Source organism: Ictidomys tridecemlineatus, chromosome 10, assembly GCF_052094955.1.
Source record: "Ictidomys tridecemlineatus isolate mIctTri1 chromosome 10, mIctTri1.hap1, whole genome shotgun sequence".
In the NCBI taxonomy this organism is placed as follows: domain Eukaryota; kingdom Metazoa; phylum Chordata; class Mammalia; order Rodentia; family Sciuridae; genus Ictidomys; species Ictidomys tridecemlineatus.
In genome coordinates this window covers 13,491,711-14,068,426 of record NC_135486.1, presented here as the reverse complement: position 1 = coordinate 14,068,426, position 576,716 = coordinate 13,491,711, and the positions used below count along the sequence as shown (strand labels likewise).

Below are 576,716 nucleotides of genomic sequence, written 5' to 3'. Positions count from 1 at the left end.
ATTTTATTTTTAATGTCTTCTTCATGAAATATTTTATTGAGTATGTTTTATAGTAGAGGCCTTCCAGTTTTGAATTCTTCTAATTGTTGTTTATTATTTAGGGAAATTTTATATTTCATCATCAATTCTAATGTTTAATTTTGCTGGATACAGTATTCTTAGTTGGCATTCATTTTCTTTCAGGGCTTGTATATATTATTCCAAAACCTCCTAGCTTTTAGGGTTTCTAAAGAAATCAGATGAGAACCAGATTTGTTGCCCTTTAAATGTGACCTGTCGTTCTTCTCTGGCATATATATATATATGATAAAAGAATATAAAACAAAACTGAAATATACTAATCAAACTTCCAAGCCCTCAAAGACTGAGCCATGAAAAATAACTGCCTCCAAAAAATGCTAAAAATTTGGGCTGGGAAGGCTCAGAGCTGTAGCACTTGCCTAGTATGCATGAGGCACTGGATTCAATCCTCAGCACTACATAAAAATAAAATAAAGATATTGTGTTCACCTATAACTAAAAAATAATATAAAAATGCTAAAAATGAAAAAACAGTGACAAATATGTATATATGTGTGTCCATGAACAATTCAGCTCACAATTAAAGAGAGAAAAATATATTCTCAATAAAAAGTCAAAGAATTGTTTCTCTTGGCTTTCCTTCTTAGCAGTGTTAGGTGGGGTGGGATGGAGTGTGATGTCTGCTCCACCTTCAGGGTGGGGTTGCTGGAGTATGAGAGGAAACCCTATAGGCAGAGCTCCTGGTGGTGGGTTTTAGGGTCAGGTAGGCCCCAGGTTCTTTGTTGAATGGTGACGGGCTGAAGATTTTATTTTTAATTAATTAATTAATTAATTAATTAATTTTTAAAGAGAGAGAGAGAATTTTAATATTTATTTTTTAGTTTTTGGCGGACACAACATCTTTGTTTGTATGTGGTGCTGAGTATCAAACCAGGGCTGCATGCATGCCAGGTGAGCGCGATACCGCTTGAGCCACATCCCCAGCCCATGAAGATTTTAAATCAGTGTGCCTCTAGGGCACAGTAGTTGCCAGTCCATACTGGGAGAATGGTCTCTAGGAATCTCTCCTGGGTTCCACTTACACAGTGGGGGAGCCATTCTTTTGTCCCTTCTGTTGCCCACAGACCCCCCACATTCCTAGTGTCTCAGGTTCAGTCTCCAAACTCTGTCACTCCCACCCTGACCCTTTTGAATTCCCAGCTGGGGGCATCCCTCCCAGATGATCCTGCAAGCCACAGGCCTCCTGGGGGAGGTGGGTTTCCACCACCCACAGTCCTCTGTGTAAGCCCCTCTCTGTGTCTTATTTTCTCTTGGTCACTCAGGTACACTCTGTGTCATGTGGTATGGGTTTCCCAGGCCTGTATTTCAGGCCTAGCTCAGGTTTGCCAGGAATTGGCTCCCAGGGCTGCTGGCCCCTGTGGCATGCTGCGAAATGGCTCCTTACTCTGTCCTCCACCGGCCGCCAGGAAACAGGTTGCTTCTTTCCTGCACAAGGATGTTGGGCAGTTTATCTTTCAGGTTAGTCTGGCAGAGTCTTTGATCTCTAATCTCTGTACCCAGACATGCCACAGGCCTTCTAAAATGCAGAGTCTTTTAATTCCCTTATCCTTCCACTTTGGTTGTAGGGGAAGGGACTTCTGTGGCTGGTGCTGGTCATGGTGGCAGCACCAGCAGTGGCATGAGGGATTTCCTTCCTGTTTTGTTATATTCAACCTCCTGAGTCCCTGATCTGCCTTGACTGTCCAGTGTCAATTCCCTGTAAAGTGCCCCATATTTTCACCCTCCTCACTGGGAAGCTGCCTCTCTGCTTTCTTGGTTTCATACCATGGAACGGCCAGGAAAGTGACCTCGTCTATTCCACCATCTTGACTTCAAGTTTCTGTGGGTGGGAAGTGACTATGTGTATGAGTTAGCAAGTGGCAAACTGAAGAGGTAAAGGAAGTTTCAGAAGAGTATAGTGATGTCCCTGATAATGGCCAAGGGCTTCAAAGGAAAGTGGTATGTTCTAGAACTGTGTTCAGTGATTTTTTTTTTTTTCCTGTAAGGGACCAGATGCTGATTATTTGTGGACTGTATGTTATTGTTCATAGTTATTAATATCTGCCATGTTAATGTAAAATTAGCCATAGACAAAATGTAAAGCAATAGATATCACTGTCTTTCAATAAACTTTAGTTATAAACACACATTTACAAATCACAGTGGCCCAAATTTGGCCCATGGGCCATAGTTTGCCGATCCCTTTTCTAGATCATAATTTTTAGATTCAACTAGATTCAAAGTAACACACTGAGATTCAAGTTCTCCCTGGAATAAAGGATTGGTCTTGAATTATAAATTACCTCACAAAAGCACAGAGGTGGACTCAAATCCCGCTGCCCCATCCATACCTCTGTACCTAGAATAATGCAAACATCTAGTGAGTGCTAAGTTAGTGTCAGTTACTGGGTCAGCCATGAATGCAATACTGAACAGTCGCTGAATCTGCTAAGATCTCTCCACTGAGTTCATAGCAAATCAAATAATTCACAGGGAATCAAATAGTTAAAATAAGAATATCTTTTGATGGTCTTTTATTCCTTTTCATGTTCTAATTTTTTAGTATTTTTTTTTTGTGCATCAGAAACTGTTAGATGTGTTTGTATAGGTTTTCAGGGTTCTCTAATAACTCTGCACGAAAGGTACTTTTATTCTTACCTCAGGGATGAAGTTACTGAATTCTATGGGTTAAGAGTATCCCTCCAAAAATGATATTTTAAGCTCATAAAACTTTATACCTCAGAATGTGATCTTATTAGGAAATAGGTTCATTAAAGATGTAATTATTTAAGGTCAGATGAGGTCCTTCTGTAGTAGGGTGTACTCCATTCCAATAAGCCTGGTGTTCTTATAAGAAGAGTGGCATTTGAAAACACCTAGACTTAGGAAGAATGGCATGTCTAGTGAGGACTGGAGTGATATATCTATAAGCCAAGGATCACCTGGGGCTACCAGAAGTTAGGAGAAAGGCAGGGAAAGAGGTCCTTCCTAGAGCCTAGAGCCTTTGAGTGAGTTTTCCTGACTTCCAGACTCCAGAGTTGTGAAACCATAAATTTTTGTTATTTTAGCCACTAGGTTTTTTGATACTTTGTTACAGCAGGCCCTAGGAAACTAACATATTGAGACTCAAGGAATTAGTCACTTGTCTAAGATCACCCAGATAATTTGAGATAGAGCCAGTATTCAAATCCAGGACTGCCTGGGTCCTGGCTTTGAGCTTTTCTTGATAGTGCTTGGGTGAGTCAATCTTTGATTCTACTTCAGTGTGATGAAATGATGTAAAACCAAACATTGACTCATCGAAGAAAAGTGATTCCACCTCTTCTGTTCTCACTTTGTAATATTTGGAACAACATTGCTTTCTTTCATTTGCAGAACTCTTTACCTATACTGTCTTTAAAAACGTTTCTCATCCTTTCTAATACTGTCTTCAACAGTCACAAGCTATAAGTTCTGCTTTTCAGCCCTTCATGAAGAGGCTTCAACCTAGTCTTTTTTCCCTTTTTTTTTTTAAAAAAGAAAACAACATTTATCTATATATAGCACACTCCTCTTTTAAAAATCCTCCAATGCACACTTTAATGAAAATCAAATACAACCAATAAATGTTTCTAGGTGATGTTTCCTAGAATCTGGGGGAAAGAACATGAGAAAAAAGTAGTGTTTTGCCCCTTTTAAAATTTATTATTTCCATTTCCCATTCGAATTCAGTGGGGCAAGCAATATTAACCTCATTTGTGGAAGAAAAAAATCAGGCAGAGAAGATTGAGTAATTTGATTGAGGTCCAAGTTTGTATATGGACCGCAAACATTCCCCACCTCAGTTCTGTCTGTCTCCAAAGTCTATAATTTTTTTTGTTTACCTCATTTATATGAATTATCCTCCCATTGCCTTCTTTAAGGCATTATTTTCTAATTAACATTAACTTTTCCTATTTCCTTCTCAAGTAGACACTTGAAATTATTCTTTTCCATATTCATACACATCACTAAATCTTCATGTATTTTGCCCAAAATGTAAGAAGTAAAATTGTGAAGTATAAAGAAATATTCTCAGACATCCTTTTATCTTTGATCATTTGACAAACCTTAACAAGGCCTGTGTGATACCTTGGAGCCTGACAATCAAACCCATCCTGTCTATGTACAGATATCCTTAGAGACAGAGATGCCTTTTCTCCTGTAGGAGGCCTATCATTTCTTTTCATGTGGACCCTTGATTGCACCCCTGTCAGTCTCTTTGGGTACCTTTCTCTGTCTCAGATCTGTATCTTTCATCACTCCTGCCTTCTCTGCTGCATACTAATATTCCTTCTTTTCAAACCCTCCTTTATCCACTACCCATCAACTCACTACCTTCAACCTTATTTCCATCTTTTTCCTCTTGGCCCTACAGAGAACAGTGTAATTGTCACCACCACTTCTTCAACACATCTGCTGTAGTCAAATTTTGCTCCTACCTTCCCAATGATCACCCAAAAGGGGTTTAATTACCAAAACCAATATGTGCTTTGAAGTTAACCATCCTGCTTCATTTCTATGGTGCTTTTGACAGTTTTCATCATCTTCTTCTGCCTAAAACTGACCCCTTGGCTTTTGGAAGATTGTATCCATTTCTGCTTCTTTTCACTTCCATTTTCTTTCTTCCTCTTCTTTCTAATGTGGCTCTGCTCATCTTTCACCCCAAGCTACGCAGAGAAGACTTCCATTCTGTGTGCTTCAACCAGTACCTCCACGTGTGGCCTGTGCACCAGAGCTTTGTGGCTGGTCCTACCCTCTCATGACTGCCTCTTCAGTATTCTCGAAGGACTTACTCTCTCTTAAGTTGGATAATTTTTGAAACTTTTTGAAAATTGACATTCTGTTTGTGGATATTTCTGGGACAGTTTGATAATTCAATACTTCCATGCAATGTATAATGATCAACATTTCTGTATCCTCAAATGTGTGTCATTTCTATGTGCTTGAAAAACTCTAGACTCTTCTAGCTAACCTTGAATATATATCATAAATTGATATAGATAATAACAGTTCTAGGCTATAAATCCCCTTCTGTGCTGTACAACACCAGAACTATTTCCTCCCATCTCACTGTATTTTGGTACCTATGGTCTAACTCCCTCTATCTCCCTTCTCCCCTACCTTTTCTAGTCTCTTGTGACACTGTTTTGCTCTTTTCTTCTATGACACTGACTTTTTCAGCTTCCACAAAAGAGTGAGAACATGCTGTATTTGCCTTTCTATTCCTGAGTTCTCTCTTTTAACCTAATGTCTGGCATGTTCTTCCATGTCCTAACAGGATTTCATTATTTTTATGGCTGGATAATATTTCATTCTATATGTACACCACATTTTCTTAGTCCATTCATTCATTGGTAGTTGAATTAATATCTTAGCTATTTGTAAATAGTGCTACAATAAACATGAGAATTCAGGTATCTCTTTGACAAAATGCTTTCATTTTCTTTGCATATATACCTAGTAGTAGCCTTTCTGGATCATCTGGTATCTCTATTTTTAGGGTGTTTTTTGAGAAATCTCCATATGTTTTCCAAAGTGGTTGCACCAATTTACATTCCCACCAACAGAGCATGAGAGTTCCCCTTTCTTCACTCCATCACTAACATTTGTTATTGATTGATTGATTGATTGATTGATTGTCTTTTTGATAGCTAGTATAACTGGGGTGAGATAATATCTCAGTGTGGTTTTAATTCTTAAGATGAATATTGAAGTGAAAAAAAAATAAAACTTTGCTGTCAGTCTCACAAAGCAGACAGGGTATTTTCCAAGCAGGGAGTTTCAACATCATATACAGAGATATAGAAGTATGAAAGACCAACAGAGGTTGATAGGGCTGTCATCAGTTCAGAGTTGCCACAGGGTGAAGTATCATTGTTGGTGGGGGGAGAATGCAAAGAGAGATAGGAGGGGAGGCTGGACAGAAAGACAGGGGTCAAATGAAATAAAGGGTCTCTCATGTCATTCAGATGGTTTCAGAATTTCCCTTGCTTATGTTGACCAATTTTGGGATTCAGAGCAGAAGAGAGAGCCATAACCAGCTCTGAATTCTAGAGAACTTATTAATTTAAGATGGTGAAAGAAGGATGAGACCATAGAGAAGGGGCCATTGAAGAAGGTGTGGCAATATTGCAGGTCAGAGATAATGGTGGAGGGCAATGGAAATGATTGGGAGAGTAGGGATAATGGACTTTCCTAAAGTGGAATCAAGTGAATTGGTGACTAAACAAATAAATGGCTGAGCAGGTGACACTAGGATGACGAGGTTCCTGGTTTGTGTGACTGGATAAGTGAAAAACTATTCATCATGATGGATTATAGAAATGCAGATTTGTTACAAAACACTCATACACTTACTCATTCATTATTCTTCAGATATTTTAACATTTACTTTTATTAACACATATTAATTGTACATGTTGATGGGATCCACTGTGATATTACTAAATATGCGTCATCATGCATGATCATATCCTACCACCCTTCTTCTACCCTCCTCTCCCTTTCCCCCAGAAGTTTTCCCAGGTCCTAGTAATCACTATTAGACTTTCAGATTTACTTTTTAAAAAATTTCTACATATGAGAGAGAATGCATGATTCTTTTCTTTTATGTCTGACTTATTTCACTTAACATGATGCTTTCTAGTTTTACCCATTTTGCTATAAATGACAGCATTTCATTCTTCTTTATGGCTGAATATTACATATAGTGTGTGTGTGTGTGTATATAAAATTATGTACTTTGAATATAACTTTGAATATGTATAAATCATATAATTATATATAATATTTTATATGTCATATATATATATATATGTGATTTTTCCTTTATCCAACTCTTGATGGGGAGCTACATAGATTCCACATCTTAGCTATTGTGAATAGCACCACAAGAAAAGTGGGCATGCAGTTTTCATTTCTGTATGATGATTTCATATTCTTTTTTGATATATACCCAGAAGTGGTATAACTGAAACATATGGTAGCTCTATTTTTAGGTTTTTGAGGAACCTCTATACTGTTTTCCATAATGACTATAACAATTTACACTCTACCAAAAGTGTTTAAGAACTGCTTTCTCCACATCCTCACAAGCATTTGATTTTTGTTTTGTTTTGTTTTGGATAATGGTCATTCTGATGTGGGTGAGATAGTATCTCATTGTAGTTCTGACTTGCATTTCCCTGATGTGAAGGATATTGAGTATCTTTGCATATATTTATTGGCCGTTTGTATTTCTTCTTTTGAAAAGTGTCTATTCAGATCATTAATTAATTTTTAATTGGTTTACTCAGGGTTTTTTTGTTAAGTTTTTTTTTTGAATTCTTTATATATTCTGGATATTAACCCTCTGGTTAAATGAAGAGTTGGCAAATTTTTATTTTCCATTCTGTATGTCATCTTTTCACTTTATTGGTTGTCTTGTTCATTTGCTCTGCAGATGCTTTTGAGTTTGATGTAATCTCATTTGCCAAGTTTTGCTTTTGTTTTCTGTTTTGGGGGTCCTACCCAGAAAATCATTGCCTGTATCTATGTCTTAAAGTGTTTCCCCTACGTTTTCCTCTAATAGTTTCAGAGTTTCAGGTCTTACATTAAGGTCTTTGTCTCATTTTGAGTCAATTTTGCATAGGATGAGAGAAAGGGGTCAAGTTTCAGTCTTTTGCATGTGGATGTCCAGTTTTCCCAGCAGCATTTGCTGCAGAGGCAGACCTTTCCCATATGTATGTTTTGGGCCCTGAGTTAAGAATCAGTTGACTATAGATGACGAGGTTTGTTTTTGAGATCTCTGTTCCGTTCCATTGGTTTATGTGTCTGCTTTTATACCAATATATTAATTTTAACTTCAGGGTTCCAGAAATTTCAGAACTCTTGAATCAGTTCTATAATATTGCCTTCATAAAGTTTCTGAAGTGTTTAAACAAAGGGAACAAAGTAATATAAAAGGGCCTTATTATTAATTGGACTAGGTTTGATGTTTTGTCTTTCTGGAAACATCCCTTCTGCTAACTCCCACTACTTCTTCTTGGGAACTGTTTGCCTCCCTGACTCTGCTGTAGGTAGGCAAATTGTATAAATTAGGTCATTCAGGGCCCCTTTGGGAATTTTCAAATAGAAGTTAAGAAAAGGGACTGGCTCCTTTTCTTGATTCAAATCTGAAAGATGCTGATGCCCTTGACTCCAAACCTTGTGGATTGTGCTTGTCCAAGAGAAATAGGGTGAGGAAGGCAGAGGCAAAAGAGTCTGGAAAGAAAGTTAATCCGGTTCTAGTCAGCCCCAAGAGTAGCTACCTTCCTGCCCTTTTCATAGTTTTTATTATATAAGTCAGTAAGTTCCCCTCCTTCCCCATATCACTAAGGTATTTTTCCCCTCAGTTGTCTCACTAGTGCCTGATAATTATGATTAAATCTATCTCTAATGCAGTGCCTTGGTTAGCATCTAACCTAAAGGTCACTGCCTACATGTTCTTCCCTGAACTTCTAGATTTGGGGTGCTTGGTGTAGGCACTGGAGAACAAGCCATGGAGTCTTCATTGTTTGAGGAAGACAGCACAGTGCAAGATGGCAGGGCATGTTCTGAAGAGGGAAGTTCTAAATCAACTTACACCTTAGGTGAGAAGACGGAGTGAGAGAGAGAGAGAGAGAACAAAATGACCAGCTAGCTGTGAGGAGGCAGATCCTTAGCTGTTAAGAAACAGTAGCTAGGAGAAAAAAGAATGTGAGAAGTAGAAGAAACAGCCATCAGGCAATATGGTCCATTCAATCGCCTGGAACCCAAAGGAAGCAGCCATTCCTTTTCCCTTGGGAAAGGGAGAAAGGTGAACATAATGGAAAATAGAGAATGGAACAAAAATTCCCTTCCTTCTATTCACATGTAGTTAGTAAGCTCTACTGAGAGAATGAACTTATAATTTTATCTCACTAATTTTAAATTTAGAATAACATTAGTGTTAAATATTTCTCCATTAATCACAGCTCCATTGTCTTGGTAGGATTGTATTTCACTTTAACCATTGCATGGTCTCAGCTATTATTGTACAATAGTGTATGTGTCAGGCATTTGCATCATTTCTAGCATTACACATCAACATATCACTGAGTGAGTTGGTGTCAACTTGTTAATTCAGTTAAACGGCTGCTTTTTAAAAACACTGTAATACATTTATTTGAATATATTATGCAGAAAGCATTAGTTTATGTGGTATCCATGTAAACTGTAATTGGTAGTTAAATTGAAATACATATTATTATAATGTAACTAAATTATTTTTAGGCCAACACAAAAGCAACACAGATAAATTTTTAAATTTAAAATAAAGACATGACATTGACATAGAATCAAATGAAAATGTAGAATGGTAAAGGAAAAAGAGACCAGAAGAAGACGTGTTGCAAATTTTACAATGAATTGCAATTTAATGAACAACAATAACAAAATATTATCTGTTATGTAAAAACAATTTAAGAAAATGGATATTTTTCAGCAAATCCACTGTAAATTTGGCCAATAATAAAAAAGAAGAAGCACTTAAATTAACTGTCTGAAATCAGAATTAAATGACCCCCCCTAATTTTTATAATGATTTTTAACAGGATCTGAGATTGTAACGTTAGCCAGTTATGAAATAATGTGGGTTCTTCACATGTATACACACTCTCTCTTTGGAGAGATGGAATAATAAATTATTCATTATGCAAATGTTTTTAGAAAAATCTGAGGAAAAGACAAAAAAATTTTTTTACAAAAAGCAAAACATCTCAACTTAAACCACCAAACACTTTTCCCATAGAATATTGAACCCAACAGCATCAAAGATCAATTGTTTCAAAATTTGAAAAATCGCTAAATAAAAGCAATTACTTGCTTTTTTTTTCTTGCTATGCTACGTATTTTAAAATATTTGTGCTTCGTTTTCAGAAGCAGACTGTCAGAAAAGTGTTTAGAAAACAGTTAAATTTTTTTCAGTATGTATGCGCAAATGCACATGAATCATTGCTGGTTTATAACACTGTTGAAAAAAATAGGAAACAATAAATTTGGTGATCTTATATTCCTTGCCAGTACATGTTGGTTGAGTAATAAAAGAGTTCTACAAAGATTTATGATACTATTAATGCCAATACTTTTAAACAAAAGGAATGCTTGCCAAATACTCATCAGGGAAAAAATGACAGGGCATCATTTACAATTTCTGCTTGATATCATACTTCTCATATGAATAACTAAATTTGAAGCTCTAAAGAAAGGAAAAACTTGCATAAGACCCAGCTACTCAGGTATTTCTGTAGAAATTGAACCTTTTCATAATAAAAATCAATAATAAATTTCACACTTTCCCAAATTCAAATCAAATGTGTAAGATTTTATGTGATTGGCAGTGTTATATAAATCAGTTGCAGTGTTATATAAATTAGTTGCAAATGCTACAAGAAAAATTTGAAAACAGTTTGTTAATATTTATAAATTTTGACATGCTACTTATATAATTCCCTTTGAATTGGATGCTAATATGAGTTTAGTTAGTGAGTTTACTAAAGTTGACAAAGAGTTTTGAACATGAAATTCATCTACTTCAAAGTCAAAGAAATTCTTCTAAAAGCATTAAACAGTTTTGGTTTACGTGCATGAAAATTTGAAAGGGATGTGATATTTTGATAGTTGTTTCAGTTATTTTTAAGTATCCCTGGGACAATTTCAGTATAGAAATCTATTTTTTCAACTGAAAATTTTATGAAATCTAAGTAATAATCAAGTATTTCTCATGAAAACTGATTATCTGCATTGTGATCTGTTATAAATATATAATACATCCAGGCTTCAAAGATAGTATGACAAAAAGAATGGAAAAGGTTGCAATAATTTTTGTATTGATCACATAGTAATTGTAATATGCTGGCTAAATAAAATATTGTTAAAAATCAATTTATATCTGTTTATTTTTACTTTTAAAATGTGACTACTAGAAAATTTAAAATTATTTTTGTGGATTGATGAAATTTCAGTTCTACCACACTGGTCTGGAATGTAAGGCACAGGAAGAGTCTCACTCCTGGACACCCTGCTGTTTAAGGATGGAGACTACATCTTGCTTTCCCCTCAGTAATTACTTAGCACGGTAGTTTTTATCTAGTAGGTAATCAAAATGTTTGCTAAATTAATTTTATTTGGAATGAAGCATTAGTTTCTGTCATAAGAAATGACTCTCATCTTTCAGGTTGTAGAATATTACCACCAATTCAAAATTTGTTCAACCACGGGGATATAATATACTTCACATTTCTCTATCATCCCTTAGGTGCCAATTTTTTGAGCATCTCTATTTCCTTCTGAGTTTGCCATGGTGCTGAACACTTGAGGGCACTGAATAATTGAGTTCTTTCTATACTGATTACTTCTGTCAGCACCAAGATAGAAATGCAAAGCTAAAATATCAAGAAGAATCCTGCAGGGAAAGCAAGGAGGAACCGCAGGCAGAGAGGAGATGGCTTTAAAGCAGAAGTGGGTGAAAATCTAGTCCATGAAGCAGGAAATGGAATTGAGAGCCCAGCCATAAACATGAGATCCTCAAAGGAGAGTGACTTCCAAGATAGCAAGGCCAATACAAATGCAATGGTTTAAATCATGAGCAAGAGGTCAGGATTTGGAAGCTAAGATGTACCATGTTGGAGATCAAATTAATGTACTTGTGATCTACATATTTTTGAAGATCTAGGCCGGTGTATAAATCAGGCTTCAGCAGGTGTGAGACCCAGGAAGAGCTGATTTTTTTTTTTCAGCCTAGGCCCAGTTGTAGGAGTTCTTACAATCTTTTTATTCTATCAGGCATTCAATTGATCAGATGAGACCCATTTCTGATGCAATCTGTTTTACTCAGTCTACCATTCAAATGTGAATCTCAACTAGAAATAACCTCAGAGATATAGGATAATGTTTGGACAAAGTGTCCGGGTACCCCATGGTCCAGCCGAATTGACACATAAAATTAACCCTTACAACCTTGCTCCAGAAGCGGACACCCATGCTATTAGCTCAATTACCGGAGATGGATTAATGCTGTAAGCTTTATGAATCTTTACTTGGCCTACCATTCTCTCTCTCTAGTATACCATATGCCACTCCTCCAGGAAACATTTTTGGTCTGTGCAAATGGAAGAACTGCTTCACAGACCAAAAATCTGACAGAGTTACAGATTTACTGCCTAGAGCCTTTTCTCCATTAAAACCTCATCTACCTTCTAAACCTGCGGCAGCTGCCCCTTCACAACAGAATCCCATGAACTTCCAGGAGGTTTGCTGGGCCCTTAACTTTCCCCCAGGGATATAAAAGTATCTTCATGATAGTGAGTGTGACCACAGATAAGGGACTTAGTATCCCTAAGTTGTCCCTTAGTTTTTCATCAGTCAAATGAGAATAGTAACATGACTTGCTTGCCAGGATTGTGAGAATTTGTCTAGAGCTTGGATAAGCCTGGCACGTGATAAGCACTCAGGCCGAGTTCGCTGTTCTCCTCCTGTAGGGATAAGGAGTACTGGCCCTTGGCCTGTTGACTTTCTCAAGGGAAGGAAGGTGGACAGTCAATGCACTATGGAAATGCCTCATGGGAACCAACGCCAAATAGAATGAAACTGGGCCGTGGTAGCTTTACTTCAAGTACAGCATCAGAATGCAGCTTCTTCCAATGAGTCGTGTGAATGTTCTCCTGGTGGCTTTCTTTATTGTCTTTATAAAGAAAGACACTGACGTTTGGCGAACTCATATGTGAGTGAGCCCAAAGTGGATTCCTCTCCAAAGAAGGAAACTAGGTATCTGTCTCCGGATCAGTAGAGGATGCTGCATGCTTCTAAGGAGGTGAGGTTGGTATGTTATGGTTGTAAAATCTGCTGAGTGGCCGGGGACAGCATTTTGGTGTTGAGAGGGATCTCCTAAACAGGTTTTAGACATAACTCTGCCCCAAAGTTGCCTTAGAAAAAACACTCTAGTGTTTCTATGCCTCTATTTTATAATTTGAAAATTAGACATTAAATAGCTGAATTCCAAAGCCCCTTCAAGGTCCAGTATCAATCTGAGAATTGGGTAATTTGTGAATCATCAAGATTTAGAAAAAAACATAAAGAGATAGGTTTCTCCCTCATGTGGTACCCACGCTCATAATTCCTGAACAATATTATTAAATAGAAAATAATGTAACAGACAGATAGACCATAGGGCTATTTTAAGGGCCTGTTAGCATAACTCCATGAGACTTTTTGGTAAGTGACCTTATTGTAGTTCAGAAAATTCCCACTTCAAGCTGTGTTAGTCTCAGAGAGAGGGGGTGGCTGGAGGAGAAAAATGAATAGTGTGTCCAGGTCTCAGAACACTGTACCCATCTCTGAAATCACATTGTGCGTTGTCTGGCTGGAGATTGATGAGATGCACTTGACTGGGTTGAGGACATTCTCAGCACCCACCCTGATTAGCTCAGGGGATAACTGCTGGAGGGGGTTTGTCAAACTTCTCACGTGACCCTCCCTCACCAAGACTTGGCAGAATCTGTACTTCCCCCCATGAGATCTTCTTTTCCTATTTGTATCCCTTTAATTTCTTTCTGTTGCCTAATTGCTGTGGCTAGAGTTTCCAGGACTATGTTGAATAAAATGGTAAAACAGGCCAATCTCTGTTCTGTTCCAGTTTTTAAAGGGAATGCTTTCATTTTTTATCTATTTAGAGTGATGTTGGCCATGGGTTGAACATATATGACTTGTACAATGTTGAGATATATTCCCAGTATCCCTAGTTTTCCCAGTACTATGAACATACATGGATGCTATAAAACAGCTTTTTCTGCATTTATTGAGATAATAATCTGATTCTTGTCTTTAAGTCTTCTGATGTGGTCAATTACATTTATTGATTTCCATATGTTGAGCTAACCTTGCATCTCTGGAATGAAACCCACTTGGTTATGGGACACTATCTTTTTAATTTGTGTGTTCTCCTGGTGTGTGTTGTATATAATTGGTAAGTATTTTATTAAGAATTTTTTCATGTAAGTTCATCAGGGATAGTTGTCTGGAGTTTTCTTTCCTTGATGTGTCTTTGTCTGATTTTGGTATCAGGGTGATACTAACTTCACAGAATGAGTTTGGAAGAGCTCCCTCCTTTTCTAATTCATGAAATAGTTTGAGGATTGTTGGTGCTAGTTCTTCTTTGAAGGTCTAGTAGAAATGGGTTAGAATCCTCATGGGCTTTTGTTGTTGTTGGTAGGTTTTTGAAAGTATCTTCAATTTCATTGCTTGAAATTGATCTGTTTAAATTTTCTATGTCCTCCTGGTTCAATTTGGGTAAATCATATGTCTCTAGAAATTTGTTGATGTTGTCAAGATTTTCTACTTTATTGGAGTTTAAATTTTCAATATAGTTTCTGATTATTATCTGCACTTCAGTAGTGTACATAGTAATATTTACTTTTTCATCACAAATTTTAGAAATTTGAGTTTATTCCTTTTTTCTTTTGGTTAGCTTGGCTAAGGGTTTATTAATTTTATTTATTTTTTCAAAGAACCAAATTTTGTTTCATTGATTTTTTTGAATTTGTTTCAATTTCATTGATTTTGGCTCTGATTTTAATTATTTCCTGTCTTCTACTTTTTTTTCTTCTTTGTCTAGGGCTGTGAGATGTAATGTTAGGTCATTTATTTGGTGATTTTCTGTTCTTTTAATGAATAAACTCAGTGCTATGAGCTTTCCTCTTAGAACCGCCCTCATAGTGTCCTAGAGATTTTGATATGTTATCTCACTATTTTCACTTACCTCTAAATATTTTTTCACCCCTGATTTCTTCTGCTATCTATTGATCATTCAGTAGCATATTATTTAGTCTAGGTGTTATAGGGGCTTTTATTTTTTATTTTATCATTGATTTCTAATTTTATTCCATTATGATCTGACAGAATGCAAGATATTATCTGTATTTTTTTGTATTTTCTAAGGGTTGCTTTGTGGCCTAAAATACAGTCTATTTTGTAAAATGACCTGTGTGCTGCTAAGAAGAAAGTGTATTCAGTCATGGATGTAGCATGTAATAATTGAGAAGGAGGATGAGATCGAGTAGTAATAAAGAGTTAAAGGAAGAGTGAAAGAACAATAGAATTTGACTGTTAGAAAAGAGAGGAAGAGAATCAAGGGAAATAAGAGAAAAACTGTATATATATATTAAAGTATATTAATCAAAAACCCCAGTCCTCAAAAGACAGAGCCAAGAAAATAACCACCTTGGGAAATCCAGAAATGAGCAAAGTGAGATGAATATGTATATATGTTCAAATGTCTATGGATCATTCAGCACACAAAAATTAAATTAAAAAAAAAGGAAAAAGGTACTTGATGGGAGATTAAGGAACTGTTTCCATTCTAATGGTCAAAAATCTGTCAATAGTATTATATGTTGGTTGTCAGTTCCCAACTGTATTTCTGTTTTTTTCTTGAGGTTTGTATTGTCTGCAAGAGTAGTAGTTGGGTTGGGCATGGTGGTACATGCTTATAATCCCAGGGGCTCTGGAGGTGAAAGCAAGAGGATCAAGAGTTCAAAGCTAGCCTCAGCAACTAAGGGGGGCCCTAAGCAACTCAGTGAGACTCTGTCTCTAAATAAAGTACAAAAATTGCTGAGGGTGTGGTTCAGTGTTTAAGCACCCCAGTACAAAGGAGAGAGAGAGAGAGAGAGAGAGAGAGAGAGAGAGAGAGAGAGAGAGAGAGAGAGAGAGAGAAAGACTAGAATTTGTGAAGTCAGAATTAGATAGGAAGTCAGTATAGATAGGTAAATCGAGTCAGGTCCCATCAAAGAGGCCAGTTTTGGATGAGTTCAGCAAGTTGGAGACTGTCCCTTGAGATATTGAAATGTTAATTCCTTCATAACCTTTCCTCCACCCTTATCAAGAACCTGCCCCTGTTCCAACCTGCTACTAAGGTGACCAGTCCCAGGAATTGCCCCTCCCTACAGAGAACTATAAAGTTGTTAATTGCTGTGTCCTGGGCAGCACCATCCTGCCCTTCCCCCTTCAGCCCATTGGTTTCTCACCTTTTGGCCATCCCACCAGAGCATTCCTGGGCCTAGTCACTCAAGAAGGAGAAAGATGAGGGGAAGAGAGCTGGAGAACAAAGGAAGCCTAGGACATATAAAAAGGGCAGAATTCCTTGCTTCTTAGGATACCAGGACACCAGCTATGGCCCCCTTCTCCCTCCTGGAAGAAGTCTGTTACCCCTTTTTGAATAAACTGTGCTTGCCTTGGTGTGCTTCTCTAATGTTATACTTCAACATGTGGGGAAGCAGGATAACCTGCGGTATCACTTGGAGGCTGACAATCTGTCAATTCCTTCTTTTTGTGGAGCTAGTCAGGCTGCTATTCTCAGTTTTCCTTCTTGGCAGTACAAAGTGTGGCAGGTTAAAGGGTATTGTCTATTCCATTCACAATGAGGGTTTGCTACAAAGTTGTGTGAAAGGGGTTCCTACAGGTGAAACTCCTAGAGGCAGGATTTGGGTCTAGCTAGTACCCTGGTGCTTTGTTGATGACATTTGGTCTGACGCTTTTCAATTAGCACAGCTCCAGAGCTCAGGTGCTTCTGATCCGTGCTGGGAAGAACCTGTGCCGCTATAATCTCCCCTGGGTTCCACTGGAGCAGTGGCGGAATCAGCCCTCCTGCCTCCTCTGGTTCCCATATTGCAGGCCCCTGGGCTCAGTCCCAAAGTGCGTGCGCGCACCCCAGTTGGTCCCAGGAACTGCAGGACTCACCCTTTGAAAGGCATCTTCTTAGATCTCAGGTCTGAGTGTCCCAAATTCCCCTGGCTACAACACTCTCCAAGCCTGAATTCCACCTGGTTTTCTACTCACACTCTGAGTTCCGGGGCGGGCCTCTGCCAAGTCAGACATGCAGACCCAGCTGGACTTGCGCAGGTCTGGGGGCCTGGGTTGAGACCGTCACCCGCCGGCCACCGTAGCGCAGCGGGAAAAGATGGCAGCTGCCTCGGCTCTCTGCGGGCTTCGGGAGAAAGCGGCGTCTTTCCCTCAAGAAAATAAAATGTAGCTCACCCACTGGGTCAGTTTACGAACCTTGATCACTGATATCTCCATTTCAAGACATACTAAGGTGCTACCTGAAATGCGGGTTTTCTTGTCCCCCTCTCCAATCGGCCTGGGGTGGACTGGCATCCATGGCTGCCGGTGGATTTTTTTTCTTTCTTCTTTAATTTTTTTTTCTATCCAACTTTCTGAGTCCCTAGGCTATTCTGACATTCTAATATTCAACTCCAGAGCCGAGCCTCTGCTCCACCATCCTTTTTTTTTTAAAGAGAGAGTGAGAGAATTTTTTAAAATATTTATTTATTTATTTTTTAGTTCTTGGCGGACACCACATCCTTGTTTGTATGTGGTGCTGAGGATTGAACCTGGGCCGCACGCATGCCAGGCGAGCGCGCTACCGTTTGAGCCACATCCCCAGGCCTGCTCCACCATCTTTGACCCTCCATATGGAGGTGGTTAAAACTCTTGAATCTTGGGTGGATTTGTTTTTCATGACTTAAAAAGACTTTTACTATTATTTATTCAAGTATGTTTTTCTGCCCTAGGCTATCTCTTTTCTCTTTCCTCTTTTTTTTTTCTTCCACTTCTTCAACTATATGTATAGATTGCTTTATATTGTCCCATGTGTCTCTGAGGTTCTGTTTATTTTCTTGTTTTTTTTCTTCTCTGTAATTCAGCTTGGGTAGTTTCTTGTTTCAAAAGCTGATTCTTGCATTCACAGCAATTCCAATCTATTATTAAGCCTTTCAAGTACATTTTTTTCATTCAGATGTTATACTTTCAACTCTAATTTCCACTTGATTGTTTTCAATTTATATTTCCTAGTTCTTGTTAGACCAGGACGCAAGAAAAGACCACTGACTCCAATTAAAATCAAATTAAAGCAAGCTTATTATTTTGACAGGCCGGGCTGCCTCTCCCTCCCCAAACCGCGGAACAAGACAGCAACCCCAGCTTTCCTGCAGCCCAGATTTATAGCCCAGAAAGTTACACAAAGGGGGGGTTACAGATAACAGAATTCTGACAAGCATCACACTAATAGTAGTTTACATTTTTTGCTGGCTCCAACATCAGAATTTATGAGGACCATTAGAGCCTCAGAGAGGGTCATTGTCTGGCCAGGGAAGGCCAATATTTATGAGGTGTCACTAAAGTTTCAGAGAGGGCTGCTATCTGGTCAGAGAGCCAGGCATGGGTGAGTTCAAGGCACCGGCAGGTATTCCAAGCAGGTTCAGAATTTGCAGTAATTTACAGTAAAGCCAAAATTATCTTTTCATGGCTTTGTGGTGAGATGGCTCCCAATTTTAAGAAAAGATCAGGTTGGGTCTATCAGTTCTCTGCTGAGATTTCCCCACCTGTGCACTCACTGTGTATATAGTTTTCTTGAAATCTTTGACTGTATTTATAATATTTTCTTTAAAAATCCTTTTCTGCTAACTGGAACATCTGTGTAAGCTTGGATTTATTTTTGGTGTGTGTGTGTTTGTGTGTGAGAGAGAGATTAATACTTTCATGTTTGCTTTTCTTTTTTTTTAAAATGTGAATGGTGTTTATATCTAGTGATACATTTAAGTTGTACACTAGATGTACAAAATTTTATTTTGAAGAAAGACTGATTATGCTATCTCTTTCTAGAGGAGTTAAATTCTGTACCAGTAAGAAGAATTACTAGTGTGGCTATGTAAGAGCACATCTAGAGCAGTTCCCACTGTAGGCAACAGTCTTCAGTCCTAAAGTGTGGCCTCTATTGTGTTCAGTTGAATATTTTAGGTGTTCAACAAAATATTTTCTCTTTATCTAGTGTTAATTCCAACATCTCCTGCTGTCATGCAAGCTCTTGCATTCCCATTCAGCTTGGAGTCCCCTAGGAGGCAGCTATTCTGTGCCATGCCCTGATGCAGCCTTGTCCCATGTATGTGCAACTCAGTTTTCATGCCCTGAAACAAGGAGACCTCTGCAAGTATGTTGATGTCTCCTGTCTGCACAGCTTCTCCTGTATCAGTACCACAAATTCCAACCAACCCATCATCCTCAGCCTTTGATCTTTGTTTTCTGCATCCTTCTTGACCACTCTCTTTTGTGCGTGTGACCCCCTTTTCTGTGCTGCCCCAGGAAGAGTTTAGGATGAATACTGAGCTCACTTCATGTGTTTTCTGCTTCTCAGGAATTACTACTTTGCTACCTCCTAACTAATATCTTTAAATGGTTGTTTCATGTATATATATTTTTAGAGTCACTCAAGGGAGCTTAACTCCAAAGCTCATCATATGTGATGAATAGATTCATGATATTATGAGGTACTCCAGATTTAACTAATTTCTGACTTTTTTGTCTATTAAAAGAGTTTGGATTTGATATTAGGCCCTGATCAGATACAACACCAGATAGAAACTCAGAAAAATATTACTTTTTTTCCCTCTCTGATTATTACTATTAACCTTTTGTTTACATAGAAATACCTAAAGTGGTGTGGTTTGTTATCTAATTGTGATGTTCCTTGTAGTGATTCTCAATGATGTCACCAAAGATTTTTCTTTATTATTGTTTTGCTTTGCCTTATTCCTGGAAATTATATGGGATGTTATTGAAATAAGTGAACCACAGCATAAGACTTAAAAAACTTGAATAGTGTTTGAGAAAAAAATTGTCTTGCAGTATCATTTTAAAAAATTTTGTCTCTAAACTTTTCACCTACTAGCACCTGGATTCCTTTATATCAATTTCCAATGCTCACTATATATAATTTTCAAAAAAGAAAGCTTTCTTTTCTGGAGTCAAATTAAATGTCCCAGGAGCCCTCATAGGTTGAACATTCTGAGAGCCAGCTGCTCAAGTCACATTTCAAGGGACTATTAAAACAATGGCAAGTGAAATTTTACACCTACCTAATATAAAAGGATCTGTAAGAAAGATGAGATTTAAATTGCTGAGAGGCAACACAGGAGTCATGGGTTGAAACCATTAAAACTATACAGTTTTAACCCAATAGCAAAGTGGGTAAGAAACTTGAAAGGCATTCCACAGAAAAGGATACTAAATATCCACTGAACTCATAAAAAGGGGCTCAAAGTCATTTGTCATTCAAAATGAAAATAAAAGCCACAACAAAATACCACTATCCATCTACTAAAAAAACAATAATGAAAAAGACACACACTAGTGAGTGTTAGTGAGGACATGGAGCACTTGAAATTCTTTACAGGTTTAGCCACTTTGGAAAACCAACAGTATTCACTAAAATTAAACTAGGCATTCTCTAGGCCTAGCAGTCCTGCTCCTATGTGTAGTTAACAGAAATGTGTACACACATATATAGAAAGAACATGAAAATGTTTCTATGACATTGTTCAATATAGCCCCCAAATGAAAACAAATATACATCAAATTAGATGAATAAACAAACAAATGGAATATTCAAATATTCCAACTGAATGTTATACAGCAATGACAAAGAACAAACTATTGCCACATGCAACAGTATGAATAAATGTCACAAATATGGTATTAATCCCAAAGAAGCCATACCACAAGAGAACATATACTGTATGAGTCCACTTATGTACATTTTAATGCAAAAGCTAGTGTATGAATATTATATATCAATATAGCAGTGACCTTTGGAGAAGGAGATAAAGATTAGGAAAAGGTTTCAGGGAGACTTCTTGCCTAAGAATAGTAAAGAGTTTATAATACTCTATTTTTATCTAGAAGGTAGTTAGATGGGTGTCTGCACTTTGTGAGACTCCAAAGCTATACATTTAAAATGGATAGTTTATTAAACTATTAAGGAACATTTTAAATTGGAGTTTCATTTACAACAAATGATAAAGTACATAAAATGAATAGAATGCTTACAATTACAATTATTGTGCAAAATTTAGAGAAACCAATGCAAGTAGGAGAGTATTAGAAAAATGTAAAAGTGAGGTAGTGCAGGTCACAGTGGGTGACTAGTGAGAGATGGAATGCCACGGGGAAGAGTGGCTGTGAAGGGAACTGGGGACCATAGGTGGAAGGTGTTGAATACTAGGCAGGGTTCATTTTAATCTTAAAAGTCCTTGAGGGCAAATAAGAGTTTTGCATGGGGTAGTAACATTCCCTTCCGCAATTCTTTCTGTTTCTAATTGGTTGAGCTATATATGATATTTTATCCTCCACAATAATCCAAAGGGGGTTGGGTTGTCATTATTTCACAAACGAGGAAATTGATAACTAGAAAAGCAAAGTCACTTATCCAAGGATAAACAGCAGTGGGCTTCTAGCAACAGTGGGACAGTTTTTCTTCCTTCTGAAAGTGACCTCAAAAACAAAGCATTGAAGAATTTAGCAGATGACTTATTCATTGGGGATTGGAGGCAATAGGTAGAGAATGCAGAGAGAAGCTCTGTAGCATTCTGGGGCAGCCAGCATCCAGGGCAAGTGACTGGCATGGTTTCCATGGCAATAGATCCCGACCCCCACCACAAGACATCCTTCTCTTCTGGGCCAGAGAAACTAATTTGATGATCTTGCCCAAGTTGTGGAGTCAGAGCCACTCAATCCCGTGTCAGCTCAGGGCACTGCCTCTAGAAAAATACCTTTTTTAAAAATTTTAGCCAGTCATAATTAATGACTCTTTCTTCTTGTCTCAGAAATATTCTCCTGCTCAGTGATGCACTGAGTGAATAAGTATTTTTTGAAATTTTCCATCTCCATCTTAGCCCTCGGATTTGGCTGTGTGAAAGAGTTGAGAAAGTGGAAAATTTCTTTTACCCATTCTGAGATCTGTGCTGACTGAGATCTGCATTACCAATTATCTCTATATATATGAATCTAAAATGTGCCATTTCCTCATTAATGTCCATTTGTCCTTTTGATGTTGGATGGAAGTTCTGGTTCAGCTCTCAGATGCATCCCTTCCTAGTTCTTTGATGTGAAATGGTTTAAGCCTCTTGCGGGCTCAGTTTTCTTATCTGCATTATGGGGACTGAGGTGAGTATTGCACTATAGGGAGAAATAGGTATGAAGTGCTTAAAACACACACACACAATATAAATAAATTCAAATGAACCTTATATTCAGACTGGTTTTCTGGTCTTTCTACTACTTGACAGAGAATTTCTTAGTAACTGTAAATACTGATTATCCAACAGAGTCAGGAAACATGGTGCTTCAATTAATTGAATATTACCAGTAATGGAGACACACACATACACAAACACACAACCAATAGAGGAGATAAAAAAATATTTAGGGAAGCTTGGTATAGTGTTGCACACCTGTAATCCCAGCAGTTTGGGAGACTGAGACAGGAGGATTGTGAGTTCAAGGCCAGTCTCAGCAACTTAGCAAGGCCCTAAGCAATTTAGCCTGACACTGACTCAAAAAATAAAATAAAATAAAAATAAAAAGGGCTGGAGTTGTGGCTCAGTGGTTAAGTGCCCCTGGGTTAAATATCTGGTACCAAATAAATAAATTAGGAAATAAAATTCACAAGTATATTTGCAAAGCACTGAAAACCCAGGGTTTGAATCTAGTTAGCTACCTCTAGAGTCCCCATTTTAATTCTCCAAAGATTGATCATATTATAAAAAAGTTCTGCGTGCACTCATCTTACACAGCTGAGTTATTCTTTTTCATCTACAAGCTTATTACACCTGAAAACATGGATGCTTGTGTAACCATGAGAAAATAACTTGGTTAATTTTTTTTTAATCTGTAAGATGGAAGTAATCATTATAACTCCGTTATGGAGTTATATGAGTTTAAATGAGACAGTCACTATCCAAGAGCTTAGCATGGAATATGTGCATTTGATGTGCATGTAGTGTCCCACCTGAATCCTCTTTGCAGGCCAGGCTGTGTTCATCCCCTGGCTGCTGTTTGTGAGGGCTGATAACAATTCACAGCTGCCCCTCCACCAGAAACTAGCCCATATGTAGCCAAACAAAGGCATCTTTACTGGGGAGGTAACATCCCCAATCCTAAGGGCGGATCTCAGCCAACGGCAGTAGACTTAGTGGTACAAAAGACTGGCCTCCTGCCTCAAGGCGGGGTTGATTTGCAGCATAGCTAGGTTCCTTGCAGAGTCAAGCTGAAGCTATTGTTCAGCAGCCACTGTACTCTTCTTTAAGGTTTTTAATCCTATGCTGCTTCCTTTACTGCTCTTGTCCCAGGAGCACTTTCCTAGTTACTTACAAGAATCTTCATCTCAATCCTGGCAGCTTGGGAACCCAACTTAAGACAACTGGCTTCGAAGGTGTCCCAGGAACTAGTCCTAAGGACAGGATTCTAGTCTGTTCAATGGCTGGCTTGGTGGCAAGAAGGACCCCTCCAGTGGAGGTAAGTGGAGAACTGATGATACCTGGCATGCTACACACTATTTGTTAAGATTTCTCTCAGTAATGAGCTGGAGTGGAATTAGGGTAACAGGGGAGGCATTTGCTTGTGCCAAACCTCAGGCATTTGGGAAATGAAGGAAACTAATGTAAGTTCCCTGGAATCAGATGAGTTGTTGCATGAGTGAAAATTATAGGCTTAGTTCAATTAGTCAGAAATTTAAAGCAAAATATGAGAATCAGAAGGCTTCAACTCTGGCATTTGGGATGGAGCGGTAGGTTGGAGGACAGAAACAGCTGAAGATCAATTGCAATCAAGCAAACCTCTGAGAGGGCACAGCTGTCTGCCTAAGCAAGTCTCGTGAGCCAAAGTCAGGCTTAATTGAGAAAGTGTGACCCGAACAGTCAAGAGATCTCACTAGAGGGATATACTGTGATTTTTTGTGATTTTTTTCGCCAAATTTCTGGTCTATTTCCCCTTGTTAGAGTTCTTCATCCCTCACCTTGCCTGAAAGTTTTTAAAGAGACATCAAGTAAGCCCTTCAAAGACACTGAAGAGTCCTTTTCAGGATACGTTCCCACTTCTCCTCCTGACTGCCTAACTCCTAAGGAACATCAGATCTCAGATTAGCACAACCAGGAAGTGCTGAGCATGCCAAGGGAGAAATGGTTGCTATATGCTGAAGCCCCAGGACCTAGAGAAAATTTACTAGCAGAAGCTGGGAGTGTTTCTGAGACACTTGAGTGTTTGAGCAAGGGGAACAGAACATAAGCTTGTTAAGGAAAAGCTTGTGGATGTGGGGCACAGCACCACCACCACAAATTAATGCCTGGTAAGAGCCTCATAAATTCAAGCTGTTGTGGGAAAGTGTTTAGAAGACAGGAAAAAGCAATGATCTTCCCAAAGTAAAGTAAAAATGTGGGAACTATTGTAGCAAATGATGGAGGAAGGTACCAGAATGCTCAGGGAAGTGGGTATGCTGAATGGGATCTCTTGAGGGCCCAGAGGTCAGTCCATTTAGCAAGGTGATAAGAAGTAAGCTGGTGAAGGCAGCTTCAGCAAGATCAAGAATCTCAGTGGTAACTGTCGTTGTAAGCTAAGACATGATAGGATGTGTGGTTACAGAATTGGGCTCTGCACTAGCAGTGGGCATGATGGAAGCATGTCAGTAGCAAGGTGGATATCATTACCAGAGTGGACAACAAGATCTATCAAAGGAGATGGCTAAAATGTGCATTCCTGGTTAGAGTAGAGGCACATGGATCCAGATAGGCGACAAATGGAGTCTTGGCCCAGATCCACCTCACAGTAGGTCTAGTGGATCCACAGTCCACATGCTGTCATTTCACTGCTTCCCAACTTTGTAATTGGGAGAGACATACTTATGCTTGGCAGTGAGCTGGAGGACAGAAACAGCTGAAGATCAATTGCAATCAAGCAAACCTCTGAGAGGGCACAGCTGTCTGCCTAAGCAAGTCTCGTGAGCCAAAGTCAGGCTTAATTGAGAAAGTGTGTGACCTGAACAGTCTAGAGATATCACTGCCAGTTTTATCTTGAGACTCAGAGATAAAACCAACCATCTGAGAAGAAGGGGCATAGTTCATTCTTGTAGGTTCCTGAGGCCTGTCCACATATTATTGATGAATAACGGAGCATCCCATAACTAATGGCTTAAGATGACAACCATTTACTGTTGCTCACACAGTGGGCCAACTAGGGTTCAGAAGACCTATGCTGTGCTGCTTCTCACTGCAGGTCTGTGTGTCTGCAAGTAGTGGGGGAAGCTTTGTATTAGGAGAGACTGATCCTCCCTACCCCAGGTATCTTTCTCAGGGCAAATGATAGAAGTGCAAGGAAATTCAAAATCAGTCATGTCCAAAGTCAAGCCTCATTCAAGATGAGACCATGTCAAGGATGTGAAAATAGCAGTAAATTGGGGGCAATGATGCCACAGACTCATGTAAGAAAGAAGCTGGGGAGGAAAGATCTATAAGTAGGGAAGTTTGAGACAAACCATAGGAAAAAAGCAAGGGAGACCATCAGGGGTGTCTGTTGTCCTCTATGGAAGAGCATCGGGAGCCTTGGAAAAGAAGTGAAGATAAGAACTTTATACAGCTTCTAGCTTCTTCCAAGTCTGTGAGCCTGTAGTAAAGACCGTGCAAACACTGTGTGTTTGCCGTTGGGGATTGCAAGGAGCCCAGTAGCTGGGAGGGAGGGTAAGCCCTCTACATTCAGTCTTGGGGAAGGACTCATGGTTCCTTTTTTTGGTTCTGGTGATTGAAACCCAGCGGCACTTAACCACTGAGCCATATCCCCAGCCCCCTTGCTTTTTTTTTTTTTTTTTGCCAGTGGGAACTTAAAATGTTGCAACCACTATAGAAAATATATTGGCAGGTTTTTTGAGAGGTCAAGCCAAGAGGAAAGGGCAAGAACTCTACACAGCAGTGGAGCTGCCAGCCAGCTCCATTTCTTCTTCTGGTAGTAAATCCCTGGGAGGGTTTGGAGGAATTTAAGTATCAGCATGAGGGCAATGGACAGAGGTATATTCTCAAAGATTTAATATAATTCACAATAGATTCCCCCCCACCTTTGTGCAGAGATTTTGATCCTTCTCATTATTCCTCTAAACCTGGACCCAGGAACAGCTAGTCAGAGAGCAAGCCTTTGGAGGGGGCAAAATATCACACTTCTCAGCCAGGTAGGTGGATCTTCTGATTTCCTCAACATCCCTCTATGAAGTATAAATCTGATTTTATCCCCAACTGTGAGTAATACCTATTGTTTTTAGATCTCTATTTAAAACAATCTAAAAACAAGATCTGGCATAAGTTATCTAATGTGTGAATTTGTTAATTGTCCTAATTATTAGAAAGCCCCACTTAATATAGAAATTCAGCCATTCACTAGCTATTTATATTTTCATCCTATTCCATAGCCACAAGTGTGAGCACCAAACACGTTTTAAGGGATTGACTCTGTATATAATTTGTTTATTTAGAAATCCCCATGTTTATGAATTCATGAGACATACATCTTATTTGCAAGTATTGTAGTGGCAATGAGGATTGCTATTTGGTTTCATATTTAATGATCCAATGTCACTGGTCATAATTCATTTGCTTTTCAGGAATCAGATTAGTGAATTAAATTCCCATTAAATTAATGGGAATGTAATGTAGTTCACTATACCTACATCCTTGAGATTTCAGGGTGCTAATCTCTGTGTTCTGGGATTAAAAAAAACTTTTTAAATATTGATATGGGCAGAAATGGGGAAGGTGGTATGCAGTTTCAAGGAATTCCACTTACTCTTCCACTGCAGGACTTCTTACATGAGGTCAAGGAAGAAATGTGAGGGTCTTGCCACCACCACGTCCTATAAAACACAAATAAAAGTAAACCATCATCAAAAATCAAACATACTTTAGCAAGTCAGTCTAAAACTATTAAAAAGAATGAAAGCTTGTCTAAAACAGCAGATTGGTTTGTTGAAAATTGCAAAGAAAGACATTGTGTTCACCTCTATCTTTATTTTCCTCTGCCATTAAGTTGCCTTTATTATCTTTTATTCTTTTATCATTGAAATTCTTATATACATTACCATCAAGACAGTGCTAAAGATTATTAAACAGCCAATAATTTGCTAAGTGCTCTACAAGTATTAAAGTACAAATATTATCAATGCAAATGGAGAAAACTATCATATGCCAAAAGGCAATATCCAAATGTAAGGACTTCAACTATTTTCTACCTACTTCATATTAATTCAGTTCCAATAAAATTTTCCATATTTGGGGTTACTTAGAACAATTATTTAAAATTTTATTTGTAAGGAGACATAACTCATGAAAAATGGAAAAACTTGAATTCAGATATGAAAACAGTTATGATAATTAGAAGAGTATAATTTTGATATGAGAACAGTGTAAATAGCTCAAAAAACAGAATATATTTACATATGAGAATTTGTTACATATGAGATCACTGGGAAAAGAAGAATTCTGCTCTGTGATGCTGCTAGGATGGATTGACAACATGTATGCAGCTGCTGTAACAAATTGTTCTTTACCACTGGAGAGCAGAACCTCTTGTTTGGCACCTCCAGTGCCTAAATCAGAGGAGGTATTCATTAAATGATTATTGGACTTATTTTACTGAGGACTTACGTATAAGAAATTTAATAATAGTAAAAATAAATTTAAAAAATTAAATAAATTAAAAAAATAGTAAAAATAAATTAAATAAAAAAATTAACTTCCTAGAGAACTATGTGCTTAAACAATAAGTCACTCAAATAATCAACAAGTTTGGTTGTGAAAGGATTTTGAAGACTTAGCTATATTAATAACTAAAAGGCAAATAAATAATTGAAAAAGCATTAGAGAAATCATACAAAGCAATAAGAAAATCACAATAAGCAAAGTTGATTATATGAATGATACAAAGCAGGAAAGATAATTCATCAAAGTAAAATTATTATAAAGAAATATATACAGAAACAAAGCCATTTTCTCCCATGTTAGCAAAAATTTTACTCAATAAAAAATGTACAGTTCTGATGCTTGGCTAAACACGTGTGCAAATCCCTAGCTACATTAGGAATTGGTAGATGTAGTTATTGTGGAAGTTGATTTTTGTAAAATCTACCAAAAATTGCAGAAACATAAAGTTGTTCTTTTTATATTTTTAGGATGGATATCTTTAAAATGTAATCTATTTAAAATTTAGACATGAAAGTGTTCACAACAGTTATTTAGAACAATAAACAATTGGAAACACGTCTAACAATAGAGAGGGTTAAATAAAACATTGCATATCTGTTCTATGAAATACTGTAACCAGTAAGTTTAAGAGTTATGAAGAAAATCAAGTCCACAGAAATACAATTGTTTTATAATTTCAGTTGATGACATAAGACCCAGCACTGTGTCCTAAACTGAACAAGCTCTGCAGAGGACTAGCCAGCCACATGCAAAAATAACTGCATCTCTGAGTAGCAAATAACAAATAGCAACTTTTGATTGCTTTGTATTTGGTGTAAATGAGAAATAAACTTTAGTTGTCCCGAGTCATTGAGTGTGCATTGCTATAGCAGAGCCTATTATATTTTAATCAATACTACCACTCCTTTTTGCATAGTATTCTGTCATGTTTCAAGAATATGGTATTTCTTCTGTTTCAAAATGTTATGACAATTTTTTGTTATTCTTTTTTTCCAATATGTTTATTATGTTAGTCTCTCCTTCAATGTCTTATGATTTTGACCACTCAATTTTAAAATAAGGAACTAAAAATTTGAAATAAGCATGGATGGAGCATATAAACTGTTAGATTTTGTCAGAATATGTGCAGAAGCTAGCTGTTTATTTGGAGACATATGTCAGTGTATGAAAATTCCTTCTTTGGGACTATTCAATAGCAAAATAGAATTATCCTCCTATAGAACATTGTCTGGGAGGGGAGTTGGCACAAATATCTGTTCTGGGAGCAAGGTACAGAAATGATCTCATGGTCTAAACTGCAAACTTCCATCGAATTCTGTTCTTACTGCCTGGTGTTCCCACATCTGGAATCTTATTCAGTTTCACTAGGGAATCAACTTCTGATCTTTGCAGAGATTGATCATCTGGCTGTATCGTTTTGGGAAGGGTTCTAGGAGGATCTAACTTCCTAATCTGTACCAGTGATTGAACTTGGGGGCACTTGACCACTGAACCACAACCCCACCCCTATTTTGTTTTTTATTTAGAGTCAGAGTCTCTCATTTTTTTGCTGAGGCTGGCTTTGAACATGCAATCCTCCTGCCTAAGCCTCCCAAACTGTTGGGGTTACAGGAATGTGCCACCACACCCAGCAGGATCTAACTTCTTACATAGATTTCAGCCAAGTCCCTTATTTTCAATCTATGACTTTTATCTTTGGCAGTACCTGGGTCTCTAAATGCTAAGCCTTTCCAGGAATACCTTAGGCAAGTTACCTTTTCCTTTGCAGTCACATGGGCTGGTGTTTACTGTATTGAGCTACCTCAGTCTCTATTCTTCCATATGGTATTTGGACTTGGTATAAATAAGATTTTTCAAAACTGTCAAATTTTATTATCTAGGGCTTTCTTCTGTGTTCTTTTAGATTTGTTTTCATTTCTTCATTGGGATATTATTGCATTTAGGGATGGAAAAGAGATTTTTAAAAAGTAAATGGTAAATCACCTTATTTAACTGGAAATATATTGCTTGTGTATTAGAAAAATTCCAAAGCACCACAGGGAAATGTCAGTGCTTCCTCATAAGGTATGACAGAAATCTATGCAAGCCCCCCACAAAGGGCCAATGTCCATGATGAATTTGACCCTCTACCTACTCCTTTCCTTCCAAGGTCGGCCATGTAGGTGCTTGTGCAGTTCTTAGAATATTAAAAGGACTCACTAATTCAATTTCACAAATCCTTACTGATGGAAGACTTTTAATTATGTGATTTTTCCCAAGAATTGTTTTCTGTGAATTGGCACACATGGTATAAGCCGAAATTAGTATTTTAGCTTTCTACTGTTTTATTCTTGGGTTTTTTTTTCTGAAAACATGAAAAATGGACTTTTTCGAGAAAGGGGTGTGTTTAAAACTATCATTTGTGTTGACCCACTGTAACATACATTCAGACGTATCTCCTGAATGCTACTACTGCTTCTAAGTCCGGAAGCTGCAGTGGGGCCTCCCCATCCCACTGCCAACGATATCACCATGAAAATAAGGTCTGCTCTCAGCACTGTATTCTTGGGAAACAAGCCTAAAGAAATAATCCAAACTTCAAAATGTTTAAGTGTTAAGATATTCATGACAACTCTCATAACAGCAAAAAATGGAGATCTCATTCACGTGCTCACTCTCTCCCCAGACCTTCTTCCACATACCCCAGCTGGGTATTCTTAATTACACACGGGCTTTAGACAAGAGCAGAAAGTTCATCTTTAGTAACCAGAGGAAGGCAGAGTATACAGATACAGATGGCTGGAGGTGGATAAATGAGGTAGTGGGAGTTTGTGGAAATTCTCTTCTGATTGTTCCAATTTTGCCAGGAAAGTAAGAAGCAAGGTCGTCTGCTGAGACCGAGAATGGGGGCAGAAAGTGTTGGACGTGTGAGAAGAAAGAGGAAGGTGTGAAATAATCATTTAGTGGTGTGGGAGGGTACATATATGGGGAATACTTGCGGTTGCTGGGTGGCATTGCGGGCTCCCTGGAGGTGAGGGAAATGATTTCAAGTACATCAAATCATCGTGGTCTTATGCAAGTTCTCAGTCAAGGCCAGCTGCACTGAGTTCATAGGCCAGAGCAGCAAAGAGAAAATCAGATTTGGAGGTTAGCCAAGCAAACATAATGAAATAAGGGGGACGTGGGCGATGAGGGCATAGGCACAGAAGGTATTAATGATCAACTGTGGAGTATGAGCTGGGAAAGGAAGGAAGAAGAGAGGGCATGAAGGGGGTGGGGACTGAGAAAAGGGAGCCTGGGTCCTGGTAGGGTCAGGAGATTTTTTAAATCTGGGAGCTTCTGGAAGAAGAAAGCTAATTTTACAAGAGAGGGATGTGAGAGATACCAAGGATAGGGTACCTTGAGGGAGTTGTGCTAATTTGTTATGACGAGGTCCAGGGTGGTCACTATGGGAACGAGAGCTTGAGGGAGGGCAGAGGACAAGATCATCAATGTGGGGGCTTTCATGAAATGAAGTTTCATCTGCTAGTATATTAAAATCGCCAAAAATCAAGACAGAAGTAATGGAGAATGTGACAGTGAGCCAAATGTCAGTAAGTTATAGCTACCATGGGGGTGGGTGGGTGACATCGTCTGATGACATATGATTCAAAGCAGGGGTATTTTGGAAGGAGGAAGAGTGATGAGCCTCAAGGAGGACCTCATCCGTCTTCAAGCCCAGAAGCCTGAGGGCTGTAGGAGGAAAAGCAGCCCTTACTTTGCTGGTGGCAGCTTGGGGAAGAGCCGAGTTTTCATTAGAGAGTGAGAGGAATGTTCAGCAAAGAGCCTGGGGACATAAAGGAATTTACTGCTGAGGGACCATGAATTCAAGAGAGCACAAGAAAAGTTTTAGGGTCTGGGGTAGGCTAGGATATGGGGAGATTGGACAGAGCCATATAAGAATGAGAAATGAGGGGTGGCCTGGCAGACTGGTGACTGACAGCAGCAGGGATATAGGTCATAGCAGGGATATAGGATATAGGTCATAAGGTTGGCTTGGGTGGAGTCAAGGCAGATACTGATGGGAGGGGATGTCAAGACCAGGGCTTCCTTTGGACCTCTTCTTCAAAGACTTGAAGCTTAGACTTCTGTGGTGCTTATGCTTGGTGCCTCTGTGTAACTGGAGTTGCTTCCATATGCATCGTGTCATTTACCTAGCAACCCTGCTAGGGTTTGATTTATTCCCCATTTTACAGATAAAAAAATGGGCCGTGCCTCAGAAGTTGAATAGCTCATTTGGGGCTACACAGCTAGTCAGGCTAGAGTCACAATTCCAAAGCTATGTCTGTGTGACACCCAATTACTTCTCTTCTATGAAATCATGCTTCCTCTCCTTGGAGATAAATATGATTGAGGTAAGATTGCAAATATGTTTGTAGGATGGGGGCAAAGTTGAGGAAATTACATTTCAAGCCCCATTTTTTATTTTTTGTTGATCCCAATGTCCATTTTCTGAGGTCCTCTCATCCCCCCTACTTTGAGATAAGATTGCCTCAATGTCATATCAAACCTGACAGTCATAAGGCCTTCCCCAGATTCCTGCAGATCCCCTGGGCTTGCATTTTCATGGCTTCTCTGGGTCTCAATTGGGGCTGTCACTGAATTGGTTAATTTGAGATCCTCTCCCATCTTATGGGTGCCCTAATGTCTGTACCTTGTTGCCCCATAAGAAAATTGCTTATTCCTTAAATTCTATAAAACAAGATGCTCATGAAGCCCTTGTATTTGTGATAGGCTTTGCAGAGGCTTTGGATGGGAGCTAAAGAGGGGTGTTTATTCTAGCAACACAAGCAGCATCCCATTGAACATAACCCACTCCTTCCCCAAAAGCCTTTTAGTTTTTCTCACTGTAGGTTTTCACTGGCTGCTTCTCCTAGCAGTGTCAGCCTACTGTGGCCAATTTGCTGACTCCTCCCTTTTTCTCGCCTGTCTCACCTCTTCACTCCTTTCCTTTTTCATACTTGGGAATGCTAAATGTTTTCATCCTAATATATCAAACAACTACCACTAGCCCTTAGTTTCCTATAGTTGGCTAAGCCTTCCTTTGCCAATCCAAATTAATTAAGGGTCTTGATTAAAAGGGCCTGTCATGTAATAAGATCCTGCTTCCTGGATTCAATTTTGTATTGCCCTGTATATAGTCAGAAGCAAGGCTTCCTGTTGAGATAGGTGCTGTTAGGGGAAGGGCAGGAGTGAGAAGCAACCTAGATGCCCTTCAATAGATGAATGGATAAAGAAAATGTGGTATATATACACCATGGAATATTACTCAGTATTAAAAGAATAAAATTATGGAATTTGCAGGTAAGTGGGTGGAGTTGGAGAATATGCTAAGCAAAGCAAGCCAAGTTCTCTCTGATAAGTGGATGCTGATCCATATGGGGGAGAGCCTGGGAAAAATGAAGGAACTTTGATTGGGCAAATGGGAGGAAGAGAAGAGGAGGGGGCATGGGGGGCAGGAAAGATGGTGGAATGTGATGAACACAATTATTATAGGTACATGTATGATGGCATATATGATGTGATGCTACATGGTGTACAGAGAAATAAAAGTTGTGCTGCAGTTGTGTACAATGAATAAAAATACATTCTACTATCCTATGAACCTAATTAAATTATTTATTTATTTGTTTTTTAAAAAAGAAGAGTCTTGGGAAGGTGGGGGAAATGCCAAGTAGCCTCTTCAGAGAAAGCAGACAGCAGTACCATGGAAGAGGAGTGCCAGGAAACCCAGAGGAGGCAAGAAGCAGAGATGGTTAGATTTTTCTCTATCAATCAGTAAGCAAGCAGGAAAAAGTGGGAAAAAAATGCCTGACATTTCATGGTCAGAAGTCTACAGAGAGGTTGCAGGTTGCAGGTTGCAGGATGAAGATGAAGACACAAAGTGGTAAAATGTGGAAAGGATTGTTGCTGGTGAGATGGATTGTGTGGGTCTCAGTGTGGCAGTAGCCAGGAGGAAGGCAGAAGGGAAAACTCTGGCATCTCAAGATTGAAAGGGCTGAGAAAGGATGGGCAAGGCAGGGAGGAGATGGTGGTCGGGGGTTCAGAAAGGAATCGGCAGTGCTTGCCTCTCTTAGCTCTTTGGGACTTGATAGTTAAAGGGCACCCAACACCATACTGGCACTGCGTCCTGACTCTCCCTATTTTCTCCTTAAAGATACTGAACTGTTAAAGGTGCAGTGGCTCCAGCAGCCCAGCCAGCCCACCTGCTTCACAGAAGTCTAAGATGAGGAAGGCTAATTAGGAAGTCGGCCTCCCATACTCCCCACCCAAGCAGGTTTAGCATGGCTCCCTGCAGCACATGCCTTCAAGTGGTCATCTAGCTTAGGAAAATGCACAGTCACATAATAGCTGCTATTTCTCTCTCCTCCACTTCTCTCCCTAACATCCCACTCTCTTTTTAGGGAACAATGTTCTCTCTTGCCTGCTGCTACACATATGGGGGGTGGGGGAGTGGGCATGTGATTCCCTAGACTTGAAGTCAAATCCATCTCTTCTCCTGAAATTCTCTCATTTGCATTTGCTCGGTTTCATCATCTTGTAGTCTTATTGCTTACCGGTTGCCTTCCTTGCTTTCCTCCCATCCTACAGTCTTCTCACATCTTTGTTTCATTTTTTGCATTTCCATTTACTGCTCTTCCAATCAAATGTCATCTCTGTTAACACTGCATGGGAAGAAAAGCAGAGAGGGCCTATCTTCTGGGTGCTCAATAAAAGTGGGCTCTGTGTAAGATATGTTCCACATGCCATAGGTGATCCTCTGTCATCAGTGCATCCTAAAACAGCATCTTTTCTGCCAGCTTTTTCTCTGTATCTCCTGTCCGTATCTGGTAGTTTGATATCATGTACTATTGTGCCTATGGCACAGTTAAGGCCACTTTAAAGTTGTAACAAATGTCTTTAGTCTAGGGCCATATGGAGACTCAGTGGGTGGTACCATTAGCTGCAATGCTCCAGGCAGCTCTGCAATTGCCTTCCCCAGAGGAGAGAATCCCAAATAGAGGAATGTTTTGATAAAATATTCTGGAACAGATTTTAAGCTGCTCTTGCATCAAGTAAGAGTCTTCCTGTTCTCAATGCAATTTTATTTCCCCCCCGAAATGATTTCAGACATGTTAAGTCATGGACAGAAGCAACTCCTGATGCTTACCTGCATGATCCCTGACAACCCCACTTTTATCCCACAATGACAACTTGATTATAGTCCTCCCCAGAACCTAGGACAGATTATTCTCAGTCCAGTGTGTAGGGGATTTGTTGGGAAAACAATGAGTTTCCCCTTAATATTTTTAACAGTCACATATTTCTAATTAATTTATCAGTAAACAACTAAGGACATAGGACACTCCTAATTAGGCAATAAGCAGAAGCAATTCTCCACTTTGGGAGCATATTACTTAGTCTTCAAAGTGATGCCATCAGCTCACTAGACAACCTGCCCTCTATCAGAGACCAGCATAGACCGATGACTGAGTGGCTTGGAGGCAGGGGTCTTATCCTATCCTACTGTACCAGCACACGTTTGGCAAGGTGTTGACTCTCATGGCAGAACTGAGCTGAATCTAAAACAGGAAGGAGCCCACCAGGTCTTCTAAAAATTAGTTTTGAAGAACATTATGATATTCTGAGATGGAGGTTAAAAGCTTCTCAAGGCAAGAGAGAAGGTGCATTATTTTCCAAAGTTCTGTTGCTGTTTTTAATTGCAAAACATACTGACTCCTTAAAGAGCTACTGTGAATAACCAAAGGATTCATCACGAGCACTGTTTTCTTATAAGCTCTGTGGATCGGTGTGGGAAAGACTGATCCAGTCCAGACCTCTCAGTTTACACACGGGGAAACTGAGGCTGAAAGAAGACATGACATGTTTAGGGACATTGGCCTTATTAGCAACTAGTCTGGGATTTGAGCCTGCCCATCTTGCTGTGCTTTTCCACAGGATGTTGCCACACAGGCCTCTGCAGCCAGGCAGGAGGGAAAGAACCAAGTGAACAAGCCAATAGCATGAATCTGATGTCAAGTGCTTATTTCCAGCTTGACATTTCAAAATTGATGTCCTGTGACTGCCAAGAAGAGTAACCCCAAACTGCCCAGGTCCTCAGAGAACATATTTTCCCTCATGAACCATGTAGTCTGCAAATTTCTGATCCATGTGAGGAGTTGTATACCCTGCTTTATATTTTATTCATGTGTCCAAGCCATCACTTCACCTTTTTTTAAAAAAAAAAAAGGCAAATGATCCCTACAGTAAGAACCTTTACAGACAGATGCAAAACCCTCTGCTGAAACTGGAAAAAAAAAAATAAAAATGCCAAGAAAAACAGTTAAACGTGCATGGAACACTAGCTAGAGAGGTGTGCATGTGATGGAGTGGGGGTGTCTTCTGAATCATTTCCCTAAATTTAGCAATGCAGTTTTAAAAAATAAGCCTTTAAGAGCAGCTTCCCAGAAATCCTGTTATTTCTCTGCATATGTCTTACGTAAGTCTTTACCACAGGTCTATGGAATAGTCAAATAGGAAGGGCACAGCCCTATCCCCAGAAGAACTATCAAGAGAAATTCAGAGGTTTGTGAGAATAAGAAATTGAGAAAACCTTACTTTCACCTTTGACATCTAGGCAGCTGTGAGGTCCTGTCTACTGGAGGCTGTCAAGTGCTTCACATGGAGATGTTGTGGGATGTTCCTCATATTTATTCATCTCTCCCTGTGGAATAGAGCTGTCACTGTTAATCATTTTTAAAAACCTTATAGTTATTCTTGCTGAACTCCTAAAGGAGTTCTCTCTGCCACCCACCCTCATTTCTTTGGCATCTCTGTCTCTACTCCCATTTATTTTTCTCTAGCTTCACCCCATGAGTGGTTCCAGAAAGAATCAGGCCTCCAGAGTGTTTAGAAATCCATTTCTTCACATTCCTCTTCCAGTTTAAATCTAGCAATTGCTTATGTGGCTTCTCTGAACTTCTACTTGGAATCCTAATGGCCAATGGCAAGCATTTGTCTACTGCACAGGTATTGAGATTGAAAGAGGGTCACATTTAAGTTGGGATACATGCCCTGATGTCTCTAACTCCATAGCTGCTTCTATGAGTGCCCATGTGTAGGGTCAGCTTTGAGCACTCCAGTGAAGGAAAATGACAGTTGTCACAATGGCGAACTTCTTTAGTAAGCCCCTGCCAATGTCTTCCACCTGCCTACATCCTCATTCTGGAGTTTTCTCCCATAGGAAACTCTTTTTCCTACTTCCCCATAACAAAGCCTCGTTCCTATTCTTCCATCCTGTTTAGTCTCCTTTTGTTTCCCACTGAGCTTCTGCAGATTGTAATGAATCCTTGCAAGCTTGAGCCCTGAGAAGTTGATGACCAATTTCAGAATCTATTAGTAACTGATTATGAATTTATTTATTACTCACCCAGTATATTTAACATTTTGATAGGAGAAATCTCATTAATTCACAATTACTGAAATACCTACCATGTTCCAGGCCTCCTCCTACACACCAGCCCATAGGCGATCCTTGCTTATGTTAATGGCAGAGACTCACAATAAGCAAGGAAGCAAGACCATTTGTGAGAGTACTGTGAAGAAAAGGTGATTTGATAGAGTAATTTGGTGAGTTAGAGAAGGCTTTATTGAGGAAATGACATTTGAGTTGTCATCTGAACAAAGAGAAGGAGTGAAATGCGGGAGAAGGGGGTTCCAGGCGGAGAAGAGCAAGTATAGAGTTTCTGAGGCGAGAACAACTCGGGGTCAGAAAGGAGGAAGGTAGGGCTGTGGTGGAGGGAATGGTGGAGGGGGCGAGCCAGAAGAGGTGAGATACAGCCCAAATAATGCTGTGTAACCCACACTAAAAGCTTAGATTTTGTGAAATTGCATTGGGAAGACATTGGAGGGTTTTAGACAGGGATCAAATCAAATTGAAGCCTTAAAAGACCAGGTTCTCACTTAATAGAATGACCCTGAACTGTAGAGAACCTTCAAGCCAACAGAAGATGCCGAGATGTACCAAGGAGGGGCTTTTGGAACATCTTGGACCACAGTTCTGACTACCAAAAACACTGGCCAAGGCATTTCACCTCATTGCCTTTAGATTTTTTATGTGACAAATGCTTAAATTAGACCCCTTGTGCTCCCAAGCCTTTCCCCATAACACACACAGAAAATGGTATTCATGTAGCCCACGTAGAATCCTGAGGCTTCTCAAGGCTGTCTCAGGGTTGAGGCACACTCACAACACTCAGGGGGCAAATTAGTTGACATGTAAGACTCCTCTTGATTACATAATTTGGAGGTTGAGGAGCAGTACGAGGAATTGTCATTCAATCTGTACCCGATGGGAAGTTAAATAGATATATTCTAACTGAAGCAAGAGCAACACGAGCCTGGGTGGTGATGAACAGTGTAGAGTGTGGCTTACTTCACATTTCCCAGCATCAAACATCCTCAGTAACCAACCATGTCATCCTGTGTCCTCTGCTATGAGCCAACCATACAGATTTCCCTGACACACCAGATCTCAGGTCCTTTTCCCCTGCCACTCAGGTGATCAATTCCTTCCTGAATGGTGGAGGGGGCAAGCCAGAAGACTCACAACAAGCAAGGAAGCAAGTGGTCTACCCAGCTCAGAGCTGCCTGTGCTCCAGAATCTTCTGCTTTTGTGATTGGTAAATTTAGATTTCAAGCCAAGCGGCAAGGCAGTCCACCACAATGACTTAATGAGATTCTTACCATTCCCTTTCCCATTTCCCATGGCCCAAAAGGAATTTCTTACAAAAAGCTAGAGCTGTAATCTGTAACAAATAAAACACAGCCAGGAAGCATCTGTGCCAGAGGATAAAAAGTCGCTCTACTACAATAAAAAGTAAGTACATGAGGATAGCAAGACTTGCCCTCTTCCCCAGGATGTGTCCTTGGACTATGTAATGCAGAACATCTCTACTTGCATTTCTGTGTCCTTTGAGACTTGGCCTAGTATGTACAGACCCCCTAAACTCTCCCTTACTCATGTTTGTTCTACTTCCAGACTTAAAACACCCCTCTGAACCTGATTTAATTCTTCCATGCTCACCTTTGTTCTGTGCCCCATCACAAACTCTGTCCTTTGACCTCCCTAATTCCATCAGCCAATCCCTTCTTCTAAACCCTCATTTCCAAGCTTATTGTATACAGAATGTTCATTATAGTCCTCTGTGACCTTGACCTTCTGCTGTATCATTCCTCAAGTACAGGGACACTAGAACTCTCCAGCATTACCAAAGAGTTACACAACTCAGACAACTGGGACCTGGTTATGAAAGGGTTAACCCTGTGGTCTTCTCTGGTTAACACCCTACTTAACTGATTTCTGGCTTCTCCACAACTAACTATGCTTTTGGTTATGTTGGGGGTCTTTGTAATGTTGGATGGCAATGATTTATGTTAGGGATGGACATCATTCTTCACCTCAAGAACTTGATGCAGCTCCTCCTGAATGTAGAACTCATGGAAGTGTAGAGAGCTACCTTAAAAAAGACCCCTGAGATTGTAATTGTAGCCCTCAGGTTTGTCCACACTCAGTCTCCCACAATTAGTCAATTACCTTTAAACCCTCCTCCCTGGCTCTAGCAACAGTGCCTGAGTCAGGTAAGTTGTGATTCTCTGTATTCATCTTGCTCTCCAGTTTTGGGGGTGGCAGTTTTCCCTGTGAGTTCAATTCTCTAGTGCATATAAAAAGAGCTGGGTTTTCAGGGTTCCCTCCACCCCAACACAATTTGTTTCCTGTTGTAAGGACAAGATTTATAACCACCAAGCTCCTGATATGACAAACTTGCAACTACAGGCTGCTTATTCATCTTTGAAGATCTTTATAATGACTTGTTGTCTAGATAGCAAGTGCTCAATAAATGTTGCTGAGTCAAAGTCTGAAAGAATAAAAGAAGGAAGCACTAAATTAAGGGTCATTCCCTTAAAGATACAGAGCTTGTTTCTAGCTGTCATGTGAGTAAAGGAGACTTACTCTTTGCTCTTCAGCTGAGATTGTGGTAATCTTTTTTGGAAGAATTAAGAGCGTTGTTTCCCAAACTTCTGATCCAATATCAGACTATAGCATCCCAGCTTATTTGTCCTGTCACCACTAGATACCAGACATTGAATTCTTATAAACTCTCCTACCCTACAAAATTCCCAAGAGATTTTTGAAGTCCCAACTTAGGGAGGACTCAGTCTTAATATGTATCCCTGTCTTCGTTTAGCTGATGTTTATTGAGAAAGTTACTAAAATATGCTGTGTGCTGAAGAAATCCTTCCACTGCTTCCCCTTAACAGGCTGAGGTGGGACTGACTTACATAATTGGAAGATATGTAATTGTAGCTTAAAGAGGCTAAGGAAGTGCCTGCTTCACATAGCAGGTAGCAGAGCTGAGGATTTTTGTTGTACTCTCTGTGTATCTAGTCATCCTCTAGGAAAACACTGAGCACCTCATGTGACAGGCACAGAATTAGGAGCCTTGATAGATACAAAGATAACTCCATATTCTTGCCCTCAAAAGAATTATAATGCCCTCATTGGGGGAATATGTATAAGAGGATTTTTAAAAAAATGACAGATGTCTATGTTGCACTTCTAAAGCAAATAGCTTGTTATTTCCCTTCAGTGTTGGACAAATCTAAGACTTGGCTCTTGGGTTCTTTAGAGTTTCAAAACAACTAAATACTAAGAAGGCCTTCAAAGGATACTAAGAAAAATAAGTCCCCTACAATAAATGTACTCCTCAACCTTCTAGTTAAAAACAGAAAGGCCAAACCTAGGAGGGGATATCTTAGAGCTATGACACAAGTGTCACCTCCCTCTACCAGTCATGTCACAAGGACTTGCCAGCCTGTGACTAACTTTGGAAAAGTAGCCCCTGAAGCTGCTATTTCTGCTTCTTTCCTGGACTTCTTGCAGACTCAGGATGGAGTAGATCAAGTAACTTAGTAGATCAAGAGACTTAAACACCTGTTTGTTTCTCAAACAAGGTCTCAGTATCATATGATGTATTAGTTTCTGAACTATGTACATTAGTATTATATACTCCAGTCTTTTACCTGATTTTAGCTTTCAAAGTTTTCATGATGGTCCAATTCTGAGTCGCAATGATTTAGGTTTGGTAATGGTTTACAATGATGAAAATAAAAGAATAGGCAGGTGAATGAGGGGAAAAAATTTTAAAGCAAAGAGCAAGTGAGAGTAAAGGAAACTTAAAGGTCATTTAGAGTCACCTGTTCCCTGGTGAAGGGGCCGGAGACACACTCATGAACTATCAGGGTCCTAAAATCTCACTTTGCGCTGAAGTAGCTCCTGAATTTTAGAGCAATTAATCGCTCCTACCAGATGAGTACCTGACACCCCAGGAACAATTTTTACCTTTTATTATGTAACCCATCCTGGTACTGCTTCAAAAAACTGTGGACAAATATAACACATGTCAACTATTTCAGAAAGAATATTTCTATCCAAAACCAGAACCTCATTAGTTTCCTGATATGACTTCATTTATAAGTTCCAATATTTTTATCTATCTACTCCTTCCATCCAAACAGAATTCCCTATATTCCTATCTGTAAAGTTCTCTCTGCTTTTTCCCAATCTTTACCATTTCTTCTTCCTCTCCTTTCTGAAGATAGACCTTCTGTGATACAACCGTGCTTTTTAAAAATTTTTATTATTTGTTTTAATTATACATGACAGTAGACTGCATTTATGCACTTTGATATATCATACAAAGGTAGGATATAATTTCTCATTTTTTCTGAGTACACATGTTGTAGAATCACATTAGTCATGCACTCACATATATACATAAAGTAATAATGTCTGTTTTGTTCTACTATCCTTATCCCCACATCCCCTCCCCTCCTTTCCCCTCCCTTCACTTCCTTCTACCTAATCTAATGTAACTGTATTCTTTAGTGCCCTGCCCCCCTTGTTGTGAATTAGTATCCATACATTAGAGAAAACATTTACCCTTTGTTATTTTGGGATTGGCTTATTTCTCTTATCATGATATTCTCCAACTACAACCATTTACTGGCAAATGCCATAATTTCATTCTTCTTTAAAGCTGAGTAATGTCCCATTGAATATATATACCACAGTTTCTTTATCCATTCATCTATTGAAGGACATCTACATTGATTCCATAGTGAGGCTATTGTGAATTGAGCTGCTATAAACATTGATGTGGCTGCATTACTGTAGTATGCTGATTTTAAGTCCTTTGGGTATGAACTGAGTAGGATCTGACTTCCTTAACAAGACCCCTAAAGTGCAAGAAGCAAAATCAAGGATCAATAAATGGGATGGATTCAAATTAAAAAGCTTCTCTCAGCAAAGGAAACAATCAATGTGAAGAGAGAGCCTGCACATTGGGAGAAAAATCTTTACCACATGCACCACCAAAAAAAGCATTAATCTTTAGGATATATAAAGAACTCAAACAACTCAATAAATGGGCTAAGGAACTGAATAGGCACTTCACAGAAGAAATGCAAATCAAAACTACACTAAGGTTTCATCTCACTCCAGTCAGAATAGCAATCATCAAGAATATAGGCAACAGTAACTGTTGGAGAGGGTGTGGTGAAAAAGGTACACTCATACATTGCTGGTGGGACTGCAAATTGGTAAAACCACTACGGAAAGCAGTATGCAGATTCCTCAGAAAACTTGGAATGGAAGCACCATTTGACCCAGCAACCATGCTTTTTATAACTGGACTTGTTACTTAACCCATTTAGAATTGCATTTTTTTTTCTGAAAATTGGAAATAATTAGTAGTAGTTGCTTCAGTGAGTTTCTGCAAGGTTATCTGAGGTGAGACAGGTAAAAAACCTGAAACTCGGTATCCAGCATAAATGAACATGGTTGCTACTTATTGTATCTACCCATTTTTTTTTAATTCACTCAAATTTCCTCTTCTCCCTGTTGCCTTTCATTTTACCCACATCAGAAAGCCATTTCTGGATTTTTCTATTAAAGTATTCCCCTATATAAAGTTCAGAGGTTTGCTCATGTATCAAAATATTTTAATCCCTAATTGGAAATGTCTATGATGAAGATGTAGATGCCGTAATGTTTACTCTGGTGAGGAGGACTTCTTTCAACTTTGTCTAGTATAATATCTATCTATACACAGAAACTTTTGATAAAAACTGTTACCTCAGGACCAAACAGGTATCTCATTACCTTCTATTCCAAGCTCCATGGAGATTTGACACCAGCAATAATGATGTTATTACTTGACAAAGGCATCCTCAGAAAGGGCTGGAAAGACAGGGTCTGTTTCTCTCAAGCCCCTTATGTCACACCCTGCATCCTGGGACCCAGTTTCCACCTGGCTTCTGAGGCAGCACCTTTCTGGGAGCAAGGAAGACTTGGAGACATTCCTGCCAGGCTAGATTCTCCAAGGGCCCCCAAGGGTGCCTTTTAAAATATGTATAATCCTGGTCACTTAGAAATACATCTCATTAAATGAGATATTTTTCAAGAATGGGAAATAATTTATAACGATAAAAATAACCCAGGCTTAACATAAAAGCACAAAAAATAAACTCTGCACCTTCTCTTCCTGACTTGGGTGAGGGAGGGAAGGGAGAAGGAGAGAGAGAATATGTTCCAGCTAGAGCTGTATATAAGAACAGAAACTTGACCAACATCAGTGCCCTGAGATGCAGGAATCTTGACAATGGGAGGAATTGGATTTTAAAAAACTCTAGTCCTGAGCACCTCAAGTCATCCCCAGCATGGTGCTTTGCTCCTAGGTGATGATACACCATGGGGTACAACTATCCAGCCCTGGTTCCTCCTCCTCCCTAATATCTTTTAATCAGAGCTCTGAAAACAATTTAGGAGATCTCAAAAGGCCCTTTTTTCAGGTGTTTTTAAAATATGCTCCAATATGACTTCACGGTCCATAACTCTTCTCCTTGCCCACCAGCCCCCCCCCCCTTGCTGCTCCAAAAGGGCATCAGCCTTGCTCCTGCCTGGGCCCTCACAATGGCTGTTCCCTCCAGGAGTTTCTTGTTCCAGGTGTGCTCATTTCCTCTTCAAACCTTTGCTGCCCAACTTTTCAGAGTTGGCCAATGTCTTGCTTTTTCTCCTCATAGCATGGATCACCTTCAAAAGTACCATATAGCTTGTTTGTTCTTTGTCTTCTCCAAGGAGGGCAATAATTTTTATTTATTTTATTTGTGGATATATTCCCAGCTCCCATAGCAATGGTCATCACTGAAGATTGAAGAGTTTACCAAATTCTCAATCACATCTGACAACAGTGAAGAACAGTGTTCCCTAAAAGTATTTGACAAACGACAGATCTTCCCCTCTTTCCAGCCATGACTTAGGATGCCACTATACAGCAAGGAATGATTTGGGACTGACAGAGGGTGGCCTCAGGTGAATTACGGATAGCTACCCAAACTGTGCCTATCCTAACTTTGTTCAGCTCAAATTATAGCAATCACAGCAGCCACATCAGCCACGTTGGTACTTTTAGAAACTGGCAGTGGAAGAGAAATCACAATAAGACTTCAGCTTGGACTGACTTTTCCCCTCTGCTTTTCTCTGCCTCTGCCTGGAGCACAGCCATATATTGGGCTGGGAATAAAAGAAGTGAGGGCATCTTTTGCACACACTGTGTAAAACCCCTTTATTTCTCAATCTGTGTTCTGAGCTCATAATATACCAAGTTAGTAATTGTGGGTAATTACAGTAATACACAGTTCTAAGCAGTTGCTACATAGTTGTAAATACATCTTTAATTTGTAACCAATTACTATGAGACATTCTGTCCAAAGCTCAGATGTGCTTGCTCTGATTGCCTGGCTGCTTCCCCCAATTGGCTAAACACTTCCGAAGACTCTCAGCACCATGCAGGAAAAGTAGAAAGCATGCTCTGATGGTTGAGAAGCAGACAGGAAGCTCAAGTCACCTTTGCAAGAGCACCAACAGGGCTCTGGAAGCAGCACAGTGTCAAAAGACTGGTGCTTCTACCCCAGCACCTCCACTTGTCAGTAGTGTGAACTTATAAAAGAACTTTCATAGAGCCAGCCTTCACTTACATATGTACACACACAGTACATAAGTACATTTAAATGGATGTTAATGCATACATATGACAACCAAGTGCAGTGTCAGATATTTGTTTTGCAAATATCTCTTCCTGCATCATGATTGTTTACTCTGTTAATAGTTCTTAATTTTAAAGGCATCCAGTTAGCATATCTTTTTTATGATTATTAACTTTTATGTCCTAATAACTTTTGCCTATCCTAAAGCTTCTAAAGATGTCTTCCTATGTTTTCTTCTAGAAATTTTGTTTTATATTTCAGTCTGGGGTCTATCTTAAATTAATTTTATGTGTAATGCAATGTGGAAGGGATTATTTTCAATTTGTTCCATATCACTGTCCAACTGATGCCTTTTATTTTAAAGGCCTTCCCCCACAGACTTGTAATGGCATTTTTTCCCAAAATTGTATGATGAGGTTTTTGTGGATTAATTTCTATTGTGTTATAATTTGTTGCTCTATTTAGCTATTCTTTCACCAACACCACATAGTACATATATTACTAGAGCTCTAAATTGGATCTTTGAGCTTTGTTCTTCATGATTTTTGTCACTATTCTAGGTCCTGTAATTTGTATGAAAATTATAAAATTAGCTTACCAATTTCTTCAAGATAATTCAATTGGATAGATCACCTGGGGGCAAATTTTACTTCTTACCCAGTACTGACTTCTTCTAAACCATGAATATGGTACATCCCTGATTTGGTGGTATTTAATATCTTTCAGCAATGTTTTATAGTTTTCAGTATTTTAAGTGCTATATTTATTTAGCCTCCGGAACAAGCCTAAGAGATGAGCACTATTATCCCCATTCTTATAAGAATGGGGATAATAGTGCTTATATAAGGGTTACAGAGGATAAATGATTGGCCCAGGGTCATGTAGCTAAAAGCAGGAGGGTCACTGTACAAATACAATATAACTATACAAAAACATGTGCTCTGTAGACATAAAGTAGTGTCCAAATATCAGCTAAGATGACTACATTTTCCTGGGCAGATGGACACCCACCCCGCCCAGTGCTGCCATGTAAATATTCAGAGCCTTGAACCTCTGGTGAATTTTAACTTCACAGTCTGGGTTTGGCTGATTAGTCTTCTAGACTTTGTATTCCTTCTTAATATAATTTGAAATCCTGAGAAAAATGCTTTTTGTTGAAGGGTCATATTTTTCTCATTTCTTTAGTCCCCCACAGCCTGGTCTGATGTATGATCTGCAGTGTTAGCAGTAGATAGTTGCTGAAATGATAATGATGATCCAACCATGATAGCGAAATTCACCGGCATCCGTCATGGCTTTTTAAAACAGCGTGTGTGTGTGTGTGTGTGTGTGTGTGTGTGTGTGTGTGTGTGTGTGTGTGAGAGAGAGAGAGAGAGAGAGAGAGAGAGAGAGAGAGAGAGAGAGAGAGAAACTTAGGGAATTTAAATTCAAACTAAATTGTCTACTCAATTTTTAGAGAGGAATAAGAACAAAGGAAAAGGTCAAATGAGTAAGACCCCTGTCCTTGAAAATGCCTCCTCTTTGACATATTTTTGAGTTACTGCTACCCTGTTTCTGTTTTGTCATCCTATTTAATCAGAAAGTATGCAATTTACTGGACACTAGGTCATAGATAAGTACAGAAATTGTTCCAGGTCTTTGAACTAAACTATATTTTCTATGTTAAAATATCCAAAACATGCAATTACGGAAGACAGTTTGCTTCAGAAAATGAACCACAAAACTCAATGCTAGTGGCTCATGGGAAGGGTTCTTTGTGTAGTTTTTCAAGAGAGTAGAGAGGTCAGGGTTTGAAATTAAAATGAAAAATTTTCACCTAATCTCCATTACTACAGGACTGAAAGGGCAAAGTGCAAGTCATGAGATCTCCTACTATCTGCATCAAATCTTTGTCATCTGTCAATGAAAAAAAATACATAACAGCTGTCACAATGCTTTTTATAAGGGAAACTTCCTTAGTACCAAATCATCTCTACAATGTTTGAGCATGTGTGTATTCCTGACTCTGCATATTACCAATATAATTCCCAATATCATGAGCTGTAATTACGGCATACTTTCTCAGCAGCAAGCTTGGATACTGATATTTGCCAAATCAAAGAAAATAACATCTACTGATGGGGATGGCAGAGAAATCAAAGCAAAGTAGAAAAAACTTTGTATAATTAAAAAGACAGCAAGTTCAAAAATGTAAATGTAGAAAGTCCCTTTAATTTAGTAACTTTGTTCATGAGAAAATTGTTTTGAGTATCAAATACCAGCTTTTAATATATCTACTTGTGTACAAGCCATAGTCTGAAGATGAATCAATCCTAATAGAGTCCCCTTTGTGAATTTTTCTCACCAGCACTCTAAAGTTAATAGACTATTGACCTAGAGAAGCACAGAAGAGGATGATTGCAGTAAAAATAATAGTATTAATAATCCACCTTGAATTTCTACAAGGGCTTTCTTATATTAAATGCAGAGTGTTCTTCATATTTTCACAGTAATGCTCACATAAAATTTAGGCAACTTACAAGCTGAGACAATTAGTGTTTTTACAGATGATATTAAGTTTAAATAAATCAACTGACTTAACACTGTATGTAGTCCTATGGATGAAATAGAACAGACAATCCCAGTTCCCTCTTCAGGCTTCCACTAGTGTACTAACATAATTTTCTCCACTAATCTACATTTTTCCTCTTTTTTCCCTTGATATGAATAAAAAGTTAGGTACCTGTCCTTTCATTGTCTTTTTGGTGAACAAGCAATAGAAATCAAGTGTGCTTCTGGCTTTTAAGATAGTTTAAAGTACTTTATGTATTTAAACAAAAAAATGCAGTTTGGGGGTCCATCTAATTATTAAAATTTCAAGAATGTAATATGATCATTCAATTATACTCTTGTTTTATTGGCTCTTTATTTTTTGATGTGACTGAGATATTTAGAAATTCCAGGTTTAAACATATTCCCTAGGTATATACATTTTTAAAATGGTTGCCCCAAGTGGAAGATACCAGTAGGCAAATTATGAGTCAAAGGAGAAAATGTCTTAACATCACACAAGAGACTCAGGATGAGTGTCTACCTAAGGATGATCTGCTGTAGAGTTTAGAGGATTCAGGAAGAAAGTCAACAGCCTTAAGAATTAAGAAGACATGAAGAAAGCCTATGAATTAAGAGAAAAAGTCAAAGGGAGTCTAAGATGAGAATAACATCTTAATATTCAAAACAGGGTAAGCACAAATTTGTAAGGAAATTGAAACACAAACATTACAAATTAAAATATACCTGCATATATAGATATAAAGAGCAGAACTGAGAGAGCTGGAAAATCGGCCAAATATCAAAGGTCTCTTCTTCCTATTTTCTTCCTGGAGTTATAATTTCTCATTTGTTAGAATTTTTCATCATAACCTATGTGGCTCTTCATTGTTCTGACTTCTTCATTTTTTATTTCCTTGACTCTTACCTTGATTTCTTTTTACCTGTTGTCTTACCAAGTTTTCAGTTCAGCTGTACCTAAACCCATTTGGAGTTTTAATTACAGCTGTATTTTCTGATGGCAACCCTAAGAGCTATTTATAACAGAACTTGAGAGAGAATTAATCAGCAAACAACACTGGAAAGATTTTCAGAATTCAGATTAAAACAAAAATGCTGACTGAGAAGATATTGTATATGGATTGTGTATATTATATAGCAGGGATGAGGGGTAATGGGTATTCTGGATGAAAGGCCAGAGTAAATGGTTCCAAAGAGATTGTTCAAGAAATGAGAGAAAAGCATTTCTACCTTTTAGGTGGGGCAGGGAGCCTGGGTTTGCATGCAAACTTTAGGCAAAATGAATAATTTCCAGAGGAAATACATACCTGGATATAGTTTTAATTTAAAAAAATCTTGTATACATCAAAAGACAGTTCAAGAGCAAAAGAAAAAAATCAGGCTGGGGTTCCATTCTTAACAGTGGTAGTCTAGGATCTTTTCTGTCTTGGTGAGATCAGAACAAGAAAGTCTAGAACACATATTTGAAAGTACTGTAGAACATCCAAGTCAGTAAGAATTTGTGGGAGAAAAGTAAAAGGGGACAAGCACAGCATTTAATGTATTTTTACTCTTCAGGGGGGCTGTCAATAGCAAAAGCACCCCTCTGCCCTATCTAGAATTTGCCTATTCCTCCCAAGCTCCCCCTCCCTACCTCACTATGAATCAGCCTCCTTAGGAGGGGAAGGGAGTGGGGTATGGTGGGGTTAAAAATGACGGTGGAATGTGATGGACATCATTACCCAAAGTACCTGTATGAAGACACGAATTGGTGTGAATATATATTGTATACAACCAGAGATATGAAAAATCATGCTCTATACGTGTAATAAGAATTGTAATGCATTCTGCTGTCATATATAAATTAAAAAATTAATGAAAAAGAAAGAAAAATAGCAAAAGCAGTGGCTGAAAGAATGAAAGGTGGTGGTCAAACCTAGGAATTAAGAGCTCAACCAGGAGGAAGTGGCTAGGCTCATAGAGTTCTGAAGGAGCATGCCCCAGGAGTAAGCACAGATTAGGATTAGGGGATTCAGAAACCAGCATTATTTCCCAAGAAAGCTGATGGCTAAGTGATCAGGGATTGTTAGTGCTCCTACCCTAGAAGCCCATGAGAAGTAAATAAACCACTTCTGAAGGAGATAATATCCAGAGCCTCAATTGCCTATGCAATTTTTCATTAACAATGTCCAGAATTTAGTCAAATATAATCAGACATGTGAAAACCAAGAGAAAATCAGAAAGGAGAACGAATCCATGAGAAACTCAAGGTCTGGAAAAAAATACTAATATATATATATATATATATATATATAATGAGAGAGAGAGATAAATACACACATGTATGTATGTGTGGAAATCTTTCTCCTACTCTTGGTTTTTTGATTCCTTCAACAGAGTAATCACAGCTATTATTACTTTCATGTAATCATTTTATACATGTTATGTAATATTTCTGAATATATTAAACATCACCAAATCATACTTTAAGAAAGTGAATCTTGGTATGTGAATTATATCCATAAAGCTGTGCTAAAATATGCAAGGGTACTAGAAATTACTAATGACTTTTTTAAAAAAAAGAATCACAAGAAAAACTTAATAGCTTTTTCTCAAAACAATTTTTGGATGATAGAAAAAATTCTAAAACTCTGATAATAGTAAGTTTTCTTAAAGTTAGAACATTACATATAAAATTTTAAAAAATACAGCCAAAACAGTAATATCAGGGAAAATTCATAGTAGTAGATCATTTATTATGAAACAGTGATGAATTTTTAAGAATCATCCAATAAAATCAATAATTAAGAAAATAAGAGGGTTGGGGATGTGGCTCAAGCGGTAATGCGCTCACCTGGCAGGCGTGCAGCCTGGGTTCGATCCTCAGCACCACATATAAACAAAGATGTTGTGTCTGCCGAAAACTAAAAAATAAATATTAAAAAATTCTCTCTCTCTCTCTCTCTCTCTCTCTCTCTCTCTCTCTCTCTCTCTCTCTCTTTCTTTCTTTCTTTAAACAAAAGAAAATATGAAATAGAAAAATAGAAAGCAGTACACCCAGCTCTGGAGGCTGAGGCAGGAGGCTCAAGAGTTCAAAGCGCTGGGGATGTGGCTCAATGGTTAAATGCCCCTGAGTTTCATTCCCAGTGTCAAAATTTTTAAAAAAATTTAAAGTCAGTAGACCTGATAAATATATCTGATTGTCTGATCTTTGAGGGATCAATAAAAGAAATATTTTAGAAAGCAGTGACTTTTAATTTCAGGTTAGTCTCTTTTGCTTATCCCAGGATTTACATCCCATTTTTCATGGTGAAGAACTGAAATACTGTAAGTCCTTTTATGAATGAGGCATGATGTAAATCACACTTTAAATGACTGTTTCATTAATTATAAAATAATGAAAATGAATATTTATCTGATTTTTCTATAATTATGACAGAAGAGAAATATTGGAAAGATCTTTCACTCTACCTGTTTCTTCTTGCAAAGCACAGACAGGTTAGGCAACATTCAGGTCACAGGGTAGTTGGTGTCAGATGCAGGGTGATCCTGAGGTAGCCCCAAGGCTGCGGTGTCCAGTTTTAAGTGGTTCCTAACCCTTGCAGGGCTGGACAGAAGCATAGATATCTTTGAAAACCTAAAAGTGAAGTGCCTTTTCGTGGGGGCGGGGGTGGGGGGGGAAGCTACCCACATTGTTTGTGTACAACCTCAGTGAGTTCAGGGACCTCCCTAAATGCACAGCCATGATGGTAGTAACACAGTTTGATGTTATAACTAAGCCTCTGAAGCAATGATTCCTATATATTTTAGTTGGAGAACCCTTCTATATTCTTAAAATTTACAGAGGACCCCAAAGAGCTTTTGTTTATGTAGGTGTGTAATCTTTCAATATTTATCATATTCAAAATTCAAATAGAAATTTAAAAGTCTTAGTTCATTAAAAATGGCAATAAGCTGTTACGTGTTAATATAAATAGCATGCTTTTCATAAAAATAACTACTTTTCCAAGACAAAAAATTAAAAAGTGACATTGATTTTTTTCTTAAATTGGAGATATCTTTAATATCTTGTTTAATAGAAGGCAGCTTGATTCTCATCTTCTTCAGTCTTTTTGCATTATCACAGATTTTGTAACCTCTAGAAAACTCCAGTGTATACTCATGAGGGAATAAGAATAGAAGGGCAAATTTAAAATAATCCTGACTTCGTAGAACCCCTGGAAGGGTTTTAGGAAGAAGCCCTCTAGGTGGTCCCTGGACCACGCTTTGAGAACTGCTGAACTTCCATAGAACACTGACTTCAAATGGTTAATAGATGTTAAACAAAAACAGAAAAGAGAGAAGGAAAAGCAGCATGTCCAAAGACATTGGGAAAACCGGCTTGTCTACCACAAGACCCCTAAGACTTCCTTTTCAGAACTGACCAACAGGGAGAGAGGAGCAGGAAGATGGAGGAGCTGCTGCAGTTACACGAGATGGCCATTGGAGGGCAATGCTACTCCACTCAGGCAGCCTGAGCATCTGTGTCAGGCATAACTGTAGCTGTGGAAGCCCACACTCCCTGGAAAGTTGGAGGACTCTCACAGTGCTTTCTTTTGTTTTAATTTTTTAAAGTAGTGAAAACAGGTTATCACAGAGGAAAATAGAAATGTTTCTTGGTCTAACAAGAATTTTCTGCTTCACCCCAAGTTGGGGACTTTCAAGTTTTCAACAGTGAGGATTTGAGAGTACCTTCCAAGTTCTTGACTCCTGCTGGGAATATGAGGGGTTTATAATGTGGAGATAAGAGTCCCTGACCTCAAAGCACTCCCTTAGGATGCAAGTAAGGGTGAAAGAAACAAAGATGTTCTCAGTCAGTACCCCATCCAGGTCTGGCTAATGAGCATTCAATTTTACTGGACTCCAAAGTTAACTGGACTAGCTGGGTGTTATCTACATTGAGGAGGAATGGGGACACGTTGCAGAAGCCATCCCCAGGGGCCAACAGTTTCAAGAAGTGATGGGTCTCTTTCCATGCCAACATGCTCCTCAAGAAGCCATTGGAATGGAGGAAGAGTCTGATGGCAGTGTAGGGGTGACCGACATCCTGGTCCACAGTGAAGTACTTCCTGTGGGGTCTGACACAATCCCTTAGTTCTGCCACTCTCCTTCAAGGTGCACCTCCTTGCAAGTGGCTCTGAATGGAATAGTGACATTTAGAGGGAACAGACTGGCCTCTTCAAAGGTCTAGAGGAGATCAGTGTGAAGATATTTTGGCTACCAAAAGTTTATTTTGCAGGGCTGGTGTCTAGGATCTGGGGAGTGCTGAGGGGAGAGTACAGGTGGGTAAAAATGGCCAGAGACAGATCATAAGGAGCTCTAGGCATGTCAGGGACTTGGAGCTTTTTCCTAGAGATGGTAGGGAGCCTTTGAAGTATTTTAAGCTGGTATTCTTGTTTGCTTTGTACAGTGCTGTGATACTGAGATGTATTTGACAGAGTGATCAATGACTACTAAAAGATATAAAAATAACAATTCATGCTTGCCACATGCTAGTTATTAATATGAACTCATTTATTCTTTTTATCCTTCCTATGAGGTAGAAAAGATCATCATCCCTTCTCTATAGATGAAGAGACTGAGGCCTGGAGCGGTTAAAGAACTTACCCACCTATCACATAGCCCATAAGTGACAGGGCCAGGATTCTAGCAGCTAGTCTGGTTCTAGCAGCTATTTTGTCAACTCCTTATACTCTTTCACCAATAAAGGGGGGGGGGAGTCTCTAATTCACTATAGCTACTTGAATATACATCAGCTAGTCCGGGAACCCAGAGGGGAGAATGTTAAGTTCTCCTGGTATTGGGAGGGGCAGAGGTGATATGATAGGAAAATTCATTGGACTAGAACTTAAGCTGACAGTTGAGTTTGTGTTGAATAAGAAAATGGGGATGGAGGGAGAGAAAGAGTGGGAGGATGTTTCAAATAGAGGGAAGGTCTGTCCAGAGGAGGCCAGTTCAGAGTCTGAAGAAATGGAGGCTGCAAATAAAGCTAGACAGGTAGCTAGTAGCCAGGTAATGAGAGGACCATGTACTCTATGCAGAGGGATTTATGCTTGTTCTGTAGAACTTAGACTGTTAATCAGCTCACCATTTCATACATGCCCAGATCATTTAGGAGATTGTCCTTTACATCTCAAATATTAGCCAAACTTCCCAGATTTTGACATGTGTGACCTTGATTAAAAGTCAGCATCCAATTCAAAGTTTAAAATACTGAGTTAAGACAAATCAGGGCAGAACCTTTGAGCAAATAATATATACCTTGTTTGTAGCTAATCAGTTACATGGTCACCCATCTATACTGTCACTTAGCTCACATATGTTTTCACTGGGACAGCAAGAAGACAAATACTTGACTGAAATTAGAGACCTCACATGCACAGGTTTCTCTTGATCTCCTATCTGATACCATACTAGAGAAGGAAGAGGAGCTTTTCTGACATGACTTCCTCATGAACTATGAATCCATGTTGATTTCTCTTGGTCATCTCTTTCTAGACTAATACATTTTACAGTGAATTCTAGAATTTAACCTAACAGGCCATTTATTCTGTGACGCCAAACACTTTTCTCCTTTCTGGAAACCAGACCAACATTTGAAGGGCTAGCCAATCATCAGCCATCTGGGGTTCTCTTAGAGATTGCTCACCATTCCCTGGGAGGTGATCCACCTGGCTCAGGGCAGGCAGAACTCTTGGATCTGGATTCTGCCCACCTCTCTGTGTCTCCTCATTCCTGCTGTCCTCCAGGGATGGTCTCTGCTATAATTCACACTGAGTGACTGTTCATGCTGTTTCTTCTGCCCTGAAGATGGTTTCTTCCTTCCATCCAGGGAAATCTTATTTTTCAGTTTAATTTGTTACAAATGCTCCAGAAAGTCAAATCACCATAAAGCTTTTTATGAAAAATAGCAGATCCTTGACCTTCCCCATTTCCCACCTTCGATGCTCTTTGGGCATTGACCTCCACTTTGCTAAATAACACATTTCTACTAACAGCCTCTTGGTTTCCTAGTCTTAGGAATTATCTATTAAATTCTCACCATAAAAGATGAAGATCTAGTGCTTTAGCACCTCCCTCACCCACCTCCACAACTTCCCGCTCCCTAACCTCCCAGTAGACTTATCTCATCGTTTTTAGTTAGATCTGCAGTCAGTGTTTACATAATTATGACTATATTCACAGCATGCCCATGTAGTAAAATATGATTACATTTTCTTTCTTGTACAACTTTAAATTTTCCCTGGAGTTAATAATTGTTCTTCATTTGTGTAGTTTTCTGTTCACCTACCATTAATTTCTACCTATATGTATTTTTCCTATATATGAATTTCCTCTTGATATAGTTATGTACATCAGACATGGCATCAAGCTCATCTTCTTGGAAACTTTCTGGATGCCCTGTTTCCTCTGATCTGGGTTACTTGCACAGCTGGCCTGCTGAGCAGCTGTCTTCTTGAGTTCTCTTTCTCATCATTCTAGAATTCTCATTTCTTCTCACCTGCGTTGAATTCTTTGTTTTCTGAATCCCATGTCTTCTTTAATTGCTCCCTTTCTTTGCTGGACTATCTCTTGCAGATGCATATATGGGAGACATTTTTTTTTTGAAAATTTGCAAGCCTGAAAATGTACTTGCTTATTCTACTTGGCTTGTGATTGACAGTTTGGTCATGAGTCAAAAACTAGATTGGAAATTTTCCCTCAGTTTTGAAAGGATTATCCTATGTCATCTAACTCTAGTGTTTTTGCCAGTTGATTAGTGGTAAGTGAAGAAAAAACAACAAAGCAAGTCTGAAGCCATTTTGGCTCTTGATCCTTTTGTATGTGACTTCCTGAAAACATTTAGGGGCTTCTCTCTGTCCCTGCTGTTATGACATTGTAGAGTGATGTGCCTTGATAGAAGTCTGTGCTCTTTCATGGTGCTAGCCACTTCTTATATCTTTAAAATCTAGGATTTAGTGTCCTTCAGTCCTAGGAAAGTTTTCTGTTTTAACCATTCTTGTTTTGGGGAATTCTTTAGCATTCCTGGGCTGTTTCTCTGATAGCATACTGTTCTTCTATTTTCCATCTTTCTATTTTTTAGTTATTTCCTCTAATTATCTTCCATATATATATATATATATATATATATATATATATATATATTTATATTTAAGAGAGATCTTTAATGCCTCCCTCCTTTGTAGATCACTCTGCTTTTGATTCACCAATAAAATTCTTATGAGGATATCAACGCATTATATACACATGCATGTTTTTTGGTGGTGGGACTTGGATATGTACATCTTTTCTCAAACATCTGGAGGTCTGGGTTGTCCTCCCCACTTGAAGAATAGAGTGCTGAAAAGCCCCATGCTAGATGGGGTCTGTTGACCATAAGTAGCTTCTTTGTTAGGTGACCCAGCTGTGTTGTTGCACTGTGACACCCATTAAGACTTCTCTCATTTCCATTCTTGTCCAAGAGGGGATAAGCCAGGCACTAATGTTCCGGTTAAAGTAGGAGACTCTTAAAATTAGGTATCTGCACGTCTTCACTGAGTCCCTATTACCAGGACTGCACCTCTGCCCTCACTGACTTGGTGTCCCAATCCAACCTCTCTCCAGTCCTCCCTCTCCAGTCCTCTGCCACCTGCATGGTTGGGCAGAGAGGTCATGGGAAGAAAGTATCTGGGGGTCTTCTTTCTTCTTAAATCGACTCTTAGCCATTCCCTCTGCTTTCAGTTAGTCTTGCCTTCCTCGTTAGAGGTATTTTCCAACTTCCTAAGTTCTGCTATGCAGTTACTTCTTCCAGCAAAGATGTCGGCCTCCTCAGCTCTGTTGAGACTGTAATCAAATGCCCATCTGCTTTTCTACTTCAAAATAATATGTTTGGTATTGTTTCACTTCTGGTCTCATTGTCCTTAAAGATTTATTTCTTTTTAAAAAGATCCCTGTGTTGTTGCTTTTAGAAAGGTTTGAGGAGGTAGTGGAAATAATGTTAAGTCCCCAAGTTTTAACAGGAAGCAGACAACTACTTTTCAAACTCTAGTGTGGTAGGATCTCCTCTGAGGACCTTCCCTGACTGCCCCCACCCACAGGATCAGCAGCTTCCTCCTTTATAGCACTTCTGTATCCAAACCTTGTGCAAACTTCTTGCATACATAACATGATTACATAAGAAGTTTGGATCATCTTACTGGATTATAAACTGCTTGAGTTGAAGGAGTCCTGTTATCTATTTTTACATCCTCAAGATCTAGCTCACAGTCAGGCACCTAAATGCCCCATGCATGAACTGAGCAGGAACTGGGTGCTATTTTCTATGAGTAAACTCGGTTCCAAAGAGTTCAGTGGCCCAATTGTCCTGCCAACAGGAAGGACAATACCCCTAACTAAGGGCATTTTTCTAGGTCCTGTGTCATCATTGTTAGGGTTATGAGCAGAGGAATTGCCAATTTTGACTTTTCCTAAGGAATGCTCTTCAAGCCTGGACCATGCAGGGGAACTGGTTACTTCCTTCCAGAATGGGGTGGCAGGATCCAGAATTATGTGTGCCTTAGGACAGATGATAAATTGGATTACTTTGGTCTGAGTCACCAGGATAAGTATGGCATCATGGCTCTGGAGGGAAGGGTGATTATATTCACCAACTTCCATTATGGGAATGGGGTGAGATCAAGAATGAGTGCTTCATCCTCTTCATCCTCCAATCAATATTCCTTGGTCCTAAACACACTTACTTAGCTCATTCTAATGAAAACCATATTTCCACTGGGAAAAACCACCTAAAGCTGGGCTGGGCTGAAGAGCATTCAGCAGTTTGATAGGCCTGTAGGGACACAGACAGGAGTGAGTCTTGGTTTCAGGTCTGCTTGCTGGGAATCTAGCTGACAGGGACAGTGCGATACCCAAGAAGTCAGTCAATATCACTGCCCCTTCCCCCCAAAAAACAGGTAATCGAGAAACGACTTGCATGGTGATCATGAAGCCATCCAGTTGCTGCTTTAACAACTGGATCTAGGTCTTTCAGTTGGAGAATAGAGCTTGTGGAAAGTCAACCTAGGTTAGCAGCCTGAACTCTGAAAAGAAGGTCCACAAAGTTAGGATAGTCTTTGGAAGCCAGGAAAGCTGGGGAGCATGATTCCAGGCAGCATTAGCAGAAAGTGGCAGCTGTGAGGCAGAGTCGGAGATAAGAGATACCCAAAGCACACCTGCAGACCGACTGTGTGCATCTGAGCTGGTGAGTGAGGGAAGGTGGAAAGACTACAATCGGGCTTAAAGAAGTATCTCTCAATAAAATCCTGTCCTAGCACTGCTTTTCCTTGCTTAGCTATTCAGTCTTCAGAAGGGTTCTTGAGATCTCAGTCTCCTGTTGCAGCTGATGACCCCTGCAGTGTAACACTTTACTTCAGAAGACTGGCTCATGATGACAATGTTTAGTCAGGACCTGCCCAGTGCGGAAGAAAGGAGATCAATAAGTGAGGGGAAAAGGATTCCATTCTCTTATGGCAGATGGAGTCTGTCAAGAATCTGTTGGCCCATTTAGATCATTGACAAGACATTGAATGCAGACACAGAATCCGGGTGGCCTTGTGAGCCTGGGTGGCTGACCATTCTGACACATGCTGATATTGATATGTACATGGTGAAAGGAACTAGACTCTCGCAGCCACTGCAGCTCTGGGATGGACAGGCCAAATATGCCTCCCCTTCTCTTCCTTTGCTTATTTTTCTTCTCCTTTTAATAGGTTTAAACAATAAATGAAATTTAAACATGGATCTGGATACTGTTGAATTGCAAATGCATGTGAATCTTGGAGAAAAGGTCAAACAAGGCCAGAAATTTTCCAAGTGGCCTCTGAGACAAACTGAGCTTTTGGCTTCCTTCAGGTGGCTCTTCTGTGAGATAGTGAGAACAGAGGTGCAGAAGACAGCAAGGCCTCACTCTGCCCCTTAGTAGCTGAAGTCCTGGGAAGGTGAATTCACTTGTAAAATAGGAAGAATAGTAACCTGGTAGGCTGTCCTCAGGAACTTGTGAATAGCAACTTCCCCCAGAGCTTGGCACCCAGGTGCCCAGCACATGCCATGAAGATAACATTGATTTTTTTTATGACCAGCTCTCCTATGGTGGAATTCTACCTTGTGGTCAGGCAGTGTGGCCACTCTGAGGAGATTTTTTTGACCATGTACAAAGAAATAAGTATCCCAAAGAGAGCTATGAAAGCATTTCATGAACGATAACATTATCCATCATTTTTTTTTTTTTTATCTGAGAAGCAGTTCTGTAGCATACCCAGAGCCCAGACTGAGACGAACATGGGTTCTAATGCCAGGTCGGCTTCTAAACCACTTCACTTTGGACAAAGTTCATGTCTTTGACATGCTGGGAAGTCTCTGTTACAATGTTATCATCAATGTTTTTCTTGAAGGTTGTTCCTAGGATTAAAGGAGGCAAAATATATGAAAATATCTTTCTTCCTGTCATGTGCGTGGAAGGCATTTGTGATGAATGTTAGCTTCTTTCTTCCCATGACTCTTCTTTTATGGCCCACTCATGAATCTCTAATGCATAATTCAGAATCCAGATGCCAGGGCAGACAAAAAACATTGAGAGATGACAGAATCAAGATTAAATAGCATCTTAATAGCTTGGAACACTAAGGCTAAAAAAAAAAATATGAGATAAGATCTAATAAGAATATTTGTGGAAAGTGGCATTTTGTTGCAGTATCCACTTAGTGTAGAAGTGTGTGATTTTGTGAGTGTGGGTATGCATAAATGAGCATAGCTCTCACCTCAACTTCAAGCTCCAACACCAGTTACCAGAATTAGTGGGTCCATTGTGGTCAGCACAAGTCAGACCATCCCTAGAGCATTATATCACATCTAGGAGCCACAGTTTTTCAAAAGGAATGCTGATACTCCTGAGCCCCTTCAGGGTTGTGGCCAGTGTGGTGACAATCCTGAGGAATGACTAAAGGGATTTCAATCCCTCTTAATATGATAACTGTTGTGTTTTCCATTCGTTTTCTAGTTCTTTTTTGTGGATTATTTTATGAAAGAAGGAAAAGGTGGGCATTGAGCCATGTGAGGAAGCAGCATGAAGTTGGAAGTTTCAAGAAGAGCTTGATCCCCAAAATACTTTTATTCACTGAAAGGTTTATTCATACAACCAAGATACATCGCTTAAATTGAATACGAATTTGTGTTAGACATGGTGCTTTGCAGTCAGTGGTGTGTTGATAAATGTTAACAGCCAGCTTTCTGAGCTGGGGGTAGAAGAGTCATTCATCACTTGTATCACCTTCCAATCTCTGTGGTATAAATATTCTCACCATGGCTGATTACAAGATACCAATATAAATGTGAAATGTGGTCATTGGGCTTTCCCAAGCTAGAGCAAGCTGGGTTCAGCACAGCCATGCCTATAGGCACCAGGGAAGCAGAGCTCAAAGACACAAGCCTTGAGTTTAAGAAACCTATGGTTTAAAGTAGAAGCCACTGAGGTCCAGCTGTGAACTTGGAGTGTATTTGGCTTTCAGCAAACCCAAACCTGAATGGGATGACTCTTAGCTAATAGGTATTGGTTAAGAATAAAAACAGGAGGAAAGGCATTCCAGACAAAGGGGTAGCAGCTGAAAGCATAACCAAGGGGAGACAATAAACTCGGAGTCTTATAAGTTGTCTGCTTTGATTGGAGCAGAGAGGATGAGGCTGATTCAGGAGGGATGATGCTGGAGATAGGTGTGAGCCTAACACAGTAACAAATCTGAGCCTTATTTCAAAGACAATGAGGGATGGATGAAAGCTTTTTAATGGGGGAGTGATGTTGTAATATTTGCATTTTACAAAGTTCAATCTGAGGAAAGCATAGTAAAATGGATTGCTTTAGGTCAAGACTGGAAATAGAGCCACCAATGATGTCAGAAACCTTAGAGTAGATGAGGCAAGATGACAGAGAAATTAGGTAATGGTGAATAACCGGATCCACAAAGTAAAGGGGAATGCCGAGTTAGGGAGGATGCACAGGTTGATGTCATCAATATTCATCTTTTTAGGAAATAGTTCTTATGAAAACTAAGAGCTTATTTCTAAAATGAATCCCTAGAGATTGATGTTAGTAGTGGGGAGCGGGGCCTCTGAATCTGTATTTTTAAAGAAGCCCTGTGGAGCCAGGCAAGTGGAGGTGCACACCTGTCATCCCAGCAACTCTAGGGGATTGCAAGCTTACAATCAACCTGGACAACTTAGCAAGACCCTGTCTCAAATAAATAAATAAATAAATAAATAAATAACTGGGGATGTAGCTCAGTGGAAGAGCATCCCCAGGATCAATCCCTGGTACCACAAAAGTATAAATAAATGAACCCTGTGCTGTCTCTGGCACATCTCCTGGACCGTGCTTTCATTCATCCCCTGGGCCAACATTTACTATGGGTCAGGCATCATTCTAGTGCTGGAGAGGCTGTGACAGATGAGAAAAATCTCTGACCCCCTTTGAAGAGGCTTGGCTGGAACAGACAGAAAATATACCAAATATATGCAATGATGTTTAGGCTGTGTGATATGGCCTATGAATAAAGCACAGGCAAAAGGGATGGAGATTGACGGAAGATGGGTTAGGCTTGAAACTTTAGGTGAGGTGTTGGAGAATCTCTGAAAAGGTGATAATTAAGCTGTAACATAAAATAAGTGAAACTTTGAGAAATATTAAGTTACAAAATATAGACTTTAAAAATGGCAGGGATGAAAGGGGAATGAGTTGGTTGGGCATGGAGATGTTCAATGAAGCATCTGATGGGCAGAGCCCAGGGGTTTGCATTTTCACAAACTTCCTAGAAGATTCTAATGTATACCAAAGATTAAAAATTGGCACTTTCTAAGGCCTAAAATCCCTAAGTGGCACCCCAATTAAAAGACCAGAGGACAAAATGAGCTCTGCATACAGACAGTGGTTGAAGCCATGAGAATGGAACCCAGGGGAAGAATGCTTTTCTGAGACTAGAAAAGGAAAGGACCCAGGGCAGGGAAGGAAAGGCAGGGAAATAACCATTGGGCAGTATTGCCAGCACAGAAGACGGTTTCCAGGAGGGAGATTCAAATGGGTTTAAGAGCTGCCCAGAAGTCCAAAGAGATTAATGTGATAAATTTTACAATTGAAGATAATTTTATTTTTATGAGAATGTTTTTTTGGGGAATGGGGGGCTGAGGTTGGTACATAACAGGCATCACTAGAAGGAGAAAAATAGAAACAGTTGAGGTAAAACCATTCATTCAAAAAGGTGAAGGGAAGAAGAGTCCTGGAGTGGTGAGAATATTTATAATGGAGAGACTTGGACGTGTATGTGACAAAGAAAAATAATCATCTCCTTCCTCCCCTTCCTCTTTTCTGTATTGACTAAGACACTGACAAAAGAGAGGGTCTGAGGTCTTTTCTCTGAGGCCAGAAGGAATGGTGGACGCTCATACAGAGGAGGATTGAAGTAGATAGGTACACAATGGATTTCCAACCCAAGGTTCTTTATTTCACTGAGAAGTAGAATTTAAAGTTGCTTATAGAGAGTAGGGTGAACAGATGGTTTACAGCTGGGGAAAGTGGCACAAATGTAAGAAACTTGTCCTTGGAAATAGGTTAGTGAGATGACCAAAAAACAGCCAGATGTTGAGGACTTGACTCGTTGGGACCTTGCCTTTGAGAGCTACCAGCCTACCAAAGCTGTGTGAATATCCAGCAGAACTCGGCATTTGGGAACAGGGGCCAAGCAGGTGGGGAACTGAACAGATCTGATGTTGGGGCTTTGCCCCATGAATTTGGAGAGAGCTGCAATATCAAGAGAGACTCCCAGTGGTCCTGGAAAGGAAGCCAATTGTCAAAGGCTGGCCATTGGTCTAAGTCTCCTTCTGAGAGTGAGCTGGTCTAGAGGTCTGCTTACTTCAGAATTACCCATGGTTACACAAGCTTGTAACCAGTGCTTGTAACTCCAGCAGCACATCCCTGATGGGCAAAGCCCAGGGGTTTGCATTTTCATAAACTTCCTAGAAGATTCTAATGTATACCAAAGATTAAAAGTTGGCACTTTCTAAGGCCTAAAATCCCTAAATGGCACCCCAATACATCTCTTGCCTCATCAAAACTTTCCCAAATGGAGCTGTAATTGGCCACAATGATGCTCCTGTCTGGAAGCTCCAGAGGAAAGTCTTCTCAAGTGGAATATAATTGTCAATCTTTAGCCCAATCTCCCCCAGCAGTGTCTATGAGGCTACCCACAGCATGTTGCCCTCAATATTTGGTCAGTTCCAAGGGGGAAGTTCCCTCCCCTGGCACCTCCCTGCAGGATCCTCTGGTCCCCTGCCTTGCCCCTAGCATTCCCAGCACAGCTGCAGGAATGTAAGTCTCTCTGGTAAGTGGCAAGCTTCCTGGAAGGAAGGACCCTCTCCCTGGGTCCTTCCTAGCCACACACCTCCATAGGCTCTGCCAGTATTCACCTGGACTTCTGGTGGATCTCAATCCCCCACAGTTCCAGGAGCCTCTTCATGGACCGAAAGTGGGGATTTAAAAGCCAGAATTAATTAGGTAAATGTCAGGCAGGCATGAGTCACCTGCAGTCCGGGGTATTTTAGTCTATTACAAATGGGAGCCCTCACAGCCAGGAGGAGCCTTCGGCTCTGTCACCACCCCCATGGGCAGCACTGGCTTCTGAGAAGCCCTAGGGGACATCTTTCCATCCACATCCACCAGGCAGGATTCAGCCAGGACTCTAAAGGTGTGGGTAGGGGCTATGAAACCCATGTCCTCCCGGGGAATCCTTGCCACCGGCTATTCAGGTAATTAGGCATGAAATAAGCAGGCCAAACTAAAGATTGGTATAGACAGAAACTGGATGCATTCTCATTGACTAGAAGGAGCAGAGCTGAGGAGAACCTTAGAAGCTTGAGGGTACCAGCAACTTGCCCATCCAGAATGTCTTTTACAAATATTTTCCTCACACTTGAAGGACCAGATCCTCATCCTGTTATTCTTTAAGCTGGGGAGCATGAGGCGAGTGGCTGCTATGTTGTTATGGGATGCCCTGGCTTACAAGAAGGGCGGGGTACTTTTTCCCACCAGAAATCTGCCCTTTTCCTCCTCATCCATCCTCCTTCACACATCTACCCCAAGCTTATCCTACAGGCATAAAAAAAAGTGGAATCTTCCAGAATGATTTTTCCACCTATTAATGCTTCACCATTTATTCATTCAGGAAAATTATTGAATGTAATATAATTATAGTATTCTCATGCTATTGGTAATAGTAATGTACTCCATACTATTGGTAAATGAATCTGCCATGAATCCTGCTATTAATAGTTTCAACTTATGAAGGGAATCGGCACATGCTCATCCTAAACTATATGCCAGGTAGAGAGAAATGAAAGCATGAGGTACAGGGGGAAAATGTTATGACTGAATAGATAATTGATCAGAAGAAGGAGTGACTATATTCTGTTAGATTGTTCAAAGGATAGAAACCTTCAGTTGTAGGAGGAATAACTTTTGCATGGTAACTATAGTTAAATAATATTTTGTACACTTGACATTTACTAAGAAAGTAGATCTCAAGTATTCTTATCACAAGAACAGGCAACTGTGAGACATGGACATGTTAATTAACTTGACTGGTAGTCACTTCACAAATATCAAAACATGTTGCACACCCTAAATATGCACAGTTTTTACTTGCCAATATCTCAATAAAGCTGGAAAAATCACCAAGGAAGAGGTGATGGTGGAAGCATTTGGGCTTGCAAGCATAGCAATCTAGTCAGCAAGGCTGGACTACTTTTCCCAGCTCAGAATTAGTAGAAGAGTAGGACCAGGGATGGAGCTCGGTTCCCCTGAGTCCCACTCCAGGGATGTAAGCCACTAAACAGAATGTTTTCTTGCAAATACAATTCAACCTAAGAAAATTTATGAACTATTTGTGGCACTCAGTACCAAGCAGGGTCTGATAAGGCATTTTTCCTCAAAGAACTAACAAGAGCAAACCAGAGCAGGCAAGCCTTCTTGGTGTTTGCTCAGGAATAATTGTGCCACCTTCTCCCCAGCCACATGAGTCAGGATTGTGAAGCCATTTGAGATTCTTTGTTCCTTTTCACTCCCTACATTTAATTGACTACCAATTCCTATTGGTTCTGCCTCATTAAAAATTCAATTGGTATGAATTTTTTGGATATCTCTATTAGGTTCTAGGAAATGAGATCAAGAACAGAGACCAAGCAGTTTGAAGGAGCCCATGATTAATGGTGTCAGCTGACGTCAACCAAAACTATGGTGTGCTGAAACACATGAATAGTAGGTTATGGTAGGGGTACAGGGGAACAAAGGGGGACACAAACTCAGCCTGGAAGGGATTCAGGGTGGGACCTACAAAAGGTTTCCCAGTTCATCCTTCCTTACCATCCCGAATATCATGTGCCCCATCAGGCTTTCCACATTTGACAACTGGCCTATTGTGAAAGCCCCTTAAAGTTCTCTTGGTCTCTAAACCCAGCCCTCTGCCCCCCTCTCTCTCTCTCTCTCTTATATATATATAAATTTCTCCATGCTGCTGCTGAATCTTTTAAAAATGCAAATCTATCTATACACCCACTCCACCCTACTTAAAGCTCATCAGTAATTTATGATAACATCTGAACATAGACCTAGTACACAAATCTAGCCACAATATAAGCCTTGCTTCCTTTTCAATGCTTTAATTGATACTAACTCTTCCTTCAACACACACAAATTCCTACTTTTGTATGTTTTTACTGATTAATTTTTTAATCAGTACATTATTCCTATTGTATTTCTAAGTACATGCCATTTTCTTCATCTATCTTCTCCCTATTTCCCTGGAATCGCTACTTTTCTGTCAAGGCTTCTTACAAGTTTACCTCCTAGATATTGCCTCATGGTTTCCAGGCATAATTGCTGTCTTCATCCTTGATCTTTTCTTTGTGGTTTCAAACATCTCTATACCCTCATCTCTCTCTCTTTGAACTACAATGGCCCATGAGACACATGTTCAAGATACAGAAGAGCTATGTCTTACATTTTTTTTATATCTGTGCTTCCAGAGCAGTATCTGATGCAAAATAGGGATATGATAAGTGTTTGTCACATAAATGTAAGTAAGTAACCTAAGAATTGTGTCCTTAGAAGCTGTAGCTCTAAAAAATCGTCTACAATTTGAGAAGTCTGTTGAAAGCAAATAGGCCACTAAAATATATTAAGTTGATTTTATGTTGACATTACCCCTTAATTTTTAGGCAAAGGTATGTCTTTTATTCGTAATAAGTAACACATAACTTGGAATACCCATTTGTTAAAACAGGGCACTGAGAATCCTATTATTCCAAGGGCATCCTCAGAGATGAGGTATGCCATGTCTTCTCTATTCCAATTCTGGAAATTTATTTTTTCCATATTTTTATTGGTACATTATACTCATACATAATATTCATATATGCATACACTAAAAGTTGATCAATATCCTTCCCCAGTATTTCCTCTCCAATTGATACTTTTGTTTATAACTTTATGATTTGTATAATTTAACTTCTTGAAGCTTTGGTCTCCCTATTGATATAATAGGAATAATGTTAGTCTTTAGTGAGTTGAATAGTGATTCCCAAGGTATCGTCTATGTGGAAACTCAGAGCATGACTTTATAAGGGTTTTTTTCAGGAATATTAAAGATCTCAGATTATAATGGATTAGTGCAGCTCCCAAATCCAATGATTATAGTAGTCCTATGAAAGAGAAAATGAGACAGAAATAGAAAGGTGGGAATTATAGGGGTGCTTGCTTAGGTCCAGGCCACCAGAAGCTAAGAATAAGGCCTGGAATAGGATTTTCCCTCAGTCTCCAGGAGAACTAACTCTGACAATACCTCAATTTCAGATTTCTGGCCACCAAGGCTATAAGAACAAATTGCTGTAGTAAGTTGACTAATTCATGGTAGTTTGTTATATAGGTCAAAGGAAATGAATATACAGCATTATCTGGCCCACTGGGGTCTTAGGAAGGACAAGTGAGCCAGGGTGTGTAGACAGTCTGGGCCACAGAGCCAGAGGATGGAAGGCCTGAGCTCCAGGCCCAGCATAGTCTGGCTTCTTTCTCCCTGGATCTGCAGGGAGCCTGTCCTAGGTACTAGGTGACCCTTCTGCAGACTCCTCTGGGCTCACATGAGAAGGGGGCTCCGCTCAGCCTTGGGTTCTGCCTTGTGAAATACCATCCCTCTTTTCAAAGTGTTTTAAGAGCCTGGAGCTGTGGGTGCCATGAAGTCAGAGGTCTGTAGGCTCTAATACATCTGGCTACTTCTTGAGTGTATTCTTACATAGTCAATTTCTGGCTTTGGGGGTCAAGGTTAAATTTATTCAGTCTATATACCACTTTTCCCCTGGCTGCTCAGTTGTGCCTTTCTGGGCACTTTGGCCTGAGTTCACAGGGGATCTGGCTTCCTCCACCTGCTAGTGGGTAGCATCTTCATTATTATATGTAGTGTCCTATTTCCAGGGAGCAGACAGGCCCTCTATAAATCACTGTGGTTATTACATTGCCTTCCAGCCCCGGCAGAAGTCTGCCTCAGTGCCAGTCAGTCCTCCTGTGTGCTGATAGTGTCTTTATAACTGATGTTTTCCCATAGAATGAATTGGCTGGGGACAAAGGAGAGCCTGCAGGACCAGATAATAGAAGTGGGAGGAGGAAAGTGCATCAGTCTAGGAGAGAAATGACGGCAGCTTGAACTATGATAACGGTGAAGGCAGAATAGACAGTCAGGTCTGGAATATTCTTTGAGGGTAGTGTGGATGAGGTTTATTAGAGGATTGGTTATGGGCTATGAAGGCAGAGGGGCAACAATGGTGACTTCAAGGATGTTTTTGCATAAGCACATGAGTGAATGGTGGGCCCATTTATTGAGAATGGAAACAATGGATAGAGAAGATTGACCTCCAGTGGAAGAGTGCAAAGGTTAGGTCTTGACCATGTTAAATGTGACGTGCCTATTGCTTTTCCAAGTGTAAAGGAATAATGGGCATTAGATGTATGGGTCTGGATGTGTGGGAGAAGCTGGATTTATAGGAGAGAAACGTTTGGAAGCCCTTAATACACAGGGGACTGGATGACATCACCCAAGGAATAAGGGTGGGTAGAGAAGAGATTCAAAGATAAAAGCTTATCTGTATTTAGATATAGAAGAACAGGAGGATCCAGCAAGAGAGTGTTATTGTATACCTGACTTACTGTTTTTCTATGACCTTCCCGGTCCCTGTAAGCATTTGATTGGTTAACAGAACTAGCTCTGGAATAGATACCCCAACTTAGAGACCCAACTCCATCATTTATCAATGGGCAATTATTAACCTATCTTCAGTCTCCCCCTTTTTTTCTTTTGGATAAAGTAGGGCTAATAACACTTCTATAGGATTTTGTGAAAATTAAAGGTGAATATGCATATAACTCAACACCTGGTACATAGGAAGCACTCATTAAACTTTCGCTATCACTAACAATGCTGTGCAAAGTGCTTTATACGTTTTGTACTAAGGGATTACAGTTATCACTACCATTTATTATTTTACAGATTCTTGGCACCAATATTTTTTGGTTCTATGATAATTAAAATAATTTACTGATTCCTAGGACATCTCATATAAGAAAATCTGAAAATGGCCATTCATATAACTAACAAAGATTATTAAATTCATTCCTAGATACTTCTGCTTCCCCAATAAAAATATTTTAGATGTTTAAAGAAGGTAGGAGAAAGCTGGGGTAGGCAGTTGGGGTTTGCCATAACCAGTCTCCAAAGTCAAGTTTGATACTAAGTCATGAGACTTCTGAGACAGAAGATTATAGAAGAAGGCTTACCAGGGTAACTTAGCAGCCAGATGTGGAAACATCTGGAGACTATCCTCTTTTCCCCAAGATTTCATGGAAACCTGAGGATTCTTGAGGCATATTGCTTCACTTCCTAGTACTCAAATCATCTTCTGCTGACTTGAGTGAATGATCTGCTGATGATTATCTCAATAATTGGACTGCCTACAGCTGGGCCAGGGGTCTGGAAAGCTCACAAGGAACAGGCATCCTGGCTACAGGTCAGATACGTCACCCTCCTGGCATGGCACTCGAACTCCATTAGAAGCTGGGACCTGTCTCATATGTCTTCTGGCTGGAGGATCAACTCCAACTTCCCACCAGAATGACAACTGGACGTGAAAACATGCCTTTTGGAATCTCAGATCCTCCAACACTCTTTTGTTTTAATAGAGTACAGAATTCTCTAGACTTATTCAAGTTCAATCTAGTGAGTCTATTAAGACAGCATAAGGAGGGAAGGCAGGCAGTTCTGAAGGAAGCAAGAGCCTCTTTAAGGGCAAGAACTCAATGTCCCCAAATTGGGATCATCCCAAATTAACTCAAATTTTAATTTTACATTATCCATTTGGGTATGAAACAACTATTCTAATGCTCCATTGTCAAGTTCTTTAATAATTCAGCGGTGTTCTCAACTCTGGCTGAAGACTAGAATCACATGGAAAATTTTTGAAAAGTATTGTTACACAGACCACACCTTCAAAGATTCTGATTTAATTGCTTTGCTGCAGAGCTCAGACATTGGTATGCTTTTACAGCTCCTCTGGTGCTTCTAATTTGCATCTGGGGTTGCAAACTACTAAGTTTGGAGAATACCTGGTCTTTGCCTCATTGTTGTAACTACTAAGATGACTGGCTTGATCTGGCAAATCTTGGGTTTGATTGATTTCTCAGCAGTTGACCCACAAGTGGTGGAACCAATTGGCCATTCATATATGACCTAGGGATCTCTCACCCCATTTTCAGCAGACAAGGAAAAAAAAAAAACCCTTCTTCGAAAGAGGAAGTTTTGTTTGATCCAGGGAAACCAGCTTCACATACAAAGATGTGTGAATTCCAAATCCACTGCTGAATTTGGATATTTCAGTTTTTAGATGCAAGTCAGAGAAAATAAAGTGTTCCCAGGATGAGTCAGAGTACTTGGGTCTGCTAAAAGATGCTTAAGACAGGACCTTGGAGAGAGGCACACTTCCTCATCAGGGAAAGTTGAAGCAGCTCCCTTTGGCAATAGCCACGTCTTCTAGTGTTTATATTTGGCACTTTGACATCTTGGCCCCTGGTGATCCTAGAGGGACTGCCCCTCCCAGGGTTAGCCAACTCTTAGAAAAGGATTTGCCCATCAGAATACTTTGCATATACAAATCAACCAATCCAAAGCCTATATCCTATCATGTCCTCTATGGAGTTCTCACTCCTATGGCCACTATCCTCCTGCCCTAATCACCCAGGGCCAGATACCAGACACAATGGGCATCTCTGGGGTAAACTGCAGTCATTCAAACTAGCACATCCTAAGCCTGCTTGCCCTGCCCCACCTCTTCCTGTAATAATTACAAAAAGGCTTTCATGCACATTCCCCTTTCTTCTGCCTCTAGACTGACCCTGGTCCTCCCTATTTGGCCCCTCATTATCTCTTGGGATCTGCTACTGTAACAGGTTCTATTTTCAGTGATAATTATCTCTTGATCTGCCATCCATGCCATATCTGAATAATAATATACCTTATATCTTAAAATACCTGAGTCTGGAGAAAGACGAAACCAGGAGTTTAAGCCAAAGGCGAGCTGGAAGGAACTGAAATCCTTGTCTCCAAACTGGGGGAAGGTGTTGAGATTGTCTTGGAGTGACATGAGTTTCAAACCCTTGAGAAGGTTCCAGTGCTCATGAGTTTGATCTGTGGATGTTTATGTAGCAGAACACACTCTGTATTTTAGAAGCTCTGGTTGCTTCCCTCTAGGGGGTGATGGGTGAGTCAGTGGTGAAAGGAATCAACAATAAATGTACTCCAACATACTGAAGGAGTGAGCCCAGGGCAGGACTGCAATGAAGGCACACACCAAACACAAGGAAAACACACCTTGGGACAAAATTGTGGCAATGGAGGCAAATAGCTCTTGATGGAATTTGGTTCCCTGTCAGGTGAAACCTTGCAGGTGTAAAAGTGGTGGGGATATGTGTCCCCAAATGGCTCATAACAAGCTGGCAGAGTGTATGTGGAAGGAGAGAGAGGTTACACTATCAGGAGTCTTCTCCAATTCTCTTGAGGGTTAAGGGCAGTTATGGGCTTATCAAGTACACATCAGACATAACACCTTTGCATCTGATTCATGTAGCAATGCTGCCTTCTCCTCTGCTCTCTGTTTGGACTGCTAGCTCTGTCTAGTAGTGCCTGCAGTTGTGGGAGTCTCCACACACAATTTGAAAAATAAAGGCCTTTGCCTGATTTTGGTGCATAGCTTTGATTTAAATGAAGTGCTACCTTGAGAGAGTATTTCTGTTGTGCCTCCTAACTTAACAAATCTGGTGCTAAGTATAAAACTGTGGGCCACCATTACCTGAGGACCTGAGTCCATACCAGGTCAATATGCCTTCTAATTACCTCATTTTCTTCATCTATTGAGTGGGGGAATATATTGAATTATTACAGATATTGGTTATTAAATGAGTTTATATATTATATAAAGATTGAGAGCAAGGCTCAGTACTTAGTGCTCAATAAATACTAGTTGTCTTTAATGACTAAGAAACACAAGGTGCCAAGGTGCTATGAAGACTCATTTGATTCTTGATCTCCAGTGAAGGGTAGAAGTGATCAGGATTCCTTGTCTTGGTTCCAAGGATACTTAGGATCTACCTACAGAACAGGTCTCAGAAGCTGTAGATTAAGTTGAGGTCTACCAGTTCAGAAGCATGGTTACCCCATTTGAATCAAATGTATGATATATAATATGTCAAGATCATTGTAATGTTTTGAGAACCAATAAAAAAAAGAAGCAACTATGTTAGGAGCTCTTTCTATGTGTACAGGAACAAAACTAATAAAATACAATTGAGAATGTTTGCAAAAAAAAAAAAAAATGATCAGAGCTTCTCCCTCCTGCTGGTTCCTAACTAGAGCCACTATGCTCCAGAGCTGGCTAGGTTCTGGGAGCTCAGAAATCTCCTAGGCTGGGGCCCTAGGAGCTGATGGAGAAAGATAAAGACTTCACAATCAGGCAAAGCTGGACTCAAAATTCATTTTGAGATATGGAAACCTGGGACTCTGTCTGGAAAGCTCCTTTCCTCCCTTCATTGCTTGGCTATTTTCTTTGTGCTTCAAAACAGAATTTGAGATCCCTCCCTAGGAAAATCCTTCCTTAACTGGTCCCCGTCAAATATGAGGTCTTTTCTCTAGTCTTACCTCTGCCAAAATTTTTACTGCCTCTCAGATCAAATGATGCAGTTGAAATAAAACAGTATATTACAAAGTACTGTACAGTAATTTTTCAGTTGACATATCTGTCCCAATGACTTAATCTGACTTGATCATGAGCTCCTCAAAGTCAGGGACTTCGTCTCATTCATCTTCGGATACCCAGTGACTGTCAGAGTGCTGAAACACAAAAGCTTCCCAGTAAATGTTAGGGTAAGTGAATGAGTGGAGGAAACTCCTCTGAGCATCAATTTGAAAGTAGGATAAAGAATGCCTGCTTCACAGTGTCATCCTTTGGAAGCCGTAGGTGAGATACCACAGGTAACTGTGCAGGTTCTTTGTAGCTCAGATGCCATCCTGCCACAGTCTGGGCACAATTCATGAGCCACTTAACAAGCAGAAATGAACTTTATTTTTAGAACACACGCTGCACCACATGAGCTCTTCAGGAATTCCCTCAGAGCCCAAATGCCACCACCTGCTTCCCACGAGCCTCTCAACCCCCTACTCCTCCACCTCTTGAGGCCGATTGGCTGGGTCATGTGGGCAGAGCCAAAAGAGTCCCCCAGTGAGCAGCTCCGTGGTCTGAAAGGGCGGGGAAATAGCCCAATGAGCATCACCACAGAGGAGCCAATCAGCTGGCAGCTGGAAGTTTGCTGGGGCTGCTGTGAGCCAATCAGCTGGAAGTGTGCTGGGGCCCCTTCGGCTGTGGCTCTCAACACCATCTAGTGAGTAAGCTTACTTCAGCCCTCCTTCCCTAAGGTCCCTTCCTGCAGGTGACTTCTCCATCAGCTCTCTGCTGTGTCTTCCATGGTATTATGGTTTTGATGTAAGGTGTCCCTCAAAAGCTCATGTGTGAGATAATGAAAGACGGTTTAGAGAAGAACTGATTGGATTACGAGAGTCTTAACCCAATCAGGGACTCAATCTCCTGATGGGATTAACTGAGTGGTGGCTGAAGGTGGGTAGGGTATGGCTGGAGGAGGCGGGTCCCTGGAGAGTGTTCTTTTGTATCTGGTGAGTGGAGTCTCTCTCTGCTTTCTGACCATCATGTGAACAGCTTCCCTCTGCCACACTTCCCCACCCCATCTTCTACCTCACCTCTAGCCCCAGGGAATGCAGCCAACTGTCTATGGACTGAGACCCCTAAAACTATCAGTCCCCAAATTCCTCTACAATTGTTCTGTTCAGGTCTTTTGGTCGAAGTGCCAAGAAAGCTGAGTAAAACACAGGGCATCTTGGGAAATCTGCAGGTTAGTGACCAGAAGACTGGCTGGGCACCGTTTCCATAATTTCCCAAGTCTACAAAGTCTTGTATACCTTTGCTTCAGGGCAACTTCCTTATACCAAGTAGCCACCCTTTCCCCAAATTATTATCTATCACTTCACCTCTTGTGGATCTTGGCAAGGATTCTCTCTAATAATTTTTCCAAAATGATGAGTGTCCCCTCATCAAATTTAGCAAAATATTTTGGCAAAAGCCACAGAGATTAGGAAAAAAAACTTATCATGTATAGTAATATAGGAAGACCATGCATAGCACTTTTTTTTTTGACTCCAAAGACACTTTCTGGACAGAACAAAAAGTTCTTTGCTTTCACAACAGAGTATTCTGTTCCTCTGTAGCTATTTTAATTTGTCAGAAATATGGATTTTATTTCTTCTTTCCCTCACCCTCCTTCCAAATGATTTCTATCATGTATTCGACCAAGTCATTTGTAATCCAGCAAGACAGAGGTGGCTGTAGCCCCTGGCTGTGGGTGGTGTCACTCGGTCAGAAATCAGCTCCCCACTCCAGGAATGACAGTAGGTCTATGTGGTGGATGTTGGTCTGGGATGAAGTGGACATAGCTGTACCCCTGGGGATTTCCAGACAGTTGTGCACATTGCAGATCATTTTGGAATGGAATATACCCTCCATCATGGACTGCTGCACAGAACTGTTCTTGCCACACCATGCCTTTGAGGGATCCCAGGCCTTAGCCCTGCAGGCTAAGAGCATTTGCTTTTATATGTTCCACCTGCAATTTCCAGCATGCACTGTGCTGGCATGCAACAGGTGCTGTTAGAGATTTAAGCTACACCACAAACAGGAAGCTGTGTTGTTCCGCAAAGTGGTGTGAGATGCTGAGTGTACACTGAGCTTTTGGGTTTGCCACTGGGCTCTAGGGGCAGCCTGGAATAATCAATTGTAATGGTGAGGCAGTCTGTGCACCTGCCAAGCACCTTGAGTTGGGGCTGCTGCCTGGTGATGGTGTTGTCAGGAGTCAGATCGAAACACCTCCCAAGATCCTGTGATGTAGTGCAGAGCACAACCCTGGAGTCTTGGTGGCACTGCCCAGTGCCTGCAGAGCGATGCACATGCTAATCCCTTCTAACCTCCTTGATTGTATGAGGACACCTAGCAACAAAGATGTTCTGCCACTATTGGAGGTCAAATGGCACCTCCCTGCATTGGCCACGTGGTTGAGACATGCTTATCAGCAATCCTGTACAGTCACCAACATCAAATGCATTTAGGGATGCCAAAAGGACTACATTTTGGACACGTGTTCTGATTCTAACTTAGCCACTTGATTTTTTGTGTCAAGAGGAAAGCAAAGGAGCCAATTAAAAAAAAAACAATAAAACACATTACATAAGACAACACTAGTCAGAAATATTTGAAAACAAGTTCATTTCTTCTGGAAAGCATATATACACCACAGAGCAAAAGCATTGAAATAATCCCTATAGGACAGTGTTGGCTAGATATAGTCAAATTACCAGCTCATGGGAGTAAAGGTCTTTACCTCACTTATGTGCCCTTCCTCCCCAGTTTGCTGCATAGGTTACAATTAGAATTCTTTCTTTTAAAAAATCTTTTTGCTTAACATATATTAAGTGTACATATTAATTGGATTCATTGTGATATTTCCATTCATGCATAGTGTGCACTGATCAAATCTGACCTTACTTTTTTACTACCACGCCCACACCCTTCCAACCTTTTATTAGTATCCCACTTTCAAGTCAACTTTTTTTTTAAGCTTCCACATAGGAGAGAGAACATTCAACACCTCTTTCTGTACCTGGCTTATTTCCTTAAGATAATGTCCTCCATTTCCACCCATTTTACTGCAGACTACAGGATTTCATTCTTTTTTAGGGCTGAATAATACTCCATGGTATATATATATTCCCTATTTTCTTACCATTCATCTGTTAATGGGAAGCTGGATGATTCCATATTGTGAGTAGTGCCACAATAAACATGGCTATGCAGTTACCACTTTTGTATACTGACTTCATTTCCTTTAGATATATGTCCAGAATGGGATATCTGGATTATATGGTAGTTCTAGTTTTAGTTTACTAATTTTCATAACAGCTGTACAGATTTACATTTCCATCAACAGTATTAGTTCCTTTTTCTCCGTATGTTCAACAGTAGTTGTTACTGTTTTATAATAGCCACTATAACTGTGGTGAGATAATATTTTATTGTAGTTTTGACTTGCATATCCCCAATGGCTAGTAATATTAAGCATTTTTTCATTAATTTATTGGCCACTTAAATTTCTTTTGAGAATTGTCTATTCAGACAATTTCCCCAGTTTTTGATTGGTTTATTGTTTTTTAAGTTTTTTGGAGTTCATTATATATTCTGGAAATGAACCCTCTGACAGATGAATAGTTGACAAATATTTTCTGTAGGTTGTCTTTTCACTCTGATTTTCTTTACTAGCAGAAGCTTTTTAGTTTGATGCAAACTCAATTATAAATAGTTGCTTTGTTTCCTGTACCTCTGAGATCTTATACCATGGGTACAGAAAACTGTTGCCTGTACCAAAGTTTTGAATGTTTCCCCTGTGTTTTCTGCTGATAGCATCAGAGTTTCAGGTCTTACACTTGGTCTTTGATCTAGATGCAGTTCATTATTATGCAGCAGGAGAGATGGGGACATCAACTTCAATCTTTTGTGTTTGGATTTTCAATTTTCCTAGCACCATTTGCTGAGACTGTCTTTTCTATAATATGGCGCTTTCATTGAGAAGTAGATGTCTGTAAATGTGTGGATTTACTTCTCAGATCTCTGTCCTGTTCCATTGGTCTATGTGTCTGGTTTTATGCCAATACCATGTTGTTTTTAATTACTATGGCTCTGCAATATGCTCTTTTTGTTCAAGTTTGCTTTAACTATTTAGAGTCTTTTATGCTTCCAAATGATTTTTAGAATTTTAAATAGTTCTGTGAAGAATGTCATTGGTATTTCGGTGGGAATTACATTGAATCTGTAGATCACATTCAGCGGTATGGATATTTCAATAATATTTATGAATATGCAAGATTGTTCCATCTTTTTCTGTTTCTTCACTTTCTTTTCCCAGTGTTTCAGTATTTTCATTGTAGAGTCTTTCACTTCTTTATTTTATTCCTAAGAACATTTTGATTGTGCATGTGGCTATTGTGAATGGGATTATTTCATGATTCATTTCTTAGTAGTCATTATTGGTGAATATAAAAACTCTGACTCTTGTACATTGATTTGTATCCTACTAGTTTACTGAGTTTGTTCAAAAGTTCTAATAATCTTAAGATTTTACTTGATATAGGATCATATCTGCAAAGAGGACTAGTTTGACTTTCTTCCTATTTGCTTGCTTTTTCTTTCTTTTGCCTAATTGCTCTTGCTAAAACTTCTCGTACTACATTGAAGAAGAGCAGTGAAAACATACTCTCTTTTTCCTTGATCTTGGAAGAAATGCTTTCATTTTTTTCCTCAACCTCTATTCTGTTGGCTGTGAGTTTGTCATATACAGCCTTTATTATGTAAAGATTCGATCCTTCTACACCTAAGCCATTCAGTGCTTTTATCATGAAGGGTATTCAATTTTATCAAATGCTTTTTTCTTTGTATATTGATATGATTTTTATCCTTCATTCTGTCAATGTGATGTATTATCTTCATTGATTTCTGTATGTTGAATCATTCTTGCATCCCTGGAATGAAACCAACTTGATCTTGGCATGTGCTCTTGTTGATATATTAATGAATTTGATTTGCTTGTATTTTGTTGAGGATTTATTCATATATTGATCAGGGGTATTAGTCTATAGTTTTAATTTTTGTGATTGTTGTCCTTTTCAAATTTTAGTAACAGGGTAATGCTGGCCTCATAGAGTGAGTTTGGAAGGTCTCCCTCCCTTTCAATTCTATGGAACAGATCAAGAAGAATTGGTGATCATTCTTTAATAATTGGAAATTTCAACCATGAAGTCATCCGGTCATGGGCTTTTATTTGTTGAGAGACATTTTATTGCTGATGCAACCTCATTTTTGCTTTTGGTCTGTTCAGTTTGTCTAAATAGTTAAATTTTTGTAGGGCAAATGATTTCATAAATTTGAGTATTTCTACTAGGTTTTCCAATATGTTAGCATATACTTTTTTCATTAGAATGCTTAATGATTCCTTGTATTTCTGTAGTTATCAGTTGTAATGTTTCCTTTTTTCATCTCTGATTTTATACATTGTAGTTGGGCTCATCCTTATAAACTCATACGTGCATGGAATTTGATTTTAGTTCCTGATACCCTCCTTTCCTCATCCTCCCTCATCTCCCCATCCCCCTTCCTCTACTAGACTTCCTTTTGCTCATCTATTTATTATGTTTGATTGGTTCTTTCTACTTATGCATAAAGATGAAATTCCCTGTGTTATATCCATATATGCACATGACATGATTTTTTAAGTATTCATTCTGCATTGCCTCCCCTTACCTATCTCGCCACTCTGCCTCTCAGTCTCCTTCTACATTACTGGCCTTCCATTTATGTTACCTATCCTATCCTCTTCCTTCCCTGTATTTATTATAGCTTCTGCATATGAGAGGAAACATTCAACCGTTGAGTTGCTGCATTTGGATAATTTCACTTAACATGATTTTCTCCATTTCTATTCATGTACTGGCAAATGCCATAATTTTGTTCTTTTGTATGATTAAGTGGAACTCCTGTGTGTGTGTGTGTGTGTGTGTGTGTGTGTGTGTGTGTGTGTGTGTGTGTGTGTGTGAGAGAGAGAGAGAGAGAGAGAGAGAGAGAGAGAGAGAGAGAGAGAGAGAGAATTAATCCATTCATCTATTGATGGGCACCAGAGTTGATTCCATAATTTAGCTATTGTAAATTATACCACCATAAACATTGAGGTGGCTATGTCTCTGTAGTATGCTGATTTTAGATATTTTAGGAAAATACTCAGGAGTAGGATAGCTGGATCATGGGTAGTTCCATCCCTAGTTTTTGAGGAATCTCCATACTGCTTTCCATATTGGTTGCATTACTCTGCAGCCCCACCAACAATGTACAAGTTTACATTTTCCCCACAACCTTGTCAGCATTTATTATTAAAAAGAGATAAAGCATGTAAACTCTAATGTCAGATTGCCTGGTCTGTTACTTCTGTGTGGGCTTGGGTGAATAATTAACTCTGAGTCTGTTTCCTCAACTCATAGGAATGGCTACTGCCTTGGGATCATTTGCAAGCCTTACCCAAAGTATAATTTTCAAAAAGTTAAATACATAATCCTCCTGCAAGTTTCTGGTAAGGATTGCATCAAAGATTTGACTGCAAATAACTAAAGTTGTATAAGGGAGGATACAAAACACCGGGGAGGCAGAAAGAAATGATGGAATGAAATCACAACATTAGGCATAAAACTGATTGATGTCCTACAGGTATAAGAGCTGTGACCTTTAGTTTCAACTTTTCTTTTAGATTAAAAAAATTAGCAAAAAATCATATGTAACATTTTGATTTTCTAAAACTTTGACACTATCTTTACAGAGCCTGGGACCTAATCATTGGTAAATGTTAAAACAAAGTTATCTCCTCTAGAGAGAATCATATGACCCTTATGCAGATTTAACTGATTTTGTTCTTTAAGTCTTTGGAAGGTTGTGATCTACTATTTTTTGCCTGATTTTTAGATAATTTTACTTAAAGATTCAATGTAAGAATTCTCATGTAGCCCTTAGGATAGTGCCTATTTTGAATATTAGATGTCTTTCATCATTACTTGAAAAATAGAGAACATTAAGTAATGGTATTAAAATCCTACATGGTTGTTACAAAAAATTAAACGATCTATATCAGCTCTTAGCACTGTGCCTACCTAGCACATAGTAAGTACTCAGTAAATGTCAGCCATTGTTTTTGGTTGCTGGGATGTCAGAAACTATGCAACTGTATAACCATATTGGGAATCCATGACAGAAACTTTTCACATGATAATAAATTCTATGAAGTTTGCCATTATTGACATTTAAAGAATGTGCTACATTATCAAGTGTGGTCTTAATTTTGTTGTAAGTTATGTGAGAAACACTTAAATCCTTCAGGAGAAAGTCTGTTTCCAGAATAATCAGTCTGTCAATCAATCAGGGATCCCTTAAGTTACACCAATCTGGCTTCTGTGTTCTTATTTCTGGGAACAAATTTTCACAAGGAACAAATGTATTATCTACTTTTTCATAAATAGCATTGAGCAAGGGTGTCTGTTTCCAAGTTTACCATTCACTGATGGGCTGGATTGCTTGCCTCAAAATACCTCACAAATGAGATTGTGAGCTTTACTCTCACCATCACTCTAGCTGATCTTTTCAGTCCTTCTGCAGTGAATACCCAGGACTTAGGAAGTGTGCTGGGGAGAGAGGGAGTGCCTAGATTGAAGAATAAGAACAGGTACCTTTTCCCCTAACTATCTCTATTGGTTTCATTTGAAGTGCCCTTACTTATTGAAAAGTAGCCAATATTTAGAGCTAGTCCCCAATAATGAAGTCTAGAGACAAGTTCATTCTTTTTCATTCACATTCAGCTATAATTGAGCACCTACTCAATGGACCTCATTTACTATCTTGTTGAATTTACCCTCAGAGCAGAGAACATACTTTATATCGACTATAGTCAGCACAGCTATAGGATAGAACTACCCATTGTGTCTGCAAATGTTGCATTTTAGAGACATCTGGAAAACTTCAGAAAGAAAAGAAAGAAGAAATAGACCATAGAAGCTACTTTTGAACAGTTTTACATAAGCTGGTTACAGCCATCAGGGACTATAAAGCTTGGAATCTCATACCTACTTAGAGAGCCCAGAAGGTAATTAAGTACCATTGCATCTAATTTATTTTCCCAAGGAAAAGTGGAGAAACCAATTTACTCAACTTGGATAATCTTCCTCACTCTTCCACCATAGGATTCTAAGGAGTTGAAGAAAAATAAGAAATCTATACTTAATTATATCCAAATTATTTGACATTAACAGGAATAAAAGTCAGTCTTTGAAGTAAGTTGCTTCAATTCATTGCTATTATCTACAAATATATTTGAATCCTGTTGATTTCTATCATTCTCTTAGATATCCTGCATTTTAGATAATAAAAGTAATTTAACTGTAAAATTCAGGATTGGAAGTAATTGTCTTATTTTGAAGGCAAAGTTCATATCTATGTTAACCTCACATATATAAGGAAGAAAGACGTTTCCTCTGTCCACTTAGGTTCTGGGCCCAGAGCCAATGAATTGAACTGAAAAAAGGACAGATTAATGGGAGGAAAAGCATTCAAATTTTATTCAATGTTAATATTCTATGTGATGGTAGGGGTGCATCAGAATGGAAAACCCCAAATAAACTATTATAGGAAGGGATATGTATACCATTTTAGCAAAAAATGATAAATATGGAAATAAGCAAAGACAAAGGAAAAAGAAGTTTGAGCTAAATATGTAAAATGTTGGAAAAAGACTAGGAAATATAGGGAGGGCACTACTGGCACATATGGATGATTTTAGTGAGATTTATTTGTACAGCTTTGTCTCGGCCTTGGCTTATCTCCTATGATGAGAAAGTTTTCCCATTCTTGGCATATTCAGAGCACCTTTCTTACAGGAAATGTATGCCCTGCTTGTAAGTAAAGATGGGGGAAGACTAAGCATACTTCTTGCATCTGCTATTTCTCAATTGCCTTCAGATAAAAGTAATCAATATGGCAAATGGTTTATTTTGGGGTGGAGTTTTCTGATTTTTATAAATGGTTTCAAGTTCCAATATCTTTCTAGTTATCCTCTTCTGTCTGCAACTTGTCTTTAATACATCCAAATCACTGTATCCAGAAATGACCACAAATCTCCATGTGTATTTTAACCAATACAGAGCATCTTTCTTTAAATACCATACCTCCTGTCAATCCTACCAGAGGTGAGTCAGTTTTTTTTACTGCTCCAGCTCAGAGAACTGACTCATTTGGGTATTTGTGTACAATTCCCAAAGTCTCTGTCACATGTGCTGATGCTGAACTTCTCCTCCTCCATTCTTGCTTTATGTAGGTGCTTTTTTTCTCTCTCTCTCTTTCTTTCTTCTTTCTTTCTTTCTTTCTTTTTCTCTTTCTCTTTCTTTCTTTCTTTCTCTCTCTTTCTCTCTTCCTCTCTTCCTCTTTCTCTCTTTCTTTCTTTCTTTCTTTCTTTCTCTCTCTCTTTCTCTCTTCCTCTCTTCCTCTCTTCCTCTCTTCCTCTCTCTTTCTCTCTCTTTCTCTCTCTTTCTCTCTCTCTCTCTCTCTTTCTCTCTCTCTTTCTCTCTCTTTCTCTCTCTCTTTCTCTCTCTCTTTCTCTTTCTCCCTTTCTCTCTTTCTTTCTTTCTTTCTTTCTTTCTTTCTTTCTTTCTTTCTTTCTTTCTTTCTTTCTCTTTCTTTCTTTCTCTCTCTCTTTCTCCCTTTCTCCCTTTCTCTTTCTCTCTCTCTTTCTCTTTCTCTTTCTCCCTCCCTCTCTTTCTTTCTTTCTTTCTTTCTTTCTTTCTTTCTTTCTTTCTCTCTCTCTCTCTCTTTCTTTCTTTCTTTCTTTCTCTGTTTTTGAACAAATAGCCCATGAATATTTTATCAACTTGTTTTATTCAAACAAGAGAGAAAACAACAAAGCAGTAAAGATAAGCCAAGTTAGTTTAAACTTCATCTGAAAAGAAGTAGGGGACTATTAATTGTTATAAGGAGAGAAGTGACATCAGACATCACCTTACAAAGTGAAGAATGTCCTGGAAAGAGAATATTCAAGGCAGGAAGACCAGTAAGCCTGTTGTGGTGTTCTGGACCAGGGTAGTAGCAGGTGGGTATGGAGAGAAAAAAATGGATAAAAGAGATAGAAGTGATAAGACCTGTCAAATGGTTAGTACTGGGGGCAATAAGAGAGATGGTAAGAATGATACCTGAGATTTTGACTTAAACACCCAGGTGGACACTGGCACATTTATTGAGAAAGAGAATATAGGTACAGGAACAGATGTTCTCTTAGTTTTGGTTTGTGTTTACGTGGGCACAGGATGGGTAATATCTCTTTTGCACATGACTTTGGGTTAACAATGGAGATGTCAAGGATGCAGTTAAATATGTAAGTGTCAATTTGAAGGGAAGATGCAAGTGAGGATTAAAGATTTGGAAGTTATTAGTATATTGATGAATGAGCAAAAGGGACAGGATGAGAGGTTCCAGTGTAGAAAGAGAAGACATAAAAAACTTAAATCTTGTAAGAGAAAGAGGACTCCACAAAGAAAAAAGCAATATCCAGAGTCCCAAATGGAAAAATGGCAAGGAAGTTTCAAGGAGGAAATTGGCAACTGTATCAACACTGCAGTGAGGTCATCTAATGTATTACAATTCTTTTATCCAAACTTCAGCAAGAATGTCACTGTATAAAGTAGACCTGACTGGTAAATGGATGGAGTTGTATAAGTGAAATAAGCCAATCCCAGAAAACCAAATGCTGAATATCTTCTCTGATATAAGGAGGCTGATTTATAATGGGGATGAGTTGGGGAGCATGGGAGAAATAAATGAACTGCAGATAGGACAAAGGAGAGGGGAGGGTAAGGGAGTGGGTATGGGGGTAGGAAAGATGGTGGAATGAGATGGACATCATTACCGTAAGTGTAATTCATGTCACATGTAATGAAGACATGAATGGTGTGACTCTACGTACAACCAGAGACATGAAAAATTGTGCTCTATATGTGTATTATGAATTGAATCAGATTCTTCTTTCATATATAACAAATTAGAATAAATCAAATAAATTAAAAAGTAGACATGAGTTAGTGGGTTGTGATATAGGAGAGATGGCCAAATTTAGGCTGCAAACCATGTTTCTAACTTGGGCATCTGAAGAAAGAGTGCAGTCACTCACTGGGCCAATGAACCCAGAAAAGGAGTCATTTTTTGGAGGGAAAATGAATTCCATTTTGGACAAGTTGAGTTTTTGCAGCCATGGGGCATACAGATGGAGCATAGAATCATAGGGAGTAGAGGCAGATTAGAGTCATCAGGTTATAAGAAAGAACTGAGGGATAGCTCACCCAAGGAGAGTGAAAAGATCTAAGAATGAACTCTGGGAATCAGCAACATTAAAGGATGGCAGAGAAAGAACAGCTGCTGAGATGAGCAGGGATTGGATATGTAGGCGGAAAACTGGGGGAATTCAAAGTGACATAAAGGAGTGTCTCTGAGATGAGGAAGGGAACGGTCAATAACAGTAATAGTTAACATAGAGAGTGCTCTCCATGTGCCAGGCTCAGCATGTGCCAAGAGCTGTACACACACAGCTAATTTCACCCTCCCAACAATCCCTTAGAAGATAACTTGCTCAACACTACTGTAAGGAAGAGTTGGGAGATAGATCCAGGCGCTCTTCTACTGAGTTCATGACCACTGCTGATAAACTGCATTGCCACACACTATAAGGGGTTGAGTAGATAAGACTCCAGAAGTGCTCATTAGTAACAAGACAGTTACCGGTGACCTTGGTAAGAGTGGCATATGTGGAAAGAGACATTTGAGTAGAGGAGTGAATGGGAGACAGGTGCATGTATGTGTGTGTGCATGGGTTTTAAAAAGTTTAATTGTATAGGGAGTGGAGAGGATAATAGATGGATGGGAGAAGGTATAAAGGGAGAGTATGCTGTTTGCATATGTGGTTTTTATGTTAAGATGGAAGAAAATTGACTTTGTTCCAATTTGAATGGCAAGAAACCAGTAGAGGGAGGTGGTTTGAGACACAGGGAAAGAAAAATATAACCAGTAGGTGGAAATTTCTGTATCATAGGATCCAGATATCCTTGCTCCTCCATTGTAATAGGAGGAAAGAAGGAAGCAATGACAAAGGTGCAGGTTTACTTGTGGATCTGGGAACCAGAATTCGAGGAAGTCCCCATCTGAAGGAGAAGAGAAGTTTATATATTGTGAGGGGGAAGTTGAGGGTCAGAGGTTGAGAAGAGGTAGAACAGGGCAGCAGATGCTGGGATACTTTGTTCCTCTTAGTATTCTGTTGTCCCAAGTCTCTGGATCTTATAAGATTTCCATTTTTCTCTGGATTTCCAGGGTTCTCATGATCATGCATGGTAATATGCAGCCACACCCTTTTCTTTGAATCTTCTTTGTTGGGGAACAGATGAATACAGGGAGCATCTCTTCAGCATCTCAACCTCCAGCCCTCTTTTTGTTAATATTGATGAATTGAGTCTTCTCTTTCTCTTGTCTGATCAGTTTTGCTAACGGCTTATCAATTTTATTTATCTTCTCAGATTTTTATTTTTTCATTAGTATTTTCTTTTTTATTGAAATCCACTTGACCCTCATTTTCTGTCATATCTTGGGTTTAGTTTGCTTTTCTTTTTGGCTTCTTGAGCTAGAATCTTGGCATCTCTATCTTGTTCCCAGTTTTTAGAGGGAATGCTTTCAATTTTTCTCCACTTAGAATGATATTGGCCTGGGGCTTAGCATAGATAGCTTTTACAATGTTGAGATATGTTCCTATTATCCCTAGTTTTTCTAGTGTTTTGAACATGAAATGGTGCTGTATTTTGTCAAATGCTTTTTCGGCATCTATTGAGGTGTTCATATGATTCTTATCTTTTAAGTCTAGTGATGTGATGAATTACATTTATTGATTTCCGTATGTTGAACCAAACTTACATCCCTGGGATAAACTCCACTTCATCATGGTGCACTATCTTTTTAATATGTTTTTGTATTTGATTGCCAGAATTTGAGAATTTTTGCATCTATGTTCATTAGAGATATTGGTTTGAAGTTTTCTTTCTTTGATGTGTCTTTGTCTGGTTTTGGAATCAGAGTGATATTGGCCTCATCGAATGAGTTTGGAAGTGTTCTCTCTTTTTCTAGTTAATGGAATAATTTGAGGAGTATTGGTATTAGTTCTTCTTTGAAGGTCTTGTAGAACTCAGCTGTGTATCCATCTGGTTCTGGGTTTTTCTTGGTTGGTAGGCTTCTAATGGTGTCTTCTATTTCATCGCTTTAAATTGATCTGTTTAACTTGTGTATATCATCCTGATTAAGTTTGGGCAAATTATATGAGACCTTTATTTATAATACAGGCATTTGCTTTCCCCCATGTATTGCTGTAGCAGCATCTTACATGTTCCGGTAAGTTGTGTTGTTCTTTTCATTCACTTTGAAGTACTTCCTAACTTCTCTTTTGATGTATTCTTTATTTCATATGTTACTTAGAAATGTTAATTAAATAACAATTAATCTTTGGTACCAGAGATTAAACTCGGGGACCCTCAAAATTATGCCACATCCCTGGAGTAATTTTTGTATTTTATTTAGAGACAGGGTCTTACTGAGTTGCTTAGCATCCTCCCATTGGCTGAGACTGGTTTTGAACTTGTGATCCTCCTGTCTCAACCTCTGAGCCACTAGGATTACAGGTATGAATCACAATTTCTGTTCTGTATACTTAATTTCAATTCAGTCAAGCAACATTCTTTGTGTAATTTGATTGCTTTTAAATGCATGATACTTGTTTTGTGTCCCATAATGTGGTCTATCTTGACAAATACTCCTTGTGCACTTATAAAGAATGTTTATTCTGATGTTGCAAGGAGGGTTTTATAAATGCTAATTAGTTCAAGTTGGTTGATAGTCCTTCTTGACCTTCACATATTTAAGACTACTAAAAGCTTTCTTGTAAGTATGGGCTTGCTTTACTCTTTATAGTTTGTTATGTTTTTGCTTGATGTGCTTGAAGTTCTCTTATGAGATTCATACACACTCAATTCTTGTGCTGAATTGAGTCCTTTATTATTTTAAACTGACCTACTTTTTCCACTATAATGTTCTTTGTTGTGATATTAATGCAGTTCTCCCAACTTCTTTTGATTAAAATGAGCATGGTGTATCTTTTTCTACCCTGTAACTCTTAAGCTGTTTGTCTCTTTATATTTGATATGAGATACTCCTTGTGGTTAGCATGTAGTTGGCCCATATTTTAATCCATTCTCATTATCTCTGCCTTTTAGCTGGGTATTTTGACCCCTTATGTTTAATATGATTGTTGATATGGTTAGGTTTAAGTGTGTTGTCATATTGATTGTTTTTATTTGCTCCCTGTGATCTTTCCCCCCATTTGCCTCTTTTTTCTGCCTTCTTCTGGAAAACTTGAATAGGTTTTATGATTCTATTTTATCTTTGTTGAATTTAGCTAGAACTCTTTACCTGATTGATTTAATGTTTGCTTTGAGGTACATAGCATACTTTTTAGTTTCTTAGAGTACACCTTCAGATGATATTTCACCAATTCCTATATAATTGAAGAAATAGAAGAAATTTACAGCAGTGTATCTCTTCCTTCCTAGAACTTTGTTGTTTTGTCATATATTTTAATTTTATATATATATATATATAAAACTATAATAAACTGAACACCATATTGCTATCACTTATATTTAAACAATTATCTTTTAAAGCGGTTTACATAATAAGAGAAAAATGATATAATAACCTATATAGTTACCATTTTCATTTTTTTTAAAAAAGAGAGAGAGAGAGGGAGAATTTTTTTAATATTAATTTTTTAGTTATTGACAGACACAGCATCTTTGTATGTGGTGCTGAGGATTGAACCTGGGCCGCACACATGCCAGGTGAGCACGATACCACTTGAGCCACATCCCCAGCCCACCATTTTCATTTTTTAATAGATCATACTTTTATCTGGTGTCACTTCTGCCTGAGGGCTTCCTTTAATATTATAGTGTAACCTACTGTAAAAAAAATTTAAAAAGTCTATCCTTTTAGTGTAAAATATTTTTCCATCATTTTTTAAAAGATATTTTCACTGGGTATAAAATTCCAGGTTGATAGTTTTTATTTTGAATACTTTGAAGAGTGAATCTACTGTCTTCTCATTTGCATTGTTTCCAATGGGATCTATGCTTTCTTTCTTCATTATTCTGAAAATAATATGTATTTTATTCCTCTGCCTTTAAGATTTGCTCTTTATCACTGGTTTTGAACAGCTTTATTTTTATATGCTTTGGTATTGTTTTCTGAATGTTTCTTGTGATTGCAGTTTATTTTAATTGTTATTTTAAAAATTGGGGAGCATCTCATTTACTAGTTCTTCAAATATTTTTTCTAATACTCCTCTCCATCAACCAAAATGGGGGTATTTTTTCTAATCCCCCCACCTCCACACTTTGGGTAGTTGCACTTTGGGTACTCAAGTTAAATATACATTAGGTAGCTTGAAGTTATCCCACAATTCATTGCCACTTTTTTTCATTTATTTTTAAATTATGTTTTCTATGTGTTTCCTTTTTTCTTTTCTTTCTTTCTTTTTCTTTTTTTTCCTTTTTTTTTTTTTTTTTTTTTTTTGGTACCAGGTATTGAACTCAGAGGCATAGACCACTGAGCAACCTTCCCAGACCTATTTTGTATTTTATTTAGGGACAGGGTCTCACTGATTTGCTTAGCACCTCACCATTGCTGAGGCTGGCTTTGAACTCACGATCCTCCTGCCTCAGCCTCCCGAGCCGCCAGGATTACAGGTGTGTACCACCACACTGGCTCTGTGTTTCATTTTGAATAGTTCATATTGTTAAGTCTTCATAATTTGCTGATTTTTTTCTTTTGCTGTGCCCAGTCTTTTATTATTTCTAACCAATAATAATAATTTTTATTATTACATAAGAATTGTTATTATTTTTAACATTGTGGTTTTCACCTCTAGAAGTTTGCCTTTGGTCTTTTTCATACCTTCCATCTCATGTTACCTTCTAAATTATGTAGGAGAGTTGACTGTCTTTGTTTGCTAATTCTAGCATCTGTGTCACTTCCGGTTGTTTTCAACTCTGACTTACCTCCTCATTATGCCTTGTATTTTCTTTCTTTTTTTATGCCAAGTAATTTCTCTTCCTTCCTTTTTTTCTTCCTTCCTTTCTTGATGCCAAACATTGTAAATTTTACCTTGCTGAGTGTTGGATATTTTTGTACTCCTATAAATACTCTTGGGCTTAGTTCTGGAGTGTAGGCAAGTTACTTTGAAACAGTTTAATATTTCCTGTTTACTTTTTTAAGATTTGTTAAGCAGGACTGAAGCAGTTATCAGTGTGGGGCTAATCATTTCCCTCCACTGAAGCAAAACCCTGTTCAATTTACCCATTGACCCTTGAATCTGGAGGTTAGAATAGGCGCTATTCTTAGCCCTGTGTGAGTGATGGACCCTGTTACTTCTAATACTTTCAAAAGGGTTTTTCTCTCTCCCACATCTTGGTCTTATACATATGCATTGATCAATGGCCAAATACTTGGGCACTTCTGCAGATAACCAAAGTTTGTTCGTGTTCTCTCTCTCTCGTGTTTGCATATACTTGGTCAGTCTGTCCGTCTCACTTGCACACTAACCTTCACATTCTTTTCTTTTGGGCACTCTTTCTTGAGAATTCTACCAATTGAATCCCCCTGGACCGTCAGCTTTCTGGGTCCAGCTCAGGTAGTCCACTGGGTTTCACTTCTTGCCAGAGCCTGGAAAATTTCTGTCAGTCAGATGAAATAATTACCCTGCTCACCTCATCTGTGTCTCATTTCTCAGAGATCATGGTCCTTTGTTCTTTTATATTTAGTTCTTATACATCACTGTTTCATATATTTTGTCCATTTTGTGCTATTCTAAGTGGGAGCATAAACAGGGTCCCTGTTACTCCATCTTAGCCAGGAGTGGAGGTCCCAGAGGCCTCCCTCAGTAAGTATGGAACTCAGCTGAAAGGAGAGTTCTCAGGAGCAGCCAAGCTTGACAGCCACTGCTCTAAGCTAAGGGACAACCTCAGGAAAATTGCACCTTTACTTTTCATAGGCAAACAGGCAGTACATCTTTTTGTTTCTGGATGATTCAGGTAAAGGCTAGTTCCTTTCTACTGCTGTGGTCCTTTGTCTAACCTACAGCCTGGTCAATCATATCTTAAGGTCAATGTTAGGATTCCAGGAAGTGCCTCCTACAATTGTCTGTTTGCCCCCTCCCTCCCTCCCTCACATACAGTTACTGGCAAAGCTCACAATAACTCTTGAGGAAGATGGGTATTGGTTACATTGAAGGCTGCTCTATTTCTCAGACTGAATGATTGAGGCCACAGGGTTGGTGAATAGTACAGGCCTAACCCCAACTAGAGGAGTTCCCTGGGGAGTCCCTAGATTCTTAACAGAAGAAGGAACTCAGCTCTGGAGGGAAGACCCGACCTAGCCAAACTGCAGCTTGAGACCTGGAGACTGATGTCCCTTATGATTTTGCCTGGGCGGATGCCACTGCAGAAGCTATTCTTATCCTCAGGGCTCTAATTTGAGATGAAAGCTCAGCAGTCTGTCTCCCTGGCTCACTACTCCAACTGTCAATTCCCCATCTGGAATTCTGGTTAGAGAAGATTATTTTTTCACCTTCACTGAATTTGTGAGTAAAGGGGGTCCCCAAAATACTTTTATCTCATGGCTCCAGACTTGGGGGAATCCACTGCAGAAGGTTTGACCCCCCCCAACATTCCTAAGGCAAGTATAAAGGGAATATTAGACTCATTTTTATAATGAGGAAACTGAGACCATGGTGAATTACATGCCCAAGAGTCTCTTCAGGGAGCAGAGCTAAGTAGGTGTTTGGGACCTTGAAAGATGAAAACTTTAATCCCTGGCTTCACATCAGACTACCAGTACAATTAAAAGACCCTTCACTAGGCATTAAAATTTTATATTTCATGTGAAACTGCTGAAGTGATTGCCAAAGTCTGCCTCCCTCTATAAGGGACTCATTGGCTGGTGCTCAGCTCTTTTAGTGCGCAGTGATGTTTAGAACACAGAGCTCAACAACACTTAGAATAATTGCCAGCCAGAGTGGTTGGTTTGTGGTTGTTTTCAAACTACCAGAACTTTGATAATTAAAGTGAACCTAGTTATTTTATATGTAGAAAGAAGTATAGGTAATCAGGAAAAACTGAGGTATTTATAAAGTAAAATGATAAAAAGCATATGTCTATCACAAATATGTCTACAAGTAGAAAAGAATATGTAGAGTCTGAAAAATTTAAATCAAGGCACACAAAAATACAGAGGAGAAAGGAGAATATTTTTGCCTTCTGCATGTCTTCTTCCTGGGGCTTGACTACCTAAATTATCTCTTAATTTTGAGTCTAGAAAGTATAGTGCCACATGGGCACAATGACCTATACCTGTAATCTCAGCAGCTCAGGAGGCTGAGGCAGGAGGATTGCAAATTCAAGGCCAGCCCCAGCAACTCTGTGAGACCCTAAGCAACTCATTGAGAACCTGTCTTAAAATAAAATATACAAAAGGCTCAGTGATTAAGCATCTCTAAATTCAATCCCCAGTACCATAAAAAGAAAGTGTAGGGCCAGAATTATCCAGGTCATTGATACTTGGTGGAGGCTACCAAAGCACATCAAATGGGAAAAGAAAGGACTGAGTTTCTCCCTCGGGACCCACCATGCCCTTGACTCTTTACCTGTGCTCCTCATCATCTGCCATCCTTCAGCTTCTGTCCTCCTCGTTCTGACAATCATATCCTGCTCATTCTTCCCTTAAGTCTTTACACAGTTGTTCCTTTGGCTAAATGACCCTTTCCCAGGTCACAACACAATGGGCACTTTCTTGTGGCACTTGCTTGGCTTGCCAGTGTAAAATGGCTCATAAATCACCACATCACACCATCCTCCTTCTTTTTATCTCACTGTTATCCCTACCTGGTATTTATGTGTTTTCTGTCCACCTCCTTCACGAGGTGCAAGCTCCATATCAACGACATTTATATAGACCCTGTGTCCCTGCCCCCTTCTAAGCACGTTTCATTCAGTGTGCTTAATTATACTGACCACAATGCTATGAAATTAGCTTACTATTAATACCATAGACGATGAAGGGAAAGAAAGGTGATCATAAAAAAAGCATCATTCAAAACAAGTTTCAGGAAAGCAAGAAGTCTACTAGCCAAAGACACTCATTGGAAGAATCCCACATCTTCCAGGGTCTGATCTGCCTCACGCCTTGCCATGTTCTGTCAGTGGGTGGGGCAGCCCATGGGCAATGGGGCCTGGGCAGGAGTGTTGTGATAGGTTTCAGAGCATTCCAGCTGGGACTGTCACTTAATCTCATTCCCTGCAGTAGGAGATGGAGAAGGGGCATTTTCATGTTGCCACAGGGACATTGTCTTGTTTGCTACTGCACTGTCTTGCAAATAGAAAACAAATATTTGCCAGCAAAACAAATGATTTCTTGGAACTTGTAAGGTACTCAGTAGTTTCTAGGTATGAACAAATAAATGAAGTAAAATCAAACAAAAAACAAAAACTAGCCTCGTAACTCCTTCACAGTATGCCTGTGATCCTTGCTGCTCTGGTGAAAAGAAGGAGTGAGGAAACTGGGATTAGGATCTCGGGACACAAGTCTATCTGCTGCACCCTTTCCTCCTGGTAATCTTCCACTTAGGCAGTGATTTATGAAGATGGGTATGTTTCCCCAGGGAAAAGAATGAGACTCTGCTGTTGTTCGGGCAGGTGCATTTACAGACACTTCAGACCTGCACATTCCAAGCACTTAATCCACATGAAATAATGATAGTTCAGTCTCCTGAATCTATTCCAAGCTTGCAAGATATATAGCTTTGTGTAATATATTGCCAAAGCTTCAGGCAGGGGCTCTAAGGCTCATGATTTTCTTCCTTTTATTCCTTCTCTTACTTTTTTTTTTTTTTTTGCTTAAAACAACAAAAATTTATTCTCTCACAGTTCTGGAGGATAGAAGGCTAAGATCAAGGCATCAGGAGAGCCATGTTCCCCCAAAGGCTCCAGAAAGATTCCTCCTTTGCCCCTAGCTTCCGGTGGTTGCTACAATTTTGGGCCCAGCTTGATTTGTAGCTACATCACTTTGGTCATTGCTTCTGCTGTCACAAGGCATTTGCACTATGTGTCCCTTGTCTTTAAATCCAAATTTTCCTCTTTAAAGATCTTTGGGCTTTGATAGTGGTAAGATATGCACTTTGATGTATACACTGCAGTGAGATTGAGTAATTTGCACCCTTACGCAAGTAACCCTCATTCTCTAGCTTTTTACATCTTGAAAAGTCAAAACTTTTACCTATTGAAAGTAACTCTCTATTTTCCCCTCCCCCAGCCCCAGGAAGCCACCGTTATACTATTTGTCACTCTGAATTTGACTACTGTAGGTATTGAATTTGAGTAATAATATAGTATTTGTCTTAAGGTTGGCTTATTTCACTGAGCCTAATGTCCTAAAGGTTTATCTATGTTATAGCACATTGTCAGAATTTTCTTCCGTTTAACGGCTGAATAATATTCCATTGTATGTTATACTAGTTTGCCTGGGATGCCATCACAAAAGACTACAAACAAGATGGCTTCAACAAGGGAAATCTATTTTTTTTTCACAGTTCTGGAGGCTGAGAGCCTAAGATCCAAGTGTGGGCAGGTTTGAACTCTGCTGAGGCCTCTCTCCTGGCTTGGAAATGCTCATTTTTTCACTGTGTCTTGGCATGGTTGTCCCTGTCTGCTATCTGTGTTCTAGTCTCCTCTTCTTGGAAAGACACCAGTCATGTTGAATGAAGGCCCACCCATACCACCTCATTTTACTTTAATTATCTCTTAAAGCTCCTACCTCCAAATAATCACATTCTGAGGTACTGGGTCTTAAGACTTTAATATATGAAGCTTTAGAGGTCACAGTTCAGCTTATCACCTGTTACCTAAGTCAGGAAATCAACATCAGTGCAATTCTCTTCTGTGTTTTATATACCTTGTTCAAATTTTGCCAATGTCCTATGTCATTTTCCTGATATGGGATCCAATCCAAGATCTCACATTGCATTTACTAGCCTTGCCTCTTCAGTCTCCTTTACTCTGGAAGAGTTTCTTGATTTTTTTTTAAACAATCTAAACATTTTGAAGAGTACTATTATTTTATATAGCATTCATCAGTTTGCTTGATGATTCCTCATGATTGAGTTCAGGCTTTCATGTATCTTTCTCGGTGCATCCTGTCAGGACATACATAATCTTAATCTGTCCCATCACTGGTGCTGTTGTTTGACCGTTTGGTAAAGGTTACCACCTGCCAGAGTCCTCCGTTATGTCTTTTATTCCTTTGTAACAAGTTTGAGTTTTTTATGCTCAGACTCTTCTTGTTTTTGTTGTTGTTGTTTGTTTTTCTCCTCATTCTGAGTTTTTCTATTAATTTTAGCTTCCATTGATTACTCTCACCACAATTACTGTGGTATTTGCTAAGCAGTGAACCCCTATGCCCAAAATTCTTTCTACATTTATTAATGGGACACTTATACAGGGAAGAGCTGTCTTCCTCATCATTTCTTTGTTATTCAATTATTTATTTCTGGTATGAACAAATAAATGAAGTAAAATCAAATAAAAAACAAAAGCTAGCCTCCTAACTCCTTTGCAATATACCCATGACCCTTGCTGCTCTGGTGAAAAGCAGGAGTGAGGAAACTGGGATTAGGATCTCGGGTTGTGGATTTTATTCTGAGTGATAAACCAACACTATGATTTGTTTTGTTGCTTAAAGTTGTCTCGTTTAGACCATCAAAACTCATCCAACTGGCTTCAGTGTCTTTCGGATATGCTCCTATCATATTTTCAACACTTCAAACTCTTTGGCCCAACAAAATGCTTCCACATCTTCCTGTACCTTCCTTTCCTGAGCCTGGAATGAATGTACTCTTTGTTTTTCAGGAAGTCCTGGTTCCTTTTATTGACAAATGGTGTTTTGTTGAACTGGTTCATTTTTCTAGAGTATGGGCACCAAGTATGTTCTCTGTTGTATGGGCATTATTGCTTCTGGCCTTCTTAGAAGGCAAAGCAATGAAATATATCTATGAATATATACTCACACATACCCTACAACTACACACACACACTCTCACTCTTACACTCACACACACTTTTTTTTCCCCTTCTTAATCTTGAATGATACTGATGCCTCCAATTCCAACTCAACCTCCACAAGGGCTCTTCTAGATTTCCCTCTTATTTATAATTTCTTTCTCTGACAAAAAGCAATCTAGCTCCTATTATCCAAATATATTTGCCAGTTCATAGAGTACACCCAGCATATTTTCAGAATAGCTAACCACTCCTCTCGTCCCCATAGAAAACAAACCTATTAACCACACTATAAGATTCATGTACTGTTTTTTCTCCTTTGTCTTTGGCCTTAGAATATGTAGTCATACTTTGTTTTCTAAAGTTACATTCATTAATTATCCACCACTACCATGGCCACTGCCATGACCCCAACACTGTCTAGAACTCGAGAAATAGTAGAACATAAAAAGATGTTTTCCCAGTTTCATAAGGCGTTCAGTCTTGGCAATGGACCCTTACCAGCTGTGATTCTGTCTGTTATAAATTTGTCTCATGCCAAACGATATCATCCAGTATATAAGAATATCAAGAAAGGTTCTCTCATTTAAATTCAGATGACTTACTAGGTTAGCTGAGCTGAACTGAACCAATTACCATACCTTTCATTCCAGACATGTAGAATATTTGCTATGGCGTAATCATCATGATTATCCTAAGAGAGTTGTTTTACCTTCCCTACCCCATGAGAGTTTTGAATGGAAAAAGGGAAATAATAAGGTAGAGAGTGATAATTGGCCCAGACTGGGCATGAATCAGTCAAGGACCCACAGCAGGACCAAAGATTTCATATTTTCAGAATCTCTGCTACATGGTTAGACCACACAGGTCCTGAAAATTAAATGACTAATCTGTGGGCACCTAGATGGTGATAAAACCACATTGTCTCCCTTTACCCTCAACCCATACCAGTGCAATGTTTGTGTATATAGGAACACCTGAAAACCTAGATACATAGGAACCAAAATAAGATTTTGGGAATAGATGTCACATTTAGACAGATATGCACACACATGCACACATAAAAAACAATCCAATAAACCACCACTGTTATTCAATACTAACAAGGCCATTTTCTTTTGTCATAATACTGGAGAGGAAGCTAATATTGGGACTGATGCTTGTTACTATGAGATTCTTTTGGAGAAATGTTAAAGAAAACCAAAAAAAGTAATATGTAGAAAAAGGTAGAAAATTATGGCAGATTCTGTTTTCTTTAGGAAAAAAATGCTTATTTTCTTTTGAATATTTCACAAAATCCTCCCATTAACTTAATTCTGTTGGGCTGGGGACAATTTTTAATGACTCCCACACAGAATCTTTCAACCACATGGCCATCCATTGGTCTGAATCATAATTTAGATAATATTCAACATTTCTAAAAATGCTTTTGCAAGCAACCCCAAACTTTAGTGATCAGGAAGTTGTTTCAATAGTCCTGAGGTTTACCTTTGATTTTATACACTCTTCCTTTGTAGCATAAGTCAAGTGTGCTAACACCATTTTTGAGGGCATAATCAGTCTAGAAGTAAAATTAGTCTGTTGGCTTATTTTCATAATATTTGACACAAACTGTAAGTGGAAACATTTTTTGGTGTAGAGGAAGAAAATAATATTAGTATTAAAGTAGCAAATATTACTTCCTTTGTCCCCAACTCTCTGCTATAGGCATAAATGTTTGTTTCATCCATAAGTCTCTTATTTAGACGCATCTGTCATTTCCAGTGGACATTCAGGATATAAAATGTGTCTTAAATATTAGAGTCCCCATGCTTCCCACCATCTGGGCCTTCTAAGCCTTCATCTTTTTTAGAGAGTGACTTCCAAGTTCACTACCTTAGTGGTAGACAAGCACCATTGAATAGAACCTTTGTAATGACTAAAAATATTTTATATCTGCACAATCCAATATGGTAGCCAGTAGACATATGACTGTGGAGCTCTTGGATTATAGTTAGTATGACTGAGAAACTGCTTATTTAAATAGTCACCTGAGGCTAGTGAACACCTGTTCAATAGCACAGGGACCATGATAATCACTTCTATCCTACTGGACCTAACCTATTCTTACTATTCCAACCTAACTGCAAAATATATTAGGCAATGTAATCTTCTAGATGCTCAAGAAGAGGGAAATGGTGAGCATTTAGCAAGCCTAGGCCATGCACTGCTCTCTTGATCACTTACACACATAGGACACACTCATTCATTAAGGAAGTTGCCCCAAAGCACTCGCACAAGTTCCCTTCATTCATTTTAAATTTCAGAAATGCTTATATGATGCAGACCTTTCCATCATGTCCAAATGTTGCTTTTTTCATGGAAATTTATTAAATAATACAGTTATATGCTACCAAATGGTATGCAATGATGTAACTGCTGGAACCACCACAATATACACCCCCTAAGAAACCTGTCTGTAGCAATTCTGGAATCCTGTTGGAAATGTCATAAAGGTCCCTTGATTACCTTGATCCTGGAAACACTTATTGTTTGTTCTCTACAGGCCCCGGTTCCTCTAGGAGGCCCCTTTTAGCTATAATTTTCTTCAGCACATATGAAAATGCAGTCTTATAGCCGAGCCTGAATGTGTATCTCTTCCACCCACATCCCATTGGCCAGAATCTGAGGAGATCAATCTAATTCCAGGGGAGGCTGGGAAATGTAACATTTCTTTGTGTATAAGAAGAAGAAATTGGATTGATAGCATCTAACCTGTCTCTGTCACACTAAGGATGTTTCACACACTTTATCATTGTTATCTCATTCAATTGTCACAACAACCCTAAGCAGAGGCTGGTGTTATCTCCATTTTACAGGTAGAGATGGGAAGAACTTTTTTGCTCCTAGTCCATAGCATCAAGGAAGCCTAGCTGACTAACTGCCGTTTAACCCAGAGATTTCACTTCAGTTTGGCCCTTATTTTTCACTCATGCATTTTAAAGTAGTTTGGTAGTGATGTACATAGAACATAACATCTTTACCAATAAAGAAAACATTTGCTTATCCATTCATCAGTTTCTGGATATTTGGTTTGCTCCCAGTTTTTGACTGTTGTAAATAAAGTCGATATAGAACATTAAAAAAGTTCCCTCCAAACTATCCCTCGCCTTCAAAATAGTCATGAAGCTGAGGATAACAATCATGATGGCAATGGTGACTAGAGGCACAAAATCATGAAACTTTACTGAGAGTTTCTTAGAACCAGATTCTGAACTATGTGTTACAAAGCTTTTTCTATTTCATTTGCATAATCACATACCCCCTCAGATGTAGGTGTGTGCCTTATTATGGTTTTATAGTGAGGAAAGGATCATAGCATTTTAATTTTGGATCCAGGTAGCATAGCCCCATTCCCAGCCCTCTGCCCAGCTAACCCAGCCTCCCTTTTCTCTTTCCTGGTCACTCTAGGCAGACTTCCCAGAATGAAATGACCAACACAATTTGCTTCTGATTCCTCAGAGCCCACACAGTAATTGCCAGAGCCTAGGCAACCCAAACAAAATCTGCTGGATGTCAAACACCCTTTGTTGGTTCACAGAAACAGAGTATAGGCAGTATGACCTCTGCATATGGGTGCTTTCTTGCCTGTGATTTTGTTTCTTTCTGAGATACCCATAAGGTCAGAGAAATGAATAGTCTATCACTTCCCTCCACTCCATTTTCTTTGTCTGCTCCCATTCTCTTTGTCATATCCTTTTCTTAAGGTCTGTTTATACAACCACTTGGTGACAGTCAAACCTAGCTATATTTTTAAGATAATTTTTTCATATATTTGATGTCACCTATAATGTGTGGGCATAATTCTGTGATAAACTTTATACACTTTCCAAATTCTGGATGATGCCTTATTTTGCTATATGTGTGTCTTAGGAGTTGTAGAAGGTAAAACATTGCATGAAGGAAGTAAACCTCTTCCCTCTGTTTTGGATTTTTCTGCATTTCTCTCTCTCAATGCTGTGATGATCAATTTTTAGACTTTGGGGAGCCTGAGAGGTGCAGAATCTTTTAAGTCAAAGATGAGAGAGTTGTTGTTAGCACAGTCTTGTGCCTCTCCTATGTCCAAGATAGAGTTTCCTAGGATGTTACTTGATTAGAGAATAGAGAAACTAGATTAAAGAATGTTCCAGGAGACACTCAGATTCTTCTGGGAGGAGACTGCTGTCTTGGGTAGGAGGAGAGTCTGGTGATTCTGAGTCTTCTTCTAACCTTGAGATTTGAGCTACTTTGAGGCTTTCATTGAGCTTCTCAGCTACTCTTCCCTGGGGTAAAGTATGAGTGATAGCTGCTCCAGGTTTTCCCTTTGTCACTGGACTTTCCCCATCTTCTGCTAGGATTCCCTTCCCACTGAGGTGACTCTCACCTGGAATCTATTTATATATCTTAATTAATGTCTCAGTTGGAGTCACCCCTGGATTTTAAGAAACTTTCCCTATATAACTACCTTCATGTTTCTGTAGGAGATGTTATGTTTCAGAGTTGCCTCTGCAAAAGTAATAGGGAACAAGGAAATACTCATTCAAGGCAGCCTCCTTAGGCACTCAGCCCATGGTAGAATAGCCAGTGGGAAGGCCTCAAATGAGCCTGAATAAACTTGCTAGAGAACTCCCTCTCACTATGCTCAATTCAGTCAATCCAAGCCCACACTGATGTACTGGAAATGGTTGACACTGGCTCACATAATACAGAAGTTCATAACACTTCTCAAACCTCACATAGGTAACTTCATGCTGGTGCTGGATGTTGAACATGGTAGGAGTATTTACATCACAGATATTGGCCAATGCTATTGTTTCAGTTGGCTTCTTCATTGCTGTGACTAAAAGACCTGTAAAGGAGGAAAAGTGTATTTGAGGGATCACAGTTTCAAAGGTCTCAGTGCATACATGGGCTCCATTCCTCTGGGCTCAAGGTAAGGCAGGATATCATGGCAGAAGAGTGTGGCAGAGGGAAGCAGCTCACATGATCAGAAAGCAGAGAAAAAGTCCACTCACCAGATACAAATATATACTATGCCCCCAATGCCCCACCTCTTCCAGTTACCAGTCAATTAATCCGACCAGGGGATTAATTCACTGATTGGGTGAAGACTCTCACAACCCAATCATTTCTTCTATGAACTTTCTTGCATTGTGCAACATGGGAACTTTTCAGGGACACCTCATATCCAAACCATAGCTGCTGTAAATCAGTGTTTTTCTTCCTCAAAGAGCCAGTTGTTAGATATGAAGCAGCACACATTTGTCCAAGGGTATAGTCATGACACTGTTTCATTTCAGTGATATTAGAGGAGACTAAGGATGAAGATACAGCCACCCGTATCTTACAGGAAACTGAAAAGTACTCCTTAATTTAGACTTGTTGCATTATAAGTATATAATAATTACAGAATGAATATAGGTAAGGCATAATTACAAAATTCATCTTACTCTTCATATTTCTATGACATTTTAAAAGATCTTTAAAAAATCAGAGATTTTATTTACTTTAATACTGGTTAAAATAATTTATAAAACACTTCTCATTTTTCAGAAATATTGAAATAAAATTTCATTAGGAATACTGGATATTCATGTACCCCAAATTTATGAAATGATTCTATCAATTTAAAAAAATCTAAGCCTAGCAGTTAGCAGCAATTGGAACCTCATTTTTCACTAAAGAATGGAAACTCTGTTTTCAGAAACTAAAATATAATGGAAATTTTGTAAAAGTTTTTGATATATCAGATAAATGTGGAAGCAATAAGGAGTAAATACAGCAAATTTCTGGAGAATGTTGGCTCATTCTGGTGTGAGTTGATACTGCCCATTCATTCCTGGATGTGCTTAATAAGACAGGAAAAAGGTTGAGTATCAGGCATGGCCTAGTCGGCAGCTGGCTACTGAGGGAAATGGAATCAGCAGAAATTTTGTCATAAGGTATTCACAAGCTGAACTAGAAGGCAAGAAGCCTCAGACACCGGCCAATTTTCCCCACCAGACATTTGTTTTGATCTAGAATTATGTGCAAAAGACTAAAAGTAAAAATGGGGAAATCTTTCATAGTTTTATGGTACATAGGAGAAAAAGTCCTGGTAGAGAAAATGGGACTACCACAAACACAGACAATCATCTCACTTGTCAGATTCTGGAATGGAACAGTGCCCAAGTCTAAAGAACTATGTTTATAACCTCTAATGGGAATGCAAGAAGCACCTGTAGCCTCTCAAGCAGGAGAAAGAGATACCCTAGACCATCAAGAATCTGAGAGGACTGATTCTGGGTTGTAGGAACAAGCCAGAAGTAAAGTGATTCATACCAAAGCTTCAAATCAGACATTATCCAGCTCCAAATCTGACAAGATTGAAGCTATTAACCCTTTGGTTTATCTGAATAGAAAAAAAGAAGTATACTGGAAATTCATCATCTGCCTCAACCATAAAAATGTAAACTGAGAAGAAGCTGTCACCTCTAGTATAAAAGATGGAGAAGAGGAGAAAGGAAAAAATCCACAATTCATCCATATGTTGATGTTAAACAGAAAATAACTTTAACAATGATTTATACTGAACAAAACAGATAAAAAGGACTAACTGAATGAAACATGAAGCATTTTATTAGAGAATTGGAAACCATTCAAAATATCAGGTAGTTTATAACTAAAAAGCACAAATGAAAAACCCACTGAAATTAAAAAGTCATTGGATAGTTTCAAGAGCAGTCTGTGTGCAGAAGACAAAATTAGTGAACTGCAAACCAAAAGAAAATATTCAAATTGAAACTGAAGCAGAAAAAATAAAAACACATGAAACAGAAAAGAGGAACAGATGTGTGCAACACAGTAAAAAAGAGAAAAAATTCTAGCCTTATATGTAGGTCCCAGGAAGAGATGAGCGAGTGATTGAGACAGAACTGATAACTGAAGAATGAGTAGATGAGAGATTTTCAAAAATATTGAAGACTTCAAGTCAGATATCAAAGTGTTTAGCATATACCAAACGAGATAAATACAAAGAAAACTATTCAAAGCATATATAATCAACCTGCTAAAAACCCAAATCTAAGATAACAACCTTAAAAAAAGCCAAGGGAGGGAGTGAAGTGGGAATGGAGATATTATTTGCAATGTAACAAGACAAATGACTGATTATTCAACTGAAACCATTAGAGTCAGAGACAATAAAATGACATCATTTTATGGCTACCAATGTGTAATTCCAACCTGAAGAAAATATCCTTTAAAACAAAGGTCAAATGAAAAAATTTTAAAATACATTGATATTAATTAATAATAAATCAGTAAAAATGCAGAGATATTTCCTATGCTATAAAACCAATAAATTTAGAAGAAACAATGTAATTAGAAGATTATCATTTGACAACCATCATAATTCACTTAGATAAGAGTCATCGATGGATGGTAAAAGTAGATAAAAGCTTAAGAAAATGGCATATTCATATAATCTTAAAGTGTTTGCTCACAGATATTTCTGTCACAAAAGGAAAAGTAGTAACTTAAACAGTGGAGAAACTTGGCAGAAACCACAAAGTAATCCAAATTAACAACACTAACAGGATGGGTTTAAATCATGTACACCTCAGTTTATCCAAGAGAAAACATTACACAAATCCAAACTGAGAAATGGCCATAATAGGTCTATACACTTCAAAAATGTCAATGTAATGAAACTCAAAGTCTGATAAACTATTCTAGATGGAAGTAAATTAAAAATACATGACTGCTGAATGCATTACATGATCCAAGATTTTCTCTTGCTATAAAGCATGTATTTCTCAATGTGGACATTATCATCCCCAACGGGCCAAGAAATGGTACTCGGGGGAACAGCAAAACTGTCATAAACCATAATGGCCCTCTAAGGGTTCACAGTAAATAGATATATTTGTGCACATGTGTATATTTGTGGTATCTGTAGAATTAAAAATTTCTCAGAGAGATTAGGAAAAATTATTTAGAAAGCTAGTTGGGTATAATATTCCTTTGTATATCTAGAAACTGTCCCTGAAAAAGAGCTGATGGTGACTTTACTAGAAAAAGACTTTTAAACAGGTATCTTAAAGATGCTGAAAAAAATAAAGGAAAAGGTAGAGAAAAATCAAGAAGTTGCACATGAACAAACTGGAAATATCAAAAAAACAAAACCTTAAAAGAGAAAAAAAAACTGACACTGAAGAGTTGACAAATTCACTAGAAACAAAATAGAACAAGCAGTAGAAAGGATCAGCAGTGAAGAGAGGAGGACAGAAATTACAAGTCTGAGGAGAGAAAGAAAAAAGACTGGAAAAAATGAACACAACCTGAAGGACTTTTATGGGGTATCATGAAGCCAACAAACATACTGATTATCTCGCAAGGAAAAGAAAGGAGAAAAGGAGTTGAAGAAATGACCTCAAAGAAGTTCAAAAACCACCAAGTAGGATGAACTTTAAAAGAAATCTTCACTGAGTCGTGATAAACTGTCGAAAGCCAATGGCAGAGAAATCTTGAAATGACTCGTCATGTTTAAAGGATCCTCAATAAGATTATGAACAGATTTCTCATCAGAAATTTTGGAAGTCAGAAAGCACTACTGATATATTCTGAGAGCTTTAAAAAATGAAGTTATAATTTAGTGCTAGAGTGGTTGCCTAGCACTCTCAAAGTCCTGGGTTTGATATGTCAATGTTCTTTAACCCTCAGTGTTTCAATGTGTATTTCCTGGAAAAAAAGAAAAAAAAAGTCTCATTTTCTTACATATCTATGGCACAGTAATCATAAAATTAATACTGATACAATGAGTGCCTAGCTCACTTACTAATATCTTATGCACTTTCAGACATTTGACAGTGTCTATTGACTTATTTTCCCCCCTTCAAATGAGCTATACCTCCCGGTTCCTGTCTGTTTTCTGTTTCTTGTTAAAAAAAAGAATTGGTGTCAAAAATTGGACATTTAAATTTAATAATATATTAACTCTGGAAATCTGAATCATTCCTTCTCCAGTGTTGGGTATTTGTTTGTTTGTTTCTTAATTACTATATAATGTCTCTGTGCCAAGCATGTGCAAACTTAAGCTCTTTTCTGAGCCCCTGTCACCCCTAAAATGCAAGGTGAGTTTCTCATTTTAGAATGCTTGAGTCTTCAATATCTGGCTCCTGATAAGCAAAAAATAAAATGAAGTAGGATGAGAAATGCATTGGCCCATTGCATTTTCTAGTCATCATTTCAGCTAAAGGGGATGGTCTTTTAACACTGATGGGAGATGGAACAACATTGGTTGCCATTCTTTGTACCTTTAAGATCAGAAGCAGCAATCAGAACACATCCACTTTCCCACCTTTGCTCCCACAAATTTTGTGTATGATGCTTCAATAACATTTTCATAGCTGCCTTCCATATGGGTATGGTTGGGGGATAGGTAGCTACTATTATGCTAAATAACAAAATTGACAGAAATTGTAGTATATAATCCACATGTTCCTTTGGAAGTTAAAAGTCTTCAATAGACTCCAGAGCTATGATCATTTTGATATGTCATTGAGTGTGACTTTAGTATTGTTTGGAACTTTTGCATCTGTGTTTATAAAGAATATTATACTTCACTGCTATTTTTGGTCTGGTTTTTGCTGATATTATAGGATGACTTAGAAAGTGGTTCTTTTTAAATTTTCTGGAAGAATGTGTATAGAATTGCTGTTAATTTTTCTAAATATTTAGTATAATTAACTAGGGAAGCCATCTGGACATACATGGTTTCTTCTTTTTTTAATGGAAAGGTTTCTAAAGACAAATTTCATCTAAGTTGTCAAATTTATTGGCATAAATTTGTTCATAATCTTTCCTTATTAGCCTTTTAATATCTTTAGATTATGTGGTAATGTCTTTTTCTAATTCCCAGTAATAGTTACCTGTGTCATTCTCTTTTCCTGTTCAGTCAGGTCAGCCATTTATCACTTGATATTAAAGAGCCATCTTTTGGTTTTATTGATTTTTCTTGATATTCTTTTTTTCTATTTCATTGATTCCTCTCCGACATTATTTCCTATCTTCTACTTCCTTTGAATTTGATTTGTACTTCTTTCTCTTGGTGCCTGAGGTGGATGTGGATGTCATCAATCTGAGGTCTTTCTTCTCTTCTAAGGTGGCCTTTAATGCTAATAAATTATGACATCCCACACATTGTGATATATAGAGTTTTCATTTTCATTAACTTTGAAATTCACTTCAATTTAATTTATTCTGATTTTTTGACTCATTTGTTGTTTAAAGCATGGTGTTTAGTTTCTAGATATTTGGATGATTTTCCAGAGATCTTTCTATGACTTGTTTTTCATTCTGTTGAAGGAAAGAATGTTCTTTGTATTACTTGAGTACTTAAAATTTCTTGAGATTCTTTTTATGGTCCATAAACTAGTGCTTGTTCACTTGAAAATAACATATTTTCTATTGTATGGAGTCTTTTGCCTACTTTTATCACAGTTAAGATGAGAGGGGTATTGATATTTCCAAGAATAATTGTGAATATCCTTATTTTCTCTTGCAGTTCTATCAGTTTTTGCTTTATATGTTTTGGAATCCTGCTGTATGGTGCATAAACTTCTATGATAGTTATTTCTACTTCATTAAATGACCCCTTTATCATTACAAAATAACATTATTTGCTCTGTAATCTGCTTTGTTTAATATTAGTACAGCCACTTTAGCTTCATTTTAAAACTGTGGGTTTTAAATGTGGGTTGATTTTTTTTAAATCTTTTGTTATTTGTGTTTTTATATTTTTGAAGTGTGTTCCTGCTAAGCAGCATAAAGTTGAATCTTGCTTTTCTCTTCAGTCTGACAATCTGTTATATTATTAATTGTTGTATTAAGATAATTTTCTTTAATGTAATCACTGATATATTTAGTTTTAAATTCATCATGCTGTTATACTTTTCTATTTGTCCCATTTGTTCTCATTTCCTTTATTTTTTAACAGAAAAATTATAATTCTATTTAATTGTGTTTTGTTGTCTTATTTACTATAATTCTTTGTCATTTTAGGGATTGCTTTAGGATTTACAGCAGATATCCTTAGCATCATGTGTCTATTTTAAGTTTATACTACTTCTCATAAAATATTAAGAGAGTTACAGAGGTATACTTTCGTTTTTCCTCTCCTGATCTTTGTCCTATTATCATAAATTTGGTTTTAAAGACATTAAAACTATAAAATGCATTTTTGCTTTTATTTAAACCTTCATTTTATAAATATTTAAATAATTTAAAAATACTATATATTTATCCATGTAGTTTCTCCTCCCAAATAGCACATATTTATTATCTTTCAGTTCTGGGGGTCATAAATCTGAAATGGATCTCCCTGGGCTAGGTTCAGAGTATTGTTAGGGCAGTATTACTTTGTGGAGGCACAGAGAGAACACATTCCCTTGCCTTTTACAACTTCTGTAAACCACCTGCATTCTTTGGCTCATGGTCCTCCATCCCATCTTCAAAGTCAATCGGTCTGAGGTTTTCTCGTTCTGCCATCTCTCTGGTTCCTTCTTTGCTTCTTCCACTTTTAAGGACCCTTGGGATGATGTTAGGCCCACTCAGATAATCCACAATAATCTCCCTATTTCTAGGTCAAAAGATTAGCAAACTGAATGCCATCATCTTCCTTAATTACATTTAAAAATTTTTTTTAGTGCATTATAGTTACATATAACAGTGGGGTTCATTTTGACATAATCATACATGCATGGAATGTAATATCAGTCCCTGGTGCTTCTCCTTTCTCTCTCCTTTTTCCTCTCCCTGTTCTCCTTCCCCTGTTTTCCTTCTGTTAATTTATCATTTTTTTAACTGTTACTTTGTTTGTATACATAAAGGTGAAATTCACTGTGGTCCTCTATTTAATCATTCCTTTCTTGGTGAGCACATGTCCTGATTCTGTATCTTTAGCTATTGAGTACTACAAAATTAAAATAGAACCTATTATTTAATCTTGGATGAAAGCAGAATCCTTATAACCTCATTTTTGAGAGTAGAAATATTTTACATTTGGGTGAAAGGGAGAAGAATAGGGTTCTAGAATTTATATGATCTTCCCTAGAGGAGTTTACCTTACTCAGTATCTAACACTTTTTTTGGCTTCTCTTCTTGATCTGCCTTTGTATAATATTATGCCATCTGGGAACAAAGCTTCCAGATGGGTATTATAAGTACAGAACTAAAATGAGCCCAATATTGATAACTAATGGCATAGCAATATAGCATTTCATTACAAAATAACTTCCAGAAAGAGTTCTAGGAAATTCATTAAGAATCATTTCTTTCTGATAAAACTAGACCACACAGATGAAAGGCTAGATAATTTTATGAATGTTACTGTACTCCCCTGTCTTCATCCTCTGGTCAAAACAGCTCCTTCAACAATAACATTATTTTAAGAGTATAACCAGAGAAATGTATTTATCATCCATCCATTCACTGAATAATATTTATTGAGACCTATTATGTGCTAAGCACTAGCTAGTATTCTTGCTCTCTCAGACTATATAAATGTGTCTCTCTTTAGCACTTTGTACTTTATTATTCTTTACTGGATCCTAGAATTGCATTGTGAATATCAGTCTTCTCATCCAATTTTATTCAGTTTTTTCCTTATTTGATGTGTATATCCCTGTAGCACTTAGTATAGTTCCTAGAAATGTAGAAAGATCAGCTCTTAATGGTTGCCATTGAGAATGAAATTTAAAATACACACATGCATTTGTGTTTCTTGATATGTAGATATATACTTTACTCATATGCATTCTTTACTAACTGCCTTTAGCTTTCATACAGAAAACAATTTTAAGGAGCCAGGACATTTTATTCTAAATGTATTCCCTCTCAGAAGTAACCATTGCCACTCGGACAGTTTGATCAAAGCAAGATGAGAGTCCCCCAAGAAGTCTCTGTTGAATTTAGAAGATAGTTTTATTTCTTATATCCATGCAGGCTTGTAAGAATAATATGCCTGGAAATAGTAGTGCTAATCATTTATTTAACCATTACTGTGAATGCAGAGGAGAATGCAGACTTATACAAGTATAACTTGATTCTCCCAGAAGCTTTCAGCTCAAGCTAAATGATAACAAATGAGGGCTTTTAAAGGAAAGTTTTCAGCAGAGGTTACTTTCAGCTTTATTTGGGCCCTATTGACTTTTCTATTTATTTATTTTATAAATTTTACCAGGATTCAGACTTGGCTTTTGGTCACTGTCTTTATCTTCCCAATGTGTTCCTCTACACACGTTCTGGGCTACAGCAATGGATCTTTGTTGTCCTGATCTCTCAAGCTCACAAGGAAGGCCAATCAGTCCTAGGATAGAAGGACTTTGGGGAACACCAGGATGGGTTTATGGCTCTTAACAAATTTTAAATCTATGGAGTTATAGGCACATAGCAAAACCTCCCATAAGATGTGAGCCCTTCTGCTTACTGGTTCTGTCTGAGTCTGCAATATTTATATAGAGATCAGTGAGAGGTAACTCTTGTTAAAATATCTAAATATTTTTATACTTTTAAAATGATAGCAAAGATAAAGTCAGATTTATGTTAAAAGGTGTGAAACTCATATTTTGTGGACTCCTTTTTACCTTCCTGTGTCTCTTTGCCTTTTCTTTTTTGTCTGTTTACATTGCATATGAACTTTCTATTTGAGTTAGTCTAGATGATATTTATTTTACATCTAGAAATAGACTAAATGATCTCTGGCTGGATTTCTGCTTAAAGTCACAATGAAGTTAACAAGGACTAGAGAAAATCTGGCATCATAAACAAAAAATTGGACAAAATATTATAAAAAATATTTTCAGATATTGTATAATAGGTAGCAGAACACTGTGATCCCAAAATAACCAAACAGAGAGAAGCAAGTAAAGCAAGCCCTATAACCACCCTGGGTTTCTACCAGGATCCAACTTCTGGCTGCCAGGCAAAGCCAATGGCTCAATGTATCCCAAAGATAGTAGTTAGAAAACTAGAGCTCAAGCCTACCAAGGTGGTGGTTGAGCATTGTCGTGTAGAATTTCAGAAGAAAAATGTAATCTGAATGGAAAAAAGACTCCAAAACCTGAAAAAAATTATATTGAATAGTCTTTATTGAATACGACAAAGCCAGGCCCAGAATACCTAGAGAACTGTAATCAGGATAATCCTTAGTGCTCACTCAGGTTGTAAAAATGTCAAACACTGAGGAGGCAAACTGTGATCAGCTGGATTAGAGAACCATTAGTGATCTCCCTGGGCATTCAGTGGAGCCATCATTACCTAGCAAGAGGGCAATACTGTTTTAGGGCAAGGGCAGCTCTGGACCTGACTTACTGAAGACAGGTCTCGGAGGGATCAAACTGATCTACAAATTACTTAACTGCCTGTCCAGCACACTTGAAAGACAGACAACACAATCCAGATACTCAACAACATAATACCTACAAATCCTTTCAACCAATAAAAATTACTAGACATTCCTAGAAACGGGAAAATGTAATTCAATTAGAGCAAAACTCCAATATGAACAGATGCAGAAAGGACAAAGGTAATAGAATTAGGAAACAATAATATTAAGATAGGGAATATAACTGTTCAAATATTTAAATGAAAATGTTAACATAGTGAAGGAATTAATGAGAAAAAAATAATGAGCTTCCAGAAATGAAAAAAAAAATGTCTGACATGTAAGTCTTACTGGATGGGATTATTAGAAGAGTAAAGACATATAGAAGAGAACGTCTGAGATCCGGAAGACATAGCAAAAGAATGTATTCATAAAATGAAGTGCAGAGGGGAAAAAGACTGAAAATTATAAGAACAGAGCCTCAGTGACCTGTGGATTATATGAAGCAGTTTGACAGATGTAAAATTTGAAAAAGGGTAGAGGAGGAGAAAGGGTAGAAAAATATTTGAAGAAACGGTAGATGAATATTTTCTAAATTTGAAAAGAATAAACCCACAGGTTTAAAAAAAATCAGTGAATTCCAAGTGGGATAAATACACATACTCACCCATGCACACATATATGTGTAAATATCACACCAAAGAACATATAAACAAAAATACTGAAAACCAATGATAAAAATAAAAGCTTCCAATAGCCAAAAGAAAAAAAGACAATACATCCAGAGGGAGACAGATAAGGCTCACACTCTTCTTGGAATAAAAACAATCCAAATGGCAATAAAACAACAATTTAAAAGTTAGAAAAAGACTGTAAAACCTAAAATTTGTACCCAGTGCAAATGTTTTTCAAAATGATGAAGACACTTAAACCTTTTCAGATTAACCAAAGCTGAGAGAATTTGGTAACAGACAATGTAATACAGGAATCACTACAGGTAGAAAGAAAATAAAAAGTAAAAACACAACTGTAACCAGAAGAAGAATCATTGTGAGGATAAATATCAAATACTTTGTTTACTCAATCTCAATATCCTTTAAAATATTATTGACTTGTTAAAAATAATCCTAACATTTTGTGGGATTTATAACATATAGAAGTAAACTATGTGCTGAAACTAGCACAAGAATGGGAGCAAAAATTAGGTTTTACTGTCATATGGCTCTTTTATGTGAAATAGTTCAGTGTGATTAGAAGATGGACAGTGGATGGTTCAAGCTGCCATTTGTAAACCTTAGAGCATCCATTAAAAATTAAAACAAAAAGGTATAGTTTATAAGCCAAGAATCAATTGGAAGTGTGAGACCTTCTTACTTAATTGAAAAAAAGACAGAATAGGAGGTAAAAGGTGGCAAAGAATTGATGAAACAAATAAGAATATGGTAGATTTATATCCATTAATGCCAGTAATTATATTGAGTATATATGGTACAAATACCCAATTAAAATCCAGTCTTTCACAATTGATGGAGGAAAAAAGAAAACCCATCTATAGGATTTTTACTAGAAACACATTTTAAATATAAAGATGTGGATATGTTAAGGAGGTGATAATATGTAAGTCTTACTGCATGGGATTAATAGAAGAGTAAAGGTTACTTAATAGAAGAATAAAGAGTAAAGAGAACGTCTGAGATTCTGAAGACATAGCAAAGACATTTCATATTCATAAAATGAAGTGCTGAGGGGAAAAAGACTGAAAATTCTAAGAACAGAGCCACACGATCTCTTTCAAAAAATAGTGGAGGAGGGGTACTTTTCAATTTTATGAAGACAGACTTACTCATCTCAAATATAGTATAAGACAAGAACTCCAGACTGGTGTTTCTCATGAACATAAAAGTAGACATTCTTGAAAAAATGTTAACAATTCAGCAATTTGTAAAATTAATCCAGCAATACATAAAAGGATTCAGTGCAATCCTAATCATAATCATAGCAGGCTTCCATTGGGGGCACTGGCAAGCTGATTCTAAAATTTTTATAGAAATACAAAAGACTTAGAAAAATCAAAACAATATTGAAAGAAAATATTGGAGGACTAACACTACTTGATTTCAAGATTTATCACAAAGCTATCAAGACAGTATGATGTTGGAGTAAATATAAACCTATGGAACAAAGGAACATTTTAAAGATTCCAGAATAAACCCTCATGTAATCAATTGATTTTTAACAGAAATCCAGTATAATTAAAGAATGGCTAGTCTTTTGTTTTTGCTTTAATGGTGTTGCATCAACTGGATATCTATATGGGGGGAAATGAACCACAACACTTAGCTCAATGCTGTTAAGAAAAATTAGCATGAGATGTTTATCCTATAAGAAAACATAGAAGAAAATTTTCACTAGAGGCCAGCAAGTTTTTATCCAGTCTTCTTGGGTAGGCAGAGTGATGGCCATCTCAAGATGTTTGCAAGCATCCTTTAAAAATGGAAGAGGGGAACAAAAAAAGAGAACCCGAGAGATAGCATGAGACAGACTAGACATGATGCTGTGGCTTTGAAGAAAGAATCAATGAGCAAAGCCAAGGAGTATCTGGGAGAGATCTCTAGGAGCTGGAAAAAACAAGGATATACATTCTCCCCTAAAGCCTCCCAAGGGAAATACTCCTGCTCGAATGGTGACCCTCATCCAGCGAGGTCAGTGTGTAATTTCTGATCTACAGAAGTATAAGATAATAAAATTGTATTGCTTTGAGCTACTGAATTTTTGGTGATTTGCTACAGCAGCCACCGAAAACTAAAACACTCCTACTGAGGGCAAAATATCAGGTAAATTCTTAAACTACATGCCTGTATTCTGCACTGCAGGACTCCTAACCCCAGGTTAGCATGGTTAATTGATACATGGTAGACATCTCACATAGAAGCGATCCAAATATGATCTGGCCAGTTGTTGATTAACCTGACAGGGATGATGATTAAATCGGGTTAATCAGACTTTTTTTTTTTTTTTTTGACTCTCATCTTAGAGGTTCAGAGTTTCAGAGAAAGAAAAGTGGGAAAAAACAGTGGGAATTAGCTGTGGGAGAGTAGCTGAGCCATGCTAATGCTAATGATGGCGTAGGCAGAGGGTACAGAGGTTGCCATGAAGGAATGCACACATCTGAGCAGTTACTAGTCTATCTAGTCAAGTTACCAGAATTCTGTGGTATCATGATCCTCTTCTAGTCTCAGAGATACCTGGGAAATGATCACAATTGTTGTTATGCTTACATTCAGTGTAGTCTTATAGAATTGCTTCTGGCACTTAAGTCTAATCCAAATGAATATAGCTTTTCTTTGCAAGCAATAGAGCTTAAGTAATGCTAGAACCCAGACTGTCAATGGCTCTGAATTGTCAGTGCCTCCCAGGGATTCTTTAGCCTCTTCCTGCTTTATTTTTTATTTCAATTAAATGAATGAACGAAGCAGCTCTAAACAGAGACCACAAAACAGAAGAATTCTAACAAGATATAGGTTCATATATTCCTCATTTCAGAGTCCAAAGGTAGATAGGTCCAACAGTTGGACTCTTTCAGATCATCCAGGAACCTAGGTCCCTCCTATCTTTCGGCTTCCCACCTTTTGGGGTGTTTACTGTCTACACAGATTCCAGTCTCCTCACCAGCACTCTGCCTCCTTCCTCACTACAGAAAGAGGGAAACAGAACCGGTAGATTGTAAACATTTCCTCTAGGAAGTTGTATGTGTGCTTACATTCCATTTTTGACAATTTAGTGGTCACACCTGGCTGTAGGTTGTCTTAGAAATGCTGTTTTGGTAGTCATGTGACCTTCTAAACAGTCATGAGGTCAAAATCTGTTCTTAAGAGGAAACAAATACTAGAAAATAATGATCAGTTTCTTCCCTAGTTTCTAAGTTTCATCTGATGACACTCCTGCAGTATTCTAGGTTCCTGTTGTGATAGCAATAAAAACGTGAAAATATTAACACAGTTTCTGCCCTCATGTAACCTACATTCCACTGGACAAAGTATAATTTGGTGTTATTATATGATATTACCATAATTGGGAAAGTACATGGTGCCATGGGAGTATATAGAAGAGGTGTTCCACCCATACATACACCAAGGGGAAAGATTTACCTCTTCACTTCCTCCTGAAGGTTGAGTAGGGTTTTTGACAAAAGACAATCAGGAATGATTCTTGAGATAAAGAAAAGTGCATGTGTAAATCCTCAGGTAAAAGTATAATTCAATAAAGAAAATGAAGGCCCATGACTCTTCTATCACTCTAACATATTCTAAGTGAACAACTCATTTTTTAAAAAACATTTTTAATGCCTATTACATAGCAGGTCCTATCTTGGGTAATGGCAAACTGAAATGAGTCAGAAGAACTTGTTTTAAGTCAATAACTGCCATTCTGTGGCTGTCTAGAATTGGGTGAATAAGTTGTTTCTCTGGCTTTTGGTTTTCTTTTCATTCATTTAAAAAGACTATACTATCTCTCATTTTTTTCTCCCATATAAAATATCAATAATGAATAATTTCATGGGTATTTGATTCTAACCACAGACTTTCAATGTATACTGAACTGCTAGCAGATTATATGCACAAATGCAAAATCTCACAACCCCCATACACATGAATATTATCCTGGAAGATGGTTAGAATACATAGTTTTATATGTAGTGATAAGCTTATCAAACACTAATAGAGAACTGAGTTCTGTTCTAAACATTTGCATCTTAATCTGTTTAGTCTTCATAAGAATAATATAGAGTAGGAACAATTATTGTCTCAATTTTACAAATGGTCAACAAGTAATGGAGGCAGATTTTGAATCCAACCAATTTGGCCCCAGAGTTCTTCCCCTCAGCTTTTATTCAAACCCGTGAGATATATAGCATGCTGATATTGTACAAAAGGGTTGTTTAGTCTCCACCAAGTAAATTGTGCTCTATTTTCTTCATTCTTTCTTGAGTTATCACAATGTCTAGAATCCCTCTGAATATTCTTGTATCACTGCACATTTAAATGTCTTATAAATGAGCAACAATAATTAGGAAATATGTTAAATAATGTTTACAACTTGATTATATTTTTAGGGTAATGAAAATATTCTAAAATTGTGATAGTTGTACAACTCTGCAAATATAACAAAAACTGCTAAATTATTAGTGGATGCACTGTGTGATATATTAACTGCATTCCATTGTCATTTAATCAGATAAAACATGAAATTTAATTAATGCATAAACAATGTTTTATTGAAAAATATTATGTCTTCAAATTACATGTAATCCAGTCTGTAAGAAATATGGTTCAGGAAGTTGGTTATCATAGTTAATTCAAGCTGCCATAACAAATTGCCATAGACTGGGTAGCTGAAATAATAAATATTTATTTCTCCTAGTTCTAGAGACGAGAAGCTCCAAATCAAGGCAATGGCAGATCCAGTTTCTGTCGAGGGCTTGCTTCCTAGTTTGTAGTGGCTATCTGCTCATTGTGTTCTCAGGTGGTGGGAAGAGAGATGGCTCTCCATAGCCTCCCCATGTAAAGATATTGCTCTGGTTTGAAGGTGTGCCCTCCAAAATATTTGTTGAAATGTAATCCCCAATGCAATGGCATTGGGAGGTATGGCCTTTGGGAGGTAATTGTCATGAGGGCTACACCCTAATAGATGAGATTAGTTCTTTTATAAAAGGCCTTGAGGTTGAAGGAAACACATTCTTGCCCTTCTGCCTTCTTCCATCTGAAAACACAGAAACAAGGCACCATCCTGGAAGCAGAAGACTGGACTCACCAGACACCAGTGCCAGTGCTTTGCTATTGGACTATCCAGTCTCCACAACTGTAAGAATTAAATTTCCATTCTTTATAAACCACCTGGCTAAAGTATTTTGTTATAGTAGCACATATTAACACAGGTACTAATCCCATTCATGAGGGCTCTACCTTCAAGATCTAATTACATCCCATGACTTCACCTCCAAATGTTATCACACTGAAGTTAGGAATTAAAAATGTAAATTTGGGGTGAGGTGAGGACCCAAATATTCAGTCCATCACATCAGTCATATCAACATTTTGAATGGATTAGTTCTGTTTCTTCATTCAGCTTCGATTTGTTGTCACCACTAAAATCAATCCCTAGTTCTCATCAGAAAGATGGAGGACACAGACTCTTTCCCCTCTGTTCCGTGGTTGGGGCCTTTTTCTCAGACTCTTCTTAGTTTTGGAAATCCTTACGCAATCAAATGAGATGTGAGTCTCTTTCCTTCACCTTCCTCACCCAGTTCTAATATGAGATGCTGAATCAGAGGGAAGAGGATGGGGATGAGACAGCAGTGTTCTAGATCACAACAGAAGTGTGAAGAGTTTGGGAAGGGGGCTCTTTTCCTGAATAGATTAGGAATGTATTACCAAGATAAGTCTTGATAACTATCTTCAAATATTTGTAGAACTGTCTTCTGAAAGAGGAATTAGATTTACATAGTTCCATAGGAAAAATGTTAGATGAAAATTATGTGAAATGATATTTCTGATGACTAGCAATATGCCTTTAGGTATAAAAGCAAAATATAACATAGGAGATACAGAGATTGACTGAGACACAGAGAAAATAAAGCAGACTGAAATGGGCTCATCCCAGGTTTCCACCATTTTAGCCAAAGCTAGTTTAGAATATTACTTTCAAAAACTGCTTCTTTGCCCTAAAATTTAAACACTGGTTTAACATGGAATGGACAAACCAGAGTTGAGGTGTGCTGACATGAAATGCTGAGTCTAATTCTTCAAAGTACGAATTTTTGAATTTTTGTATGCCTAATCTCAAATATCTTTAAAATTAGCATTCTTTGCCCTAGTGGCATCAGCATGAGGTATCAGAACCCTGCATGCAAGAGCAAAGTGGCTGAGCATAGCTTGATATATCTAGGAACTGCTCAAAAAGGCGGACAAGATATTGTGGCTTTCTGTTTCTTTGAAGCTGATATCAGCTACTCACAGGAAAGAAATGCCAAACCCTATAAATATGGCTACTTCTACTGAGTCCATTTTCCTTTTTGTAAAATGTTTCCTAGAATAGATGATATTTCCTAAAAGAATAACATGAACATATTTTTTGCAAAAAGAAGGGACCATCTAAACTCCAAATGCTATAAATAGAAGTGTACTTGGACTAGGAGGGGAGTGTATACTTGAGGTTTTATTTTACAGCGGACTGCAACTGGCATGTGGTGTGGCCTCTGGAAACATATACTTTTTATTTTGGTATTGGGGATTGAACACAGGGGTGTTTAACCACTGACTCACATCCCCAGCCCTCTTTTTATATTTTAGTTAGAGACAGGGTCTCACTGGTTGCTTAGACGCCTTGCTAAGTTGCTGAGGCTGGCTTTGAACTCACTGCCTCAGGCTCCCACTGGGATTAAAGTGTGCACCACTGTGCCTGGCTGGCAACATGTATTTCTTATCAATGAAAGAAAGGTCTGTGATTAAAATCCCTGTTTCTTAATCATAGGTCCTTAGACTTCTTAGAATCACCCAGAAAACTTAGGAAACTGCCTATAGTGCTTATAAAATTTGCAGTTCCACCCAAAATCTGTTGAATCAAATTTTTGGAAGGAAAGCTTAGGAATCTACATTTTCAATAAGCAGCACAGGTTAAGTTTGAGAACAACTGGGTTAGGTAGCTCCTAATATCCCTTTATCCTGAACATTTTGTCCTTTGCTGGTTTCTCACCCACTGTGCAAAATGTGGAACATTTTTCAGGTAAAGGTTTGACCCTGAATCTTACCTTTATGAAGAAGTTTAAGAGACCACTGCTTGCTTAGCACTGGGCTAAGGGGATTCCTAGAATACATGACTTCCAGTTTTAAAGCCAGGACAGTCTAGGTAGACTGAAGGGAGTTGGTCACTCCCCTAGGACCCAGCTCTAGTTGATTATTCTGTTGCAGAGACCTATCTACCTTTCAATGATGCCAGAGACACCTCTGTGCCAATTGTACTCTGTTCACAGAAGGCCAAACAGTCTTTGTGTTTCAGCATAAGGGTGAGCTGAGACCACTGCTGCTTGCTTTGCCATTTGCAGGTGTCAGTGTGCCTTGGAGTCTTCAGTCTCCAGGGAGGTGTCAGGCTTTCCATCAGCCGTTCCTACCATCTGTGCCGTGTGCAAACCAGCACCCACAGGTGAGCTCTGCTGCATCTATGCAAACCGCCACCTGGGGGTACAAACCCCACCTACTTCTAGTGAGGCATTTAACAAAGGCTGACCTAATTCAAGCAAAAATACGTCTTGATTGGTGTGGGACTAACCTGCTTATTTTTCTAATCCAAAAAGAGCCTTTCTTCCAGGGTCAGCAAGTAGACTGTGATGCTTGGTAATGGTGAAGTCCCATTTACTATTCTTCTTGTTCTCTGCTGAGAGCCATTGCCAAGTAGGAATGACACATCGAAATCTCCTTGCCAGTGTACCCCATGCTGCTTAGAGGACATTCGATGGGACATTGCATGTATGCTTTAGTAAGGTGACCTTGCTCAAAGACCAGGGCGGATCCGGGTTTAGAGCTGATCAAGTTTGAGGAAGTTTCCCACTCCTTGAGTTTAAGGCGTTCCCGGTTTAAGACAAATTTAGGGCGTTCCCAGTTTAAGACAATAGGGGTTTTAGGGAAGTTGGAGGTTGAAGATTATTGCTGCTGGGATTAGGGTGTTCCTGCTGCTTGTTCCCGTTGAGTTCTGTGAGATTCAAATGGGATTTGGGAAAAAGCCTCGTGGAGTAGGTAAAGTGTGCAGGCAGATTTTGGATTTCCCCTGAACGTGTTTGTAGAGGCCGGTGTGAGTTCGGGAATAAAAGATTGCTGTTTGAATCTACAAGGTATGTGGTGGCTGGTGATTCTGTGCCAAGCCGAGACTTTGGCAGTTCTCCTCCCTCCTCCTCCTCTCACATCTCCTTTTACTCTCCATTTCTCAAAATCCTATGTTGGTGACCAATTTATGGTACCTGAAAACCTCTATTAGCCCCTCCATTTGGCTGAGCAGCTGCCATTTAGAACTCTGGTTCTTGTCCAAAGTTAGACACCACCTTTCAGAAAAATGAATCTCTGGTCTAATTTCTTTAGGTCATTGGCTCATTCATGAGAAATATTACAAAGAAGCCAAATACGCAAGTGACAGAGTTGTCTATGCCATAAAGGGGATGAGAAGATCTGAGCAGTCCCAACCTTAGACTCACTGAACGCAGCTCAGTCTGCAAAGGCCACGCCATGAGCTGCCTCTTTGGGAACCAAGTGGTCATTCAGGGCCTGGGACCCCTTGTTAGCTCACCTGATTTACCATTTGTATCTTCCAAGGGAGCATTACCAATGCCCCCACAAAACACTCATGCCCATATGAGATGGCTTATTTTGAATTCGTTCTAAGTAGCAGAAAAATATTTAAAATTTCACTGAAACTGTTCACATTTACTATAATCTGTCTGTGAAAACTCTTCTATTTTTACTACTTATCCCATAATTAATAAGTATAAAAATGATTGAGAAAGGATAGCTCCCAAAATACCTCAAAAATAATAAAAGTGGTCCAATAGGTCAAGGGCAGAAATAAGGCAGGGAAATTAAGAGTCCCAGACAAAAGTACTGCAAAGTGGGACTTAGGAAGTAGTGGTTAACTACATTTATCTCTGCAGCTAGTGCACTTCTCCTGACATAGATGTTTGAGATATATTTCATATTATGCTTAAAATGTGTTCCTGGAATTGTTTGGGAATCAATTTATTTTAAACACAATCCTATTTTTAAATGCATGAAGGGACCACTATTGTGCTTTAATTAAGCAAATGACTCTTTAATGATGTAATTCAAGTTTCTGTAATTTATCTATCAGAGGGTTTTCTTATTAGAATATGAGATTCTGGCCTGATTTCTTTAGCTTACTCTATGAGAAATATTCCAAAACTGAATATGTGAGTGACAGGGTTCTATATGTCATGAAAGGAAATGTGAAGTTGCCATACAATGGGTCCCTTGATTCTCTCAGCAGCAGAGAATGGGCAGGAAGGATAAAAGCTTGTATGCTTAACAACTTCATAGGTTCTGGTCAAGACTCCCAGTGGCCACAAACAAATGGAGCTTCCATTGCTCAAATAATTCTAATCCCAGAACTTATAAATATCATTTTACATGTCAAAAGAGACTGTGAATGTGGTTAAAGATTTAGAAGTGAAGAAATTATCCTAAATGATGAGTGGATTATAGATGCAGTCACAACATCCTATATATAGGGATGAATCTGATGCTGGATGATGCACTTTGAAGATAGAGGAAGTGGCCACAAGTCAAGGGATGCAGGCAGCTACTAAAAGCTGGAAAAGGCAAGAAAACAAATTCTCCCTCAGAGACTCCACAACTATGAACTGCTAATACCTTGACTTTGGCCTAGCAAAGTTGATTTTTGACCTCTAACCTCCAGATCTATAAGGCAATAAGTTGGTGGTATTTTAAGCCACTATGTATTTTGTTACAGCAGCAATAGGAAACTAATACAATGTCTCAGGGAACTCCCTTGTTGGAAATCACTGATTCATTTGTTGGTGTGTCACTCCAAGCAATCATCAAATCCTATCCATTTCTTCCCTAAATGGCTTTCTTGATTCTGTCCACTTCTTTGTATCCCCATTGTCTCATCACCAGTCACCTCTTTCCTGCTCTCCAGGTTTCTCCCTTTTCAAATTTATTTCTTTTATTTCAGCCAAATGCTTTTGTTTTATTTGAAAATAAGACTCTGTCATCCCTTTGCTTCAAACCATCTCCATGGCTGCTGCTTGCCCCCAGGATAACACCTGATGGTTAACAGAGCAAGGTCAAAGGGCTCCTTCTCTTGGCTCTCAGAGGCCCATGGGAACAGCCTATGGGGTTCTGCAACACTGAACTCAGAGGCTGACTTGGCTGAGGAGGAGGTGAGGCTGAGGATGATAATGAGCACTGTGCTCCAGGCTGAGGCTGAGTCTGTGCCCTACACAAGACCTGGCACCACAGAGGGCCTGGTGTGACTTCAAGACTGATGCAGTATACCAGCTGAGATGTTCCATGGCACTTCTCCAAGTGAACCTACACCAAGAACTGCTTCAGTGTATGTCCGTGAGCTGACCCTGGAAGAGACAGGTCCCCAGAGGGTTACTCACACTATTATGGTGGCTGTGTGCCATCTTTTGCAGAATTGAGTGGCAGGAAGCTTGCATCTATGTCTTGAAGAAGAGTGTCATTTCCCTTGCTATTACAGCTTTCTTCTTTACCCTCTGGGTAAGCAAAGCAGATTTAGTTTACACATAAGATGTGTGTATCTGGTCTTCTCACGATTTAATCCTTGTCATTGCCATTTGCCAATACAGTGATGGTGTGGAGGCTGAATTCTGAACGTGGTTATAAACCTTCCCTTAACTCTCCAGTCTCATCCTTCAGCATGCATTCTCAAAGCTCTACCTTTGAACTAGAGCAAGCATCTTCCTCCAACACCCTTCTTGGTGCCCTCTTTCCCATTCTGGGTTATCCCAGCAAGCTTCCCCTGTACCCTGAAAGTTCTTCATCTTTAATAAGGATTACACTATGGTACTGTTTTTTTTTTCTTTAGCTTCTATTAAGACATGGACAACAAGAGGATACTGCTTTATCTGGCTTATTCATTATTGAGACTCTAGTGCTTGGCATCATAGTAAGTGATTAATAAATGCTATTTAATGAATGAGTGGAAGTGGGCGGATGTACTCATCATAATAGCAGACTTGTTTCTGAATGCCTACTACATGGGCATCATGCTAGGTATTCTGTGTGTGTGACCTTTAATCCTGAATACCACAATGCAAAGTTGGTCTTGCTATCCTAATTAAACAGTTAAGAAAATAAGGAATTAGAGGCTAAGAAACATGGCTGGGGTCACTATGAAATGGATAGCTATTGTTTGTACCCACGTCTACTTAATGCGGCATATTGACCAGCTGCATTTTTATGAGGTGCCTAAACCTAGCCATCTGCACTGTACTCCCATCCATGACAAGACACCTGATCTATGGGCAGAGGAGAGTGGTGTTTCCAATATGCTCCAAAGTCAGCCAGGATTCTGTCCTCTATTTTCAAGTCTGAATAGTTCCATCTGACAGTCATAGCTCTGAGTTTTCTTTGATGCGAGTAACTATTTTCTGCTTGGTGTTTCCCACATATCTCCCTGCATTGTTACAGGGGTTATAAACAGGATCTCCGGTGGGGCCGGGAGATAGACATACTCTGAGGTTTTAGTTTCACCATTTTCAAGGGAGAAAGGTCCCTAGCTTCTATGAGATTCAAAGTCTTCTACATATTAGCAAAAGGTCCTTCTCAGGTTTGTTTATTTTTGGTGTCATGCTAGGGTTGCTGAGGTCGCCTCAAGAAGAGACCTCCTTGATCTCTGGAAAATTTAATTTTTCTAAACTCAATTCCTTCACATGGGAAATAAATTGGGCCAGAATTGATCACTAGGCTTCTTCCTGTTTGAATGTCTGGGTTCTGTGGTTCCTATGTGTCATAGAATCATTTAGTTATTACTTCTTGTTATGCATACGAGTGGTTTTGCATGCAGAAGCAGAGGAATCAGTGTCCTGAGGCAAGGTCATGGGAACCCTCTTCCTGGATGGGCTCAGAGTGGTTGGCTTCAGCCTCACATCATTTTGTTTTGTGCTATCCTGAATATTCCTCTGGCAGTCTCCTGTCCAGGGTTGCCCAATTTATTTATGTCCAGAGCTGATGCCTTATGAACTAATCATTCTTTACAGACCACCTAAGAATGGTCTTTAAAGAGGGTTCTTTATTCTTTTTTTAAAATGGAGTAAAAATCAGGCCATTGACCCTGAGTTTATGGTTCATTCACATGTGCCATAAATGTGCGAGTTACTTGATATTTCAAATTGCCTTGAATATTGCTGTTTATATGTGTACAGTATTTTTAATGTTGCCATTAACTTTATTGCTACTTTTATAGTTATTATCTCCCACTAATGTTTCTCCCATTTAGTTATTAAATGAATATGGAAATTAGAAGTAAAGAATAAGCAAATTAGGGCTTGTTTCTGAGACAAGAATGGAGGCATTAGTGTAATAGAGTTATATTGTTAGGATTTGCTTGCTTTTTAAAGCTATTTTCTTCCATTTTTCTTAAAAACCCATCTGAGGATCAAACCGTCTTGTGTTTCATCAATAGAAGGGGACTTTCTTCTGGTTAGGATGTGGCTGAAAGGTTTCAGCACCTCAGATATGGTGGGTTTGGGGAGGCACTTTGACAATCATTATGACAGTGGTGACACCTGACATGTATTGAATGCCTAATGTGGGACAATAACTGTTTTTCCTCTTCAAATGCAACAGCTTGTTCATTGCACACAACACTTTGGGGTGGTTTCTATTGTTCTCATTTTAAAAATTCAGGAAGTGGATTAAGTGGTGCCTGGGTTTGTACTTGGTGGGTCTGACCCAGGGCCTGCACTCAGTCTGTCCTCTTATGTTTTAGGTATTCTTCAGTCTTGGGCATCTTTGCCTAGTTCCAATATTTTTTTTGTTTAAAATGTTTAAGAAATTGACATATTGGTCTTCAGTTGGGGAAAATTTCCCAGCTCATTAGCAAAATAATGTGGCATACAAGTAAAGGCAAGTTTATACTATCCCAGAGGCAATATATAAGGTTTAGGGACATACTGTATAAAGGCAAATATTCAGATTATATTACAGAATCTTGATAGAAAGTCACAATAATGTATATGCGTTTCCTAGTGTCATTAGCCTATGGAAGGATGTGGGGCCTGAGTTTTAGTTTAGAAGGAAATCAGAAAAAAAGAAAAATCACCAATTCAGACCTCTTTGCCCAAGAAACCAACTTGTTTTATAAAAGTATGAAGCTCTAGGCTGTCAAATTCTATCTTCTAATACAGGGGGTGATAAAAAGCCATGGGAAAGAAATAAATGACTGGAGAATGACACAAAATCTAAAACTTAAGAGATCCAATCTGGCATCCAAGGACCTTGATCTTCCTGAAAGATGGCTATACATTTTTAATGGTTTTGGCCATGAGAAAAATCTTACCTAAAAAATTGTATATATTAGAACTTGAAAAGCTATCTTTGACCAAATTACAGGAACTTCTCCTAGAATGCCGGTTTCTATGTAACAAAAAAGAATTACTCAGGTTAAAACAATAAACTCCACAGTAGAAGAAAATGTTTCCTCCAGAAAAATGAAGCAAACAGGTATTCTCAGCATGGAGAATCCAGTAGGGCCCATGTCCCAGGGCTTGTGCCTTTCCCATCATTCAGAAATCTAGTGCAGTCAGGAGTGATATAAGCCAAGGAAAGAATGACAGTGTCTTCTGAGAGTCATATTCTTCCTGAACTTGGCAGCTAAGCTGGTGTCTTGTAATCCCCTCCCGCCCTCCCAGAGGAAGCTGGCTATAGTGTTTCTTTCTAGTCACAAAGCCCCGTGGTTCCATAAAATCCTCTACTTTGTTAAATTCCTCACCTGGGGAGAATATTGTCCTGATCAGAAAATGTTCAACATTTTGGGCAAACCAGTTTATGTGGAGTACTGCTCCCCCTCCCCAAACTTTTCAGGACCAGGACATCCTTGGAATGCTGAGAACATCTGTAATTCCTCATAACTACCCGAGCCCAGCAGACCTCATCCTATAGGAACTGAGAGCCTGTGTCCCACTTACCCCGAGTCCTGGCCAGGCTTCATTCCCATGATCTCTTCTTTCAGTAGAAGCAAAGACACAAGTGAAGTAAATCAGGCTGATTGATTCTTTACAACAAGATTTTATTTATTTGACCCCCCCAAAACATTAAAGTTGTTCATCTTTCTTTTATTTTTTTAATGGTTTTCCTTTTGGATCCAAACGAGCATTTATATTTCAGGATCTCCACCTGATCAACATGCAGTGCTGAACTCTGGCTTTAGGCGAGATGCACCGATACTCGGGGTGGGCCAGCATTAGCTGCCATTCAGTCACTGTTACTGCAGGAGTGTCAGGCTGGCACACCTCAGTGGATGCTGCCCGCAAGGAGTGTCTTAGGGGGCTTAACTTGCGTGTGTCTTATAATGAAGGTGGCAGCGTTTTTACAGCCTGAATAAGAGCACCCAATTTCCCTCTTGATCCCATCTTACATGTTCATCCTTTAAGAGCAAATCAAGGAGGGAATGGCCTGGCCTTGGGTCCCAAAGGACAGAGGGTGGGGACTGGACACCCTGTAGTCCACCCACTTGCAGTGTTATCCTTTGAGGTTAGTACCGGTGCACCTTGCAATTTGAAATTTCTTCCTAATCAGACTCATCCCCTGTCCTATTGACCAACTCTTCTCCTCTCCTGTGGTGCTTGTATCTGAAGTTTAATGTAATCTCTCCATTATTGGTGCTACTATACTGAAGAGTTGCTGAAATCCTAGATTGTCTTTGGGCTGCTTTAAAGCAAGAGACTCTTTTCTCTCCATCTTTCAGGTCAGGAAAAGATTTTCAGGAATCTACTAATCCTCTGAAGTTTCAAGTTTGCTACCGTACATGAATTTAACAGAAAGGACTCTCTGAATCCAGTATTGTGCTGATGAGTTTACCCACAATCTAAGTGAAAGGGAGGATCCCTTTCAAGGCCATACATCTCTAAGCCTATTCTCTTCTGGAACTTACTAGTATCTTCTGCCTCATCTTGTCTTTGTTCTATAGATTGTCTTCCTACTCTCTACCCAGTTGTCCCAGCAATGAAATGCCAACCAGTCTTGGTGCATTAAATGTTTCTCCTTCGTTTGTTATTCTGAGTGTGTTCCAAATCTTGGACTCACTTTGAGTGGACTTGGACTGCTCTCCAATGTCACTAAGGGGGAAGTTCCTCTGTAATTGCAGCACTTAGGGTGGCTTTGTATAAATTTTGGCTTGTTCACAAAACACCAGGATAGAAAAACACTGACTAAAGTTCAGCCTGCAGGCTAAGTATATATCCCCAATGGTAGCCATTAAAATTCAATACCTGTGTTTTTACTAAATCCACTGGATCTGCTTAATGTTATACAACTCTGTATCAAATGTAACTAAGACCAGAACTACTTCAATTGGCAGTTAGATTACATTGTTTAGCCCTCATTTCATGTTACCTTTATTTTTAAAAATTGATTAATGGCACTTTAAAATTTTGGAGTATGTTTTGTTTTGCTCACCCCTTACAATAGGGGTGAGCAAAGTCTATTTCTAATAGACTTGCTTTAAGTGGCGGTTCTTGTGCAGTATAGGCCATTGCCATGAGAGAACAAAATAATGGAAAGAAAAGAATTGAGTCATCAAATAAGGTCGAATTCAGACATGACCAATTTAGTCTCCTTTTCAATTTTGGAGCCATCCTCTGAGCAAACCAAAGAGGAAACATGGAACTAACTGGCACAAGTTCAAGGATCTGTTTCCAGAATATACAGGAAGCCATTCTTATTTCTGAAACTTGCAGAACAAAAAAAAGGAAAGATTCATTCCGATTTCCAGTGCCAGGTTGGAGATGTCTGGATGAGGTCACTCAATGTTGGTTTTGCCTCAGTGTCCACAAAGAGAAGACCATACAGGGAAGCTTGCAGAGGGAAAATTCAATTTCCTTCCTGGATTAAAGGAAAAATCTGAACTTTTTTCTTAGAAGCGTGTGGGGGGCCAGGTAAGAAGAATAGATTCAGGTTAAAAACAAGATTCTTATAGTGACACCAAGAGTTTCTGAGGTCCTTGGGGAAATAATGAGTAAAGGGTTTTTTGACTTGTGGAGACTAAGTGCTTTACATTGTATATTATTAACTTATAAACACTTGACACACCCACGAAATAGCCAAGTGTTACTATTTCAATTTTCCTAACAAGGGAAAGAGAACACACATAATACTCTAGCTGAAGGCACAAATTAGTATAGAAGGCTGTAGTATAATTTATTATTTTGACTATAATTTTCATTTATCAGATTACTACAGTTTAAAAAATAATCAAGACATAAACTTTGTTTTGTTGGAGTTTTTTTTCAGACATCTTTAACCACTGTATTTCCTTGGCTTTTACTGATTTTTGGAGAGGGGAAGATTTTCACTTATATTTTAAGTCTCTAGAAAGGGAAATCAGAGGTCAACTTACTGAGACAAAAGGACAAGGAGACCAGAGGAAAAGACAGAGCTGGTACTATAACCTCAGATTAGGCTCAACTGTGATAGCATTAATTTGGCAGAGATTCATAACACTGCAGAGTACAAATTTCTTTCTTTGCTATTCTAGGGCAGGTCTGTTATAAAAAAACTCAGGCAACCAAAAAACCCCAAACAGATAAAAATGAACATAAATCTCTACACCTCTCTACCTCATCTGCTTAACTCTTTCATACTTCCAGAAATAAGAATTCAAACCTCAAGAATGTATTTACATAGTAGCATGGCTTATTGTAAAGTCTTTTTGCATTTAGCAGGTCAAGATACTAACCTTCCTACTTATAGCATGGTAGGAAGGGATGAATAGAAGGAAGAATACAAAAATAGGACATTGGGGTACCTCAGCAGCCATCCCATTACACTTTGCTGGGAGCCCCATTAGTACTTCTCAACCAACTGGCTTGAATTTTATCCAGACTATATTTTTCAAGGCCCTTTGGAAAGGTCAGGACAATCTGTAAGTCTCTCTTCTTTTTGGCTTGGTATGACTTTTTAGGGATGCATAAACCCTAGAAAGTCAAAGTACAAAAGAGGATTCAAGTAAAGGAAAAGATGGCCACCATAAACTAAAGGTAGTTCTTTCTGTTCCTAGTCCTTTGTCCTCCCCTGAAGTACATCCATGTACTCTGGGTGAGTTGCAGCATATGATGACTGACCACCCTAGTAGTCTGTGGCCAGCAGAGAAGTCATTAATGGCTGCTCTACTTGGGGTAGTACTGGGTAAGATGTATGGGGTGATTCAGGGAAAACAACAATAAAAGCTCCTGGTACAGGCAGTGATTATTAATATAGCATCTCCTTTGATCACCTCATGGCAAAAGTAAGGTCATAACCCCTCAGTTAATTTTGTTTACATTTTGTTCATTTATCCATCTCATCATGGATATATGTAAAGATATCCAAACCTGGTTCCTCAAGGGCTGTCGTCTGGAGTTAACCTGTCATGCTCTGGCCACTAGTGAAGGGCCCAATCTTTTTCCTTTCCCACATTGTAAAGTCCTGTCCTTTCCCTGGACCATGCTCAGTCCTCTAGAATCCAGCCTGTCCTATAGCTAGATGAGGCATCTGCTGGGAATAATCCTCACCAGGATTCTTGGTATGTGCCAGCCTTGGGCCTTTGAAGGATCAAAACAAGACTGGTAAGATACCAATCAACAACAAAGCAGTGAAAGTTCTTTAACTTTCAAGTCTCCCATTAGGCAGAGATTTTTGTGAGACTATCTGCTTCCCTTCTGTTATGTTTACCCTTTACACACAGCCTCACAGTATTTCAATATTATAACAGCTCAGAAATGAATCTCTCAAATCACCCCTAGCTCTATGCACTAAAGGACTACTCTGTCCAAAACCAAAATATCCACAGCAGGCTTTAGAAATAGGATGTAATGAAATGTTAAGAACTTCCTACTTAATTTTTTTTTTTTTTGTAAATGCGGTCCTGCTATGCCAAGAGCCTTCTCTGCAGTAATTATTCATCAAGTATGAAAACATTTCATGCACACCTTACAGCCTACCTCTGATGGCCCCATGAAGATCACCTTGTAAGTCCCAGGACTTACTTCATTAGAAGACAACATTCTCTAATGGTAGAGGCAGTCAGGCCAGCAAACCCTTGGCTTGGCTGGATTCAGCACAGACCCAATCCTAAGATGGCTAAGAGGCAGCAAAACCAAGGTGGGGATGGGAAGTTACAGGAGATGTGGGCTCAGTGGGGGGGTCAGGGATGTGTGTAGGGAAGGGGAAAAGTCTTCTCTTTCTGGCCACAGAGTCAAAGGAGGGCAAAATTTAGAAGGCTTGGGGGTCAGCTTCAGGAAAATGTTTTTCAGTGCCCTCAGTACAGTATGGGGATGGTGAGAAGAGATGCCAGGAATAGAAATAGCTTCTTCAGCTGGAAGAGTAGAACAGCACCCCCAACACCCGCTGCTGTGGGTAGTTGTCATCATGCACCTTTGGAGCCTGGAGGATGCTCAGGGCACCATCCCTCCACAGGCCAGGTGATTCTTTGCCAACCCTGGCTCACAGGGCGCCTGGTTACAAGCTTTTGAGGGTTGCTGGTGGTGTGCATTCCCCACCTGACTGTTCAGAGCCTTGAGTGAAGAGAGGGATAAATACACACCTGGTGATAGCATCTCCCTACCTTGATTTATTCTCCTCTTCCTCTCCTTGTTTTGAGGAGATGGTGAAGACTAACATTAGCAAGAGTAGTTGGACATCTGGCTAAAGAATCTTCGGAAGGAACCTCCAGTGCCCAGATTTATCATGCGGCATATCACAAGATGCAACTGTGGTGCTTAATACAAGAGAAGCATGGGCTTTCGAGTCTAAGGGAGATTCCTCTCAAGGGAAAGAAAATCTGAGATGTAGGAAGGGAAGTCCTCAATGGCTTCAAGGGGGAAGGGTGGCATTCCTGTTTATATTGAGGCAGGAGGAAACCAAAGATGATGATTATGAGATCATGACTTACCAGAAAATCCTCTTTCATTTTCTGGTCTTAATAGAAGGGTAAGTGCAGGCTAAGGGGGGAAAAAGCTGGTTTCTTGTTTAGGGGACGTTCAATGAAAGAAGCAAGTTCATAATTTCATTAGTATTAAAAAACAAAAACAAGTGGTCAGGTGACCACACCTATAGCACTTCATAACTTAACAGTGCTTTATTCAGGAACTCGGTGTGCAGAATTATTGTTTGCAAATTCCATTACTGACAATTACTCTGTCAGCCCACATTTCTAGGACTGTTGAAATGGTATAAACTATCGACACTTGCTAGCTAGAATGGCCACCCTGTTGTAGGCTTTCCTTAAGGAAAGCTGCCGTCTGGGGTGAGGAAAGCAGTTTTGTGCACACAAGGCAGCCCACAGCAGCACATTGGCATGGAGTGAGGCTGAGCAGAGAGAACCTTTGAAACTATACAGGGCCCAGCATGAGAGTCTCATGTCACGAGCACACCCATTAGGATCACATTCCCAGCTGTCCCCAAGCACACATGTGCTGAGTGGGAGAAGAAAACTGGCAAAGCTGGAAGAGGGTCTATAAGTGGGAAGCCTTGGTATCTGTCTCATTGGCCCCCTGTCCTGGGACTACTTTGGTTTGGGTCTGACCATGAGTCAGGAAGCTCCATCATCACCTAGAAGAGCAGGCAGGCCTAGCCCAAGTGATTCTCCAGCCACTGGTTGAATTTGGCTTGTTAGTTCAACTGTGGCTATGCTTTATTTCTATTCAACCCAGCAGTGGGAAGAAAAGAAACAACTTCACAAGAAAGGAGAAGCTCCTTCTAAGAAAAAGGACTTTTCATACCTAAGAGTCCTAGGGACTCTGTCTGGAGGGGGATGAAGTAAGTGTTTATCCACTGAGCTCCCACTACAGGGGTCCTCAAGTCTCCCTAAGGAGGGCCCTGCCTGACACCCCCTCCAGAATAGTCATTCACCTGCTGTGATGGCACTTTGGAGAGGCTTAAGGGCCTGGTGCATCTCCACCAGATGGACAGGACCTGTTCCGTGGACTGCAGCAATCAAGCGTATGCTGAAGGAACACTGACAGGCCAAGCTTCTCTCTCGATGCATCTGTGTATGGAAGGTTGGGAATGACATCGTGGCTAAAGGCTGTCTTCTGCCCAGCTTTTACTCTGGGGAAGGGTAAAGCCCAGCCCTGGTCCAGGGAACATTCAGGGCTTGGGGGGACCCCATCATCAGAGCCTACTTTGCTAGAAGGAGCAGCCAAGGTTGAAGCTGAGGTATATTTACTAATCACCATAAACATCCTGATCAACTGACACTTCTCATTTTAGTCTATCAGCCTTTCCATCCTTATAGAAGTCCCTAGTGGGTGAGGGTGGTTCTTGGGGAAGTGGGAGGAAAGACTGTCTGGCACATAGGTTCAATACTGGCCTCCAACCAGGCTGTGCTGGTATGGCTGTAGCACTGTTCCCAATATGAAGTTACGCCTATGCTGGTTGGAAAATAAACTGAGTCCCTAGGTCCCTACCTCCACCCTAGGGTTTTCCCCAACCAGCATCTAAAGAGCCACTGCGGGGGACAGCATGGGCTCCCACACTGTGGCTGAACTTGACCTAGGTTGGTGCCTGGCCATAGGTGTTGTTTAACATCACCCTTACCGGAGCTGCAGACACGGTTGTGGTCCCTGAGGGACCTCTTCACCTTTTCTCACTACCACAGCACCTACACATGGATAACAGGCCTCAGGATCTAGGACTGTACCTACCAGCACCTCCAGTCCTTTCTCTGGCCCTCACCTCCATGATACGGGCTGCTGGGCTATGGCTTTTCTCACCCAGACCAGCCCATTCGGCTGCCACAGCACCCTGAACTATTCCGCCCTCCCTTCCTGCCTCCTTCCTTGGGCAGCCAATGCTCCTGACTCGGCTTGTGCTTCTCAGGGGGAAGCCAGCCACAGGCTAGTGTGTGTGAGGTGCTGCTGCAGTTTCCCTGCTGGCAGTCGTGGGGAGGAGATTGGTCTCCTTCGGTCTCCACTGATCCCCATTTACAGTCTGCACAAGGCAATGAGTGTAGACACAGGCCAGCCAGATCCCTGCTGGGCTTATAGAAAGGTGGGAAGGGGCCAGGGAAGGCAAGCCACCCTCATGTCCCTTCTTCCATGGGCCTAACCCTCCATATTCCTGTACTTTCTTTCCCCAGCAAAGAGGCAGAACTATGGCAGTGCCCATCTTGCAAAGGGAAATAAAGCGGTTTGGTGGGTTTGACTGCTTTTCCATTTGTCCTTTACTTCCTCTTCTGCTAATGTACGCATCTTCCTTCTCCCTTTTCCTCCCCCCCGGGGCCGCACGGGCTTCCCAATTCAGTCTTGGTTTTCTCCCTGTGAGAGAAGAGCATGCATCGGAGGGGGAAACAGCCTCTAGCATTTGTCATCTTCTTCTGTGTCACTCAGGAGGTCGCTGACGGCTCCACACATCATGCCGGGCCCAGGCCCCCCACGCCTCCGTCGCCGATAGTGCCCATTGGGCATCTGCCAGCTGTGCCGTAGGGGAGGGGCTGAGCCGATGGTGTTGGAACGGCCCAGGCTAGTAGCCACAGCTGCTTCAAAGGTGAGTGTCTCCTCCTCGCCGCAGTCTGAGGCATGGGAGTCTTCGTGCAGGGCCAGGTAGGGCTCGGAGATGTAGCGCTGTGGGGAAGAATGCTGGCCCTGCTGGGGGTGTGGGGAGTTGGAAGACTCGGCCAGGCAAACATTGCTGCTCTCCAGGGCTTGGGAGGTCAGAGGAGATCCGCCCTCACTTCCATCGGCAGGGGGAGAGATGCTTCCAGCGTGTCGCAGCAGGGAACTGTAGGAAAGCAAGGGCCGAGGCTTTGGTGGGACGGGTGGAAGCTGCCGCCGACTTCGTCTTGGGGTGCTGGTGTCAGAGATGGAGGGGATGGAGCTCTCACTCAGGGACCCGGTGCCCTACACAGCAAGAGAAACATGGCATATTAGACTGATCACCACTTGGGGCCCTGCTAAGGTCCCTAACCCCTTCTCCAGAGAGCCCTTGGAGTCTAATGTTTGAGGAGGGAGTCCCCTGTACCATGCACATCCCTCAGGGACATACCACCTAGACATCTCAACTTTCAACGTGCAACAATTCTCTGGGGATAAGTTCCAGGGGCAGCCCTGAGAAAAAGATACAACTCAGTGAAAGATGAAGGAACACTGGAAGTTGCTCTGCCTGGTAAACTTTTTGGAAAGTGGGTTCTAAGGGAATCAACTTCCTTCCCTTGCTGTCCTCAAATCCTGTAGCCACACATCATTGGTTCAGTCCTTCATGACATCCTTGCGTATTCCCAAGAGTACTAGAGCCGGCATATTGAGTGGATGCCAGCACAGTACTGCTCAATGTGTACGTGACCTAAGAACCATCTGATAGTTTCAAATACTGATTTGGGTCTCACTAGAATCTTCTGGGTCCTGGGAATGTGTGACGATAGCAAACTCCACAGGTGATTCTGTTCTACAGTGAAATTTGAAAAACATTCTAAAAGGCAAACTACCCATAACTCTCAAAATCTGCCTTAGTTCCTTCTCGCTGACTGCATCTGGGCTCAAAGAGCATTGAGGAGAACTATGGCTGGGAGTGAGGGTTGATACTGGGTCAGAAAGTTTTCATACAGCTGCTATTTATTAGATGTAGATCAGGTTTCAGTGAAAAGCCAGAGGAGATGTGGTTCCCCGCTTAGGATGGCTGGACAGTAGGTAAATAATTCTTAATTGCTCTGACTTAAGGACTACCCTTTGTTCCCAAACACCTGGATTCTGAGGACAGGACCTCTGGCCACTACCATCTTTCTTAGGGGAGAAATCTGGCTTTCTGTGAATTCACATCATCTCTGAGCATAGAAGCAGAAAGCAGCTAGCCTCTATGCTGCTGTTTTCTGGGAAACTCGGGTCGCTGAGGGCGTGCGATGACCGTGTTCTGCTCCTTCTGTCAGAACCCTTCTCTCTGTCCTGCCAAAGGCTCAACTTGCCTTCTGAGCTCACCTGTCTGTTGGGGGTCTGTGATCTGCCCTCACTGGGGGATCTGGACTGACGGCGCTCTGGGGACTCCCAGTCGGCTTGGGTCCCTCGCTCCTCAGAATTGCAGCGGGAGACATCAGGAGAGAGAAGATGCTTTCGTTCTTTCGATCGTCCCCGCTCCCTGCCCCCTGAGCGGTGGGTGTCAGACTTGTGACCTGTAAAAGGTGACAAAATTAGTTATATCTCAGTTTACTCTGGCCCCTAAAGTTGGATTTTCATTTGGTGTTACAACTCAGCCATGAACTGCATGTTTATGTCCCCAAGGGACAGTGTTAGAGTGGAGCCCTCATGATGGGATAAGGGCCCACTCTCCATCCTGTGAGAAGGCCCTAACTAGACACCAGATCTTCATCTTCAAAAGATGATCTCAAAGGAAGTAGGAGAGAAATGCTAGAAAATGACCCTTTTGTGAGGAGGTAAGTCCGCACATTGCCACTAGAAGGACATGTATGTCAAGAATGCAATCTGTTCTCTTCCTTCAATTTATGCTAAAGATAGAATCTTTGCCAAAAATATGGCTCAAGAATTCTCTTTGTCCTATACATGAGTGTGTAGCTTTTGTGGGGAAAGATAGCACTGAACAGAAGGGAATGGAGAAGATTCTATGAATGAAATGATGACACCAGGGCGAGAACCCTGGGGTTGAAGTTAAAGGATCTCAGGTCTAGTCTCCACGAGATTGGGCAAGTCACTATTTTTCAACTGGTTCTTTCCTCTACTAAAATAGATTGAATTAGACTAATACTTTTTTTTTTCCTGTTCATGTTTTTCCCATTTTGAGAGGGGAAAAAAAACTTTAAACCCAAATCCATGAAACAATTCCAGGTGGTGCTATTTGGGTGAAGTGGAGTTGGCAGTTTTAACAAATGTGGGTCCCAATATATCCTAAGGAAGCTCTATGGTTTTGCAAAAGGTTGCTTGAAAAACCTCAATTCTACTGATTTGTACAGCCCTACTCCAGAAGGAACTACATGGGCATTTATGATGAATACAGAAGGCTTTGGCCTGCTTCAAGATGTTAAGTCAGTCATGGGAGCACCCTTCCCTCTGAATTCTGTTCCAGTCATCTGTGGTCCTTGCCAGACTAAGCCCATCGGGATAGGAGCCCACAGCCCAGCCAGCTGTGTGACGAGAGGGGCCATGCTGAAGACCCCCTCACCTGAGTCGGAGTTCAGGCGGTGGGCTGACAGCCGCAGGGAGGAGTGGTAACTCCTGCGACGAGACTTGTAGGTGTTCTCACTGCTTCGTTCCATGGAAAATTCCTCTAACCATGAGGAATTTGAACGCTTATCCCGAATAGTAGAAAATGAACGTCTCATGGAGCTGGGGTCTGTCACCACCTGGAAATTTGAATCCCCAGAGGAATACAGAATGGGATTAGTTATTGAAGGGGGCTAAATGTCCAGCAGTGGAATGTAGACTGTCGAGAACAGCAAGTTATGCACTCTGGAAATCTAGCCTCCTTTCACTCCCAATCCCACATACTCAGACTTTAGCTAGAGAGGCTGCTCAAGAAAGTGCCCTGATTATGTTAACATAGTCACTGAAACTGGCCCAGGATCTTCTCTTCGTGCTCAAGAATGTGAGCACCTGGGTACACCAGGCAAAACTGGGCAGGCCCTGAGCCCTTGGAAATACATGAGGGCCTTTGTCAAAAAGGCCAAGTCTGGAAGGAATACAGTTTTGCCCGTGTACAGAAGGCCCTGCCCTGTAGCACAGGAGCCCAGAAAAGCTTGAAATTTAACAACCAAGAAAGCTCCACTCTCCCTCTTAACCAGCCCACCTTCAACCACAGATGTCAAAACAGATCCACCAAAACTTCTTGTCTCTGTCAAAACCTGATGTACGACAGACAGACAGAAAAAAGAAGCCAGGAAAACAGACAAAGAAATGAGGCGTGGCCTGCACTGGCTAAGACAGTTCTGACATACAGCTGTGTGTAAGTAATGCATGTGTGCTTGGGGGGAAATATACAGAAAATCCTGGAAGATCTTGCTTGGCTGCTTAAGTCTTGAGAATGCTTAGTCCCCTGGGGGAAGTTATGCCATTTTGTTGGCTAGGCTATTGTGTTTAGGGGCTCACTGAAAACAGTGGAGGAGCAGGCTCTCATAGAAGGGATGGGAGCAAGTTCAGGCTCACCTGAAAACATCAGGTGTGTCATCACCACCTAATACAGCCTGGGATGCCACTGCATAAGATACCTGGTGGTTGCTTTTTACCTGGGGATCCACGGTCAGACGTGGCATAGAGGATGCCCTCCCCGATCCCGCACGCTCCTGGGTGTCCGAAGGAAGGCAGATGCCATGGTTAGAGGACTGCACGCTTTTTATTTCACTAACCTCTGGCTCCTAGAAATAAACACACAGCCAAGCTTGTGGGACTTGGTTCCATCTCATTGCTTCTCACCTCCAGGAGATGATTCTGCCTCCAGAAGGGAGACTGGCATCTTGAAGGTCTCAGTTGTGTATGTGTGTACATATACCAGATGTCCCAAAATTCTAACTGGGATTGAAAGGTAAAGACCAATTGCTAAGCAGATATTATGGCATTATGAAATGTGAAGTTTACTTTGAGAGGTGTTACTGTTCGATTTGTTTAAATCTGAAGAGAATTTTTGTTAAATTGTAAGGGAAATTACTCTGATATCAAATGTATATTTCATTATACAAGAGTTTTCTTGTGATTAAAACCATCCCAAATGTGACAGGTGCCCCCCCCCCCGTCAGGGATGCTCTTAACTAGCGTCATTTAATAGAAATATAATGCAAGCTACTTATGTAGTTGTTGGAATTTTACATTTTATTTGGACTCTGCAAGGGCTAAGTACCACATGTATTGGATTGTGCCCCTCTGGAGTGTTAGATGGTTAGCTTTATGTCCCTGTCAAACTCCTTTGTTAATTTTCTGATCAAAGGTCATCAGTGTGGCAGTTGTGCTTGCTCTAGAAAGACAGCTATGCAGCGACACTTGAGAACAGAGCTGCCTTAGAGATGCATACATGGGCCACCCAGAAGAGATCTAAGAACATCTAGGGCATATGGAGATTATTTTTTTAAAAAAAGCTTTTTTATATTTAGAAAACAACATCCTAAGAGTATCAGGGTATTGTCCAAAGGAAGAGGCACCTGGGAACTCTCCTCAGTGATTTCTGGCGTGCCTTACCAGGAACGTGATATGTGCACTTGAGAAAACTAGTGTTTGTGATACATGCTCTATATGGCACATGGTTCCGACTCCAAACAGACGTGGTAACAACACTGCAGGGTACAGGTGTCAGAGGTGGTGTGAGACACACTCCATATGCACACGCACAAATTATGGCCACGCCTCAGGATGTGCAGAAGTACACAGTGGTGAGTGTGTAGCACAGCTGACACCTGAATTAAATTACAAACACCATCACTGACAACGAGATGAACGCACATCCAGAAAGTCCTGGCACTACAGCTCAGCCCTGGAGAAACCCACAGAAATGAGGTAATAAAGTCTCATGGAAATTTTTCTTACCAGACATATCACCAGGCAAGCAAGCTGTAAAATGCTGTGAGACCATTTTAAGAATCAAATTACCTGGACCCATTAGTCCCTAGGCTTTGATGTTAAGTTTCTCAGAGGGGAAGACAGAATTATTCCAAGAAATTCTACCCACCTCACAGACACCCTTGGGTAAATTACTCATGCGCCAGAGACTTCTGGCCTAGAGGTGTTCCCCACCCAAGCCTCAGCAATCCCAAAGGACAGAATCACACATTTGTTTGAGCTACTGAAGGGTTTGCTCCCTCTGAGGGATATCTGTTCAGGATGGCTCTGAGATATACAGTAGAGCAGAGAGGAGTCAGGAGAAAAAAAGAACCACAGATGAATCAAAGTGATATGGAACTCACTCAGTACTAGCTGTCTATACAGACTTTTGCAAAGGCTGGGTTTTTTCATTTCCTCTCCAGTCCAATTAAGCTTGGGAGGGAACTTGAGCTCACTGCTCCTGAACTAGGAATAATGGTAAAGTTGATTAGCTTTAGGAATCACCTTGTAGCTTTGTGTTAGCAAAGCCAAAACATTAGTCTGCCTTTCTTCAAACTTTAACTTGGCCCAGTAGACCTCTCAGAAATTTCACCATCAACGCTAATGAAAAACTCATTTTGGGTTCAGGAAAATGACTTTAAGAGCCTGTATTTGACCTTGTAGAATTGTGGATCCACTTGCTTGAACCCACGCAGAGGTGGTAAAGTCTTCTGTGCCTCCTCCTGGCCGAAAGCTAGCCACTGAGAGCTGGCAGGGGCATTTCTGTGTTCTTACAAGCAGTTCTTGGTACACTATGCCACATGGCAGGTGCCACTCTATCAGAGGCAAGATTTTACATGACTTTTGCCACCTATATTTGATGATCAAGGACATAAACTAAGAGGGCAACATGAGTTCCTGTAGTAGTGAAGGGACCTCTGAGACTGTAAAACCTGAAGACAGAATATTCTTAGAAAACATGAAAATCTAGGCTGTTGAAATAGGAAACTCCCAGGGAAACTGGTTAGACTACCAAAAGGGGTTTTCATGATGGATCATGGCTACGAAATAAAATTTGAAAATAAGAGTTGGAGGGATCAGGAAACCAAGAAAGTATTTTTGAGATCATGTAACTCGTTCATTCACCAGAGATTGCTGTTCCTGGAATTGTCCATCCTCTGTTGGGTCCATACAAGCCAACTGGAATATTTCCTGGGGGGAGAGTGGACTCATTGAAGGGTATCCACTCCGGCCACTCCTGAAAAGCAATGCCAAATTTGGAGGTAATGAGAAACAGTTGTTCCATAGCTGCCAGTAAAAATTCCCATCAAGGTCTACACCCTTTTCCCTTAGCAGGCCTATAAGTCTGGTAACTTTAAAAACAAAAAACAACAAAAAAACCCTGTACGTATTGAAAAGCAGAGAAACTGGTGTTTTCAACCTGCATTTGGAACCATTCATCATTCTGTTGGTGACTAGCATATCTGTGACAAATTACATCATTTGTCACACTCAGCCATATGGAAGTCCAATGCTAGATTGTAAACCTGTTTCTGTTGAGTTTCTGCATTGGGCAGAAAAATGCTCTAGTTTAAACAGTGAAAAGCTTGTTTAAATATTAGGCAGCCATAGTCTTAACTTTTTTTTTCCCCACTCTCAGTAATATGGTCTTCTTACCCCAACATCCCCGGCCAAACTAAGCTCAAAACCCTGAACACTTACTGAAGGGCTACTCTGCCATGCACTGTGTCTATTGGTTCATGAACTTAGTGGAGGTGAGTTGAACCTCGGGACTGATAGCTAACTAGGAGAAGGTTTAAATAGTGGTGGGGTAAGAGGACAAGGACAAATGTGTTTAGAGGCCTCCAAATGAAGGATAGAAGAGTTTTCACAGTGTGTTGTCATTAAACTACTGGTACTTCCAGATTCTTAGACAATCAGGTCCACTGGGCTAGCTTGAAGGAAAAAAAGCAGCTACCCTTTAGGAATTCAACTCGTATTACCATCCACTGCCACCTGGGTGGTAACAGCTGCCATTGATCAAGAAGGCATGGTGGTGCATGCTTATAATCCCAGAGGTTCGGGAGGCTGAGGCAGGAGGATTGCTAGTTCAAAGCCAGCTTCAGCAAAAGCAAGGTGCTAGGCAACTGAGTAAGACCCTGTCTCTAAAATATAAAATAGAGTTGAGGATGTGGCTCAGTGATTGAGTACACCTGAGTTCAATTCCAGTACACTCCGCCCCCCCAAAAAAAACAAAGCTTCTGGATTACAGGGGGGAGAAGCAGAGGCCAGTGGCTAAGCAGTAGCTCTATCAGAGGTAGTAGACCTGGGGAGTGTCAGCCTTCTGCTCCAAAGAGAGCAGTTAAGTCTACTGCTGACGACTGTATCCAATGGAAAATTGGAGTAACTGTAGGTGCAGGCTTACCAGATTAACATCCTAGGGAAGATGTGAATTGCAGAGAGACTCCCAGTCCGTACCCTTGCTGCCAGTGAGGGCTTTAGTTGAGTTTCTATCACTGGGAACAAAATGAGTGCTGCTAGTGTATAAGAAACAGGTCCCCCTTTGTCCTATAGAGAATGAGTAGAATATCCAATACGTGCCCCAAAAAAGTTCATGCATTGGAAATTTCATCTTTAAAATTCTATGTTAATGATATCACTATGAGTGCCCCATCTCCTGATATCAGTGGCTTTATAAGAAGGGAGACACAAGCTAACAAGCTTGGTCTGTCTCACTGTATGATGTCCTTTACCCTGATGTAACACAGCTAGAAGGCCTTCACTAGATGCAAATTCCATAGCTTCTGTGAGTCACAGGTATATATTCTTTGTAAACTATCTAATCTCAGGTATTTTGTTATGGCAACAGAATGATAGGACCTTTGGAATCACAGAACAACTTCACAGTGTTGAATGATTTAACCCCGAGTGATCTCCTACTTTAAAACCCTCTCGGGCTGCCTCTTGTTGTCAGGATAAAGTCCAGATTCCATGACATGATCCCTTCCTCATGAACCTCTCCATGTATCACTTTCCTCTTTGCTCCCAGAATTCCACACACTAGCCATTTTTATTTGGTTAACACAGGCTACAAGATGCTTCTCTCGAGAGCTCCTGACCTTGTAAGCTCTTTCCATGTAATTTTGAATTTTCTTACGAAATCATCTTCCCCATAACTGGTCAGTTGTCCTTTTTTTGGGGCGGGGGGGGGTACCAGGAATTGAAATCAAGGGCACTTGACCATTGAGCCACATCCCCATATTGTATTTTATTTAGAGACAGTCTCACCAAGTTGCTTAGTGCCTCAATTTTGCTGAGGCTGGCTTTGAACTTGTGATCCTCAGGCTCCCAAGACACTGGGATTACATACGCCTGGCCAGATGTCCTTCTTATATGCATTGTATTATTGTTCATTTTTATCACAGCTGTAATCATATTGACAACTTTTCTCCAATAGTAGTTTACATTTGGTTTAAAAAAAGTCATTAAAATCCTAAGTCATTTGAGGGAAGGGCTCTGAACAATGCATGGTTCAAGAAACAGATGCTCCTGAGGAACCAGCCTGCTATTCCACCAGTGTCCTCATTTCAGGAAATGCATCAATATCTACCAAAGACTCAGTCAAGAAACACACAGATCTTTACTCCATGTGCAAATGAGTCACCAAATCCTTCCCATTCTAAATATTTTGTCTGCCTATCTCTTATTTATATTCTCTTGGTCCAAGCTACCATCATTGACAATTTATACAATTTCAGTGACTTGTGTTCTTGTCTCTAGAATTGTTCCCCCCAATCCATCAAGTCTACACTGAATTCCTAACTGAATTTTAAAAGCACAAATCTGATCATGTCACTATGAAGCCCACAACCTCATTATCCTAAGACCAAATATGATTTCTTTATCTTGCTTATAATGCCCTCTTATATCCTGATCCCAGGAAGTTCTCCCATCCCAGGAAGTTCTCCGATCCCACAAGCTGCCACCTCTCCTGGGTTCTTGCTCCAACCATCCTACAGTTTTTAGAATCCTAAATTTACTACCCTCTCACCTCTCAAAGAGCTTGCCTTGAAGTTACACTTGAAGGTTGCTTCCTTGTGGAAACATCCTCAAACTAGGTAAGTGGTTTCTTTTACAAGGTATCACAATAACCTACCCTTCCCCGTTTTAATCTGTATCATTCTTGTAATTTCTTTTACCAGATGTTTCTCCGTGGGGACTAAGATTGTGCTTACTGCTATACCTCCAAGTGTCCCGGCCAAGTTCACACCCAACAAAAAATGGTAAATAAACAACATGGAGGAGAAGCTGGAGTTATCCCATTTAAACATCAAATCACAGATAAAACAGATCTGGGGGGGGCAAGGAGTGTCTTCCATTTCTAGGCCAAAGACCCATGGAAAACAGTGTAAACCCTACATTGGGGAGGCCCAATTGCTCCAGTCATATGTCCTTCTCTCCCTCCTGTACACAGCAAAAATAAACATCTATTTGTTTTCTGAGGACAAGAGAATATGCATCTTGCCATCATATCAAATAATTTATAAAAATAACCAAAGTCCCTGATCACGACTCTGGGCTTTTTCTTCTAAGTGTTCTATATTGTGACTTTTTAATATATTTTTCAAAAACAGACCTACACCACCAAAGGATGAAAGAAACTAATGGTGTAAGCAATACCAAAGGGTGTTCCAACAGAGGTCTCATTCCCAAGCCCTGGATATCATCTCATGTTGTACAATTTAGTGAATCCCAACCTCAAACTGGTTTACATTGCCCAGAGGGACTCATGCCCTTGGGTGCCTACCCCATGCTTACCGTTGATAATGGCATGAGATGTGTATACACTAGTAATCATTTATGATCAACAACCAGGAGCTAAGGCCTGTCAGAAGAACTGGCATATTCCTTAGTTTTGTCTCAACTTTTTTCTGAACACCTTTGTTTATTAAAGATAATATGTTACAGTGAAAAGACTCTACTCAGAAATAGCAAATTTTGGAGCAGCAGACTACTACAGGTAGGCGAGCTGGGTTGCCCAGATCAACCCATACCCGCCAGAGCCCAGCCTGCAGCACAGTACCGCCTCTTCCAACCAGCAGACTACTGCAGGAGGCCAGGCCCAGCCCAAATCCACCCACACCGACTTGCATGGACCCAAGTCCAGAGTAGGTCTGAGTTCGCTCTGCCCCCCAAAACCTGGGGGCTTAACCCATGTTGGGACACTGCAGTCACTACCATAGTCTTCCCCACACAGTAACCCCTAACTTTTTAACAACAGACAGGATCTAGAAGCAGCTTCATCTCAAAGTTGGCATCCCAAAGAGTGAGGCCCACCTTTTCAGCCACATCTCTATAAGACATAGCTTAGATAAGGTGCCCCAACATGGAAGCAATTGCCACCACCACCTTTAGATGCAGTAGCACACACCGAGGGACACCAGCAGGGTCTGGAAGCCCACCATCAAGGTGAGATGGGCTTCCAGACAATCTTCACAGACACTACAAGAATATAGGGTAGAAACTGAAATATCTTAGACAACATGAAAAAACAAGGGAGGAAAGTGCCCCAAACAAACTAGGATACTGTAATAACAGAACCCATGGAAAGAAAAGTTGATGAAATGTCAGAGTTCAGAAGGTTCATAATTAAAGAATGACCTAAATGAGCAAATATAGGCAAAAAGTGATCACTCCAACAATGAGATAAGAGCAAATACAGGTAGCAAAAGATTACTTCAAGAGATTCTGGGGGAAAAAAAACAAACCCTTGAAATGAAGGATACAATAAATCAAATAAACTCAATAGAAAGCATAACCAACAGACTGACGTTCTTTCTTCCAAGTGATCTAATGAAGACAAAGTATACAATCTGGAAAATAAAGTTGATCACACAGTGAAAAAACCATGAACAGAACATCCAAAAACTATGGGACAGCATCAAAAGACCAAATCTAAGAGTTATTGGAAGACAAGAGTTTTAATCCAAAGGAATGTACAATTTCTTCAGTAAGATAATATCAGAAAATTTCCCAAGCATTAAGAACTAATTGGAAAAACCAGATACAAGAGGCTTACAGGACATCAAATGTACAAAGTTACAACAAATCTACACCAAGGCACATTATAATGAAAAGGCGGCCTAGCATACAGAATAAGGATAGAATCTTAAGCTGAAAGAGAGGACGCAGATCACATATAGGGGGAGATTAATCTGCATCTCAGATTTTTCAACCCAGACCCTCAAAGCCAGGAGATCATGGAACAACATACACCAAGCTCTGAAAGAAAATAGATGCCAACCAAGAATCATATCCAACAAAACTAAGCTTTAGATTTGATGATGAAATAAAAACCTTCCATGATAAACAAAAGTTAAAAGAATTTATAACTAGAAAGTCTGCACTACAGAACATCCTCAGCAAAATATTCCACAAAGGAGATGAAAATCAGCAGCGGGAGGGATTACACTAAAGTAAAATCTAATCAGGAGAAACCAAGTCATGTTAAATCCTCAAAATAAACAAAAATGGCTGGGAATACAAATCATATCTCAATAATAACCCTAAATGTTAATGGCCTAAATTCAGACTAGCAGATTGGATTTTTTAAAAAAAAAGACCTAACAATATGCTGCCTCCAAGAGACTTATTTCATAGGAAAAGACATCCACAGACTGAAGGTGAAGGGTTGGGAAAAATCATACCACTCACGTAGACTGCAGAAGCAAGCAAGGTTTTCCATCCTCATATCAAATAGACTTCAAACTAAAGTCAATCAAAAAGGATAAAGGACATACTGCTCAAGGGAACCATACACCAACAAGACTTAATTATAAATATATATGCCCCAAACAATGGAGCACCTACATTAAAAACAAACTCTTAAGTTCAAGAGTCAAACAGACCACAACAAAATAATTTTGGGTGACTTTAACACACCTCTTTCATCACTAGACAGATCTTCCAAACAAAAGGTGAACAAAAACTATAGAACTCAATAACACAATCAATAACTTAGACTTAACTGACATATATAGAGTATTTCATCCTTCAATGAGAGAGTATAATTTCTTATCGGCACATGGATCCTTCTCTAAAATAGACCATATATTATGCCACAAAGCAACTCTTAGAATTCCAGGTAGTATCTCTATTTTTTTATATTTTCTATCAGATCATAATGGAATGAAATTATAAATCAATTATAAAAAAGAAATAAAAGCTACTTCAACACCTGAAGATTAAATAATATACTTACTGAATGGGTGGCAGAAGACATCAAGGAGGAGATTTAAAAAAAAATTTTAGAGGTGAATGAGGACACAGATACAACATATTGAAATCTCTGGGACACTATGAAGGCAGTTCTAAGAGGAAATTTCATTGCATGGAGTTCATTCCTTAAAAAAAAAGTCAACAAATGTCTTAACATTACATCTCAAAGCCCTAGAAAAAGAGGAATAAATCAACACTAAAAGCAGAGCCGAAATCAATGAAATTGAAACAAAAGAAACAATTGAAAAAGCTGACAGCACAAAAAGTTGGTTCTTTGAAAAAGTAAATAAAATTGACAGACTTTTAGCCATGCTAACGAAGAGAAGAGAATACTCAAATTACTAATATATGTGATGAAAAAAGGAAATATCATCACACTACAGAAATACAATCGATAATTAGAAATTATTTTGAAAACTTGTACTCCAATAAAATAGAAAATATCGAAGGCATTGACAAATTTCTAGAGTCATATAATTTGCCCAAATTGAATTAGGATGATATACACAATTTAAACAGACCAATTTTAAGTGACAAATAGAAGATGCCATCAGAAGTCTACCAAGAAAAATCCAGGCGGAGAAGAACGAAGTCAGATAATGAAGACAAAGTATACAATTTGGAAAATAAAGTTGATCACACAATGAAGAAACCATGGACAGAACAAGCAAAAATTATGGGACAGCATCAAAAGACCAAATCTAAGAGTTATTGGGATAGAGGAAGGCACAGAGTTTTAATCCAAAGGAATGCACAATTTCTTCAGTGAGATAATATCAGAAAGTTCTATAAGACCTTTAAATACCAATACTCTTCAATTTTTTTTAAAGAGAATTTGTTTAATATTTTTTAGTTTTCGGTGGACACAACATCTTTATTTTTATGTGGTGCTGAGGATCAAACCCAGTGCCCCCACACATGCCAGGCGAGCGCGCTGCCGCTTGAGCCACATCCCCAGCCCCCCAATACTCTTCAATTTATTTCAGGAAATAGAAAAAGAGGGAGCACTTCTAAACTCATCCTATGAGGCCAATATCACCCCAATTCCAAAACCAGGCAAAGATAGATCAAAAAAAGGAAAATTTCAGACCAATATCTCTATTGAACATAGATGCAAAAATTCTCAATAAAATTCTGGTAAATCAAATACAAAAACATCAAAAAAGATCATGCACCATGATCAAGTGGGATTCATCCCCATAAATCAATAAATGTAATTCATCACATCAATAGACTTAAAGAATTATATGATCATCTCAATAGATGCAGAAAAAGCATTTGACAATACAGCATCCCTTCCTGTTCAAAACACTAGAAAAATTAGGGATAATAGGAATATATCTCAACATCATAAAGGCTATCTATGCTAAGCCCAAGGCCAATATCATTCTAAATAGTGAAAAATTGAAGGCATTTCCTCTAAAAACTGGAACAAGAAAGGGATGCCCTCTTTCACCACTTCTATTTAACATAGTTTTGAAACACTGGGCAGAGCAATCAGACAAAAGAAATTAAAGGGATACACATAGGAAAAGAAGAATTCAAATTGGGACTATTTGCTGATGAAATGATTCTATACCTAGAATACCCTAAAAGTTCCACCAGAAAGCTTCTAGAAATGAATTCAGCAAAGTAGCTCGATATAAATTCAACACCCATAAATCAAATGCATTTCTGTATATCAGTGACAAATCTTCAGAAATGGAAATGAGGAAAACTTCCCCATTTACAATAGCCTCAAGAAAAAAAAAACAATACTTGGGAATCAATGAAAGAGATAAAAGATCTATATAATGAAAATTATGGAACCCTAAAGAAAGAAATCAAAGAAGACCTTAGAAGATGGAAAGATTTACCTTGCTCTTGGATAAGTAGGATTATCAAAATGACCATACTACCAAAAGCACTATACAGATTTAATGCAATTCTGATCAAAATCGCAATAACATTCTTCATAGAAATAGAAAAAGCAGTCATGAAATTCATCTGGAAAAATAAGAGACCCAGAATAGCTAAAGCAATCCTTAGCAGGAAGAGTGAAGCAGGTGGCAGCATTATACCAGACCTTAAAATATACTACAGAGCAATAGTAACAAAAGCGACATGGTATTGACACCAAAGCAGACTGGTAGACCAGTGGTACAAAACAGAGGACAAAGAGACTAACCCACAAAATTACAATTATCTTATTAGACAAAGGTGCCAAAAACATGCATTGGAGAAAAGATATCCTCTTCAAGAAATGGTGCTGGGAAAACTGGAAATCCATATGCAACAAAATGAATTAAACCCCTATCTCTTACCATGTACAAAACTTAACTCAAAATGGATCAAGGACCTAGGAATAAAACCAGAGACCCTGTGTCTAATAGAAGAAAAACTAGGCCTTAATCTCCATTGTGTGGGATTAGGCCCCAACTTCCTTAATAAGACTCCTTTGGCACAAGAATTAAAATCAAGAATCAATAAAATAAGTGGGATGGACTCAAACTAAAAAGTTTCTTCTCAGCAAAAGAAACAATCTGTAAGGTGAATAGAGAGCCTACATCTTGGGAGCAAATCTTTACCCCTCACACATCAGAGCACTAATCTCTAGGGTATATAAAGAATTCAAAAAGCTAAGCACCAAAAAACAAACAAAAATTAACCCAATCAATAAATGGACCAAGGACCTGAACAGACACTTCTCAGAAGATGATATACAATCAATCAACAAATATATAAAAAAATGTTCATCATCACTAGCAATTAGAGAAATGCAAATCAAACCTCCTCTAGGATTTCGTCTCACTTCAGTCAGAACGGCAGATGTTATGAAGACAAATAATAAGTGTTGGTGAGGATGTGGGGAAAAAGGTACACTCATACACTGCTGGTGGGACTGCAAATTGGTGCAGCCAATATGGAAAACAGTATAGAGATTTCTTGGAAAACTGGGAACGGAACCACCATTTGACCCAGCTATGCCTCTCCTTGGTGTATACGCAAAGGGTTTAAAAACTACATACTACAGGGACACAACCACATAATATTTATAGCAGCACAGTTCACAATAGATAAACTATGAAACCAACCTAGATGCCCTTCAATAGATGAATGGATACAAAAATTTGATATATATGAGAATGATCAAATATTACTCAGCAATAAAAGAGAATAAAATCATGGCATTTGCAGGTAAATGGATGGAATTAGAGAAGATATGGTAAGTGAAGTTAGCCAATCCCCAAAAAACAAATGCCGAATGTTTTCTCCAATATAAGGAAGCTGATTCATAGTGGTGTGGGGAGGGGGATCGTGGGAGGAATAGATGAACTTTAGATAGGGCAGAGGGATGGGAAGGTAAGGGAGGTGACATGTGGTTAGAAATGATGGTGGAATGTGATGGACATCATTATCCAAAGTACATGTAGGAAAACACAAATTGGTATGAATGTACTTTGTAAAAAACAACCAGATATGAAAAAAAATTGTGCTCTATATGTGTAATAAGAATTGCAATACATTCTGCTGTCATATATAAATTTTTAAAAAGAGCTTGGAAATAAACATTTTCTCCAGAGCCTCCAAATAAGATTCAATCTGGCTGGCCTCATTTCTGCCTGTGACACCCTCAGCAGAGAACCCAGTCATGGCAGGCTTGACTTCTGATTTACAGAACAGTGGGTTAATAAATGGGTGTTATAAGAAAAGAAATAACAAATTTCAGTTTGCTTCCTACTAATGATCCCATTTGGGCAACTTATTTAATCTCCTTTAGTTTCCATTTCTTTATTTGTAAAAAATGATAATCTTATTATCTATTTCCAGGGTATAGTAGACTGCTTTAGTGAGAATCAAAGTGAGGTTGGGCAGAACCACCCTCAGGGGAAGAATTCAGTAGCTATTCTTTCTTTCCCCCTTCTATATTCTGCAATCCTGGCCCCTCTGAAGGGATCTATATCTTCTAGCAGAATGCTAAATCCAGTGGGAAGCAATAATCAAGAATAGAAGACGATTATTCTTCACAAGGGAACTAAGATGCCAGTATATTAGAACACAAGTGAAAATTTCCTTCCATTGTCCCTTCACAGTGACCATTGTCTCTGAAGCTGGTAGTGTCACTATATAGGCTTAGTTTATGTTTTTCTTACCCCTGTACTATAACAATCTTGAGAGACTCAGCCTCAGGAAATGAACTATTCAGCTCAGTATGATTACTTGGGTACTTTGAGGCAATAGGTTCTCAGGCCTACATAGTGGCATGGGTGGCCTATTTCAAGCAGGTGTGGACCCTTTGGTTCTACTCACAGGCCTGAAACGGGGTCCTGCTGGAGATAAGGCAGGGCTTTGGCATTAGCAATGATCTCCTGAGGCAGAGATGATGGCTCCATGCGTTGGAACATGGGTGCATTTTTCTGTGTAAAAAAAAAAAAAGAAAAGAAAAAAGTTCCCATGACACTGTGGGATCTGCTGTGGGGGGCAGGAATATAAATGACACAAGAAATGTCAGAGCATGATTTACACCTTGCTTGACTATTTTCATGGTGGACTCACTGGATTTCTAATTGCATGGCACTAGAAAGTTCTCATACCCTTCATCCCTTACTATACTCACAGAGCACTGTGCCCCAGGGATACACATCTCCTTGGGAGCCCAAGTGGCTCAAGGCCCACCCACCCAATCATTGACTTTCACCTGTTCCTCCAGCTGCTGCCTCTGCTTCTTCACCTTACTCTGTTTATAGTAGTCCATGATCATCATTGCTGCATAGATTTTTCCCACAGTCAGGTCAGAAGCTAAAAACACAAACCATGGCATGACGATGAACAAGGAGGAAAGAGTAGGGATGCCTCACAAGCTTTATTACCCACTCTTTGAAGTAGGTTTATACCCTCACTCACTCATCCAATGCTTATTGAATCTCTGAGGATACAAAGTGAATAGGTCCCCACATCTGTCCTCCAGGAGTTTACAAATCCACCCAATGAGGGTGACAGTGACGATACTGATGGCAAGCAATATATTTGTAAGCATCAACTCCTAGCATTCTAGATGTCCAGATCTAAGTACCACCACCCTTTTCCCAACTGATGGGGGTTTGCTGAACAGCATGACATGGAAAGAATGACACCCAGGAAGTTTCATGCACAACCACAATGGCCTATCTTAAACTGCTTGTGATTAATAATGATTAAAGGGACTTTAGTGGGTAATTTAATTTCCTAAAGATAAAAGAGCAACCTTCCCTTATCTCCTTGATCATTCCAGGTTTCCCAAAAGATGTGGCCTTGGCATGCTGGGCCACAATGGCAAGAATACTCAAGAGGAGACCCCACACCTTTGGGCATGGGCACAAGCAGATCCAGCATCTTCTGGGACAGGTGAGGCCAGATGGCCAGGGTCTCCTTTTGCAGCTCTGAGTCTAGCTGTTGCCTGTCTGCACCTCCTAAAATAAGATAAATCATTAATAAATCAGAACAGACACAAATACCAAGGACGAAGGGAATGGGTGGGGGCAGGGGCTAAATCAGAATGGCACTTCATATTCCAAGAGGAAATCTTGGCACTTAGTAACAGACAAGTCATTCTGCTGAGGAAGCAGAACACAGTTTGACTCCTATTTCCAGTGACTCAGGCCTATCCTGTCACAGACCTCTGAGAAACAGAGACCAAAACCGACTTCCTCATTGATTCTAAAAGGATCTCAGGTACTCAATACATCATAGGGAAAAATGGAATGAGCCTCAAGTAAGCCTGCCTTGCCTTACTGTGCACATATCAGTCCTCCAGCAACCCTAGTTCTATGATCCAAGTAACCCGATTTTACAGAGGATTTGGATCAGGCAAGACAAGGCAGCTAAAGGTCTAGAAGTACTAAACCTTTTCTTTCCTAGACCACTGAATTATCAATCAAGATGAGCAAAGTGCTTTCATGTCCTCTATGATGACTTCTACGACAGAAGACTTTTAAGAATTTAGAGAAAAGATGCCATATAGAGGGAAAATGACAAAATTCATATGCTTAACCTGCAAATATTTCTAGAATGCCCAGCTAGACACTAAAGCACATACACTGTTTTAACACTCAAAAGGAGCCTTAAAGGTGACCAAATCGTTTATTTTACCAAAGGAAATGACAAGTGTTAAGGTTGTTGAGTCTCACAGGTGAAACCAGGACCCTGCTACTTAAATTCCAGGTCACTGTATTGTTGTGTCCTTGGCTGGCAATTCATATAGCTCCATCCTACACAACCCCTCCCTCCCTCCCTCCCTAGGCTGACCTTTGGCAATTTTAATGTCCAGAGCTGTCCGGATCAGAGCCATAAGTGTGGAAGTGAAATGGACTGTCATGTCCTCAGCCACTGGCATATTCATCAGGACCAACCTCTGTGTGAAAGAAGAAAAAAAAACAGCAGGCCAAAAAAAAAAAAAATATCAAGAGATACCTTGTGAGAAGGAAAGAAAAGTGCAGAAGTCAAATGCACAGACAAAAAGGAAGGGCAAGGATTCCCCATACCCCTGTCCCAGTCCTACTCTCCTTGCTTCTCACCCAAGGCTCATTTGCTGCTTTTTCCAGGGAATGATGCCAAATTCCAAGGGATGGGGCTTCCCCGATCATTCCATGGAACTCCTTCATGGGGAGTCCTAAGAATGTCTTCCAATGGGAAGGGAAGTGATTTCTAGAAGAGGCTCTGGGGAAGGAGTCAGCTCTGGGAGGTGGCTCCATTCCCTGTCTCCAGGCTGCTCTGTATTTCCACTTGTCCCATAAATGCCCCCAAACTTGATGGAAAGATAGCGACAGGTTTTGGTTTGCTTATCTGACTTGGAAAATGCATCCTGGTGCCCCCTTTTTGAGTCTTTAAAGGATGAAATTTGCCAGCCCATGATTGAACATGCATAAGTCCAACTTATCCAAAGGATGAGGTGGAGCAGGATGGACAGGGGTAAGTGCAATCAGGCTCTAGGGGAGGAAGATGGGGAGAGCAGGGGAAAAAAAGAATAAGAGATGGGGGCACAGGCAGGAGCAGAGTGGGCAGGCCCTGTTCCCCTCGCCCAGAGGAAGGAATCAAACTGAAATGGCCAAATCCACTTTCCAGAGAGTATCGTGCTTTTAGAATTATGCAACTTTCCTTCCAATTCTCTCTCCTCTCACCAAGCTTTGTCCCCAAAATTCAAAGAATTGGCCACATCCCACCACCTGGTACTTTGGGATGTGGTCATCATGAACAAAATTAAGATAATCAGTCCTTAAGCTATAGTGGAACTATATGCTGGGTGGATGGAGGTCCCTAATGGCCACATTCCCATGAGATGCTCTCTGGAGCGACGCAATTTGGAGATAGCAGGAGGGCCTCTGGCAGAACCACCAGCCTGGCAGTGGGGAAGTATCTCTTGGAAAGGCAGGCTCTAGGGGAAGGCTCTCTAATACACTGTAGAACACCTTGCCTAGAGCAATTCCACAGACCTGTCTTAGTGCATAAGGACAGTTTCTAGTTTGGATTCAAGTTCTACCTCCCCGACTTCTGTTGACTTTCAGAGAAGCAGCAGTATTACTATGACATGTTCCTAATGATTGAAAGAGCTCCAGAGTTCTGGATTCATCTAAACACCAAAGGGGAATTATCAGTAACGATGACTAATAGGTGAAGAAAAATTCAGGCCCCAAAGCTAAGGGCGACTTAAGGCAGGCCAGGGCCCCACCCACAAGGCTATCCTGCTAATGAGGCAGAGCTAACAAGAAGGCAACTTATGCCCTTCATTGCCCCTTCCCTTGAGCATTTCCACGGGCATGGGGTAGTCAGGTGAAGGCGAAGAAAGCTGCGGCCTTCCGTGGACCCTGGGTTGAAGACACATTCCTTTGCAGGCCTCACACCTAGGAGGAGCCTTCCATCGGTTCCTTCTTACGTCATTGGGGAAGAAACTCGTTGCCAGTTCTCCTAAAGATTTCTTCTGGAACCATGTTTAGAGGAATTTCTGCATTGTTTCTCTAATTGATCTGAATGAAGCAGCTTTGTTTCTTAATAAGCTCCGATGGCTGCACATTGTAGTTTTCTTTCCCAAATACACTGTTTCCCTGGACACCACTTTGCCTCCTCTAAAAGGAAATACACCACCTACAGTACCTCTTTAGTAACCCACTCATGAGAAGCCAAACACTTTTAGAAAACAGAGTGACACAAAGAGCCCTGTGGGGAACAGCACTGCAAACCCCTGTCATATCCTTTCCTGACTTTGTCCTCCTGACAACCTTCCTGACTCTCTGGTCTCCTTTTTTCCTTACTTCCCTCCTCCACCTCCCCAGCCCAGCTTCCTCCCATGTTCTAGCCTCCCCACAACTGGACCCCATCTCCTGTTGGTCTCTAGCCCAGAACAAAGGAAGGGGTGGTCTACCTTATATGCCACTTTGGAGGGACATCTCTTGCCGAGGCCTAGCGGTGGTGACATGAGAGTCAGCATTTCATACATCTCAGTGTAATGGATGCGGCCACTGCTCATGGGGGGGCGGGGGTGTAAGGACAGGACAGGAGGGGTAGGGCAGGAGGGGTGGCAGGGAGAGGTGAGGAAGTGGGGTTGGGGGGCAGGGATGCAGACAGGTAGGAGAGGAGAACAGGCATTCCCAGAGAGCCAGAACAAAACGATACAGAAAACAGGAGAAGAAAAACAAAATGGACAAAACAGGAAAAGAATAGGAAACCTGTTAATCAAGGCAAATCATACATGTGACTCCATCCTGGTGCGGATTTATATCACGCCCCACACAGACCCGGGAACACCAGTGGCAACCTCTTGTCCTGCTGACACTGTCAGAAGGCACTGACGGGGACTTGTTCATTCCTCTTCCAGTAGCCTTACCCTGACTTCCCTGCTGGTCCTGTTTGCCCCCAGTAGTACAAACTTTTCAATTCCCAGGGCTGTGTGAGCGCGGTATAAACCGGATAGACGGTGCTCCAGCCATGGGTGGGAATTCTGGTCCCAGGCTGTGACAGGGACATTGGCCTGGAAGTCAGGCCTCTCTCCTCCCCTGAACCCACAGGCGGAACGTCGTGTATCCCCCCTCTGTGGTGTGTGTGCAGCAGGAGGCGGTGGCTCGCGCTGAGTGGTGGGCTGAGGCTGCTTGTCAGAGTCGGCCTGTTGCTTCCACCTGGCTCTGTGGACAAGAGGGCTCTTTATTCCCCAGCATGCACCAGGTTGACGGCATGCTGGGGATAGAAGAAACAAAACCAGGAGGAGGAAGAGCATCTGCATGCCATGCTGCCCCTCCCAGCTCTCCCACATGCGGCTGCAGGTTTCACCAGGGCGGAGTTTAAAGAGTCTCAGGCAGAGGCAGCTGTCCAGCCTTCCGAGCACTGAACCACTGTGTCACCAGCCCAAGCTAGCTCCGTCCATCGCCCAGGTAGGCTTCCTTCCCAAGCCTGGGGCCTCTTCCACCTGCCTGGGCAGGGCTCTGCCTGAGGGAGTCCACCAGGAGAGGGCTCCTTGTCTAGCAGTCTTGGCTTTGGATGGCTCTACACTGTAGAGCCACTGGGATGTAGAAAGTTCCCAGGGTATGGCAGTTTGAAAGGGAGGTCCTATATGCCCCTGGACAATATCTTTGGTCTAAGCAACAGAAGTGACATGGCAATGGTGACAGTGCCCTCACAACTATATATGGCAGGGCCCTCAGTGGCCCTTCATCTTCTACAGAGGCCATCAAGAATTCTCAGAGCTATTAAACTCTCCAATATACCCCCAAATCTACGCCTCCTTCACCTCTGCTTACTTGCTGCCCTAATTATTATTTCTCACCTCATTTTTGTCCTTTAGCTTCTCCCTACCTCAGTACTGGGGATTGAACCCAAAGGCACTCAACCACTGAGCTATATCTCCACCCCTTTTTTGAGACAGGGTCTTGCTTAGATGTGTGGGCTGGCCTTGAACTTTTGACTTTCCTGTCTCATCCTTCCGAGTTGCACACTCTGGAGGATTCCAGGCATGCACCACCTTCAGCTTTTATGGTCACTTCTGGCCAAAGCACCCAGGACCTGGGAGGGTAGGCAGAGATAGGGACGGCCAAAGTCATATTGTGATTCATTACACATGAGACAATGACATGATTTAGCTAAAAATGAGGCCTCTCTGTCTCCAGGGACATAACTCAATAGATTAAAAAGATTTCTGCATTTGCTGGGGGAGAGGAAGGGAGAAGTCCCTGTGGTTAAATGCAAAATAAGGTAGAACAGATTGTACGTGTTATGATGCATATGTGTGTGCATGTGAATAAAAGTGAGATATCAAATTGGCCTTCATACTAAGTCTTGAACTCATTTATGCCTTCCCTACCAACTGTGCCCTTCTTAGAAACAGCTGCTGATTCTGGGAGGGTTTGGACCTCTTTAAACTCAAAGAAAAGCAACATGAAGGTTCTCTCATATGGTGCAGTGGTGGTGGAGCAGAGGACGGAGAGGAGGGGTTAGATGTTGCATCCCACCACAGGTCATGGCTGGGGACTGGGAGCAAACCTTGCAAGCCACCCTGTAGGGGCAGTTCTCTCCCAGGCCCAGAGGTGGCGAGATCACCCGCACTAATTTGTACATATCCTTATACGGGATCCTGCCGCTGTAAAGGAAGCACAGGTGGGTTAATAGGATACTCAAAGAAGGGTGGAAAAGAAATGACAGCCTTGCCCTAAAGGGGAGACTGGAAGAAATGAGCGCAGCCTCTTTTCTTGGGCCAGGCAAAGCCAGACCAGAGAACAGTAGCACCAGAGAACCATCACCTTGCCAAATGGTAGAGCCCCAATTGTCTCAGGAAATCAGAGTTCATCCATTGCCAGAAGAGCCCCAGAGCGCCCTGATACACCTAAATGGCCCATACTTGGCCAGGTGCAGTCACAGCCCTGCCTCTAGCTAGGCTTCTAAGAACAAAGACAGCCTGTGAGCCTCTGCCTCAATTCCAGAGCCGATGCTGGGCTGCTGCAAACCAGACTGCAGAATGGTTTGCTTTTCAGAAAACAGACACCGATTATAGTCAGTTACTCAGACCCGCCTATCAGGGGCAATGGGAAGTCAGTGTCTTTCTGCAGACTGTAAGAGACAAATTTCCCATTAGGCTAATTAGCAAAAAGCACAGTTGGCACGAGAGAATTTGCAAAGGGCCTGGATTCTCTTTGAAACATTTTTCCTGAGTTCAGCCCGGGCAAACTCTCCTCTACTTGTGAGAGCCTTCTGGGATCCATGTTCTGAAAGCTCCTTGGGAGGAGCCCTGGGTACTTTTCCCCCAGCTCCATTCCTGCCACCCAGAATCCAGATTGGGTCCAACCAGAATTCCAGGAACAAGGTGACTTGTCATACCAAAGCCTTCTTTTGTGAACTTTGGGCTTCCTGTGGAAGGGACAGTATTAACAACCGACTAATTTTCAATGGTGAAAGCATCTTTCCTATCATGGGCAAGAACAAGGCATGGCCAGGGATCTGCAACTGACAAGGGTCTGACAGGAGATTATAAATATGGTATCTCCACCTCTGAACATCCAGTCCATACTGGCAGGCGTGTTGAGATGGGTGCCATGTCCTGGCTTCATTATGTCTGGGTTCTTCTTGATTTGGGCATCCAACCTTCCTATTCTTCCAGAGAACAGTTCGTCAGTACCTCCACATCGCTCACTTCTTGAGGGGATGTAATTTGACCATGTAGTCTTTTATTTGACTCCTTAATGAAATTGGGAAGTAGGTGGGTTACCAGTAGCAACAGGCCAATGTCTTTTGCCACCTGTAAGCATCTTCCTTTTGAAGACGTTGGTTCATTGTACTTTTGTTACTCCCCTCCATGTCATACAGAAAGCTAAGGAAACTAACCCAAATGAGGTACACTGTAACTTTGTAAAACAGAAGAGGTTCTATGTATATTTGCTTAGCTCATGAATCTGAGTCTTATGACAAGTCCTCATGGCACTGTCTCTTCCTGGCAGCTGGAATGAGCAAGGAGGAGCATGTTTAATGCACGTGGCATTTGGATCCTGTGAAAGCAAAGGAAGATGGGGTTTCTGGGAGCCTGGAACACCAAAGTGAGGCTAGATGAGCAATGAACTCCTTTATGAGCCAATGGTTTCTCTTTACTCTGGTAAGTGACCAAGTCCAGACCTGGACCCAAGTTCAGCCCTGGCAAACTCTCCACACTCTATAGAAGCCGACTTTCCTTACTTCCAACTTGCATTTCCATATCATCAGGTACAATAACAGTGTGCACGATGTAATATCATCCTTGTGACTATCCTTCAAGGTAGGTAGGTAACATCACTGCTCGGCAGCAGAGGCAGTTCAGAGTAGTTTGGTGATGGGTCTAAAGCTGCAGAAGTGAAAGACGCAGACCTGGCTGCCCTTTACCCCCCACCCCTGCCACTGCCCTGTTTTCTAAGAGTTGCATCCTGGAATGTGAGCCCTGAAAGGAAAAGCTGTCGCTCAGTCATTGTAACAGTAGTGAATTCAGATAATTCTGAGCCCTAAGTCATTAATAATTAAAGGAGAGGAGAAATTCCAATTCACCCATTCAACCTCCAAAACAGTAACCCAAGTTCAATAGCCTCCCAGGGGGATGAATCTTAGATTATGAAGGGAGTTCCAGGTGGAAGCAACGTGGTCCATTCCTGTGAAGGACAATGTCTCCTGTAGTATTTTCAGAGGGGGACCAGAATGGATAGAATGGTAAGTTATGACCCAGAAGCTAATATGACCTGGGTCAGAAAAGTTCATAGAAATGTCACCCTCAACCATGAGTGCCAAAAGGCTAACTTTGTACTCTGAAGCAGGGGTTGGCAAACTCATTTGACAATAAAATTTTGATAATGAAATATTTTGATAATAAATGTCTTTGAATTTGAGTATCATATCATCTTTGTCAAACACTGTACTCTCCCTTTTAGTGTGAAAGCTGCCATAGGTAATACATATGTGTATGGTGCAGCCGTGCTCTAATAAAACTTTATTGGCAAAAACAAACAATGGACCAAACTTAGCCCAGGAGCAGTAGTTTGCTAACCCCTGTTCTAAAGCCCAAAAGAAGTAACATCACTTCAGAACTTCCAAACAGTAAGAAAGATTTTTAAAAAATAGATTATCCCTGCCAATTCCTGCCATTTAATTCAGTTCCGCATAATTAAAATCCCATAAGTGCTCAAGAGAACAGTTGAAAGAACTTGTTTGGTTTTCAATGTACAATTTCAGAGTTTATCCAACTGTATCTCTTGAGCAGGGTGAGGGAGGTAAACATTACTGACCATGGTGACCAAACAAATGTCTCTCTGAGCTAGAAAATCCTTATCAAACCCTTTGGTCACTCAAAAGAGTCCACTAGCATTGGCAAGAAGAGAAGGAAGATTACTGGACGCTCCTCTGGGAGTGGACCCAAACAATCCACATGAGAACTTTGAGGAGATTGGCAAAGTCAAGCCTGTTACAAAAGGAAAGAGGGTCAAGAAGCACAGGGTAAGCCTCTGAGGACTAGTCCAATGCCAAGGCCTCTTCATGGGCCACCACAAAGAGGAGTCTCCTCTCCTTCTATAATAGGTAAACATTTGGGTGGCTCCAATGCCAACCTCTTCCCTGAGAACTCCATAGTCCCTGGATCTCTGGGTGGCCCAGAGGCCTACGCACCATGCTGCTCTGTCATATTCTGCCCAGACGCGAACAAACTCATCCAAGTGGTGAGGCCCCAGGATGGAGGAGTCCCGAGTCAGGTACTCAAAGTTGTCCATGATGACAGCCACAAACAGGTTGAGCATCTGAAGGGCACAGGGGAGAATAGAAGTTAGGAGCAACCTAAAGCAGAGCTCAGGAAGCAAAAAAAGAAGCTTCAAGGCACATAAAAGATTTCAAAAGTGTGTAAGACTGAAACTCCTAGCAAAGTGCATCAATCTTGCTGAATGCAACATATTTTCATTATTCATACTGCACATTCATCATGTGAACATTATGTTTTAATTTTTCTATGCCATTTCATATTTTCAAAATACTCCATAGCCAATTTATTTAATTGTTCTTGTGGCAGCAGAACAGAGGTAGCAACCTCAGCATTCTCAAAGCTTAGAGAAAGTCAAGGCCTGATACCAATCTTCCCTCTCCAACCTCCCTCCCCACCTCTTGCTCTACAGAAAGGACCCAGAGAGAGAACTGGTGAGAGGTTTCAGAGCTGAGAGGGTGGCTGACTGCATGAGGACAAGAAGCTCTTTGTGGATCTGAAGCAGCTTCCAGGACCCTGTTCTCCCCCATGTCTGCTCAGCCCACCCTTCAGAGACACATTTCCAGGCCAAGAACACTGCTTGAAGCACCCAAGGCCTTCACTAGATAGTATCACTTGAATATTCTTGCAGAATCACATAGTATTTAGAAAAGACAGTGATGTATTGGAAACATAAAAATGTTACAAATTGCAAGAGCCATGAAAGCAGTACATGCAGATGATAGTGGAGACAGAAAGGAGTACGAAGGCAACTTTTCCTAGCTGAGAAGATTCTTGAACTGAGTCCTGCGAGATCAAGCCCTACTTATCAGACAGACACAGGTCTATAAGGTAATATTTTAGGTAGAGGCAGCATAATGGAAGAGAACACAGACGTAGGCAGGGACAGGGACCCTCCAGGAATCGGTAAGGAGGGCAGAGTAGTGGGACCAAGGGATGAGTCACCAGCCCTTGGTATCTCATCAACCTCATTAGAAAGTCTAGACCAAGAGTGGTAACCTGGACAATAGCGCATATTGCAGGCCTTGCTCTTCAGCTCCACTGTCCTAGTACCTAGCAGCTGACAGTATGGATACAAATGAGCATGGCCGTTTCCCAAGAAGGCTTTGTTTATGGACACTGAAATTTGAATTTCATATAATTTCAACATGTTATGAAACAGTATTCATCTTTTTTTTTCCCTCCCCCAATTCTAAAGAATATAAAAACATTGTTAGCTTACAGGCCTTATAAAAGCAGGTGGCAAATCAGATTTGGCCCATGGGCTATCATTTGCAGAACTGTGGTCTAGAATATTATGCAGGCAACAGGAGCCATGAAAGGGGTATAAACAGAGGCAAGACCAAGGGGACATGCACATTCAGAAAGAACCCTCGGTAACTGTGCAGGGGTGGGCAGGAGATCAGCAGGAGGGTCTTGTGGTGCTTCTGAATCAAGCCAGAGGCCAGGAGAATAGCAAAATCAGGATTAGAGAGTTAATGAAGTTGGACTCCTTAGTACTTGATGACCAGCACAGTTAATTTTGTTTCTTGGATGCCCAGCCCCTATTGACAATATTTCTGGCATAGGTTCTTGCCTATTCCTAGTTAGTATGCTTCAATGGGCACCATTCTATGACCCAGTCACTGAATCCTATTCCTTGGGCGGCAGTGATTGGTAACCCAATCAAAGCCAATAAAAGAGTAAAAGACTAGCATGTAAGGATATGAGGTCTACACCTGCTGATGCAGCCATCAAGGGACCAAAAGATGGAGTGTTTGAGAAACAAGTAGAGGAAGAAACCTATAAACAGAGAAAGCTCATCCTGGCAATGTCATATGAGCCCCATATCGGGCCTTGCTTCAGCCTGCCCAGGACACCTCACTGACATGAGCCTGTAAAATCCCTTCTTGCTTCAGCTGGGTCAGTTGTGCTTTCTGTTATTCGCAGTTCTCTGATAGAGACTAACCAGCCAGTGGGATGAAAAACTGGATGCTCTCAGGAGGATTCCCAGGTTAAATGGCTGCCGTATACACAGAGGTGCCATATACATAGACAGGGTAAGGAAAGTCTAGGAAGAGTCCCCTCTGCAACATGAAGAGAGTGCATTCCAAACTAATAGACAGTCTCTTCTATCACTCCTTCCTGCTACCTCAAACAGAAGTGGATGGCTGGTGGTCTGCTTGTCTTCTCTTGCCATAAGGGTGAAGACACTCCCTAGGGGTGTCGCAGGCATGAGTAGGTCCTAACAGCTCTGTAGAGCCACCATAACAAGCCAGTCCACCTTCCTTCAGACTTTACTCACATGAGAGGGAAATCAATGTCCCTCCTGGTTAAGCTGCTGCTATTTGGGGATTTCTGTCTCATGGAGGTAAACTTTATCCAAACATGGGACTTTGTTTCTGTCCGAGATTGGAGCCATTGTGAATTTATTCAACCACTCCTTGGATTATAAAGAGTTCTCTATATATGCACAGATTTCTTTTGTGCTCCTTACAGAGTACCTATTGTTACTGTTGACCAAAATATTTGCATCATTGTTACCTCACCTTTGTACAGTCTTCAAGAGAGTGCCTGGTGCATTCACACCTATTGTTTGTTTTAATGCTCACTCTCATCCTGGTGAGGCAGGTTTACCACCGGCCCTTCAAGGAAACAAGTGCTTTAATCCACATTTGTGTTCTGAGCCCCCAGTACAATGGCTGGCTGTGCATCAGGCAATCTCTGAAGAATGGTCTCAGCTTAGAAGTTGTGTGACTTGCCCAAGGTCACAAACTCAGTCTCACATAGAGCTGAGATTTGAGAGCAGGTCATCTTGTACTGAATATAGCTTCATTAAAAATAACATTCATGTGAATTATGTAGCACCCTCTATCTTGAAACTCTAAAAGTACCTTTATAGCCTCTAATTAATTTTCCAGTTATATCTTTGGTTTCTTTTAAATATTTATTATTAAACACTTAAACCATGTAGGATAAAACTAGGATGTCCGCATGCCCTTCTTTCTGCTCCATTTCACCCCTACCGATGCACTCATACCCTGAAACCTGACTTTCCTCTTTTGACTATTGGTAACTGAGGAAATGAACTTTGATGACAATTCTATCCCAGTGCCTAGCACAATGCCAGCCTTTTAACAGTTACTTGATAAAAATGTGCCAAGGGTGTGAAAAAATAAACTTAAAACTCCAATTAATATCAACATTCTGTTTTCTTTCAGTTATTTTCCTCATACATTATGCTTCTAGATTTATAAACAGGATGCTGTCTTGTTATTTTTCCATGGCAAGATGTTTCACTCCCAAGAAGGAAGTGTATTAAAACACATGTATCAGTTCACTGTGCATAAAATTTGCATTACCCAGCCATTTTTTTTCTCCCATTTTAAAGATACTATGAAAAGGAAGGCATCTTGGCCAAGACTAATATATAAATGAAGCCAAGGCCACAGAGGGGCTCCCCCAGGCTGCAGCTGCCTCACTCCCTGTACCATGAACCTGTGACCCCCCTCCCCACTTCCGCCTGCCTACAAGCCCCTCTCACTCACTGGAGAGAGCTGGACCTCGGGAAGGCACTGCCCCTTGTGATCACTACAAAGAGTGGAAATGCCTGGACATGAGACGGTTAACTTGCCTTTTGATGCAAGGCCATGGACCCGACCACTTTTCAGCAGTAACACTGTTTCAGTTTGGGATTTTTTTGTACTGCCAGTGGCCTTAGCAGTGAGGCTGAGCTGAGGCAGGTCAGAGTGGCCAGAAACAGCACGATGACCCTTTTATTGATCTGGTAGCACCTTATACATTTACTCTGTTTACCACTGCTTGTCTGATGTACAAGGCAGAAATTTCTGGATGCTAGGGACTCATGTTTTCTTCAAAAGAAAGAAGAGAGACAGCGGCATTAGGACTCTCACCACTTTCTAAGTGGGTATGCTCCACATATCGCACTTAGTATTTACTATCACACAAAGAACCCCATCCTTTCACACTTCCAAGCTGGCCAGTTGTCATTAAATCTCACGACATGTCAGGAGAGAACCACATCTGTCATCTTGAACATTATCACTCTACTCTCATTAATCCTGTCACCTTCTTTGTCCAAAGTGCTTTTTCTCAAATAGTTCAAAACTCCAAGAGAGGGGCAAGGTGCTCCTGACTGTAGTCATAAGACACCTGAGGTACAAAAGAGAATAGATTTGCCCTGGGTCACTGCGGAGTCCACAGCGTACAGTCACTGAATGCCTGAAGCCTCCTCCCTGCTCACAACAGTTCTTCCCTACAAGGTGGCAAAGACTCATCAACCAACAAGAGTCACCCACCCAGAGCCCGAGGAGTATCCTGACCTCCAAGAGTCCTATGGAGGAGGACCCATCCTTTCACATGGGCTGGAGTCTGAGGGCGAGGGAAGGACGACAGTGGGGAGAGAAGAGGAAGGCGTGCAGCAGACAGACTGGGGCAGGTGGCACAGGCTACGCCTCAAGCAAGAACAGGACCACGAGTTGCTCACCAAGAAGGAGCAGAAGAAGATGAAGGAGACAAAGTACACGTAGGCCAGGTCGGTGCCGCAGCGCTCATTCTCATTCTGCCCTGACGGGGCGGTGGTGTCGGGCTCGCAGCCTTTCTCCCCAAGGCACGACAGCATAATCTCCTGCCAAGCCTCGCCTGTGGCGCTCCTGAGCCAGAGACAGTGTGGTTAGGAGGAGCACATCAGCTTGTCCTGGCCCTCCTCAGGCCTCTTTCCCATTTGTCCCATCCTTTCTCCTGCAATAGGCCCTGTGGGCTCCTTTCTTACACACGTGGCCCTTCTAGTGCTTTCCACGCAGACATGAAAATGCCAGTGCCCTCTCCTGGGTTGTGCATCCCACCCACTGCTTCTCTGTCTGCTGAGGAGTCTCTACTGACAGTGGGGACAGCAGTGGGGCTCTAAACTAACCTAGCCACCTAAGGTATCAGCTCTAAAATGGAATCGGCCTGCCACAAACTGTCCTTGTCTCCCCCTCCCCAACCCCTGGAGGATATGTTAAGTTGAAATGCACAAACAAGCTACTAAGTCAGAGTCACTGATGAAACCTCCTTTTGTCATGGGATAGTTTGGCAAAGGCATTGTCCCCTGCCCCCTTCCACATTGGGAAATGGGAGCAGAAGGAGCAGGACAAAGGGAAATGGACCATGGGTTGACAGCTCCCAACTTTCCCTCTGTCAAGAGGCTTCAGATAGAACAGTTACGTATCCAGGTACCTGAAGAGTAGCATGAGGGACCCAAAGAAACTCCGGAAGTTGTTGTGCCGATTGATGTGACTCTCCTCGTCTAATTTTATATTTCCAAATACCTTGGGGAGAAAAACAACAGAAAGCAATGAGCATCGCTGAACTCCCTGTCCAGCATGGGCCATCAGATGCACCTAGGGGAGCGTGAAGCTACCTGTATGACTTCCTGATGGCATATCCCGGAAGCAGATGGCTCAGACCCAAAGAGCTGGGGACACTATACTTTTAGCCTGGTAGGACGACTCTTGGTCTTCCCCACCATAGCAGTGCACTGAAGGCGGCTAACATTGGAAGTGCCAGGCCGAGCAGAGAGCACAAAGTCTTGTAATTGAAAGATCACTGTGCCTGCATGGAGTTCCTCCCACACCTGATTTAGTCTTTTTATTCCCTTGTTACCTGTCACCACAGTACTCGAGCCGTCTGTCAAAGACTTTATCCCACAACAGGAGAACAGGGAAGGTCACCCTTTCTTTCTCTCTCTGGTTCATGATGGGAATATCTATATTTGCCAAAAATAACATTTATGGTTTGGGCAGATGCTGCTCTGGAATTTGCAAGCAATTTATATCAGAGAGGGTCATATCTGTCTGCCATACATATAAACTAGACCCTCTGGATAGAAATATATTTCAGTAATCTAAATCCGTAAGAATGGACATGCACATATTCACATGCATAAACACAGCATCCTACAGAGACCCACATTCTATCCCAAAGTGACCATTTATGCCAAAGCTGAAACAAAGTTGAGACAATGGCATGGAGAAAGTCAGGACAACTGGACACTTAAGAAAACAAAAATGGAAACGATAGCCAGTTTTAGTAGTAGAGGGAAGTTTGCTAATCTGCTGCTGGACTGTGGTCACTGTGAAAATTCATGAGAAAAGAGGTACCCACCTCCCAAAGATATTTATCCATAGGCACCCCAGAGCAAGGTCGAACCCAAGCCTTCTCTGAGAAGGCTGGCGTGCGTGAACACACACACACACACACACACACACACACACACACACACAGTCTTCCTCCACTACGTTTCAGATTATAGGATTTATCCTCACGAGTCAGTGTTGGTACAACTGAGGGCTTCCTGGGTCACTTTTCCAGCCATCTGAGACAATTTTTAGCCCACATTTAGCATGCTTTAGTATATCCAATGTCTGCTAAATGGAACACATTTTTCTCCTAACAGTTTTTAGAATGTGCAATTGAGGAACAATCTCTGCCCCCAGCTATTTTGCTCAAGTAACTCCCACTGACACCTGCTTTGGGAATTTGTTCTCAAAGCTGTTTTTCAAAACCCAAATACTACTTGTCTCAGGGAGAGTTGAGGTGACAAATGAGGCAGCAGAGGGGAGAATGGAAAGAGGGAAGGAAGGTGGAGGGCCTTCAGAGAGAAATAATTGCATTTAAAAAAAAAATCCCACCCATGTGATCAAATCTAATTAGTTCTGGACACTCCAGGAGGAAACTGTCTTATGTTCTTGTCCCCTTCAAATCTCCTTTTCTTTTCATTCTCCTGGCTCAGAATCAATGGGTTATCCTTGATCCATCAAATATACACAACTTACAGGGCTTTGTGTCCTCCTATGATGGTTCCCACAGAATCATCATTAATTGCTTTATCAAATATCCATCCCATCAAGAATTGTAGAAAGGCACACTGCAATTTTGCACATGCTTTATGTGCAACAGTCAAAGAAACCACAGCTCTTTTGAATTTTTTCTAAGATATTTTTCAAATCAAAAATGTATGATTACAAAGGTAGTCTTTAAAATTTCTTTTCACTTAGTCTTTGCTTAGTCTAAACCAAATCTCCTACGTCAAAAGGACCTGGAAGAGAAAGAAGGGTTGCTTCAGCAAATTTCATGAGTATAGCCTTAAGTCCATTGACACTTAGAGTCAGAGAACTTGACAGAAAAAGACATGGGGGAGGATCTAAGCAACTTCTCCCCTGTATTGGTGAAGGAGTCCAAGCCCAGAGACATTCAGTGGCTTGATCAAGTTTGCCCACTGGTCAGTGGCAGAGCTAAGGCTGAAAACCTCACCTCACTTCTAACAGCCTGTCACCATGGGATCCTTCTCACATGCAGCTCATCACTCCTTCCTAACATCTTCAGATTCTTCAACAAAGGTCTCTTCTCCCAAGAAGCCTTGGAAACTTTGGAATAACAGTTCTTCTCATGGATACATCTAGTTGCCATTTATGTCAATCTAAAAGTTTCTCTCCCACCCTTTTGTCTATTTGTGTAGACCTCTGTTTTGTGGTAACTATGTCTGATACAGTCTCTCTAGTACCAAATGCAGAGGTGCCTGGTGCTGAGTCTCTGTCATGGACCAGCAATGGTAACAGCCTATCAAAGGTAAGTCTATGGTACAAATGATACTCAAGTCTCTGGAGAACAAAAAGAGTTCTTACTTTTTGGAGAGGTCTAAGGAGGTTGACATTGAAGTTTAATGTAAAGACCACAATTTCATAATAGCTCCTACCTCCCACTAAAAGATTAAATATTTGTGTTTACCTGTCTGGTGGGATGTGATATGGTACAGAGCTAAGAATATGGGATGTGGAGCAGACAGAGCTGAGTTCAAGTCTCAGTTCTTCTACTTACTATCTGAGAACTTGAACAATCTATAAGCTACTTAACCACCATAACTGTCAATGGAGGTGACACTCACCTATGTTTTCACATCACTCAGAACACATTAGTTAGCTCTTGTACTCTCATTGCCCTCTCTCTAGATAATCACGTATACATGTACCCATACATTTGCCACTGTGTATGGCACACTGAGGAACTCAAGGAAAGGGAAATAGCATGGTCATCAGGATCAGGATCATCCATAACATGTCAGAATTGGAGATAGTGTTAGTTTGCTCACTGTGGCTTAAAGATAAAAAGGGGTAAGAGCTATTTTGAACATGGACAAACAGAACTTGATTGAATCACATTTCATTTGGCTGTTCAAGAATATTTAAATCCTAGGATCCAATTTTGAGGAGTTAGGAGGAACCTAATAGATATTATCAAGTCAGTCTTAAACTTGAGCAGGAATTTATTTCTACACTGCTGACATCTTCACTACATCTTTACTGAAATATCCTCAGCAAAGAGAACTCACTAGGTTCTCAACCAAGTCTCATTCTGATGCTTGACATTTCTGGAAAACAAAATTCTCCAGTAAAAGTGTTAAAAGAAGAAAGAAGTAAAGTCAGAGGAGCATAAAGAAGAGATGCTCTGGAAAGGGTTACTGATGCAGCCAACTTGGGAGACAGGACAGCAGCTCCAGGTGGCAAACACTCTGAAAAGGCAGCTGGCAGTCCAAAGGCAGCCAGATGCCTGGCTGTAGGAGACTGCCAGCTGAAGTCCTCTGCTGGGGTTTGATCGGGATCTCTACAAGCCAGAGAGCTAGCCCTTCTGAGACAAGCAAAAAGGCCGGGTATCCTGTCAGGTCCAGAGGATGTACTGCTGGCTATTTACATTGTAGTTTACATACCACAGATGACTATTGCCTTCGAAAGAGCTTTGGCCTCTTCCAGCTCAGCAGCCTCTAGTTACTTGCATAAATACCTAGAATGGGAATGTGATCTGCTTCTCAAGTTCTGAAACTGGGGAGGAAGTGGTGAACCATGGGAACTGTCCAGCAGGTTGTATGGCCCTCTGACAGGAATCAGTCAGAATGTGGCCCTTGAGTCTCCCCAAGATGGATAGCTGCCAGGAACTCTCAAGTTATTCACAATGATGAGTCTTAAGGCATAAATTTCAGCCAGTTAAGACTTAGCTCAGATGCACCACATATAAGAGGAACCAACATCCAACTTTCTTTTGGGTCAAGTCTAAATACCAGAAATCCTGAGAAATGGATGATAAGATGTACCCCTTCCTCTTTAGTCTCTTTGGGGAATCCCTCTGGCTGAGAACAATGGCACTATCTTTGCTTTACTTCTGTTGCACCCAGATATCTAACTGCTTATCAGCCAGCACCATGATTTGATAACCTCAGATGTTCCTGAACAGACCATCCAGATAACAAGATGTGGTTCAAAGCATCTTCAATCCTGAACACTCAGGTTGCTGTGTCAGAGACAATCTAGGCAACAGTGGTCCCCCACCAGGCCCTGATGCACCAGCTCACCTGCATCCCGATGATGGCATAAATGAAGAAAAGCATGGCAATCAAAAGGCAGACATAGGGCAGGGCCTGGAAGGAAAGATGATCATTAATCAAAGGCAGCTTCCATACTCAACAGTCTGCAGTTACTTGCCCTGAGGCTAATTTAAACAGAGGACTGGGACTCTATTCCTTGAAACTGTTAGTTTGGTGCAACACTTTTTTAGATGTCCCTGTCCTCCAACTGAAATGTAAACAGCTGACTATAGGGAGGCTTGACCTTCTTTAAAGAATATTCACTCATCCAGAAACTTCGAATTCAGATTCAGTTGTTAGTGAGGATCTTAAGAAATGTGTGTCCAAGGAGAGTTCAGAAGACTTCCTGGGCTCAGAATTCATCTCAATTGGCATGCAGATTAATAATCTGAGCAACTGTGATGCAGATGACATAGCAAGCATCTAGCTTCAGTTTCCAAATCTCTGTATTTCTCCTTCCCAAGCTTGGTGTGGAGCCTAATGAATAATCTGGAAGCACATTAAAATGACTAGGGTCTCATTTGTTGGTCTGTTCCTAAAAGGTTCTTTCATCTTCTGAGGAAACATCATTATCAGTGCTTAAACCTCCTGATGTTTCATTTTGCTTCAAGCAAAATTCCCAAAAGCCTTAGCCATGACAATACCCTGCCATAAATCCACACAGCGCAAGAAGATTCCATATTGTGTGTGCTTATTGACACTTTGGGATGACAGCATTTCCATAGGGGGGTGGAGGGCAGATGAAGGGGATATAAGGCAAAGAGCCATTCTTTGTAGGTGGGGGAGGGTCCACTCACAGGCAGTTTGAATTTGGGACCAGGAGTGGCCACTACTTCTAGGGTGATCTCCACACTGACATGAAGTCCTTCTTCTTTACCATCTATTACCCTTCCTGGCAGATACAGCTACTGTGAGTCTCCACCCTGTCTTGAGTGTTACACCAGGAGTCCCCGGAGAGCTGCTGAAGGCTTTCAGGCTGCTAGAGCAGAGCAGAGCTTATCAACAGAGCTAATGAAATGAGGAGCGCCATGAGACTATTTACAACTTGAATAGAGGAGAAAATTAAAATGCAGCTAAAAGCTGGTGGGAGAATCCCCTTCTCCAGTGAAGTCTGGACTCCCAAGACTAAGGTAACCCAGGGGTGTGGTGCCCAGGGACACTGGGAAAACTACGTCGCTGGGGCTGAGAGTAAGGAGGCTGGGTTTCTGGCCACCTGGAGCACTGCTGCCTTCTATCTTTACTTCCTGTCCTTGTTCTACCTTCTCCACTCAAAGTCTCTAGTCCTAGTTCATCTCTCCCTATTCCCAGCTTTAGGGAGAAGACCAATGATTCCATCTGTTCTCCTTTTTTGTCAAGCCAAAAATTCCAACACAGAATAAGGGAAAAGTAGGAAGAACTTCTGAGGAGGGGAGAGCTGGAGAACTGGACGATGCTTTGGGCTGGGTGGGGAGGTCCAGGTGACTGCTCGTTTTATGCTGCTCTCGACTTTGTATCTGCAAAAGCAGGCTTTGTTAATCTGACTTTTAAGAAATTGGCTTCTGTGTCCTAGAGCTGTTCAGAAAAGGAAAATGCCTATCTATAACACTGTCACCTGGAGGCAGGTTCACCTGATCTCTGTAGTATTCACTGGAATAGGCCACCATTTGGCCATCAATTTTTGACATCCCTTTCTTTAACCTTAATAGTGCAGCTTCCCACAGACATGGCAATTGTGATAAAAATGACAGGATGACACATACTTCTTAAGATCCTCACTAACAACTGAAGCTTGTTGGACAATCCTCTGAAAATAAAAAAACCAGCTTTAAAAGCATCACCCAAGACTCAGATGGTGGATTCTTGCAAAGGTTTTAGGTTTCTCCTCCATCATTTCACATTGGAAAAATAGTTTTCACTGAGATGAGGACTCTGTGGGAGTTATCATTCCTAACAATTACTCTGGACATGATAAAAACATTAAGGTTGTCCCTAGGAGCCTCAACATCCTTACAATTGTTCTCACATCTCAGACTTCAAGGTCTGTGATGAAAAAGTAAATCAGTAATTATGATGTGGGGTGAACTCCCTTTCTAAATGATGACAAACCACAAATTTACTGGCCTGTCCTCTTTAGTCTTTTAATTAAGCTATATAATTAAAATAAGACAATTTGGCAAATTCATGATTTCTCATTTTTGAATCAATTTCATCAAATTTAATTTTAAACACATCAATTAAAAACTTTGTTTTTTTCAGCACAAGGAAAAGCCATTTGAATGATACATAAGCCTCCAAAACCTTAAAAGCCACTCATTTACGGTATTTGCTAGAGCTCAAAGATAAATATGTTTGAAAAACTTCTTTTAGTGGAAGTTCCCACCACTTAAGTGGGTCTCGGGTGTTGATTTTTAATTTGCATTCATTACAGATACACTGCTGTATGGCCCCACAGGATTGTATAAAAGAAACTCCCTGTATTAACTTGCTCAGACATTCATATTTGTAGGTCACAGAGGTAACTATTAGCACACTACACATTCAGTGGCTCAGGAAATAGACACCAATGAAGATGTAGGGGAACTGAGCATGAATCATCTTGCTAGGAGACACACTCAATGAGTCCTCTGAAAAACTATTATGTGAAATAAAATCACTGACAAGTCCCTGGAAATACAGAAGACATCTGACTACAGGTGCCTGGCTCTGTGCTTGAGTGGGATTGCTCAGGGCAATTTGGAATACCAAATACCAAAATACTTAAATACCTCTTTAAGAGGAGAACCTACTTCATAAAGTATGTACACAGCTTCTGCAGGGAGAGAGGAGGCCTAGGTTACAAAGGCAAAGTGACTTTTTAAAATACAAGTCTACCCAGTAAACATGAGCTGATCACTACCTGTCCAGACAACCTGGGCTCTGAATGAAGAACTACAGTATTTATTAATGCTTCCAATCACACACATTTTACTAACTTCACCTTCCCAGAGGTAAAGGGACAAAGGGAATGATGTTGGTTCCCAGTGCCATCTGGATCAATTGTCAGAAGGCACCTGGGTACCTCTTACCTTAAAGGACTGCACAAAGGTCCAAAGTAAAATGCGTATTGTGTAGCCCTGTCGCAGAAGCTTTATGAGGCGGGCAGCACGGAAAAGCTTCAGAAAGCTCATATTGAAGCCACTGGTGTTCACCAGCTGGTGGACCAAAAGGAAACATGCAATTAGGGACATTATGGTCATTTAGAAAAATCTAAGCACTAGTATTTGTGTATTTATTCCTCATTTAGACCACAAAATAGAACACAGTCTTTGTTAACCCCAGCTGCAGCTGATAGGCCAATCAGTGAGTCCATCTCTCTAAGCCTTCCCAGGCCTGCCCTCTGCTCCCACGTAGAAGGACAAGGGAATCATCCCTGCCTACTTGAGTCAAAACTGGCCTCCCTAGCCTCTACCAAGTGGTCTGAAGTCTGCACTTAGGTGCTAAAAGTGCAGATCTAGTAATTCCTACAGTATTCAGAGAGTTACAAGGAGCTTTCCAAGTCTTCTTTAGAATGAGAAAATTTGGGGAATCTATTCAAGTCTAAGGCTTTAGAGGGCACAGACAGTGTGCTTTTTTTGAGACTCTAGCAGAACTCTTCATACCAGCTTTCTTCTGGCATCCCTTGTTCCACTTACTCCACTAGGTTTCTGCTGTTTGATTCAAGCAAGGAAAGATTTCCATGAGATCCAGCACCACTCCAAAGTTTTCATTTCCTAGCTAGTGCTCAGGAGGGAAGGAGTGAACTCCCAACAATTAGAGGGGGACACAGTTTATTTGGTGGGTTACAAATGGACTGAATGTGAAGAGATTTTTTTTTTAATGCTATTCCAGGGCCAATCTTAAAGACAAGGGTCTCCTGAGCCATTCACCTTGCTGTCAGTCAGGATAATTTCTGTGATGCTGCCAATCACGGTGATGAAGTCAAAGATATTCCAAGTGTCTCGGAAATAGTTCTGCCAAATGAAATCAGTTGTAGGAACATTAGAAAAAGGAAAAGAGATAAAAAAGCGAGGGAGGGAAAAAGGCATCTTTCATTATATAACTATGTCACTTAGAATTAAAACTTGTCAATTCATGCACAAGTTCATTCTAACTTTGGCTTCAGTTTCCTATTTCTAACCAGAAATTCTATTTCTTTTTTTTTTTAAACTAATTTGAGAATTTCTCCTTTGGAAAGCAGTTCCATCACTATTTGAAGACCTTATTTGAAATTGTCACTAAAAGCAAGAATTTTTTAGCAAATATTTATTTTTAAATAACCGAGGTATGATTCACAAATTAAAAGCAGCATATTTAATGTGCACAATTTGGTGAGTTTGGAAATAAATATACAACTGTGAGACCATTTAAAACCATTACACAACCATCACTTTCAAATTGTCAATATTATATCAAGTGACCCTATAAGAAATATAGTTCTGACTTTCATCAATTAAAAAAAAAAGCCACCTCCTACATTATAAGTGACTACAGGTCACAGACATGCCAAAAAACAATCTTCTAATTCCATTTAGCCCTTTTGAATTAACAACTCATTGACAGTAAGATGAATAGACTTCATCTCCCCCTCTTCTTCTGTTACACTTTTTGAGGATATCCAAGTTTTTTTTTTTTTTTTTTTTTTTTTTTTAAAAAAAAGCAGCAATAAAATAAGTGGTCTGAAGGAGGCAGAAAGGATCCGGAAGATCCACCAAGCAGACAACCCTCCCCTTAATCAGACAGGACTGTACATTGATCCTCTTAGCTCAAGTGAACAGGCCTTGGATTATGTTCCTTACAATAGGAAACTTAGGTCTCTGAAAAGGTCATGCTTGACCCTGGGCAGCACCTCCCTTAAGAGATTCTCAGGGAACTGCAGAAATGTCCCCCATCCCAGTCTCATGACTGCCATCAATGAGTCCCTACTATATGTTCCAGGCCCTTGGAATTCTTTCGACTCATTTATTATTTTCATGGATCTTGTAAGTAGGTGGTGATAAATGCCCCATATCCAAAAAGTACTGAGTAGAAGGATTGGTAAGGGAAATGAAGAAAGAGGCAATAGAGAGAAAAGGAGTGTGCAGAGAGAGCAGTTACATTTAACGAGCACCCATGTATCTAAGGCAATAAGGTAGCTTCTGCTATCCTTGCTTGTGTGTGTGAGAAACCAGGCTGATTCAGTTTGAAAGGCATATGCACCTCCAGGGCATATGGAGAAACTGATGCACACAGCTTCATTGGGAAGCTTGTTTTCCATTAGGCTACTAAGTTCATTATGGTGGAGCCAAGTCGGGTCTCTGAATTTCTCAATTTTTAGGGTTCTCCTATTCCCCAACCTGGTTAAACCTCCTAATTCTTGGTTCACAGAGGACCAGAAGACTTGGGTTCCAGTTGAGGATGTTTTACAATACAGAAGAGCATACTGTAGCATAAAATAGGAGAGTGTAGTACAGTACTCCCCCCCACATCTGTGGTTTTATTTTCCACTATTTCAGTTACTTGTAGTCCAAAAATATTCAGTGGGAAATTCAAGAAATAAACAATTCATAAGTTTCACATTGCACCGCATTCCAAGTTGCATGATGAAATATTATACCATTCCACTCCACCCCACCAAGATCATGAATCATTTCCTTTGTCCAGTGTACCCATACTATATATGGTATCCATTAGTCACATAGTTGCTGTCTAGTTATCAGATCACCTACAGTGCTTGTATTCAATAACCCTTATTTCATTTAGTAATGGCCCCAGAACACAAAAGTAGTGATATTGGCAATCCAGACATACCAAAGAGAAATTGTAAAATGTTTCCTTTAAGTGAAAAGGTGAAAGTTCTCAATAGGAGGGGGGAAAAAATAGTACAGTTATGTGCTATGCTCATAATGACATTTCTATTTATGATAGATATAATAATAATGCCTATCTAACATAGCTGTTTTGAAGATAAAATGAACATGTATTAATTTTATTCAGTTATAAGGTATGTCACTTCTTTCCCTCTTTTTCTTGTTCCCTTCCTTTTTTTATTTCCACTTTGCTTTCCAATTCTACAACATTTTATCATGTAATCTTTAAAAAAATGTAGGCAACTTTTTGAATTTTGATTTCCTAATTAAAACAATAATAATATGGCCGTAATGATGAGATCTGCCATGTCCATTTCAGACTCACTGAGAAGATCTGATAACATAATGTATATTGGGGTATTCTGAAAACCCAGGGTACTCTATCAATATAAAAGGTTAATCAGGACTAGTGGTGCCTTCGCAGCATGAATGAATGCCTCTACACCATGAATGAGAACACAGGGGTGAGGGTGGGAAGGAGGCGGGTCTCAGGGCCAAATCCTCAAATTAAGCCTGTGAGTATGTATTCAGCATTAACCATAATTAGACACATAATTGGGGACTAAATCACAGACACTGTCAATACTACATCCAAGTCATGAAGATGCATAGAGAAACTCTCCCTGTTGCGGTGCTGGCTTCTCTCAGTTCACCCTACTTGGGGTCACACTGTTCCATAAGGGCATCTTCGCTGGTAATAGTCCCTTTTTAACTTTTCATTTCCCCGATTCTCAAAACACTCAATAAGGGAGTCAAGTACACCACAGTGCAGCCCCCCAAGGGGCTTCCTTCAACTTTCCTCCCTGAACAACCCAATTAATAGTTTTTCAATGAACCAGAAAGAGACCAAAAGCAGCCCCCACATTCAGCACCGACAACAAGCAAACCCAGCCCAGAGTCCCTATTAAAGCTGCTACCACACACACACTTATTCAGATCCCCAGTGAAGTTTTCTTTCTTGCAGGGAAAACCATATACACAGTGAACTTGAACTTGAATTGGTAGCCCACACCCTAAATAAGCTGAGGCAGCTGTCAAGTGGGTTATCTGCATCCCACTGAACTAGTGCATGCTGAAGGGCGGGGTGGAGCATGGGGAGGTGGGGGGGTATTTTATTTAAAGGACAAGGAAGCAAAGACCAGGTTTTCTTAACACTTAAGAGCAGATGCAAGAATTTGACAAACAATTATAATTAGTAGTTGAGAAGTAAAAGGACAGCTCATGACAGAAAAATTCACTGCCATCTCCCCCAAACTCAATTCTAGAACCCTCCCCCCATCCACCCTTCAAAGGACCTTGGCCTTTGTAAGCCTAAGTAATAAGCATTTATCTTCTTTGGCAGAAATTACTCTTTATGCTACTGAGAGGAGGACTAATAGGTAAATCTGTTATTTGCTATGTAAGGGGTTATGAGGGGCAGGTATTTTTCCATTTGAGTCATAAAATTCTTACACCTTCTGCCAGTAAATAAGCACTCAAGGTTTATTAGTCTAATCTTCGCCATGCATCATTATACATAAGTTGCAGTTCTAGTAAAACCCAAATGCCCCCCCCCTTTGTCTGCTGACAGAATTTGACAGGGCCAGGGCAGATGGTTAGGTAGATATGGACCTGGGGAGATGCCTGCCTGGCCCTGTCCCCCACACTGCCCCCCCCATCATCTCTTAGGCAGTTTAACTGAGGAGTCAAAATGAGCCCACAATTCGGTGGGCAGGTGTATGAACAATTTCTGGAATGGCAGTAACAACCCCTCTTCCAACAAACTCTGGGAATGTCCCCAAATGGAAGAGAAGACAAGCCTAATGCTGGGATTGATTGAATGACATACCAAGAAGCCAAAAGCGATGATCTTTAGGACACATTCCAGGGAAAACACCATGGTGAAGGCGATATTCAAGTACTTGAGGGCCAGTTCATAGGTACAGGGAGCAGAGTAGTACTGCCGAGGAGAGAAGACAGACAGAGTCAAAGCCTTAACGTGGGGGTTCACGCATGTCACTGAGGCCAGCCCTCTCTCAACCTGCCTTTGGGGAAAACTGTGCATGGTTCAGGGAATGAGACAGACATCAGACATCGAGTGCTGGAGAGAATTACATATCCCGTGCAGCAAACGGAGCAAAACAATACTGTGTCCTCCCGGACTCTTCATGGCAAAACCAGAGGTCTGCCTAGAGATGAAGGTGGCAGGCAGAATCACTCCCCATAGTTGGGTGCTTTACCAGTTAGGGTTAAGTAGGAGCAATCTCTCGCCTTTAAACCCCTCAGGGTCTGAAGGGCATTTTCCACCCTGGTTGGCGGCCGAGTCCTACCACAAGGTCTTAGAAGCCCTGGGACCACTAGGGTATGTGGCACTGCATTTGCCAATGGAGCCCTGGAGTCCAAGAGGCTGGGATGTCAAATGAGGTGAGATTAAAACGAGACCCCACCGTGGAAGCATGGGTCAAGGGGCACGGGCTGCTATGCTAGGTGCTTTCCTGGGGCCTCTGTGCATGCACGGATCTTTGGGGAGGAGAAGTCTCTGGCTTCACCTTCCTCTCACCTTCATCATCAGCACCACAGTGTTCAAGGCGATCATAGCCATGATGGTGTACTCAAAGGAAGGAGACACCACGAAGTGCCACACGCGATACTGGAAGGTGTGCCTGTTCTGTGGCATGTAGCGGGTGAGAGGCTTGGCGCTGATGGCGAAGTCGATGCATGCCCGCTGCAGAAAGATCAGTTATTAGTCTACGCTCAGAGCCCCTAAGTCTTGTCCAGTGGTGGCCTCTCTGTCAGCCAGTTAGCAGAGGACAACCCAGGGATAAAAAGGGCAGGATGACAGGAAAGCAAAAACAGCAACAGGGATCGTCTGGACAAAACTACAGGCAAGAGGTCATCTGAAATGTGTTTGTAAAACTGGAGGCATTCTGTCACATGGGGCGGGACTTAGTGGTTGTCACTAAAGTCCTTTTATACAGTGTGTAGGTGAGATATGTAGGCAGAAAGCATTCTCTGATGCCCTTAGAAGTGAAGTTCTACAGGTTGAGAATCTCCTCTCTAAAATTCAGGCCAGGCACGGGGCTGCACACCCGTAATCCCAGTGACTTGGGAGGCTGAGACAGGAGGATTGCATGTTAAAGGCCAGCCTCAGCCACTGTCACAAAATAAAAAAAAAGGATTGGAGATGTGGTTAAGCACCCCTAGATTCAATTCCTGCTACCCAAAATCAAATAAAATTCATGAGACCAGAAGTGTCTGGGATTTCAGATTTTTTCTGATTTTGGAATATTTGCATATACCTATGACCAAACCTTTAGATGCCACAGACACATAGTCTGAAGTTAATTTTATATAATATTGGTCATAATTTTCAACATTTTGTGGTGCGAAATTTCCCACCTATACAATCACTTTGCTGCAAGAAGTTTTGAGTTCTGCAGTTTTGGGGACATTTGGATTAGAAATACTCAACCTATATCTGCCTACGCATCACATTTTATAGTCCCTGACAGATTCTAGTTCAGTTCTATTGTGAAGCAACATCACCACCAACTATGAAACCCCACAATGTGCCCAAATTATGCTTACTTCTGGAAAAGTAGTCATGAGACATGTTCCTACCCTTAGAGCAAATACATACCAGTCAGATAAGCAAATATCTTAATATCGTAATTATGGCAAACATCTTTTCCTTCTAGACTGTTTATTTAATGATCTTCTCTATAACCCCATAATAAAGTTAGAAAAGTTCGATCTCTCCTTCCAATCCTGATGGTCCAGAGAATTCTGTCTGAAGACCCTGCCGTGCTGGGCTGCAGACAACCTGTGGTTACCTCGTTCTTCTCCAGGCTGCACTCCTCCATCATCTTGTCTCCCTGTTCCTGGAAGGTGATGATGATGAGAGCCACAAAGATATTGACAAAGAAGAAAGGGAAGACCACAAAGTAGACCACGTAAAAGATGGACATCTCCATGCGGTTGCTGCGGCTTGGGCCTCGGTCTTCTTCCGTCACGTCTACGGAATGCTGCAGAACCCTGTGGGGACAGAAAAAGGGCACACTAATGTTTGGATGACAGTCTGGGCTTCATCAGGAGATGCTCTGCCTTTTGTATTTTTTACTGGAACTATTTGGCTTTGTAGTTTCTCCATTAATTTTTTTTGGGGGGGTCATTAAGCAAGTTGAAGACTCATGGGCACCCTACCGCATTACTTTTTCTAATACTTTTCCATTTACTTCCAATGTCTGGAAATGTTGATGAACAGAATGACATCATTTTAAGGTTTAGGTTGTCATATTCAATATCAGAAGGCTCCTGGATTGCCATTTGACTTTTTCCTGACAACCAGAGTATTCTGTCACCACGAAGTAGCACAAGTCTCTGAGAAACTAGCCTTGAGCTAAGGGCAGCATAAGAACCAGCCCTGTTGTCGTCGTCTTCAGAAGATCACAAGAAGAGTCTGTGGATTCTGCTAATTCATCCTATTCCTCCATCCTCAGGCTCCCAAGTTCAAAGCCAGCTTGGTAGATAAACTGTCTAAAATAGGCCCCAGGAAGTCTCCTGACAGTGGAGAGCTGATGAAAACTCATCGATTCTACAGAAGTCAAATGTCTCCACTCAATTCCTTAATAATTGGCTAAAACAAGAGTTTCAACTATTTCCCTGGCTTTGCCGTCCCAACCTCTCTGCCTGAAGGATTTTCCTTCTTCCTCTCTTATCTCACCCACTCATAACCACTTCCTTTCCCTGGTATAATAACAAAGGATTAGACTTGTTCATCTTGAGTCAGCTTCTCAACTGAACCAACTGCAGCTCCTCACTCACTGAGGCCATCCTTCCCCTGTGGAGACCGTGAATAGGGTCAGCAGGGCCCAGATGATGTTGTCGTAGTGGAATTCATGGCGCTTCCATTCCCGGCCCTTCACCTCCATCTTGTTTTTTTCATGGTCTACGTAATTGCCTCTAAAACCAGAGTAGAAATAAAATAGGTCGTGTTCACTGTAACTCATGAAAGAATTGGAAGATTCTACAGACTTCAAGAATGTGAGGGAACAATCTTCACAACAGAAATGCAAAGAAGGAATTTTATTAAAGGCGGGTGTTACCATGGGATAAAAACAGGATGCCAACAGATTTGGGATTAAATTCTAACCCTTTACTAGTAACGCTGAGCAACTTAAATTTTGAATCTGTTTCTACATCCATAATATGCAAATAAAACCCATATCAACAGGTCATTAAAAGGATTTAAAATGAAAAATAATGCAAAATGTCTTTTTCCATGTTTCACACAAGAGGTACTCAGAATAGTTAACCAACTTCCTATTTCCTATTTTGTCTTTCAACTGAGAGAAAGGAGACAGAGTCCACTGTGGAGGATGGTGAAGGTCTCATCAGGACATGCTATAGCAAAAAGTAAGTGGTATGTGCTGTTGGAACTCACATGCACTCCTTCTCTGTGTCCTTGGAACTGTCTGTGCAATAAAAGAATTTTCCCTTGAAGAGCTGAACTGCGATGACAGCAAAGATGAACATGAAGAGCTTGTAGACGATGAGAATGTTGAAGACATTCTTCAACGAGGTCACCACACAGTCGAACACTGCCTGTGGACAGCAAAGGGCCCTGGTATGTGAGTAGCTCGATAGCCCATGTATCTGCCCAGAGCTGAGGTGGCCACATCACCACCACCCAGCAGCACTGAGAGAACACCCCAAGAGATGTGAATTAAGAGGTGACACTCATGGATTAAGAGCTGGCATCCATGTTGGTCATGGTAGCATGGAACTGCCACCTGGGACAGGAACACATGCTCTGAGTCTGAAAACAAACCCAAAGCAGCAAACCCAAACCTGATGACAGAAAGCATCAGGAGGTGGTTGGTTTGGGGATTCCAGTCGGATTCTCAGTGTAAAGAAGTTTAATGTTGGATTTTTGAAATAATTCAGCCCATTTTAACCATTAAATTGCTGTCCCTGACCGTATGCACATGAGGTAACATCTACAGATTTATTTATATACTGACTACATCGTATTTTCACCCTTTCTAAATGGAGAATGCTGTAATACCACATTCTCATCTTTGATCTCTTCAATGGTACTTTGCCATAAGTTCAGATATTTGCTCCGAGCATGTTCAACACTTCATGTAAACATCTTCTGCCTTGAAGCTGGTTGTATTGGGGATGAAGATCAACAGACATGATGCAGCACGGACCAAAACTGGGGAGGCTGGGTGGATAGAACCAGGGACATGCACTTCAGTTAAAACATAACAGGTCTTCCCTTCTGAGTCCTAAGATGTGAGGAATTTCCTGGGAGTTCAACACATTTAGGCTGTTTTCTAGGTCTTCAGGTTTAGCTCACTGGAGAGAGTCTAGCCCCAGTTGCCCATTTGTGTGGTTTCTTCTTCGCAGCACTGGGTAAAGCACTGCTGGTTTAATTAGCTCAGCACTGCGGGGAATGTGAGTGACACGCAACCTTGTGGAAGCATCAGAGCCACCCACGTCTCCCTTAGGTTATCACTGCAAAGCCAGGAAACAGCACTCTCTCGTTTCATGGAATTAACCAAGACTGGGTCACCTTCTCCAGCCTGTTAACTAATCTCTTCTAACCATGTGCATGCTCCTCAGGACTCACAGGAGCCTGGGTGCCGCTAACATGGTTGGGGCCCCAGGCAGCCTGGGCAAGGAGCACAGAGGAATGGGTACTTATGGGCACAAGCCCAGGCCAATTGCTGTGCTGGTGGGAAAGGAAAACTAACAGAGTGTGTGGAAGGTCCTGCTCCAGAAGGGAAGGCAGAGGAGGCAGGGAGCAGGCAGGAAAGCAGCCACAAAGCCACTTCCTTTGGAGAAATAAGTGTTTCTGGCTGGGAGTCCACACACTGTTCAAGACTCTGGGCCCAGGCAGTTCTGGGCCTTTCCAAAGGAACTTTCCTCCTTCCTTCCATCTGTCTGTCTGTCTAACCATCCTTTGCTTTTGATATACCTAGCTTGTTTTGCCTCTACTTTGTAGAGCAGAGGGAATAAAGCAGCAGAGCTCCGAGATCAACAGGGTTTTGGGGGAAATATAGGGAGCTTCAGAGGTTATAAGAACCCGGAAGGAATCAGGAATTGGGACAGGGAGAAAGTGAAGCTTTGTCCTCTGAGAGAACAGGCCCAGGCAGGCCAGAAGAATTGTTGGGTTTTCTTGCAGGACCACTCATGTCAGCTCATTCATCTACACCACTAAACGTGTGTTACAAAGCGTTTCCATTTTCTGACTGGAAAACGGTTCAGGACTAAGTTGTTTGCTGTGGACCACAGAGCTCCTAAGTCTCTGAGCTGAGCCTGGCACTCAGGTAGATTCTTTTTTCACATTGAGAGTCCTCGGACTGTGCTATTGAAAAGTCACCTGGGGAGTGGGGTTTAGGAGGCCTAGTTCCAAGCTCCTCTTCTAGACAGCCTGGCTTTACTATCCTAGGGTGGCCCAAGAATCTGTATTTTCATCCAGGTGATCTGACACAGGGAAGCATTCTGGTGTAGCACATGAAGATGGGGCTTGCCCTGGTATTGAGGCTGGTTCCACTGGCTGTGTGGCCTGGGTGGCAGCAGCAGGACTGCAAGGCTACCAGTTGGGAGCCAAGAATTCACAGGGATTCAGGACAGGAGAACTTCTCTTCCGTGGTGCCTTAGCTTCCATCAACAACAATGCACATGGCGGCACCAGGGAGTGCTACAGGTTCAACAGGCCAGCAAACCTGAATGGTCAAGCACACCCTGAGAGGCAGGAAGGCTTATGAAGGTAGGTACAGGGCAAGGCAAGGAAGAATCTGGTATGATGCCTATTAAAGTCTAGGTCTGGGTAGAAGGGGCAACTCATTTACCCCATTTCTTTCTACATCTGCCAAAAATACAGAATGTGTCATTGGACACATTATGGACTTATCTGTGCCTCAAAAATGTGAAAGGTTAGGGATAGAAGATCCTTTTCTCCTCTAAAATTATGAATAAAGGAAATATCCCAGGTGAGGGAGCCTCTCCCAGCATGACTCGCACAACAGGAGCAAAGGACTCCCACAGCTTGCGTTATGGTGTTCTAGGTCCACTTTAATGACACAGGAAGCTCCAGGACAAAGCCACACCGGCTTCTTCTTGGATGACATGCCACACCAGAGAGTATAAGATGCTATCCAGGTCTGGGCTCTAGAGGTGAAGCCCCCCTTATCGATTTCTTTGGAGGTTATTTTCCTTTGCAACTAAAACTTTAGCTCAGGCAAATGAACCCACAAGAAAGTAATATACCTGGAATGAATTCTCCAAAAGCTGTCTGGCCATGGCCAGAGAGAGAAGATAGGAGATGGAAACTGTACAGAAATGAACTGAAAACATTACCTTGAGCTTGGGCAGACGCTTGATAGTTTTCAGTGGCCTCAGAACTCGGAGCACCCGCAGAGACTTGATGGTCTTGATGTCCCGCCCCTTGTTGGTTCTGTAGGAGAGAGGCCCGCAGGGAATCATACAGCCAGAGGAGAAATAAAAAGGACAGTCACACCACTGAATTAATAAAATCAGGGCAACGGGGAGAGATGGAGTCAAGAAGCCAGCAGTTGGGTCAATTGTTGACTTCTTCAGAGAAACTCCACACACAAAAAAATGTTTCATGAATATTCTCAAATCACTCCTCTTTGTGCACATCCACTCACACATGCACATCCATGTACAGATGGTCCCCCACCTACAATGGGTCAACTTAATGATTTTTCGACTTTATCATGTTGTAAAAGTGATATGCATTCAGTAGAAACTGTACTTCAAATTTTGACATTTTTCCTTGGCTAATGTTATACAGTACAGTACTTTCTTGCACTGCTGGGCAGACACAGTTCCCCATCAAGCCACAAAGATCAGGAGGGTAAAGGCCTGATACTCTATAGATGAACAAACTATGTTGCTGAACTACGATGTTCAGTAGATTAGATATATTAAATATACTTCCAACTTTCAATATTTTAAGTTTTGATGGGTTTACCAGGACACAACTCCATCATAAGTCAAGGAGCTTCCGGGGAGATATACAGGAACACACACCCACATTTCTACACATCTGAAGCACATCCTCCCCTTAAAGCCAGCCTAATGCTGCTCATTATCATGGTGGCCATTGAAGATAGAAGGTGCATCAACTAGGAGGCATGACCAGTGGCCCACGTGGCCTCCCTGCTTGACTAGTCCAGTGCCTCTCCATAGCAGGTTCAAGAGGGGACTTGACTCAGTCTAGGTTTATCACCTCTGCAGGGAACTGACACCCTTGCTGGGAAGGCTTCCTGCTCCAGAGAAGGTATATCATGCAGGCTTCTTGCCCAGACCTTGTCTCACACTTCAATTATCTCTGCGTGGCTGGCTTTTCCCACAGTCCCTTCCATTTCAGACACTCTGTATCTAGCACAGGCTGCAGAGCCACCCTGCTGGAGCAGGCCCTGCCCACTTCTATTGATGCCCTACAGCTAATGACCCTCCCTGTTCAGCCTCTTAGAAACGTTTGCTAATAGAGAAAACACTTTTCTTTTTATTTCTAGGAATGAAATGAATAAGTCAACTTGCATTCCTCTTTCCTTCCTGCTCATCCCCTGAGATCTTTGTATTCAATTAAAATAACTGCAATTTGTAAAACCTGCAGATGGTGGAAAACAAGACTCTAAACAGTGAGGTTGGGCTCTGATGCTCTCCTCATGTTGGTTCAGATTATAACAATTATTGGAGGAAAGGGAACCCAGAATATCAGGTGAAAACTACAAAAGTTCCTACCTGCATTTCCCTCTGCCATACCCACCCTCAGATAATAGCCTCTCCATACTTCATAGAAGGCAAGATAAGAAGACATTTAATCTAAACCAAGCATGCCAATTTTGACCAGAATATTAACTTTAACATTCTCTTAATGGTCTTAAAAGACCACAACCTACAAGTCATTTTTATTCAAACTTAAATATAAGCAATCCAAAAGTATCATATTGATATCACTTAGCATCCAGGGTCACTGGTTTATTTTATAAATTCTTTTGCTCTATTAGGACCACCTCTCTACATATTTAAAAGAGATGATATAAGAGTCAAATACTACCCAAACCAATAAGAATAGCCCTTTCCCAATAAGGTGTGGCAACTTTTTTGTTTGTTTGTTTTGGTCTTTGGATATCAACAGAAACTCCCCACTCGGGTAAACTCCCCACTCCTTTTTCAGTGGGTCAGCTCCTCCCTTCCCACCCATAGTTTCTTCCTCCTCCAACCACTCCCCATTTTTAATTCAAAGAAAATCAAACATATTTACCCCAAAGCGTTCCTATGGAGGATCCAATCAGAAAGCAGTTTTAAAGGGGGAGGGGGAGAAAGAAGACAGTTAAAAAAAAAACTCCGTGGAGAAGAGAAACCCTTACCGTGACAGACACTGGAGAAGCAGGCACACAAGACCCACCCACAGCCTTGGCACTTGCTGAGTCCATAGGGTTAGCAAAGGGAAGAGACCACAGGGACAAAGGCCTTCACAGGCACTAGTGAAAATGCCTCCAACTCCCCAGATCCCAGGTTTGTGCTTTACCCCATGGAATCTAGTTTAATTGAACTTTCCTAAATGTGGACTCTGGTTTTCATTTCCTTAGTAGTCTTCAAGCTTCCCATTTCAAGTGAATTTATAAGCAAGCAGGCTAGAGAAGAGCAAGCACTCTGGGCTAGAAACCCTCTCTCCATTTCAAGTCAGAGTATGTAGCTACACCTAGAAAGGCCTTCATCTGAAGAGGGACCTGCAACCACTGTTTTAGTGCTCCTCTGGCCCCTCTCCAAAGCTCAGATGACTGACATCACTTCCCCCTAAATAAGAGGGGGACAACATGTTTATCAAGGTTACACAAAAAATTTACCTTTTGACAAGTGCTATATTGTCCCTTGTGAGTTATTTAATGTGCAACTTTTAGAAAAAAAAAATCCTCTGCAAGCTAGTGGTAAAGCAATAATAACCAAAAATCAAAACTGGTATCTTTGAAATAAGAGCTTGGTCTTAGCTTTTTGGTACTAGGCACTTTTAGTGAAAATCTTTTTAAACTTACTAACAATGTCAGGACATAGGTTTTACTCTTATTCTACAGGTGAGATTCAGAGGGTTAGTTGCAGAGCAGAGACTTGAACCCAAGTGTGTGTCATGCTTGTAGCTCCTGCTCCCACCAATGAGCTCTGTACCAGCAGGTTTTGGATCTAGGCTCTGTCAAATGATTCACTGAATTTGAGATTCAACAAAGATCCCTGAATCCCACTTACTTGCAAGGGAAGCTGAAGCCCCTGGAAGAAGAACCCTGAATAAGATCACTTGGTAAGTTCAGAGTCACAGGTGAGCATGCATCTCTGGACTTCCCATCTTGCTTGGCTACCATGAATGGGTGCCCAGAATCCAGGCTTTAGTCTTAGCCGTTTGTCGCTATTCATGTTGCTTTTTCTTCCTTAATTTTCTCATGTCCCACACAAAATGTCATGCTAGGCCTGCTCTGGACCAGAAACATTTGAAGGCATTTCAAGTCAGAGTCTGTAGCTGTGCCTAGAAGGACTTCATCTTTCACTTGTGGCCTGTGTCTGACTGATGCTCCTGCTCAAATCTGTGGGAGTCTGAAGGAGACAGAGAGCCCCCCAACAGTTTGGTAGACACACTCAGCTCTAGACGTTAAAGGGCACCAAGAATCCCAGTTTCCCAAACAAGAGGCATACAGGGTGGTTAGAAACTTCTTTTGTTCCAAACCATGATATTTTATTAGGATTTGCGGCGGGGGGGGGGCAATATATGTCACAAACAGACTTCTAATGTCCATTTTATCTCATCAGTGATTCCATATTCAACAATACATTAATTTTCACTATAAATGCCAAATGAAGAGAGATCTGGAAATTAAACTTAAGGCCTTATAAACTTAAGTATTTATGTAATAACCTCCAAATGTTCAGAAGACAGAAATATCCTTTCTTGAGTTGTAATGGCATCTCCTCAAGCGAGGTTGGGCATCAGTAGGTCAGTGAAACACACCTTTATTCTTTCATATAACAAGCATCTATGGAGTCCTTCACCTATGTCAGGCACTGTTCCAGGTGCTGGAACAAATGAGGTGGTTAATCTTAGAATTTACCTAATCTATAAGACAAGAGACCACAAGTGAATACACATACAACTAAGTGTACTTGTAAGCTGCCATGGGTGAAACAAACTGTTTGATTGAAAATTAACCAAATGACAACATAAGTCACTCTTCTTTCCTCTGGCTACATGTCTTGAGTCTCTCACATTCTCAGGATATAGGAGCAGGGTGGGGCACCCATACCCAGGCAGCTAGTCTAGATCCCATACACCTCCTGCTCAGCCCAGGCCCATACCTCAGAGACCTTTATATTCAGCAGCATTTGAATTGCTCCACACTAGAACCATCTAAGGTAGGAAGGCCCAATATTTCTTACACCTGGATAAAGGACAAAATTTGCTCTTTATACTTACCCTCCCCCAACCCTGCCAAATCCTAGTAAAATATGATGATATGAAACAAAAAGGGTTTCTAACCACTATATTGCCTCCCGTTTTGGAAAAGGGGATTCCTTGGTACATTGAGAGCTGAGTGTGTCTACCAAACTACTGGTGGTGGTGGCGGGGGGTTGTCCCATTCAGACTCCCAGAGACTTAATCAGGAGCAGCAAACATGGGCAAGAGAGAAATAAAGATTATCATTGCTCTGCACAGCTTTCAAATGTCTCTTACTACAGAACAGCCACTGAAAAGCAATGATTTTGTAGTGTGTGAAGCCCTAGGTTCAATCCCCAGCAAAAAACAAATTAAAAAAAAAACAGCTATGATTTTGAATGCTATAGAAAACATACTTGCATCCTGTCTTTTGTTAAGATAGGGTTAGCACCAACTTGAGAATTGCCATTGGAATAGTACCATATTGGCTAGATAACAAAGCCAGAGTCATGAAAAGCCTCAACATTTTTTCATTAATTAAAATATAATTTACACATGGACTAAACTAAAGCACCTCTTCGAAATCCATTATGGAAGCCAACAAGTTGCAATGGAGGTGTTTCACCCAGCTAAGAGAACAAACTCTTTGAGCACTTTAATTGAAGCATACTCTTTAAGAAATAATTCATGTGTTATGAGTCACCTAAATAATAATTTGATAATACTATAATTTTTCATATTGCCTAGTAATTAATGGAATTTTGACAGGTTTAATAATTGACTCTAATGATAAGATTTGAGGATAATGCCACATACTAGGATGTACTGATACCACCTAAATTGGGACTCAGTGGGGACACACATTTTAACACTTATTTCCTACTTATCTAGTAAGTTCCTGGCTGCTCTCCAGAAGAGGGGGGGGAAACAAACAACAACATTTCTCTTATGTCTCATCAGAAAAGACAAGAAATTTCCAGCTCAGTTGTCAAGTTGCCCTCCAGATCTGTCATGTGTAATCATTTGTCATTCACTGTCATCTTGTTCTCTGGTTCCCAGCTCCTTTTCTCCAAGGACACACACACTTAAATTGATTTCTGCTAAGAACTCACTCTTCTTCCATGGGGCAGAGTGGGACATCAGGATCTGAAGAGCCCTTCACTCTAAGTGTCAAGGCTTCCTCCATGAGTCCAGGAAGCACGAACACAGGGATCTGCAGGAATCTCTAATCCTGGGAAGGGCTGAGCTTGCAGGAGTGTGAGACAGGAGGAAGGGTCATGCTGGGAGGGGCCTCAAGTGTCTTGCTAAAGAATTGGGACTACAATTTGGTAGGCAATAATAACTATCATTTATTATACAACTTAAGTGTTTGGTACTGTTTCAAACATTAAATATATTTTATCTTATTTAATTCTCATAGGACAAAAAGATAGTAATTTTAAATTTATATTTACAATAAAGTAGTTCAGAGCGTTAAGACAGCTAATAATTAATAGTGCTAGGATTCAGGCCTAAGCTTCCTGACTCAAACCTAAGCTCTGTGTGATGTAATGACACCTTTCAAATGGGAAATATTGGAGGGTTTAATCAAAGAAGGGCACAGGAAAAGGAACCAGCCATTTCTGAGCTCAAACACTAAAGCTATCTTACTCCCCTTAATGAGACTAGATTCTGTTCACAGGAAGAAATAGTGACAGATGAAACATCAAGATGGACAAGCTCATGGATGCTCTTCTCCATCTGGCCTGCAGGTCTAGACAGGATGGGGCAGCTGAGGAGAAAGCAATACCAAGCCACTGCTCCGAGTTTCCAAGGATTAGTGGTTGAAACTCACTCACCAGAACATCATGGCAGAAGAGAGCTTAGTACAATGGAGAAAACACTAAATTCTAAATTGGCACACCGAGGTTGCTTAAGAAGCAGCTTTGCTATTCGCTAGTCCAAAGAGGCAAACTAGTCAAGCTCCCAGAAATTCATTTCTTACCTGTAAGGGAAGACTGTCATGTGATAAAGTGCTCATGGAAATGGGAAGGAATTTTTCCTTTCTACACTGGCAATGCCTGTCTCACTAGACCTTGCGTAAGGCCAGCTCACTACTTGAGTGAAGAATCTAAATTCAGCACTTTGACCTTATTACTGCTTAGTTGCTACCACTGGAAATTATTTCTCTTTCTGGCCCATGCCTCAATTTCTTGGGGCCACCCAAGAACCTTAATTTCAATGTTACCTTCTCATCTTTGTTCTGTACCTAGAGAACTAGCTCCATGCCCAGTGCCTTGTGCATAATCCCGTCCTTCCTGCACGTGGACTTCAAGCAGCTTCTCACACATACTCATGAGCCTTTTGCAAACTTTCTCCTCTGCAGTACACATCGCAATACTCCAACTGGAATGTATTTTTGTCCAAGTGCTGAGAAGCAGCAGGAGGCAGCGAAGCATCTGTCTCCTAGGAGTTTTGTTATTTAGTCTGGTGAACAGTGACCTGATTTGTATTTCTTCTAAGTCTTTGTATTCTAAACATACCCAAAGACCCCCCATCTGCTGATCTTTCAAGGAATGTTTTGTCAGTTGAAGTCCAGCTAATATATTCTCCCAGATGGAGACTAATATTCAGTGCTATGCTGTGCCCCTATGGGTGTGGATTAAGCAGATGGCTGGCTGGTCACATGATATGGGCTGATATTTCTCGAGTCCCCTTGCGAAGTCTTCTGTCCCAAATTACTCTAAAACCTACTTTTAAATCTGGGGGGCACTGTGATGGGTTTCCACTAATCCTGCAGGCCTGGGCTCTTCCCATTGGCAGTGAAGCCTCACCTTTTGTATCTAGGTCTAGTTAGATCAGTTGCTGGGTACCATGTGAATAAAGCTGTGGTCCCTGATTGGACCATTTCATTTTGTCTGGTTCTGGAGCCACAGATTGCAATGTTGTTTATAATCAACCATCTCCCAGATTGTGCTCTGGGCATTTGTGCCTAGAATATAAAGGTCTGAAGGTGAAATTCTAAAGAGGTCTCCTCAGCAGCACCAACATTGCATGCAATAGATAACACATTTTCCAGTGTTCACAAGAAGCATACTTGCTGAGGATTGGTGCCAACAGCAGGTAGACTAGGAACTGATGTCCTCTCAGGCAGTCCCTCAGTGTGGCTTCTATTTTGTCTCACCCAAACCATTTAAAGCATTTAGGATGTAACGTAGCATTGGGCACCCCAAGAATCCATGGCACTGATCACCTTTAGAGTCCCTGCCTGGGCACAAAGCTAGATGAAGTTACTCTCGAGGTGACTCGTAACACTGGAGTCTCAAGGAACAATATTCTATGTGCTCACTGTTGGAAATTTTCAATTCCTTTTCAGCCGGTGTCCTAAATCCACAGTTAATGGGCTACCTGATGCCTAAATTCAATTTTAAACCTTCATTCTCTTCCATAATGGGGGAACTGAATGGCCCGTCTGGCTCTGTGGTAAATGGGTCCTCTTTGCATGAGCTAGGACTTTGTCCACCTTTCTCCCCCTACAAAATGAATGTGTAGTCAGTTTCCTTTGGGAGACTCCCCTTTCAGTTCTATGAGCAGGGGCTGTCAAGAAGGAAGTTCCCCGGAAAAAGCTTGAAGTTTGCGGGGGCAGGGGGGGGGGCTGCCTTATACATAGACAGGAGAATAGGAGCATGACCGCCAGTGAAAAATTTGCTCTCTTGTCCCTATATACTCACCATGCATGAGCTCTACTCATCTTGATTCTGAGTATCATTCACTCCTCTCTTGGGCGTGCACATTCTCACCATCAAAATCACAAACCCCCACAAAAACCAGAACAGAAGAGCATGTCACGTGGCTGCATCGGGACCTTCCAAATCTGGAATCCCCTGTGCCTGTGTTTCACTAAATGAATTTGGAAGCAGCTCTGCCGCCATGGCTAGTTCTGAATGCATTCGAGAGACCTTCTGCATCTTAGCGATGAGGGCAGAATGTCAAGTGTCAGGAAAGTGACACACTTGAATGAAAAGAATGTAATAAAAGCTAATGTGGGAACTCCAGTTCCTTCTGGCATCAAGAGGCAGATTGACTCATGTTTTTGTTTCTGGCCAAGGACTGAATAATGAAAGGCCAAGTGCGGCTGTGAGCCAGATCCCCTGGTGTGCCAAGGAGTCCTGACCTCACCTCTTGCCCTGCCACAACAGCAAACAGCCATGGGAAGCTTTGGCATCAGCAGCCAGAGAGCCCACGTGACCGACTGATGCACGTGCAGAGTAAGTCCCAAGGTGGGGGAGGAAGGAGGAGCAGAGTCGCCAGTCCTGTTTCTGTTAAAACATCTGTGCCAACAAGCAATCACAGCTGTGAGCTTACTACTGAGAATGGAACCTAGGACAGCTCACCTGCCCATGTGAGTTGAACAAGCCAAGTGACATCCCATGGAACAGTGGAAATGGAAGGTGAAGGTCCCCCAAACAAGGCATTCCAGGCCTCTCTAGCACTTCCCCTCTAAGATGCTGTCCTTATCTACCTGCCTGCACCTCTTCCTTCATAAACCTGGAAGACATGAGTCACGTGGACATAGCACCTTCACCATGCAGGGTCCTGTAAGGCTCAAGAAGACAACCTGCACGGTAGTCACGTGACCTATCCCACAGGCAGCTGCCTTGGGGTGGGGTGAGGTGCCCTGAAGTGCAAGAATGCACCCTGATATGCAGTACCCAGAAATGCCAAGGCCGTAACCATCTCCACCTTCCCACCCAGGAGGCCAGGAGGTAGAAGCGATGGCAACAGGGTTTCAGGAAATTAAGGGAAGCAGTATCTGGTTCTTCAGTAGAAAAAAAAAAAATCACCACACAGAAGAATCCCCCCTTTTCAGAAAAAAAATAAAAGACAAAGGTTTCATAGACCCAGCCACTCACCAGACTTTTCTTGAAACCTCAAAGAGGAAAAGGCATAGCTGGGGACATTTATAGTTGGCAAACACTACGTGTCTCCATATGGCCCAGAAAGTGGGGTGTTGTGAGGGCAGTGGAATTAGGGAGAGCTCTTCCCAACCCCTGCCAAAACCTGCCCACCTCCCTACAGAGACTCTGGGCTTAGGAGGAGACCCGAGTGTTCTTATAAATGCTTTATAATGTAAAAGTGGACTGAGAAGAACAGAAGAGATGCAAAGTGGGTATCTTTCTGTTGATTTTCCTATCCACTGGTATGTGCATGCTGATAACAAATCCCCTCCCTCTTCTCATCAAAAGTCAGTCAAGTTTCCAAATGGAATTTGGCAGGTTTACATTATAAAGAATTCATTTAGTATGTATGTGGCTACAGAGAACAGTGACCTCTCTCCAGCAACTACATACATAACACATAAGCTTTAGGAAGCACGTGACGGCAGGTGCAGATCTCTGCAACAGGACTGACTTGGTGGAGAGTGCAGCTTTCTTTGAGAATTCAGCTGGAGGCTATTCCCTCCCCTTGGTGAGGGACACTGCTCTTGTGAGTCAGACTGGGTTCTGAGAAGGGTCTGGCTGGCATTGGTGGAAGGGATGCCAAATCACCTCTGGTTTCTGAGGAGCCACATAATGGTGCTACCATGGCAACCTCCATCAGTTGTTCAAACGGACTGAGCAATATCCTTTGCAGAAGCCTCAGCAAGGCAAGATTCAATTTCAAGGAGGATACAAAGAAACCAGGACAGGAATAAAGTTATCTGAATGGTGGACATTCTGTGGGGCAAATCTATGGGCAATGAGGATCAAAGTCATACAACCACAAGGAGAGAGACTGACAACCCACGGTTGGCTTCCTGCTGGCCTGACCCCCTGATGCTGGGGGACACAGGCTCTCTTCCCCAGACCATGCCTTCAAGATGCTGACAAGTGGGACTCCTGCTAACCCTACCAATGTGATAGTAGAGCTGAATTCTCTGGTGCCCTTAATGAGAAGGGGAAGGAGCAGAGTTAGGAAGCATGGGCATATGGGTGAGAGAAAGCATTACCTGGACTTCAGCAAATGTGATAAAAACCAGAAGAGGGAAGAGCAGGGGGCCTGATTCATGGGCAAAGAAAAGGGAGAGGGACTAGGCATGGCAAGCTTGGAAGGATGATGACAGAGTGTATGGAGAAGGGTGGGCAAGACCAGCGGCATTTTGGGGAGAAATGAAGAGAAAGTTCGAGAAGTAACATCACTAAAAGCAAGTGATGGATCATCACTGTCAATCCATCACATAAGCAGGGACCCCAACCCAGGGGCTTTCTGCAGTTCTCTGCACTGTACCTGGTCTGAGGACCAAGAGAGAGCCTTCAGGTCCAGGGCTGTTAAGGCTTCCCCTGCCACCAGCACTAAAGCCACCACTGCCACGTTTCAAAGAGCACAGAGAAAGAACAAGACAGATGACAGGCCCACAGCACATTGTTGTCACTCTGAGCCCGAGGAAAGACAGCTGGACTGTGCAGAGGGAAAGCACACAGGAACTTCTAAATTGCACCTCTAACCTGCCGCCCCTGGGCACCGACACACCTGCCTGGTTACCAGGCTCACGGACACCGGTGGGGGCGGATGGGTGAGAAACAGTCACACAGTTCTTGGACTGGCCCAAGTCCGTCTTCAACTATCTACATGCATTATGCACCATCACATACATCGCTCCTATATTCACGCTTCATGGCAGGAAGTGAGTTAGAAGGATAAAGCAGAGAATTAATGTTTATTGATCACTCACACTGCCAGGCCCTGTGCTAAACACTTTACACATCTTGTCTCCATTTTTGGGATAACTGAGGTTGGGAGGATTAATATTTTTGGTGTGGTTCAAGGACACACAGCTGGAAGGGAGAGGGGCTGATCTTTAAACTAGGCTCTGCCCGACTCCACAGCCCACACCCTTCCCGCCACCCCAGTGAACACTATTCTTCCTCAAGTTCCTTCGAGTTCTTTCCTGTAGCTGCTCTCTTTTCACCCTTTATCCAAAGACAAACTATTCTACCGAGTCAAAATGAGAGAATTACATGGGGAATAATGCATGCAAATGAACTGATAGAATTAGAAGGTAACTTGACCTTTTGAGAACTCAAGGGTAATATTTTATTTATCTCTAATCAAAAATAAGGTGGGCTACCTTAGGACAAAGGTAGACTAACACATCTTCCCAAGAGAGACAAGGAAGATCTGGGCGTTTTGACACTGCTGGGAGAACCTGTGATACTTGTGTGAAATTTCCTTGGGAGCAGTTCATGTGTGTCTAATTAAAGTTTGGGAGGGGAAAGGCAATTCCACCCAAGTCCAATGGGGTTACTACACTAGAGCACGAGGCGACAAGGCACACCAGACTTATCCTGACCGCCGGCCAATCTCAGAGTCATACTCAACCACGCTCTCTTTTGGAGGGTCTCAGTGGCTGCTGCAGCAGTCCTTTCTGGTTCTGGATGAGCTTCGACTCTTAGCACATCTGGGGAGCTCTCCCCTCTCCTGCAGACAGAGTGCACCTACTTGGGAAGCATTGCTTCTGAGCTTTACCCCACCTTTTTTGTCCTGCCAGGATGGATAAGGAATGGAGGCTGGCGGTGTTTGCAGGGAAGAGGGATGACTGACCTCCTAACAGCTTAGACCTGCAAAGAGGAAACCTACGGAGACACCTTGTCCCTTTCCTCATGCTGCTGAGCTTCCTTCTGTTTCATCAGAAATAATGTGGATCTCACCTTGCTTAGAAGGGGTGGCTCCTACTTAAAGAGGCTGGAAGGATGGCTCAGGGAATTCTACTGTGTCACCCGGAAGAGACAAAAGCTGCTCTCCATAGGACAAGGTATGGACAGAGCTCAGAGGCTGTCATCAGTCCTGCTGGGGCCTTCCCAATACCTGGTTTCCAAAATGCCCCAACAGTATCCCTATTTCTTAGCTAGAACAGGGATAGTAGAGGGCTAGGAGAGCCCCTCCATTGGCTGAGTTCCTCAGGAAATATGAGAATATGATTGAAAACCTGCTACAGTAGTAATAATGTGTGTGGGGGAGAAAGTCCCCCAAATGAAATGAACATGGTTTAGTCACCTGAATGGCTTAAGACCATCTTCTTAAGTGTGTAGACAGGAGGGTTTGGAAAGTCGTGATGTCTGGAGATGAAACATATCCATATGATCTTTATGTCCCTGCACTAGTTCTTGGTTACCCCTACTTAAGGGCAAAAACCTCCCTGTGCACAGGACTCTGGAAACACGAACTGCTCTCCCTCTGCATCCTTCTTTCGAGCTGTTCCTTTGATAGACTAAAGAATGAAAAGACACATCTGCTGTCCTTGGGTCTGCTTCTAGGTGCATGGAGGCATTGCCAACACCCCGAGCTCCTCCTGTGCTGGGGCCTCCGACTTCTGCCTCCTGATGCTTTCTGGCAGGACAGGGGAGGCAGGAGCATTTAGGTCACATGAGCTGAAGCTGTGAAGCCCTTAGGAGGTCGGTGGAGGACAAGTGGTAAGCAGATTCCTGGGGCAGCACTATTTGGACCCACTGTTTCATTTCTCAGGCTGGCCACGGAGAAGGCCCTGAATCAACCAGAGTCTCCAGGAAGAGGGGGAAGAAAAGGGAACAAAATAGGAATCGAGCCACTTACGCCAGAGCAAAGGCCACCAATGCACCAACCACCACCACAAAGTCCAAGATGTTCCAGAGGTCTCGGAAATAGGACCCATCCTGCAGGATCAAGCCCTGGTCTATCATCTGCAGGACAAGGGTATAAACAACCACAGGTGAGCTCAGCAAGGGCGGATGACCGTCGTGAGCTTTGGCTCATCATGGCAGCACCTCTACTGCCACCATCTCCTCAACCAACCCTACCCTGAGACCTGAGGAGCAAGAGTGGGTGTCCAACAGGCTCGCTCCAGGTAATGGTGATCGCTGAAGCTCCTTTCTCTTAGCCACATGGGGTGGAACTAGATTCCTGTTCTTGCCACATATGCACAGGTGGGTAAAACCCAGAGGAGAGACTGGGAACAAGATAGGCATGTGGGGGTGGGGGATATCATGGTGATTGAAGGGAGTACACCTAGGATTGGACGGAGTCCAGGAAGTCTCACCTCTACCTGACCCTATGCCTTGGCACCTGCCCAGGCTCAATCTAGGAAGTACATTGGGCAGAGGGGAGAGTTCACCCAAGTTCACCTGTCTACACAGTCTTCCCACTACTCGGGCCACATGTACAGGTTTGTTCAGCCCAAAGACAGCTACATAGGTATGTCTCACTGACACAGGATTCAGAGGTGAGTGGAGGAAACAGCAAAGACTCTCCCGAGGCTCTGTCATGAGCTACTGTAGGGCACCATTGGGGAAAGACCCTAAACTCAAGGAGCAGACAGGCGACCCATCCAAACCCTGGAGCCCCGGTTTTCTCAGGAGGATTTTTACCTTTATAACCATTTCAAAGGTGAACACACCCGTGAACACATAATCGAAATACCTCAGGACCTGTAAGACACAGGGAGAGGTAAGAGGAGCACACAGGCCACCAAGGTACATACACGCTTCCATCCTGCACAACCACCCTGGCTCCCACCACTCCCCCTAAGAACAAAGGTGTGTGGAATTACAACCACTAGTTGAATTGAGGTGGAGGAAGGGATGAGAGGGCCCTGAAGCCTGCTGGAGCCATGTGGCCCAGTGGCCAGTCCTTGACCATTTCCTCTCCTTGGCCAGAACTTAATATTTTGGGTCTGAATTTCTCCCACAAAACTTGCTCCAGTTCTGGTTTCGGATCTGGAATCACCAACAGTCCCTCCCCTCCTTGCCACCCTCAGATCTCCTGACATACACTTGTGGGATTCCAGGGATGTCTCAACACCCTGTGATAAAGCTGTAGCTCACGCTTTGTGCGTGCATCAGTCTAGGCTCTGTCAGATCCCCCTGAGCCTGCAGGTAGCTGCAGAGCCCCTCTCAAGCCCTGGCTGGTTCTGGGTGAAGACCCACAGCTGCAGCATAAAGGCATACAGTATGGTTGGGGGATTGTGAGGGGCTTCTCTGGAATGGTGATACTTCTGAGAAATAGGAGTGGGAAATTTCTCCATGTTTTCTCATTCCCCAGCAACCTTCCTGCCAATCTTGGCTCCCCTCCAATTGCAGCTGGAGGAGAGGAGTAGGGATGGGGCAGGTCCCAGAGAACCACAGAGATCAGCAAATGGCCCCCGTAACCTACTTTGTTGCGCTCCGAGTTGGTCAGAACAGGGTCCTCCGCAGCCAGGGCAATGCTGCTGGCTGCGATCACCAGGAGGATGCACATCTCAAAGTAGCGCAGGTTCACAATGTAATGGCAGGCCCTCCGGATCCTGTGGGGCAGATGAGACTTGCTGAGCTGGCCTCACTGAGTTGGGCACTTGTCTCTCCCCTCCCTATCCCTCTTACTCCTTCCACCCAACCCTGACCTCTTCCACACAGCCAGGCCCTCTTCAGAAGCTGCCGCCAGGGAGAGCAACTTAATTTCTCAGGCACCACCCTTCATTATCAGCCCCAGTGGAGGAAGGTAATCAGATTGCTTAGAGGCTGAACACACAAGAGGAGACACATCATCCGCAAGCAAACAGCCACAGGAGCAAATGGCATCAGGCTACACAACACAATCTCAGGGAGCCAGGGAGTGCCCTTCACTGCATCTTAGGGTCTTCTCCCCTGTGTAGCTGGGACCTGCCCAGAAAACTATAAGGAACCAAGATACAAAAACAGGCCTTGATTCTAATTAAAATTCCTGATAAGAACAGCAATTGGTTTTCACAGGCTATTGGGATGGAAGTATATCCTATATTCTACTTTCCAGCCTTACGATGACTGACGGCTTAACCTGGGTTCCTCCCATCCCAGAGTCCCACCTGAACCCTGCCACCCGTGTGCCCTTTAAAGGTTTCTGTGTCCTCCTAGTCTCAGAAGATGATCTGCATGTCACTTCCAGGGCAGAAGGCAGTTGTTTCTTCCAAATCCTATCCTTCCTGAACCTGACCTTCTAGACTTTTCCCTGACAACCTCATCTCATTCACCAAGCTCTGCTTTGAGAGCATGCCCACTGAAACTCCTGTGGATGATGTGGTCATTCTAGGATCTATGGTCTCAGCTCTGCTCTCTTTTGGGATGTTTGGTGACACCTCAAGTAAATATCCTTCTTCCCTCCACACCACTTACTGACCAAAGAATGGGTGAAGGGGTTCTTTTCTCATGACATCTCTCCCGTCTTCAGTTACTCTGTAGACTGTGGGCACAGAGTTCAGAGGCTGTTGACTTAACGGCTGACCTCACCTATTGGATCCTGGATGCTTCTATGTCTGGTCACCTTCTACTAGGAAGGCTCGCATCCCTCCTCCTATCACTCTGGCTCAAACCCAGGTTATCTGCCCTCATGCCAAAGGGGTAGCACTGGAAAGTGTCTCACGGGTTGGTGGTGCTGAAGATGAACATGGAGCTGTGGGGCACCATGGCTTTGCCTGTCTCACGCTTCTCTTTCTTCTTCTTCTTCTCTACCTCCTCTTCCTCCTCTTTGATATCTTCCTCCTTCAAGGGACTGGCTTCTCCATCAGTCTTGTTGCTAACTGCAAGAGGAACATGTTGGAATTTTCAGAAACGTGGCACAGTGCCCTTCAATTACAGTTGGGGACAGCACAGTTGGGAAAGGGGTGCCAGGATGCCCCCAGCCAGGCTCTCTGCAAACACCGAGGGTATTTTCTATAATAAAGTTAAGCCCTTCCCCTTGTCCAAATTCTATGTGACATAATCTTCTATGCCACACAAAGGATAATGGTCACGCCTCTTCCTTTACAGTTGAATTTCTATGGCTCAGCAAACAGCATGGTTGAAAAATTTACAAAATTTAGATATTTAAACTCCGGATTCTTATTGAACTCACTGGATTTTTATATCAATAAACCCTGAGTGGCATAAATTATTATTCCCATTGTACAGACAGTTCCAGGATATAAGCACCTTGCCTAAGGTCATACAGCCAGGATGGGTTTGGGATTCAAAATCCTATATGCTTTCAATGACATCACGCTGCAGGGGAAGATCTCAAGAAACTATTACTCTGCAGCTGCCGTTTTTGGCTGTGCCTTTTCTAGCCGTGGCGAATGTAGAGATGAGAATGCAGTAGTCATAGAATATGGGTCTGTGACTACAAGCCAAGCTGGGAGGACCATGGAGCCAGCAGATGAGTGGACCTCTTGGGCCGCTGTTCTGTTTCCATACTCGAGTCCCCATATAGGTGAAGATGGCTGGAGGCTGAGGCTAACAGAATAGGGAGGGGGACCCAGCCAGCCTCTCCCACTACTCTGTTCAGTGACTATCCTGGAACCCCGGGTGGGCAGCAAACCTCTGTGGTCCTGGCACCTCGCTGGGGCCTTCCAAAAGGTGACTCATGTGGTGTATCCAAAAGCCTTCCTATCACACACATACCTGTGCCCAAGGCCACAGACTAGCCCTGGAATGGGAACAGAGGGACAGTCAAGCTCTCTTGGGCTATTTCTCATGAAGGAGGATCCAAAACATTTATTAAAGTATAAAATCAAACAGACACCAAAAGAGACCGAGTCTGGAGTTCTCAGACACGCCCAAGTTAGCCCCAGGAAGCACTGGACACGCGAGATTTCACTTTTCAAAGCAGAACTGGAATTTTGATTGTGGAAAATATGAAGGAAGAGAGAGCAAGCCATGGAAGAAAGGCAAACAGGAACAGGAGAAGATGTGTGGAAGAAAAGTGTGGAAAAGTGGAAGGAAAACAACTCAGGAGGGTATAGCTGGTGGGACTGAGGCTGGGAGGGGTGGGATGGGGTCAAAGGTGAAATGATCTTTTTTTTTTGCTGTGTTTCCCTTTAAAGTTTCACAGATGAACATCTGTTGCCTGAAGGAACTTCAGAGAGAAAGTGTGACTAAAAGCTCCTAGGATAAAAAGATTGATAAAGAGTAATGGAATCATAAAATGTTAGCAGGGAAAGACCTCAGATTCTCTAGTTCAAGGCTCACTTTACAGATGCCAGACTGAGGTCTGGAGGGATGCAGAGGTTTTGGGAGGCCACTTTTAGTGAGCAGAACCAGGGCCAGAAAGAGCCCTCTTGCCACAGTGCACCCTAGCAGGGGTTCCCTCCTCATTTGCCCTGGTGACAGAGCACCGTAGAGGTCACAGAATATTCAAAAGTTAAATCAAATAGCTGGACATGGAACTGGGTACCCAGTCACATAGGATCCCTCTGAGGAATCTAGGATAGTCACAGGACCAAAGCTTAAGGAAATTTTATGGGCAAAAATAAAATTGAGAAAAAATCCTTTTCATTTTGCAAAAGAAAGCCACCACCATGTTCTACCCGAAGAACTTTTGGTGGGGACTTTCTATAAAGCTTTGCTGCAAGGACCCCAGAGCCAGCTGTGCCTGGCCCTGGGTGGGGTGGGCAGTGGGTGGAAAGGGGCCAGGGACTGTGCTCACTGTGAACCACTGTGGAATCCACCAAGGGGCCCACTTCGGGGATGGCGACCGTGACGCTGGTGCTCTCAGTGGTGGCCTTGTCAGTGTTGGCCGTGATGCAGGAGAGGTCAGGCTCGCTCTGGCTGATGCCCCGGCCCACGTCCAGCTGCACGTCGCCCAGCAGGGCTTGCTCACTGCTGCCTTCTGGCTCCTGCTCAGTCAGCGTGGCATCCTTCCCCACCTCCAGCTCAGGTTGGGGCAGGACTAGGGGTGTTTCTGCCTCATCGAGGGCTCCTGCTAGGCCAGAGCCCCTGGACACCATCAGACTGTTGGTTCTGGAGAGGGAGGGAGAGGTGGCCAGAGCTGGAGGGGCCTGCTGAGTGCACACAGCAGCATGCCTTCCAGCCCTACTTGGCCAAGTGGAGGGGCAAGCCCCGCAGGCCACATCCACTGCCTTGTTCCCGTCCCTCCACCTGTGCCCACCCCCAGCAGAGATGCCCGAGAAGACTGGACATGGTCTTCAGGGGGGTGGAGCCCATTGCCTGGGATATTCACTCACCTTCTAAAGGGCATTTCAGCCTCATCTACCATCTTATTAAAGGGGAAACAGGCTGAGAGAGCCTCCCGTTGAAGAACTCCTTCCCCTGTCCTGTGCTACTTGCCTCTAGGCACTCTGGGGACTCATTTACCTCCTCAAGTCCTGGCCCCTGTCCTCTTCGTGGATAGTCGGTTCCTTGCCCCCGTGGCTTCCCCGGGGCTCACGGTCCTGCTCCCCCTCGGCAGGCACCCCTTCGTCCAGATTCCTCTCCTGGCTGGCAGACCTGCTTCGGGAGGTCGAGGTCGATTCTTTGCCTTCTGTTCTGACCCGGCGGTGCCGGCTACGACGCTGGCTCTGTCTGTGCCTGGCTCGGTCCTCGAAGGTCACCACAGTCTCCCCTCCCCCAGTCTCCTGCTGGGTGGGGTCACAATTCCCATGACAAGGCCTGGCCAGCCATGGTGGTTCCCGCTTGCCTAGGGACAAAGGGCTTCTCTGGTTGTCCAGGACACTGGTCAGGTCCCTTCCGTCCCCCTTGAGGGATCCCCCACGGCTGATGCGCTCCTCCTCGCACTTCTCCAGGCCCAGGCCCAGGGCCAGGCCCTCGATAGGCCTGGGCCTCCGGTAGAGGCTGGGGTGAGCATTGAGCGGGTTGAGGGGGCTCAGTGGGTTGAGGGGGTTGAGGGGGTTCATTGGTGGGGCCTCCTCCTTGTTGAGGGCCTCCTGGCTGGACATCTGCATGTGTCTCCTCAGCTGGCTGGTACGCTGCTCCCACACGGACATATGGTGCCTGCGCCTCCGCTCCCTCCTGGCAAAGGGGAAACGGGGAGCGCCATCAGAACCCAACAGCCACAGGCCAAGGAGGGCGGCCACGGGGGCCATGAGCAAATGGGCACAAGGTGGGGGAGCAAATGGGAGCGCCTCAGACCTGAGACAGGAAGCACAGAGAGATGCAAGGAGCAGAGTGGCCATGAATAGGTAGGTCAATGGACCCATGCCTCCCAGTCCAGTCCATGGTGCTCTTCCCTCCAATCCCTGTTCTGCAGTAGCCAAGGGGTAGGGGAGGGATCAGCTCTAGTACCGACTCCCACGTCCCCAGAGTCTACGAGGGCGGTTGTACAAAGGCCCTCGCTCCCTGGTTCTCCTTGGATTCAGGACATCAGCTGGAGCCCACTCCGTACCCACCAATGGCCCTGGATTCTAGGTCAGAGATTTCCTCCCCTTCATCTCCCTTGCTTTTCCCTTAGACTGCAGCCTGGAATAGCGAGGGTGAAGACGTACCATGCTCACACACCAACAGAGGTTAAGAACAGTGGCAAGTAGAACTATGTAGCAAAAATCTTGACATCGTTCCCCCAAAGTGAGAGGCCTGTGGGTCTCTTCCATAAGAGCTGATAAAACCCACAGGAGACGGTCTGCACAGAGACTACCACCAGCTCCTGCTCAAAAATCACTCCTGAGTCCTGAGCTCTGCAGCTCACAGGCCTAGAGGAGCAACCACGTGGCAGTGGGAATGCAGATGTGAGGCATGCAGAAGAGCGCACAGGAGAGGGCTCCCAGGGCAGAAGGACAGACACACTCCTCACATGTCACGAGCACACGCCCACCACTGTCAAGGGGACTCATGTACCCACACACATCCTCGCCGAGGCCCACACAGATGTACACAACTGCTATGGGGGGAACACCCAGTGCTAATTACCAACACATGCCCACTCACAGGCCACACACAAGAGCAACAACGCACAGGGCCGCGTACTTGACACACGCTGACAGAAGCACACGTTGAAAGGTGCAGAAGGGCACGTCCACAGGTCATGGGCATGAAACACACACACACCGAGGCACACGCTGACATGCACACCCACTGCCACTTTGTCCACAGCAAGGACAAAAACACATTGTCCCCACACCCACACAGAACCACTCACAAACACGCAAACCGGTACACACATACAGGTGGCTGCTGCGTGGCTCCCACATCGACATGTGGTGTCTTCTCCTTCTGTCTCTTCTGGGAAAGAAAAATGAACAGGTTCAGTTCACCCCAACCTCTAGGAAGCTCAAGCCCCAAGCCACCAGCAGATTTCTGGAGGGAGGTCAGAGTCCTCGGCCGTCTGCAGTTTCGCCACAGGTGCTGTGGACTCCCCATCTTCACCACTCCAACCGAGTGGCAACTTTTGAGTCCTTGCTATTAGCAAATACATGGATCTCATGTTTGAGGCACACATGCAGGGACAAAGAGGTCATACCAGTCCATACAGATGCTCAAATGTCATGCCCAGTGGCACTCACACCTCCACCTGCCCATCCTTCAGAGAATTATTTGGGCAACTTTGATGAGCAGTCCTCCCTTCTCCCTGATCATTCAGATAACAAAGCACATTCACATAGGTGACTCCCCTACCTGCCACTCCTATGGCAGATCCTGACTCCATCTCACAAAACATGCAGGGAATAAATGCTCCGCCATGCATACCCATGAGGCTTCAGAGCAGCCTATGGCCAAAGGCAGGGCTACCATGTGCTACCACCCACATCCTCCAAGATGTAAGTAGTGCCTCTGCATCTGCATAGCATGATGCCCTGGCCAGAGGTTCAGTCTGCTCAATGGGTAAAGCCAGTATCTATCTTCTTAGTTTTATTCAGAAAAATCTCTCTTCCCCACACACACTGTCCTTATAAATACAGGTTAATGGAAGGTCAGGGTGACAGAGATGGCATCTGTGGACAGGCTGTGTGGTGAAATGAGACTGTCAGCACAGGGTCCATGCTCAGGAGGAAGACAACACATCTAGGATATCCTTAGAGCAAGTCTGCTCCAGCCCCTGGACTGCTGAACTTGGCCCAGCCCAGTGGGCCCTGCCAGACCTGGGAGGTGGGAAAATGCTGCTCCTTCCCTGAGAGAATCACGCCCAAGGCAGAACATGCTATGCGATCTAACACTGCCGCCTGCCACATCACTCATGTCCAGAGAGGAGCCTGATCCAAGGGCAGGCCTGAGGGAGAAGAGAGGCAGCTGGTGTGAGTCTCCCTCTGGGTATCTAGAGGAGGCCCAGTGCATGTATGCACACAAGCACCCACTGATGCCAACACTGTGGTGGAGATTGTGGAGATGCCTGTAAGCACCTCCATTGAACACATCCCTCAGCATCTGCAGCCCGCATTGCCACTAGGCACAGGTTGGATGGGGTGCGGAGAAGCACGGGCAGCAGAGAGAAATAGAACATGCACTCCAGACAGGCAGCAGGCACAGCCCGCCAGGAAAAGCACAACATCCCATCTATTTGCAAATTTTCAAATATTCAAATGCCAGCCCTCCAGAAGAATGTAAAGGTGTGAGTATATGGAAGGATTCTGTCTCACACACACACACCAAAAAAAAAAAAAAGAAAGAAAAAAAAGAAATGGACATACAAACACACACACACAGGCCAGGCCAAAGAGAAGCCAAATTCTGATTGTCACATCAGACACACACTTCACACTCTCCTTCGTCTTTCTACTCACATAGACAAAGATCCAAATTCACATTCATGCTGAAAAACCATACAAAGAATTATCCGCATCTTCAAATCACGCAAATGTGACCTTGTGGGCATCCGACCATAGCCTTGTGGAATAGGAAGAGCAAAGGGCACCCTTCCCGTTTCAAAGATAGGGAAATAGAATTTCTGAAGTCGAAGTGACAGAACTAGGACCATTACTCCGACACCTTTATTTGCCACGATACCCTTCCCATTTTTCCTTTCCAGTCATTTGCACAGACCAGAAAGCAGGGGTCTGGCCTGCATACCGCAGTAGGACACACCCTCTGTGGTTACCATGGCCAACAGCACACGCTCGCAGCACATGTGTGGGAACTAGAGCCCAGGTCTTGGCTCACCTTGGAAATTTGTAGCACCTTCTATCTCACTGTGCCCTGAGGCACATGGCTCCATTCTCAGAGCCCGGTGCCTACCCATGTTTCATTCATTCTTTCCATAAATAGTGAGTTTCTACTCTGGGCCAACCACTGTCCCAAATCACATTTCTCCAAACCCACTTCTCCCCCAGGCATCCTCATGTCAGTAAATAGAGCCACCCACTCATGAGCAGCAGCCAGTCCTCTCCATCCCCATTTTTATACCTGTGCATGTGTTTTAGCCCAAATTCATGAGTTCGGGGAAGGTAGGTAGAAATCACTCAAGACTCAGAATACTCTGAAGAGGAAGCAATTATTTGGCATTGCCTCATCCATCTTTGATGATTTTTTTTTCTCCCACTCACATAAGAGGGGCCAGGAGCCAGGCCTTTGCAATTTTGAACAATGCAAACAAGATGATGGTTATGTGGGACTCCCTTCCCCACACAGAACTTGGGAATATCCCTACAAGGGGAGGTGAAGGCCAGTCAGGAGAACCTCCCACAAACATTGGGTCATCAAGAACTCCTCCCTTACCAGCTTCAAGTAAGGAGTGACAAGGTCTGGTGTCAGGATAGAGTTCTACCTCCCACGGGGCTCACACCCTCCCCATGGATGCCCTCTGGGCCACTCACACAGGCCTCATGCAGGTCCAAAACAATGATAGGCTCTGAGCCCCTCCTCCCAGACCTCTCCCTCTCACAAGGGAGAGGCCAGGCCCCTGCAGGGCCCAGGCTAAAGGCCCTAGTTCTACCTGTAGCCCTAGATCCAGGCTGAATCCTCCACTTTGTCACCTCCCCTTCTCTCCCCAATCTAGTCCACCTGGATTCTGTTCCCACCTGGCTACTCATAAGGTCACTAACAGTTCTTGTTGAATCCAAGGGTCCCTTTTCTGTCCCCATCCTAAGCGGTCCTTTAATAGCAGGTAGCGCGGCTCCTACTCCTCCTTCCCGCAGGGTTTCTCCTATAGGTTCCAGGACACAGCTTCCCCGTTCTCCTGACTCCTGGCTGCACCCCCTCAGCCTCATTTGTTGAATTTTCTGGCAGACCTGAAGCGCAGGCAGGCGCATGCTCAGCCACTGTCCTCAGCTCCTCTCTTCCCTATTCCCACTCTCCCTGGGTCATCTCACCCACACTGATGGCTTAAATACCATCTAAATGCAAATGACTTCCTCCAAATCTTTATTTTAATCCTGACTTCTCTTCTAAGCTCTAGACTCGTGTAACCAATAGCCTATCCAAACACTTAGATTCCTTAGAAGTGTCTCAAATTTAATGTGGCCAAAATGAACTTTAGATTTCCACCATCTCCAGGGGATCAGTAAATACCACCACCTTCTACCCAGCTGTTTAAGCTTCAAAACCTTAAAACCTGGGAGCCACTTTTGTTTCTTCATCTCGTCACCCTCACCCCTACTGCATCTAATCTACCAGCTCGTCCCATTGGTTCTCACTCCAAAACACAGACCGAATGGGATTACTTCTGACTCCATCACCACTACCCGCCTCTAAGTCGCCATCACTTACTTTAAGAACCAACCCTGTTTCTCTGCCTCCACTCTTGGCCCCACAATCCATTCTCCACAGAGCAGAGTGACCTTCTGAAGTGTCAATCCTATTTCCTCATCCTCCCACAGCAAGCCCTCCAGTGGCTACAATTAGAATAAAAGCTAAATTCCTTCACCTGGGGGTTAGGTAGCTTTGAGCTGGCTCCTGCCCACCTCCCTGGCATTGCCACCTCCTTCACTACACCTCAGCCATGCTGGTCCTTGCTGGGAAATACATTCTTTAAAATGTCACCCAACTGCCTTCTCTAGGTTTAGGTCTCTGCTTACACACTGCCTCCCATAGAGTCCCTCTAAGGAATCTCCCCAAAACTCTTGCCTTACAACCTGTTCTGCTCACTTTGCCACACTTACTGCTGTCTGAAATGTGCAGGTTTATTATCATTCTCCATGAGAACAGAAACTTCCGTCCTGTGTTCTGCTGCGTTCTCAGGAATATTCCTGGCATGGGGGAGGCACGTTCCTACAATCCATCATTTTATGAGTTGATGGACTGGCTTTGGTACAGTAGATGCCCAGGGTCAGGAGAGGGGGCGGTGGACTCACTCGATGGAAGGCATGTTAGGCGCGGACATCGGGCTCACTTCCTTGGCCTTCTGCAGTGCATGCTTCTGGTTGAAGGCCTCCTCTTCTTCCTGTTCATCCTAGACATAAAGCAGAGATGGCTTTGCTTTGGATCCTCATAAAGGAGAGTAGCTTCCTCTAGGTGTCCCCAGAGGGCATTCTGAAGAACAGGAGAAGTGGTCAAGCCAAGGAAGAGGGTGAACAAGGCAGCCTCAGGTGAAGCAGCATTAGAGACCTGGTGACCAGAGACCAGGCCCCTTAGGAGCCAGGAGGCTCACAGGCCCCACAGGGCCAGAAATGCTCCTTTTCCCCCTACACCCAGCCCCCCATAGCTGCTCAGGAGACCTATAAACATCTACTCCTCCCTGAGCCCTGAGCAGAGCTGGCCCAGGCTACAGAGGTCAGTGGCAAGAGGTGACACTTCTCAGACGTCCTGCAGTATTTAGATATGACAGAGCAGAGTTATTTCCCACAGAGCCCCCCTAAAACAAGCATTGAGGCCTGGCACCCCATCACGGCAACTTCCCTGCATAGCTAATTGGCTCCACCCTGGGTTCTTAGGCAGAGATTTCATTTCCTCACCTGTATTCCTGCTCATAAATGATGACATCAAGGAAAATTATTTCAGGTAGAGTGACTAGAAGCATCAAGAACACACACATCTCTCTAGCATCCTATGGTTTCCACACACATTCTTTCACCTGATCCTTGGGGTAATGCTGTGAGGCCCACAGGGGAGATGTACCATTCCCATCTTTACATAGGAGGAAAAGGATGCTCTAGAAATCAGGAGTCTAGCCAAAGCTAGAACAGCCAGTTAGTGCCAGGTGTAGGGTTCAAACCCAGCCTTCAGATACTATTGGTGGTATCCTTCCTACCACACCAGGCAGATAAGACCCTCAAGCAATGGAAGGAGAGCAAGCAACACTTCAGAGAATACAAGGGGAAAGCTGAACAAAGTTACCAGCATGCTCTGTGCCTCTTCCCCAAACAAATTTGCATTGTGTGGGGAGAAGAGTTTTCACTTATCTCCTTAGACCTCCCCACTGCAATTTGGAGAGAAAAGGAGGAGGAAAGAAAGAAAAGCTCTTGAGAAATGTAGTGTCTTGCTTCATTGACACTGTCTCAGAGTAACCATGGCCATTGGAATACCCCCCAGCAGCAAGAACTGCCTTACCCCACTCCTCTCACACCCAAACCTAAAACCTTAAAGGTTAGGTTGCATGATGGAGATCACACTCACAGGTCACTGTAGGAGAGGTGCAGTTTAAAATCCAGAGCTCTAGAATTTCCCCTGACTGTTCATGTTATAATCTTGGAAAGGACCCCTTTGAGGACTCACAGAAGGAGTTGTTTCCTATAGCCCATGAGACCCCCAGGCTGGTCTGGACTTAGCAAACTCAGTGAAAGGGAACCATGCTTCCTGTATGAATATGTCACTTTCCAACTGTCCAGAAGCTTCCAGAAGAGGTCTCCCTTGTAGGTTCAGTCATGCAATGCAGACTTCCTGAGAGTTCCTAGGGCCAGGGGACCCCCCAATGGTACTAGAAAACCATCCGATTAAGAGGCTTACCTTGGTCAGCTCCTGAGCGTTGGCCAGATTATCCACAGCAATGGCCAAGAATACGTTCAGTAGTGTGTCTGGGGTTATGGGTTAAGGATAAGTGAGAAAAGTAAAAGCCTTGGCAAGTCTGTGAGGCCACCTCTCCGTCTATCCCTCCTGGACACTGGCAGGAGATGATGCTAGGGTCTGTGGGGTGGTGGTGGGGAGAAATGCTGCGCCATGCTGTTGGCAGGAGAAAGAGGACATGTCTTTCCTCCTTCTGTATATCTTCTGTTCACAAAGGACCAAGAATGTCTGAAGCAAACCACCTAGGAGGCCCTGTGGGGTGAGGAAGCCTCCAGATGACGGTGTCCAACTCACAGCAATAAATGGCAAGAGAATCACAGAACAAGACGAGCAGACAGCTGAAGGCAGGAGCTCATTTCTCCTTCCTGGGAGGCTTGAACTGAACCCTGCCTGGACCAATGGGCATTATTCTGTCCCTACAGATGAAAGGAAATGAGATCCCACATCCCTGTCACCGAGCAACTCTCAATAATGGTACCCTAAAACTTGCTTCTCTCATTCTTCTTGTTCAGGTCCTAGGAGGCTTCCATGATTCATTTAACAAAATGTCACAGCACAGACACGATTCGTTATGAAATCCACTTCTATTCCACGCTCTAGCCCCTGAATCCCCAATTTTCTGTCTTCAAGACCCAAGTGTTGCAGAACATAAAATTGATTCTAGCATAAAAGGCCAACTCTGGCCATCCTCAGAATAACAGGAAAAATTAAGGTGCCACTGTGACAACCTGGCCTTCCATCTTTGTGACTCATTTTGTAGCTTTCTTTTTAAGAATTTCTCATGTTTACAGTCTTCTCTGATCTCTAAGTTTTTTGCCCTGAAAACTTCTAAAGTATTTCTTTTTCACAAGACTATAGAAAATGCAAAACTACAGCCATGGCTCTCCCTTTTGGCAATACTAATCCCAGTTCAAGGCAAGTTCCATTCCCCCAGGTTATCTAATCATCACATGGTAGTTTGCAGTTTTTAAGGTACAGTCAAATAATTATCTTATTCCATATTCACTATGAACAGAAGCGATATTGTTATTTTCCCTTGAGATGTGAAAAACAAAAACTCTAAATGACTTTTCCAAGGCCACACACCTGCAAGCAGGATTGCTGGGATTCAAACTTAAATCTTCCTGGTCTAGATCTTTTAACCAGATATAAGCTTTGGAGCTAGAGGATTTTGTTTCTAATCTTACTTCACAATTTAGCTGTTGCTTGACCCCATCAGGTCATTTCTCTTCTCCTTATAAAGTGAGGATTAGATGAAATGTGCCCGTATGGCACAGAGTGTAAGGCCTCACATACAGACAGCATAAATTCAATAAATATTAGCTATGCTGAATAGCAAGCACATCCCTGAAAACTTAGAGTTCAGAGGAAGATTATAAACTAAAGAAATGTATAAAAAGAAAGCTGTCCAGGGAGTCATACAAAAATAATAGTTATGTTAGTTTATAATGTTATTAATGCTCAGTATTAGCATTAATTAGCATGAGTAATATTAATCATAATACTAATATTTTTAAAATTTTACTATGTGGCAGACTTTTTATATTATCATTTAATTAATTCATTAGTATTAAATCCATCCATTATTTCAGCCTACAATGATCTTTGTCCTTTTGTATTGTGTTCATTCAGAGTCTCTCCAACCATTCAACATGATGGACATGTTTGTGACTATTTGAGTAGACTGTGTATTTAGATAATTCTGTCTCGGGTTTGTATTCTTTACAGAACTAGCACACGAGTTCTCAAAGACCAGAATCCGTATTTCCTCTAGTACACCAAGCAATGTTTGTGACCTTTCTCCTTGCCCACCCAAGCTCTACCATGTCTAGCACCACACCCTCCTCAGGTGCTGGTCCAGGAAGGTGTCAGTATAGAGAAGAACATCTCAAAAGGATACAGTTTCCAAACAAGGTGAGCACAATGAAGTAGATGGCTGACCACATGCCTGAGCTGACCCCACCCTGGGAGCGGATCCCATTGTACATCACCTCATTCCAGTCCTCCCCTGTCAGGATCTACACAGAGCAAAGGACAAGCCCATCAGGACTTTGGGCCAGTGCAAAGGGCAAATCCTAAGACTGGATCTTTTCCATCTACCTCCTTGCTTGGTCTGCCTACTGGGGGGTGAGGTCAATCCTATGAATAATCCTAATCATTCTTTTGTTTTACAAGAGAATTTTGTACATTGAAAATGGAAGGAAATCAAAACGAATGGTTCTATTCCTCAGACTACAGAGCGATTCCCAGCTCAGGCAGGCCCCGTGGGACTCACACAGATCAGGTGGACTGATCAATACCTGATTGTTTCTAGAGCTGACAACACTTAGTTCCAGAGACAGCAGCATTATTGAAGAGAGCCTCATGGGCTCCAGTTTAGCCCCAGATTTTTAAGTAGTGTTTCTCTTTATCTGAAAGAATCTAACACGTTATCAGTGTTGATAGCATGTTTTTTTTTTTTTTTGGAAGGGAACATGGAAAAAAAAAAAAAAACCTCTTTAAATGATCACGTGGATTAGAAGATGCTCCAGATTTCAGGCAACCACAAATGTGATTTGACTGAATGTGTCCAACTCTGTGTCATGCAAACTTGGATATAGGGAAAGGACACTGAGGTGAGCATAATAGAATTGTTTTGTTATGGGTTAAAAACCGAGCCACAGAAATCCAAGGGATTGTGGTATTGTTCAAAAAGAAGAGTACCCTCTTCCCTGGGAGGGGCCTGGAGAGGAAAAACGGGAGTCTCCCAACCCTTGAAGACATTGTCGTCCCTCACGTGGAGCCAAAGTGACATAGCATTTCTAGATTATCAACCTCATACCTGGAACACAGTCATGATGGCTGCAGGAAAAGTATCAAAATTTGCAGAAGGAGTACCATCATTAAAGTTAAACCTGAAAAGGAGATTTGGAGAGGAAAATGCAATGGGAATCTCGTGTACCACATTCTCCCAAGATCACAGCTTCACCACTTTTCTCCTTTCTCCACATCTCCCCTTTCCCCTACACTTTACCCCATCCCATGTGCCTTATGAAGATGGTAGCAGTGACTTGTACTGATGAACTATGCACTTTGAAAGGTGTGGTTAATAAGACAGGGTTTGGGCTGATTGTCAATTACAAGACTCCCTGTTGTACACTTCAGGGGCAGCTCCAAAAGCATAGGTCCCCAGAACAAGCACCCCTACAGTGTGAAGGGCTAAAAGCAGAGACATTTGTCCCATATGTGCACTGTGCTGTTTTCAGTCCATGAACCAGAGCAAATGAGACGGTAGCAGGTTGATGGAATCAATGACCCTGGACTTCAGATGAAAGGCACTTGGCACTCACCTGCCTCCAAACAGTTGCATTCCTAGCAGCGCAAAGACGACGATGAAGAGGAAGAGGAGGAAGAGCAAGCTGATGATAGACTTCATGGAGCTCATCAAGGAGACCACCAGATTGCGGAGGGAAGCCCAGTACCTAGAAAACCCAGACAGAGTCACAGCTGTGGACACTGGATATCGAGTCATCCCCAAGTCCAGGTCAGCATCTGACTGAGGGTCTATAAAATAGGCTGTACTTGGAGAGTTCCAGGAAGAGAAGATGGCAGCAGCGTGTCGCCCCCTGGGGGAATGCGGCACCAGAGCTGGCACCACAGATATCTGTCTAGTCTATCTTTGGAGGAGGAGGAGGAGGAACTGGAAAATGGAGTAGGGGGAACGGGGAAGGGAAATCTGTGGTCTGGAAAAAAAACAGAAGGCTGGAAAGAAACTTAATAAGGCAGAAAAAGGCCCTACTCGCAAGGGTGCTTGAGTTCAAATTCTCATTACTTACTTGGTTATTTTAAATATTCTCAGAAGCCGGAGCGCTCGCAAGACACTGATTCCGAAAGATGTACCAGGTCTGAAGATAGCCCAGACCACTTCAAAGATGCTGCCCACTGTGACCTAAGAGGCAAACCCAGCAGTGAGAGCCGAAGAGAAGCATTCTGGTATTGAGCACACAATCAACAGCTCCCTCTGGGCTATGGAGAATTTAAGACTCTGCTCCCCACCTGGCCTACCTCCAATCGGGCTACTAATTTTTGAAAGTACCAGAGAAAAATATGACTCTGCCACTCACCTCTCAATGCCCTAAGTTGCCCAGGTTGGCCTCCAATTTGAGATTCTCTGTCTCCCGAGTAGCTGGGATTACCAGTATGGCCCAACGTGTCCATCTTGGGAACCAGTTTGAATTAGTACAGATTATGTGCTGATTTAGAAATCTCAGAGGGTCCATGTTCTCTCATCATTCTAGAGTTTAGTGTTAACAAGAATGTTCTGGTCCCATTATGTTAGCTATCTTTTAGTCACTGAGGACCCACATACCCCAATGTGACAATGATTATTGACATAGGGTTGGATTGTTATAGAAAGAAGCAATTACAAAGTAACACTTCAATTTATGGGTTTTAGTTCCATATTGATTGTCTACTATATTAGTCATTGTGCCGAGAAAAATAATAAATTAATCCTTACAGCAATGCTGAAAAGTACGTACACGAGAAAACCAAGGTTAAAATGGTCTCTCGCTAACTGTTATGCCTGCGAATTGCCTGTACTCAGAACCATATGTTCCAAGTGAAAATGTAGATTGAGAAGAGCTTGAAATCCTTAGCACCTAACTAAGCTTTGGCAGAAAAAGAAGTAGGTTTGGCAGAAAGAGGAGGGGTTCAGGAACCCAAAGTTCTGTGACCTCATTCTTCTGCTCACAGGGTGTGCAGACCTGTGGAACTCTGCGTAAAAAGGGAGAGTGCCAACTCCCCTCACCCAGGAGGGCATACAGGACTCCCCTGATCCCTGCAGGAGCAAAACACAGTGTGAACGATTTAGAGATTGCTGGTGGGACGCACACCTAGAAGTTAGGTAGAAATCAAACAGCTGATTAAAATGTTCTATGGGGGACTTGCGAATAAAAGCACGTGTGTGTGTGTTTACATGAGGGTCTATCTGGATAATTATGCTAATTTTAACAAAAATAGAAAAAAAACCCAAATATATAACCTTTGCTTTCTCGCAGAACTACCTCTAGAATTATGTCCTTTGTCCTTCTCTCCCAGACTTCCCCAAGATAATAAGTGGTTCAAGATTCTGGCTATGGGTAGCTTTGTAAAATTTCATTGAGCTATATGCTTAGTATTATGTGTTACACATCAACACAAACACGAAAAACCAAAGAGCTTTAAAAACCCAAACAAACCCTGGCACGGCCAGGATCTGTTCACTTCTAAACTCTCTCTAGCTCCTCTTATCCATTCTCCTTTTGCAAATTCTGACTTCAATGGGTCATGCTGAGCAGTGGAGCAAGTTGCTTATCTAAAACCACAGCATGGCAACACAAAGCAGAAAGACAGGCAGGCTTCTGAGGACTTACCCCAAAATCAAAGCAGTTGAATGAAGAGTGGAAATAAAGGCGAGGCCCCATGCCGTACATTTTCAGGGACATCTCCAAGAGAAACAGTCCCAGAAACAAAAATTCTGCATAGTCTGAAAGTGTTAAAAGGAGGAGCATTTGGTCATAGATGGTGTGGGGTCTTGCACACTCCAACTAACACCACCACGCCCGCCAGAGGAGCCCATGACAACACACTCTAGGGACTTTCATTGGCTGTGTTAGGATAACTGGACACTCTCTGAGCCTGGATGGGTTCCAGGCTTTGTTGTTTTTCAAGAAGTAGGTTTCTCATTGGTCTTTGAGTGGAGGATGAGCTCAGAAGAGAAGTAAAGAACTTTATCATGGCTTAGATGGAAGAATTAGACTTGCCCTCCCACCACCCACCTGTAAGTAACTCCTGGACTCAGTTGTACCCAGTGGCAGTCTTACCCAGAGCTGACCTTTTTGGTCCATGTAAAGTATCTATTGCCCTAAGAACTTTCTCCCTTGGACTTTCGTAATAGGAAGTACTTTCACCATTGAGTCTCCTCAAAATATTCCACAAAGGTCTCCTAATACATACCCCAGGTTAACCCATCCTGTTAACTAATCAGCAAGGATTTGTTTACATAATTCCATAAGAACTGAATTCTGGGAGCAGCTGTATGACAGCCCAGCCCCTCGCAGATGACTCTGGTCTCCCTCACAGTATAAAGGCACAGAACCCTGGGCCGACAGGAGGCTGTCAGGCTGTCCACGCTTTGCTCTCTGACACTCATTCCCGTCCCAATCACTTGCCCTCAGGAGGGGCCAAGCAGACACCCTTCACTTACAGAGGAGGTGAGTGAGCCACTGCGGCTGGTTGTGATGGACAATGGCCACACAGGCAGTGTTGAGTGCCACCAGGCTCAGGACGATCCAGTAAAACACCTGGGATTTAACCATGTGGCGAATAGAGATGCGCAGAAGCCTTTCCTTGTGCCGGAAATAGGAGGCCCCGTCTACTTTTGTGCTCTTGATACTGGCTCGAGCGAGAGGCGTACCTAAGCGGGGGAAACGAGGAGGAAGAATGAGGCTGCGAAACCTCCTGAGATCACCCTCCACAGCCAGGAGGCAGCCAAAGGGCAAGGTGGGCAGCTTGAGTCCCAGGGCAAGGTGACCGCCACATTGCAGGCCTGGGAAATCCCTATGTTACAGGCTAAGTAATTTCCACGGGCACAAACCCTGTTTTTCCTCTCCAAGACTCAGGCCTAGAAAATCAAAAGACTCCCAGGCAGGACAGCAAGCAAACACCCAGTGTCTTGAATCCTAATGGGATCATGTCTGTTTGTAAAAGATTGGGCTTCTCTCTGCTCTTTCCTTTTAAATATGCTTCAGACACCGGAATCCTTCTGCTGCATTTGTGATATTGCTGCTACTTGTGACAGAAAGCTTTGTAAGTCTCTTCTGCTTTTAAGGATGGAGTGAGATCCTGCCCTTTTCTGGGAGGAAAAAATCTGCCATTGGCCAGAATCTGTAAGAGAACCTGGGATTGAACTTCAGAAATACCAAAGGGTTGTTAAGAGGAATTAGTTTAAATTTCACATGATGGAAGGAAGTAAGTGCTACTATGGTTAAGGAAACGACTAAGTTCTCACGTCTGGGTCACTAGAAGCAATAGGTAGATTCTCAACATCCTGAACATGGGATGAGTGTCCCTTATATAAAATGCTTGGGACCAGAAGCATCTCAGGGTTCAGATTTTCTCAGACAGTGGAATATTTCCTATGCATCATGCGATATCTTGGGGATGGGACCCACATCTAAACACAGGATTCATTTATGTTTCGTATACGCCTTACCTACGTAGCCTGGAGATAATTTTATACAATATTCTTAACAATTTTTACAAGAAACAAAATTCCATGGTGTAGAATTTTCCACTTGTGGCACCATATCATTGCTCAAGAAGGTTCACATTTCTGAATTTTAAATCAGGGATGCTCAGCCTGTATCCCAAAGCGGGTTCTCAGGAGCACACCCAGGAGAGAGAGGATACCTTGGCAAATGAGACACAAGGGCCACACTTGGAGAACCCTAAACCCCACATTTCACATAAACAGCATTCCCTGCTCCTTTTCCTTTTCTTTTTCCTCCATTTAAATCACTGCCATCTAGATCCGATTCCCACGCTTTCCCTTAATTACATCCCTAAGTTCTGGATCCTGTGGGTTCTTTTCCTCCTTGTGGTTCTTCTCAAAAGACAGGATCTTCATTTTCATGGGAGATCCAGAGAAGTAAAAGAAGATCTGACTGGATCACTCACCCACAGAAGAGATATCAACGCAGTGCTCATCGCTGGAGTCTCGGGTCATGGCCTCCGTCCGGCTCCTTTTGATGGTTGCCCTTCGAAGCACTACGCCAGGGAAGGGGAAGGCCAGTGAGAGGCCACAAGTACACCCAGATCATCCTGGACAAAACTTTGAGGGCTGTAGGCAAGAGGCCTTATGCAAGGACCCTGTGACACAGGCGTCTGCCTTTAGTATTGGAGCCAGGGTGACAGAAATCGAGACTGTCTACAGAACCATGAGGGCTACGCTCGCTCGCGCCTGCTGAAACTCAAGAGCTCCGGAATCCTCGCTAGAGCTAGTGTAAATGCACTAGGTGAACAGACACTCCGAATCTACGCGTTCTGGCTCTTCATAAATAACGCCACTTCCCGGTAATGAAAGTGGTCCCAAGATGATCCCCACAAATCTTAAAACAAGATCCCTTTCTATACCACTGGTTGGATGATGGTCTTTGCACTGCACAACACCAATCACATGCCCTGGAACAAAGCAACTCTTGGGTTTCATTTTCATCACTTTAAAAGGCATTTAAATCTGTGACTCAATTCCCTTCATTTTAAAGCATGAGGGGTTTTATTACAGAGAGACTCGCGCCTCAAATCCCAGCGCTCCCCTCTTTTCTTTCTTTCTCTTGTTTTGATCAAGAGAGATGGCCACCTCAGAAGAGGGGCAAATGCAAACGGAGCAGGGTGTTGGAACACTTCCTTACCTTCCAGGGCTGACGTCCCAGCATTTTTATTTTCTTCAGCGAGCATGACTTCCTCTAGATGGAAAAAAAGAAATGGTTTAGTAAATGATCTGTTAACGCCAAATTATGGTGCAAAATGGAGATGCCTTGGGGACAGCACTGGCTCAAGGCAACAGGGTTCAGAGTCTGTCACGTGTGCCAGCACAGAAGAGCCCGAGTGCCACCCAGGAGCACAGGGTGCACAGAACAGGAAGGGGTCTCAGTGAGGGGCTGCCTGGGGTTTGAAAAATTCAGCCCTGTTCCCGATACCCTCTCAGGGGCACATCATGAGTGGCGAGAAGAGGTGGTCTTTTTAACTACATCCTCGAAGTTGATAGGAAAAAAAAAGGAACTTTTTTAGACCTTCTATACTTGCTTCTTTCTCTTCAAATCTCTTAAACTCTTTTCTAGTAATGGGATCATCCTTATTTCTCTTGTCAATGTCCCTTAGGCTGGGACACCTACCTACTCACCCAGAGGTGAGACCACATTCTAGCTGTGCCCCGTCCATGTCTCTTAGGACGGGATGAAGAAAGAGGCCTAAAGGTCCCAGAGAGGGGAGCGAGACTTGTGGGCTGCTTTCTCGTGGCCCACCATCTCTGTCTTGCCTTGGATGCGCAGAGCTTGAGCCAAAGAAGATTGGGCCCATTGTGAATTTACCCCAGGATATAATAATAAATATTTGGTTTTCATCTCCAGCTCCTGGCACAAAGCGCTCTATTCTATGCTAATGAGGTGACTCACGGCAGGCAAAGGGAACCTGGATAGCTGGTGGACAGAAAAACCAACCATATGATTAGAGAATTGGAACTTTAGTGTCTTCCCATCTCCACATCTGGGGAGGGAAAGGCGCTGGAGATCAAGTTCTATCAATCGTGGCCAGTGATGTAAGATTAAGCATTTAATACACTCAGCATGCCCATGAAATGAGGTCTCCATAAAACCCCCAGACCAATGGTTTAGGAAGTTTCTTGGTTGGGTGAAAACATCCATCTGCAGGGAGCACCCTCCTCAAAACACAGCTTGCCTCACAGATCGCAATTCCCGAGTTGAGCCCTTTATAAGTCATTTTAGCAAGTTGTTGAACTTGTCAGGAGTGGAGGCAAGGATCATGGGACTTTCAAATATACAGTCAGCGAGAAATGTAGGTCACCTGTGTCCCCTCTTTCCAGCATATGGAGTGGAGACAGTCTAGAGGGACTGTCTAACCTGTGGGGTCCATGCTAGCTTTGGGCGATGTTGAAGATCAAAGTACAACCAAACTGTTGAGACACCCATTTGGTGTTGAAAAAATGAAGAATCAGTTGGTATCATTTGCTGGTGAGCAGTCCTGTATTCCAGAGACGGGACATTATCTGAGGAATACTCCTTTCCTCAGATTGCAATAAACCTCACTAGCATCCCTACAGGAAGTACCGATAAAATCGCCCTTCTGCCCCAAATCTGGTGGACTCCTGAGAGCCCTCCTGGCAGTGAGATGCACGAGTTTTGATCTCACCCCTCCTCAACACCCAGGACAGAGAGCTGGAAGCCTTGCCAATCGTACCCCAAATCCCAGCTGCTGGGAATTCTAAGCAGACCCTATTAAACAATAGTTTAATTTAAGTACTTGTAACAAGTAACTTGTAAAAGGACAAGTAGGAGAGGGTATAGCCATTACCATAACTCCACCTGAATATAAAACAGAATATATAATATATTTCCCAGGGAAGCGAACATTTTGAGACTTGGACCTTATATGCAGGATGGCCATTATGCAAGTCATAAATGTTTAGCTTTCTTTTTTAAGTGCAGCCTCTGGCGAAACACTAAGCTAACAGGCTAAGTGTTATGGTGGGGTGCACCTCCATGCACACATATTTAGCCTTTTAATGCCATTTATAGCACATGTTATTTGGAGGGCACCGCTTTAAAATTAGGTCCTTGTTAAAACACCTCATAGCCACATTAATTACCTTAGCCAGAGAGTCAGTTTTGCTCTGCAGCAGTATCTTGCTTTAAGATGGGAAGATCTGAGAACCTCCAGGCAGAGGGGAGGTGTGGGGAGTGCTGAGGATCTCTGGGAAGCGCTCGAGGGCTCTGGATGTGCTGAAACCACCCCTCCCCCACCAATGCCTCTTGCCAAGTTCTCTTTCGAACTGGAGTTGTCTTTCCAGGGAAATGTAACCCATATGTCTCTGATTCACTCACGCTCCATTTGTAAAGGGAAGGGCCAGGAAGCACAACTTGACGTCACAGTGCCGTCTTTTTTCTTAGAAGGAGGAGAGTGCTGGGTTTGCTAACTGGAAGAAAGGGAAGCCCTGGAATTTTGCAGGTATCCGAGAAGCGCAGCCACAAAAGAATGGCGCACCCTGCCACCTGACCCTGCGTGGGATCACCGTCAGGGCTGGGAAGGTTCTTTTCTGGGTCTGCTGCCAGCTCACTCAGCAGTCTGTCAGATGGCTCCTCCACCAAGGACGCCAAGGACAGTGGGGAATGTCAAGCTGCCTGCCTGGCCTCGAGGCAAATCTGCAAGCCCTCCCGGGTGAGGCCGAGTTACCATTCTGGCAAGAGGTAGGCGAGGTTCATATTCACCTCACCCCCAAACAGCCTTGGTGGGGACAGGGCGAAACGGAAGTAGAGTCCACACGCACAGCTCATGCTTCTAGAAACAAGGAAATGTGCATGTCCTGAACCAGAATGTTTATTTCAATCATACATGCACTCTCTCAGCCCTTATAATCAAAAGTTGACTCCAGAACATAGAGAGCTTTTGCGCCTTAGTGTGTGACAGTGGCATCCCACAGCTCCCATGGAAGACTAAAGTGAAGGCAACCCAGGATCACAATTTCCCCACATAACCTCATCTATGGTATAATTTCTGCTAGGAATAGAGAAAGAAGCTGACTGTCATCATGTGTATATATATTTTTTTGATTTAAAAATATCACTTTTTCTGAAAGAAAATGAAGATCTATAACTGATAAAATCCAACCTTCAAAGTAATAATGAAAGCAAATGCATTCTTTTCATGGACAGATAGAGGATGATCGATGAGTTGAGCCACAAGCAGACTGGAATCTGGTGGCTCTGGGTATTGATGAAATCATGACAGGTTTGGGCTGATCCTCAGAGCTGGGACTTGGCCATTCCTAGAGCTAGGCCATGGGATGAGAAGTGGTCACAGCTCAGGCCTTAGGAAAACACCTCTTTCTACTCTCCCCTTACCTGGATGGCTGCAACGTGCTCATTAAAATCTTAAGTCAGCATGGCAGTGCTGTGCTCAGTCCAAAGCTCTTACCATGGCTCCTAAGGTCCTATGTGACTGCTGCCCACCCCTGACTGTCCCCACTGCGCTTCCTAACACCCTCCTCTTGTTTACTTGTGCCACTCCAGGTACGCTGCTGGCTCTGACCCACAATAGGGAGTTGGCCCTGATATACTCCTCTGGATCTTCCTGGGGCCCATTTCTTCGTCTTCTTTAAGTCTTGACACAAACAGGCCTATCCTAACCCCTCTATAGGATCACAGCACATCCTAGGCCTCCAGCCCTACCTTCTCCCACTGCTCCTACAAAAGGAGGGCTCAGGCCCTGACCCACCAACTCCATTTGTCCCTGACTCTTTTTTCTTTCTGCAGTTGACTTGGGAACCAGGAACAATAGGTCTGATAGATAAGCATCTTGATAACAAGGAACTGAACCTACCCCAAGCAATGGTGCAGTGCATAGAACAGAGCACCCCATGAGGAGATTGCTCCCCTGAGAGGAAGCAATCACCCCATAATGGAACCATGGCAGACCTTCTAAGTAAGAGCAATCATCCACCATGGTAACCGAATAGCCCCCTCAGGCAATGATGGCTTTCCTGGAGTTCACAGGAAATCCACCAGACCATGGCCTGACCAAGGTGACCTCCTCCACCAGCGACTCAAAATCCCGTCATTCAAGCCCCCAACCCTTGCCTTGTTCTCATTTTCTATAAAAACTCAAAGTTCCCATTAGACCCTTGAAGACAGATCTTAGATGATTGAACTTCTATTATCTGTTCTCAATGTGACCACACTGATTAAAGCTTTTTCAACCCACTTCAGAGCCACTCATCTCTTTGATTGACATATTGGGATGGGTGGCCAAGCCTGAACCCGATTTGTTGGCACTCTTGGAACCAAGGCCTTTGCCCTAAAACTCTGGTAACAGTATCCTCTTCAAGTTTATCTTTTTTTTTTTTTTAATTACTTTCTTTCCCCAACTAGAGGAGAATGAACTCCACCAGATATGAATTTTGGAGTCCAATTGGCTCATCATTGCCAAGTTCCTGAGAAAGGGCCTGGCACAAAGTAGGTGCTCAATATATGTTTGCTAAAGGTATCGATTGTTAGTAACAAGAAGAAGAGTATAAAAAAATCACCAACCCAAATGTAGGTCTAGGACTGAGTTATGTTAGGTTTTACCCAGTTCACCTTGTTAACTGCCTACCTCATGAACAATATTTAGTACAAGAACAGGGACAATCAGACCCCAGAGGAAGAAAATGGTACTAACAGGGAACCCAAATTGCTCACCAGGCACCCAGAGCATCTCTCTGCTGTAGCTAGGCTGCCCCTTGAATGAAGCTATTGGAAGCATCAGGAGGGGCAGGTGCCAATGGCGGTGCCACCTGCCCCAGCCCCTCCAGCCCTCACCTGCTTTGTCTATCCAGGCCCGGTAGCCATTCAGCTCCCGCTCTATCTGCTGCTGACGCCGAAGTTTCATGAACGCTCTTCGGTTCTCCACTCTCTCCCTCTCTTTGGCAAATTCCCTGTGGACAAAAAGGGCCAAATTCACTGGGTTTGGACACCACCATGGCAAACAGAAAGGGTGATCAAGGATTTCTGTACACCTCACATCCGCATCCCCTTTTCCCAAGCAGCAATGTGATCTTCTTCAAGGTTTAAACAGGAATCAGCCTCATTCAGCCTCCCTCACACAGGAGACCTGCCCAGATTGGTGGCATACCAATCAGGACCACACCCCCTGCTTGTTCTATTTTTAATTTTTTTTTTTTTAGTTTTCCCAAGGACTTTTATTTCTTTATATGTGGTGCTAAGGATGGAACCCAGTACCTTACACATGCTAGGCAAACGCTCTACGGCTGAGCCACAACCCCAGCCCTACTTACTTTATTTTGAAAGGGTCTTTCTTAGTCGTGTGACAAACTAGGTTTAAAAATACAACATTCCATCTCTTCAGGTAGAATGAAAGCCCTTCACCCTCTCAAGGACATAGCTATCCTTGGTGTTTTTGATAACAACACTGACTGATATATATGATGATGATTCAGTCTGGTAGAAAGTTTCTCCTACCCATTAACTTCTTTTACCCTCACAAGCATCCTCTGAAGCAGGCACGATTAAAATTATCATTTAAAAGATGTAGAAGTCAAGACTTGGGTGAAATAGCCTGTTGGAATTTGAACCTTAACCATAATGCTGTGCTACTTTTGGTGTCCAGTATGTTGTGGTGCTCAATAAGGGATGCCACTGAAGACCAATGACACTGTTGGGGGCTTAAGGGTTAAAGAGGGATGGTGTCATTTAAATAAGAAAGGTACCCAGCAGAAAGACAGTGGGGAGGTCCAGTGGGGCAGAGGGAGCTGAGACAGAGTAAAGCCATGGTGAAGGTCAGGAAGAAGACCGAGTCTGCTAACAGGCAGAGGGAACAGAGCCACCCCTGAGAATGAAAGGACCAAAGCCCCGTGAGAACAAGAATTCTCTGGGAAGAGGATCGAATTCAGTAGGTGAGGAAATGGGATGAACAAACAGTCCTTCATGTTTGGATTCCTACAGAAACCTCCCCAGCAAACCCCCTACAAGCTGGACTGCCTGCTTGCCTCTGTAGGGCTTTCCACCATGGCCAGGTGTTCTACTGCCCTGGAAGTTGTCCCACGTATTCAAGGGATCCCCAGGAACAAAGAGGCACAACCTGAAGATGAGGGAGTCCAGCTGCACAAATTGCTGCATAAATGTTACTCACCATGGCTGTTTCTTGAGGTTTGTAAGTAATATGATCCAAAGATATTTTAAAAAGATGACTCTAATAACTGAGATGTGTGAAGTGGAAAGGGAGACAGGTGGTCGAGGGACCACGAAGGTGCTGGGGCAATAGTCCAGGTAGGGAAGGATGAGCTCCTGAATTAGGGTAGGGTGGATTCAAGTGCCCTTTTGAAGCTAGAACCTAGAGAACAGTGGCACTAACTGGACAGGAGGATTGGAAAGACACTGAGGGTCCTACAAAATCCTCCTTCCTCTCCAAGGAAGAAGAAATGAACCAGAGGCTGAGGCGAGCACCCCAGTCACAATGCTGGGGAAGAGGAGAGGCCAGCCTATCAGATACTGGGGGACTTGTAGATGTCTGCGTCTCACCTGGCCCTCCTGCCAAGGTAGGAAGTGTTTATAATGGTGAGTCAAGCAGAGGATGTGGGGACAAGACACATTCTTCTGTGTCTGGCTGCAGATTCAGGGGGTTCTACATCAGGTGCCAATGTGGGGAGGGAAGGAGAGTGTCAAAATGAAGAGTAACTAGGGCCAGGAATGTCAGGGTAACAGTCAAGCCCTGGGATGCCTCCTGTTCTCCCCTTATCTGGATTTCGGGCATTTGTAACAAGGGTTGGGGAGGTTCACGGTGTCACCATCCAAAGTTCTGACATTTGCCTTACTGCTTCTTTCCAATCCTCCTGTCCAGTTAGTGCCACTGTTCTCTAGGTTCTAACTTCAAAAGGGCACTTGAATCCACCCTTCCCTAATTCAGGACCTTATCCTTCCCTGCCTGGACGGTTGCCCCAGCACCTACGTGGTCCCTCGACCACCTGTCTCCCTTTCCACTTCACACATCTCACAGCTATTAGAGTCATCTTTTTAAAATATCTTTGGATCATATTACTTCCAAAACTCAAGAAATAGCCATGGTGAGTAACATTTGTGCAGCAATTTCTAAGTTTTCCACGCGCCTTCATGTGTGTTGCTCATTTAATCTTTACAGCTATTCTGAAAAGAAGGTAGAAAAGGTATTTTTACCCTCGACTTTAAAATTAAGCAATTTGATCAAGCTTAGGCAAGAAATGGAGCTAGGATTAGAACCCAGACCTCTCTGCTCTAAGAGTCCAAGTTCTTTATATCCCACATATCTGCAGAGCCTGCAGCATTTCCATATAATATATAATACAGCATATTTCTGTATGCTACTTTATCTTTTCATATGCTCGTGTCTTGGTTTTTTTCAACTAAGTTCTTGGGAAATCCAGGAAGGCTCGACAGGAAGGAGCTAATATTTTGAGTAAGACCTTGCCAAAGGAGAATCTCAGAAACCTAGGACCAGAGGAACACAATCACCCCTGAGCATGTAGGGTAAGCATTGTGATGAGCATCTTCATTGTCCAGCTCAGAAAGTCAATCTCAAAGAGTCAAGTGGCCCTTTGGGAGGGTAAGTGTCTAAGGCCACAGAGCTACAAAGAGGAACCAGGACTCTCAGACCTTCTAAGTTCCACCTTCTTTCTACCCTGTCACCCCTTCCTCTCCAGTCTTCTCCATCCTCTGAACAAGGCACAAACACTAAATGTGGCCTTCAAAGTCTTCCACAGTCCGAGCCCAATCTCTCTTTAAACCTGACCCACCATTTCTCTCCTGCCTGCTGTCCACCAGGGCCATGCTCTGAACAGAGCACATTTCCCTAACTGAGGCATGGGCTGTCAAGCCATTTCTCTGCCTGAAATCCCTTTTACCTGCCCGAGTCTGTCAAAACTCAAGGCCAGGTTGAAATGCTGCCTCTTCTATTTAGCTCCTCCTACCCCTGACCCATCTTTTTTCCTCCATTCCATTTCTCCTCCTCTCTTAAGAGCTCACCTTATAGTCACATCTTAACTATGGCCAGTTGCACATGGGACTCTCTCTTCCCTGATACAGGAATGCTTTTGAGAAAACATCCTATCTCTTACTCAACTTTATTTTCTTGGATTAGAATAGGCCTGCACATTGCATCTATTCAATAATTTTTTTATTATTATTAAAAGTATCCAGGCTGATGAGGTAAGCACTGACAGCTCTGCTCTGGTTCTTCAGGAGTGCTCCGTTTCTACACTGACCCAGGATGCCAACAAGGTAGCCATAACTGGATATGGACACCACATCTTGTTAAGCTCTACAACCATCTCTGCAGGATTGATGAAACATGCAGTGTATCACCTCAATCTGAGCCCCAGAATGCCAGTGTTACCCAAGTTCTGCTGGGCTAGGCCAATGAATGCTAGTCTAACCCTCCCTGGGTATTTGGAAGTTTCCTGGCCCCAGCACTCACCAGCTGGGTTCCCTGATCCCTCCAACCTGGCCTCCTAGCTGGTACTCACACATCCAGAGCTCCACAGACACAACTGGGCTTTTGTTAGAAGACTCTGAGAGGAACAAAAAGAATGTGCTCCACTGGGGTCCCCTCCTAATCAGCCCTGCACCTCTGCAGAGGAAGAAGGACTTCACATCATGTTTATTAATTGGCTTTATCAATTTTGTTCTTTCATTGGGAGCCTGGAGTAGAAAGTCTAGCACCTGTGTCTTTCTCCTACTCTTGTCAACCCCTCCCTGGTTGTCACACTTGTTTACTCCCCCAGCTGATCTCCTGGACTAGTCTGCAGACTCTATGAGGCCAAGCAGAGCCTGCATGACGTCGCATCCCACCTGGTACCTATGGAGTTTAACCCCCCACCTGCTATCACAGGTGATTCCATAGCACATAAAATAGATAAGGAAACCTCATGTTCTTATGAGACATTTAAAAATTTTTTAATTTGTAAGTCATATTTATAAGTTACTTCATTTATATATTCAAAAACCCTGGAGATTCAGAAAGGTTGCTTGCCCGAGATCATCGGGTAAGGAGGAAGCAGAGCCAGAACTTAAGCTAATGCCAACTCCAGGTCGGCGAAGTTTCCACAATGCCGCAGCTGGCTTCCCTGCATTCCAGGGGCCAACCTTTAAAATCTACAAGAGTATTTCAGCCCAAGGCTGAGGGAAATGAGAACATAAAACCAAGGTTTTTTTTTTCTTTGTTTTTTTTTTTTTTTTGTTAAAAGGGTGGATTTCATTGAGACAGCAGAAAAGGGGGAAAAAAAGAACTATTGCTCTGTATTGGGTTAATTAGACTTAGAATAAAATTAATAGCATTAGTCAAGTTATTGATATATGTCTTGATTTTTGTGCCCATATCATAGTCACCATTTATTCATATACATATCGTATTCTGGAGAAAACAAGGCAAGCAGGATTCTGCTCCATTATAGCCTAAAATAAGAATATCCTAACCTTAGATTTAACATGTCCAGCAGAGTCCTGAGTATATAGATGACCAGGCCTGGGAAAGGAAAGGGAAGCATCCCTTCTTTCTTCTTTGCCAGGATCTTGGAGATTATTCAGATAATGATGCTTTTGCAAAGATAGTATATGACCTTGACCTTACTTAGTAACCAGAGGATCAGTGCCAAAAATCCCTACTAAATTTGGAATCTCATAGTGACCTTCTGAATATCTCAATGTATCCGATTCCCTTGTATCAAGTGATAGGAAGTAGAAGCATGTTCATGTAGCCCAAGGCCTCCTGGCACTAGTCTAGGCCTCAGGGTAAGGGGGCATACAACCAGCTTCTTGTCATTTGCTCTGTCCAGTGCTTCTACACCCATAGAAATTACAGAATTCAATGTGGGATGTGTTTAGACTTCTGGATTCCAAACATTCAGAACAAAAATACAACCCCACATGATGTAGTAGAAATATCACCAGACCTATTCTCAGAGCTAGGTATTCAGGTAACCTCTGCTGCTAATACACTGGCCAGCAACTCAGGTTTCTCATCAGTTAGACCTAACATTAGAGAGATATAGAAACCCTCTGCTCCTAACCAGAGGTAAGACACATCTGCTCTAGGAATCCTTACTGGATTTCCACAAGGGTGTAAAATGACGAAAATCCAAATTGTGTCTCATTGTAGACACTGCTCCTTACCCAACTCTGTTATTCGTAATTACAGGCCATTCTCCCACTCAAGCCTTGGGAGGAAAGCTTGGAGCTCCCCTCAAGAGGTAGCCTGAAAGAAAGGTGAGTGGGTGGGTAAGCCTGGACGGGTCCCTCTTCCTGTCACCCCAAACACATATCAAGTTTAGCTTTCTACATTTCAGTTACAGGATCTAAGAAGGCTCGTCTTTATGTACTGCATGGTTGAGCAGTTTTCTTCTTTCTTCCCAGTTACTGAATTTACATTTGTGACTGTTTTTGTTTTCCAGCAGTTTACATGAGAGCCATAAATTGTAAAAATCAACTTTCCATACACAGCCAATTCTACAGTGTTCACAATAAGATGGAGTGGAAGAATTACATAGATAATCTCAGACAAGGTAGAATGCACCAAACATTTATCATGCATGCCTAGAGAGATGAAGGCAGAGAAGGTAGAGTTTTTTCAAATCACATTTAGATGGATATTAAAATTGATGTCTAAATTATCAGTTTATGGACCAATTAAGGAGCCCCTGCCACTGATAATTCTTCAAGTGGCTGATCTGTACTATTAATAAATTAAATTGATCCTAGACCATAGGGTAAGGATAAGAGGTATTCAAATTTCTAGAATTTGTCATGACATTGCGAACTCTTGGGGATTAGAAGAGGGGTTTGCTCCAGCCTGAAATTCCTCAGCATCACAGAGCATGTGGACAGGCATCTGTAGGTTTACCTAGTGAGGAAGATGTTCTGGAAGGTCTGTTGTGGCAAGAAACCCTCTGGTGGAGGACTGCTTGGCTTCTACAGCTGCTAGCTCCAAAGTGCTCCTCCTGATTCACTGCACCAAGGGAGCTTTGTTTACTGATGCGGAGGCCCTTGGTGCTGTCATGGCAACCAAAAGGATGACAAAGCCCGCCAGGATGGGCTGGCCTGTGTGACTCAAAGATCTGTTTACCCACACTCCTGTATACACTTGCACGCTTCATCACACACACATTGGCAGACACACACGATCACACTGGCCCCCTAAAAGCATATGTAGACAGACTATGCCAGGCACGCAAATAGCCACCTGGTCATTTCCTATTAATCTTCAAAGTTCATATTTTCAGAGGGCTATGCTACCTACAAGGGAACCTTGCCAATGTGCTTATAAGATCTTTTGGAGGAATTTGGGTTAGACATCAAGAAAACCCTCTTCAAACCTAAGAGTTCTGAAGCTAACGCAGAAATGAAGGAAGTCAGATGGGCAACTGTGTTGGGCGTGGTTTAATAGCATTTCCATTGGAAAGAGGGCTGGAGGCAAGGGGCAAGACATTTTTAGTGTTTCTGCGTTTTCAGCATTCAGTGTTCTTGTGAGCTCAGGGAACCTTTTCTCCCATTTTTCGGAGGGGCAAACACAGCCCCAGAAAAGGTAAACACCTAACTAAAGGTCACACAGCTCAGGACGATTGCAGGTATTTATCCCTCGACTTATTCCAGAAAGGATCTAAAGAGACTTAAAGGCCCAAACAGAACCTAGCCTTCTCATCCCATTCAGTGGCAACTGACAGCAGGTGAGTGTCCAGGTGAGGGAAGGATGCAAGCACCAGGCACTGCGTCATCCCTGGCACTCTTCTCCACAGTCGGGCACCTGGGCAGGGCTCCTCACATGAGCAGAAACTCTTCCCTAAGTGGTTAAGGCAAACAAATGGCCTCACACAGACTTCTGTGTCCCACCCTTACCCTTCCACCCTGTATCCATAGCAATGAAAGAAAGGCCATGAGTCTTACTGATCAGGCAGGGAGGACATGACAGATGGCACGGCCCGTCCAAGCCCAGCCTCTTGTGTGCAGCACATTAAGGTACAAAGTGAGGTCACAAGCTTACCAGTCCAAGGCCTATGGTATGTGGCAGCTGACTGCAGCATCACTGAGATTTCCCAGCTCCAGAGCCAGTGCCATGCCACATCTTCATGACATTTTAGTTACAAGCACTCAAAGAGGCAGAGACTTTTTAGAAACTCGGGGAGTGAATGGTCTTTTTTCCTTCTCTTCTAATATTGAGATCTCACTTGAGGAGATGAAGGGGGAAAAGGCTTGGCAAAGAAGCAGTCAAGGGATAGCGAGGGAGCTGGAACATGCGTCCCGATTTTCCTTTTGGCCATGAAACTGGTATAACCCATAGTGCTGAAGCATAATGATTAACAGTTCTAAAACTGGACAGACCCAGGTTTGGATCCTAGCTCTTATCATGGTGTGATCAGAAGTCCTTAACCTCGATCTCTATAAAAAAATCTGAATAAATACCATTCCCATCTCAGATGGTTATTGGGAAGATTGAATAATAGATGGCGAGAGCCACAAATATCATCTAGCACATCATAGGTGCTCCAAGTGGCTATGGTAGTACCGACATTTCTGAGACTGTATCATGATATAGATGGTCTGTTGCCAAGACCACCTTCTTTGTTTATTCTACTTCTAAAACATAATTTATGAGTGCTAACAACATGGTAGGCATTGGAGATACAGCAGCAGATATAAAAGCAAACTCCTTGCCTCCACCCAGCTTTCATTCCTGTGCAAGAGAAAGAAAATAGTCAAGAAAATAAGTACAGTAAGCAGTGGGTTGAATACTAGCCGATGCTCAAGAAGTACAGTAAGTATGGAAGGCAGGGCTGGAATTTTGGGTTAAGTGACCAGGGAGGTCCTCAGAGAAGACTCAGAATGATGCAAGACACAAAGGGAAGTCATGAAAGTATGTGGGGAGGGGCACTTCAGGGAGAGGTGACAGCCAGGGCAGCACCGTGGGCAGGAACATTCTGGAAAAGATTTTGAAACGCAAATAGGAGCCAATATAGCTGGAGTGTTCTGAATAACTAGAAGATGAACGAGATGAGTCAGTGTGGGTAAGAGGCCAGGTGGAGGACTAGATCACACAGGACCTTCGATGTCCTCTATTTCACCACTCGGAATGACTGGGAAACCACTCGTGGAGTTGTAGCACAGGAGTCACGGGACTTGGAATTTTCAAACGTCTCTGGCTGCCCTGTTGAGAAGCAACTAAAGGGGACAGAAGCAGGAAGAACTTGCAGGTTATGTCCAGATGGTGGTGGCCTGGGACAGGGCGGTAGGAGTGGGCTACTGAGAAATAGAGTGCTTTGGACACCTGGGATGTGGAATGGAAGAGATGAGTCAAAAATGACTCCAGGGCTTCGGCTACCACAACTGGAAGGATGGAATTAAGTTAACGGAGATGAAGAGACACTGGGCAGAGCAGGTTTTCAGTGCAGGAAGATCAGGATTTCCGCTGCATGTGTAAGTCAGCTGTGGATCCCAACACATTCATATTAAAGATCAGTATGCCCAACTGCATTCTGTTATCCACAAGTCCCCATTAGCCGCACGAGATGTGCCAACTTCTCCAAAGATTATCTGCTGAGAATGAAACAGAGCCAGCCTAGATTCTACCACCCTTCCTGCTCCCCTTAAGCATGTGCTAGAAAGACGTTAACGATTTTTCAGCAAAACATAATCAAGAAATTGTTGTTGCTAGCGTGGTAAATAAAATTCAAAACAAAACAAAACCCACAAGTATTCCTGAATGCTTCTTTGCTCATTCCAAGCATCTCACAGTTCCTCTTTGGAAGCAGGATGATCAAGGAATAGCCTGTGCTGTTATGAGACACAAGTGGCAAGTCCTCACATGGCTGTCCTTAAAACCTTTCAAGGAGGGAACTAGGGGACCACACTCTTATCCCCATTTTGCAGATCAGAAAAATAAAGGCCTGTGGAACACTGAACGACAAGTCAGGGAACAGAAAGACCAAGCTCTAAAGCACAATTCAGATCTCCCTGCTGTTTAATTATGCACCAGCCTGTGCCACCTCGGTTTGGCACACAGATACTATCAAGGCATGAACTCAAAGCACACATGTCGCTTCCTCTTTCTATATACACACACATAATAGTGTATGTTTCAGTCACAATATTTCAGCGGGTTCAAAGCCCTGTGGTGCGGGAAGAATGAGCCATGGGGAAGAGCAAGCATTTCCAATTCTTCTTTCTCCCCCACCCACACCCCCCACGGCACTCTAATTACAGTATGAAAGAAGCATCTTGACAGAGAACAAATGGCTGTGTTCTTTGAAGAGACACATTTCACACTCCTTTTTAGGAGCCACTGCAAGCGGTTCCCTCCCCAAAAGCTTTGGAGGTGCCAGAGGAATGGGTGGGTGCGGCTGTGTTCAAAGGAGTGACTGAGAGTTTATTACCAGGTTGGCCAATATGCGTTTACCACTGTGTGGGTGTGGATATGGAGCCCTTTACAAAAAGCTTTGATAGCTTCCCAGAATCCTTTGCTCAACATCCCCACATAATTTAAACATTAAAGGTTCCTCTCAGGAAGATAAAATGTCCTGGTTCATCATCAAAGATTCTTGTGAAAACAAGCCTTTCCTGTGCTTTTGGGGTGAACAAGTGGAACACAAGACCCAAAGCTGATGGAAAGGGAATGGAGGAGACAGAGGGGAGGTCCGAGAAAGGAGAAGGAAGTTTGAAAACCTGACATGGGCTAAGGCATGGGATGTGAGCTCAACACAGGGTGGCTGACCTGATCTTTTGATCCTCATCATTTTGAAACAATTGGATTAAAATGGGATGTATGTAGTGCAGTGTTCATTCACATATCCATTCATTCACATCTTCTGGGTGTATTAGAAAGTCCCTCAAACTTAGTTCCATTCCTCAGACAGGAAATCAAGGCTTAGGACAATATCTACACTTGCCCAAATCACTAAGTCTTTAAAAAAAAAGATGCTGCACCTCAATCATTTCCAGTCCTTGTGTTTATCCACTTATTCATTGGTGACCCCATGATGCTCTTGTTCATTAACAGACCTGTAATAACTGGTCTAACATAGTAAACATCTGTGGAGCAGCCAGTCTGAGTGAAGAAACTTCATGTACCCAATAGGTGACCTGACACAGAATAGTTTCAGAGATTAGAAGAAGAGAAGGATAGGCCCAGCGGAGTAGGACACATGCCCTGTGCCTTGGCCACTCCACAAACAAGACCAGCTCCATTACAGGCTCATCTTGAAGATGTATGGGTCCAGGGTGCCCAGAATCGGCAGGATATAGGGTGTAGTGGCTAATTTTGATTCCAACTACTTCTTCCAAGAGAGGCTGCTTCTCTTTGGCTTCCATAAAAACCTGTGGTTCGCTCCTTCTCAATTTCCTTTTCTCCTCTAATACTGGAGTGCTCTGGGGCAGGCCTAGAGTGTTCTCTCCAGCCATGTTCTCCCTCTAGGTGATCTCACCCAAGTCCAAGGGGTCCACACCATCTCCATGCTAGACTTCCAAATGTGCATCTCTAGCTACCAATTCACCACCAGCTCCAAACCCATCTACACCACTGCCTACTTGGATGTCAGCAACTTGAATGTCAAGCAGGCATCTCCAGCTTAACAAGGCCTGAATTTTTATTTCTCCCCCAAATTGTTCCTTATCTAGTTTTTCCTACATCAGGAGATAACATCACCTAAGCCAGAGTGATTTCCATTTCTTGCCTTTTTCTCATTCCAATATCAACCAAATCATAATGCCAGGCACTTCTACCAACTTCTTTCCAACTCCACTGCTATTAACCTAGACCAAGCTTCCGTGGTCTCTTGCCTGGATCCTTCCAACCTTCAAAGTTTCCAATAAACTCCCTCGCCAAATTCCCGTTTCTATCCTTGTCCCAATCCTTCTATTTCTCTCATAATATAAAAGAGGGGGTAATTTTTTTAAAATACAAAACAAGCCATGATACCCCACTGTTTAATAATAGGAAGTCAGAGGAGAGAGTTTTAAAATCCAAACTCTTTATTAGGGTCTCCAAGACCCTCTTTGGATCTGATCCTTATCTCTTCCCCTTCTTTCCTGGTCACAAAGCCAAAATTAATAATCATGCTACCCGTTATACTCTACTCCACCAACCTGTTTCATTACTATTTGTTACTAGAAAACTACCCCAACTACCTTGTTTACAAGGTACAGAGTTTATAGCTTTAATGGGTCACCCATAAGTAAGTGGATAAACACAACTAGAAACACTCGAGACACAGCAGCTTCTAGTACTGGGAACTACTAGGTTTTCTATCTTTCCACAAGAATGTGAGCTATATGACCAAAGGGTTTCTTCTGCCATGTTCATCATGGTGTCCCCCAGTGTCCATGATAGTGCCTGCATATACTTTTAAATGAATGCGAAAAGGTAATACTTATACTTTTTGGTCTCTAGAAGTTACCAGTATGAGTTATGGTTACTCTAAATCATTTCTACTGGTAAGGTGATCAATCTCACTGCCTCCAGGAAACAATTCTCAACCAGACCAATCTGGAAACAAGTTGTGTGTCTTGTTTTTGACATTTATATAAACTTTCAAAACCATTCCAAAGATATAAAGCATCACTGTAGTAGAAAATTCTTTATTCAGCCTAAATATCTTCTGCAACAATTGAGACTTTATCCCTCTGTAGTCTCACTACAATTGTTTATCATCCCTTATTTAGAAGTCTTTCTTAAATTGAGGGCATTTAATAAATCATCAACTTCTGTCTTACAGTTAACTTCAGTTCTTCACTGAAATACAATGAATTATTACCTCATTGAAAATGTCACCGCTTATTAGAGGCAAATGCTACAGAAGCATAGACGAGAAACAAGCAAGGATATTCTCCTCCTAAACAGCAGATATGTGCTAGTTAGTAGTATTAGAACTGTCATAGATGTTAGTGCTTAGGACATAACTAGTTGTATATTTATTATGAAGTCCTCACTGAAAATCAAGGACTTCATAACAATAAACACAACTAGAATTATGAAATGTCAGGAGAGAATTAAACCTGAGATCTAGTAAAAACGAATTGTACTTGGATTTGATGCACCTATCTTTGCATCAGATTATGGGTAAGCTACTCAACCTCTCTGCAATTTGATTTCCTAAAAAATGGTTCTAATAAAAATATCTACCTTGCAGAGCTGGTGTGTCAATGCGCTCGCATGGTCAAAGGCACTGATCATGTCTCCTAGCGTGAGAGATTTTCAATAAATGTGAGTGGACTCTGAAGCTCCAAAGAAGCTGGTTCTTTGGCAAAGCTCTGCGAGTGAACTGCTCGTCATTTATCACATTGGGATATTAACTTGAATTAAGCATATGGGTCAAGGATAATATAAATCAACACTGTAGAAGAAAAAATAGCATGAAGTTCTCAGAGGAGAAAAGCCCATCTTTTGACAAAGATGAATACGGGTGACTGATCGACTCTTTCTCACTTATAACTGCTCACCATCTTCAGAGAAACTCTTTCACCTGGGTCTTTTGGGTGAGATTTCCTCCACAGAAGACTCTGCAGAGTTTGGAGCCATTGGGGACCTGTGTGTAAATGAATACACCAGGAAGAAAGCTGCCAGTGTGAACCACAATCCCCACACCAGTGGAGACCTCCAAATTCTTCCAAGGCTCTTAACAAAATCCACTCTTATGTTTTTATGACCAGCAGGAGATCTGTTCCTCACAGGGCAGTGGTACTCCAACTCTGGTCTGACCCATGCTCATCTGCAAACTGTTTCCAGTCTGTGTGCTATAAAATAAATTCAGACAAGGAAAGCACCCAGTAACTTCTATAACGATTCAACAGACATTTTATGGCTATTGAGTATAAGAATAAAAATTAGGGGTCTTTGTTTTATCTCTCTTTTTTTTGGGGGGGGGCAACTCATTTCGGAACAGATGTATCTCCACAAGACGATCAACACACACTAGACAAGAGACTTTCTTTAAAAAGTGATTCTTCATCAGAGAGTCGAGAAGCACTATCTGGAACAAAAACTATTTCTGTGCAGCTAGAAGATGTGACACTGGGACCATCATAGTAATCAACACTATTTTATGTTTAGGTATACCAGAAACTCTGCTAAATGTTTTGCAAGTGGTCTCTTAATTTTCACAAAGCATAAAATACATACTCTCTCATTATTTTAAAAAGGCCAAAGGGTATTTGAAAACCTGTTCAAGTTCATCAAACAAGGCAGTGACAGAGCCAAGTTCTTCTGACAATGGGTCTAGGGGTCAGTTAGGAGCGGGAGGCCTGTACCTCTGTTGCCTTAGGATTATATAGGTAACATTTTGCCACAGCTTTCCTATGTATTTTCTCTTCTTTCTGTGTGTTCCCCTCCTCTGTGTTTAATTCTTTTCTGTCTTCTCTTCTGCTTCTTGTACCCCAAGATATACTAGGTTTAAAGGATAAAACCTGAGATAAGGATAACCTCTGAGCTGCTTGCAGGATGTCTCATCTTCATTCCTCAATTTTTCAGAGCAGGATGAAGCCATTAAAAAAAAAGGCATTAAACTCACATTCTCATCATTTCCAGGAAACAGGAAATTTACACTGCTCTTGTACTATCAACAGTCGCTACTAGAAATGGATCTCCATTAATAGCACTAATCTGTAATAGCATAAATAGTAGCTATATCCTTTTTCAAGTAAATGTGTTCTATAATAAACACTGATCCTGATTTCTTTTTGCTTTTTTTCCAATACTGGAAATTGAACCCAGGGGTACCTTAAGCACTAATTTATATCCATACTTTTTTTTTTTTTTTTTTGAGACAGGGCCTCACTAACTTGCCCAGGCTGGTCTTGAACTGATAATCCACCTGCCTCAACCTTCCAAGCAACTAGGATTACAGGCCTGTGCATCCAGCAACACTGATCATTATTTTAGATACCTTGCATCTAAAGCAAGATATCTAAAGCATCATAAATTATAAATTTAAAATGTTACTTTGTGACAGGATGAATCAGACATAACTTTCCCATGTTCATATTCGAATACCCAACCAATGAAACTCCACCTCATGTACAACCACAAGAATGGGATCCTAATAAGTTACACTCCCCAGATGTATGTCAAAATACACTCTACTGTCACGTATATCAAAAAAGAATTTAAATAAGTTGTTCTTATCTGAAAACATACCTGTAAACATTGGTGAATATATGTGGCTACATCTGAAGTGATGTAAATGTTACATGTAATGGGCATATACATACGTATATACAGAACCCTACTTATAGGGAAACTGACACCTAAAGAAATATGCTATGCCAACATTTTTTTCCAGAGGTTTACCTTTTTTTTTTTTTTTATTTATGTCTGATATTTACCTACTCCTTGTTTTGGTTTCGTTGTTTTTCTGTAGTAATGCTTCCTTGAAAGGCTAGTAAGTATACACTTACTTCTGATGGAGTCACTAGATAGAATTAAGCTACATGATTTTGTTCACTTGTGAAGTACTTACTATATATTTTCACCCAATGCTGCTTAGAAAATGGTTGTGTTTTTAGAGAGAATCTAAAAAGTCAAAGAACTGTCTTCTCTGGCAGAGCGATTTCGCTGGTGTTCCAAAAATCCCTTTCACACAAAATATCCAGGTGCTGATAAATTATAACAAGCATACTAATCAATGCATCCCCAAGCTTACAGAAAAGTGAAAGATATCTCCAAGGTATCAAAACCCAGATATACCTTGCACGAATATTTTATCTTCATCTGTGTCTTATTTGTATTTGTTTTCTTAAGGGGTATCTTTTGATGAACTAAAATTTTTTGTTTCGACAAAGTCCAATTTATCAGCTGTTTTGGTTTTATTATTTGTGCATTTTGTATTCTGTCCAAGAAATATTTTTCTAGTCTTCAAATATATTATTAAATTAAATTTGATCTAGAAAGAGTATGGTCTCAAGGTCCCTTCCCCCCCCATATGAATAAACAGTAGATTTGGCAAAATTTATTAAAAAGACTTCTCTTTCCCTATTGGGTGTGCACTTGTCAAAAATCACCCACCCACATATCTAGGGGACTCTCTATTCTACTCCATAGATCTATTACTCCATCCTTACATTGATACCAACTCATCTTCATTACAGTAGCATTTTGATAAATCTTAAAGTGAAGTTGTGCAAATCCTACAGCTTTGTTCTTTTTCACTTTTTCTTCTTTAAAGACTCTGCATTTTCATATCAATTTTTGAACCATTTCATCTATTTCTTCAGATTAGCTTGTGAGAATTTTGATAAAGATTATACTGAATCTACCTATCAATTTAGGGGTACTGGATATCTTAACAATGTGATGTTTTCAATTCATTAGGATGGCATGTCTCTCCATCCTTTAGGACTTTTTAAAATTTCAGCAATATTCTAGAGTCTTTTATGCAGAGGTCTTGATATCTTTGTCAGATTTAATTCTAGGGAACTTGATTATTACTTTTTGAATTTTTAAAATTCACTTTTAGCTCATTTAAATTGAAATTGAATTTAATCACTGCAAGTATATATAAAATTTTTATAAAATTTTTGTTTTATATATCCTGTTGCCTTGCTAAATTCACTTACCAGCTCTAGTAATTTTTGGAGTCTATTGTGTTTACAAAATATACAATCACGTCAACTAAAAAAAAAAAATCTTATTTCTTCCTTCCCAACTTATGTATCTTTTATTCCTTTTCCTTGCCTTTTTAAAATAGCTCAGATTTACATAACAGTGTTGAAAAGAAGAGGCAAAACCAAAGTTCTTGCCATTTCCAGCTTATAGGTGGAAAGGAATATTTCAAAATATTTCAACATTAAGTATGATGCTAGCTGTGGTATTTTTAATAGATGTCCTTTTGTCAGACTGAGAAAGTTCCCTTCTATTATTGATTTATTGTGAGATTTTACTATACGGGAGCAGTGAATTGTGTTCAATTCTTTTGAAGCATGTGTTGAGATGTTATAAGCTTTTTTCCTTATGTTTTGCTGATATGGCATATTATGTTGACTGGTTTTCAAACGCTACACCATAACTTTTTTTGCATTCATGCATTAAACATTACTTGCTATTGATGTACTGTCCTATATTCTGCCACATTTGATTGTAATATTTTGTTATGAAAGTTTGAGTCTATGTTCATCATGGGTATTATTTTGTAGTTTTTTTAAGACACACTTGTCAGGTTTAACTACTGGGATTATGCTGACATCAACCGAGTTGGGGTGTTCCACACGCCCCAACATCTCAAGACTTTATGACAGGTCAGTGTTACTTCTTTCTTAATGTTCACCCTAATCGGTGGGTAAAACAATGGAGTTTGGAGTTTTCTTTGTAGAAAAAGTTTTAGATTAGGAATTTAATGAATCTGACTTTATTTATATTTTCAATTTCTTAAGTCAGTTTAGGCAACTTGCCATTTTAGGTTTTCATTTTAGGTTTCCTTGAAAACCTAAATTCAATGGCTTATATAAAATGGCATAATATAAAATATGCCATTTTATATAAGCCTGAATTTAATGGCACAAAATTATTTGTGATATACTCTTATATTTTCTGTTGATATGCAGTGATTAATTCAAATCAGGTGGAAGGGAGTAAAGAAAAACACAAGTCATCCAAATTTCAAAGTTAAATTACAGAGCTGTGAAGACAGCACTGAAGAAAATGTCAGTGAATAAGGATACATATGTACACACACACACACACACACACACACACACACACACACACACACACCATTTTGGCAAAGGAGCTAAGGAAATATAATGTAGCAAGGATGATATGAAAATATTTTATACACACATTTTAAAATATAGCAAAGAAATCAAGCAAAAGGGATATTATATATGATGAAGATCTTAAATAAGTTACAACTTCATAATAAAAAGTAATAAATGAAGAGGAAATATTTGAAAAGTCAATGCCCGAATTTTCCAGAACTGATGATATATTCAGATAAATATAGTACGTTCAATACATGTAAAAGCACAAAATCCACAATTAGAACCATTTTGAATAAAATTACATAACACCAAAGACAACTTCTTTAAAGGAGCCCAAGAGGCAAAATATATACACATACTATATATAGTTCCATATAATTGCTCTACATGTGTATTTGTACAAACATAGAAATATGCATGTCTATATATACATGTACAAATCCACATATATGCATGTGTGTGGGTGTGAGAGAGAGAGAAACACTATGTAGAAAACCCAAAATAATAGACCTTTTGGAATTAATAACTAGTTATAGAGAGACTGTAGAACACAAGCATACTTTACAAAAGTCCTTTGCTTTTCTATATAACAAAAATTATCTATATATTAGCAAATAAAATTTGAAATTATAAACAATACCATTTACATCAGCATCTCAGAAAAACACTTGAGTAAAAAAATCCAACACAATATATATGAAATCTGAGGAAAACTCATGATGAAAACTATATGATGAATGAAATTAAAAATCTAAGTAAGTAGAGTTATTGAAACCAAATTAATGGAGAAATTTCCTATCCATGTTTGTGGATAGGAAGACTCAATATTGTCAATATGACAGTTCTTTCCAGCTTGATCCACAGATCCACACAATCCCAATAGGAATCCCCTGGAAGTAGTTTTGTGGACATTGACAAAGTGATTCTAAAATTTACATGGTAAAGCAAAAGACCCCAAATAGCCAACATAATGTTGAAGAAGAACAAAGGACTAACTTCAAGACTTATGTAAATCTATATTGATCAAACCAATGTAGTGTTGGCCAACAACAAATAGATCAGAAACAGACCCACATGCAGGCAGGTCTCTGACAAAGGAAGCAAAGGCAATACAATAGAGCAAGGATGATGTTTTTAACAAAAGTGTGTTGGAACTGGACCTCTACATTCAAGAAAATTAATCTAGTCAAGCACCTCACACCTCCACAAAAATTAACACAAAATGGATCATAGATGCTATGGCTTGAAAGTTTGTATCTTTTCCAAAATCCTTGTTAAAACTTAATCCCCAAAGCAACTGTATCAAGAAGTGGGGCCACTGGGTCAGTAGAAGGTGATTAGACCATTCGGGCTCCACCCTCATGAATAGGCTTAGAAATAGGACAAAAGGGTTAGAGGGAACTTGCTAGGCGGCTTTTGTCCTTCTATCTCTTCTGCTGCAGGAGAACACAGCATTTACCACTCTTGGGCTTTCTGCCCTAAAGCTGTATGAGGATATTCGCAAGATACCAGCTTAGAGGAAGAGATCTCTCACTGGATAACAAATCTGTTGGCACCTTGACCTTGAACCTCCCATCCTCCTTAACAGAAATTAAGCTGTACTCAGTCTGTGGTATAGTAGCACAAATGTGATAAGACACAGACTTCAATGTAAAAGGCAAAACTAAAACCTCTAGATGATAACATAAGAGTAAGTCCAGGTGGCCTTGGGTATAGTGGTAACTTTTTAGATAAATATCAAAAGCATGATCCACACACAAAAAAATTGACAAATTGGATTTCTTTAAAAGTAAAAGCCCATACTCTGCAAAAGGCAATTATCAAGGAGAATGAGAAGACAAGCCAGACAGGGAATCACTTCTGATAAAGGACCGTTACCTAAAATATACAAACCACTCTTAAAAAAATAAAACACCAAAAAATAAAACACCAAAATAAGAATAATAGATACTTCACCAAAGAATACACAGATGGCAAACAGGCATATGAAAAGAAGCTCCACCTCACATGTCATGAGGAAATGTAAATTAAAGCAGTGAGATATCCCTGCACACCTATGAGAATGGCCAAAATCTAGAACATTGACCACATCAAATACTGGTCAGGATGTGGAGTGACAGGAACTCTCACTCATTGCTGGGGGAACTCTGAAATGGTACAGCCACTTTGAAATGCAGCTTAGCAGTTATGAACTCATGTCCACACAAAAACCTGCACATGGATGTTTACTGCATCTTTATTCATAATTGCTAAACCTTGGAAGCAACTAAGATGTCCTTCAGTAGATGAATGGATTAAAAAACCGTGGTACATCCAGACCATGGCACTAAAAAGCAATGAGCCATTATTCAGCACTAAAAAGAAATGAGCTATTAAGCCATGAAAAGACATGGAGTAGCATTAAATGCATATTACTAAGCGAAAGATGCCAACCTGAAAAGGCAGTTTGAATATAGTGCGCCCCTCTGAAGCTCATGTCGAAACTGGACTGCCCCTGTGGCAGTACTGAGAGGGGCATTTAAAAGGTGATTAGGTCATTAAGAGGAATGAGTGCCTTTCTTGCAGGACTGGGTTAATTCCTGTGGTAGTGAATGAGTTCACCTCTTTAAGAAGTAGATTAGTTGTTGCAAGAATGGATTGTTTTAAAGCACTCCTGCCCAACTTGGTACATGCTCACTTGTTCTTCTGCTTTCTGATATTAGGACACATCATAAGGTCTCTGCCAAGGGCAAAGATTTGGGGCAAAGATTTAAGGCTTCCTGTTCTTCCCTTTAAATTACCTACTCCCAGGTGTTTTGTTATAGAAACAACAACAACAACAACAAAAAAAAACCCTGAATGATAGTTGCTTGTTATATAGTTCCAACTACCTGATATTCTAGAAAAGAAAAACCATGTGGCCAATAAAATATCATTGCCAGTGTTTAAAGGAATAATAAGCAAAGCACAGAGGATTTTAAAGTGGTGAAAATACTCTATGATCCTAGCATACTGTATTCAACAGTATATTAAAAGGATCCCTCACCATGATCAAGTGGGACTTTATTCCTGGGCAGCAAGGATGGTTTGATATTCACAAATTAGTAAACATGATATACCACATTAACAGAATTATGGATGCAGAATGTAGCTTTTGATAAAATTCAATATTTTATAATTAAAAACTCCCAAAAACTTAGGTATAACAAACACCATATATGCTAAGCCCCATAGATACCATCAAACTCAATGGCAAAAGGCCAAAAACTTTTCCTTGAAGATGAAGAACAAGACAAAGACCCATCTCAACCACTTCCATTCAATGTAGTGCTGGCAAAAGCTCTCACCACAGCAAGCAGGCAAGACAAAGAAACAAGAGGCATCCAAACTGGATAGAATGCAACTGTCTTAATTTGCAGATGACACGTTCTTATACACAGAAAACTCAAGTTCAACTACAATGACAACAAACCTATTAGAAATCACAAAGAAAGTTGCAACATACAAAATCAACTTATAAAAATCAGTAGCATTTCTACACACTATCAACAAACTACCTGATAAAGAAACCAAGTAAACAAATCCATTTACAATAGATCCCCAAATACTTAAGAATAAATTTAACCAAAGAAGTGAAAGATCTATACATTGAGCACTATAAAACACTGATTGAAATTGAAGGAAAGACAAACAGAAAGATGTCCTGTGTTCATAGATTATAAGAGTTAATGCTGCTAAAATGTCCATACTGCCCAAAACAATCTAAAGATTAGATATAATCCCTATAAAAATTCTCATGACATTTCTTACAAAAAACAATCCTAAACACAAAAGAACCCCAATAGTCAAAGAAATCGGTAACAAAAGAGCAAAGCACATTACTTGATTTCAAAGTTACAAACTCATAATTATCAAACAACATGATAGTGGGGCATAATGCACGTGCCTGTAATCCCAGATACTCAGGAGGCTGAGGTAAGAGGATCACTTGAGACCAGGAGTTGTAAGCCAACCAGGGCAACATAGTGAGACCCCGTTTCAAAAAATAACAAAAAAAAAAAAAAAAAAAAAAAAAAAACAGCACAATACTAGCAAAAAACAGCAATGGATGAGAATATGGAGCCCAGAAATTAATCTACACACTTATGGTCAATTGATCCTTAACAAAAGTGCCAACAAAATAATGAGATAAGGTCAATGTCTTCATTAAATAGTGCTGAGAAAACTGGATATTCATATGCAGAAGAATGAAATTGAACCCTCGTTTCACTACATGCCCCAAACCAACCAAGATGAATTAAAGACATAAATCTAAGATTGAAACTGTAAAATTATTAGAAAATAGGAGATGCATTGGTCTAGACAAATGAATATTTTTACTATGACCCCAAAAGCACTAGCAAAAAAAAAAAAATCAAAAATACAAAAATGACATTGTGTCAAACTAAAAAGCTTTGGGATAAGGAAACAATCACCAGCATGAAGAGATGACCAAGAAGAAGAGGAGAAAATGTTTACAAACCATGTCTGATGAAGGGTTAACATCCAAAAGACATAAGAACTCAAACAGCTCAATAGCAAGAAAACAAATAACCTGACAAAATACTGGACAAAATCCAAACAGACATTTTTCAAAGGAAGATGTACAAATGACCCAGTTATGGAAGAAGAAGTCCTCCATGTTACTAATCATCAGGGAAATGCAAATTAAAAATCATTATGCAATCACATCACACCTGTTGGAATAGCTATTACCCAAAAGACAAGTGTTGGTGAGGATTGGGGAAAAAGGCAACCCTTACATCCTTGCATGCCATTGATGGGAGTATCAATCAGTACAGCCATCATGGAAGTAATATTGAGTTTCCTCAAAAATTAAAAATAGAACTACCAGGTGGTTTAGCAATCCAATTACTGAGTCTATACCCAAAGGAAATAAAATGAGTTTATCAAAGAGACTGCTTCACTCCCATATTCACTGGGGTGTTATTCACAATAGCTAAGATGTGGTATTACCCAAGTGTCCATCAAGGAAGAGCAGATAAGAAAATGTAGTATATAGACTAAAGAATACTATTCAACCTTTAAAAAAAGGAAATTGTGTCATTTGTGACAACATGGATAAACCTTGAGGACAATATGCTACATAAATATAACCTAAGCCCAGAAAGAAAGAATATACAATCTCTCTTCCATGTGGAATCTAACAGAGTTGAACTCCTGGAAACAGAGAGTAGAATAGTGACACAAGCTGGAGTGTGGGTGTTGGGGGGTGTGATGGGGGCGATAAGGAGATGTTGGTAAAGGGAACAAAGTTTCAGGTAAGTGTGATGTCCTAAAGATCTATTGTACAGCACAGTACAAGTAGATATTAAACACTCTTACTGCAAATAAATGAGGTGATAGATATCTTAATTAACTTTATTTAATCATGTTGCAATGTATGCACACTTTGCCTACTGTAAATATATACATCTTGGTCAATTGTATCTTAAAGAAGCTGGAGCGGGGAGCAATTATCGTGTAGAGAGAATTAAGCCTGTAGATGCCCCATGACCCTAAGAAACCCACTTCCAGAATCTTCAAGGCAGCATCTGTCGCATTAGTCAAAAACCAAAAGGGGAGAATGAATCAATATCTTGTGATATTTGGAATTCCACACGGCAATAAAAGTGAATGAACCAACATGTATAAAAATAAACACGGTATGAATCATATAACATTCAAACAATGATAAATTGTGTGGAGAACCATGCATAGGTGGTAAAACTAAACGAAAAGCAAAGGCATAACAAACAAGGCCCTTGGGGGGGGGGGGCGGAAGAAGGACAGAAGTGGTTGGAAAGTGGCTACTGGCTCTACTGGTATGGTGACACTGTCCCTTCAGCTTCACTGTGAATCTCTGGAAATTCATTTCATTTTTGCTCATAGTGCATATATGGTACAAATCATATATAAATTTGGTTTCTCTCTGGTATACATGAAATCTTTCAGACAAAAGGTTGTTTTGTGAGTCAATGAACCATGGTCATGAAATCACAGTGCTTCATGGCTGAGAGAGCTTAGCTGTGTCGAATAAGAGAAAAAGCCACGGACCAGGAGAAGAGCTGGTTTCAAGTCTTAACCTGGGCCATCTCCCAACTAGGTGATTCTATGTAAGTCATCAGGAAGTCTCAGTTTCTTACTTTACAAAATGGGGAAAACAATTTCTCTTGAAGATATAAGAGATAAAACAATAGAACTTTTTAAGGTACTCTGGAATCTCTAATAAACCATGTATGATCACAGATTAACATAAGGGTCCCAAAACAGGACATAGTTTTTCTCCCTGTTAATGAAATCATGCCTGTTAGCTGTACCCTCTTATAGTTGCATCAATGACCCTTCTTTCTTCTTCCTAGAAGTAGTCAGAACCTAGTCTCATTTCCCCTCTCCACCTGCAGATACACACCTCACGAGACTTAGCAGTCTCATACTAAGAAGACCCATAACCACCTTCTCAAAGGGCCAAGTTTGAGCCAAAGGAGCCTGGTGATGAGCATCCCCAGGTCATTTAAATCCATAAATACAAACTGGACTTTTTCAGGGATATATGAATCTTGTCCAGAGTGACCCAGAGCACCAACAATCATAGACTGGGAAAATCCCAGAAGATTGAGAAGGTTGGTAAGAATGTGCTACCTATTCTTACCCTGTCCAGGCTCTTGCTGCCCCACCCACTCTAGGGTCTCAGCTCCACCTGGCCCCTGGAGGTTAGGCAGTGCCCTACTCCCATCAACATAAGCCTTTCTGTGCCACCTCTTGAAATCTGTGAGATAAGGGGAGTTTGATGAACATCCCCCTCTGTCTCAAGTTCCCAATGTATCAAGCACATTTCTCTTGCTAGAGTGACAATAAAAGGCATACAGATATTTCCAATAGGTATACCAATAAAAATTAGCATCACAAGTCACCAAGGACCTCCAGCTGTCTTTGAGGCAAGCCAGAGAGAAATCCAGAAGTCTGACGAAGCGTCTTATTTGGAATCTCTTTGCCCTTCACTCAGACCTCGATTCTCAAATCTCTCCAAGCAGGGCCACTCTCCATATGAGAGTCCAGAGGGCATCCCACCTTGGCCTGGCCACCGAGCACACCTCCTCCCTGCATAAGAAGGCTTTGCAATTCCCATCACCAGACTCCACGTTAGTCACATTTGACTGCTCCCAGGAAATGAAACTTGAGAGAGTTAGGATGCGGGAAGGGGGTGTGGGCGTGAAGAACATGAAGGAGAAGCTCGTGTTATATAAGATACAAAACAACTGGGGTACAAATGAGTAAGCTTTGAGAAAGCAGGGATAAAGGAACCATGGAATGTAGGTGAATTGTTCCAAAAAGTTCCCCAATGTTTGGGAGGGTCCCTTAAAAATAGTCTATTCAGGTTTTTCTACAATTTTCAGGGTATCTGGCTTACAGGAGAAACTTTGTATTTGTTGAATAAGACCAGGACTGAGAACATAGCAATGTGAGTATTGTAAGACAGCCAGGTACAGTGGCACATGCCTGTAACTCCAGCTTCTCAGGAGATGGAGGCAGAAGGATTGCAAGTCTGAGGTCAGACAGGGAAGCTTAGCAAGATCTTCTCTCGAAATAAAAAATGCAGAGAGCAAGGAGTGTAGCTCAATGGCAAGGTGCTTGCTTCACATATGCAAGGCCCTGGTTGTAATGAAAAATAAAAATAAGTAGTAGTATTATAAAAGACCTGGGACCCTTCAAGAATAAAGAAGAGGTAGGTACCACAGGGGAGTTCAAGTAAAGTGAGTGACCTCCAGGGACAGTGGACCTGTTGCTGGCAGGGGACAGACCACACTAGGTAGTTATTCACAGCTCCCCTTTAGACTTGTACACAACATTCACACCGCAGCATTAGCTTGAGGGATACAATGTGTGGCTGAAAAACAGCTTTGTGTGAGAACAGGAAATAACAGATATGAAAAGTCACATGAAACTTAAAAGCAAAGACACATTTTGTTTTTAAGTAGTTCCTTGGAGGAGAGTCTTCCTGTGTTCAGATTCTCGTTCAGCACCTACTCTGCACGACACACGGTGCTGCTCTCGTCGAGTACTCATATTCCTCTTTACGGTTTACAAAACATTTCCACGGGCAGTATCTCAAGAGTAACTCAGTCATTACAGACATTAAGTTCCCAAACCCATTTACACTCCTTTAATTCAAAAGGCTGTCCAACTGCAAACTAGAATTAACCTATTTATTTTCTGTAGTGTGATACTAAAACGGTTTTTAAAAACCCAGATTTTTTTTTAAGAAAAAAAAACCTTTTAAGAACATCCATCTTGAATGGAAATGTGGTATTAGCTTTAAGAACAAAGGAAGAAATTCAGCAACCCTGACAAAGACCATAGGAGGAAAATCTGCTAAGGAACAGTCTTGTAAGCCCAAGAATAAAAGCACGGAACACAATCTTGTAAGAGACTGAAAAATTATGAGCTGAAGTGGATTGGAACAAAAAATCAGAAACCCTAGCTAGGTGCAGTGGCCCAAGTCTATAGTCCTCGCTACTCTGGAGGCTCAAATAGGAGAATTACTTGAACCCTGCAGTTCAAGGGCAGCCAGGCCAATAGGATGAGACCCTAAGGAAAAAAAAAAATTCAGAAGCCCTCAGTATGAAATCTGCAACTTTTTTTTTTTTTTTTTTTTTTTTGGTATGGCTGTGGAAAGTGGTTTTGTCTAATCACTCAGACACAGTTTTATCCAGTGCCACTAGATAAAGTGTCACTTGCTAGATTGGAAAATACAAGGTGCAGAAGATTCCACTGCTGTACCTAAGTAAATCTAGTCTTCCAGGGAGACAGACAAGTAACCCAGTTTAAAAAAAAAAAAAAAAGCATAAGCTATAAATGGGACATAGATGAATTAGAGAACAGAGAGACGGTATCCAGGGAAGAGGGCATTGCATCTTGAAAGGTAAGTAGAGAACGGAGACACCAGCCCCTGAGAATATACAGACCTGGGATTTGCTGGAAGTGACAATGAGAGCTCAGGGGTACATTTGGAGAGGCTGAAACCCACAGTAGCAAGGTGGGTACATCTTATTCTCCTCGGTCCTTTGGCTTCCTTATCTTTGACTGGTGGAACTAAGAGTCTGCATCCCTCCAGAGCCACCCGGAGGATCACTCTTGTCTCAAAGTCCTTAAAACTATTACATGTTCCATCCTCTTTCAAAGGAGGCTAAGAAAAACCTGAGGAGGTTGACTCAACTATGGTCACATGGAGTCCAAGGGTCAGAGCCTGATTGGGTGAGGAGTCTGCCCCAAAGGAAAGGACCTGAGGCACCTGCCATGGGGTATCCAGACAGTCATTGACACTGCCCACATGTGTTTGGCTGTCTTCTTTGTGGATGAGCCCACATGACCAGTTCTGTGAAATATGTTTAAGGTCAACTACTTCATTGCCAGGGAAAGAATCCCCAGCGCTCCCGGCATCCCCACCATGGTGAAAGAGTATGGCTGGAGCGCAGGAGGCAAGGAGGAGTGTAAGAGGCGAGAAGGTCAGAGGGCAGCTGCCCATCAGCCCAGGTTCCAGAGCAAGTGGGGAAGACCTGCACAGAGCCCAGCCTACCAGACGGCAGCCATGCTACATGAGCAAAACATAAAGCAACCTGGGAGGTAGGTATGACCTCCTCTGCATAGATTGGAAAACCAAGAATCAATGAAGCTAATTAATTTAGAGCTAGCAGGTGGCAGATGAGGACTCAAATTCTTATCTGGCTCCGTTCAAATACAGCCCCATCATCCCGAGGACTTGACGTGATTTACTTTCTTCTGTGGGTTGCAGGAAATCCTCAAAGGTTTTTACATAAGGGAGTAACGTGATTAGATCTATTTTAAGAAATTAGCTATGTTTGTGCCAAAAACTACAGATGAGGAGAGGACGCCATTTGGTAGGCTACGGGAAGAACCTGGGTGTGACACAATCAGGGGCACCAAAAATAGACAGGAGGATGGGAAAAATCGGCAGACATTCCACAGAATGAAAAGGCAGTTTGCAGACCACATAAGGAAGAGCCAGGAAATCCAAAGACCCCCCCCACTCCAAGATGGCCAGGGTGGGGGGTGAGCCAGTGAAAGGAGGAGGAGTGGGCTTGCTATAGGAAAGGGGTTGAGTTAGTGATAAGCAAGCCTGAAGGAATTCGTTCAGATCTTCACACAGTGGGACACACGGCTGTGCGGCGGCACAGGGAGGCCAAGCTTGGAGACGTGGATCCAAGGATCTTAAGGACACAGAAGGCTGCAAGCTGTGTGGTCAGTGAGACCCGCATGGAGAGCAGGGCAATAATGCTCAGAGAGACTCCCTGAAGGGAGCCAATGTTCTCCCAGAACCTAGAGAAAGAGAACACATCCTGTCCTCTCAGCGGCTGTCCCCTCGATGCCAGGCATGGCTGTGCCACTCGTATGAAATGTGGGTAGAATTGTCCCATGGCCCACTAAGCCCGTGAACCACCAGTGCGCCCCTCTCTTCCAATAATGTGACTGTGGAAGGGGTGATGGGATGGTGGCATCCCAGGAGAGCCGTCTGTCAGCCCGAGTCTGAGTGGTCTCTGTGGTGACTGACCCTGCAGTTTTAGTGACCACCGCAGATTCAATGTTTGCGTCCCTCCCAAACTTCTACACTGAAATTCTAACCCTCAGGACAAATGGTTTGAGAGGTTGGGGACTCGGGTGATTCAGTCATGAGGGTGGGGTGCTCGTGAATGGAATTAGTGCCCACATGAAAACACCCCAAAGAGCTCACTCACCCCCCCCCACGTCGTGTCAGGACAGCAGGAAGACAGTCGTCCATGAACCAGACACCAATTCTGTCATTGGTGGATCTCAGACTTCCAGTCCCCAGGGCTGTGAGAAACCGACTCAGAAGGTAGCTGGGCTGTGGCATTCTGCTACACAGGCCTGACAGGACCTGGACAGCAGTGTGGCCTGATGTGCTCCCACTAACACCCAGAGGGGGTGGTCGGCCATGCAGGAAGTGGACCAGGAGACAGCCGAGGGAAGGGGGAAGGCCTCACAGAAGGCACCACGCACTGGGCAGCACGGACTCGCTGGGGACAACCGAGGACAGCACGGGGTGTGGCAAGTGTGCTGTGCCTGGTCCTCTGTCTGGCGAGGCGTGAGGCCCACTCTCGGGAGGTTTTCCCTGCTGGCTCTGGAGCTCTGGAGGCCGGGAGCGGGCGTGGGAAGCGGGCTGCTGGGCTGAGTTGGGGAAGGCGCTGGCGGAACTCGCAGTTCCTGCCTCCCGGCCGCTGGTTAGCAGCCCACACGTTCCTCCCTGTGGCCATCTTCACTCACCCAGGCCCATGTGGTTGTCACATCCTTGGCTTGTGCCCTCACTCGTCACACTTCCCTGATGGTCGCTGGATCACACATCGCAGCACATCAGACCTGGCTCCTTGGTGACAAGGACATAGGGAGCACATTCAAAGCCCTTTCTCTGCCAGGGATGCCTCCAGCGCCACCACCCAAGGCACATTTTGTTTTAATGAGGGGGGGGGTACGGGGATCTAACCCAGGGGCATTTTACCACTGAGCTACATCCCCAGCCCTTCTCCATTTTTAATTTCGAGACAGGGTCTTACTAAGTTACCATGGCTGGCCTTGAACTTGTGAGCCTTGCTTTGATTCCGTCCTGGGCATGGGTTTGTCCATTCTGCACATGTCTATGGCAAGAATAGGTGGCCTGCCTGCTCCAAGCTTCCCAGGCCACTGCCCAGCCACTGGCAGGGAAGAATGTGGAACAGCCCTCCCAGAACCCCAGCCCCTGCTGGACTGTCCTGATGGGCAATGTGCCTTGTGTATGGTCAGGGCCTCAGTCTCTCTGTGCCCACATCAAGCCAGCCCTAAGGGCACTGGAGTAAAAGTCTGCAGAGCATACCTCCCGTTTCCCAGCTCAGCACGCTCACTTCTTTCACATGTTTACACAGGGCTCCCTGCCACTACATTGCTATCCTCCCCTACAGAGGACCAGCACAGCACATTCACCAGCCCCGGACCTGGACGGTGGCCCCCCGAGTTCACTCCCTGCAACAGGCATGGCTGCTCTGTACACTCCCAGAGGGCAGCAGAGTAAAGGCCCCAGCATACAGGCTGTGAATTCAGAGGAGCCCAAGTTAAAATGCTGGCCCTGCACTTCCAAACCAGAAATGCTTGGGCAAGCTCCTAAGCTCGTGGTAGCCCTTTGCCCCACCTGCAGTTTGGGGGAACACAGCCTATCTTACTGAGTTGTTATGACAATCACATAGAAAATATACAAAACGTTCCCACTAGAAGATTGTGGCTAGTCAACGTATCTTCTCCTCTTTCCCCTTATTTTTCCAGATTACTTCATCTTTTGCAACTCGACTCCCTAGAGTCTGTCCTGCCTTGGCACCTCTCCTGGAGCTCTGTCATTCTTGGGTACCAATAAGTGAGTTGTGCAAAGTTGTTAAGGAGTGTAAGGGAGAGAAAATGTGTAATTTTTACCATATATATCATCTGTAGTTATTTAGAGGCTTTTGCAAAGCATTACTCTAAAAGTAGAAAATTGACGTTTTACAGGGGGCTAGTTTCAGAGGTCCTTAATGATGAAAGTTATGTTAATGATTATGTGCCAAGCACTGTACTAAACTCTTTGTATTCATTCTCAAATGAAATCCTCTCAAATCTGAGGATCATCCCCATTTCATAGATTGAGAAATTGGAGCTCAAAAATGGTGGACGTTTTGCCCACAGTCAAACAGCTAATTAAAAGAATCCGATTCAAGCTTGAGTGCTCTGGTCCAAAACCACCTTGCTAGACTACCTCTGCCTCTTTCTGCAAGGGGACTTTCCAAAGCCTTCTGATCATGGTTGCCTCTTTATGTCTGTATTTCCCCTCGTCTTTTGAATTCTTAATACCTATTCAGTATGTGCATCTTACATACATGTCAGTGATGCATCAACACAATAGAAAAAGCCTTTACAGTTAACACTTCAAAAACTGTGCCGATGTCATTGCTATTACATGCAGCCCTTTGCTGCAGCTCCTGGAGAGTGATGCATTTATAGGTGAGTGGTCACATGTTGTTTCAGGTTTTTTTATTTACCCCCAAATAAATTAGTAAATAAAAACATTATTTCTTTTCAAATAACGTGCATCTTGATTCCTAGTTTCAGATCCACGGTCTAGGTAAAATAACTCCTTTCACCATCCTCTCTTGGAGGCAGTCACAACTAATTTCTGTGCCAGGCATATGGCCCAGCTCAAAGAGGCATCCCACAGTCCTCAGCTCAGAGCTCCCAGAAGACCAGAGCCAGGAAGGCAGCAGCCCATCTAGACAGCCAGTGTCTTTGTTCACAGAACACATCTGCAAGCTCATTTGCTTAAAACGCCACGTCCCAGAGGTTCATCCAGCCTTCTTGGTCCAACACCCACAATAGCTGTCTGCAGGTTAAAAGCTCAGTCCCTCTGTCATGAGGCCGTCATGATCAAGCCAGACCCAACTATCCTTGTTCCCACCACTCCCCAACACAACGTCCTCTCTGTCCCATGAATGAATTGGGGGCTGCCTCAAGGCTCATCCTGCCCAAAGTATTTCTCTTTTTGGTCCTCCTGCCCAAATCCACTTCACACCATCCCTGGGTTCAGCTAAATCCTAGCCACCTTTCAAAAACCAGTTCAAATTCCACCTGTTCCACAAAGCTGCTCTCATGAGAGAGGCTGCGGTGATATCTGCTGTCACAGAACACCTACTACAGGGACAGCCAATGGAAAGAACGTGCAGGTTAGCTTCCTGGGGAGGATGGAAGCCCCCAGAGAATCAGGTCTCATCCTTCTTTGGAATGCTTCTATATTTGGTGATCAGGTCACATACTAGCCAAGTAGGCTTTAAAAGATAATTGCCGTTTCTGTTCTTTCCCAAGTGACCTCTGTTATAAATACGTAGGATGTATGCATTAGAATTTCTGGATTCCCTGGATGTGACAAAAATCATACCTCAGATTGCATTGTGTTATTTAAAATTACATGTTGAAAGAAAAAGAAAAAGACTTTCTAATCAAGCATAACAGTAGTGTGGAGCTCCGTATATAATTGCCCTGTGATTCTACTGATTATGGAGCCAACCGAGACATACAGGAGTCAGATAAATCAAGATAAAAATACCAGCTTTCTTCCTGATAAAGCCTGTGGGGGAGCATGGCTATTATAGCACATTTCATATACTTTCCCCTGAGGTTGGTGGAAGCCTCAGATTCAGAAGCCACAGATATAGAGGGCCAAAGGAGCCCAGTTCTAAGTTTACTCACGATGAGTGAGGAGGAGTGAACACAGGGTAGGGACAGGGGAACATGAAGTCGGGGAGGAGGAAACTCCCCTAATAAATGGCTCTAAGGTAGAGGACACATGGTACAAACATGAGCTAACCAGTTAACATCCGAAAGGAGTTGGAAATTTAGTAGATTTTCCTGTAAATTTAGTCTTTGCCGATACAAAGAACTAAGGAGATAATTTGCTTATTTCAGAGAGAGTTGCTGTCCTCCTGAGGGGGATATCAGTTCACCCTCTACCATCTGTTGAGGTTGACATGAATTATTTCCCAAGTCTTTTGCTGGGGTCAAGTAAGAGCCCATAATAATAATGAGGACCCAAGACTTCAACTGGGATGATGCTCACTAGTTCATTCAACCAACATGTTAACTACACTGTACCAGATGCTAGGCTGGGGGGAGGCAGTACACAAGACACAGGCAAGTGGGTATGATACTAAGCAGGCACAAGGTGGCAGCAGGATTCTCAAACTCAACCAATTCTAAGACATGAACAAACTGAGGATTGGATTAAAATATAGTAAAACACTGAATATGTGAGGGGAGGATAGAGACTCCCACATCCATGGCCCCTCTAAAGGGGAAAAGTGAACACAGACCTGCAAGAGAATCAAGGAATATCTTCATTAAAACATACTTTTTATTTTTTGAGTAAACAATTCTAATCTGCTTTGGGTATGTTTCCAACTCAAGTCTGGTAGACAAAAACATGACCTACAAGTCCTTTGCGGTCTTCACATATTGTGCTTCTCAATGTTTTGTTTTTTTGTTTCAGCTACACACAGCTCTGGGGCCCTTCTCCAAGAGGAGCCTTAGAGTTGTACCAAGCTCCATAACAGGGGCTTTAGACCCTAAACTGCTGTGGAAAGGTTGGCACAGCACTCCTGGCCATGAGGACCAGGAGTGACCCTCACTGAACAGAGCCAAGCTGGGCTGTAAGAAAGGGTGGTGGGAGGAAGGAGAGGAGGTGAAGCAGAGCATGGAGATAGCCTGGCTTCCAGAGAGTTCTCCAGCACAACAAGCTTCACACACAATTCAGGGGTCTCTCGTCAGAAGCCTTTAGCTGCACATTGTCCAGAGTCCAGGAGCCTGCAAAAGGCATGCCAACCCATGGTAGCAATCTCTAGGTCTCTGCCACCATTGGCCAGGAGCAAGCAGTTTGGACAGACCAGGTCCCTAGACAATGGCAAGAAGTGCTAACAGCCACTTTGGATGTGTCCTTTGCTTCAAGTTCACCGTTTTATTATTTTTATTATTTTAATTCTTTCCCTTCTGGGCTCTCCTGCCTTCCCATGCAAAACTGGTTCAGAGATGCCACTTTTGGAGCTCATTATGTTGTCATGGCAACTAGGATTTTCAAAGTTTATTTCTCCTCTTCTCCCTTTCACGAACCCTCCTTCCCTATCCCCATTTCTTAACACACATGTGTTTGGCCCAAGAAACAAGACGTGGAAGACAATGAGACCGATCCCTCCATCAGGTCCATTTCTAGCACTCTCTACATTGCAGCACAGTCCGTCCCTGCCCGGGTACATGAAATTACCCCCGCTGTCACTTCTCCAGTGAATCCCTCCGAACAGCCATCCCCACGATGCTTGGGCCTTGTGAAGCAGCCTTCACCTATGCCTCTGCCTCTCCTGCAGAGGGAAGCAGGTGCATTTCCTCCCTGCTTATGTAAACCACAAACATGCCATCTTATTTATCCTTCTTCAGCCCTTAAAAGCAATGTTTTAAAAAACTACTGCCGCAGCCGCCGGAGGTGAGGGGAAGTAAAACACCTCAGAGATTCTCTTAAGATCAGAGGAGCTATGCTTGCCAAAAAGAAAGGAGAGGAAATCCCCAAAGAAAATTAGCAAGATGGTTTGCTTAATTATAACATTAACCTTTGCTATCAAAACCCAAGCGAAACAGAGAGGGAAAAGGAAACAAAGCAGGGGAGGAGGAGCCTGAACTTTTGCACTGAACACAGGCATCTGGGGAAGGCTGGCGGTTCGCTCCCCACCTGGCCCACTCATCTCCTGGACCAAGTCTCAGCCTCTGGCGCACAGAGCTGGCACCTGGAGGCCAAGTCCTTGTTTGGTCCACACAGCTGCTCAAGAGGTTGGCACTTTGAGGACCTTTCTCTGGCTCCCTGCTGGAGTCCAGGTGGCCCAAGGGAGATGGTCAGAAGCAGCACACTCTCTGTGGCTACGGCACAGACCTGTGACCCTGCTGCACTGCCCACTGGGGCAAGGTAGGACTCCTGGGCCAGAAAATGCAGAAATCCTGGATCAGAGAGATGCGAGACTGACAGGTGGGGCCCTGACCTAGGTTAGGGCATAACCCTCTGGAAAGTAAAAAGCAGTGCAGCCATCCCTCTGTATCTGCGAGGCACTGGTGCCTGGAACACCCTCAAACACTCAAATCTGCAGATTCTGGGATGCTCATATAAAATGCCATAGAATTGTTGGGAAGAAGGACAAAAAAATCTGTATAGATTCAATATACATGTAATTTTTGCCCCCAATACTATTTTTTTTTTCGGGGCAAGGGGCATACCAGGGATTGAACTCGGGGGCACTTAACCACTGAGCCAATCCCCAGCCCTTTTTTGTATTTTATTTAGAGACAGGGTCTCACTGAGTAGCTTAGCACCTTGCTAGGTTGCCGAGGCTGACTTTGAACTCAGTATCCTCCTGCCTCAGCCTCCAGAGCTGCTGGGATTACAGGTGTGAGCCACTGTGCCCAGCTACCCCCAAACACTTTGATCTTCGGTTTGAATCCGTGGATACCGAGGGCCAACTCTGTTTTTAATTTGCGAACCTACTGAGTTTAAGATTAGAATCTGACATCAAACTTGATCGATGAGTATTTGGAGACTCTGCCTACTTATTATATCATTCATTGCTGGTAGCATACGGAGATCCCCAAATGCTAAAGTCGTAAAAGCTTCAGACTAGAGTATTCCTTAAATTAGCCCTACTCAGGATTATCTGTGTAGATGGGAGGTAAGCAGTGGTAACAGGGTGCTACACTATGCTGTGAGGAGGAGGAGGGCGAGAAGAGCAGGAAGGTCAAGCAGGACACGTGGGCGGGGGGAATGAAATGGAGTGAGGGTCATCAGGGGAAGCGGGAGAGAAATGGGCAGCGACTCTAAACTGGCAAGTTTGGGGAGAAGGTGGCATCCCATTGACTGAAACCTTCAAGACTCCAGCTGACCTCATGGGACATGACAGGAGACTCCTGCCCAGGACGGAGGCACAGCATCCCATCCCAGAGCACCATCCTCTGGCCCTGTGAGGCGTGTTCTCATTCTGGACAGTGGACCACCTGCTGCCCCAGCCCACTCCATTTGCAATTCTGTTCCCGCCCTGCCTCCTGGTAACTCACCTGGACACTAACCCCAGAGGGACTATTTCTGGGACACAGTAATGCTCAACAAAAGTTAAATGAATAAACTATTCCTTGAATGGACAGGAAGCATTAGATGTTACAACCCCCACCACATTCCCTCAGACCACCTCTGAGTTCTGAAGCTGCTGAGGACAAATCCCAGACCTTCTAAGTGACAGCATTCACTTTGAAAGCCTCTCTCTGATTCTGTTTGAAAGATTTTTCTAGTCCCCTAAGAACCTCGTCTGCCCACAACAGGGCAGGCCAAATGTGACATAACTCATATGTATATGTGTACATACATACATAATATACATAGAAACACGTACACACACACACTCCAATTTCCCAGTCCCTTGACGGCCCAATTCCAAGGCACATCCTACATGACTCCTCAGAGGGTTCCCAGCAGAGTAAGCCCCAGCTGTCCACACTGGTAACCCTCTACAACACCACACACTGCAGGTTAGTCCCCTTCCGTGCCTCCATTTCCCTCATTCCCTTTTGCAATCAGGGATCACCACTATTTTAGCCAGTTTTTCTGCCACTATGGCCAAAAGACCTGAAAGAATAATTAGAAGAGGAAAAGTCTGTCTGGGGGCTCAGGGTTTCAGAGATCTCAGTCCACAGACAGCTGAATCCATTCCCCTCGGTCTGAGGTACGGCAGAGAACCAGGACAGAAGGACTCAGGACACTGTACCAGGAAGCAGAAAGAGAGCTTTGCTCACCAAGGACAAAATTCAGACCCCAAAGGAGGGGCCTACCTCCTTTAGCCACACCCTACCAGCCTACAACACCACTCAGTTAATCCCTATGGAGGATTAATGCACTGATTAGGTTAAGGGTCTCATTTCACCTCTAAACCTTTTTGCACCGTTTCACACATGACTTTCGGGGGGGTGGGGGGAACACCTAACATCTAAACCATAACTACCCTAATAAACTTCCTACACTCAATCCTTTTCCAAGTCTTATTTTTCATTGGTCACAGTTATAATATTGGGATCTATTATGATACATTTGCATATGCACGATAACAACTTCACCAATTTCATTTCCCGGCACCTCCCCTCTGAGGGTCTTCTTTAGAGGAATCCAAGCCAAAACACTCTGTGAACTAGCTAGTGTAATAAATAAACTTCCTTCCCAACAGAAATATAGGGGTTGGGGAAAGGGGGATATTAATCCAGAGGGAGAAAAAGCGTGTAATCTCAAATACAAATGCCATCTACTTTTCAAACTTTCCCAGGAGAAAGTATTAATTAAGTTTGAAAAGCTATGTGGACAAATTTCTAAAAAGAAAAAGTGTTTGATTTGCTCATCTCTCAAACCGACTAGCATCACAACCCAGAGAGATATTTGCTACTGCTGCTGAGAATGGTACCAAACAAAGGGACCAGAAATGAATAGCTGACCTGCTCTCTCTGGGGGCTACACAACGTAACCTGAGATAACTTGAGGTTCCCTCTAGCCATTTTTTTTCCCCTATTCATAGGTGTATGCAGAGGGAATATAGGGACTGAGGATATCAATAATATCTGATTTCCAGATCTTTATCTTTGGAAAGAACATGAAATTCCTTTAATCTGCTAGAGCAACTTTCACCACGGGATAATACAGAAGCCCCCTCATAAACACTACCAAGTGGAGAACAGAGGTGCCCCACGCAGGTCAATTAATGCATTCAAGATACTACTGCCCAGTTATTATTTTTTTATCCCAGTTGATTAGAAAGTCACATTTTCAGATGGACACCGTCCATCTGAAACACAGCATCACTTCTCTTAGGACGACAGTGAAGGAGCAGGTGTGTCAGCTGAGGCTGGGGTCCCCATGGGATCCACAGCAGGCAGACAGACCAGCACAGAATGTAGGGCTCGGGCAGCAATTCTCTCAAGTCTGATTTTTTCATCTTCCTAAGACTCAAAGCTGCAATCCAAAGCTTGTTCATTTTCTCCATAACATTTACCATTTGTGCTATTTGTTTCCTCGCCTCTTATCTTGGCTGTTAGAAAGTAAAGTTCACGAGGCTGAAGCACCTCATCTAGTTCACTGTCAAACCTAACATGCCCGACACGTGAGCACTTCACACACATGCACACTGAATAATATTTTAATATGAACGCTCAAATTAGCGTTTCTTTCCCTTACCTCCCTCTACTTAAGTAGCTTGTGCCTTTTTCAGTTCTTTCTCACTAAGGTGTTAAGGACTGTGAAGTCATTCCCTCCCTCAGATCTGATCATTGCGTACCTTGGTCTAAATGGGAGTAGAGAGTGAAATCACGGAGGAGAAGCTTCCCAGCAGGCAGTGGTGGAGTGGAAAATCACATCCCATTTTAACACCACTCTGGTCAACTGACAAAGAGTTGGAAGCCTCTTCCAGTCTAGTCACTTTAGGCCGCTGGACTTGGAGCTGCTCAGGGGTTGTGATCCAGCAGAGTCTAATATAGGTAAGTCCTGTCCTGTGGCCCCCTTCCCAGGCTTTGGGGTCCCTCCTCCTCTTCCCCCATATGCTCTCAAATACTGTTCATTTTCCAGGTTCTTTGTGAAACATGGCATCTCAGGTCTTTCCCGCATATCAGAGCTTGCTTCAACAGGGAAGAGTAATTTCAATATTTTTGCTAAATGAGGAATATTTTGGGACGCAATGATAATTAAGTGTTGAGAATGTAGTGATGCACTTGACATCAGGGGGAAAATAAAGAACTTTTAATTCGACTGCAACTCTTAACAGCATCTGAACTTAACAGCTAGCAATGCCAAGCACCCAGTATATAACCCAGTTGTAAAGACTGTGATTATCAACTGGGGAAATTGAGAGGTATTATTTCAGCCACCTCACTGCGCTCGTGTCTGCAAGCGCATGGAAAACAGGTCTAATTATAGGAACTTGCCCAGGGCCAGAAGCTCAGAGTGAAGTGGGGCTCTAATGCTAGTACAGCTTTTCCTCACGGTGAGGCTGATTACTATGAGGTTCTACAGACCAGAAAGAGATTAAGTCCAGGAAAAATCATCTTTTTTTGCCCCCCTAATCTTGAGTGGCCTAAGATTTTTGGTATTAAAGCAGCAGTGAAGTAAGCACATGGGTAAATGATGACAGCAGAAAAGCCATTAAAAAGTCCTCAAACAGCAATGATTCCATCACACGGGGGTCATGTCCATCAGGTGGGTAATGACAGACATTCCGTTTCTCCATGTAACGGGGAAGGTCTATGGCACTGTTCTTAGAGTTATCCCTTGACACCAGCAAACTAAAGGGTTCTATGATAGTACTTTGCCCAGCTCCTCCACTAACACTAAATTTGGGGTTCCAGGGAATAGTATCCATTGAAAACAATGCCTAAAACCTTAGGAAAATTCTGAAGAATACAGACATCCCACAAACAAGACATTGGCCTTTGACTGGTTCACTGGAAGGAATTTACTAGGCCTGCCCATGAGCTTGTTAATTGTGCTTGCCAAGTGCTAGGCAAGGAAAATGGGCTCACCATGGTGCTTTCTTCATATGCTGTTAAAGGTGCAAAGACCTCCATGGGTAGCTATGAAACAAAGCAACAAGGGCCCCAATAAGGAGTTGGGAGCAGTGAGAGCTCAGATGAGGAAACTTGACCCTGAGGGACGAGTCAGAGACCCCAGTCAATAAGGTGTGTGAAGCAGTTGTTGGGGTTGATTTTTTTTTCCCCCGGGCACAGACACGATTACCTGGGAGATCCAGGAAGAACAGCTATGCAGGGCTAAGAGGGCTTAGGATCGAGGCTGGAAAAGCAGGCCAGGGCTCAGCCTCGAGAGGTCAGGCAAGACAAACAACATTAGTTTTGGTCTCTTTTTTCCAACGAATTGATGGTGAGAGAAGCTAACATTTGAGGCTTTGTGATTAGTCTATTTTAAGGGTCTTTAAACAGCTAAAATTAAAAGAACTCTGTATTCCTCCCGTCTTCCCACCCAGCATTGTTACTGTTTGTTCTTTTTTGGAGAATTTATTGGCATGTAATATTTTTAAAATATGATTTAATAATCATTGGTCTACATTATTGACATTGTCTTATAACTTCCACACAAATTTGTACCACTTACTAGGGTTCATTATTATTATTATTATTTTAAGCCAGCAGGTATATATGGGAAAACCAGAAGTCTCAAGAAGGTAAAAGGATGACAAGAAGGTAAAAGGAAGCGTCCTCTCTGGATGACAAATAAGGTTCTCATAAAACTAAACACAGGTTTTCCATATGGCCCCGCAATTGTGCTCTTGAACATTTACTCCAGAGAAAGGAAAATCTACATTCACACAAAACCCTGTCATCAAATGTCCATAGCGGTCTTACTTTTAGTAGCCCCATGCTGAAAACCACCCACTGTCCTCCAAGGAGCGCATGGTCAGACTGTGCTAATCCAGAGTGGAGAATGCTCCTCACTAACTAAAGGGATGAACACCCGACGTAAGGAACAACCTGGACAGATTAAGGAAATTCCATGATGTGGGAAAACAGTCGATTTCCAAAAGTTACACTCCATGTGATTCCATTTACATAACAATCTTTAACAAGATTGGAAAGATGGAGAATACCGATTGCCAGGGGTTGGGGCGACAGTGGTGGAGAGCCTGTGTGACTATGAAGGCAAGAGTCTTGTGGTGAACAGCCCCACATCTTGGTTGTGGTGGCGTTATGCAAACCTACACATAATAAAATCGCGTAGACCCCCCCCCCCACACACACACACACACACACGCACGTGTGAATGAAGGGAAAACGGGGGAAATCAGACTAAGTTCTGGAGACTGTGCCCATCTCAGTTCCCGTTTGGGTTTTGTGCTACACTCAGCAAGATGTCACCATCGGGCAGAACCTGGGAGAAGGGCATAAGACCTCTAACTTTTTTCCCCCACCTTTTTTGGTTCTATAATCATTATTTCAATAATAAAAGAGAACAGAAATAAAGCCAGACGGGCTCTCCACATCACCAGCCTCCACAGATCCTTTTTAATCCATGTCGTCTTGGATCTCAATGACTCACTCAGCCTTTGGGGTCTTCCCATTCCTTTATTTTTTTATTGGTTGTTCACAACATTACAAAGCTCTTGACATATCATATTTCATACATTAGATTGAAGTGGGTTATGAACTCCCAATTTTACCCCAAATGCAGATTGCAGAATCACGTCGGTTACACATCCACAATTTTACATAATGCCCAATTAGTAACTGTTGTAGTCCGCTACCTTTCCTTTTGAAACTCTGCTTCTTTTTCCCCTTTGCCCCGATGCTTTTGTGAGATCCATCGGGATGTTCTTAGAGTTTCTAGGAGCCTATCTTCTCTGCCTGCCCTCCGGGGATGACCTTGCCTGTTGGTACCATTTCCTGTTGTGTTCCGACAGTGTGTCCCATCTGTTCTTTCTGTCCCGACACACAGCTATTCATGGACCCCCTCTACTTTTTCAGCCTCCTGAGCCTCAAAACCGTCTGACTGAAATGGAACACATCCCCAACAGGGGCTTTTCTCCCCTTCCAATCTTATTCCCCTCGACAAATGGAGCTGGAGTTCTCCAACTCATCACAACGGAATCTTGGGATCACGTTCCCCAGGACCTTCCCTCCCCATGTCCTCTGCCTGCATGGACACCTGTCCTGCTGTTGTTCCCTCTCCATTTCAGCCAGCAGAACCCGGAGCCTTGTTTTCAGTCTACAACTGGTGCTTTATTATAGTTGCTAGCCATTAATCACCTATTTATCTTCCTACCTCCCCTAATCCTCTAGGTAATCATTTTAAAATGCAAAATGAATCCAAGTTTTTGTCTTTTGGCCTTATGAATGAAATTGCAGCAGTGTATTTTTATTATTACAAATTCAAATTTGTCAATTATTTCTTTCATGGATTATTGATTTGTATTCTTAGAAAAACCCTCTGCCTTGAAGATTTTTAAGTTGTTCATAATCAACACTTATAATTTTTTGAATGAATTTGCTAGCTCCATCTGCAATTTATTTTGGTATAACACGGTGATCTAATTCAATTTTTCTTTCCAAGTGACTGCTCAGTCATCAATACCATCCATTGAATGATTCCTTTTCACTAATTTGAAATACCATGTATCTTTTTTGTAAATCTATATATTTGGTAGCCTTTGGATCCCTCTGTTTCTGTATCATACCATACTGTTTCAATTACTGTAGCTTTAGAATACATTTTACCACATGCAGCAAAAATTCATTAACAGTACATTAATGATTGAAGTAGGATAAAGAAGAATAAAATTATGGCATTTGCCAGTAAATGTATGGAGCTGGAGAATATAATGCTAACCAAAATAAACTAATCCCAAAGAACAGAAGGTTAAATGTTTTCTCTGATATGTGGATCCTAATTCACAAGGGAGTAGGGCACTAGGGAAGAATAGAAGTCCTCTGGATTAGACAGAGGGGAGTGGCTATGGGGGTAGGAAGGATATGAATGAATCAGACATTATACCCTAGGTGCATATATGATTACATGACCAATATAATTCTACATCATGTACAACCAGAAAAATGAGAGACATGAATAACTAATTAGAACAATTTTTTAAAACAGGATTGAAGTAGGGAAAAGCCATATCTATAATTTGAAACATTCTTTTCCAAGGATAGGATTTGTCATTTCATTCACCTAAATTGGAGTATGACCCTTAGAGTCTTCCATATTAGGATCCTACTTTCATGATGGCAGGAATTTGTTTTCATTTCTGCTGTATTCCCAGCATCTAGAACACTGGCAAGGTCAATACCCGTTTGTTGAAAAGTTGATCAAATGAAAACATAATGAGTCTATTACTTAGGCAGAGGGAACCCATTCTAAGTAAGAAAGATCACAAAGACGAGACCATTTTGCCGTGAATAGCAGACTGGCTCAGAACAGGGATGGCATTTAGAGAGGCAATTGCTTCAGTCCAGGATACAGTTCATGAAAACTTTCCAAGTGGACTCAGTAGGTACTGAGGAGCAATTAGACTCAGAAGTGAGGAGAAAGCATCAGGGTCAAGTAAGGCTTCAATTTTGGATAATGAAGGTGATAAAAGATAACAGAAGGAAAATACAGAAAAGCAGTATGCATGTTTAGTGGTAGGATACAGGGAATGAGATGACTCGTTTGGGGTATCCCAAGTCTGAGTCACTTAGGGAATGGCTAAGAGAAGATATAGAGTTTGAAGTTTTGTAGCAGATAGGTAAATTCAGGATTGTCTCTTAGTAAGGCCACCTTCTTAAATGTTACTTCATGTTATATTATTCTTCAAGTAAAAATCACCTCCTCTGAGAAACAGATAAGTAAAAATGGGATTTTAAGATGGAAACCATTCTTGAAATAGGTTTAAATACAGTCACTGTGCAAGGTAAATTCAGGGAGCAAGACAGTCTTCTATTGGGTTCTTTGGGTGCTTCACAGAGGAACCAAGACCAGAGCACACACATTAGAGTTATCACATGAACATAAATCATGTACATGTATGAAAATGATTCTATGCATCTACCCATACATGTGCACATAAATAAAGATATCAATGTTGAAACTTAACTGGACAAGACAATGACCAAGGAGATACCAGGACGGTTTCAGCAACTTAAGAATTTGGTCAAGCAGAAATTCCACGTATGAAAAACCCTCCAACAGACAACAGAGGCAGTTTTACACCTGGTTATTTTCTTCATCATCAAAAGGCACCAAATGATGTCCCAACTTAACTGTCCAATTTTCTCAATAAAAGGTCAATCCTTATAAAAATCATAACTTATTTGGATTACTAATCTCCATTACTCCATTCACTGATTCCTCTATCCCTTTTCCTTCTGTATCTTGACCCTACCGCACACATTTGACCTTTCTGGGTATGACTTTTGCCTTCTCCCAGATATGAATTCACCTCTTTCCACACTGTGCGTCTTCACCTCCCATTTTGGCCAAGCCCACCTCAGCATCATCTCTGCTCCCCTCTGTAGATAAGGGCAAGGAAGCACATACAGCAATTTCAAGATTCTGGCATTGATTATTCTTCCCGATATGGTAAGTCACAGAAGAAATATGATATATAGATTCTGCATGCAACACAAGCATATAAACTCCTTGACACCAGGGATTTTTTTTTTTAATTTCCAGCCTCTATAACAGTGTTTGGTAACTAATAAGTGCTCGATAAATATTTGTTGAATTAATGAACTCAAAAAATCACTTTGTTGTGCTGGATCATGAGTATCAATCATAACTGTTTTAAATAGAAGCCAAGCAGCAAAGACCCCATTGGAAAGGCTCAGGCCACAGGAGCCAACAGTACTTAGTGTACCAAATGGTACTGGACTAAAAGAAGCTACACTTTCAGGTTGACGATTTAGGATAGGTCTTGTTTGTTTTTAGCTGTAATCTGTTGTGAAACAATGATAATATACCTTAGGATCATTTTGAGAGTCAAACAAACACGTGTAAAGTGCTTCCCAAATGAAATATTCCAAAGGAATAATGAATAACTGCTTTGACTTTGTTTAGGCTCCCAAACACTTTGGTTGCCCACAATTCCCAACAGGATGACAACTTTCTTCTTTAAAAGTGATTGTTCCTGAAACGTTTTCCACATAGGACATAAAAGGGTTAATATAGTATACCAATAGATACTTTAAATTCATATGAAGGCAAATATTCCACTAGGACAGTGGGCACAAGGCATGAGCAACTGACTAGAAGGAAAAAAAATTGCTAAACATCATGTGTAAAAATGTTCAACCTGTGACAATTACTCGAATCGAATGCCCGTAGGCTGCAAGCAGGGACCTCGTTCCACAGAGGATCACCAATACCAGTGATTATGCTCCTGGCTTAAAATGCCAGCGTCTTCCTCGGCAATACTATTCTCTAAGAGGCTCCAGGGGTGGGGCATCCCCCAGGAGGGTTTTGGTGTTACTGGTTCCCCTTTAACCCAGCAATCATTTATTAAGAATAGAAAAAAAAGCACTAGGATTTTAGGTCAGATCCAGCCCTCTGGAAAAACATCCAGCATGAGAAACAAAACCAACAGCTCACAGACATTCATAATTCCAATAGGAGGAAGTCAGTCAACGCTGGGGAGGCAGGAGAGCTCTGCTCCTCACCACGCAGCCTTAGGCAAGGCTCAGACTCTTTCGGACCTCCAAGTCTCATTTGTAAAATGGGCTTAACAATAGTACCCGACTCATGAGATTGTTATAAAAATTAACTGAAGTAACATATGGGAAGTGTTTAGCATTGTATCGGGCAAATGACAAGCTTTCAATAAAGGTTAACTCTTGTCATTAGTGTTACAATTAAATTCTGAAAAGTAATTCCATAATGTTACTATGAGTAATTGATTCTGTCACAGACAGGTACTTGTTGCTACAGACGCTTGTGGGAAAGATTTTTTTGTTGTTGTTTTTTTACACACCTAATTCTAACCACAAAATGGGAGTGGGTATGGACCTGGAAAGATGTCATGGAGGAGGTCAAAGCCAAAAGCTGAGAGAGATGAGTGTTAACAAAGCAAACTAAGGCAGCTGGATGCTTACTCCACACCGCAGTAGCAGAGGGTACAAAGAAAAAGGCATTTTCAAAGAACTGCAAATGGCGCAGTGTTGAGGTTGGTGGCCCTATGAGGGACACGAGGGCACAGTCCATCTCCAATGCCCCCCTATAGGTTGCCATGGATGGTATCTGAGATCTTGCTAATGGACTCAATGGAAGAACTTGCTGGGTAAGAAGAACGATTCGTCCCTAGTTGTTAACATTTATCAAGAATTTGTTATCTCCTAAATATTAACCACTTAGCATGCATGGTCTGATCTCATTTCCTTTGTCGTCCTATAAGAGTTATTTACAATTGGGTAAATAAGGTATAGAGAAGTGAAGCGATTTGGTTAACACCATGCAGCCAGAAAGCAATGGAAGTAGAATTCAAACCCAGCAATGCTGTCTCAGAGTCTATTTTACTACTACATTATGTCTATGGCACAGAGAAAAAGCATCCTGGAGCCGGGGACCCGGATCTAACTCAGTTCTGACACTGAGCAGCCCTGAGCAATCATTTACCCTCTATTCTAGTTTACTCATTTGTAACATTCAGGCCAGGAGCAAATGACAAAAGGCTTACAAAGAGGCCCATCCTCCTTGAATAAATTTTAATCCACTCTAAGACACAATTCTGACAACTGATACATAAAGCAGGTCTTGAGGAAATGCAGATCTTTTAACAAACTCCCAGTGTCATGCAATTCACCCAGAAAAATGCAAAGGAGGAACGGTGAATGCTCCGTTGTGCTAATTAAAAAAGGGTGGAGCATGAGATCTGTCTCATCTAGGTTGCCTTAAGGACCTCTGAATTATTATTTATTTATTTATTTATTTTTTAGCAAATTTTACTGTACTGGATGCCACACAATTTCTTCCATAAAGGACATTTAAACTACATGGAAGATGTGTTTTATAAGGATTTAGGTGTTCAGGCCTGGTAGACCTCATTCCAAACCCTGATCCTACTATTGAAGAGCTTTGTTTGCTTAGATAAATTACCAAACCTCCCCATCACAGCTACCCTGTTTACTAAAAAAAAATCTAAATAGTAATAATAAAAAGTAATATCTCATAGGATCATCGTGAGGATTAGATTAGCTGGCATGTGGCATGAAATTGGCACAATATTTGGTGCATAGCACAGACTCAGCAAATTACAGCTTAAAAAAATTCAACCGGAAAGAAACCACATTATACTGCTGTGCAGTAGCCCAAAGGCAGAAAGCGTGTTATGTTGTTTTCTCAAACTCAAAAGGTGTACAACCTACCTCTTCCCCTCAAACCCATTTTTCATTCTGTCGTTTCCCCCGCCACCAGGAAGCTCAGAAGCAGTCCTGGAGGATTTCCTCTTATTTTTATACCAGGGCACGCTCAGACACAGCTCACAGTCACAAAGTCTTGTGGAACCCATGCCCCCAGCACCTGCTAGATCCATCCCACCGTCTCCACCCCCAGCCTGATGAACTCGACTCTCTGCTTCTCTCCTGAACTATTCCTCCCAACACACCACCTACTTCCAGTCTTGCTTCTCTGTAGAGTTGCTTCTCCAGATTTGCCCCAGGTTTTTCATCTTCAAATCAGACCTAGACATCTTCCCAGCTCACAACTCAGAACCACCTCCCACAAGCTCCCAGGATCACCTTTAATGCTCATAGGCTTTCCATGCCTCTGCCTCACCTCTGCTTCCCCAACAGGCTTCACCCAAGCTGCTCGCAATTCCAGGGCCTTTATCCTTCTCAGCTCTTGCTGGAATGTCCTCCTCATTGTCTAGCCAACCATTAGTTTAAATGTCCATCCTGTTGCCATCTCTCTACCTAGATGACAAGTTCCTTGAGGGTAGCATCTCTCCATCCTCATCTGATCCCATATCCCCAGCCCTGGAAGTGGGTGACATGCAGCCCAGTACTCAGTAACCTCCGAGTGAACAAGTGAATGTCCCCTAGTAGACACCAGCATCAGAACTGCAGAACCACCGTGGAGTTCACTCACTCAGTCACCTTCATGTCAAGCTGTCTCAGGAGGAATCAGACATATGTCAAACTAACAGCCACCAACACCCCTCAGATATCTCATCTGGACCACTGATCTGGGCATGAATAATTTCTTTATTAAGACCAGCAGCCATTCCCGTCTCATATCAAGTCTGGACAACATTCAGAGGCCACCTTCCAATATGCAATGGCAAGTAACTCAGCAGAGCCGAGGTGTGACACTGAGAGTCTATAGTCAGTTCCTTGTGTCCAAGACCTAGGTCTTATTCACCTTTGCATTTGCAGCAATACCCTCATACTAAGTACCCAAACCATGTGACCCACATACGTGAATCTTAGATAAATAGCCATTGAGGGTACTAGAATTCTGAACTATTTAAATTTAGACCTCATTCTAAGTATTTTGGATCATTTCTTTCATTAGCCTACAATCTCCTTGTTTTATTCATCTTTGTAAGCTAAACAGCTACACAGGCTTTTTTTTTTTTAAACAGAGTAAACACTCAATATATGTTTGCTGAATTACACTGCATTATCAAGCCCAGCCAGCAAATGAGACAGCTGTCATTTTTCTTGTCATAGAAGACATTCCATTCATTGAAGACATGCAACCAAAAGAATCCCAATACTGACAGTTCACCCCTCCTCATCAGTCCTTAGGCAAGACCATCTTGACAGTGGGTCTTAGCATCTTCAACCCTGTAGGGACAAGGTCATGCTGCATATATGAAGACTATCTCATGCATCAGTGCAGACAGATTAAAACTTGTCCAAAAATCTATATGGTCAGGATGATACCTGAGCTGAGCTACCCCCTTGGCAGCCTTTCGCTAGTTGTGCCACCTTGGGTGTTGGTACCCCTGATAGAGGCTACCTGGAATACTGACCTAACTAGAGTTTGACAAGCTGTAACCTCTGGCCCTCCCTCTGCAATTAGTTGGAGAATCGTTTCTCTAAACCTTCCCTTTTGCATCTCCAAATGAAGATACCGTCTACCTACCGCAGAGTTGTCATGAGAAACAAATATGATCTTAGAAGCAAAGATGCTCTGAAACTAACATGCTTTGCATACATGAGATTTCACATTGCTTCACATGTGTATACGTGAGCCCTTCAGGCCTGACAGCCACTGCCCTCATTTGGAGGCAGCTCAACCGCTCCCTTAAGTCTGCTTCCCTCTCCAGGAGCCCTGGGAGCAGTGGGTGGAGACACTGGAATAGCTCAGGGTCATTTTCTGTTTGTGTGAGCTTTCTGCCCTGTAGCCCCTGACAGCACTTCAGGATGTGCTTATGCAGCCCTGGTTTGTTTCCATGGAGACGGGAAGCTCTGCTTCTCTTCAAGCCTAAGCTAATGGTTTTCATCAAATCCCATTTCCTCTGAGACAAGTAAAAACGCTACAATGCTTCCATCCATACTTCCTTTTTAAATACGAAGCCAACATGCATACCTCACAGTCTTTCTCCCACAGTGCCTGGGCCCCCGAGACAGGTGCCTTGGGCATTTCCCTAGTGGGCTATGAGCACCTGGCCCCTCCCACCAGCACACTCTTCCTCACTTGCCCAACATAGGCACCAGGTGCATCCCCATTCCACTGCTGTGTCTTTCTGCTCTTGGAATAGCCTTGGCCCATAACATTCAAACTGCTTGCAGGTCACAGGAAATCTGTTTCCTGAGGCTGAAACTTTCAGAGCTATTTCCCAAGGGGCCTCAAAGTACAAATCCCAACCAAAGACCAGTTATAAGGAGAAAGCCTCCATGCTCTCCAGGGCGTAAGAGAGAAAGCCTGTGGCCCTTCCTACACATAGGACCAGCTGCTGCTGAGCCCTCCACAGACAGCAGTGAACCCTGTCCCCATGCTGAGAGACGTGTGGAGCATCAGAGCGGGAAGAAGAAACCAGGACAGAAATATTTCAGTCCCAGTCTGTAAAGCCCCTATGGTTAACGCTCCTTTAAATGTCAGAATTTATTCACACCAGCTGTTCCCAGCTGCAGTTGCTACTTCCTAGGTTTCTCCAGAAGTGCCAAGAGGCATCTGCCATGCCAGTTCCACGGCACCTCTCAACCTAAGGCGGCTATCTCCCAGCCCCACAGCTGGCTCCAAACATCTACGGTTGCTATGCAGATGACAGCCACTTGGACCTAACAGGTGGAGGACATATACGTCACTATTATCACAGGGCACAGGCAGCTCATGGGAGCCAAGAGCTACTCCCTGCCAGACCCTGGACCAAGCTTTTACAAGAGCAAGATATAGGTAGCCAATCTCACAGAGAGGGAAGCAGGGTCAGAGTGACTTGTCCAAGGGCACAATGCACACAAGTGGCTGCTTACTGGCACAGGCACCATAGCCACGAGAGTCCTGCTTCAGGCCACGATTTTTCCAGCGTTCACTCTTTTCATTCTCATATCTTCTCCAAATGGAGAAGTTGGCAGGGTCAGACACAGGCATTGTCTGGTGAAACTGTTCTCTGTTCCGTTTCTAGCTCTAGAAGAGACCCCTAAAGCCCATACTGGAGTCTTGTCTGGAGTGTCAGTGACTTCGGCTAACACCGCATCTATTTTTGTCTTTTCTCAAATAGTTAAGAATCTGTCTCGAGTTTTCTAAACTGTGGACATACTTGGGAAATGAGCAAGGGTGAAGAACATTGGAATAAGGTCACACACACAAGAGAATATCCCTCAGAAGACATATGAGAAGAAAGACATCTGTGGCGAGACCTCTCCCAGAGGCAGCCACCGAGTGGTAGACACTGGCTGTGTGGAGAGTTACCAAAGCAGAGCTTGGGCATAGCAAAAGACGTTAATAAGTGCTTACTGAACAAACACATCCATAAGAGATCCTTTTACGACTCAAGACTCCCCACTCAAGATATCTGCTATTGAGTACTCCTTCCCAATGTCTCCCGTGTCTCCTCCATAACTATTTCACAAATCACCACCACTGGCTCCTAGCACCACTTAGTTGGACTAGCATCGTTATTTCTTTCTTGATCCTCCCCAACTGATGCTAGATAAATATCCTCATACACTCCTTTCATTGTATACTTTGTGAATGCAATATTTACTTTAAAATTTTAATTTGTTTTTCTCAATGTAGAATTATAAAAAGTCACATAATTGAAAGATTTATAATGAAAAACTAGCAGCCCCACTGTCTCACCTCTCCCAACCTCTGAATCTCACTCCCAACTCTCGCCTATTTCTTCTGGTATTCATTTCCAAATTTCTAAATATTATATTTAAAACACTGCTCTCTCTTTGTCTTTCAATTTTAGATACTTCTTAAAAAGACAACCTCATAGCAGAACCTAAGATTTCAGTCTGTAACACCCTCTTTCCCTCTCCCTACTCTGCCTCCTCCATCCAAGTCAAGGCAATTATAGCACCATGAGGGCTAGCTCAGACTTCAGCCTGGACAATGGGAACTGATTGATGGCTGTGCTGTGCAGAGAGCTTGCTATGCTTACATTTCTTTATTGTAACCCTTCTGTATTCTATGAAATTAAATGCTTATGGGGTTGTGTGTATAAATACATCCACATAGAGAGAGTGTGTGTGTGTGAGTGTGTGTGAGTGTGTGTGTGTATTTATGTATATGGTATATGTATGTGTCATTCAAAAACTTATGGTCTTGTCAGAACTATACATATACATGTATATACCTGCACACACATGCATATTCATAGGCACATACATGTATATGTCACAAATGAATTGTAGAGCTCTAAAATTGCTATATTTAAGAGAAAGTGAAATATTTCCTGATACATTATATTCAAGTCTTATGATTGTCAAAGTCATATGTATATGAATGTTTCTATACATGCATGCATATACGTGCACACATGCAATTATGTACACATGTGCACATATATGTCCACACAAGTAGTTTTGACAAAACTATAAACTCTTGAATATAACACATCAGGGAATTTTTTTAAATTAAAGAGCATTTTTTGAGCTGGATCCTCCTGTTCAAATCTGATCTTAATGCCCTCTAGAACTGACAGCTCTCACCGGAGACTTCCCTTCACCATCATCATCCCGGGAATCAATCCCCTTCCATGTCTCCTCTATTGAATCCCTCATTTCTATGAGCATCATGTTTCTCTTAATTACTAATTTTTATTAATTCACATTACCCAGTAACTTCTTCAGAAAGAGTATCTGAAAATATTGCTAATCAATCCTTGTGAATAATTGGTACTTTGGCTGGGTATAGAATTCATCTTAAAAGTTTTTCCTCCTTCCTGAAAGCTTTAGAAATATAGAACTTTCTAACTTTTAGAGTTACCATTGAGGGGCTCAATGTCAGCCTGAGTCTTAACTGTTGGTAGGTAAATTTTACCCTCTTCCCAATTGCTGGTGCTTTCAAAATAGTGTTTACTCCCATGTTCTGAATTTCATGGTGATTCATCTTGGTGTGTTACCTTTAATTAGTTGTGCTGAGCACCCAGAGGACCCTTTTATGGTTAATTAACGAATCCACCTTCTATCACCCCGCCATAAAAAAAAAACTATTATCACAATATATCCAATGCGTACTTTCAATTTGAACATATTCTTGCAAACTGTTTTCTGTGCATGTATTTATGTAAATGGTATTATAATCAGCTGGTCTCATTTTCACTAAACTACTCTTAAATACCCTATGTTCCCTGTGTACTTGGTATGTCTGCTCCTAACTGCTACATTGTATGCATCCAACATTTTACCCTTCTAGTTTGCCTATTGTCTACACTTCCCAGGTAGCCTACAACTCCCAAGGAACAATGCCGGAAAGAGCATCATTTGCACATGGCTTAGCAGATCTTTTAATCTGGCAACATCAGTCTTAGTTCTGGGAACATTTCTCACATTTTTCTCTGTTAGTTCTCCCCATTTCACTGTTCTCCTTATGGAACTCATTAAGATCTTGGATCAACCCTTTTGTTTTCTATGTGAGGGCCTCAACTTCATATTTCAGTCCTTTACTATCTTTTAATTTTTATTACATTTTTACATTAATTGCAAATTACTTACACTCCAATTTCCAAGAGTGCTTGTTAACCTCAAATTCTTTTAATAATTATTTTGTAGATGAAATTATTTTTATTCTCTCTCTGCTAATATCGAACACAGCTTTTGAAGTTGTCTTCTACTCTTCGCTTTGTTTATATTCCCTCCAGTTCCTTTTTTATTTCCTATTTATTATTTCATTTTGGAGCTCTTACACTGGGCCTTTTCCTCAGTGCTGATGCTCCCTAGATGTGTGCTCAGATCAAAGAGTAAGGCAAGGAAAGCTCACCAGAAACTAAATGGCTGGGGCTTCCAGAGTGACAAGTGTAGTGGGTCGAATGATGACCCCGAAAGACAAGGCTCATATCCAAATTCCTGGAACTCCTGGATGCTGCCTCTGGTCCAGACAAAGGGTCTTTGCAGATATAGTTAAGGACATTCAGATGAAAAGATCATCTGGATTATCCAGGAATCCTAAATCCAATGACGAGCATTGGTGTAAGAACGAGGCAGAGGAAGATCACACAGACCTGGGGGAGCAAGAGGCAGTGCGACCACAAAGGCAGAGGCTGGAGTGATGTGGCAATGAACGCCCGAAACTTGAAGTGCAAGAACATAAATTTCCCCCTCAAGTCCCTGGAAGAAGGATGGTCCTGCCACATTCTCAACTTCTACCCTCCAGAACAGAGAATAAAATCTCAGTTTTGAGCTACCTAGTTTGTAGTGATTTGTTGTAGTAGCCATAGGAAACTAAGAGCTCACTGAAGGCGGTAGTGCGGGAACCTATCTCTTTGGTCTGCCTCAAATGTCAGGATAGATGATCTCTTTAAAACACTTTACATACAGAATTTAGAAGAATCCTCTAAATTGCTACCAGATGGCTGCGTTTCTGGGAGAGCCGAAGTGGGCTGGGGTACTGACATTCAGTTTGTGGAATTTCATTTAACTGTTTTCATTATATGTCAACCCCACCCTTGGATGCACACTCTGTTACCACCCAAGCATCTGATTAGATGTCCTGCCTTGCATAGCAGTGGGTATTGAGTGGGGCAGATGTCTGGAGACAGATCTAAAGTAGAGGGAGGAGCAAGGATTTTCAGCCAATCCTCTTGTTTCTAGCACCACACCATGCACGCCCCAGTTATTAGGATTACCTGGAAGAAGATACCTGAAATGCTCCAATTCTTGAAGCTTTCTTGGGCCCTCAACAATTAATTTTATTTCTTTATGGGCATTCTCCACTGTACACATTAAACATCAGCTTTCCAACTATCTCAGTTACCATTCACCCCTTAGCTTCAAAAATCATCACACATCTCTCATCTGTTGCGATTCCTCTTACTCGCTTTGCCCTTAGGTGGATTTCCTGTGTTAGTGGAATTTCAAGGAATGACCAGCTTGGTTCAGTCCACCATGCTCACATTGAAGTACCACCTTATAAATTGTCATTGGAAGAACCTAATGCCACTCTGACAAATTGAGTCCAGTTTTGCTGAGTAACATAAGGCCCTCTAAACCATTCCTCGACTCTTAGGCATCCTAAGATGCCATGCCATGACTCCTCTACCCTCCAGGACATGTCCCCCATTTCTTCATCTTTGCTTAGGGTGTGGTATTCCCATTCTTGGGATGTTCACTCCCACGTATTCCATGTTATCCTAAGAGGCATTTTATATGCTTCTTGAAACCAATCTCAATGATTTCCAATGGTATAGATTTGTCCTTTCCCCCCACTAAGTAATTATACCCTATATTAGTTAGTAAAATTCTCCCATTTCAGTTGCAAGCATTTGTGTTGCTATCCCAGCAAAACATGCTTCTCAAGCAGAGCCGGTGTGTGTGGGGGGACCATACCTTGTACTTTATGTACTCCTTGTAATACAGACCATGGTATTGGACATTGAGTACTTGCAAACTGATAAGTGAATTCAAGTCACAATTGTGGGATTTGATGTCCAATACACTGCAGTGTAAGAATCATTTGAGGATTAAACCTGCATCTTTTTGATTTTGTATTCCTGACAACCAGCACACTATTTGACATAGAATTGCCAAGTAAAAAGACAAATGGATAAATGAACTCTCACCAATCACCATGTTCAGTATTGTACCTGATGCAAAGATTTTAACTCCCAAGAATAATAAAGGTGATTAGAACGATGGTTCAGTAGTGCATCTCCAGCATCTAGAACAGCAGTTGGCACAAAGGGACTGCTCAGTAAGTGTCTTCTAAATGAAGGTTAAATGAATGAATCTGTCATGAGTCAGGAGGCATTAGTTTCCAGTTAGAAAAAAAAAAAACAGAAAAACATCTGGCTTACCCAGAAAGTACTCCCAGGACTAGGTTGAGGACAAAGAAGGATCCGATGATGATGAGAGGGATGAAGTACAGCCAATTCCAGGTGGCTCCTAAGGCATCATTGGTCTGAAAGAAAGAAAAAAAATGGTTCCTTAATACTTCAAGCCATCTGTCAGAGGCAAGGCCAATATTCCTGTGGCTTCATACACAGGACTGTGTGTCAGACAGTGCAGCAGGTACATACTGCCTCCCTGTACTCCCAACCTGGCTTTACTGTCAGCCCATCTGATCTCTGCCATGTACGTAGTGAGGACACAACATCAGCCTTCCCATAATATCCAGCTAGGAACATTCCAACACCCTTCCTTCACATGAGAAAATGGAATGCAGAGAAGCCAAATACCTTTCCAAGGTCATGCAAAAACTAACTGGTATGATGGTGCTGGGTGACATGAGCTCTAAGCCTTTGCTCTCTCCATGAAACAAATTCTCCAAAAGACAAAGGCAGGCTGTGCCCATCACTATTCTGTGAATGCTGGTGAAGTGTTTGATGGGGCTGCTTAGAAAAAATCAGGGCCATCCACATCTTGCTAAGCCCTTGACCTGGGCTCTGACTCTCCTTCCACCATAGTGCAGAGCTGGTCCAGGTCTGGCCCCAGCAAGGCTCTGGACAGAACAAGGAATATACTAGAATCAAAATGAGATCATTCTGTTTCTCTTGTATTAACGCATAGGGAAGTGAAAAAAAATGCATCAAAATCTATATTTTGGATACTTGTACCATAAGTTGGAATAAAAGCCCCAGAATGACTAAGAATTAAGAGTTCTACCAAACATCTGTCCAAAAGCAGCAACCATTGCAGATGTCTCATATGCTGACAGTATGTTTTATTAGACCCTTGAACTAGAACATGGGACTATGTTGAAAAGTCTTCTCCAACGTATGTGCCTTTGGCTTTGTCCTGATTCTCACACACCAAGTCTTTTCAAGTAGTCTTCCTGAAATGTATTTCACATGTGCAGAGTTTTGAAATTGCCACCCAACTCCCAACTCCTCTTACACAAAATTTAATACCCATTTGAAATAACATGTATTTAATTCTCAATTCACTGGGGGGATCAAAGTCATCAAGGTCAAAACTCACATCCTACTTTAGTAAAATTAAGACTAGAACTCAAAATTTCTCCGGCACCCAGAACTGCTCAGAGAGATGATTACAACTGAAATAGACTCAAAATTAAACATTAAAACACTTTCTGAAATGGATGGAACAAAGACCTGTCAGTTTCAGTGGCTAAGATCTCTCTTTGGTTTAGGCAGCTCTGATCAGCTCAATACAAGCAGGAAGACATGAGCCAGACCTCAGGAAAACAGTTCCTGATTACCAGAAGAGGCAGAACTAGATGTCAAGAGTCACAAGAGTTTTAATGGACATGGAAACCTAGTTTTTCTGAGATAACTGAAACATTGGCCTTCCTGTGAGCATCAAAACGAACTGAATGATCCTTGCATAGCTAGCTCTGTGTTCATGATCATAAACCAGATACTCTATGAAGACCAGTTGGTTCCAATGCTTCACCAGGGGGCTCCAGATTAACAGGTTTCATTCACTCTCTGGTTTTGCCAGCCTCCTATTTAGTTATTAGGTAGCAAAGACTGAGTCTATGCCTAGCACCTAGATCGGGGCTCAGCTACCCATAAATCTTACTCAGTATCTGCAGTGACAAAAAATGACAATGACAAAATTGTGACAAGAAGTTATCTCTGGTCTCAGAGGTAACACAGCCATGGTCTGAGGTTAGCTCAGAGCAACCTCACTTGGTTGGAGAGAAGTATGTCCAAGATGGCGTCGTTCTCATTGCTATAATCTAACCGGTAGCAACGTGCGCTATGGAAAATGGGCTTCAGCAACCAGAGAAACCTGGAAAACACAGCCAATTACATATGCCTCCCAGCCTATGAGAGAACCTGCAGAAAAAGGAACATGATTTACTTTGGTTATTATGACATTTCATAAACTTCCTTGATTGTAGAACCTTTTTCCTCAAAGAAAGCCTATTAATACATCGCGAAGCACCATGTATGAAATGTAGGGATGAACACTCCCCTCACCGGCCCACATTCTGGAATGGGCTTCTCAATTCTTCTAGAAAATGCCGATGACCAACAGGGTCTTTTTAAGTCAGTGTTTTATGAGAATGTTTTGGGTGTGCTTTAATCCATGTCAAAGCAGACACCTTAACTATTTACTCCTCCGGTTTCTGTCTGGTAGCTGACGAAGGGTTTGGCACACTCAGATGCTCAATTGGTCAATAAATGACCCCATTGCTAATAAGTTGATTCTCTTTGTCAAAAATAACCCAATGCAAATTCATTCTGGATACACCTATCCAACTGGGGAATTCTCCTGAATTGCTACAGATGTCCTGTACCAAAGCCCTGGAGCCTCCTAGATGGGGGGGGGGGGGGAGAAGAAGAAAGAGTCCGGAAGACACCAGCCCCAGCAGCGTCATGCCCTGGAGGTTATGAAAGATGACTGACAGCTTAAAGGTTCCTCGGGAGAAAGCAGCTTGACAGCTTCTCTAGATTATTCACAAACCTTTTAATAGACTTGCCGAACCCTCTCCACACCCAGCTCCCTCTCCCGTCTCACTCCTTCCCCACCAGGAGACTTCCCCTCCCCTCACGTGCTTCTCCTCGGGTTAGTGACACATCCCGGGGGACAACCCTCAGTAGGAAGTGGGCAAGTGAAGAACTTGTGCTTCTCTCCTCCAAAATGGAGGTTCATCTGATGCTAATTAGGGCTTCCATCTCCTTCTGAGTCATCATTATTAAAACCTTAAAACTGTCCAAGTGTAGGAAAGACATCGACTCAATCGTCTCGGGATTAAAAAAGAAGCCATCAACAACTCTGAAGGCAACAAGCGTCCCGATACCATGAGAAGTGGAGTGAGGGGGACACTGCGGGCACCACGGCAGAGTGGTGGCTGTCGTCTCTGGTGGTATGCACGCACGTCTGTCTCATAGGAAGAGGAAGGGAGCAGTACCTGAATAAGACACTATCTCCCTTTTCTTCTCTGCTGCTTCTGTGGCAGAGTTACAAAGCTCACAAGCCTCTTTGGTATAGGATCCTCGCATTTTATTTTCCCCTGCAATTCTTCCTGCGAGAACATGGGACAGCCTAGCTGAGGACTCCCCGATGCCGTTTCCGAACCACTTTCTCTTGGATTCTGACCCCAGAGAATCTCACAGGGGAACCTCCGCCACTCGGACCTCTATTATAGAATTGCTAAGCGTAAATAAGGCCCTTCCTACGAAGAATGTTGGCACAGAGACTGCCAGCTGCCTCCTTCCACGCCATTCATGGAGCCACTATTGCAATGGTTAACTTTAGATTGAGGGATGGTGAAGCATCCCTCAAGATGGTGTGTCCATCAAGATGTCCCAGAGAAGAATGGCCTGCGGGTCGGGGTACTCAGTGGGGAAGACCTACTCCTAATGTGGACAGGATTAGAAAGGGGACTTGTGTCCTTGTCTGCTCATGTGCACACTCACCATCTCTTCCAGAACCCCCTGGAGGAGGACATCCTTCCTCCTGCCTTTGGGTATCAGAAGTCCTGGTCTGAACTAAACTTGAACTCTTCACTCAGTCGCTCCCCAAGGGTGCTTGGGCCTTTGGCCTTGGACTAGGGTCTCCACCATCAGCTTCCCTAGTTCTAAGGCTCCAGACTGGATTGAGCCAGTTACTGGCTCGTCTTGTTCTTCAATGTTATGGTTTAGATATAAGATGTCCCCCAAAAGCTCATGTGGGAGACAATAAGAGAAAGTTTAGAGGCGAAATGATTAGGTGAAGGCTCCCATAACCCAATCAATGTAATAATCCACGGATAGGGATTAACTGGGTAGGCAGGTAGGGTGTGGCTGGAGGAGGTGGGTCACTGGGTACACGCCTTTGAGGTTTATATTTCCTCTGTGGTGAGGAGAGCCCTCCGCTTCCCGAGTGTCACGTTCTGAGCCGTTTTCCTCCTCCACTCCTTTCCACCATGATGTTCTGCCCAGAGTCAGTCAACTATGCACCGAGACCTCTGAAACCGTGGCCCCTAAATAAACCTTTCCTCCTAAGCTGTTTTTGTTGGGTTTTGGGTCACAACGGCAAAAAAAAAAAAAAAAAGCCGACTAAAACACCCGATATACAGATGACTCTTGTGAAATTTCTCCGCCTTGGTGATTATATGCACCAATTCTTGTGACAAATCCCTTCTGACATGTCCTATAGGTTCTGCTTCTCTGGAGCACCCCGACTAACCTGCCTACATGTCAGCTATTACAGAGAAGTACTTTGGGTCAGCGTCCTCTGGTTTAAGGAGTTGATGCCCCTCCCATCCACAATACCTTCCCCCAGGCTGGCAGGCCGGCTGCACTCCCTCCTTCTCACCTGCCGCTTCCCTGAGTGACACACACATGCACGTGTTCACAGGAGGGTGATGACAGACAGAAAGCGGTTCGGGGGTGGGAGCCCACCTGCACAGGAGTGCTCGGCGGGTACCAGCCCTGACATCGTGGGAACGCGTTTCTTTGGGAACCTGCCTGATTGAGGGTGTGAGCTCACCCACTCCCTGCGTAAACAGGCACACACGGCAATTATCACATTAATCTTTGGGGGTGGGGTGGGAGGAGCAAGACTGGAGAGAAAGATAGGGATGGGGAGAGCAAGGAAAGGGGGCCCCATAGGAATCCTGGCCCGAGTTTGTACAGGCAGGACCAGATCCCCAGATCTCCACCTTTGGAAATAGATCTCTAACTGGGTTCCACAGAGATCCAAGGAAAATGTGGTGAAGGGCCCCTCAGATGTGTTTCCCCTTCACCCAGCAGCTCTGATTAGGGAAGATGAACTCTCTGACCAAGCAGGGAGCCACGTATGTCAGGCTAGGAAGGACAACACTGATCCCAAGGTTTAGAGACCAAGGGTTTCTGGGGCACATCTGCTTCCCAGGCTGAGGCAGCGCCAGCTGCAGGACCCGTGCGAGCCTACAGCAGAGTTTCTTCAACTGCAATACAACTTCCACTGGGGACCAGATAATTCTTTGTCGCATGGCTGCCCTGGGCTGGGCATGTAGCTGCATCTCTGGCCCCTACCCAGTAAATGTCAGCAAGATCCCTCTTCCATCAGCTGTGACTACCAAAAATGAATCTAGAATTTCCAAAAAGTCAGACTGGGGTGGGGTGGGGAAATGCACAATAGCTTCTGGCTGAGAACTGCTGGCCTCAGGCTCCATTTCAAGGAGAGGATCTCCGGCTTCAATAATTATGAATAGAGCACAGTGGGGGGGGGGAGATGGTAGGAGTAGCCACCCTATGCTACCAAAAAGGTCAGGCCATTCATCTCAGCAAAAGCATCTGTCCAAAGTCCCTGCTGACCAGACCCAGGCCGAGGAACATTCAGAGAACAGCGAGTTCCTGGCCAATCACAAGTGACTTGGATTCCATAGCCGAGAACTGAGATTTCATGGTTAATCCCACAAATCCATGGACTACCTACTATGGGACAGTTTTGTTTGGGTTTTATTTCTACTTATTTTTTCTTAGCACTAGGGATTGAACCCAGAGGAGTTTTGCCATTGAACTACATCTCCTGTCCTCCTTATTTTTGATTTTGGGACAGTGTCTTGCTAATTTGCTGAGGTTCAACCTCAAACTTATGATCCTCTTGCCTCAGCCTCCCAGGTTGCTAGGATTATAGGTGTGTGCCACCATGCTCAGCTTATGGGACAGATTCTCTTGGAGGCGTTTAGGGTAATTGATGAGCAAAACGGCCTCGGTTCTGGCCGAAACTCATAATGGGGGAGACACACATGAAACAGCTGGGCACACAAATATATGTGTCATGTTAAACTGTGGTCAGTGCTAGGAGGGGACCACAGGGCTCGGAGGCAGGGATCTGCTGTGTCCTAGGAGGGCAGGAAAGGACCTGCTGAAGCTTTCAAAGGAAAGAATCACAGGATTCAGAGGCCAGAAAGGTAGTGAAAAGTTTATGATGGAGGTGGAAGAAGGTGGGGGGAGGTGGAGACTAAAGTCCCAGGAAGAAGAATGAGGAGGAAGAGGCAACCACCCTCTTTGGATGAGCGGCCACTGCCCTGGAATAGTAGCTCAAAGTCTCACGCAGACATAACTCTAGAACACCTAAGTGACAAGGGAACTCTTGGATAGATTTTCTGAAAGTTTAAGTAACTGGGCCTCACTTGCCCCCCCCCCAGACACTGTCTGCCCCTCCCCAAATATAACCTCATCCCGACTTCTAAAATCATCAGTTAGATCAGCCTCACTGGGAAGCCTCCCTTCATATGCTGAACCACCCACAGGAACCTGGACATTAGAACCGTTCCCTCCCTCCTCCCTGTCCAGCTTTTACCAGCCTGAATGTGGCAGGTTCTGTGGTGGCCCCACCCAGATCCCCTTTACCTACAAGGCACCCATCCTCCAGCTGCTATGCTGGTTGATTGCTAATGGCTCACACCTGCTCCCTTCTCACATGTCTGCCCCAGGCTGGCTGGCAGATCAGTGCCACCTGAGATTTTATGCCTGCCTATGGTGACAGGGGAGGGACCTGTAACCGATAACTACCTACTGCAAGGTTACCAGTGACCCAGCCCCTTTCACTCTGGACAGGAAAACATCTCAGCCTGTGCTGTAGTTCACACCATGGAGCCACCTCTGAGATCAAGCTGACGTAAGAACTTCTGAAAACACATCTTTGCCTGGATTTCGTCCTGTTCTCGCCTGCTTCCCTCACACCCTTACATGCCCCCCCAGCAGCAGTCACTCATTAAGTCACTACCACAAGAATCTCCCATTGCAGAATTTCTAAGAATCTGACTTCAGGCAGTCTATTCCATCTTCACCAGGGCTTTGGCCAACCTTACCAGGCTGAGGGCAACCTGCCTGAGTCACATCAGTTGAATGGCATTTCTAAGGGCAGAGCCACTGAACTCCTCTGAACACACCCACATTTTGGGAAGATCACGTAATGTGCAAAGCATCCTACCAATTATTGGATATTGTGGATCCCGATTGATAAACCTATGGACCATCCAACTTCACTTCCTGCACACCAAGAACTGCAGCCATACCCTTAGAGTATTATGAGAACACATCCTCCAAACCATGATTTGACAGAACAGGAAAACTGAGGTCCAGAAAAGCAAAGACTTCCCTGGGCATATGAGCAAATTATTGGCAGGCCTGGGGCCACAATCTAGAACCACAGTGGGTCAGCTGCTCGAGAGGCCTGGACTCTCGATACCTCCTTTAGTCCCAGGACTCTAAAAGGCAATCCCACCCATTCTATTACCACCTTCTAGGAGAGCATAAAAGACAATTAAGAAACCCAACACCAGGATCTTGCCACTGGAAAACAAGAGCCCCCATTAAGAAGGATAAGCAGCAGGTGGAAACATGAGGACAGAGCTCTAAGTGAAGCATAAGCACCTGCTGCCCCCATCCAGGAGCTGAGCCTGTCACTCCCAGGAGGCAAGGCATTTCATTATGTCTCGGATCCCTGAGCACATGTAATAAGCATGCCAAGTCTCCCTATAAGCAAACTCCAAGGCAGCATCTGGTCTAGCCAGGGGCCCTTTTAAGTGATTAAGGGTCTGCACAGTCTGATTGTTCTAAGTCCCCAGACTTGCAGCCACCTTCTCCCCCAAGGAGCTGGGCTGTGATTCTGACTGGGAATAAGTAAGTACCTTAGTCAAGGTCCAAAGGACCTTGAGAAGTAACTTAACTATTTGGTCATTCCTCTCTCCTTCCCTTTGGGGTCTCACTTTCTCCAGTGGGAAAAATCTAAGTAAGCCAGTTTGGCAAAACAGCAGAGAAAAAGAGCACTCCCTGTCCCATCTACAGCCACAATAGAGTAGATCAGGGTCAGAAGCTCCTGGCCTGGGAGCCCGACTCCACTTCATGGGCAAGCAACCCCTATTGATGGGGCTTGGGCCACTGGTAACCTTTAACCAATAACTACCTGCTGCAAGGGTATCCTTGATGCTGGGCAGACAGGTACAGATGTTTCGGTGGAAATCCATCTACATTTTTGGGAAGACAACTTGAGGATCAAGTTCAAACCAAGGGAGGGTAAAGGATGCCCTATAGTCCTACGAAGGCCACCATGCCCATGTCCATGCACGTGAGAGTCACAAAACCCACATGGCTCAGGGCCCTGCCACACATGTTTTTGGTTACTTCCTAATAATTCTAATATCGATATCATGTGATTTTTATCCCGTCTCTTCCCTTTCAAAACTCTGGTCCAAAAGCCTAAAAGGAAGGGGCTTTGGGCACATCCTTTAAAGCAGGTCTTGTAACTGCTGAAGCTAGATCTGGGTTACATTGGGGTTCAATAGTTCATTCTCTTTACTTTTGTGTATGCTTGAAATTTTCCATTTAAAAAAATGTAAAATCTTTTTTTTCAAAATAAAATTAGTTTTCTCAAATAGTTCTGGGCTATGTGTGAATTTTAAGAGAAATCCCGTTTTAGTCAAAACAGTGAAAAACGTTAACATTGATAAGGTGGAGAGTTAGACATGCATGGTTTTAAATTCTGTTTTTCTACTGTGCAACTTTTATAGAGTAGCTGTTCGGGCTTGGGTACGAAATGTCCCCTGGAAAGGTCATGTGGCAACGCAGGAATTTTCAGAGAGGAAGTAATCAGATTATGAGAGCTGTAACCAGTCATGGATTAATCCATTTGACAGATGGATAATTTGGAAGAACCACCGAGCTCTGTGGTAACTGCAGGCAGCTAGAGTATTGCTGGAGGAAGTGGTCACTGGGCCTTGGCCTTGGGGTCTACATGTGAATCCCTCGTGCCTTGTTCACTCATTCTCTGCTTACAAGCCGAGCTGCTTTTGCCAGCCACACTCTTCCATCATGATGTTTTGCCTCACCTCGAGGCCACAGCAATGGAGTCTGCCGACTACGGGCTGAACCTCTTAAAACAAAAATCATGAGCCAAAATAAACTTTCCTCCTCTAGGTTGCTCTTGTCAGGTGTTTTAATTATATTAACAAAAAGTTGACTAGTCCCTAGCTAACTATTGTTTTATGGTTTTATTAAAAACAAAGAATGGGAAAAAAATTTTAAAGAATGTACTTGCAACTATAGCCCAACGGCTGGAGAATTAGATATTTCTGGGACCCCCAAAGGGCAGGACAGAGGCAGCTGGCCCTGGTCTGAGTCGTCAGGCTATGATGCTACATTGCCCTGGGAAAAGGCAAGTGTGCTGTGTCTCAGCTCAGTGTGTTGCTCTGACACCACCCACCACCAGGGCATGTAGGACAGTGAACACAGGCAAATAGAGGGCACTAGAAGAAATCCACACCATGATCAACGCAAAGCACATCATCCCTTCACCCCTTCCACAGGGCCTGCTGACGAGACAGACTGCACTTCTGAAAGAGGCCCGAGCCCCAAAAGGAACCCATAGCAGTAATGGGGAGGTAAGTCTCAGAGGGGCAAAGGACACAAGAGACATAATATAGCCTGTACTGTGAATACTCTATGCAAGGTCCTTCCTGTTTAAGAACATGCTGGATGATACCAGAATAAGAGGTTTTCGATCGACCTTTGCCATCTCTCCACCCTGTCCTATCCAGCGGTCTCCACATTCTGATAAACAATTTTCCACTTGGTCTGATAACCTTAATCATCTTACAGATAACAGAGGTGAATGGACTCTGCCTCCCACATAAGCTCTCCATTTTATGGATGAGGAATGGAGGCTAAGAGTGACGTGACTGCCCCAAAGTACTCTATTTGGTTACAGAGCAGAACTTGAATGAAGAACTTCGGACTTCCAGTGCACTCTGCAAAATGCTTTTCTACCTACTCTGTTTAGTACTTAATTATATATGGCCCTTTTCCTGTCTTTTTTTTTTTTTTTTTGTATGTAATCAGTCTTGCTTCCCAACCTCCTTTGGAAATTACCTGAAGACCCTGTTTGAGACACTTCCTCTGAAGGTTAAGACAACGAAGGTCAGACCTGTGAATACTGCCACTTGAAGATAGGGGCAAAGCTGGGCAGGACAACGCACCCTTGTAATTCCCACTATTCAGAAGACTGAGGCAGAAGAATCCCAAGTTCAAGGCCAACCCAGGGCATCTTAGCAAGACCCTGTCTCAAAGTAAAGGGCTGGGAGTGTAGCTCCGTGGTTAAGTTCTAAAGTTCAATCTCCAACACAAGAATTTAAATATATATATAGGGTTTGTCAGACGAGACTTCCTGGGGCTGTTTTTTTTTTTTTTTTTTTTTTTTTTTTTTTTTTTTAAAGTGAGCATAGTTTTTATTCTGGTTCCACAAATTCACCATTAAATTGCACCCGACAGCATCACAGTAATGAAAATTAACTTTTTTGTTGTTGTTGTTGTTCACAACATTACAAAGCTCTTGACATATCATATTTCATACATTAGAATGAAGTGGGTTATGATAGTAGGGGATAGGAAAGGTAGCAGAATACAACAATTACTAATTGGGCATTATGTAAAATTGTGGATGTGTAACCCATGTGATTCTGCAACCTGGGGCTGTGTTTTATCTGCCCTTGAAGGAGGAAGATCTGAGTTGGCCAATCGACAGAGGCGGCTAGCCCAAGGAGGGGGAAACATGGGAATGATAAGGCCACAGAGGGCTACTATTAGCAGTAGCAAGGGAGGCAGATAAGGATCTAGTCAGAGGATCCTGAATGAGGACAGTGTTCATATTTGCCACTCCCAAGAGTTCCTCCTCCTCTCCCCCCTTCCTGTGGCCTCACTCCACCACACTGGGAAGGGGGTCCTCTCACACCACAGCTTTGCTCAGCCTCTCAAAGGCTTCCCTGAAGCCCATCCCTCTTCTCTGCTCCATAACCCACCCCCCCACACCAGGAATTAGGACACACTCCTATAGCAGCATATACACTCATTCAATACTTTGGTGTAGTCTACATAAGAAAAAAATAACCCTCAAGGGCTTCAGTATCCATAGAGAGCCACATCTGAGTATAAACACCAATAATAGAAAAACAGAACATGAAGCGCTGCTCTTAGGCATTTATTTGCACTTCTTTCCAGACCTTCTTTATAAGAGTTCTGCCTCTTTTACATATTGGCCCTCCCTTCCCATTAGGGCCGAGTGCGTCTCAGATACAGAGCTGGGTCTTTTATTTCTGTGTTCACTCTACCACGACTTGGGCTATTACTCTACAAATAGGAGATTCTCGATAATGTTGTTGACTAATAGGAGATTATAAATTGGCTGGCGTTCTTCGGCTTCAAAGCCTATCTGGGTTTCCTTCTCTGGAAATAAATACATCACCTGCAAAATGGCATGTCTGTTGACATATAGCAAGTGCACTTAACGAAACAAATATTCAGCACAGCCTAGGAGAGGAGGCTCTCAAGAAAAAAAAGCCTCGTTTTTTCTCAGCTTTCATTTTTCCCTCCTCAAAGGATTCTGAGCAGAAGGTGAATTAATTGATCACTGAACATCCTGCTTTCATTAACGATCGTGCATTGAACACGACGCAAGGCTGCTTAGCCTGGATGGTTTCCTGAAGAAGCCGCAGGACAATCGGTTTATTTTGTGACCACAGGAAGCACTCCCGCTCAATCAGAACGGCTTAACAATCAGGATCCACAGCTTGGAAGTCTGTCTCCTCAGAACCCAACACAGCCTCGGTAGAGCACACGCTCAGTACCTTCCATCCACGTTGATGCGGTCATAATGAAATGCCCAGTCTTACGAACCTGTTCATCATCGGAGGCAGAAGAGGACGCGGGTGAGGTGGTACCACATGGTCCTACTGAATCCGTTTCTCACAGCACACTGGGCTGCGGGTGTGCAAAAGATGATCACTTTCTTGCCCGTTGCTCATGGGCCCTTAAGAACGTTCCAGTCCTCAGGCTGGTCACCTCTACTTGTAGGCAGCCTTGTCCACCTTCCCAAGAGCCATCTGACTGTTTCTTAGGGGACCCCTGTGCCAGGTGACCATCTGTCAGAGACACTGAAGGGGAATTCCTCCCTTGAGTGGCCAGCTCAAGACAACAGATCAGACAGCAGCTGCAGTTCCTGCTCACGCAGACCGCTCTCCTCACCTGCTTCTTCCGCCTCTCCCCTGGACTCCAGCCCTCAGGTTCCAGCTCTTCCACCTCCCAACCTCCTCTCCTCTCGATTCACCCTATCCTCCTCCTGGCTGCCCTCCCCTTTCCCCAAGACACACACAGCTCGTTCCCCCGGAGCATTCCTAGTAGCTTGGGGAAACGAAGTTGAATGAGCACATGGATAAAATAACCTTCACTAGGCCCCCACTGGGAATTCTGGAAACGACTCCTTTTCGCCTTTGCCAGTCTTCGCACAACTTTCCTGGTCATTCCTGCGAGGACCCAGTCGGGCCTCTTTCTGGAGGTCCTAAGCCCACCTGATTGAAATGTGTTCACCTAAAGATTTTCCTGTGACCGACCATGAGTTTACATGTGACCAGAGAGAAAAATCATCCTGGCTTCCACCGGTTAAGCTTCGACTGTATGCTGGGCCCTGAGCCAAGTGCCTACCGTGCACAGACTCACACACAGACTCACACACATCTTCACAACCTCATACAGAGGAGGGGCCTCTGCCATCTTACATGTTTAAAACAAGAACACAACCCGAGCTCAGCAGGGCCGAGGTGCTGGCCCAAAGTCCCAGTTAGCGTACTGAAGGACCACAGTCCCCACGAGGCTTGGCCTCTTCTCCCCTCGCTAGGTCGTGTCCCCAGGGGCAGCAGGTGGAAGGAGAAGTGGCAGTGTCGGTTCACTTGGACCAACTTTAAGGAAAGCATCAGATGCAGGTATTTACAGCAGCAAGGCCAGCAGGGGAGAGTGTTCCACCACTTTCCTATAATAATCCAATCCAGATGTCAAGTGGCTCTGACCACCGGCTGACATCCATACCTAACTGTGGTTTCTTCTCTGCCCTGGCTGACTGAGAAGGTTGGAAGACCGTCACAGTCAGTTCCCCAGTTAGTTGTGCAATTCTGTTGCCAGGGAGACCTAGTAAAGTGGGACGAGAGCTTCCTAGTCACTGTTGCCTTCGGTCTTCAGAGCAGTGGACAGTTGTCATTTCCAATCGACACATCTTGCCCTGTCTCTGCCCTGCTATGGCTGCTCTTGCCCAGACCCCATGAGGTGACCCCAGCCTAACCGGCCTCACTAAATACAAAGTCACGTGACCACACCAGCTTCCTGCAATTCCCTTCGTCTGGTGCTTTTCTACCTCTGCACTCTGGCTCCTCTGAATGCCTTTTCCACCTGAAGAGCCTTGTCTTGAACCCGATTGAACACTACCTTCCCTTGGAAGCCTTACAGGGGTTGCCACCCCAGCACCTTACACTGAATCCCACAGAACTTCACTCCTGATCTGTGGTCACTGCAGACTGGCACATGGGCCTCTTCTGCAAGACTGGACGCCCCTCCAGGACAAGAGCAGGTTTGATTTGTCCCAGAAACCAACTTGGCACTCAGTAGGTGCTCAGTTCATTTGCTGAATGAATAAACAAGTACCCAATGCATGGCACCCATCGATTCTGATGCAAGCAGAAGGGAGGGAAAGGAAGGTGGCGAGATTTCTCAGTTAATTCAATACCTAGAGGGTATTTTTCCATCACTAAGAGGGCAGAGTTAGTAGATGATTAAGAGGGTTTATCAGGGATTATCATTTAATAAGCCCTTCCCAGGTGTATCTTGCCACAAAGAACAACTCCTAATCCTCTCGGGAAAAGAAAGGCTCCATCAGCCTCATCTCTGATGAGCTCAGGAAAGGATTAGAATGAGACCAGGGGACTCTGCCTTCTCACAGCCACAGTTACAGCTGTGTGGGGGAGGCGGAAGACAACAGGGATTGCAATTCCTGCAGGGCCCTGGACAAAGATCAGGAAAACTCTGATTTGGGAATAACACAGTCCTCAAGAATGGGGTGGTATTACTTGGAAGAGAGGAGAGGGCCACTCCCTGGAGAAGCAGCAGAAAGCATAGCATGTTAGCAAACAGGCACAGGATGGTTGAGTAACTTGCCTAAAGTTGCACAGAGAAGACAGTACAGAGCTATAGCCCAGGCAGTCTGACCTCAGCACTCTTAACCAACACACTCTGTACTTGGCACAGTATCCAAAACAAAGAAAATGTTCTACAAGCATTAAATTTTAATATTATTGTTTAAACAGGATAAGCTCCGTCTCCTGTAGTCAACCTTTGGCAAAGGAAAAAAAAATGAATGAATGAATCACCATTAATTATATCAATCTCACCTAAACACTTGCTGTGAGCAAGGACACTGTTGCCCATTTCTATTCTCTTATATGCAGGTTGTTATAATATTTACCATAGTATAGATTGATTTACTGTCTTCTATACAAATGTGAACTCTTGGAAGACAGGGTTTTACATTTCTCCAGGCAGCAAGTACCTAACGGTATTCGACATCGAATAATCACTCCATAAACATCTCTCAAATGAATGGATCAATTTTTATCATTTAGAATCAAATATAAAAAAAAATGTCACCACTAATTCAAATTCAGCCAATACAGCCTCCTTCTCTGGGACTGTTATGGTATGGATATGAGGCGTCTCCAGAAAGCTCACAGGCAACACCAGAGGGTTCAGAAGTGAGATGATCAGGTTACGAGACCTGTAACCTAAGCAGTGGGTTAAGACATTGATCACTGGGTGGTAACTGTAGGCAGGTGGGGAGTGGCTGGAGGAGGTGGGTGACCGGGGGTGTACCCTCGGGAGTCACATTTTGTCCCTGCTCCTCACTCACTCTGCTTCCCCACTGCCAAGAGCTGAGCAGCTGTCCTCTGCCACACCCTTCTGCCTCACCTTGGACCCACAGCAATGGAGTCTGCTGACCACAGACCGAATCTCTGAAACTGTGAGCCCCAAGTAAGTTTTTCTTCCTCTAAGCTGTTCTTGTCAGGTATCTTGATCAAGGGATAAAAATCTAAGAGACCTTTTTAGAAACACATTTTTGGGTCTCGACACAGCCTTCAGATCCAAACCCTAGGTGAAGCCAGCCATCTGCCTTTTAACAAGCCTGCTACAGGGTGCATGTATCCCTCAGAACTCGTGTGTTGGAAACTTAGCCCTGATGCCACAGAGCTGGGACGTGGGCCTTTTGGGAGGTGTTTAGGTCATGAGGCCTGAGCCTTCATGAATGGATTAATGTCATCATAAAAGGGCTTGATGGGAGAAGTCCACCCCTTCCTGCCCTTCCACAATCTGCTCTGTGAGGACACAGCACTCTTTCCCGTTGAAAGATGCAACATTCTAGGTGACATTTTGGGAGCAGAGACTGGACACTCCCCAGATGCCAGCATCCTGTTCTTGGGTTTCCCAAGAAACAAATCTCTGCTCTTTATAAATCACCTACTGTGTGGAACTCTGTTAGAGCAGAACAAATGCACCCAGATGAAGCCCATGTGAGGGATCCCTGCTAAGGTTTGAAGTCACTGGTCTAGAGAAGAAAGTCTGTGAGTAGCCTCAGTTGCTATGCAGTTGTAACCATGAGAGAGAATGATCCGAGAAAGGAGGAAAAAAAAGCCCAAGGTTGAGTGGGGAAGAAGGACGACGACAGAAGGTGTGGGGAGAGCTGGAGAGGGAGAAGAGGAGTGGGTGAGGAGGAGATTGATTCATCTTGCAATTGCCTGGGAATGCGATGGGTTCACATCTCAGCTGGGTGCTGCCATAGCAACAGGTACCATTACCCCCCACCCCCCAGGGATGACCAGGCACCAGACACCTACGCTGAGGCCTGAGCCCTGCAGAAGATTTAAGTTTCAGCAACGAAACAGGGAGAAGGAAGCTTAAGAGCGAGCATCTCTCCAGCTGGGCCCTAGGCCCTGGCTGGACCCCTAGGAAGGCCACCGCTTCTTGTGAGAGCAACAGGGAGCTGTTCAGCCGGACAGGTGACGAAGACACACCTGGCTGAGAGTCCATGCAGAGGCACCGAGGTTGCCCTCAGCACCTCCTCGCATCCTAACGCAGTCTGGCTAGAGTGGAGTGGCCGCTTTTGGACTTACTGGGAAAAAGAATGACTTGCTTAAGAGGAAAGGGGGAGAATCCCTATGGGTCAGAGGCAGGCAGCTTCAGAGACCAGGGCAGGGATACTCCAGAGCCTGCCGAGGGGACCTAAGGGGGAAGGAGTGTGGGAACAGAACTCAAAGATTTAAGACCAAAGCCTTGGCAGGAGAACAGAGGTTCCCACCTCCGTGGCACCCTTTGCTGGGAATGGCAGGGGCTTCAGGGCACCCACAGGTAAACATACAACTCACGAGCTTCTCTAATAAAGAGGGGACAGGGCTGCAGAGTGCAGAGGACACCGAGGTAAGCAAAACACACAGTGCTCCATACGGTCAACGGAAAAACCTCGTCAAAGCGAGTTCTCGGGCAATTAGACATTAAGAGGAAGATATAATTGCTGTTGCTATGTTTGTTTCCAAAAAGAACCGTGTTATGATTAGACTAACGGGCTAGTGTTAGAATTCTGAGCAAACGGCACGGAAGACTTTGTCTCACTTTCTCTGCTCATGAGAGAAGAAAGTAAATGAGGAAAAGCTGAATTAAATCACCTGTGGTTACGCTTAGAGTACATGCCTTCAGAACATCTTTGTATAACCTTGAGCCCTTGTGGGTGGGGGAGAAGCAGGAAGAATGTGCTGAGAGACTTCAGATCCAATTCATTTTAATCCTCATGTTGACCCACTGAGGTCCTCATTATCCCCATTTCACAGATGGGGAAACAGCTCATTGAAGTCAAGAAGCATGTAAGTATTAAAATGCAAAGTTCGGATTCAAACCGTGTCTGCTAGACTTCAAAGACCATGCTCCAAGACACGATTCTGTCCACAGTGATGGACACGAGAGGGAACTGGTAGGCCATAAACTATCCAACCACTGTGAGGCCCTCTGCAGTTAAAAGCAGATGTCTTTCGCTGGACAGCTCTCTGGGAGATGCCACAGTCTAACAGGAAAACCCCGGCCTCACCTCTTATTAGTTCTGAGACATTGGACAAGTCATTTAATCTCTCAGTGCTTCAGTTTCTCAATTTGTATAATGGGAACCATAATCACTATCATGGAAAGGAACTGCCAAGATTAGGTGACAGGTAGGGTATGATAGTTAACCCCCCAGTCACCCATGTAATAGTGCAATTTTAGGCAAACTATTTTACTTTTCTATCCCTTAATGGCTTCCTTTCTGAAGTGTATGGATTTGAAACAAGGCACCAAGAACACACTCGGCCTCAGGCACGGCATGTGGAGAGCACTCGGACTCAGCGCAGGCGAGGATGAATGCGAATACCTGCGTGCAGGGGCACGGCGCTGGCCCTTAGGGCAGACACACATCTCCAGGTGTGCTCACTGGGAGTGGCCCGGACACCTCTGTTTGAGGCACCTCTGAAGGGTCATCCAGCTAGGGGGCAGGGTGAGCCTCTCCTGTTCTTCAGCTTTGGCTTTCTCCCCTCCTCCAGAGCATCTCCCCAAAACACTCTCTGATGAGCATTCTGCACACCTTCTCTGAGGCCAAGCGGACTTCCAGGGAACCAATCTAAGATAGTACCTACTTCTTAGAGGGTGCTCAATAAAGGGTAATTGAAAACAGTAATAATAATAGTCTTCACACTGAAAAGACTGTGATGCTGTGTGAGAGACGCCTGGAAGCCTTATAAAATTGTTGGCTGGACTGTACATTCTTCCAGGAAAGGCCCTGTCCTGAATGTCTTTATGTTTCCTTCAGGCACCCAGCAGAGAGGATGCTCTGAAAACATATTCGACTTGTACAGGCTCTATATCTATTCATTCCAGAATCAAATCAATCTGCATGGGTCCAGGGGGTACAAATTTCATTTCCACAATGTTGACACACGTGGCTCATAACTGAAGCACACAGAAGCCCGGCCACAAGGAAATTCATAAATAAACTCCCTGACAGCATAACTGTGTAGAAGTGAACCATGCAAATCACACCAGGAAATAGGTTGTACAGGGGCTACCGTTACTCATTATGTTACAATTAAATATTCAATATTAAACAAAGGTTATGGCTGTAGACACACATGTTGCTGATCTTCCCCCCCCCACCACCACCACCAGCATATCTTTGAGGGTGGCATAAGCTCCTTTGAGGGATGGTCAATCCCTGGCAGGATGCCCCTTCTACACCCCCTGCCCCACCTCTAAGTTGATACAGAAAGCCAGTTCCCTTATTGTCAAACCTGTATTTTAGGGTTCCACTATACCTCTATAACCGACTCCTCTGAAAATATAGGTGTCCCCCAAAAGAGGAAGTGAACAAACATTGCTTTCAGTGCAAAGAAGCAGTTGAGCTCCTCACTCTCACCATCCCTCTGGGCCACCATGGTGCAGGCTACAGGCACAGAGGGGTTGAGAAAAGACATCTCTTGAAGGATGCATACTGGCAACACTGCATAGGCGCCTTCAGTCCAAGGGAATCTGGTTCGGTCTAATGTCCTTTAGGGTGACACTGGGATGAACTCTTCCCTCGGGCCCTCCAAACACATCACATACTGGCCTCCCGAGTATCATGCACCGACTCTAGATTCCCCTGGAAAATCTGTATCCTAGTGTGGTCTTGAGATCCACTGGAAACCTCAAGTGCATCTGATCTCCCTGGGAATTCAAGGGGCCCTAGGAAATCCACAGGGAGCAGGCTATCTCCAGGGCTTAAAGATCTGTCAGTCAGACATAGTAGCTAAAGGGAGGCCCCCCCCAGCACTCTCTCAGCTTGTAATGGGAGGTAATAAGATGGGCATCGAACAGGGGACCTTCTGACCTAGACCCTAGAAGCAGAGGACCCAACTCCTCTCTCTTGACTCTGCACAGCTGTTCCAGGGTTCATGTCACACTGAGGAACATCGTCTGGCTGAGGGGCTAGGCAGGAGGTCCACCACTACTGCCCAACCATAGTATGACAATGGCCCCTCTACTAGGAATGCAACTCTAGGGACTCCAGGCACCCATGGACTTAAGGGACTGTCCCAGCAGGATGCTCCATCATCAGGGGACTCCCCTGAACTCAGGCAGCTTAAGATTTCATCAGGTAGACTAGAAACCACACAGCACAGCTGACAATACGAAGCAACAAAACAGGATGTTTTGAAAAGGGACAGAGCCCGAGGTCTTGTGGCAATTCTACACGACTTCCCCAAAAGCAGTACTCCAGAGTCCTAGAGCATCAGGGCCCTGTGCAGAGGAAGGCCATGCCCAGCTGGAAGGTTCCAACACCAGCCCAGACCCGGCAGCACACACCTCAGCAGTGGACACGTATATAATCACCTCATTAACAGAGGATCACGCACCTGGCTGGCAGCACTGCTGCCCTGGGCACAGAGCCCGAGAAAGCTCTTCTATTACGCAGCGTGAGCCCGGGTCTGTTTGTTCTTGGAGAGTAGGCCTCCAAAGAGCCCTGCCCCAGTGAGGGCGACATCGACCCGGGCTTCTGCCAATCAGGCCTTCTGGCCACCTTCAGGCAGTTCCAGACGGTGCTGGCCCACCTGGTCCGAGAGGGATTAAGTCAGAGTCGGAAGGAACACCATGTGGGCAGTGACGGGGGCTCAGAGCCAGCACATGCCAAAAGCCAGGGAGGAGGCTGAGGCAAGTATGGGGAAGCGATGGGCACCCTGCCGGGTCCTGTGCAGTGACAAAGCCCCGGGAGGAGGTGAAGAGACCCTCTCACCTGGTAAGCCGTGGGCTCCTCCCTGGCTCCAACAATGGCCAGGCGGTAGCAGAGAAAAACATCCCAACTCCTGCTTAGGTTCTTATTTGTAGACTCTTAAGTTACAAAAGTGATGTGAATGAGGAATACAAAGTAGTCCAACAATACAAAGATGCACTTCAAAAAACATTTAGTTTCCCACATCTTTCCTCCTTCCCACCCTGCCATGAGGAGGCTTGTGGCCACTGCATTCCTCTGGCCCTTCCCCAGGCACAAACTGGCAAATCCATGGCCAACGTCAGGCTGCTTATTGTGGAAAATGGGATCACATGACATGCATTACTCCATAACTTGCTTTTCTTAATTAAAAAAAGACACTATCAATGTTCCTTCAGGAAAACACACAAGTAAAATTCTTTAAAATGCATAGACACACAGAGAGCTCTGTAGCATTCCACTGATCTACTTCCTGATTTTGGCCAAGCTAATGTTAAGGGAGGAGGGTGGCGAAAATCAGTCCTATTTATAGCTTAAACCAGAATTTTTCTGAATTTTGACATTGTTTTTCCTTTTCTTTGAACTACTTACTTGCATAACTTTTGTCCATTTTACCATGTAGTTATCTTTTTCCTATACATTTGTAAGGTTCTCTGCACAATATTTACTCCAGAACTTTGTTTTACAGGTCATTTGTCTCAGTCTACCGACTGTCTTTTGATAATACTGATGATGTCCTATACCATAGAAAAAAATTGTAATTTCTATATAATTGTTTATTAAAGTAGCCAAGTTAAACATCAGAGCTCCCACTGGGAATGAAACTACTCACATTCACCTCCCTCTTGATATTCTTGGGTGTGCCCAACTTCCTGAATATTGGTATTTTGATCTTATAGAGTGAACTTATGATTAAAGGAAGACAAGTCCTACTATAGAAACTCCATAAGCGTATTTCACAGAAAAGTACTAAAACAATACTCCTCAGCCATCAGGGAACCAACGATGGCAAACAGATCTTTGATACCACTCGTCGCATGTAGAAGGCAAAGCAATGACTGTCAACTGTCCCACCATGACCTTCCAGCCTTTGGTCCCAGTCATCTTTCAGTGGGTGTCCCCAAGCCAGCCTCTCCCACATCCCTGAATCCTTCAGCATCAACCCAAGCAATGCCCACCCAGGAAGCCCGACCCTTGCCTCCCTGGGCAGGGGGCTCTGTGTAAGCACAGCTTCTCCTGCTTCCCAAGACTTGCTATTGCCATCTCCTACGGTGATTATTTACCTGACATTCTCATTTATATTCCAAACACCTATTAGTGTGCCTGACACACAGCATTTGCTCCTTAAGCAGTTGTTGAAGGAAAGAACGCAAAGGGGAAAAAAAAAGAAGAAAATTGAGAAAGCAGCACTAAAATCCAAAGTTGAATGTTAGCAGTTAACTGCCAACTCAAGATCAATCAGGAGTGAATGTTAAACATTGCTGAAATTACAGGGTAAGTTAATGAAGGAGGAAAAAAAAAGAAAAAAGAAAAGGATCCCATTTACAAAAAGCTGATTGACATGCAAAATTTCAAGAACATGCCTGGTTCATAAAGAGGCCCACCTACACTTGTGGGTTGCTGGGCTGCCATTCTCCAACCAACATATTTCACTCTGGGACAAATGGTTTCTAGTCTAGGATGAAGTCTCAATATTCATTTTTCAGACTCTGGATGAGTTTTGTAATGATCACTATCATTTAGCCCTGACTGCAGCCAATTTTCTCTGACAACACCACCACACCTAAAAGAATTTTCTATGATTTAAAAAAAAAAAAAAAAAACGATTCCTGTGACAGCATTCACACTTTAAGTTCACATCCTCCAGATGTGACATATTTTTGAACTGACAATAAGACTACAAAGAAGAGCACAAGCAATAAGATTCTGGGAGAAGGGTTGTTTTTTTTTTTTTAAATAGAATTATTATCTAGTTGTACCAAGGACTTGTTTAGATACAGTCAGTTTCCACTCTGTAAATGTTATGGACATTTACTCTCCCACTTGATCTCATATAATCCCCAAGTAGGCGTTTTTTTTTTTTTTCCCCTAGTCCCCAAGGTTATGTTGAAGAATTTAAGAAGATAAAAGTTCCTGACACCCCACCATGCTCAGAAGCTAGATGCAGGCATGTGTGGTGGGATAGTTGAGGTTTTTCACTTAGTTTGCAAAGGCTTCTGACATGCCAGTCACCTGAGAGATGTTCGGCCCATCCCAACACCTCATTGCCTTCAATAACTTCTTGATTTCTTTAAAAAATATATAACTTAACCAACATTATTCAAAACTCTGTCATGATGTTACAATAATACTAAAATGAATATTAACTAAATGCCAACAGCATGGGGTGGGAGAAGGTTAGACAGAAAAACCAGAGGTGGGTGAAGAAGGCATGACACCAAAAGTCAGGTTTCACAATTCCAAGAGTTTAGTAACCTTTAGCCCCGCCCATTGGAAAAGCACATTAAGAGCACAGCTGAAACCTTACTCTCCCTAGTTTGTAATAAGTAAGGGAACGGGGGAGCAGCTTGTTCTCAGAGATGTCCACCGTCTTGGAAGGTCTTTCTCAAAACCCTAGGATGTGTAGACAACATTCCTACCCCGAGCTATGAGCTGCAATGAGAAGTCCCCTCCAGCACCCTCTGCAGCCACACTCACCTGAGAGCACTCTTCCACTCAGAGCCCTGCAGCGATTTTACTTTCTCTGCCAACTCGAGGCCATGAGCACAACAACCCAAGTCTGGCCCACTGAGCTTTATACCCCTCACACACCTTAACCTGACCTGTCAAATTCCCTGATAACATGTCACATCTTTTAAGGTACAGGTGCCATTTCAATACAAGGCCTGGTTCAATAGCTTTCTTCTGTGAAAAGCTCTCCAACTCGAATCATAGTTACCAGTGACCCCCCCATAGTACCCATGACATGGTAATGCCAGCCACGTATTGAGTGACAGGAATGAATGTTTGCTGAAGTGAACCAGAATGAGTTTAAGTTTTCCCACTGTTCTTTTACCATGGTAGGGTGTTCATCATTCTTTTTTATAGAACTTGTTTCTAATTATAAAAGTAGTATGTGAACATTTGAAAAGTACAGAAAATCATAAACAGGAAAATAAAAATTACCCATAATCATCACTGAGAGACAACCTCACTCATTACCCTCTTAATTGCACACTTTACATCAACGCAATTAAACTTATGTACGGAAGGCCTACACTCTGGGCATGTTTTCCCGAATTTAGATCAAGTCACAGCATTTGGTTGACCAGAAATCTCTGCTAATGAGCACTCCTACTTATCAACAGTGCAATGCAAAGCAAATGTTCTTGGAGATAACTAGAGGCCCCACAAGTTTCTGAAAAGCTTTCTCTGAATCATAACTTCATCAAACTTTATTGTTTAGAATGACCTCAGAGAGCATCTCTCTGTATGCCACCTGTTCTCCCTTCTGTATACGCATTGGCATGACTAGTCATTCTCGATCATCTTCACAGATGAGTGTGTATATGGTTTTAGAATCCTTCTCCAGACAACCATGCCCATAACTGAAAACCACATGTAAAGTGAATGCTAGTTGTTACCTATCACTTTGCAGATGGCAAAGATCCTGAGAGAAACTTCTCAAGGCCCCAAAGTATGTGAGAGGCAGAGCAGGAAGAAGTCTAACCTGAATCCATGTTCTTGGTTTTGTATCACACAGCCAAGATGGATGAGAAGTGTTTTACGTTGTTTGAATTTAAAATATATTTTATTAGTTTTTAAAATTCATAATAATCCACAAAAATCTATACAATGATATCTATTAAGCACTTTGATTAAACAGAAATTTATTTATGAACCCAAAGAAATACCCTTGCTTCAGGTAAAATTCTTAACCATTTAACCATTCAATAAACATGTGAGAAACTACTCTGCCTACTCTAACCTCTAGCAGACAAAAATTAGATAACGTGTGGGCCTAAGGAACTTATTAGGCGTGTACATAAAAGTAGATTTCAAAGTACAACAAATACCAATTAGTACAGATGCCAAGTGTTACATGAGCTTTTGAAAAAGGAGGTATCATTGTGGACCACATTAGCTAGGGACAGATTCTTGGGGATGGAGATTTCAGCTAAGGGGTTGCATAATAAGTGGGAACTGGCTGGGAGAACGTTGTGCAATGATTTCACCATGACCGATAATGGCTTGGTAATCATTGTGCCCCAGTTTCTATGCCCGATTTGGGAAGGCTTCTCCACCCCAATTAGCTTAATAAAGGAAATTGGAAAATTTTTCACTGCAAGACATCCCAATTGTGAGGGGGGCTGGTTGCTGTTGGAAGGTACCTAGAAAAAACTCCTGATCATGAGTAGACTGTGGAGGATATATGGACTTACAGAGAAGAGGAGCCGAGAGCAACAAGAGGATGAAGTGTGGGGGGAGTTTTTCCTACTCTTATGGACTGAACTGTGTCCATGATAAGATTCATGTCTTTAGCTCAGCAGGTGCCTATTTGGAGACAGGGACTTTATTTAAAGAGGTGAACAAGTTAAAACAAGGCCATGTAGAGTGGGTCCTAATTTAATCTTGCCAGTGTTCTTAAAAGAGGAACTTTGGACACAGAACACGAGGGGTACACATCCACAGAGGTAAGACCACGTGGGGACAGCAAAAAGGACGCCATCGGCAAGCCAAAGAGCAGCTGCAAGAGGCCTGTGGTACCCAACTGTAGGACTTGCACCTTCCAGAACTGTGAAGGTGAATGTCTACTGTTAGGCACCCCATCTGTGTATTGTGTTGTGGCAGCCGAAGCACCCGAACATGCACCCGAACATGCACCCGAACATACCCACCAACCAGCACCACTCTCACCTTCCTTTTCAGGGAAGGCTCGATCGTGAAAAGGTCCCCACTCACAGAATGTCCCTTTCCCAAGCCAAGAGCTGCCCTTTGCACAGTTCCAAGAGACTATGGAAGACCCTCAGGGAGTGGGAACGGAGACCCTAGCCTCGTATATACAAATGCAAGCTACAGCAAAGCCCAGAGTGGCAAGAGGCATGAGGTGGCTCTGATGGACCCGTGGTGTCCCCTCCAGACCTGATTCACCAGAAGCAGGCAGTAGGGATCCTGCCCCTCCAAGTTCACTATTTATGACCAGGGACATTCTGGGACTGAGAAATTCCCCGGGCTGAATATCTCAGTTTGGCAGGGACTTATATGCCTCTTGAGCAAGGGAAGATACTCCCAGCTGGTGTTCTGGTTTGGATCTTAAATGTCTCAAAAGCGCATGTGTTGAGGGTGTGGACCTCAAGGCAGCAGTGTGCAGAGGTGGAGCCATTGAAAAGTGGTTGGTCCATGAGGCCTCTGATCTCATCCAGTGGACTAACCATGGATGGATTCATAACTTAATGGGCTATTGGGAGGTGTGGAAACTTAGGAGGTGGGGCCTATTCGGAGGAAGTAGGTCCTTGGAGACATGCACTTGAAGGCTCCATTTTGTCCCTGGCCCATTTGCTCACCACAAGGTGAGCAGCTTTGCTCCACAACACACTCCCCGCCACGTTCTGCTTCACCACAGGCCCAGAATCAATGAAGCCAAATAACCACGGATTGAAACTGAGCCAAAACAAGCCTCTGCCCTTTGAGCCACTTTTCTCAGGGATTTTTTGACTAACACAGCTGGTTTGGCACCACCCTCCCACAACTGACAAAGCCGGCTCCGGGAGTAGACGACCCCCATCTATGCATGGAGAAAGCCTGGACTTGGCACAGGCAAGGGCCCTGGCAAAGGTCAGGGCCTGTCCCTCAAAAGGGGAGCCATTCCTTCTACACACACCTTCTACAGGAATTTCCCATTGTTAGAGGGGTTACACAAAATGCAGCCTAAAGCAACCAGAGAAAACCATTTCTGCAGTCAGCAGCCAAGAGCCCAAGACATGCCCGGCCACCTCCAGGCTGGGTCACAAAACGGATCATTTGGCCCCTGAGCGTTGGGGCTTCCTCACTGTAAGTTGAGGATAATACCAACTTGATAGGGTTGTAGTGAAAAAATTCAAGTTTGATAATATGTGGTTATGCTTTAAAAGCCATTAAGGAGCTCCATCAAGTGGTCTTAGCAATTGAATTCACTCACCATCTCCACTTACCCAAGTTCTGTCCTCACTTACTGGCTGGTGGACATGCAGTGTGGACATGTATTTTACACTCATCATCAGACTTGGGTAAAAGAGATTCATGTTCAAGTTTTTCTACATTCCTTTGCAAGTATCAAAAGCCTCTATTAACTATACCGATTGCTCGTAGAACAAAGTTCTCAGTTCTAGCTTGACATTCAAGACCTCATATAACACCAGTACACACATACTGATCACCACTCTTGCATATGAATGTTCTACTCTGTTCAATATGGCCTCCTCACAAAGCCAGAAAATGTGTGCTGAATAAGTAAATGGATGTTTGACCAGGACCTAACAGATACTCCATGCATAATTCTACTCCCTTTTTTTCCTTGCTTTTTCCTCCTGTATGGTCTGTTTTGGGGCCACTGATGATGCCTGTGTATTACAAGTGGTACAATTTAGAGTGGCGTCTGTACAAGTTGCCATATAAGGAAGCTCTTTTACTTATTTAAGCCCCTTCACTCCTCAAAGGCCAGCTCAACTCCCAACTCCTGTGTGAAAAGATTTTTCCTGACACCAAGAGTCTCTTCTTTGAATGCCTCATGACACATATTGACCACATCAAGCCTCTGCTTTCTACCATTTTCTGTCTTGCATTGTAATTTGAACCTTCATGTAAGTTCACTAGACTCACAAGAACTCTCCAAGTCTCCAACCTCGCTGTGCCCTTATACCCCTGCTATTAATGTCACACAATTCATTCGAGACTCCTTGGAAGGAAGCACCCACTGGCAAGTTAGTGTTCTCAGGGTTGCGTGAGCATGTGTTGGCTGGTCTGTGTTATCTCTAGCCCATTTGTCGCCTCTGCCTCTGAGTCTCACGTAAGATGAATGAACCCTAAGAAAAATAATGAGTTCGGCTGCACGTGCCCTCCCATGCCTCGATGTGTGGGTGAGGAGTGTTGGCATGGAGAAGTGGCGTCATTAGGTGGGTTCATCTGCATATCTGCAACAGCAATCAGCATGTCCTCCCCTTCACAGGCAGGATGATGGTACAGCTGACTCAAGAGGCTGCACCTCCAGTTATGAGGCTGGCTTGTGCCGACCCACCCGCTTCTCTCCCCACCTGCACAGTTAACATGCATGCACTATAAGGCTAGCTTAGGTTAGTGGCCCTGAAGTGGCTTCCAAAATAGGAAAAACTAGCAAGGCCACATACTAATAGAACTCATGACATCACCATCTATGTGCTGTAATAACCCAGATGCAGGTACTTACATACATACATATATGCCTACATGCATAGGTATATACAGACATATGCTTCCCCATTACCACAAACGTCTCCTCAATATCCTAGCTGTCTACTAAATATTCTCCATCCATATCCATTAACCATCTCAAACTCTGCATGTCTGACAGTTCCTCGCATTCCCCTCACAAACCTGATTCTCCTCAGCTTAGTTACAATACCATCCTACCACAGGCTCAGGCCCCAAACCATCGTCACCCCCACCCATGTCTCATACCTATTCTTACTCCTTTAATAGATCAGCTTTTCCTTCTAAATCCATCCAGAATTTTACTCCTTACCACCTATGCTGCTATCACCCTGGTCTAAGTCCCCAGGGGGATAGCCCTCTTTGCCCTCTTTCAGTCTGTTCAACATAGCAGCCACAGTGACCCTGTTAAAATGCAGCCTGTATCATATCATTGTCTTATTTGAACTCGCCAAGTTTTCCCAAGCTACCCCCAAGTCAAAGTCAAAGTCTTCTGATCTATGAGACTACCTGGTCCATCTCCCCTCGTTAAGCTCCATCCACACCACCCTCCTCAGGCTCCCTCGTCCTCTCCTAGACACTGTCAGCAGGGTCTCCACACTTGCTCTTTGTCATAACGCTTGCTCCCCAGACAACTGTGGGGCTTAATCCCTAGCTTCAAGTTTTAATTCAAAGATCAACTTTTCTGAGGCTTTTGCTGACTCCCCTATAAAAAAAAAATTACACCATCAGGCCCTATCACTAAAACTGAACACGCCCTCAAGGTATACCGCCATCTAGCACTATGTGTATTAATTATTTTGACTTTTGCATTGTTTATAACATAGGTTTGACGATGGCAAGGATTTTGATTGTCCTGCTCCTGCTGTATCCCCAGTATTCAGACCAGTGCTTTGTGCAAAACAGATGCTAATAAAATGCTATATGAATGATAAATGGAATAAGTAATAAAATGATAAGTGAACTAAGTGGCTTTCAATTATCTATGAATAAAAAAATAATAATCTTTGAAGTAAGTACTATCAGGTCAGATTGGTCAAATATTCTAAAGAATATCTTAAAGAATAAACTTATGGGAGTTTCTAACAGCAGCAAGTATGTATTTGGTGTTCATCCAGCAAATATTTTTTTTTATTGACCTACCATGTACCAGGTGCTGAATTAGGTCTCAGAAATACAGAGATCAAGGCAAATATTGTCCTTGGCCTTTGAAATATATAGGCTAGCAGAATCAGATTGGAACTTCTTCCCCAAATATGAAACATCTCTGGATCTCAACTGTGTTGTCCGTAAGATTTGGACCAGGATACTTCACCTACCCAAGGACAGGGGACTCAACCAGGTGACTTCTCCCTCCTACCATTCTGAACTCTATCTGCCAGGTCCACTGCCATTTCTTTGGTACCTTCCCATCTCTTCCCAAGAGCCCTTATTGGTGCACCTAGGCCTCCGTCTCACATTCACATAAATTCAGTCACACAGCCAATTCATAGTTCATTCATCTATAAAATTCAAGGAGAATTAAATGCCATGCAGGGACTCATCGTCTCTAGCCTTGTACCTCTTGAGCAAGGCGGGGAAGCCATATCAAGCTTGGACCCTTCAATGCGCATGTGTGCATGCGGAACTGCCAAGCAGATCCCAAAAGGCTTTCTTCCTACACCGAAACTCCCTCGGCTCCCGGGCTCACCCAGCTAAATGTGGACAAAGCAGCAGTCACCCAAGTGACATGAAAAGCCCTAATGGCACATCCAACGGAGTCATTGTACTAGTACCACATCAGTCTGTCACTGTCACAACGTTGTACCCCTTAAAATACCCAGAGTCATTTGGGCTCTTTTGTAATGGAGAGAGGTGTGGGAGGCAATCTTTCCTTGGGAGAACACTGAGAAGGAGGGGCTGGCAGGATTCTGGAAAAGAACATGCCAAGCAATCAAGCTTGTAGCACCTCTTGCTGCTATAGTTTTGAGTGATGGGAAAGGAGGAGAAGGAAAGCAGAAGTCCTTGACAGAGGGATTGGCATGGAACAGACAAGCATGAAGACTGACGGGATCACTCAGAGAAGGAGACGAGGCAAAGGCCCCCAAGGGGGCGTCACCAGTCCACTTACTGCTGGACAGACTCAGACTCCTGATGACCTCCCGTCTCCTACTCTCAACAAAGACCTGGGTGCTCCCCCAAGCAGCATTTCCTAGCAAAACACTCAGGACGTGCTAGGAGCAACATTCCCTGATGAACAGAACAGACACTGAAGACTCCAGTTAGAAGAAAAAAGAAACTGCTCATAAGAAATACATCATAGGGCTGGGGGTGTAGCTCAGTGGCAGAGTACCTGCTTAGCATGCTCAAGACCCTGGGTTAAATTCCCAGAAAACAAACAAACAAACACGTGTGCATGAGCACACACGCGCACGTACATGCACACGCGCACACACACACACACACACACACACTCTCACATACTGAACAGTAGGCATGAGCCTACTAAACTCCCCAAATTTGGAAGGAATATAAAAAACAAAAATACATGATGAAAATTTGTAATCTAGAAAAACAAAAAGTGCAAATAATTGGTTCTTAGAGAAGACTAATAATAAATGAACTTCAAGCAATAAGACAAAGCAGAGATCATCAACAGGAATTTTAAAAATATCTATAGGAAATCACTAGAGATCCTATGGATATTTTAAAATATGAACAACTTTAATGCAACTAAATTTGAAAATTAAGATGCAATGAATATTCCTTTAAAACATGACTTGCAGTAATTGACAAAAGAAACTGAATAGCCCTATACCATATGAATCTAACTTTAAAGAGATAAAAGCAAAAGAAAATTTCAATCTGATTAAATTTTTTCCTGTATAAATCCCATTAGTATTATTTTATCCTTCATTTTCTTTTAATAGAGTAAATTACAAGGGATTAATTCCCATTCTGTTAAACAAATGACAATATAAGCCACAAACAAAACTGAAAACAAAAACAAAAACGCCAAGCCCAGATGGCCCCAAATGGGTAAATTAAGAAAAAGACTTCGATGTCACAAAAATCTAAGAATAAAGAGGGAATGCACTTACTTTATAAAAGAAACCTAATCTTAATATCTAGGCTTGACAAGATCATTCTAAGAAAGGAAAAGTACAGGCCAATTTCCTTTATGAGCACAGACAACATGATCCTAAACAATCAAACCCAGTGATACAGGAAAAGTATACCACAACACAATCGGTGTTAGTTCAAGTTTACAAGTTTAACACTGGAAAAAAGTGTTGAACAATTCCATATCTTAAAATATAGGAGAAAGAAAATGTTTATATGTAGAATAAAGTTCATCTCCATTTAGTAAAATACAAGCACATTAGGAACAGATGAAAGTTTCCCTAGTCTTAAAAGGTGTGCATGAAAAACTTACAGCAAACAACATTTAATGAGAAAATGGTGAAAGTTTTTCCACTGATACTTTGAATAAGACAAGAATTTCCATTATTTAATTTATACCTGAGGTCCTAGCTAGTGTTAAGATGACTTGGAAGGAAAAATTAAATTCCTCAATATTCACAGATGACATGATTACGTATACAGAAAATTCAAAACGATCTTCAGCTAGACTCACAATTAAGTGAATCTCTCAAGATAGCCAAGCACAACTTCAATTGCAAGATTTGTACGTTTATAGACTAGTAATAAAGAATTGCAAAATGTAACTTTAAAAATGTTACAATAGCATCAGAAAGTTTTAATAGATCAAATTACTACAAAGAATACTATAAAACATTAATGATAAAAATTTATAAAGTGATATAATAGACAAATATATTACGTTCACTAATGAGAAATGTTTATGAAGAGATTATCTCTAATAATCTTATAGATTTAATGCAGGCCCATTAAAAACCCCAGCAGGAGTTTACTGAAAATTGACCAGTTAATTCTAAGATTATACACACACACACAGCAAAAAATATATAGCCAAGACAAATCTGAAAAGGGTAAACAAATTTAGAGAAATTACTTCCCTACATAGCAAATTTAGTATAGAGCTATAGTTAAAGTGTGAAATTTCTTGTAAAGAGACAAAGATACAATGGAATGGAATGGAATGGACAATCCAGAAACAGGCTCACAATTATAATCAGTCAATTTATGATAAAGGTAACTGAGTAATGGAGAAAAGATAGTTTTAATAGTGCTATATTGATAATGACCATATATGAAAATAAATTTTAATTCCAATTTATAGCATACATTAAAAAAATCAATTCCAGATGCACTAGAAGCTAATGTGAAAAATAAAACTTGTGGAAAATAAGACAGAATATCTTCATAACCATTGGGTAGGCTGTGTTCTCAGTCCACCAGACCTTTATGTGTGTACTTGAGAAGCGAGTGAGGACTCACTGGTGTTGTGCCTGGTATTATAGACTAAGGGAGCTCCGCAGGCAGGGGCTGTTATAAATATGATCTTTCTGTACACGAGTACATACTCCATGGAAGCGAACACACTGCCTGCTACTCAAGGTGACCCAGAGGGCCGGGTGGCAGCAAATTGGGAGAGACAGTACCCAGGGATATTGTCTGGGGACCAGACAGGATTCTTCCAAGAAGGACACCTTCGAGTAAACTCGGTACACTGCAGAGACTGCCCCTGAACATGGGTTGCTCACAAATCTGATTAATTGGCTTTGATGATAGCAGATTTTTTTTTTTTTTTTTGCGGGGGCACTGGTACCAAGGATCAAACTCAGGGGCACTCAACCACTAAGCCACATCCTCAGCCCTATTTTGTATTTTAGAGACAGGGTCTCCCCGAGTTGCTTAGCACCATACTGTTGTTTAGTCTGGCTTTGAACTCTCGATTCTCCTGCCTCAGCTGGGATTACAGGTATGTGCTACCTCACTGGCTCTGACAGTTGATTTTTTAGTCAGGTCAGATTCACCAGGCCTGAGCATTCCAACAGCAAAACCACAGTGCTCAGATTAACCCATCACCCTCGCAAAGGTGAGCCATTTGGAAAGTCGCAAATGTAATCAGAAGGCTTCTCTGAGCAATAGAAAGCAAGTTGCATAATTAGAATGGTCAGTGACATTAGGCAGCAATACCAGGGGTCAGCTGGTTCCCCTCTCGGGCAGAGGGCCCTCTTCCCTATACATGTTAGAATGGGTCCCACCTGCTTGCTTCTGGGGCTCCTCTTTCTCTTGCTTCCACAAGTAGCCAGCACCCCCATGAGAGCCAAGCTTTCAGTATGTTAAGCCCCTAACAGAGTTGTGCTTTGTTCTGAGACGGAGACTCTGCAAGGTGACTTGGAGGTCTCTGTTCTTAGCTTGGGGTACTGATTCTCAGAGGAAGATCTTCTCTTATTTTTGCATTTTTGAGAATATACTGCATTATACCTCCTGCACCCACCAAGGAAAAAGTTTATTCTCAGCTAAAATTTCTCCAAGGGCAATGAGAGCTGCACATCATGGCCACCGGATGCAAGAATTCCTCACTTAACAATTGTAACACATGCCAGCTATCCAAGGAGAAATCTGCTCACCATAGGGCTTTCAATACTGCGGCTTTTAACTAGGATAATGATGACGAGTCATCATTACCTTGCTGGCTCTTCCCAGAGACGGTGCAGGGATAGGGCCAGGGGCTGAGAACCGATTTCGTCGTGAGAAAGCACCCTGCCCTCCCTGGAATCTTTGAGTTATCCAATGGGATGGAGGTGCTGGAGGTGGATCTAAATCATGCTTGAACTCACCCCTGTGTACCTGAGGTCTGCTCATCCTTGAGGACAGAAGGCAGCTGTCTTGCCTGACAGCAGAGGTCCACCTGCACAGACACCTCGCCATCTGCCAGCCCATACCTCACGTTCTTTTGCAAATTGAAAAGGTCTTCTATTCTCTGCTTGGCGGTAAGTCCTTAGAACAAATTGTTTCCAAAAGAAAACACCGACTTAACATCAAGCAAAGGTGTAAGCAACTGAAATCACATCCTTTTCTTGGAGCAGGGCCTAGAGTGATGGCTGGTACCTAGCCAATAAGCAATAAGTATCAGTTGATGAAATAAAGGGGGGAAGAAAATTTGCAAGAAGAGGCCCTGAGAGGCAGAAGTGTGTTGATGGTAGCGATGAGGAATTTTTTAAAAGGCTGTAGGGGCAGGAAAGGCTGGCACCAGAAAACACCTTACCACCTCAACTTCTGATGCTCACGATTATAGAGGTGGATTAGAACCTGAAGTATGCTCTGTAGGAGCAGGAAGCAGCTCTTTCAGAACTAGGTAGAGGTGAAGTGCTAATTCCTGGCCTTGACAAAATTGACTTCAAGTCCCAGTGCTCTCATCTTACACACACACACACACACACACACACACCTACCTGATATTACACTGCAAAGTCATAAGAGTTGGAAACATTTAAAGTCCTTGACACAGTGCCTAGCATGTAATAAAAGTTCAATGAAAATAGCTACTTTGTGGTGTTTTGATTTTCATCCAAGCAAAGCTACAGGCTGCTGGGCATGGGGCTGCACTAGCATGGACGAGCCCAGATGCCCCAGAAGGAGAACAAGCTCACCACCTCATGATTGGGGGTTTCTTGAGCCCCAGAACACCAGTGTTAACACAGTGACCCGAGCATGTGTCTTCATAGGTATAACCTTAAGCTCAAGTTCACAAGGCCCAATTTCAACTTTTTCAATGACTTTAAGCACTAGGGACAATATTTGGACCTGAAATTTTTGAAGCGTGTCAAACTTCAAAACTGAAGGAATACGTTCTCTGGGTCTGGCTGCCTTTGTACAGACCAGGCAAGGAAAAAAAAAAAAAAAAAGCACTCAAGAAAATACAGCATGTGCCTGTCTCAACAACTCCTCATACACACTCTACAGATCCCTAGTTGCCCAAGACGTATCTGTGAGGACACTGCTCAACACTGGTGTGCTTAGGTCACTCAACTGTTATTGGGATAGTGATAGGCATGAGGGGTAATTATCTAGCTGGTACCTAAGTGCAGGAAACTCAAGTGCAAAGGCTGTCCTTCAGGAAGTACCTCCAGGCTCTGTCATACTCAAGGCAAAAGGCCTGTGTCCCTGGCACACAATGGGCAGCAAACTCAGGTTTTGCAGTGTGAACACGCCCCCCAGGTCACGAAGATGCTTTCACACACTCAACCGATAGAGCCTTCTCCCCTTCCCCCACCATCCATCCAATGAGTACATGCATCCTTGTCCTTGGCAGTGCTGGTAATGAGCACGTGGGAGGTAGGTGGAGGTGCAGGTGACAGTGCTCCAAGCTGGGGCAATTCCCAGCTCCATCCAATCAGGGGCTCTTGCCTAGGAGCTTGACCCTCTACAATCCTGCTTTTGCCCACTTGAGTTTGAAGCAGCTGTGTGAGCATAATTAAGCAAGCTCAGCCTCAGGTGTGTCCACTGTGAACTGAGGCCCATTGCAGAAGGTAGTAGTGTTCTCTCACAGAACTGTCATGAGAACGAGCAGTAGCACATAGAGGGGCAAAACACCACTATAAATAACACGAATACGTGATTCCAACACGCACTGGCTTATCCGCAACGCGCTTAGAACTTGCACCCAAGCACCTAGGCAGAGGCTTCCCAAACTCCCCGTGCAGTTTGGGACTCCCACAACCATGCTCAAGCCAGCGTGGCCATCTGTTCCTTCTCTTTCCTTCTGCCACACTCAGGGTCATTTTTTTTTTTTTTAAATTAGTTGCTCATGACAATACAAGGATCTTGACATATCATACATTTGAATCAAATGGGGTATAATTTCTCATTCTTCCTAACCCTTACCCATTACACCTGGCTGGTTTTCTATTAATCTCCTCCCTTAGAATTAATCTTTTCTAAACAACTTGCTTTTATGCTCACACTGACCACAAAAAAACAAACAACCCTCTCTCAAAGCAACTTCCTCCTGAAGGAAGTCGGGGATAAAGAGGGGGCCAGACAGAAAGCCAGCTAACCCCGCCATTCTCCTTCCCAGGCCCCCGGGGTTGTGTTTATTTTCTTGTTGGGCTTATTTTAGGCCTTAGCCCAGGGGGCACTGCCAGCATTTCACTTGGCTTTTGCAGGGCCGGGATGCACCTTTTGTGCTCCCAGATGTTAACTAAGAATTGGTGTTACAATAGAGGAACGGCAGGAGGTGGTCTGCAGGGGAAGCATCCATTCAGGCGCTCAGGAAAAGTCTCCTTCTGCCCAGTTACGAAGACCCCCGGTTGTGGGCATCTTCTGTGACACTCAGCTGTTGCCTGGTCCAGGCTGTGGCAGAAGGCCTGACACAGGCAGGGACACCACTGCCCCCACTCAGCAGGCACAGAAACCTCCACCCATCCTTCACAGCAAAACGTGCCCAGCAGGAAGGTGAAACAAGCCTGCACAAATAAAGAGGCAGAAGTGGCAGACATGGCCCCAGGAGGAGCAGAAAAAGCCCTGGTCACAAAGCCCCCAGTCTAAAACTAGAATAAGAAGAGGGAGGCAAAGGGATCCTGCCTCTCTAGGCCCCAAGTCCCCTACGGACCTACCTGACCACCTCCACAATCCCATTCCCACCTGGTCCTGATGTTGATCCTGCGCTTTCCATTCTCACTGGGCTATTGTTCCCACACAGGCCGCTGTCCCCTCTCACGGGGCTACCACATGTCCCGGACACTGCCAACTTCCTTCTGCCCATGTACCTCTGCCACAAACGCTTCTCCGGAAAGTGTTGGTCCTGGGTCTCCTCTGTCGAGACACGTGCTGCCGGTGGTCCCCTTATCTTCCAGAAAAAGCCCAACCCGCCAAGCCTGGCGATGGAGCACCAGCTTGGTTTGACGGTCTCTCCCCACTTCTTAAATCCTCCCTCCCACGGGCCTCATCTGCTCCCTGAATATCATCCTCACCTGGATGTCCTAGAGGCTATCAAAGGCTCCTTGCTGTCTCCCCACCAGTGCTGGCTGTCTGCCTGCCCTCCTCTGTGCCCCGAGAGGTGAGGCCCTATGACGTGCATCACCTGGCTTCCAGGTCTTTCCTTTCTAAAGAGAGTTGGGGCACGTCCTCCCCCACTGCCTCCAGCTTTGTGCAGGGCTGGATTCCTCTGACCCGTCTTGCAGCTCCTTCCTTGCTCCTTGCTCCCTGACTGGGTTCTGATATCCTCCTCTCCTTGCCTTGCTCCCGAGGCTCAGGACTGGAAATGACAGCCACTGTAGCTAGTCCCTGGGGCCTAAACATGGCTGGTTGGGCCACATGCCTGTCCACGTCTCTGAAATACTGCTGTTATTAAATCCTTCTTGAAAGCCCGGCTGAAGGTGCCTTCTGTTTCCTGCCAGGATCCTGCCTGAAACACTATCTCTCAAGCGTCCTTTAATCCCTTGTGTCTTGCCGGCAACTCTCTTTTCCTTGGTCGTTAAGAGTGATTGCTCAACTCCACCTCTCCCCAGCACCCTTCCCTCCTTCCAACATGCTTATGGAGCGTTATGGTTTCCAAAGTATTTGACATAATGAACTCATCTTTCCATCACAACAACCCTGAAAGATAGACAAGGTATTATTACCATTAATAATCTCATTGGCATTTTGCAGGGAGCTGAAGCTTCTAGAGAATAAGAGCCATGGGGCCAGGAACATGCAGCGATTAGGTTGTCATAACTCAGCAGTTTGGGCCACAGGGCACACTGGGATCCCAGGGATACAGGCCAGGAAGGAGAAAGAAACATCTAGCAAGTGAGGGTCTGGGAGGTATCTCCGTGGATAGAGGAGCCCAGAAAAGACAACCAGGTGCACGGGATAACAAAACTTAAAACCGGCCTCGAGAAGCACGTAGCCCTGTGTTTGAAAGAAAAATGCAAATACGCACAGCTGTTAATAACACACAACCAAACAGAATCAAGCAGGAAAGCACCCTAGAGGCACGAAGTTTTTATTATACCTTTTAGAAATCCTGCCTTGTTCTACCTCTACCCGGAGCTGACTCAAAGCCCCAGGCACAGAGGTGTTCAGGACTGATTCATTCATTGGTTCAGCCTGTACAATGGGTCAGGCATGTTGCCATACCTGGGAGACACCGCAGTGAACAGGACAGACGCGGCCTGGCTCTCGTGGACCTGAGCTTAGGAGTAGGATTGGCATTTAATAACAGCTACACAAATCCTGGAATATTATGCTGGTGGTAAGTGCTCCAAAGAAAAATTGAGATGGTCAGATGTGTGATTCCTGAGGAAGGCTGACTTTGTTTAGGGTCAGTGCTTGGGGTAGATCTTCCTGAGGATGTGTCCTTTAAACAGACCTAAAAGAGGAGTAAGGGTACCGAGGGAGGATATTCTCCTGAGTGCAGAGCTGAATGTCCAAAGGTCCTGAAGCTGATGGAATTGGTGAGAGGTGGTAGGAATGGGGTGGGGTTTGATGCCAACAGGCTAGAGTAAACACCGCAGGCGCCAGAGAGCTGGAAAGGCTGGCAGAGGCCACAAGCCTCATGGATCATGTTAAGGATTTCAGCCTATATTTCATATATAGCAGGAATCCAATAAAGGGTTTTAGAGAAGGGAAGAAACACAGGAGATGTGCATTGTTTAAAAATCACTGAGGCTGAAAATTAGAGGGGATTGAAGAGGAATAAGGGGGAAAGCTGGGAAGACAGTTGCTGTAGGATCCCAGGGGACAGGAGGCACTGACCAGAACAGGTAAGTCCCATGCAGGTGGAGACTGGGGACAACCTAGGCTATATTTCAGAGGTGGCATCTATAAGGCTCTTGGATTTGATGAGAGACAAAAACCAAGAGGGTGGGAGGAAAGAAGGCTGGCACCAAAGCCTTGGGCTGGAGGTGTTTGCTATGGTATTGGGAAAGACAGCAGGAGGGGGCCAGGTCTTGAGCTGAAGCCTTGCTGAGGTGCTCAGGAATGGTGTTGTGTTGTCCATTTCCTGTGACAATAATTGAATGCCACAGACCAGGTAGTTTATAAAGAACAGAGGTTTATTTAGCTCAGCACTCGGGTAGCTGGGAAGCCCAGAGCTTGGTGCCAGAACCTCCTCAGCCTCTGGTGAGAACTTCCTACCGGCGCGTGGCTTGGCAGGCAGCATCGCAGGGCAGGACAGGGCCAGCACGCCAGGGAGAGCGCACTGGATAACAAAGCGGCTCCTCGGATAACCCACGAAGGCATTAATCCACCCATCAGGGCAGAGCTGTCCCGACAGCCCAGCACCTCAACAGTCCTGCCTCCAAATATCGCAACCTATGGCTCCGGGGATGAGGCTGCCAACACACGTGTTCCGAGGGACGGACTCTCCAGCCATAGCAGGTGCTAACAGTGGGTAATTAGAGATATGAATCTGGAGCTCAGTAGAGTGTTCTGGGCTAGAAATATCAATTTGAGTCATCAGTATAGAGTCAAGGGACGTTCAGCAAAATCCCCTAGGGAGAGAGTCTACGAGAAAAAAATGAGGGCCCCAGAGGAGAGGAGGCAATGAGAAAGGCAGAGAGAAAGGGGAACGTGTGAGCTTCATGGGGCGGGGGGATGCTGCACACCTCTGGATGAGGAGCAGAACTCATCCATCCCAGTACTGAAGGTCCGAGACTGAGTTCCCTCCCTCCCTCCCTCCCTCCCTTCTTCCTTCCTTCCCTCCTTCCTTTCTTTTTCCTTGAAGTGCCAGGGATTTCACCCACAGCCTCACACACACACACACACACACACATGCATTTTGAGTTTTAAATTTTCAAATTATATCCAGTGTATCACAAAGATGTCGACACGAAAATGTCCACCTGGATAAATATCCACCAGGGAAAGCCGAGACCTCTGCCTGTTGAAAAGCACCCCTCACCGCTGAAGATCGCACCTCGCCCCACCCTGGACGGGCTCTGCAGTTCCCCTGCCCCATGGTGGAGCCCGGCACCACTGGGTGGTGACACTGAGGGCTGCTGGGAGGGGACAGAAATAGCTGCATAGATAATAAAATCTGCACATGCTCCCGGACGGCTAAGAACACTGGGTGTTGATTAAATTTTCATACCACCACCATAGATCTTTTTTCCCCTTTCTCTCTTTTTTTTTTTCCAATGCGTTTCTTATTCCTGCTTCAAAAACAAAGAAAACGCAATGCATTTTTGTGCATGCACTTTGGCTTGAGGCTTTAGCACGGCTCACAGGGACAGCACCTGGGAAACTGCGGCCCTTTGTCCTTCCTTCTGTGTACACTGCTCCCCCCCTCCCCACCTCCCAAGCTCAGAACTCTTCCTGTTTGCACCTCAATTGCCTTCAGAGTTAAACCCAGGAACGCCTAACCTACATGCAAACTCTCAAACCCACTTTCTTGTCCCTCCCTCCCTCCATCTCTGGACTGCTCTCCTGCTTCCTTCCTCAGAGAGGAGCTGTCACCTAGAGAGCATGGCTGGCCGGGAGAAGACAAATAATCACCCATCTCTTTCCCCACGTTAGAATGACAAGGGGGCCCTTCACGTCTCTGCCTCATCAGGAGAGTCACTGTCCTCTCCTTGTTCTGCAAATTGGACTTAGAAAGCAGTACGATGCACTCTGACCTCTGTTGAGAAACTCTGCAGAGCTGAGCTCAGTATCTCTGGGCCTGGGACCTGCCACAGAGACGAGAGCTGCTCTGTGGAGCCTCCTCTTCTCCTTTTCCTCCCTCCAACTGGGACGTGGGACCGATCCCATTAGAGGTTAAAGTAGGGCAAGGTATGTAGTAAGCACAGTTCTCCCTCAGTCCCACAGGAATTAGGACAGGAGACCTGATTTCATCTCAAGTGACTTGGCAGCAACTCACCCTGGTCTATAGAAAGCGGCATTTGAAGCCTAATTACATGTGGTGTGAGGCCTGGCCCTGTGCAGAGCGCCCTGGCCCTGATGTATGGACCGCCAGGGGCAGGTCCCACAGCACCCTCTCTTCCCGCTTCCCATTTCCCAGTCTCATCCCAAGCAAGTTGGCCAACCCAGGAGCCCATGCCCACAGCTGCCCCTTTTCCTGAAAAACATCCTCTCAAGCCTGTCTGGAAGAAGGGTGGGGAATTCTGATCAGTTGAATTCAACATCTGGAGAGGTGCCTGAGGGTCCTGCTTACCCCCCAAAAGGAAGGCTAACGGGACCACACTCTGGCAGTGGGTGGGATCCTCTGTGGCATGACCAGGTGGCACCAGCGTGGAGAGTGGCCTCCAGGCAGCATGCAGGAGAAATAAAGAGCCTTCCTTTCCCATCAGGGTGAGTCTAGCTAACACAAGAAGCCCAGCCCCTCCTTCAAACCCATGCTTCCAGAATGAGAATAAGCTGGTCAGCTCTGTCACTCAGTGGGGAGGACAAAGCAGGAAGGGCAGTCGGTCTGGGGGCGTCCCCAAGCTTTACCGTGGCTCTGCCTCTCTGTCTTCCACCATCGCCCCTCTGCCTGAGCTGCCTTCAGAGTCTGTGGGTGCAAACCTGCTGCCAACCGGACCTCCCCATCCGCCAGCCTCCAACAGCGAGCCAGACACGTGGCCAGTGACAGAGACAGATGGGCAAAGGCAGGAATGGGAGGCGACAAGACGCAGACTCCGCGATGAACTGAGATCACTCCTGGGCAATCAAGAAACCCTCAGAAGAGAGGATCAAAGGTGAGAAAGGCTTAATAGCACCTGACCAGTCTTCACGTGTTCCAAACCCTCCAGGGTGTTCATCAAAAGACAGACCTACTTTAACATTCCCTCTTATGGGAGAAGAAAGGTGTCTGAGCACGGCCTCCAGCCAAGCGCGGGCTGGGGCTCTTCTCTCTGGGAAACACTAATCACAGCGCACACGTGCCGCCCTCGTGGAAAAGTCAGTGGGTGCACACAGCTACTCCCCACAAAACACAGCATATGAAATGACTCCTCTATCCCTCTTAAAGCCCCTTCGGCACCACTTATTTTGAGATCGTTGAAGCACAATAAGGAAGAGCACAGACTGGAAACAAACTGCCTTGGTTTTCTGGACTGTGAAGTGGGATATAATCATCCGACGCCAAGCGCTGCTGGGAAATGGAGTGGGTTTATGTCCGCGGAGGGCGCACAACAGTGCCCGGAATGTCATATACGCTATTAAGCATCTGCTGCCGTTCCTCAACTTTCACACACTAAATATCCCCCAAGATACAAGTAAGAAGTCTCCCAATTCTCAAGGCAGTAGGTGTTCCTTCCTGGTTTTTAAGGTTCACTCGCCTCCAATTTGTTCACCGATTCAAACTCTACCTAGAGGCACTTAGGCTGGCGGGGTCACCAGACTGAGCCAGGATGAAGGCCTCATGAGGATCCCCTGGGGAGTTCTGATCCCCTCACCAGTCCCACACCCAGAGACCCCCAGAGACAATTTCCTGCATAAAATGGACCTTGTGGCTCTTTAACAGATGGCTACTGAGTTTGTTAATATGGCCTCAATAAGTCCCTTTGTGGTGTCACCTAACCCCAAACCTGGGATGGTCAGTAATATTTAGGACATGCTGGATAATGGCTCAACTCTGCAGGCTTTTCTTGCATCAGAATGCTGTTCAAGAGCGCAGATTAGGTCCCTAATGGCATCTTTCCAACTCACAAATGTACCCCACTTGTCACCAGAGTAGCTGGCCATCCCATCCCATGAACTCATGTTCTGTCATTTGTTCACTCAGCAGATCCTAATCTCCTGCCTGGTACTGATCTGAGCGGCAACTGTCTGCAGCAGTGCATGAGACAAAAGTCCTGCCCTCATGAGGCCTACACTCCAGTGAGATGGGTTAGTCCACAGGCAAAATAAATGGATGAAATATATACTGTCATAGATGGTGGTTCAGTTTTCTGGAGAGAAATAAAGCAGAAAGGGAGTTAGAGAGTCCTGGGAAGAAGGAGGCTCAGTGTTCAACAGAGTGTGGTCAGGAAGGGACTCACTGAGGGAAGTCCTGAGCAGGGAAGAGGGGCCACCCTGACGCTGGGGAAGAACACCCCAGCCAGGTGCACAGCAGCAGGCTTGGAGGCCGAACGCACCTCATCAACCCTCAGCAGCAACAAGGCCACTGTGGCTGGGACAGATGAAAGAAGTGGGCAGAAGGAGCCTTGCGTCTGCAAAGGGAACACTCCAGTACGTACCACAGTGGCTAGTACATAGTAGGTCCTCAATAAATGGGTGATGAATCAAAAGGAGTCCAGTTACAGAAATAAAAACATGAGCTTGAAGAAAATTATTATTTTTTACAGGAAAGAAAGAGCAGACCAAAAGAGCCCAAATAGATCAGACTCAGACTGCTCCGGCCACACCCGAGTCTCTCTGTTCTGCACCCACAGCCTGCTCACTATTCCTATGGAAAAGTGGTCCCGGTCACATTCACAAAGCTCGTCCTAGAGGATGTTAGTATCTGATAACTTTCTAAGAAGGCAGCAATGCTAAAATTTCAGCTTAATTCCAGAAGAAATGCTCCCAAGAGAAAAGCCCCAAGTTCCCAGGACCTCAGCCACAGGCCTGCTGCAGTGCCAATACAGGACAGTGTGATCCTACAGAGCTGGTCACTGTTCCTCTTCTCTATCTGCCTACTCGCCCATGACTCTAAATGCCATTAATAAATGGGTGGTTCTCGGATGTCTATTTGCTGCGTTGACTCAACCCCAGATTCCTGTATGCATCCACTCATTTATCACAACATCTCTCCGGAGAGCCAACAGACACCCATAGCATCTCCAACTTCACACGCCCCCAAACAAACTCTTGACTCTGCCCAGCCACCCCACCCCTTCTCTTACTCCCCTATCTCACTAAATGGCACCACTGTTACCACATTCACCTGTTATATGCCATCATCCTATATATAAATCACCTATAACAACCTGTACAATGTTAAGGGACACCCACAAAATTGCTCAATTTGTTTTTATAACTGTCCTAGATATGGGACTATGGGACATAACGGGTTCATGTAGCTGAGGAATCACCCATTCCTCCCTAATCGCCTGTCTCACTTCCAACCATCAACAAGTCCTGCCTGCTCCTCCCTCCATATACCCTGCTCTCACCACTGTGCAGCACCACCACAGGACAACCATCCCAGACGACACCACCATTGCTGGTCACCTGTGTCCACTCTTGCCTCACTGTGGCCAGTCAGAGTGATTGATCAACATGTGTCAGATCTTATAACCAATCTGCTCAAAGGTTTCTAAGTCTTCCTGTCACACTCAAGTCAAAATCCAAACTCCTAAGATCTGGTCCCAACTCACTCTCTCTCCCCACCTCACTCTTTCTCTCTCTCTCCCTCCTCCTCCTCCTCCTCCTCCTCCTCCTCCTCCTCCTCCTCCTCCTCCTCCTCCTCCTCCTCCTTCTCCCTCTTAGAGTGCGCCAGATTCCTTGGCCTTCCTGCTCTTCCAGAACCTGCCAAGCAAGTGCTTTGGGTCATTGCACTTGCTGGCCCTCCATCCCACACACCCTCACTCCACATTCCCCAGGGCCTGCTCCCCACTCCCTGCAGATTTCAGCTCAGCTGTTATCTCCCTCCTGGAGCCTAATTAACATATTAGCTGCCTTCCTGCAGCATTCTCTGTCCCTTATTTTGCTGTATTTGTCTTCATACGACTTCTTACTCTCTGACATTATTTGTTTTTTAAGTTGTTCAGTATCTATTCCTTTAAAGTGTTCGGTTTCTATTCTGGCACTAGAACAGGAGTGTCAGAAGAGCAGGGATTTTGCTTGTTCATCACATCTCAGCTCCTAGCACAGTGCCTAGGCATAATATAATATATGCTCAACAAATATTTGCTGAATAAAAAATAAATGTAGTTGGAAAATGCCAGCAAATGCGCCCCATTTAATATAGGCTCTGTGTTCTCACCAAGCATAAGAAAGCTCCTTGCTGATGGCTTGGTCCTGTCACTCATTCATTCATTACTCCCTCCATCCAGTAAGTCACTAGATTTTTTACTGAGCTTATACTGTGTGCTAGACACCATGCAAGCTTCTGAAAACTGTCATGAATAATAGACACCTCGGTCCCTAGGAAGTTTACAGCATAGTCAGCAGAAACTTAAAGAAGACACACAGACACATACCAAAAGTAGCAAATGCCATGAAGCAAAAGATAAGTGTATGATCAGGAATGATAGCAAGGGCACCCAGAAGGAGGATCAGGAGAAGGCTCTCTAAGGAAGTAGCCATTAAGTTGAGACCTGCAGGGTTAGTCGGAGTTAATGGGGTAAATATCAGGGAGGGAACAGTGTGATCCCAGGCCAGAGGTGCGAGAGAGCCTAGGTTTAGAGGTCATGGTGGTAGAGGCACAGGGAGTCGGGGGTTGGGGCATGGAAGAGCAGGCAAGGGACAGAGGATCAAGGCTACAGGGGCCACATTAAATGATCACCAGGAATGTGAAAAGGAGAAACTCGGGCCTATGGGGCCAATCCCATATTTGAAGCTGGGGGCACAGCAAAAGCCGAAGAAGGGCAAGTGAGGCCAAAGAACACAGGAGCCGTGGTTCACCTGAGTGTGCTAGACACCATGCATCCTTCCCCTGATGGAAGGAACTCTGGAGGCATTACAGGACACTCCAAGTTTATCATCGTCTGCCTTCTCCTCCCTAGTGACCTCCTCAGGCATCGTCCACCCACCCACTTTATTGAGGCCACTTTCCCAACATGGTGGGCGAATGTCACGGTCCCAGCCTTGCTTGTGCCCAGTCCTTCCCTTTCCCCCCTGATGAAGTTCTATCTCTGTCTCTATGAGATCTCTCCAGGAAGCCTCTCGACCTTTCCCATCGAACACTTGCCACTTGGTCCATAATGCTCCAAGGAATCCTAACACTTTATCCAAGTGCCCACTGAGCACAGCTGTCTTCTCTCCATGACAGCAGGAACAAAACCTCTTCTACCTTTCAGTGCCTGGCACTGGCCCAGGAATGAGCAGGCAGGTACCCGGGCATCTGATAGATGAGGTGGAAGGGAACTGCCCAAGCCACCTCCCATTCCTCCCATTCTGCGCTCACAGATGACAGCAGGGGTACTGAGAAGAGATGGCACTTCTCTAGTTGGCAAAACTGGGTTCCAATTAGGCTTCCCACCTAAGAGCTACAGGACTGTGGGCAGTCCACTTAACCTCTGCCTGCCTGGATGGCCTCAGTGGCAAAATGAGGACTGATCAAAGTCATCTTGGAGGCTCCCTGAAGTGGAGGTCACACATGGGAATTGCCCAGCCCAGGGCCCCGCCCAGCAGGTATAAGATAAGTGGCAACCACCGCACTTACCCACCTTTCCTGCCTCTCCTCTCTTCTCAGCATTACCCAATGTTCAAAGAGATCCCAACACACACGCCATATTTTGTCTCAAGAAGAGGTAACATGATGAGAAATGATACATTAATGGGAAGAGAGCGTTCACTTCTGCGGCTGGTAGGGAAGTGGCAATCGAGGGGACAGGAAAGGAGATGCCTTTCTCACTTCAAGCCAACCTCTGCTCACTGCTGAACCCGCCCTGACTGCGAAAGCCACAGAGTCCAAGTCCCACAGAGGCCATAAGATCCTCTAAGGGCTAGGTGGGTCTCATAAAGGGGATCGGCTGCTACAGCAGTAGGCAAGGTCTTCCAAATCAGAATAGGAATTTAATGAAGCTAGGAGAGGAACGAGAGGTGGGAGAAGATTAAGGCCCCAGGATCTGTCCTTCCTTTGAGGGGCAGGGAGGAGGCAGAGCAGAGCTGGAATCCTCCCCACTCAAATCTGCCCCCCTCCTCACAGCCCTACCTACCACTCCTCCCAGGCGTCCTTCTGCTTCCCGCTTTGGGCTACCCAGGCCCCACCGCAAAGCCAGCCCCATGCAAGCTTCCCTCAAGATATATTTGCTGCTGACTCATTCTCCCAGCCTGAAACAAAGCTGGAAACTTCTGATTCCCCAGTCATTATCTTTCCTCGCTCTTTCTACCTCAGCTTGCTTCACGTTATGAATTATGTACAGTACTTCTGGTACTCAGGAAAGACCCTTTATCAAATCTCTACAAAAGAGAATCCCTGAGTGATTCGGATCAACCAAGAGTTAATCTTGAAATAACAAAGAGCTACCCAGGCCTGCAGGGAATTTAGCTTAAATACCTACACATACATGCACATGCAGCCACGGCGGAGTGACCCCTCTGTGGAGACGAGACCCCCCTGAATCCTCATTTGGAAACACTGATGAAAGTATTTCCTATGGACAGCCTCCTTCTGACTCTGCCTTCTGTGAGGCCAGGACATGCAGGACGGATTTATGACCATGATAAGCAGGAGAAGAAGTGGGAAGGCACTTTTCCAGGGGGCAGCTTACTACAGACACCCTGTGATTCAACATACGCCATGCCTTAGGGTTTTTAAAAATTTATTAATTTTTTAAATTTATATATGATAGTGGAATGCATTATAATTCATATTACACATATAGAGCACAAGTTTTTCATCTCTCTGGTTGTATATAAAGTATATTCACACCAATTCGTGTCTTCATTCATGTGCTTGGATAATAATGTCCATCACATTCCACCATCATTCTAACCCCATGCCCCCTCCCTTTCCTGCCACCTCTCTGCACTATCTAGAGTTTATCTATTCCTCCCATACTCCCCCTCCCTACCCCACCATGAATCAGCCTCTTTATATCAGAGAAAACATTTGACATTTGGTTTTTTGGGATTGGCTAACTTCACTTAGGATTATCTTCTCCAACTCCATCCATTTCCATGCAAATGCCATGATTTTATTCTCTTTTATTGCTGAGTAATATTCCACTGTGTATATATGCCACATTTTTTTTATCCATTCATCTACTGAAGGGCATCACAGTTTATCTATTGTGAATTGTGCTGCTATAAACATTGATGTGGCTATGTCCCTGTAGTATCTTTTCTTAAAGTATTTTGGGTATAGACCAAGGTGTGGGATAGCTGGGTCAAATGGTGGTTCCATTCCCAATTTTCCAAGGAATCTCCATACTGCTTTCCATATTGGCTGCACCAATTTGCAGTCCCACCAGCAGAGTATGAGTGTACCTTTGTCCCCACATCCTCACCAACACTTATTGTTGTTTGTATTCACAATAGCTACCATTCTGACTGGAGTGAGATGAAATCTTAGAATACCTTTGATTTGCATTTCTCTAATTGCTAGCGATGAACATTTTTTCATCTATTTGTTGTTTGATTGTGTGTGATCTTCTGAGAAGTGTCTGATCAGGTCCTTGGCCCATTTAAAAAACAAACAATCCAATCAATAAATGGGCTTAGGTTTGTTTTTAACTTATAAACTGCAAATAATGGGAGACTGGTTCCCCAATGCCAGAGATAAGAGAGTCTTCAAGTCTGTCCTACTAAGATGTCCCCTGCCTACCCGCCATAGCACACCCATATCTGACACTACTGAAGGGAGGACAAAAAGCCACAAGCCACGTCACGTTCCCTTTGGCCCCTTTCTCTGAATCTCCTCAGCCCAATCTTCTATCTTTCTCCCTCCTCACCTGCCCACTTCACTTGCTAAAGGAACCAGCTTAAATAACCTACTTTGCTGCTTACTTAGCTCCAAATGGAGGTCATAAGACAGATACAATAGATAACTAGGTACAAAAGAGAGGACTTCCCCACCTGTCACACAAGGCCATCATACTCCACAGCAACCTCTCCCGTCATGGCAGGTATACAGTCACAACTGTGGAGAGGCGCTGGGATGGCAGGCAGGGTTGTGTCCCCAGGTGGACTGAGGTCCCAGAGGTTAGACCATGACTGCTGGCCCAGAGAGGCCATGGAATTTGTAGTGCAGGGTCATGGGCACCCTCCTTCTTGGAGACCATCATCTTGGTGACTTGGCTGGCCATGAGTGTTCCTTCCCAATTTGGTCTGGCAACACATTCTTTGAGAGGCTGTGACATCATTCCAATGCTATATGCCAAGGAAAAGGAACATGTCACCAAGAGGAGAGAGTAGGAGACCTTCATAAGGCAAGCTATTGACAGATGTGGCAGCCTGGCCCATTCGGCCACCTTGCCTGTGTCTGGGGGTCGTGTGCTGCTGAGCATTTGAACTTGTGCCTGAAGGAGATGTGACTACCTGGGTGTCCAAGTGCCTACTACCCTTTAGGCCCTGCCTTTGCTTCCAAATTGTTAAGGCAGCTGGTGGCTGATTCAATGAGGCAGGAGGTGGCATCCAGGAAGGGTGCCCTCAAAGGTGGCATTCGGACAAGGATGGAGTCTTTGGGAAAGGACTCAAGCTCCCATACCCCCTTTCTTCTCTGTTTCTCTAGAAACCTGCTACTTCAACGCACACTGCTTTGTCAGGGTTTGCTTTGTTTTACATCATCAAGGAAAGAGTTGAAAAAGGTCATGATATTATGATGTTTTCTGCACAAAGGAAAGACAAAGATTCTAATAATATTATGAATACATATTCTACCTTTCTTCCAAGGGACCCCATTGACCATATCTGTCAAAATATGTTTAAAGATAAGATGTGAAAAAAACTACATTGTAAATCTCAATAATAGAGGTTCTCCTAACACGAGTGCTCATAACCTTGAAGTATTTTAGTAATGCTTTAAATTTATAAAGTATTATCGTGGTGCACAAAGTGCTCTCACACATGCATTCCTGTTTCATTCTTACAGCCACAGTGTGAACTAAGTGCTGAATTTTGGTGCTCCAAATTAACGGAAGAAGGGAATAAGCTTTATGAGGTCACATGACTTGACTAAAACCATTTCAGGGGCAATAGAAATAGACAAAAAACAAAATCTAGACTGAGACTCAGGTTTTCTGAGTATAATTCAACGTCTAATACTACTGGATTCCTTATCACTATCATTCCACCAGTCTAAGTGCTATTCTAATACCCTCATTGAGTGACAAGTCACGTCAATGACTACTAATTTCTCTTAAAATTAATGTGAAAACCTCCATGTCACTAAGATGGAAAGTAAAAGCATCAAGCTGCTAATAGCAATATTCTGCATCCACAAGTAAATTATTTATGTCAATATAATTATACTAATAGATGCATTAATCTATCATAAAGATAAAATCTATATTAGCATAGATTAATTTTTAGCTTTCAAAGATCACAGAATTTTCACAAGACAAATATAAAGGAATTTCAGCTTGCAATGGAATTGTTCCCTTTTTTATCTTTCTAAGATATAACCTGAACATTTTCACTTTTTTAAATCCAATTTCAAGTCAAACAATTATAAGTTTAGAAAAAAACATGTTGTTGTTATTTTCCCCCGGGGCCAGGCTAGTACAGACTTCCTCATAGCCTCAGCCCCTGCCCTTTCAGGAGCACTGCTGCAAGTAAATGCAGGCCTGACTCAACACCTCCAAGGGGAGGAAGTCTGGAAGCACTTGCAAAGTCAGCATTTTCCCAGTTACTCAAAAGTCACACAGTGGGCTGGGGATAGCTCAGGTGGTAGAGTGCTTGACTCACATGCCCAAGGTCCTGGGTTCAATCCCCAGTACTGCAAAAAAAAAAAAAAAAGTCACTCAACTAAGCAAGAACATGTAAGAACACTTGTACTCGGAAGCCATTTTTGGATCCAAATATGAGTTATTTTTCCATACATATGTAACGTAAACAGCCACAGGTCTAAGCAAGAACACAGGCATCTCTTAAGAAAAGAGATGCTAAGGAATGGAAATCCCAAAGGCAGAATTTGCCTTATGTGCCCCTGAAGCAACCAGACACCCTCCCTGAATAAGCAAAAATTAAAAAATTCTGCTCACTTGGCAAAACTGAATTTATAAGTGCACAGCTCATATAAGCAGAAATTCGTAAAACGAGTACTCACGTGGTGAGAGATGAATGTATTTTTCAAAGCACCCTCATGGTTTGTCTCATATAAATGCTACAAGACTCCTTCAAGATAGGAGCAGCAGGCAGTATGACCCCCATATTACTGATGAAGAGACTGGCGCACATTTATTTATTCATCATTTCAATACCTAAAAAGAAGGGTTGAGTGTTTTGCCTAAAGTCACAGGGCACTGGGCCACGCTGTCCAGCAGCCATGCCCCTGTCCTCAGGGCAAGTACCCAATCCCCAGCTGATGTGAATGCTGACAAAAACCAGAACTTGTGAAAGGTCCAAGTCAATGATGGGGACAGATTCAGAAAAAAAATAAATAAAAATTGTGTGGGTGGGCAGAGAAGAAGGGAGAGAAACAGAGGCAGAAATAGAGACAGAGGAAAAGCAAATCTTTAATTTAGGGGCTGCCTGGTTACATCTTCATGGAGGGCAGGACATGCTTTTTATTCCTTCTGTTCCGAAGACCTTTTCATCTCTCTGGTTGCCCAGGTGGGGTCTCTTTAAGAGCATTTCGGAGCTAAGTTCCAAACCTAGGAGGCCAACAGTGTCACAGAAATAAATGACCTTTCCCCTACTTTTCCCCCCTTTAATCTGTCACAGGAGGAGGGAGCTGAGCCTGTGGGTGTGAAGCAGGAAGAGCAGGAACTACAGTGGCAGTGGTGACTGCCCCCTGTCCAGCACGAGCATGTCCCTCCTGACAGCAGCTTGCCCTTCTGCAAACCAACTCTTGCTGCCCAGTTTAGAAGCCACCTCATCTTCAGTGGGTTCATAGAGCTACTCTGAAACCACTCTGGTTGGTGCTGGCAAGCAAAACCTTGCTTAGACAGGAGAAAGGGGGGTGGAACCTAACAGACAACTAGCAAGCCAATGGGCCTGGGGAAAGTGTCAGATGCATGACACTGACATTGAGGGCTGGGAGAGAGCTCAGAGGAAAGACCTGCTCCCCTCTGAACTTCTCAGGCATAGCCAAGGACAGCTCTATGGAAGAGGGGCATCAGAGTTTTGTAGGGAAAGCTGAACTTGGATAATGCCAAGAATGTAGATTCAAGGTTGGCAAAGATACAAAAGGATCTAAAGAGGCTAGACTGAGGAGGGAAGGGACCAGTCAGTCTGCAAGGACCAGGAGAGCTGTATGGTAGACAGTGGAAGAAGATGCTTTGCTAGCCTATTTGAGATGGGGGAATTTTTTTTAATATTTATTCTTAAGTTTTAGATGGACACAATATCTTTATTTTACATTTCTGTGGTGCTGAGGATCGAGCCCAGTGCCTTGTGCATGCTAGGTGGGTGCTCTGCCACTGAACCACAACCCCAGCCCCAAGATGGGGGATTTTTTAAAATTTTTAAATCTTATACCATGGTGCTATATGCCTGGCAGTAGAAGGCTTTATCCATTTTATCTCACTCAGTTCTCAAGACAACTCTATGAGGTAGGGACCACAATAATCCTTACTTTGAGATAGTAAAACAAAAGCTGAGTTAAGTGAGTTGCTGCATCCCCAGGTGGTAAATGTGAGACAGGATCCCTAACCACTATGTGATACCACCTGCGACATCAGAAATCATTTAACAAGGTCATCATCCAAACATCAATGCACACAACTGGTACAAGGGGACCCCTCTTGGAACAAATTTATCATATGTGTTTAATATAAATGTATACATAATGCAAAACATTTTTTAATATCACTCAAAAACAGAGGTTGTTTCTAGGAAGATAAGAATTTGAAGTCCAAGTTTCAGATGACTGCTGCAATCTTGAATCAGCTTTGGCATCCAGTTTATTTCTGTATTTTATTTTAGTTTCACAGTACTGAGAAATCTTGAATCATACAGAAAAGTAATACTGTGCTCATTTATAACATGTTATGTAGGCAAACAAGTTCAGGCCTGAATTTATTTAAAAGACTAACACAGAAGAACTTCAAGCTTTCTAATCAATAACACATTTGCACCAAGTTCAACTGAATGCAGAGTGGCGGAGGGAGATGGACTCCAAGGTCTGCACCAAAATGAATTAAGCTGCTGGACCACAGGTAATCTTCAAGTGTGAAAATTGGGTCTATCACACATTGATTATGTGTGGCTTTTTAAATTAGCTTTTTCTTAATTTGTGATTTCCTCAATTATATAATATCTGTCTTCATAGTTGAAGGTTTTAGAACTTAGAAAGAATGAATGCCTACCATATAGAATGTATTGGGAGTTTCCCCCCAAAAAATGCTATTATTAAATTTTTGATAGGTTTTGTCATCAAAGACATTTTGAATTCGAGAAAATGTGGTAGTAAAAAAATATACATTTTTTCGAAACAAATGTTAGAGATGCCACCAAAGACCATGCCCAGATCCCAGCTGGTGAGTCTCCAGTCCAAAGGAAAGGTGCATAGCCTCGGGGTGGCAAATGGGGAGTTACAGAGGAGACAGCAGGGCAGGGAAGCAGGAAGTTGTGAAGTGTCCTCTCTGACTATGGAGGCACTAGACTGGCCGGCCCCTGGGATGAGAAGACTGCACACCACAGCAGGAGGAAGGGCCTGGCCTCAGGCAACAAGGTACAACTGAAGGGAATGAGCATAAGAAGGCATCCCAGATCCTCTGGGGCTGCTCTCATTTTTTTCATTTTGAGTATGGTGATTTCCCAGAATGTCAGCCATATTTCCCATGCAGATGACCAACCAAAACTACACTCATCCGTCTTTTTCCTAAAATCCTTTCCTTGTGATCAACTCTGCTCCTCTGCCTCTCCACGGGTACTGTGAACTGTTTCTTCTTGTGGACAGATCATGGGAGCCCAGGGTAGGGGAAGAGAGGTAGTAGAGAGGGGGTCTTTAATAGAGCTCTCCAGAAGGAAAGGAGAGAGGCCCCAGGTATGAAGCACCAGCCCAAGGTTCCCTCTCTTTGGGAGGGACCAAAGTGAAGTGGGTCAACAGGAGCATCTGGTGGAATTAGCTCAAGGAAGATGAAGACAGTTTATCTCTGCACACCATTTTCAGTGGACATGAAACGAAGAAGGGTCAAGGAGACTGTAGGTAAAAGTTAGTACTCTGACCCTTCTCCCCCACCAGTCTTTTTAATCCGTTTCTGAGCCTCCTCCCTTAAAAGAAGGACAAACGTAACAGAGCATCTCAGCGCCTGCAAAGGAAATGATGCTCTCAAGTGTCCTCTGCCTGTGCCACAGGCTGCCACACAACATCACCTGCTCCCCTTGGGTTCCCTGGCCCTCAATTTCAACAGGCTCTCTAAAAACTCACTTTAAATTACCCATTCCCTCCCCGGTCCTCCCAGAGACCCTGCTGATCTATCTCCCAGCTATTCACTGCATTCCGTTTGCCCCGGGGTAGCAAAAATCCGTGTGTACCCATGCACATGACTTGTCACCCCCTTCCAGATTCAAGTCAATAAATTAACCACTTCCTGGGAGCCCACTGTGTGTCAATCACCTCATGTTAGACAAATAATGAATAAAGCATGAACTCATGGAAATCCATCTCGTGGGAGGCACAGGCTGCAGGCAGAGCGTGCCTTTCTTCAGTACTCCGCCACTTGGTGTGCCGCCTCACCCTCCCCATGCCTAGCAATTACAGTCATGTGGAACGGTGGTTCTCAAACTTCAGAATCATGAGGGAGCTTGTTAAAAATACCCGGTTCCTGCGTCCCACCTCTGGAGATGCTGGTGTGTTAGATCTGGGGCAGGGCTCCGGAATCTGCAATTGTACTGATGGCCCCCAGATGACCCTAACATGGACAGCACCCCGAGAGCCGCTGAAGGACACTGCTCCATAAATCTTCTTCGGGGAATGATAAGTTGAGGAAAAACTGAGACCTCCTGGCTTTCTCGGTGTGCCAGAGATTGGCACTGTGCCATCCCTCCCTGGCTGAGCTTCTGTGAGCGTTTGGGCTCCAGAGTCATCCAGTGAAAAGCACCTGTAAGAGCCGTTGAGTCACCAGCCACCACCTCCAGTTCATTTCTGTCCCACAGGCCTAGGGACAGAACGCCTAAGGCCTGGTATTGAGAGATCATAGCCCACAGCTGTGTGACGCATCAGGCATCGGACGCCTTTGGCCGCGGATTAGAAATTAAACTGGGTATTAGAGTGGTTAGAAGAAAGGAAAGGAACCCTGAGCCAGCCTAATGGCTCTGTACGCACAAAGGACTGGGAGACGGGCCTGGGGCCTGGTGTGAAGTTCAGGCACCAGAGCAGGAGGCAAATTCAGCATATTTGGAATAAATCCCAAACCTGATGGAATCTCTGGTTTGACACATTATTAAGAAATCCAGAGTAGGGACCATTTGAAAGTGGAGCCGGCGATGGATGGGAATGTAAAGAGTGTAACAAAGAAAGAAAACTCCAGATTCCTCCCACAGAGGGAACCAGGGAGCAGAGTCCTGCAGACCACAGGTTCCTGGCCTGGCCAGCCGGCAGGGTGTGAAGGCACTGCGAGGGTTTCCTGAGAGGACAAGTAACTAACCTGGGGAACAGGCTGCCACAGGCGGCAGCAGCTGCTGCAAATGTAAACGTGCTTTTAAAAAGAGTTAGACAGACACTCCGAGAAGAAAACAAGATTGGAGAGGACAATGTTAGTGAAGGAGGCGGGTGGATCTGAGGGGCTTCCGGTTTTCAATATTCTCCAACTCCTCATTTAGAATTGAGCTGAAGCAGTACCAGGCGCTCTAGAAGTGAGGTCAGAGGGCTCAGGAGCTGTGCTGGGGGCTCTGGTCACAGGCTGCTCTGCACATGTGCAACACATAAATGCATGCATGCACACACACATGCACACACATGCATCCTCCTACTGGGGGCAGTGAGGGTGCCCCACTAGGAATCAGAACATTTGATTTCCAAACCCACTTGCTACTTCCATGCAAGGGGACAGGTTTCTTAACTTACTCTAAGAATGAATTGGTCCAGCAAATTCAAAAATCACATTTCAAAAAGACCTTATACCCCATCCATCTACTCTTCTTTCAGTCGTTCCCCTACCTCTTTCCTCCTTACCTAGCCCCAGTTCCATTGCTATGCCACAGGCACACTTCCGAACCTCTCTTATTTGTTGTGCTCATGGCAAAACTATTCTGGAAAAAAAACACTCTCCATCTTCTTCACACCTGAGACAAGTGGCTGAATGATGGCAGGGAAACAGCCCGTGCTCCTGAACCTCACTTGAACTGGATCACCACTGACTCCAAGCAGGTCCTCCATGCTGCCCAGAAACCATTTCCCTGTTCCATTCACTTTCCTAGAAAACTATTTCCTACTTTCTCCTCAAACTTCCCCAACATTTTCCTCCTCCCACCTTCAGTTGATGACCTTACTTCCGATTTCATTGAGAAAACAGAAGCAACTGGAAAAGAATTTCTACAAGCTTCCAACACCACATCTACCCACATACCAGCCTCTGCAGCCATTGTGCTGCTCCCCTCCTAGTACTGTGGCTGAACAATGGGAGCTTCATCTATGCCAAACCTCTACCTACGATGGAGAAGCCACACCCCCCACACCCCTACTCAAGATGGCCCACGAATTTCCCTCCCCCTCCTTTATCAGCAATGACTTTTATCTTACATGGATCATTCCATCAGCATATAAATGGGATTTCTTTCATCTGCACCATTTCCTCTGCTTCCCTTTCAAACAAAGCTCAACACAAGGTCTGTGAAACCCTCTCTTATGCCTTATGCCTTATACCCTTATGCCCTTATGCCCTCCCACTCCACTTGAACTGCTCCTGAAATTCAGTGGTTAATTCTTAGCCTTCATCATACTTATCACATCAGCAGCATTTGACTTAAGAGAGCAAAGAGTTTTTGCAAGAGAAAATATGAATGTGAATTAAAAGAGAATATGTGGATATAATTTACATAAATCTACAGGAAATTATTAGCAAGGTACTATAGTAAAAACTTGCTAAAATTGAATATTGATATGAAAGGGAAAATACTTTTTCAGGAAACTGACTTGATCATCCTCTTTTGTTCTCTTGGAAGCACATTCTTCCCTTGGCTCCAGGACACCACATTTCCTGTTTTTCACCTTTCTTCCCTACTGCTGCTTCTCAGTCTTTTTCTTTATTTTTTCTTTTCTTTTTTTTTTTTTTTTTTGCTGATAACTCATCATCTCCCTAACATTTTGACATTGGAACTCAATCTTGGAATCACGTCTCTTCTCTGTAGTCACTTCTTTGGTGTTCTCACCCTGTGTCATGACTTTAAACACCATCCACACACTAAAACTTCCCAAATTTACATCTCCAGTTTAGACTTAGCCCCTGAACTCATTCACTCCTTCTCCTACTACCATGTCTAATAAGCGTGGTAAATTTAACATGTCCAAACTCAAATCTTAATCTTCCTCCCAATCCAGTTTTCCTACAATTTCCTCCCACTGAGTGAATGGTAACTCTACTTTTCTGCTTATTCTCATGCTGAAAGTCCAATCCACCAGAAAATCCCATGAGCTCAACCTCAAAAGTAAATGCACCTTTCACCTCCTTCACTATTATTACCTCCCTGGCCCCTGCCTCCATCGTTGCTCTCTAAAATCATTGCAATGACCTTCTGACCTGAATGGTGGCTGCCAGCCTGGTTCCTTTTAAAGTCTATTCTCAGCAAAACAGCTGGAGAGATCTTCTTGAGATCATAACTCGAGGACATAACTCAGGGCATGCTCTTCTCTCCTCAGTGAAAATTAGAACCTTTACAGTGGCCTACAAGGTCCACATGACCTGGTCCCTGCTCCATTTCCTCCTAACCTCGCCTCCCCCTGCATCCTCCTGTACGGCCTCAGCTATTCTGCAATATACCTGGTATGGACCCTTTCAGCATCTTCACACTTGCTGCCCCAGCAGCCAGGGAGACTCTTGCCCTGGAGAACCTCTGGGTTCCCTCCCTCACCTGCTTTCAGGCTTTGTTCAAATGCCAGCCCCTCGCTGTGGCCCTCCCTGACATATAAAGTTGCAGCCAACTTCTCCCTTTCCCCACTTCATTTTTCTCCACAGCACCTATCACTGTCTGATTAGATCCCACATTTTAGTTAGTTATTCTTCTTGTGATTTCTTACTAGAATGGAAGCTCCGTGAGGGCAGGGGCCTTCCTATGTTTTATTCTCTGCTGCATCCACAGCATCTAGAACAGTACCTGGTATATAATAGGCACTTGATAAATATTTTCTAAATAAATAAGTTAATGAGTTAATGAATGAATCTGTAATTACCTATGAAAGAAAACAAAGAGAAAAGCACCTAAGGAGCTATCATAGCTCCTTAGTAAGCATACACACCTCACCTCCCAGCCTTTCTGAGAAGGGAGGCAAACTAACTTTCAGGATCCACGTATCATCCCCTAAGATTATACAGAGTCTCAGACTCCTGAAAGGATACAGGAACAGGGAAATCTAGTTGGAAGGAAAATTACTCCATTCCAGAGCATGGCCAATCCTAGATTTACAAATTTTAACAACTCTACCCTGATCCTAGGTCAGCTGCTGTGCCTCATAGTTCTACCGTCATAAGATGCTCATAGGCTCCTGCCACTGACTTGCCTGATGAGTTTTGAGTATGTTCAACTGTCAACAGCACATGCAGAGGGGGTGATGGGAGATGACCAAAGCACAGATGAGTGGACATATTCCCTGAACAGACCTCAGAACCAAAAGCGTCCTCTGTAGATACCACAAACTCAGAAAGACATCGAGGAGAATGGCAGCTTTCCATCCCCCCGGAATGTGCTATTCTTTCAACATGCTGAGGCCAAGCACACATAAGCAGACTCTCAGTGAGACCAACAGTGAAGAGATGTTAACTCTTTAACATGGAGAGAGCACAGGCGTTGTTACAGACCCAAGGAGTGAGGAGACTCCCAGAAAGCACCCAGACTACAAGTTGCCTCTTCCTGTCCCAAGACCAAAGTCTCTAAAGACCCTTCCCACTTCAGCAGCAGGCCATGTCCCAGGTAATCACAACAGATGTGTGGCAAAGCTGCAAGGCTAGAGAATTGCACAGCTCCAGCACGACATCTTACAATGGCAGAACTATGAGGCACCAGCTGACCTAGGATTGGGGTATAGTTGGTAAAATTTGTAGATACTTGAATATGGGATCTGTCATGCTCTGGAATAGGCTGATTTCCCCACTGCATCCCCATCTAGACTTCCCTGCTCCTGTGTTCTTATAGGAATCTGAGACCCTGTATTGCAGAGGGCACTTAGAATCTGGTACCTATATGTTCACCTGCATCTGCATGTGTATCAACCGCAAGTGAGAAGACAGACAGCTCCAGCTACAGAAATACCAATGAAAACTACCAGCCTCTAAGAGCAGAGACTTGGGAAGCTGACAGGGATTGGGAATCTCTGCAATCTGTATATTATCTTGATTTAAAAAAAAATATGAATGACAAAGAGAAAGAAGACTCAGGTCAGAATCAGGGGACAGTCAACTCCTATGGCCACAACCAGCCCTGGAAAAGAGGGTTAGAACTTAATCCCCAAACCACAGTAGCATCTGCTGAGTGGATAGCACTGGCCAGAGAGAGAGAGAACATACTGTTCTGGAAAGGGATTACCTATCAGGGTTAGAAGAAATAAAATCAATGAAATTGGTAAGTACAGGGGAGAGTTTGGAAGTTGAGGAGACCTTTGGGAGAGACAGTCAAAACAGGTAGAAGCAGCCAGCAGAACTGCAATCTGCTTTGCATTCTTTCCACCACAGGACGGAAGGGAGCCAGGAATACAATTGGAGTCTGACCAAGCAGAGTTGAAATTTTGGTAGAGTCTAAATTAAGCATGGGCAACTCCATATTGCCCTCATAATGCGAACCGTCCCCACTTACAATAAAGATTATAATGAGAAAAATTGCATGCAAATGAAATTAATAGTAATCAAAGGCAGAAATTAATGGTAACCAATGCCAAAGCCACATAAGGTCAGAGGGAGGCATTTAGGAAAAGTCTGCAGCAGAAAAGGGATGCAAACATAAGAAACCATTTACATTGTATATATAAGGCTAAACTCAGCCCTCATGCTCGAGCAAGTTTCTTGGTACTGTATAAACTGGAAGGTTCTCCCACTGGCTTGGGTGTAAATGGCACCAATAAATCTTGCATATTTGTTGCCACCTCTGAATTGAAGGGACAGTGGGCTGGGAATAAGAGTTCCCTTTCTCTCAAGGTTCTGCATGAAAAAATATGGCAGCTGGGTGAATTGGACCTTCCCAGAAGGAGGAGTAAGAAAGAGGGAAATCAATGTAGTTATATTTGCTTCTTTTTGGTGATGGTAGGGATAATGGTTCAGTGAGTCATTTTTCTATATAGGAAATACATATATGTATACCTGTATATATATATATATGATACAAAATTGACTACTTGTTCATAATTAACTACTCGGTGTGCAACCAGAATGTGTTTATGGATATGTGTAAATTTTGTCATTAAAAAGTATAAATTAAAAGGAAAAAAAACTACAAAAACTCAGGTATTAATGATATGGGCTACTAGAATCAGCAAATTTTTAGCCAAGGTCTAGGCATTTCTAATTCCTCCTTTCCTCCCTTCCTCCCTCCCTCCCTACTTTCCTTTCTTTCTTTCTTTTTTGGTACTAGGAAATTAATCCAAGGGCATTCAATCACCAAGCTACATCCCCAGACCCCCAGACCTTTTTTTTTTTTTTTTTGAGATAGGGTCTCTCTAAATTGCCTAGGCTGGCCTTGAACTTGCAATCCTCCTGCCTCAGCCTCCTGAGTAACTGAGACTACCGGTGAGCACCTGGCTCAACTTGCACTTTCAAAGGGCATAAGCTGGTTGAAAGAAACAGCAGGCAGATTTGTCTAGAATATTTAAATTGGTATTTTCCTTTCTGTTTCCAACCCCCTTCCCTTTCCAAAATAAATGGCTGAATTCGGTACATAAAAAGCTTATATGATGTGATTCCACCATATGTGAAGAGAATACCTCCCTGAGCAAGTGCCTCTGCTGGTAGGAGACCCTAAGTCTACAAGGTATGTTCAGAGCCCTGCTTTTTTGCTAACTCCCTCTCTTCCTGAGGAATCAAACTTTATCTTCATTCCATTGGCTGAAACTTGGGTGCCTTTTTCATTTAACTTCTCCTGGATCAAAGTGTAGTTATCCACCTAAATATGACTATCATTTCTACGTGGAATTCTCAGCTCCATGCCCTGCCCCTAGCTCTAATGCTTTTGAAAGTGATGTGCTTTCTGAGTGCACCTGAGTTCATTATGCCCCGTGATACTTTTTGCAAACCAAATCCTATAGCTCCCCTAGTTCCCCATCCCTCTATCCAGCTCAGGACATCAGGAGGCCTTCAGTAAACTGAAGCTCAATGGCTGGCATGATGGGCACCAGACAGGGTGTGAATCTGGCTCTAGGAGCTGATGCATTGAAAGGTTTCAGAGGATCTGCAGTGTGACCTCTTGTCCCCCCTCCCCCAATTCCTTGGTGGAGCAAAACTAGAGGAGAACAAGATCATTGACCTTCTGTGTGACCTCCATTGCTGTGGTTCACAGATAATTGGAAAGAGACGGGAATCTGAAGAAAGCACCATGAGAACAGGGATCATGGTACTATTTATTCTACCTCTTTTCCTAGTGCTTAGCACAGTGTTTGGCCTACAGTAGATGCTCAGCTAATACATGCAGAATGAATAAATGCAAGAATAATGAGAGCTTCTTCACTCTGCTTTTGCATATCTCAGTACCATCTGAGCCCTGGCTAAAGAGGACCAACGGATCACGCCTAGATCCTCAAATGCAACACTTTTCTTTTCAGACTTTCAATGTGTTTATCACATCACTTAGGTGAGTCTACACATATAATTGAAGTCCATTACTCCCAAAGCCCCACAAGTGACACCAGCCGCTGCTGGGCCAGTTCTTGAGGTGCCTGACTAATCTGAGTGACATGGCCTCAAGACGATCTTCACATTTCAAATGAGGAGTGACTATACTCATCAACCATGCCCCCTTCCCTCCTTCTTGCTGCCTCCCACAGATGAAAAGAATCCCAGAGTGTCCCCCAGGGGTTTCTGGGGGACACTAGCTAACTCCTGGACTTCACCACCCCTGGGGATCAAGAGAAGAACTGAAGGAAACAGAAGGCACCTTAAGGTAAAGGCGGGCTCCGGCAGTGAGGAATAATCACTCAAAAGGCATCTGCCTTGAGAGTGGGACTTACTGAATGGATAGAAGGGTACAGTTGATAAGCAACTACCCAAATTGTTTGCCCACAGAGGCTCCATGTGCATCAAACCACACAGTCTCCCAGCCTCTCATTTTTAAATTTGGACTCTGCGCCAAGCCTTGGATAACTTATTTCAGACTCTGGAAGACAGAAGAGACTTGATGGTCACCTTGTCTAACTTCTGTCTCCCTGCAGGAATCCTCAACATCCCGGACAGGCAACTAGACAGCCCTGTCTTATATACCAACTCAGAATCTTCTAAGCATGTCTGATCATGTGAATCACCAAGGGCACTGTAAAAAGCACTGGTTACCAACTCTGCAAAATCAGACTCTCCAGAGAAAGGGCCTGGGAATCTGAATTTTAAATTAACCATGTTTCCTATGAGCATGTAATGCAGTAGTTCTTGACACTGGCTATATATTAGAATTAGTCAGGAAGCTTTAAAAAAAAGCCAATGACAGGCCTTTACCCCTAGATATCCCCACTTAATCAGCCTGGAGCAGAGCCCAGGTGGTATAATTTTTTAAAGCTCCCAGCTGACTCTAATGGGTAGCTGGGGCTGAGAACCACTGGAACAGCTTCCCAACCTGAAGGTAAGTTCTTTGAGGACAGTAACCACGAACCCTACATCCATTAGTACCCCTCACTGTACCCCACCACCACCCTGAACCAACAAACTCTGGTACCATTAAGGTGATCTGATTTAACTAGTTGGTTCACTCATTCAGTACAGAATGCAATCTCCTAATTATGTTCAGAACCTACTTACTTCCTCTTAGCAAGGGTGAGACCAAGAGTGAAAATAACTACTAAGACTTCTCACAGTTGAGTATACTCACCCCTGAGAGATCCCCAGACTAACAACCCCGAAGCCTCCCTGCAGGCCTCTGCCTCCCTGCAGGTTTCCACCCTCCTCCTCCCCCGCCCCCAGCTCTACTCACATTGTACAGCACAGTGGTCCACCCTTCCATGGTGATGCACTGGAAGACAGTCAGCACAGCAAAAAGGATGTTATCGAACTGGGTGATCCCATCGTTGGGGCCGATCCAGTCCTTGCATTCATAACCAGCTGGACAGCCCTGCACACCACATGGGTGTGGGGGGTCAAATCCTTCCAGAATACCTGTGCAGGCACATTTGGAGAGTTGAGGGTAAACCACATGGTGCTTAGCATGAGCTGGAAACAACCCCAGGAAGCCACAAGTAAACAAGTCTACTGCCAGTTGACGGAGGTTTGCCCTTCTTGTCTCAGGCACCCTCTCCTCTATGCCTCCCAGCTCACATGCCATGTGTTCAACCTGAGGTTTCCCAGTCTCTTCTGAAAATGGAGTCTCTCCTCCACATGACCAGCTACTTTCTGCTGGCCCCAACCTCCACTCTCACTTGTAGGACCACAGGAATTTACAGGACTGAATCCCACAGAAGACCCCGAGGGAAAGGCAGAATCTTGATGACTGCCTAATTGCAGATTCCAGGATAAAGTCTGACTTCTTCCTGGATTTCTTGGGGACAGTTCTAAACTACCGTCCCTTTAGTGGATGTTGTTCTAGCGTAGATTTCTAGCTTTTGATAAAAGGTAAAAAGTTAAAATGCTTGGAAGATTTTTTTCCATAAAAACATGGTGCCTATTGGAGATTCTTCAGCCTGTCTACCCTTCCCTTTCCTCCTAGGGTCCTCAACTCAACTTGAAAAGAACAAGTAAGACCTAAAAAGGGTTTGTGGTTTGTGCACCCCACCAATCTCCCAAGCACACTTGCCAAGCCAAGCTCAGAGCTCTCTCAGTTCTTCCATACTAGGTCTGGGTCAGAACACAGAACAAGGAAAACCTAAGACGGAGCATGGAAGAAAACTGTCTCCTTAGATCCAGAGAGACCCAGTCTGACTACTGTCTCTGAGTCTCATTGTCTCATTGTCCTGTAGGCAAAAGATGCACTGGATAAAGGATATTTATTTGGACTGATGGCTTGGGACATGCATTGAACATATCCCTCTACTATAGAAGGAAGCTGAGACCACTTATTTGAATTCATCCACCTACAAACCTAAAAGGTTATTTTCTTTGTGAGACCAGTGTCAAATGGGGATCTTTAAGCTGATTGTGCCTCAAAAGACTGCTGACTAAGACGTTTCTGATTCTAATTCCAGAATTGGCATAGGATGCACATTTTTCAACCAGGCTCCAAAGGCCTTAAAATAATGTGACCAGAGGAAAGAGGAAGGGAAAAAAAAAAAAACAGAAAATAACGGACTTACCTGAATTGTTCATGAAGCATGCTCGATGTAACTTCCCACTGTAGAACTCCAAGCCAATGATAGCAAACATCAGAATGGCAAAGAAGAGCAAAAGGCCAATCTGCAGAAGAGGCACCATGGCCTTCATGATGGACTTCAACACGATCTGCAGACCTAGAGAGAGAACAGAGAAGGACACGTTGCCCCCTGAGGTCCACCTGCCAGGGCAGCTCTATTCATCCTGTCCTAGGAGGAGGGCAAGTCTCCAAGAGCAGACAGCCATTGGTCCCGAGAGGACAGAGACAATTCACAATAAGATACCTAGGACAGTCAGGCCACAGACGGCCATGACCACGTTCCTCTTCCGCCTTCCTCCCTCCTCACCTCTCCCTCATCAGTCACCTGCCTGCCCATCGCCCGTCCTCCTGTTCCGTCCACGTTGTTTTTGGATTCCTCTTGTTGACTGAACTTATTAGAATGTGTTCCTTTCCTAATTAGGCCTCGCCCTGTTCCCTCTTCCCTACCACCCTAACCCAGACCAGCTCTCCCACCCACTGTGAGAGAAGCACCCTCAGTACAACTATCTGCTTTTAACCCCCACGTTACACTTCTAGGCTTCTAGCCTAAGAAAATGGCCAGGTATTTGAAAACACGTTTAAATAACAGTATGTGGTAGCACTCTTCTTCATAGTGGGGAGAAAAATGAGGATTAATTATCTTTATTTTTCATATTCTCCAGCCACGTTAAAAAATGGCTGAATAAATCACAGTACACATAAGAGAATGTACAATGCTTATTTGGGCATTCAAAACTACCTATGTATGCATAATGATTCCAATTATATTAAAATGTACAGGGAAAATGAATGATAAAGTTTGCTAACATGAGAAATGTTCATTTTCTTTTTTGTGGTTTTTCTCCACTTTCCAAATGTTCTGCAAAAATATTCCATCGTCTTTTAAATCTGAAAAAGGAGTTAAAATTCAAAGTGAAATGTTAGGCCCTATTGCTGCATCTTGATTACCACTGGGGCCTCCTCCCAGGAGGAATTGTTTCTTTGTTTATCCCAAATTGTCTCCAACCCAGGATCCGGTGGAAAACACATCAATAAAGTTACTAGCAGAGCAGAAAGAAGAAAGCAAGTGCTCACTAGGTATCCCTGACACCAGCTTCAAAGGCCTCAGGACACGCACAGCCCGGAGGGTCCTCAGGTCCACGTGGGTGTTGAAGTGGGTCCCCGCAGTGGCCAGGATGCTGCAGATGGAGACACAGAAGAGTCAAGGTTAACACAGCCTGGCTGTCCCCTCCCGTTCCTCAGGGGGAGCTGGGCTGCAGCAGGCTCAGCCTGGAAAGCACACCAAGCTGATACCAGCTGTATGTGGGCGCACCTGAGCCTGGGTGAATCACCAGTGGTGTCAAGTTGAGTTAAATTTAGCCATCTGGGTTTCACTTTGCAAAGAAGGAAAACTTACCAACGAGAATCATTGAAGCCCCAACTCAGGAGCAGCAGAGAAGTCCCCAGCATCTTGATGCCTGACTCTTCTTCCTATCCCCCACCTCCAGCCGACTTAGACACTCACATTTTTTAATTTCATAGTTTTCTTAGATTCCTCTACTTCTTCTCTCCTTCAGGAAATTCCTCTGGATTAACACCACTAAAGGAGAAGTCATTGCACTGTACCTTGACACTTAGAATTTTTAACTAACAAATCAATCACACCCATGCTTTGTAATAACTCGGGTAGTCTCCACACATTACCAACATTCTAATAATTAGACTCCAAACTACTCTTGGAACTAGGTTTCTTTGCTTCCATTTATCCACCTTCCACAGTCACATTGAGAAGCATACATAAAAAATAACCCATAAGAATCCTACTAAATTGTCTACACCAACCGCCTTGTCCAGAAGAGACCGTTTATTGCACAGACTCCCATGACACTGCAGATACTTTGGAGAGACAAGAACACACATGTATTCATGAATGATGCAGCAGAAGACTAAGAGCCAGAAGAATGGAGTTCAGGTCATGACTCAACGTGAGAACTAGGACTTGACACAGTCACCCACCACCAGGACCCTCTTCTTTTCATGTAAAAAGAAGAAATTACCATGGCCTGGCTGTAGAAATAAAATTAGATGTATTGAATATTAATAGTGATCTATAAATCATAATGTGCACCATTAACATTGTTTTTGATGCAAAGACTACTAATACTAATTGAATAAAACATCAGTTTAAGATTTGCTAGTTTTAGTCTTCAGTGAGATCATACTTTTTATCCCTCATGGCCTCTCCAGGACTGAGTCAGCTATCCAGAACCTCCAGGAAATGAGTCTTTCTGAATGTCCTATTGTAGCTGAAAGGGGTCAAGAATGGCTTATTTTATTTTATTGTTTTGGAGGAACCTATGAAATATTTCAAGTTTCAGAGAAAATACTTGAAGTGCCTTCAATACTTGACATGTCGTCAATGCCTGAAAGAGAACTGTATAAAAGATTTATGCTCTAGGAAGCAGATGCAGGATCAACAGGTACCAATAACAGACCCAGGACAAGGTAATCCTAACAGTGACTGTGAAGGAATACTAGCCACCAACCATCCGGGATTCTTGATGTGGGATAGATATCCTTTCCAAAATTAGCTGTGTTCAGGGACAGGCTGCAGGGCTCTTTAGGAAGGAAAAGTATCTTCATTGTGTTGAAGGTCATTTTAATGGCCAGTGGTGATCTCTTTCAACTTTAAGATCCTCTATGTTCATCCTACCTCAAAACAAGAATCAGAAAGACAATGTAGTCTCATAAGGCATTCAGCAACTGGACAAGATTTCCATCTTTCCTGACCCAAACTCCCATACCATCATGTGAAACGGAAGGACTTAGGGGAACAGAGATGCAGACACTGCTTTGAACTCTCTCTCTCTCATGACCAAAGAAAGAAATTAGGAAGGGAGTGAGAAAAAAATAGATCAAGGAGAAACACGGGAAGTTGAATTTGAAAATAGGACAGAAAGAGAAAGGGGAGAAAGACGAAGAAAAACATGAGAGACGGGGCAGTGATAGGGACCTGCAGGAGAACAGGATCATTGTTCCCCACCTAATAAAGGCACCGAGTCTCCTGCTGCCCAGATGCAAGACTGCTTTCACCGTGTCTTACAAATGCAGTGTGCGGACTCTGCCCTGTTCAGAAACTGAAGTTCTGTTTCCTAGGATACCAGGTACACATGAGATGTTCTTTCATATTATACAAAGAGGCTTTGGAAATGAGAATTTCCTCCCCAAACCTGGAGAGTTTAACAGGCATGTTTCAGAGCCTGGAGATAGAGGCAGTCAGGCAAAATTAAAAGGCCAAGACAGCTCCAATGTATAAAGAAAGGAAAATGGTATTTAAAAAGAATAAAGAGAGGAGAGGAGATTAAGCAGCAAAATCGTGGGGATGCAGACAGGGAAGGAAATAAGGAGGAAAAAAAAAACAGGGAAGAAGCAAATATCAAAGAAACATAAAAGTCACACAGGAAAGAGAACAAATAGAAAGCTAACTTGAAACAACCAAAAATAGGCCCGGGTTGCACGTCCAGCCATAAGATATGTCATACTCTTGTCACCAAGCGCACCTTTGGCTAAACCCACCTGCTCCCCAAATTACCCCAGGGCCATGCAGCCTGTGACCTCCTTCTTTCTTTCCCCTTAGAATTTTCTTTTCTTCAGCACAGAAGGATTTCCAACTGGATCTTTAATAGATGCCTATCAACCACTGGCTGATGTCTAACCTCCATTAGTCATAAAGTTCTGAAGACAGAAATTATAACCTGGCTCCTCTGCCTACCTGTTAGAAGCAGGGGCAATGGGATTTTTGGAGGAAAAATATAATGAAGGAAAAGGACCCTGCTCTGTGCTCCGATACCATTCTGTGTGCACCTCCATCATGGCCCTTACCACATCCTAGAGAAATTCTGCCTTCTCACGTGTCTCTTCCACTAGATCCGAAACACCTCAAATAGAGATACTGTCTGTGTTAGTCAGTTTTCCATCACTGTGACAAAGTACCTGAGATAATCAACTTACAAGGAGGAAAGATTGATTTTGACTCATGGTTTCAGAAGTTTCACTCCATAGTCACTTGGCTTCATTGCTTTGGGGTCTGTGGCAAGGCAGTAAATCATGGCAGAAGTGTGTGGCAGAGAAAATTGCTCACCCCATGGCAGCCAGGGAGCAAAAAGAGAGAGAAAGGAGCAACCATGGTCCTAATATCCACTTTAAGGACATGCCCCAAATGACTTAACGTCCTTCCATCAGACCGCACCTCCTCAAAGTTTCATCAATCCCCAATAGCACCACTGGCTGGCACCCAAGCCTTCAATGCAGGGCCTTTCTTGCCCCTTATGGGGACACTTAATAACCAAACAGTAACACCGTTGTACTCTGTTCCTACCAAATCTAGCCCAGTGTCTGGCAAATCAGAGGTGCTCAATAAAAATTTGATAGGTTGAACTTGAACTGCACTGATGAAATTAATAAATCTGTTGAAGCAGAGATCAAAAGGAGAGAAATATCACAGGAATCCTAGAGCTTACTAATGAGAAGAGCAGGGTAGCAAAGCTGGGACGCTACTCAAACCTACATGTATTTGAGCACATAGGAGTATACTGTCCTCCAGCATAGGGAGTCTAATGAGGATCTTCTGATATACTTCTAGGACTGCTGCTCCTTAGCACATCCCACAGGACAGGATCCACCTGGTCCTCAGTAGGAGGGCTAGAGACAGAAGGAAGCATGGACAAAAATTCCAAAGTTAGAGACTGACCTCCCAGTAAAACCTAAGTATTGGGGTATATACAGCCCAGACAACTATACCAGGCTCATGCAGGAGATGAGGGGGAAAGGGAGAGCAGGGAATGGCCCTTGACCCTCAACCTAGTGAAACACATAAATGATGTGATTGTGCCGTCCCATTGAGCATCCTAACAGAGGTAGAGTAGAAAACACTGCAGTGGCCCGTACAGAGCTCACTACCTGCCAGCATTTTCAAATGTTATCGCATTACATCCTCCAAAATATCCTAATATGATTATTGTTTCATAGAAGATGAAACCAAGGCTCAGAAATAAATTAAATGGCTCATAAGAAGAAGATCAGGAGTGAAGGTCAAATGTCCTCTGGTGTCAAAGCCGATACTTTCCCTTCTCTGTCATTATGTGGGGCACTTTTCCCCAGAACTGGTCATTCTCTTGGTTCAGTAGGTTGCTATAAATATCAAAGTCACTGTGTCTGGGCCTCCATGAACAGGTGAAACTTGATGCCCTTCATTCTAAGGCCACCAACCACCAAGTGCCACAGACTTGCCATTCTCAGGACCTCGCATGTCTTCCAATTACTACAAAAACTGCCTAAATGGCAAGTGAGAGACACCACAAAGTCGAAGGAGGCCACTGAGGATAACTCCAACCCTGAGTTAATAAAAGCCTAAGCCCTCCACCGTCCCAAGAAGCCTATGCCTATGCTCTTCAGAAGCAGATGCCATTTCAACTTCTTTTGCCACCGTAGGCACAGAACCCCATGGGAAGTTCAATGCAGAAGGGGAACTTAATTCACAACTATCCCCCTAGCAGAGGACAGTCGGAGAGCAACCTCAACCCCACCACCACCCACACAGACAGCGCATAGGGCACACGGTGGAGATCAAAACTCTCTCCTGTTGGCTGTCATGGCTCAGCCTCCCTCTAATGTGTTTCCTTTGGGTTTCCAGCAGGTAGGAAGAGAATGAGGAGAGGCTGATGCAGTCCCTGATGAGTGGCATGAGCCCTTCGAGGAAGGGGCCACTGCAGCAGCCCAGCAGAACAGGAGATGGAAGTGATGCCCTGGGCGACTTGAACCAAATCCTCTCTCTCCAGTCAGTACCCCCAGAGTTCTTCAACCCTGTGTTCCTTTTGACCTTGGGGTGCTCCCCTAGATTCTTTGTCAATCCAGGTCTTACAGTCTGTCTTTACAGGCATGTTCCTCTGGTTCACTTCCATGCCTGAAAACCCAGAAGCAGTGGGTTTGGATTGAGGATTCTCTGATAAATACAGGCTGCCCAGTTAAACTTGAATTTCAGATAAGCAACAAATAATTTTAGTGCAATTATTGTGTAATGTATTGTTAGGTTAAAATATGAAATTCAAATATAACGGGGCATCTCGTGGATTTGTTTGCTAATTCTAGCAAGTATACTTCCATGATATCTGGAATGTCCCCAAAAGCCTGCATGTTAAAGATTGGTCCCCACCCTATGGCACCATAGGGAGATAGCAGAGCCTTTAAGAGATGGGGCCTAGTGGGAGGTATTAGGTCACTGTGAAGGTGCTTTTGAAGGTGACAGTGGGACCCCCCTCTCTTCTTTTTCTTTTTTACTTCTCATCTACCATGTGATCAGCAGCTTGCCCTACCACATGCTCCCACCATGACATACTTAATGTCTCACCCCAGACCCAAAAGCAGTGGGATCAACTGTGTTTGGCCCTCAGGTGAACTTGATCATGGACTGAAACTGCCAAAAGTATGAGCCAAAATATACCTTTCCTTTTTTTAAAAGTTGACTCTCTCAGGTACTCTGTTATAGGAATGGAAGACTTATTAATATAGGTAGTGAAAGAAATGACCAAGGAAAGAGATCCCCTCTGAGTTTTTGCCCCAGCCTAGACAAATCTGCAAGTTCTCTTCTGAGAACAGACACAAACCAGGGGTCTTTCAGCATTAGACCCGGGAGTCCCTACTGAGTTCAGAAATTACCTGTTTGTCTCAACCTATATATATAAATACCAAGGAAGAACTGCGTTTGCTTCATTAGCGTCCATGAGAAAAAGTTGATTAACTAGCAAAGATGTGAGAGGTTTAACTAGCTCACATTATGAGGAGACCAAGGGGAAGTAGGAAGGGACCTAATTCAACTTGAATTCCCAGCAAAGTTGAGTCAGGATGCCATTCCCTGGGGTAGCCACATATTGAGTGACCATGTCCACTCAGGAGCATTTCACCAGTGGCTGGCTCCTTCCTTTCTCCTACCACTTTACTTCCAGGAGGCACCAACATGTCATGTCCGTCTTCTGAAGCATCTCTAGGATTTGCTTCTTGCCCCCCGGCCAGCCTCCCTCCTGCCTGACCCACCTCTTCCTTGCTTTCTCTGCCCTGTCTAAATGTACGATTCAGACCTCGCACCCACGTGACATTCTACCTCCTCCTTGCAAAAGGTTTCCAATCCAAAGACAGCACTCTTCCCTGATAGCAGAGCTACCTAGAGGCCATGCAATGCTGCAGAGGTTGGTCCCTCTCCAGAACCCCCGTGGGTAAACCTTGATGAGTCAAAGGAAATCACCCACTGTCCTGGGTAATGACTGCTTAGGAATAGGCAAGAGATGGAACTAAGGCCACTTAGTTGCAAGGAAAAATATACTTCAATCGACCTGTGTTCTAGTACAAAAGTAAAAAAACTAACTGCAATGATTTTGAAAACTTTTTGGTCAGAGCCCACATTTGGTCAGAGCCTACACTGCAAGTAGGATGTACTTACCCATTTCATTAAAGAATACTTTTTCTCTCTGTGATGTTCTCAAATTTTCTCTTGGATCCTTTCTTACGCTTTATGCGGGTTGCAACCAACTGAGTTGACCTCCTGACCCTCTCATGGGGCTAACCCACAGTATGGAATACCCTGGTATAGGGACCCGCCAATACATTCATGTTAAGAAGACTGTTCTAAAGAGGTCGGATGGACCAACAAGAGTACCTGCTGGAACAGCATCCCTCAGCTTCTTGGTGTTTACCCAGAATGATGAAACGGTTTGCCTTGAAAGGCTTTGCTGTACTGTTCCAAGAACTGTGGACACAGCATTACCCTTTTCTGGTAAGAGCAGTGCTAAAGAAAGACCTCACTCATACACACACTTAAAAATCATCACACAGCAGTTACCTGTTACCTCTGGTTTGTTTCGGGGTCGGGGAAGTTTTGATACATTGATACGTATCATTCAACAGTTTTTGGGTCTGAGTTAACTTACGGCAAAACTGGAACCCAGGCTTTCTTCTTTCATCTGTTTTTCTGTCTGCTCTACTGACAATAAATGAGAGCCAAGAAGCCCTAATATTTCTTGGGAGGTCGGAAAGGCAGGAAGGGTCAACATGCCTTTTCCAGTAAGGAAAATCTGTGCCATTTCCCAGGGGTGGGGCCGGGGTAGACAAATTTCTCTGTCTTAAACCAAAGTAAGGCAACCCACTTGTGGAATTTAAAACGGTGTTCCCAATTCAGTTTCAATCTTAGGGTGTAATCCCAAAATATACCTTTTGATGAGGAGAAAAGTTGTGGCCTAAAAACCATCCCTTTCCTTCCCTACCAAACGAAATGTTAACAATCAAACCATGTCATAATCAAGGAGAAGAAACTGTGCCAACATTGGGGGACAGATCATTCTTTGTTGTGGGGAGTGGTCCTGTGGATGGTCAGAGATTTAGCAGAATCCTCGGCCTCTAAAGACTAGATCCCAATAGCAACCCCACCACTCCCTACCCAGCTAGGACAAGTGGCTCCCAGCATCATCAAGTGTCCTCTGGGGGGGAAAAGTCACCAAACGTCGAGAACCACTCCTGCAGGAGCAGAAATGGCTCCTTCAAGCTGAGCAACACTCAACAGCTGACTAAAGATCAGGCCTGTGTTTTATAATTAGTCCCTGTCTACACGGACAGCTCCTCCCAGGCGAAACCAGAAATGAGTCCAGCCACAAGGCTTCCATCTGACAGCATAAGAAAACGCCCCACTGCCCTTCAAACACCTTAGAGAGGCCTCAAGCTGGATCCAGCAGGTCTCCAAAGGAGGCTCTTAACCAAAGAACAGCCTCCCAATGCCTCCAGGTGGAGGAGGCAGAAACGCAGAAGAAGGCTTCGCCTCATCGTAACAGAAACAGGGGCTCACGTCCCTACCCACGTCGTGAGCTTTCTTCCTCTACTGTGAAAATCCATGATCATTCACTCAAACCCAGCAAGGAGAAATGCCAAGAGACAAGAAGAAATCTTGTCAGTGTCCCATTCAAGCCCATTGACAAAGAGGAAAAGAACAGTTTCCATAGCCCTGTCCCATCCATGTAACACGGTCCTCATTTCTTAGCTTTGAGAATTAAGGCTCAGAGAAAAACAGGTTATCTCAAGGTCACTGGGACGGTCAATGGTCAAAGTGAGATCCAGACCCAGAATTTTAGCTTCCAAATTTGGAGTGCTTTTGGTAGCTACAAAAGATAATGGCTAATAACTAGAAATATATCCCAAAGGCACATGTATGTGACAAATGCTCTCTCTAGGACGACCACAGAGCTGCTTCTCTGCAGAGCCTCACAGTGTCCTGTGATTAGGGTTTCATATCAATGTTACCCAAACTGTGCTTCAGAGAGTTGGCAAAGAAGGAGAATTGCCGGAGAGGGAAATCCCACATTATAAGAACTCGCTGACATAAATACGTGTTCTTTGAGTTGTTTTTCTAGTAGTGGTGAGGGATTTCTGTTGATCCTCCACCTACACACTTTCTCTCATCAAGTCCCCCTCAGGACCAGGAACGAGCGAGCTGTAGTGAGATGGCGAGCCAGGTACCGCGCAGAACCAGCTAACTCACTAGCCTTGCGAGGAGAAGGCAGTAATGAACGCCAGCATGCTAAGCCACCCCGCACTGGCCTTGCACAGTGGCCGCCTACTGTACTTCCCCTCCACCAACAGCACCCCAACCCCGCAGGGCTTCCCCCAAACTGCAGCGTTCTCCTGTGGCCTTGCTGAACAGACTCAGGAGCAGGCAGCTCCTTTCCTGGCATGTTTGGACCTAGGGCAATAGTTCGGTCGCTCTCTTCTGAAGCAGCTAAAGCCGTAACACAAATGGCTCCGGCGCTGCTCTACAGCAGCGAGCTGGCTGCAGCAAGAAAGGAGCAAGCTGATCCACAGAGGCCAGAGCCAGGAAGCAGGAAGGAATTGTGCAGGAGCTGGAGCCAGCGGTTCCTGGGGCCCAGCTTTTTCCTGATCTTTCCACAGTGCAGTCCTTCTGGGAGACAGCCCCTCCCCGCAAAGCCTTGCCTCACCCAAAGTAGTCCCAGTAAGGGTTCTGTCCCTCACGACTCACCTATTCTGCTCAGGTAAGGCCCCCTGGAAAAGAAACCAAGAGGATGAAATGAGCTTAGACAGACCTGCAAAGCCAAGAGAGCTCTGCAGGTAAAGAAGAATCATGCCCCTGGCGCAGAGCTGGCATGCCCAGGAGAGAAAGTCAGGCTTTTTACTTGACGTCACCCCAGCAAGTGGCTTAGACACCGAAACAACCCTCCCTGCTGCCTCTTTAACTTCCAAAAGGCTCAGATATCATATTCGTTCATGATCCTCGAAAGAGCCAGATCTTCTTCCCAAAACGCTGAAAGCCGTGAGTGTAGGCTAACACTGGCTGGAAGGCTGGCTACAGGAACCCTTCAAAGGGCAAAAGACCCGGAATAAAGCTCTTCCTCCTCGTGGGGCTGTGGGATGGGCTTCTCGTGCTTTCTGGAAAATATCTGGCTTACAGAATCTATCTGAGCTTATAAAACCTTTTCAAGTCAATGACTCTTTCAGACAAATCCTAGACCCCTAAATTTTAAATATATATGTGTACCTGTGTCCACTGTTCTTCTTTTCTAGTTTGGCCCACAGTGCCTGAGGGTGATTTGTGTGACAGGCACATGCTATCTTTATTCTAGCATGACAGATATTTAAAAAAAAAAATACCTAGATAATTTCCCATTCTTGCCTAAAAGACAAAAGCAAGTTTAATGAAGAAGTGACCACAAAGTCGTTAAAAAATACCAACCCTCTGTAGAGCCCCCAAACAAACTAGAGCTATTTGTCAGAGAATACAAAATGCTTTTTACTTTTTAGAGTCATTAAACCAAATTCCTTCAGTACTTCTGAGTCATACCACATCCCATACCACCTATTTGGAATATAATAAAAATCCAAGCAATATTAATAATTAAAAAGAACCGTGCCCGTATACGAAGGAACGGCTTGTTACCCAGATCTGTTTGACAGTGATGTGTAAGCATCAACCAAGTAAGTGGTTTTAATTGTACTTTCATTGTGAACAAATGAAATGCTGAGATTTTGGAAGACTCCAGATGTTATTTCCACATAAGGGAAATGAGGTGGTGAGGCTATTTTCTTGGAGAGAACTTTAAAAGAGCACCTCTTTCCATTTACAAGGAATAGTACAACGTGTTTATTAACGATGGCGTCTAGGCGAGGAGATTGCAGCCTCTCGTGGAAGCACCCACACCAAGTGTCCAGGTTTTACTTGAAGGCAATGCTCTTTCTCTTGGGCTCTGAAGTTATTTTTAACCTTGCCAGCTATGCAAATTAGCTCCTGGCCTCTGAGCTTGAAAGAAACCAGGCTGAGACCAAGTTAATATTTTATGAAAAAAATGGAAATACTGTAAAAGGCCGAGTGTGGCACTGAGCTCTGCATACTCTGTAACCGACCCTGTACAGATATGGCCACAGCCAATTTCTGAGTCAATTTAGCATGGAAAAAGCAAGGTGCAGATGACTCACAAAAAAAGAAACACAGACCGTTTCATGGTTGTATTTTAAAGGTTCCATAGGATTATAATCAAAGAAACCCAATCTATCAAATGGCTACCTCAAGAAGGATAGAAATTGGTGAACCGCTGGATGATGACTACATAGGAATGTTACAGCTGTCCGCTCTCTAGAGCCCAAGAACTTTAGGAAATTGCTTCAATACACACTCCAAAATGAGAGCAAATTTTTAATTTAATGTTATATACACAGTGTTGTTTATATTCAAATTTTATGTATAAATTTCTAAAATGTAAATAAGCATTATCTACAATAGTAAAAAAAATCTAAAAATCACCTATAACTAAATAATGAAATAATCCAACTTAAAAATGGCCCAAAGAAGTGAAGAGTCACTTCCCAAAGAGAAACATGGAAGACAAAATAATACATTGAAAAAGATAATACTACAATTTTTGGAGGAAGCATAAGTTAAAGCCATAATACTTATTATTGTATACTCATTATAAGGCTAAAATAATCACTACACAAAATATTCAAAAATCTGGACAATACCAAATGCAAGTGTCCATGTGGAGCAAGTAGAACTGTTGTGTCCTGCTGCTAGATAACATAGCCAATTTTGAAAAAGTTTAGCAGCTTCTTATAGTTACACCTACAATTACCATTTTACCTAGGAACGAATGGTTACTGATCACAGTTATAGTCTTATTTGCCCCAAACTGAAAACAACCCAAATATCCCTCTACTGTAGAATAAACAGATATGGCTTCAAAAAATTGAATACTAGGTAGCAATAAAAAGGAATTCATACAACAACATGGATGAATCTCAAAGCACCGTGATAAGTGCAAGAAGCCAGAATCCAAAGGCACTCCACGATCTGATTCCACTTATATGACATTCTGGAAAAGACAAAACTCAAAGGACAAACAGATGAGTAGCTGCAGGAGGGTGGGGCTGGGGAGAGCAGATTGACTAGGAAAGGGCACGGGGGAGCTTCTGGGGTGAGAATATATTCTGTTTTGATCTTGATAGTAGTTAGTCAACCATTTACATTCGTCCAAACACACAATTGTACATCTAAAAAGGACAAATTTTACTGTATGCAAATTAAATCTCAGTATAAATATGACTTCAAAAAAAATCAGAGTCCTTAGGTTTGTTTTTTTTTTTTAATTGTGGTAAAATATACATAACACAAATTTTACCACGTAACTATTTTTTAGAGTATGGTTAGTAGCTGTAAGTACCCATGTGTATAGCAGCATCACATGGTGGTACTTTCACATGGTGGTACAACCAAAACCACTACTCTCCCATCAGAGCTTTTGCATCTTCCCTGATTGAAACTCCATACCCACTAAGTACTAACTCTCTACTCCCTCCAGTCCCTAGCATCTGTCTTTTATTTTCTGTCTCTGAATCTGACTGCTCTTAGTTCCTAACAAAAGTGGAATCATATAATATTTGTTGTTTTGTACTTTATTTCACTAGTATAGTGTCTGCAAGGGTCATCCATATGGTATAAGGACTTATTTCCTTTTTAAGGCTGAATAATAGTCTATTGTGTGTATATGTTGCATTTGGTTTCCTTCAATGGACACTTGCATTACTTTCACCTTTTGGGTATTGTGAATGATGCTGCTATAAACATGGGTGTGCAAATTTGTTCAAAACCTGCTTTTAATTCTTTTGAGTATATGCTGAATCTATGGTTATTATATGTTTAATTTTTTTAAGGAGCGACCATGCTGGTTTCCCACAGAGAATACATGGTGTTAAAACAACAGAGCAATAAGGTGTAGTTCACTCCATGGAATATTATGTATTAATATTAACATGCTATTTCTACAGAACTCTTAATAATATCAAGAAAAGGCATCATAGTCTGGAGGAAAAAAAGCATAATTGTAAGGGGCAAATATCTTATCAACAATATACATTCCATAGTTTGAAATGTATAAACAAACAAATAATAAAAGCAAAATGGTAAAGGTGACTATCTTTAAGTGGTGCAATTGCAGGTTATCACTACAGTAGCCTTCCCTTATCCAGTTTTATTTTCCAATGTTTCATCTACCCTCAGTCTGAAACTAATAAATGAAAAATTTCAGAAATAAACAATTTATATGTTTCAAATTGCACACCACTCTGAGTAGCATGATGAAATCTTGAGCTTTCCCACTGTGTTCCAACCAAGATATGAACTGTATCCACCCTGTATACACTACCCATCGAGTAGTCACCTTGTAGCTCTCTCAGTCCTCAGATCAACTATTGTGGAGTTACAATGCTTATGTTCAAGTAATCCTGATTTTGTTTAATAACAGTTACAAAGCACAGGAGTAGTGATTCTGGAAAGTCAATTATACCAAAGAGAAGTCAGAAAGTGCTCCTTCAAGTGAAAAGACAAAAGTATGACAAGATATTTTGAGAGAGACCACATTTACATAACTTTTATTAGAGTTTATCATCATAACTGTTCTAGTTTATGTTAGTTATTGCTGTTCATCTCTTACTTATAAGTCAACCTCAGAAGTATGTACATGTATTAAAACACACACAACACACACACAAAAATATATATGTAGGGCTCAGTTCTGTCTGTGGTTTCAGGCATCTATTAAAGATCTTGGAACATATTGTGGAGAAGTAGAGATGACTATATTTTTTTACACGTATCTGTACTTTACAGATTTTTTTCAATGAGGAAATATTCCTTCCAAAGTCAGAAAAACTATTGTTGTTGTTTTTCCAAGGCAAGGTTGCCTGCAGTACCCCACTAACTTTCTGAAGCTGTTGACACAGAGAACAACGCTGGTGTTCTTCCCAACAGCCATCTGTGTGGCCCATGCAGGGGACCATCACACTGCCCAGGGATTTTACCACCGTACCGAGAGCTGCAGCATGTGTTCTGATGGCTGAACTTCAAATATGACACAAATTCAACAGGTGCACGAAAAAGAGTCTCCAATAATCATTGGGTCCTTACAAAACAATCAAACCCTTCCAATATCAGTGAGGGCCGAGAAGAAGAAGCACGAAGCCAAGCAGGAAGGAGTCTCTGCCACAGTCCTGCCACCGGGGAGCAGGGCTCTGAACACAGAGAAGATACGGCATGCTAACCCTCTGTGCCTGCTCCGCGTGGGGGACAGCAGGACATGAAATGGCTGAAGCTGTCAGAAGGAATTGAGGCAGTCCTAGATGGCCAAGGGGGAACAATACGGTTAGTGTCGCTGGTATCATCTTCCAGAGGGAAAACTAAGGGTAGACAGAAAAATCAAGAAGTGCTCTGGAGTAAACGCAGGGGCCTCTTGAGCAGCCCTTTGTCCTTGTCCCACCACACAGTCCCCTTGCTCCTCTAGGTGCCCTTCTGAGCAGCCCAGTGACCAGGTATTTTGATCAGAAATGCCCTGCTAGAGACCAACCAGCTGAGCCACCAGAAGCCAGCATCTGGGGTCCCAGGAAGGAGAGAGGTGGGAATGCTGAACCCACCCACTCCCCGAGAGGACCCCCAACTCTCCCGGCCCCACCAGAGCCCCTCTCCAGGAGCCCAGAGGGGCGTGCCTCACTGTCTGGTCTTCACCTCGTGATGTTCACGCCTACTGGTCTCACCTTCTCCAGCATATTAAAAGAAAGAAATGGGAGGGGGTACTAAAAATTCTGTGTGAACTCTGAGAAAGGCTGTGAACTAGCAAATTGTCCCTGGTTCTCCTTCCAAACTTGCATTTTACACCTCTTCCTAGCAGCAGCAGCAGCAGCAGCTGTTCCAAGAACATTTTGGTCTTCACTCTGCTGGTTGGGAACCTGAGGCCCTGAGAACTGGACGCTGAAGTATTTCATCACCTCAATATGACCACAGTGGCCCCCCGCCCCGCCACCACAAGTGCCCTCATGCCAGCCCCAACATGTAACCCGAGGACACCCAGCCTCCAAGCAAAAACACTCCAGGAAGCAGATCCTCGTTCAGGGTGGCCCTTCTTTAGAGAAGCAGGCCCTGCAGGGATAATGGCAAGAAGGGCCATGAGGTGCCAGTGGGGATGAGTTATCCAGGGGCAATGAACCAGCCTGCTCCACCGACGGGGGTCTTCCAAGTCCCTTTCCTCACTTAAGAGCTTCTGCAATAGTGAACACAGCCTGAAACTTCACTTCTTTATTTATCGCTGCTGTAGGGACAAAAGAAGCAAGGGTACCTCTCAGGGACACTATGGAATGAAAATGTAGGAGAATACACTGTCCTGGGGTCAGAACCCTGCCTCAAGGTACACTGAACGCCTTCCACCCAGGAGGACAAGGGGTGTCAATGCCACGCTGCAGGCATCTGGGACGAAGACACCCTGGAGTCCTCTGTGTGTAACCACATACACCAGAAAGCCTGTGCTGCATCCTTACACCACAGGGCCTATCACTTTGTCCATGTCCTTGGGGTGAAGGAGGACCCTGGGTCACAACTGGCAACCCAGAGCTGGTTTCAGGAGCTGGAGAAGCAAAGCTCACAAGCCACTCCCAAACCGTTTGCTAGTCTAGGCCATGTCTCCATCAGTCTCAGAACAGCAGTGTCTTCAGACAGAGCTCCAGAACTAAAGACGGGAGGAGCTTTTCTGAACTTCTTTCCTCCTCACAAAGCTTAAGAAGGGTACACGCTGCCCAGGCTGGCAGGAGCCACAGCTGGAGTGGAGAAGATTCCTCCCTTTCATTTCTCTGCTCATGCATTCCCGCAGGCACAGATGCTGATGTTATATTAATGAAAATATTTCCTATTTCCCAGCTCCGAAGAGTTTACAGTCTAGTGGACCATGTCTTCCAAAAGCCCAGATTAGGAACGGAAGAGGGTAGGTCCTGGTACCAGGGTAGCCTGCTGAGGCTGAGCAGGGTAGAAGGAAAAGGAAAAAAAACCAACAATTGATATATAGGGTCCCCCCCCCCCCCAGGATTAATGTGGCCTGCTTCCTTGAGATTTCTGCTGACTGGAGGTGGCCAGGAAGGTGTGTTCTGGCTGAGGGAACTCTAAAAGAATTCCTCTTTCTCTTGAGTCTGTGAGTCCCCGTCTTGCTTCCCAGCAGGATTCAGTTGGGAGGACACTGAAGGGCACCCATTTCGGCCTCTAGCAACCAATATTCAGCCACTCCTCTGAGAATACTGTAAATTTAAAAAATAACTAAAAAGGTAAGACCAATTCTGCTAAGTCAAAGGTGAAACCCAGGTCAGGGACAATCTAAAGAAAAGTACCTAGCCATTTTTACTAATAACAATGGCTTAAACACATTAGAACTTTGAAGTCTGAGAAGCACTTTTCTGTAAACATACTCCCATATAAGCGAGCATTCACTAGGCTTAGAAATGTTCTGCAGTGGGATTGTTGTGCCCCATTAAAGAGGAAGAATCCAAAGCTCAAGAAGGTTGAATGATTTGCAGTTAGTCTTACAGATAAAAGCCACAGACTTGAAACCAGTCTCCAGCTCCCGAGTTCAATGCTCATTTAGACCCAACACTGCCAGAACATTCAGACTGGCAGCTTGTGAGAAATGGGATAAAAACAGAGGCCTTGGAAACCACAGCAAATGTCTTGATTTCCAGAATGAAGATTCTAGAACGATAACCAGTGAGCTCACTGTCAATCTCGGAAGAGTTCAGCAATACATTGCTGCAGAGTTTGGGAGCAATGAGCAAGCAAGATGACTAAGTAATGCACAGGACAAGCTTAGCTCACTCAGGGCCCAGCACAATGCAGAGTTAGTGATGTGGGGACTGTCACTATCACTACTATCATTGCTTCTCATGATCAGGAATTAGGCATGGGGGTTGCTCACAATAAACTGATCTAAGCTAATCTTGTTTCTTTTGAAAACAGGATTATTGGATGAATCCATCAGAAAATAGTAAAGATTTGGCTTCTCGGGATTTCAGCAAGCCCCTCAACAAGATTGCTTACACTATATATCATCACAACAATAGTGAGTTTCTGTCATTTGAAAAATGTTCCCCAAATTTTCTTAATAAAACAGTGAAGTAGAGAATAGGATAGACAGCAGAATACTTCAGACACTAGAATGGCAATATGTAAATCAATGGAAGTGTAACTGATGTGATACAGCAATCTGTATACGGGGTAAAAATGGGAGTTCATAACCCACTTGAATCAAACTGTGAAATATGATATATTAAGAACTGTGTAATGTTTTGAACTACCAACAATAAAAAAAAAAGAAAAAAAAAAGAAAACAGTGAATTCAAATACTGACTTTGCTATTTGGAGCCTGTATGACCTTGTAAAACTTACCCAACCCTTCTATGGTTCCACTTTCCCATCAGTCAAATAATGATAATGATAGCTACTGTCTCAGAAGATCAGTGATTGATAGCTAAGCAACAAACTGTCGTTATTAATATTATTATGCTATGATTTCAACCTGCAGGGAGGCCTTTAGAGTTGTGCCACTGTGATCTGTCATTATTTCTGTCAATTTCAACATATTTATCAAAAACTTAAATGATAACAGCAAAAAAGTACAAAGGTAGAGGACAGAGTCAGCCATTCATATATAGAAGATGTGGTAATAATAGATAATGACGGGCTTCCTATCAGCTAATGGTGTGATCAGGGGACTACAAATAACTCCAACTGTTCACAAACTTGTAGTGGCATCAATCCTAAAGTACTTTACTTAGACCAGTTAGAGCACTGTGCTCCATCTGGGTGTCATATTTTAAGAGTAATATTGAGAAACTTGGGGGTTGGAGGCATGGCAAGGTATCTTGAAATGTCAGGTGAGAAGAAACTGAGAAAAGTATGAATGTTTTGGTTGCTAACAAGTAAATGTCACTTGGATGAAAGGCTATTCTGCATAATGCAAACCTGCAGATCAAATCACAAGGGGCTAGATTTTGCCAAAGGGAGGGAGAGAAACCTCGGACCCAATCCAACAATGGAATGGTGTGATTAATCCCGGGGCTCTGTGTCCCGCTATCAGGGATGTTGATGAACTGGATAATCGTGCAGGCATTCTTCAATCCTCAGTCTACCATCCCAAACCCTTTCCCCTGGCAAGAGCTCTCTTCCGCACACCCCTTCCCCCACCAAGATCCATGCAGAGCATCTAATCCCGTGAACACCTCCCAGGGCCTGCAAGATGCATATCAATGCTGAAAGTTCAGCTGGTTGAGCCGGTTTGCAGTCTGAAGATTTCAACACTGCAGCAAGTGACTCTCTGGAATCCTAAAAGAACTGCTAAGAGCATCAGGAGCCCCAGCTCCAAGCAGCCTGCATTGGGGACCTCAGTCACACAGGCCAAATGCTGCATCACTACCTCCCCCAACCACCCACCATCACCATAGCAACCACCAGGCCTGCTTGCCTCAGCAAGGCTCTTGATTCAAGCAGGGGGAGGCCCAGATTTTCCTGCAATTTCTCAAACTAGTGGGCCTTAAGGGGATGCAGTTAGGAAGATCCAAAAGGGAGAGTTGATCCTGTCCTTCCCCGACAGGATGCTCTGAGGCCACCTGAAGACATGGCCGGTCTCTTCATCCAGGACCTGACCTTGGCATCCTCTTACTCTAACCAACACAACAGGAGAAGGAGCCACCGGGGGAATCTCATTATTTTTAGAAGCACAATCACTTAGCAACCTAAATGTCCCATTCTTCCCCACCCCTCCAAAAGAAAGATAAATACAATATTGAGGAGTCTAGGGTTTTGGCTCTGACACAGCACGAAGATGTAATAATAATAATACTTTCTATTTTTGTAGAAATAAAGCTTGCCTTCCAAGGAGCTCTGAGAGTCTTGCTAAAATGAAGGCACGGATTCCTCACGACGGGTCCCTTCTCTGCCTAAGTGGGAACTGCCCAAGGATGATCATTTCCATGCCAATTGACAAAACCCCGTTAGGAATGGACTCTTAAGACACAGAGCAATAACGATTCCATTCCCTGTATGTTGCTGCCTGTTACAAAAAAAAAAAAAAAAAAAGCATTTATTTCCAGCAAGGGAATAGGAAAAGGTCAAGATTTCTCAGACAAATGCCAACAATGAGCTTTTCCCTCACATTTGACCCTAGTAACTGTTCCCCTCTTCTGTCTACTCTTTCTCCTTTCATTTCCCTGCTAATGGTCTCCACCACCTCCTTCCTCTCGGCGGCGGCGGCTCCCTGACAGCCTCCATCCCAGGTCACCATCTTTTCCACAAAATCCCATTGAACGCAGGGATCCCCTGGGGCCTATCCTTGGCCTCTTCTCTCTCCCTTAGCCCACTCTCCTGGGGCAATCTGACTGATGTCTGGGTTTTAACTACCACCACACAATGATGAATCCCAGAGGCCGCACAGCCCCTGCCCTGAGCCCCCCCCTTCCCAGCAGAGCACTTACCCAGGGATCCGAAAGGCCCGGCCAACTCACAAAGCCAGAATCATCCTCATGCCTTCCGCACCATGGCCTGCTCCGCACCATGCAGAGTACCAGGCCCCTGTCCTGAGCCTCAGGTTTGATTCTCTTCCCTTGCCATCAACACCCAGTTTAAAGATCCCTAAGTATCTCCTACACCTGTCTCCTATTCCTTGGTCCCAAGCTTCATTTCTTTTATATATATATATAGACAGCAAAAATGTAAGAGACAGGCCTGGGGTTGTGGCTCAGCAGTAGAGCACTCACCTAGCACGTGCGAGGCACTGGGTACGATCCTCAGCACCAAATAAATAAAATAAAGGTATTGTGTCCAACTACAACTAAAAAAAAAAATAATAAAATAAATGTAAGAGGCAGTCTCCTAACTGGTCCTTCCAGCTCCAGCCTCACCCCTTTCTTCCTTAGACCCCCTTCTGCCAACAGAGCCTCATGCACCAGAGTAAGAGTCCCAGCCTGTGGGAGTTGGGAGGTCCAGCGGCCAAGTATTCTATTACTCTCCCTCTTTAAACCTAAAGATCCCCCTGTTGCCTTTATGATAAAATCTAAACATGTTATCATGACACCTAAGACCCTCATGTTCCTGCCAGCTGGTTTAGCTAGATCTGGTACCAGGTGCACCGAGCTCTAACTGTGTTCCCTCTCTGCCGTTTTCTTTCCCAGCCCCCACACCCCCTGAACTCCTTCTGCAGAAGCCTGCCATAGCCCTGGTTCAGGAACCCAAGGGTAACTCCTCTCTTCCATATTCTCCCTTTGGACAGATTCACTCTCCAGAAGTTCCCAGAGAGCTCTGAAAGCTTGAGATGATATCATTATAAGGGTAAGAGATAAGGAATGTCCAAGAGGTGAGCTGAGGTGTCTACAGCTCCCCTCCTGACTCCCGGCATGACCTTGGCCTTCCTATTCGACTTATTGCTCTTTCCAAACAGGACTTGTCTCCAGAGTCAGAAGCCAATGACCTCAGCCCTCTCTCTCTTCAGCGCTTCCTGCCCCTTATCTCTCCAGCCCACCCCCCCATGATTCTTTCCACCCCATTCTGATCCATCTACCTCCCTTTGCACCTTAATGCCCTCAACGCTCTTCTTGACAATTTCATTGAGAAACAGCTCCCCTGAGAACTTGGTGGGGCTGTAGTATTAGGAAAAGCCGTCCAGGAGCCAAGTGCTTATCCAGAACACACTCCTTCCAGCTCCATGACTTGGGGCTGCTTTCCTTTCTCGGGCCTCAGTTTCTTTATTTATAAAATGCAGTTAGACTTTTCAGCTCTCAGAGGCTGAGATTAATGAAAAATGCTTCTTCTTCACATCTGGTTTTTCCTTTCTGTTCCTCTAAGACATGCCTGTCCTTCCCAGGCGGTTTTTACCCTGTGTGCTTAGAAAATGTTGCTGTGCCTTGTGAACTGGGACTTGCTTTATTCTCTGTGCCACAGAGTAAACAATAAAAACGTCATCTCTTTATTATCTGGGCTGATGGAGGAAGTGGCTTAGCCAACCAAACATGATGGATACGACCAAAGTAATTTATTGCATATTTGGCTTTGAGATGCAGTTAGAGAGATACTCAGAGACACAGAACTATCTCTGCTCATCTGGAAATCATCCCAAACCCTCCCAGCCTGGCCTGAGTCCCAGGCTGGGGTTTGGCCACAGTATAGAAGGAGGCCCTCGGTTGTGCAGATAGACCACATGCGGATAAGACGGTGTTAACTGTGTCATTACTTATAATATCCAATCCAATGACCTGGTATTAAACAACCAAATGCAAAGCACTGTGTGGCCAAAGCAAACCATGAACCATACCAAGAGAGATTTCTTAGTGTCCCCAGAAACTCAGAATCCAGGAGGGGACAGGATCTGTACATAATTGTCCATATGATATGAGCAACAATAAAGGTACTAAGTGTTCTGAGAACAAAGGGGCTCTAACCAGGTAGCTCTGGAAAGACTCAGATCAAGAAGGAAGGCAGAGCCCACAATGGTGTGGGTGGGCAGGGCTTCATCTTAACTAAGACTCCTATGTGAGCCCTGCCTAGAACTGTCCTTGAAACACAGTGAATTAGCAAGTAGATAGTGAGCTCCGCTCCAAGCCTGGAACTGTGCGAGATGCTGTGGGTTACAAAAAGAAAAACAACAGAAAAAAAATTTAGAACAGTTTTGACTCCCATGCATGAAGTAATTAGCAAACAAGACAGTGTTATATTCTGATGTAATAAAGGGCTCATGTGTGGAACCGACAAGAGGAATGAGAACAGGCTATAATAAAGTGCTAATCTGTGGCAGAGGCGATGAAGAAGAAGCCCTCCACAAACACTGTTGTTTACTGGCTCTGCATCTCGGCTGCTGGGGATGACAACATCCCAGTTAGCTGTGGGCGAGGACACTTCCTCCCATCTTCAGGTAGCACGTTGTGACATTTTCTAAGCACCCTGCATGAGGAATGAGAGGCCTGGTGCTGGAATGACCCACTGGGTAGTCACAGGCAGGTTCCTCTCCCTCTCTGGGCCTCTGGAGAGAAGCTGGACTCAAGAATCTCCAAAGCCCCTTCCAGTTCCAATGAACGGTGGCTCTGGATGCAAGAGGACTGGCTGATGTCACAGTGCAAGGCTCGGAGAGGAAGATACGGGAAGGATGCACAGGAAATGAGCAAGAAGGGAGAAGGGAAGGGCTCTCAGAGGGGACAGATCACGAGCAGGGGTGTGACAGAGTACAGAGGGGAGCAGAGTCCAGGGCAGGGGTGGGGACCGCCATCGTAAGGGCAGCGCCACCACTGCGAGGGTGCCGAAGGCCACGCAGAAGGCCGCAGATGGAGGCCAGGCAAAGGAAGCCATCAGATGGGAAGGTGTCCCACTGGAGAAGGGACTCAGGGACATTCTCACGACTGTCAATGGACTGAAACTGGGAAGCCAAGGCCAGAAGCCAACTGAGAGGTCAAGCTACAAGGTGATGAGGCTGCGTGCGGGTGGCCAGGACGCTGAAAGGAAGAGCAGATCACTCGTTTTCAAAAAAGGCAGGTCTCAGGAAAGTGCCAGGTATTCAGAACTCAGGGGAGCCCTGAGTCCCCACCTTGCCCCTGCTGACCCTGGGCCCACACCCCAAACCCCAGGGTGGGAAACGGCCTAGTGCTTATGCCCTGAGCCTCTTGCGTTCCCAGAGATGGACAGTGGTCATGAAGAGGCAGAGCAGGAGCTGGGGCCGTGCACCGTCTCCAAGGACCCTCAGCAAAACTGAGAGAACAGGTGTAACAGCAGGCCACACGCAGTGGCTAGTACCAGAGGTGGGCAGAATGGTGGTCTGCGGGTATCTAGGGAAAACCCCCTTCTCCCCTTGCCAAGGTCCCTCGTGTAACTTTAGAAACTTTAAAAGCCATCAAACAGAAGACCACACAGCAGATCTGGGATGGGGTGACAATGCAGGAGAGAAAAGAGAAAGCGCAAGCCCTGTGGGGGGTAAGTGGGGAGGCCAAGGGCCCAGGAAAGCGAGGGACGGTAGGCGGGGTCTGGCAGCATCTTCCATACACACACACACACACACACACACACACACCCTCCACGAAGGAACCCCCTCCCACCCCTCCTCCCCCATCCCCCATCCCTCCCCCTCCCCCATCCCTCCCCTCCCAGCAGTAGAACCAAGGTTGAGGGAAGGAGGAAGCTGGTAAGAGCCCGGGGAACCTAAGTCCAGGCCACAGCTGTCTGCCAGGCTCCCTCCCCTCCAGGACTGCCCACAGTGGCCAGTCTCCCAGACACCCCAGACCACTTGACGACTGGGCCAGTGGCTCCCTCCAGCCAAGCCTTCCTCTGCTGATGTGTTTTCCCTTCACAAAACCCTCATGGCCAGCTGCTGCTTCCTGTCACCTGCCCCTTCGCCACCCCGCTCAGGCTGGCCTTCCTGGCATCCTGCAACCCTCACCCTCCTCCCACACCACAAGAAGGTCCTGCAGGCTCAGAGCCTTCCCTTCATCCCCTGCACAGCGGCCTGTAACAGGGACCAAGGAGAGAACACCTGTGAAGGAGCAGCCAAGAAAGCAACTGGACTGTGGTCCTGGGCAACAGCCCTGGGTCAAGAAGCAAAGGCCCTCTCCCCTGGAGGCAGGAGGGAAAGGCAGGGGGTCCTGAGAGCTAAGAGGACAAAGGAAGGCAGGTGGTAAGGACTGTGGTCCAAATCAGGAACCCACCCAAATTCCCCAAGCGGAAGTCCCCAGCGGGCAGGGCAGAGCAGGCCACAGGGGTTTGCTGTTCCTCCCCTCCTCCTGTTCTCTCCTGCTGTGTGTGTGTCCTGCCCTACTGGGCAGCCAGCAGGGAGCCCGGAGCATTGGAGGACAGACCCCCACCCGCAGAAGGCCCACAGGTGGAGAAGGGAGTCAGCCCAGGTGGGCCCCCAAGCTGAGAGCACCATGGTCACCCACAGCCCCAGGGGATGGGACACCAGCAGCTGGAGCACTCCCCTTTCCACTTGGTTGGTCCCCAAGGCAGACCCATCATCTACGGTCCCAAAGATTACAGGACACTTTTATGTTCTCATGAAATCATGTAGATACTGAAAGAATAATGCAAAGACACAGGAACACGGTGCTCTCTATTACGGGGCTGGCACTTTCTGTAGTTTGTTTCAAGCTATTTGTTAAAACCATGGACCCTTCAGAGACAGCTAAGGCTCTACCCAACACTAGTTTCCATCCCCTCCTTCCTAGGGAACTGTGTCCTGGAGTCCACTAGGTCAGCCCCATGCATATTCATGTACTTTCCCAGTAGAGCTGGACATTTTTCTACCTTGCCTGTTTTCACCGTGGCCACGAGCCACCTGCATCAGAATTACCTGGGCAATCGACTGAATAAGCAGATTCCTGACCCTCTGGGGCAAGGACAGCTTTCCTCTCCTCCCTACCTCATGCTGGGGACTGAACCCACAGGTGCTCTACTAGTGAGCCACATCCCTGGACCTATTTATTGATTTATTTATTTAGGGACAGGGCCTCACTAAGTTGCCAAGGCTGATCTTGAATTCGTGATCCTCCTGCCCCAGCCTCTACAGTGGCTGGGATTGCAGGTGTGCAATTACAGTCATACACCACGATGCCCAGCTCAATGTCCTCAAGGACCCCAGGTGACATCGACGCACACAAAGCTTTGAGAACCTCTGTGCCCGCTTAGGACTTTAAGCCATCTTAAAATGCAAAACCACCACAATGACCAAAGCAAAGGACCAAACCCTAGGAGTGGTGGCCCTTTAAATTGCTACCTGTCATTTGCCGCCCCAGGTATCTGACAGATCTGAAGCAAGGTTTGTGGATCTCTTCAATCACCAAACTGTCTAGGGGCAGCCCGCTTCTCCATCACGTCCCCACCGCTCGCTCAGCGACACACAGAACAACAACAAACTTCTCTTATCGTCACAGGAGGGAAGCAGAGAGAGAAGAGAGCTCACGGGCCCTCCAAATCTAAACTCCAGTTTGAACCAGCCCACCACTGCCACCATTGGTACCGAGTCGGTGGCACTCTGTAGAGTAAAACAGTCACAAATGTACTGTAACTGGTATTTGTATTTGTGTTGCTGTCCTTAGAAGCTGCATGCCTTCTTTTTTTCATAGCAGATTTGCTGAGTTATAATGAGCACAAAATCAACTCCAGGCTCGTACAATTCCAGTGGTTTCTAGCCTATTCAGAGTTGTGCAACCATCCCCACTAATTTTACCACTTCCAAAAGAAACCTCCAAAGCCATGTTAAAACCATGGACCCTTCAGAGACAGCTAAGGCTCCACCCCAGCACTAGTTTCCATCCCCTCCTTCCTAGGGAACTGTGCCTGGAGTCCATTAGGTCAGCCCCATGCATATTTATGTACTTTCCCAGTAGAGCTCCCCAGCCCACTTCCCCAGCCTCTCAGAACCTCTCTCTTCTCCCTCTCTATGGATCTTCCTATTTTGAACTTTTCCATATAAATAGGATCATGAAATACATGGCCCGTTGTGAAGGACTTTTTTCCCTTAACATAATGTTTTCAAGGTTCACTCATGTCATGGCAACATGCTAGCACTGCATGCCTTTTCATTGTTGACTAATATTTCACTTGGTTGACCAAGTCTATTTATTCCTTTATCAGCTAATAGATACTTAGGTGGTCACTGCTGCTTGGTTATTCTGAATAATGCTGTTTATGGGCATTTGGACAAGTTTTTGTATGGACATATATTTTCATTTCTCTTAAGCATATGTCTAGGAGTGAAATAGCCCGGTCATCCAGTAGCTTTATTTTTAACTTTTAAGAAACTAACACAAACTATTTTTTTTTTTAAAAAAAAGACCACATTATCTTATATTTCCAGCAACAATGTTTGAGGATCCCAACTTCACCACATTCCCGTCTCCCACTTGTTATTGTACAACTTTTTCTTTTTTACCATCCTAATAAGTGGTGATAACATCTCACTGTGGCTTTTATTTGCACTTCCCTAATGGTAAGAATGCTGTCTTAGTTTTGGCTGTGGGAACAAATAGCACATCCTACAGGCTTACATGAGAGAAATCAATTCTAGAAGACAAGAGGTTCAAGATCAAGGTGCTGGCCAATTACATTCCCAGTGAGCATCCTCTTCTTAGTTTGCAGAGGACCTTTCGCTACATCCTGACACAGCGAAAGTTTTGGGTGAGGAAGCAAACACTGTCCTGTCTCTTCTTGAGGACATTAACCCCATCATGAGGACTCCATCCTCCTGACCGCTTACCTCTCAAAGGCCTCATTTCCAAATAGGATCATATTAGGGACTCGAGTTTCCATGTATGAATTGGGTCAGTGTCACAAGCATTCAGTCCTTAACAGATGTTGAGCATCTTTTCATGTGCTTATCAGACATTTGCACACTCATTCTTTAAAGCTTTTACTAAGGAGCCTGGAACCCTAGTGGATATTGCTCCTTAAAGCACGGTACACACACACACACACACACACACACACACACACACACACACCAGCAACATGAGGATCACCAGGGCTCTTACTGGAAATGCAAATTCTCACCCCTTCGTCTCCTGCATCAGAACTTCTGGGAGTGTGGCCCAGCTATCTGTGCTCCAATAAATGCCCCAGGTGACCCTGAGTCAGGTTTAAGCCAGGGAATCAGTGCTGTAGAACAGTGTTTCTTACAAAGTGTTCCCTGGTGCTTCACTGAGAGCAATTTCATAAAGAAATTCCTTGGTAATATAAGTTTGGGAAACATTGGGCTAACCAAATCAACAAAAACCTTTACTCAAGACTTCTCAGATCTTTTTTCTTTTTTAACCATTTTGCAACCTTTTTTTCCTCCAGATTCTTTGAAATGCTTATGAGCAACGTAACTTGTGTGCAGCAATTCCCCTACTTCTATAAGCTTCAAACTGTAGCATCCTGTAGAACTAGGGTTCCTCAGAAGTTACTTTGGGAAACATTATTTTAAAAGTATTCTGTTCACCCAGCTATCCCACTTCTCGGTTCAGACCCAAAGGACTTAAAACCAGCATACTATAGTAATGCAGCCACATCAATGTTTATAGTAGCTCAATTCCCAATAACTAAACTATGGAACCAACATAGGTGTTCTTCAATAGATGAATGAATAAAGAAAATGTGGTATATATATTCAATGGAATATTAGTCAGCTTTAAAGAAGAATGAAATCGTGGCATTTGCCAGTAAATGGAAGGAATTGGAGAATATCATGCTAAGCAAAATAAGCCAATCCCAAAAACCCAAAGGCTGAATGTTTTCTCTAATATGCAGATGCTAATTCACAATGTCGGGGGTGGGGGTGGGGGTGGGGGTGCAGGGGACACTAAAGAAGAATAGAGTTAGATTAGGTAGAGGGAAGTGAAGGGAGGGGAGGGGGGAAGATGTGGGGATAGGAAGGATAGTAGAACAAAACAGACATTATTACTTTATGTATATATGTGCCTACATGACTAATATGGTCCTACAACATGCACACTCAGAAAAATGAGAAGTTATATCCCATCTATGTATGATATATCAAAGGGCATAAATGCATTCTACTGTTGTGTATAACTAATTAAAACAAATAAAAATTTTAAAAAGTTAAAACAAAAAGTATTCTGTCCATCAAAAGATCAAATCAAGAAATTAAAAGGACAGATGTGCTACTGTCAAATCAAGTCCGCTGTCAATATCCTTTAAACCAGTTCTTTGAAAGGTCCTTTGCTTTAGATACCTCTTGTTGCAGGGTGAAACTTGGTGGCTTAAGACAACCAGCATGTGTCACTTTGTGGCTTTCCTGGGTGGCCTTCACTCAGGACGTCTCATGAGGGTGCAGGGGGGCTGTGGACACGGCTGCAGCTCTCTGGGGACTTGCCTATTCCGGTTTCCTAGACGGCTCACTCAAGCAGCATTGGCAGAAGTCTCCCTCCCTCACATGTCCTTCCACAGGACTCCCTGCATGTCCTCATAACCTATGGCTAGCTCCCCCACAGCAAGTGACCCCAGAGAGTGAGGGAGAAGAGGCAATGATTTCGATGACCTCGCCTCCAATGTCACACCCTCACTCTGCCACATTCTCTTGGTCACACTGACCAATCTCAGTATGGGGAGGACGAGGCCTGTGGAGGGCAGGAAGACCAGGAGGCAAGATCACTCTCCAGTGCACAATTGCAACTGGAGCCCAGGCCATCTGGCTGCAGGGTCCAGGCCACCGTGCCCGGCCGCCTCCCCGTTGTGTGGACTCAAGAAGCTCTCCTGAAATTCTTGGAAGTCAAGCGCAAAAAGGCCAGGCTTCGCGGGTCTGAAGTCAGCGCGTGTCCCCCCACTGGTAGGCAGCGTGTCCACGCTCGCAGCTGTGCTGAGCACTGCGGCTTGCCCAGAAACAGCTTTTCAGAACATAGGGCTGGAACTGTTCATTAGCTAATTAGGCTGTTCTTAACCAATCTGGGAGATGAGCATCAATTTCCTTCTGTTGGTGCTTTCGACAATCCTGCTACTCCTAAGCTGGAAACCATGCCCGCCCCCTCCTTTCTTCATTGTCCACCTGCTGGATTATACAGAAGACTCAGAGCTCCTCCAGCCTCGGATCTTCTCACCCTGGTCCTTAGGACTTCCCTCCCTCTCTTTTTCAGGTCTATCTTTAAATGCCATTATTATGGCAATAGAATGCTGGGGGTTTTGAAACAGAACATATACTTTCACCTAGAAATCTGTTACATTTTAAAATTCCTAGAACTTTAAGAACATTCTTGAAATATTTTGCCTGTGTGGTAGAGGGGGGAAAATATCTCCTTCTACCCTTCTAATTTCTCAGCTGGAGTTCTGTAACAGAAGACAGATTATCAGGGGAAAAAGCGAACCATTTTATTGATTTAAGATGTTTTCTGTGACACAGGAGCCTTCATGAAAGCCCCAAGAAATGATTAAACCTGAGTGCCTTTCTACCAGGTTTGATGAAGAATGGGAAGTAATGGGGGAATGTGATTGGGTGAAAGGGAGGAGGGACACGTAGCAATCTCAACGCCTGCTCATTCATGCTCTACTCAGTATTCTTCCAGCTCTGGAGATAAGGATGCTCCTTTCCTCCAGGGATAGGGAGGGTAGGTCTCACCAGAAGGTATTATGACCTGTTTCGGATGCAGATCAAAAGTCCTTCATACACACACTCTCTCCGACTCCCTCCGCTTAAAATATTCAATATGCCAAGATGCCATATTTTGGGAGAGCATATTTTGAGCCCAGATCGCCTGTCTTCCTAGTCCACCCCGATTTCCCATCTGTCATTCAATCATTCAGCACATTCAATATTCATCAAGCATTAGTGAATGGCTACTAAGAGCTAGGCACACAGAAATAAAATCTAATCATATATAAAACTATCTAATATCCCATTTTGCCACAGACAAAAAAATATATATATATAAGTAGCAAGCATGGGGAATCAGCCTTACCCAGGAGTCTGGAGATGGTAGTTTGGGAAATTCTTGATGACGAGCCACCTAATTAAAGGCCTCTGGTGTTTACCGTGTGTACGTGTGCAATTACGACCCACTCACAAAGTAACGAGGAGACATTAGTGTGAAATTTGAGAAGATCCTCCATCTCCCTCATTATACGCATTCTGAAGGCTCTAACTGCTCATTGTCACCAGCACGCAACAGGACATCACTCCCAGCAGTAGGTGTTCATTAAGCATCTGTCTGTCAACGGCGATGAAAAGGACCAAATGGGCAACATTTTTATTTGTTGCAAGACTGGCAATCTAAAATCAGACACCCTGGTTCTCACGTCACCTTTGTCCTATTTTAACTTAAGATCTTATGTAAAAGAATACAACTTCACTGAACACCACTTTTGCAAAAAGCTAACTGAGAGTAAAGTCTCGACTAGGTCTGTCTTCTGTGGAGAAGAGCGGGTTTTAATCTATCCACGCAGTGATGTAATGGCTTGATAACCAATATTCAGAGGTGGTGGCTCTAGGAAGGGATTTCTGGTGACCAGGAGTTTTCTCAAGTTGCATTTACTCATTCAAGGAAGGCTTTCATGGGATTCAGAATTGTAGGACCCATGGAGTTGAGGGCTCATGTACGTATCACTAATGTCCAAAGCACATCAAAAAAAGAAGGGAAAGACTGGGAGTGACAAGTGGCTCCTCTCATGAGGACCACACTGGACAAGGACGAGATCGACATGGTACCTCCATCCTTGAAATCACCTGCCTGTCTTCCTGGATTCTCAGCCTTTTTTGTCGGTTATCCCTTCATTCATGGGTTTGTTCAGACATTTGTCTGTTAAACTGAAGGCTAAGTGCTAGGCACACAGGAGTCTGGGTGGATGTACCCACTCAAGTCCTGGTGAGCAACCTGTGTTGTAGAAGACCCTATGTCCACCACAGGAATGAGGTTCAGAAGGGCCTAGCCAACAGGGACGGAAAAGTGGAAGGAAATGAGGAGGAAGTAAATTCCCAGCCACTCTGCAGGATGGCATTAGCCAGAAGGGTGGTGGTGCATGGTGTAACAGCAGGCAAAAGATCGCAAAATGCAGAACCTTGACTAATCCAGGAGATCTAGAGGGTAGACTACATGTGGCCAGGGCAGGAGGGAGTTTGCACTGTATCGTGTGGAAACACTGAGCCGCTGATAGGCTTTAAACAAGAATCAGGTAGTCACATGGTTTTTTTGTAAAGTGGTGTTTATCATCCTGCAAGAGTTTTTTTTTTTTTTAAATTCAACAGAAGCCTTTCAGATGAATATTACATGCACCCAAACTGAATGGATTTTCACTTTATAGATTGTTGGGACTTTGTTCTTCAGTTTGCTTTGTTATCAGGTGACACCCTCTACTTTTCAAAAATGACTGGTGACTCCTTGCCCATCTTCAAAACCCAGCTTAATAAATATCACTTCCCCTCTAAGGTTTTCCCAAAACACAGTCACCTTCTCCTTCCTCTGTGCTCCCAGGATATAGTCTATAGAATATGACTATAGTGATGTATTTTTTATTACATCTTTCAAATCTCTTTCTTCCATTAGATTATGGGTCCTAGGAAGGCAGAGATAGCATTCTAATTTACATATGGATGCACACTTACATACATCACAGGAAAATGACTGCATTTAATCAGCAGTACTTTAGTGAACATCTGCTCTGTGCCGGGCATGATGCTGGACACTAGTATTCAATACTGTACCAACAAATGAAGGACATTTTTCTCATGCAGTATATATAAATGTGCAGGTAATGTCTATGTGCATTAATCCCTCAGTATCCACAGGGGGTTGATTCTAAGACCCCTCCACAGATGCTAAATTCTGTGAATCAATAGTCAAGTCTCTTATATAAATGGTATGGTATTTGCAGAAAACCTATGCAATCCTCCCATATCCTTCAAATCATCTCTACATTGCTTATGATACCTACTATAGTCTAAATACTATGTAAATCGTTAATATACCTCATTGTCTAGGGAAAAATGACAAGAAAATAGTCTCTGCATGTTCAGCACAGATGCAAGTTTTTTCATATATTTTCCATCTAAGGTTGGTTGAATCAGTGAATGTAGAGCCCTGAGAGGTATAGAGGACCAAGGTACATGGAAATTAAATTTTAAGTTCCTTCAGAGCTAAAGTTAACATCTTTTTCAACACTCTGAACATGAGGCATCAAAAAGAACTGACTTTTAAAAACCTTGTAAACGAATCTGTTTGCACTCATATCAAATGACAAAGCAGAACATGTCAAAGTGGTTTTAAGCACCAAAAATTCAGTATATAACAATCTAAAATGCTGACTGGTAGGGCAGGAATCAAGTGGTCAATATCCCAAAACACAAGGACAGAGCCTTCTGTCCAACTACTTGTACAAGATCTGCTATAGACCAAGCAGAATGTAACTATTTGGTGACTTTTCATTCATTCAAGATATATTTATTAGTCCATAAAAATCGGACAGCTCTTTATAGGTTCTGAGAAAAACAACAGCTGCCCTCTTTTGCAGATTTACTAAGTCTCAGGCACAAAGTAAATACTTTACATATGTAAGATCCATAGTCTTCAGACTAACCCTGGGAAGTAGGTGGGCATTTATCTGGGTAAATCACTTAACTTCTCTATGTCTCAGTTTCTTCAACTCTAAAATGTTGATAATAATAAAATTTACATCATAGTGTTGTTAAGAAGTTAGATGATTAGATGAATTCACAGTGAAAAGTACTTGGAACAGTGCTGAACAGATACCGTACTTTCAAATATTAGCTAAATATCACCACTATCACCATCACCGTCATCACCACCACCGTGAACAGCATCATCCCATTTCCACCATAAGAAAACTGAGGCTGAAGGAGATTACTAGAAGTCATCCCAACCTCTTCCTCACTGTGAACTACTCCTCCTTCCCCAAAATTCCTAGAAAGCATTTCACTTTCTGGAAAACGAGAAGCAAATCCTCTACAGACTAGACATCAGGATGAATCCCCTCAGGACAGAAAGTCGATGCAATCTTATTTTTAAAAATAATCAAGAACCCCCAGCCCCCAGAGGAGAGCGGGACTCCTCTGAATGTGGGCGTGATACCACAAGGGCTCCTGTCTGCAGAGAGTGGACACGGGCATCTGGAGGGTCCAAGAGTGACCCCCCGTGTGACAGCTTGGGTGTGGTAAGAGGCAGATCAAGCAAGCACCTTAACTCCCTCCTCCTCACTCTCCTCTTTACCTCCTCGGACCAGGCAGCAGTAAAGAAGTCTGTGCACAAGTCCAGCAACGGGCCTGGGTGGTGAGTGAGAGAGATGGTTTGTGACCCAGAGAGACCCGCCCAGACGGTGGGCCGTTCCAGTGAGCCACCCTACAGTAGGTCTCCTCGCGGCCACAGGCTTTTTCCCTCTGAGCAGATACAGGAGAAAGAAGATGACAAGGCAATCGAGAGCCACCAAAGGCCTACTCACTGCCACAAAGAGAAAACAAACGTGTCAATCAAAGAGATAGGACTCCCTGAGAATGAATACACACAATTAACAGCTGAGGGAAAAGCGTGAGGATGTGGCAAGCATTTTTTAAAATCACCTAGAGTTAGTGTGAGTGAGACTTATAATAACTGGAAAAAATTTTTTAATGATTAAGTAGATTGAAGTGGCAAAATAGTTGAATTAGAGAACTGAGCCGGAAATCAAAACAAAGCAAGAAAAAAAAGAGAGAGAGAGAGAAGTATAAAAACTAGAAACAAAGGATTCACAGAGCTCCAACATGATCAAAAATGAATGCTAGAAGTAAGAATCGGCAAAATAAAGGGAAAACATTTGAAGGGAGGAGGAAATCATTCACAAGCACACTCCAACACTGAATAAAGCTATGAGTCTGATTGATAGGGACCCATCCCCACAGTAAAATGCCATTAAAAAAAAAAGGTAAAAGCTGTCATACAAGGCAATATTAGTGACACTTCAGAACATCATAAATAAGGGAAAATGCTAATGTTTTCAGAGAGAGAGGAAACAAGTTTTCCTTAAAGAAATAACCATGTGGATATTACAAGTCATCAGCCACAGTGGACAAAAGATGAGAATAGGGTGGGCAGAACATGGGGAAGAAATCATGTATATTGTGTTGGGGTGCATCAGCTCTGTTGGGGAGTAGGTATATTTTATGTATGCACAGACATGAAATTTTAAATACACAAGTTTTATCAAAAGTGTCCAATACTTTTATAAGTCCACAAAGTAACAGAACACAGAAGTTTTGTGAAGAGACTGGACGTGAATAAACAAGAATAAACAAGACCATCTGACATGGACTGTCAGACATTGGCATCCCTTGTCATCAGATTTTATATCATTTGAGCCTGTAAGGATCTGCTCTGTAAATCAACCCAATGCCTAAAATCGTACTGAACTCTTTTTTTATAAAGACCTCCAAATTTTCATTGGGTTTTTTTCAAAACCAGTTGGAATTCTTCTCCTGAGTATTAACCCTTACATTTTTAATAGTCATTTATTCTGATGGTGCATAGTTTTTAAGTCTTCTTGGCTGATTTTATCAGAATTAAAGAGTCACATTGTCTCTCTTGATGCTCTCACCTGGACTTTTTTTTTTTTGAAAGAGAAAACTGTTATGGTCACTCCCTCTCCTTGGCATTTGTGGAACCTATCTTTTACCTCCTGCTCTATTTCCAGCTTTCCAGAGTCATTTTACTTAGCTGCATGGTTAAAATCGCTGATCTTGCACACGGAGTTTAGTCTATCTACATCTGTTCTGATTGCTATTGTTAGGACCAACTTCTCTCTCGTATCCTCCACCTGCCTTGCTTTCTAATTGTTTCTTTTCTCTTCCTTCTTGCTTTTTATGGACTGGCTGGATTTTCTTTGCCTCCATTTCTTCACTGTTCCTATTTGCCCAAGGCTTCTAGATTTCAATTTAAAGAACACCACACCTAATCTGGGTGTATGAATTGGGTCCATCTCAACTCATTCCACAGGTTTTTGTTCCATGGGGGGAAAAACTGTTTATACAATAAGAACATGTTCCAACCAAATTACAAAAATATGATCACTCCCCAAATAAGTCAGTTTATTATTTTTTTTTTAGAGAGAGAGAGAGAAAAAAAATTTTTAATATTTATTTTTTTAGTTTTTTCGGTGGGCACATCTTTATTTTATTTTTATATGGTGCTGGGGATCAAACCCAGCGTCCCTCGCCTGCCAGGCAAGCGTGCTACTTCTTGAGCCACATCCCCAGCCCAAGTCAGTTTATTATTAATGTTAAACTTTTTAACTGAATTTTCAATAGCATTCATAATTTCTATGTTTAATCCCCTACAGAATGAAATTCCCAAACCTTTGAGTTTATGAGTTAAATGAAAATATTGAGCTATTATTGAAATCAATTTAACTGTTAGTCTTTATTTCTTTTAAAAGTGTTTTTCACTATAACACTACAATCTGTCTTAATAGAGAGGTTTTTAGCAAGGAACAAGATAAGACAGCCTCTATTACTGTCATTATTCAACATCTTCCTACAAGTTCTGGCCAGTGCAATAAAATAAGAAAAAGAAATATGTAGTAAGTTAATTAGAAATAGAGTGCAAGTTATTTTCATTTGATGTAATTTTTATGTACACAATTTAACAGAATGTATAAACAAATGATTCTAATTAATAGAAGGGTTTTTCATGATTTCAGGGTAAAACATCAACAAATAAAAAATAACATTTCTATGCACTAGCAACATTTAATTGGAAATGCAAAAAAATAATAATTCATTCACAAGAGCAGCAAGATAATAAAATGCACAGAAAAAAGTATTAAGAAAGGACAGGAAAGTCCTGAAGGGAGAAATCTCCAAAACTGGTACAGACCTAAAATGCATTCCAAATAATAGAGAGAGATTAATAGGTCTTGACATTGTGAAAATGTCAATTCTTCCCAAATTAGCCAGTAAGTCAACTGTATTACAGACAAAACTTAGGATTTTAACAATTCTAAATTCATATGAAACTATGATGTCCAAAATCGATCAATTTTTCATAACCATGTGAATGGAAGATTAGAGGTATCAGTTATCAAAAAGCATTATAAATATATAGTGGTTAATAGGATTTAACAGATAGCCCAGAGACAGAGCACATATCTATGGGAATTTGTATACAAACAAAAATGAGATACGAATCATTGGGGGAAAGATGTCCTATTCACTAAGAGTTAGGATGCTATAGAAAAGCATATGTGTGTAGTCATACTTCACACCATGTAAGCAAATAAATTCTATATGGGTTAAGGACCTAAATATGATAAGCATAACTTTTAAAATTATATTAGGAAATATAGAGAAATCTCTTAAGCACTTCCTGAATAAAATGATCAATAACCATACTGCCACCTTCACCAGGGTGCTGGATTTCACTCACACACTGTCTGTTTCTACTATTTTATATAGAGTAGAGAGGTAGCGGGAGGGGTGCCTGACTGCCTAGGAGACAGTGAACTGATTCAGACATAATGTAACAGATTCACTTCTCCTTAGTTGTCTTCCAAGGGTCAGGACACATTCAGGAGTCTTAACTTTCCCCTACAAAATGAATACTAGAGAGAAGCTTTGTAGATAGGGCATGTCACTCTTCTATAAGCAAGACATGAGTCCCCGGGTCTCCTGCACACAGTAGTAAGAACATCTTCAAAGACAAGGAAGCCCTGCCTACAGAGTAGAAGGTAATCAGGCGTCTCCATCTCCAGTGAAGGAGCTATACAAGGAAACAGAATTAGTGCAGCAGCACACAGCATCTTCACTAAGATCTGAAGGAAAAAAAAAAAAAGACATGTCCCCTGCCTGGGAAGGTTTGAAATACTGTAATGCAAAAGAAGGCAAGACATCTCCTTCCCTCAAAAAAATCCAACCAGCCATCCATCCTAGAGACGGTGGGTAGCTGCCTTACAGAGGATAAACTCCAATTCATTCATTGATTGATCTGCCAAAAACACAATCACTGGTCCACAAGAACTGCAGTGCACACCACAGAGAATCTAGCTTTCCTGAAGAGGCTTCAACTCTTCCTGTGAGAGAACACCAGAGAAAGACCATGTGCAACCTGCTTACCACTGAGGGTGGTCTGCACGGCCCCTCTACTGAGCCAAGGAGAAGCCCCTGACCTTTGATATGACATGCTGCACACACACACACACACACACACACACACACACACACACACACACACTCCACATCCTGTTGCCCAGCATATGGGCCATGAATCATTGACAAAGCTTCTGAATCAATTATTCATCCAAACCAAAGACCAAACACTTTGCTAATTATCCTGGGGATGGTCATTGGGGGGTGTGTGTGGGGGGAACTAGAGAAAAGACAGATTGGAGAAAAAGAAATCCTATGCCCTGAAAACAATTCAGAGTACTAAATATCTTATTTATTGTAAATAAAACAACAAATACAGAGAGATAAAAAATAACCTCCTCTGAGTTATTGGAAAAGGAATACAAGCGGCCTCAGAAGAAGGAGGGAAAAGCACAGTGGCCTCGCCCAGTCCTGGTCCCAGGACCCACGCCATCCTTTCTCCTCAGCCTCAGCACTCCCAGTGGGGCTGTGAGCTCAGCACCCACACACTCACTGCCCTGCCCAAGGTTTGGCCATGGCCTAGATTTTTATTCTGCTCCACGGGCTCAGGAATAGGAAATGCACCCTGAAGTTGCAGGCACGGGCTCCTCCCGCTAGCTCCAGGGGCAAGCATGCGCAGACCCCTGCCTTTCACCCTGCACACACCTGGTACTGACGGCACATCTGCTATGGTGTGACAATACGGAAGCCACCTGAGAGAACAGAGAACGGAGACTACCACCCTGTCCTCAACCTCCATGGAGAAACAAGAAGAGAACAGGAGGGACACGATTGCCACTTGTGGAAGGAAAGTCAGAGCAGGGAGGACAGGAGAGACCCAGCTCCCTGAGGAGCAGGGACCTGAGCTGATTCCCACAGGATAGAGCATCCCGGCAGGAACTGCCTGGGGACAAGCAGGAAGGACAGAAGAAACAGGCCGGGTGGGAGCAAGGCTGAGAAACGGACAGGCAATTTGAGATGAGAAGGACCCCCCAGAGCCTAGCCTTGCTGCAGGGAAGGAGACCTGAGGGACAGCCATGAGACAAGCAGGTCGGGAGGAGGTTCAGCTGATGGAAGTCTGGGGTGCCACATGCTTCTCCCGCCATATCAAAGACCAGAGCAGGGACAAACCCGAGACTGGAAGAAGTCAAGTTATAATGCTCTCACGGGAAATGGATCTACGGATGGTGACCCACCATGGAGAGAGATGGTAGAAATAAGCAGAGAGAAAAACTAACCTCCTAATGACCAATTATAGCTGAGCACTGATGCAGACATCAGATGTAACAGAAGAGTCTAGATGACTCAAAGAACCAAATTCATGTACATTCTCAAGCTTATAGGTTCCAGCTAGATGCAGTCACACACACCTGTAATCCCAGTGTCTCGGAAAGCGGAGGTAGAAGGATTGCAAGTTCAAGGCCAGCCTGGCCACCTATCAAGACCCTGTATTAAAATTTAAAAGGGCAGGGGGTGTATAGCTCAGAGGTTGAGCACCCGTGGGTTCAATCCCCAGTGACAACAACAACAACAACAAAAAGCTTATAAATTCCTTAGAAATAATTTAATGGATTCAGAGTACAATGGGAGTCATGGTTTCTATGTGATCAAAATCTGTGGACCCTGGGGCTGGGGCTGGGGCTCAGTGGTAGAGCACTTGAGGCCTTGGGTTTGATCCTCAGTACCTCATAAAAAATAAATAAAACAAAATAAAAATATATGTCCATCTATAACTAAAATATATATATACACACCACACATATATATTTCATTTTTTTTTTAAGATCATGAACCCTTTCCTTGAGGAAAAGTGCTCCACAGCAGTTCGACACTTCCTAAGCTCCAATCACCCAGATCTTCCAAATTGCACATGAATAAGCTGCTGCTGGGGGTATTAAGCAGTTGCAGAGACCCCTCATAGGAATTGGCGGGGCCTGGAGCTGACACACTCCAAGGTCTTTCCCTGGTAACCATAGAATGCCTCTGCTCATGGGAATGGGAATGTTAGCAAAGGTGTCACTTGGTAGGAAAGAAAAGTTGTAGCATGAAAAGTTGTTCTTTCTAGAATGTTTCATTGTGCTTACTAAAATCAACAGTGAAACTCGTCCTATTTCTAATCCCTTGACTTTTTGCTTTTACTATACAATCAATTCAGAGGAGGAGGTGCCTTTCAAAAATCAGACATGGTTTTCTTTCCCCCTCCTCTCACATAAATGCGTAGAAGACAATTTTAGCATGACCTATGGGAAAATGGGTCTGCCTCCTAAATAGCAGGTCAGAATTCTGAGTAAAATAAGGATCAAGCCACTGTCTCTTTTTTTGTGGCAAATTCATTTTCAAACTTTCGTTTAGTTAGGTTTTGCCTGCAGACCAATGACCTAGAGAAGTTTATTCCCAGTCAATCCTCAAGGTTTGATCTTGCCAGCAAAGAAAAGACCAAATTGGTCAGGGTCAGGGGTTAGGGATGCTAATGAAGTGAGAAGAAAAGGGAGATTCCCTGAAAGCCGCTTACAGAAAGACAGAGGGATCAGGCCCTGCAGCAGTTTATAGAAACAAGTTACAGTTGCTCCAAAGGAAGGAAAAGGCTTTTAAATCCTTTCCACAAAATCACTGATAAAGAAACAAAGTGGCTAGGGGAATGCAACTGCCATGCTGGGTGCATTCAAGAGTTCTCCACAGGACAACATAGAGTCGGAGGACACAGATGAAATAGAGATGCAGAGACACTTGACCACAATCGTGGGCAGGAACAGATCCACAGGTAGGCTGCAGATAGATACACCGGGGTAGATCTCAAGCCTTAAGCCTGTGCCTGTCTGCTTCAAGAGTTGCAAAATTTCTTATTATTCCTATTTCTTATTCTTTCTCTTCTCTTCCATCTCACCCCTCCAGCACAGCAGGTCCCAGGAGCACCTTCAAACTTTAATGTGCTCCCTTCTCTGCAACACCAGGGTCTGAATTCAGATAACCACGTAAGGTGCCCCCAGGACTCCTAGAAGTGGAAGGGATGGGAAGAAGGTGGACAAGGAAAGGTGTCAGCAGCAATGTGGGTGCCAGACACCTCCCCGCTAGGCCCTTCCATCTGATCCCCTCAACACCTCTCAAAGCTAGTCTTTTTAAACAAAGGCTCAGGGAGACCACTAGGCCTGCAGCCCGAGCACTGATAAGGACCAGCACCAAGAATTGAGCAAGTTTAGTCTGGATGGGTTTTCTACTGCCACAAACTAGTTCTCACTGGAATTGCTTTATGATCCAGCTGTTGTCTACACCTAGTATTAAAAATCTATAAATACATAATCAATTTTAACGCTGCACGTGTATGCACGCTTATACACTTGCAAAGGCATGGGAATGGGAAATAAAATGGAAAAAAAAAAAGATAAAAAGTAGAGTTTCCATCGGTGAATACGATCATTCAACTGCACTTTGAAACCTGCTTGGATAGACTGACAACTGTGGACACACATTTAATACAGAGTGATTCCAGGTCAGAGGCTCATGGTATGGACTGAATGCATGCATCCCCAAGTCCCCCAATGTGATGGGGTTTGGAGACGGTCTTTGGGAAGGAGTTAGGTCATGAGGATTCTGCCCTTAAATGGGATTAGTGAAACCCCAGAGAGCTCCTTCGCCCATCTGCCATGTGAAGAGACAGCCAGCCACCTACGAACCAGGAGAGGGCCCTTGTCAGTCGCTCAGTCTGCCTTCATGGACTTCCCAGCCTTCAGAACGGTGAGACACAAACTTCCATCGTTTGTAAGCCACCAATCTGTATTTTTGTTACTGAATCCCAAATAGACTAAGACCTTCTCATGTCCATTCTGTCCGTTCGTGTCCAGTTCTCATGTCCATTCCTGCCCTCCCTGTCTCCTGAGCAGGCATCACCACATTCTGGAATACATTTAATATATTCTAGAAGGCTAGTATCAGCCAATACCAATAACAACAGAAACAGGAAGGACAGGGACAGTAATCCCTTCTACACCATGAATTTCTGTGGGTCTTAAAGTAACATAGAAAATGTATCTGCTCATCTGTGTCTCCTTCTCCTCATCAATAAACTAGGAAATCACGATAGATCTCTGTTTATTGAAAACCTACGATGTACAAAACACTGTTCCAAGGACTTTACATGTCATCTCAGCTGATCCTTATAAAATACCCGCAAACCCCTGCATCCTTAATTCCTAGTGAGGAAACTGAGGTCTAGAGGTTGAATAACTTGCTCAGGGTGATAGAGCCAGATTCAGACTCCAAATGAAGAACAATGCAAATCCATTCTTGGCTCTTCCCTTCTGCAAACTGTCCTGTGTTGTCACACTGATTGACTCTGAAGTGCTAAATGGACCACACACCTAAAATGTTTTCAAGATCAAAATGACATTTTAAAAATTCAATAATCTGTTGTCCTTTTAATCCTCTTTAATGAAAGACATTTTTCTCAGTAACTAAAACCAAGAACAGAGTTTCATATTCCCTGGTGAATTTTGACATAACAATGGAAACATCCTTCCTTTCACCTTTCTTAGTTAATATGCATTAGGAAGAAAAAAAAGAAAAAAAAATCCAGAGCAGGCATCAGTAGGCTATGTAAATTAGGAAGGCAATATAGCATCATGATTAAAATAGGGACTCTAGAGTACAACTACTCCATTTGAATCTTGTTGCCACCCCAGCAGCATAATATGGGGAAAATTACCAAACCACCTTGTGTATTAGTTCATTTTCTGTCACTATAATACAATACCTGAGACTGGGTACTTTATAAAGAAAAGAGGTTTAGTTAACTCATAGCCCTGAAGAATCAAGAGCATGGCACCAACATCTGCTTGGCTCTGTTGAAGGTCCCCTTGGCTAGGTCACAGCATGGCAGAGAAGCAGAAAGGAAAATTATCACATGCAAAAGAGACATGTGACATGGTCTCAGTTTATAACAACCTACCCTTGAGAGAACTAAGGAAAAATACATTAACCCCTTCTGAGAGCAGGACCCCTAAAGCCTAGGCTTCATCACCTCTCAACACTGCCACCCTAGGGACCAAGATTCCAACCTATGAACCCACAAGGACACACTAAAACCACACACAAAATACAGCACCTTAGTTTCCTCATCTAGTGGACATAATAAGATTGTTGTGACCATTAAATTTAAAAAAAAAAACACACATTGAAACATGTGATGCAGTGATGAGCACTGACTATCAGCTGTCAATCAAGCAGAGAGTCCTGAGTCACCAGATGATCCCAGTTCTCCTGTCCACCCTGCGCTCCCTGCCTCCTGAGCAGGTATCACTACAAGGGCCAATTGCTCATTTAGAGAGCCCTTTCTAACAGTCCTACATAGGAAATACCTAGGAGCTTGAATCATTCAGGCAATTGTTTTCTGAAATGCCTTTCCTCGGGGCCACAAACTTGGGACCAAACTGGCCTGTTCCCTTTCAAAAGGACAGCTCTTCTACATCCAATGACAGAATCCTATCCAGAATGCAAGTCGGAAACTACAGGAAGAAGCAACATAATTGACACCCCGAGGACCGTTCCAGGAGTGCAGCCCCAATAATTCCTTCTCCAAAGACCCATGACAATCATTTATTTGCTTCTGACTCTGATTTATTTGTTGTAACTGCACATAGTTCATAACTAAACTTCTACCTTCTCAACCTTGGCATGAGCTAAGGATAGAAAAGACATCGGAAAACGGAAAAGCTGATTTTTCCCTTCTGAAACCAGCTCCCAATCTCCTTTTCTGTTGGGCCTCAGAGTTTGGAGTTTGACAGATATTAACCAGTAGTGATGTCCAGGCCAATTGGACATTTTATAAATAGCCTCAGCTGGCTAATTACCTCTGGGCTTTGGTATCTTGAAGAAAAAAATAAAATAAAGCACAAAAATAAAATGATATAAAAATAAAATTGTTTTTCATTCTTATACTTCAAAGCCTGTTCAAAAAAGGTGGCAAGAGTGCTTGATGGCTACTTCCACTCACATCTAGGGTCAAGTACCAATGATCGATGCATGAGAGCAAAAGGAAACCAAATTCTCCCCATAGCTCACCTCTCCCACGGAACTCCAGGTCTCCTACGCAGGAAGCACTCAACAAAGGGTGGAGAGACAAACAGATAGAAAGCCGAATGGACAGAATGGAACAAACTTACCCCCACTCTCTTTTCTCCTGAGCAAAGAATGTTGAGGTCAAATTAAAATTACCTATGTACATTTATCATCTCTGCATCAGGCTGAAAGCTTCTTAAGAGAGGTATTTTATTATTTTATTTACTTTTATCCTTAGTAGTTAGGAAAATGTTTTACATATACATAGTAAATATTTCTTGAATCAACAAATGCTATTTATAATTTTAAAAAATCACTTATTGTACATTTCCTATATGTCTGACAATTGACATACATTTTCTTTTTTTAAGCCTTACGTTGACCACGAAGAGGTCACTACTGGTCTATGCTTTCTTTTCCCAATGCTTTGATTTCTTGGTGTGCAGGTGATGCAGACAATTTTCATTCATACCCCACAGGCAAGGAGTAGCTGCATGGCTCAACCTAGCTGCAGAGGGGCTGGGAGATTGAATCCCTAATGGGGTGGCTTCTTCCCAGCAAGAGCCTTACTTAGAAACCCATGCTACATAATACTAAATTTTTAAAATTCCTCCCTAACTGGACTAATGGTAAGCTTCATGTGGGCAGAGACTGTGTAGTTCTATTCATTACTGGAATTTTCTACCTTCAGTGTAGAGCCAAACATTCAGTAGATGCTTAATAAATAATGCAAGATGGTTTATTGGAAGGATGAATGAATGGAGGAAGGGAGGGAAGGAAAAGAAGTCCCCTTAAGAGAGATCTGATAAAAGAGCACTAACCCATATCCTCCTGACCAAGGGTCAAGGATGATGAGACCTACATCTTCTTTCCCAGTTCAGTTTCCTCTGGGAAGCCTCTCCCTCTGCTATGAATCTTTAAATCTCCATCGGTGAGTTTCAGAGAACAAAGATACATCCTTAAAGATCTAATGTTGCTCTCCTCTCTCAAGCAGTGATCCCATCAAGGTATTCTTTGAGGAGAGTAAGACAAGGTGCACATGCATGTGCAAGATGGAGATAAGATGGGCAAGCAACCAATAAAACAGAACTACCCAATTGATCAATTCTGATCAATGGTGAAAGACGATGAAACCCAGGCTGACCTTGGAAGACCTAACCTTGTGCAGAGATCTGGGTGGGTACGATTGGTCCAGCGGATATCTTTCCCTCTGGGCATTTCTAGAGACTGGACCACCCAACATGGAACTTGGCTGTGTACCGCTGCAGTGCGCCCAGGCTCCCTGGGTCCACAGCTCTGTGAATTCTGTTCCAGTCAGAGACTGTTCTGCCCATCAGCACAGGCACTGTGCTCCACTTCTCCCACCACACCTACACAAGACTGAGTACCAGCTAGGCCTGACAAGTGACCTTCCAACCAGAGACTCAAGTATCGGGCGTCCTTTAAGTTCTGGGTCTCAGCCCTTCGTCAGAAACAATAGGCTGTCGCTAGGCGTTGGTTAGTTCTTACCTCCAAGTGAGAGGCACACTTCTTAATGTCAAAAATTCAAGACCCACTCCACCCTCCAGAGGAGTTGGATTAACAGACCCCATAGAATTCGTTCAATAAATATTATCCATCCTCCTCCTCTTTTTAATGCAGTTGGGGTCAGGAAGGTTTACAGAAGCTGGGTCACTTGCCGATGGCCGGAGAGCTAGCTAGCAAACAGCACCGTGAAGGTATCCATTCAGGTCTGCTTGTTTACAAATTGTTTAACCACAATGTTCTGCTGACTCAATGAAGGAAGAAAAAAGCCACTTTTAACACATCTTTAGAACATAATGAGCTGTATCATGAGGTCTACAGTGCTTTTAAATGTATTTATATTTACAAAGCACAACAGCAACCACACACTTCAGAAACATTAGGCTGTGGTACGCATCTGTGGAAAGCATCATTTGGGAACAGTCAGTCCTGGATGTGGCTACGGATCTGATCACCCACTGCAATCACCCCAAAGGTCTCCCGAGTCCCAGAGCCCACAGGCTGAAAACCACTGAAATGACCGGTGATTCTTGAGGCAGATTCCTGCTTCACTTTCTATAATCGATGGCTCTAAAATCTGATTCCTGACAACTCTGGTGATTCACTTCAGTTTGAGTTCAAGCCAGTCACAGCTCGGGGGGAGCTGAGGTCAAGTAAGTCCCTCCTCCTTTATTTGCAGCACTGCCTGGCTAAACTTTGGTATGATCGGATTCCCAGTAGGGAGCACCTACCTGAAAAACCTGGATGTGCTTACTGAAGAAGGGGGAGTGGATGACCAAGTCATTAGACAAAGCTCTAAGAAGGAGTCCACTGTGCACCCGTCAGAAGAGAGGATGGGGAATGTCAGAGTCCGCAGAAAAGACTGAGGTGAGAACAGAGTGCCTCCCGTCTCTGTCACCACAGTCCAGGTAGGAAAGATACACCTGGATGACCTGTTTCTAGAATAACATGATACTGAGGGAACTGGGAGGCTACATCTCCCTTTACCAAATGGAGGATGAGGAACGGTTAAGTGCAGATCTCTTTAAGCGCCTCACAAGAAGGAGCCTCTAAGTCACAAAATATTATAATTTGGGTGGTGATTAACGAGAGTCCAATTAGGATCTAGATTCAGCATTATATGGTGTGTCACGGGCTTCAGGAGCAAGGAAGAGAAAAACATCCCATAAACAAGCACGTGGGTGGGCTTGATCTTTTGACTATTGTTCTATTTGGAAAATAAAAATCATAATGATCGTATAGCAATGTTCTTGGCAAAGCATTTTTTTAAATAATTTCTCTGCTGAACATCGAAAATAAAAGCCCACACACTCATCCATTCTTATCCATTATTTGAATCGGTAGGAGATGCTCAGAGTGTGATCTCAGAGGGCAGAGACTATGTCTCCACTCTGGGAAGGTTCGCACATCTTTAGAACATAATGAGCTAGATTATGAGGTCGGCAGACTGGGTTTTGGTGCAGCTCCAATAGGTTAAATGAAACTATAGGTTAAATGTTGGGAGGAGGAGGCAGAAGAGAAGACAGGGTCTCTTTGAGGCCATTCATTCCAAATCCCTAATTCCTGAGCAGACCTGGAGTCATTCATGGAAGTTGATCTCTCTTCCCAGGAAACAGTGCACCCCCCCCCCACCAATCTGTCCACTGTCCTCTTTGGAATATTCCAGGGGTGCCCACTGAAAACCCCTAGAGATGCCAAGGCGGCCTTTCAGGATGTGGTCCTCACCGCTTTTTCCATCTTCCCCAGGCTACCGTAACCACGGGCCACACTTCCACGGCCCCTCCCATCGCCAGCCCTGCACACACACCTGCCCTGTCCTCTGCCGAACACTCCCCTCATCCTGCCGCTCCCCTCTTCTTTCATTTTCCTAGCTAAATGCAACCTGTTGTGGATCTCAACGTCATTACCAGGTTCTTGACCTCCTCCTCTCAGATTATGTTAGGATCCAAATTAAAACAGCATGAAACTGTCCACCTTGATATCTGCCTTTTGTACTAGACAGCAAACTTTAGGACCCCAGAAACCCTCTCTCCTCTGCTGTATCCCTAGCGATCATCACAACCTTTCAACACAGGATACGCTCAATGATATTGGCTGCTTCTCTTCTTCCTTCCAGCTTCTGACTCCTCCCAAGTCTTCCCTCACCTCAAATTCAAAATTCCATGCCTAGGCATTAGGCAGGATTAGACCTAAGTGCATCCAGTCCTAGAGATGCATTATGATTGTTTCGCTTTTGCCCAGAGTTTTGATTCAGACTCAGGGGACACCCCGACCCAGTTCTGTTCAGCTCCCCCGTGGCCACCAACTGGTGCTGAGCTGAGGAATGGCCCCCAGGGCCGGCTGGACCCCCATGATGGAAGGGACAGAGGTGAAATGTGTGGGCTTTCCCATGGTGACATGAATTATCATCCATGAACTTCAGATGCGGCCTGAAGTGTGAAGCAGCCACACCTGTCACTCTGCCTCCCAGTCACTGTCCCAGAGTTAAAGGCCATGGAGAAAAGCCACGGCCTGGAGCCCTTTGCTCTGCCATTCTGTCACCAAGACCCAGGCTCCTGTCAGAAGAGTGGCAGCCGAGGAGGAAGGAAATGAAAGGCACGGATGGGGGAGGGACTCGGAACTCAGCCCCACTCTGAGCCCGTCTCTCGGACTGGACGTCCCTTCGGAAGCAAGAGGGTTTGTCCTCAGCCTTCCTCTGCGACACCTGCTCCTGAGAGAGAAGGGGCAGCCTCTCTCACCTGTGAGCATTTTGGGGGGAAGTGGGGAGGGCACTAGAGGGCCAGAAGGTGAGACAAAGAGAGGGAGGCCCTAAAGGTGGGATTCTAGAAGACACTGCGCTGTATTGCCGATGAAGCTTAAAATGAGAGGCTGGAGCAGTGGCTCAGGGTGCAGCACTTGCCCAGCATGTGTGAGGCGCTGGGCTCAAATAAATCAAATGGATCCATTGACAACTAACTTATTTTTAAAAAATAAAGTTTAAAACAAAGCCTTCCAACCCCGTGTTTCCTGTGTGATGTCTTTGTTCTTCTTGTTTATAACCACTGCAGACTTTATTCAAGTTGATTAAATTAGATGCACTCCTAAAAGGAAAAACGATATATCCTATCGATGGGCTTGTAGTAAATCTCGATCTTGACACAAAATAACAAGAAATGGAAAATTTCTAATTAGCCATAGCTTTATAATCTACAATAGGCTTCAGTGAAATTTGTCTCCGTGGTTGCATGTCTCAGAGGGATAAGTGGCTATACCAAGTGAGGTCCACGGAATCATATAATTTGGATATTTCAATTTTTACACCTTTCTTACCACACTGAAGGTGCTTTATGTACATTTTAACATTTATCTTCACAATATCACTGTTCTGGGGAAAGGATTATTGTTCACTGACTTGGTATTATGTGGCTCTCCTGTTTTGGGGGGTGTCTGGCTGTACAGTAGATATGCCCCGGGCTTTAGAATTGTTGGTGATAGAATTAAAAGGCCAATCCCACCCTTTGTAGCTATTTGGCCTTGATGGAGCGACTTCGCCCTTTTGAGTTTTGTTTTCCTTATCTGCAAAATGGAGGTGATATCAACCTTGCCTTATGTTCTGTATTTAAAATAATACAGTCCTGTGCTGCATAAAGAGGGTTCCATCAACAATGGGCCCCCGGATATCAATGGCCTGGTGAGGTCACAGCCATCTGCCATGCCTGCCTGATGATACACTGCCTAACAACGTGTGTCTCAGAAGTTACCCCACCGTTCAGCTATGCGTAGCTGTGTAAGCAACTGCATACGCGAAGCCCTCTACATTTAAAATAAGATGTGTGAGCTTAGGGTAAATCAGGAGTTGTCACCATCAGCACTGTCGCTATTCGTTTGCTTTTCATGAGACCTGATGAGGCAGCTAAGGCAGGTGTTACCTTCATCCCACAAATGAAGCTGCATAAAGGAAACTGAAGCAGAGCAGGTTTAGCATCTCCTGGGGCACAGAAGGAAGGCAGGCACGTGAGGGCCAGCACCAGCACCCAGGGCTCTGAATCAGTCAGCTCACCAGATTAAGCTCTGTCTCCACGTAAGTTGCACATATAAGTTCCAGCCAAATAATCAAGGACCTCACTTCCTAACACCTCACTCTTGATGGCTGGAATCGTAACCCAAAGGCAGCAGACTCCTTTCACCAAGGGGAATAGACCATGATCACACCAGGTCCTGGATGTGGGGTTACAGAAACAGGCTCTAAGACAGCTTGTCCATCCCATCTCTTTAAGACCCTGGAAGCAACTGGGTCTTAGTTTTCTCTTCTCTGAGAAAAAAATAAATGAGGGAAAATTGGGCACACTTATCATTCTCTCAAATCTAAACTTCAACGATTGAGCTTCATAACCTCAGACTTGGCCTGTCTTCCTGTTCTCTTTTGGAAGCACACCCTGTCTTGTCTGTCTTCTCATCGTCTGCACTGTCCCACCTCGCCCCTTCCCTCTGAAAACCACTCTGCCCTCGACATACCTGCTATTTCTCGACTTCAGTGACACATTAAATAATGCCATTGTGTCTTCACGGTTCACCACAGATCATCTGTCCTGGATTGTGGACCATATTTACAAACTAGACACAAGTGCACACATCTCTACCCAAACCAGGAGATGCATTTCATCCAGAGATTGGAAACTTAAAGTCCTCTTTTTAATTCACAATTCTATCTTGGAAACAGATAGCATGAGCATTGATGCTACACCCGTGTCTATTTTGTAAACATGCCTCTGAATTTTCACCCTCCCTCCTCTCTCTCCATATACACCTGGGTGCAGGAATAAGAACGTATACATTTCACGACCTCAAAATGGGAGCTCTAGGCCCAGGAGGGAAATTTCCATAATTTCTCTCCTTAAGTCACCCTGAGTGGAGGGAAAAAAAATAAGGGAAAAAAATGTCCCAAACTAAATGTCGCAAACCTGGGGATTTTGAAGCTCCCTTCCTTGCTGACACCAAAACCAATTCAGGTCCCACTCTATTCTCTCCAAAGGGATGACAAGAAGCTTTTCAGGAATGAGAAACCATCCAAGACACCAGTGTCTTACACTTAGAACATAGTAGGTGCTCAATAACTACCCAGTCAGGTGACCCCTGATGCATCTCAATATGGAAAAAAGACAAAGTTCATATACGGGGGGGGCGGAAAAAAAAAACTGGGCTCTACCCAAGGAGATATCCCAACTCAAACACCCAGTCAGCTACTAACTGGCACCCACCTTTACAGCCACTGGGTCTGTCCTCAGCACAGAGCTCAGGAAAGACCTTTAAGTTTCACATTTTGCCTCTTGCCTACCTCGTCCCCTGAACTGGACTCATACATCCTAAGACCAAAGGATAAAAGAAAACAAAACCCTGCATCCTAACCTCATCTTTTCCGTCTTTACGCCTCTGGAGGGAAACACACTGGAACAGCAACACTGTTCTGACAAAGGGCGAGATGCCACAGCAGCAAACTGCACTCCCGGCCCCCAACCGCCTGGAGTCAGAAAGGAACAAGAAGCCAGGGAGGAGGTGGAGGAGCAGCCGCCAACCCTGCTGGGAGGAAAATCTGAGCAGCGAAGCCCAAGGACTCCCAGAACTCTCCCTCAGCTTCAAGGCTCGTTCCCAGTTGTCTTCTGCCTGGCCTCCAAGTCCCTCCAGCCTCCTCACTCGGCCTCAGTTTCTCTGGATACCCCCAACTACTCTGCCCTGGCTCCCCTCCTCCCCGCTCTACCCACCTAGAGCAGAAAGGGCTAGCAAATGGTCGGCCTGCAGACTCCTGCCAGACTCCCCGATGGAGATGCCATATAAACCCCCAGAGCTCTGGCACTGTCACCACAGGGAGGTAAATTGGGCTGGGGGCCCCTGGGACTGCGTTCCCAACACCTCCCCCACATTCTCAGCACTAGAGAGACAATGCTCCCAGAGGAAAACTGTGCTTTCCTAGATCTTTAGCTGCTAGGGAAACTCATATGTTAGGGCAGCCTTCTTACAGAAAACCCGCTAAAAATACCTATCGATATATATTTAGCTCCAGATATTGTCCTCCTACCAACAGGCTTCGGGCTAAACCACTCTGCATATGCCACTGGCGAGAAGCTGGGGATGCAGGATGGCAGCTCCCAGCTCTTCTGCAGCACTGCCTTGGCTCCTCTTTCCCTTCTCCCCTGTTTCCTGTGTGTGTGTGTGTGTGTGTGTGTGTGTGTGTGTGTGTGTCTGCTTGATTTTGCACATTCTTTCAAACCAGAGCAAAAAATGCAGAGAAGGCTTCCTTCTCTTTTCCATGCCTTTCCTCAAGTGATTCCAAGGTAAAAAAAGAAAAGAAAAAAGACATGCAGCATCCAGAGTCAGAACTCGAATCCACCCACTGTGCAAAGCTTTCAGGGTTTTCCTGCTACCTCTGGTTCTGATAAACACTCCCTCCTTCCCGTGCAGGGCCTAACCTGGCTACACCCTGCCCTCTCCTGCAGCGTCTCTCACTATTCCATGCCCAAAGTTCCCGGAGTTGTCCTGCTGTCTGTCTGTGTTGTCCTGCTGTCTGTCCATACCTCTCTACCTCCAAGCTTCTGTACACAGCATCCTTTCTCCAAGCAAAACCCTTCTCCTTCCTTGTCCAGCTAAGTCCCACATGGAATGAGTCACATTCCATTTAAATGTTACTTCCTTCAAGAAGCTCTCCCCAGCACCCCAGAGCAAGGTCAGACGCCCTTCTTCTTGGTGTTTGTGATATGTGGCCCAACTGTCCCTGGTGGGGGGACGCTTACACTTACCCACCCACACCTAGCAGTGAGCCTGGCACATTGTAGGTACTCAACAATGTCTCCCAAGGTACTGCGTAGGCCTGGGGTGATGACCTTGACGGTGGGCAGACATGCCTGCCCACTTCCCAGGGTTTGCATTGTGTCCCCCGCAGTTGACGAGTAACCAAAGAGCTCATCTCTGCCTGCAAAGCTGGCAAAACTGAGGCAGAGCGTGCTCTGAGCTCATCTGCTTGTTTTTGATGAGAAAGTAGACTGTATCACCACCTAAGAGTAGCTCTGAATTCAAGAGTAGCTCTGTAACGTCACCAGTACTTTGACATACAATGGGAAATAAAGATTCCCTAGATGCAAAGGCCAGCACACCTTTTACCTTTACCAAGGTGGATCTGATAACAGAGCAACTACTGAGTGTCTTCCTGGCAGGTAGTATATACAGCTGAAGACACACAAGGGAAATAAGGAGTCTACACTTCTCCAGCAGCCCAGGGACAGCTGGTGCCATCTCAGAGCTCAGGGGGCAGTGTGGCTCAGGGAGGCTGCCCAACACTGAAGGCACAGGTCTGGGTTCAAATTCTGGCTTTCTCATATACAACTGATCCCCTTATCTGCAGGGGATCCATTCCAATATTCCCAGGGGATGCCTAAAACTGCAGATAGTACTGAAATCTACATATACTGGATTTTTCTACATACAAATACCTGTAATAAACTTTGATTTATAAAGATGTTAAGACATAGTCAAAGATTAACAATCATAACAAAATAATTAAATAGAACAATTAATAAAACTCACTCTAGTAAAACTGCCAGCCTCACTACTCTTGCAACTTGGGGTCATTGTTAAATAAAATAAGGGTAAACTGAACACAAGCACTACAATTCCCACCATGAAAGTGGATCTGTTAACAGAGCAACTACTAAGTATCTTCCTGGCAGGTAGTATATATAGCATGGATACTCTGGAAAAAGGAATGATTAATGCCCTAGGCAGGATGGAGCAAAGTGGAACAAGATCTTATAGTGCCACTGAAGGCACAGGTCTGGGTTCAAATTCTGGCTTTCTCACATACAACTGATCATTTTAAAACTTAAGTATTGTTTGTTTCTAGAATTTTGTATGTAATGTTTTCAGACCACAGTTGCCCACAGGTAACTGAAACTAAAAAGCAAAACTGTGAATAAAGGGAGACTATTATATATCAACCATTTAGATATGAGCAAGCCACTTAAATTGTGCCTTAGCTTACTCATCTCTAAAATGGGCCTGGGTAATAATTGAACCTAACAATTTTTTACCTTATGGAACCCCATTTTTGGATTAGAAAGAATATTTATAAAATGCAGTCTTTGGCGCACAGTTCAATACATGGAACTTTTATTATATGACAAATGCCAAGTGATGGCCACTAGCGGTAGTTTTCTCCTCCATTTGCCCCTCCCCCTCCACCGCCACCTCTGAAAGGTTGGATCTTCACAATCTATCTTGACCCCACCCCCCTCACCCAGGAAGCAATCGACATGTGGTGAGACTGAGAACACAGTAAGCAGGCCCCAGAGGACTGAAAGCCCAACACCTCTTAACTGGCCTAAGGAGTGAACCCCAGCTTCCATTTCCCTAAGAGATCAGAAGGTGAGCGGGCTGGGCAAGTGGAGCTGTGGACGTGGAACCCAGTAAGACCAAAGGGAAGGTGTGGTCACCTTTTGTCTCCCCCAGCCCTGGGCAGCTCTCGGCACTCTCCTCTGTATCTTACAGATGACGGGAGAATCTGGGAAAGAGCAAGTGTTCAATCTAGTTAGCATTTATTGAACACCAGCTGTATGCCAGACACTGGACACACAGAGATGAACAGGGGTCCTGAGACACAGGCCTGTTCTTGCCCATGGACTAGGAGTGCCCTTAAGTTTTATATTCCCCATCATTATCCATCCATTTCTGGTTCTATAACTTCTCATTAAGACTAATACATAACGGTGACTTCAAGTCTAGATGGCCTGACAAGTGTTTAAATAGCATCTCCTGAGTTGTTACCAATGCAAAGAGATGTCCAAGTTCTGTAAGACCAAAGTTTGTTCAATGTTAAATTAGATGAAGTAATAAACTCCATGTCTTTCAGCAGAAATCAGAGCACATTAACTTTGGTGATACTCAGTCCTAGTTTCCACCCCCCCTAACATTCAACAATCATAGTTTGGCTGAATAAATGATTGGGCAAATGAATAAACAAGCTAATTAGTGACAAAAGCAGCCAGACCTTCTCACCTATATTTTATATATCCACTGACATTCTACCAAGGGCTAAGTAAGATCCTTCTGTGCCACAGAGAGAAGTCGTGAGAGGAACACGTGGGCTCTTGTCCTCTTCAGACCATGCATGCAGCCCAGCTGAGGTCTGGGAACACTGGCCTGAGGAAGCCGCTAGCTGTCCCCCAACACACATGGGTTCAAGGGGACCAAAGGAATGTGAAATCAAAGTGCCCTGGGGTTTTGAGGTGCTGGATGGTGTGGGAATGAATAACACTGAAGAAGGAACTTGGATCCAGGAGATGTGGCTCAAGTCCTGGATCTAGTGCCTTACTAACAAGTCACAGCCCTCCCTGAACCTCAGTTTCTTCATTTGTAAAAAGCTTAAAAAGACCCTTTTTGTGGTTTGAATGCCCCTTCCAACATTAATTTAATTGTAACAGTATCAGGAGGTGGGACTTCAAGGAGGTGACTGGGTCATGAAGGCACCACCATAATAAATAGACTATGGCTGTTATGGCTATAGTGGGATAGTTATGGCAGGAGCAGGCTCCTGATGAATGCATGAGACCAGCTGATTTTGTTCTCTTTTTTGTGTGTGCATCCTGTTATGTGATGCCCTCTGCCATGTTATGACACAGCAAGAAAGCCCTCACCAGATGCCAATTTCTTGGACTTTGCAGCCTCTAGAGTTATAAGAAACCTCTGTTCTTTATAAATTGCCCAGTTCAGGTATTCTGCCATAGCAGCAGAAAATAGATGCACCTGTGTCTCAGCAGGTGGTTTCGGGACCTCTTGGGGACCCAAACCTGCACACACTCACATATCCTTTTTATGAGATTATGAAGATTAGATGAAATAATAAACGTCAGTGTACTTTCTGAACCATAAACACCCTCAACGTGTAGGCCCTAAGAATAATAAAGGGTAGACGGTCAAGACGGTAGTCAGAAGGTAGTGGCCCGGGCCCCCTAGCCAAGGTCCAGGATGAGAGGTCTTTTGCTGAGCCAGCTGCCTGACACTGCAGTACCATCTCCCTTCCCACCCTCCCTCCCCCGCCCTCTATCAACACCGAGAGCTGAGATGTTGTGCAGCCTCAGCTCTGAGGCATGGTGTCACGCTGCAGCATCTGTCACTCAAGAGTGCACGGAGTCAAATGTGAGGTGACACCTGGAGATGAGGTGGGAAGTGAGGGCTGTCAGCTGGGACTACTGCAGGTGCAGGTGTCAGGAAGGCAAAAGGGTATTGGAGAGGGGGCTGCCTGGGGCAGGGGTAAAAACCTCCAGCCCTGGATCAAAGGGCATGATTCAAAGCCCTGGCTCTGCCACCAAGAAGCTGGTGATCTGGGGCAAATGGCTTAACCTCTGGGAACACAAGGTGACTCACTCCTGAAGTCTGCTCTGCCTGCCTCTCCAGGTTGGCAATACAACACGTTTCTTCAAAAGGAAGACCACCCCGCCCCCGTGATGGGGGTGCCCCATAATGTAATATACCACTAAGAAAGAAAGGAAGAAACATGTCACCAATTAAACTCCAGCATGCCACCACTGCAAGACATAGGCCGGCTTCAGAGATGGTGTGCATCCTAGGGGTGGTGCAACATGGCAGATGGACACCCTGTGTGAACGTAGGACTAAACATGATCACCCACTCCAGAGGAGTAGAGCCTGTGGCCCTCAGCAGGGATGCAAGAGTGCCACCCCTTTGCCCCGAGTCCCTTCACATGTGAATGAATTAAGGGGAAGGAGACCTGTAGATGCTGGGCAGAAAGCTGAACAGTAGGTCTGGAGGGGGCCAGGAACAAAGCCTATTGGTTCAGGTGGAAAGGAGGGGCCAGCGAAGCCACCACACAGCCAGCAGAGTCTGAAGAGCCACTAGGAGGGGGAGATGAGAAGGCTGGGCAGAGAGCCAGAGGGGACAGCTGACCTGCACCAGCTCTCGGGCACCACCTAAATACACAGGCAAGGAACCAGGGCCTTCTCCACAAAAAAGCCCTGCGGTCCCCATGAATCCACTCCTTCAAAAGTGTGACAACCCTGACAACAGTCCACTTTGGTCTTCTCTTGTCCAGTCAAATGACCTGGTTCCTCACCTCCCTTCACCCATCACCCTTCTCAGACCCCACACCAGAACATCCACGTCCCCCTGTGAAGTACAGATGACCTGTGGCATCTATAGCAGGTGGTTTCAGGACCTCTTGGGGACCAAAACCTGCACACACTCACATACCTTATATAAAACGGCATAATATTTACACATAACTTATGCACACCCTCCCTCCCGCACACTTTAAATCATTTTAAATTACTTATAATCCCTAAGACCATTAAATGCTATGTAACGAGTTGCTCTAATGTGCTGCTTAGAGAATAATGACAAGGAAAAAAGTCTAAGCATGTTCAGTGCAGACTCAAGTTTTTTTTTTCCAAATATTTTCTGTCCCGGCTTGCTTGAAGCCACTACTTAGAATCCACAGACACAGAAACTGAGTGCACTTTACCCTGTCAAAACGTCTGGTAAAATGTGACATACAAAAGACATATGTTAGAGCATCTTTAATCATTATTTATCACAGCAAAAAAAAAAAACAGAAAGCAATCTAAGTGTCAAATAATCACAAAAACGAGAAGCTGTGTATGTCTATTTAACGAACTGCTCATCAGTCATTATAGATTTTTACCAAAATATGGAAGAAGATGCAAGATGCATGTACTCTATTGAGAAAGGCAGCAAAATCACAAGCATCGAAAAGAAAGCAAACACCCCTAAATAATTAGGAGTTTTTCTTAATCCTTGTTTTGATCTTTCTGTATTGTCTTTAGTGGACACACAATGGTTTAGAATAAAAATAAATCGACTGGACAAGAAATTTCAAATGGTCTCTGATCCATATAGAACATAGCACAAGCCGTCTTCACATACACACATGCACCACAGCACTTTTCTCCCAGACAGAATCATAACATTTTTAAATGGCTCAGATTCTCAGGTAGCCCTTGCTTACATGTTATTTATTGTAGAGATGTGTAAGACACTGTCCAGGTGTGCCGCATTTTCTATGACAGTGTACTTCTGCAACACTATGCATAAAATGTATCTTCATTTACTAAAGCATATTAAAATGTGGTTTTCTTTTTTTCTTTTTAGAAAAAATAACCTCTATAAGATCCTTTGGTGCAGCAACGGATGATTTTAAACATGAATGTCACCACTCTTCATCCATTCCCTTCATTAAAGTTGTCCTGCTCGTCAGCTATATTTTGATGCATTTTATCTTCAGCTATCTCACTTTCACTTAATCACAACTGGTCTAAAGGTTAAAAATATCAGTCTTGTTTCTCATCCACAAGACAGTGAACAGATGCAGTGGCTCCCAAGCCTTTCCTCTTCCCAGATTCTACCTCCCCCTACCCTGACTATTCCCCGGGGGAAGCTCCTCTTTTCTCCCCTCTCCTTTTGGTCAGTTCATAGTGGTGGCTCCATAGTTCTTCCAACTCAGCTTTCTGTGCCCTCTCTTCTTTGCCTCTCCAGGTTGTCTTGCTGTCTGTTAGGCAGCTGGATAAGGGAATTTCCATGCCGCACCCCTTGCTGCCACACCTACGTGGGACTGCTCCTCTCCCACGGGCCCAAGAGCCACTTGACACAAAGCCCCACAGCCACGGAAGCCCCATGCAGCCTGCCCAGCGCCACCACTGCCATGGTCCACTGCATCTGCTGCCAATGGCCCTGGGTCAGCCCCACGTCCTCACAGTCAATTCATATCCTAAGAGAGATTTATCAACTATTTAACTGAACCTACTGCCATCACATATGCTCGGTGACACTGGGTTGGTCCCAATATTATATTACTATATTAATTTCCAAGGAATGACTTGTCAGACATTTTAATGTAATTCAATTTCATTCTATTGATAAATCTGCAGATCATTAAAAAGTTTCATTGTCAGTACCTGAGTCTTAACTATCAGTTCAGAAAATATGGTTGGGGTCTTCTCCAAGCCCCAGGAAAACTGCGCTTGCCTGCATCTTTGGCCTCTTCCTGGGAGTTGCCTCCCAGGCCAGGGCAAGCTGCATGCTCCAGTGAAAGGCACCCTCCCAGGGAAATGGGTATTCAGCTAACCAGCCAACCAAGAATGGGAACCCAGGGCTGCCTGGGAGTCCCATGGTCTCTGCCTCATGCCACAGGCATTTCCACAGTGCCACAAATATTGCCCCTACCCCACACAAGGCTGGTCATCTAACAACCAGCCCCATGGGGAATCTTAACCTTAAACTTTTTCTTCTCCCCAGCTCCACAGTCTGCTCTCTTGCCACCTCTGGGCTCCCTGCACCAGCCATTTCATGACACCACAGGCTCCCCACATTCACAAAGAAGTAGAGTGAGGGAGAGGACTCACCCACTGAGGACCACGATGAAGTCCATGACATTCCAGCCATTGCGGAGGTACGAGCCCTTGTGGAAGATGAACCCCAGGGCCACAATTTTGATCCCAGCTTCAAAGCAGAAGATCCCGATGAAATACGGTTCTGTCTTCTCCTGTGGGGACGAGGAGCAAAGGTATTAGTAAGCAAGGACTGCACTTTATCAGATACCCACAAAGGCTCACCCAGGGCACCTCCCACCCAGCTGTGCTGGGTCAGCCCCATGCAGATAGAGAGGGAGGTGCTGAAGAACACAAAGAGACTGGGGCTGCAGATGTTCTGTGCCTCGTGGAGTACACAGAGCAAGGGGCCTGATGTAGAAATGGACAGGTGTGGGGCCACACCCAGGGACTAGACTTCTGCCCGCTGAAGGCCCCTGACAGCAGCCCTGGCTTTGCGCTGAATGAGCTGGCTCTCCACCACTGGTCTGCACACCAGCTGAGAACTTCAGGGCTCTCGTGCCCACATAGTCAGGCTGCAGCCACTCACCCACACATGTGGGTCTGAAGTAGTCTGTCTGCTCTCTTGAGGGGCAACATGTTAGGCAAGTAAATCAGTTCTTAAGGGAGAATTTGGACTTTGGCACTTAGCAAGCTCATAACCACCAACACACACACACCTTGAGCTTGCTTTTCCTCTCCCCTCCCTCCCCTTCTCCTCTCACTTCAAAAGTCCCTTAGGAAAGAGGAACGAAGCCCGTGGCCCTCGCACCTGCCCTTTTTTCTCGCCTGGCTGCCAGGCGGTGTACACACACCCGTCTGCAGTGCCCTCTCCTCCCTGTAAGTCCCAGTGGGGTTTGTTGCTAACTTGTCCCTCGGCAAAGAACAAACTCCTCACAGAACTGTCAGGGGGTGGGGGGAGCAGGGAGGGCAATGGAAACAAGGAAAGGGAGCCAAGGAAGAGGAAGGGAGGGAGAGAAAGGGCTAGAAAGACAGAGCACATACCAGTCTTCGGGACATGGGCGTCTTGTCATCCTCTGGAAGATGCTGCTCCAGGGCCAGGACGATGCAGTTGGCGATGATGGTGGCCAGGATCATGTACTCAAACGGCGTGGGGAAGGAGGTGTTAAGGAACAAATTCACCTGAGAGAGGGGACACCCCCCTCCAAGATGATGGTGCACAGAGACAAACAAGCTTTACCAACCCCCTGGGCCCTCACAGTTTGCATGATCCGCGTTAGCAAGCAGGACAGTGCGTGGTCCTCAGCATGTGAAACCTGGTCATTGGCACTGGTCTAGAACGCAAAGCATCTTCTCCAAGGGAAGAAAGTAGCCAAGAATAATAGAGTCGGGCACAGGGCAGATACCCAGCCACTGAGTGCATTCCAAGACAAAGCCAGGAACCAACCTGGGCGGCAATGGTCAGGGAAGAGGAGAAGTACGGTTAACGCTGTAACAAGCCCCTGGATTATGTCATCTTGCTTCAGCAGACACCCGGTTGTGATCATTGCCCTGTGGTCATTACATCTTTCTCTACAACCTCTGCTTGACCAAGAGAAAGAAAAGTCCCCTGGAAAAGAAACCATTCTCCTCATATGAGCCCCCTTCTACTTTAATATCAAACTCAGAAAAAATACTTCATGGGACCAGGAGAAGATTGCTTCATACACACCCCCACCCCACCCCTGCTTACTTCCTCCTCAACTTTGACCTCTACAGGGAACAGAAAGACGTGGCATGAGTCTGAACTGAATTTGGCAAAGCCCAGCTCTCTAGGAACCAATGTTCAAATCAAGAAAATAAATGTGGGTTTTTTTTTCTGTTCTATCTTTCTGAAGACAGGTGAGGGGGTCTCTCTGCCTGTTTGAAAAACAGGACAAGGACTCAAGTCTGGCATCCTGACTCCTGCAGGAAGATTCTGCTGCAAGCTCAGGGAGGTGAGGTGACTGTTAGGAAAGAGGGACTCGCTGGCTCCCAGAGCCCAGTCATTCTGCATGTTGGGATTTCATTCTGCAACTATTGTTATGACAAACTCACATAAGCCAGGGTCACTGGTCTTGTAGAGCAACCTGTGCTCTGGAAAATTCCAGAATCCAGGCAGAAGAGAAGAGAAGCAGACCTGGCCAAGGGAGAGAAGGGCAGACCCCATTCTCCTGTCTCCCTGCAGACCCAGGCTGGCTTGTAGGGTGTACCCAGGGCCTAGATCACTCCCTTCTAGTAAAAAAAGGGCAAACCATGAATATGTCCCCAAGAGCCGCCCACCTCATCCCTTCTGTGATATTTGTGTCAATGACAATGTTACATGAGCCCTCAGGACATCTCTGGGGGAGGGTTGGACACCAGGCACTCTGCAGGCAGAGGCCAAGTGTATATCTAGATGCCAGTGGCCAAACCAGTTGCTCTGGACCTGGTGCTAGCACGGGAGGCTGCAGGGAGAGGTGTCTGGCTGCATAGGAACCTCAAGTCCTTTTCCTTCCTATTTGGCAGTGCCATGTCCTCCCTCTGTCACTATGCATCCTGAGTCACAGGCACTCTCCAGCAGCTGACTGTCCTTCCTTCCCACACATCTTCAGCACTCACTGAACCTCGACCCCAGGGACAGCTCTGCGCACCTCTGCTTCCCTGTGGTCCAGCCACCAGATCTGAAAACTGGACCCACTGAGCTTGCTTCAGCCCTCCCAGTCGGAAGGGAACCTCACGGTGTGGAAGTCCCTCAGCACCCTGGGCACTCCCCCTCCACGCAGCACTCTGGACACCAAGACCAGCCCTGAGAGCTAAGCATGCTGCAGGCACACAGCCAGCTTGCACCTGCACCCTCCCAGGACAAGACCCCACACACACACACACACTGTCAAGGCCACCAGAGTCCACTGATCACAGAGGAGGGCTCCTCCCCATCATGGTCGGCTCTCAAATGTAGAGTGTCAGGGGACCTGGTATCTCACAAGACCCCTGAACAGGCTATGCTCTCCGGAGCCTGGTAGAAAGACCCAGAATCCACAGACTTATCTGGCAAAATGAAGATGAGAACATGGCAGAAACCACAACCGAGGAACCTCTGCCCAGTCCTGGAAGCAGCGTAGGAGGTGGGTCCAGAAGGGAACCGCTAACACGCCTGCAAGTCCCCAGTGAATGATAACAGAATGAGCACATTTAGGGCACCACTCCTACCGTGTAGGCTCTGAAATATGAGTGCTATGGGAGGTCGCCACAAAATAAATGAAGGAATGCCTGGGTTAAGCAGAGGTAAGCAGGATTTCTTTTAATACCACTGTGTGCAGTACACACACACACACACACACACACACACACACACACACACACACGACTGGGAACAGGACCCAGCATATCCCAGACTTGTTTTACCACACACCCCTTTTTCAGAGCATCTCTCAGAAGTGGTGTTCACAGCAACATACTTGGGCAGCCCTGATCCACAGGGCAAATCTCACTGCCAGTCCCCAAAATGAGGTGGAGAAGAAGGGACGGTGGCTCTGACTGGTGCATCTAGTGCCTCTTCCATATCATCCTCTGCCGCTGCTCTCAACAAAACTGTTCATAAAAGTATGGGGCTCACCTGGCCCTTCCCCGTGGCTAGAATGCACCATGCAAGCTCAGAAACCTGCTCAGTACATCTGAGAGCCGGGGCCTGACCTGGGAGGCAGACCTGGGAATGAGCATTTCCTCACTGAGCTACAGATGCCACTGGCTCTGGTGGCACTGCTTGGGTCTGTGATGCTTTGTTGAGTCTTCTTCCCCTAAGAGCCTGAGAGCGGTAACCACAGCCTAGAAGCACATGAATTCCCAGGTGCTGAGACTGCGGGCAAGACAGGTCCTGGCAGCTGTGCACCTCTGAGGACACTCTGCCCAATAATGCCTGCTCGATGGCTGCAGCTCCCCTGCCAGCCTCGCTCTCTGCCCTCACTCTCCCCTCCACAGTCTGTCCCTCCCCGCAAGGAACTTTAAGTTCATCTAGTCCAAATGAAGACGTGAGAGGCTTATCCGGAAAGTGCGGCCTTCACCCCTGAAGGACACTCAGCACAGGAGGAGGGCCCTTAGACCCAGTGGCTGATGAGTTAATTCCCTGTCACTGTCCAGGTATCCGATGGTTGAAAAGTCACAAGGTCTCCAAGACTAGTACTGCCCAAGGCCCCAGAGACTAGAATCAAAAGGTGGGAGTTGGGTAATTCACAGGCTCTGGAAGGACCCTAGTCCCCCTTCCTGTCCCAGACAAATCCTCTGCCTGCCGTCTGATGTATCAGGACCCATTAGAAGCAGCAATGCTTTGGCTTAAAATTTTACAATTGCACACGTCCTGGAGAGGGATGTCCCTTTGAGGTTTTGCAGATCGAGACCCTCAGATGAATTCATTCTAGGATGTACAGAATGTGAGGTGAGCCAGGCACGGTGACACCTGCCTGTAATCCTAGCAGCTTGGGAGGCTGAGGCAAGCAACTTAGCAAGGCCCTAAGCAACTCAGCAAGACTCTGTCTCTAAATAAAATATAAGAAAGGGCTGGGGACATGGCTCAGTGGTTAAGCACCCATGGGTTCAATCACCAGAACCAAAATATATCTATATGGTGAGATTTTGATGCGGAAACAAGATGAGACCACAGAGATCCCACGTGTCTGTGGGCTAGGTGAAGAAAGGGGAGGAACCAGAAAACTTTGGGGAGAAGATAGGTAGAAAGAAGAAAATAGCAACATGTCTGGGCCCCAGCCACTCACCATTGCATCTTTTTAAAAATTGTCTTAACCTCTTTTCCACTTCCCTTTCTGAGGAAACCATCAAGAAAAGACATCATACATCTTGGCACTTTTTCTGTCTCCTGTATAGCCTTTCTCCCCCCCTTCTGCTCAGGCTATGTCCAAGCTGAAATGTCCCTGTGAAATTTCTCCTTGTACCTCATTTCTCTTCACATGGCATTTTTTATTATTTATTTTATTTATCTCCCCACAAAAGTACAATGTAAAAGCAGGCATTTGCCAGGTGTCATGGTACACATCTATAATCTCAGTGACCCAGGAGTCTGAGGCAGGAGGATTGCAAGCTCAAGGCCAACCTCAGCCACTTAGCAAGCCCTATCTCAAAATTTAAAAATGGCTGGGGCTACAGCTCAGTGGCAGAATGACCCTGGGCTCGATCCCTAGTGCTAGGGGAAAAAAGAAAACAGGTGTTCATCATCTCTTTAGTGGCAGTGCTCAGCAGAGAGCCTGGTACATAGTAGGAGCTTAATAAATGTTAAATGTAGAAAGGAACGGTGAGGTGTCCCCTGGAGGAGTAGCTCCATGAAGGATCCATTGTAAACACAAGTGTGGTCACCGACTCTGGCTCAGACCAGGGCTCCTGCTCACTCCCATCTCTGCAGGCTGCCTCCCTTTCTTCCTGCCAGTCTTCATCACAATCACCAACAGCTTTATCTCCATACACATGAGACATGAGGCATCAGAAAATTACATTTATGAGAGATTAGGATCATGATTAAAAGCTTTGGCCCAGGAGTCAGACCACCTGAATTCGATTTCTGACTATCTCAGTGGCCTTGAATTGATTATTTAACTCTGAGCCTCGGCACTTTTATCTGAAAATGGGAATGCTACTATACATCTGATATAGCATATGGTGGTTGAAGAAAATAACTCATGAAACATGCTTAGCATAAATTTTTCTGTTATTAGAATTAGCATCAAATACAATGGCATTGATTAGTTTTTCTTTTTGGAAATAGTCCCATACCTCTTCAATATACTTATTTCCTTTTTCAAAAGCAAGTATCAAAGTTCTTCCTGGGTTAAAAGTGTTGTCATTTGCAAACTTAAAATTTTTATTTTACCCAAATGTGAATACAGTGATCACTCTCTGTTGGTATATAAACATATACATGAAAACAACAGGAATCTGCTCCAATAATGGGTAATATGCGATAACTACCAGAGGCTCTGCTGCGTCTCCAAAGGCAATAGCCTAGACTGCAAGTAATGGCCCCCAGGTTGAGCTAATGCACCTTGCAGGTGAGACTTGCAAAGGTCAAAGGATGCTCCAAGTCGCCATGGCCTCAAAAACAGCACCGATTCTCTGTCCAGGAATTCAATGACCTGCATTAATAATCTGTGCCTAATATAAAGCATATTTTGAAAAAGAATTTCCAACCCTGGGTGTCCAGAGCACTTGTGCTTTGAGATCCTGAACAAATGAGCTGATATCAGGAGCAGTGAGGCCTGGGGGCTGAGGGCAGATCTCCTTCACTCCTCTGTCACTGTCATCCAGCATGGCGCTTGACACAGAGTGGACATCCAATAACTGTTATTTAGTAGATCAACAAATTAATAATCATTTGATAAATGAAGAGCACAAGAAAGCCAGAGCCCAAAATCATCTTAGAAAAGGAATCCTACATTCTCTCTCCACTGTATACCCATTTGAACTTTTTGTACTGTGTACTACGGGCATATATTATCTGTTAGAAGAAAAGGAAAAGAAAAGAAACCAGCATGCACAGAAGGTCCCTTTAATGTTCAGAGAGAGAGAGAGACAGAAAGGGGGGAAGGGAGTTCTTCTTGAAGGAAGAAGGATAATGAGTTTTCTTTGGGTAGTGGGGCTACTTTCTCTTTCTTCTTTCCTCCTTGATCCATTGTCTGAATGTTATAATGAGCATATATTGATTTAAAATCATAAAACCAATTAAAGCAATATGTGTTATGAAAAACACCAAACCAATAGGAAAAAAAAAAACAAAACCCCAACCTGAGGGTGCAGAGGAAGGTGTTGGTCAAGGAAGTCAGTACAAGACTTCTGAGATCAAATGCCAGAGAACAAAGGGGTGGACCAGAAATGACCACGAAAGCACTTGGAATCCTGCAAAGAGGCCTCCCCTCCTGTCTCCGGCCTCTAAGAGCCTCCCTTCATAAACTTTCTTGGCAACCTTCCCAAACACCCCTTCTCTCCTCTCTCCCTCTGAGCTGGTTAATGAGGACTGGTGTGACTGCAGTTCTCCCTTCCCTTGCCTGTCTAGCAGCTTCAAGACAATCATTAGGGAAATGATAAAAATAGGTTCACTTATTGATTTATCTCCTTTACCCAATGCTCCTTCCTTCAACCAGTTGACTTGTTTCCTTAGCAACACAGCTAATTTGAGCAGCCCTGCTCGGCCAGCACACCTGTCATCTGCTCAATTCCTTCTTGGGCACAGAAAGCTGGGGCAAGGGAAAGGGCTGACCAATGGCTCCAGGGTGCTGGTCTTCTTGCCCCCAGCGCCCTGGCGGCTGCCTGCACCTCAGCCTTTCTCTTTCCCCCACCCAGCAGAGCTGCTCCAATCTCTACCTCTCAGGTTTTGAAGTGCAGGTTGGGCCTGGGAAGGACTCAGGCCACCAGCAGCAAATGGGGAGTGCCCCAGGGGACACCTGCACCTCCATTACCACCAGGATGCTGCCTGGGACCCCTGTGCTCTCAGAATTCACCTTCCGGAGCTCCTGACGTCACAAACGAAGAAGCTGAAGGTACTGAGAGCTGAGGGGCGCGAGGAGCAGGCGGGCAGGCAGAATGCGGTGTTCTCTGCCAGCTGCGGGCCTTAGGGAGGACAGGTGGGAAGCAGCCCGAGGCCATTGTGGACCTAAGAAACTCTTGGGGTTGTCTAGAAAAGCCCGCAATCTCTAGGGAGGCACAGCTCGGCCTTCTTTAGCCATGCCCTCCCATGCCCCCAAGATCCAGAATGATCTCGCCAAGGAGGCCCATCCCCTTTCCTCCCTTGAGCCTCCTGTTTGGGGATGTTTAATTCTAAGAGATGCAATAGTGTCAGAGGATGGTCTAGGTGCCTCTCTGCTCCTCTTTCCACCCCTCCCTGCCCACACATGATATCATTCTAACACGTGGTGTTGACTCAAAGAACAGTATATGGGGGAAGAGCCTCTCTCTCTCCTGCCATTCTTTCAAAAGCTCTACCCCAAAGAGATATTTGAAATAGGAAGGATAGTGAAATATAGCTATTTAAGGTTTCCTCAAGACCTAGAATGCAATGGAAAAAAATGTTAACTTGGCAATGAAAAAACACAGCAGGGCTCTCACTGCAAAAGCTGTCCCAACACAGCGCTCATGAGTCAGACGAAGGCCACCGCCACCCGAGCTCACGGAACAAACAAAAAACACAAAAGGATCAATGCCTAAACTGATGCCTGAATATGAAAACCCTCTGAGAGCTGTAAGGTACTCCATAAATGCACAGTCGCCTTCATTATCCTACTAAATCAATCTGGAAGCATCTGCTGTGGCTCAAAGCTTTGGGGGAAAGCATCTGTCAGTGGTCACAGCCCGGGGAGGGGAGACGGGGCTGGCTGCAGCCATGGGCAGACATTGAAGCCACCCACCCCAATAAAGAATTTAAAAGAAAATTATGGTAATGGGCCTCAGGAAGACAGAAAAGAAATTTGGCCCAGAACCTCCTGGGAATATGGAAAGCAGATCCAAACACCAGTGCCCAGAGGAGGATTTATGAAGCTGATGGCTCTGACGCAATCTTTCTCAGTGATTAGAAGGGGCATTAATCACACCCAAGGCCAAGGCTAAGAGCAGGAAGGCTGGAACCACCACAGAAGTCGGCTCTGGCTCTTGTAGACCCTGATGGAAATGCAGTGAGATCATGCTGGTGAGATCACACCCCCTCCCTGGGCCTGCTAGCAAGATACATCTGCCCTGGAGGGACGAGCAATACCAAAGAGATAGGGCCTGGGCCTAAAACACAGGCGGGCCTGGGTTCAGGCCACAGCTTCAGCAGAACATCTGCCCCTCCCGCGGTCTTCCTCACCTCCCTATAGGCAGATGTCCTCCCAGGAAGGTCTACCCCCTAACCCATCGACACAAGTGCACGCAACTCTTAGAGCTCCAAGGAGCTTCCTGGTGCCTCTCAGCAAACCACTGGGTTGAGAGGGCCCCAGCTAGGTGGCAAGCCCTGACAAAAGGAGTCCCTGTCCATAGGAGAACGAGCCTCTCCATGTGCGCCACCTGGACTTCTGAGCACTCATTCCTGGGGCAAGATGGGGTGGCCCAAAGGAGGCCAATCATACCCTGGGGTTTCTGAGGGGTTACAGGTGAACTCCTCAATTTCCCCAAAAGAAATGCTAATTTAATGGATTTCTCAACATATTTGGAGTAAGGCATGCCCTCCACTCCATTTGCATCTCCTTTCTCAGCCCTCACTTTTGGGTTTCCAGTCTCTACCCTGGGCTGATCAACAGGGGTACACTGTACAACACCTTCAAAGGAAGGAGGGCTGAGGCTCTGCACTTCTTGTGTGTAATTATCACTGCACAACTTTGGCAGCAAATGGAAAAACCACACTGTATTCCCCCCACCCACCCACCCACTCACCCCTGGCAAGAGAAATGCACTGTTAACAAGCAGAAAAATGAGCAGGGAGGATCTGCATACTCCATGTTGTCCCATGTTGTCATCTCATTGCTTTCCTTAGCGCAATTTTTCTCACCAACCAAACTCATCTTTAAAAAAAAAAAGAAGAAGAAGAAGAAGAAAGAAAGAAAGAAAGAAAGAAAGAAAGATCAGATTGAAAAACCAAATCTCTTTTCTTTTTTTAAAACAAAACAAAACAAAAATGCATCATGTGACTTTAAGGCTTAACATCAGTTTTTTAACTCTGGTTTCCATGGTGGTGGGATGCAACCTGCCATCACCATGACAACAGCTGCCTCTGTTCAAATCCACCATCTGACAGGCAATCCTGAACACACACACACACACACACACACACACACACACACACACACCACACCTCCCTCTCTCTTTCTCTCTATTTCCCTGTCTCTTGCTCCTCATCTGCTGTGTCTGTCTGTCTGTGTCTGGCTGTCTGGCTCTCTCTCTCTCTCTCTCTCTCTGGCTGTCAAAAAGATAGAAATGCCATTGCAGTTACTCCTAAAGATTTAAAACCTTGTGAATGAAAGACAGAGAAAGCCATGTTTGCAACGTTACAGAAAGAACCCCTGAAGGACTTCCTGTTTGCCTCGACAGGTCCACTGCTCTCTTATGGAGGTCAAGGGACCCGGTCACTCAAAAAGAGAGAACCTTTGCCCTTTGATTATTAGCTGTGAAGCCATGTCACACCTCTCATTGTTTTTAGACCAAAGACCTTACTTACTCCGGTGGGTGACCCTGCCTACTTCCTAAAGGAAGGTCACGTGGTTGCCATTTTTGTGAGGGTCAACTCCACCCCCATCCTCCCCGATTCCTAAAGGAGGGCAGGTGCCAGACCTGAGAAACAAGACGGCCCTGCTGCCTCCCTCTCTTGGCTGCTCCTGCCCCTCTCAGGTACAGACAGCTGGAGGACTCTCGACAAATTCACTTGTTCCATGTCTAAATGGATCCTGGACTCAAAAGGCTGTCATTCGACACAGTTTTGGTGATCCAGAGACAAATGATTGAATGCTATGGAATAGCAAAGAATGGAAAAGGGAACATTAAAAGCCTCTGAAAGAAAACAAAACAGCAGTGGGGAAATTACCTGTTTCGGAAACTAGAATTTGTGTTTTGATGACACTCTGACAAATTTGAGCCCATCAAGAGTTCTGGCAGCAATGGCACTTTTAGGGAAAGACTGAGCCACAACCAGCATCTGCATCCCAGAGCACACCCCACTTCCTACCAACACACCTGTCATGGGATGTCGGAGAATCCTCAGGACGTATAAACAAAATGCAAAGCCTTCTGTGAAAGAGTCCATAGATCACCTCTGGGAGAATTTTTGCTTTCCTTTGAAAACTCTGCAACTGTACCCCAGTGTTCAAAGACACCTACCGAGCCTGCAAACCACATGAGAAAACGTTGGAGGAAGTAAGGAGACTCAGCTTGGAACAGGAAGACTTGAAAGACATCAGAGCTGCTTTTGAATATCCACCAGGGTAGCTTGTAATAGGGGCTTTAATTTTCTTTAAGTTAAAGAGAGTGAGACCCCCCTCAAAGGCAGATCTGGGGCGATACAGAGAAGAACTTCTGGTGCTTCACAAGTGAATGGATTACTGTGAGTAGTAAATGAAATGTGGTGCTAATAAATATGGAACATCAGAGAGAAAAGCCCTCGTGTGTAACATTTGCCAACTTTTAGGGTGTAAATACTCTCTTTGCGGCCAATTTCGAGTTATTGAGTTACGTCACTGAAGGTGGAACTTGGAGGAGGAAGACACACAGGACATGCCAGTTCCAGCATACCACTTACTATAAGTTCCACGTCTCTGGGAGATGGTCAAGAGGAAGAGATTCCATAGGGGATGTTTGTCGTGCCAGGTCAACCCTCACCCTCCTAAGGGTATGGGTAGGAAGCAAGGCCAAAGAGTCTTCAGTCATCCACTGGAGGCCCTCCTGGGTGAGCATGACTCATCCTGTCCTTAGACTCAAATCGCCCCCTCATCTAGACCTGCATTCAGGAAGTCTGGAGCATGACACTCATCACAGAAAGCTGTTACCTATGCAGCTGGTGTACCCAAAGCAGTCACAGGTGAATGGCTTGCCAATATAGTGCACCATAAGAATTAATCACCCTGTCCTCTCAGGCTAGACTGCAGCATACCCAAGATTGCCTGCTATTTCACCACAGCCTTCAAGAGACATATGGCCACATCCAACCCATGTGATCTAAGCACACTCCAAAGGAGTAGAAACAAGCCAGGTAAAAGGCTCACCTTTCACTCTAGATCAGTGGATCTCAGCCTCAGCTAAACTGTAGACTTACCGGGAAAGCTTTGAAAAGTTAAGGACCCAGTATCCTACCTTCAGAGATTCTGAAGCATCCCAATCTAACATTTCTAGAAGTTCCCAAGATGATTCTAATGTGCAGCTAGGGAAAGGAACCCTGCTTTTGATGCTGGACACCATGAAAGCTCACTGGTGTAATAACAATTGCAGAAGCTGAAATCCCAGAGGCATAGGGAAAAGCTTCTTAGAGTTCTACTAAGATCCCAGCACACTCATTTGACAGATGTAGATACTGAGACCAAAGGAGAAATGAAACTTTTCCAGAACCCCTCCTGACTCTCAGCTCCATACCCTGAAAATATGGGGAAACTATCATAAAAACAATCAAATGAAATTCTCTAGGGCTTGGGGTGTGGTTTCAGTGACAGAGCACTTGCCTAGCATGTACAAGGCCCTGGGTTTGATCCCCAGTACCACAAATAAACAAAAAACTCACTGGCTTCCCATCTTGAAATGAAAATTCTAAAAATGTAGGTTATTTTTTAAATACACCTTTATTTGATTATTTATTTATTTATTTATTTTCTGTGGTGCTGAGGATCCAACCCAGTGCCTCACGCATGCTAGGCCAGTGCTCTACCACTGAGCCACAACCCCAGGCCCTGAAGGCTATTTTTATATGAGCTTTCTTCCTCCTTCCCATGTTCTTAAAGAGCACATCTCCTGAGGTAAGGTCTGGATGGTTTGCCTTTCCCAGGGCCACTGAAGAGCCAAGCAAACATTCTGAGATGGGCACTTGCCTGGGCATCCATCCATCCTGCCATCTGCTGAGACTTGCTCTTGGTTTTTACACTGGGCACCAGTCCACTGGCTACTGAGTCCTCCACTGTGGTATCCTGTGGTTTCTCCAATGACATTTTTTGGAGAAAGAAGAACATTAACTATTGTCCTGAATCACTGTCTCCTAGCCTCGCTGGACTTGTGCCAGGTCACTTCACCCCATGAACAGCCTCTCTGGTCCATTTCCACTTTTATTATTATTATTATTTAAATTCTTTCTTGTTAATTATGATCCTTGTATCTAGTCTCCTGTGCTCCAAGATAAACACCCAAAACACACGCTTGCTAACTAACAGGACAACAAAGAAGACTCAGAAGAAGAGGAAGAGGCTGGAGGAATGAGGACTGAGCAGAGAAAGGATATGGAGGAAAGAGAAGAGAAACAGGGATAAAAGGAGCCCCACACTTAGGAGCCCTGGGTTCTATTCTCTGCCATTTACTGTGCGACTTGTGGCAAGTGTCTTAGTATCTCTGGCCCTCAGGTTTCTTACACGTAAGTAAGGGTCTGATTAGAGTTTCTCTTAGGTCCCAGTAACTCTAATGTTCCATTATCCATTGGTGCTAACAGGGAACATGATGGGAAGGGAAGTGAGGGAAGAAGGAAGTCCGTCCATGATGACAACTGGAAGAAGTCACTTTGGGTGACGACATCCAATAATAACATTTGAAATGGAAATCCTGGCACACCGGGAACACCTTGAAAGTGTCTAAAGCCCATAGAAATATTTCTAGATTTCCAAGAAGAGGTGATCCATGACCAGTTGGATTATCTAGAAGCTTCCCTAGCAGGCAAACAGTGAAAAGCCAGGGCCCTCATCATGGTAGCCTGAGGATGAACAAAGGCTGCTTTTTAAAATAAACCTTCTGCAATACTCTTTGAGGACTTAGTCTTTTCCACAGCCTCCTTACCACCCCCTACCCCCATTTCCTTAAAAAGCTGCAAAACCAGAAGCATTCAATAAGTCGGAGTTCAAGGAAAAGTCAGGAAAGCTGCCGCCTCCACACTGCAACTCACTCGATGGGTACCCTGGAACAGGGAGGGCGAGGGGAGGCTGCTTTGAGGGCTGGAAAAAGGATAAAATGGACTAGACGTGCTAATATTGAAAGAAAACTGGCATTTTCAAATCAAAGGCCCTATGCAGAGCTGCAAAGATAGTATGGTGGCACTGGAACTTTAGAGGAAGGAGCAAGACAAAATAGCAAAGATCCCAGATTTCCACCCCAAGTTCACATTTTGATGACACAGGGTACGATATCTCAGATCCATTTCAGGATGACACTCATAATGGACAAGAAATCCTTGCTTTTCTCCCGCCTACTGATCCTTCCCTTCTCCATAGGATTAGCCTCATGCCCAATGCCTGCCACACATACATGCAGGAGTACACAGAGTCCCCTAAAAAGATAGTTAGGAAGAATACCCACCGTCTTCTGGTCTAGCCAAGTCAGTTTGGTGCAAATGAAAAAGAATCGCTAGCGGAGTTGGTCAGCCACACCTACCCATGACCTTGAGCTAATCGTCTATAAACTGGAGAACAATTTTCATTTCACACAAGGTTGGATTAAATCGTGCCTGCCTCTAAAGCACTCTGTAGAGCGCTCATCACCCAACGGGCATTCGTTAAAGGTGAGTTTCCTCCATCTATTCCCAGGTCTGAACACCTGGGAATAAAAGCTCACCAGCCCTAGGTGATGGTCTCTGTAGAATGTTGGTGAAAAGGATAAAAATAGATGAAGCTAAAAGAAAAAGGGAGATGACAGGCCTTAGGAGTGTGCAGGGCTTTCTGAACCCAGCCTCTTTCAAGCAGAAGCATGGAAAGCTGCCGGACAGTTCTAACAGCCTAGCATCTGTCTATTCCGTGGCTTTGCTATCTTGAGTCTGTCTACTGATATTTGAGACAAAAGTGAGCCCAGTCTTTCCGAGGCTGTAAGTTCAGGAAGGGCATCTTCTACTTTCTAATCATCACCAAGGAAAGGGGTCACCCAGGGAAGAAGTACCCTCATTCATAGAATTCCAGGATAGGTGAGGGACAGATAGCAATCTCAAAAATAAATAAATACATATGTATGCAACTCTTTGAGAAAGGAGCATTATCTGGCCAAAATGCTTAGATCCTCTGAATTTACATGGGCCCACATTCCTCAAACCTGCCCCAACATCTACCCCTGACTCCACCTCCAGACAAGCCCACGTCCTCCACTGCTCCTCCCATCGACAGACCAGAAGAACACATGCACACTGCGCATCCATATGGCTCAGCTATTTCACAAACACAAATGGCCATGCAAACACAATCCCAAGTTAGCAGAGAGGAAAGATCATGCCTTTAACTTTTTTAGGCCCACTCCTTAATTTCTTCTGAGGCTCTGTCTGGTTTCCAGAAGCCAAGTGGTACATCCGAATTCTGCATTCTCGTGCACACCAGCAACCAGTTCCCCCAGGTCAAACACCCTCCATATGGTGGGCAGAGAGATGCCCTTCATGAAGCTCACTAGGCAAAAGCCTGAGGGCTTGAGCCCTGGAGCTTCCCTCCCCACACACGTCACTCTAGCCCTTTCAGAAGCTTCCTCCTCAGTTCCTAGGTCCCGACTCTGATGCTCTTCTCTGATAGAACAGGACAGAGACCTTAAATATGCAAAGAACCTGGATGACAGGGAGTAGCCAGAAGACCAGAAAATCTGCCCAGGGACCAAGCGGGGTCTGTCAAAGGGTCTTTATATGTCATCAATCAGACCATCTCAAATATTTGGCTGCCCTTTTTTTTTTTTGGTACTGGGGATTGAACTCAGGGCACTTGACCGCTGAGCCACATCCCCAGCCCTAATTTTTAAATTTTATTTAGAAACTAACTGGTTTGCTTAGTACCTCACTTTTGCTGAAGCTGGCTTTGAACTTGCCATCCTTCTGCCTCAGCCTCTCAAGCCACGGGGATTACAGGCCTGTGCCACAGTGCCTGGCGTTGGTTGCCATTTTTGCACAAATAAAATCATGTGAGTTTGTTTAAGGATGTTGATTATTTTGAATCTCTGATCTACTTTTATGCTTTTATCAAAAGCTGGTTGGAAAATTTTGTTCCATTATCACTTGTTAAGATTTTTTTTTCTGGATTATAAATCCAAATGTGTCATTATGGATACTATTGACATAAAATCAGCATTAGAAACATGAGTGTTTGTTTGTTTGTTTGTCTCTGTGTTTATATATGAGAAAGATTGGGAGGGTTGAACCCAGAGGCTCACTCATGCTAGGCAAGTGCTTCGTCACTGAAACACAGCCCCAGACCATTTTTTTGTTGTTGTTTTTTGGGGGATTTTTTTTATTATTTTATTTTATTTTGAGACAGGTGTCTCTAAGTTTCCCAGGCTGGCCTCAAACTTGCCATTCTCCAGGCTCAACCTCTTAAGTAACAGGGATTACAAGTGTGTGCCACCACCCCCTGTGAAAGACATTTTAGATCTTATTTTTAAAAAATGTGAACCCATTAACTTTGAGAAGGGGAAAAAAGGCTCATGTAAAGACTATCTAGCTGCAGTGGTTAAGAATACTGGCTCTGATCCGGCCTCCAGCTCTCTCTCACTGCAGAATCTCAGGCAAATGAGTTAACCTCTCCATATCTTAATCCCCTCAACTGTGAAATGCAAAAAACAGGAATGCATATCTGCATAGGATTGTCATGGGGAATAAATGCAATGATCCATGGACAGCACTTAGTGCAGTAATCTGGCAACTAGTAAATGCTCAGCGGGTATCAGATATTTATAAACTCCATCAACATTAACACTGGTGCTAATACCTGACAGGTTTGCAAAGGGCTTTCGTAGACATTGGCCACTGATAACCTCACAACAGGCTTACAAAGCAAGATCAGCAGAGCAAGGAAAGTGAGCTCCATCTCTCCCTGAAGACTGAAGCTCAAGCAAGTATTAGAAGTAAAATCACATGGACCGCCCCTGGCAACATTCAGGCAGAAAAGCTACCAAGAGTCCATAGGAAGTGAGACAGTATTGTTAAGAGAAAACTTTGCTGCAGAGGTTTAAAATTGAATCAACCTAAATTAACCAGCTATTAATAACTAACAATTATTGATGACTTACTATGCACCAAACACTATTCTATGCGCTTCACATATGCCCTACAAATTCATCCTATAGGTAAAATTACTATTCCCATTTTATGTTTAAGGAATCTCAGGCACAAGCAAGGTTAAGCAGGTTGCTGAGGTGTACAGTTAGGATGTGCAGAGGTGGTCTTGAGATTTGAATCCAGAGGCCACATTTTGACACACCGAAATTTCCAAGTAGAGACTGGAAAATCCTGAGCTCCAAGGCAAAGCTTTCACCAACTGGGCATTGGACTAGATAATGTCTCATATCCCTTTAATTTCTGAGATTCTTTCATTGTCTGGGAAAGAAATAAAATATTGCCTGAGTCTCTAAAAATGATACATAAAGTGGACTTTGGAGAAAGCAAGCTGCTACATCTCAGCTTAAAAGAGATGTGAAATAGTCCTGAAAGCATGTATTGATTCCAGTAAAGCATGGGACAAGGACATCCCCCACAATATTTTTTACAGACAAAATAAGAGATGTGTCAGTTGGCTAAAAAGCATAGTTCAGATCTGAGAATAGCTGAACTATCGATGGGCACTGGCTAATCCGCTGGTGATAAGCAGAAGGAAGCCCCAATCCCGTCCACGTATCAGGCATTCCAATAAGAGCTTCGTAAAGCATGTGCCTATCAAAGCTGTAGGTGACACAGAGCTCAGGGTGAGGAGTTCACATTACACGCCAATTCCAGAGACAATGTGTGGTAGAAACTGCTTCATGGTGGTAACTTGACTCTTCTGACTTAATCTTCTTTAGCCTTGGTTTCTTTACATTTAAAGTACAGATAATAACATGTGAATCATTTGGCTTGTTGGTTTGTTTAAAGGCAGAGAGTCTGATATTTGGTGGATGCTCAATTATTAGTTCCTTGTCCCCACCTGAAAAGAATCTCTACAGGATGGATGGATAGTAGGATCAAACGCAAGGAGACAAAATGTACTTGAAATAAACCAAGTCCCGAATCTAGACTCAAAAATTAAACTGAGTGAGATTAGAGTGAGGGGAAACAACACTGTTAATAGTGCATATTAAAAAGAATTCAAGGTTTTCTGCTGACTACAACCTCAAGTCAAGTCCAAAATAGACATTATTCCTTTTAAAAAGAAAACTAAGAAAAAAGTACTTTAATTGAAACAAATGTGTTAGACACCAGTTTTGACAAATCACTGTTCTATGTTCTTGTAATTTAAAAAACTCATGGATAATGGGCCCTCCTCTTGTAGGGATTTTTAAACAAGACTGAGGCTATACAGTAAGTGTTACAATAAACTAATAAACAAGGTGCCCTATGAGAGCCCAGGGGATGGAGTGGATGTCATTCTGTGTTATGGTTTAGACGTGGGATCCCCCAAAAGCTCATGTGTGAGACAATGCCAGAAGGTTTGAAAGAGAAATGATTGGGTTCTAGCCTTAACCTGATCAGTGAAGTGATCCCTGATGGGATTAACCAAGTGGTAACTGGAGGCAGGTGGGGTGTGACTGGGGGTTCCTTGGGGCGAGGGCTATCTGGTATATATTTTGTATCTGGAGAGTGGAGTCTCTCTCTGCTTCTTGATCACCAAAATAAGCCACTTCCCTCTGCTCCACTCTTCCGCTATGATGTCCTGCCTCACCTTGAACTCTGAGGAATGAAGTTGGCTGTCCATGGACTTAGACCTCTGAAACCATCAGCCATCAAATAAACATTTCTCCCCTACAATTGCTCTGTCTAGGTCCTTTAGACACAGCAGTGAAAAGGCGGACTAAAATATTCTGCTAAGAGAAGTCAAGGAAGGCTTCACAGAGGAAATGAACTGAGTACATCCCCAATCAGTCACCCCAGACAGAAGGGTCCACAGGTGCAAAGGCCACAGGTGGGAATTTTCCAGCATAGTAGTTCTTTTTAAATTGTGATTCACAGACCCCTGACATTAAGTGCAAAAATTATATGCTCATTTTTTCATGAGAGAGGGGGCCATAGCATCCATCAGATGTCAACGGGATTTGTGACATAGAAAACAAGTAAATAAACACTGTATTAAAGGGCCCAACAATCCCAGTACTCCAAAAGGAGTCCTCTGGATGCCATCTAGACAGTCACTCAGGTCATTCCCAACTCTAAAGTTCCACAGCGTTTAAAACTAACCCTTAAGAACTTAAAAGACTATCATCCTGCAACTGACAGGTTTTAGATGCCAGCGTCCCCCGATATTGATCAAGAAGAGAAATGACAGTAAAAGAACCTGGAAACAAGTCCAAGGCCCAGAAGTTGGAGAATTCAGAATCAAGTTAGGGAAGGTCTCATCTGACAAGGGCTGCTGAGATGCCTACTGTAACTCTCCTGGAAATGTTGGTGGTTCCTTTCCAGTGTTAGTCCACAGAAGCATGAAGCAAGCACCCCTAGTTAGATGCAATGCCAGTTTACCAGTTGGGAACCTGCCCAGCAAATCTAAAGCCTGCTGAGCTATCAATTCATTTTTAAAATAATGACTCTTCTCTAACCACCACCTCATGATATGAAAATTGCACTAGGATTCATCTCCTCTTCCACTGTATTTCTAGAGTTGAAAGGACTAATTTCTAGAATAATGCAACAAATCCTGTGTTATCTGGGGTAGCTGGAAAAGAAAACTTGATCAATTTAACAAAAATAATGTGATGAAGAGCTACTTTTTATATCAATCTGGATTATAATTTGTGAAAGCTCAGAATACAGCACAAGAAGGTCGCACACAATTGAAACGATGCTGAACCTCATGTAATGAATGCTTTATTGGCAATACTAAGGAAGCACTAAACCTTGTGTGTGCCTAAGGGCCATCTTACAAATCTCAACTGTCATTATACTATATATCTGCATGCCAATTAATAAAAGAGTTCTTTATAACAAAATACCAGATAATAAATAGTTCATGTTTTTTTAAACAGCCGGGAAAACCACAATGCATAATGTGGAACTTGGAAGAATCCTGAGCAAAACTGTGAAGTAGGTAAAGCTGGTCTCTCACAAACTTCCTAATTCCCATGCAATGACCCTTCACTCCTCTCCCACCCACTCAGAGCTCTCATACCACTACCAGGCCACATCTAGTCCCATAGACCTTGGTCAGGGCACTGCAAGGCACATAACAGATACTTTATGGATGCTCATTAAATCAAGAATAACTAATTTAATTATAAATCATTCAACAAAGGTTTATTGAATTCTCACCATGTGCCAGCACTGTGCTAGGTACTGCAATTAAAGGTGCATGACCATTCTCAGAAGAGCTTCCTCTGCCATAATGCTAGACAGAACAAGATGAATCAACTTGAACTTGGTAATACAGATTAGCTTAATATGTCCCTGCTCCGCAGGACCATCTGCATTTTGATAGAAAGGTCTCAAGCCTCACTGTCTACACCCAGAGAACAAGCTTATGTTGGCAGCAGGGCTTTAGCCTAGTATATGAGAGATTTAGAATGGGGAATTGCAACAGGACTTTGTAAGACTGGTTCTCTAAGGTCACTGCCAGGCAGACAGCAAAACTGACTACAGCAATGGTGCTCAAAGTATGATTCTGAGATCAATAACATCAGTATCACTTGGGAAGCTGTGACTCAGGAGCATTCTCAGTTGCCACTGAATCAGGAACTCCAAGAGGGGGGTCAGCACTCTGTACCTGTGTGTGTGTGTGTGTGTTACTAAACCCAGGGCCACTCTACCACCAAGTTACATCCCTAGCCCTTTTTTATTTTTTATTTTGAGACAGTCTTACTAAGCTGCTGAGGCTGGCCTGGAACCTGTGATCCTCCTGCCTCAACCTCCTACGAGTAGCTGGGATGACAGGTGTACGCCACTACCATCGTCCAGAGATCCGTGCTCTGGCAAGCCCTCCAGGTGAGACTAGGACACTCTCAAGTTTGAGAGACAGCAGGGTAGATGAGTCAGGCAGAGTGCATATGTCAATTCAACACAAAAGAACTGAAGAGTCAGCCTTCTTGCAGATGGAAATCGCCTGCTGCAAGGAATGGTGGCTGACAGAATGGTAGTAAAATAGTTGCCGATAGCACACAGCTGGAAATTGCCAGGATGTTAGTGAGTGACTGTTGAAAATCCATTTCATGCTTTTTGACTCTGACCAGCCCCATGAGACAATAGTGTGGAAATTGAGAAAGAGGCACAGAAAGTTTACAAACTTTCAACTGACAGCTAAGTTGAAAACTGGGAAAGATTTATGAGGATGTGTTTTATTCATTTTCCTCCCCTCTTCACTTGTCCGGGAGGCCACCCATAACGCCCTGTAGCTTGGCAGTGGGAACACCAGTCTGATCACCAGCAAGGCTCCATTTATCACACTGACCAGAGCATCTCCTCTTTCCCCTCTAACCTGTTATCTTCCATCCAGCCATATCCTTTTTACCCCTCCCCTAAACGGGAAAAGAAAATAAAGAAAACCCCCTTTTAATTACACATCTGAAAGGGGCCTTCCAAGTTCTTCAGAGACGTAGCTCCCTCATGCAGCAAATACACACACACACACACACACACACACACACACACACACACACACACTCAAAATTATGCAAACTTGCATCCAAGATTCATACATGGGTATGAATCAGCCCACACTTGGCATGGGTGCCATGAGGGGCCTCTCTCTGAAGCCCCTTGTGACATGGCTAGACCACAGAAGCCTGTGGCTAGAGCCTTGCTGGACGCTATAATCCTAAGTCCTGCCTGCCTGCTTCTGGAATGAACCAGAGCTTTAAAAATGGTCAACTTCAAACTCCCTCCCTCCTTTTAATACACAAGAGAACTTAGAGGGTAACTGTTTAGTCCTATGAATTCAGAGCTCAAAATACAAGATGAGAGCCAGGGATAGAGCTCAGGGTAGAGTGCTTGCCTAGCCTGCACCAGCCCTGGGAGCACCACCAAAACAAACAAATAAATAAATCTATAAGAAGTTCCTAAGTGTTACTCACTGTTCTACCAGTGGGATCTCATGGAGAAGTGAGACTTTTAAAAAGTCACTCATTGCTCTTCTCCTTCGTCTGGCTCATCTTTACCTCTTAAGCACACACCCTGGAGTCGTACCTTGCTTTCCAGAGATAGGGACACAGGGCTTATCTGGGTTTGTATCCAAAGATTTCTCCAAAGAGACAGGAAATAAAAAAATTAAGGAAACATATTTTGGGTACCTGGTGAGCAGACACACCACAGACATCTCCTGAAACGGGCTTATCATTCAAGAGACCACTAGGCTGGAGGAGCTTAAAAACTCTGTACTTTCTGTACTATTAATGCCGATGCGAGAAACATGTCTGGAGCTCCCACACAAGCCCTCTTTGCAGGTTTAGAGGATGGGAAGAGAAATGATCCTAGTTTCAGATATTTCTATCCCTCTTTAAAAGGGATAGCTTTAGAAGCTACACGGTTGGGGGTAGGGAGCGTTACATAGTAATTCCAATGCCTGAACCCCACAACGCCCCCACATGAATTCCTACGTGAATTCATTCCAGAACTTGAAAAGAAACGTTTACAGAAGCCTGTTTCTTAGCTCAGTAGTCCAACACACACCAGCATGAAAAAACTCAAGGGATTCTGAATGACAAGTACTTGGGGACATAAATACCTTCTAGTTAACTGTGGTCTCTAAGTAGAGGAGAGGAGTAGGTGCATGTTTATGGGGTACCCAAATGCAACAGGGCTGTGGAGGAGGCAGTCATTATAAAAATGATGAGAGAGAACATGTTAAAAGATTCCCCCCTTCTCCGGCTACCTTTCTCCTGTCTTGGTCACATGGAAGAAAATAGAAGAACTTTGAAAAAAGTTGATTTCTGAAGCTGGCCCTTTGCAAGAGACCTTAATCATTTTTTAAGAACAAGACAAATAGCCTTTCTTTTCTGAAAATCCTAGGAAAAACCCACACATAATGAATTATTCACAAAGGCTAAACCTAAAAATGAGAGAGGGAGAAATATAGAAAGATGAAAAGATGGGCAGAGGATGGGACAGAAAGGGAAAGTAAAGACTGGCCTTTGCTTCTTTGAATAAAAGGATATTAATTACAGTTATGTTTAGGTTCCCTCTTTTATGTCTTTGTGGTCACTGATAAGTAAAATAAGATCAGCAGCGTGGCCTCTGAAGACCTGGATGGCATAGTGGGACTCTGGTGTCTGGTGAGCTTCAACTTCCTTGGTAGCCTCACCAAGGGCAGAGGGAGGCTACTGATCTGCTGATCAAACTCACAGAGTCAAAGGGTTTGCAAGAGCTCTGTGGCTTAGCAAATCCTGACTCTGTTTTGTTTTAACTAAGAGTGTAAAGGTTGAAAGAAAGCAGATGTTCTTATAAAGAGCTGGGAAAAACAGCAGAGTTGGGGGAGGGGACACCTACATTCTGTTGAGCGATGGCTAAAAAGAGAGAAGTAATTTTGGATGGAACTAATAATTCCAGAGTCTGGTACTTTCAGGCAGGGGGAAAGAAGGCCTGCTCTCATTATTTTCCTCCTCCTCCTTCAATTCAGTGTGCACTGCGCCTCTTGCAGGGAAGGCAACTGCAGGGAACTGGGGAAATAATGACATGCAAACCAACAGACAAAACTATCACATCCAAGATATTTTTGTCTCCATCCTCAAGTCATTTCATTTCTGTCAAACTCCTTCACTCCAACTCACTTTCCAGGCTACATCCCAATTACAAATGGTCCCCACAACCAGTTTTGCCCTGGCTTCCAGAGAAAACAATACTCACACCTCATATTAAGGACAAAGCCAACAGGCAATTCAGAGATTGTCCTGGAAGCCTCAGGAAACAAAGCCCTTTATCCTGCGGCCCCGATGCCAGCTACAAGTCACTATTTCACTGTCTGCATCTGTGCACAGGTACCTGGAGGAGGTGGAGCCTTTTTGCATCATCTAGTCATAGGATATTATTAGAGACTTTATCCTTATGGGTTCCTCTCCTCCACCCTGACCAAGGCACCCTGACTCATGGTCTACTAGAGTTGCAGCAAACCTGAAATTCTTACCAGGAAAACAGTTTAGTATCTTGCAAAGTGCTGTATACTTACAGACAACCAAAGAAGGATAAACGTATATGCCAAAATGGGGAGATTTAGGAACTAAAACTTTCCATAACCCTCATCTAAATCCTTCAAAGTAAATTTACAATTTATCAAGCAATTTACAATGGAAAATTCACCATAATAAAACATATAAGCTCTGACCCACAGAGCTTTGGGCATACACTGAAATTTTCCACAAGAAATTATGAATGAATATTGACAGGTTCATTATAATAAATTTTATCATCTCAGTGGCTACAGGCACACTTGATCTTCCTACTTTAAACCATGTTCAATTCCACATAAAACCTGTGCTTCCCTATTGAGACAACCAAGTAGGTAGAGGGAAAAAAAATATTCTACTGCCCATCTATGGCACAGTCTCCAACTTCATCCCTTCACCCTGACCTGGGAAAGTGCAAAAAATTGTGGGGCATCTCACCAACCTGTGTGTCCATGCACAGGGCAACTGACCCCAAGCACAGACCATTAAGATCTGGTAAGCATGCAGCCCAGTGACCATGGAATGGCCTTCAGAACAGCCAACTGCCTGAGAGAATACTCTTGTTAAATCCATTAGATAACCCAGAAAGTAACAGAGGAATCCTTTAACATGTAATATCACATTTTAAATCAGATTAGCATTTTCAAAAAGGCTATGGTATCCACTGCAGAAAAAAACAGTGTCAGAAGAAAATAAAATTATCTCCCTATGCAGATGTAGCTTCCAAGAAAAATGAAGCACATTCAGAGTGGGCTGTTGACTTGCCACCATTTTTCATGCCAAATCTAGGTTATCTTAGGCATTTCTTCAAATAAGAAGTAGACTTCCTTTATTAACAGCCAGAAACAACCCTCCCCCAATTAGAGGGTTTTATGAACATAAATTATATAGTTCCTTTTACTTAATCATCCTTTCAGACCAATAAGATTAAAACACATATGGCACACACAAGAGCACATTATTCTCCTGGTTCCACAGTGACTTTCTGTGGCTAAAAAAAGTTCAAGTCTCACAAGCTGGAGTAGTGCAATCAAACTCCTCAAACATGCTGCATGCAAAATATGTCAGTACTAAAGCAGGTCTTGACATGTTCTTGAACAACTTTCTTGTTTTTAAGAATTCTGCCCCTACAAAGAGCAGAGAAGCACTTCCCGAACTGGTCACCACCACAAGAGACACATTAGTCAATTAAGTACATAGTGATCATCTAGGGATCTTTGTTTAAACAGATTCTAATTCGGTAGGCCTGGTGTGGGGCCCAGGACTCTGAATTTTTAACAAGTGCCCAAGTAATGCAGGTGTAACACCTTATTCTCTTTGAGATACAAAAATCTAAACAACTGCACCTTGAACTAAGACCCCGCCCTTTGGGTGTTGCTGAAATTTCTAAAGGACAATCCAATGTTTATTAGGTAATAGAGTAATGTTCTAAGCACTTGATATACATTAACTCATTTAATTCCCCCAGTAACTCATTATTATCATTTCCACTATAAAGATAAGGAAACTGAGTCACAGAGGAATGAAATAACTTTTCAAGGTCACAGTTTGTGACAGAACTAGGATTTAAACCCAGGCAGTTTAACTCCAAATTTCATGGGTAACCACTACTTACTGACTCCCAGTAAGAAAAAGAAAGACATTTCAGTAACTGGACCGAAAAAAAAAAAAAAAACGGAAGGTGAGACTAAGAACTTAGCTGTGGTTTTGAAGAAAAGTGGCCCATGGAGGCGCAATGTTTCCACGTGCTCACCACCAGAGGGAATATATTAGTCAATTACCTTGTACAGCCAGAATAAAAAAAACAAACAGTGTATTTTTAAATTTTCCAACTGGGCTCCAATAAGAGCGTTAGCACATGTTCTCAGAACACTGTTAGAACAGCCTAGAGGCTGTAGAATTCACTGTAAAGTTTCCAACGTGGAGACGGAAAAAGACCATTGGGACAGGGCTTCTGGCCAAGGTGCTGAGCTTGATGCTGAAATCGACTCCCTGGGGCGTCTGTCCTTTGACTCTCTTTGGTCCATTTTGGCCAAAGACAAAGAAGGGAGGAGTAAGATTCACAGCCACACCTTGCGCTCACAGCGCCTGGTGGAAAGGCGATGTCTTTGCAGCGGAAGAGAAAACGGGAAAGGAGGCAACCGCATGGTGCAGGAAACGTACATCGTTTCCAGCCCTGGAGCTTGGGCCCAGCCGGAAGTAGCCGAGGTGCTGAACTCGGCTGAGTGGGGAGCCCAGAGACGCCACGGGAGTTTCGTTGGCGCTGTCCGAGGTGCCAACGATGGCTGCTGGCACACTTTGCCACCCGCGGGGCAGCTGGGCGGCTTTGTCTAGCGCAAGAAAACTGAAGGGCGCCTGTCTGAATGAACACGCCCTAAGAGAGGGGCACAGCAAAGCGGAGCCGGGTGGGTGGGAAAATTGGGGAGAATTGTGGAAAGCGGACGGGGGGAGTGGGGAGGGTCGGGAGCCTCCCCCCCCCCCCCCCGACTGGGAAAGCGGTAGAGACCTGCCCCGAGGAGTTATTTGCAGCCGCAGCACGCAACACAATGAGATCTGTCCGCTTTGTGCAGCTCCCAGGCTGGCGTGACTGCAGGGGCCGGACCCCTCCCCCGCCCCGAACCCCCACCTAGACACGTTCAATTCAGTCACTGCACAGCCCGGGATCTCTCTGTGGGGGTGGGAATGCGGAGAGGAGGCAAGAGGGAGAAGCCGGCCAGGGGTGGTTGTGGGAGGACGTGAACAGCAGCAGGAAGAATATCTGCTTAGAGATGCTCCTTCGCTTCCAATGAAGGGGTGCTGCCTAGAAGCACCACGCGCCAGCCAATCGCGAAGCTGCTGAAGCAGGGAACTAGGGGAGGAAAAAGGGAAGGCCAGAAACTGAGGTGGGGGTGGCAGGAAGATGCTCAGGCCCCAGGGGGAAGTGAATCCCCTGCCTGGCTGATACTAGAGACCCCCGCAGCTCCAGCTGTCTCACTGCTGCACACCTGGAGGGTGAGGGTGGGAAGGAGGGTTACGGGGAGAAGAGGAGGAGCCTCCTTTGCAGGTGCATCCTTCCCAAGAAATGTCCCTCCAAGGAGCATCCAAGTCCCTTTCTTCAAGTCCACCCCCATATTTAACACCACTTCACTTGCTTGCCTCCTACCAATCCCCTTCACTGTCCCACCACCTCCAAATCCTAAAGGCCTTGCCAGGGACCTAAATTCTTAGTGAAGAACAAGGCAGCCAGATGCCTAATCAGCAGCCTGCATTTGGTGCATTTGATTAAACCTGCAAAGAACTCCTTCAGTGCTATTCAGACACCACCACCACCAGAGATGTCCCCACTTGCTCTTTATGAAGAGCAGTCCCTTTGAAGGGAGAATCCAGATTGCTTGCACACTTCTGGTCATCACTGATGAATTCAGGCCCAGCAGATCTGTCTGATCCTGGGTATTGGGAGAGCAATGAGCTGAGTCAAATGCTAAGAAATAGGACTACCCAACCCAGGATGAAAGAGAAGGAGCGGATGGGCCCTGATGAGCTGCTCTTCCTTGGCCAAGAAGAGAACTCCAACTTTGAGCAGTTTGGGCAGTGGTGGCAGAGATATCCTCTCCTGACAGATACTCACTTGCTCCACTTTCAGTGGAACTTAAACTTTAGTCCCCAGAGTTAGCTGGGTCCCTAGCCAAATGCCTGTTTTATTTATTCATTTGTCTATTTGTATACATGGTGTTGGCCCAGTGCTCAGGAAGCGTCTGAACTGATAAATTCGCCCATGGATCGTCCACTTCTCTACTGGAAGACAGTGCAGGTGTCTCTCCAGCTGGTAGGATCTGGGGCAGAAGGGCTGGCTTTGAGGGTGGAAAAGGGACAACTGGTATGAAAGAAAGCCCTGGGATTAGGGTCAACCCCATCTATGTAGAGTGCAGCTTGTGAAAGGTCTGGGGGGCCGTGAATGAGACAAAGCCCAGCCCAAAAAAGGACAGGCACCACCGCAACACCACGCACTCAGAGACGCTAGAGATTTCCACATAGGAAAAATCAAAAACCAAAAGTCTTACCTTGTAAAACACTAGTGCCCAAACAGGTATCCATGGCACCAAGCTTGCCCCTTAGATGGAACGGAGTAAAGAGTGCACTTCGGCAAAGGGGCAAATTGGCACCAGGAAGGGGTGGGGGATTAATTCCATGCTAGTCGTCCCCCCTCACCCGAAGAAAAGCAGAGGGGAAGAGGGGAGTTATGGTGGGTAAGAAAGGATATGGCCAATCGATGAGCTTCTTGGCGTACTTCCTGACAATGTTATCTTCTCCGAAGATGAACAGGGATCTGTTGACGGTGAAACAGTTCTGCCGGACGGGAATGGGGTTGTACAAAGCCATAGTCCGCGCCCTCTGCGCTTTCGACTGCTTGTAGGCAGCCGCCGTCCCCGAGGCCGGCACGGGGGTTCCTTGTCGGTTCCTGCTCTGGTCCGAGTCTCCATCGCCCGACCCCGGCCTGCCGACCACCGCCTCCCCGAAGCGAGCCATCCTGAAGTTTAAACAGACAGAAGACACACAAAGGTGATCGCCGAACACCCGCACACAGCAATAAGCAGAAAGACACACGGAGACTCAGAGCCGCATCCAGACAAGGCACGGGGACCACCGCCTCTGGGGAGCCCGCGAGCTCTTCGGAGAGGCGGCGGCGGCAGCAGCACCGCCGCTCTGAACTGTTGAATCTAAATACAACCTCTGCGAAGCTCCATTCCTCAAGAAGAAAAAAAGGGGGGGGGGTAGGGCTTGGGGGTGCTCAGTTTCTGGAGGCAATTTTTTTTTTCTTCAAAATGCCAGCGTGTGGTGGTGTTCAGGGACCAGAGAGGAGAGGGGTGGAGTAGGCTGCTCTTCAAACATAGCTCCTCTTCTGGCAGACGCACCACCTAGTTCAGGAAAAGAGGCAGGCAACCGGCCCGCTAGGTAACAGTTTGGTGATTTATTGGTTGGGGGAGGGGTAGAGAGGGAGGGAAAATGAAAACAAAAGAACTTTGAAAAGCAGAAAAGACGAAGACGGGTTACGGTGACATGCTTTATAACGCCATCCCCTGCAAGTCCATCTAAGAAATTCCACAGCCAAGACTTGGGTCTTTAAATCTGCCAGCACAGACGCATCCAAAGGTTGGAGAGAGAGGGAGGGAGGGGGGAGAGCGGTATAGAGGTTCCTGCGTAAACCGCAACGCCCAAAATATCAAAATACGAAGTCGATCCAGCCCAAGAGGGACAAATGACTTTACAGCTCCTGCGTTTGGGGTAGAAGTTGAGCAGCATCCAGAGAGCGGCGAAACCCGAGTGCCAGCATCCGCCCGGAGCGCTCGCTGCCGCCGCCACCGCCGCCGCCTCCCCGGATCAGCATGCAACAGCGATCCGCGGCTGCGCCGGGGAGAGGGCGGGAGCGCCAGCGGGCGGGCGGGCGAGCTTTCGGGCGAGGGAGGAACAGGTTGCAGTCAGCCTAGCGGTGGCCCGGCACGGGACTTGTCTAAGGACCGAACTTCCTCGGTAACGACCAGGTCTTCCTTTTGCACCCAGCCCGCCCAGCTGCACTGAGCAGAGAAGACGCAGGAGAGGCGGGAGCGAGCAGGGCGAGAGGGAACAGAGCGCGGAGGCGCGGCGAAGCGGCCGGGGCGCGGGGGAGGGGCGGCTTGCAGCCCGGAGGCTGAAGGGTCCTGGGAGGCGAAGCTGGTTTGCCTAATTGCTTCTCTGGCCGGAGGGTAGTGGGCCACCTTTGCAAAGGTCCAAGGTAGAATCGCCTTTCCCCCCAAGTAATGCTGAGGATGCGGGCGCTGGCGGCTTGGCGGAGTCTCCGCAGGAGAGCGGGGGCTGGCGTGGGGTGCACAACACTCAAGCCTCGCGTTCCCGCAGAGAGGGGTCTGCAGTGCTGTGTCCCATTCAGTGCCGCGCAGTGCCGGGCCGCCGCCGCCCTATCGAGGAGTCCGGGCCTTTGCGCCCTGCGCACCGCTCACCAGGGCCGCGTCGCCACTAGCCCAGCACCTCCCAGGCTCCGCGAACACCACCAGGGATTTCCAGGGAGAAGAAGGCACCCTCTTTCCAGCCTCTCTTCTTATCTCCCTGGGGCCTCTGCGGGCTCCACTCCCGGGGGAGTCGCTGCCCTCCCTCTACTAATGTGCTGCCACCTGGGTTCCATTCTAGCAGAGCCCTGTGCCTCACCTCCTGGAAGAGTGGTCCAAATATCCCAGGTCCTGAACGGTGAGGGCTGAGCTAAACCTTCCCATCTCACAATCCTAACAGGGATCTCCTCGCCCCAGTCTTTTATTCCCAAATAAGCCCCACTGACTTTCGCAAGCCTACCCCATTAATGAAGCAAAACACGGGATTAGTATTGGAACTGGAGAGAGAGGAGGTGGACTAGAAGCCCCATAAAAAGAACCCCTGTGCTTAGCGACCAAGCCCTTCCCCACAGGTGACTGAGTGTTTTGAACTGAGGGCAGAGAGCTGTCCCTTACCATGTCCACACTACCTTCTTCTGCTTTTCCCTGCCTGTCCTTCAACACATAGTCCTGTCCAAATCCCACCTGAGCAATGGGAGGAGTGGGGGCAAGGAGTGGCGGAGGAAGGGAACAAAGGCTGACCACAGCCCAGAAGTTGAAGATCATGGGTGAGTGTGGCTTTGTGTGTGTGAGGTTAATTGGTGAGAAGGGAGGTGACATCTGAATGGGAGGCACGTGTGTTCCTACGTGTGTTCCTGTGTGTGTAGGCAAGGCCATGTGAGCACTGACACGTGTCTATTGTGTGAGAGTACATGGGAGTGTGTGTATGTGTGGGGAAAACTCTTTCAGTGCTGAAAACCCAAAGAAATGGTCTCAAGGTGTCCACCCCCAGCAGGCACTGCTGCCTCGGGGTGCAGCTTGTTGACCTTTTGATTCAGATAAGTCCACTTTTGGCCAAATTTACTATTCAAGGTGAGCCAGCTCTAATTGTCATTCTGATTTCACTGTCCTGCCTTTCTCTGTCCTTATCACCTGAAGTAGAGGTCCTCTTCTTTCTAACTACCTAGTCAAAATGAAAGGAGAGGGACAGTGACCATCAGACAGTCACTTAGAACCATCACAAGTGGCTGTCTCAGTACCCTGTGAACTTCACAGGACTAGAAAGGGCTTTTAGAAATTATCAAGTGCATGCCCTTGCTTTCCAGGTGGGCCAGAATCCATAGCACAAGATCCACTCAAATCATTCATTTGACAAATACTTTTACACACCTTCCCTGAGCCAGGCACTGTATTAGGCACTGAGGACACAATAATGAACAAAATGGACGATGACATAAATAATGTATCTTCTTCTTAGGGTAAATTTGATCTGCTCACGCAGCCTCAAGGTCTAGAATGCTTCCTGGACCTCACTCTCACGCTGAGACTTTACCCCTTCCTTTCCTGTCCTGCTTTGGCAGGCTGGAGGGTGGTTTGCCTTTTGTGAACTCCCAGGATGAGCAGGGTTCACTAGTTTTTTTACCTCCTAGTATTATATTAGTTCTTGGAAGATCAGGCACCCCTGACTCATCTCCTCAATGTCACCCACTCACAAGTTCCCATGTTAATCCCCTTTCCACTCTTGTCGTGTCCTGTGTTCTCTGTAGCTGCTGCCACTCCTCAGAGACTTAGAATACTCCAGACAGGATACCCTAGGTGGAGACTGAGGACCCACTGGAGCTGAGACTGTCTTCCTGCCTTCCCAGGGAGCAGGCTTCACAAATGCATGGGCTGGGGGTGATGTGAGAGCCCACTGCGAGAAGCAGAACCTATGTCTGGAACTTAAAAGGGAGATTCATTTAAGGAGGGTGCAGCCCAAGGGGATGGGGAGGCAAACATGGTGGTGCCAATGGCTTTGGCAAGGGACCTGTCCTAAAGACAGCAATGTTGGTGGGAAGGCACATTCCCTTCTTCACCCTGTACCTAGCTGTCCAAGCTCTTGAGAGCCTTGAGATCTACATGTCTACACTGGCTTCATGCTCTCCAATCCACATTCTCCCAGTTGCCAGACAGCTACAATTTCAATGGTTAAGTAATAACTTGTTCAGTAGTTATCAGATTACATAAACAGACAGCTGGGCCTCCCTGCAAACCTCTGAGGTCAGCCTGGCAATGCATGTATTATGACCCTGATTTGACACACAAAGCAGAGTTTCAGAAACGTAAAGCCTTTTGTCCAGGTCTGATAAGAGGCAGAGTGTGGACTTTTACTCAGTTCCAAACTGTTCATCATCAGGAGAAGAAACTCTGCAATGATGTGGAGACTACGGAAGTCTTAAGAACCCACTATGCCTACCACCCTCAAATTGAATTTCATCAGTGACCAAATGCTTCTAGCACCATGCTGGTAACACTTCTACTACCCTCAAGAGAGATCAGCTCATTGCCATAATGCTCCTCCTAAGGGAATTTGGTGGACGTTTTTCTTCCAGTACTCCTGGTTCCACTGTCCCCTTAAAAACCCATAAATGGAAGTGTGGAGAATCAGCTTCTAGTCAGAACACTGACTGGAAATCAGTTTGAAGACCATCGGGAAAATCCTTGTGCAGCCTCAGAGGACTGTAGCTGTCCTTTCCTGTTGACAGAGCACCATCTACTGGTCACTAGCGAGACATCGCCGTGAGCATAGCTTCTTGGTCGCCCAGCACCCCATGCCCATGCCTCAGAGTTCAGGCATTCCTAACAGTTGACCTCTTGTCACCAGCCCTCTACCTTTCTGTGGGACTTTGTTGAGCTCCAAGCCCTAAATTTCACCATCGTGTAACCAACCCATCTCACAGTACCTAGAAATTACAGCCCCAAACACTGGGCACAAGGTCACCACACACACACACACACACACACACACACACACACACACACATACAAGGTGCACACATACAGACAGAAGGTAAGACATGGCAGCCAAATGCTCTACATATTTTTCTGCAAGCAGTGACCTCCAAATTAGGAATCCAACAAGAGCAAATGAAGCAAGTGAGAAGCTTTGCTAGATTATTGATTTCATGCAGATTGTTAAACTTCAAAGCCTATGTCCTATAGCCCTGCCGTAATTCCAGTGAAACATTTAAGATGCAGGCAAGAGTGGTGAAGACTAGTGGGTGGTGTCCCCAGGCTCTTCTGCAAAAGGAAGGAAACAATATGGTCATAGTGTCCTCAGACTAGGCAGGCCATGGGAGCTCATCCTAAGAAGACATGTGAGTGACAGGTTGAAGAATCAGTCTGTCTATTCCCCTCATTCATAAAGCTCATCTCAGATCTGCTAGGCCTTGAGCCATCTTCATAAGAGATTTTGGCCCATCACTGAGGAATCTGTAAATCTGGGCCTCAGCCAAAAGGCATGTGCCCTCCCACCAGCCCTGCTCTCTCATCTGCCCCTACTCTGCCAGCTACACCCAGCTAACTTATGCTTTAACTATCAGAGCCCCTTTTGTTCTATTTTTCCCCTGTTGAGCTTTTCCAAGAAATAGACTCTTATGCAAAGCAGTGCTCTAAGGAACATAATGCAGAGAGGACTTGGGAGTGGGTTCTTAAGAAAAAAGTTGGCAGGAAACCATGTGCAAATGCAAGCAGAGCAGAAGAGCAGGATGGCAGTGCAGACATCTTGGGAGTCTGCTTGCTGGCTTTCACAACACCACACAGCCCTTACTTGAGTGAAAACGTAACTCCACCTCCTTATGTAATGTCCAGCCTAGAACCAGCATCTCTCAAACCTATGCCTGCAAAAACCCACACCTCCAACACTGTCAGCTAACAAAAGGTCCACAAATTTAGCTTAAGGTACTTTTGAAACCATTCACTGATGACAATTCAACATCTCCTGGGTACTAGTCATGCTAATGGAACTTCATGGCATCTTTGCTACAGAACTGTGAGGCCCCTTCTATTATCTGAGGCTGCAGGGGTGGTGGGGGCTGGATTTGTCAAAATGCATAGAGCTGGGAAATAGCAAAGCCAAATCTCCTGGTAATAAGGCCAGGATTCTTTACAGTGTGTAGCCACTATTAACATACTTCATGTCAGAATAATGTTTTATTTTGTTTTGTTTTTTAAGAGTCCGGTCCTAGGGATGATCTTGTGACTTTGCAGAGGCAAGGCCTGACCTTCTCCCAGAGGCTTAAATCTCTATGAATGTGTACCACCCTGCCCCATAGGGCTATCATGAAAAATTGTAGTTAATACTGTAAAACTCTTAGTACATACCTGCATACCTAGTATACAGTAAGTGCTGCATTAAGAGCTTGCTACATACATTTCAGTTATGGTAGCCATGACCAGAGAAGCACCCAGCCAACACTGCATATCTGGTGGCTTTGCTTCTGAAAGCACAGAAGTGCAGCCTGGGGTGACTTTGGTGTGTGTGTGTCAGGAGGGTAAAGGAAGAGAGGAGATGTAAGTGCCTGAGACATGGTCAGAAAGAGGAATGGAGAAAAGAAGGGGAAAAAAGAAAACTACCAGACACAAGTGGCGGGGGAGCCCGAAGGCTGTGGTACCTGAAAGAATCACACATTTGTTTACTTACTCATGAATTCATAAACCCATTTAACAAATTCTCATTAAGCCTTTTTCATGTGCCCGGCATTGTTCTCGGGGATTCTGAGGCTCAAAGATAAATTAGACACAGTCACGGGCTCTAAGAGCATGGAGTTTGAGAGAGGAAGAGGCAAAACATACTGGTGAAGGACTTTAACATAGGCAGCTGTGTAATGCACCTGGAAGAACCAAGAAGGGAGACATCCCCTCCCCTGGCTGGAGGCAACCAGAAAACAGAAGAATCCATGAGTTCCTTGAAAGGGGTGGCACTGGGGGCATGTGGCAGTAGCCTGGAGCATGGGTACTTGGGGTTTTTTGGACCACATGCAAGAAGCATGGGATTAAGTAATCAGCATTTCCATTTTCTTTCACTGTATTTAGGATCACAGAGACTGCAGCATTACCACTTCAATCCTTCCTTTTCCATAAGATGAAGTCACTTTTCAGCTGGAAGAAAAACTAACTACGCTTAACCTAATAGCCCCCAGGCAGCAAAGGCTCCCTTTTCCATCACTGCCCACCTTACCTCCTACCCTCGGGGTCCAACCTGCTGCCCCTCCAAGGTGAAGTGCAGCAGGAGACTTTGCAGAGCGCCAGCTCTGACCGATGAGGGTGAGCAGAGGGTGAGAACAACTGACGGAAGCACGCCCATCCATCCACCCCCGTGGCCTCTTGACTCAGAAAACACAAGGCAGCCCACACACTGCAAAGCTCGCTCAGCCTGGGTGGGCTCAGGCTGATTCATTCATTCAGCAAACATACAATGAGCACCTTCCACATGTCGGGCAGCGTGTCAGGTACCAGAGCAAAAGAGGCAGTGCTTGGAGGAGAAGGACCCGGGGGATGCTGCACGTGTTTGTCTTCTCTTGATCCATTCTCTACCCGTCTCCCTTGAAGATAATGCCCCAAGAGCAGAGAACACAGCTCACGCTGAAACAGAGCTGATACCAACCCTGAGGACCCAAAGAAAAGAACCAGATTCCACCACACCCACCCGTCTTGCCTCTCCAGGGCCCTTTGGGTGGAAATCATCAGCAGATTAAGCCACCACCTGTCCATCACCACACCCTCTCTCTCCCACTCTCTCCTACACTGAGCAGCTGGTTACACCCACCTGGTATAAAATAATCAGAGTGAATAAGGCATTCCCATATGATATGGACTCGAGGCCAGTTTTGAAATGTACACCTGGCCAGGCCATTTGCTAACTCTGCTCCTTCCACTCCCCAGAAAATACACTAAAACCCTCACTGATGGCCCCAATGGTCCTTATCCAACCTCCTCTTCCCTGACCACTCTGCAGTATTTGGCACTATTGACCTCCATGCCTCCTCAGAGATTTCCCTTCCCCCACAATATCCCAGTTACCATGCCTCCCGTTTGCTCACTATTTCCTTCTCTTATTCTTCGTAGTGCTCTCACCCTATTGTGGGACTATCCCAGCATCTTCAATCCCTTTATCTCTCTCCCTTTGAGGTCACATCCTTATCCATAGTTTCAACTGTACTTCCACATCTTAGCCCCTGGCCCTCACCCCTAACCCTTCCTCCGAAAAAAATTCCAGTTTCTATTCATGTGACATCATTCTTCATTCATTCAGTGGCTTTTCTGCTGCCTATAAAATGGCCAAACTCCTTAGCCTCACGGCTCAAGACAATCTGCATCCAGCCCACCTTCCCAACACCATCTCCATGGACCATGCACAGGATTAACTCAGTTATGACAAACAAGTCAGGCCCACGCCCACCTCAAAGCCCTTGCTCACAGCACCTGCTTCAGACAATCCAGGGACCTCCTTCTTCTTTTCTGCTTCTCCAGCTCCTGAGCATCCTTCAAGGCACAAGACAGTTCAATTCCACCTCTAACATGAAGCCTTCCATATACTCTACAACCCCTCCCTCCCACTGACTCATAGAACTTCTCTGGTACCGTTCATGCTGTGCTTCATTGTTGTCTGCTGTGAATATAACTTCACCGTTACATTTCAGTTATATATGCCTCTTCTCCTCAACTGTGGTGTAAGCTCCTCGGCAGTGAAGGACATATCTTCCCCCTCATCCTACTACCAAGAGTGCCTGCATTATATTTTCCTCATAGCAGGCCTTTACCAAGTAAGTAGTCAAGTTAATAAATGAATCTCCTGCAACAATTTTCAGTGAGCAGGATTGATGCCTGATTATTCAATGTTGACCGGGTATTGGCCCCTGTCTGAGGAGCTGCCCTTCCCCTGATTCTCTGCTCTGTTGTAGATGTCTCCAGCTGTTCCTTCCAGGTAGAATGGTCCTCTCTTAGAGGAGATCAGGTACCTTCAGTTCAGGGGAACATTTTCAGCACCATAATAGCTTCACCTCATCTTTTCCATCACCAAGTCATGGGGTTCACTCTCCTAGGAGTATCTCCTGCTCTTAAAAATTTGGTTGAAAATAAGATATGAGGAATTAGTTATTAAAGGAAGACATTCAGATCCCCACTTAAGGAATATTTCAGATTCCTCTCCACAGAAAAGGAAAACAACTAGAAGAATTAAAATTCTACTTCAAAAAAAAAAATCAACAACGGTCTTAATGGGTCTTACCTTTTCTCCCTACAAGAAAAGTGACAATGTCATCATATGCCTCTTTCCCTTATGAAGAATTACATGAGAAAAAGACATCACACACCCTGGGCGCAGTGGTACAAGCCTGTAATCCCAGCAGCTACAGGGGCTGAGGCAGGAGGATCACAAGTTCAAAGTCAGCCTCAGCAACAGCAAGCTGCTAAGCGACTCAGTGAGACCCTGTCTCTAAATAAAATATAAATTAGGACTGGGAATGTGGCTCAGTGAGCACGTGCCCCTGAGTTTAATACCTTGTTACTCCCCCCCACCCCAAAAAAAGACATCGCACACACAAACACGTACATACACACACACCATCTGCCTGTATGTGGAGGCACCCACTAGATTCAGTTCAACCTCCAGTCTGCCCGTCAAGTTTACAGACCTGCAAGTGATCTTCCTATGCTATTGGGAACTTTGCAGACAGGCTTCATACAGTACATCAAATAAGAAGAATTAGAAGTTCTCCTGAAGATTTCTACATATTCCCCATGTGCCATTTTAAAACGGGAAAGGTGAAAACCTAATGCTCAATCAAAAGAGAACTTCTGAAATATTCCTCTCTGAGACCCTTACCAAGCCAGTCCCTTAGACACACAGATTCACTCACAATACAGTCTTTTCCCTTGGAGATTAGTTTTATTTTCACACAACCACTCTATCACTTGGTCACATTCTTCAAAATAATTCTGCCAGATGCACTCAAGTATTAATATAACAATCCAAAGCTTCCTACTATGCTATTTTCTTTTGCTTAAATAATCTCTCTTCTCTAATAAGTCAAAACTTCATTTTGTGAAGTTCCAGAGCTAAAAAAACAAAGAGAAACATGAACATGCAACAAAAAAAGAAAGAGTAGTTACAAAGTATAGGCAATGAGATTTATAATTTTAACAAATATTAAATATTATTATTTCATTGTTTCTCACAAGCATCCTATGTGATAAGCACTATCAGAATTCCATTCTGCAGAAAGAGAAGCATGACTGAAAGAGACTAAATAATTACCTTTAAGATCAGAGAGGTGGTTGGTGACAGCAGATAATCTACCTTAGACCTACCAGACTGTAAAACCCATTATCTTAACCCCAAATTGTCCTTCAGTAATATCATCAGTAGAAATTTGATCCAGGCATTTTATTTCAAGGTACAAGAATATGTCCAGATTTTGTAGATGGTGCTGACAGGCCTCAGAATCACCTGGGGTATGAGACAAGACCAAGGGACTCGCACCTCAGTCCTAGATGGGTTTATAATCACGTGTGCAGAAATGGCAACGTAATGCCTGCCCCTGAATCTCAGGGAGTGCAGATAGACCAAATATGACAAGAGATTCTGCCACACATTGTACTCCATCACACACTGGCATTACTGGCCTGACCTGCTGCTGCAGTCTTTCTTTGCAAAGTCCCCCAACAACATGAGTCAGGCCAAGGGGCCATGAGTCCTCGTCCAAACACTGCTTCAACTCCTCAAAACTCCTCCAGATCCAAAGGGTATGCTATTGCCCACACTGTACTCCTGGTGAGCATGTTACATACCACTTACTTGGTCTCCAATGAATGGCCAAATCTATCCTAAATGCTCCCCACTGGAGCTCCCCAGCATGTCAGCCTCAATTACGCATCTGGAAAAGCCATGGGCCAAACTCTGGAGGGAAGAACAAGGAGAAGGGAGCATGGATAGTTGTTTAGTGTTTGTCAAACCCAAGGGGAGCCAATGTCCTGTCATTGAGGAACATCTATCCTGTTCATTAGGTATGACTTCAATTTTTTTTTTCATGAATACTTCTGTTGCCAATGCGTGGCATGAAAGGGTTCAGCAAATTTAAATCCTCCTGCCTCTCAACTTGTTGTTTTCCTGCCTGCACTCCAGCAGGTAAAACACCCACAGACTCACAGTGCTCTGGGCTGTAGAACTCACAGGAGTCTATAATGTTCAGGTTATTTTTAAACTTTCAGGCCACTCTCCCTCCCTATGAACAGCAGGCCTGCCATTTAGAATGGTGTTTAACCCACACCCCACCTGCTTTGAAACTTTTGCTTTTTGTGTGAAAAGAAAAGAAGCAATCCTCTAAGCATGTGCACATATGCATGCACATACACACACATCTAAAAGCCGAAGACTGTCACCAGCTCAGTAGGGGTGGAAGACCCAGCTCACTTAATGATGTCAAGATTGTGACATGGTGTATATGAAAATCCTTTGTCAACTCAGAGAGTCACACCACTGTGGGTGGTGATGTTATTATATTTGCAGGGACAGACACCAAGCATTTTAGGTGAAGTCGAAAGACAACTTCTTACTCCCCAAAGGGAATCACAGGAGTTCAGTCAAAGCATTCAAGGTGCTTCATTTACCCAGGGAACTGGGCAGGAGCTGACTAGGAAATGTTCTGTAATGATTTTCTTCAAGTCAATTATCTTCTTTCTTAAGTGAGAAAATTAGGGGAAAGGGTAAGGAAATTCTAAAAACAAAAAGAAGAGATTAATTAGACATTTGTGGAAGACAGAAGTACGATGTGTTTACCTTGTTTTATCTGAAAAGGAATCCTATGAGGTATGGTTCGTATCAACCATTTCTCAGATGAGACAACTAAGAACAAAAGAAGCTGTCACTGAACTAGTATCACACAGAGCTGGATGTGAAGCCTGGACCTGCCCCATCTCACCTTGCCCTTGCCATGGTTGGAATGTCTGGATCCCCTTCAAAATTCATACTGAAATTCAATCCCCAATGCACCAGTATTAAGAAGTGGGGCCTTCATAATGTCATTTAGGCTAACAAGAGCTGCTCTTGCAGCTGGGGTTAGTGTCTTATAAAAAGGCTATAAAAGTCTTATAAAAAGAGGGAACTAACTAGGTTCCATTTGCCTTCTGCCACAGGAGGACACAGCATCCACCCGCTGCAAAGAAAGCAGTATTCGAGGCACTGTCCTGGAAGCAGAGAGCCTGTCTTGGTCTTGAACTTCCTGACCTCCATAACTGTCAAATCAATTTATATTGTTTATAAATTCCCTAGCCTGAGGTATTTTTGTTCTAGCAGCAGGAATGCACTGAGGCAACCTCACAGGAAGAGACAATCTGTAGGAGCGAGTGTAACCTGAGCCCTAAGGCTGGATGAAACTGATTCAAGGGGCCCAAAGAAAAAGAGTTTGGGGTCACTTGAAAGTCACTGTGGGCCAAGCAGTGGACACAGAGCCTCCTCCAAGCTATGGCCAAAGGGGAAAAGGTGAGAAGCCCCTCTGCCTGGAAATGATAGGCTCTGCATGAGCTCCAGATGTCCTTACAGTCACGCAGTCACCCAGGCTGTGGGAAACAGTGGGAACCGGATGTCCCCAATGTCCTCCCCCTGGTGGGACACCTCTCAGGGCAAACCCTAGTGCCTTTATGGTCCTAGTGAAGCCAGATTTAAAATTAGGTAGTCAGTGAAGTTAGGTAAATGGGTCTGAAATCTAAATTGGAGGCCACGCTGAGAATGATTCAGGGAAATGCAGGACAACTCATGGAATGTTAATGAAGTCCCCAAAAGGCCCTAGGCCAAAGTCCACCTCAAAGAAATGTTAATGGAGCCCAGGAAACAGCCCCCAACAGATTTGGAGATAGCCCATCCCAGAGAAGTGATAAGCCCATCCCAAAAGTCCTTCCTGCCGGTTTGGCCCACCTGTGTCCCACCCCTCGGCCTTCCAACCCACATTCCATCACTGAACTATAAAAAGGGGAAACAACCGCACTTCCACGGATTCCACCTCTTGGGTCCCCTTCTTCCTCCGGGAGAAGTCTTTTCTGCTGTCCTGTAATAAACTTCTAATTTCTACTCTGACCTTGCCTCGGCATGCTTCTTTGGTGTTATTTTTCAACATCGGGGAAGCAAGGACTCGTCACCGGTCAACAGCAGTAACACTAGTATTGCCATGGTGCTCCAAGACCCATCATAAAACAAGTGAAGCAACCTTTTACTCAGCAATTCTTTTAACTAAAACTCCTGCCACACGAGAGAGTTGCTCTCTGGAGGGCCTCTTCCTCCCCCTCTGGTCGAGGCCCCAAGTGATAAAATGATCCACCAGGTGAACTCAACACTTTCACAGATTTTAAAAAAAAAGCCCTGAAATGTGTTTAAGTCGAAGCCTGCTTCCTGAAGGCACAGGCCCCTACAGGTTCCTATGTCTCCGTGACTTGGCAAGAACAGTTTCCCTCACCTTCCTGCTTCTTGGACCATTTCCAAAGGTTGGTACTTCTCCCCCCAGACTAACTGCACCTTTGTCTTCTTCTTCCCCCTCCTAAATGTGCATGTCCCCCTGATCCCAAGTACTTCCTTCCTCGCTATTCACACACTCTAGGTGATCTCATCCATCCAATGCAACTAAAGCTAACATCACAGTGTCTTGAGAAGAGTCCCAAAGGTACAGCGTTGGCCCTGTTCTTTTTGAGGTCTGGTACCATTTACAATTGCTCAAATGAGCTCCTCTACCTGGAAGGCCTGACCTCATAGTGAATCAACTGGTTTACAAAGGAACTCATCCTCTTTCTGTCCCACCCAGCCCCTTCCCAGCCGCTAATTCTGTTTGCAGCATCACAATCTTCCCCTGACTGGGGTATAAAACTCTGGATGCATCTTTAACTCCACTTCCCCACACCAGCCATGCTCCAAGTCCCTGGCATACCACTTTCACAGTCTCTGCTGCACCAATTCTCAAGTCAGAACTTTATCCTTCTGCTCAGTAAATGAGAGAGGGCTCCTCACCCATCTCCCTCTTCCAGGATGTACCTCAACAATTCATTGTTGGCTCTGTTCTGGCCAGATCCTCACACCCTAAGGGCGATCAAAATGAAGGACTTGTTCAATGTTGTATCTCCATGGGAAAACTCATTAAATTTTTTTGTTGTTGAATGAGTGAGTTTTCTAGTCCTGGTCAAATATAACTATAGAGTCGTTATAATTTCAGATTTGAAAGCAAAGTTAAGTGTCTTCCAGTCCACATCCTTGTTACCACCCCATTACAATATCTCCCACTACTGTTCCATGGAAGCAGGGCAGTTGATCGTTCCTAAACACAGCTTGAAATTTTCCTCCTGTATGTCATCTCTCATTTGCTTTCTCCCTTCCTTCCCTGTTTCCACAGCCACCAGTCAAAGGAGTAAAAAAAAAAAAAAAAAAACACCACCACAACAAAAACTATTTAGGCTTAAAAGCCCAGTTCACATGATACCGTTACTGTGAAGCATTTTGTGATCATATGACAAAAGTGATCTCTCACTCCTCTGAGTACCTTTGGCACTTGATGTCACCCTGCCCTGGAGACTGTATTATATACCTCCTCTTCCCCACTGCACTGCAAGGGCTTGACTTACCATCCTTGCCATCTCCATAGTAATAAATGCACTGTCTCGTGTATCATGCACATTTACATGTGTATTGAAGGTGTGGAGAAGTGCATGAATAAATCAATGGTAACTACAGACAAAGCCAAGTGCACAGAAGCAGGATACGGACTCCTCAGAATCTGCACCACAGTGGGGTAATGTGGGAGAAGCTGGAACGAATAAGCCTGATCTGGAGAAAATCAGTTCAGCTCAAGGAAGATCATCCTCAACCCTCACCTCACAGGCACAAGCACAACCTGCAAACCAATCAGGGTCAGATGAATGACCCAGTCCATGGAGGCAGATATAGTGGTCATTGTGAACCTGCAAAGCTCACAATGTCTTGAGATCAAGAAGTTTTGTTTGTTAGAAGAAATAAGGTGGGGATGTTTCCAACTCATTTCAGTGTATTTGTGTTTCTGTAGATATGACGTTGGCTGAAATGGCTTGTGTTAAATGGGTCATTTGAATATAGAGCCACACATATCAACCATACATACGGGACGTGGCCACACACATCAGCCTCTTCTTCAATTCTCACCATCTTCTAGATGAGAAAAGACATGTGCGACAGCGTGTCTTCACCTCAGCACTACCAACATTTTTGAGTCACACAGTTCTTTGTCATGTGGGTTGTCCTGTGCATTGCAAAAAGTCCAGCAGCATTCCTGGCCTCTAACCACTAGATGCCAGATGCACCCTCCTCCTCAGATGTGAAAATCAAAAATGTTTCCAAACACTGCCAAATGTCCCATGGGAGGCAAAATCACCCCCTGGTTAAGACCGTTGGTGTACAGCAATTAAGAGAATTTCTCACGATCACACGACTGACATCATAACCAGAGGTACAGGGACCCCCCAGTGCAACACACTTGCCACCTCGTGCACGCCCTTTGTGTTTCCCCTCGTGTCTGGGAAGCCCCAGCCTTTGGGAGTCGGAGTGCACTTAGAGCTGCACCTCTCATTTTCCTATGGCCTTATAGCTACACAGGGCGTTCCACACCTCCAGATAAAAGAGACTGAAGAGAGAACCCAGGCCGAAAAAGGTGACCACCCCCAGCAGCATTGGCTTAAAGCTAAAGGCAACTGGGTCTCACCTGTCAGATTTCTCCTGCCACTGAATAGTCAGAAATGTGGTCATAAAGTACCAACAAGAATAGGATCTCTCCCTTAGAGAGGGAGTAAGAACCCCCATATTCCTGTTTCAAACTCAGCAAACCCCACCCCTCTGCTAGTCCTCCTGCTTCCTTCTCCCTATCATTTTTGAAGCTAGAGTCCTTCCACCTTTCCTGTCACCAACCTTTGTGGCTCCCACTTTTGCTTCTAGAATTTGCCTGCACTAAAATTGGAGACCCCTCTCCCTGATTTTTGATTCTGATCTTTTATTTCCTAAAAAGACTCAGTCACCTCAGGCAAGCTATCTGCTGGAGCTGCTGTGAGGAACTGCCAATGATCACCTTCTAAGTGAACTGTCATTAGCTGAAGCACTCATGTACCACGGAGGGGGCGACAAGTCATTGCCCATTAATGCACGGCGGCTCCAGCTCACGTCCTTCCTCATAGTCAGTCCAGGACGCTTACTAAGCTCTTGGTTAGGAGCATCCCAAGTCTAAGAGGTCTGTATGGATAGCATATGGGGACCACTTATGCTAAGGAAAACTTCTTGTAAATTTCTGGAAAAACTAGATATATGAGCATATATCTCCAAATATATGTTAAAAGGGATATTGCATAACATGCAAAATATAAAAGAAAATTCTTAGGTGGGAAGGGAAAACAAATAAGTGAGTGTGTGGATTGAAAGTGCAGCTGCCCCAAGGGCAGTGATCAGTCCTGGTAAGAGAGGATTTAATAGGAGGGTCTTAATGCTTACTTAAGAGCAAACGTATATGTGAGGGCACACTTAAAAAGAAGTTGGAACCAAGACTCTGCACTAAGCTGGGACACCTGAAAAAAAATGCCTTCAGTGAAATAACACATTGCATACAATGAACTCTACAGAGAAGACATGTAATTAGGAAACTTATGCCTCAGAGTGAGTGAGAAAAGAAAAATCAAAACCCAAGATAGATTACCTATAGTAAATATAGGACTTGTAATGGTTAATTTGAATTGTCAACTTGATTGGATTAAGAGACACCAAGGATTAAGAGCTGATGGGTGTTTCAATGAGGGTAAGTCTAGGAATGATTGGTTTGTGGGTAGCCAACTGAAATGGAGACCCTTCTTAAGCATGGGTAGCACCATCCAATAGGGTGATGGCTTGGATGGAATAAATGTTGGAAGAACAAGGAAGCAGCAGCAGATGCAAGCTCGATTCTTCTTGAAAGGGTTATTTATTACTGCTGCAATCATCTCGGGATATAGAACTCTTGCTTCTTCCCTCTTCCAAAGCAGACTCTGACAGTGATTCTCCAGAAGCCTCTGTCTCATACTAGGTAGGGTAGCACCGTTGATCCCTCTTGATCTGGGGATTTAGCCTCTTGGACTGTGCAGCTAGTTCTTCCAGCTCTGCAGCCTGCAGACAGCCATTGTGGACTATCCAGCTTCTGGTTGTGTAAACCAACCTAATAAGTCCCCTTTTTAAAATTATGCTTCCTGTTGATTTTGTTCCTCTAGAGAACCCTAATACAGGACTTATGAGCTGAATTTACACTACATGTTCAGTAGTGTTCAGGAACTCTTACCCGAAAAATAAGTAAATAAATAACACTCCTGGATTAAGTCAGAGAATCAAAGAAACGCAGGCAATAGGGCTATTCTCACAACCCAGAGTAAACTGTATTTCTATAGGAAAAAGCAACTGCTACTAGACATGACCTTGTAATGAGAACTTTAAAATCACCTAGGGAAATAATCTAGCATCAGGAAATGTTAACTGACAATCAACATGAAGATTAGAGCCTGAGAATTTGAAATTATAGAAAGTGTATGTAAAGAAAGAAAACAATAGAATACATGAAAAAATGATAAATTTGAGAAAGTAGCAAATAAAAGTATCATAGTGAAACACATATTCATTTAAGTTAAAGGCAATCAATAGGCTAACTTTAAAATTAGACACAGCTAAGGAGAGTATCAGTAAATAGGAAAATACAGATGAGACAATTCCCCCAATAAACAGCCCAGAGAGATAAAGAGAGGAATATGATTAAATCTCAGAGCCATTGAAAAATGGTGAAAAATCCAGAATATACCTAAAGAGAGTTCTAAATAGAAAGATGGAGAGAATTTTAAGAGTTACAGGAAAATGTTTCTAGTATTAATGAAAATAAAAATCCTCAGAATCAAGTATTTCAATGAGTTGTAAGTCAGATGATCTCTGAGTATGAAATAGTTCTTCCTATGCTAGTGAAATATCAAAAGATCCAAAAGTGCAAAAGAAAAATCTTAAAAGCATCCGGACAGAACAGATAGATTACCAATGAAAACAGCAACAAGATAATCAGTAATAATAATAATGAAAGCCAAGAATTAATGGAATATTATTTTCAAGTGTTGAGAATACTCAGCTAAATTATTACTCAAAATTGAGGTTAAAATAAAGACTGCTTCAAAATAAAATAAAGAAGAGTTTTCTAATCAAGTTCAGTGAAATAAATATTATGAGGCATTCTGCAATAAGTAAATTTAAATGAAAGAAAAAAATGGCATGCAAGACAATGACATGATAAGCAAAAGATATTGATGAGTAGGAGAACAGTTTATATATATATATATATATATATATACACACACACACACATATACACACATACACACACACATACACACACACACACACACATACACACACACACGGAGAAGTTGCCACTAAATTACTTGACAACAATGCCATAATTGTCAAATGTAAGGTGTTATTCAAAAGGAAAACAGCCTTGACTTGAGATATCAGAATAGAAATAAAATATTTAGAAATAAAATAAAATTATTTCTATTAAATATTGGACTTGAAGTACTAGTCAATGTAATAAGTGAAGAAAAAAGAATAAAATGGCATATGGATTATAAGGGAATAAACATGGTTGTCATTATTCACAGTTGATGCTGTCTATATACAAAATATAAGAGAGCTTACCAAAAAAAAAGAGCCATTTGAAGTCATGAGAATGGTCTGTAAGTATACTGAATATAAAACAGTGTACAAAAGTACAAGTTTTGTTGTACCTATAACAAAGGATCTGAAAATACATTTATTAAAAGATACGATGCAGTAGAACAAAACCATAAAGCACCTACAACCAAATCAAATAAAAGATATTTTAAAAAGTTTTTAAACTATCTTGAGGTACTTTAAGGAATATCTAAGCATAGGAAGAACTATTTCATACTCAGAGATTAAAAACTAAATAGCTTAGAAATGGCAATCCACTCCCAAATTAACATATGAGCTCATTTAATTCTTATAAAAATCATATTTTTAAATGAAATGTGACAAATTGATACTAAAAGTCATATGGATGAATAAAAGGCAATTGCTAAAAGCATTTGGCAAGGGTGTAGAAAGAATTTACTCTAACATCAAAACTACAAAGTTTGAAGAACCAAATTAGTAAGACATAGTGAGGGGAATATTCTATTTGTATATTCCTGGTGGGATAAAACAAGATATCCAGAGGTAGTGGGGAAGAATTGCCTCACCACTTCATGGTGTTGAGCCCAAAGATTAATCGGCCGGGGGGGGGGGGCAGGGGGAGGATGACATAAAATTGGAGCATACCTCACACTGTACACAAAAAAATCAATTCCAGATAGGATCAAAGAGACAAATGTGATAAGCAAAACTGTAAAAACTTTTAGTTAAAAAATGTAAATGACTTCGTTTTTATCTCAGTATGAAAAGAATTTTTATGAGACAAGATGAACAAAAATCATAAAAGCAAAAGCAGATAAATTTTTCTACACTAAAATTAACAACTCTGCATGACAAAAAGCACCATAAACAAAGTGAAAAAGACAAGTTGTGTGGAAGAAGATATTTACAACCCGCAAATCATATGTAGAATATATATAAGAACTCTCATAAATTATAAAAAAGATACGTCACCTGATAAAAATCTGAACAAAGAATATGAACCTATAATTCACAGGAGAGGGAATCTAAATGTCCAACAAACATATATTAAATGACATCCATCAAATTGGCAAATTTTAATAATTGATCATCTCAAGTTTTGAAGATACACAGAAATGGTAACTCTGCATATGTTGGTGTACAAATGGCCATCACTCTGGAAAGCCACTTGGTAATAAACATGGAAATGAACATCTGCAAATCAGCAACGCTGCCTTTAGGTATCTGTCTTAGAGAAATTCTCACACATGTACCCAAAGAGATGTGGACTAGAATGATCATTTTAACATTACTTATAATAACCCCCCCAAAAAAAACAGAAAGAAAAAGAGCAAGAAAAAACCTTGTAAATTCCTAGTAAATTAAGAACCTTTAATATAGTCATACGATGGAGTTCTATACAGAAAGTGGAATAATGAACTAAGCGTGTGTGTAATATTTGGTAAATATTTAAAATGAATATTCACATTGCTGCAAAAATATTCATTCTATGTATCATTCACATTAAACTTTAAAACACAAAAACACTCATACACATTCATTAATATATAGGTAGCAAAATTACAAAAATACCAATTTCAGAGAAGTGGTCATTTCTGGAATGAGGAACAAGGAATAAAGGTTTTTAAAAAAAGTGCATCTGTAACATTGTACTTCCTTAAAAGTAGGAAAGAGATGAAGCAAACATGGCAAATGTTATCATTCATTTAATCTTGAGAGTGGGTAAAAGGGTATCCCTTAATTGTTTCCTACTCAAAACATTTGAAATATAACATAACTGTTACTTTTCCTAATTAAAAGACCCATTGTTGGGCAAAGATGTGGAGGACCTCATCCACCTTTGTCAGGACTGTAATTAGTACAAGCAGACTTGAGGAAGACCACACAGTACTTCTCAAGAACCATAAATGTGCACAGCCTTGCTTTAAAAATTCCAGTTCTAGGAACTGGAATTTGTCTTTATCCCATCACCAGACTTGCACACAAATATGCATTTATAAAACCAGCAACTGGGTTGGTAATTGGAATATCAAAAACTACAATCTGTATTGTACTAAGTGAACAAAAATGAGGCACTGGCTAATACATTATAACAGTCACGTAATGAAACTTTTGCAAGTATTTTAAAGCGTATAGTAAAATAATATTTAATGATACAGGACACTGTTCATAATATATTATTAATCAGTAAAGCAAGTTACAAAGCAAGATGTGCCCACTATAATCCTCATTTAGAAATAATCAACTGTGTGGGTATATTTATGAGTATACACATACATACGTAGGTGAGGGAAAACTAGAAGAATATTTACCTAATGTTAATGATTAATAACTGTACATGATGAGATTGTGGAAGATTCTGATTTCCTTCTGTGTACTTTTCCATATTTTCTAAAACAAACATAAAATATTTTTTGTAGTTTAGAAAGGATCAAATCTATGATGGGCGTGAGGTTCACATGAGTGGCTCCCATCAGCCACTCTCATAGACTGATGCTTCATTTCACAGGAACTAGTATCACTCATTGATTGGGTGAGTGAAGAAGACAGCACAAGGGAGAGATGCCCTACAGTTTGATTGCCAAGTGGGAAGGCACTGCCTGGGGTGTGGAATCTACCATCCACAAAATGGATTGGACAATCCTGTCTCAGCACCTCACAGGGCACCATCACAGTAATACATAGAGGGACCCAGCTTTGAGCCTCTAAAAGTAAGGGTTCAACTCTAGCCTCCAGAATAACTCCGGAGGAATATTTTGAAATGATCCATTACCTCTCTTACTGGCTCAAACTCCAGAATCCCTAAAATCCTGAAAGGAAGTCAGTCAGGTGAGAGCCAAGGTTGAACACACTTCAATCAATCCCCACGGATCTTGACCTTGCCACAGGATTTATTCACTGTGGGAGCAGTTAGCGGGCAGAAAAGCGTGCATCAGGCACTTTCCACACTGAAATCATTCAATTCTCACAACTCCAGGCAGTAGGTGGTGTGATCAATCTCCATAGTGCAGATGCAAAGCTGAGACCAAGGCCACACATCTAGGGACTGGTCAAGCTAGAACTGAAACCCAGCGCTTTAGGAATCCAAGACGACGTAGACTTGTCCTATTAAACTAATTAGTTTTCAATAATCAAAGCAGTATTTCCTTCCATGCTTACCCATGAATCACTTTCCTCGCATGAAATACTACTTGAAGTGAATTAAACAGATAAAAGGGAAGTTTAACTAAGTGGGGGACCCAGGCTAGTTCTTCCAAGGATGCACCATGGAACGGTTTGAGCAATTCCCTGAGATTACTGAAAAGGTCTTCAGTTCTCCCAACAGAGCCCCCAAAGCTGAACTCTTACTATTATGTTCAAGAGGCGAGGCAGGTCAACTTCTTCCTGAACCACACATGAAGCTCCAGAGGTGAGCCATCACTGAGAAACCTGGCCCTCCACCCGGCACCCATCTCCATCTAGCCTTGCCTTATGAATGCCCTTGTCTCAAACTACCCAGGCTCTGCTCCCTGGACCATGATCCCTCCCTCACCTGACCTGTGGAGCAGCCTCCTCGCTGCTCATCCTGCCTCCCTTCAGTCTGTTCTCGCAACTGCAGCCGAAGTCATCTTGTTAAAAAGTACATCAAATCGTGTCCTGGCCTGCCTGAGTCAACACTCCTCATGACCCTGATTCTCAGAATGAGATGTAAACTTCTGTCCTTGCCAGCGCCTCATCGCCTGCCTGTCTTAGCCTGGGATCTCCAGAAAGCAGAGCCTCAGATGTCTTCACTGAGAAATGCCATCCCACCGGAGCAGGAGTGAGGAAAACAGGAGGTAAGGCAGGCAGTAAAGAGAGAGCCAATAAGAGGGCACGTTACTAAGCCACCTGTTATGGTTTGGGTGTGAGCTGTCCCCCAAAAGCTCATGTGTGAGCCAATGCAAGAATGTGTAGAGGTGAAACGATTGGATTGGGAGAGTTGTGTCCCAATCAGTGGAGTAACGCCCTGATATGAATCAACTTGTCAGTAACCATAGGCAGGTGGGGTGTGGCTGGAGGAGGTGGGTCACTGGGGGCATGATTGGGGATTTATATTTTGTCCCTAGTGAGTGGTCGTCTCTCTCTGTTTTCTGTAACCATGTCCTAAGCAGCTTTCCTTCACCATGCCCTTCTACCATGATGCTCTGTCTCAGGCCTCGATCAATGGAGCCAACCATCTATGGACTGAGACCTCTGAAACCATGAGCCAAAGGTCTTTTGGTCACAGTGATGAAAATGCTGACTAAAATACCAGCCCTGCTCCAGGATGACTGTGTCTGTCTCAGGATGGTCCAATGGGACCCAGGACTCATCTGTTGGATCTCTCCTGGACCAGAAATTCATGGTGCAGAGAATAAATCTCCTCTTCAACCTCCAGCTGCCCGAGAGAGCCTTGAGTAGTTCGTGGGTCAGTGTCAACAGGGCAGTTCCAGGGTAAGAAACAATTGTTTCTTGAATGTGTGTTGAATACTTAGAGGGTGGATGGGTAAATAAGTTATTTAAACAGAAAACCAGAGGAATCGGTGAAAAGGCCAACACGTGGTGGCAATGCAATGTTCCAAAAGCACGGGCCCCTCGAAAATGAAGTCAAGACCCCCCATTTTCTGTATTCTTGGGCTTGAAGATTCCCAGCTAGGGGCGACTGAGTCCACAGACCTCAAAACCCTGCAAGACATCCCTCAGGTTCTCTGTGTTTCTTAGAAGTGGCTTTTGGCAGCCCAATCCTGGCTCCCTCTTCCCTCTTTTCTCTTCCTCATTGAAGGTGGTAGAAATCAACCCAACGTGTTTCTTAAGAATTTTGTTCCCCAGGCAAGGGACTTACAAAGCTCCACCCTGAAAGAGGGAGCACATGCTTAGTCGATTCCAAAATGGCCAGGACAAAAGGAAAATGCTGCTTCCTTCTTTTTTTCTCTGCTTTTGCCTTTTGGCAGGCACAGAAAGTTGTGGGAATCGCCAAGAGGTGAGGGTGGGGGACAGAGGGGGATTGCAGTACCAGGAATTCCAGGAGCAGCAGCCTGAGACCCCCTGGGTCTTCTAGGGTCTCCATGGCCTACCGGCAGGTCACCTCCAACCAGCTGGAGACCCCAAGCCAGCTCCCGTGGCAATGGAAGGACAAATCAGGGCAAGAGAAAATCCTGACGCACTGCTGAAAAGGGCAGCTTGAAGAACGCAGCAGGTTTTCTGGGAAGTTGCTGGAAAGGCAGGGAACGGGAACTCGAGGGGTGAGTGCAGGAGGGGGCTCTGCCTGCTGTGGGAGCTGCTCACAGGTGCAGATGGAAGGCCCACACCATGCCCAGAACCCACACAGGCTGACATCCCCACCACTGTCAACCCCCCGTCTCCCGACATGTCCTGGCCTCCCACAACCCTGGGAAGAGATGATCCTGCCCACAGTGGGAACACAGCAGGGTCTCAGAACACCGCCAGTTAGTTCTCCTTTTGCCATTCAGAAACCATGTTGAGCTGAGACGTTTCCCCTGTTCTTGGCCTCAGACATTTGCTCAACTTCATGGATGCATTCAACTCCTGAAGGGTCAGCAGGTGAGGATGCAGGCTGAGCCAGAACCAAGCAGTGGGCTTTGTGGGAACTTGCCGGTTATGCACATCCCCAGGGGGTAGGGAGCAGCTCTGGCCCCCAGCCCTACACATTGTGCCCAGCAACGTGAAATCCACTAGGCCTCCCTGTAGAAGTTGCCTGTGCTGGTCAGCCACAGCAAAGCTTCCGACTGTCATCGATATCCCCTAGTCCCCGACACTGGTGTCACTCAACTTACAAGGAGCAACATGCCTTGGCTAACAGCCTCTCCCCTTCCCAGACTGCCCAGGTAGGGCTGGCCCTATCTCTACAGCAGCTCCTCAAAGCCATCTACCCACCAAAGTCATCCTCCTTCCTTATTGCAATGTTTGTGTCCCGCTCCCAGTTCATGTTAGAATCAGGTGTGGCCTTGCAGGGGCAGGGAGGTGGGGGATTAGGTCATGAGGGTGGAGCACTCATGAACAGGATCAGAGCCCTTATAAAAGGGGCTCTAGAGGGATCCCTTGTCCCTTCCACCACGTGAAGACACCAGGAAAGGAAAGCCATCTTTTTTGTAATTATTTATTTTTATTTCTTTAGGTGTAGATGGACACAACACAATGCCTTTATTTTTATGTGGTGCTGAGGATAGAACCCGGGTCCCGCCCGTGCTAGGTGAGCGCTCTACCGCTGAGCCACAATCCCAGCCCCAGCAAAGCCATCTTTGAAGATGGCTGACCCTCACCAGACATGCAATCTGCTACTGACTTGATCTTGGACTTCCCATCCTCCAGACTGTGAGAAATACATGTTTGTGGCTCTAAGCTGCCCAGCTAATGGCACTTCACTCTAGCAGCAAAGGGACCAAGACACCTGCCTTTTAGTAGAGAAGCTAACGTAAGACCCCTTGCCTCTTCCCAGCAACCTCCGAAATCTCAGCCAGGAAGTCTTGAAGATTGCAATTATGACTTTTCCCTTTCCAACCCTCTGGGGAAAGACAGGTGGAGGAGGAAGAGAAAAGAAAGTCTTCTCCACCTCCAGCTGTCACATCCCACGATCCCACAGCTAATGCTGCAGGTAAATATTAGCTCCCATTGGAGTTGAAGAATACCAAAGAGAGGGTGAGACAGAGAGATGCAGAGAGGGTGAACATGAATCTCTGCTGCTTAGCACCTTCCTAGCAGCGTGGGAAGCTGGTTGAAGAAGCAAAACATGAGCTCTCAACTCCAGGCACATAAATAAGCTCAAATAGACTCACTGCTCCAGCAGCCTGTGGGAGAGCCCCAAAGAAGAAGGACTGGCTCCCTGGGTCCCTGCCCTCTCCACGCCTTCCAGCCACTCCGTTCCCGGAGGCAAGGACACCTTTCTCTGGAAGAGGAGGAGGTAGGGAAAGATGAGAAGACTCTAAGCAAAGGAGGAGACGGAGTATGTTCCAAGGGAATACCTCAGATCACAGAGCAAGGACACCCCTCCCTAACCCTCACACTGCCGCCACAGCGAGACGCGACTCCTCATCCAGAAATCACAGATACCACCCTCTGCACCCAGTGTGTGATCTCTAGCCTAGTGGACTCTCTCCTCTTGACCCCGGAGGCCTCCACAGCCTCCTGCTCCCCACCCATTTCTCCTGCACCAATTTCCACGCTTCCTATGCTTCTTCCTCACTCAGTTGCACCAGCAGCAATGACGTCTTCCCTGCCCAGAAGCCCTTGATCATAAATCCTACAGGACTCCAAATGGACCCATCTTCAACTTCTGTCCCATGCCCTTCCCATCCTCCTTTCCAATTCTTGGGCTCAACATCCCTGACACCAAACTCCCCTCCTCCTCCAGCCACACACCCTTCCCACATGACTCAGTGGGGACCAGTCTGGCCTCAGTCCCCCAGGCTTGTGCCGCTCTTCCTCCCTCTCGTGTTGACCCAATCAACACGTCCTGCTGAGACTTCCTGCATTCTGTCAGTCCCCTCTGTGACCCAGCCTGCCACCACTGCTCACTGAGTCCTCCTCACAGAGCGAGGACCACCCCAGTGTGGGTGCTGCCATCAAGGGTGACGCCTAGGGCATGGATCCCAGGCACCAGGCCAGAATGAGCAAAGTCAGGCCGACCCAATAGCAAGAACAAATGATGGTCAAGGACGGAAGCCCAAGGTCCAAACTAGAGATGAGCTGGTGCGCGCCAGATGAGAAGGCTTAGCCAAGGTGAAAAACAAGTATGTGAGATGGAGGTGGCGCTGGAATACAAGGGGGACTAGGCCATAGACTCAGTGACGGTAACTAGTGGCTCAGGACAGTGACTTGGTTGACACAAGGGAGTCTGATGGGGTTTTATTGTAGTAATAGCTGGGTGAACTGGCAAAGCCAATAAGCAGACAGGACTTCTGAGCCTGTCCCCTGCTGCCCTAAACAAACTTTTTAATCTTGCTCCCAAGCTTTCCTCATATTATTCCCACTAGAGAAAGTTCCCCTGTGTCTCAAAGCCTCCCATACCTGCGGTTCCTCATGTTTGTTGGTCCAAACCCCTGGAGCTCTCCCTGCACACACTACGTAATAACCACCCCTGATTCCAGCCCTTTGTGCCCACGAGTGCTTCTCTTGGTTTCGTATCTCGAGGATGAGCAAAATTTTGAAAGTTAACTAACAGAATGCGGCCAACTTTTTATTTTCCTACGTAGGGGCTTTCAGAAACAACTGCCACTATTTACACCCCAACATTTCATAGAGGAAAGGGCACGTAGCACTAAAAATGTTGAAAGGATATCATCTCAGCAAATCCCATAAAATAAATTTAGCCTTATGAAATAATCACTTACTTGCCCTATTTTTATCGTTTCACAGCCAACGGATGAAAATGTTGTCATCAACAGGCACAAATCCATAAATTAGCATTTGGGAATATCACAGATATAGATTTCTCGTTTGACATTTAATCACACGGCGCTCTGCATTTTTGTTTAGTTTTGTTTTCTCTCGTAATGTTTATCCAACTCTTCAGCTTTGCGTGTCTTCTCTGCGCGCTAGACAGCAAGATCCCCGGGGTCAAGCTCGGCCTGACGTTCTCTGTATCCTCCACAGTGCACAAAGCCTGGAGCACGTGGAATAAATTCCAAGTGCGTGGATGTCAGGTCAGAGCAGGAAAATACTTAAACAAAAAAGGGGGGGGGTAAGAGGGAGATGACAAACAACAACAGGGGTGGCGGGAAGAGGGCACAATTGCACTTTCTGCCCCAAGTCCTGGATTGATATTGATAAAAACATCTGCCTATGATACGCGTGGTCCAGCCTAGAATAATACCCCAGATGCATTAGTTCAAGTTTCCCAAACCCTCAAACTGTCACCTACTTTTGCAGCAGCTATGTGGAGGTGGAGCATCCTCTTGGGAGTCAAGATGGAGCTATATCTGCTCTGCCTTCAGGGTCTCCTTTCACCTCTTCCTGGCCTCAGCAGGCTCCCTGCTAAATACCTTTATTTTAGATCGGATGGGAAGGTCCCTCCTAATTCACAATGCTGTAACTTTCCACTGCCATTTTATCAGGAATATATGAACAGGGATAATGCCTTCCCTGAACCCTCCAGGACTTGCTCCTTCCTATACCTTGTCCTGGACTCTGGACATCCGCGCTCAGCAGTGAATTTCAAGGACAGGCAACAATATCAAAGAGTTCAGAGGTCTGACCACCAGCCTCTGGAGGCTCTTGGGAGGAACCTCGACACCCACAATTCTGGAGCAGAATATAAAAGGGTCACCTGTCAACAGCACCAGTGTTCTCCCTGGGAACCTTGAAGGAGATGGACCTCTCCAGTCCCTCCTCAGCATGTTCTCCACCCATCCTTCCTGACTCTTGTATTATTTAAATATGTGCTGGGACCAAAAAGAAAAAGAAATCCCTTAAAGACAGGAGCTGTTTCTCAAAAATCTCTGCGTTCTTTACAGAATCGAGATCTGACCTTTGCACCTCCAACTCTAGGTACTCAGTAAATATTTGAGAAAAAGAAAAAAAAAATGTGAGTCGGGAAGTTGCCACTGCATTCCAGGCAGTTCTCAGAAACCGAAACCACAAAAACATTAACTCTTAATTTTACTGTAGAATACGGAATTAAAGTGATTTCCTCTGCCTCGCCTCTTGTGCGCTAACTCATACGTACTGGCATAGCAAAGCAAACTGTAGCATGTAAAAAAGAATTTCGTGGAAAAAGGATGGTTTGAACGAAAATGCAATTTCTGGGGACAAGGTCATTTTTATCCAAATGCTTGAAATGCACTGGTTTCAGGGAAATACTGCCACAAAGTGTCCACATACAAGTCCATCAATATTTGGAGACACTAAAACTGTCCTCCTGATGGCCACTACAGGGACAGCAACAAGACACGTCTGAGAAAGAATCCAAGCTGGTAAATGTCTGTGTTGGCTCTTCTAGAATCTGGAGGAGCGGGAATCGGGGGGAGGCGCAGGGCACAGGAAGCCATCCTGAGAAACTCCACAGGACACAGGTCCAGGGGCAAGAGTGGGGGTGGGAAAAGAGGAAGTGTCCTGCTAGGTCTTGTACAGGGTACTGACCTACCCATAGACACTGCAAAAAACAGGTCAGGGTGGGGTGGCCACACCAGGAAATGCTTCCTAGGGAGAAATGTTCCAAAGAAGACTGATAGGAAACTGGCAAGCACCTGCCAGACCTGGCTGAGGTGGGCTGGGAGCTGCATCCCAGCTTCCTGGATGCTTCCCAATCCCTCTCCACCACCTGCCTCCCCAAGGCATCCCCACAGGGCCCCAAGGAACAGAGTTTGCAAACCACTAGCAAGGTGTAAGCGAGCCAACCCTCGGGTCCAAAGGCTGGAGCCACGGTTCATTCCTTCACCTCTGACTCCCCTCAGCCTCTGCTCCTGATCTGCAGTGTCCTCTGAAGTGCCTGCTGAAGGCCTGCAGGGGACCGCGGCTCGGAGGACCAGCGCCACACAAAAGCATGCAGTGACTTAAAGCCCTGCCTGATGATTCAGGGGACTCAAAAGTCACTCCGTCATCTTCTCACCCAAGGAGCGATGTCGTCCATGGCAGAGTCCAGTGGAGGCAAGTGGGCTGACGGAGCCCTCAGCTGGCCCTGAGAGCCAGGCTGAGGGACAGCCTTCCCACAGGGATGGGGTCGGGGGGCTCTGGGCTACGTCTCGGGGAAACACCTCACTCTCTGTGCTTCCTGCTGCTTCATCATCACTCTGGGGCCCATTCCTTCCGAGAGGCAGCATCCATCTTGCCTACCCCAACCAGGGGGTAAGTTCCTGAAGGGCAGTGACCAGTGACATTCTCAGAGTGCTTTGGCACACCCCTTGGTCATCGGGTTCTGCGGTTCCTCCTGTCCCTGCTTAAAACACTGTTTTCTCACTTGCCACAGGATAACGTCCACAGTCCTTGTCCATAACCCTTTCTTCTTCTTGGATACATTCTTCCTGAAGACGCTCACCCAATCCAAGCCTCAGCATTTAGGCCCATGGCTCTCAATTAGAGTATCCTGAGCCATGACCTCTCTTTCCCCTGGCTTTACCCAAAGAGAGATGTCAAAAATATTGAACTGATATGGCAAGGGCACTAATCAGATCTTGGGGGGTCCAAGGGACAGGATTAGTTAGGATGTGCAAGGTGGTGGAGGGGAACTTGAACAAGGGGCTGCTCAGGACACAGGCTGCTTATCCGTGACCCAGCAGTATTTCAGTGTTTTCCTAACCATCCTGGCTTCATGTGTGATACCAACTCAACCTCAATCCCTGGCTATCCCACACACCCCTCAAATTCACAAATCCACACTACACCCCACCTTCCTGCACCTGCCCCATCCTCTATGCCCCCACAGTAATGAATGACCATGTTATCATCTGCTCTGTTGCCTAAGCTGGGACTCAGAGTACCCTTGTTGCCGTCTCCTTCTCTTCTATCCCATCCCATCACTCACAGTCCTGTCCTTCCAGTTCCTACACATCTCTCAAATACACCCACTCTCCCCATCCCAGTCCTTCAATCAGCCTCCTGCTTTTCTCACCTAGGACTATTGTAATGGGCTCCCTGACTCTGGGGCTGCCTCCTCTGAGCCATTCTCTATAACATCATCTTTTTTAAAGCCAAACTCAATCGTGCAACTGTTCCACAATCATGCAGTAGCTCAGCCTTTCCCCGAGGTTAAGCACTCATTTCTTCACTTGGCCTATAGAGCACCGCCTAGGTTTTTAGTTCCTGCTCATATAACCTCTCTTCGACCACCGTACATTTCATTACTGCCCTCTAGACTCACCCATAATCTCTGCTTCTAATTCTCTCCTTTGCCTGAAAACTGTCTGGCTTCTGGAGGTTTGCCCATGCCGTCTAATCTGCCTGGAACTCTTCTTGAATCCCTTACACACACAAACACACACACAAACACACACACACACACACACACACACACACTGCTCACCAATGTGTCTGTCTCCAATGTGTCTGTCAAGTCTTCCCCAACTACCACCTGCTGGCTGGGTGGGGCCTCCTGCTGCCCTCACCATCCCTATACTCCCCTTCCTATCGTTGCAACGATAACACTGTATTTGCCTTCTTTTAATGGAGAGGTTTGTCTTTCGTTTGTTGGTTTATTTTTTGATACCAAAGTAGATGCTTGATTCATGTTTCCTGAGATGAAACCAAGGAGCCTGCATCCCAGGACTTTCATGTGAAGTGGCTTGAGGGAAAGAACTGGCCATGCAACTGAACGGGACTCCAGGAGTCTGCTCACCCAGGCTCCTGCCGGGGCCTCCCACCCGCTAAATGAAAACAGGAAGGCACCACACCACTTTGTACAACACTCTGACTCTCTGTGCCAAGGAGAAAGGTGAGAGGAGATTACAACAGATACTGTAGCCAGGACCCAGAGCAAGTTGGCACCTCGTAATCCTGACATGTCAGAGGCAGCTTCACCAACGGGCAAGGACAGATCATGGTGCACCGCCAGCCTGCCAGGGCAGTACCAAACTGGAAGAAAAAAATCAAGAACACTGAAGTAGGACGAAGCTGATCATATTCTTTAAAAGTGTCCATGGGATCGAGCCTATTTGTCCTCATGGGACGGAAATAGTGGCAGCTTCCACGAGTTGTTATGTGGCAGGCCTCTTAGGGGAACTGAATGTCTCTCGGGATTTTCTAACTGGGGCACAAACCAATATCTCTGGTGTGGAAATGTGAGCTTCCAAAGGGCCGCAAGGTCAACAGTCTTCCCAGATCCGGAACACCGGCGTGAGCAAGAAATCAGTTCAAACACCACTGGGGTGTTTTGCAGAATTGGCGCCTTCCAGATGTGGCCCTGCCAACAGCCACACCAAACCGGGCACTGCCACCTGCCCCACCCTGTCTCCTTTTGTCCCCGAAGTTCCTGGAAGGTCTTCCTCTTCAGAGCTCCCCCAGCTGCTCTAAGGCTCGGCTCCATCAACTGTGATAACAAGGACTGCCCTCAGAATCCCAGGCAGCTCAGACAAGCAGAAAAGATGAGGGACTTGAACACCTTTTGCAAGGTCCTAGCCTCCTTATGCCATGTCAGGGTAGGACAGAGAAGGGGTAATGCTGTAGTTGGATTTTTTTTTTTTTTTTGGTACCAGGGATTGAAACGAGAGGTGCTTAACTGCTGAGGCACATCCCCATCCCTTTTTATTTTTTATTTAGAGCCGGAGTCTGACTGAGTTGCATAGTGCCTCACTAAGTTACTGAGGCTGGCTTTGAACACACAATCCTCCTGCCTCGGCCTCCAGAGCTGCTGGGATTACAGGTGTGCGCCACCATGTCTGGCATTATAGTTGGATCTTGAATGTTCTGAAAGGCCAGGAATTAAAGGCTTGGTCCTCCAATTTGGCACTGTTGGGAGGTGGTGGAACTTCTAAGAGGTGGGACCTAGTGGGAGGAAAGTTGGTCTTTGGGGTGTGCCTTCAAAGGGGATATGGAGCCCCAGCACTTCCTGGCTCTTTTTCTTGTTTTGCTTCCTGGCCATGAAGCGAGAAGTTCTGTTTTACACATGCTACTGTCATAATATGCTGCCTCACCAGAATCACAAAGCAATAGAGACAACTTTCTTGGACTGGAACCTCCAACTGTGATCCAAAATATATTTTCTTTGTAAGTCGATTGTCTCAGGTATTTTGTTACAGTAATGGAAAGCTAACTAACCACAGATAAGACACCTCTTTAAGCCACTCTTAGATGACTTAGAATTCAACCCAGGCAATGGCCCTGACACAGAGTTTCCTCACTTTCTCAATGGTCTCTGCTGTCCCAGGTAGAAATGCAAACTTGGTCCTGCTGCTTCTCAGAGACTGAAGAAGGGTAACATGAGTAATTTACACTCTACCTCAAGCTCGGACCTCAAACAGACTAGAGTGAACTTAAAGGAAGCATGTCATGTATCTTTGAACAAACTGAATTTGAGGCTCTCATTTGAGATCCCAGGAGAAATATGCTATAGTGGGAAAATAACTAGACTAGATAACTAGATACAACAATACAAATAATAACTAGACTTTGGAGTCTTAACCTCCTGGTCAAATCCTGCCTCTATCAATTCCTAGTGTATGGACCTTAGGCAAGTCACTTAATTTCTCTAAATCTCAGCTACTTCATTTATTTACTGAGCTGTTAGCATGAGGAAATGTATGTGCAAGTCCAACGTGAGACTTAGAAGACAGTAGGTGCTCAATAAGCATTAGTTTCCCTCTTCCCCATTGTAACCTCTAGAATTTAAGTTAAATGCATTGTGGGGTTTGAGAAATAAACAGATGTGACAGGCAGAAGTTGCCACCAAAGCGATCTACATACAAATGCCCAGAATCTGTAAAGTAAAAGAATTAAGGTTGCAGATGGAATTAAGGCCACTCCTCATGCGACCTTGAAAAGGAGAGATCACCTTGGATTCTCATGGTCTCATCTATCTCATCACATGATCTAAGTCACATGAGCCCTTCAAATTAAAAAAAAAAAACAGGCAAAAGAAATGGCCCTCCGTTTCAGCCAGCAATAAAATGGAGAGTGCACACTAAGACTGCAGAGAAATGAATCCTACCAGCCACCAAAACGGGTAAGGATCCCATTCTCTCTCAGAGCCAGACTCTGGGCAGGAGCCGTCGGCTGACACCTCGACCGTAGTCCAGTGAGATCCGACTACACTTCAGCCATACAAAGCTGGATGACAATAAACTTCTGAGGTTTCTGAGCCATTAAATTTGTGGTTGCTTGTAACAGCAGAAATAGTAAAACAAGTACTTGCTCAAATATAGATTCGTTTTTTGATATAGTTCTATTTTTATAAGGAAAAAAATCCAAAAATGGAATAATAAGCAGTTTTTTTTTTCCCCTCGGTTAACTGCTCCCAAGAGAAACCTGGATATCCTGAGATTTTTAGGCTCTCAGTCACTAATTCAGACAACTTTCTTCCTGGTGGCAGCTGGTGAATGGAGGTGTGACATTTGAGAACTTATCAAACAACCCTAAAATGCAGAATAACATCACACATGTGAAAAGCAATGAGCCAGATTACCCTGGGATTTAGAAAGGGCCCAACAGGTGCAATTCCAAAGAACCACCCTTCTAAGAAATGTGCAATTTGGAAACGGGAAACAAAACAGGTGCCATTTACATTAACATGGGTATCTAGAAATAACACAGTGATCCAGTAGGTGCCACAACCCCACAGCTTCCAGAAGAGCCTTCCAAGTGACACCTATGACATGGTACATGATGTTTCCCGTCACGTTAGAATCTGCTGCGCACCCAGACTACAGGGTGCAAGCAATCCAAAGGCACATGCTACAACGGGGGTTGAGCTGAGAGCACTTGGATCAAGATAAACCCTTGCTGTCAGTCTTGAGTACTTCTGGATCTAGACAGCCCAAGCCAAAATGCTGCAAACATTAATTCAGCCTGGCATTTGATAATCTGTTTAAATGTCTCTGAATCTTCCTATAGTGCATTAGCCACCCCAACACCAGACGCAAGAAGAAGCTGATAAGTAGTTCATACTGATGGAAGCCCACAGCCCCTCTAATGAAATAGCAGTCTGCTGTATTAAGGAGATAACCTCTAATATCTTTATTCATTAGGCCACTGAATTCTGACACTTTCAGAATGCAACACTTGGCACCAAGCAAGCCCAGGCCCTTTGGATGAGCTTCACTTTTGCTCTATAATGGGCAGAGGCAAAATCTATGCTGTGGTACAAAGTCAGAGTGGTACCTCTGTGCTGACCTTATACCTACTGGAATACTCTGGATCAAAGGCTCCTGCCACGTCCTCTCCCATCCTGGAAGTTTCCCCAATGAACATCATAGTTGTGCAATATAAGATGTTCCCAAGCATCCAACCAAGGTCAGCCCTGCTGGTGAGCACAAAAGGAACCAGCCTGGAAAATTGATGCTATTTCACCTTGAGTGCAAGTCTTCAGGTGAGTTCCAAGATGACTTAGTGACAGTCATTTGCAGAAAGAATGTGCGTTCATTCTCACATTCCTCTTCTTCCCATGAATCTGGCAGTGCTCAGTGTAGCGGGCTGTGAGAGCAATTATCTCCTGGAGGGTGGGTTGCTGAGAATTCTACTGAACCAATGGAAATTCTGGAGTCACGTGCAAAGATGCAAAGATGTGTTCCCACTGGGATGCTTCCCTTTTGGGGACCCGAATGATCCTTCCTGTAGGAACTACTAATTCAGCAAGTGAGGTGAAGCTGGAACCAGATTTGTCAAATGCTCCAACTTCTAACTCTCTACCTTGAAATATTCCACCTGTGTGTGAGGCTGATCCCTCACCAGGGCAGGAACACTGTTCTGCATCCCCTGTTGGACCTCATACTCCTGGTGTAATGCCAAGCACAGAGCAGATGTGCAGCAAAGACGTGGGTGGGCTGAGGGAAGCTCCCCACCAGTAGGCCAGCTAGATGAGGGGCTGGCTCCAGGCCAGAGAATCACCACCTTCCTTCACCCTCGCCTCCTGCCTCATTCTCACCTCCCAGCCTCATCCTCACTTCCCAGGAGCAAGGGAAATAGATTCTACACTCCAGGTCTTCTGATGTGTTCATCATTTTCTCTCATTTGATTGAATTCATTTAAAAATACAAAAGAGGCATTCTTGAATAATGTTAATTTGGAAATATAGGAAGGAACAAATATTGAGTTGGAAAATTACATATTGTATTTTAATCTTGTTTTTTTTTTTTTTTCATTTGCAAAAGAAGAAACCACACATTTCCTTTAAAACACTAAGTTCCCAAGTGCATGGAAAAGAAGAACTGGTTAGTGCTTAGGAACAAAGTAGGAATGAGCCAATTTTCCTGCTTTTTAATGAATTCAAGGTCAGGAGACATGAAAACAAATATATATATAGGAGAGGTGATCAAGAGAGCAATCTCAGGACACACCCTGCTCCTCTCCCTCTATTTTATTGTGTTTTAAGAATACACCAGGATCTGGTACAGGAAAACAAGAATGCCGCTGGTGAACCAGAGATGTGAGCAATTTCTAAAAGATTAAAAGCCAGTGGGTAAAAATTGACGACAGGGGGGGGGGGAAACCACAGCTTGAAAAAGTGGAACTGAATTGCCCCAAGGTATGAGCAACTCCGGAAGGCTCCGGTGCTCTCATGGTGGCAGCCAGCTGATGCACAGGGCACCCAGCTCTTTTGAGCTGGCTGGCTGCCCCCACCTCCCCACTTGGGCTGGGCCACACCAGCAGAGGAGCCAGGGCAGGAGCAGGGAGTGCACCTGCTGGGCTCAGATAGGAGGTCCAGAGGCCCAGACAGACAGCCAGGAAGCCAAGCTATTCCTCTTCCCACTCTGGCTCCCATCTGCTTCTCCCCAGAATTCTCCATCTCATTCTACCCTGTGGATACAGCCCAACACCTAGCTGCCATCTCTCCTCTGCCCTTTCTCTGTATCACCCGATTAATCATCAAGTTCTGTAATTCTGCCTTTCAATTCCCCTCTTCTCTTTCCCATTGGCCATCCTCTCTCTTTCTCCATTCTCTTCCACGTGACCAAGAGCACAGTCTCCTTACCTTGGGGGACACCACAAAGCCATTGGGGGTGTGCTAGAATAGCCGAGGTGTTCAGTGGATTGGCGGCAAAGGCACCCAGCTCAAATAATGGCCAGGCTTTCGCTTGACTGTCCTGGGGTGCGCTGACTGGGAGTGGGTCCCTGGGGTGCACTGACTGGGAGTGGGTCGCTTGGAACAGAGGAGGAGCTATCAAGGGACCAAAGGAAAAGAGGGAGAATGATTCAGCCCTGGAAGTGGGCCCGAGAGCAAGGCATTAGGGGGAAGAACTGAGGTCCTAAAAAGGAATTCAAAGAAGTTTGTCCAGACCATGTACAATATAAAATGTCTTCCTCATCCAGCTCCAGAGAATCTCCAGTGAAAGCTCCATTTCTCATCTGTGTGCGAGGAAGCCAGATTATTTTTAGGATTCATTAAAGCACCAAGTCCTGCTTTGAGGTGGGTGCAGGATAAGAGCTGGCATATCTAGATTGTATGCACCATCCAAGACTCGGTGCTGCAAGAGGAAGAGGAAGGATTCTGGAATTGGAGGATCTGGAATTGAATCCTGGCTTCACCTCTTCCCACTGGAGTGACCACCGTCTGACGCAAAGCATCGCTGTTCTCTTATCTGTAAAATGGAGGTCGGAATCCCTGCCCCCCAACCCCCGGCTGTGGCATGACATCACACCTCAGAACCACGTATCTTGGTGAATCTTCGGTGGGATGCCAATCCAGTGGCCCTGCCCGAGACAGGCTGCCTGCCTTTTCACGTCTGCATACTTCTCGTGCTTCTCCTTAGGAGCGCACTTGGCCTTGAAGCACTGGGGCTCCAAATACATTGAAGACATTTTCTTAGTCACCTCCAATATTTAGAAACCAAGAGAGCACGTTTGCTGACCTCTGTCAGATTTACAGGGAGAATCCAGGGAAGCGATCCGGAAACAACCCAGCACAAGGTGGATCCCAGCACAAGGTGGAACCCAGCACAAGGTGGATCTGCTGCCGTCTACTTGTGGCAGACAGAGGGGTGACCTGGGCTTTGGTTGAGAAACTCAAGGCAGGACAGTTCTGCCCAGTCCCTTACCTCCACCTGGGAAACAACAGTTCCCACAGGGCTTTTGTACATTTTATAGGTTAGATCTATGAGGTAGAGATTCTTTCCACATTTTGCAAAGGAAGAAACTGTACAGACACAGTTGGCAGAGCCAGGGCCAGAACTCAGGTTCAGTCTGCCATTCCCTGCTGAGCTGCACTGACCCTCTGGCCGGCTCACCTCCATCGGTACCCCGCCCCCTCTTGGCTCATGAGCTTTCTGCTTTGCCCTTCCTGTGCTAAGGGAAAAGAGGAATGTCACAATGAGCCAGAGGGATGAGGGTGACTAGGGGGTTTCTGTTCTGTGGAAACAGAACCCTGTGGAGTGAGCAGCACCTGAAGATGGGACGGCTGGGCCCAGGGCACTGAGACACTTTTTCACTTGGGGTGGAACATCACCAGCTAAGCCCGGGCCCACCATGTCATCACCTTCTGGATATGGACGGAAGGGAGGGGACAGAGGGTACCAAAGGGCTGAGCATGGGGAACCTCTGGGCTTATGTGAACTCTAAGGACCAGGACACGAGCATATCCCCAAATTCCTTCTGAGGTCTTACAGAACCAGGAAATCCTGATGTCGGAAGAGGCCCTGTGGGCACCCTGCCTCTGGGTGGCAGGCCATGCTACCCAACTCCAGCAGAGGAAGTAGGGAGGCAGGTTGGGAGGAGAAGGCTCAAGAACAATGTGGGCAGCACAGACAAAGCCCTTTGCTTCCACACCTGTGGCTTCTCACCTAAGCCCAGTCCTCCCCCACCCACGCCAGTGTCACGGGAAGCAGAGCTGCTGCCTCTTGTGGCTCACGACATGGCAAGCCAGAGTCCCAGGTCCACGTGGGCTCCAAAATGCAGTGGTCAACCACACAAGCCGAGAACGAGTAGACACGACAGTGTCTCTGTCAGAGCTGCCAGATGAGACAAGTTCAGGCTTCCCCAACTCTCAGCCCCCCTCCTTTCCTCCATCACCCCCTCCCAGGCTGCTTCCCATGTTCCCAAAACAGAGCTCTCCTACTGCCAGCCACTTCCTCTGGCCCCCTTCCTACTGCGCTGTGCGGATTCAGAACACACCCGAGTTCGCCTCCAGCTCAAACACACTTGCAGCTGCCCACAAGCCCCAGCTCCCCTACAGGCCCAGCCAGGCAGGAAGACAGAAGGCAGAGGCGGCGCTTGATGGATTCCTGCAAGGCCCACTGTCAGGGAGCTCCTCCACATGCAGCGTATCGCCTCCGAAGTCTGAGCACCAGAACACAGGTGTCCACGTGTCTGCACCAAGCAGACGCTACGACAGAGCAGAGCTGGCCTTTCCAATGTCATTGTGCTCTTAAAGCTCATCTGCATCCACCAGCACCTTCTTGGTATCGACCAGCAAATGTTAAAAGCACTGATTCATTAACTAAGCCAATTAAAAATAGTAATGGTAAAAGGAGACCTCATCACCCACTGGGGGACACACAGCCCTGGGGGACAGAAATCCTGCTTTTCCAGACTCTGGGAAGAGCTGGGCATTTTCCTAGCAGTGACCATGGACAGAGCATCTTCTCTTTAGAGTATGGAGTCACCGCGGTCACGCAAGTTATTTCAACTTTTTCGGTCATTGACACCACCCGCCTTCGCTCGCCTCTGCCTACCCTGCAGGTGCAAATAAGACCAATCACTCCTCCAAACTTGGGGAGTGTCAGCTCCCTATTGTTCTGTGGCTAATTGACAGCTTCTTTGACACACATACAACTTCCAGTCTACCTCCCCAGGTCCACCCCTGCCCGGAAGCATTGTGCTACTCAGTATATCTGTGTATTTTAAAAACTGAAGTGAATTACAATTAATTTCCTTTGAAGAATTTCAAGACACCCCTGGGGGAATCAGTAAGCAGGGTTGGGAATTACGGAGGTAAGATTTCTCTCCTAGGGATGGGGAACTTTTCAGTCTTGCCTCTTCGTCTCCTTCTATGGAAGCATATGACAATTGCCTCCTCCCCCACCCCTCCCCGCACACTCACACATCCTAAAGAAATAGGTAGCCCAATGCTGGAGACCATTTTCCTAAGAAAACATCTACCTGATCACAGGTACTGCCTGAGAGTGTGGTCGCCAAACCATGCTGAGATAATTGACGTGAAAGTACTTTTGAAAGGTATAAAGCATTCTATAAATGTAAGTCCTTATTATTTCCTATTATTACTATTATTGCATAAAGGAATGTACTTGATGTACCACACTCTATTTACTGTACAATCTAGAGCCTTCTGGCCATCTTGCTGAAATTGCTCCCTAGGTTTCTGTCCCCCAGCACTTAGTAGGCTTTCAATGTATATGTTTGAGATTGGATTAATTTGAACAGATTTCCAGAGAGGTGTCTCTACAATGGAAAAAGATGCTGCTTCCTGCAGGATTGGATCTGGCCATCATGATTTTTAGGTTTTTACACCCGTGGCCAGATGAGATATTATTCTCTCCGCAGATGGTACTACACTGTCACTTTGGGCAAGATCTGATCTGGGCTGGGAGAATGCCTCAGATAATAAGCCTCTTGCCAGGATAAATATGTACACACTAAAAATGCTGCCAACAAAACACGGGAATTAAAGGTGACAGGTACTGAGAGTTTGTCACTGCCAGTCGCCATGCTGGGTGCTGCAGACCTTGCTCCCACTTGGGATGACAGACTCGGTTGTACTTAGCAGTTTTCTCCACCTGCAGCTTGGACTAGTTGGGGGGCCAAAAGAGAAAGCATCCCTAAGTGGCAGAGATCAAGTTATGCCTACTTGAGCTTTCAGACGCTGGTGTAAAGGCAATTCTTAAAAACAAGCAAATAAAAAAAAAAACACTCTTTAGATTGAGGGAATATGAATCTGGTCTTCTGAGACTCATAGGAAAATCTCAGATCTGAGATTTGTGTCTGATGTCATATACATGTTGTTATTCCACATCTCTGAAAGGATTCCAAAGCAGTGGGCTTTTCCCTGTTCATCCCTAATTCCCACTTTCAAACCCCTACCCCCAGCATGGGCTCCTTCTCTGACATGTGTAACATGGAACCTTGAAGATTCATAAATCCATAAGAACTAGAAGGTGTTTGGTGGGTACACTTTTTATTTACATCATAAAATGTTATGGATTTCATTCAGTTTCTATTTTTTTTCACCCAACATCTGAATGTCTATCCACTGAGTGGTAACTATGTACAGGCTCCTCTACTGCATAGCCCATAGCTGTGTCCACCACACTCTCCTTATCTGTCCCTTTTGCTATGGTAATCCAGATTGTCTCTAGCTCCCTGTTGTCACAGCAGTACTACCATGAAATCTTGGTTCATGTCTTTTCAGACCTATACAAAGACTTCTCTTAAGAATTCCCTGGCATTGTACAAAGAATGCCAGAGTGGGACTTTTGGGTCACATTTCATTTCACTGGAATCTTCTGGAATAGTTGTGCCAGTTATGGTCCCACCAGGAGTCCATGGAAGTTTCCATCTCTCACCTCAGTGTCAACGGTGGTACCGTCCACCTTTCTGAATTTTGATGTGTATAAAGAATTTTTCGTTTGCATAGTTTCCATTTGCACTTCTCTAGGGATTTCTGGCTTAAAATATCATCTGATTGACAATCTTTCACTCAAACTCTCCCACTCCCACCAAAATATGCTAAAGAAAAAGAAACAAAAAACAAAGGCATCTAAGAAATGAGAACCGAACAGAACAAACCCACTGGCTTAGAAGAATCTCCATAAATGCGCCATCCCTCATTTGCAATTCCTGCTCCACATCACAGGGACCCAGTGGCTGTACTACCCAATAAAACAGGAAGTCAATCTTCTCTGGCATGAGCATAACTTCTGAAGCAGACAGAATATGCTAGCTTTCAGTGCCTCGGATTCTAGAGCCATCATGAGTCCAAAACTCCTAAGAAAAGGGACAGGAAGTGGGAGCTGTGGATAGAACTGGCTGAGCATATTGTGTTCTGAGACATAGACAGTCAGCCCTCCATATCCTCAGCTTCCACATCTGCAGATTCAATCAACCTCAAATAGAAAATATCTAGAAAAATTGGCATCTGTACTGAGCATGTCCAGTACATTCTTGTCATCGTTCCTTAAGCAACATGATACACAACTATTTACATAACATTAACATGGTACCAGGTATTCTAAGTAATCTAGAGATGATTTAAATTATACAGGAAGAAGCGCACAGGTTACATGGAAATACTGCACTGTTCCACAAAAGGGACTGGAGCATCCACAAATACTGAGGGACAAGTGCATGATAAAATGTGGAGGGTGGGGTTGGAGACAGGACTCACCCTGGCAATAACACCCTTGGAGGAGGCAACTATTTCTCCCCCTGCCCCACGCCTTCTTTAACTCCTTGGTGTGTACTGGTATCAGAACAACACAGATGGTGGAGTCCTCTGTGGGAAAAGAGACTGGAGGAAGCCTAGGTCAAAAGTTGGATTTAAGCCTCAGGAACCCAGAGAAGGGACGAAGCCTGGATCTATCAACGTGGGAGCCATCTGCACATGTATTTGTACAAACTCAAAAACTGGATGAGATTCTGGGGGTGGGGGGTGAACACAGAGGAGCAGCCAGAACCCAACACTGAAAAGGCACACATACCTTCAAGGTATAGCACAGGAGGAAGAACTAGCAACAGGACTAAAGAGGAACAGTCAAAGACACAAGAGGAACTTGAGAACAGCCATCCATCACAAAAGCCAGGAAAGATACGTGTTTCAGAATGAGATTAGTCGACTTTATCAGGGTCCTTGAGAAGTCAAATAAAATAGAAAAGGCCTGGACCAGGAGCACAGAGGTCACTAATGACATTGCCAAGAGCAGTTTTAGGAAACAGAGGGTGGTTGAGAAGGAGAGACGAGAAAGTGCAGCTGATAGTGACAACTCTCTAAAGTTTTGTGGCAAAGGAGAGCAGAGAAAGGGATGGAGGATAGAAGGACGAGGTCAAGGGAAGGCAGGTTTGGTGGGTTTTTATGTGAGATTCTACAGCATGTTTTTACACTGGTGGGAATGATCTGACAGAGATGGAGAAGCTTTCATGCAGGAGGAAGGAGGAAGGAGATAAAGGGCATTTGTGGAAATTTTTTAAAGAAAATATAAATTGACAGAAGTTAGACTGCACACGTGAGCCAGGTAGTGAGAAGGGACACCGATGGTGATGTGAGGTCATTGGTGCTACACAGTCTTTAGGATGACCAGTCAGAGGTGACCAGGAGGTCACTGAAGTCACAAGAAATGAGCAATTAGTGATAGTTCCTAGTTGTTCATGTTTTTATGAGTAACAGATTTGGGGTTCTTTTATTGTGTTTTTTAATTGACAAATAATAACTATTTACATTTGTAGGATATAAACTGACATCTTTACACATATTTACATTGTGGAATGATTGAATAAGTTAATTGGCACATTTATCACTTCACATATTCATTGTTTTTTTGTATCGACACTTAGAATCTACTCTTTTAGCCACTCTGGAATTTCCAGTGTACTATTACTAATCATAACTACCACACTGTACAACAGATCTCTAAAACATGCTCTCCTGTCTAACTAAGACCTTATACCCTTTGAGAAACATCTCCCACTTCCTCATCTCCCCTCCCAGCCTCTGGTAACCACTATTCTATGGTTCTGTGAGTTCAACCGCTTTAGATTCCACATATAAGTGAGACCATGTGGTATTTGTCTTTCTCTGCCTGGTTCATTTCAGTTTGCATAAAGTCCTCAAGATTCATCCATGTTGTCCACAAGAGACAGAATTTCCTTCTGTTCTTAGGGCTGAATAGCATTCCATTGGGTGCATAGGTACCGTATTATCCATCCACCCATTGAGTGACACTGAGCTTGATTCCATATCTTGGCCCTTATGACAATGCTGTAGTGAATGTGGCAGTGCAGATGTCTCTTCAAAATACTGATTTTATTTTCACTGGATACATACCCAGAAGTAGGATTGCTGGATCATATGGTAATTCTATTTTTAGCTCTTGAGGCACTTCCATATGGTTCCCATTATGGCAATATTAATTTACATTCCTGCCAACCGTGTACAAGAGTTAGCTCCCTCTCCTCTGCATCTTCGCCAACACTTATCTCTTTGACTTTTTGAGAATAACTATTCTACCCCATGTGCACTGATGACTCACCATATTTTTAACTTTCATTTCCCTAATTATTAGCAATGTTGACCTTTTTTTTTCATGTATCCATTGGTCGTTTGTATGTCTTCTTTTGAGAAATGTCTATTTGGGTTCTTTGCCCACTTTTCTACAGTTATTTGCATTCCTGCTATTGAGTTATTTGAATTCTGTATGATGTATTTTTATATTAAGCCCTTGTCAGACATAAGGTTTGCAAATACCTTCTCCCAATCCATGGGTTATCACTTCACTTAGGCAACAGATGTTTTGAAATTGCATAATATTGTGCTATAATATCCTGCTATTGCACAATATTTTGTTACCAATCACTGAACTCTTTTTGAACTTCAGATAACTTTACTCCACAAATAGCAGTAAGCTGGAATAAGCCTACCCTAGATATTCCAATTAAAAGGACTCCTTTAGCTGTATTATGTGAGAATCCAAAAAGATAACCAGATGCATAAAAACATATATGGAGAGCCTATGATGCATCAGAAACTGTCCTGGGCATAAAGAAATGGCTTTGGTTCCAGCAATAAGTTCATTTCTCCCTGACAGAACAGTCAGGAAAATTCTCTGAGAGGAGAGGAGATGTGAGCTCAGACCTGAAGGACAAAAAGGAATACGCTGCATAGAACAGAAGGTGAAGTTCTAGACAGAAGACACAGACTGTACACAGTGCCAGAACAGGAAGAGAGAGAAATGCAGAGGGCCCGGGGGACAGAGAGGACAGATAACCTGTGGGAGATGGGGCGAGACGGAAGTGGTACCAGGTCAGGCAGCGCTTTACAGGCCCTGGGAGTTTGGAGCACCATGGAATGCCAATGTTAAGTGTCCAGGAGAAATATACAGAATAAAAATGCCTTGCCTAAATGCCAGCATCAGCCTTCAGAAAAAGTATCTCAGTCATAATCTCAATAAAACCCGGATCTCAAAAAATACACCCTTAGCAAGAAATATGGAATCCAATGAGACACCATTTTTCATCTAAGTGTTATTCTTTTCTTTTCAGGAGGGGAGGTGAATGCTGGGTGTTAGCATGAGTACAGGGGAAAGGGTACCCTGCTGTTTGTAGAAGTAAAAATTGGTGAAAATTTTCAGTAGGGGAAACAATTACATCATTCTTACGCAGTAAATTTCACTTCCAGTAATTTTATCCTAAGGAAATTCTCAAAACTGCAGTCAAAACTGCATATCACCTCTCCATAATTCATTCTCCACGCAGCAGCTAAAAAGGTGTTTTTAAAGCCTAGATTGGTTCATTCTAGTGGTGTGCTGGTCAATGTTTAACAACTGGCTCTCTGGGACAAGAAAGCCCTGGTTCGTAGCATCTGCTAGAAATTTCTGTGGTACAAGTACTCTCATCCCACCTGATTTCAAGTTACCAATGTCAAGGAATACAGAGTCAGAAAGAGATGGGAACAATAAGTTCTCAAAAGCGTGAGTGGCACACCACAGAGTTCATTCATTTCCCTCTTCTACACAAGAATCCTCCAGTGCGTGTCCATTACACCTTCCAATAACATGCACACTCCTTATGCTGCCCCCAGAGCTCCCCATGAGCCAGTCATCCCTGCTCCTCCTCTTCCTGTCCCCACTCTCCATCACTCCCTGCTTTTGAATCCTGATTAAACTCCCCAAGTTCAAGTCCCTTTCCAAGCTCTTCTCCTTGTCATTCAAACACTGGCTCAAATGTCAGAAGACATAAATGCTCAGATAGGTCCTCCCTGACCACTCTCCCTGAAGTTGCCACCCCTTAGGTCATCGCACTGCCTTTGTCTGAACTTAACCCTGCTCATTTATCACATCTCCCCACGAAAATTCAAACTCCCTGAGCTCAAACGCCTGTTTAACCTTGGTGACCCCTGTCACTCCCAGGATTTAGAAAAATACTTAGCACATACTAAGTACTCCATAGTTATTGAATCCTGATACATAGATTAATTTATAATAACAAAAAAATTTTAAATCACATAAATGTCCAATGATAGAACTGGTGAAACCAACGTTATGGGTCATTAACTCTCTACCAGAACTATGATTAGCACTTTATGTTTATGCCTTTTAATCTGCCCAACAGCCCTACGAGGTGAGCACTAATATTATTCCTGTTTTGCAGATAAGGAAATATCTAGAGAGGGTAAGCAATTCGCCAAAGCTACACAAAGCCAAGTATGTAAGTGAAGTCCAAGTCTGCTTCATGGGTGCAAGTCATCTCAGAATCCAGGGATAGGGTCGGAGGCTTCACAAAGACCATCAAGCATGACATGCTGGTCTCGGGTTCCTGTTGAGCTAGTGTAGACGGGGTATTTATTTCCTTATTTCTCATTTGGCTGCTGCCGCCTATTGGCAGTCCCCTTGCTTTTTGACAAGGAGGAATACCTTGAAGGCAGGAGGCTGGGGATGTGGCTCAGTGGTACAGCACTTGCCTAGCAGGCACCAGACCCTGCATTCAATCCCCGGCACTGCCAAAAGGAGGAGGGGAAGAAGACAATGACGAAGACTGCAGGAAGTGAGGTTTTTGTGTGTGTGAATTCCTAGCTTAACCACACAATAGCATCAAAATCCCTCCCTGAGCATCAATCACTAGCCATTACAAACCAGGTCTTCAAAAACTACCTAATGATATTATTATAATGTTCACTATATAATGAAAAGTGAAAGCAGAATAGAAAGCTATATGTATCCTATAAGAGCTCAAGAAAAAGAAATTTAAAAAATTTAAAAAAGAAATTAAAAGTAAAATTCATATAAATATATAGTTCTCAGGAAAAGATCAGAGATGAGCACACCAAAATGCTAGCTATGGTCAGATTGGAGTGGATTAGGAATACTGTTTATATTCTTCTTTATACTCATCTATATTTTCCAATTATTTCCCAATGAGACTGTTTTTTGTAATGAGAGGGGGGAAAACACATTATCACATGTTTTAAATGACTGAAGATTTTGAAGGCAATGGAACGTGAAACTGAGAGAACAGCCAACAGCCCTGATTAAAGGAGGATGGAGTCTGCAAATAGGGTTTCTTCAGGAGTCCAGGCAAAGACAGGACACTCGGGAGAAGCCCTAGGAAAAAGCAGTGAGGGACGTGGCTCCAAATGAGGAAGGCACAGGACAGGGAGAGGAGGGTGGAGAAAGAGATGCCCAGCAGCTCGGGTCCACACCTGAAGGGAGGTAGATTCTAGGTCAAGGTGATGGCATCTGATAGATCCAAGAGCCTCAGAGCCAAGTTAGGAAGAAAGCTGGGGACCTGTGTTGGGAAGTTGGGAATCCCCAAGACTCAGGGCCGGAAGAAACCTTGGAGCTCGTCAGGAGAAGCACAGCTCATCAGCAGAGGCCAGCAGCTTGATGAGCATTTGAATGTATGTGGTCCCAGGAATGGGCTCTGAGTGTCAAATACACACTGACCTCAAATGTTTCATATAAAAAAGGATGATAATTTTATTGGTTCTATGTTGAAATGATACTGTGATGACATATATTATTACCTGTTTCTTTTTTACTTTCTCAAATATCACTATTAAAAATCTTAAAATTACACAGATGGCCAACATTTTGGGACTTAAATAATACTTGTGCAGAACATCACTAACCAAGACCAACCTTCTCATTTTACGGATGACAAATCTGAGCTAGAGAGGCTTAGAGGCTAGAATTAGTGAAAGCTACACAGTGGTTAGCAAAAGAGGTGAGACTAACACCAAAAATTCCTACCACCCAATCCCATCCCCTTATGCCCTCACCCAGCATACACATGGACATATTTAGTTTCCTTGTGGAAAATCAAAGCTATTGTCATCTAATGTTCTGTAAACTTGGAACAACTCATTTTTCCCGATGTCATTTCAGTTACTTTGAAAACTGTCTTCATTAAAAAATTTTAAATGTGTTCTTCCAGATATTGTTTCAACCCAAGCTAATGTAGGATGGTGTGAGATGCACTATAGACTATCAGGTAGAGCTGTGTCATGACCATCACCATAGAATGAGGTCTGGAAGCTATCCATTGGTAAAAATTAAACTAGATCCTATTAATTCATTTAGAGACATATCCTTTGTTTACCCTATATCTAGCTAAGTTTGGAAAAGTTTACCTGTTTTGGTTTTACTTTCATTGCCAAACATAAAGAATTTACTTTGAAGCAAAGCTTAAATTTTCCTTTTGTTTTATTTGGATCATTTGTTTTTATTTTATTTTGTTTTATGTTTGTTGTTGTTTTTGTTTTGTTGCATTGCTAGGGATTGAACCCAGGGACTTACACATGCTAGGCTAGCACTCTACCACTGAGCCACATCCCCAACCACTAGTTTAAAAAAGAAAGAAAAAAAGAATGGCCCTGGACTTGACAGGATTCTTATAGCTGAGAGAATGGGAGTTGCCTATCCAGTAGCCATTCTCCCTTTCTGTAAGAGATGGTGGAATGCTTCACTGATAAAACTACATTTCCCAGCACCCCTTTCAGCAAGGGAAAGTCATGTGACACAGACCAGGCCAAAAAGATATAATGGAAATGACTAGATAGGGCTATGAAGTTGGCTCCAATACTGTGCTTCCTTCTGCACTTTTCCTTCTTCCCCTAGTTGTCCACAGTGCTCACAAGGCTGAATGTAGTAGACCTACCACTTGGACTGTGAAGGTACAAGCCACCTGAAGATGGCTGGGTAAGAGACCCTGATGACCACAGAACTCCCTCACCAGCCCCTGGCTGCCTCCTCGAGACTTCCTGCAATTTGTTCTTCAGCTACTCAAAAGTCAAATGCAATTTCTGACACAGGAGCCTACAAATGCATTCTCATATCTGTCCATCATATGGTATAAAACCATTTGATGAGAAAACTCTATTTTAAATTGTAGGGACTTTCTCAAATCTCAGACTTACCCAGGGCAAAAACCTCATCCTGAAGAATCCTGCAGATTCCCTAAGCAAGCTTTGCAGCTGCAGAGACCTGCTTGAAATGCCAGATCCTGGAAATGGCCAAGCTGCTCTGTGGCTGGGAACAGAGGGGGAAAAAATGGAAAAGATCCTCCTGTGCCTAGTAACATCAAGCCCCGGGTCACTGGCAAGGCTGCTGTCTCCTGGAGCAAGTCATTAAAGGACTAGTAACTACCCCAATTTTCTTCAGCTGTCTGAAACCCCCTGATGGAGTCATTCAGCTCCCTCTGGTTTCCATTGGTTTAGTACACACCAATGCCTCTCAAAAGAATTCCTCTCTGGGGAACCCCTCCAAAATGCCCAGAGCCATGGATAATGATAGAATTGCTCACCTCTGAATTTCAGAGTGAATGTTGCCACCAAAAACAGGTGAAAAGCAGTTGGGTAGAAAAAATGGCATTCACACTGCCCCACAAAATCCCACACACAACTGTGACTCCTTATTCCAGGAAAATAAGGATCTTCTAGCACAATTTACTTTGAAGCAAAGCTCAAATTTACCTTTTGTTTTATTCGGATCATTTGTTTTTGTTTTATTTTATTTTTTGTTGTTGTGGTTGTTTTGTTTTGTTTTGTTGCATTGCTAAGGATTGAACCCAGGGGCTTACACATGCTAGGCTAGCACTCTACCACGGAGCCATATCCCCAACCACTAGTTTAAAAAAAAAAAGAGAGAGAGAATGGCAATCCCTAGTTTAAAAAAAGAAATAATGGCCCTGGACTTGATCCCCAGTACTTCAAATTATAATAATATTTAAAAATAAAATTGAAAACTTGCAAGAGGCATAACTCTTTGGAATATTATTTTTCTACTTCATGTCTGTGAAATAAATCCATAGAATGAATTATAAGAAAAATTGCTCACAGGCCATGCACACGTGTGTGTGTGTGTGTGTGTGTGTGTGTGCGCGCACTCCCAGGAGTGGTGTCTACAGATTCCCTGGGATCCTGAGAGGAGTCCCTAGCCCTGGGCAGGTTGCCATGGCAAAGATCTGAGTAGCCATTGCTGAACCCACAGGACGTAAGTCTGCACGGCCTCCCTCCTCCCTAGCACAGTTTCAGGCCTGAGCCCTCTGAGGACTTGACCTATTCACAGTTACTCAGAACAGCAAGGTCAGTCTTCAGCAAAGTTGTAAGGGAGATGACAATATGGGTTCAGCCTCAGTTGTGGGTGAGATTTGGGGTGAGGGACTCTCTGAGTCTTGTCTGTTCCCCTGGCCAGGGCATTACAAGCTCAAATTAGATGGGGTAGTGCTTTGTCAATGATCTGATATTTAGAAAAGTGGTGTCACTGTTTGTAAGACCCCTATCGTCCAATAGATGATGAAACAAGGCTCAGAACAACTAAGTGATTTACTAAGATCAGACAGCCGAGATTACTGGATTCAAATCCAGACAAGGCTCCCCAACCCGCTGCACCAGGACTCAGCCCAAGGGATATGGATTATGACCTGCTGAGCCCTGTGCAGAACACGTACAGAGATCCAGAATGACCCCCAAGAGCAGCAGGTCCTCAGAAAAGAAGTTGTGGAGGTCATCTGGAGACAGTCTCAGGTGGTCTGCTGTGTCCCAGGAGAGATGACAGAGGACATCCTCTTGACAGGCTGGGCACACCTGGGCAGGTCCCCGCAAGCTCCAAGCGCCTGCCCTTATAGCCATGGAGCCAGATCCACAGTTCTCAAATGATCACCTGAAGAGTTTGTTTAAAAAAATATTGTGCATGTGTGTGTGTGTGTGTGTGTGTGTGTGTGTGTGTGTGTGTGAGAGAGAGAGAGAGAGAGACCTAAGATTTACTGACTCTGAATTTTTTAGATTTGTAAAACAAACTGGGATTGCAGGGAGGCAAAGTCCCCGGTGCTCACTGTAACTGCCTGACCTTCCTCCCCTATTCAGGACAACTCTGTAAGACCATGGGAGCTTCCAGGCCCCAGGCACCCCCCACGAGGTCACCTGAACCTTTGTAGAGACGGTAGCACAGAGCATGAGACCTGTCCTGCTGCCCAGTCCTCTCCTTCCCCTTTCCTCCCCTTCCTCAGAGTCAGTCCCAAGAGCACCCCTAATAAGCCTGCTTGTTCCCCTAGTTGAGTTGGCAGCCAGCAGCGTCACCTCCCTGTAGCGGGTCATACCTAGGAACACAGAGGGAGCAGGCCAGGTGCCCTGGGGCGCAAGGCAGGAGGAGAGGCCAGCTCGCCAGGGCCCAGCAGAGAAGCCAGGCCCTCCACATGAACCAAGAAGGCAGGCTCTTGAATCATGTGACCCCCAAGTGCCTCCACAGCCTCCTTGGAAAGATATGGAGGAGGAGGAAGGAGAGGAGGAGGAGGAGTTAGACAAAGGGAGTTGGGGAAGAGGTTTGAGTCCCATCCAGGTGGCCTACAAGACTCTAGAGTGTGTCAAAGAGCTTCATCAGATCGGACTTCACTCAATATCAAACGCTGGTTAGCTCCACATAACAAAGGGCTGAGGAAACAGGCCAGAGAGGTGGAGTGATTTGCCTACAGCAACCGGCTTGTAGGTAGAGCAGGGTTAAAAACAGCTGGTACACTTACCCACCAGGCAACTCGGCAAAGAGAAATGAGGACCGCCTCTAGTCTACATTACAAACAAAGCCCAGGCCAAGGCAAGAGGCGTCAAAGGTCCCACAGCGTCTTGGTGGCAGTACAGGATCCTGGCACTGGTGGCTTAAGGTTACCCTCCCAGGAGTGTGTTGTTATGAAAGGGCACCCCAGGCCTAGAGCAATATTGTTGTGGAGGCCACCACCCTGGGCCACCTTCTCTTGAGAGAGCCTATGTTTAGAAAGCAGGACATCTCCCTGAGATGCCACCCCCAACGCAGCTTGGCAAGTGCCCCTCACCTGCAGCAGAACCAGTGCCACAAACCCACTGCACAGCACACACCTGGACACCGACACTCCATCCCTGTCCCCACTTCCAGCCCACTGCTGCCCACCCCAGGCACCCAGGGTTCCCTGGAGGGACTTCTGAATTCAGCAAGTGCACCCCCATCCCACCCAGGAAGGCGCAGGGCTCCTCCTCATGTGCCGGATGCCACAAGCTGAGCCACCAGTATCCCCAAAGCATCGCTCTGGCTCTGGATGAAACCGAAGCTGTCAGCATGCTAATTAGTGGCCCTGAGAGGTTAGGCATACTGGCTGGCAATTAACGACTCTATCTCTCTGTTTCCTGCTGGCCTATTATTAATTCATTCGGCCTCTCCAGTGGGGCCAGACAGATAACAGACTGCAAAAGTTCACATTTCAATTGGAGGCTGAGATGCAGAGGAGGGGGCTTGGGGAGAAGTATCAGTCCTTGGGGGAGCAAGGTCACAGTGTGGGAGAGTCCCCTCCACAGACCTGCTTCTAGGACTTGATCCCACAAGAACAGAAATGTGCGTCATAATGGTACATCGCAGAAGTTTCCTTCAGTGACTACAAAGAGGGGGCTGTGTGAATAAACTGGGGTCCCACCACACTCGGGAATACAATGCAGCCTTAAAGAGACATAAATTACACACGTCCTTCTAAAAACCACCAAGGAAAGGTGCTGACCATATGTGGTTAATTATTTAAAGTGAAAGAATAAAAGCAAAAGGCAGACTTCCATGTGTGATATATTCTCATGACAGAAAGAGAGGAAGGGCGGGGAGCAGGCAGGGAAGGACGAGCTCTCCCAGCTCCCGCACAAACAGAAGGGGTGAGAAGCCCAGTGGACGGCACCCTGAGAGGGCTGAGGCCAGGGGAAGAGGAAGAAATGGGACTTGACCCCAGCACCCCAGGCAGGAATGCCAGGCCAAGCTGCCCTCACACCAATGAGCACTGTCCCCAGAACAATGGAGTGGCCACCAAGGCTAAGGACAGGAACTTCTCCCTGTAGCCTTTATAAACCTGGGAGGGGGTGGAGGCCCTGTTAGCTAAGTCACTAGGTAAGAAGGTGGCATCTTACTTAAGGTAAAGAGCAAGGACACCTCAACTGGGGATGGGATGACAGCACTGCTGCCGAGGGTCCCCAGGAGTCCCAGGCAAGACAGGAGGAAGGAAGGGAGGCACCCCTTCCCCACTTTGGGTTTTGCAGAGAAAGGAGAAAGAGAAAGATATTGAAAGGGGCCAAAGTGAAGGAGGAGGAAGTGGGGGCGCTGAGGAGCATCCTGAGAAGCGGTGCCCTGGGCTGAGAGGTGGCGCTGCCCCTGCATGGCTAGTATTTCTTCCTCTGGGCCTTGGCTTTCTCACTTGAACATGAGCTGAAGAATAGTGGGAGAGGATATTATTAAAGGTCCTGTCCAGCACGGTGCCTGGAATACTGCAGGCATCCACCCTAAGTCTATGTGTATGTTTTCAGCAATTTCAAGTTTTTTCGGTCAAAAAAGCTAGAGCAAATGCCTTCAATCATGTTCCCCTGCTCAGCACTGAGCATGTGTCTCCATCCATCCTGTCGCAAGCAAAAGCAAAATGTCCTCCTCTTTTCTCTTGATGCGTGCAGCTGTGCACCCATGTGAGCTACTTCAGGATGGAAAGCTGGACTGGGGCGGTGAGCAAAGGGCCAAGCTTTGGACTAAGATGGAAATCCCTGGGCTGGGCACTCCTCGTGCTGCCAGGACTTCTCCTCCTCTGTCATATGATGCGTGACCTCTAGGGTGCGCCCGCCCCTCCCAGCAATACTACAGAATTCTGTGAAAAGCTTCGAGACTGTGGCTGCAATACACATAAATGACCACTGGAGGGCACCATAAAAGAACAGAAAAAAAATGAGGGAAAAAAGAGGAAATTTGCCTCTAGCGGCACCAGAGGGCGCCGCTTTTCCTTTTTTTCCCCCAAAGTGATGGCTGGGAGTAGAAACTTGACCCATACAGAAGGTAGAAAGATATCCTTCCTAAAATACCAGGCAAGGCCAGTGCTGGCAGAGCAGAGGCAGCTTGGGGAAAGAGCCACGGGCTCACCTGCCCCATCAAAGTTTTCTTTTCTGAAAAAGAAGCACAGATGTGGACAGACAGCTGGGCAGGCTTCAGTCACCACCTCTTCTCCCCTCCCTCCTGCTTCCAAGCCTGGACCTTGAAGGGAAAAACTGCCACAACAAAGCCCATGAAATCCTGGCTCCCGGCACTGTGCTCTGGAAAACACTTCTAAGCCCCAGGGCATCTGGTGGCTTCAGAGAAGGTGGGTACTCATGCATCCTGAGAAGCAAGAGTCACCAGGCTCCAAGCAGGGGCTGATCAGCCTGTAGAGAAGCCCTGGGTGCTCAGCCCTGGGGGAAGAGAGTAAGGCCTCCGCTGCAGGAGACCACACTGCTCCCAAGCAACATTGAATTTATTCCCACTGCCTGCTCTCGAGGGGAAGATTGGAAGGGGGAAATGTTGGCAAAGGAAAATCACTAGAGACCAGGCCTAGAAACGGGCCCTTGTTTCAATCCCTTAAGGACAGGTAAAGAAAATTCAAGGGTGTGTGCTGAAGTTCCTCCAGAGGGCCCATGTGAAAGCAAATCTCTAGGAGGCACTGGAATTGTGTCAGATCCCAGGGGAGCCCACTTCTGTGGATTCGCTGTGCCTTCCTCTTCTGCTCAGAATTCCAAGAAAGCAGGGCATATGCTGCAGGTCCCTTCTTGGCTCTTGGTTCTCAAATGTGTTGCTGACTAGTGATACCATCATGTATTGAAGGCTCCTGGTTTCTGTGTTCCATTGGCATATGTCCTGGCTTTGCAAGCAGGTTATGCTGCAACCCTATGAGCCTGAAAGGCTCCATATTTGAGCAAGGGGGTTGGGCTTTGCAGAGGTTAGAAACTCAGGTGTCTTCGAAGCAACCTCTCATCCTAATGACAGAATTAGCCCAAAGTAGGGCAGGAGGGGTGGCAGGGATTTAGTGACCTGGAGACTCTTCCCCCGAGACATGCAAATTTAAATTGAATTGAATGTCATTCAGTAAAACATTTCTATTCAAGTAAATAAATTCTTCCAGGTACCCTTACGGCAAAAGCCTGTCCGCAGATTGTAGTCTACGAGAACTAAACCAAACAATGCCTAATTTTGCCAGCAGGTGGCAGCACATGAAAGAATTTCTCCACTTGTTTAGATCTGCATTGAGGTTGGCTGCCTTTCAAGAGGCCAGAGAAAAACTGACCCAGTGGCCTTTAAAATTCAGCTAGAAAGTCTCAAGACTGAGTTATTTGTTTCCTTAGAGAACCTGTGGCCATGCTGAATATACTACGAAGGCTGGCGAGGGTGTTGGCTGGAGGTTTGGCCAGCTAGTCTGGCTGCCCTGAGTCAGGAGAGCAGCAGGGCACGAGACAGAAGTGGGGTTTCAGAACTGGATCCCCCAAGCCTTGGTCACCTCAGGACACCACCTTGCAACACAGGAATGGTTCCTTAAAGCACCTGCAGTTGCCCAGCCTCTTGAGACCCCCGCTCTTTCTCCTGCCCCTGAGGTGACTGCTCTCTGTGATAATGACAGCGGGTATGTGTCAGTGGCCTCCTGTGCCAGGTGCTGTTTGTTTCCACCTTCAACCTGGGATAGGCTGCTGTGACCCATGTGGCGGAACCCAACCCAGCTGCGGCCTCTGCCCCCGGGATCCAGCCATCCTCCAACGCCCACTGGAGACAATTATGAAAATGATGGGCTCCCAAAGTCAGGAGCCACACAGCAGGGGACCACCACCAAACACTGCTTAAGTACTTTACATGCTGTTCATCCTTCGTCACGATTCCAAAAGGTCACTGTCCACATCCATCGTCTTGCAAAGGGTGAAAATGAGGCTCAAAGATATTGAATGTTTTGCTCAAAGTCAAATAAGACATGGCTTCATGGTGACCATGAAGCCTGGAGGAGGACAGGGCCCACGCGACCTGCCACTTAACCAACCCAGGCTCTACAGCCCACGAGACCCACACCCAGGGTTGACCTTGGTCTACCCTAGAGCCGCCAGTGTTCCGGGCTTCCTGGACTAGACCTGACAACGTGGCTGGGCGCTGTGAGAAGCCAGGTGAGCCTCCGGGCCCTAATTATAAGGATGCCCACTGTTTCCGGAGCATTGACTCGTTCACAAACACTGACTGAGGGCCCAGGGTCAGGCCTGTTTCTCAGCACTGGGCTTCACGGCTGACCAAGCGGTGGACTCACTCCTCGAATGTCAGGAGAGGCAGTCACTGCACCGGGTGACGGGACACAGGTGCCAGGAATCTCTCTTGGACTGGGTGAAGGGAACCTTTCTAGGAGGTACCTAAGGCCTAAATGACAAGAATGAACCCACCCTGTTAAGATCCAGAGAAAGAACATTCCAGACACAGCACAGAGCCAGGGCAGAAAGAAGGCCAGAGGGTGGGAGTGTAGGGAACTGAGGGGGGGGGGGTGAGAGGGATGGGGCCAGGAGCCTGGCACAGAGGATGGGGAGGCATTCATAAACCAGGAAAAGGGGTTCAGATCATACTCTTGAGTGTAAAGGAAAACCAAGTATTCTTTTGAAAGACCTTGTCTGCTGTGTGAACAGACACAGTCCCTGGTTCCAAGGAAACAAGATGCAAGGGGAGAGACCAGCTAGGAGGCCACTGCCACGGTCTGAGTGCTGGCAGCTTAGAGATGATCGGTGCAGTGAGGACGGAAAAGCACTGGCTCTTGGGATCTGTCTGGGAGATGGTGCTGACACCCTTGCCAACTGACCAGAAGTGAGGGCTAAGGGAAAAAGAGAAATAAAAGATAATGAGAGTATTTGGCGGGGACAAGTGGACAGATGGTAGTGCCATCTCTTTGAGACACAGAGAAAATCAGGGGTTGAGTTGCATCAGGAGAGGAGGAAGAGTTAGTTCCCTTCTAGCCATGCCAAGTCCTGGATGCCAGACAGTGAGAGATACCAGGCAAGCATTTGGCCACAAGAGCAGGGGTCCTTGGGAAATCTATATTTAGGAGTCACCTGCAAAGATGTGGACTTGGCTGACATTAGCCAGGGAGAAGGTATGCAGAGAAGCAGCCCAGAACCACCCTGGGACTCACCAGCCAGTCTGTCCATCTAATAAATGTGGTTAAAAGTTACATCAAGCTTGCAGAATGGGCATGAAACCCGCCCTCTAAACATGCAGGGGTGACAACCTGCCCATAGTCACACAGTTGGCAAGGAGCAGTGAAAGAATTCAGTATGAACTGAGCTCCTAGCATGTGCTGGGTGCGTCATGGTCACTACCAAGGACTCCAAAGTGGACAGTACGCCTCCCTAGAAGAAGCACAGGCTTTAGAGTCAGAGGACGTGGTGTGGGTCCTCTGTGATACCCAGCAGGAAACTCAACCTCATTAAGCCCGACTTGCCCAGTGTGTAAAATAACATTTTATGGGTTTTTCTTTTTCATTTTGCAAACATCTATAAAGTGTCTATTATGTGCCAGGCACTGTGCTAAGTGATAGAGACACCACGGAGAGCAGGCAGACCTCTGCTTACAGTCTAGCGGGGCACACAGATACATAAACAGGCAATTACAATACAGTGTGATAAGTACTATGATTATGGAAATACGCTTCCCTCTGTATAGACTAAGTCATACCAACCTACGCAGACTTTAAAGTTACACATAATTTCCTTTCTTCCAAACCTATATGTAATAATAGTCCCTTATGAAATGTTTCTGTTCTTTCTAATAGTACCTATTATTTTCGTTAGTATGAATGATACATACGAAGCACCTAGCACATAGCCAGGGCTCCATCAATAGCAGCAGGCATTGGATCCAGCATCATAGCTAATTTTGGGGGCTCACTTTTCTATACTTCAGGAATAATAACCGCAAGTCCAGAGTGTCATCCTGAGGGCCAGGTGAGATAATAAATATGAAAACACTTTGTAAGCTGGAGGGGATTAAAGTACTTTGTTAGTAAAACACAGTGGCATACTCACTGGCTGAAGTCAAAAACCTTGGCAGACGAGAAACACTTGTTGTTAATCAAGAGGTCCTCATAACCCACATGCCGGGCCCAAGCAAACCTTCCAAAAGATTCTTTGGGAACAAGAATATCTGCTTCTGCTGAAGCAATCATCTTCAGAGAACACCTAAAGAACTTTCCATGGGAAAACACAGACCCTACCCTGAGGTCTCTTGCCCTCCCAAGTCCTTCCCTTCCCACACTCGCTCACTGAGCTATTGGCAAAGGAATGTAGGAAACCCCAGGGTGGTTTCCAGTTGGCTTTGTGCATCAGCAAAGTCGACTCAGTGCCAATGAGAGTGAGGAGAAACCAGGAAGCAGGAGACGAGGGTGAGCAGCCCTGAGGATGCAGTCAGCCACCTGCGCAACCACACGGCTGATCCCTGGAACTCACTCGGCTACCTCCCTCCCCAGAAGCGCCCGGCTGGAATGGCTATGGATCCCCCTGTGGATTTCATCATTCCTTCAGGAAACAATGTGAGCCACATATTCCAGGCATCGCTCTACACCCTGGAGATAAGACAAAGTTCCTGTTTTCCAGAAATGGATGCTCCAGGGCCTGTGTGTGTGACAGGGAAACAGCGTGGGACAATCAATATTCTGGTGCTGGACATGTGAAGCTTGAGATGCCTACAGACAAGTGGTATCTAATTCAGGGGAGGAGCCTTGGTTGGAGATACAAAATTGGGAGTTATCCATATTGAAGGTAATTAAAGCTCTGGGACTGGGTGAGCTCACTAGGAGGTAGGTGCGGAGAGAAGAGAAAAGGCCCAGGCCCCCTGATGGTCAGGGACTGGGGAAAGGCAGAGGGGACTGGCAAGAGATTGAAGGGCATCGGCAGGGTGGGAAGAGAACCAAGAGTGCATCATGACAGCCGGGTGGGAAAGGACTTAAGACAAAGAGGGGGTGAGCGCATGCTGCTGCTGCCACCAGGTCGGAGGAGATGGACGTGGAAAGTTGTCTGTTGGATTTGGCGCGGGTGAGACCCATGTCACCTCGGCAAGTGCCATTTATTTGCCTGGGACAAAGTCCGGATTTGAAGAGTTCCAGTAAAAACAAGGAAGTGGAGGGAATGTCCGGAGCTAGTGCGAGGCATTAGAGGACTTTTCTGAGGGTGGAACCTAAGTCCCAGAAGGTGGAATATTAGGGTTTGGAGAATTGGGGGAGGCGAGGCTCAGATGAAGGCACTTACAGGGTCCTAAAGGAGGGAATCTGGGTGGTCGGGGGAAAGCCATGTCCGTGTCAATCATGGAGGTCTCCGGGTCAACTCCAGGGATGAGGGTGCAGCGCAGGGGAGCAGGGGTGGGTGAGGCAACACCACCGTCCATCTCTCTCCATGGTCTCATTAACCCACTCCAACTGGGCTTCTGACCCTGTCACCCTACTGAAATTGCTCCCATTAAGGTCATCTCTCTGTTGCCCAAACCAATGATCACTTCAGAACCCTCATCTGATTTGAATTCTCAGTAGCATCCCGCACAACAATGACTTCCTTCCGTACACAGTCTTCTTTTCACTTCTTTGTCCCTAGAAGCTCCCGGTCTTCCACTGACCCCTCCTTCTCATCTCCTTTGTGGGCTCCTCATTCACTGCTACATTCCTGCAGGTTGACACGACCCAAGGCCAGGGGTATGTCTTCCCTGTTTTACCTCCTCAAGGACCTGATCGTGTGAAAGCAGTTTCCAACCTTGCCACTGTCCCCACCACCTCCCCAGGGAGGCAGCTGGCCCTGGAACTTGCAATCCTCCAATTAGCAAAAGTTGACCTTAGTGAGACATGACAGTTATTCACACATTGCTAGTCGTGGTGAGGCTGGTTTTTCATTGAGTGTTGTAGGGATTCGTGGGCCAGGCCATACAACAGGCATTGGGCAGTGGCTCAGTCCTGTTAGGAACATAAAACAGAAAAGCAGAAAAGGACGGTCCTTCTGAATATGAAGAAATACTGCCAGAGCTACATGGTACCCAAGAGGCCTCCTACTTCTACTCCTTTTCCAAGCCACACTGAAGTGACTTACTCAAGGTCATACCAGCAATTAAGTCACCTTGAGAATCAGTCCCAAGTCTCTCATACCTCAGTGGGTTGCTGAGATGACAAGGGCTGTGGGAATTAGAATGAAAGCCACTGTGCCCTCATTGTTACAATTGTGACCTCCAGAACCAGACTGCCAGGCCTCAAATCACTAACCAATATCAAGTCTCAGTAGCAATGCAGGTATTACTGGACTGTTAGAAAGTCACTTAACTTCTCTGTGCCTCACTGGGCAAATGTGATAATAATTGCAGCAACTTCACTGTTATGGCGAGGATTGACATGCAAGGTACTTAGAATGTTGCCCAGCACTGAAGGAGAGCTGTATGTGAGGTTCTCAAGTCTAATGATGCCAGAGATTTGCCGGATCCTGGCTGCCCTCAACTCCTCTCTGAATCCCAGGAGCCTGACACGCATTAGGGCTTATGGACTGAATGAATGAACTAACAACAGGAACATCCACGAGAAACAGCAGCTCATCTACCCCCATCCACACCATCCCCAACCCCCATCCACACCATCCCCCACCCCCAGGGAAAACAAGCAGGTGGATTCCACCAGGAGGACCTCTGTTAAAAAGCACCTGTGACTCATCTCTTTGCATTTAATGACATCTAACAACTCAACAATCCAAGGCAAGAGGAGAGAACGACACACAGACCACAGGACACACAAACATGCACAATAAATTGTCAGCCAAGGGGGCGGAGAACAAGTCCTTAAGTGGAGTATAACCCGGAGCAATTGAGAATTAAATACCATCTTCCTTTAAATTACAACTCCTCGAAAATAAAAACCTAAATTCTCAGGGGGTATGAATTCAAGTCAACCTAAGGCTTGGAAACCCTTTTCCTCTACACAAAAAGAGCCGAGATAAAACCATGGGTGGCCACAAATCTCGGTCAATCTCTTCCATCCACAGGAGACTTGCCCCCCAAATGCAATCATTCCCTGGAGCATGGTACCAGAAAGCGCAGGGTGAGCTGCAGTTCCTGAAGGAGAGATGAGACGGATGATGCACGAGTTGAAGGAGTCTGCAGGTCTTACAGGGAGGCCCAGAATAGGAACCAGACTGCAATTCCTCCTCCCTGGGATCTGAGTAAAATGGGTGAGCTGGGGTGGGGGTGGGAGACGAGCTTGCTGGCCCCCAAGTGACAGCGGAGACCTGAGTCAAGTTCTTGAGGCCTACAGCTGGCAGGAGGTGACCTCAGGGACCTCATTCCAGGGCTCCAGCCCGAGCGGCCATCCCCGGCCCCCGCCTGGACTGCCCGGCCCCGCCCTCCACCCGACCCCGCGGTACTCACTCCCACTCCTTGCGCCGGGCCTGCGGGGTGCTCTGCATCTTGTGCGCCTCGTGGGCCTTGATGATGTCGCGCTGCTCGATGAGGCCCCCGCGCCGCCGCTTCATGACCTCGGGGCTCACGGGCAGGAAGGGGCTGGAGCCGCCCTCCCAGCCCGGGCCCTCGCCCTCCTGCACCGGGAAGAAGTTGTCGAAGCCTGCGACGGTGGCACGTGGGGAGGCGGGCAGCATGCCCACCTCGTCCGAGGCGTCGGCCTCCAGCAGGGCGCACTGCTGGGGCCTCCATGCCTCCTCCTCAGGCAGGGCCAGGATGTGGCGCCGGCGGCCCGCCGCCCCGGGCTCAGGGCTCCCGCCCGCAGCGGGGCACAGGGCGGGCTCGGGCAGCCTTCGGCCTGGGCTCAGTCCACGCATCTCGGGCACCATCACAGAACATTGCTCTGCCAGGGGAAGGGCGGGCAGAGACAAGGGGTGGGGAGGAGAAGGTGGGGGAGGGTCGTGGGCACAGGGAAATAGAGAAGAGAAAGAAGTTAATGGCATTGTCCTCTGAGGAAACCCCTGCTGGCTTGCTTAGTGCTATATGGCAAGCCTGGCACACAGTAGGAGCTCCATAAATGACACTGAAATCAGGAGCAGCCACTGTGGACCAGTCCGGATAGCAGCTGCTGGGTATCAGAGCTTAAGCAAAGCAGGCTTGGTTCTTACCCTGGACTTCACCGTCTAGTGCAGAAGACTGACATTAAGAAACACAGTCACACGGTTACAGATGCTCCCCCACTTACGGCCAGATTCACCTCTGTTGGGGTTATCTCCCAACAAACCCATCATAAGCTGGACATCTCAAAGTCAAAAGTACAATTACCATGCTTAACATACCAAACATCAGTACAGCACAAGGTAGACTATCAGTTGTCACCCCTGGTGGTCATGAGGTTGCCTGGGAGCTGTGGCTCAGCTCTGCTGCTGCCCAGAATCACAGAGGATGACACTGAACAGCCAGGAAAAGATCAAAACTCAAAACTCAAAACTCAAAAAAAAGATCAAAACTCAGAATGCGTACAGCTTTCACACCATCACAAAGTCAAAAAAAAAATCCATCTACATGTGCAATGGTGATAAGTATTTCAGAGCGCTCCCATAAGGAGAGGATTCCTCCAAAGGCCATCGTCTTGGGTGGACAGCCATTTGGCTACTGTCTCCCAATCTGAATAATAGAATCTTTCGATCCTGTTTCCCAGTATCCCAGCTCCTCCGCGTACTCCTACCCACCCTCTGCTGGCCTGACCACCGGCTCCCTGTCTCCACCAGGGCCAGCAGCAAGGTGGGCTCTTCTTGAGAACTGAGTACTACATATAGGTTCCTTCCTCTTTTCCTAATGCATGGATCCTCCTCAGGGTCCAGAGAGCATGAGTGGACTCAGGTGTCCCTGCTGGCTCCTGCACAGCCTTCTTCTTCTTTCCATGCTGGGGAAGATATGGCCAGATTCACCTCTGGAAAGAGGCTCTCATCTAATTGGCATTGACTGACAGCTTACCATGTGCCAGGCACAGCACAGACCAAGACGAACGGGTCTTAGTCCCCGCTGTCTGCCTGGGATGACCAGAATGCACATTGATGTAGACCTGACGGCGAGCAGGGCTCATCAAAGGGCACCTTGTCCATCGGGCCATGGTCAGGAGGGCTTTGTGGAGGAAAGGGAGTTTAACCAAGCTTTCTAGGAGAGGAGTGGGAGAAGATAGTAGGCAAAAGGAAGGGCACATGCAAAGAGGAAGACTTAAGGAATCCAGGGGGTCCAGAAAGTTCCCATTTCAAGCCTGAGGTCTTGGGAACAGTCCTGCTGGTTTGAAAGGACATCAGATTATCAATTTTTCAAGATATCTGCTTACTGTCTTCCTTCCAGGCAGGACCCAATCCTGAATTTCCAGCTCCCCACCCCTCACACTCCCAGCCACACCCCTAGTGACCACAGGTGGCACACATGCATCTCCTTGGGTCTAAGTGCCAAGTGCTCTAGGTGTTCAGAGGAGCCCTGGCATCCGATTCCTCCACTGCTCAGTGAGTCCCCACAATGGCTGGAGACTGTGCTGGGCTCCTGGGAATGCATCTTTCTAGAATGCTGCCCTCCACAGCTGCCCCCTGCCTTCCCTGGTCTCCGCTGAAAGTCACAATGGGAATCACAAAAACAAAGAAGATCAAATGGTCAAAGAATCTTAATGACCTGAACATGACAATTTATAGATGAGGAAGCTGAGGTTCAGAGAGGTAGAGAGCCTTGCCCAGGGTCACGGTGCCAATAGAGGTCAGAACTAGGAGAGAACTCAGGCTTCGAGACTGAGCTCATCATTTTTTTCCCCAGTACATTTATCACCCACTGTCTCGACCCCATGAAGCAGAACCCACAGATATCTCTCCCAGTCCCCCTCCCCCAACCCCTACACTAAGGTAACTATAGAAAAGAAAGGCTAATGATAATGCATATGTACTAAAGCCTCACGTGACCACTAAATAGACCCTGACTTCCCTGGAGAGGGGTCCCAATGGCATCTTCTTCATTTGTCTCCTCCTTTTCCAGCATCTGGAGTGGTCACCCCCACCCTGGCAGCAGCATACCCCAAGTCCTCATGGTACTGAGCTCCTGAGCAGGCTGGTCAGCACTAGACTCCGGGCTGCCAAGGTTGGGTCCAGGGAACAGGGAATGGGAAGGTAAAAAGCTCCAGACTGAGCTTGATAGGAAGGAGACATAAAGGAGAAAATATGTTCTAAATCCTGCCAAGAGTTGGGTGGGTCCCTAGAAAGAGTGATTCATGTTCCTCACGTTGTCATGCTGTCTCAACTGCACTTGATGGGTTTTAAATTTATCCTTCATTCCTACGATGTTTAAATGTCTCTCCCCCACCACACACATGCATGCACCCCTCCCCTGGCTGCTCCCACTCCTCCCCAAGTGGCAGCTCCAGCAACTCCAAGTATTCTTGGACTCTGTGGTCTTCAGCCTCTTCCCCCTCCTGCCCTTTGTAGCAAAGGCTCCTGGTGAGAGCCACCAGCTCTCACCAGGCCACCAGGTTCTGGCTCCTGATCTCTGTTTCCTGGCCCACCCTCCCACTCTTTCTCCTTACTGGATTTCCCCTGCACAGACACTTTGCCAATTTGAATCACATCTTTGCCAAAATTACAGCAGCAATAATATGCACGGCGGAGCTCCGGCTTCAACGGAATCAATTTTACGAATATCAAAACATGAAATTATCTCATCTTTCCTTTAAGAATTCCTGTTAAACAACCCTTCTATTATTGATATAAATGTTCATCAGGGGAATCTGTCACCCCCGCCGCTTGCCAAGCCGGCCAGTGCCCAGGTCTGCCTGTCATCAAGCCGTGGGAATATCCTCCATCTCTAGCAATTCAGACCAGATGGTCTGCGTCTTCCAGGGCACTGGAATTGCCCCGATATTTAGCCCTCCTCCTCCTCCCAACCTCCAAATTCTGGCACTCCTTATGTTTCTTGAGATCAAAGATTTGTCTTGTGTCTCTGTCTATGTCTAGCACCCAATGCTGAGCCCAACACATAAAAGGTGCTTAGGTGGTCATTAGTGGTGTTTGCCAAACATTCTTGTTATGCCCCGACCCTGGACACATTGTAGGATATACTTCCTGGCCTAAGGCTGAGCATTTAAATGCTGGTCCAGGTCTCTCCAGAGCAGGGATGGACAAACTCTGCCTATAAAGGCCCAGACAGTAACGTTTTGAGGCTTTCCAGGCCACACAGTCCCTGTTGCAATGACTCTCCCTGTTGCAGTCCAGGCGTATGTAAATGAGTGGGCGTGGGCATATGTAAATGAGTGGGCGTGGCCGTGTTCTGATAGATCCTTACTCCTAAAGGTTTGTGTGTTTGGTTTTTCAACTGCATCTCTAAGGCCTTGTCATTCAGTCTGGGTCCATGAAGTCCAGTTCTACAGAGCCCTAGGCATGTACAGGGAATAGAGACCCAGAAAACAGACTCTGGGATGGACAGAGCATGTGAGGAGCTTCCTGAGAGCCTATGTGCTGCCCTGTGGCCCGCACTCCACTCCCAATAGGAGAACAGGCCCTGCTCTCTGAGATACCAGCTTGACAAGGGGCAGGGGGGCTCCCAGGGCACCTCTCCCTCCTTACCCTTGCTCTCCACCCTCCTGTCTTTTTACTCCTGATTTCCATGCTTGGTTAATGGGCAGGGGGTGTGGTTGTAAATTATGGGGATCCTGAGGAGGAAGGGGCCTTTGTGTAACCCAGAAGTCCTAGAAAATCTCTTCACTTGCTAGTGAAGGCACAACAAGTGGCAGAGTAAGGGGCTTCCGCCTCCATCCACAGCCAAACATCCTGCACTGTCAAAGACCCCCGAGCCAGTGACGGTAGTCCTGCCTACCCTGAACTCATCTCCCCCAACCCTTCCAGAATCCAAGCCAAGATCCTCTTCCACAAGGAGTATTATGTCCTCTGTACCATCTTTCCCTTTATATCCTATCAAGAGTTTTAATTTTTATTCATCTATTTGAATGCTTTAGAAGTAATGGCCTAGGTACCATAAGTAATGGCTTATCTGTGCCTCTCAGGCCCTGCAAGTTAGACCACCATGTTGATGCCATTCATCCAGCTCTCCCTGGGCTCGTGCCCATGCCAACCCCACCCCTCTAATTTCCACCACTCACTTTCCAATTCTTCTAGAATATGTGCATCTTCCCCAATGCACATTCCAGGAATCAAGGCAGTCTGTGCTTTGGGGAATTTAATGTCTCAACACCCTGCAAATGGTGAGTTCTGCAAAGACAGAGTCATCTCCAATACATATCCATGGGAACCATGGGCAGGGAAACAGTGGGCAGAAAGGGACTGATGGGCACTATAAGGTGACAACTCACAAGGGTCCCCAAGCTGGCCCTGAGCTGTCCTTGCTTGCTCCCCCTGACAGAGGAGGTCTCAATTCCCAAATGTTAGAAATTAAGAATCACAGAGGAAAGCAATTTTAAGATCTGAAATGACACAACTGAGATAAGATGCTGAGTTCCTTTCTAAAAGTGATTCTCGTGAGAAGAGAACTGATATACTCAGTGGGTATATCAGTGGCAGGAAATGATCCTACTCATTGTCCTCATCTACCTGCCAAATGAGCGTACTACCTGACCACAAAAGGAAGAGTGAAATCTGGACATTATTTTCACTTGCCATGCTTCTCTGAGGCCATGGTCCTCAATCCATAGACTACGCCACAATCTATATCACTGGTTTAAAATACAGGTTCTGGACCTCTCTCCAGAGATTCTTGGATTGGTTGACTCAAGAATCCACTTCCCCCACCCCATACTGGCAACTGAACCCAGGGGCAGTCTACAGCTGAGCCACATCCCTTGCCCTTTTTATTTTTTATTATGAAATAGTCTGGCAAATTTCTGAGGTTGGCCTTGAAATTTGCAATCCTCCAGCCTCAGTCTCCCCAGGCATATACCTGTATTCCCATACCTGCACCCAGCAGAAATTTGCATTTTCAATAGTCACTCCTTCCTAGGAATCATATCTTGAAACACAGTCCTATAAACACCATGTCATCATGAGAGGTTGAGCTAAGTTGCTAAAAAGTGTTGTCCTGGATGAATTAGGATGTTAAAGCCCCTGGAACAGCACCCCTCTCAACCACTCTCAGTCTATACCATGAAATTCACTTATTAAAACAAACCTGGGGGGGGGGTCCTTGACCCACCCCCACTCTCTGCAACACTCCATTCTACCCTGAACTGGCGTCAGCTTTAGCCCACCTGACATTCCTCTCTGTATGTCTATGTTGTTATGGTGACTGTTCAAGGATGGGCTAATGTCCAACAGCAATTTGACAGGCTGGTGCATTTTGAATATAAATCAACACCCAAAGAAAACACTCTGCTTCAAATCTAGTGTGTTTGCTGAGTCCACTTGTGTCCCCTGTGGAGGGGCGAAAGGAGTCCAAAATCTAGCCTCGGAAGCTCTGGGTTCAGGTTACAGACCTGCCCCTTCCTGGTCAAGCAACCTTTGGCGCTCACTTCTCCAGGCCCATGTTCTCCTCTGCACGGTGAGGATAATAATGCACTATAGAAGCCTGCAGTGAAAATCAGTTTCCAGGGAAGAACTTGGAGATTCTGAGTGGAAATTGGGAGCAGGGGGAAGAGGAGGCTTAGGAGCCTGCATTCTGGAGTATGGATCTGATTCCCTGAATAGGAAAATCCCCCCTCCCCAGCTCAGTCCCTGAAAGGCACACCACATAGCCTTTCATTTCCTCTTCCATAGGATGGTTACTGAGAGTACAAACTTTAGGGCTGGGGATGTAGCTCAGTGGAAGAACACTTGTCTATCATCTGCAAGGCCCTGGGTTCAATCCCCAGAACTGGAAAAAAAAAAAAAGTACATATTATAAATAACTTTACATGGTACCCCATGAATATGTGCACTTTTTATGTATCCATTAAAAATTATTTCTTAAAAACAATAGTAAATACTTCATAAGATTATTGGAAGAACTGAATATAGAAGCACATAAAACAGTACCTGGCACAGAAAAAAAATGCTCGATAAATATTAGCTATTATTTTTATTATGTAAAATGACTTATGTTTTTATTAGAGGGAATAATATTAGCAAATAACCTCAAATTATTTGTGGCCTAATACAATAAAGGTTTCATTCTCTTTAATGTCACAGTCTACTGATACACGTTGGCCTGGAAGATGGGAAAGAGAAGCCCTGCTCCACCCAGTCATTCAGGAATCCAGTTCCTGTCATTCTGTTGCTCTGCCGTGCCTCAGGAAGGGTTCCGCACATTTTTTTCTTAAAGGACTAGATAGTAAATATTTTAGCCTATGCAGGCTAGGAGACCTGAGTTGTAACTGCACTCACCTCTTCCCAGTGTGAAAGCACCATAACCACACTTAACCAATGGAGTGTTGGCTACATTTAATAAAACTTTGTATACAAAACAGGCAGCTGGCCTTGCCGACACCTGAGCCTGGGGCCTCAAAGTCTTCCACTGAATTTCTTTCTTTCCAGTTGAGAGACAAAGAAAAAGCCCATGGAGGATCTTTCAAAAGATGAGAAGCAAGGCCTAGAAGTGGGGTACCTCACTTCTCCCATAATTCCATCAGAACTCAGTCGCCTCGCGCTGCTTAACTTCAGGGGAGCAGAAATACAGTTTGCCTGGGAGCCAAGAGATGTGAAAACCAGTGTGGAAAAGCACTTGCAAACTCAGAGAAACTATTTCTAACTGTACTGTGATACAGTCACAAAAGCAAACACAAATTTGTCAAATACACTGGCCAACCTGACAAAGAAGGGGGAGATTACAGGTTGAGTGTCTCTAATCTGAAATGCTTAGGTGCAAAAATGTTTCAGATTCAGATTTTTTTTTTCAGATTTTGGAACACAGTATTTGCATACACGATGAGGTGTCTTAGGGATGGGACCCAAGTCTAATCATTTATGTTTATATATATATACATATACCTTATATACATGATCTTTAGATAATTTTATACAATATTTTTAATCATTTTGTGCATGAAATATAGTTTAACAGTACATAAGTTTCCATTTTTGACATCATCACCCAAAAAGTTTTGAATTTTGGAGCATTTTGAGCTTCAGATAGAGATTAGAGATACTCAACCTGTAATTGATTGCTTAAACTTGCCTCATTCTAATTTGTAATAGACAAACACACATTTTTTAACATAAAAGAATGGAGAAATTCTAAATGGTGTCATAATCAACAGACACACCAAAGAATTCTGATGATTTGAAAAAAGGAGACCTCAAAAGCTTTCGATATGGGTGGGACCTCACCAGTTATAAAGCAGGAATGTCACAGACCCATCTCCGGCTGCCTTCTCTGTTGGGTGACTAGGCCTCTCCACTTGCCCTTGGGCTATATGGAGGCTGAAACCACACCTGCTTTACTCACCCTTCTACCAAGCACCCAGAACTTTAGGCATTTAGTGTAGATTTATAAAAGGAAAATGTGAAAGGAGGAGAGAAGAGAGAACAAAAGTGAGCCACCAGGAAGATGCTGTGTGGTGCCCCCTACTGTCACTCTGCCGTGGTGGTAAGTGAGTCTCTTCAAGAGAGTCGGCATCTGCAGAAATCCTTACAACTACCTTTGAGTGGATTAGAAGTACTTTAAGGGGTTTTACTTGCAACTTTCCAATTTGCTTGAATATTTATCTTTGGCTTTAAAAGACACTTCTCAGAAGCTCCACGGGACCTTCCTGAAGGGAAAGGAGACTGATAAGAAGGGAAGAACAGATCCTCTCCACATAGATTTACTGAGGACCTGACCATGTGTTGTGGCCGGAGAAAAGCACTAAAAGCTCCTTGTGGTATCACCGTCCAGGAAAAAAAAAAAAAAAAAATCCCACGGGGTTAGGCCAAGCACAGTGACTTTAAAAGAAAAGAAGAAAAGAAAAACCTTGCTTAACACAATTACCTTTTAATATAGACCAAGAATTACTTCTGCAAGAGTATCTTGAGCATTTGTGACTTTCCAGCATTGGTTACCTCTGGTGCATCCTGAACTGCCCCCAAAGGGACCCTCATAAAGAGATAAAGATAAAAAGAAATGAGGACTTTTCCAAGGAACTCAAGGGACACAGAAAACAAAGAGCAAAACACTACTCTTCAGATGGTCTCTGGAAGAAGGCAGTAGGAGTTAGGAAGGGATACAGCCAGAAAGAAAACCTAACACTACTGCTCCCAGGACTTGCAGAAGCCAAGCGAGGGGCTACCTGGCCCAGGACAGAGAGGGGCTAGGACAAAGACCACAGCATTCCTGAGAGGTATTTCTCTTGTCCCACTACAACCTCAGACTCAGAAAACAAAACCCACAGTGCTGCCAACACCTCCTATAGCCTCCTTTCTATCATAATATTTCTCCAGTGTCAGTCCCAGGAGCACTAGGGATCCCAGCTAGTCCCTGATCATGTCCCTCCTGCCCAGGCTGACCATGATTATTTGAAGCCATTACCTTAGAGGGAATTTTCATTTAAAGAGCAGTGAGTTACTACTACAGTAAAATTATGGACAGCTCTGTTCATCTAGGCAGATCTCATCTCCCTGAACAGGTTCAAAACAGCCACATGGGCTTCCAAAGGCACTACCCAAGAGCTGCCTCTCACACTGCAGCTCCAAGTAGGTGCTTTGGTTTGGATCCTAAACGTCCAAATCCCATGTGTCAAAGGCCCGGTCCCCAGCCTCTGGTGTTATGAGAGGTGGTGGATCTTTAAGAGGTGGAGCCTAATGGGAGAAAGTTAAGTCATTGGAGGTGGTCACTTGAAGGGGATATTGGATCCCTAGTCCCTTCCTCTTATTCTTTCACTTCTTAGTCACCGTGAGGTGAGCAGCTTCTTCTGCATGTCCTCCTGCCATGATGTACTGCCTCAGGACAAGCCCAAATGCAATGGGGCCAAATGATTATTAAAACTGTAAAGCAAAACAAACCTTTTCTCTTTTTACGTTAGTTATCTCAGTTACTTTGGTATAGTAATACACACTGATTAACAGAGTGGGGAACACAGTTTGGACTAGGAAAGCCCAACTGGGTCATTACCTAGAGAAACAAATCAAAGTCATGAGCAAGGCATTTGAGGAGTCCATATGTGGCCTTCTGGGAGGACAATATTACAGCCCTCTAGTGCCTTGCATGTGAGCCAGCTGTGTTCCCCCAAGATAGTGACCACTTATTCTAGATTCTGAGCCGTGCCCCACCTGTCAGCCAGGGTGAGCCCCTCCTGCTCAAGTTTCCATATGTGGTCTTTGTCTCGCCAACTTCTCTGTGTAATCAAACAAGTGGTACGTCACAAAGAAGCCTGCCAACAAGAGGAATACTGGGTATTCAGGTGCTGGTGGAAATGGAAGAGGGACATCCCCACCTTGTGAACATGCCTGATCTCTGAAACCCTTCAGAATCTTCTCTTTATTCCACCCTCATCCTGTGCTCTCTGACTGTTCATTTTTATACTTTTTCTTCCTGGTCAGTTGTTGTATATTTTTTTTCACATAATTACTAGTAACAATATTATAATTAGCCTGGTTTTTTTTGAGCCAAAGTATTCATGGAGAACAAAATTTGCATTTCCAAGGATAATATGACCTGAAGGATTTTTTTTTTATTCAGTAAATACACATGGTGTGTGATGTTGGCAGTTCCAGGTATGCCACTCAGACTGGTGTGCCCTGAACTTGTGCAGTATGACCTAGGCTACTGGTAAGATTAGACCAACAATTACCATCAAATCTAAAGTGCCTGCACACCTCCAATAAGCTAAAAGAGAAGACTGCAGTTGGCATTATGATGACCTCTCCAGGACCACTCAATGTCCCCAAGCGTGCATGGCTCTGGAGCTGGGGGGTGGGCTCTGGCTCCACGGTGGGACATCCTTAGACTCTGCCAGTCGAGGTGATCATTTATCAGTGATTGGGTAAGAAAAGGCATGTGATCCCAGGAAGCAGGAGGTAGTGTTTCCTGGGGTCTTAAACTCTTTCAGCTTTTAAGGGAAGGCTAGTAAAAGAAGTGACCCCTCTCTACCTCTGGCAATGTCCTGCACAGATGGGAACCAGCTCCCTGCCATCCTGGGACTGAAGCTGCAGCACTGGGTGGGGACAGGGTAGGTGGTGGGTTTGGCCCAACAGTTCTGAGCTCCCCAGGCAGTGCCAGGCAGTGTCATCACAGACTAAGCTCTGGGATGCCCAGAGAGGCCTGGAAACGGGGAGTGGTCATCCCTTGACATCTTGTCAACACCTGGTGGGAATCAGTGACAGCTCTTCTCTGGGACGGAACAAAGAGGAAATGGACACCATGAGCCTGGGGTCCGTCCTTCCCGCTCCTTCCCTGGTCCCTGGGCTCTCTTGCCACCTTCTACCCTCAACTCCCAGGGTCTTTCCCCTGCCCTCTGAGTTTTTTCAAGCTCCTTATTATCTTCACCATCGCTATCTACAAAATTCCCCTGTATTTACGGCATGTTTTAATCCAAAAATTTGGACAAAGAAAAGTGACCTGAAAAAAACATGCTTTTCTAATTTGCGAATTTAAATATGCGCGTGTGTGTGTGTGTGTGTGTGTGTATGAAATGTCTCATCTAGTTACAAAAATTAATGTGCATTTAGTTACATTAACAGATTGCCTTGGCTGAAATATATAATTATAGGAAACCACGAAGCACCAAAGAGGCCACCCCTTCAATCAGCGCACACCCCAAGGACTCATCCTCCTTCTCTTCCACCTCTTTTTTGCAACCCAAACTCAAGTCCCCAGGGCCAGGCTCTTCGTTAGAGGTGAAAGGAAAATCACTTTGATAAACTGGCGTCCTCTAAGTGCCACTGTTCCAGGGCTGTTCGACAGCCAGACAGTGTGATTCTAAGACACGAGGCAAGAAGAGGGGCCTCTGCTAGTTGGGCGTAAGGAAGACTTGCCACATAACGGCAGAGCTGCTGCCTCCTCCTACCACACATCGTTCAAGCATTTTTGTCTGATTTTTTTTTTCCGGCATAAGAATCCGAGTTGTTTTCACAAGGACTAGAAGAATTATAGACGATATGGAAGCTCTGTGGCAAGAAGCCCTCCTTTATCATATATTTTATAAATATAAACTACCTCTTTTTGAGCCAAGCACCATCCTGCAGGCTTGCACAGCCTTCGTAGCTAATCTTCTCAACGGTCTCTAAGTGTGTTCTAAGTGAATGGAGCCACCCACTCATGTGTCCAGTTGTCCACGTGTTTGATACATCTATAAAGACTGAGTGACAGGTGCCAGGCACAGTGCTAGGCACCAGGGCTGAGAACAAACCACTCACCAGATTCTGACACAACACTGTCATTCGTGTTCAAATGAGAAAAAGAATAAGGTGCTCTGGGAGTCTCTGGAGGACGGTGGGGAGTGGGGGAGGTCACCTGGAGGGAGGGACAGGTAAGCTGAGACCTGCACCTTATGTACTAGGCAGCCAGGCAGAGGGGCCAGGGGCTGGGCTGCATGAGATGAAGCAGTGCAGTCAAGTGTGTCTCCTGGAGAAGGTGACACCTGAGCATACCTGAAGGCAGTCAATGAGCGAGCGATTGAGACATCTGGTAAGACAGAGAGGATGTGCAAAGGCCCCCATTGTAGGGGGTGGGGCAGATCATGGAGGCCCTCTGCCTGTTGCTGTGAGCAAGGAGGGAAGCCCTGGGACGATTTTAAGCAGTTTTGACACCTTTTTGCTTGGCCGCTATTTAGGACGGACTAGAGGGGAGCAGGGAAGAGGCAGGGACACCACTTGGCAGCCAGCAGAAAACGGTGCCTGCTTCCTCTCTGGAATTCTGGGCAGAGACAACCTTGCAAATGGCCCTCATCCATGGGAGCTCAAAGAACAGCAAGGTAAATGGAGACCAGGCAGAACTGGGCAGGGCAGAGGCCTGCGGTGGCTGCTCCTCAGCCCTGAAGCTGCTGTGTCCACTAAAGGAGAACTTCTGAAAATGCCCAGTCTTCAGCCTACACCCCTGCCCCCAAAGAGAGCTATGGAGACCTTGCCAGCTGACCCGAAGGGGCTTCAGGGCTCGGGCAAGGAGGAGACAGACTTCATGTTCCTGGAGACCCAGGATGGCAAGGCGTGCAGATGCTTCGACAGCTGATGCCATGGTGGGGAGGTGCCAGTGCCCACAGAGGAGGAGACCACCTGCACTACAGCCTCAGACAGTCCACAGCCTGCCCCGAGGGTCTACAGGCCAGATGCCCCGCCCCAATCCAGGCCACATAAGCTCCAGGGAAGAAGGAGTCAGAGGCAGAGTATTAGCAGATGCATATATAATCAAGAGAATGATGAATCACGAGTTAACTAGAAAAATCTCTGGCTAGAACTGAGGAAAAAATATGAATTAGAAAAGATCAAGTTATTTTCCCCGAATGTGGTGTGGGACTCAGAAATCAAACAAGGCTCTGGAGATAATGAAAGCTAAATTTTCATAACCCAAGTTTTGTGACTGCAAATTCAAATCTGCTTCACAATAATGTATCATTGCAAAGAAGGCTGATATAGCATAGAACCATAATAGATCAGATTCCAAATTATTTATCTACATCATCGGAGCTGAAATCCACAATCGAAGGTTTTAATGATCAAGGTCATATTTAGGCCCTGACCTATGATTTGTGCATCCTTAATGGGGGTCACCTTAGCTTCATCCTAGGCAATGATGCCTATGTCATGATTTGATGTGCTCAATGTATTTTTACAATTTTTGATAGTAAATGACAATGATACCAAGGACAACCACCTAGCATATCGCCATGTGGCAAACATCTAGTAAATCACATTTTAGGAAACATTGTCTAGACTGGCAAAGCAGGATCGACATGATGCTCATCAGTCACCTAAGGTATTGCTATAGTGTCCTCCAAAAGGTCATGTGTTGAAACCTTAATTCCTGAATGTAGCAGGGTTGGGAGGTGGAGCCTGACGGGAGGTGTTTAGGTCATGGAGGCGGAGCCCTCTTTCTTTTATGGGATGATTTCCTGTGGGACTGGTTAGTTACCATGGGAGTGGGTTATAATGAAGGCAGTCCCTCATGTTTTGTTTCTTTCCCACACCTGCTTACCCTTCTACTTTCTACCATGAGTTGATACAGTCTGGGGCCTTCACCAGAAGTCAAGGAGATGCTAGCACCATGTTCTTGGACTTCTCAACCTCCAGTACTATGAGCCCAAATAAACCTCTTCATAAATCACCCAGTCTCTGGCATCCTGACATAGCAACAGAAAACAGACTAAGACAGCTCTGAATGCTGAATGTGAGGGCAGAGGACATTAAAGGTCACCTGAGCCTATGTCCAGCCTTTGCTTGAGTCAGTTCTACAACACCCCCTGACCCCTAGCTCGGTTTTGTTTGAACACCTCCATTGACAGAGATCTCACTGTCCCCCCTGCCCCCAAACAACTATTCCAACTGTGGATAGCTCTACTAGGATGCTCTTTCTTATTCTGGACTGAAATTGATGTGTATCAACTCAGAAATCAATAGACTAGGAGGAAAAGAAACTCATTCACCTCTGGCCACTGCTGTTAATCTAGAACAGAAGAGGATATAATCGGCCACAAAAATAATAGAGAAGCCAAAAATCAATCAATTTCCTGCCAGAGTAACTCTTCACTGAAATAACTCAATGTCTTCTCAATTGACTCACTGGGGACCACAAGATTTTTCTGTTGCTTCTTTTTCTTCTTCCAACTCTTTTCCTTTTAAAGAAAGATCTCTTTGGGCTTTCTTTGCAGTGAAAGGCTAATTGTAACTTTCCTGCAATCCATGACTTTTTGAATCAGGTTATTTCGGGAAGAGTCAACTCCCACAATGTCAGAGGAAGGGCATAAAGGTCACAGTACTGGGAGGGATCCTCAAAGGCTTTGAAGGACCCAGCGTGGGACTCCCTGAAGGTCCCAGGTTCTTAGCAGGGAGAGCAGGCGAGCTCTGATATGTATGCCTTCCTGATGCCGATGAATTTCTGCAGTGACCTTCTGCACAGTGGGGCTGCCTGGAGTGGGGGGGTCTCTTTCCAGTTGGCTTGAGCTGAAAGGCTGGTTCTCAGGGATGGAGCCACTGATGTCAAAGGGCTTCTGGTTTTGCTTGATGAAATGAAAAGCCTGTGGACACTACTTAGACCTCCTTCCTGAACTTCCCCTGCCCTTGGAGAGCTGTCACAGTGAGAGGTGGCCAGGCTGGGTGGGGGGAGACAGCCGTGATGGCCTTCCACCAAACCCCAGATCTCCTCCAGCAAGGTCCACGTGCGAGAGCTTTCTCCCACACGGCCCACGTGATGGCCCCATCTCCCCTCCAGAGCACAAGCCTGCTCAGCCTCACCCGCTCTGGTGCTTCTCCTTCCTCTGGCCCTGGCTCGGCCATTTACTACTTAATGTCCTTGGGCAAGTCAGCCAGCTTGTCTGGGCCTCGGTTTTCTTATTTTTGCAATGAGAGGGTAATTACACTTTCCTCCAATGGATTTATTATGAGGATTAAATAAGGTAAAGTTCGAGAAAGTTCTAAGCCACAAAGTGGATGGAAGATATTTCTATTACTATAAGACTTTGCTATCTCTTTTTCCTAACTTTTCAGGAAACAGGATGGAAAAGAGCTAGTCCTCAGGCTTGGAGAGTGACTAGGGAGGGGAACTAAGCTGCAGCTCCCCTCACCCAGAGCATGGGGCACAGTGGGGGTTGGGGGTTCATAGACATTCATAGACATAGGCAGCAGTTTCTTTTCACAGCTGACCTCAGAATAGACAGAAGTTGGAGGCTTCCTGTCAGGCACCCCCCAAGAAGCCAGGGATTGAAGCAGCAGTGAAAACTGAGATCCAGAACAGAGACAGGAGGAAAAGGTAGCTTTCCCGAGGTGCACACCAACATGGAAAGGTGACACTAGCACCCTAGTGACAGGCTGGCTAGTTGATTTGTTCTTGTTTCAGGAGCATCTGTCTGTACATAAAAAGAACCAAACAAAGAAAAGAGGTGGCCACCTGCTCTAGTGTGGTTGCTAGGAGAGCATCTGGGATCTCCAGGGTTACTTTCTGTCCCTGCCAATAGGGCAAGGGCTTGATGAGAACGAGGAGGATGCCCATGAGAACCACCTGCAGGACAAGAGGGGAAGGGCTGACCCATGCCCAGACTTGTATCGAGGTCCCAGAGCTGGGGAACCCAGCAGGAGGATGGGTGGACGAGCAGAGAGGACAGGGAGGGATTCCAGGCCCCAGAGCTGGGTTCTAAGCATCACCAGTGAAGCCTACCCAAATGCTTTTGCTCAGTCACCTCCTTCCCCGTAGCCTTGCTCGTGGCCTCAAGGGGAAGGTAGAAGACGAGGCTTTTCAGGAAAGCAAGACAGAGTCTTATCTACTCTGGATTGTGGTGAGACCTAGTAAGAGGAAATCAACCATGTGAGGCCTGCTGAGGGTGGGGGAAGCACTGGGGTGGGCCTTGGCCTTCCAGAGAGCTCCTGCAGGCCCCTGTACTTTCCCACTGTCCAGACCTGGCTGGTCAGCTCCAGAATTCCCTCACCTGGAGGTAGAAGGATCAGCCATTTGGGGCTCTCTGAACTACCTAAAAGACAGATACTGCAGCTTGCAAGTTGGTCCCAAGCTGCTCGATTTGCTGGGATCCTATGGAGGTGTCCACACCAGACACCCTCTGCAGGCTGCAGTGCTTTGTTCTAGAAATAAAAGGACTCCAGTCTTCCTTCAAACCTCAGAAGAAAAATTAGTCAATAGAAAGAATTTCCTTAATGTTAAGGTTTCTCTCCTGGGATATTTTTTTTCTTGAACTCTTGAGATCTGATACCTTCTGTCTATGTAAGAATGTTGTGGGTGATTTTATCTGTTTTAGCATAAACTGAATATTCTGGGTTAAGTGGATCTTATGTTTCTATATTATTCCACGAAGTGCACCATGGCTTGGCAGATGCCCCACCACCTGCACAAGCATGAGAATAGAAATCCTACCCCATGATTAAAAGCAAAAGGAGAAGGTGGGGAAATTGCCTTAACCGAGGCTCTAGTTGTTCATCATCACCACCATCATCATCAAAATCGTCAAAGATGTAAAAGCCACAACTTTAAAAAATACAAACCATCTGCCAGGCCCAGGGGATGCACTTGCTTCCTGCTTCACTGTGAGGAATGGAGTGATCAGAGGAGAACAACACAGCCTCCCAGGAACATATCTGCACCCCGATACAGAGGCTGTCACCCAGCTGCCACTCCAGAAGAAACAAGCCTGCTCTACGGAAGTCAACCCTTCCTTCCTGACACCCAGCCCCATCCCTTTCTCCCACTCAAGGACAATGATCCCACTATTACCTTTCTCATCTGTATTTTGGATTATTCCCATCCATATGCAAACATAGGAAATACACTTTTTTTCGCCAGCTAAAATGTCATCCGTACTCTCTCAGCCCTCTTCCTCCCGTGCTTTCTTATACCAACATGCATCAAAATGTTCTCCCCATTGCTCTTGTGAAGGTTACCCATGTCCTCCATATTGTCAAACCCAATGATCAATTCTTCTTGTCATGCTCGGCCATCTTCCCAGATAATCCCCACCTCCTGGTACTCACCTCCTGTGTAGTCCTCTCCCACACTATACCAAGAGCATTCAGGGGCGATGGACTGACACTCTCAAGCTTAGGTTATAAAAGACTGTGACTTCCATCTTGGGTTCTCTCTCTCTCTCTCTCTCTCTCTCATCACTTGTTCTGGGAAAAGTTGGCTGTCACATCACAAAGCTACTCAGTCTACATGGCAAGGAACTGCCAAAGATTGCAACAGTGACCTTAGAATAGGACTCTCCAGCCTAGAGATGTCCATACCCCCAAGTCACAACTTAACTGCCATCTTGCAAGAGATCTCGAGTCAGCATTCCCACCAAAGCAGCTTCCAGATTCCCAAACCTCAGAAATTTTGTAAAATAATGAATGTTCGTTGTTTTAAATCTATTCTATTTTTGGAGTGATTTGTTACACAGCAATCAATAACTAATACACTGACTTGCAGCAGTTAATGCATAAGGTCCTAGGTTCAATCTTCAGCACCAAGAAAGTAAACTAAAATAAAAATTAGATACGACTTCAATATGGCTAGTTGACCCAGCTGATCCCTCCTCCCCACCCCCACCTTGACACACTTTCTCCATTTGTTTTCCACAGAACCACACTCAATTGGTTCCCCTTCTGCTTCATGGATCCTTTCTCAACTTCCTTTGCTGGTTCTTCTATTTCCACCTAACTTCTTTAAGTGAGAGGCCCTATGACTTGGATTTTGGTTCTTTTTTCTGTCTACACTTACTCCCTTGGTGACCTCATCCAGACTTGTGACTTTAATTATCATCTATATGCTTTCAACTCCAAAATTCACAACTCAGTCCAAGTCATTTTCCAAAATTTCTGATTCATATAACTAATTGCATGACTTCTCTACTTGGGTATTGAACATTCAGCTCAAACTCAACATGTTCAAACAGGAATTCCTAACTTCTCCCACCCAAACCTGTTTCACATTCTCCTCCTGAATGGTGACATCGCCATCCTTTTAGTTGTGCAAGCAATCATCCTCTCTTATCTTTCTCTGATACCCCACATTTGATCATCAGAGAATCCCACTAAATCTACCTACAGGAAACATGAAAGATCCAGTCCCATCTCAAAACCTTGAAGACAGCATAAAGAACAACTAACAGTAATAATAAATAACATTCTATTACCTCTTCCAACATCTAGACCCTTTTGAATCCTTTGCATATATTGCATCTTGTTTAATCCTCATGACAAAACCGTAAGGAAGGTGCTATTGCTCACCCTATTTTACAGATGAGAAAATTTGAGGTACAGAAAGGTCTAGTCAGTTTCCTAAGGTACCATAACTGGCCAATAGTAGAGCCAGGACCTGAATCCAGGCAGACTTCCGTCACTGCCCGTGGGTAGGCGATAAGCACACTGAGGTGTAAAAATGCAAGGAACATGTTCGCAAGAGCTGCAGCTGCACAAGCCTTCAGCACTTCGCAAAGAAGCTCCACTCACACTCATGAGAACCATCTGGATTGGTGAACAGACTGGTATTACAACTCCCAGCACAGATACTCACATTAACTCCTTATCACACACTCCACTCTTACTTCCCTGAAGAACCAGCCTTACATTCTCCACCGCCTCAGTTATCTATTATTCATGGCTAAACAAGACATTTCAAAATCGCCAGCATCACACGAGGTGCTCATGCTAAGCTTTATCAGCCTGCTCCCATCTCAGTCTCTCTCACCACCATCCTTGTTTTACATCTTACTTAACGGCAGCCTCCTCTCTTTCTCCAAGAGCCACAGTCTCACATGGGCTTCCAATGACTGCACTGCTCTGTCCTATTTCTTTTTCTGTTCTGTTCTTTTCTCTTTTTTTATTTTTCTTTTTGGAGTTGTAGATGAACACAATATCTTTATTTTTATTTATTTACTTTTATGTGGTGCTGAGGATCCAACCCAGGGTCTCACATGTATGAGGCAAGTGCTCTACCGCTGAGCCACAACCCCAACCCCTCTGTCCTATTTTTTTAACACTTTATTTCACTTATTTATTTTTATGTGGCGCTGAAGATCCAACCCAGGGTCTCACATGTACGAGGCAAGCGCTCTACCTCTGAGCCACAGCCCCAGCCCTTCTGTCCTATTTTTAATGAACTCTTTCTGGAGGGTTCCTTGATCATTGATAACACAGATTTTTACCTGCCCCTCTGCTTCTTTTTTTTCTTTTTTAACATCAACAATTTGGTCTTTAGGATTATATAAATTTGTATTTAATAGAAATTGGCCAGTTATCTATGGTGTTGCTGCACACAGCGGTGACATCTCTGGGAATATGAAGAACTAGTGATACCCTGCTCTAGAAGAGTCTAAAACTACTTTTAGGGCAATCAACTATCCCTCTTGGGCAAAGTTATGATCTAACTCAGGAGTCAAAGCAACCTGACACCTTCTAGGATTTCCGAGAAGGAAGTGCAGATATCTGTGGGCTGGAGAAACCAAGAAGGCTCCATGAGAAGGAGAGCTTGGGGCTGTTCTTGAAGAATGGACAGGATTTGGGTGGAGGAAATCATATATGCACAGGCATGCGCTTGGAAATTAATACGTCTTAGTCAAGTGTCAGGAAGGGCGTTCCAGCTGGCGAAACACAAGGGATAAGACCAAGGGATCCTGCAGGATTTGGATATGTTTTCAGTGTATGCCCAAAGGTTTGCGAGTCAGAAGCCTGATCCCCAGCATGGCAGGGCTGGGAGGAGGTGGGACCTTAAAGAGCTGGAGATTCGTGCAAGGTAACTATGTCTTAACTATGTAACTGCCCTTAAAAGGAATTAATGTAATTCTCATGGGATCCTGATGGGTTCTTGCTAGAGGACTATTGTAAAAGAGAAAGACTGGCCAATCCCCACTCTCTGGCTTCCTGCCTTGCCATGTGACCTCTCCCTCTCACTGTCAAAGAGTACTTATTAAAGTCCAAACCACAGGGCTACTCAATCAGGAATTTTCAGTCTCTAAAATTTTGAATTAAATAAGCCTATTTTCTTTATATATATATATATATATATCACCTAGCCTCAGGAATTTTGTTATAGTAATAGAAAACTGACTAATACAGATCCTGAAATGCTTTATGCCAGAATGAGCTACAGGGATTAAATACTGGAGGAACCAAAACTGCTTGTCCCTTAAACCTTCTGTGATGATCTGCCAAAGAACTCCCTGAAGAAGGATGTTCTGCACTTTCCTCCCAGGCCCAATGAGAGGCCAAGAGAGGTTCTCCTGCCTTTTTCCAGGCCTCAGACCAAAGAAGTCTGGACCTCCAATACACACACACACACACACACACACACACAGAGAGAAAGAGAGGGGTCTGAAATTGCTGACCAATTTCCTGGGCAGTGGCACTTTCTGCCAGACAAATTCAATAGCCCAGACCAAACCTGGTCTGCGTGAAAAGCTCGGCCAGTGCCTGAAGCTTCTCCCTAGGCCAACAGTGGACCCAGCCCCACTCCCTGTTATATGTGCCTCCACCCTTCAGCACCCCTACACTTGACAATGGGCTTCTGGCAAGGTGTGGTCATGGGGTCCCTGGTGGGATAGCAAAAGGAAGGAGCCAGAGTACTTCTCCAACTCCCTGTGACTGGCTGGCATTTATGGTAGTGCCAGTGTCTCCTTGGTCATTGCAGCTTTCCCCAGACAGCTCCTCTTTCTGAGGTCCCTGTCACCACCAGGCTGCATTTCCCCATAGTTAAAGTAGCTTCTGGGTTGTGGAACCTGGGTCCCATCCATGTAGAAGCAGTGGTGGCTTCCTGCTTGGGCAGCCTTCCACCCTGCATTTGGTGGCAGCCTTCCACCTATGCCACCAAATCCTTGCATTAATACCCCATTTAAAACACCTAAAGTTGAAGGCCAGGTGCAGTGGCGCACGCCTGTCATCCCAGCCTCTCAGGAGGCTGAGTCAGGAGGATCACAAGTTCAAAGCCAGCATTCAGCAGTGGCAAGGTGCTTAGCAACTCGATGAGACCCTGTCTCTAAATAAAATACAAAATAGGGCTGGGGATGTGGCTCAGTGGTCAAGTGCCCCTGAGTTCAATCCCTATTCCCCCCCACCCCCCCACCCCCCAAATAAAAAAGATACTTAAAGCTGTTACACTGACTGGACCCGACTCCTACAGGAAGACACAAAAGTTATGGAGCAGGGAGTGGCAGGAGCGCCACTCAATTTTTGAAAGATGACTCTGGCTGCTGCAAAACTGTTGATGGGAAAGGAAGCTGTGTAGAATGGCAAGCCACCGAGGAGGTGTGGGTTGTTTTTTCCTCCCAACATTCCCAGCAATAGGTGGTTGTATCCAGGGCTTGCTTCAGGCTGTGATGAATAAGAAATGAAAAGGATAGAGTTGATCTCTATTTTGGAGAAAGAAGTTAAGCACCTTGGTGATAGAGTGGATGTGGGAAGATACAGAAAAGAGAACAACCAATGAAGACTCCTCTGTATTTTTTGGCTTAAGCATCGGGGTGGGAAGCACAGAGACGGGGAGATCAGGGCAGGTGCAATTAGAGGGTAAGCGTGTCCATCGTCTCCTCCTTCCAGGAGGAAGCGCTTCTCCCTCCCTTGTAATCACAGCACACGGGAGACATGCTGTAATTATACAGTCGGTGTCCACTGGACTTATTTCCCCTGCTGGAGCGCGCCGCGTTGCAGCTCACTATCTTGTTCATCTCTGTGACCTCCACAACACCTGGAGCTCTCGGATGCTGAGCCATAGGGCACAGAGCCAGCAGCCTAATGGAAGAGGACCCTGTCTAGGCGACACACTTCAAGTTAAGCTGCTTGCCACACGCGTGGCTTTCGGCAACCTGGTTGAGCCCTTGATCCCAGTCCTCCATGCCTTTCCCTGGCTAGTGGATTAAACCCACTTTCCTGCCTGGGACAGCTGTCCCTGACCTCTATGCTCAGACTGCTTCTCTGTCCAGCCCACGGCTCCTTCCGCTATGCAGGAAGGACACACGAGGCTGCACAAACATCTACAGAACAGAATCAAACAGACCTCATCACACAGCCCATCTGCTCTGGTAAGTTCTCCTAACTCTTCCACTTTACTAAGCTCTCATTAAAAACAAAACAACAACAATTGGTTTCCTCTCTTCTGGTGCTCACTGAATTCAGCTGAAGCCGCTCCTGCAATGGTCAGGTCGATGGCAGAGGCAGCCCCGGCCCCATCACTGATCCTGCTCCCTTGGGAAGGTGGCTTATGCCCCTCTGTGCATGGATGGCCACCGTGGGGAAGAGCAGGGACCACTCACGTGGGACAAAAGATCCTGGTGACCTCAAGAAGGAGAGTCCAGGGAAATAGAAAGCAAAGCACCCCTCTCAGCAGTGCCTCCTAACACGCCATGGGCCACGTCTACCACCACCGCCCACGGTCACGGCCACGGAGCCGCCTCCTTCACTGCCTTCCACTGCCTCCTAAGGGTCTTGAATTAATCGAAAGCTCTGTGTCTTCGCGTTAAGCACTGCTGAGCTCCGGGACACATCCCTGGTCTCATTTCCTTCTCTCCCTGGGCTCCTCCTTCTCCGTGACAAATATTTACCAAGTGCCCACTCTGGGTGAGACGCTGCGCCAGACATGGTGGATGAAAATGAGAGGCTGGTCCTCCCAGGATTGAGAGTGCAAATGAGGACAGAGGACTGACACTAAGACACACCCGTACCACACACTACACGGAAACGGGCCACCACCTGAGTCTTCCCTGGGACACACACGTAAAACTTCCTGCTGTTCTGCCCCTGCGCTCACTCTCCTGCGACTCTTTTCCCCTCCTTCCTTGGGCTCCTGGTACATCCATCCTCGTTACAGGAAAACTCCACATTTGTGAAGTTACCTACTCATTAAAAGGTATTTGGAAATCATGCTCATCCATGGCCTAGTTCATGCCCCAAGTTTTGAGTTTGCTGTTTAAAATGGCCCCTGCCCACGGTGCTGTCTTGTGTTCTAAGAGCAAAAAGGCAGCCATGTGCCTCACAGAGAAAACACACCTGTTGGGGAAGCTTTGTTCAGGCTTGTGTGTGTGCTGCTGTTGGCTGTGAGTTCAGTGCTAATGAATCAACACTATATGTTCCATAAGATGTCGTTAAAAGAAACACATAAAACAAGATCAAGAGACCCTGATCACTCTGTGAAAATGTTGTGATCAGAGGCTCACAAGAACCTAACCCTGTATTTCTGCTTCCCTCGGAGCAAAGGCTCAGCTTTGGCGGACTCGGTGTTTGCAGAGACCTTACAGAGTGTCCCTACTGCAGATAATGAGCATCGGCTGCGACTGGAGATCTGCGTTACAGACGGATGGGGACCATCTAGCATGAGGGAGGAGACGGCTCCGTTCTCCCTGCTTTGCTGGGACCACCACTGGAGTGTGAGGCTTAGCTTGGGAGCTCCACTCTCTGGGGAGACACTAAAGACTCTCAGCCAGGGTGATGAGAGGTCTAGAGCCCTTGTCCTTTAGGAAACCACTGACGGAACTCTGGGGGCCCATCTCGAGAAGGAAACACTCAGCCACCATCAAATATCTGGGGTGTCCATGTGCAGGGTGGGATGACCAGGCTTGCCTGGCTTAAAGAGTCAGCAAGGGGAAGGTCGGGACCCAGCAGTACAAGATGCAATGGGCAGATTGTAGTTCAGCTCAGGAAATGCTTTCCATTAGTCAGAAGGGCATGAGGACAGGAGGGAAGCTGTGTATGGACGAGGTTCCTGTCCTTGCAGGTCACAGTGACCAGAAGGGGGCACCAAGGAAAGGTGAGCACTAAGTAAATATCTAAGAGTCTGTTCTGTGAACACAAGTTCCCCAAGTGGGAACCGAGACTCTGCCAGGGCAAGATCCCTGTTCCACCACCAAAATGACATCTCCAGTCTCCGTGAACCCTGAAAGGGGTGACTCCATCTGCCCTGAGCATCATGCCACGGGGGCTCCTGCTGCCACACAGAGAACAGCACTGAGGAGCAGCTCTCCCGTGGGGCAGAAGCTTCCCGACTCTCTGGCTCAGATGGCTGGGGGAAGGTGGGGAGAGGCAGATTGTCAGTTACCCCCAAATCAACTCAGAGCAATTACAGTGAGAACATTTCCTTTTAAGCCTCAAGCTGAGCTGAACACATAAGTGCGGAAATCAGGCCCTTTTCTGATCATTTTAAAACTGTAAACCTCAGTGGGAAAGTGATTTGACTGTCAAGAGAAAATACAGGAATGGAAAGCAAAATCCCTGTCACTGTAAAGTACTCAGAGGAGCAGCCCATGCGTTCTTCGGGGTGGCAACGGGTGTCATGAGGAGACATGTTCCCACAAAAGCATCCTTCCACCTCACTTTGTTCACAGCACGGAGGCATCTGAAGGTAGATTCTGGAAGGGTGTACCAAGGCCATGTATGGCTCCCCATAGGTAGATGTTCCTTGTGCCCTCCCAGAGGGCCAGGTCACACAATCCTCCTGGGCATCCCATCCGAAAAGCTGGTATCTGCGTCCTGGGGCTTTGCACCCAACATCCCAGCAAGGAAGATCGAAGCCAATCAATCAAAGTTACACGATGAACTGAGCTCCTGGCCTTCCCTGGGACAAAACCAAGAGCCCAAGAGCAGTCCCCACCCTGAGGGTGACGACTCATGGGAGAGGAAGGGGAACATACGCGGAAACTTAACTGCAAGGTTGAATTAACCGAGAAATTGAATCTGGATGACGGCCTCAGGGGTTGGGAAGGCCTTGGAGCTGCCCACGTGGGGGTACTGTGCAGGAGCTACCAGACTGGATTCTGCATGTGATGAGCTGGCTATGGGAACCTGCACCCTCCATGACAGTAGCTACTCACCATGTGTGGCTCTTTAAATTCAATAAAATAAATTAGTCACAATTCAAGTGTGCCATCAATAGTTCCCATGGCTAGTCGCAACCGTCTTGGTAAGAGAATCTCCATCCCTGCAGAAGGTGTATTGCACAGCTCTGATCCCTACTGCCTTACTTACCCCATTGGGCATCCTTCAAACGCCCTAGAGGGAACTTCACACCCACCACCATGTCTTAGACAGTCCTTAGGGATCAGCCCCTGCCTGGATCTCAGGATTCGTTTCTGCCCCTTTGACCTCACATAGGACATGTACCCGTCACAATGATTGAGCTTCTTTCTGTCCTTCCCCCAAGCTGTCCCCTCCAGCTGAAGCAAGAATTAAAGACAGGCCGTCAGTGTAGATAGGTGCTTGGGTCGGACTGAGAAAATGGAGGCTGGTTTGAGTGTGGGAAGTTGGAGACCGCCCCTGGGAGATTGGAATGTCAGTCCCCACAGAGCATTTTGATTACCAAGATTACCTGCCCTTCCCCCAGAAGCTGTTAATGAAGCTCCCCCAGAACAGAGAGGGATCCCCCCCGCCCCCGGGAGCTGCTGCTCCCTTCCTGCCCTGATCACACCAGCTTGGCCCTTCCAGGCAAGGTCTAAAGTATATAAAAGGGGCAGGACGCCCTCACTTCTTGGGATACCAGACACCAGCTATGGCCCCCTTCTCCCTCCAAGGAGAAGCCTGGGTTACTATTTTTAAATAAAACCTGCTTTATACACTTGCCTCGGCGATTCTCTAATGTTCCAACTTCAACATCAGAAGAAGCAGAACTCATCCCGGATAGCGGCCGCATCCCAGCACCTGGCTGAACTGCTTCCCCTGGTCCCTTTTGCCCATCCAACTTCTCACAAAGCCTCGTTTCCCTGGGGCCCCTCTTGGCCCCTCAGGCGAGAGCCCTGAGGTCTCCTGCTCTGTATTCTCAGAGAAGTCTGTTCCTGGCTCATCACAGCCCCCCTTCCAGCTGTTCACCGATGTGTCCCAAGTGCCTAGAGCATGGCCTGGCTCACAGCCAGCTTCTGTGATGATCTGTTGAATGAACCAATGGAGAGACGAATGAATAACACCCCCCTTTTAATGCCTTACATCATTGGTTGTCAACCATCATCGTTCTCAGGTGACACGAGAGCAGGAAACTTGCTTATCTAATCCACTATGTTATCTCTGCACTCTTCAGGACAGCAGATGATCAAAACTACCGAGGAATGGAGGTAAAGGGGAGGGAAGAAGAGAAGAAGGGAAGGAAGGAGAGAGGTTACACACAAGGGGAGAGGAGGGGAGGGAGGGATAAAAGGAGGAAAATGAGTAAATGAAATCAAGAGTGAGGAAGAGAAAGGGATCATGACATAGAGCTCATGAAAGCCAAGCCTCTGCCCTCGGACACAGGGAAAACAGTGGTGTGTCTGAGCAGCAGAACAGCTAGGGCGCTAACGGCACCGAGCTGTGGAGCTTTGTCTACATCATGCTAGAACCATCATCTCTCATCACCAACTCAAAGACAGGCTCATAAAGCTCCCTGGGGCAGCCTCCTCCCTGTCACCCCCAGGCTCCAACCCAGTGCCAGGAGAAATAGTCAGAAATGCAAATGAGGCTTTTTATTACAATTAGCAGCCTAACGCAGGCATCACCTGTCTGGATGGAATGTGATATTTCACCTGAGATGTTCATAACCCTAACCCGATGGGGGAGACTGTGAATCAGTTCACTGCCTGCTTTTCAACAGCTTCATATGAAATGACTCTTATTCTCTAAACTTGCTAGTTGTCCCCCAGGAACGCAAAGCCATTTACAAACTTTTCATTCTCATGACACGCCGGGAGTGGAGGAGGTAAGAGTCTAGAATTTACAGATGGGAAAGGAGGAGGAAATATATGACATAATTAAGCAGCTTTCTTGGTCTACACAGGAGAGACTTACTCTGTCCCCAGAGCCCACTCTTTTGGAGCTCAGGGAGGTCATTACAGTGATGTCCCTAAAAGCCATCTCAGCAGTGAAGTCATCGATAGAGAGGATAAAGGGAAGAGAGGTGTGAGGTGGTAGTGAGAGCAAGGGACATAATTGTTGGTAAAGAGAAAAGAGGCGGTGATGCAGGAAATTATGCAAGGCTGCAGAGGGCCACAGAGGGCCCCAAGGGGCTTGCATCAGGAGCTCTGGGTAGAGGACATCCCCTCTAATCCCTGAGGGGAAAGGTAAGGGTGCAGGAAGAGAGCAGGTATTTGAAAGGAGCATTTAAGAATAAGAAACAAAGCCAGAAATCACAATTTTATAGTCACCAGAGAAGCAGTGTGATTTGTCCAAGCCACACAGTGATGGAGGGGGAACCAGGACCCCCTAGGGGACCCTATGGGAAAAGGAGATAGTGTTTGCTTCAAAGAATCCAAATTGTTTTCCTCCCAGCAAAATAAGGTCAGGCAAGATGGAGAGATCAAGAAAGGTGAAAGAGAATTAAATTTTCCATTTAAGAATGACATTAGGTCATTGGATTTTATATTGGACACTGGGTTTGCCAAGCCATGTTGGTGCTCCGCTGAAGACAGATGCTCCATGCATTTTTACTGTAGGTGAATTAGCAGGTATCCTTCATTTTATGGAGCAGAGTTTGTATTGTATCCTGTCATCTGAACACAATAAATATTAATATCTTAAGCACTTCCCAATGCAATTCAGGTAGGCATGGGACACTGCTCCACCCAGTCACTCAGGGACCAGACTCCATTCATCTAAAGTAGCATTGACCAGTGTGGTAGCCACTGGCCACATGGGATGATTCAAATTAATTAGATTAAATCAGTTTCTCTGTCACATCAGCTACATTTCCTGAGATCTGTAAACTCATGGCTACCATATTGGAAAGCAGAAAGATAGAACTGTTCATTGTCACAGAAAGTTCTAGTGGGTAGTGCTGCTTGCCACTGGATCTCTTGCAGACAACCTGTGGGCAGGAAAGAAGAAAGGACCTGGATGATGAGGCAGGAGGTTTTATGGGCCAGACCTGAAGGTGCCATACATCATCTCTGTCCGTATTCCACTTCCAGAGCTTGTTCACACAGCCACACCTAACTACAAGGAAAACAGGGAAAAACAGTCTTGCTGTATTCCCAGAAAAGGAAATGGTTTTAGTGAGCATGTACAGTTTCTGCCACAAATACATTATTTCAAATTCCCAAAATAAAAAAAACTAATTTCCCAACTGAGTTCTGTAATAAAATCAGATTATATTATCTTCCTGCAAACTGTTCTAAATTTTAAACAATAAAAAGTTAGGATGGTGGTCAGGCTCCCGCTCAGAGTCATATCTCTCCAAAAGTGTTTCGTTACATCATTCCTTCTTAATTCTAAACACTCCCAACGACTCTGTTTACTCTCTCTCCTTTCTGCCCATCACTTATACCTGTGATGTGGGGAAAAACTTGAACCTGCACTCACAGGGTTCACTTCTAAGTTTTCTGCATGCCCTCTGTGTCTGAAGCATGGATCTGAACTTGAATGGATTCAATTCACTCAACAACCTTCAGTGGGTTCCATAGTGTCCCACAAACTACAAACCCAAGGGGCTGTGGGGCATAGAGAAGAAAGGAGACATGTGCCTCTGGGAAAGTTGAAAGCAACTTTATAACAGGCTGGAACCAGATAAATGCCTCAAAAGATGGACTAAAGCGGAGGTTCCGAAGGTTGAGAAAGGACACCAGATGAGGAAAACAGGGAAAGACTCCACCGACTGCAAGGCCATAAACTATGGACTGTGAACACCAAGTCTGATTTCAAAAGGCTGGAAGGTGGGGAGGAGGGTCCAAGAAGAGGAGGCACCTGCCCTGGCACTGCCCTTGAGAAGAGATGGCTGGCTGTAATCCAGAGCCAGTCTCCAGAGAGGAGTTACTCGCCCCAGCTTCTGTTCCATCATCTGAGCCTCCATCCCATCCCCGTGTCTCCCACTTTGCAACAAAGGAACCACCGCGCCCTGCAACAGACTGCTGGCGTGTGCCCAGATCAACTGGACATGGCCACCTGCACAACTGGCTGAGATGGAGAGAGGGCGGGGCCATGTCCTTCAAGGAACATTGATGATGAAAACCCATTAGAAGCACAAGGTTGAGAGAGAACCATCTGCAAAGGATTTGTACAGAACAGAGTGGAAGGTGGTTGGTCCTCCAAACCAACTCCAGCCACACTTTCCCCTACACCGTCCCTAAATATACCAACCCCTCACACCACTTCCAACTCTAAAACTTCGAAGTCCATTGATTTTGTCATCAACAAGATTCCTGGGCATCTTGAGTTTGTTTGCTTGTTTGTTTAATCGAGTTCTGCTCCTTCTACCTTAAATTCTTCCACTCCAGTGCCATTATCTCAACCCAAGCCACCATCGTGTCCCAATGGAACTGCTCAAAGAGTCTCTCAGCTGATCTCTCTGCTTCCACTCTTGCCTCCTCCATGAGTACTTGTCTTCCGGCAGCCATGATAACCTGTCTAAAAACCCACCGTGACTTCCAACTGCCCTGAAGATAAAATCTTACTTGCCAGTCTACCAGCCAAACCAAACCTATTCTACCTTCCTCCTCCAAACCAACTCCAGCCTGTTCCTCAACCTGAGTCACTCTGCCCGTGGTCTCCACATGGCTGGCTCAGTTCAAATGTCACCGTTCTGATTGAGTTCTCATTGCCCTGGGCCAAACATGCCCCCTCCTCAGCTGCTGTTAAAGAACTCACTGGGGGTCTCCCCAGACTTCAACTCTTCCCTGGCTCCAAGCTGTCCTTCCAGAGACCTCATGGACCTCCGTACCATCAGCTCACACTCATTTGCACATTTTTGTGGTGGCGTTCGCCTCTCTGTATTGTAGTTACACGTTCGCAACTAGCTTCTGGGTGTTCCCACCAAATGTCAGATTTGGGAGAACAGAATGCACGGTCTTTCGAAAACCAGTTATTATTCCTTTCTCCCTCTTTTCTGCTAATCCTAGAACCATCTTTTCAGTTTCCTAAGTTATAATCTCACAGTCATCTTTATTCTTTATAAATAATTATTAATCAACTTTTCTATAGCATTGTAAGGACTTTCACATGCCCTCTTATTAATCATCGAAGTCGTCATTGTTTGTAAACAGCTTTATTAAAGCAGAATCAAAGACAATATGAAACCGTTATCAAGATCAAGATAATGAGCAAATTCATTTTCCCAAAGGGTTTTCTGCAGTCCTCTTTGTAATTGTAATCTTTCTTCACCTCTCCCACACTACCTTAACGTGAATTTCCTTAAAATTTTACATAAGTGGAATCACGTGTTATACTTACTTTTTTTTTTGCTTCTTTCTCACAGCTTATATATTTTGAGATCCATCCCAAGTTGCAGCTAATATTAGTTCATTCCTTTTTTATTGCTAAGTAGTATTCCGTTGTGTCAATATATCAAGTTATTCATCCATTCATTGAGTATTTAGGTTGTTTCCACTCTGGGGCTATTACAAACAAAGTTTCTATGAACATTCATGTACAAGTCTCTACATGGACACATGCTTTCAATACCATTGGGTTAACTAACTTGAAGTGGAATAGCTCTTCAAGGTACATGTTTAAAGCTGCTGAACTATTTTCTAACGTGATTGCACCATTTTTTGTTCCTATTATCTGTATTTGAGAGTTCCAGTTCTTTAACATTTTCACCAACACTTCACATCATGTCTTTTTAATTTTAGTCATTCTAGTAGACATGTAGTAGTATCATGTGGAGGTTTCAATTTGCATTTCTGTAATGGTTAATGATACTGAGTGTTTTTTACATGTTTATTTGCTACTGGTTTGAATTCCATTTGTCCAATTTTGTTCAGCATTTTCATAACTACATACATAACTACATGAAGGATGTTGGCCTGTAGTTTTCTTCTCTCATTTGTCTGGTTTTGATATCAGTGTAATGTTGATCTCATAAAATGAGTTGAGATGTATTTCTTCCTCTTCTATTTTCTAGATAACTTTGCAGAATTGAATTTATTTCTTATTTAAATTTTAAGTAGAACTGACCATTATGTTATCTGAACTCGGAGTTTTCATTGTGGAAGGCTTTTAACCAAAAGTTGCATTTCTGATGCAGCTATTCAGATTATCTATTTCCTCTGGAGTGAGCTTTGGTAGTTTGTGTCTTTTAAGGAATTTGTCAACTTTATCTAAGTTGTTGAATTTATGGACACAATATTGTCCACAACATCATCCTTATCATCTTTTTAACATCCACTGAATCTATGGTAATGTCACCTCTCTCATTACCGATACTAGTACTTTGTTATCTTCTCTCATTTTTTTCTGGTCAGTCTAATTAGAGATTTATCCATTTTACTGACTTTCTCAAAGAACCAGCTCTTGGTTTCATTGATTTTTCTCTGCTTTTCTGTTTTCTTTGTGATTGATTTTTGCTCCGTATTATTTTCTTATACTTACTTTGATTTTACTTGGCTCTTCTCTTTCTTGTTTCTGAAGATGAAAACTGAAGTCTCCACTTTGAGACCTCTCTTCTTTTCTAATATAGACATGCAGTGCTACAAAATTGGCTTAAGTATAAATATTTGCGGTATGTTTCTTATAGACAGGATGTAGCTGGGTCTTGCTTTTATAACATAATCTAATAATATCTTCCAATTGAAAAAATTGATTCACATGGTTGTGCTTAAATCTAGTATCTTGTTTTTATTTTTTAATTTATCACATGTCCTTTGTCTCTGATTTCTTCTTTTTCTTCTTTTGGATAATCTGAATAGTGCATATGATTCTATTTTATGTCTATCACTGGGTTGCTAGATGTAACTCTCTGTTATTCTAAAGGTTGTATTTGGACTTACAGTGTTCATATTTATCTATGGAAACCCACCTTGAAATGCTAGCACACCACTTCACATTCAGTGTTAGAACCTTACAACAGAACGTTCCAAACTTTGCTCCATTTCTGTCAAGACTTGGACTCTCATATATATTGTAAACCCTCTTCCAAATCATTACTACTTTTATGCAACAGTACATTTTCTTTTAAAAATAGGCTGAATGTTCTCTCTGATAAGTGGATGCTAATCCATAATGGGGAGGGTGGCATGGGAAAAATGGAGGAACTGCGATTGGGCAAAGGGGAAGGAAGAGAGAGAGGAAGAGGGAGAGGGAGAGGGAGAGGGAGAGGGAGAGGGAGAGGGAGAGGAAGAGGGAGAGGGAGAGGGAGAGGGAGAGGGAGAGGGGAGGGGGCAGGAAAGATGGTGGAAGGAGACGGACATCATTACCCTGGGTACATGTATGACTGCACATATGGTGCGACGCTACATCATGTACAACCAGAGAAATGAAAAGTTGTGCTGCAATTGTGTACAAAGAATCAAAATGCATTCTACTGTCATATATATCTAATTAGAATAAATTAATTAATTTTAAAAATATTTAAAAGAAAAAAACGTTGCTTATTTATCCACGCAGTTACCATTTCAAGTGTCCTTCATTCCTCTCTGTAGACCCAGAATTCCATCTGGTATCCTATTTCTTCTGCCTGAAGGGCTTTCTCTAACATTCACTGTAGAATGGTTCTGCTGGTGATAAATTCTTTCAGTTTTTCTATGTCTGACAAAGTCTGTATTTTTCCTTTATTTTCAAAAGATATTTTCTCTGGACATAAAATTCTGGGTTGACAGTTTTCTTCTTTCAGTGCTTTAAATTGTTGTTCCCACTGCCTTCTCATTTGAATTCTTTCTCAAATAAATCTTCTGTCATTCTTGTCTTCATCCCTCTAAACACAATGTTTCTTTTTGTCTGACTGCTTTTAAGATTTTCTCCTCATCAGTGAGTTATAGTCTGAATATTTGCCGATACCTACTTCCTAATCTGATGGTATGAGACGGGGAGATGCTTAGATCATGACAGTTTGGGATTAGTCTCTCCTTATTTAAAAAAAAAAATAAAAAACACAGGGAGCTAGCTTCTAGTCCTTTCCACCGTGTGAGTACACAATGAGATGATGCTGTCTGTTAGCCAGGAAGTAGAGTCTCACCAGACATCATGTCTGCCTTGATCCTGATAGTTTTCAACCTCCAAAACTGTGAGAAATAAGTTTCCATTGCTTCTAAGCTACTCAGCAGCCCATACAGACTGACACTCATTTTGACAATTTGATAATGATGTGTCTTTGTATAGTTTTCTTCAGGTTTCTTGTGCATGGAGTTTGTGAACTTCTTGAATTTGGGGATTTATAGTTTTCATTAAATTTGGAAATTTTCAGCCATTATTTCTTCAAATATATACTTTCAGCCATTATTTCTTCAAATACATATTTCTCTCCTTTATAGATTCCAATTACATGGCTACTTGATTTCACAGCTTACTAATGTTACTCTATTCTTTATTAGATTTCTTTTTCCTGCCTCATTTTGAATATTTTCTAATGTGACTTTGAGTTCACCAACTTTTTCCTTCCACAAGTCTAACCTACCATTCATCTCACCAAGTGTATTTTTTATCTCATATATTGTAGTTTTCATTTTTATGAGTTGGATTTCTATATCTTCCATGTCTCTTCTTAACTTTTTTAACATATATAATACAGGTCTAATAACAATTTTAATACTCTTGTCTGCTAATGCTAACATTGGTATTAGTTCTTGCTGATTTATCTCTTCATGGTGGACTTTGTGTTCTTGTTTACTTGATTGTTTGATAATATTTGATCGAATGGTAAATATTGTGAATTTTATCATATTGGATGCTTGAAAACTTTTCTCCTAAAATATTTTTGAGTTTGTTCTGGGATGCAATTACTTGGAGACACTATAATCCTTCTGTGTCTTGTTTTAACATTTATCAGGCAGAAACCGAGCAGTGTTTAACCTGGAGATAACAATTCCCCACTACTGAAGAGTTCTTTTTCTATACCTAATGCCTTTGAATATTGAGGTTTCCCATCTATCAGTTATTTCACCAGCCAAGGGGGTAGTTTCCTTACGCATGCACTCGTAAGTACAGAGCTGGATACTCTAAAGGGATTCTCTACAAATCTCTCTCTGCAACTATCTCCTATTACTCTGTCCTGCAAACTCTGTTTTGGCCTCCCTGGACCCTCAGCCTTATCTCTTTTATTCAAGGAGTCTACTGGAATCTAGCTTGGTTTCCATTCCCTGTGATGTAGCCTAAAAATTATCTCAAGACAGTAATTTGGGGCAATCATACGGTTTCCTTCATGAATTTCTCATTTCTGAAAGATTACTAGACATTTTTTTCCTGATGTCAAATATCTTTCCAACTGTTGCTTCATAAACTGCCTGATTCGGGGTTGTTTCAAACAGAAATTTCAGTATTGAAACTGGCAAAAGTCAAGTCTGTCATTATTGTTATACCCATATTACTGATTAATAAATTGAAGAGAGGGTCATTCCAAGTGGTCTCAAACCTTACAACAAATCTAGTACAAAGCTCTGTCAGTGATCCCCCTTTTCTACACATTATCTACCACAACCATAGTTGAAATCTTAATTTTCATCTGAACTATCAAAATAATTATGTCCTAACTAAGTGATGTAGGACAAAACCATGTGCCCTTTAGGTGTATATTGCTAGCAGCTCCGTGCACGTTACTGGGGTTCAATAACACAGTGAGAATGTCTACTGTGGTGCTGGCAGTATGGAACACTGGAGTCCGGCTGCCTGAGGGCAAACACTGGCTCCACAATCAACTAACTACATGACCTTGGGCAAGTCACCCAAGCTCCTTGTGCATTCATATTTTCATAACAGCACAGAAATAATAATAATGTCAATCTTAGAAGACTGCTGTGAAAATTAAATGATTTAACATATGAAATGCATAGAATAGTGCCTGGCACACAGGAAGCATTGTGGGTTAGAGAATATGATGGACTTGAATTGATCTAGTTTCCTTGCTTCCAGTTTATCCCCTAGACAATATTTCTTTTAGAAAAACTTTCTAAAATCCTAACTTTATCCCATTATATATCTCTACTGTAAAAACTCTGATGGCTCGCCACGTAATCTCCAAAGCGTTCTACTCTGTAACCTCAGACCTCGCCTCTAAATCCATTCCCCCACCATCTGAATGCCTTGCTCTGGTAATACTGGTTCATTTGCCAGACCCCGAATATGTCTTTCTTCTGGGCTTTGCTCAGACAATCTCCTCCACTTAGAATTTAATTCTATGGCCCTTCCCTTCACGCGAGTCCACCCCCAAACTTGTTTCCATCCTTAAAGTCTAACTACACTTCACTCCCTTGGAAAGCCTATCCTGATCACTCTAAAAATATTCAGTCTCTACCTCTGTCCCCTCTACGTTGTCCCTTGGCAACAACTCTTCTTATTTACTTCCTTTTATGTATGTTCCTTCTACTTGTTATTGTGCACCTGTGCACCCAGAAGGCACTTGATAAATGTCTACTCAATGAACAAATAAATTGGCTCCGAGGACTAATAGGGAAATCTAAGGCAAAGTACCAAGCAGTAAATTATTTCCTTAGTTCTTCTTGGAGGAATCAAAGCTTCTCCCCATGCAAATGGTAGGCAGAATCGAACCCCACACAGCCACATTATCCCCAGCAGCCTCAGGGGAACAGAAGCAAAGGCTAAGAAATTCCAGTTCCCAGTTTCCAGGCTCTTGAACCTGTCTAATTAGCTCAGGCTCACTGAGAACAGCCCACCAAATATAGACACAGCCACCATCCTCCTCCGGAAACAGACGCTGGGAGACAGCAGAAGCTTAGGATGCAAAAGAAGAGTGACATGATGTCAAAGGACTGGAACCAGTTCCCATCCCTGCCAGTTCTTGCAGCAAGCAAGAGACAAGTGAGACAGTGGAGACCCCTCCCTACTCTCTCCTGTCCCAAGGGGGTAACAGGGACCTGGGAAGGCTGACATAGCCACCTCCCAGCATGAGGTCTTCTATGCCTTGCCTCCTAAACACTGGGAGGGGGAAAGGAGAATTAAGACATAAAAGCCTTTTTCTGTACCACTTTGCTGGCTCAGGAGACATCAGGCAGGCCAATGCTATGGCAGAATAAAAAGTGGTTCATCCAGCCCTGCTTTCCTTATGATTGTCTGTGCCCCTAAAAGGCAAATAGCTTACCTTCCTGGGTGGTTAATCCTGGTCAGGTTTTATTTGAAGGCAAACAACAACAACAACAAAAGACACATGCAAATAGATGATGTGAGTTGTACAAGGTTTGTCCTAAAATATCTCCCATCCCTTCTTCTACCCTCCCTCCTGGCCACGTTAAGTCTCTCCCATGCAGTCTTCATATAGCTCAGGCCCTTTCCTGGCTCCATTAACTAAACAAATATGTGTAGAGTGCCTTAGAGATGCAAAACCCTTGCACTAGAAATCAAACAGTGAGAAAATGCACACAGTTTCGACCCAATTGGAGACCACAGTGTATGGAGAAAAGCAGATATTAGAGTGATCATTTATATTTACATGTAATAAATAATGGGAGATGCAATCATTCATTATATATTGTTATAAATAATTGAGTAAACTTAATAAATGATGTGCACAGGTAAATGTGCAATTATGCAACCTGGTCAATTTTAAGTAGGATAAGTACATGGTCCTGTTAGAGGATGCAACCAGACAACTCAGCCTCAGCTGGGGAAGCAGGAAAGGTTCCCAGAGGAGACCGGAAGGAGGAATAGAAGATAACCACCAGAGAGAAGGAGAGAGGAGGAGGCTCCATTGCTTGGTGTCACCTACTAGCTGGCTAAGGCAAACCACTTAACTTCCCTAGGCCTCAGTTTCCCAACAAATAGGGATCCTCACAGTACCTACTTCACACAGCCATTGTGATGATTAAGTGAATTAAAATGCTTACTTTCCTGGCAAAGTAAGAGCCATTGTTTGCTACTCCTGCTGTGGTTGTTCCTGATCCTCCAAAAACCAACTCAAGTTTCTCCTCTTGGTAGACTCTGTCAGACTTCCCCAGGGGTCCCCATTCAAACCTCTGTTATTACACTGTTAATAGCACCTGCCATGTTCCATTTGAATTTACTACATATGTATGTTTCCTTCACCATCAGGTGAGGTTCTAGGAAGCCTTAATTATATTCCTATTGTCTTCATCATCTCCCATAGTTGCTGGTACAAAGTGCTGAGGAAAACAACGGTAAGGAACTAATGAATGAAGACCTTTTCAGTATTACACAGGCTATCATAATTTAAGTCCCAGACAAGAACACTGAGGAGCTACAAACCCAGCCTACATGAATACGACCTTTAGGAAACATCTTTGTCAGAGTTGATTTTAAGGTTTATACCCACAATTTGCACTGACAGATCTCTGAGAAACAACAACATGAAAATCAATAGACTGTGGGGCCCGTGGGGGCAGAGTCTGAGTCTTTATTTCTTGTCTCATGGACTCTTAGTCCATCCTGCCCTAACACAATACCAGAGGCTGGGTGGCTTATAAACCACAGGAGCTCATCACTCACACTTTCGGAGTCTGTGAAGCCCACAATTAAAGCTAAATCCCAAGATTCCAGGTCTGGTGAGAATGTGCTTTGGGGCACCTCTCACTGTGTCCTCGCGAGGTACAAAGGACAAGACAGCTCCCTGAGGTTTCTTTTTTCTTTCTTCCTTTTTTACATTTTTAGTTGGAGGTGGACACAATACCAATACCTTTCTTTTATTTATTCATTTTTATGTGGTGCTGAGGATCCAGCCCAGGGCCTGGTACATGCTAGGCGAGTGCTCTACCGCTGAGCCACAACCCCAGCTCTTCTGGGGTTTCTTTTCTAAGGGCACCAATCCCACTGAGGGGGATGCCACCTTATGACCTAACCACCTTCTGAATGCCTCACCTTCTAATGCCATTCACCTTCAGGGTTAGGTTGCAACATGTAAATTTAGGGAAGACATAGTTTAGGCCCATCCCCAGCACTTGGCGTGGTGAGTAGAATGTGCACACGCCATAAACGTTCGCTGGATGAATGAACAGATGCCCACGGTGTGGTTTCCCATGATGCTATTTACCCACCTGATCACTCTGCACCTTGAGGCTTCTCCCTCTAAGTATCTGGAAACCTTCTCCAGAGCAACTGTTTTTCTTTCCCCTTATGAAAATGTGACACCTGGGACTAAACATGCTTCTGTTTTTATTCTGGCTGTGAAAAAGCTCAGAGCCAAATCTGAAGTCCACTTCAAAACTGTGAGGGCATTTGCGGCTCGCAACGTACCCGCTTTTGTTTAATCTTAACTATGTTATATTATTTTTCTTCCGTTCTAGTCATCCTTCTGGGTCTTTTATATTTATTATTCGATACAGTAAAAAAGGCAAAAAATATCCACACCGTCCTGATGTGTAAAAATTAATTTAATATACGTTACTTAAAGCTAAATTTAGGTTTATAATTGAGCCCTAAAGTCCCTCTGGGGATTTAGGATAAGTTGGGAGGGTAGGTTAAATTTGCTAAAGTTATTAAGACTCTTAAAACCCTTTCCTTTAAGTTACCTGTTTTTAGGGACAAAAATCGAATCAACTTGAGGCTGTTTCTCCCCCTCTTACCAATCCAATGACATTTGAGTTTCAGGTGACACTTAGTCCATTTGGGGGCACTAGAGAAGGAGCCTGTGGGTTTTCATGGGGCTCCAGTGCAGAGTGGCTGGCCTGGCCTGGCCCTGGGCATCTGGGACTCCTTATTCTTTGGAGCCTCATGCTTCAAGCTGACACCACTGCTAAGAAATGCCTCCAAATGTAAGGTCCCCACCTTTAAGGCCTAGGTATCAAACAACAGGACAAATTCGTGGAGAGAAAGTTCTGTGATTTGGCCTTTTGAGCTTCACAAGTTCCGAAAGCCTTAGTTCATGTGCAGAGAATTACCTTCCCTCCCGGGAGAATTCTGATTGACAGCCAGAGCAAGGCTGTTGACACCACAGGCATCAGTTTTCTCCTCGGGCCCAGTAAGACCGGGAAACAGAGCCTGAAGAATGTGGCCATTAACAAGACTTGGTAGCAAGCCAGGTAATTTCTCCAGTTTCCAACCCCCACACGGTATTTTGTGCAAGGCTTGAATTCATGGAAATTTCCGAGCTAGAAATACCTTGGAGCCGACTAGCTTTGAAATGTTGACATGCAACTCTCCGCTGGTGTGCTTGCAGTCCTGCATGATTAAGTGAGGAGCGCCCTAACCTGAACTAGTGGACAAAAGAATCCCACTCTCTTCCCCAGCGTGTTCTTCTACCTTTCTGAATTATGCTGCTTCTAGCATGGATCAAGCCCTCCTCTTGATCCATCATCACTAATACAAACCCCAGCAGCAGTTGTAAAAGCACCTACTATGTGCTGAGTGCTTTGCATATGTCATCTTCACTCCTTTAAGAGCCTATGGGGAGGGTGTTGTCACCAGCATTCTAGGGAACTGAGCCACCTGACTCCCAAACCCATGCTCACATCCTGGCTGCCTCCACGAGAGTTCATTTCTCTCCTTTCTTGGAAAGTTGAAAACAAATTCAGTGTAAATAAAGACCAGAAATATCTATCTATCTATTTATTTATGTGGGATGGGGAAAAGGGGCTTTCTTTGCACAATTTTTTTCAAAATCAGTTCCACGGCCCTTGTATCAACCCTGACCGTGAGGAAAATGTACCCATCCCTCCTCACTGGTCCCATCCTTCATCCCCATCCGCTTTCCTGTGTCCTCACAAGACAGAAGAAAAATGTCAGATGTAAGTTGTGAAAGGCACTCTTCCTGAACTCCAGGAGGATTTTCAGAATTGATTCTGTCACACAACTGAAAACCTTCCCTCTCTTAAAACTCAGATTCTCATTCCAAGCTGATCTGGATTTCCAGCCACTTTTATCATTTCTAATTTGGATGTCTTTAATAACTTTATAGAAACCTTTTCAACAATAAGCTTCATGCCTCGGGGTCTCCGTGGAAATAGTTTTCCTGTTGCCACATACTTTCACAAGGTAATCAATCTATCAACAGCACTGGGTCAGGGTATTCTGAAAGCTCTGTGAGAAATGAAGCATCGTTCTCAAGGAAAAGCAGAGTAAGTTTCAGATAGGTTGGCATGCTTCTAGAACAGAATGATAGTCATTGCATCTGAAAATGATGAAAAAAGAAAAGCTAATTTAACATAGCTTAACCATTCCTTATGAAACTATCTTTTTTTTGGAGGGGGGTGCAGGTATTGGAGATTGAACTCAGGGGCACTTTACCACTGAGCCACACCCCCAACCCTATTTCATATTTTATTTTGAGCAGGGTCTCACTGAGTTGCTTAGTACCTTGCTTTTGCTGAGGATGGCTTTGAACTCACAATCTTCCTGCCTCAGCCTCCCGAGCAGCTGGGATTACGGGCATGAGCCAACACACCCGACCCTTATGAAACCATCTTTTAAGTAGTCAACTAGTTACTCTGTTATTTTCATGTCTATTTAAAGTCTAAACATAATTGTTCATTCAAATCAAGTTCATCTGCAGAGCTTACAACTTAAATTTATTTTTTACTATTTTTTTTCCACAACTGCACATTCTATATGTCTTTGAGGTAACAAACTCCATAGAGCTTCCTAAATGGTTTTTAAGGTTGTAATACATAATGATATAAATGCCCCGGTGGTCCTGGAACAAACTGAGAAAAAGAGATTCCTGGAGTCTAAAATGGGGGGATGGGGATTGAAAGGAGAGATAAGATGATGCCAATTCAATTTAAAAAAAAAAAATTTTTTTAAGCAGCACTTTGGATCAGGCACCAGGCCAAAGATCTTTGACAACATCTAAATTTTACTTAGAATCTGTCTTGATCCTGATGAGCAATAGGGCCCCTGAGTGGCAGCTCTCTTGGGATGACAGGCAGGAGATGCAGATCCAGCCTAGGGAAGCGAGAATATCCACAGTCTACGCTTGGCCCTGTAGCCCCCAAAGCAACTAGCAGGACGTTGGGCAGGGGATGCTTCCTTCAGTACAGACACGGATCACATAATGGGAAGAAGAGTTTTAAGGGATGCAAACCTCCAAACCATCGCCCCTTCACTTCTAAGACTGAAATACAGGCTCCTCAGAGAGCTGTTGTGAGGATTATAGATCACACAGGTGAAGTGCCAGGCACAGATCAGGCCCTCAAAGGATGGTAGCTTCTGCGATTATCAGGAGTTATCTATCGGCTCTTCAGGGACCCCACACAAAGGCATGTTTTCATTTGTGAGTGTGCAGTCTCAGATTTTGAGAAGACATGAAGCAAATGGTCCGGGGTCACACAGCAGAGATGTGGCCAGCAACAGGGCTTGTGCTGCTGATGCTCACATTTGCTGTCAGCAGCGTACCCCGCCAGGGTACCAGAATATTCCCCCTCTTCCAGCAGCTCCTATGATTCCTCAGCTCAAATGCCACCCTTGCAAGCTTGGGCTTATCTTGGCAGACTGCTGTGGCTCACTCTCAAGCCACAAAAAAAAAAAAAAAAAAGGGATAAAAGAGGAAAGTGTCTAGAATACATTGGGAGTCCTCAAATGCCACAGGTCCAATCAGTCAATCAGATGGATTTACTGAGTTGTAACTGGAGACAATCAGATCTCAATCAACCCACAAATACAATGGATCTCATCAGCTTCTGGTATACAGTGCAGAGCCTTGGGCCAGAAGATGATAACTGCAGCCTCAGGACACCAGAGCCTCTTGTGATAAGGGTGGGGGTCACACAGGGACCATGTGTGAGAGGTGCTTTCCTCTAATGTTAACATGGAAGGTGTAAGATGGGGACCATCAAATAAGAACCAGGTCCCCAAGGTGCTCTCCTCTCTGGCGACCCCAATCTGAGGTTCCATCAACAGCTTTCCTCTATCTTCCACCAGCCTGTGCATGGGGTGTCAAAAATAATGACAGTACACTCAAGTTCACGGTCACTGGTAGGCCTTTGGTATCCTGCAAGATCACCCAGTTATGGCGGAAAAGTCCTAAAAGCCATCTCACCTGTTCTCAGCAGGCAGTTACACAGGATTTCTGGCCCAATCTTCCTGTCCCACCTAGCCCCTCACCCACTTCTCTGCTGAGGATGACTGGTAGCCGTAACTATCAGCATCTGCCTGGAAAGACTGTCAGCTGTGCCCAGGGGCCATTTCCTGCTAAATACTAAGGTGCCCCAACAGGCCCATAGCCCCAGCCACAGGGAGGAAGCCGTCTCCTACCCACCAAGGTAAATACAACTCCTCAAGCTTCTAGCTGGGTGTCCTCCCTCTAATGTCCAGGCTGCACACCCCTGGCTTCAGGAAGGAGAACAGGGTCTGAGGCAGCCACTGCACTATCCTCTACAACCCAGTTTTCCCTTTGTTGATCAACAACAAATCATGCCAACAGGCTGCAGTGCCCAGCCCCAGGTCCTCAGACTTACCAACTTCTGATCTGCTGGTGGCTCCCCTGGCTAGAATGGCCGTTCCAACAGGGGACTCTGCTCTCCTCCACACTCACCAGCACTGACTAGCAACCAGCTCTACCTTCCCAAAACACATGCTCAGTGCTGCTACCAACCTTGTCCCGGGTGAATGAGACCTCCTAGGCCCTGGTGGGAGTGGGGAGGCTTGGCTAATAAACGTTTGCAAAGGCTTCTGCAGAGAAAAGACTGGGGGAACCACTCATTATCCCAGCAGCCCTGTTGGCAGGAAGGAGTTCATGGACAGGGGAGCAGGAAAAACCTCTCTTGGCTGCGCATGGCACCTGACTTTTCCCACAGAGGCATCGGATTCAGACCCAAGTAGGTCCTAATGGAGCTACTGAGCTTTCTCGCACCCCAGAGCTCTGAGAGAGGAAAGCCGCTCCTGCTATGTGCCAGGCCCTGGGCTGGGTAGTGCAGACACAGCAACATTAGTAGTCATTCATTTGTGGACCAGGCAGGCTGTGTGAGTTCGGTAATCATGTCACCGTTTATAGATGTGGAGACTGAGTCATGATAGTAATTTGTCCATACCAATCATCGTTAACATTACCCTAATTCCTTGCAGCAAGCACGGCCAGCAGAGGGACTTAAAGATCAAGTCTAATCCCCTTCCCGCTACAGTCTAACATACAGACAGAGTGTCAGTGACAGGCAGACGCTGGCACCAAGCCAGGCGCCGTGAGTGGGGGTGGAAGGGTGGGTGAGGAAGACACACGAGCAGGTGATGTGAACAGACAGCTCCTTCCTGGGGAGCATGAAAAGGGGGGCATTAAAAGGTCCCTTTCATGACTTCTACCCAGGGCCAGCCTCCAGCAATGACTCTACCTTCTCTTCTAATAATCCTGGAGCGCTCCCAGGGACAGTATGGGAAAAATCATCCTGTAACCACGGCTCCTGGCCTGGGAAGCCTCTGAGACCTTCCCGGCTACATGCCAGAGTGGGCTCCCTGCACAAAGCAGCAGGCTGTGTGTGGCACTACCATATTTCTAAATATTCTCTGCAGCTGCCAAACGCCCCTCCGTGTTTCCCTAAATGCCCTGGCCTTCCCTCTCACTGGGCCAGCTTCCATGGTGCATTTCTTCAGAGGAAGAAGATACTCAAGAACCCAGAGGAGAGAAGGGTTTAGTTCTTGGTTTTGGGATTTTCAAAAACCCAAGAGGGACTCAGCATCTAGAGGGAGACTAGGGAGAGGACATGAAGAAACAGCTCAGCGCTGCTGAACCCTGGGGGAGAGGGGAGAGGCCAGGCGTGAGACAGGAGTGAGCGCCTGGAGAAGGCAAGCCCTGGGTCCCGCCTCATCCCTGGAGGGCACTGACCCAGCCACACACAGATTCAGGGGACCTGAGAGCACTGGGGATCCCTGCCCTCTTTCCTAGGTAGAGCTCTAGGAAGGCAACTAGGTCCCAGAGAAGAAATGGTTGTGGGGTGACGGGAAGGGAAGTGGGGGTTTGGGTTTTGCTGTTTTGTAATTATCAAAATTGAGATATAATTCACATAACAAAGGTCAGTCTTTTAAAGTGTACAGTTCAATGGTTTCTAGTATATCCATGATGTTATAAAAGCATCGTCCCTAATTCTAGAATATTTCTATTCCTTGCAACCACGGCTCCTGGCCTCGGGAGCCTCTGAGACCTTCCTGGCTACAAGCCACTCCCCAAAAAAAGAATCCCTGTACTGCTGTACCTGTGAGTATTACTCTGAGGTCTCTTCCTCCCCCAGCCTCTTGAAGCCACGAATCTGCCCTGTCTCTATGGATTTTCCTCTTGCAGAAATCCCATAGAAATGGAATGATACAATGTATGTCCTTTATATCTGGCTTCTTTCACTTATAATGGTTTTGAGGTTCATACCCATGTTATGGCCTGTATCCATGCTCCCTTCTTTCGAATGCATGAATAGCATTCTGTTCTATGGATGGGTCATGTTTTGTCATCTCCATTCATTGGCTGATAAGCATTGTGTTTTCACTTTGGGGCTATTAGGAATCATGCTATTCTGAACAGTATGGGGAAAATCATCTGAACACGTACAAATGTTTGTGTAGATACGTGTCGTCGGATCTCTCGGGGATGTATGGAGGAGTTGTATGGCTGGGCCAGTGGTAACTTGACATGGAACTTTTTGAGGAACTGTTAAGGCTGTTTTCCATGGAAGGCTGCCCCAGAGACAGGATTTGGACACTCAGGAAGAGAGGGGAGAAGCCATAGCCTAATGTATGATGGGAGTGGCAAACCATTATGCTTCGTTCCTGAACTCCAGAAGAGAGAAAGCCAGACCTGAAGAGTTCTTGAGAGAGAGAGAGAGAGAGAGAGAGAGAGAGAGAGAGAGAGAGAGAAACTCTATTCAGCAGCAAACTCCAAAGCAGGGCAGCAGTATAGACATTTCAGCAACTATCTGCTTGAGCACATGCTAGATGCTCCCCCAGTGCACCCCAAATCTAGCTAAAACTCTAAGGAAAGGACAGTCTCCAGTTCCAGTCAAATTAAGTTTCCTTCTCCAGAAGAATGGAATTCATTATAGAAATTAAGCTGAATTATAGAAAAAGGAATAAAATTGCTTTCCATGCCCACCCAAATCTATGACTAAAAATAAGTACCCACTATATAACTTCATCATGGGGAAAGAGCAGACAGGGGACCAGGAAGTTTATGAGGAGTGTTTAAAACTCCCCCATCACCAGGTCTGGTTACACATGCAAAATAAAAGAGTAAGCACAGACTTAAGAGAATGGCAGAACTACACTGTTCTTTCTGCCTCCCCCCACCCCAACACACACACACACACACACACACAAAAAAAAAAAAAAAAAAAAAAAAAAAAAAAAAACATCCTACATCAAGACCAAGGGCAAACATCACTTCTTTCAAGGAATTGTTTCCTGACTTCAGGCAGAATTAATCCATCCCTTCTCTGAGTTCCCTTAGTGTGTGGTATAATTTGCATTACCCTTATTTGTTTATATGTCTCTGTCTTTCGACTAAACTATAAGCCCCTGAGTTACAGGGCACTCTCTTATTTGACTGCATTCCACGAATTTAGCACATAGCAGTGTTCCACAGGTATTTGTTGAGTGAATTAATCAGACCAAACCTCTATTATACAAATAGGGTACTACGGCCAACAAAGACAAGGAAATGATCAAGGATTCCAACAGTTAGTGGGCCACGAAGCCATTGCTCAAACCTAGCACACCCAGGTTGCTTTCCAAAGGAATGGCCGGAAGTTGCATCCAAATAAACACTCCAGCATCATCTAAAACTCCTTCTGGCCCACAATTGCTTTCTGAGTTTCTGATAAAATAAAAATAAAAAGTAAGGAAATGTCACAAGTGAGGAACATCTTTGGCATATGCATTAGATGGTATTTGAGGGAAAGACATATGGGGGAAATGTTATGAGGACATTATGTAGTGTGCTGGTGTACTTCTGAGGGAGGACAGTTTACAGAAGCCTCTTTACATCGATATGCAATAATTCATTATAAATGTATCAGATCTAACACACAGTTCTGTGATGACCAGACTCCCCACTCACCAACATTCGCCATGCAAAACAGAATATTCACATTGAACTCGTCCCAAAAAAGTGGTTTTCTAGGTTTTTCCAAGAAATCTCATGGGAGGACAAGGCTTGACGTTCCTTATTCCATTGGATCACCCGCCCACAATAAGGAAGCTCTTTCTCACATTCATAATAAATCCTCCTAAAACCTCTTAAACTCTCATAAGATTACATAGCAGATAACATTTCACAAAATAAACTTTAAAATGTCCTTTTAAGTGGTGGAATACAAATCATTATAAACCTCATTGCCTCCAACTTCCAGCAAAACAAAACTGAATGTGTGATTTTACACACTTACAATGTCCTAGCTGAGTCTCCAAAAATAGTTACTGACCAAGGAACAGGAGTAGGAGGTCAAACTAACTCTTAACCAATTAAGTGAAAGGCTACTGGCGGCCGGGCCCCTCAAAGGTGAAGAGTGTGACTCCAACAAAGAGTCATCAACTTCCTTCAGAAGACTTCCAAGCTCAAGAAACAAAACCAAGAACCAAGTGAGATGACATCAAATTAAAAAGCTTCTGCACAGCAAAGGAAACAAGCATGATGTAAAGAGAGAACCTGAGAATGGGAGAAAATCCTTCCCAACTAATCTTCCGGAGGATATATAAAGAACTAAAAAAAACCCTAAACATCAGAAAAACAAATAACCCAATTAATAAATAGGAAAATGATCAAAACAGACATGTCTCTAAAGAAGAAATATAGATGTCTAACAAATATATGAAAAAAAATGTTCAACTTCCCCAGCAATCAGGGAAATACAAATCAAAACTACATTCTAATGGCAATCATCAAGAATACAAATAACAATAATTATCGGCAAGAACGTGAAGGGAAATAGACACTCATACATTGTCGGTGGGACTACAAATTAGTACAACAGTTTGGAAAGCAGAATGGAGTTTCCTCAAAAGACTAGGAATATATGCTAGTGGTATATGCTCCGGCTATACCACTCCTTGGTATTTAACCAGAAGAACTGAAATCAACATTCTATAGTGATACACGCATACCAAATTTTATAGCAGCACAATTTACAGTGGCTGAGCTGTGAAACTAGCCTACATGTCTGTCAACAGATGAGTGGAGAAAGAAAATGTGGTATATATGCATGTAGGAATTTCACTCAAAAAATAAAGAAGAATGAAATTGGGTCATTTGCTGGTGATAAACAGAACTAGAGAGCATCATGCTAAGTTCAATTAACCAGACTCAGAAAGTTCAGGGGCACATGTTTTCTCTCATATGCGGAAGCTAGAGAGGAAAGAAACAAAGGATAAAAAGGGGATTTCAAGAAGATAGAGGGGGGACCAACTAAGTAGAGGAAGGGAGGAGGGAAGGAGATCGTGAATTACTGGAGAATGAAATCTACCAAAGTATGCTATGTCCATGTATGAATACGCCACAGTGAACCCCACTTTTATATATAATGATAATGCACCAATTAAAATAATAGTGTTAGAAGGGAGATCAGTAGGGTAGAGCAAGCAGATTGAGGAGGAAGAAGGGTGGGGAATGGGAGGTACCGGAGAATGAGATTGATCCAATTATGTGCATGTACAAATATGCCACTGATACGTGTAATTATAATACACCAATTTTTTAAAAAAAATGTCAAGGAGTGTGAGATTGCTCAGGCCACCACAGTAAGGAACACACGGCTCCCTCCAAGTGGAGCACTAGCCAGGAATAGAGTCGGCTCTGTTTGGAGGGTCAGCACCCCGCCCTGAAGGCTAGGTCAGGCACCCTCCACTCTCCTGTCTCTGTCCTCCTTCCCCCTCACACTAGGCAGATGACCAAACTTCCCACTTTATGACAGAGAAAACCCCCGACCAGCACACCTGTCTCCTCCCTTCCATGGCAAATGTCACAAAACGTCCCCACCCACCTTTTCCTCCATTCACTGTGAATGGGCAGCAGGAAAATACCCCTCACTGGAGTAGAGTAGGTGTGACCTCTCTACCACCCTCATTCAGGATGCCAGGAGGCAGAGTCCAGGGATGGTATCCATCTAGTGTGGGCACCCAAGACCGACCTCAGGGACAAGGGAGGCACCTGTGGCATTGGATTGTCACAGGCTCTGGGGTTCCACTGAAGAGCTTTGCAATCCAGGAAAAAACAAGTACCCTTTTATGTGCTTTAGGTTGAGCAGAGGGATGGTCTTGGCAAGGCTTGATTTCCCCACAGAGCCTATCCAGGGAGCCCTGCCCATGCATTCTCACTGGCTCTCACTGACCCCAATAGGGCACCTGGCAGCACCCTTCACCTAAAAACAGGGGATGGGAACAGAGTCCGTCCTCACAGAACAGGATGGAAGCCCTGGTCACTTAAAAAAGAAAATCCTCCACCGTGCTTCAGCGAGGACTTCTGACCATGGCGACAGGGAAAGCATACCCATCCTGTCGTGGTCTGAACCCAGCAAAGGAGAGGTGGGCATCAGCTCGTGAGAGGGAAGAGGCTGACAGCCAGGCCTTCCAGAGGCTTCCCCCAGACCCGTGTTCTGCTCAGCAACCTCAAGAACAGGAGTCAGGACTCCTTCCCAGCATGGGGGGGGGGGGGGGACACAGCAAGTGAGAGGAGGAGGGGACCGGCCTCAATGGGGGCCGTCACATGGGCTGCTAAAGGAGACACGAGGAAGCCTGAGAGAGGGCAGCCCCAGTTATTGGTAAAATAATCGGAAATAAACCATCACTTATCCAATCTCTGCATACCCTCTGGCTGAGCCTCTCTGCCGCCCTGGTTATATTTAGAACCCATTTGAACAACCGGGTTATTTTGTCCACTGGAGCCAAACAAAGCTCTAAGAGCTCCCACCAGGGCTTAGGAGGGGGAGGAAGCAGGGACAAGGGTTTGAGAAGCTAACCTCTCCCCAGCACAATCCCAGGACCAGGGAACTCCCGGGATGCAGCAGGAGCCCGTCCTGGCAGGAACAGGAGCACAGCAACAAAGCCCGGTACAGCCTCTACTGCCTCCGCTGTCCCCAAGCCGGCTCGGGCTCTGAAGCCTGTGGCAGAGGAGTTTCAACAAGGCTGAGGCCTGAGCGGCCCAAGTGCCCTCCAGAGCAGACCTTTCCTCCCAGCAAGACAACAGCAAGCATGTCTTCCAGGGACATCAGGGCCCTGTGCTGGGTCCAGCTACAGAAGGACCAAGTCAAACCAAGATTCTATCATGCAACTTTGTGCCAGGCACAAAATCAAATGTTAAACTCAGGAGAAAAATATGGGTTAGAAACAGAGCGAATGAATGACATAGGCCACCTTTTAGGATCTCATGGTCAACTTGGAGACACACACAACTGGAAGGCATCTGCCAGGAAATTAAGGGGCTGGACAGAATCCAACCTCTGTTGTCCTCCACTGAAGCCTCATCCTTCACGTCCAAAAAGTTCAGGGGAAAATAACTCTGTTCCAGGTACCTCCAAGTCAGTTGAGAATATTCTTTATAAATCTTTCTCCTATAGCACAAGTCGGTCAGTGAGCCAAGACCATTGGAGGATTTTCAACATACCTTTTAAAGATCTTTACAGAATTTTAAAAATTATTAATAAAATGAAAACTTGATCCATAGGAGGCCCTAGGCGAAGCCCTATGTACACATTGTCTCGTGAAACCCTCACCACCACCCTACACAGTCGGCCCCATTGTTATTTACCTTTATCAGTCTCGGAAACTGATGTTTGAGAGGATAAATGGCATGTCAAAGTGGTCCAGCTGTGCACAGCAGGGTCAATCACATGGCTAGACTTCCCTGGGGACTGTTCAGTGACATTTGCTGCTTCCTCTGTGGTCTTCTCACAGTGGCCCACCTCTGCTCCATGGAGCAGGCACCAGCAACTCTGCCTGGGTTCTGGCCCTCCTCAAGCTCATTACACAACTGAACAGAGGTCCTGCAGGTATCGCTTAGGTCCTGAGCCTCGTCCATTAGGACCACGCACGAGGCTTGTGGTTGGCCATTTTAATTTACTATTTTGGTTTCTTCGTTGGCAAAATCCTCCTTTTCCAACTTCTCTCTTTTCCTTTTTGCATTATGAAACTTTGGCTCCCCTGTGTCCCACATCCCACCCTCTCTTCCCCAGAATCTCCTAGGGTGCTAGGCCCCACTGCTCCCTCTACACAAACCTGACACTGTTTAGATCTTCATTCAAAAGTCATCTCATTAAGACCTTCCCTGAGGACCCTAAAACTCCTCCCTGCCACTCCCTGTCCCAGCTGGATTTTCCCTGTAGCACTTAACAACATCTAACATACTGTATTTATTTTGTTTATGACAACATCCACGTATGGGTGTTCTCTCTCTCTCTCTCTCTCTCTCTCTCTCTCTCTCTCTTCCTACACCATGACCCCAGAATGGACCCTGCCTATGGCACATACTCCATTTATATTTATTTCATTGGTTTGTTCATCAAACGAGTGTTAACTGTGGGCCTACATGACAAGCAGGATTCAATAAACTAGTTTTAAGAATAAGAGCAGAGGTGCCCTTATTCAGGTTCCAGTTGGATATGGATATAGATATTAAGTTTTAAAATACATAAATAAAATTCTGCTACGATTTATACATCCCAGAGGAGAGACCAAGTCAGTTAGGACAGTTTGCACTCAGGGATTCGGGAAAATGGCAATTTACCAAGTAGGGATGGAAATCCTTTCATCTTGAACAACTCAGGGGGGCAATACAGGTACATATCAATCACGTACTCACACTAGCATCAGAGGATCTCCTGAAGCTCCTTGTCTGTGTGTATGATTCGCCTGGCCTTGATTCAACTAACAGTTAAAAATTCTTATTACTGAGGTTTCAAGATGGGGGAAGAGAGGAAGTCACTTTCCTGTCTGCTCCATGGCATGAAACCCAGAAAGCAGAGAGGCAGCTTCTCCACAAGGGAGGTGCTGAGAAACTTCAGGAACACCCCAAGTCCACAGGGCAGGAAGTCTACTGCCTCAGACCCCTACTGTTAGACGGGTAGACACAAAAACGACATGTAAAAGCAAGGAAACAAATTGTCCAAACAAGCCAAGATACTCCAATGACAGAATCCATCAACGCCACAGTGGAATCAATGTCAGAGAAGGAGTTTAGAATGTACATAGTTAAACTAATCTGCAAAGTAAAGGACAGTCCAAAGAGTGAAATCAGATTGAAAATACAGGAGGGCTGGGGTTGTAGCTCAGCGGTTGAACTCTCCCCTAGCACATGCAAGGCCCTGGGTGTGATCCTCAGCACCACATAAAAGTAAACAGAATAAAGATATTGTGTCCAACTACAATTAAAAAATTAAAAATATAGGAAATGAAAGATCACTTCATAAAGATTTAAAAAAAACAAAGAGAAATCATCAAAATAAAGGAATCAATAAACCAATTTAAAAATTCCATTGAAAGCATCAATAGCAGACTAAATCACTTGGAAGAGTTTCAGGCAAGGAAGACAAAAATATGTAATCTTGAAAACAAGGTGACCATGGAGAAAAGATATCAAGAGACTATGAACAGAACTTCCAAGAAATATGGGATAACCTGAAAAGAACAGATTAAAGATTTTACCAGAAGAGATGAAGGCTCAGAGATATAAACCAAAGGAATGCACAATCATTTCAATGAAAAAATATCAGAAAATTTCACAACTCTGAAGAATAAAATGTAAAATCGAATATAGGAGGTTTACAGGACCCCAAATATACAAAATTACAACAGAGCTAACCAAGGCACATTATTATGAAAATGCCTAACATACACAATAAGAATAGTATTTAAAGATTGCCAGAGGAAAACAACAGGTAACATTTAGAGGAAAACATATCCAGATCTCAGCTGATCTCTCAACACAGACCCTCAAAGCTAGGAGATTTTGTAATAATATATACCAAGGTTTGAAAGAAAATGGATACCAGTCAAGAATATCATAACCAGCAAAATTAAGCTTCAGAACTAATGATGAAATAAAAACTTTCCATTATAAACAAAAGTTAAAAGAATTCAAAACTTAAAAGTCTGAACTACAGAACATTCTCAACAAAATATTCCATGAACATGAAATTTTTTAAAAAGTGAAAACCAGCAAAGGGAGGAACTATACTAAAATAACAGTGAACCAATGGAGAAATTAATTCAAATTAAAAAACAGAAATAAATGAAAATTACAGGGAATAAAAATCATTTCTCAATAATTACATTCCATGTAAATGACCTAAACTGATCAATCAAAAGACAGACTGGTAGATTGGATTAAAAAACAAGAACCAACAATATGCTGACTCCAAGAGACTCACCTCATAGGCAAAAACATCCACAGACTAAAGGTAAAAGGAATGGGGAAAACATGTCATTCACATAGATCTCATAAACAAGTAGTGGTTTCTATGCTCACATCAGATAAAGTGAACCTTAAGCCAAAGTTAATCAGAAGGGACAAAGAAGGATATCTCATACTCCTTAAAGAATTATACATTAACAAAACATAACAATCAGAAGTATTTATGCTCCAAATAATGGAGCATCTATGTACATCAAACAAAACCTTTTCAATTCCAAGAATTAAATAGACCACAACACAATAACATTGGGTGACTTTATCACACCTTTCCAACCATTGGATAGATTCTCTAAACAAAAACAAAATAAAGAAGTTATAGAATTAAAAATACAATTAATAATTTAGACTTAACAGACATATGTAGAATATTTCATCTATCTGAATATGCTTTCTTCTCAGCAACACATAGATCTCTCTAAAACAGACTGAATCTTAGGCCACAAAGCAACTCTTAGCAAATACAAAAAAAAAAAAAATAGAGATAATATCTTGTATCCTATCAGATAATAATGGAATAAAATTAGAAATCAATGATAAGATAAAAAATAAAAGCTACTCTAATACCTGGACACTAAGTAATATGCTATTGAATGACAAATGGACAGCAGAAGAACTCAGGGAATGAAATTTAAAAAAAAATACTTAGAGGTAAATAGTAATAGTGACACAACATATCAAAATCTCTGGGATGCTCTGAAGGCCATGCTAAGAGGAAAGGTCACAGCATTGAGCTCATTCATTAAAAGAATAGAATATCAACAAATAAATAAGCTAACATTACATCTCAAAGCCCTATTAAAAAAAAGAACAAATCAACAGCAAAAGCAGTAGAAGACAGTAAATAATTAAAATCAGAGCTGAAATCAATGAAACTGAAACCAAAAGAAACAATTTCAAAAATTGATAAAAAAAAAAGTTGATTTTTTAAAAAAAAATCAATAAAATTGATAAACACTTAGCCAAGCTAACAAAAAGAGAAAAAAAAACAAAATTACTAAAATTCATGATTAAAAAGGAAATATCACAATGGACACTACTGAAACACAGACGATAATGAGAACATATTTTGAAAATTTATGCTCTAATAAAACAGAAAATCTTGAAGACATTGACAAATTCCTAGAAAAATTTTAGACATTGACAAATTCCTAGAAAAATTTTAATCAGGAGGACATAGAAATCTTAAGCAAATCAGTTTCAAACAATGAAATTGAAGATGCCATCAAAAGGCTACCAAGAAAGAAAAGGCCAGAACCAAATGGATTCTCAGCTGAGTTCTACCAGACCTTCAAAGAGGAACTAACACCAGTCTTCCTCAAATTATTCCATGAAATAGAAAAGGAGGGAACTCTTCTGAACCAGGGTGAAGCTAGTATCACCCTGATTCCAAAACTAGACAAAGACACATCAAGGAAAGAAAATTTGACCAATATCCATGATGAATAAAAAATGCAAAAAAATCCTTTTTTTTTCAGTAATTACAGTTACTTTTAATAAAAATAAAGCTAACTGTTCACCATTTGCAATATTCAAAATTTTACAATGGATACCATGGCAAAAATTCTTAATAAAATACTGACCAATTGCATACAAAAACATATTTAAAAGACAGTATACCATGATCAAGTGGGGTTCATCCCAAGGTTGTTTCAACATACAGAAATAAATAAATGTAATTCATCACATCAATAGACTTTAAGGCAAGAATCACATACATATCTCCATAGATGCAGAAAAAGCATTTGACAAAATACAGCATCTATTCATGTTCAAAACACTAGAAAAACTAGGGATGGTAGGAACCTACCTCAATGTTGTAAAAGCCATCTATGCTAAACTCAAGGCCAACATCATTCTAAATGGAAGAAAATTGAAAGCACTCCCTCTCAAAAATGGAACAAGACAGGGATGCCCTCTTTGACCACTTCTATTCAATCATGTTCTGGCAACTCTAGCCATAGCAATTAGAAGAAAGAAATTAAAGGAATGCAAATAGGAAAAGAAGAACTCAAACTATCCCTATTTGCTACAACATAATCTATACTTAGAAGTCCTTAAAAAAAACTCCTCCAAAAAAACTCATAAATGAATTCAGCAAAGTAGCAGGATATAAAATTAACACCCATGAATCAACCACTTTTCTATACATCAGTGAAAAGTCAACTGAAAGAGAAAATTAGGAAAACTATCCCATTCACAATAGCCTCACAAAATAAAATATTTGGGAATCAATATAAAAAAAAGAGGTGAAAGACCCCTATGATGAAAAATACAAATGAATGAAATTGAAGAAGACCTTACAAGATGGGAAGATCTCCCATGTTCTTGGATAGGCAGAGTCAATATTATTAAAATGGCCTTACTACCAAAAGTGCTATACAGATTTAATGCAATTTCTATTACGTTTCCAATGATGTTCTTCACAGAAATAGAAAAAGCAGTCATGAAATTCATTTGGAAAATAAGAGGTCCAGAATAGCCAAAGCAATCCTTAGCAAGAAAAGTATATCAAGGGACACCACAATACCATATCTTAAATTATACTACAGCAATATAGTAACAAAAACAGCATGGTGTTGGCACCAAAATAGACACATAGACCAATGGTACAGAATAGAAGACACAGAGACAAAACCACATCAATACAGTTATCTCATGCTACACAAAGGCACCATAAACATACATTGCAGAAAAGATGACCTCTTCAACAAATGGTGCTGGGAAAACTGGAAATTCACATGTAGCACAATGAAATTAAACTCCTATCTCTCACCCTGCACAAAACTCAGCTCAAAGTGGATCAGGAACCTAGGCATTTGACTAGAGACCCGGTGCCTAATAGAAGGGAGGCCCAACTCTCCATCATGTTAACTTAAGAACCAACTTCCTCAACAAGACTCTGAAAGCACAACAAGTAAAATCAAGAATCAATAAATGGGGTGGTATCAAACTAAAAAGCTTCTTCACAGCAAAGGAAACATGCAAAAGTGCAAAGAGAGAGCCTACATATTGGGAGAAAATCTTTGCCACCTGCACCTCAGATAGAGCATTAATCTCCAGGATATATAAAAAACTCAAAAAACTTAACACCAAACAAACACATAACCAAAATCAATAAATGGGCAAAGGAACTGAACAGACACTTCACAGAAAAAGAAATACAATCAGCCAACAAATATATGAAAAAATATTTGACATCACAAGCAATTAGAGAAATGCAAATTAAAACTACATTGAGATTCCATCTCACTCCAGTCAGAATGGCAATTATCAAGAATACAAGTAACAATAAATGTTGGTGAAGGTGTGGGGAAAAGGGTACACTCATACATTGCTGGTGGGACTGCAAATTGGTACAACCACCCTGGAAAGCAATATAGAGATTCCTCAGAAAACTTGGAATGGAACCACCATTTAACCCAGTTATCCTACTTCTCAGCACATACCCAAAAGACTTAAAGTCAACATACTACTATAGTGACATGGCCACATCAATGTTCATAGCAGCTCAATTCACAATAGATAAGCTATGGAACCAACCTAGATGCCCTCCAACAGATGAATGGATAAAGAAAATATGGTACATATACACAACGGAATGTTACTCAGCCATAATGAAGAATGAAATTATGGTATTTGCCAGTAAGTGGATGGAACTGGAGGCTATCGTGCTACATGAAATAAGCCAATCTCAAAAAAAAAAAAAAAAAAAAAAAAGGCCAAATCTTCTGACTCAACAATAGGCAGGGAGGAGAGAGACATGGAGGTTCACCAGATTGGACTGGGGGAAATGGAGGGAAGGGAGTGGGAATGGGAAAGACAGTAGAAAGAATCAGACATAACTTTCACACGTTCATATATGAATACACGACCAGTGTAATTTCACATCATGCACAGCCACAAGAATGGGAAGTTACACTCCACACATGTATGATGTCAGAATACATTCTACTGTCATGTATAAGCAAAAGGAACAAATTAACACAAAGAATATCCTGGACTTCCAAGAACTTCCACTACGTCTTTCCTTGGTACATACACACATTTGTGGACGTTCACTCTAGGGGGAGGAAGCGACTATGGTTCCAGCCCTTAAATCTAGGTAGGTGGTCTGTGACTGCTTGCCCAATAGAATATATTGGAAATAATGGTCTATGTGCACTATGAAGACTTTTCATGACCTACTGTCCTAATGCCCCATCCAAAGGGCCCGGGCTTGGTTCCCTCCCTACCCCACCCCTTGTCTCACTCCACATTCATGTCAAACTTCTGTGGTTCTCCATACATTGTTCCCACTATCTGGAACATTGTCCTTTTTCTGTCAAACCCCACATTATCTTTCAGATTTAAGAGCAGACACGACTTCCTCCAGAATCTCTCAAGACTGAGCTTGTGCTCCCAGATCCTCTGCACTCGGGGTGCACAGCCTTTGGCCCTCTCATAGCCACAGGGACCGTGACCGCCTGTTACTGTCCGTTTCTCCTACTGGACCAGAGCTACCTGTCCACAAGCTTGTCCTGTGCCTTGTGGTATCCCCAGCCCTGACCCATATAATGAAGGATCCCAGGGAGATGATATCCTGTGGAGCCTTCTAGCTTAATGCTGAAAGGCATTGATTCCTCAGAAGCCAAATTAGCTGGCCATCCTTTTGATTTCCAAAGTGTAGAGCTGGCAATTAACTGAGTTCCACAGAGCAAAAGGGTGGCACAGCCAACAACCAGCAGGGGTCCAGAAGCCAGGGCAGTGTGATAAAGCCTGGAGAGTCCACTCTAAGAAGGGCATTGAAGGGCAATCCAAGTCCCTGTCCTGCCTTCACTGTGGCAGGGCTCACTGGAGACAACCCATCTGTTCCCCTCTTTCATCCGCACTGAGCCCTACTCCACATCCCGATAAGAAAGGAGGTCCTAGGCAAAAGGTTCATCAAGCAGGGTCCTGTGTTGAGACAGCGCAGAGGGAGAGTGGCACGGTCCCCCAGAGCGTACAGCTGAGGGGCCTCACCCTCCAATTAAAACCACCACCTGGCCCCACATGCCCAGCATGACCGTGGAGGCAGATCTGAGTGTGGTGTGGTCACAAGCCAAAGCTGGCATCTGGAAATCGCACCGCCACTGCTCTGATCTATTTCTTTCCTCGGCACCGGGAGAAGAGAGATGCCAACAAGTGGCAGAGGAGGCGGTGAAGAGAGAGACCAACGCATTAATTATTCAAATTTATTCTTATTTAACTCCAGAAATAATAAAGAGGAATTCAATATTTCTGGAAAGACTGTCTAGGTAGGAGACTTTAACGTTCCTCTGACAGATCTAGGGAAAGATAATATTCTTCTCTTCTTTACTTGATCTTGTGTCTTGTGATTATTTAGGTCCATAATTTTTTAAATCTAGCAATAAATAAAGTCACCCAAGGATGCCACCCTCTCCCACCCACACTCACCCCCTCTCACGTCGACACGGTCGTTTCCCGGTGCTCTGTGCCCTTTCTCTCTTGTTAGGAGGGGTTTTATTAAAAACATGAAGTTTTTAAAAGGCCCAGGACTTCTTGCCACCCCAAACTTCTCACCCCTCTTTCCTGCTGGAAATCTTCCCCTGGGAATGACAGGATTAAGATGCTTTGAAAAACTAAAATATCAGAGCTACCAACCTCAGTCTGGGCAAGTCACCTGCAGCTGAGGGCAGGATCCTCTGATATCATTTCACCAGTGCTCATGGGGGCTCCAACCAGATGCCAAGCACATCTGCTCCGGGTGCCAATGCCTAGACAGACGCTGTGCCCGGCCCCACCCACCACCCCCTCCGTCCCCTTCTCACTCATTTCCGTGGTAGGCACAAAATGGCCACCAAATCTGTTCACATTTTCATCTCCAGAGGCTATAAATATTTCTTCTGCAGCCAAAGAGACACGGTGGGTATGATGAGGTGAAGGAGCTGGAGATGGGGTGATCACCCTGTGTCTTGAGTGTCCCTGTGAGAGGGGCAGAGGGAGATTTGATACAGAAGAGGACGAGACACCATGACCATGGAGGCAGATCTGAGTATGGTGTGGTCACAAGCCAAACAAGTCTGGCAGCCGCCAGGAGCCGAAAGAGGCACCCTCTCCCCAGGAGGGGGATCCTGATTTCAGCCCAGCGATTCCGATTTCAGACAGGCGACCTCCAGAACTGAGAGATTAGTTTCTGTTGTTTCTGGATACCAACTTCCTGATGACTTGTTACAGCTGCTATAAGAAACTAATACAGTCTCCAAGCACTTTCTCTCCATAGTAAAAGCCCAAAGTTCTACCGCCACAAGGAATTAGTAGCCATCTTCTAAGGCAGATGGAAAGTCCAGGGTAGGACTCTTCTTTCTCCACCATATTCCATGATACACATACAGACTCTGAGCACTTCTTGTGGGCCGTGGGGCTTCAGCCCATGAAGGTGTGCAGCCCCTCCATTCCCCACCGTGTGAACCACGTGCCCGCCTAGATGCCACCACTGCAAGGAGCCCAGAGCCACCAGGCCTACACTTAAATGTCACCTTCTAAGAGTCTTTTCCTAATGCTGTGTCATAAACAGTCCCCTTCCTGTTCTTATCTACCAGCCTTTTATTTTTTTCTTCATAGGACTTACACCATTCATAATTATTTTACTTATTTTCTTGTTAACTTGGTTGGATGTCGTGGGGGTAGTTTTTTTTGCCTGTTTGTGTTTTGTTTTTCTGGCTGCCTCCTGCCCCAAGTTCAGGGACTGTATCTGTCTGGTTCACTCCTGCACCTTCTTCCCCAGCACAGTGCCTAGGAAATGCTAGGCACTCCACAAATACGTGCTCAATTAATCAATTTATCCCTTAAATTTATAGGATGTGGATGAAAGAAAATTTATAGGATGTGGATGAAAGAAAATGACTACATAAGCCAAAGAAGGTGGGCGTCTCCCCTCATTTCCAAGTCCCGGCCATGGCTCAGGCTGGCTGTTGAAACAGAACCTCAGTCTGCACCGAAAAGCCCTGTGGGAAAACAGGAAGTGATACTCCAGGTATGTACCTTCTACTGTCAGGTATAACGAAAAGGAACAAATAAAAAAATTTAAAATAAATAAAATAAGTTTAAAAAAAAAGAAGTGCCCAGTGGAGAGGGTGGTCCTAGAGTTACTCTGACAGGCAGGAGTCGGGCTTGGTGCATGACCCATGGGAGGTGCACCAGGCTGCAGAGGCACCGCTCAGTCTCAACCGTGTCTCAGTCCCAGGCAAACGGAGGTCTGCAAGATCCTGTGAGTCTGGCTCAGAGACCAGGAGCCAGCGGACACACCCAAGTCCCCTCGGCCTGGTTGTGAAGGCGGCAGGAGGAAAGAGCAGCAGAAAAGGCTAGGAGAAGCAGGAGGGAGCCGGGAGCCCTGGCAGGGCAGGGCTCCCCTGGGCACCTCCTCTCTGTCACAGGACTCCTCGTTCCTGGGGAGCAGCTGCTAGGAACCGCCCCCTCTCTGGTGAGGGAGGGTTCCCGGCACCAGCAGCCATCACTTACCTCCTCTGCTGGGCTCCGGGGCTGCATTTCCAGCCTGACTCATGACCGATCAAGGGAAGAAGGATATTTCTCCTACAGGAGTGTCCCAAAATTAAAACAGAGCGTGGGGCCGGGGGAAGGCTGCTTGGATAATTAAAGCATTAATTCAGACTCGGGTTGCCCGAGAGCAACAGGCCCTGGAGAGCACCACTAAATCTCCCAAGAAACACGAGTGGCTCCAAGACAGACTCCCGTCCAGGGTGTGGGGCCCTAAGGACCGGCCTTTCCCAAGGTCCCCCGCCCGCCACACTCAGGGGAGCAGCCGGCACCGCGAGGTCAGGGAGTTGGGCTCTTCCCTCTAAATGTCCCTTATAAATTAGGGCTGGCTAAGGTCTGATAGGCCAGTCACACCGCAAGAAACAGGGACAGAGAAGGACAGTGACGCCTTTGAGGTCTCACAGGTGTGGGTCAGAGTGGAGACCAGAATTCAAGTCTTCCAGCTCTGTTCCCTCCTGCATTTCTCGGAGCCTCATCCTGAACACCCTGTACCCCGCACACGGAGCTCACGCACAAGTCTGCACACACGCGTCCTGGGTCCTTCCACGCGGGCCCATCTCCTCACTGTTAGGGTCTGAATCTGGAATGTCCCCCAAAGTCAAAGATGGGACTGTTGGACTCCCGGGTGGTAACGAGCGATACTGGAGGAAGGGGTCCCAAGGAGCATGGCCTTGGGGACTATATCTTGTCCCCTCCTCTCTCCTTCTGTTGCTGGCTACCATAAGCTGAGCCACTTTCCTCTACCACACCTTTCTGCCATGATGTTCCCACAAGCTGACTAACCCAGGGCCCCTCGCTGCCTCTGCACTTCCTCTGGAGAAGAACTGGTCACCAGCTCTGCTACCTTCACCCTCTCCAACTGCACCCTCTCTTGGGGTCTTCATTCCAAGACTCTTTTCTCTTTCATTCCTCCAGCACTTGGAGGGTTCATGAAATATAGTTTGGCTCTGAATCCCACACCCCCTCTCCTTCCACAGCACAGGGCTGCTGCATCTCATCTTCCCAAGAAGACCATCCACATGAGACTCCTCTCAGAAGTCCACTCCCCAACCCCAGAACACAGGGAGAGTCCTTTACTGCCTGTTCCTTGCAGTCAAGGATTCAAGTTCAGGATTAGTTAACTTGTGTCCTTGGACAAGGCCCACAATGGATCCAAATCTCTGTTCCCACCCAAGCAAAGGGCACCAACTCCACTAAAGACCAATTTCACTCCATACTGTGGCAGTTCCCTTGGTCCTATCATGACAGCCCGTCCAAGCCATCCCTCCCTCGTGTGTCCTCAGAAACACCCCAAAGACACTGCTGTCAAGGCACCTGTGACCACATGTCAACTGTTATGCTATCCCTGCCCAATAGGAACAGTAGAGCTGGTGACAAGAAATTCTGTGCTGGGGTCTAGTCCTGTCCACACCACTATCTGACTGTGGGTCCTACCACATCCCACCATCCTTCACCACCAGGTCTTGGCCTCTTAAATGAGGACAGTGGATTTCACTGCCACCCCCTAACGGCTATACAGCCTGCACTGTTTTAAGTCCTAAGCAGATGTTGATGTCTTCACGCACAGATGCCAAGCAGGGCAGCTGAAGGCAAAAGGCGGCCTTAGAGTCTGCGGCATGTAAGAGGAGAAATAAGGGAATTCTCTCTTTTCCTGGAAATCTGGCTTGGATCTCCCAGAGGACAGTGTGCAAGTCAACAGAGAGGCACCAGAGCTGCGGAGGCCACCAACACCCACCCAGCACAACACACTCTCCACCACACACAGCTTCCCAGGCGCGGCAATGGGGAATCAGATCTGGGAGTCGTTAAGACCATGACGTTGACCTCGTTAAGAACTGCCATGAAGCAAACCACATTGACCTTTGAAGTCAGCCCTCAGACCACAGCTGTCTTCTACTGTGGAATGAGAGGTGAACTAGACACGGCGGGGGGGGGAGGGGGGGTGAAGGTGAAGCCCCAGCCTCAGGTGGACCTCAGGCTCGGAAGTTCAAGGGCAGATAGGACGTGGCTTGAGGCCCTCTTTTCCGTGGTGCTCACATCTGAAACAACAAAGGACCTTTCATCTCTACCGAGAAAGAACATCTTGTCCAACCAGATCCCGTCTAAGCTCCAACAATAGCTCAGTTTAGGGGATTCAAGTGGCATCAAGGGGCACGCACACACCCCTCCTCAAGGCAGATGACTTCAAGGAACAGGAGTGAGTTTGTGGTTGCAATTATAAGCACCAACTGCTCAGTGTGGGCACCACAGTCTCAGGGTGGGTGGCACTTAGAGAAAGAGACCCGGCCCCTCTCCCTCCCACAAGCCAATGCCCAAACTTAAGAATCAATGACCAGAGGATGGCAAGCCAAACAAGTGGCCAGCAGAAGGCAGACCAGTCTCAACAGCAGCCAGTGTCATCCACAGGGGACCGGAGCAGACCAGGAAGCATCAACGTCATCCCTTGCTGGCCCAGCTGGCCCTAGGGGCACTCCCTGGAGGTTTCCAGTGTGTTCCTGGCTGTCAGGTGAGAGCCACCTTTGGACTGGCCCAGGAAAACTGGCTGCAGACTCAGTAATTAACACCCTGCAAAGTGCATTCAGCTGGGACTAGTCATGCTTGATAAGAAGGGAAAATATTTACCATCTTAAAGCACTTCTACTGGAAACATGACAGAGCACAATACTCGGAAAAGCCCTCAGGGGTGTGGAGGCTGTCCACGCCCCAACCGGCAGGCTGGGGTCTGCTTGCTGTCACAGCTCTGTCTCCCTGGAGAGCTGATAGTCAGTGAGTTTAGACTACACAGCCCACCAATGACTTGAACAGGCAATGTGAATCAAGGCCTGAGTCACAGGTGGGGGAGGAGCGGTGCAAAGGCCCCTAGGCGTCCTCTTGTCAGACCCCCCCCCAACCTATGGGCCTTGGGTTGGGGGGGGCAGGAGCTCTGACGTCTCTGGGTAGGAGCTTCTTGAGCAGGAATTCTTCCCACCTTGCCATGCAAAAGCAAGCTGCACATGGATTCATGGGCAAAAACGTCAATTAACCATCTGAGGATGAAAGGAAAGGAAAGGCAGAGAAGGGAGGAATATTCAGATGTATTTTTATTTTTCTATTTCTTATTTTGTACTTCTGGCTTGGGAAGATATCTGGGACTTTCTGGCTCCTTGGACAGCCATGCTTTATAGAAAATTAGAACAGTCCTAGGAGAAATCAGGTTGGGGCTAAAATAAAGTGGGACCAGACTGCGGGGTGCTTCATCTCTGTGATCCTGGTGAATGTGTCAGCAATCTTTGATCATGTGTCTGGCTCGGATCTCGGCAAGTCTGTAGCGGACACTATGCCTCAGATGCAAGGCAACCTCCCCTCAGGACACACTGTCCAGAGTTTCCTTCCACAGGCTCTTTTCCATGATGATCCAAGTAAGGCCCGAGGCAGGAAGAGTCAGATGCCACTTCCAGTATCTAAGAGGTACCCAATGGCAGCCTGGCACCTCCCTGTTCCTGACCCTGGCTCTTGGAATTCTCACCACTACAGACATTTGCATGAAGGGAATGAGATCCCAGGAGCCTTTGGTAAAGACACCTCAGATAGGGAGGGGACCTGAAGGAATGGAACCCTGCCCAGAGAGTTGCAAGGAGGGCTTTAGGAAAGGCTAAAGAAACTGCACTAATCAGGGAGAGCAGGGACCTACAGAAGTCACCCACAAGTGAAGGGACAGTGGTGGGGCCTAAAATAAATCCAAACTGACTTCCTTGGTGGCCCCCTCCCTTCTATAGGGGAGCAACAAATCAGACAGAGATCCCTGACTTTTTTAAAATTATTTTTTAGTTGTAGTTAAACACAATACCTTTATTTTATTTATTTATTTATATGTGGTGCCGAGGACCGAACCCAGGGCCTTGCACATGCTAGGCGAGTGCTCTGCAGCTGAGCTACAATCCCAGCCCGAGATCCCCGACTTTCCATAGCCTGCATTCTTTGGGGGATAAAGACAATAGAGAGGGTTTTTTTGTTTTTTTGTTTTTTTTTTAAGTACAGCACAACAAATAGCATGTTTTAGGTGGTAATAAGGGCTAAAGACCTAAAATAAAACAGAGGGATACATTCGCGTAAAATTTTAGAAAGAATGAGCAAGGAAGATCTTTCAGAGAAAATGACTCAAGATCTGAAAGGAGTGGAGGGTTGAATTATGAGGAGGTTCATTCCAGACAGAAGAGCTAGCGAGCATAGGTACCTGAGGGCGGGGTGACATTCAGGACCCTAGTGACCCTTCATGCACCCTTTCACTCTGTTGTTCCACAGCCCCCTTCAGCCATGCAGGGGTCCCCATTACACACCCTAACAGAGCCAACCCATCTTGAGCAAGACTGCAGCTTGACCCTTTCATGTCCAATTGCCTACCTAAAATATCAGGTGGTCTTTCCCTCAGAAACATCTGATCCTGTGTTGAAGAGGGGTGTGAGAATCTAGCCTTGGATGTGGTTGTGGAGGAAAGCTCACCCTTGGTGCCTGCAGCCCTAGTCCAATAGCATGCAGTGGCCCAGGAAGCCCTCTCCTCCCTCTATCAGAGGGCCCTTGGCTGGGAGGTAGATCTAGGTTCAGCCCTGCCCTGGCCACCCAAGAAACAAGGAAAATTGAGCAAGTCATCTGTAAAAGGAGGGCGCTGGCTAGCTCATCTCCAGCTCTCTTCCAGCCCTCACAGAGCCCCACTCTCTGCCAATAAGCCTGTCCCTGCCAGCATGCTCATTTCTATCTCCTCCTTACCAATAAGCTGACATTCTGACAGCGGCCCTGTAGTCACAAAGCCACATGTTCCATGGAGACTCCCATGCCAGCAGACCAGGGGGAGTTATCTCAGGCCCAAGCTTCCTGGGTGGCTGGCGCACACGCCCACCCTCCACTGACTCAGCATGTGGTTGCAGGGAACAAAGAGGAGAAGCAAGCCAGTCCCTGTGTGTCTGCCCTTCATCAGCCAGGGTTTCCTACTGCAGAGGTTGACAATGACTGACAGAGAGTCCACCCCGGCATCTAAGATGCTCTTACAAAAGACTTTACAAGGAAATAAGCCACCGGCACTCCAAGGCAATCACCGCCACTCAGCACAGCAGGTGAGCTCACCCAGCCTCGCGGTATCTCTCTGGCTCCAATTTCTGGGGGGCTGATGGCACTGGTGGCTGAAGGACGTTCCTCCATACTGCAGCAGAGGCTGAGGCTCCCTGCACAGGCCCTCAGGTGAGATGAGCCACAGGCAGCTGGCTGCGACCTCGGGAGGCCCACCAGCCCCACCACTTGTCTGCAACTCCAGGGTCTGCTTTGGCTCAGCTTTTTCAAACAGGCATGAAATTCAGTTTATGAGAACTTGGCCACCTATGGATGGTGGGTAGTGGTGGAGCAAAAAGGGATATGGCATACAGATAAGAATGACCTCAGATCTGGTTAAAGTCTTCAGCTCTCCTGGTCAGTGTAAACCACCAGGGCCCTGACAACAGGTACTTAGAGAAAAGACTTAAAGTTCCCAGGCAGACAGACAGACCAGTGTCCTCACCTCAATCAGCCAATGAAAGGCACCCTCCAATGTACTCCATGTGGTTCTTTTTCTACTCAATGACTCCTCTAGGATTGATGTCAAATGGAAGTGGAGTGGCACATAATATAAGTCCTCTGGCCTTTGCCAAGTGCATTCCTAGGACAAATAGAATTTTCAACTACTCAGACCCCTGATTTTCCCCAAGGCCAGTACTAGATCATTCTGTCTGCGAAAGTAGTAGGAAGGCTGAGTCCTGTTCTTCCTTCTCTGTCCTGTAACTGCTCTGATAATGTCTCTGCCTCCTCCTTGGAGACCACCCAAGAGCCTCAGGCAGAAAAGGGTCTGTGCTTCCACTGACTCCAGAGGACAGCAGCAAAAGCACCAAGTCCTCCCCCCAGCGGGTCTGTCTTGGGCCTCAACTCTTCAGCCTAACACAGGATGCTCCTTAAATAAAATAGCCGCATGCTGTGTGCGGATTGTCCATCTCAGGGCCTTGACACAGCCTAGCATGGGGCATAGTTGGCCCTTTCCTGTCATTCCAGTTTCAGGTTAAATATCACCTCCTCAGACTACTCCCTCAGCCACCAAGTTCGGAAGAGACCCCCAAATCTCCCTCTTTCTTGTCTGGTATTCTTCTCTTTACAGTGGGATGCCCCTTTATTTTCTTGTCTGGTTACTTGCTTCTTGGGTACCTCCTCCCACCTTCCCGAGTTCAAGGTCTTTGTCTTCTTTATCTCTATATCCTCAGCACCCAGACCCATGTCTGCCATGGGGTGAGCATTCAATAAAAGGTTATTGTATGAATGAATAAACGAATGAATGAATCTCCAGGAAAGATGGCCACACAATGAGTCCAGTGCAGTTGCAGAGAGGGGTAGAGTGAAGAGCAGTGAATAGTTTGGAGAACAGCAGAAGAAGAGTAAAGGAAGGACAAGAACTAGAGGGGCCCACTCTGCTGTGGAGCACTTATTCCTTCTATCTAAATGCGTTGGCACCCCATCCCCGTGTCCCCCTAGCCCCACTCCTCACCACCCTCCCCTATCTCTAGTAATCACCATATTCATACAAATTGACTATTTTTTAGCTTCTGTATATGAGAGAGAGCAATGCAGTGTTTGTCTTTCTGTGCCTGTCTTATTTCAGTAAATATAATGTCCTCCAGTTCCATCCATTTTGCTGTAAATGACAGGATTTCATTCTTCTTTATGGTTGAATAATAATCCATTGTGGATACATACCACATTTTCTTCACCCATTCATCTGTCAGCAGGCCCCTAGGTTGATTCATATCTTGGTTATTGTGAACTGTGCCCAATAAACATGGGAGTGCAGGTATCTCTTTGATATGCTGATTTAATTTCCTTCGGATATAGATACCCCAAAGTGGGATAGCTGAATGAACCAGAAGAGCTCAAAGCCTCCAAATACCCAGAAATGATAAGGAGATGGAAATGCTAATTACCCCAATCTGATCAGTACATGTTGTATTCATACAGTGAGATTTCATACTGGGTCCCCATAAATATGTACAATGATTACATGCTAATAAAAAATAAAATGGAAAGGAGGGAGGGAGGCAGGAGATTAACACTGATTGAAACTGTGCTCTGTGTGCAGGGCCGAGGGTGTCATTTCCCCTGCCCCCACGCAGGACTGATCCCCGGTCTGCTAGGGAGCTGTGCGCCTCTTGCAGCCTGGCTGGGCCTGGAGCCCTAAAAAAGGTCCCCTGGGGGACAAGGAACACTGAGCCTCCTCTAGGGCACAAGACGGCCCCTGATGCAGCAGAAGCAAGAGTGAGGTGCCATGAATCCTTGTCTAGATAGGGGAAGAGGAAGGTGGGGGAGTTTCATCATTTTCTCTGAGAAATCAAGGCAGCAGCATGAAACAATTTGGGCTGTCAACCTGTCAACGCAACCCCTGGGAATGACAAACTTTCCCAAATGCTGCCTCAGTAAGTCCCCAGAGCAGGAGAAGCCAGCACCAGACCTTGGCATCTCTCGGTGGGGCTGCAGGGTGTGCTGCAGGTAGTCTGAGGCTCAGCCCTGCCCAGAACCACAGCAGCAAGTCTGTGCTTTGAGGTGGGAAGGCTGGAATTGGAGGTATTCGCAAAAAACGATGGGCAGAAAGGCCCTCTGGGAGGTGTGGCAGGAGGGTGGGCCACCATGAGGAAATGGGAGGGTCCTAGGAATCTGGACTGGAAGGCAGGAAGTCGGAGCTTGGTCCCAGGCTGCCCTCCCCTGTGTGATCTAGGCCTTCATCTGCTCACGTGTTGACTACTTTCTCTTCAAATGGACACAGATGAATACTGTCTCCTTCAACATCCTAAGATTATGGTCAGGATCAAGCGAAGTCGCATATATAAAAGATTTTTGTAGATAAATGTAAAATAATAATAAAGGGCCTCAAACAAGCTCACCCCTCTGAGAGTGAAACCAGGTAATAAATCACAGGCCAAGTCTAGAGCAAATGTCAGAGCCGAAGGGACTTTTCCTTCAGGGATGCTTGCTGCAATCCTAAAATTTAACATCCTAATGATGTACATTCTCGTACCTAAAGCTCATTATAAACTGAATACATTGTCAATAAAATTACTAATAAATTGCGGGGGGAGATAGATAAATTTAAATTAAAGTTTAGACAATAATACCCAGGAAATTTTTGATTAAAAAAAATTGTACAAAAGTTGAGCAGCCCCACCATATACTAAGGCATATTATATATAAAACAGCATTAATTAAAACATACATTCTTTCATGTAAATAGACAATGAACCAATAGAATGGAATAGAAAATGCTAGAACAGACATATATACCTATAAGAAATACTGAATTTCAGATCAGTGAGGAAAAGATGAATAGTTCAGTGAATAGTACTGGGAGAGTTGAGTGAAGGAAAAAAAATTAAGTAGGATCCTTTCCTCAAGTTTTATACCAAAATAAATTATCAATGAACAAAGATCTAAGTATAAAAAATAAAACTGTAAAAGTGCCAGAAGTAAAAAAGAAAAGGTTTAAATTTTGTGGTTGTGATGATACTGAAATACCAAAATAGTAATAAAAAGACGGATACATTCAACGGCATAAAAATATAAAAATCATTATAACAACAAACAGCTCAAAAGGCAAACTACAAATTGGGAAAACATTTCCTGCATTTATACTACAAAGGACTAATTTTCTTAATATTCAAAGAATTTCTACAAATTAAGAAGAAAATGTGCAAAAGGTATAAATAGTCAATTCACAGAAAAGAAATTATAAATGGTTCTTAAATGTTTGAAAAGATGTTCAGTCTCACAATTAAAAAAATGCATATAAAATAGGAGATACCATCTTTCATCTCTTTGATAGTCAAAGGACCAAAGAAGTTTGATAACACAGAACACTGGCAAAGGATGCAAAGAATCTGGTACCATGCTGTTGATGGATAAATTATCCAACTTCCATGAAAGGTAATATGCGGCTGTCTCACAAAATCTGTAAACCATTTGGATCTACAATTATACTTCCTTCACATATATTTGCATGTGTGCAAGTTTTTTGTTACATCTGTATGTTTATTCACTGAGGCATAAATAGCAATTTTTTTTAATTATATGTCCATCCAGAGCGGATCAACTAAACATAGGGAATGCATTCAGCCTTTAAAACACAGAGGGAGATTTCAGTGTCCTGATCTAGAAGGAACTCCAAGATCAATTCTTAAATGGAAAAATATTGGGGTGAAGAACAGTAAGTTATATATGTCATTATTTGTTTTTGAAAAATTTATACATTATAACTTTATTTATATATATGGAAATAGAACATTCATTACACAAGAAAATGTAACCATTGTACCATTTTTAGTGATATCAATGGAGTAACTAGGTGGCTGTGGGAAATTTTTTAAATAAATAGAACTTTTAAAGTAAGAGACAATGAAAACTACAAAATGTTATTGAAAGATATTAAAGACACAAAAAAATGGAATGTCATCCCATGTTCATAGACTAAAATACTTGATATCCTTAAGACATTGATACTATCCAAAGAGACTTACAGATTCAATGCAAAAAAAAAAAAATGTTTCAAAATCCCAATGGCATTTTTTACAAAAAAGCCAATCTTAACATTCATACAGAAGCCTAAGGGATCCAGAATAATCAAAATATCTTGAAAAAGAACAAAATTTACTAGATCTCCATGTGCCCCCTCCCCCCCAAAAAAATGTGTCCCTTACTTTACACCATATACAAAAATCAAAATGATCAAAGACCTAAACAGAGCTAAAACTATAAAACACTTAGAAGAAAATATAGAGAGAAATCTTCATGGCAGTGAATTTGGCAATGGTTTCTTGGATATGATGCCAAAAGAATGGGCAACAACAGAAAACATAGATGAACTGGACTTCACCAAAAGTCACTACTGACAAAGTGAAAATATCAACCTTCAGAATGCTAAAATATTTGCAAATCATGGATCTGATAAGAGATCAGTCCAGAACATACGAAGAACCTATACCATTCAACAACAAAAAAAAAAAAATTAAAAAGTGGGCAGAGAATTTGAATACACATTTCCCCAAAGATATACACCAATGACTAATAAGTACACGAAAAGATGCTCGATATAACTAATCACTAGGGAAATATAAAGCTAAACCACAATGAAATAACATTTCATACCCATTAGGATGGCTATTGTTTAAAAAAGGAAAAGAAAAACACAAGTTTGGGTGAAGAGTGTGGAAAAACTAGAACCCTCATATATTTTCAGTGGGAATGTAAAATGTGGAAAACAGGATGACACTTCCTCAGAATAATTAAGCAGAATGATCAAGTTACCCAGCAATGGAGAACAAAAAACAATAGAATCCCAAAAACATTGGAAAGCAGGGACACCAACAGATGTTGGTACACCCCTACATATGGCAACATGACTCACAAAATTACAGTAAATTTTTAAAACCCGCTTTGAAAAAAGAATGAAATATTTCATATTGTATGATTCTACTTATCTTAGTCCTTAGAGAAGTCGAATTCATAAAGACAGAGGGTCAAATGGTTGTTGCCATTCAAATGAGGAATGGGGAATGGGTTAATAGTCAATGGATCTGGAGTTACACCTGGGAAAGGGAAAAAAAACTTCCGGATACAGAAGGTGATTATGGCTGCATAGCAACATGAAAGTACTTAATGCCACTAAATCACACATTTAAAAATGGCTCACATGGTAAATTTTTTGTTATGTGTATTTTGCCACTATAAAAATAAAAAAGAAAGAAAAGAAAAAAACCTTGAATAATACATGAAAAAGTGTATGATTCTACAGTCAACCCTCCTGGATCCGAAGCCTTGACCTTCTACTTAATCACTGTCACCTTAGATGAGATGCTAAACATTTCCAAGCCTCAGTTTCCTCATGTAGAGAATAGCAACAATAGCACAGGAGTAGGGTGTTTTGGGGTGCACTGGGCCTCCAAGGAGTGCATGCTAAGTTGCAGTCTCTTATCTATTATTGTCTTAACAAACAGATAACGGGCACCTACCAGCCCCAGGCACTGCACCAAGCACTGGGAACACAGAGGTGAAGGGGATGGATTCCTGCCTTGAAGACCATTGCCACATAGCAAATGGGACCTCTGTCTCCATCTTCACTCAATCCCGTGTTTTAGGAGTAAGTGTTGACAGAAGTAGCCTCAAGAAGAAAAACAGCAGATACAATCCAGTAGAAGATCTCAAGTGCTTTCTAATGATTAGGACTGTCTGAAAATAGAGTGGGCCATCTTGAGAAGGAGCCAGCCTACCAGACATGCTGCAGAAGCAATTCAGAGGGCTCCACTGTGTGGTCACAAATGGCCCCATATGGCTCAGAGAGTCCGTGATGCTGTGGAGTCGGGGCCCAGGACTGGACATGAGCAGCTTGGCTGGGGAAAGACCTCAGGGGGCCACCTTGCAGACGCCTCTGCTTTATTACATCATCCATATTCCCCCAGCAGGGACCATATGTCAGGTTAGGATTCTAATTCAAAATGACAGACACGATTTTTGCATAGATGAGTGGAGAGACATGATCCTCCTTGGATGATAGACAAGAAAGGCCCAAAGTCTTCTGCCTTTTTCTGTACAGCACAAGTTCTAGGCTCCAGGCCCTGGGATAAAACATTGCAGCAGGATGTGGGACAGAAGAAAACACCCCAAGGCCAGCTGTGAATCCAAAGAGAATCTTGTAATTTCAAGGAGCAGATCAGACTTCAACTGTAGTTGAGGGCTGAGGACAAGGACAGGCAGGGAGCTGTTTGTTCCCGGCATAGTCTGCAACGAGTCAGCTTCCCTAGCAGTCTCCAGGAGAAAGGACATCCATCCCCACTCCCGTTGCCTGGAGACCCTGACTGTCTCTCCCAGAGTGCAGAGGGCAGGAAATAGCCACATGCTCAGGGAGGGCACTCCCTGGTAAAGTGATGTTCCAGCAAAGACCTAAAGGTGGTGAGTGAGAGTCAAGCCACACAGCTATCTAGGGAAGAACTCACCAGAGAAAGGGAAGAGCAAGCAAAGGGGCCAGAGGCAAAGTGTGCCCAGCATACCTGGGGCACAGCCAGGGGCCCGTGAACTGGAACAGAGGAAGGGGAAAAGTTGTCAGAGAGGTGAGAGGTCGGGGCAGGTACCAGACCCCATAGGTGTTTCAAGGACTCTGACTTCTACTCAGTGAGACTGGAAGTCACTGGAGGATGAATAGGGGAATAAGGTAGTCTACCTTAGCATTTATAAAGGGCCCCTTGGGACACTGGGTTGAGAACACACTCCAAGTAGGGCAGTGTGACACTTGCTTCAGTTAGAAGTAGGCCGTTGCCACAGTGCAGGGGAGGCGTAGCTCAGACCAGGCTGCAAGCAGTGGAGGTGATAAGAAATGGGTATATTTTGAAGACAAACTCAATAGCATTGATGCAAGGAGTGAGAGAGAGAGAGATGTCAAGGAGGATGCCTGAGCTATCCAAGGAAGAAGTTATGTGAAATAGGGGATACTGAAGAAGGAGCAGGTTTTGTGGGGAAGAGCAAGAATTCATGTTTGGACATGGAAAGTTTGTCATGCCTCTCGGATGCCCATGTGGAAACATCTCAGGGACAACTGGATCGACGTATTTAGTGTTCAAGGAGAAGAGCAGCTGAGAGCTGTGTGTTTAGAAGTCATCTGTCTATGGGTGTATCGCTGTGACAAAACCTGAGAAAATCAGCTCAAAGGGGGAAAGGTTTATTTTGGCACAGTCCCAGTCCATGATCGGATAGTGCCATTGCTATGGGCCCATGATGAGTCAGAGCATCATGGCAGAGAGGGCATTGTAAAGTAGGGCTGCTTATCTCATGGTGACCAGAGAGCATTGAGAGAGAGGAAGGGGCTGGGGACAAACTATGCCCTTCAAAGGTATGCTCCAGGGACCTACTTCCTCCCTCTAGGCCCCAGCTCCTATGGTTCCCCCCACCTCCCCAAAGCCCATTGAGTTCATGGGCCTAATCCACTGATGGGGCAGAGCCCTCCTGACCCAATCACTACCCAATGGCCCCACCCCTGAACACTGCTGCACTGGGGACCAAGCCTTCAACACATGAGCTTTGGAGGACATTGCAGAGCCAAACCATAATAGGTGGCATTTAAAATCAGACCCTAGATGAGTGATTGTAGATAAAGAAGTCAGAGGACTGTGTCCCAGGATATCCAACACCCACAGGCTGTTGATGAAGAAAAATTATCAAAAACCACTAAGAAGTTACTAATGGGGTAGGAAAAGCACCAGGAGAAGGTGTTACGTCCTAAAAGTTAGATGAAGAGAGCATTTCAAGGAGGGAGAGTGATCATCTGATAGGTCAAGGATCTCAAGATGAGAACTGAAAGTTGACTGATCAACAGGCAGGCCACTGATGATCTTAAGAAGCACAATTTTGGTGGAGTCAGGCAGAGGGGAGCAACATTAATGGGTGTTCAGGAAGAGTGGAATCATCAAATAGTACAAGGCAAGTTACTCTTTGGAAAGAATTCCATAAATAAGGAAGGAATAATAGCATTAGAATGTAAGAATTTTATAAGCACATAATAAAACAAACTATCTAGACAGAGGCCAGCAAACCAGGGCCCTTGGACTACATCTGGCCTGCTTGCCTTTGTTAAAAAAAGTTTTATTGGAACCCATCCATGCTGGCCATTTATATACTGGTTGTAGCTGCTTCCTGACTATAGTGACAGCACTCAGCAGTTGAGACAGAGACCACATGGCCCACAGACTACAATATTTACTGTCTGATCCTTTTCCGAAAATGTCACCAACCATGATCTAGGTAATGATCGTCAGTGGCTGCTAATGCCCCAAGGTGAGAGACAACCAGACATTACGGGCCTGTAATGGAAGCACTTACCACCCCAAGGAAGCCATCTTGCAAAAAAAAAAATAAACATCCAAACCTGAATCAAATGGACTTAAGTACCAGTGAACAGAAATCTTCAACAACTCAGTGGGGATACAAGCAGCAAAATTCACAATATGGGAAAATCTACAGGGGAAAAAAATGTACAAGTATGTTAAACAAACTATAAGGCCCAAAACAAAGTGGGCAAGGGAATCTACAGATTAAGGTTTAAGTAACTTTCAACCAAACATAATATATGAAAACCTTACTTAGATTCTGATTCAAACAAGCCAACTATAGAAAAAAAAAATTCATGCAACTGGAGAAATTTGAACACCAACTAGACATTTAAAGATAGGAAAGAGTTTATTATTAATTTGGGGTTGTAAAATAATGCTATCATGGGTTTTTAATCCATTATCTTCAAGAGATTGGTGCTCAAAAATTTTACAGATGGGATTATATGATGGCTGGAATTTGCTTGAAAATAATCCAGCGGGGAGGTACTGTGGGAAGTTTATGTAGAAAACATTGGCCATGCGTTGATAATATTAAAGTTAGGTACTCAGGGTTCATTATACTATCCTCTCTACGTTAGTATATGTTTGGAGTTTTCCCCAATAAAAAGTTAATTCAAAAAAGTTAAGCAAAAGTGGCAAGGCAGTGAGGGAACATTGAGCACCAAAGGATGTGAGGGTTCTAGGTGACGTTGATTCCGAGAGGCAGTGATGGGCTTGGGGAGAGTCTAAGTATTCCCTGCAGGCAGTGAGACCCTGGAAGATGGGCAGAGAGGAGAAGGCAGGGCACTTCAGGAGAGGAAATGAAGGCAGTGAAGGCTGAGGTCCTTCAGGGGTCCCCTTCCACAGACTTCCAGGGCATCCAGGCAGGAAGAGGGTGAAATGATGCCATCCGCCTCACTCAGCCTCCACGTCTCACTCTGAACCACTTCCTGTGGGCCCTCTCAATAGCATCAGGGCCCACAGCTGAGGAAGGAGCCCCCCTCCTGAAAGATACAGGACGAATTCTCAGGGAGGGCCATTGTGCACCCTGAGGATGGAAACGTCCCTGCCTGGGTGACTCCTCTCCCACCAGGCTCACCGTGAGGGCAAGCTCTGGCCAGTCCTCTTGTGGCCAATTCATTCTCAATCCCACCCAGGCTCCACCCAGGGGGGCTTTCAGTTCCGGGGTCCCCTGATTTCATGCAAGGATTTGGAGTGTGCATTTTAACAGTTGGAGTCCAGCACTTTCATCAGATGTTAGACCTTTATTTTATTGATTTTTATGTGGTGCTGAGGATCCAACGGTGCCTCACACATGCTAGGCAAGTGCTGTACCACTGAGCCACAACTCAGCCCTCATCAGACTTTAAAAGGGTTCTCTGACTGCAAAAGTGAAGAATCATAACACTGGAAGTTAATTTTTTGACATGCTGGATTTAGGGGCTATTAGAGCTCCTTCAAATGTTAATATGTGCTCCCTACCCCACAAAAAAAGAAGGGATTGTTTCTGGATCAATGAAAACAAAAATTAAAATTCTTTAATGACAGGCTAACAGCAGTGCAAATCTCAATCATCCTCTGCCTTTAGAAGTCAAATAAAACAGCAAACAGGAGCTAGCTCCCGTGGAACAGCTGATGTTATACATATTTTACAAGCTCCACAGTTTACAAAGCAAATTGTTTCATTGGTACTTCATATTTTGACTTTGAGAATGGGGCCGAGAAGACTTAGAAAAGAAGAGAAAAACAATAAAATCAGGTGCAATTTGAGGGGTTTTTTGGTGTGTGTGTGTGTGTGTGTGTGTGTGTGTGTGTGTGTGTGTGCTCAGTTCTCTTTCGGATTTGAATGGCCTCTACAAACCAGCATCCCCCAAGCCCCAACACTTTACACCCCCACCACAGCCACGCCTAAAAGGATGTGGGATCCAAGGCAATTTGTACCATCTGCCTCCCACAAATATTTCATATGCTCATTTAATCAACTTTTCCTGGGCCTGAGGCTCTGAGATGCTGGAGGACAGCAGATTGAGAGGGTGGGCTGCAGGCACTATGATGACTCAGCCAGAGCTCCACCTGCCACTCTGCCCTCCCAGAGGAGCCCAGCACCATCTCCCGTTCTCAAAGCCGCTTTGACTTTCTCTACCTAATATCTGCTGATTGTTTATATCGATTCAATATTTACCCAGGTCCTAAGAGGTAAGTACTATCCCTACATAGATGGGGGAAGCTCACATTCAGAGAAAAGAAGTCACCTGCAATAACTGATCAGCACTCTCTCCTTGGAGGCCTTCAGTTATAGAAGGTCTGGAGGGTGGTGGGTGGGTGGAGGATGATGGGAATGGGGGTTGGGCAGTGTGCAGGGAGGAACAGGGCTGGGTCGAGGCACAGTTCTCGCCCACGGGAGCTCACATTCTCAGAATGAGAGCAGCTTCTATTCCTCCTGAGCCAAAGACTGCAAGCAGTGAGTCCCCACAAGTCCCAGCCTCCCCCTCTCTCTTTCACTCCCGGAGACCCACATTCATTCATCCAACAGTGGCTGAGCTACCGACATGTGCTGGGCACAGTACTGAGAGTGGGAACACAGCCATGAAGAATACAAACATAATCCTATCCTCAGAGAACTTTCTGTCTGGGAGATGGAGACATTAAACTAAGAAATACATAAGCCTGGGGAGAGTGCTGTAACAGTGAAGGATACTATAAAAGAGGGTAACAGAGGGATCTAAATTAGGTAGGTTGATGGTAGCTGTCTGTACAGCTCAAAGATCTCATTGAAATTCTTGAATTGACATTCAAGTTGAGAACTGAACCAATGCTAGGCCTTAACCAACGGGAGCCAGAGGATGGGAGAGGCTCAGAAAAGGACAGTTTGTGCAAAGGCCCAGCCATGATAAGATTCTAAAGGAATCCAGAGTAGCTGGAAGGCAGTAGGAGAGAGATGTGGGCTAAAGCTGGAGTATGTGGAGAGCTGGTGCATGCAGGGCAATAGGCCTTGGCTAAGATCTTGATCAAGCTGGGAAGTGGCATGATCATATCTACATTTCAAGATCATGCAGGCTACCACGTGGACATGGGGCTGTGAAGGGGACCAAAGAAGAAACAGAACAGTCAGGAGGCTGTTGGGGTCACTCAAGTCAGAGATGATGGCAGCTTGGTCCAGCCAGTAGAGAGCAAAGGTAGAGAGAGATACTGAGGTGTAAGACTGACAGACTTTCATGAAGGATTGGCTATGTGGGGACTTGAGTCAGAGGAAGGGGCCATTCATCAAAACAAAGACAACTGGAAGACAAGCAGATCTGGCAGTCAGACCAAGAGTTCAGTTTGGATGTGTAAACTTTGAGATGCCTCTGAGAACATCAAGTGGACACATTAAGAATAACACTAGATATAGAGGTCTGAAGCTTGGAAGAGAGGTCTGAGCTACAAGTGGAAACATGGGATTGTTTTGAGCTGTGTGATGACCTAAGAATGTGCCCAGCAGACTTCCAACTATGGGGCGTGTGGTCAATTCAGAGCTGCCAGGTTCTGAAATCCATTACCAGGTTTGCACAGGGAGAGCAGGGCAGGGATACCCTGGATGGAGATATACTTGCTGCTGGGACCCCTGCTGCAGCCACATGGCTGGCCATCCCAGCTGATGGTCCACAGATGTGAGTGACACCAAGCTAAACAATCCAATTTTAATCAAACCAGCTAAGAACACAAGAACTACCCAGCCAAAGCCTAGAATTATGAGAAATGGTAAATTTCCAAGTTTTAGGATGACTAGCAGTAAAAGCAGTAAAAACTAACAATTTCAGAAGTTTGGAGTATAAAGGTGGTATTCAAAGCCATGGGAATGAGATCTTATTGTAGATCTTATCCTTGTCTTGTTCTTGTCCTTGGCCACAGCTTGCTCTGAAATTTAATCTAGCACCTAGTATGTTGCAGACAACATACTGAGGAGCCCTGGGTATACAGTGATAACTGAAACAATCTTAAGAAAAACCTGGGGGAAGGAATATAGAATCCTGCTTAATTCCTCTACTTCAGCCTCATGACCTCTCCTCTCCTCGACTCCCCTGTCGAAGTCACAGAGGTGAAAACTGTGCTTCAGCCCCAGGGAAGATGGTGCCCCACAGAAAGAAGGGGAACTGGGATTTGCTGGAGGCTCCAGGGTAGATTCTCTACTTGTTTCAACATTCAGTAAACTTACCCATCACCTGGTAAAAGCAAAGAATTGATGAGACATCGATGAAAGACAGGATTCCTGCTATCAGGATCTCACAGACTATGGGGGAGACTAACAATTACATCATCACCTAAAATTATGGTGCTAGAGGTAAGCACAGATGCTAACGGGGTACAAAGGAAAAGGATGGATGACTCCCAGAGGGAGTGCTAGAATCTTCCTGGGAAAAGGGCATTGCTTTAGCCAAGCCCTCATGGAGAAGGGCTAAGCAGGTCAGACTGATCTACCGTGGATGAAGAGCAGGGCAAATGGCAAGAAGAGGAGTCACAGTCAATTCACACTCTGGCTTGGGCAACAAAATGGGTGATGGTACCATTTGCTGGAAGAAGCTATATGACAGAAGGACAAGACCTGGTAAATGATGATGCTGGGTTCCGTTTTAGATGAGTTTGAGGTACTATGAAGGGCTGAAATAGAAACATCCACTATTCAGCTGGGGAGAAATTCTGAATCATAAAAGAGAATCCTGGGTTGGAAAACAAATGAGGAACTCATCAGCACGTGGGTATCGGCTGCAGCAAAGGGAAGGGAAGAAGACCCTCTGGAAGAGTGGGTACCATGAGTGAAAAGAGCCAGGGGTGGGACTGTGCAGCATCTACACTTAAGGATCAGTCACTCAGTCCGCACCTGGAGGAGGAACTCAGCCATCACTAGCCAAAAGAGAAAGTGCCAGGAGATGCCATCAGGTCCCCTGGTATCCCCGGCCCAGCTGTTCCAGCTCCCTTCTCAGCTATCTGTTAGAAGTGGCCAGGAAAGGAGTTAGCACTAAGACGTAAGTGGTCAGTAACAGATGTCGCCAGTAATATCTTCATTTTCACAGGCGTCTAAAATCCCAATAATTCTGGCTTTGAGGCAAAGACTGGAGTCAAATCCATGTTCCAACACCTACTACCATCCTGGATTCTGGAGGCCTTTGATCTCATCAATAAAACAGGAATAACAATTCATCTACCTTAAAGAGGTGTAAGACACACCAAGTAACTCTCACATGGTGGGTGCCCAACACTTAAGCCCTCCATCTCTATCTAACACATAGGAGCTCTATTTCCTCCATATTGCCCACCCCCTAACAGTATCGCCCATCCTTCTAACAGTCATTGTCAAACTGTGGTGTGCCTCAGACTCTCACCTGGAGGCGATCCCCTCCCAAAGTTCTGATTCAAAACCTCTGGGATGGGGCAGAGAAGTTCTTGGTGGTACTGTACTGTTGGCCCAGAAACCAGCGTGTTCTTCCTGAAGGGTCCTTACCATGAGAACGAATACCCCATGTACCCCAGAAACTAACCTGTGGCCCTGGAGAAGGGCTATGGGATCTCGGCTCTAAGGGTCTGGAAGCAAGATAAAGCAGTGGGAAACAAGGGACAGGGGCAAGCACACAGCCTTCTGGTTCAGCTGTCACCCAAGACATCTCAAGGGCTAGAAGTTGAATGATTCACACCTCCACGTTTGAAAAGCTGTGACTCATGGAACTGGAGACAATAGGTGGGCTGCATTGACTCAACCCACAGGGAAGTGGCAGGGAAGGGGAGCAGGTCTGCACAGTCACATTCAACTGGTCTCCTCCATACCCCATGAGCCTGGCACTGGCTGGACAGAAGAGAGATGTGGCAAAGTGGGAGGAAGCTGAAGTCTATGGAGAGGGTGCCCTGGACAGAAAGGGAAGTTTAGCTTCTTCTCAGATGTAGGTGGAAGGGAGGCCTGTGGGATCTTTTCCCAATTTCAGATAAGTTCACCTTGCTCTCACACTTACTCTCACTCATGCTCTGAGTTCAGAAGACCCTGGATATCAAGAAGAGCAATCTTGAACTTCCTCAGGAGTTCTCTCTCCTCAGTACTGCCCACCCCCCACCATCTCTCTGTGTCCTGGTGATGCCCAGGGAACATAGTGAATGGAAATCTCCAGGAAGGCCCCTTACCGGCAAGAGTAGAAGCAAAGGATCTTCTTTAGACAAAAGCCTGTCATAGGCATCATCTTATTTTATGTCTTTAAAAAAATCTCCCCTGAACTCCCAACTTACATTTGTAATTTACTATGTAAATTACTACTACGCTAGGTGGTGAAATTGCAAATACTAATTAATTACAATACTCACACTCAAAGATTTTTGCCTCATAAGATATAAAATGTACTGATTTTATTTTATAGTTTATAAAATACTTTCATATACCAATTTAACTTATTCCTTATAAAATCACAGAAAAATGATGGTTTGAGGGAAAATGGGGGGTCCTGAACTGGAATCAATTTCCATGCATGTATGGGTTTGTTGGGATGAACCCTACTACTCTGTATAACTAGAAAGCATGAAGAAGAAGGAGAAGGAGAAGGAGAAGGAGAAGAAGAAGAGGAGGAGGAGGAGGAAGGGGAAGGGGAGGAGGAGGAGGAGGGGAGGGAGAGGAGGAGAAGGAGAAGGAGAAGGAGAAGGAGGAGAAGAAGAAGAAGAAGAAGAAGAAGAAGAAGAAGAAGAAGAAGAAGAAGAAGAAGAGGAGGAGGAGGAGGAGGAGGAGGAGGAGGAGGAGGAGGAGGAGGAGGAGGAGGAGGAGGAGGAGGAGGAGGAGGAGGAGGAGGAGGAGGAGGAGGAGGAGGGAAGGGGAGGGGGAGGGGGAGGGGGAGGGGGAGGGGGAAGAGGAGGAGAAGGAGGAGGAGAAGAAGAAGAAGAAGAAGAAGAAGAAGAAGAAGAAGAAGAAGAAGAAGAAGAAGAAGAAGAAGAAGAAGAAGGGGAGGAGGAGGAGGAGGAGGAGGAGGAGGAAGTTGATGATATGAATCCTATTTTGTTCTTTATCATTCTGATCTCAGTTTAAATATTACCTCCTCAGAAGTTTTCTTTGACATCCCAACCTAAAGAGTTGCCCAGTTGTTGCCACGTTGCCCAATATTAATTCTCTGGATGACTTTCATCATGTGCTGATTTTTTTTCACACGTGTTGTCTACTTACTGTGTCTTTCTCTGCAATAAAATATAAATTTCACAGAAGTAGAATATTTGACCATCATGTTTACGACTGCATTACCAATACACAAATCAGCCTCCAGCCCAGAACAGGCACTGGAGATATAGTGAAGGAAGGAAGGAAGGAAGGAAGGCAGGAGAGGGAGGAAGGAAAGAAGCTGGGGGTGGGGGCGGTGCTCAGTGTCAGAACTGAGGCACGCACTCGGGGCTTTGTACCCCAGGCTGAGAGAAAAGCAACTGCCCACTGCCCCTGACACAGATCCACACCTAGAGCCCTGAGCAACTAGGACCAAATCCATGAGCCAAATGCTCACCCCATCCATCTACACCTTAGTTATCTCCTCTCCTTTCCTTTCTCCTCCTTGGGGGCCACCCTGAGCCAGCACCCGAGGTCTAAGGTTGACAAGCTGATCCTCCTCCCCTGGGAACAGAGGCAAATGCACCTGGGTCTCCAGCGCTGAACAGTTCACTAAGGCAGTCTGAGATCAACAAAAAGAGGAGCTGGAAGTTGTGTGTTCACCCATCACAATGAAACCCATCACCAAGGAAAGGGTGGAACCTCTGCTTTATTTAAGATCATTACATTCAAAAAAAACATCAATCAAGATTAAATAAGTCAAGAGTTACTCAATTGTCTTTTAAGAAGTAGAAATGTAAAATGTTCCTCATCACTTTTTTTAAAATTAAGAACAAAGAATAAAATCCCTATTCGGTAAATATAGCAAACAAAGAAAAATTCTACTGTATGACTAGTCAAGGGTATGAGGGAGAGACAAAGAATAAAGAATAGAGGCAGAGGAGAATCACAGAAGGGTCTCTGGGGCCAATACTCTTTACCTACCACATTCCGACCCAATCACCTCCCTGCCACCTTTCCCCCCAGGTCTCGTAAGTTATGGTGCCACATAGTAAAAAGGGATGGTGAATAGTTGGAAGCAATGTCTGGAGTTATCCACTTGAGGTTTTATTTTGATCTTCATAAAAGTGAGAGGATCTGAGCAACGTATCAATGTTCAGTTTTCCTGCTAGTCTACATAATTACTTTTGAGGAAGCCGAAGGGTGAGAAAACCCTTTCCAAGCCAACTTGGTCAGTCACTGATTCAACTTGCAGCCACCTAACTGTGTGGGGTCAGCATTTGGCTCACGGATTTGTTCCTAATTGCTCAGGGCTCTGAGCTGGGTTCAGAGTCAGGGGACTGGGCAGTTGCTTTTCCATCCTGCCTTGTTCTTGACTCCAATGGTGACGTGTATACTGCCTGTCCCTCAGACAATCATACCCCCAACCAGTATTCATGAGCACACTGGACTCAGATTCAGGAGCAAGATCATTCTGGGGGTAGTCCAAGTGGCCAGGTAGGGGATGAAATCACACACTTCATAGACACCAAGCAAGGACACTGCTGACAGAAAAGACAGGGTAGCGTGAGTCAAGAACCCAGCCCAGAGCCCTGAGCAGCTAGGACTAAATCTGCGAGCCCAACAGGATGCCTTGTGTGGCACCGTCAGCTAGCCATAGAATTGAAACCCAGCTCTGCCACCTCATAGCTGGGTGAACTTGCAAGTTACTTAATTTTTCTGAACTTTCACTTCCTCATCTCTAAAATGGAGATACCTATTTAACAGGATTGGGTAAGGATTCATCACAATCATATCTGGAAACTGCTTGATGTAGTAGCTGGAAAATAATAAGCTCTCAATAAATAGTAGCTAAACTTTTTGAAGCCCTGCAGGGATTTGGCTGTCTGGCAGATCCACGGCTCCCAGGGGACTGGAGGTGTGACTGACGTGTACCTAAGATGCCTCTACTTCACTCCCTTGCACAGCAAGGAAATAAAAATCAGGCATTTTCCTGCAAAAGGGTGATTCTGGAACATGATTTTCTCAGCCTAAAACCCAGGCAGCAGGTAGGATTTTTCTCTCCCGTCCGCTCTCTCAAGCCCAACACATATACCCAGTCTCAGAGCAAGGGAGAAGCTATGACGGCACTGATCCAATAGCTCAACTGTGTGACAGTGCGGGTCACCGTATATCATGCTGCCATCAACACAACACTCACAATTCCTGGCAGAAGGATGGCCTCCTGGGAGCCCCAGCCTCATAAATATCACAGTGAAGCAGACAGAGGGACAGAAACAGCTCCATGTAAATCACTCTCAATTTGTGATCCCTGCAATGTCAGAGCATGAAGTTCCATCCCAGGAAGGGGCGTTACAGGGGGACTGGCAAAGTTGGAGAGGGAGTTCAACAAAAGAAAGAAATTTGTATATTGAATATGGATTTTCAGAAGGAACTGAAATAAAGTCCTTTTAAAATCTGAAGGAAGATGCAAGATCAAAATGACATGAAAGCAAGCATATAGCCTTGTGAATTGTCCCTTTTTCCAACCAGTTACTCTTAGGACACTCATTTATCTCTACCTGTATGGACAGTCTCCATTGTCCATGTGTATTACTAATGTATATTGATTGACTCTTACAAGTGACCTGGCTTGGACAATGAATGATGTGATTACCCTACATTACCAAGTGATATAGCATCTCAGTTGACCAGAACAGTAGAACTGAATCAAATAGCAAGAAAAGGTCATTTTCTTCTAGATTACAGAGATAGCTGCACAATCCTACAAGACCCACACATGTGCAGGAGAGGAAGCCCCATGTTTTCCATAGGTGAGTCCTCTTGGAACTGCCATCCCCAGTAGAGGAAGCCCCTTTTTGGCTGATTCTGATGTCAGAGGAAACAAAGCAAAGCTCTTCATTAAGCATCAAAAATACCCTTTTCTTTTGTGAAAACACTTCCCTGAGTTCAGCTCTCACAGCCTCTCCTCTGGACTTATCTGTCCTGGCTCCCAGCCTTTCCTCTGAGGATGATGATGTCTCCATGACACAGTGTGGTTCTCAGCCCCCAAGAATAAGTAAGAATAATCAGGGTTCCTTCACCCAGGCCTCCAAAGGGAAGAGCTGAATCATTACAAGACCCCAGATCCAGGTCACCCACCTACCCACTCAGCCTGAACCACTGGCTCTGAAGGGTCACAGTCACAAACCCCGGCAGCAGAGAGGAGGATCACACACACACACACACACACACACACACACACACACACACACACATCTCAGCAAATGGCCAAACTACCATCTAGGTCCCCAGTGTGAGGAGGGAGCCTAAATATCAAGGAGAGGGGACCCAGAGAGGGGGAGGGGAGCACCTGCCATCAGTCTTTCCTGGGCACCTGCACAAGCAAAAGGGCACAGAGACCTGGGTGTTCGTTCCCTGAAAGAGATGAGCAACCGCCCTCGTGCAGGGAAACCCAAACCTAGTCAAAAAGCAAGTCATTTTAAGTAGCCTGGCTTCCTCTTGGTACTCTCCCCACCCCGCCCTCGCCAAGTCCCAATTCCCAGCCCCCTCCTAGGAAAGGACCCACCTGCCCCGCTCTGACTAGTGGCTCCAGAGACAGCCAGGCCACCCTACACCAGTCCCCAGTAGCCCCACAGCTGCACGCAGCTCCCTTCACAGAAACTTCGCTGGAAGCTCGGCCCCTGCTCCAGTGTCCTCTCCTCAAACGGTCCCCCACAAAACTTCCCAGTACCAAGCACTGGCCGAGCCGCCGGCACGGGGGAGGCAATGGAAACGGCTGTTGGAGGCCCGCAAGCTCGCAGAAAACCCCAGGCCTGCACTTGCTCGGGGCTGGTCTCCGCTCCCCTCCTCGGGCAGCGAGCGGGCCTCCCTAGCTGCGGGGTGAGAAACGCCAAACCACCCGCGAGTTGTCACCCCTGGGAGCCCCGGCAAGGGGCACACCACTCTGCTCCAAAAATCCAAACCGCGGTTTCCCCGCCCGGGCAATTGCCACAGAAGTTGCAAAGGGGCAAAGGAAGACCGTGGTGGAGGGAGATCCCGAGAAGGTCTGGCTAACTAGGAATCTCCGAGGTCCACGCACCCCCAACAGGTAGCGGCACCCGGGCCAGAGCCGCTGCGCCGCTGGGAGCGCAGCGCAGCCCCGCTGGCAACCCGCGCCAGGGCGCAGCCAGACACAGCTTCGGCAGCCAGAAGCGGGGCTTACCTTGAATTAACGCAGAGTCCCGCGCTCAGCTGAAGGAGGAGGGGGTGCTAGTATTCCCAAGACATCGCTGAATTATTTTAAAAGAGCAAAGGGGTGGGGGCAGGGGAACCGAGAGAGGGGGAGGAGAGATGGTGAAATTGAAGGAGGAATAAGGAGAAATCGACAGAAAGAAGGGGGAAGGAGGGCAGGCGGAGGTGAGGGAGAGAAATGGAAAACCAAATAAATAAATGAGAAGGGAGACAGTTTAGAAAAAAATATCTGTCTCCTGCCCACACAGTGGAAAAGAAATTTCTGGCAATCGGAAAGAGATCTCGTACACATGCCCCCCAGAGGGGACAGCCTGGGGACTAACAAAGGAGAAAGGAAGACGGGAGCTGTATCCAAACAGAAGAGATCGCTGTCCGGGCACCGCAGCTCTCCGGCGAGGGAGCGGGCGGAGGGTGGCGAGACAGAACGCCCGCGTGAGCGCGCACCGGGCTGGGGCGGGGGGCCGCCAGAGGCTTGACTTACCCGCGGGGATCTGTGCAGTAAACAGCCTGGGGTCGAGTAATCTAGGTGAGGGTTTCGGTGGAAAAGTTCAGTGACCTCAAACTTCTGCGGGCGATTTCCACTGGAGTACGCCATCCCCGTTGTGGGCGGGGGCGGTCCCCTCTCCTGGTCCGGCTTATGGACCGCACCAGCGTCCTGACCTCTTGCCTCGACAGGAAGGAGGAACTATGATCTACAGAGCACGGCCACATCTAAGGAGAAACAAAAGCGACTTGGGGGGTGGGAGGGCTTGGGGGATCGAGTTAAGGGAGACAGAGAAGTGTAGGTAACAAGCCCCGAGCTGGATGTTGCTCAAAGAAATGGGCTCTCATCCAGGGAGGAGGCTCTCTGCTGCCTCTGGACCACCCAGAGCCCCCCTGAGGGTCTCCAGGGGCCCACTGAGGGCTCTAAGGGAACCTGTTCCCTGGAGGCAGTTAAGGAGCTCAAGAAACAAACAGCCTTAAAAACTGAGTCTAACTGGCATCTCCAGGGCCTCCTAGACCTGAATCCCCCCCTAGAGCTTCCTCTCCCCAATTCCTCTGCTCTCAGCATGTCTTTCCCTCAAGAATGACCGAAAGTGCTTCTCAAAGCCCTTCAGCCCAGTCTCCCTCCCATCAGTCGTCTCTGCTGGTCCCAGCAGGGTCCCCAGAGGGGCCTTGCAAGGTGGCATTATAAGCAACTGTCCCTCTCTCCCTTTCTCTTTACAGAGAGGAGCCCAGGAGAAGGGGTAGGGGGAAGGAAAGAGGAGGCTGTAGGATCTGAAGGGACAAGAAGAGAACCAGAAGGGAAGCAACAGGGAAGGAGGAGGGAGGGGCGAAGGAGCCTTCTCCCTTCCCTCACACTTTAAGCTTGACCTTGGACCAGAGGAGGAGAGTTCTCTGAGGGTTCTCTGAAGGTGGAGGGTTGCCAGAGTTGAAAGAGGAGAGTTGGCTTATTTAGCCATGAGCTTCCCGAGTTCATCTCTACTTTGCATCCTATACACCTGTCCATTTTCAGCCCGCCACACATGGCAGACTTAGGAAACATGGGTGGAAGGGAACTTGCAGTAAGCTGACCTAGTAGCTCTGAAATTAAATAAATAAATAAAAAGCTCCAGTAGAGCATTCAGGGGAAAAGCAGGACTTCAAAACCATTTCTCAGAGGCTGGCAGATTTTGGAAACAGTCTTGCAAATCAGCTTTCCCTTATTAGGTGTGTCTGTCTGTCTGTCTGTCTGTCTGTTCAAGCATAAGAATGCCATAGGAGCACCTCCTGTGAAGACCTTGATCCCCTGCACAAGGGGAGGTCAGAACTGTGGGCCCTGGGGGTCAGCAACCCTCTCAAGGGAGAAGCAGCACAGAGCCAGGGAGGAGAACTCTTCCCACTTTAGGAAATTAACCCTGGAATCTGTTGGAATCTGACTTCATGTTCCACCAGCACCTTGACATATGCACAAACAGACTCAAGGGAGTTGCCAGCCACCAAAACCCTCCTCTCAATGGCAATAAACAAAAGCATTCACCCTGCAATGTTTGGGCTTTCTTTTCTATTCTTTAATAATAAAAGAAAGTTTAAAGAACTAGGATACCAGAAGGCTGATGGTTTTCCTGGCTTGGAATCTCCTTAAGAGAAGAGCATCCAGGCTCACCACCAACCCCCACCACCAAAACAAACAACAATCATGCCCACAAACAAGATTCTCTCCGACAGCCCCTTCATACTGTTGGGAGAGTGCCATGCCCAGCAACTAGATGGTTCCATAACAGATTCCCTTAACGTCTTCATGCAGGTGACACAATCCCAGAGAGCCAAGCACAATCCCTGGGACACACCTGCCATTTTATTTCTTGCCTCTCTGGCTACAAATAATTGAACAATTTGAACAATATGGTATCCTTTCAGACATAATGAAAACATTGGTCTGGTTCTTGTCCCATTTGAATGAGTTGTGGCTGTTGTTCTAGGCAGAGGAGGTGGAAAGTAGCCTGGGAGGATTGCTCTCAGCACACAGGCCCTTCTCCCTTCACCCAAGCAAATGCACCCTCCTGCCCCCAGGTTTCTACTACCCCCAGCAGGGCAAAGGGCCCCATGCCCAAAACACTCCCTCTCCTCCCAGTCCTCAGCCAGACAGCACAGAAGCACCTTGCAGGCCAGACCCAGACCTGTGCCCCATACTGAGCCCCCTGATGGGACTTGGACTTCATGCTGGGGCCCAGGCTTCAAAGAAAAGACCCTGGTTTAATAATGCAGGCTGCTTGAATGCCATTTAGTAGCCATGGCAACCAGTTCCCTGACATCTAGTTGTAGGCAGGGTGTGGTTTGAAGGAGAGAGGAAGAGAAAGAGAAAAAGGTAGAGGCGATGGGAAAAGCAAGAAACCCAGCCTGGATTCCATGCAAACTTTCCCTGCTTGCACCTCCCCACCAAGCCCCACAAGGCAAGGTCTAAGAATCTCAGCTCTCCCTGCCCTTCCCCAGTTCTCTTCCCCCTGTCTCTGACTCACCTCCCTCCCTTCCTTCTTCTTCTTCTTCTTCTTCTTCTTCTTCTTCTTCTTCTTCTCTCTCTCTCTCTCTCTCTCTCTCTCTCTCTCTCTCTCTCTCTCTCTCCTCCCTCCCTCTCTCTCCCTCCCTCTCTTCTAGTAGAAACAGGGAGATCCTCTTTCTGACTCAGCATTCCAACTCAACACCTTTGGGACTCTGGCAAATTCCTTAGCTTTTCCTTGTCTTGGGTTTCCTTATCTATAAAATATAGAGGGGTCTATGGGTGTTTGCTGTGGTTTCTTCCAGCTGTAAGAATGCATGATTCCATGGTCCTCTCTCCGTCTCTCCACCTTTCAGACTTTAATCTGTGTCCAGCTATCTCTATCTTTCTACCTCTCTGCCTCTTCATTTGCTTCCCTCTTCTCTCTCCCTCCCTCTCTCCCTCCCTCTCTTTCTCATGAATACCATTTGCCATCAGATTTCACCTGTGAAGCCGCTATGTTTTTAATAAATATTCCAATACCCTTGTCAGTAAGCAATCCGCCATCCCCCTTCTTCACCCAGCTAATCTCCCCTCATGCTGCAGTTGCAAAGCAGATATCAGCTCCAATAAGAAGCCTCCCTATTTCCCCAGAGAGGGTCGTTGCCCCTCTCATAAGCTCCCATAGTCCTGGATGAACCTCTGTCTTTTCTTGCCGCACTGTGTTGTAATTGCCTATTCACTTGCTCTGCCTCCCTTGGGGTGGGCAAAAACCGTGCCTTTTTCATGGCTGTATCCCCAGTATCTGCCATTCAGGAGGCACTTAAGAAGCACTTGTTGAATGACAGGATAAATAAATAACCTAGAGCCACAAGTTACTGAGTCACTGCTTCTTAAAGACTCAAGACCCATCCACAAGGGACATAGGGTAGGAAGGGGCAAGGGAAGCCAACCCAGGCTCTCCCATGTATGGAGGAGGGGAGACCTCCTCCCCAAATTGTTCTGATGAGGTGGTAAACCAAGAGCCAGGGGTCCTCTGAGACATCTCGGTGTGGACAACCCAGCACGGAGATAGCTCCTGAAGGGAATGAAGATAGCTCCAGTAGCAACAAGGAGTGTGAAGGATGCCAAGTGGGTGGTCCCCCCCAGCCCATCTCTGAGGCTGCTCTGACAAGATCTGGGTAAACTCCAAAAGTGACTCTCCACATGCAGCAATGGGGGTTCCTTCCAAGGTGTCCGCGCTTCAGGCAACCGCCTGGCATCAACTGTCTCCCAGCCTTCTCGCCTGGCTCCCGTCTTCCTGGGAGCAGGGCCATGAGGGAAGCAGACGGAGGCTGGGATGGTGTTGCCAGAGGCACATGGGCCATGTGGGCAGTGCTTCAGGCCCTGCTGGGAGATGCCAGTGTGGATTTCTGTCCTCATATTCTCAAAGGTGGTCCTCTTTTGAAACAGGCAAACAAGACCTCTGCATTTAAGAAACTTACTGTAAATGTGAATGAAAGGCAAGAACTCAGAAGACAAGGATTTCTTCCTGATGCTTCCTAATGAATACTCTCTCATTCATACATCACACAAAGGGATAAACATACACACACACACACACACACACACACACACAAGCCCTGTGCGGTGTGCGGAGTACTCCTGTTAAATTGAGAAAGTCTCAAGCACAAGCCCAGGTTGCATGGTGTGCATCCCCCTCCTCGTAACCCAGAAGCCCAGGCATGTCTGGCTTGGAGCCTCAGCCCCCATGCAGCTTTTTCCCCAAATAATCTTTAATCCAGACGGAGCTGCCTACCCTCAAAGATCTGCCAAGTGATACACAATCTTCTTGATATCATGCACAGACTGAGTGACACATTTCATTAGCAGACTTCATGAGTTGTCCTCACCGCCCCCTCCGCACAAGCAACCTTCACATATCCCTTCTGCAGGAGGCAGGCTCCTCCCAAGCTTCAGAAAACAGAAAGCTAGAAGACCCAAAAAAAAACCCATGAACCCCAAAAAGACATTGCTTTTTTTTCCCCAAACTTGAATTTATATCCATGCTGGGATGTTTAAAAGAAGTCCAATATGGAGTCACACTGAGTTTTGCCACCACAGGGGAATAATTCCTCCCAGCTGGTGGAAAATTCAACTCGTGTTTACTTTTAGTGAAACACAAACCTGGTATGAGAAGAAAACAAGTTAAAAACCTTCCTCTATGCTCAACCCATGCCATCATGCCACCTTCCACTAAATTGAAAGCGCATGTCCTCTCCCACATACTCTAACCATCTTTGAGCGCAACACCCAAACATTAGGACAAACCTACGCTCTTTCACCACCCCTCAGAACAGAACCGGAAAGCATGTGGCAGCCAACACCCATGCTAATTCCATTTGATACACACACACACCCCAACTGCCAAGGCATCACACAGACACACCCCACAGACACCATAACTGAAACATGGGCACGTGCACACGTACTCACACAGCATACTGCCCTCTCGGGGCATGTTTGAGAGGGATTGTGTATGTGTGTGTGGCGCATTTAGCCTGGAGACTGGTGATGCTTTGGATTTTGAGGTTTCCATGGTAACCTTCCATAGAGGGAGCCGGGGTAATTGAACTCTTGGGGTTCACCATTCACCAGATGCCGCTCGCTCGTGCCTGCGTGCTCACCCACTTGCTCCGTCTGCCTTTCATCACCTTCAGTTCTTGGTTCTGGTTTCGAGTCCGTTTTAATAGAGTCAGATCCTTCCTAGGGATCTGGATGGACCTTGGAAAGAGGGAAACTATGAAATGGAAAACTGACTTCAATGGCAGGTGACCCTGGAAGGGTCTCAAGCCAATTCGGATCGAAGATCCTATATGCCCTTCTCTCTCCCCAATTCAAGAAAGACAACCACTCAGGAATAAGAGAAAAACATTTGCCAACCCATAAAACGCTCCGAGACAACAAAATCCCGAGCTGGCAGGAATGGGGGCAGGGCTCCAATTCTGACCTTCTGCTCCCCTTCACCTTCCTTCCCAGCCTTCTAAATGGCTGCTGTTTTAGTCGGTTTGGGATGCTATCATAGACTACATTGGCTTACAAACAACAGGAGTTTATTTCTCCTCAATTTGGAAGCCAAAAGTCTGAGCCAGCATGGCTGGGTTCCAGTGAGGGCCTTCTTCTGGGTTAAAAAAGAAGACCAGGGAGACAGACCTTCAAACAGCAGGCGTAGGTGTATTCCTCAAAGGAGAACAACAAGAGGCCATCTTATCAGAATGGGTTTCAAAGGCCAAAGACACGCACATTCTCCATCCCTTATGTTATGGGCTGAATTGTGACCTCTCCTCTCCACCGCCACCAAAAAAAAAATATATATATATATATATCACCTATTGAAGTCCTGACCCTTAATACCTCAGAATGTGATTGTGTTTGGAGACAGGATCTTTAAAGAAGTAAGAGAGATTTGAGGTTATTGGAGTGGGCCCTAATCTGACGGGTTTCCTTAAAAGAAGAGGAAATTTGGACACAGACACCCAGGGAGGGAAGACAATATGAAGATAGGGAAAAGATAATCATCTACAAGCCGAGGCTCAGAGGAAGTCAGCTGATGATACCTTGATCTTGGACTTCCAAAATCATGAGAAAATAAATGTCTGTTGTGTAAGCCACCAAATCTGGGATACTGTGTTATGGCAGCTGGAGACCAAACTGTAGCAGGTGCTGCCAAGTGGGACAGTAAGGAACGGCTTCTGAGCAGTGGTCCAGAGGCGGACTTACTGCCAGCTCAGCCAACTGAAAACCACACAAGCTTAGGCATGTGACTTGACGTCTCTGGGCCTCTGTTCCCTGCCTATAAAATGTAGGCAATGGCAAGGACTAAAAGAGATAATGCCCTCAAGAATTTAGAACAAGCTGGGCGTGGTGGCGCATGCCTGTAATCCCAGCAGTCTGGGAGGCAGAGGTAGTAGGATCACAAGTTCAAAGCCAGCCTCAGCAACAGCGAGGTGCTAAGCAACTCAATGAGACCCTGTCTCTAAATAAAATTCAAAATAGGGCTGGGGGTGTGGCTCAGTGGTCTGGAATTCAATCCTGGGTTCCCCAGCCCCCCCCCAAAAAATAACTTACAACAGTGCCTAGAACATAGAAAATACTTAATGAATATTATTACAAAGACAAGACAAGCCATTTTTTATGAAGTTTTTTTTTTTTAAGTTGGAATTCAGTCAAATATCTGCCTGCAGACAGGAAATGGGTAAGATAATTTCTCATGCATCCTCCTAGCTCTGGAATTACGCAGAATTCTAAGTACCATCTCTTTTCAGAGAGAGCTGCAAATTATAATCCTTAAAACCCACATATATTGGTTAGAAAATGTGAAAATGAGCCAGGAGTATTCATAGGTTTTCAAAGCTATCACCGTCTGTGACCTGCTCCCGACAGGGGCCTTGTGCCTCCCCCAGAGCCTACTGGAAGCCTTTCAGCTTTCAATTTCCCATCCCTGGTACCGCATTGTCCCCAGCAGATCTTTGAAAGCAACCCCCCCCCCCGCCCCAGCCTCTTCACTCCAAGGACAACAGATCTGAATCACTCCTCATTCTGTCACTGAGAGGTGTTTAGAATAAGGCTGAGGGTGAATGCAGGAGGTAATCTAATGAAATCTGAATAGAAAAATTAGGAATCTGCTTCCATTGGTTTGGAAGGGATGGTGGCTAGAGGGTGCTGGAAAGAGCACCCCAAGGCAGTGCTCCCGGGAGACTTTGTCTGAGTCTCTGCGCTCCGATGACAATGCATCAAAAGTCCTTCACACTGGGCACAGTGGCACATGCCTGTAATCCCAGCGGCTTGGGAGGCTGAGATAGGACGATGGAGTTCAAAGCCAGCCTTAGCAATGGCAAGGACTAAGCAACTCAGTGAGACCCTGTCTCTAAATAAAATACAAAATAGGCCTGGAGATGTGGCTCAGTGGTTGAGTGCCCCTTGAGTTCAATCCCCAGTACCCAAAAGAAAAAAAAAAAAAAGAGTCCTTCACCTCCCATTACCTGAAGCCATAAGCAGCCAATTAGTTGGACCTTTGAGTCAGCTGCTGCTGGCTGAGCTCTGCAGTACTTCCATTTCTCTGCAAACCTCTTCCTCCTCCATTACCCCCAGGAACCATGGTGGACACCCAGACCTGTAGTTCCTGGGACTTTAGTCATTTGCAGACTTCCATAGGGCTATATTTGTCCAAGGAATTACCCAAGGCTAAGGAAGCAATATTTAGTTCCACATCACCAGGGAATGCAGAAAACAGTGACCTGTCCACTCAGAGACCCCAGCAGTGCCCACTGCCAAGGCCCAGAATCATCAAACAGCCAGCAGCAGAGTCATTCAAAAAAATTAAAATATTCTTATCCTGAATCCAGAGGATGCTCTGTCCTAGATCTGGGCCCCAAGCAGACACAATTAATCAGACAAAGCACCACTCCCCCAGCCTGTGACAACCCTATCCTTCCTGCTAGACTCACTGACAGTGCTGCTGGATGGAAAGATGGCAATGTAGAACCTGTGTCTTTCCAAGTCCCTGGAGGTGGGGGACAGGACAGAGAGGGGAAACAATAAAGGCTTGGAATCACGGTACCAAAGACATGTCCTTCTTCATTAGTGCTAATGACAAGTGCCTCCTTGCCCCTCTCACCACGCTGAGAGAGCAGGGTCACTATCACGTTTTCAAAAAGCACATTTGAGAAAAAAAGAGAAGAAAACACAAATATTTCAGTGAACCTACCTCCTTGTCCACTAGAAGCTGGTGGTTCTTGAAGTCCCTGCTAGTTTTTCCTCCCCCACCCCCAAAATATTACTAGCCTAATCTTCATAACAGAAAACGTAGGTTAGGTTTCTCACTAAAATGCTGCATTTCACCCAGACAGGCCCACAGCACTTGTTCAGCACTGACTTTGACTTTGGCCTCACTTGGCTGGCTTTGGCTGGCTGTGTCCAGCGGCCATCCTGACCCAGGCATCTGTTAGTTATTTAATAAAAGGTGAAAGGAGAGCACACTCTCATCACTCCTGAAACTCTCCTAGTCTTACCTCCCTGGCTTCTAAATCCTTCTTTTCTCATGACTTTTTATATATAAAATTGAGTCTGTTTCTACAAAGTGAGCAAGCTTCTAGCCTGGCCAAATGAATTTGATTCTGCAAGTGCCATTCCATGAGGCTATTTAATCCAAATATTCCAGACCTCTGTCTCTCCCCACCCTTGACACCCAGGGGCCTTCACACCAGCCCCGCACTGCCGTGCCCGGGGGTCTCTGATGCCCAGGGTGAGAAACTGTATCAATCTCTCATCTCTTGATTATAGTCCAACATGACTAACATGAACTTGTCCCCTTTAACCACTTGCAAGTAGACAGTTCAGTGGTGTGATCTGCATTTCCATTGTCAGAGCATCACCACTCTCCATTTTCAAAGAGATTTTCTCATCCCCAACTGCAGCTCTGCACCCACCCCACCGGGGCCCCCAGCCCTAGTGGGCCTCTGTGCTACTTTCTGTCTCTAGGGGACCTCATGTAAGTGGATTCACAGAGTATCCGTCATCCCATAGGCATGCTTTGCATCTGATTTATTTCAGTTAACATGTTTTCATCCATGTTATAACATGTTTCATAATAGCCCTCCTTTCAAGACTAAATAATATTCCATTGTATGTGTGTACCACATTTGGCTTATTTCATCTCTCAAGGGACATTTGGGTTGTTTCCACCTTTGGGCTATTGTGAATAATGCTGTTTTGAGCATTGGTGTGCAAGTAACTAACTCCTTACTTTCAATTCTGGGTCACATGGTCATTCTATGCTTAACTTTTTGAGAAACTGCCAAACTGTTACCACATTATTCTGCAAAGGGCTTCATCTGCATAAAAAGAGATTATAATTGATAAAACTGTTTCCAAGTATTTGCAATAGCCAGTTAGGCTTGGGGATTGAATGCCTTAATGTCCCCAGTCCTTCATCCTTCTCTACCCACGCTCTGCTGTGTAGCTCCTCCCACAAGCAGGCAGAGAACTCTTTCAGAGGCCTGGGAAATTGGGCTCAGCCTCGGGACTTGCATTGACCAATGGGACATCCCAGACAGGACCCAGGAAGAAGCTGGGCTTACACGATAGGCCTGTCCCTCTTGCCCTT

The 576,716-nt window shown here is 43.9% G+C and overlaps 1 protein-coding gene across 11 annotated transcripts; it reads right to left on the bottom strand.

Annotated features, from left to right (window-relative positions):
- Positions 1-123,074: 123,074 nt before the first annotated feature.
- On the bottom strand, positions 123,075-567,309 carry Cacna1e (calcium voltage-gated channel subunit alpha1 E). Of its 11 annotated transcripts, none has more exons than XM_078022436.1 (50): positions 567,119-567,309; positions 481,756-482,188; positions 421,489-421,754; positions 394,583-394,689; positions 393,614-393,753; positions 336,769-336,872; positions 335,639-335,791; positions 334,327-334,508; positions 272,298-272,401; positions 218,857-218,972; positions 214,177-214,230; positions 213,443-213,532; positions 211,971-212,180; positions 211,138-211,250; positions 209,560-209,672; positions 209,074-209,205; positions 208,566-208,638; positions 207,645-207,762; positions 205,688-205,755; positions 204,097-204,194; positions 200,039-200,095; positions 198,236-198,889; positions 197,568-197,881; positions 195,528-195,684; positions 194,307-194,436; positions 193,523-193,582; positions 192,732-192,838; positions 182,007-182,018; positions 180,071-180,167; positions 177,144-177,304; positions 176,525-176,662; positions 175,534-175,735; positions 174,261-174,425; positions 173,550-173,660; positions 169,763-169,846; positions 168,923-169,048; positions 165,867-165,932; positions 161,702-161,793; positions 160,971-161,136; positions 156,400-156,527; positions 151,163-151,259; positions 149,053-149,158; positions 148,110-148,217; positions 147,467-147,567; positions 147,079-147,185; positions 136,657-136,768; positions 134,229-134,357; positions 133,169-133,349; positions 131,974-132,164; positions 123,075-130,902 (listed from the first exon to the last, which is right to left on the bottom strand). In XM_078022436.1, the coding sequence occupies exons 2-50, from the start codon at positions 482,172-482,174 to the stop codon at positions 130,360-130,362; spliced, it is 7,362 nt and encodes a 2,453-aa protein (XP_077878562.1). In that variant the 5' UTR covers positions 482,175-482,188; positions 567,119-567,309; the 3' UTR covers positions 123,075-130,359. The 11 variants fall into 11 exon arrangements, with proteins under 11 accessions (XP_077878562.1, XP_077878563.1, XP_077878561.1 ...); XM_078022437.1 differs by lacking the exons at positions 151,163-151,259; positions 567,119-567,309 and adding exons at positions 153,271-153,367; positions 566,609-567,044; XM_078022435.1 differs by lacking the exon at positions 567,119-567,309 and adding an exon at positions 566,609-567,043.
- Between the last annotated feature and the right edge of the window lie 9,407 nt (positions 567,310-576,716).

Excerpts from the sequence above, each read along its gene's own strand:
- Cacna1e (XM_078022436.1), bottom strand. The coding sequence starts at position 482,174 with ATGGTGCCCGAGATGCGTGGACTGAGCCCAGGCCGAAGGCTGCCCGAG. Across the intron at positions 211,251-211,970 it reads GTGGCTCACTCACCTCCTCT|ACTATGCAGAATTTTTGTTT; the intron begins GTAAGTGAAGGG and ends TAACACTTTCAG. Across the intron at positions 134,358-136,656 it reads TCCAGGAACAGCAATCTCTG|GAGCCAGAGGTTAGTGAAAT; the intron begins GTGAATGAACGA and ends GTTTATTTCTAG.